This window comes from Microtus oregoni, unplaced genomic scaffold, assembly GCF_018167655.1.
Source record: "Microtus oregoni isolate MIOR12 unplaced genomic scaffold, Mior012 000010F_ref0000083, whole genome shotgun sequence".
NCBI lineage: Eukaryota > Metazoa > Chordata > Mammalia > Rodentia > Cricetidae > Microtus > Microtus oregoni.
Genome location: NW_024543069.1, coordinates 2,249,175 through 2,825,890, shown reverse-complemented (window position 1 = coordinate 2,825,890; position 576,716 = coordinate 2,249,175). Strand labels below are relative to the sequence as shown.

The 576,716-nt window shown below is 46.6% G+C and overlaps 5 protein-coding genes and 1 long non-coding RNA gene across 10 annotated transcripts; 2 read left to right on the top strand and 4 right to left on the bottom strand.

Moving 5' to 3' along the window:
- The first annotated feature begins 65,908 nt into the window (after positions 1 to 65,908).
- Positions 65,909 to 73,421, top strand: Sfrp2 (secreted frizzled related protein 2). Its single transcript, XM_041659232.1, has 3 exons — positions 65,909 to 66,790; positions 68,929 to 69,009; positions 72,276 to 73,421. Exons 1-3 carry the CDS (start codon positions 66,289 to 66,291, stop codon positions 72,578 to 72,580), a joined length of 888 nt encoding a protein of 295 aa, XP_041515166.1. The 5' UTR covers positions 65,909 to 66,288; the 3' UTR covers positions 72,581 to 73,421.
- Positions 73,422 to 122,696: 49,275 nt separating this feature from the next.
- Tlr2 (toll like receptor 2) lies at positions 122,697 to 125,479 on the bottom strand. Its single transcript, XM_041658864.1, has one exon. The coding sequence runs from the start codon at positions 125,414 to 125,416 to the stop codon at positions 122,861 to 122,863; it is 2,556 nt and encodes an 851-aa protein (XP_041514798.1). The 5' UTR covers positions 125,417 to 125,479; the 3' UTR covers positions 122,697 to 122,860.
- A 26,421-nt stretch (positions 125,480 to 151,900) lies between these two features.
- On the bottom strand, positions 151,901 to 270,730 carry Tmem131l (transmembrane 131 like). The gene is made up of 35 exons (XM_041658848.1): positions 270,555 to 270,730; positions 269,882 to 269,952; positions 262,847 to 262,890; positions 202,455 to 202,523; positions 198,895 to 199,018; positions 197,791 to 197,907; positions 197,004 to 197,114; positions 187,870 to 187,947; positions 187,529 to 187,682; positions 186,033 to 186,091; positions 185,670 to 185,778; positions 184,083 to 184,176; positions 183,465 to 183,618; positions 182,861 to 183,031; positions 181,440 to 181,509; positions 180,284 to 180,401; positions 178,470 to 178,611; positions 177,261 to 177,370; positions 176,353 to 176,425; positions 171,738 to 171,862; positions 169,950 to 170,092; positions 169,049 to 169,235; positions 168,460 to 168,645; positions 167,499 to 167,648; positions 166,572 to 167,194; positions 164,296 to 164,447; positions 162,382 to 162,506; positions 160,615 to 160,772; positions 159,629 to 159,811; positions 158,949 to 159,027; positions 157,578 to 157,660; positions 155,776 to 155,896; positions 154,664 to 154,755; positions 153,385 to 153,524; positions 151,901 to 152,889 (listed from the first exon to the last, which is right to left on the bottom strand). Exons 1-35 carry the CDS (start codon positions 270,676 to 270,678, stop codon positions 152,617 to 152,619), a joined length of 4,812 nt encoding a protein of 1,603 aa, XP_041514782.1. The 5' UTR covers positions 270,679 to 270,730; the 3' UTR covers positions 151,901 to 152,616.
- Positions 270,731 to 303,430: 32,700 nt separating this feature from the next.
- On the bottom strand, positions 303,431 to 354,963 carry Mnd1 (meiotic nuclear divisions 1). The gene is made up of 8 exons (XM_041659425.1): positions 354,837 to 354,963; positions 347,575 to 347,640; positions 343,248 to 343,305; positions 339,714 to 339,862; positions 330,256 to 330,330; positions 322,029 to 322,143; positions 312,429 to 312,473; positions 303,431 to 303,665 (listed from the first exon to the last, which is right to left on the bottom strand). The coding sequence occupies exons 1-8, from the start codon at positions 354,837 to 354,839 to the stop codon at positions 303,559 to 303,561; spliced, it is 618 nt and encodes a 205-aa protein (XP_041515359.1). The 5' UTR covers positions 354,840 to 354,963; the 3' UTR covers positions 303,431 to 303,558.
- Positions 354,964 to 358,086: 3,123 nt separating this feature from the next.
- Positions 358,087 to 451,854, bottom strand: Trim2 (tripartite motif containing 2). 5 transcript variants are annotated; one of them, XM_041658957.1, is made up of 12 exons: positions 451,739 to 451,854; positions 404,844 to 405,025; positions 401,167 to 401,404; positions 389,234 to 389,385; positions 388,104 to 388,284; positions 386,601 to 387,324; positions 377,426 to 377,529; positions 376,945 to 377,112; positions 367,036 to 367,204; positions 365,685 to 365,755; positions 363,237 to 363,377; positions 358,087 to 362,203 (listed from the first exon to the last, which is right to left on the bottom strand). In XM_041658957.1, the coding sequence occupies exons 2-12, from the start codon at positions 404,975 to 404,977 to the stop codon at positions 362,051 to 362,053; spliced, it is 2,235 nt and encodes a 744-aa protein (XP_041514891.1). In that variant the 5' UTR covers positions 404,978 to 405,025; positions 451,739 to 451,854; the 3' UTR covers positions 358,087 to 362,050. The 5 variants fall into 5 exon arrangements, with proteins under 5 accessions (XP_041514891.1, XP_041514890.1, XP_041514893.1 ...); XM_041658956.1 differs by lacking the exon at positions 451,739 to 451,854 and adding an exon at positions 441,245 to 441,636; XM_041658959.1 differs by lacking the exon at positions 451,739 to 451,854 and adding an exon at positions 441,245 to 441,636 and having other exon boundaries at positions 404,844 to 405,022.
- Positions 451,855 to 471,328: 19,474 nt separating this feature from the next.
- On the top strand, positions 471,329 to 473,499 carry LOC121452977. Its single transcript, XR_005974939.1, has 3 exons — positions 471,329 to 471,380; positions 471,501 to 471,652; positions 473,262 to 473,499. It is a non-coding gene; the product is annotated as an uncharacterized LOC121452977 (long non-coding RNA).
- The last annotated feature ends 103,217 nt before the right edge of the window (positions 473,500 to 576,716 follow it).

The following is a 576,716-nucleotide window of genomic DNA, read 5'->3' as shown; positions in this document are numbered from 1 at the left end:
GATGGCTGTCTACAGGGAAATAGATGTCAGTCTACAGGGAAATAGATGTCAGTCTACAGGGAAAGGCAATGTGAGACACAGAATGTACAAGTTAGAAACAAGAAACAACAATAATTTATTATTACTGGGTGAACTTTGGCACTTCCAGTGTTGAGATTTGCAGTTCAAGAAATTCCAATTAGAGAAAGAACAGGATATTCTAGACTGCAGAAGCAGCATCAACTCCTAATGAAGTACAGGAGAAGAAACACACATCCAAGAAGGATAGAAACCAGTGGAAAACAGACAAGTGTAGACCAAGAGACTTAGGGACCAAAGACTTTCAGGAGACATGGGGTCAGAAGGCTGATGGAGCCTGTGAGAAAGAAGAGTTCAAGGGTGTTTTCAAGCTCTGTGGTAGGCATGTTGAGGCTAAACAGTGGTGTTTATCTTTAAAAAGGTAGCTCAAACTTTGAACGCGGTCTTCACAGAGATGGTGGAGCTTGAAAGCCAATGACAGAGGGGAAAAATGAACTTCCCTTTTTCATGGTTGGTTCACAAGTAACTGTTGTATTTCCTGATGCATTTTAAGTATGTTTCCCACAGTTATTTTTTAAAAAATAAATTTATCTCAAAAGTAAATATAACCTAAAAAGAGGGAGCAAGCAGAGAATAGAGATTGTGGAAGGCTGGTGGTCATGAAAGAAATGCCAGTGAAGGGGAAAAAAATAGAAGAGATTCAAACGTGAAACAATAATCTCAAAAAAACAACAAAAAAAATCTTAAAATGAACCAAAATATCCAGTCATTTAACCCGCAAATATTTATCGATAACTCCATATGTAAAAAATGAGTCTGGCTATTGAAGAGAGCTTGGGAGAAGCGCGCGCGCGCGCGCGCACACACACACACACACACACACACAATGAGCCACATTCCTACAAGCTCGCTTTCCTGGTGATAAGTCGCAGTACCAGTGGTACACTACCTTTGGGGACATTGGATAGGATGAGTTCGTTCGAGTGACCTCGCTGCTATTCAGGAACCTCGAGAAGACATGTTAGTGGGGCAGGGATAAAACAAGTCACACTGGCTGTGCATGTCTGTTTCCCCTTTGCTGCTTCCCACATACAACAGTTAGCAAACACTGCCTGGCTGGACTTAGGAATGAGTGACAAGGGTCTAGGTAACAAGTGTTTGCTGAAGCAGCCCAGAATGAAAGCTCAAACTAGTAAATTCATTCATTGAATGTTTGTTAGTAGGATGCTGTAAATTGCACTAATCAGGGTTTGGGTTTTTGTTTTGTTTTGTTTTCTGTCTTGTTTGTTTTTTTTTTCTTTTTTCAGAATTAATTTATGTTGGGCAGTGTTTAAACAGAAAAGCAATGTGGAATAAAAGAATTCGTACCTGCACTGACATCATGAGACTGCAGAACTAGTACAGAAGTCGGCAGAAGACTGTGCCTTCTATGCTTCTGGGGAAGTGTTGTAAGGAAGGCCGCTTGCTTGTTCCTGGATGCTCAGACTCCCGAAATAATCACACAGAAGCTGTATTATTTAAACCACTGCTTGGTCCATTAGCTCTAGTTTCTTACTGGCTAACTCTTACATCTTAATTTGACCCATTTCTATTAATCTGTGCATCACCACGAGGTCTTGGCATACCAGCAAAGTTTCAGCACATCTCTCTCTGGCGGTAGCTCCATGGCTTCCCCCTGACTCTGCCTTCTTCCTCCCAGCATTCAGCTTAGTTCCCCCTCCTCCCGCCTAGCTCTGTTCCCCTATAGCTCTGCTATAGGCCCAACACAGTTCCTTTATTAACCAATGATATCCACAGCATACAGAGGGGAATCCCACATCAGTGAAGGTCTGAAGTTGCTGGAAGTCTGCACACTCATTGGCAAAAAGCAGGTGAATGTGTGCCAGGGAATCCGTGAGGATTATTGGGAGCTGCGTCTTGCCCTCACCATTCCAACCTCGACTGGATAAGCAGAAAACACTGGCATCCTTTACTAGGGAGCTGCGCACATACCTGGCCTGAGATTCAAAGAAACCAAATGGGGATATTCAGTGGGAGATAGAGAAAGATGGAATATGTCTTTCCAATGAGCCATCACAACAGGACAGCAGGAGCTGTGCCCTCTGCTGGCCTTCAGATCCTATAGTCCACCTACCAAACACCACACACATTTGTTTTGTAGCCAATCCTACCATCCTCCTCATCCCAAACCACAGACAAAGAAAGCCCAGGCAATCCCTAACAAAGCTTTTCAGTCGTCTCTGGGGGAATACACCCTTCTTAAATACACCTGTGTTCCAAAGAAAAACAGCGACCAAGTCATGCTTCCGTTAACTATGCTCAACTGTTGTTCAAATAGGCATGATGTGACTCCTCCCCTAAAACACACAAAGCTACTTTATCTATCACGGAGTGATCAAATTAAGCTACAGTCTCTCTTTTGGTATCCTACAACTTAACTATTTTGATAAAAGGTTAAGATGGTAGGGAAGCAGAAGGGAGAAAGAATATTAAAGTAAGGGAGAAATATTAATAATGATACCATTCTTTTTACTATGACTAGTCATGTTCCCATGGTTGAAATTCATAACTTTCTTCTTCCATTGCTAATCCCACATTCTCCTGGCCCCCAGCGTGCACTTCAGCTCAGAGGTAATCCTTGATGCACCTGCCACTTAGTTGCAACCATCCGTAAGTCAGACTCGATCACCAGTTCCGTGTTCCTTGCCTCCACCCCATGCCCACCACTGCTTATTCATTCTCAAGCATGTGAAACCCAAGTGTCCAGCTTCGCGGATCCATTCCTGGGCCCCCTGGAGAGACTAAGCCTTCTAAACTCGCGGAATCTGAAGTCACTGGGTTAGGAAACAAAGATTTCAGGATGAGGGTGAACGGAGGCATTCCTGTTTTCACAACTTCATCTCTCAGATCCTGGAATCCTGGCTAGGAGAACAAAAATTCTATAGACCTGACTTGAGGGTTTAAACCAACATCGTGATTCTAAGGACCTTGCTTCTGCCACGCCAGGTGTTCCTGTTCAACTGGCCCTTAAAAGGCCATTCTGCCGTTCTCGCTGGCCCGTTTCATCGGGGTGCCGAGGAGATTTCGAGGACCAGCGAACTACATGAATTTCCGCCACTCATTGCTGGCTGTAAAAGTCCATTGGTCAGAGCAATACTGAACAGAGCAGGCATTCCAAGAGAGCGCACAGATGTTGAGTTTGGCAGGAAGAGGGACGCTGAATCCAAAGTAAACGTGAAAGTAAGTGTTGCCCCTTCCACAGCTGAAGTGGTTCAATGTCATCAATCTGCCGACAGCCGCCTGCGGGTTCCCTTGAGAGGTGACGAGGTATTACAGACTGAGTATTGGTCTTTACCGCTGGCAGGTTGGGAAGTCAGCTGCGCTGTAGCCCCCATTCCCTTTGGTACATGGAAGCTGCTGTTGCCAAATCTACACAGGACCCTGCTGCTATGGTCACTCGGTGCATGAACCCATTCAGTAAGGGCAAATGCTAGTGAGAGCACCAACAGAACTGTGCTAGGACCAATCCCTTATCCCCCGGGGCATTTAGATCTTCCTCATGGACGCCATTTGCTGGCAAGCATTCACAGGGGACACACTCAAGGCCTCCCCATTTGGAGGGGTTGATTCACGCATCTCTGTCTCACACTTCCTTGTCACTTAAAACCAAGTATAGTTTCTTCTGAATCTTTGAGAGTCTGCTCAAATCATTAGCCCTTATCTATGGGTCAGGATATCTGTCTCTGCAGGCTTAGTGAGTACAAGAACAGCGGTCAGCGCCCTGCCTGTTGGAATACTCCTCTTACCACTGCCCCCCGCCAGGAATGGGGTCATGGGCTGGCATCACCTGAACATGGGTACAGAATCCTCTACACACTAGGCCCACACTTGCTAGCCAGTTTAAGGGGAAAGAGAAATTTTATGACGAGTTATAAAATGGCTTGCCAAATAAATGGGAAGTTTTAAAAGACAGACCCAAGGCTCAGCTTCCAGGAATGACTCCCAAAGCCATAACTGAATCAGGCCACCTAAGAAGCTGCTGGCCTGACCATGACCGGAAGTCAAAGCATGGGTCTCCACGGCTATCACGTCGTGTCGATCTGGTTTCGCAACATTTCGTTATGAAGGTACCTCTTGATGACATAATCAAGTTGTACTCAGGCTCATGACAACAGGCTACCCTGGGTAATGTAATCCTCACCTTCCAAATTCTATAGAACAGAAAGGGAATCAGGAAAAGGTTAGGATTCAGGTAATAAGGGCTCACTGTGTCCTAGAAAATGGTGGTTTAAAAGCAACTTGTTCCTTTGCCTATAGACATATTCACGTTTCTATATGGATGTAGTTATGTTTCTATATGAGTATGCCTATAGGCAGAGGGACTTCAATGGGAAGATCTGGTGAGAGGTTGGGAAAGAACTGAGAGAGCAATGCACAAACAGGAAAGAGAGGAGTCAGATCAACACACAGACAGGTTAAGTTTCGTACCTGTGCCTACAGACAAGAGAGTCGCAGAACTGGTGAGGGGAAGTCAGGGCACCCTCCTGCATGAAGCTCCCCATCTGCAGGGAAGATGGAAGAAGAGCTCCTGCCGCTGTTGACGACGCTCGAGGCTAGGTGCAGCCGGAAGGGGTGGAGTGGTGGAGATGCATCAAGAATGCACCACTGATAAGTGAACGGGGTTGCATGAGCTTAGAAAATGTGTAACATGCGCCCTCTCTGCCAGCTCAGGTGCTTAACTGAGGCCGAAATGATGAGATTTTTTTGCTGGTCCCCTTGTAACCAATAAGGTTAAATGGATTCCCCCACCAAAGGCATCTGGTTCAGCACTCCCAGAGTCTCCCAGGCTCCTTGCAGCACTGTCTCCCCTCCTATGGATGGGTGAGCTTTGAGGTGAGCTCACCTTTGATAAAGCTAATGGGATACATGAGGAAAGCCCTGTGTAGGGAATGTAACTGGAGATGGGGCTGGAGGGATGGCTCAACGGTTACGATCACCCACTGTTGCCCTTCCAGAGGGGTTCAACACCTAGCACCCACATGACAGCTCACAACTGCCTGTAACTCCAATCCCTGTGTATCAGATGCCTTCTTCTGGTCTCTGGGGGCATGGATCTTTCCATGGTGTGGGAAGTCCGTCTGTATGTGTGTTGCTTTTATTGGTTAATGAATGAAGAAGCTGCTCTCAGCCAATGGCTTAACAGAATATAACCAGACCTAGAGAGATGTATATAGAGTAGGTGGAGTCAAAGAGATGCCATGTAGCCTCCTGAGGGGGAAGACGTGAGTTGCCAGCTGGAACCTTGCTGGTAGGCCAGGAGCCTTATGGTAAAATATAAAATAATTGAAATGGGTCAATTCTAGATGTAAGGCCTAGCTGGCAATACACTTAAGTGATTGGCCAAGCAATGATTTAAATAATATAGTTCCCATGTGATCATTTCAGGGCTGAGTTGCCGGGAACCAACAAGCGGCTTCTACTACATTTTTATCTCCTCTTCCTCAACTCTCTCCCCCTTTAGAGGAGGGGATGCTCTTCTATTTAGGGCTGAGCATCTTCATTCTCTTTGCTTGCTTGAGTCCGGGTCTTACTCTGTGGCCTCAGCGGCCTGGAACTCACAGAGCTGGACGCCTCAGCCTCCCAGGTGTGGCAACCTTTCATTCTCTGCACTTTTACGGTTAGTCAATTATCAAACTTTTCTTCCCTGAACTGCTAACTCCTGAAGGAAGTGGCTTAACCCAGTGAGCAGCAAGGACTAGTGTTTCTTGAATTGAACATAAATGATTTTACTGAATAAGATAAAAATCTCTAAGAAACAAAAAGCTATGACCTGGCTTTTTGTCAAAGCTGTATCTCAATATGAAGACTCACTCTACCCGGGTTTGTCTGTTATTTTTAGAGCTGAGTGTTACTGTAAACGAAAAAGGTAGTGAGGGTTTTTAAATGTACACAGTGCTTTTTTTTGCTGTTCGTTGTTCAGTAAGCTGCATCTTATAAGCCTTGGAACACAACCTTAGTACTCTAGAGAGAGCTGCTTGGGTTTGCTCAAGTGCTGCGATATTCCTGCTGCATGAACGGATCCCAGACTCGTGGCAGGCACAGGAGGAATGGTGGTTAAATCAAGCACAAATGAACCAATCACTCAAAGTATTGCGTAACCATTTCTATTGCATCCTTGGCTCTCGGTTGTGTCTCACCTAAAGCTTCCTGGGCTAATCCATCGTAATCACACGGGTGATGGAGGAAGGTCATTGGTTAAAAAAATAAAGAAACTGCTTGGCTGGCCCTCATAGGTTAGAACACAGGTGGGTGGAGTAAACAGAACAGAATGCTGGGAGGAAGAGGAAGTGAGTTCAGACTCGACAGCTCTCCTCTCTGGAGCAGACGCCTCAGAAGAGATGCCATGCCCCGCTCCCGGGCAGACACACGCGATGAAGCTCCGACCCAGGATGGACATAGGCTAGAATCTTCCCGGTAAGACCGGTGCTCACAGATTATTAGAGATGGGTTGATTGGAATATCAAAATTAGCCAGTAAGGGCTAGAGCTAAAGGGCCAAGCAGTGTTTAAAAGAATACAGTGTCCTTGTAATTATTTCCGGTAAAGCTAGCTGTGCGGGCGGCCAGGGTGCTGGGGACGCAGCCCTCCACTCCTATCACTACACACAGGTGCTAGTTAAAACACAGACCCAGAGTTCCACGTTCGCTGTGATAACAGGATTCTCCAGAGAAGCAGAGCAGTGGAAGGGTGTAGAGCCAGCAAATCAAAGCCCCACACAGAAAGCCGCCATTCAGCAGAAAATGAAGCAAGAGCTGCCTCTGAAGGATAGTTCCAGCAAACTGGAAAAATCAGGAGGGTATCCACGCTGCATTCAGGAGGTCAAATTCCTTCTCTTCCCCAAAGCTCAGATCCTGCTCCAGGGGTCCTAATCAAACGGATCTGACTGGATCAGAGCAGCCTGCCCACATCACGGAAAATCCGCTTACTCAGAGTCTACTAATCGAAATGTTGACCGCATCTAAAAATATCTCTGCAGCAGGATCTGCAGATAGTATCCAGTTTGCAACGGTTCCGTTTCTCTGCTTCGAGTCGGGGTAGGAGGTCGCACTCCGTAGAAGGGAAGCACTTTGGTCGTTTTTTAGACTAGCACTGCAGAGCGCGTAGTGTTAGCCTCTGGCGCTGTGGTGCAGCTCTCGGGGAGAGATGTGTACAGAGCTTTTGCCTCTCGGTATTGAAGGTGCAGACAGACTCGCTTGGCCCCAATACTGTGGGCCTGCGGTGAAGCGGCCTGTGATGGGACGGTCATGAGGCAGAACAAAATGCTCACTTTTTCAGCCAGGATACAAGAGTGTGAAGGAAGAGATGGCCGGGTCCCATCTCAATCTCAAAGTCATTTCTCCAGTGACCTCGCTCTTTCGCCGAGGCCCCAACTCCAAGAGGTCCTACCAGCTCTGACCGATGCTACCCCGGGATCAAGCCTTTAACGCATGCATCTTGATAAGATATTTAGGATCCAAACTATAGCACAACACAATACTGTTACAAGATTCCAAGCAGACGCCAAATGCCAGAAGGCCTACATGTCACTAGACCACAGTGATTGGCGGATCAGGTCTGTTGAATAAATGCTTTCCAGCTCATAAGATGTCCGCCATAGATAGCTGTAGATAGAGTTCCATTAAAAACTGAGCAGCAAATGGAGAGTTGCTTTATCCAGACAGCTGGTCGCCATGGTCTGGCTAAGGCAGCATGCCACTGGGCCCGGAAGATGGCTCAGGGGGTAAAAGCAGCAGCAGCAGCAAGCCTCACCACCTGAGTTTAGTCCCTGGGACCCACGTCAAGGTGCAAGGAGAAAATCAGCTCCACAAAGTTGTCCTCTGACCTCTACAGGTGAGCCGTGCACCTACATACGCATCTCACATTACACACATATAAAAATAAATAAATAAGGACCAATGAGGTGTCCCAGTAGATAAAAGGGGACTTACCTGATGGTCTGAGTTTGATCTTGGAACTCACACAAAGATGAAAGAGGAGAACCAATCCCTAATGTTGTCCCATGGCCTGCCACAGACACGCACGCACACACACACACACACACACACACACACGCACGCGCGCACGCAAATAATAATTAGAAACAATTGTTAAAGACACAATTAACTGTCATCAATCACAGAAACCTCTCTAGAAAGCTTGCTTAAAATGCAGTAAGCCTAGAGGTGGGACCCAGGAATCTGCCTTTTAAAAACACATGGCGGATAATTCTACTTTAAGCATGCCATGTAATTACAGCTATAGCACGGAGGGGGGGGGGATTCGCATAACTCTTTGTGGTTTTCAAAGAGCCTGTTATCCATATTCAAGAGTTTGAGGGTTGTGGCATGAAGTACAGCCCAGCGTGATAGAAAGACAGACATTAGAAACGTGAATGTGTTGGTTGCTCTTTGAACAGAGAGAAATTAAAGCAGGAATTCCCTAAAGAGATACTGATGAAGAAAAGGGGAGCTCCGGGGTGGCAGCTGTGGAAGGAGGCAGACTCCACTCCTCAGGTTGCAGGAACACAGAGAAGCAACTGGAATGATTTTAGAACTCGAGGCTGGGAGCCTGTAATAGAGACACCACGGAGTGAAGACCCAGACCCTAAGGGAATGTACTGCTTGGATAACGCTGGTGGTGGCATCAGCACTGGGAGGGAGGGAGGGAGGGACCTGTTTTTGAGACAAAGAGCATCTTCTGCCTAGAACTACAATATAGCCCTGGGAGGAGGGATGCCATGAAGCTGATTCACAGCACAGGAAGACACTGCCAACATCAATAATCACCTCCATTTCTGGGACAGCAGTCTTAGGAACAAGGAGACGGGACATAGATGAGAGGACCAAGGCTCTTCCTTCTCCATTCCTACAGGCTCCTTCTACTGCCCTCTACTGGCAGAACCAAGCAAGGCTCCAACTGGAAAAGCGAAGCAGAAGGACTTTTGCAGTTCTAGCAGTGTGAAGCAGAGAGCCCTTGCCCAAAAAACAAGCCGCTGGCGTCGTCGCTGAGGGAACCCATCCCAGTGCTGCCCAGATGAAACAGCAGCAGCTGAAGGAGGACGGACAACCTGGACCCCCTCCTTCCCTAGACATCGCATTTCCCGTTCTCACGCAAGTCTTGCCAGATCTTTGGTCCAGTGGTCCGGAGCATAGATCAACTTTTTGTACTAAAAAATACGGTGAAGTTAAATAAATTTTGTGTATACTATGGTCTGGATGGAGACACAGAAAAGCCCGGAAACATGCTAGAATAGTTGATCTTCAGAGGGGATTCCCAAACAGGTAGCATCCGTACAATCTAGGAATTCCTAAATCAGAAACTCCACGGCACAGCCTCGCAGCCAGTGTGCTGGCTGAGTAGCCTGCCATGTTTGCAACTGCGTGCCAGGAGCATAATTCATCTCTCCCTGAAGTGAGCCCTCCATGCTGCAAGGTTCATACATGTATCTCCCCTGGTTTTCATGTGCACCCATCTTCACGATCCTACAAAAAAAAAGCTAAGCATCTTAGCAAGCAAAGGCTAAATTATAAAAGCGCTCTCTCTCTCCTTTGACACATCACACATCTTTCCTGTTGGTACGTGCAATCATTTTCCAGGCCTGGCCTATGGTACAGGACCCACTTTTTTTCAAAGTTACTGTTACTTACTCAGTTTTTATTAATAAGCAGTGATGAGGTCCTTTCTGGTTCCCAGAGCAGTGCAACCCTTCAGGACACTTTAAAGTGAGCCAAGAAAATTCTGTTATTACACATGGATGTAAGAGAATCAGCTTTCTAGAATTAAAGTCCTGCTAGGCAGCAACCTGTAACCTGATTTGGAAAGACTACACGCGACAGTGTGCTTCTGTCTCCAGCTCTCCGTGTTGTTTTCTGTGTTAGCATTTTTTCTGTGTGGTTGTACAAAAGGAACGGGGTCTAAGGGTGGAAAAACATCTAGTCCTTAAAAGAGATACTCAGTCAGACTTGGAGCCTTGGGGCCCGGGGCTTGATAGGGCGCACAGATATATTCTGGTGAAGTCTTATGTAGCTGTTCCTTTTCTTGTTTGGTTTAAGTCCAAAGGATTAAGGCAATAATCTCGCTGTCACTTGACTGTTTATTCAGGAGAGGGAAAGGCTAAAATCAAGAGCTTGCATTTTCTGGAAAATTTATAAAGGTTTTTACTACAATGTTAATGATACTTTCGGTCTTGGGTTTTATGTTTATTTATTACTTAATATATTTATTCATTCTCTGAAGATTGTATACCATATATTTCAATCATGTTCACCTTCTACTCTTCCCCCCAAACTCCTTCAGAGCTGCCTCCACCACCTCACCCCTCTTTTTAGCTGTTTAAATATTCCCTCTGACCCCAGCTGTGCTACCCATATGCTCCTGGGTTTGAGATCATCCTCGCCTTAAAGAAAACTGATCCTCCCTCCCCTAGGGGCTGTTTAGTCAGTAACTCCTTACTTAGGCATGGGATACATGACCTTCTCCCCTCTTCCTTATCTTGTCTTTACTATTTCCCAACATTTCAAAATTGGGAAGTTTCACATGAGAGTTCAGATTCTGGGTGGTTTAGATTTGCTTGTTGTTTCAGTTGGTCCAGAAACACTGGGTGTGCATTTTCCCTCAATAACCACGGAGCTCAGGAAAACCACCCACCAAGAGGAACATGGACTTAGCAGGCTTCTGGAGTCCCTGTCTGTCACCCTTCACTGACACACAACACACGATGGCTGTCATACATCCTGGCAGAAGGGCTTCCAGACCGGAAGGAGGGTGTCTCATTTATCGCAAAATGGGCCACGAAACGATGTGTAGCTCCATAGACCAGGCTCGCCCTCGCCTTCTTCTCTAGGTGACTCCCATTCTCTGTGAAGGAGCAGCTCACTCATGGGAACCCTGGTCTCTCATCTCCTGGCCAGCTCCCTCCTACCTACCTGCCCTCCTTCTCTTTGCTGTTGGAACAGTGCACAGAGTTCTAAAACCTTATAAAATGTGTATAAATTAAAACTCAAAGACCTCCTTTAAGCCTGGGACGATTTGAAGCTAGCATCCAGCCTGTCTCCACGCTTTCATCCCCACTCACTCTTTAGTAGGCAGCAGTGGTCCAGCTTCTGTGTCCAGCATTTTACTGAAATTGGACCTAATGATGTAGATGGCCCCTTATTATTAAATCTAATGAACATTGTTTTTTTTTAATTTGTCTGGGCCCTATCAGACTTCTGAAACTGTCCCCATACGTCAAAGGTCAGCTTCGGTTTCACTCTCTGCTCTGAGCCTTCCCAGGAGTCTGGTGGAGTAGTGATCTGTGCTACAGCCTTAGCATGACAGCCCGTGATTGTCTTACAGCCTTCGCATGACAGCCCGTGATTGTCTTACAGCCTTCGCATGACAGCCTGTGATTGTCTTACAGCCTTCGCATGACAGCCCGTGATTGTCTCCACCACACACAGCAGCAGAATTCCCGCTCATGAATCCGTCTTCACCGGCGACAGAGACTCAGTCTCCCTTATAGATACAAATCACACCTTTATAGAGGCTGGTCCATGGCAGGCGTTTATAAACCCTAAGAAAATGGATGGATGACTGGAAGGGGGGGGAGCAAAATGCTTACAAAAGTTTGTCTGCTTGTGGCTCCTTAAATATTAGTTTTATTTATTATTACATAATGAAAATTACACAGGACTAAGACAAACGTGTCCTTCTCGCTAGACATTTACAGGAGTCGGGGTTAATAATGTCCTTCAGCATTTGCCAGCCTTTTTAAAGAGACCATTGCCAACGGTTTTACAGCTCCAATTATACAGTGGTGGAAGGGCTCAGGAAGGCTCCATATTTCAGAGTAAAAGTTCTCTAGTGGTCAGCCCAGAGACTTAGAGCAAGAAAGGCATCCTAAAGGAGTAGCAAGATGAGAATGAAACACGTGTGCCCCCAAAGCCCTTTAAGAAGTCATTTGTGGGGTCACAGAAGCAACAAACAGAGCAGCCAAGAGTGGAGTGGACATGCTCCTCCAGTGTCTCTTCTCATCCCCTCTGGGCATGTCTGGATGGTTCCAGTTCTGACAGTCAGCATTTGCTGGGCAGCCTCATTCAAAGCATCGTCCGCTCCCTCCACACTAGTGGCGTTTAAGCAGGATTCTAATACAAGAAAATTATAATGTTCACAGATATGGAGCTTGATTTCCACTATCTATTAGATACTCAAAGAGAAGGCTTCGTTGTCCGTTAGGTTTGTACTCTGTAGCTTAGGGTAGAAACAAGTATGGCATTTGGTATCTTCAAGAGACAACAAGAAGAGTTAAGCTCTTGACTTTGCCCCTGTGAGCTTCAGAGCTGGCGTAAGCCTCAATGCTACCCGAGCCAGCTGCCTCCGCATGGGTTCCGAGCTTGCAACTGCTTCCTTGAGCTCCCCAAGGTCATGTGCCTCCTCAACACACTCGGGGACCGAGACGGGGGAAATTAATGAGTGTTCACGCGAGATTCTGCCATCCTGAGCACGGGCAACTGCTCTGGCCCTGCTCTTCCCCAGCTCCGATGTCACTTCCTCTGTGTGTGCTGGGAGACAGCGCGGCCCCGCGTTGCTTTCTCAGAGTAACACACACTATCTCTGCAGCACACATTTACGTTGGGAATTTTCTGGATGCAATTACCCTTTGCGACTAATAAAATAAGATGTAATTATAGATGTACTGTGAGCTGCGCCACTTTACATTCCGGCTGATATGTTTGCGGCTGTGCGGAATTCCAGATCTGAGCGCTGTTTATTGCTTTAACCCACACATGTTATTTCTGGAGATGGTGTGGCTCATGGGCAGAGAAGTCTGGGGCAGCCTGATCACACTCCTTCAGGGGCCCCTCTACCTTTTGGGGGGCTGGGAGCTCTCCTTGCACTTTTGACCTTCTCCTGAACAGCTTGCACCCCGCAGTTCAACCCAAGCAGGGCCCCGCAGTTGCTGCTCTGAATGCAGTCTGTAGCCTGACCTTCCGGGCCGGTTTCGTGTCTGCTGATTTGAATGAGACTTGCAGGAAGGGAACTAATAAGTTTCCAGAATGAGCCCCTTAGACTTGCAGTTGACAGGAATCTCTACAGAACATGGCTGCCTTTTCTACAATGGCCATGGACTATTAACAACCAAAAAGAAGGGGGTAGTTGGGAAGAAGAAAGAAATCAGCAGGATTGAAGAGGACAAGGGAGGGTAGCAAGGGGTGGATATGATCAAATACATTGTGTACAAGTTTGAGAATGCCATGACGGAAGCCATTGTTATGTGTAACTATCATATGCAAAGAAACGCAGAGAAAGAAACAGAAAAATGTTCAGTTGCTATGTGTGGTTCTCCCATGGACTCTGGGAGGTTTCAAAGGAGATTTGTTTCAACTTTCTAAACAAGGTCTCCCTAAAGGCTGTTCTTGAACCTCAGTATAAAATAAGAAAGAGGGAAAAAAAATACACTGACTAATGAATGTGAACTGATCAGAAAATAAACAATGGAAAGTCTCACCCTGAGCTTCTCTTGACTGACCTGTTAGAAGCTACAGGAAGTAGCCTCAGCAGTCACCTCTCAGAAACCATAGAGAAAGCCGGGCGGTGGTGGCGCACGCCTTTAATCCCAGCACTCGGGAGGCAGAGGCAGGCGGATCTCTGTGAGTTCGAGACCAGCCTGGTCTACAAGAGCTAGTTCCAGGACAGGCTCCAAAACCACAGAGAAACCCTGTCTCGAAAAACCAAAAAAAAAAAAAAAAAAGAAAAAAAAAAAAGAAACCATAGAGATTGGTTCCAGAATGTTCCATACATGCTAAAGTCCGACGGTGTTCTCAGGGCCCCTCCGTAAGATGGGATTGTAGTTGTGTATGACCTATGTATATACTCCTGTACACTTTAAATGGCACTCAAAATGTTTAATGCAGTGGAACGCTACGTACACAATTATTAGACCATTATTGCTTAGGCATTAATGATGAAAAAAGAGAACTTCTTTCAAATAGTTCCCGCTCACAGCTTCTGTATCTAAGGATGCAGAATGCCAGGCTACAGAAAGTCACTTATACACACAGGTCTGTCGAGGAGGTGTTCAATTCTCATGAATACTCATAGCTTGCCACATGAAACCTTCTAACCAAGCAGAGTAATCTCAGGGCTTTTTAGCAAACGAACAAACTCAAACTAATACTCCAGTCCAAACACACGCAAAGGAAGTCAGAAGCTCTGCCCCAACACAAGGTCCTCCTCATTGGCTGAACCTGGGGATGGTTGAGACATCTGAATGGAAACAGCCAGAAAGAAAAAGAAAGCTTGTCGGAGAACCACCCAGGGTGCTCCTCAGCCTGAAGAACTCAGGGACAGAGCGTGGGATGGAGCAGTTAGCCCACTGTCTCCAAGAACCATGGAGACGATTGACGGTAACAAAGGGGCCAGGGGACATGTGACTGGATACCCTGAGGTGAATAAGTGACTTGAGGGTGCAGGTTGTTGAGGGAGTGGAGCCCAGAAGTTGGTCTACAATAGGAAGTTCTAGTAAAGTTTCCAACTAGGGGCATGAACTTGAAGATGAGTTGAGTGTTAGAAGCATCAGCCCTAGCCTCGAATAGCCTCTGGCAGGGATTTCAGCAATGCTATTCCCATACTCCAGGGCACACACCACACTCAGGTGCCCTGATTCCCTCCTGACACAGCAAACAGAAGCAGAAGAGCGGTTGTCACAGACAGTGATGAGTATTAAATATACTTACTCATCTCAGTACACAACAGAAGACAGGAAGCCAGCTGTCAAAATTACAATTTGCTTCTGATTTTTTTTCAAGCAGGAAAAAAAATAATAGTATCAAAGTTGACTCAATCAAGCACTGGAGGCAGAAGGGTTAGGGTAAGAGGAAGGACTGGGGGATTGTAGCAAGAGCAAATGATCCTTTCTAGTTTCTTCCCCAGAATGCTTTGCAAGCTGTCCTGACAGGTGATGAAGCCACAGAAGGAGACTGTAGGCAAGGTTCCTCAATGACTAGGGAGCAGTCATAACCCCACAGGCAGGTAGACAGCTCCTGTGTAATCAATGCAGATCCCTAGATTTGCTAAATATGGATCCATTCCACAGGTACCACACGCCAAGCACACTGAGAAGTGCCCAGACCATGAAAGTACTGACATGCATACTGTTCTGTTCCTGTGCACAGGAGAGTCCAGTCGATCGCGGGTGGGTAGAGGTAGGTGATAAGACGGATCGAGTCATCCTCAGCCAGGAAGTGGGGAGCGGGTAAAAAGCTGACTGAGAGCGCTCAGGTTTGAGTAACCTCAGGTAGCTTCTCATTCATATTTGCAGGGTCAGAGAGGGGAGAGGACAGAACCCAGGGTCCAAGATTCCCTGATGTCCTACATCTCAACAAATTGCAAGCCAAAATCCACCTTTGACAATCTTTAGGCAAGTTTTGGGTTACCATGAAGAGGATGCTTAAGGACAGTTTCTTGTGATCACATGACTCCTTGAGTTCATGTAATCGCTGGTACCATTCATCTATAAATCCCCCAAAAAGGACGTGAACCCCATTTGAAGTGCACATACTGTCTTCTCCTCCCCACTACACAGCTGCCATGACAGCCTCATAACCCTTACTCTAGAACCACCGGGGCTCTCCATACACATCCTCCGGAAGGAGCCCCTCACCATCCTGGCCTGAAGACAATCCTGACAGGCTCCCAATGGCAGGGTCCTCTTTGCTTCTCCATCTGAAGGAAAGGCTTCAAAGTCAAGGTGAAAGACAGGGTTAAACTACCTTAGTCCCGAGCTATCTTCTGGATCATTCTCCTTCCCTACTCTCCTATGGTATTTTCATCTCTACCCACCATGCTTCCCAGTTGTTCCCTGAAAGTTCAGCATTTGGTTTACTGTCTCGAGTCCAAGCTCATGCTGAGGGAGTCTCAAAACTCCGTTCTAGCCTCTTAGATTTTTAACTTGCCTCCTCTGTGGGAAGGGATGATTCCAAGGAGGTGAGGGATTTTCCCAGACAGCTTAAGTGTCATCGTCTTGAACAGACAAATTATATCCATAGATAATACCTGTCTTTATTTGTGATCATTCCACGCCCAAAATATTTCACGTAAATTTTCTACCATCTCTCCATAACCTCCTGCTCTCACTGAGTTCTCCCCAGCACACCCGTCACCCACAACTGTGCGCTCACACACCCAGCCTCCCCGTCCTTCCCCCTGACCATTCTCTCACTTGTATCTTTACCTCTTTTGCCTAGCTGGCCTCCTACCACCTCTCTCTGGCTGGTCCAGCTCTATATGCAACCACTCTTCCTCCATTTTCACACTGAATGATCCTAGTTAGCTGAGCAAAGCACCATACGGGTCAATTGGAAGGATGGCAATAATGAAAGCCCCGTGGTAATAGCTTCTTTGTGACCGTGATAAACTCCGTGACCCAAAACAACATGGGGAGGAAAGGGTTTATTTCAGTTTAGTGTTTATAGTTCACCATCAGAGGAAGCCAAGGCAGGACCTGAAGCAGAGACCATGGAGGAACGCAGCTTACTTACTAACTTGCTCTCTATGGTTTGCTCACCTGGACCACTTGCTTGGGGCGAAGATGGGGGTTGGTTGTCTCAAAGTTATTTAGCCTGTCTTCTTCATTTTTTATATCCTAAGATTCTGCATATAATGGCTTTATCCCAGGCAGGACTTACTTAACATGTTTAAAATCATCTTCAATTAGCTCAAATATTTTTTTGAGAAAGTAAAGAATCTAAACACACACATGTATGTATATAGACATAAGTATTTTAGATACATAATTATGTCTTGTTCCCGCTAATATTTCTTATAAAGTAAAGCAATATATAATCCCAAAGAATAAAATCAATTTTTTGATTCTCTATTGAAGTGTTAGTTTCCTAATAACAATCCTTACCATCTTTTATCCGTCATATTTACTAATAAGAATATTCTCCCTAAAGATAACTCTCAACAAAGAATTTTGCAAATGGACACTGAGCATACTGACAGATGCCAAAATTACTGGTGAGGCAAACTAGAGCCATGCAGGTGAAACCTACAGTACAATGCCATTTCCCATCTTGTAGCTGGTTTAAAGGAAAGATCAACAGCAGCAAGAGTTGGCAAGTACACCAGCTACTTTTCTGTGGCCATGGTAGGACACAACCAAAAGCATCTTGTGGAAGAAGGCAGGGTCCGCGAGGGCAGGGAAGGAAGGTCAGTGGGTCGCCCAGCAGAGCTGAGAGATCACGTCTTCAGTCACACACAGAGTAGAGTGACTCACAAGTGAAACAAGGCTACCAACACTCACAGCCCATGCACAAACATAAACTCCACAAGCAGTACCACCTACTGGGGACCCAGGGTTCAAATGTCTGAGTTCATGACGGGCATCTCTCCTTCAAACCACCGCAAGCCTCTGAAAAAACCAAAACCCTTTCTTTTTGCTTTTGACAGGCCTATAAAATGGTGTCATCATGTTTATAAACAATGTAGATTAACATTTCAAAAAGTTGGCCATATAGCTGTCATTTCACCTAGCAATTCTGTTCTTGAGTCTGTATCCAATAGAAATGTATGTATGCCTATACCTATAGATGTTTAACTCCACAAAACAGCAAACATCTATGTCCATGCTTTCATACCCACCCTACAGAATCAGAAACTGATGAATTAATAAACAAGCTATGGTATATATAAACAATAAAATGTTAAAAATGCATAAAAATCAGTGAAGTACTGATAGATGCTATAGCATTGGCTAACACTAAAACATATACTAAGAGCCACAATAGACCACATATTCTATTTTTCCTTTTATGTGAACTATCCAAAAACAGTTAAATCTCCAAAAGCAGAAGGGAGATCAACAGCTGTTGAAGGGATGGGGTGGTGGTTAAAAGGCATTGGGCTTCTTCTGAAGATACTGAGATGTTTTAAAAACAGATCGTGATATAATGGTTGTTCAACCTGTGTGCGTGCTAAAACCACTGGCGTTCTCGTTTGCAGCGAGTGGACTGTCTGGTATATGATTTATTGCAGCAAACTGTCAAAAAAAATAGTATCACCCACGTGCCTGTCGTTTACATGCTTGTCTCCAGGGAGAGGAGAGTGAGAAGGAAAGAAGGAAAGGGGTGGATTCCGCTTGCTTTTCTGCTCCCATTAGTTTCTCTTCCGGGAAACAAGTCAAAAAAGGGACACACACAGCACCTGTCTTTATTTGCGGTTTCTCTGGCTTCAGAGAAACGCCATGACCAAGAGGAAAGTTTGGGAGGAAGCCAGGGCAGGAACTCAAAGAGAGCAGGAACCTGGAGGCAGGACATAGAGGGGGTGCTGCTTACTGGCTTGCTGCATCATGGCTTGCTCAGTCTGCTTTCTTATAGTACCCAGGACCAAGAGCCTGGGGTGTAGCATCTTAACAATCGACGGGGCCTCCCCCATCAACCACTAATTAAGAAAATGCCCTACAGCCTTGTCTACAGCCGGATCATGTGGAGGCATTTCCTTAACTCGGATGACTATATTTTGTGTCAGGTTGACATAAGTTTAGCCAACATAGCACCAATCAAGGGAACTATAAATTCAGCCAATTATAGTTCCTTTTCTTCCTCCTCCTGGGATAAAACCTTGCACTGGATTTTAAGTTAAGTGCTAATATCTTGGTTGGTTTGTTGAGTTTTGGTTTATACTTTTCAAAGGGGGATGGTGTCAAGGGCAGAAAAAAATACATCTGATCTAATTTACCAAATATTGAGAAAAAGAATCTATAAGAGAGAATTTATCCTTCTGTAAGATCTCATTTGAAAATCCATCTTCCCACACGCAGAATGTAGAGGCAGGTAACTATGTATGCCTGAACTTCTTCCTAATTCCAGAATACTAAGGCTGCATCATAGAATTAAAAGCATAAAATATGGACATAAATGTATGAAAAGTGTCCAATATCATTTTCTTTCAGGAAACTGAATTAAAATTGCAATGAGAGACTGTGGTGATATTTTGTTTGTGGTCTAACAAATACAGCTTGCCTGAAGATCAGAGTGCAGAGCTAAGCCACTAGTTAGCCATAGACGCCAGGCAGTAGTGGCACACACCTTTAATCTCAGCACTCAGGAGACAGAGGCAGATAGATCTCTGTGAGTTTAAGGCCACACTGGGCAACACAAGATTGATTCAGTCTCAAAGAGAAAAAGAGTCAGGCAGTGGTACTCACACTCCCAGTACTTGGGAGTCACAGGCCTTTAATTCCAGCACTAGGGAGGTGGAGACAGGAAGGAATATGGCTGGGCGAAGAGAGGAATATAAGATGGGAGAAGAGAGGAGCTTAAGGCATTCGGTCTGAGGATTATTAGGGGTGGGATCGCCCCTTTGGTCTGTGGATTCAATAGAGGGAAGAACTAGTGGCCGCTGCTCTGTTTCTCTGAGCTTTCAGCATTAACCCCTATATCTGACTCTGGGATTTTATTATTAAGACCAATTAGAATTTGCGCAACAAGATACTATCTAGCTCCAATTTTAATAGTTATTATCAAAAAATTACAAACGCTAGAAAGAATGTGGGAGAGAGCAATCCTTTTATACACAGTTGACGGAGAAGTAAATTAGTCTGCCCGTTCTAGAGAAAAGCATGGAGGTTCTTTCAAACACTGGAATTACGCATGTTCCAGCTGCACTGCTTCTGAGCACATATCCAAAGGGATGAGATATTCATGTCAAAGCAGTGCCTATAACCACAGGCGGTGGGGCTGAGGTGCCGTCATAGAGAACCCGGCTGCTTCCAGCCTGTCCAAAGAAGGCATGGGAAATCTGGAGTTGCAGGAGGTGGCGGGACCCGGAGGGACTGGAAGATACAGAGATGCTCACTTGCACCATGTGGTTTGTAATATGGTGGAAACTCTGGCAACATTTACTCTGCTTACCAGCAGGAAAGTGGCCAGTTCTAGAGAATGACATGGTACCTTTCCACTGTTTCTTCAGAGGAATGGGATCATGCTGTCTCTGTGACTTCCTTGGTGCCTACGAACTGCAACATGACTGGCTGTGGACTCAAATGAAGACACTGAGAAGAAAGATGCTAAAACTGACATGAAGGGCAAGTTGCTGAGCCAGCCCATGGCCTTGCCACCATGCACTGAACCCACCTTCCAGTGTGGCTGAGTGTGACTCTGAATAGCAGCACTCACACAAAGGCCTGACCAGGACCACCTCCTTGTCCACATTCTCCTCCTTGGTGAGGGGAGGGGGTGCTCATGAGCTCTGTGGGTTTTTTGGTCAACCATGAACCTCTGGGAAGGTGACACCGGTGAATGCAGGTGCTATGTTTGCTGCCAGTTGGGGTGGTAGGAAATCGCAGAACTCCTGTGGGATCCTCTTGGGCCCACTGATTCCTGGTTCCTCAGTTTCAAAGACTGGGCTGGTGGTTTGCTTCACCTCAACACTGGAGTCTAGCTGGAGGCTGTGCTTTAGTTTCCCGGCCTCCCAGACCTGAATAATCATACAGAAACTGTATTAATTACAACACTGTTTGGGCTATTAGCTCATGCCTCTTATTAACTAACTCTTACATCTTAAGTTAATCCATTTCTATTCATCTGTGTATCATCATGAGGGTGTGGTAAGTTTCTGTTCTCGCCTCTTTCTCCTTCGGCAGCTATGTGGTGTCTCCCTGACTCTGCCTACTCTCTCTATATATCTCTTCCAGCCTGGCTCTATTCTGCCCTGCTATAGGTCAAATCAGCCTCTTTATTAACCAACAGTAATCAAACATATTCCCAGCATACAGAGGGGAATCCCACATGACCAAAGAAGAAAAATCCTTCTTCCCACAGCATGGTGGTGGGGTCATTTCCCAAAAGGAACCGATTTTTCTATCTTTTGTATCAGGTTGGTGTTGAAGCTGTTTTCCTAGGTGCCATGCCAATTTGAGGTTGATTCAGGAATACCAGCATTGCCTAAAGAGAATTTAAAAAAACAACAGAAAAAAACAAAGGAGTACTTAGGCTGTGTGCATCGAGGGACTCTTCATATCCGCTGGCATGGAATTATCCTAGAGGAGCAGCAGCAGTGAGTGGAGGAAGAAAATGGACTATATAGAAATATAGATACGTGGACATTACAGATCTATGGAAAAATAAAATCCTGTCATTTGCAGCAAAATGGGATCGGAGCTGAGAGGCGTTGTAGTAAATGAAATAAGTCAGAGGAGAAGCTAAATGCCGCGTGTCCTCTCGTACGCAGAAGCCCAGAACAGCTGAATGAAGACCAGTCATACACGGAGACTGGGAAAGCTGGGTGGGGGAATTAAAAGAGAGTGAAACGACACTCTGGAGCTCATTAACGTGCCATTAGTGCACATTACCAGAACAAAGAAGGTATGTCTCTAAAAGAACCACTGGCCAGAACCGAGGCTTAAAGTAGGTATGTCTCTAAAAGACCATTGGCCAGAACCGAGGGCTAAAGTCGGTATGTCTCTAAAAGACCATTGGCCAGAACTGAGGGCTAAAGTAGGTATGTCTCTAAAAGAACCACTGGCCAGAACCGAGGGCTAAAATCGGTATGTCTCTAAAAGACCATTGGCCAGAACTGAGGGCTAAAGTAGGTATGTCTCTAAAAGACCATTGGCCAGAACTGAGGGCTAAAGTCGGTATGTCTCTAAAAGACCATTGGCCAGAACAGAGGGCTAAAGTCGGTATGTCTCTAAAAGACCATTGGCCAGAACTGAGGGCTAAAGTCGGTATGTCTCTAAAAGAACCACTGGCCAGAACTGAGGGCTAAAGGGGAAATGAAGATTTCAGAGGTCCTCAGACAGATCTGACCTGGGTTAGCAGTGAGCTGCACATTTCACAAAAGGTCCCCTGCACTGCATCTTGTACCTGAAGACATGGAGGCACTGGGATCCAATCATTGGTTTTTTTTTTTTTTTTTTCATGATCAGGCACAATATAATTGTATGAAATTACCTGGTCTTTCCAGCTAGGAATTAGGATGGGTCCATTTCTTTCAAATACCATGTTTTCTGATGGAAACTCAGCAGGAAATTTTTAGATTAAAGCAATGCATTCCTTTCCCCTCTAATAAGAAGTGGTTGACAAATTAGTAGACGCTTTGGGGAGAGGATGGAGTGTCCATTGGCTCCTTAACTCTGGATCTAGGAGGACTGGAAATCCTTAGATGTGGCCGTCCAAGGGGAAGAAGAGCTCTTTAACAGAAGTTAGGAAAGGAAGGAGTTATCCAGAGTCTGAAACACGAACTAGCAAGTAAAAAGTCAGAGCGCTGAAGTTGGGATGAGATAAAAATGTACTTATCAATTTTTTAAAGCCCATTTTTTTTTGAAGAGTTAAAAGTTAGTTATCTAGACCAGGTACTAGAATATGTCAGTTCAGAAAGCTGGGAGGTAGATCAGTTGATGAAGTGCACACAGGACAAGCATGAATTCCTAAGTTCCCATCTCCAGCATCCATGTTGGAAAAAAAAAAAAACCTGCTCATGCCACACCACACAAGCCTGTAATCTTAGCAATTGGGGGTACAGAGACCAGGGGCTCCGGGTATCAGGCACATAGTACATTATACTTTTCAATCCCATTTTACTCGTGTAATTGTTTGAAGATAACACTCTTATTGTTTGACAGATTTATACATGTATAAAATGTACTTTTATTATATCCTCATTCTCCCACCAACAACTCATTTAACCTTGATAACACCCTAGGAAGTACAATAAAAACTCAGTACTCACTCAATTAGCATTATGCTAATTGTACTATATATAGGCAAGGTATAACCTCACTAAATAAATGCTTAGCTAGTGTCCTTCAGTGTTTGGGTATACACGGTTTCTATCAAATACTCAAAACAGGTTAATACTTAATGAGACTCAGTATTCATCATTTCCGATGTGGGTTAGCCATTGACTTCATTTCAGTTTCTCTTAAAATTCGACTTTTCTTTTCCTTTCCTAAACTCATTTGAAACATTTTTTGTTTTGTTTTAAGGTCCACTGAGCATAATGATACACTCATAGAAGGGCTGAAGAGTTGGCACGGTGGTTAAGACCGGGTGCTGCTCTTGCAGAAGACCTGGGTTCAACTCCCCACACCCACGTTAAAAGGTTCCCAGCCTCTATGGGATCAGTTGCCCCACTCTGGACTTCTTTGGCCCCTGCCCTTACATGTATACGCACCCCTACATAAACACACACATACACACATAATTAAAGGTAAAATTAGATATTTTCAAAGAAACAATCATAGGCATCATTAAGAATAAAAACAAAATCCCCCCAAAAGAAAGCAAACAAATACAGCACCACCAAATAAAAAAAAAATCTACAAAAATGTCCAATATTGGTAAAAACAAGTCTTTATTTTCACAGAGGAACCTCTAGATCAGCTTTTAAAAAAAAATCCTCATAACTGATTCCCAGGCCCCAAGACTTTGATTTAAATGGTCTGGGATGCAGCCTAGGCACTGGTGTTTTTAAGAGTTCCCAGGTGGCTCCATTGTGAAGCTGAGGCTGATTAGCACAGCCTGGGAACCCACCAGAGAGACACACGGGACATGGTGGCTGTCGTGAAGGCAGTGGCTGCTGGGACATGGTGGTGACCACTTCCTCTCTTGTTTTCGTCTGCTGACCCTTGCAGTGGATAGCACACTGACAGAACAGGGAGCACCCAAGGAACTTCACACTTGAATGGAGCATGGATTCTGGACATAGGGAGGAGAGTGAGCTAGGCATGGGGGATCCAGAGGCAAGAGGGGATTTCAGAAGGCATTTTTTAAAAAACTGACAATTTCTGAGCTGGAAAACCAAGAGTCCCAGTGAGATGGTGTTGACTCCAGGACAAGGGCTCTTGGGGATTAAGCAACAAATGATGGAGCAGTTTGCAGGGATAACGCTAGAGCAAGGTGCCATGATCATCCCTGCCTGGTGGGGCCCAGTGCACTACAGCAAACATAAATGCATATTCAGGCTGTCCAGGTGCCAGAGACCAGAGCTGCTCAAATGAAGCAGAAGCAGAAAACAAAAGAAAATTCAGGAGGGAAGAGAGTACAGAGAAGAAGGGGGTGAGGAGAAGCAGCTGAGCTGCTGAAGTCTCCTAGACAGAGAGGCAAGCTTCTCTGGGTTACAATAAATAAGGGCACACGTTGAAGACTGTGCATAACCTTAGGCCATGTAAGAAATTTTGCTTATGGAAAGAGAAATGGTCTCAGATAAACACATTGGTGTCCCTTCTTTCCAATAAGATTGGCTGTGGTCCTACTGCAAGGTCTCTCTCTGAGGGACTATATTTTTGCAAGCGGTTTCCTCCGGCAGGAAGTAAATGAGGTACCCCTGTTAACATTCAGGCATCTGTACTGGACTGCTCTTGGGGTCCTGACAGGATGTGTCCTCAGCTGCAGCCACTAAGACACCTCCTGTGCACATTCACTACCTTCCCATTTAAAAAGGCTCTGCCCACCTCCTCTCTCTCTGTCTCTCTCTCCCTCTCTCTCTTCCTCTCCCTCTTCTCCCCTCTCTCTCTCTTCCTCTCTCCCTCCCCTCTCTCTTTCCCTCCCTCTCTCTCTTCCTCTCCCTCTCTCCCTCTCTTTCTCTCTCTCCCCCCTCCCTCTCTCTTCCTCTCTCCCTCCCCTCTCTCTTTCCCTCCCTCTCTCTCTTCCTCTCCCTCTCTCCCTCTCTTTCTCTCTCTCCCCCTCCCTCTCTCTCCCTCCCTCCCTCACAGTTAGAGGGCACTGTCCATCACAACCAGAAATCATAGTAACAGGAGCATGAGGTGACTGTTCCTACCAGATCCACGCCTCATGGTCTCCACCTACTCGTGGCCACTACCTCCACTCTCCCAGTAATGCAGGAAGCATCTTCCTTTCAATGTTCTCGCCATTTAGAAGGCAGAGGACATTCACATCTAGGCTATGGATTCATCGTTCTGCTTCTTCCTCACAAAGTACACTGGTGTGATAAAGAGAGCTGTTCTGGATCTCCAGTGCCCTCCAACCGCCACACCTCTTCCATGACCTTACTCATCCCTTCCAGTTCCATGGGCATATTGGTATTCTCCCGAGACTTTGTCCCCAGCCTTCCCTAAACTAATTTTCCTTGAAAAAGTTACAACTATAGTCTGATAGGTTGAGGTAGATCTGAACGTCGGTCAATGGGATTTAAACTTTTGTGCCTTGCGAACCTTATACGCTTATCCTCTAACAAAGGTCCCTGGAGAATGACTCAGCCTAGGCTTCATCATTCATGTCTGGGTCACCCATGAGAGACTCACATTCTTGACATCATGTACAGAGAGAGGAAAGACCCTTCTCCTAAGCCAGGTATTTTAATCAGTTTTGTTGGGACGAATGGAACATTTCATTCCTGGAGACTTGCAAGAGGTCTTCACTGGGGGTGTGCCCTCAGAGGAGATCGTGAAACCCCACACTGTCCTCATTACTTTTCTTTTAGACCTTTCATCCAGGGGGTAAGCAGTTTGGCCCCTCGTGGACTTATCTTGCCGCCGGCCCAAAGATCTCGGATGGAAACTTCACTGAAGGGTGAAACAGAGTGAATGTCTCTTCACTATGAGTTGGCCATCTCTATATTTCTTCGGGTGACAGAAAACCGGTGTGAGTGGGTTGATGAGTTTCTGTAACTCAACAGATTCTCAGGTGGAAAGTGAGACAGGGGCTTGCTCTCTTGATACTCTGTCTCGACGGTTCTCAAGTGCCGCCATTGGGTTCTCTTTCCTGTGCGCTTGTGCACCTGCGTCTATACATGAACACACACAGGTGTGCCGCTTTCTTCAGCCACTACTTCCTGGTGTAACACTACCCGGATAATTAACTGTTTGCCCTCTGCCTTCTTGGTCCTTCTGATGCATCTTTCAAAGGACTGATCTTACCTTGGCCAGTCTTAAGGTGGGTGGTGTGGTTGACAGTGATAGATCATTCTGCTGTCAGCATACAGCAAGTATTTGTTGCTTTGTTCTCTGCTCTCGAGGACCCACTGTAATCAGAACAGCGGAGCTTTATTGACTTGTGAATTTATATTACTCAGTACAAAATATTCGCATGATCAACAATTATTAAAAGCAAGGTTTCCTATTTTCAATTTATATTATCCGGTTTTATATGTACTTCACAATAAGAAACTGTTCAGAATGCAGTCACCACAATTCGATGACCTTGAAGGAAAATACCAAGATTTACAAAGCCTGGAGGCTGCAGAGATGGCTCGGAGGTTCAGAGTTCTTACCACTATTGCAGAAGACTTGAGTTCAGTTCCTTAACCCATGACAGGAGGCACACAGCCACCGCCTGTAACTCCAACTCTAAGGGATGCAAAGCCCTTATCTAGCCTCCACAGGCAAACACACACACACACACAAGAAAAAAGATGAAATAATGTTTAAAGATCCACCAGAGACTCAGATGAATAGGGAACACATTTCACCGTGGCAGTACTTAATAATAATTATTCCCCTCATTGGAAATTCATGCTATGCTTCCAGATTTTATTCTAAGTAGTAATTGTTTGGATTGCTTTAGACATTTCCAGAAATTGAAAATTAGAAAATTATCCTTTTTTGTTCTCCTACAGTAAAATTTAAAGGAAAAAAATGACTATAAAATCTAGTAGTTGAATTTGTGTGTATATATGTGTGCTTGTAATTGGACCCAGAACCTCTCTCTCAGACCAAGCTTATGTTCTGTCGCTAAGCTCCACCCCAGCCAGAACTATCGTTTTTAATGGCATCCTCAAATCTCTCAAGGAAAAAGATTCCAAATAGACGAATATGCTTCCAAACCAAAGATAGCACGTTAGTTTGCAGCATCCAGAAATGGTCACACAAGATACATCTGGCTTGACATTTAATCCCTGCTGTCATATTTTTGGCTCTTTCTCTATCTTTGAACAATATTTTACAGAAACTTCAACCCAGAATGTAGATACAGTAAATCAACTGTATCTTTTACTCTGGATCTTTTTTTGCAGAGTTGGCGAGTTTTGACACAGAGATTTGGGAGCGGAGGCGCCTGGCAGTCCCATCGTAGATGCAGTCCTGCAGCTTTCTCCTCTACAGAGGAGGCTAGCCACAGGCATTGCTGGAGCAGTATGGCCCTCAGGAGTGCTTCGGGGGCCTGCCTCAGCTGCCCTCATCCTTCATCCCAAGGAATCATTCAATCTCTCAGCACCTTAACATCTGTAGCAGTACCATCCCAGCTAATAGTCTCAGGTTATTAGCTGCCCTTTGCATCTTCCAGTTCCTGCTGGTCCCCAGTCCACTGCCCAGAGTGCATCCCAGTCCGTCCAAATAGGAGTGGTGGGTCTTTGAAATCCCTTCCACCCCTTGCTCTGCCATCTTCGCCTGGGTGTTCTTTCTCAGTCAGCCGATTCTGAGAGCTTCATCTCTGTTCCCTCCTCCCATGGAATTGCATTCTGGGGAAGTGTAGGTGAATCACTAAGATGGGATTGGGAAATATTAAGAGGGTCCCTCTAGTCTAGAGTAATTTTAACAATGAAGCTTGTGTTGGCCTTTAGCTGAAGCTAGCTGTAGCAGACACCTGCGATCTTTCTGTGAAATATTGTCACCAACATTCTTTTTCATCACTTCCTAAGTCTCAAGCTCTGGCTCATTGCCCCCTTCACACTGCTGGCCTGGTCCTCTTACTTCTGAAGACCTAAGCAGAGCCACCTTTTATTCTCTTCCAGGCTCTCAACTTTTCCTCGACCCTTCCCTTCCCATTGCTCTCTCTGCCTGAACACTGCCTCCTGTCCACAGCTTGACCCTGAACTCCCTCCTGTAGCTCGGAACCGAACCCTTGAAGTCTCTAGCTAAGCTCTCATCCAGTACCTCTGGAGTAAGGGACCAAGTGAGTGCATAGCTCATTCTTCTACCACGGAGAAAAGCAAAAGAGGAGAGGCAAAGTTAATTCCCTTTCCTCCTGCTGTGGCAAATTCCCTGACAAAGGCAGAGGGAAGGAGAGCAGACTTATTGGCTCACAATCCTAGATGGAGATCCATCACTATGGGGAGTGAAGTGTTGGGATCTGGAAGGAGTTAGTCACATGACGTCCACAGTCAAGAGAAGAAGACAGCAATGGATTGATACGTGCAGGCCTGCACCTGCTCAGCATCTTTTCCCCTTTTTGTTCAGCCCATGAAATGGAGTCACCCACATTCCCCTCAATTAACCCAATTTAAAAAATTGGCCTGCCCACAAAAAAACATAATCCAGACAGTTCCTCATCAAGACCTTTGCCCAGATGATTATACACTGTGTCCAGTTAACTGTCAAAGAGGTTCCTGATCAGGAAAAACCAGATCTGTGTCCAGTACACACAGGAAGCTCGTGGTAACACTGATTAGCTGGAGGATTACTATGTTTAACATATGGACAGTTTGTTTTTAATGCTGGCAAATTCCAATGCAGGAAAATATAAACTTGACATGAAGAAACAAGACAAAAGGAAGACTTTCAGCTGGTTTCCAAAAGAGGAAAATCTACCATGCTCAGTACAACTGAAGTGTCAGTAAGATGAGCCTTTTCAAGCACAAAATTAAGGGAAACAAGAGCATCTGAAGTGAGAGAATAGAAGGGCGGACACTCTGAAGAGCAGTTCAGTAGACAGACAGCTTTAAAAGTGTTTGTTCTCCAAAAACTGCCTAGCAGTAAAATTTTAGGTACAGAAAATGAAAACTGCGAACCTCACAGCAGCAGTGACAGCCTGAAGGTCCAGAGAGAAGGGGATGCTTCAGGGAAATACAGTGTGGCCACAGAATGGGCTAGTGAGCAGGAAAAAACAAAACAAAAACAACAAAACCCCCTCAGATTATACAATGCATGGTAGATGCTAGGGAAATAGCAAAATAAATAAATAAACTGTTACATTTCTTTTCTCGGTTATATCATGGTCATTGTAATTTAGGGGTCTGCCATTTTCCATGTTGAATACGCATTATAGCTAGACTTTTTTTTAAAGGCCTGTATTGAAAGCATTGGTAAACTATTCTTATCTAGAAATCTAAAAGTGTCTGGCAAAAATCCACTCGTCAAGTTCATCCTCAGCTGTTTCATGAAGGGTTTTCCTGTTCCCTTTAGGGGCAGGGCTTCTGCTCAGTTGGCAGAGCACTTACTTGGCACACTTGAAGCTCTGCACTCAATCCTCAGGGCCGCATAAACTGAGAGCCTGGTATAAGCCTTAGCAAGTGGAGGCAGCAGGATCAAAAGTTCAAGAACCTCAGCATGGTCATGGGCAGCCTAGACTAGAAAACTTCAAAAACAATTTAAAAAGCCAATGTAAAAGAAAATGAGTAACTGAGCCCATTCACAGGCCTGCCTTCCAGCTGAGGAAATGGGGAGCACACCCCCTCAGGTTCTCCTCCCATCCTGGGTGCCCAGCTGAGCTTAATTTTTTTGGTTCATCTTGAGTCTATCAGGTATACATGATTTAATACGTCATAGTCTATATATGTATGTATGTATATATGTACGCATATATCCCTCCGTCTCTCCTGCCTAGAGTCGAAGGACCCAACACCACCTAGAAGGCCATCTAAAGCAAAACGTCAGACCAGACTTTGCAGACTTTGAATGAGGAAGATAGACCCTTGGTGTGTGGAGCCCCTGGGATTCAGGGGTTTATCTTAAGGCACAGCCTCACTTACAGTGACCAACATGCTAAGGCCCTGTGGACAGTAAAGATATCAGCACAGACATGAACTTGGACACAGTTTAAATCAAGAAAAGGAAGGGGTAATGGGATGACAGGGAACAGAGAACTGCAGCTCCAAGTGGTGCAAGGTGAAGCCGCAGGGTGGTAGAGGAAGATCTTCCAAATGACCTCAAGAAGGAAAAAAAAGGTGCGAGCCACAGAGCCTCAGACAAGGAATTCTGTTGTCTGTAGATGGAAAACTTGGACCAGTTACCCTGTTAGTGATGTTTGCCTTCTGAGCAAGAAAAGCAAAACTCCTCAACAGCAAAGAAAGGGGTGCAGAACCATTAGGAGAAAGTAGGATTTCCACAGGTGAAAACAGGAAATGGACACAGGAAACCACTAGAAAAATAATGACCAAATATTCCCAGAGCTTCAGAAGCAGGTCTTCCCAGCATGTGGACCCACTCACGGGTCACTTGCTTTGTTCTAAATCCTCCGTGCTTTACACTATTTGCTTTCATCTTTGCCTTGATGTGGTTTTAAGCTGGAAACAAAAGAAGTAAAACTGCAACTCCCACCTCCAGACAAACCTGCAGTTGTGAATGGCATGCAGCGGGTGGTACCGCCCCACTCACGCGCAGGGGAGGTACTGCTCCACCCCAGGGTAGTTACTGCCCCACTCAGGGGAGGTACCACCCCCACTCTCTCAGAGCTTTTATTTGCAAAAGCTTTAGATTAGAAGCATTAGCTTTAGATTGCAGACTTTCCATCATGGTCAGGGTCCAGTTTTCCATCGACAGATAACCAATGCGTTCCTGTGTCACTGATGCGGGCCTCTTTGGTTCCTTCCGGTATCTACTTTAGGTCGTCGGCAGGAACAGGATAAAACTTAAACCTAAACAAGCATGACGGTGTATGCCTGACATTCCCAGCCAGGTGACCTGAGCTCCACCCTTAGGCTTGGGATCCACTTGCTGCAAAGAGAGAATCCACTCCTGAAAGTTGTCCTCTGTCCTCCGTGACAGATGCAATATATATGTGTGTGTGTGTGTGTGTGTGTGTGTGTGTGCGCGCGCGCACAGACACGTATGTGCACACACACACTCTAAATAAATAAATGAATAAGTAAACGTAAATGAATTATTTCCTGACAACTGAGGAAATCACAAAATTCTCATCTCATGAAAAGTTTTTTTCTTATTAAAAAAAAGCAAAAGTCTTTCTTAAAAACACTTTGGAGAGAAATATGTTTGGGAAAAATAGTCTTCAGAAGGACACTGAGAAGCAAGAGGGTAATGTTCTTCTCAGTGAACAGGGACTTGGCACCGCCCCTTTGGTGACGTCACTAATGGCCGACACTCTGCAAACCCCCTCTATCAAATGCCTATCCCTGTCTCACCAGGTTTTCACACTTGCCTGATCCGAGTAACTGTTCAGCTGATTAAAACCTCCACTTCCTAGTCTGAGCTCTGGAGATTCTGACTTGCAAGTCGCCGTTGCGTGGTGCATGAGCGTGCACGTGGTTGGTGTGAAGTACGTGCGCACAAGCGTGGAGGCCCGAGGCCCACAGCGGGTGTCTTTCCTCAACGGTGTTCTGGCTTTATTCTTTCATATGGGGTCACTTGGTCATCGATTAGACTGACTAGCCAATGGGCTGCAGGAATCAACTTGTCTGATTGCTACTAACCCCGACAAGGCACCCAAAACATAGCTGGCACCTGGTGATCATTCCAGAAATTCAAACACAGTGCTTGTATGGCAGGCACTTCCTGACTGAACCATCTCTGTAACCCCAGTCTCCTCAGGTGAGAAGACTCTGAGGAAGAGAGGTGAACATTTGGGTGATTGTCTACAGGTCCAAGAGAGCTTGCTCCCCTCTGTTGACCACACCTGGTACTGTTCGCCTCCCTGGGTTTGGCTCCCAGCATCCTGCAGCCCAGACTGTCTCACAGGGCCGTCTGTGCTGACTTATCTTTCTGAGAAAGCGTTTGAGGGTGATAAGGAATGTAGCATTTGTTACTTGATGGTAATAACTCATAACCCCTGCCTCCCTGCCTTGGTAACAAGAATTTCATCGGAGTTGCCATAAGAATTCACTGGGGGCTCCACATGAGATACATCAAGCACACAATTTGATACAAACACATCTGTCCTGATGTGCACATCTTTTTATCGTTAGAGAGGATATGGCAGCCGATGCAGACCTCTTTGAAGCTGTACGATTTCAGCTATTGCTTCTCAAAGGAGGGACAAAGACATCTCCCTGGGAAAAGAGCTGTGTGCAATGGGGCCTGGCTTGGCTGTGCTGAATTAATTGCATTTCCAAAACATTCTTGCCTGAACCACGTTTCAAGAAGGCTCTGGGCTGCAGAGGATGCAAACGCCTTCCACACACATCAAAATCAGAAGAGGCGCCAGATCCCCCCCATGGGACATTGTTTCTCTCCTGCCATTCATGAGAAACCTGGCCCAAGATGTTGCATCGCAGAGAAAGCGGAGATGAAATGATCACAAAGTGAAGAGATGTTTAGCCTAAGGACAGGTATGTGTGTTTTACAGGAAAAGGGAAAGGGTCGACCCTAAGGCGAGGGAATGGCTCAGTTTTCCCTACAAGGGAGACAGAGAACTTGCTGCTGAAAATATAACAAGAATGGCCCAGGAAGGAAACCTGAGCTAGTGCTGGAGTGTCTTCTCTGGTCTGAGCCAAATGTTCATCTGCGTTGTCAAAGTTTGTTGAGAATTGAACTATCTATAAATAGAAACAAGCTTTAATGATGGCTTAGAAGTGAGGACACCCCCAAAATGCACTTCCCACATACCCTGGGGTTTCGGGATCCATGGAAAATTGCAGATTTAAAAACAGTTCAACTGGAGAGGTCAGCCCAGCCATGTGCGTCCCACATCATCCCAGCCATCCGAACCCCTAGCTGTCTAGAAAGGATTAAGAGTCCGCTCTCCTCCCAGGCCTATGAAAGGTCTATATTTCTGTTTAAGACAAAGACATTCTCTGGAGGACGGTGCTTGCCAACACTCTGAAGAAATAATCTCCCAAAATTCTTGCAGCCCACTGTGTTATGATTTCATCTCATGAAATACAGCCCCTTACATTAAACTCCATAAAACCAAATCCCGGCGGAGCGCCTCTAGACGCAGAGTAAGCAGCCTGCAGGTGATGCCCAGAAAAAGAGAAAAATGGAGCAGTCTCTTCTCAGATAGCTGTGTCCCACCACTGGGAGCAAATTTGTTTTGCCTCTTCAGGATATTCGCAGGCAATCGCTCGCTCTTGCACCGAGCAGACCATGCAAAGGCTTTGTGAATGAATGACCAGGCCACAGTTCTGCAGCCTTGATCCCCCTCTGAAGAGAATATTTAAAACTGAAACCACCCAAATTCATTCTGCTTCTCCTGTCTACAGATCGATCTCTACTTTTGCGTGTGCTGGTCAAATGTATCAACAGGAGGGTCAGCAAAGACAAAAAGAAATATTCTAGCTAATGAGGAATTTGCAGTTTCTGTTGTATGCTGAAGGCTCGGGGCCTTGCTAAAGTAACAGTGTCCCCAAGTAAGTCACCCATTCCCACAGAGCCAGGCTGCATCTGCTCCCAGCAGCTGCTGCACACCTCCCAATACAGTCATTTTAGAAAGTCAGGTTAACCTTTGGTGAGCATCTTATGAAGAACTCAATCAATGATCTTTATGGTGGAGATTCATAACTCAGGCCTGTATGTTACTATTGGAATCCCCTCCTGCCACCCACATTTAACTTCTTCCTTTCACTGGCATCAAAGGAAAGTCAAATACCATCAAAGCTTGTCTCCACCTCTATATCAATCTCAAAGATATTCTATAGAAATTCCGTATATCTTTCCACATTCTCTTTGAATCCAGTTTTTTAAAAATCAGATGTAAATTAAAGTGTACAAATCATCTTTGTGGTCTCATCCATCCCTGGGTATCACCCATCCCTGTGGTCTCATCCATCCCTGGGTACCACCCATCCCTGGGTATCATCCAAGAGTAGAATTTACCTGCAACCCAGAAAATACTAGTTGAGATAAAGGCTAATTCCTTGGTCCAGGAAGACTCTACTCTTGGTGGGCTCTCGTGGTAGAAGGGAGTTGTCATTTTATCCCACATATAACTAGGAGAACCTTCACTGGGAAGGTCACAATAAGGCCATCCTAGGTCACCTCTGGAAGCTCTGCCCTCATCTCTAGTGGTTTGTGGATGGTGGCCAGCTCCAACCGGAGAAGGCCACTGTTCTGATTAAGTGCCTTTCACTCATCAGCACCCACTTGTCTTATGAATTTCAGAAATACATTGACAATTTACTCACACTATCCTTACCCATGTAAATTCTTCTACTTCTTCCCTGCCATGGGCATCGAAGGCTCCAACTCTAAGATGGGGTGAAGGTGCCTATCTTAGTCCCTGTCCTTCAGATGAGTATAGGAGCCATGATACTTACAGCCCCCCTGACCTGTGCTTTCCTGACGGTATCAAACTACCAATGCCTATGCTGTAGATTGACAGGAAGTATCCTTCCAATTGTCAGCGTTTTTCTCTTGTTATTGTCAGCATCGGTTGGCCTGTGAGGCTTTCTGCATTGATATCCCTGGCTGGCTCCTGCAGTACAAACAAAAGACAAGCCTTTGTGTTTAGACAAAGTCAGTAAGGAGGCCAGAAGCCATTTATTGTCGATGTTAGTAATCATTTTTGATTGATGTTAGTAATGATTTTATGCTCTCTAAAACAATACATAAAAATACAAAATAATCACATGTTTTGTTTCTTGTGCCACTAAGCCATTTACTAACCATTCAAATCTGGCTGTATGGAAAAGAAATAAATTGAGGCCCAAATGCAGTCATGAAGGTATAAAAGACTTTAAGATGCTCGGCCTCTCTGGTCTTCCTTGGTTTTCTTATCTACATGATAGAAAACAATCCTGTTTTAGCAATACTGTGATTCTTGAACGAATGCATTGCCTATGAAGATATGTGAACAAGAATTGTAGCTGCAGGAGTCATTGTCAGGCCCAGCCTGAGCTCCAAAGCCATTCATTCGCAGGGTCACTCATTCGTGCTACAGAACCAGACACTGAATAGAGCCATGCACATTGTACTTCCGTGAGGACGAAGAGCAGACACAGCAGCGGCCTTCAGGGAGTTTAGAATTGTCTGTGCCAAGACAGGGAAGAACAAGGTTTTATTAACTGTCTGACGGGCTTTGAAGGGAATGGGCATTGTGGTGGGGATGTCCCACGGGGCACGTTGACCAGCAGAGGCCACTGTGGCTCATCTACTCAGGTCCCTGGAACGTTACTAGGATTGTAAGGCTGACCCGTGGTAACAATCCTCGGAAAGAGAGAGCTACAGGTGGGAATGAAAACACAGTGGCGTCGGAGGGAGACTGTGAGAAATGGAGGATGAAGTGTCCCTGCAGAAAAGAAAGGCAGGGAAGTGAGAGACCTCGTAAGGGAGCTGACTGAGTCTTAAATGATGACGAACTGTTCCTCAGGTCCCCGCAGGGAGCAGAAAGCACATATTAGCACGGTCATTCTCAATAGCATGACTTGGCATGATATCTGGCAAGGTCTGGAGACATTTTTTGTTGGTATAACTTGGCACTAGAGGTGGAAGAGAAAGGTTCTAATGGCATTGGTGGGCAAAAGACCACCAAGTAGCTAAACTCATCTTACTGTGCACAACATAGCCCTCCCCCACAACAACAAATTATCAGGACTGAATGTCCATGACACCAAGGTCGAGAAATTCCCACCTGCACAAGAGTAGGTCATAAAGCCTTGCTGTTCACACGTGTTTATCTGAAAAACAACCACAGGATAGAAGTGTTTCTCAGAATCAAATGTTTTTCCCCTCTTGGGCGTTTCCCAGGTCTCCATATAAAAAATATTTAAGGAGCAAAGACAGGGGTTGGAGAGACAGCTCAGAGGTTAAAGGTTCTTGTTCTTAAAGAGGACCCAGGTTCACGACCATTTAAACTTTATTACCAGAGAAGCCAACAGCCTCTTCTGACCTCTGAGGGCACTAGATACATGATGCACAGATAGACATACAAGCAAGACATTCATACATATAAAATCAAATGAGTTTTTGTTCATGTTTTAAGCAAAGTCGGTCATAGCCCAAGCTGAAGGAAACCCACAACGAAAGCAGAAGGGTGGGCACAATTGTGCCAACAGCTGACGCTCTGGGAGAGGACGGCACCTGGGGGAGCCTGAAGATACGGCACCGTGGAATAGGTTAGCAAAAACAAGCGATGGAAATAGAAAGGGGAAAACATTGACTAGATGGGAAAGTGGGAAAGGAAGAGATTAGGGAGGGTGGAGAGTGGGGTACAGGGGATCTTTACCGTGACATTATACACAGACCTGCCCAGCAAACCTTAACTAATGATGTATCAGTATTGACTGTGACAAATTCGCAAACCACAGAGAGAAAAGGAGCCCATGGCACTCCTCCGTGCCTTTTCAGAGTCTCTGTAAGCCCCAGAGCTTTCCTGAGTCAGAAAATCTAATAATTGCTTTCAAGAGTTTAGAGTTTAATTATTTAAATTACTACCCATGGTAATAGAAAAGTATAATGGAAAGAAAGCCATGTTTTACCTTAAATGCTGTCATTTATCTTCAAAAAATGGCCTAAAAATTAATTCACTTGAATGTCACAGAGAAGTCAAACCTGCTTCTTGGTTCATGTCTCTGATCTCTTTACTTGGGCGTCTGAGGCAGGGGGATCATGAGTTCAATCTAGCCTAGGCTACATGATGAAGCCCTATCTTGATGTGGGATTCCCCTCTGTGTGCAGTGATTACCATTGATTAATAAAGAAATCGCTTTGGACCTATAGCAAGGCAGAACTTAGCTAGGTGGGGAAAACTAAACTGAATGCTGGGAGAAAGAAAACAGAGTCAAAAGTCATGTAGTCCCACTGGAGACAGACGCTGGAACTCTACCCAGTAAGCCACAGCCAAGTGGCCACGAGCCTCATGGTAAAATATAAAATAATAGAAGTGGGTTAATTTAATATATAAAAGCTTGCTTAAAAATATGTTGTAATGATTGACCAAGCAGTGATTCAATTCATACAGTTTCTATATGGCTATTAAGGGAGTCTGAGTGGCTGGGAAATGAACAAGCAGCCTCTTACTACACTATCTAAAATAAACAAATAAATATTAAAAAGGACCTAAGCTGAATCCATACCTGCTCATGATAAGCACACCACAGAGACCTTTGACGAAAGTCACCTGCTGACAGCTAACACACCACACTACCACAGAGACCTTTGACAAAAGCGGTCTTTGGAATGGACAAAGCCAGGACTCTGCTGGCCTGATTTTAAATTAACGGTGAGGAGGTAGGAAAAGTGAGTAGAGAGAACTGCACCAAGAGTCTGGATGGAGCAGCTGCTGAGAAGGCTCAGCTGTGACAAGCGCTCATAGCTGCTGCAAATTTGGGTCGCAGCACCCAAGTCAAGCAGTCAGCAACTGCATGTAACTGCTCCAGGGGTCTCTGATGTTCCCTTCTGGCTGCACACGCAGGCATGCACACACACATGCACACACACATGCACACACGCGCACACATACGCATACACACACCCTTTTAAAAAGGAACTTAAGTTGTGTAGCAATAAAAGAAAGTAATGAAAAATGCAGACTAGAAATATCTTTCTTAATATACAGAGGAGTTGAATCCATTTGTAAACCGAAGGAAAAACCTGATAGGGAAGGGGAGACTTGAAATACAGCAAAGAGTGGAATCGTAACACAGTCAATGAAGAAGCAATGGCTGAGAATGGACCCAGGCCTCAGAGGGAAACACAGATTATTTTTACATTATAATAAAGATTTGGTTACTAATGCAACACAGCATCCCCACTCCATGCTACCCCTCTAGGCACAAATGGAAGCCCCATCTTTTGGTAAAGGCAGCTCTCACCTCTCACCAAAGAAGCTTCTCCTTCAGCATATGGAAACGATGACCGAGGTCCATGATAGGCCAAAACGCAGAGACTATGTAACTGACCTCAGAGTCCCCACCCCCGGACTGGACAACTATAATTACAACCACTTCACACACCTAAGATTCAGAGAACCGCATGGAAGAAAGGGCAGAAAGAGTGTAAGAGGACCAGGAATCCTGTATCGGCATAAATAAATGCAATGCAGATACTAAAGAATATTCATACTTTAATGATAAACTTACAGAACTGAAGTTCCCGCGTGGCACAGGAGGTAGGAAGGAAAGGGGCCAGAGCCGCCTCTCGTGCGCCCATTTATTGGCAGGCATTCAACCGAGGCAAACCCCGTCCCCTAAAGGGGCTGTCTTAAAGCTACAGAATCCTGCTGCCTGATGGCTTCTTCACTACTAAACAGAAACGCTGCTCCCATGAACGCTCAACAAGATGGCTGCCTGCGCAAGGCTTGCAAAGACCACACCAGTTGACATGGCAACGGAGATGAAGGACAAATCACAAGGCCCCACCCCTAGAAGTGTTCTCGGCAAGCACTGCTGAAAGGACAGCCAGTTTTCCTTCGTCTTCTGTTCAGGGACAACATTCCAATCCTAGGAGGTCATGACTAAATACGAACAAATAAGGGTAGGACTAATTGTACTCTCTAGGAGCTATGCATATATACTATATAAATATGTATGTTGACATCTATTGTATATTTATATACACTGTATATAAATCCAGGAGCTCATGTTTGGGGAAACCCAAGAGGAATTGGAGAAGTTGGAGGAGGGGGAAGGAAGCAAATAGAGTACACTCATGTATGAAATTCTCAAATTCAAAAAGCAAAGAGACCGAAAACAAAAAAAAGAAAATTTAAAAGACCAGGTAGAGTGAGCCATTGCCAAGACAGAAGAGTAGGTTCGTTCCTGCCACTGTAATAAAACACCTGAGATAGTGAACAAATAGGGGAGAGAAGTCGTGCTGACTCAGACTTAACCCATGGCTGCCTGGCCTTTCTGCCCTTGGCCCTCTGATGAAACAGGACTTTGTGACAGAAGCATGGGATTTGGGAGCTGCTCATTGCATGGCAACTGGAAAATGGAGAGACACAAAGAGACCGGGATCCCACTAGCCCCTCCAAGGGCACACCCCTAGTCACCCAACTTTTTCCCACTGTCTCATCCCTTAAAGGTCTTACAATTCCTCAAATCTAGAGTAGCAAAATCAGTTCCCCCCCCCATACAGCAGGATCCTTGATCCCAGAGTCCAGTAGGTCAGCATCAGAACACTCAACAAGCTATCCCAGGCCAGTTTCACAATGCACATTCATGAGCTTGAGCTGGGAATGAAGGATTCCTAGGACATTCTCGGTGCCTCGCCTCTGTACCCACTAATTCCCCTTATGTCTACTGCACCCCCAGTCGACCATCAGCACCATTTCCTAGTGACTTGTCGAAGAAGCCTGGCACTCCTGGGATCTCGTAGTCTTTACCCATTTAGCAAGAGAAATGCCAGTTTCCCATCCCAGGAGTAGGTCTGCATGAATTTACCACCTGGCATTCTCTGTCCTGCAAAGACACTGACTGCACACAGGTTGTCACTTTGGTTGAGCAGCAGGCCTTCTCTTCTAACATCATGAAGAAGGAACACAAGCCAACCAAGCAGTGTTCTCCATGGAAAGTTCCAGTGTCTATCCTTCCCCAAGTCAAAACAACCTCAAAAGATAAACTTCCACTCTGAGGTCAAGATGACTCTCAGAATGCGCCAACATTGGGATTCATCAGATTTTTTAAAGCCCTTCTGTCTATACAAAAGAAATCTGAACTTGGGTGATCACAGAAAGACTGTAAACAGTCTCTGAAACAGGCAAATGCCTTCATGCAGAGTGAAAAATCATTGCCATCGGCTTCCTATCGCATATGAGTGGTGTTTTCGGTCAAGATCGATGACATCCAACAAAGGTAGAAGAAGACAAACGGACAAAAACCACATCACCCCGTGTGTGTATAATGAGCTACAGACTCAAGTTTAAAGAGCCAAGATATCTTATTCCCACACATAATCTGTCTTCATCTAAAAGAGTTAACAAAGTGTGTCATGGAAGGCTTAAGTACAGGGTTCTCCAGAGGGAGATTTTCAGCACCATAATAATGAATTGGCGAGCTTCCCCCAACCTCAGCCCCGGGCTATGACACTTGTAGTTGTTTTCTCCTGAGCCTTGGGCCAAGTCTGGTTAGATTAAAAGTGCCACAGATAGACCATGGGGCAGCCTGAGTCACACACCACACAATTAAAGTCAGCATGACTGTTGCTGCAAAACCCTTGATAATCATCTCTTGGGAAGAAGAGCAAAATCAGAAGAGAATGGATAACCCTGGACATCTCCCAACCATTCTTCTGGGGCATCTCTAGGCCAAGGACAACCTGGGTGTGGCTCCTTTAGCCAGAACTTCATCTCATCCTCTCTCTCTCCCATCACCATTCTGTCATCAGGTTGGCCACAACCACAACCAAAGGGCGCTTTGTCAGAAATGACTTGGCATGCCCCACATCTTTGTTCCTCTGAGCCAGGGAACTAGAAACCAGATCGTGTTCACTGTTGAATTTAAGTCTAGAACTTTGGACTGAACATGTGGCTCAGTAGTACCAAAGCATGAGTGGATGCCTGGGTTTCACCCCTAGGCCCACAGAAAGAGAAGGGTCTTACTTAGTCCTTAGTAGGTCATTTATAAGTGATGGAGATTTATTTCTCACATAGTTTGGAAGCTGGAAGTCCAAGATCAGCAGGACTGGTTTCAGGGATAATCTCTGCTTCCAGGATGGTGCCTTGATTCTCCAGAAAGGACAGATGCTGTCTTCCTTCACATGAGAGGAAGGACAGAAGAGAATGAGCCCCTCCTTTAAGGCCTCCATAAGGAATCAGGTTCCACCCATAGGAGTTATGCCCCCATTACTTAATTGCCACCTAAAGACATCACCCCCTTAATAATGTCCTGCCAGTGAATAAGTTTAAACACATGAATACTGGGAAAGAAATTCAGACCATAGCAAAAAGTAATCATTTCCTGAGATCTTGAAATATGTAAGCAAGAGCTTATCCCAGGATCCATTGGATAGTTCATCCCTATGATCAAATGGATGCCCTTTGTTAAAGGGAGAGGACCACAAAACAAAAGAGCATGAGTGTATGAAGAAGATGTATAGGGTAGAGGGAGTGATGTCAGGAGTGGGAGGGAGGCAAGAGAGCAGATGGAGTGAGCACAATCAGAACGAATTTGAATGAACAAATGTAAGTAATTTTTAACATTATGATGAGGGATACCAGTATGAAAGAGAGAGAGAGGGAGAGAGAGAGAGAGAGAGAGAGAGAGAGAGAGAGAGAGAGAGAGAAGGATTTTCCCCTAACTCAGACCCTTGGCTGTGTTGTTCAAAGACCACAGGGCAAGGCAACACAAAGACAGCCGTCTGTGTCTTCCAAAGTCACACTGATAAAAAGGGCTGTTCTGTGTCTGTAACAGGTGACACTACTTGTAACTCCAAAGGGACTATTTTATGGACCGCTTTGCAGCAGAAAGTATGCCATTAGCATCCCACAGCACAAACGGTCTCGATGTGACTTTCCTTGGGACAGGGATGCACACATACGTCCATACAGTCCTAAAACTGCTTCTGTGAGTCCCACATGCTGAGAAAAGACCATCTGATGAGAACGTTGGCATGAGGGGAGCCTGTCACCAATTGACTCTAGCAGTGGTCACATTTCATTTCTCCTATTTTCTGTCAAAAATCTGCACAAGGTTACACGTTCTGCTTTCATGCTCTCCTCTGCTCATTTCTATGAATGTCATGAACACATTGCTTACTGTTTGTGTTTTCAATTGATAAGTACCATGGAATACAAAAAATGCATATCAAAAAATGCCATATCCGGTAGGCATGTATTTAGCCATGAATGAGCTTAAGAAATAAAAGTCCTTCACTACAAAGACTTACACATATGTCTATTATTTTTGTCTCTAGCAACAAGAAATCTAACTGCAGGAACAGTACCCCTGCAGGGTACCTGAGAATCCACATGATTCAGTCACTGGGGTCTTGGGGTAGTTTCTGTAACCATGAAGAAGGGTGGAAAACCTAAAAGCTTCATCCTGAGGGAAGGTTGTGTTTTTGCATGGGAGAACTGGCTAGAGCTGAGTCACAGGACCAGCAAGGTGAGAAAATGATCAAGTGTTTAACCTTTAGTTTCCACAAGAGAAAGCTAGAGAAAACTGGCTAGGTGCGGGAGTAAGAGGGCAACTCCCAGCGCTGTGTGCAAACAGGTCCTTTACGCAAAACAAGTGCCCCCTACAGGCCGTGCGTTCCCCTGACTCGGTGTGGCTCAGTTTGTCTCCAGTGGTGTTCTTAGGCTCTTGTGCTTGATGCCTTTGTGTCCTCTTCACTTCAAGCTTATATTTTCAGAGCCCAGTGGCAAGGAGGCCTTGTCTTCTGGCCCATGCAAACTATTTGAAGTGAATGGCTCATGTTTCTACCCCAAACTTCTCTTCAGTTATAATCATTTCCACACCAGATTTTTGCAAGTCGATTTATTTTGCTAGTAATCCTACTACTTTTGCTGTGTTTAAAATAGAGAAGATTGAGCTCAGATTCAAATCATGCCTGTCTGTATTGAGCAGTTTTAGCTGCTTTTGTGATGCCTGTGACAATGGGGATCTCAGACATGCACTGCCGCTGGAAGGGTTCAGATTTTGCTCTGAATCAGCTGACATCTGTGTCACATATACGAATATGAGTATGGGCAACCTAGGAACGCAGTAACCCACTCAGGGAGTCTGCTATGACACGCTCTACACAAAAGTCACTGAAGGCCAATGAAAGGTTCAAATACAAAAAAAAATGTGAAAGAATGCTGGGATATTATATGAGATGCTTTAGAAGAAACATTTAAACAAGTCATAGAAGTTAGACACCATAGAGAAAAATATTGATAATTATGTCTAAACTGCAATTAATACTGAATTAAAAGGACAACAATAAAGCTATGAGGGCAAGACTCCAATGTATTAAAGATATTTGTAATCCATTTGGTTTATTTTTTTAATGTGACATTAAAATACATAAAGAAAATTTATAAATCAATAAAGAAAATGGCAGAATAGAGAAAAACATTCAAGTTGCTGGAGACTTTGGGAGGCCCATAAATATTCAAAGGGCATTGTAAACCTTGCTTGTAACCAATGAACCAAAACAATTAATACGATGTTCACATCCATCACACTGGAGAGACAGTGTGGTACATCTGTCGGTACTGTCATGCAGGGATCCAGGACTAACTCACATCCATCACACTGGAGAGACAGTGTTACCACTGGAGAGACAGTGTGGTACATCTGTCAGTACCGTCATGCAAGGGTCCAGGACTTACATCCATCCAGTTAGAGAGATGGTATGTCTGTCGGTACTAGCATGTAAGGATGCAGGAAAGCGAAACTTTCATTGTTAGAGAGAGTTTCCAGTGGAATGGCCACAGGGGACTACCTAGCCATCCTCTGGGGCTCAGAACATCATCCATTCCTCCTCATAGTTCCCTGAAAAAAACATCTTACGAATTAGCACCAAAGAAGTACATTGTATCTTTGTTTTTAATAATGAAAATTTAGAAGTGATCTAAAAGGAGAATTCAGAAAAAATACTAATTAATCCTACAATGGAACACTATGAAAATGAAAAATAAAAGTGAAAATAGATGAGATCACCTCCCCACATGGATAAAGTCCAGCCTCCACCCTCCATCCTGCTCAAACCACCCCTCCTTCGGATCTTTTTTTTTGGAGTTTGGACATGGTCTCTTAGTAGGCCTGGCTGTCTTGGAGCTCACTATGCAAAGCAGGCTAGCCTCACAGAGCCCTGCCTGACTGCCCCCGCCTGCTGGAATACAAGCTGTGTACGCCATCAGCTCCTCAGGTCCTTCCTGACTCACCCATACCCCCGGAAACTTCTCCCACTGCTTCCAATCTTGCCCTGGCCCCCCAGAGATTCTGATTTCTGTCTGCCTTAGTCATCACAGACACCACAGCAGCAGCCATGGTCCCCAACACCAGAGACTCTGCAATGCACTTGTTCTTGTTTCATCTTGTATAATTTGATAAGAAGATCTTCCTTCAATGTCTCCGTGGCTATCAGTCCTGAAATAGGAATTTTTACGTGCTAATTATTTCTTCACTTCCTCACATACGGAGTTTGCCGGAGCCTTTTCAGATGGTTCCGCGCGCCTTTTTAAAAAAACAGAAAGTAAATTTAATCAAATTGAATTAAGATCTAGAATAATGCAAATGCTGTAAGCAAAATAAATTGCTCCAATACAAGTAGTGTCCTTCAGCTACAAATATGTGCCCCCAACACTGCAAACTGCATGGTGAGATGCTTCCCTCACTAGGGGAGCGAGTCATACACCTTCCGGGCTTAAAAAAATACCCCAGTAAGTCCTTAATTCTGAAACCATATGAGCTTATTCTATGGACTTAACGTGTCCATCTTTGGGGAGGTTCTCATCAGCCTTACAGCCGCTGAAGTGCCACGCGAATGAGATCAGATGAAAATTTCCAGAAAATGTGAATGCTCCCTCCGCCCTCCTCCTGCCATGGCCTGAGCCCCACGTTTTCCACCATTCCTGGATCTGTTACTTTTCATTACAGTGGGGAAAGGGTATGACGAGGAGCAATATAAAGAAGAAGCGGCTCGTTTTGACTTGTGGTTTGTCCTGGTAGTTGTTTTTTGCTTTGTGTTTGCTTGCTTGTTTTTGTCAACTAGACACATGCTAGAGTCATTTGGAAAAGGGAACTTCAATTGAGAACCTTCCGCAACCAGACAGGACTATGAGTGATGCCATTCCTGGGCAAGGGATGCTGGGTACCAGGAAGAGCAGGCTGAGCAAGCCAGGAGCAAAGCAGTGAGCAGCACTCACCCACGGCCTCTACACCAGTTCATGCCTCCAGGTCCCTGGCTAGTTTTCCTGCCCTGAGCTCCCTGGCTAATGGACAGCAAGCCAGGTGAAACAAATCCCCCTCACCCCCAGGTTGCTTTTGGTCATGGTGTTTTATCTCAACAATAGAGACCCTAACTAAGACATAGTTCCAGAGGGGTGTCCATAATGGTGGGGGACCACACAAAAATGGACAGCTATAAGAGAAACCTGAGGTCCATGTTAAACTTTTAACATGAAGCAGAGAGAGAAAACTGGAAGTGGGACAAGGCTATAAACTCACACAACCCACTCCCCATGGCATACTTTCTCCAAAAAGGCTGTACCTCCGCAGCCACCCCAAGCAGAGCTACCTACAGGACAAGTATTTAAACAAGTATGCATGAGGCTGTGGAAGACAGATCTCATTCAAACCACTGTCTGGCAAAGTTCTAGAGCTTCTTGGGGCCTCATAGACTCATTTTTCACTAATAGTGTCTAATAACTTGAATTCAAATTCTAAAATCTAAAATTAGAAAAATATCTAATAATATGTGTGTGCAAGTATGCACACATCGGCGAGAGAGAGAGAGAGAGAGAGAGAGAGAGAGATTACATCTGTAGCTAAAAGAACAGCTATGGTATGGAACTAGAACTACCAAGATCATCAAAAGCTGTAACCAATCCAGTAAATTTTCCTTCTTTAGGAGAAATTCGCCACTCTGCGTGGATTTTAACAGGTAGCATGAGACCAAGCCATAGCCTGAAAGAATGCTTGGCTCCTGCAGGGTTGAGCATACATGATCCCTTTATTTGAGGATAGTCAGCGTGCTGCATAAGAAATGGGCTCCAGAACTCGACCCACTCAGATGTAGGCAGCACCAAACCCACTGGATCAGATGGTTGACTAGTTTTTATCGAGTTTAAAGGTTGTTCTAGGACATAAGGAAAACCAGAGTGGATAAGTTTGTTTTCACTACTTCTCTACATTGCAGAAACCAAATGATTTCATTGGAAAAACAGGACTGAGATGTAGCTTGGTGGTAAAATGTTTGTACAGTATGTACAAGACACCATGTTTTGTCCACAGCGCGCGTACACACACACACACACACACACACACACACACGAGGCAAGCAAAAGTGATACAGAAATACTCTGTGTGACATACGGTGTGTTTGAGGTGTTTCTATTTTAGTTCATTTGAGATTTGGTTTTTAGGGCCATATAAAATAACTGTTCTAAATCTACAATTATCATAAGTAAACAGCCCACAAAGCTTATTTTAAAAAAAAATAATAATAACTTAAACCAGACTTTCGTTTCAACTAAAAAGTTCCCAGGGGACTGCATCTCACATGTGAGACCCTGACTTAGCTAAAAGATTTATAAGGACACATGCAGAAATACAAGACCCCATTGGGTGATGAGCCAGGTCTGAAGCATAATTACGGTTCTCTCTGCTCTCCGTTCTGCTGGAAATTGCTCCCAGGAGCCTGGGGGTGAGGTGGTTGGCAAGGAACAACATAAATGCTTCACATAATATGACCACCTGGGTCCCCTTCCCACCGGCCAGCCCAGCCTAAAGGCCATGAGAAGTCAGCGCAAAGCACTGCTGATATTAAATTAATGGGCACTGCTGATATTAAATCAATGGGATATTTACTCTGTTTGGAACCAGTATCAATGATTCGTCAAAGACCGTAGGGCTAGCTGTAGCTGGATCTGTCTGTGCGTTGTAATTGCTACCCGGTGGGCCTGTCTTAAGTACAATATCCCAGACAAAACATCTATGCACCTCCAGTAAGATGTGTGCTACACAGAGTCCAAGAACAGAATTTGACATTTTTCTTGTAAAAAAATATGAATGGTTAGTAATTTGTTGAAATTTCTCAGACGTGTAAAAACCATACTGGGAGGCCCGAGTTTTGCAGCCTATTCCTTTGGAAAATGTTCCCAGATCTTCCTTTCATGGGACAGAGTGGAGATGTCTGTTCTTCCGCTCCCGGGACAAACCTGCTGGTTCTTACAGGCCCTTGCTGGGTACAGGGGTGGCAAGCATTTCTGTTGCCTTTGTTACCATCATAATTTAATCATCATAGTGCTAAACCTGACCATCTAGAGGTCTCAAATCTTCTGAACAAACGGTCAGAATCTCTAGAACACAAGGGTTAAATGTCAGGGTTCAGTCTCATAAGGAAAGCAATATTTAAAAGGACAATTATAGGGGGAAAAAATCATGTGCTTGTTTCTCTTGAAGACACTGTGGCCACCAGCACTGGTCAGCCATGTACACTCGCCTCTGCTTAAGACAGCTGCATGGCTGAGCGTTGCAAGCTCTGGACAGTCTAAGACCACAGTGGGGAAGCCAGATTCAGGAGCTCCTGAGTCATCCCTGACAGGTGAAACTCAGCTCTGAACTTCAGCTGGCAGGAATACGAGTCTTCTACTGCTAAATAAAATCCCATTGTGCCCAAGAGTTTGCAGAGACATCAAAGGAGCAATGCAAAGAAACAGCGATAAAGGAGCATGCCACATTGAATACAAGCACTCTAGAGTATACAGCCCATGCATGAGTCACAAATAAGCATGGCAATCTTGTCTGCACAGAACAGAAAAGTAGTTCATTGAGTCACGTAGGGTGAACCTGCTGGCTTGGTCAGCTGTCTGGAATGATCTACCTCTAGCTGGTTGGAAATGAGGACTCATCGTAGTACAGTTGGCAGTGAGTTCCCATGTGAATGCCTTTCCAATGCCGTGGAAACTTACTGTGTATTACTGGGAAGAATGAGATTCTAAGCCAGGACTTGCACAGATATCCCTGGTCTGGTCACGTATTCAGCCATGTGGAACGTGCATAGCTCATCTTGGTTTCAAATAGCAGAAAGGCCCAAGTGTCAAGACACCAGTCTGAGTCTATTCTCTCTCTTTTGTCCGACCCTTTTGGGCCAGGCTCTGCTTAGCTTTTAAACAACGATCCCTAGACACAGAGGGATGCCTTGTAGATTGCTTCATTATGAAGGCACATGGGTACCAAATAAATACATTCAGACTCCAGGCTGGACACAGACACAGTCAGAAAGGAAGGATTCCTGCCTCAAGGGGTCCATGAGGTGTTTCTAAGGCTTTGAGTGACTCTGCTTTTGAAACACACACACACACACACACACACACACACACACACAGAGAGAGAGAGAGAGAGAGAGAGAGAGAGAGAGAGAGAGAGAGAGCCCTCTTTTCCTCTTTTATAGAGAGGGAGGAAGGGAGAGGGGTCTACTTTAAAAACTAGATCCTACTGCCAGGCACAATGGCGCACCCTTTAATCACAGTACTAGGGAGGCAGAGGCAGGCAGACCTCTGAATTTGAGGCCAGCCTGGTTGACATAGGGAGTTTCAGGACAGCAAGAGCTACATAGTGAGACCCTGTCTTGAAAAAAGAAAAACTAGATAAATAAATAAATAGAAAAATAAACAAGCAAACAAGTAAGCAAAGGAACAAACAAACAAATAAGCCCTTCACTTTCCCATCACACCAAGTCTGGAAAACCGCTAGCTCTCCCTGATCTTGACCGTTATCCCAGTTTTCTCAGGGCCCCCAAAGATGCTGACATCCCCAGACAACAGAAGCAGTATAGAGAATATATCATCCACATTCCCAAGAGGTGGGGTGGATGATTTTTGGTCATTTGGTGGGTTATGGATGTTTGTCATCATTTATGGGGGTTGGTTGCAAGTTGTTACTGGTCATGGTCAGGGAAAAAAAAAAACAAGCAAAGGAGTTTAGATTCAAGGATTTTTTTCTGAAAAGAAAAAAAGGAGCATAGGAATGATAAGGTAAAAAGGCAGATTGCTGACTCTACTTCTAAACTAAAAGAAACTATTAGCATCAAATATTTTGCATTGGTATGGATTTTTGCATATTGATACAACTTTAAGATTTTTTGTTTTATATATAATATACATTACATATATTGTTATGTATAATATACATACTACAAAGTGTTATATCTATGCAACTCATTTAAAATTGTAATATAAAGTTCTAGTCCTTAAAAGCTATTATTATAAACGGTTCAGGATAATCAAGAAACAGGTTAGTAGTTAGTAGTAGTTAGCCATCTATAACAATCAAACGTGTGGTCATGTTAGGTATGTTTTCAAAGTCAGAGATATATTTTAGATAGAAAGGTGGTCTTAACTTCAGAGATCTAGAGAATATGTTTTAATAACATCAGTTAACATGACAGTGAGACATGTCTGCTCCTGACAGCACCAATCTACTGTAGAGATGATTATGAATATCAAAAAAACCTCCATATAGAGCTGGCTTTCTTTGTGACAAAGTCAGTCACTGGGTAAGAAACTTCCCCTTGCCTAAACTGCTGACAGTATGCTGTCCAATTTGGACAAGAAGGACACAAAAGAGATAAACTGCCAAACTTTGCCAAGACACGGTAAAACAGCACTTCAAAATTCCTGCTTCACAGAAAAGTCTGTCAGATATTCTAGGCCTGTAGGCCAAAGATGGCTGCCCCAATGCTGCTAAAGAATTGTGGGTATCTGTGAAGGCAGTTGGATGTCTCTCATTTCTATAGTTGTGAAGTTGTTTGCTCTGCGCTTCCTGTTTACTCAGGTGATGTTTTGTCTTCCTTGGGTCTCTGATGGGGTTGAAGACTAGAGTGTTGTACCAGTCTCTTTGTTAATGAATTCAGAAAGGAAACTTACAAGAGAGATGTAAAGATTGAAAGACATAAAAGCTTAAGTTGTTTATCTAAGGAAATGTTGTCCTCCCCACCCCCTTATCCCAACAGCCTCCAGCTGGTGAGGAAACTGTTTACCAGCTTTTGCCAGCTACAACACTCAAGAAAGTGGACCCCACACCTCTTCGGAGCAGCACAATGGAATTGACTCTATTTACAAGGACATAGGAGAGCTGGCCCAGGGAACATGAACATAGGAGACCTGGCCCTGAGATGCCCTATTGCCCCATCAATGACTGAGGCAGGTAGGTGAGTGGACCCTGAGCTCATAAGAGCAAGGTAGCTGGCCCTGCCCCCTGCCAGCTGCAATGCTTGGGAGAGTAGGCCCTGCACCTCACATAGGCAGCACAAAAGCACCAATCCCATTAGCAGAGGTTTGGGTAAGCCATCACCAAAGTTGCAAGTATGGGGAGCTGTCTTCACTACTGGTCTGTAGCCATGTTGGTGGTAGAGAGAGAGAAACTGCCTTCACATATATCCACAATTCTTTAGAGAAAAAGAGAAAGGGAGGGAGAGAAAGAAAGGGAGGGAAGGAAGGAGGCTATATATGGTATATACATAATAGATAAGGTATATATGTGTATATGTATATATAATCCAATATATAAGAAAAATATGTGAGATTTTCTGTCTGAGTATCTTAGGGTTTCTATTGCTGTGAAGAGACACCATGACCACAGCAACTCTTGTAAAGGGAAACATTTAGTTGGGGCTGCCTTATAGTTTCAGGGGTTTAGCCCATTATCATCATAGCCAGAACCATGACAGGAAGGCAGACATGGTGCTGGAGAAGGAGCTGGATCCACAGATGGCAGAAAGAGAATGCCACACTGGGTGTGGTTTGAGGCAGTGACACACTTCCTCCAACCAGGCCACAGGTACTCCAACAAGGCCACACCTCCTAATAGTGCCATTCCCTATGGGTCTATGGAGCCATTTTTATTCAAACTGCCACACTGAGTCTGCCTTATTTTGCATAGGATGGTGTTCTCCAGTTCCACCCATAGCCTGCAAATGGCGTATCTTCGTGCTTTAACCCTCCATCTCTGATAGGTGTTGTGAAGAGTGCAGCGTGGACACGGTTTGCAAGTGGCTCTATGGCACCTGACTTAGGTTCCTCCAGAGACAAGGCTACGACTGGTTGATCTGGATCCTATAATGGTGGTAACGGTGGCTTTAGCTTCCAAGATGGATATTTTCCATTCCTGTCTCAGTTCCTCTCCTCCACACCTCCACCAGCATTTGCTGTTTTCTTGATGATAAGGTCGCAATGGAGTTTCAATGTGTATATCCCTGACCGCTGAGGATGCTTGGCATTCTTTGTAGATATGTTGTCTGCTGGTATCTCATTTTATAACTGTTTTATTTCCTCGCTTTTTGGGTGGATGATTAGGGAATTTGATGTTTAATTTTTTTGGTTCTTTATAGATTCTAGATATTAATCCCTTCTCAGATGTACGTTGGTAAAGATTTTTCTCCTACTTTATAGACTGTCTCTTCACACAATGACTTGTTCCCTTGGCTGTGCAAAAGCTTTTGAGTCCCACCCAGGCCCACTCGTCAGCTCGTGACATTATTTTCTGAAAGACCAAGTCCTTTTCAGAATGTTCTTGCATGTACTTTACGCTTGAAGCATTTTATCTGTTTTCTTTGAGCAGTTTGAAAGGTTAAAATCTTGTCAGAGGTCCTACTGTTTGTTTATGAAAAACTACTAACTTTTGTACTTTGATTTTTTTTTTTTTTGCTATTTTATTGACATTATCGCTTACCAGTGTTTTCTAGTGAAGTCCTGGGATCCTCTCAGGATAGGCTGTATCATCACGGTGATGGTTGAACTTCTTCATTTTCTTTTCGCATCCCCTTTATTCCTCTGTCCATCCTGCTGCAGTTAGGACTACAAGCATTATCTTAGAGGTGCCTGGGCTAAGGCACTTCCCACTAGAGCAGGTTTGATCCCCCTGTACCCATACGGTAACAGGAAAGAACCAGTTCCTGCCAGTTTCCCTCTGGCTTTCACACCCACAGCACAGCACGTGCATGCCCACACCGACGCTACCCTCATGTCTACTTCACACAACAGATCAATCAATGCAACTTAAAATTGTTGGGAGCATGAACATATCACCAAAGAAACCGGGAATGCTAAGCCTGCGGGATTTCCCCTCCAAAGGGAAGGACATGTAACCTATTTTCCATATAAAAAGCTGGAAAATGGAGGTGATAAACAGCCTGGTGTTCGGCCTCATCTGTGGGCCAGGCCTACCAAGCGTCCACACTAGTGTACAGAGGTGGCTAGTAGTTATTTATATAGCCAGGGGCTTCCCCCAGGCTCCCACAGCCAGGACTGGAGGTGGCGGACGGCCCAAGTGACCTCTATATCACCTGTGCAGCTGAGAATGTCCCAGATCCTTCCTTAGGCCCTTAAGCTAGCAGAGATAGCTTATCTCTGGAATCCCACTTCTTAGGGGAAATAACAGGAACTTTGTGAAGAGTTTTGATGTAATTACGCCTCCCTGCGCACTGGGGCTTGTATTACACCAGGAAGCCTTTTCCCAAATTGCACTGTATTTAAATATGCTGGCAATAAACCTCCTGGCATCTGACTCTCTAGAAGTTGGATGCAGCCTGGTGAAGTCCAGGTGAACCAAGTTTTCTTTCTCATCTCTTCATGGTTCATTCCCCTGCCTCTCACGATGCCAGCAGGGTACCCCTCACAAAAATCTCAAATATGGCATTAAGACAGCATCACAGCTGTAACAGAATGCATCCGGGTGCCGTCAGATGAACCCAGACACAGTGAACAACGAGCAAAGGGAGGGTTCCCAGTGGAAAGGTGTCAGCAAGGATGACCGGCTGGCTCGTTAGTGAGCCGAGTGCAAAGCATTGTCTCCGGTACTGCAGATCCAGAAACAGCGCCGAGTCTGTGCACACGGGATTAATCGGGTGATGTCCGCATGCCAGAGACATTAGTAATGAGTGACGGCACAATAATGTATGGAAAGAAAGGAAGCTAATGCCCCTGGGGACTCATTTCTTCCAACTTCTGGGAGCTTGGGAAGAAGTTGACTCAGCAAGTCTCACAGGACTAATTCCAGATGCTGAGTCTCAAAGACTCCCCAATGAAGCCCGCTCCTCCACCAGGAGCTTGTATGGCTCCAGGGACATAGAGGCAAGGGTATCTCTCGAGCCACATGTTCCTGGGCTCAAAGCTCACACTGGAACTGTTCTGACGATGAGGTGAAGGCGGCATCGCACGGTCAATCAACATACTACTACCTCCATTGAGAAAGTCTGAACGGAGGAAAAACTAAAACCTGCCGGCTAACCAAACCCTGTGCTGAGGGACATTGTGGGTTGACAATGGGGCACCATGCCCTGTGTCCTCATGCACCAGCACACACTGAGTGGTATCACAGGTGTGGGTTCCCTCTCTGTGCACGTGACCCAGCTGACGTAGGTCTCTGTGGGATAATGAGCATTTAGAGTTCCTATCCAGCCTGCTGCTTGGTTCCCCCGCTGTCACCTTCATTCCCACAGGAGGTTTCTTGTTCACGTTTCTACTGCATTGGCAGAGGTCAAGCCCGTTCATGACCCTTTGACAAGACAGCCTACCAATACTATGGTGAACACAGCCTTGCTAATACCTCCCAACATTCTGTCCACCTTGGCACTAATACAGAAAATCCATCAAAAGAGCACTGTTTAAATAAGGCAGCTGTTTTCATGGCCAGCAACTCCTTGTCCGTCACTGTGCTCTGAAGGCTAAAAGAGGCCATGCCTCAGCATGGTCTAAGACCTTTGACGCACACTGGTGTGACCTGGCCTTCTTTCTCACCTGGAGAGGTATCCCAGTACTTTATCTCCTGTGAGTAAGGATCCCAAGAGGCTAACAGAATCCATATCTCAGCATGAGACCTCTGAGGCTCATTGATGGTCATTGGTTGCCCAGCCTCAGTCGTCCCAGAATACTGAATTTTAGCCACAATAAACTGAAGCACAGTGCAGGCTTTTCCACTTCCATATCCTGACATCTTATGTTGAAGTCCCAATTCCTAGAACTTCAGAAAGTAACCACGTTTGGAAATGAACGCTTATCCGAATGACTACACATGACTGGTGTCCTAATAAGAAGAGGAGGCGTAGGCACAGACAGATGATCTTGTGAACGCCAAATAGGAAAAGACAAAGAGAGGGGTCTCAGAGGACACTGGCCCTGCGGAGCCCTGATCCTAGACTGGTGGAGAAGGCAATGTCTGGTGGAAGACCCCCGTCTGGTATCTTCTTATCACAGCCCCAGCAAACAAGTAAAGCCTGCTGCCCTACTTGAGGGTTGCTTGGCAAGTGCAGGACACAGTAAGGAGAGACTGTGCTGAGAAATAGCTCAGGAAGGGGTGTCCATGCCCGGGAGAATTCAGAATCCATGTCAGCATGATACTGGGCAGGAGAAAAAGACCAATGGGCCTCCAACGTCTTTCCCAACACTTAGATTCTATCGCTTTGCCCTGAAGACCTAAATTTCTCTATGGAAAAAAAAAAATGTCTCCTCTATCATCAAACACAGTTGGCTTCTACAGACTAGGAATTAAAAATGTGTATAGATTTTCACTTGGTTTCCCTTGTCCCTCCCTCCTTTGCTTTTTAATTGATGAAATTCGTGGTCTCTTACAGCAGTCAGCATGTTCTTCCTGCTTTGGAGACATGAGTGTTTGAAACTGGCTTTGAGAGGCAGATAGGAACCTGCCCAAGGAGAAGAGAAGGACTTCTCTCCTCAGCTGAGAAGGAAGTGATAGCCCCATCTTCCCTAACAGGGCAACCAAGAGGAGAGATGGGCTTTGCAGAAGAAAGCGTATTTGAGCATCTTCTGCCAGGCTGGAGAACCACCAACCCTGCCCCACTGTGGTGGATCCAGCGTAGGGAACTGTCATCTACTCTAGGTTATGAGTAAATCTAATTCTACTAAGAGAAAAACATAGCGAATAATGGCCCCGACCAACAGCACATTTCCCACTTCTCATGCCATCCAATTGTCTGTAAAAATATAACCGAGAGAACTTGTTATGGAATGGGGCCACCTATCCTTTCCCGCCCCACGCCTTTCTGTGGTAAAAGTGCTAATGAGTCACAGCGGCCAATTTCAACAATTTGACAGGGCTGAGCGGTGTCTCAGGATCCAGAAATCACACTTCTAGGTGTGTCTGTGAGGTTTCCAGAAACAATCGACTAAGGCTGGAAGGACCCACTGAAAATGTGCATGTCACCGGTCCACACTGTGGCGGTCCTAATGAAATAAGAGAAGAAAAAGAGAAAGCCAGCTAGCATCATCTTGCCCCTCCCCGGCCTCCTGCCATGAGCTGCTCAACTTCATCCTCCCTCTGTGGTGGATGAGACCAGAGACCAAAATAACTCCTTCTTTCTCAAGTTGTTGCGTAAGGTATTTTATCACAGCAACCGATAGCTGACTAACACACTCGTAAGTATGCACCCCCCGGGTGAATGGTGATCTTATTTAAAAAGTTAACACATGATACAGATATCTCTGAACTATTTATGTAATTAAAAATGGTCTAAATGACAGGTTTTATGTTATGAATATTTTGATGCAATAGAAAGATACACAGCGTATTAATTGGAAGATATTGCCTGTAAACATCTTAAGTCTTCTAAATGGACAATTAAGAGAACCTTGTTGAACAGGATGATGGGCAGGAAGGGGGTTGGTAGTGTGTTACATATACCCAAAGAGAAATCAATGTCTTTTGTTTAGACTGATACAGTGACCTTAAGTGCACAGTGCTAGTCACATTGCCCTGGCAGATTTCACAGGGTCACACCCTTTGCTGCTTAGAATTTTCTACAAGGTATTTGTCTACGGTTTTTGAAAGAGGAGGTCAAGGCCCAGGGTAGGAGGCCGAACTCCAGATGTTGCTGCTCACACTGTCAGAACCAAACTCACTCTTTCCACGTGGACAGTAACTTGGAAAGACAATGGCGCCATTCCAGGAAAAACCCTCTGTTCGGCATCTGCCTTAAGTGTGTGCTGTCCTGTTTAGCTTTCAATACAGAACCCTAACAGACTACACTGAGTATACTCTTGCTGTATGCAAAACGCACCGCGGTCTTGGGGGTATGGCGAACGCCTGCCGTCACCAGCCTTAAACTCTGGATGGGTTGACAGCACATGTTTCTGATTAGCAATGGTTACCCTGATGAGATTACCAGGGAAGATTAATTTACGAGGATCCTTCTTGGCGTGCCCGAACTGCTCCCCTCAGTTAATATTTCAGCTTCTTGTCGTCTATTTTGTAATACAGTTTTGACTTGCAATCCAAATTCCAATGACAGCAACATTTTGAAAAATAACCGGAGGTCATTCTAATTTAGTGAGCTTGACTTTCTTTTCAGCGTGTGAGTCAGGCTTGTTTCCTGCGATGTTAGCATGGCCTTCGGTCCTGACCCAGTCCTTAACGGTTGAGGAACAGTCCAATTCTGCTGTTGAGCTGGGTCAGTCTCCCAACACCTCATTCCACCCATGTGCAAAGTTCCCAGCCGCAGCTCCTGCGGGTGGAGCTGGCTGCCACAAGACACTACTGGCTGCCTGGTGAAATGAAAACAATAAATAACACATACGTAAAGTACTTACTGTGTACTTTGTCTAAGTGCTTTATTTTATTAAGTCTCACCAGGGACTTACTACGGTTTGGATAAGTGTGCACAGAGGCCCGTGGGTTAAAGTTTTGGTTCTCAACCAATGGTTCTTTTGGGAGGTGGTGAGCCATCTCTCCAGCCCCAACAATAGTGACTTAAGCACTACTCAAAACTGCTGTTGTGAAATGTATGTGTATATAGAATAGCCCTTCATGCTGCCTCCTGTATATAGTTTCTTCCCACCTATAGCCACAAGATAGGATTTGTATTGTACCCCATCTGCATTAGAGGGCCTTATGGCCTCAAATCTTATGGATTTGTCCAATGGATGTGGGTAAAACTGATGTGTACCACTTCCAAATGGAAGCATTTATTATCTAGTAATAATAAATAATAAAGAGAGCTCTTGGGCTCTCTCTGCCTATTCAGTAACTGTGCATGCAGATCTTATTATAGCAGTTCCAAATATAACACCGCTGAGAATTCTGAGATGGGAAAACAGAAATCTTGGCACTGAGAAACAAATTTCTGCTGTTTGGTGGCAATCGTTATAGCAGCATATCCTTGCCCAACCTGACTAATACTGTATGTGATCTATGGCTGAAATTTCACTGATGGCCAAGCCACATACAAAACTTCTTAAATAACTTCCTTGCCCCATCAAAGCCTATAGATTGTTTTAATGGTAGCATTGTGAAAATGATTACTAATGCGTAGTTCCAAGGGCAGTTGGGAAAGATTGTGTGATAGTTTGAGTAAGAATGGTCCTCATAGGCTCAGTGTTGCAATACTTGGTCCCCTGTTGTTTGAGGTGTTTGGGAAGGATTAGAAGGTGTGGCCTTGTTGGAGAAGGTATGTCACTGTGGGCAAGCTTGGAGGTTTCAAATTACTCACAGCAGTTAGAGCATTCCTCTCAGTCAGAGTGAAACACACCTTTAATCCCCCCCCCCCCCACACACACACACACTTGTGAGGAAAATGCAGGCAGATAGATCTCTGTGAGTTCTAGGCCAGCCTGGTCTACACTCCTCTCTCTGAGTCCTCAAGATGTGTGCTCTCAGCTGTTCCTACCTCATGCCTTTGCTCTGCCATCAGGGACACACACTCTCTGAAACTGTAAGGTCAATTAGAAGCTTTCTTTCATGCATTGCCATGGTCATGGTCCTTTGCCACAGCAATAGAAAAGAAACTACTGTGGATTGTTTATGTAAATCCTCGTTCACAATGTAGCTCTTTGATTCTATAGAAGAGAATGGTGGCAAGCAGCCCAGCGACGGTGAGGAGCCCCATCCTGCAGCATAAGGAACAGCCCATGGCAGCTCAAAAGTCTAAAACCAAACGACAAACTAATTCTGAAAGCGGAACCTAGATAGGCACATTCCAGCAGGAAGGTGCTCTATCAAAGGGCTTGGGGAACACCTTCTGAGCAAAGCCAGTGCCACCCCCAAAGCCACACTTGCTGCTGCAAAAGCTCAGTCTCATCACCCTCCTGCTAAGCAAATTAGGCTTTCCAAGGACACGCTCCAGGCAACTAGAAAGCCCCACTTCCCAGAGCGCATTCCTGTCTGCACAAAGGGATACTTGAAATACATGAATGGGAAAAATGATTCAGAAAAATAAGGACGAACCCTTCTCAAATTTTAACCACACCATTTTTGAGGTTAAGAGAAAAGTTCTATTGGCTTTTTTAAATTTTAATTTAAAAATCAAAAATTCCTCCTTTCAACCAAGTTGGTATGGAAAATGTCATATTGAAGGAAACAAGAAAAATTCTTTTTGATATTTGGCAAATCTGTCCAAATGCCAGAAAATATTATGATCAAATTTCTGTACCGGAAGAAATAGAGGCAATGGGGATACTCATTCAGAAACATCCCTGTCACAACACACAGATCTCAGCCATTACAGTTAGCAGCACTCTTGGGGACACAGTGAGAGGGCAGCCGTCTTGACAGCGGCACACTGTTGATGCAGGCATCGTTAGAGCAGATACATAAAGGTAGTTCATTATGACATAAGTTTCCATTGACATATGATAGGTTCTTACAAACTGTAACGTACCTTCTGCTCATGTTTTTAATTAATGTGCGTATGTGTGCATGCTGCAAGTGTTGACATGTGCACATGAGGGAACCATAGATTGATGTCCGCTTTCTCTTCTCAACTGCTCTCCATGTTAGGTCTCGGTGACCCAGAAACGCACGCATTCAACCAGACTAGCTCACCAGCTAGCCCCCGTCACTCTCCTGCCTCTGCCTCCTCGGCACAAGGATTATAGATGGGCACCTTCAGATGTACACAGGTGCTAAGAATTCACACACAGGGTCTCATCTTGTGTAGCGAGCCCTTCACAGACTGAGCTGTCTCCCAAATCCTTTACTTGCATTTTTTTAATGAAACTTCATGAGTATTCACTCTTGAAATGAAAAGAATATCATTGTTGTTCACGCATTGGGATTTTTTTCTTTTTTGTAGATTAGGGTAGTAAAATTTAAAAGATTTCTATTAACTCCTTTGTGATTGTGTGTAGTATAACTTTTCAAACTTTAAATGCGGATTACAAACAACAGGTTCCCACACCATTCCTTTTTAAGAGGAGCAAGCCCCGAGTGATCAGTTGACTGTATATACTCTGTATATACTCCTGTATACACTCCCGTTTGTATACACTCCAGTCTGTATATACTCCTTCTGTATACACTCCAGTCTGTATACACTCCAGTCTGTATGTACTCCATTCTGTATACACTCCAGTCTGTATACACTCCAGTCTGTATATACTCCTTCTGTATACACTCCAGTCTGTGTACACTCCAGTCTGTATACACTCCAGTCTGTATACACTCCAGTCTGTATACACTCCAGTCTGTATACACTCCAGTCTGTGTACACTCCAGTCTGTATATGCTCCTTCTCTACTTTCTACAGTAGTTACCTATCGGTGAGGGAAATAATTGTTCAGCGTGCCTCATTAACCTCATGGGCTAGGTAAATCCTTGTACATTTATTATAATGTAGGGAATTCAAATACATTTTCACTTTTCATTGCCACGGTAACTGTACATATGTGTGGAGAGATATGACATTTCCAGACATGTATGCAGCGTATGATGACAGATGATACAGTGACCACAAACACTTGTAATTTCTCTTTGTTGGGAAACTCAAAACAACTTATGGCTTTTAAGGCAGAGGCGTTCTTCTCTGAAAGCTCTGAAGCAGACAAAGATTCATCTCCCCTTGGCAGGTTAAGCTGGTCTTACATGAAGACAAGGAGCGGGCCTCTGAAGACACCTGCACAGGCTTCTCTGACCTTCCATAAAACCGAGCAAACACTACTCAAAGGGAACCAGCAATCCATCAGTCTCAGCTTCGCCCTTGCTTTCCTGGGCGCACACATTCCTCCCCCATGAAAATCTCCCATTACCTGTTTATGACTAGGAAAATGTTTATGATCAGAAAGCTTTGTCCTCTTCAACTGAAAGTAAATGAGGAAGAGAAGAAATCTTACTTTTATCTGCCAATACTAAGTCAAAAAGAAATTCTTCTGAAGTTGGGAACATTTTTAAATTAATATTACAGAATATGATAGAAGTCTTTTGAGTGGGTGGATGGAATTAAACCCCCAGGAACTTGAGGGGTTTCCCTTCAAGTGTTAGGCTGTGTTGCCAGTGACAAGGGAAGGAGGGTAACCTGTTCTGCCTGTGGTAACATAGTGACATCCTGTGACAATCACTGTCATGTCTACACTATCTGTAGGTTTCTTCAACTCTTGTGGGAATGGAAATGCTACAAAGTAACACTATTTTCCAAAACTTTCAAAATGAAAATACATAGCAATATGATCTGATTTTGAAGCTGGGTATGAGACAAAGCTACCCCCCCCCTCTCTTTTTTCCCCTTTGTGGTCCCTCCTGCACCATTTCCTCTGAATAGAGCAAGAACTTGAAGATTTCAAAGATTTTAACTTACTACCACCGAGCAGAGAGTTCTACATGTTTCCAGCATTTGCTACAGAGAAGAATCTATCTGAGGAAAACCAGAGACTGTCTTGTTCAGCTTCAGTTTTAATGCAGAAAAATGAAAGCAGAGAAGGGTTTCTGAGTCCCTCCAGATAACACACTATCGGCTTCAAAGCACTCTGCAACTGACTTTCTTCCAGGGTGGGACTTGTTGAGAACCTCTTTAGCAAATTAAAACTCCACAGAAACAAAGAGAAAAGAGAAAGCTTTGCACCGTGCGGCCAAGAGGATCACTAGACACTTACAGACTGGCCAAGGCCCAGGAACCCAATTTAACATTTGCAAATGTTTCTGTGAAATATTTGACTCCTCCCTGTACAACTGGAGATTTACAAACTATTAGGGAACATTCGACTTACTAATGAAACTGTTATGAATACTGAGTGCCAGTGAACTCAGCCAGGGTGCTAAGTCTGCCTGGGCTGGACGCTCTAGTCTGAAATCATATGCTGCATGCTTACCTTAGACCAGTCCAAATCCTGCAGTTGACTAAAGCTGAGCTTGTCATAAATTGATGAGTCAATCGAATGATCCTGACAAATGTCTTTATTTGGGCTGTGAAAAAAAGAGTACCAATTATAAAAACCCAAAAAAGCAAATTACAAAATATGGAGCAGCATCCCTGAAAAGATAACTCGGTAAGAATGACGGAGCTTTCCGTTCTGAAGTCTGTCTCTGGGAAGGACATTCACAGGTGCAGCTCAGGTTCCATTTGCTGGGGTTTGCTGCCTTTGTTTGTTTTAAGCAGGAATGGTACAGAAACACCAAGACATGCTCCAGTCTTCCTTGGAAGAACAGATGGAATGGAAACGGGACCCTGCAAGGTATCAACCACAGGCAGCCTTCCTAGTGTTCCCCACCACGCCACCCTCTCCCTGCCCTCAGAGGAACTTTCTCTAATACAGTTCTTTCATCCATCTCCAGTCTGCTGATGACAAACTTTCCTATGGCCAGGGAAAGGCTCTGTGGCCACTACAGACTAGGATCATATCTGTTATCATTTTTATCGTGGTAGAACAACGGTCTTCTACTCCTGTTTTTGCTTTTGTATTTGAAACAGGGTTTTGTTATAAAGTCCAGACAGGCCTAGAACTCACTCGCCAAAGCTTGCCTGAAACTCGTTACAATCCTCCTGCCTCTGTCTCCCCAGTGCTGGAACTTTAGGGGAGGCCCGAGCTATCTAGTTTCTTTTAGCCAGTTTTTTTTTTTTTTTTTGAGAGAGAGAGAGGCCATTTTTTTTATCAAATAAAAACAAAAATATTTTATATGTAACTGTGTTTGCTTGAATGCAGGCATATGCACCATATGAATGCAAGTCCAGGTGGAGGGCAGAGGGCTCCGGATGTTCTAGAACAGGAGTTACAGAGGATTGTGAGCCACTCTTAACGTGGATGCCGGCAACCGCCCCTGCTCCGCAAAAGCAAGAGCTCTTAACCACCGAGCGGTCTCTACCTCTTTGGTCATTCATTACAGAACCTCACGTTTCCAGTCATTGACTTCTTGACCTTTGTCAACGAGCAAGTTCTCCATACTTGGGACAGAGAGGACTCAGGTGTTCACAGATAGTTGGAATCTGCCAGCCACAGGACTCACTCTTCTTTCCCGACAGGCTCCTTCAGGTGGTGAGGTAGCCATCAAGTCAGGCATGGAAAAGCTCGGTTTTGTCCTTCGGGGATCATTGCTTCAGATGCCTCTGAGTGCAGCCCAGGTCTCTGTTGTCCCTCCTGGTAAAAACTGCGCGTGAGCCTGACCCCCACCCCAGTAGGTCTCCTCCAGGCAGCCAGCCAGTTTCCCTGGTCTGTTCCCATGGCTGGTTTTCCTAGGTTGGAGCTGAGGTCCTTGAAATCTTAAACAAAACTCTGTTCAGTTGTTAGCATCTTCTTAGCCCTCTCTAAATTCCTGGGGTGAGAAGCGCCTTTTGCGGGCTTTAGCGCCTGTCTTCCCTGTGCCCCCTGGAGTGGGGACCGGGTGTCCTTGCTAGTGATAGGACGAAACGGAGTGTGAGAAATGAAGTCTTTGTTCCTCCAAGCACCAAAAGCCATCCTCTTGAGCAAACGGGAAAGGGTGTAAAGGATCTCAAAGTTTCCCCGGCGAGAGGAAAGCAACCATCTCTATCTAGAGACAATCTCTGGTTTGGGAAATGGCGCCCCCAGATGGCTACTGCGAATCTTGGAGAAAGACTTCGCCTTGGCACCTGGCAGCCTCACCAGAAGCCTGGGAAGACCTGGTATCCCGAAGAAGAAAGACAACACGCTTGTCTGGAAAGCCTGGAGTAAAAAGCAAGTGACGACCACTGCTGGAGACAACCAAAATGTTCAGGACCCTAAAGCAAGCCAGCGATACCACTTACAGTGTGACCTGGTTCAGTACTTAACCCTTCTGTGCCTCAGTTTCCTTATAATTATGACAGCCCAAAAGCGTAACAATCAAAGCACTAGTTTGCCTTCCCAGTGACCATCAAGGTAAGTTTGCTTGCCACCAAGCCTGACCATCTGAGCTTTATCTCCGGGACCCGCAGGGTGCAAGGAGAGAACCGACTCTCTAAACCGGACTTTCTAAACCGACTCCAATTGCGTGCTGTGGTCCAGCAACCCCCATAAATAAATGCGAGGGGGGAGTGTTTGTTAAAGATAATGATCACGGCCACCAGCTGGGAGGCAGTGAGGATTCTTGGGGACAAGGTGACATTGATCAGGCAGTTGCTGCTTCTTTTTATCTTCCCTGCAGGCTTGTCCTACTGTGCGCTGCTCCAACATTATTCTTGGCTCCTAAACTGCCGTGAGCCTAACCCCTCCCCTCTCCCCTGCCGTGTATTTTAACAAGGAAACTGGAAACTTCCCTGTAAAGAAAGGACAGGCCAGTGGCGTGAACACTGGAGGGTAGGGGTGAGAAATTAGTGTCCATTTCAAGTCTGCCTCCTGCGTAGCCGGGAGCTGCGTAGTGGAAATTAAGAAACCAGCATACACGCGGCTTTCTCGCTTTCACTCCTTCGCAGGGCTTCGGTGGGCTTTCAGGATCGCATTCTCCAGTGCAGGAGGAAGCTCGCTTTCCCGGCATCCAGCCCACTCCGCGACCTTCGCGGGTGCTGGGCAGAACTGGGGTTGACAAGCTCCAAAACTTGGAGGTCCCCTAAGCATCTAAGTGTGAGAGCGAAGGTCTTCCCTTTCCAGAAATCTAGCAATCAGCAAAGGTTTAACCAAGCAACAGAAAGACTAGGGAAGCTTTCTTTGTCCGTCAAGATTCTTCAGCGCCCTAAAGACAGAGAAGACCAAACGGAGAGGCAGGACCAAATGCAGGAGCTGCGAGGGCTATTCTTGAGGCCTGCAGAGTTTGAGCCTGAGGTTGTTCGCTGTGCACTGGGGTATGGGGGCGTGGTGGAAGGGGACCTAGTATGACTGGCGACCAGTAAGCAGCCTCCTCTAAGCGGAATGCCCGGTCTGGCACCGCCGATCACAGTACAGGCACTGCTTGCTAAATAGGTGAGAATCAATGTAGCTTCTCTTCATGGAAGTAGGCAGGCAGTAGGCAGAAGAGGCTCAACATGGACTCTCTGAGGCAAAGGCGCGCAGCTTTGCGTAAACTGTGAGGAGGGGGAAGAAACCTGTGAACCAGGGAGTCTCCCAGGAGCACTGAAGAGCCTGGGCTAACCTAGGCGCGCCAACTGCGTGCTTCTCCAGGAGTTCTAGCCTCCGGGCTACGTAAATTCACACAGAAACCCCGTGGGCACGGACACCTAGTATCATTGGGCGTGCCTCGCACACAGACAGTGGTCCACTCTCTGCCGAAGGCTAATGCCCTGATCTCCAGCAGCTGGCTGGCCTCTCGGGCGAGCCTCTCTCCTCTCTCTGTCTCTGTCTCTCTCTGTGTCTCTGTCTTTCTCTGTCTCTCTGTCTCTCTCTCTGTCTCTGTCTCTCTCTCTCTCACACACACACACAGGCGCTTGGCGGGTAGTGGACGAAAGGGACGGTTCACGACTCGAGATGGAGAAGAAAATGCAACTGGAGCCGGGTGGGGTCCAGGCCAAGTAGCACCGATGCTGGAAGGGTCTGAGACAGGCCTCCTGGGTTTCCACCCGCCTGACAAGCAGGCGGCCGGGAGTTAGACCTTGCTCTTGGTGACACTGGGGACTCCCGTACGATTTCGGACGCCCCCTGGCGGCGAGCGGGACGGGTACGAGATACGCAAACAATGCCTAGGCCCGCGGGAGTGCGCCGGGCGCATGGGCAGCCTGCCGCTAGCCGGAACACAAAAGCGAGTGACTCAAACTAGGCGGATTGACTTTCGGCTTCTTGAGCTCCCACTCAGGGGTCTGAAGGCCCGAGATGACCCCATGGGAGTGCTTTGGGACCACGAGCAATGGATATTAGAGAGCCTTGAATCTCATCCCAGGGCCCAAGTCCTAGCATTTCAGCGTCCTGGCTCTGCGTAACCGTTTAATTTAACTTGTTCGTGTTTACGTGACTCGTTTTCAACTAGTTTGTATCTGGGAGGACTTTTAAGCCTCTGGCCGCTTCGGTTGGACACAGAAAAGCTGCCCCGACCTTTCTTCAGGGGAGTAAGAAAAATGGAAGCTAGACCTTCGGAGATTCAGACAGTGCTCCTGCGTTGTCCATTACCAGGAGTGGGTAGGAAATAGCATATTGTTGGCATTCCATCACTCCTTTACCTCGTAGAGACTACGGGAGCCACAAAAAGTGCTGGCCACTGAGCCCCCAGTGCATCCTCCAGAAGGATGAGAACATAAATCGGGCAACAGTGATCAGGGCCTGCTGATGGCTCTAAGTGTCCAGGAAGCAATGTCCCTACCTACCTTACATATGAAAGAGGATCGCTTCCCGGGGCCGGGGGTCCCTACCCAGGACCTACAAGAGCCCACTGAAAAGGAAGCTGACCCTTAAGATCAGGGGTAGGTTTGGGAGAAGAAGCATCCCCCACACACTGTCTCTTAGTCCCCCTTACGCTCGCTCCCTGGCCTAGCACCTTACTGTTGAGGCTTAGTCTCCATTCTCTTCCAGTTTACAGCCCTGCGGCACTAGGTTCCCTATTCAGACAGAGCAGAGGATGGCCTGTTGGCTCGCTTCTCACATCCGGTGACCAGGATGGTGTCCCTGGTTGTAACGGGATGAATGAGCCAATTGTGCGGAAGACATGCTTTTGGAAACCTCTAGGCAGGAGTCTCTCTGCCTTTTACCTTCCCAACCTGTTAACCTCCTGTAGCTAATATTCATAAGCCCAGTTATTGCTTCAGTGTCCTCTCCTGAGGCAATCCTGAGCTATTTATGTTTGAGAGCCCGTTCTGCCCTCAATTACGGAATCCCTTCAGAAGGCAAAATCTCTTCTCCAAAACGGAGAGACCCTTGTGAGTCTGGCAAGTCCTCTACAATGACAGAATCCTATAGAAACCCCAGCAAAATAGCAACTCGATGCATCATTGTTCTTACGTTTTATGATTCAGAATGCATCGAAAGGCAGTGGAAATCCACTTCACGAGCCAGCCTGCTCCACTTCGGCTGAAAACGAAGTTCTCCCTTGCAGCCTGGAGCATTCAGTCCTAGGCTGGAACCGTGAGGCACAAAGAGCCCAGAGTTGCCGGTTCGTGGTTTCCCGGGGACACAGTGCTGATACCAAGGACTGCGGAACATCAATAAGCGTGCAGGCCACGCACGCCATAAAACACGTTCCAGCCCAAACCCAGCCGCGAGGCTGCCAGCCTTGCTCCACGCGTGCCCCTAACTTTCGCTGCCTCGGCCTCACTCTCTGCTCGCACAGTGGGACGCAGGGGCCTCGCTAGTCCGCTTGCAAGGGGGGCTGCCAGAGCGCGCGCGCAGCGGCTGCTGCATCGGGGAGGGGGCGCAGCCCGAATTTCCTGCCAGTTAGCGCGTGAGGGGCATTCTTAACGCAAAACCAGTTCCAGAAAGTAGTGACCTGCCTCCTCAGATTACTCCGGGCTGGCTCCTCCCTTGCTCCCCACTCCACCTCCAGATTTGCATAAAAAAGGCCAAGAAAACTCTGGCTGGGCCCCAACCGCCGCTCACTCTGCTCCCCCGGGTCGAGCCCCCCGGAGCTGCGCGCGGGCTTGCAGCGCCTGCCCGCACCGACTTCCCAGCGCTCGGCTTCGCGCATTCGTGGCGCCGGCTTTCCAGAGCCCACGAGCAGGTCTGGGACGAACTCAGGCTCCGGCTGCTCGCGCTTCCCCGACTCGGCTGCCTCCGCCCCCGGCTCCAACCCCGGGGGTCGCAAGTCCACGATGCCGCGGGGCCCTGTCTCGCTGCTGCTGCTAGTCCTTGCCTCGCACTGCTGCCTGGGCTCGGCGCGTGGGCTCTTCCTCTTCGGCCAGCCCGACTTCTCCTACAAGCGCAGCAACTGCAAGCCCATCCCGGCCAACCTGCAGCTCTGCCACGGCATCGAGTACCAGAACATGCGGCTGCCCAACCTGCTGGGCCATGAGACCATGAAGGAGGTGCTGGAGCAGGCGGGAGCCTGGATTCCGCTGGTTATGAAGCAGTGCCACCCAGACACCAAGAAGTTCCTGTGCTCGCTCTTTGCCCCTGTCTGCCTAGACGACCTAGACGAAACTATCCAGCCGTGCCACTCTCTCTGCGTGCAGGTGAAGGATCGCTGTGCCCCGGTCATGTCCGCCTTCGGCTTCCCCTGGCCCGACATGCTGGAATGCGACCGTTTCCCGCAGGACAACGACCTCTGCATCCCCCTCGCTAGCAGCGACCACCTCCTGCCGGCGACAGAGGAAGGTAAGCCTTCCGTCTTCGTTCCACCCACTCCCAACTAGCCCGAGGTGCTAGGACTGGGGGCGGGGAGACCCCGTAGCCTCCACTCCACATCCTGGTTAGTCCCGGCTGGGGGTTCCAGTCTTAGAGATGGCTGAAGCTCCCTCCCTGCCCTGATCGGCTGCCATATGGTGTACCAAACATGAGCTACTCAGCTCCTTGCCAAAACGCCTCTCTGGTTATAACAGCTCCCCTTAGGGAGTTAAGAAAGTCAAACGAAAGTGCCAATTCTTGTTTGGAGATGCTTGCTCTGTGGCCACGCTTCTGAAAGCGTTTAGCATGGCCGGGTACTGGGGATGAACACCCAGGCCAGAGGATTCTGCTTAGCCCTTCTCTTCACGTTCTTGTCCCACTGGACAAAAACCCACGATACACACCGATCGCCCTTTGAGCTACTTTTTGTCCTTTGCCAATTTAGGTCTTGGAGATAAAGTGAAGACTGGCTGAGAGCGAGTGGAAGCCTGGATGTCGGTTTTAACTGCCCAGGTGATGGAGAAAGAGAGGATAAAGGGAATCTCCAGGATTCGTCTTTTTGTTACTATCAGCTTTTATCTGAGGAGTGGTTTTAATTAGCTAGAGAAAATCATGCAAAAGAGTTCCCTCAAGTTTTTAGAAAACAGAGAGAAGTTCATAGGCAAACACCATCAAAGCAATGAAAACCTCATGGGTGCTTGCTATTTTTCCTGAAAGGAAAAAGTATACAATGTGTCTGAGCTGATTTAGGCCCTCTAAAATAGAAAGGGGCTCCTAATCCCTCTCCAGGATCCAGCAGCATCTCCCTTTCAATCTCTAATTGTTTTCCTGCAGACATCATTAGTCGAAGAAAATACAAAGTTGTTTAGCAATCTTTCCTGGCAGGCACCATGAGTCTGCAATCATCTTATTGGTTAGGTTTCTAATTTATTGCAAATGTTTGGCATTTTTCAAACATTTGTCCAACATATACCAGAGTAACCAATACAGGTTGGTGGCATTTCATAGACATTCTGAGCCCTCCCCAGTGGAAGTGTGTCTCTCAGGATGGGGAGAGCTGAGGCAGTTTTGTGTGGGTTGCTTCTGGTAAACTAGGTATTTTCTCCAAAATACACTTTCTTCCTTCAAAATAAGCCCATATGCCTGCAAATTCTGCTCTTTGGTATTTTTAAAATCGGGTATCTTTTCTATTATGAGTCACGAAGCTGTGTGTGTGTGTGTGTGTGCGTGCGTGCACGCATGTGTGTGAAAATTCAATTGCATACTAGTGAAAACCTATATAATTGCATTCAAATTTTAAAGACAACATTAGGCATGTTTATAAATCAGCGGAAAAAATGTTTTCTTCTTTTTCATGAGCATGTGTTCTCTTACAACAGTCTTAGGCCCATAACTGTGTGAACACACAGAATCCCTGGCCCTCTGCTCAGACAAAGCTCACAGAAAGTTTTCCTTCCTCTGGATCAGCTAGTCTTGGGGTTTGTTTGCTTGCATAGGATAGGCAACAAGCTCCTGTACCAGGGATCTGGAGGGGAATAAGTCAGTCAAACACAAACTTGGCAGGAAGAAAGGTGAAGGGGAGCCAGTGAGAGCTGGCTGTTGGAATTACTGAGATGTGCTTCCAAGATGCAAAGGCTAGCCATCCCACCCGGCCCAGAGGAGAAAATTTATGCAAAAGATTCCCCCAGACCAAGCTCCCTGCTGAGCAGGAGGGGTTTTCTGCCGGTCCTACGGATTAGAACCTAGAATCATCTCTCTACCGTACTTTATGGTCATACATCTTCCCAGTCCCTCTGGGGTTTGGATCTTCTGGTGCTTTCTAAACAGATACTCGGGAATGACTGACTTCATCCCAGGAGTGAGGAGAATGAACTGAAAAGCTGCAGCCTCTGGGTCATCTTGCAGCACCCACAGATCCACTGTCCGCAACTCCCTTTTGGTTTGGGGGACAGTGCTATTAGGCAGGATGTGCAGTCATTCTATTTCGCCCAACCAGAGATGGAAAGAGCAGCACTTAGCAACGAGGGGCCCTATTTTTATAGAGGAGGCAGAAGCAGGGTCACATGGGACAATGGGCGCCTGCTGCCCTGTTGAAGCAGACTCACTGAAGCCCTTTCTTACATTTCCAGCCCCGAAGGTGTGTGAAGCCTGCAAGACTAAAAACGAAGATGACAACGATATCATGGAAACGCTTTGTAAAAATGATTTTGGTAAGTAACTGACACCGGCTGCAGACTCCACAGCCATTCACTGGCTGGGGAAAGCTAAAGTGTAGACCAGGATGCAGTCTCCAGATATGGCTAGGTGGCACATGATCACCTCGCCTGCTCCCTAGGGACTGCCTGCTTCTCAGCTCTCATCGTGTCTGTCTCGTACTGACTCACCCTGGATCATGTTCCGTTTCCTTAAACAATAATCGGATGGGAATTTCTCAAATTGCCGGTGCCCAATGGCTAACTTCTAATCTCTGGCTTTTGTGTGTGTGTGTGCATGCCAAAGCACAGAATCTTGTGCGGCGTATCTTTCTCAGTTGCTTGAGAGGAGCACCAAAAACGAGAAAGCACGCGTGACCCTCAGCAAAATAGATTCAAGCCCCTAAACTGGCCCCTAATAAACACTTGCTCTGGCACCAAATGAAAATATTTCCACCCTCTTTGTAGCGCAGAGTGACACATTTATCACCGTTTTACAAAGAGTCAGGAAAGAAGAAAGTTTTCCAGGTTAGGTGATGCTGCCGCTCCTGGGACAGACGAAGTAGGGCTCTACGAGCAGTGTTATCCACGGAACTCAAACATTAAGTCATGCTCCTAAGGGGGTTATAGGAGGAAAAACAGAATTTCTTCGCAGAGAACACCACTTGGACCTACTTACCGTCCTCAGGTCCCCAGGGGAAGGGAGGAGACGAGCTAGACACAGAGGCAAAGCCAGAATCAGAATCAGGCGTGGCCAAGGACTTTACCCAGAATGCACTGCTGTTTTAATCCTCCAATGAACAGGCATCCTTGGTTGTATTAGAGGGATGGGTATCCCTTAACGGTATCGTTCAGTCAGATTTTGCAAGTTGTTGGTGAGTATAGAAGGCCACTGGCTCACCAAGTCACACGGATTCTAAGAGATCCATATTGACATTTCTGAAGACTCAGCAAACCCTGAGGGCTGGGGAAACGGGGCCAGGCTGCCCCTGTCGACAACGACCTCGCCACCCTGAAATCTCAGGCCATCATGTCTCAGGAAGTGCCCGGTTCCTGACCTATACCCGACACAGGAGAGACTTGACACTGTCGAGGGAGGAGACCAGCAGCGCTAGAGTTCCAAGTCCTTTCCCACGGGAGGAGTCACGCAAGGGGCCCATCAGGTTTCCTATGTCTGTATTCAAACATACAGACCTCAAACTATCACAGGGCCAGGCATTCAGTGGTGGGCAGTGTTCAGTCTCAAGATACAAGTCACAATCCTTTACTGCCACAAGGCAGATGATTATTTAGTGAAATTTATGAATCTGAAATATTTTCTCCTGGCAGCTTATGTTCTTTGTGTACACACATAAGATTTCTCTTCTGACTTTCATGGGACTCCAAAGCAGATACATGTAGGAGACCACATGCACACGTACGCACATACACGCCACTTGCTTGCTCTGTGGCTTCCCTCACAGAAGACAAACTGAAGGAAAATGCCATACGAAGGTCTGGGACAAAGAAGCAGTGTGAGTGTGCCATACGGTGCAGCAATCAGGAGCTCTATCCTCTGTCCCCTATGGGGACAATGAGGGAGTGTTTCATTTTGTCTCTGTTCTTTGGGGAGGTAGTAGATGGAGCAGCTGAGCAATGGGGCTGATTGAACTTGCAGAGTCCAGGCACACAGCACTTCCCACCCAAACCACGCATTTGAAACTGAGGGATGAAAAGCCCCTCCTTACCTCCACAGGGCAGGTTAGGTCACCTCTAACTGCTCCCACCCCCATATACAGCATGCCACTGAGTGGGGACTGTCACAGGTGCCTCCTGCCACATTCTGTATCCCCAGCCATACCTTCCAGAGCAAGAATGTTATTTGGGGCCTTTAATTCCCTATGTTTTATTTCAGCTTCAAGTCTAAGGAAGAACCCCATTTCCCTCATGACATGTTTTAGAGCTAAAGAAGGGTAGTTAACACGCTTCCAGCTCAAAATGATAATTCTTCTGGGGTTGACACTCAGGAGTGTACCATTGAATCACAAGAACATGTGACATTTCCGCACAGTTTATTCCTTAAACTCTGAGAAGTCAGCACTGCGGGTCAGATGAGAACCATATCAGACAAAACCCATTCACCTAGCCACAGCACCCTTGCTTTACTGAGTTCAGTACCCATCATTTCCTTTCTGGCAGGAGAGTCAGCTCAGTTGAATTCCCTGTCTGAATTATTTTTAAAAGGAGAAGAAAACCTCAAAGACATCCACATACAAAATTCTCCACTATTACTAATTTAAACAATGCATTAAACCCCATCAAAGTTGGGGAGTCATACACGCGTGTCATCTGTTACAGCTGTCGGTGGCACCAGGAGTCTTAGGACACACTGAAGTGGAGCTTAATGCTTCACAAGGACGGGGATCTGACGTTGCCTCCGAAGAACACGGTGGTAGTGCAGACAGAGGTTTGGGGACTGAGCTGGGACACAGCTACCTGGGTGGCCTGGGACAAGTCATGGCCACTTCTCTCAATTTGCATCTTTGTGTACTAATGAGCTTTTAATGGGATGACCCTTTCTAACCTGAAAATTCTATCCTTTTCCTGCATGTGTGGAGTCCTGAAATTTAATCCCAGCGTGTGTATTTCCCAAAGCAGTGTTCGTGGCTATAAAATGTGTCTTTTATAGTAAACAACGTACTTTTTGGTCTCAACGTTCTAATGACTCTACATACACATTTTGGAAAGAGTACATACGTGATCTGTAAATGCCTTGGCCTTGGCCGGGCAAATGAGAGCACATGAGGATGAAGTCTTCAGAAAAACTTTTATGGCTAAACATGTTGTGCTCTTAAAAAGGAGACTTGCATACTTTTCGTCCTTGTTACTTTTCCCAAATCAAAAGCAGCTGCTAGGTCCACTCTCCTTCCCCTGTAATCTGTTCTTCAGAAAGCGGTGACTGTGGTACCATTTCCTCACAGGTTTGTCCAGAAACCTCTGTGACAGAATAAGCCCAGTTTAACCTTTACAGCCTGGGAGACTCATGTTTCACCCGAGAGTTAGGCATTTCTCCCCATGCTGAAGTCTCTTCCAGTAGGGGAGTCGTTTGCTGAGGGTGGCATGAACCACATGCCAAGAGGCTTACCAACACAAAAGCTTCTTCCAGGCTCTTGTCTTTTTGGTTATAGGACTCTCCTCTTCCTCCCACAGGCCAAGCACAGAACAGATAGCCAAGCTAACACTACCCGGCTCTCCCTCATCATAACTCATGTTCTATGTTGTCCCCGCCCCTCTTGTCTTTGCAGCACTGAAAATCAAAGTGAAGGAGATAACCTACATCAACAGAGACACCAAAATCATCCTGGAAACCAAGAGCAAGACCATTTATAAGCTGAACGGCGTGTCTGAAAGGGACCTGAAGAAATCGGTGCTGTGGCTCAAAGACAGCCTGCAGTGCACCTGTGAGGAGATGAACGACATCAACGCGCCCTACCTGGTCATGGGACAGAAGCAGGGTGGGGAGCTGGTGATCACCTCGGTGAAACGGTGGCAGAAGGGCCAGCGAGAATTCAAGCGCATCTCCCGCAGCATCCGCAAGCTGCAGTGCTAGTTTGCTAGTGGGCTCTGGGCTCGGTGGACCACTTCCGCTCTGCGAATTGACTTCCGGTTTCCCAAGCACAGTCCTGAAAGCTCCGGCCCCAACTTGGAGCAGCTTGCCCTGCCTCTTGCATGTGTGTATCCCTAATGTTTCCTGAGTTATAAGGCCCTAGGAGGCCCCGGGAACGGATAGCTGTTTTCACATAGAGGGAAATCCCATCCAGATCTTGTAGAAATATCCAAGCTAATAAAATCGTGACTCTTTTTATGAAGTTTGAAAACAGCTCGTTTTAAGGTTAGTTTTGAGTAAGTAGTACCGTGACTTGAGGGGCATCCCCTCTCTGGTCAGTCCGTTGGTTTGTTCTGTGCACTAAGGTTGCCATGCCAGGCAAATTGTTTCATTTTTCTCTGTGGACTACCCTTGTGGGCCCCAGACTTGGTTGAGATAAAGCTGGCTGTTATCTCGACATCTTCCTCTGTTCCAGCCTCGGCGTCTACGTCTTAAGGGACGCTTCATCGCTCCTTTCACACCCTCATTGCCTTCGCCCGTTGCATGCGTCCCATCCCAGCTACAGAACTTCAGTTTATAAGAGTACAATTAACCACTCCTTGTTGCATGAAAGCGTCACATAAAGGACGAAGCAAATGCAGTCTTAGAAATTGGCTTGAGCATTTTAAACTTTGTTTAAAGCATTTTTTACTCTCTATCTTTTTCATATTTGCAAATTAAATCATTGTAGCTTACTTGTAATATACGTAGTAGTTTACCGGGAGAAGTTGTAAAAATATTGCTTTAACCAACACTGTAAATATTTCAGATAAACATTATATTCTTTGTATATAAACTTTACATCCTGTTATACCTAGTCCTTGTCTTCTGTCATGCTCCCTTTGACCAAGGAGCCAGGAGGGAGGCCTGAGGCCCAGCCGTCCCTCCAGCACGTTGACGCTCCCAGCTACTGCAGAATTTGATCAGGAATCTCCTCTTCCTTCGTTAGCATGTACCTCACCTCTCAGCCAGAATTCATCACTGCAAATCCCAGAGGCTTGAAGGCTCTTGTTGGCCCTTCTCAGCAGTTCAGTTACATGCAATGCGACTCTGACCTGCAGGGCCACAGGCTTCGTAATCCCGCTGCTCCCTGCAGGAGATTCTTACTGTGAGAAAGCAGCCCTTGTGGACATGGTAATTCCGTCCCCACGTAAGCTCTGCCCCCTGAGGTAAAGAAAGTCACGGTTTGGAGGACATGACTGGAAGCCAGGATAAAGGGAGAGGGTGCTAAAAAACAGAAGAGTCAAACAGATGGCCATAAATGCCTGCCTCAATCCATGGCGGCCACTATGGCAGTAGCTTAGACTGGGTGGTTAAAGTCAACAGAAATCTATTTCTTAAGGCTCTGGCACTCGGAGAGGTCAAGGAGCCAACAGATTCAGTGTCTGATGAAGACTCCGCTTCATAGATGGCTCCTTCTCACTGTCTCCTAACGTGGCAAAGGGGGTGAAAACCTAGCCTGGAGAAGCTTAAACATTTTAAAAAAGAAGACTAGCCTCAACAGAGAAGCTAAGGATTATATAATTATAGATCCCTAGGCAGCTCATGCCTCTTTCCTTTAATAAATAGCTCAAGATAGGATTTGCTCTATAAAAACAAACCTAAGTGTTTTTTGAGTGGCACTTCCCAGCTCAAAAAGGATAAAAAGCGATACTTACAAACACAGTTCAGTGGACTCAAATTCACAGCACAGGGGGCTCAGCTACCCAAAAATACTCCCCATCCCCCCCTACTCCCTGTTTCTCATCAAACAATGATCTGTCTGAATACTTCCAGCACATACACTATCAGGTTTTCAATGTTCTATAGTGAAAGGGGGGGAAACATTGAAGATCAAATCCAAGCATAAGCCCTCGACACTGCCCTTTGCCCTGTATTTACCTTATGCAGTTACTGAGTCTGCAGGATTGAACCGTGTGATGTTTGTCTGTGAAACACATTGTGTATGTACAACCTAATTTATTAACTCAGCAAATATTTACTGATCGCCAGTTATTGGACAGTGGCTCATTCATCAATAAATATACATCAAGTGTATATCCACAAGCCAGACACTTATCTAAGTGTGGATGCAGCAGTTCTGCCCTAGTCCAACTTTGTTCTAGAGAAATTATACCAGATTCCGGTGATACAAGCACAGGCACTCCAGTAAAGAGGAGAGGCACACACCATCATCGGGTGTCAAAGAGACCCGTCCATCGCCTTCAGGGATGTGCAGATGAGAGAACAGCTAACAAAAGCAGAAAACAGAATGCTTGACTCATTCGAGAAATGTCAGTGGCTCACACCAGAATGCTGTCTATTAAGACAGTTAAGAGAGACCGCACTGCCTACAGTGGTTAATTTAATCTGTCAGTTCTACTGGATGGGGAAATGCCTAGTGCATTAGTAAACCCAGGTCTGGGCATCTGGAGTGACGTCATGTGTGCTCTGATTTAATCCTTGACAGGTACATAATACGATAGCGTTATCAGGAAGCGGTGAGAGACAGGACACGGCAGGAGTTGAAAGAGAGCAGGAAGAGGTCACAGGGAAGGTGTCTTGAAGGCTGCATCTTACTTGGCCTCTTCCTGTATCTCCTTTCCCTGATTTCTGGCTGCCATGATTGAACTGCCCTAAACCACCGTGCCCTCCCCACCATGGTAGAGCGAACCCTCTAAAACTGTGAACAAACAGAAACCCTCTCCTTCCTTTCAGGTTGTCTGTGTCTGGCAACAGAGAGAAGGCTGAGTAGCACAGCACTGTCCCTTCTGGGCCTATCCGACCCAAAGACTCCCCGCCTTGCTACTCCAGGATGCCATCTAGACACAGAAGCCACCTTCCTTTTCTAAGTGATGGTAACCATGCCTGGAAGACTTTCTGGTGTGAGGACGGTCACACCACTTCCTCCTCCGATCCTACTTGCACACGACCTACTAAGCCTGCAGGGTCCACTGTGATAGCATCAGCTTCTGCTCTGATCCTTTCCTGCTTTGCTCTGAAATCCACGAACTCATGACGCAAGAGCGGTCGAGCATCCTCCAGCTCACGTAACACAGGAGACAGGACCAACCTCAGCCAACCTGAAAGGACTACTCACAATCATCGTGGGTGGAAGTAGAAATGAAGGGCAGAGGAAGTTTGAGAACCTCGCAAAGAGGTGGGAGTCCATCCACTCCGAGATGCGTCTGAAACTGTAAGCAAGTGCCCTTTGTGAGCCCAACTTTTCATTCTTTTGGATATGCGTCGACAGGGTACAGCTGGTGATTCATACGGCCACGGCGCGTTTAGAATTCTGAAGATCTGTCAAACCATTTTCCAAAGCGGTTGCGTTTTACAAGGCTGCTTGTAATTTACGAGGAATTTCACATCGTCACCCGAACTTGTCATTATCTGGCGTTTTCCTGCCAGCCAGCCATTCCGATGGGTGTGAAGCTGCGTTTCGCTGTGGCTTTGACCTGTATTTCCCTACTGGTTTTTGATGGCATCATGATCCACGCCAGCCCCAAAGCATAAACAACCCCACAGTTCATGATTTGTGAACTGAATGTGGTGTGTTCCTGGGGTGGAATATTATTCATCCCCCGAAAGCACTGACGTGCCGAGGCATGTTACATGTATGATGTATGAGTATCGGAAGCAAGGCACTGGCATGTGAGGCGCCCAAGTCGAGCAAATGCTTTGTTGACTCCCATGGGAGGCCTTGCCCTTTCTGAGGAGTAAATGGGAGGGGTAGGAAGGAGGTGGGGAGGGAATAGGAAGAGAGGAAGGAGGAGAAACTGTGGTAAGTATGTAAAATAAATTAAAAATCCAATAAAAATATGAAAAAGATGCCAGGCAAAAGCCCATATAATTTAGAGTTGCATTGATGTATTGTTGGACTAGATATGCAAACATCAGGGAGGAGTTGCTCCAGACACCACTCTCCCAGGTGCAATTGATGCAAAAGCAAAAGGATTTTTATTCTGTCATGACATGGCCCTTCAGGATCAGGATATGAAGGACATCCGATAGCTGTTACAGTCCATCTTTTAAAGCAAAATCTCATTGAAGCACAATAAATCTGTTGTGGGTATCTTGCCAAGGATATAAATGACCCCTTTGTTCACTGTGTCCACACTATGCACTACCCATATGCTAATCCTTTAATAACCCCTTCAGTTATTAGAGCCACTGAGGATACCCTGTGGTCTTTTACTGTTTGGTGCTATCCACAGTCTCAGGAATCCACCGTGTTTTGGAATGCCCCCCCTCAAGCACAAAAGGGAACCATTCTACATAGCGACACCTTGAACTCTAAGCAATCTAGCATCGAAGGAGATGCATTGCCATTGGAGTCTGGGGAAGAGCAGGGAGGAACGGAAGCTGCCAGGCCCTGGAATGAGGGGCTGTACTTCCACAAACTCAAATGGGGAAAGCAGAAGTTTCTGCCAACAGAGGGGGGCCTGAGAGCCCTAAGGTGTAGGCATGACATGAAGTTTCAGGTACCTGGAATGGGGATGCAGCTCAGAAGCAGAGAGCTTGCCTAGCACACAGGAAAGCCTGGTTCTAGCACAGTGAAAGTAATGATATCGCTAGTAATAATAATTTTCAGCTATTTGCATGGGTAGGAAGCAGAGTAGATCAAACATGTGTTAGAAGTCAAAACTAACAGCAGCCTCCTGTAGGTGAGTCTATAGCTGGCCTTGTTTAAGAACATTCTTATTTTTCTTTCATAAGAACAAGACTTTGGTGGAACAGAGCTGTGGTGTGATTCTGGCAATTAATCCTAAAGTACAGGAGATATGAGGGCAGGTCCTAAATACAGACCCCACACCACAGCCTCGGGGGCAGGAGTTATGAGGGCAGGTCCTAAATACTGACCCCACACCATAGCCTCAGGGGCAGGAAGCTGGGACAGCCTGGGTGTTGCTAAGCATTCTCTTTTGATCCTGCAGTAAGCTGGTGACAAGCACCACAAGGGATGCTTCCGAGGACGAAAAGACCTCAGACCCCAAGGCCTGGGCAAACTGTGAGTGTTTGAGAAAGACCAGCTCTTTTTATGGCTGGGTCAATGGACTAGTTTGCCTGGGATGGGCTGTCTGGCTTCTAACTGAGGGAAGAGGAGACAACGTTAAAGGCACTGGCAAAAAGAAAACAGGGTGAGGGGAGGGACAGGAGCCCCAGGGAGGACTGAAATGTGGTTCTCCCTCCCACTGAGGGGCCCCTGCACTCAATAAACTAGAATGACCCTGGCTGAACTTCCAAGCTTGGAACTACGACTGCTTTTTAAAAGGAGTTCTTCTTTCTCAAGATCAATTGTTCAGCAGAACTGAAAAGCTTGCCCTCGGAAGAGCCTCGGTCCTAAAAACCTGCAGGGCAAGCCATTAAAAGCAGGAATGTGGCATTTCTCCTAGGGAGCGGGCACACCACACCCACCCCTGTCACTGTAGAAAGCCTGCTACCCTCTTCTCTAAACGACCCAGAAACCGGAGAACCTGAGAGCCCGGGGTCTAGCTAGCATTATTGAAAGGAACTGGCTGTTACATGAACCTTAAACCACATGGCCTTTGGTTGTGAGGCTGCCCTGGGCCAAGAGCTGTTTGTTAACACTGTCAGGCCCCAGCTTACAAACAAACCACGTTCCCAACGTGCATTTGCAAGGCTGTGGTTTGAAAGGCAGAATGCATTTTCCGCATAGATGCAGGTTAGAGATGGCAATTAGGGCTGCAGGCCAGCATCGAGGGAAACACGAGGACATGCACACATGTGCATGTGCAGGCAGGGGCATGTGCATGCGCACACCACACACACACACACACACACACACACACACACACACACACGGCTCTAAGAGGGTTAGGGCCTGTATGTTTTAGCTGGGGGAAAAATACCAACCAATAGTGTCACAGTGCCAATAACAAAAAAACTAGATAAGCAATAAAGTTGAGTATCTTTCCTTTGCACTGGTTTTTAATGTTTTAATAAAAGCAGACTTCCTCAAAAACAAAAACAGACAGCACCAAGGGGTCTGTACAGTCAGGCTTAGGGCTCAGGGAAAACTGGGACTATAAGGAAGAACTAGGGAGTTGGGAGCCAGACCAACTTGCAGGAAACTTGGTAATTCTTAAGTACCCAATGTCTACACCTAACAAAAACACGGTATCCACAAAGCAGCCTGAGGGGAGATGAGATCGGAGGACTCAGCCTGCTCAAGCCTTCACAGCTGTTCCTTCACCTAAACTGGAGACTGTCTTCAGAGCCCCATCCTGTAGGCAATTAATCCCACCGAAGCACAAGTTGGCCCCTGGCTCCCGGAATCGAAGTCCAGAACCCTAAGTGCTCATCCACACTAGTAACTGAGACCAGGCAAGCTAGTGCAACCCTAACCGCCAGGATGAGTTTGGATTTAATGCTCCCACCCCAACAGACACCGAATCTACCGCCTGTACTTTACCTCGGCTTTTCCAAGTGCCTGGCGCTGCACCTCACTGCATGCACCTGGTTCCTTTGTAACCACGTAGTTAGCTTAATGCTAATCAGTTACACATTTTCTGTCACTGTGAAAAAGAAAAAAAAAAAAGGAAAAGAAAGGACTAAATGGGAGGACAATTCATTTGTAAAAACAACGCGAAGGAGTTTTGCAAGACCTAACCATCAAGGGGCCTGCGGTTGGATTGACCTCAGAAAGCCAGGAGAAAGGAGGAGAATTAATGGGCAGAGAACGGGTAGGAAGGAGCTGGAATAAGTAGCTTAGTGCCTACGTGATTACTTGAGTGTTTCCCGGACACTACACATCCACGCTAATGCAGCTCGCGACAACAAAACCTTTCATTTCTTCCAACTGCTTTGTATCCTCCCCCATGTCTACTGACTCAGACCGTTTTTAAACCATATTTGTTTTGGGTTTTGTTTTGTGGGGTTTTTTTTTTGTTTGTTTGTTTTGTTTTGTAGTATGTGAGCCCACATGGGCTAAGCAAGCAAGTGCTCTACTCTATACCCCCAGTCCTCTTTGAACTTTCTGTTTTGATGCGTGGTCTCAGTCAGTGTGAACTCACTCGGTATACTCTGGAGATTTGAACTTGTGATCCTCCTGCCTCGGCGGTGGCACAAATAATAAAAACCCAGAGACGGATATTGGGGTTCAACCTGAAAGTCAGAAAAGCAAAACAGCCAGCCACTGGCTCTGGGTTTTGGTCATTCAATGGAGTATGGATATTTGTCATTGTTTAGGGAATGATGGTTACAAGTTATTATTGGTAATGGTCAGGGGAAAAAAAGCTAAACATAGGAAATTGAATTCAAGGTTCTTGTTTGGAAAAGAAAACAAGGGAGTATGGATAGGATAGGATAAAATGGTAGATTATTGAATCTACTCTGAAAAGAAAAAAAATGAAGGATTCTATAAGATAGGGTAGATTATTGAATCTACTTCTAAAAAGCAACTACTAGTTTTAAATGTTTTAAATTGGATTGGACTTTTGTGTATTGTATACAAATTTGAGATTAATTTTGTTAAAACATACTGTACATGTGTTTCTAATTTTGTTCAAGGTATTATGCCTGTACAGCTCATTTAGCAATGTAAGGTAAATTTCTAGTCCTTGAAGGTTATTATTACCAACTGTTTAGGATAATAAGGAAATGCAGGTAAGTAATTAGTCACCTATTATAATCAAACTTATAGTCACATTAGGCATGTTTTCAAGGTCAAACAAAGATATATTTTAGATAGACAAGTCATCTTCAAACACTTCAGAGATCTACAGAATATGACACTTAAGATGTTTTAATAACATAGGCTCTTTTTATGACAATGAGACATGTCTGCTCCTGGCAGTACCAATCTACTTCAGAGAAGATAATGGGCATCAAAGATTGATCACCGGAGACACAGCCAATCAGAGGAAAAGATGGGTAGAGAAGGTAAAAACACACTCAACACCACAAAGATCATAACGACACCAACAAAAACTAGTGACCCTACAACAGCAAGACTTAAACACCCAAATACAGATGAAGCAGAAGAAAATCACCTAAAAAATAGCTTTAGGAGAATGTGCAAGGCTCTTAAAGAGGAAATGAAAAATTTCCTAATAGAAATGGAGGAAAAAACAAACAAAAAATTGGAAAAAATCAACAAATCCCATAAAGAAAAATCAAGAAAAAGTAATCAAACAGATGAAAGAAATGATTTAAGTCTGAAATAGAGACAATAAAAAAAACACAAACCAAGTTAGGAGATAACGATCAGGAACCACAAATGCAAGCATAAACAGCAGAATACAAGGGATGGAAGAGAGACTCTCCAGTGCTGAAAATACAATAGAAGAAATAGACTCATTGTTCAAAGAAAACATTAAGTCTAACAAAAGCTTAACTCAAAAACCCAGGAAATATGGGACACCATTAAAAGACCAAACCTAAGAATAATAGGGATAAAAGAAGAATTCCAACTCAAAAGTACAGAAAATATATTCAACAAAATCATAGAAGAAAACTTTCCCAATCTAAAGAAAGATATACAAATGAAGATACAAGAAGCTTACAAAACACCAAATAGGCTGGATCAAAAAATAATCTCCCTAGCTATATAATAATTATAACACTAAACATACAGAATAAAGAAAGAATATTAAGAGCTGCAAAGGAAAAAGGCCAAGTAACATATAAATACAGACCTGTCAGAATTACACCTGACTTCTCAAAGGAGACAATGAAAGCCAAAAGGTCCTGGTCAAGCATTATGCAGACATTAAGAGACCACAATGCAAGCTCAGACTACTATACCCAGCAAAACTTTCAATCAGCATAGAAGGACAAAACAAGATATCCCATGATAAAACCAGATATAACCAATACCTAGCCACAAACCCAGCCCTACACGAAGTACTAGAAGAAAAACTCCAACCCAAGGAAGTTGGCTATATCCACAAAAACACAGACAATAGATGATCTCACAGCAGCAAATATCAAAGAAGGGAAAACACACACACAATAACATCACCAACAATGAAAAGTAAATTAACAGGAGATAGCAATCACTGGTTATTAATATCCCTTAATATAAATGGAATCAACTCCCCTGTAAAAAGACACAGACTAACAGATTGGATACAAAAACAGAATCCATCCTTCTGCTGCATACAAGAAACACACCTCAACCTCAAAGACAGATATCACCTCAGAGTAAAGGGCTGGGAAAAAATTTTCAATCAAATGGACCTAAGAAACAAGCTGGTATAGCTATCCTAATATCTAACAAAATAGACTTCAAAGTAAAATCAATCAAAAGAGACAAAGAAGGACATTTCATATTAGTCACAGGAAAAATCCATCAAGAGGAAATCTCAATACTGAACATCTATGTCCCAAATACAAGGGCATCCTCATGTGTAAAAGAAACACTACTAAAGCTTAAATCACAGTCAAACCCCACACACTAAGAGTGGGAGACTTCAACACCCCAGTCCCACCACTGGACAGGTCTGTCAGACAGAAAATTAACAGAGAAATAAGGGTACTAACAGGTACCGACATCTATAGAATAGCCATCCAAACCTAAAAGGACATACCTTCTCAGTACCTCTTGGAACCTTCTCAAAAATTTACCACATACTAGGTAACAAAGTATACCTCAACAGATACAAGAACAATTGGAATAATCCTATGTATCTTATCAGATCATCATGATTTAAAATTAGAATTCAAAAGCAACACTAATTTCAGAAAGTCCACAAACACATGGAAATTAAACAATACTAACCTGAATCATCAATGAATCAAGAAAGAAATGAAGAAATTAAAGACTTCCTAAAATTCAATGGACGTGACCACACAACATACCCAATTTATGGGACGCAATGAAAACGGTGTTAAGAAGAAAGTTCATAGCACTCGGGAGGCAGAGGCAGGCGGATCTCTGTGAGTTCGAGACCAGCCTGGTCTACAGAGCTAGTTCCAGGACAGGCTCCAAAGCCACAGAGAAACCCTGTCTCGAAACACCAAAAAAAAAAAAAAAAAAAAAAAAAAAGAAGAAAGTTCATAGCATTAAATGCCTACATAAATAAGCTGGAAAAACCTCACACTGATTTAACAGAACACCTGAAAACTCTAGAACAAAAAGAAGCAAACTCACCCAGGAGGACTAGATGGCAGGAAATAATCAAATTGAGAGCTGAAATCAACAAAATAGAAACAAAGAAAACAATACAAAGAATCCATGAGACAAAGAGTTGGTTTTTCAAGAAAATCAACAAAATATATAAACTTTTATCCAAACTAACCAAAAGGCAGAGAGAGAATATCCAAATTAACAAAATCAGAAATGAAAAGGGAGATATAACAACAGATACAGAAAAAATCCAGAGAATTATTAGGTCCTATTTCAAAAACCTGTACTCCACAAAATTGGAAAACCTAAAGGAAATGAATAATTTTCTGGATAAATATCACTTACCAAAATTAAATCAAGGCCAGATAAGCAAATTAAATAGACCTATAACTGCTAAAGAAATAGTTATTAAAAGCCTCCCAAACAAACAAAAAAAAAAAGCCCAGGACCAGATGGTTTCAGCACAGAATTCTACAAGATTTTCAAAGAAGAACTAATACCAATACTCCTCATATTGTCCCACACATAGGCACGCTATTGAGAATTTCTACGTTCCTAGAACTTGGCACCTGAGCCCAGCTGCTGTGACCTAGTTTAAGGCCCCACCTGTGGAAGCCATGGTATAGATGTCAGTATCGAGTACTGCACTAACCACCTGTTTCCTGACATCATCCAGAAAATTGTTACATGAGCCTGTCTAAGAAATTGAACACGGTCATGGAGAGCCTCGCTCTCTCGCCTAAGGGAACACCTCATGCCTCTCACAGAAGCACACATTAAGGGAACACCTCATGCCTCTCACAGAAGCACACGCTCATATAGAGCCCATTTGAGTTGGAAATCCTAGTTTCAGCGATGTCAGAATCGCGGGCACCATTTGAAGAAAGTGAAGAAGAGAATGTGTGGGTGATAGTGTATAACGCATGTTCTATTTGCCTTCTCTTCTCTGCTGTCTTCAGGAATCTCAACTTTTGAATGGTATCTTCTAACACAGCTGGTCTGGGAAATAAGCTGTTGTAAGACAGTTTTTCTGCTGATGGAGGTAAAGGTTTTAGCTAACTGGAGGCAGTCTTCGGTGGATTCTGTTCTGGGAATGTCTGTGCTCTCCAGTTCAACTGCAAGGAAAGAGACTCTGCACAGTAATGCCTTTTACCTAGAACGCACAGCAAAAACCCCAAATAAACTCAACTTCTAGTCAGCTCTGACTCTAAAGCCTTGAACGTAGAGATGGTGTTTGCTTGCTGGCATCTTTCCAGCACCATCAGCCAGATGGTTTTTAGGAGTGCTGGCTTTACAAGCCATCTCCCTGGAGCTAAAGGGGCGCTTGCCTACAAGAGGCCGTTCCTTACGATCTTGACTGATTTGCCAAAACAAAAGTACAGGAATTGGAGACACATCTGGTTTTCCGACCTAGGAGAAGAATCAAATATTTATTAATAGTGACCTGATTGCTGATGTCTTGTTGTGTTTTCTGTTTTCTGTAAGCAAATTGTTTTATAACTGCTTTCATCCTAACTGATTCCAGTACTAGAGACCGTTACTGTTTTTCCTAGTTTGGGTGTCTCATGTAATGTTTTAAAATACATGTTGAGAAAATAAAGAAATTTTAATAAGTGTCCTTTTATGTTTTCCAGCTCTCCAAGCTTTCCACAGATGAAGCATGGAAGTAAGTTATTAGTATTTTTATGGCTGCTTTTATTAACAATAAGATTCTCCTCTGAACAGCTTGAGAGATTGGATGAAGTCAGCGCTGTACTTGTGAATGTCCTAGGATAGAGTGAAAGAAATATAGCCTGCATGTATGTGACACAGATACTCTAGACCCAAAGAGTGTGGATTTTATGTGTCTTCTCCCATGTGACCCATGCAGTACCACCAAGTTAGATTTGTGTGTTCCTAAAGCTGTGGCACTAAGAAGCTCTCGTTTATTGTAGGCACAAGACACATCTGGTTTTCTTTACTCACTGTTTCTTCTGTGTTCTGGGACCCAGAGTGGGGCCGTTGGGTACTGTGAGCACCACATGAAAGAAATAAAAATGAAAAGCCCCTCCCTTGTTGCATTATAGTAATCAATTATGAATGTATTCCTATTCAAAATAGGAAATACTTCTTACATATGTACGCTAATTTGTGCTTTTCAAAATATTTCCAGATAGGTTGACCCACCTGAGATGCATTTTCATTACATATATATGGGGGCATGTGGTGAGGTGTGTACATAGGTGTAAACACACACACACACAGATTACTAGCATACGGCAGAATTTGTCTTCTATGTATAGAAGTTCCATTTTAGATTGATGATGAATCCGTGTGTGTCCCATGTCCTTCCCACATGGCCCATGTGAAAAAACCATTCATTTCACAGACTATTAATGCTCATTTAGGATTTAGGTCTGTAAAAGGCATATTTTCTTAGACTCATCATTTCTCTTTCTCTGCTTCCATTTCTTCTAGGGAGCAGGTGTATCTCTTATAAACTTGTAGAAATCGATCTCATCTTCTGGGATCAGCTTCCAACAGATCCATGTAGCCTTCCTCACTTTACTTCCCTGACACAGCTCCAGCTTCTTCCCTTGATAAGTGAAGGGTGTTCTTCCACCTGTGTCCCTCCCAGGACTGATGTCCTAAGTCCATCCCCAAGCTCCACTCCACAAGGCTTGATCATCTCAGAGCGCTCAGTTATATGCCTTATCCAGCAGGGGGCACCCCTGGGGTTTGGATGGAGCCCTTTCCTGAAGTGCTGGATACTTCCTGGCTCTGCAGGATTGCTGGAAAGGAGAGACCCCAAATGGCTGGCACACCCCACCAGAATCTTTAGAAGGTCTCAGGCTTCTGTCTGCAACGCTAGCTAACTGAGCATGGTAACCAGCCAGAGGTGGAGAAGAGCCTTCGGAAAATTCTGTGTCCCCACTGCCATTGAGATCATGCTGTTTTATATTTCCATTTTCTCTCCCATCATTGATTTGACTTTAGGTCTGACTGTTTAGGTCTGACTGTCTGTCTGTCTCTCTCTCTCTCTCTCTCTCTCTCTCTCTCTCTCTTTCTCTCTCTCTCTCTCCCACTCCTTTTTTCTCTCCCTCTCCTTCCTCTCTTCCCTTCCTCTTTCCTCCCTCTCTTCTTCTCCTCTCCCTCTCTCTCCCCCCACTACCACACTGTCTCTCTGTCTCTCCCTCGTCCCTTTGAACCAGTGGTTCCCCAGTCTTGACCACCCTGAAAATCATGAGAGGATTTTTAAATTACCGACACTTTAGCCATTATGTAGCCTATACATGTATGTAAATATCATACTGTATTCCAATAAACACTATACAGCCTATACATGTATGTAAATGTCACACTGTATCCCATTAAAATGCAGTTCATTTTATGTAGCCATTAAAAGGAAATGTATCATGATTAAATGTTTTAAAAATAAATTTGTTTTCTGGAAATCTGCATTATTTTGTTAGGGCTGCCTTAATAAAATAACACAGATGGGATGGTTGAAGCAGCAAACACAGATTCCCTGGTATCTGTAGAGGCTGAGGTGCCGAGATCAAAGTGTTGTCAAGGCTAAACTGAGTGGAGGTGACGGGGTCACATCTCAAATGCAGGGATCCTGGCAGGCCAGAGAAGTAGGGGTTGGGCTTTCTGTGTGCGATTCAGCTCTCAGTGTCTGTCATTTGTCACTTAATCGATCTGGGATCCAGTTGGGACACCAGGACTTTCGAAAACTTCCTAATAATCCTAATTCACAGCCAAGGTCAAGAGTACTTTCTCTAGAGTCTCCTCTGGTCACTCCCCAGATGGCATGCTACTCTAGTGATGTTATCTGTCACGGTGCAAAGGAGTGTCCACCTAAAACCAAAGTCCATTTATCATCTGTCCTGTTCGAGAAAATGCTTAGGCCTGGTCCCTATAACATCTGTATTAATATAACAGTTTGGGCAGCCCACTCTATAGCTATCAGTTCCTGATCAGGCAAGATCACTGTCTTTGGCACAGGTGCCATCTATCTGCGAGGAAGCTTTTTGTTTGAAAATAGGAGAAATTAAAATCAACTTATGAGTTCTTTTATAGCAAATATAATATATATAGTTGCAAAAGAGACAAATGACATTCTCAGGGTTACGAGACAATGAAGTGGTTTATCTGGAACCAACTGGATCCTAAGTCTTCTCTACCTCGTTGGTCTCTTAAATGAAAAGACAAGGCAGAGGTCAGAGTCACACATGAAAGCAGAGGACTGGGAGCGGGGGAGTTAGTTCTGCTGCTCCTCCCCCCACTCCCAAGGGAAAGGAAGAGACCAAGAAAGATTCTGGTCAAAGCTTATGACCACCTGCACTTGAGATCCTCGTTTCTCTCTGAGCCAGGGTGCTGGTGATGTTTTGCCAGGCAGGCAAAGACAAGGGTTTTTTTTTTTTTCTCACAACCTGTTTGTTGGTCGCAACCTGAGTCAGGAGAAGATGGTTTCCATGCACTGGGCCATAAAGCCATGCACCTGCAGATGATCTTGATCTCCTTCTCTGCCCTGATTGCCGTGCAGGTGATGCTGGTGCTGTGGAGACAGAGGCAGGACCACTCCTACAGTGTGAGTGCCCTGGGCCCATCAGCTAGACAGCCCTCTGGATGCCACTCTCCTCCTCTGTGGCCACTGTGGACTTGGGCTGCGCTGGCTTAGATCAGTGTTTCCCAGCCAAGGACACTTTGGCTCTGAAGAGGTTCCTGGCAGCGTCTGGAAAGGCTTCTAATTGTCAAGACCTGTCTAAGGGGACAGTGTGGAGGAAGAGGGGCTGCTCCTTGTGTCCAGTGGGAAGAAGCCAGGATGCTGGTAAACATCCACCATGAAGGCCAGCTCCTGTAGGTTGTCAAGACACTAGTGACATCTGCCACCACTGAAGCTGGACATGCTTCATAAGGCTCCCACAGCTTATTGTGATGCTCTGGGTTTTTTTGTTTTGTTTTTGTTGTTGTTGTTGTTGTTAAATTATGTATTAAATGAACTATGTTGGGAAACCCAGGACTGAGTGTATTACTCAAGTTAATATCTTGAGGCTACAGTTTGGTATCCTAAATAACGACCCGGAGAGGGCCTAGCTTCTGAATATTTACCATGAACACCTGAGATCATGTGATATCTGCCAAGGCTGCTGAGAGCCTTGAACTCATAAGATTTCTGGAGTTTCTAGCTGTTTTCTGCAACACAATATAACAGGGGGCTGTAATACCTATAATATAATATAACAAAGGGACATATAATCTACACTGTAATATGATAAAGAGCCATATAGTAAAGTTTATTGCCATGATTTGCTGCTGTAATTACCACCAATATATTAGTAGTATATCAGTATAGAGCATATGCAATTATAATTACTGTATATCACATTATAATAAATACTATAATCATTTTAATAACAATATAAACTTCCTGAGTTACTATTATAGCCATGATAAGAGCCTTTTGAACATTAGTCCAGTTACGGTGGGGTGGTAATTACTTTTTAATACCTATTTGTACAATGTAGCTCCTAGAGTTTAAACATAGTGACCAAAACTGTATCGTAATTAGTTGTAAATAAAAGGCCTCCCTTGCTGCTCATTCTCTCTCACATCAAGCTCCTTAAATATCCCTGAGCCGTGGTTGCCTTCTCTATAGCTCAGACACACAATTCTTCAAGGATTTCTAGTGTGGAGACTGGATAGTTCAGAACCCTTATTTGACTCTGAGTGTTCACAGAAGATGGTGCTTCTATCTGACGTTCACACATACATAAACATGCATGACTAAAGCCGTCTGCGGATGGGAGGATTCTTCTCTGCACACTTCTGTAAACTGCAGTGACTCACTGGCCACTAATATACCTTTTTCATTAGGGCATTTTATTGTATTGTCTTTTTAAAAGCGATACACGTGGACATGTGTCCCGGCTCGCCACACCCTGCTACTCTGCCATGCTGGTTTGGAGAACAGTTCCCTGGGCTCATTTTGTGAGTGGTACTCATTGGACCTGGCAGCAGGCTGATGAAGGAGAAGACCACTGGCTTGCTCAGGAGTTGGAAGGCTCTAGCCATTCGTGTGCTCATAGTAAGCCTCACTTTCCTCGTGTTCTGCAAGTAAGTCAGAATACACAGCCAGTTACTACTCCAACACATAAGAACTGTGGGAGCCATCATTCCCACCTCATAACGACAACCAAAAGAACCACATGAGCAAACTCAGTTTCAAAAACAATTGAACCAGTCAGAGAAATGAAGACACAACTTAAAATCCCAGAGGCAGGTGAATAGGGTGATCCCAGGTGAGGTCCACTGCTCATAGAAAACCTGGGCACATATCTGAGAAAATCTGCAGGATCTCTATGCAGACAACCAAACAGCTCTAAAATGAGGGGAAGATGCCTCATGTTCAAATTACGTATTGTCGCGATGCTAAGTCTTCCCAGTTTGACCTGTAGGGTCAATAAAAACCCAATCAAAATCCCAGCAATCTCTTCTGTATATTGTACAAAAATATTCCACAGTTTATATAAAAAGGTCAAGGCCCCTGAATAACAAGTCCAGCACTAAAGGAGAATGGGTGAAAGGGTAGGCTCTGCCCAACTTCAAGACTGGCTAGAAAGTTCAGTCATCAGCAGGATGGTGCTCCCGAAAAGAGTAAACACACAATTACTGGTGAGGATGGACGGCCCTCTAACAAAACCACACAGAGTCACCCAAGTCAAAGGGCAGATGTTTCAAAGGAGGAGATATAGAATTTCAATAAATGGTGGTGGATCAACTCAACTTCCTTATGCAAAATTAGTTAATCTGGATGCAAAACCAATAATTTCCACAAAAATCAAAATCTATATACTTCAATATAAAATACAAGACTTTTATAAGACAATATAGGAAAAATATTTCAGTGCAATTGGATTTGGTGGCAAATTCTTAGGCCTGATGTCAAAAAAACCTGAATGAAAATATCGGTAAATTTTAATTTATGGAAATTTAAAGCTATCCTGTGAAAGATACTGTAAAGAAAATGAAAACCAAACAATAAGCAGGTCTCAGACTAAGAGAAAATATTTACAGTAACACATACTTGAATGAACTTGAATCCAAACTAGATTTAAAATTCAACTATTAAAAGTAACTAATTTGGGGCTAGGAGATGACTGAGCAGGTGAGAACATTTACCGCTCCTACAGAGTCTGGTTCCTACTACCCAAATCAGGTGGCTGACAACTGCCTTTAACCAGTTCCATGGAATCTAGTCCCTTCTTCAGGCCTCTTTGGGCTCCTGCATGCCCGTGGTGCACATAAGCTCATGCAGGCACATGCGCGCACACATGCGCACACACACAATTTCTAAAATGTTTCTTGAAAAGCATTATTTTAAAATGTAACACGTTATATTGAAGGATGCCCTATCAGATGTGAAGATAGCAAGGGAGCATACGCAAAGACACTCCTCACCCTAATCATCATGTGTCAGAGGGGACCGCAAGGTGGGAGGATAATAATATACAAATGCCAGCTATTAAAAGGGCCGAAGTAGGGGGCTGGAGAGATGGCTCAGTGGTTAAGAGCGCTGACTGCTCTTCCAGAGGACCCGGGTTCAATTCCCAGCACCCACATGGCAGCTCACAACTGTCTAAAGATCCAGTTGTAGGGGATCTGACACCTTCACACCAATGCACATAAAGTAAAGTTAAATAAACCATAAAAACATTTATAAAAAAAAAGGGGGGCCTAAGTACCAAAAACAGACAGTGTTTGATGCTACTGAGAAGCAAGATCTCTCATTGCTGAGAAAGCAAAATTGAAAGTCGTCTTTGGAGCTATTTGGTGATCTCCCACAAAGGCTGGTAATAGTTTTGCCACATGAGCAAAAACACTGGGTGTTTACATGGTCGAGTTTTAAACCTGCATTCACTAAAGACTCTGATGCAAGTGTATGTGTGTGCATGTGTACATGTGTGCATATGTGTGGGATAGATACATACATACATAATTACATAGATAGATACATAGATAGATACATGAATACACACACACATGCACGCACACACACATATATATATATCAGCTTTATCCATAGCCATCCAACTGAAAGCAACCCAGGTGCTCTTTAACCTCCGAATAAATTGGCCAACTGATAAATCCATGCAATGAAATGCAACTATTCAGTGAAAAATAAGCTTCCAAGACATGGAAAGACATGAAGAAACCTTGGTGAAGGGCTGCATATTGTATGGTTCCAATTATATGGAATATGCAGAAACATGAACCTATTCACTGAAACACTGAGTGGTCGCCAATACTTCAGAGGGAAGAGGAGAAATAAACAGATGGAATAAGTTGGGTATTTTTTTAAGATCAGTGAAATTTATCTGTCTTAGACTGTATTCATGAATACAAAACATTCCTTTGTCAAGTCCCATACGACTGTATGGAGCAGACAGTGGACCTTATGAGGTAGAAATTTGTAAAGATCAAATAAGACTGGGGATCCCAAGAAGAATGCAGCCTGACAAAGAAAGCTGAGTGAAATGCAGATATGGGGAACAGTGCTGAAGGTAGGCAGTGGGAAAGGGTACTTCCAAGTCGTATCAGGAATCAGTGGAGTCTAAAGACAAAGGCTTTGGAGACAGCGCATGAGCACAGCACTCTAGCTGATAAGATAGCCTCCCACATGAGCAGTGCTTAGCAGTCTGGCCCTACTCTGGAGGAGTATGTCGCTAGGTAAACAGGTTCAAGTGGGAGCTGGGTTTCTTGAGGCTTGTGTAGGAGTTTACAGATGCTGTGCAAGAGAAAAAATGAGGGGCTGGAGAGATGGCTCAGTGGTTAAGAGCACTGACTGCTCTTCCAGAGGACCCGGGTTCAATTCCCAGCACCCACATGGCAGCTCACAACTGTCTGAAGATCAGTTCCAGGGGATCTGACACTTCACACCAATGCACATAAAATAAAGTTAAATAAACCATAAAAATAAAAAAAAGAGAAAAAATGAGCCGAGAAATGTCTGCAGTTCAAGCTAAGACACTATTCTTTATGTATATTCTTTATACTCTAGTGGTGTCCTTATTTTTACAATTTTTTTCTTCAAGCATAACTCAGGGTATGTACTTAAGAGGACAGAGAATTCTTTCTGAGCCAGGGGTAAGATGCATGCCTTTAATCCCAATACTGCAGAACTAGAGGCCGAGAGTCTAGGAGTTCAAGGCAAGAGTCTACTACATAACAAGTTTGAGAATACCGTGGACTTTATAAGACCCTGCCTTATACAAACCACACATGTACAAAGAGAGAGAGAAATTATGAAACTGCCATTTGTCAAAAGAGAGTGTGCTCTTTGGTTTATAGGAGTTGCAGAATTTAGAGCAAGTTATTATAAATATGTAAAGAAAAGAAAATGATCTATATCCAACACCCCTTCATGATAAAGGTGTTGGAGAGAACAGGGATACAAGGAACATTCCTTACCATAATGAAAGCAATATGCAACAAACTGACAGCCAGTATCAAATTAACTGGAGAGAAACTCAAAGTGATTCCACTAAAATCAGAAACAAGACAAGACTGTCCACTCTCTCCATATCTATTGAATAAAGTATTCAAAGTTCTAGCTAAAACAATAAGACAACAAAGGGAGAGCAAGGGGATACAATTTGGAAAGGAATAAGGAAAACTTTTGTTATTTACAGATAATAAGATAGCTTACATAAGTGACCCCCAAAATTCTGCCAGGAAACTCCTACAGCTGATTACACCTTCAGTAATTTGGCATTATACAAGATTAACTCAAAAACATCAGTAGCCCCTCCTACATACAAATGAAAAATGGAATGAGAAAGGAATCAGAGGAAAACACCCTTTCCAAAAAGTCACAAATTATATAAACTATCTTGGAATAACTCTAACCAAACAAGTGAAAATAAGTCCTGTATGACAAGAAATGTAAGTCTTTGAAGACCATATCAGAAAATGGAAAGATCTCCCATGCTCTTGGGTAGGTAGGATCGACATGGTAAAAATGACAATCTTGCCAAAGCAATCTACAGATTCAATGCAATCCCCATCAAAATTCCAACACAGTTCTTCACAAACCTCAAAAGAACAATACTCAATTTCATATGAAAAAACAAAAAAACCCAGGATAGCTAAAACAATCCTGTATAATAGTGGAACTTCCAGGAGTATCACCATCCTTGACTTCAAGCTCTAAAATAGAACTATAGCAACAACAACAACAGAAATGGCTTGGTACTGGCATAAAAACAGGCACATGGGTCGATGGAATTGAATTGAAGACCCTGACATTAATCCACACATCTATGAACACCTAATTTTGGTCAAAGAGCCCAAATTGGTACAATGTGAAAAAGAAAGCATCTTCAACAAATGGTGCTGGCATAAATGGATGTTCATATGTAGAAAAATGCAAATACTTCCATATCTATCCCACGCACAAAACTCGAGTTCAATTGGATCAAAGGCCTCAACATAAATCCAAGTATACTGACTGACTCTAATAGGAGAGAAAGTGATAAGTAGCCTCAAACACATTGCCACATGAGACCACGTCTTAAATATAACACCAGAAGCACAGACACTGAGATCAACAATTAATAATGGGACCTCCTGAAACTGAAAACGTCTGTAAGGCAAAGGACACAGTAAGTAAGACAAAAAAGCAGCCTACAAAATGGGAAAAGATCTTCACCAACTCCACATCTGACAGAAAGCTGATCTCCAAAATATATAAACAACTCAAGAAATTAGACATCAAAATACCAAATAATCCAATTTAAAAATAGGGTACAGATCTAAATTCACAACAGAAAAATCTCAAATGGTCGAAAGACATTTAAGGAATTTCTCAACATCCTTAGTCATCAGGGAAATGCAAATCAAAATAACACCTGTCAGAATAGCTAAAATTGAAAACACTGATGATAGCTTATGCTGGAGAGGATGTGGGGTCAAGGGGAACACTCCTCCACTGCTGGTGGGAACGCAAACTTGTACAGCCTCTTTGGAAATCAGTATAGTGGTTTCTCAGGACATTGGGAACAATCTACCTCAAGATCCAGCAATACAACTCTTGGGCATATGCTAAAAGGATGCTCAATCACATCACAAGGACACTTTTTCAACTATATTCATAGCAGCATTGTTTGTAATAGCCAGAACCTGGAAACAGCCTAGATGCCCCAAAGAATGGATAAGGAAAATTCAGTGATTTACACAATGGAATATTACTCAGCTGAAAAAAACTGGCATCATGAGAACAGCAGGCAAATGTAAGTAGAAAAAAAAATATTTCTGAGTGAGGTAACCCAAACCCAGAAAGACAAACATGACACAAACTCACTCATAAGTGGGTATCAGATGCATAGGAAAGAATAACCAGGCTACAATTCACAGCCCCGGAGATGCTAGGTAACAAGGAGGACCCTAAGAGATGCATGGATCACCCTAGGAAGGGAAAAATAGATTAGATCTCCTGGGTAAACTGGGGGCAGGGGGTAAAGGGGAAGGGATAGGGAAAAATAGGAGGAAAAGGGATGGGTGAGTTGGGGAGGGATGGAGAGGGGGAGCAATGAAAGAGATATCTTGATAGGGGGAGCCATTATGGGGTTAGGGGAAAACCTGGTACTAGAAAAGAATCCCAGGAATCCACAAGAATGACCCCAGCTAAGACCCTAGCAATAGTGGAGAGGGTGCCTGAACTGGCCTTCTCCTCTACTCAGATTGGTGACTATTCTAATTATCATCAGTAACTGATGGAAGCAGATGCAGAGATCCACAGCCAATCTCAGGGAGTCCAGTCAAAGGGAGGGAGGAGGGATTTCACGAGCAAGGGGAGTCAAGCTCATGATGGGGAAACCTACAGAGACAGCTGACCTGAGTTCATAAGACCTCATGGACTCTGGACCAACTGCTGAGGAGCCTGCATGGGACCAAACTAGGCCCTCTGTCTGTGGGTGACATTTGTGTGGTTTGGTCTTTCCATTGGTTCCATGACAATGGGAGGAGGATCTATCCCTGGAGCATGAACTGGCTTTTTGGAGCCCGATCCCTTTGGTGGGATACCTTGCTCAGTCTTGATGCAGTGGGGAGGGGCTTGGTCCTGCCCCAACTTGATACCAGGCTTTGTTGACTTACCCTTTCTGAAGAGTGGATGAGGGATGGAAGAGAGGAGGGGGGAATGGGAGGCAGGGAAGGAAGAGGAACGGCGGTTGGTATGTAACATGAATAAAAAAATTAAAGTTAAGAGGAAGAAAATGATCTCCTTGCCAAATAGGGACTAAAATTATAATTAGCTGGCCTGTTTGATGTCAGATGTGCAGTGGGGATCTCCTACTTTGCTTGGCTTACTGCTATAGAGGGCTCTATCCCCCATTTTCAACATGGCAGAGATCGACCATTTGAAAGTTGGAATTTTTCTTTCTACCTGGTAATTTTTCTTCTTCCCTCAAGTAACAATCTTGATGTAAAGTAGACATTGGCAGACCTTCAAGGTTAGAGCATTTCTGAGTGCTCTTAACAGCTCTTCATTAAAACATAAAACCTTTCAATACAATTTCTCTACCTGTTTAATGCAAAGCTATTTTTTTGTTTCATGAAGTAGGGAGATGTCTTCCCTGAAAAAGAATCCTTCAACGACTCCACAAACTAATTGGACCTGAAACTATCTATGCAGAATTCAGGGTTCAGACACACCATTAACTTACCTCAATACAAAGGCAAAAACTTTATGGGAGACAAAGTTTTGTCCTGCTTAAATCAAACTTCCTGCCTAGCAACAGGCATGAAATACTAGAAATGGTTATTGTGCTAATAATGCGTGTGTCTACTCAAATCTTTTGAAAATGAAGCAAGATGCAAACACAGACACAGTTATGTATGTACCATCACGGGATCTACAAAGACATAGTTATGTGTGCACCATCACAGGTTCTGCATAGACATAGTATGTACACACCATCACAGGACCTACACAGACATAGTTATGTGTGCAACAACAGGATCTGCCCAGTCATAGTTATGTAAACACCAACAGGATCTACACAGCCATAGTTATGTATACACCATCACAGGATCTACACAGACATAGTTATGTATACACCATCACAGGATCTACACAGACATAGTTATGTATACACCATCACAGGATCTACACAGACATAGTTATGTATACACCATCACAGGATCTACACAGACATAGTTATACGTACACCATCACAGGATCTACACAGTCATAGTGATGTGTGCACCATCACAGGATCTACACAGTCATAGTGATGTGTGCACCATCACAGGATCTACACAGACATAGTTATACGTACACCATCACAGGATCTACACAGTCATAGTGATGTGTGCACCATCACAGGATCTACACAGTCATAGTTATATGTACACCATCACAGGATCTACACAGTCATAGTGATGTGTGCACCATCACAGGATCTACACAGTCATAGTTATACGTACACCATCACAGGATCTACACAGACATAGTTATGTATACACCATCACAGGATCTACACAGTCATAGTGATGTGTGCACCATCACAGGATCTACACAGTCATAGTGATGTATACACCATCACAGGATCTACACAGACATAGTTATACGTACACCATCACAGGATCTACACAGTCATAGTGATGTGTGCACCATCACAGGATCTACACAGTCATAGTGATGTGTGCACCATCACAGGATCTACACAGTCATAGTGATGTGTGCACCATCACAGGATCTACACAGTCATAGTGATGTGTGCACCATCACAGGATCTACACAGTCATAGTTATGTGTGCACCATCACAGGATCTACACAGCCATAGTGATGTGTGCACCATCACAGGATCTACACAGTCATAGTGATGTGTGCACCATCACAGGATCTACACAGTCATAGTGATGTGTGCACCATCACAGGATCTACACAGTCATAGTGATGTGTGCACGTCAGGATCTACACAGACAGAATTATATGCATACTATTGAGGATCTGCACAGACATAGTTACATGTGCCATTGCAGGATCTTCTTTAAGAGTTAAGTGACAAAATCAACTCTCTGGATTGGTTGGGAGGCATGAATGTGTGACTGCCCTTCTCAGGGTCCATCATCTGCCAGGATCCCACGCAATTTCTTGCTCAGATTTATGTCCTCACGGTCTGTACGTGCCTTGGTACTGATAGCATCAGTGTTTCCGGGAGGCATTTATTTCTATGTTTTTCTCCTTAAGTCTGAGTGCCCTCCTACCCTCCCTGTATGCCATCCACAATACAATAGTGGAGGACTTGCCATGCAAGGAACACGAGCATCACACAACTTCTTTCTTTTAATACACGTGGCCCATTTATCATTTTGTCCAATTAGACAAACGAAACATAACCTTGATTTGATTTCATCTGCATAACAACAATAGAGAAAAAAAACATGGTACCTTTGGGCAGCATCTGATCTGTCGGGAAATCCCTCGCACTGTGGGTGGGAGAACAGGGGGGATGCGATCCAGATGCTCGAGCTGCCCTCCGCTAGGAATGCAGATGTGCATTCTCCACGTGTGTCCAGATGGTGACCCCTCTGGCACTGTTCATGTGTTCCGCACGCCAGGCTTCCTTCTTTGCATGTGCACGCCTTGATCTCACGTAGTGCATGGGTTTATTCATGAGATGCAGCATTCCTTCACTTCATATGTGGCAGTAGCTATTAAAAACAAGGAGTTGTAACTGCTCTGGAAATTGATAAAGAACCTTTTAAATTGCTATGAATTATGATCCTCCTTTTGAAACACCTCCTTGTAAAATTATTGAATTCATAATGCGAGTTTCTGCCTTTCTCTTGAGAAAATATGGCGTTGGATACACAATTTCAAGAGAGTTTCAAAGCCAATATTTCCATACTTGCACGCTATGATGTTACCTTTCCTCTATTTTCATTTCTAATCTCTAAAACCTGTTTTCAAGAATTATGTCTGCCCATGGAATGTTGCTATTTGTTGCTGATTACATCCAGGCATTAAGGAAACAGAAAATTGGGGTCTTCTAGAAGTGGTTCCTTACTTTTAAATTCATTTTTATGGGCTGGAAAGATGGCTCAGTGGTTAAGAGCTCTGCCTGCTCTTCCAGAGGTCCTGAGTTCAATTCCCAACAATCACATGGTGGCTCACTACCATCTGTAATGAGATTTTGTGCCCTCTTCTGGCCTGCAGGGATACATGCAGATAGAACACTGTATACATAATAAATAAATAAATAATTTTTTAAAAGTTAGTAAATAAATAAATTTATTTTTATTATTGTTAATTATGTGAAGTGGGGGGAAATGGATATTTGAGTCCCTAAGACACGCTTGTTGCCCATACAGAGGACCACGTTAGGTTCCTAGCATTCTCGTGGTGGCTCAAGACCCTCTGTGACTCCAGTCCCAGGAGATCTAACGCCCACTTTGGACCTCCAAGGCACCATGCACACACATGGTATACACACATTTATACGGGCAAAATGCTCATGCATGTAAAATAATAAAATAAATCTTTAAAAATTTTTAATTGAACAGACTCAGGTTTTAATTTTTTATAAATTTCAGTTTTTTCTTTTTTATCAATTTTTTTTTCATTTATTTCACATACCAACCACAGTTTCCCCACCCTCCTCTCTTCCCATTCCCAACCCCCATTTCCTGTCTACCCTCCCATCTGCTCCTCCTCAAAGGAACGGCAAGACAAGGGCATTCCGGAGCATTCCCACGTGATGTCTCGGGGACCAGTCTCAAAGGTACCAACTCTCCATGACCTCTCTGGATGTAGCGTTAACTCACAGCTGGTAGGTGAGCCAGCGTTACAGAATAGACTTGATGGTAAGAGCGCTTTCCACCGGAAAGCATCTGAATCATTCAGCGAGGGATGGAGACCCGAGGGCCAAGATCTCATTCAGCAATCGCCAGCAACACAGAGCAAACTGAGGCGCCATCGGGCCTTGTCATTGAAGGAAACTTTCTGTTCGTTTCTCTAATAGCTGGTAACCTTGCTGCAGATGTGGGCTGTCCCTTTGCACTTCACGATAAAGCTCTACTGGTGGTACTTTCTGTCTATATGGGGACCGTTCTCCGTTATTACTAGACACAGCCGCTTCAGAGCTACCCAGAAACGGCTTTTAGGGCAAACACCCGGTTGGTATTCTAATCGCTCTTTCCTCACGGCCCCTTCTACTTCGTGTTTAAAATGGGTTGAAGATTTTTTACTTGGCTACTCTTGGTTTTCATTTGTTTGTTTTTGTTCTTGTTTTATTTCACAATATATGCTAGAAAAACTCACAATCTTTCTGCCTTCACCTCTCCCAAAGCTGGAATTAATATTTTATCTTTCCTAGTATTTTAGATGATAAAGCCAAGTGTTTAAGTGAATAAATGATCTTGAGACTATTTTACAACCCACACTACTATGCCTGACTGCGTCTTTCTTGTAAACCTTAAAAAGTCTCGTTAATTTCCTCTCGTCTTGAGGTGTCTGCAGGTTTCCGGTCCTCCTTCAGTAATCTTTAACCTGTTCAGCAAAACCATCTAGAGACTGGCCATCACGGCGCTAACTCACGTGCCCTGCGTGACGGTGACTCAGACTGGCCTCCTGTACAGTTCATAACTGCAGACTTTCGTGGGCAGAGACAGGGAAATAGGGAAGTAAAACCACTTTTTTTTATCTCTAGAGCATGATTTGCATGTTTGTTTTTAGCTTAACATTTTGTTTTATTCTCCAGATATCACGCTAAGGACTGAAAGTTTATGGTTGGACCTGACCACATCTAACACATCAGGCAGATAGGGAAGCGCATCTGGCAAGTGGGGTGGTCATACCGCAGGCTGCCTGTCATCCCGTTGAGATTTACACAGTTCCATGGGGTTCTCACAGGTCTTTCACAGGCACCTGAACGCCTACAGGCTTGGTCTGGCTCCCTCAAACTGTGAGTGGAGTGTGTGTTCCCACCACCGCACCACTGTGGCAAGGTAAGGAGAAAGTGTGCTGTGTGCAGCGGTCACAAGACAATGGCCAGGTTTCCCCATTGGGGAAAATAAAACTCTCAGGCCACATTTCAACAATCATTTCTCCATTTGTGTGTTTGGTTTTCTCCTGTTAAATACTTGGAGAGATAAAATAGCATGGTTTCCTTTTAGCTTGGAAAAGGCAAAGTATACAGTGAGAGAGGTTTAAATAAACATGGTGGTAAGTTTGAATTCACTGCTCTTGAGGATGAGTATGGGTTTAAGTCAGCCTGGGCTACACAGTGAGCTAGCTCCAGATGAACCTGAACTATATGGCAAGACCCTGTCTCAAAAAAACAAAACAGATAAACAACAAAAACAACAATAAAAACCAGTTACATGAATGCAGGTTTGCAGATTTAACTTAATTTCCCACTGGAAGGACTTGGGAGTAGCAGGGGGAGACCATTTAGATGAGCCAGGTAGGGGTCTTAGAAAGACTTTGGAAATCAGTGAAAAGGGTTTCCTTTTCTCCTGGCTCCCTTTCTCCTGACTGCCAAATGTTATAAGTGGTAAGATTTGTCAAAGTGCCGTGTGTTTCAAAACTCAAATATACCTGAGTTCATCTCTTGAGCACCATTAGTACAAGCAGCTCCCTTCTGAGGAGAACGTTTTACTTTACCACATAATAAACACCCCTTGCTCTGTGCAGGCTCCTAAGCAGATCAGCTCACCACAGCAGACTCCCATCACGACAGGAACTAACCAAACGTGCTTTGCTACTCTGCATGGCCCATATCTCAGATGGCCAGGGTGTCCTGCCACCTACATCTCATATCCACGACAATCCCTTGCAGCTTCTCCCTGCACAGGCTCCACATATCCCAAGAGCAGCCCAGGAGCCAAGGTTTCCACTGTGTTCTAAGCTAGAGTTTCTTAAACATTTTCACCTAATAAAGTTTTATACATTCCCCCCCCCCATATATAGGCTTATAAAAATATTTGTGTGAATCAAATATTTACTGATGGTATGATGGAGGAAGGTCATTGGTTAAATAAAAAGAAACTGCTTGGCCCTCATTGGTTAGAAGATAGGTGGGAGGAGTAAACAGAACAGAACGCTGGGAGGAAGAGGATGTGAGCTCAGACTCCACAGCTCTCCTCTCGGGAGCAGATGCCTCAGAGAGACGCCACGCTCCCAGCTCCCACGCAGACGCATGCGATGAAGCTCCGACCCAGGATGGACATAGGCTAGAATCTTCCCGGTAAGCGCACCTAGGGGCGCTACACAGATGATTAGAAATGGGCTAAATTAATATGTGAGAATTAGCCTAGAAGAGGCTAGATAGAAATGGGCCAAGCAGTGATTAAATGAATACAGTTTGTGTGTTGTTATTTCGGGCATAAGCTAGCCAGGCAGCCGGGGTGCTGGGGACGCAGCCCCGCCGCCCTTATTACTACAATGGTAAATTATAAAGCTTATTGTAAAACAATGATTTGATATGCCTGCCATGTGACTCTTTATACTAAAGATGAGAACGAATAGGTGTGCTGAGATGGATGTGTTTTCCCAACACAGCTCAATTCCAAACTATGAATTAAACACTCACGTGCTGAGGAACGGCAGTAGAATTACATTTTCATTTGGAGCCTGCTCTGAGGCAAAAGCACAGTTCCTTACCTGAATTGAGGTCCAATGGCCAGACAGCTCTGGGTTCTACATTCCTGGAGGTATGTGGCCCAGTGATCAGGGAAAAGAGCATGGGGACACTCTAACACACCCGTGACACTGAATCAGCACGCCGTGAAGTCATAAAGATGTAACGAGTCCAGTCTTTTAAACAGAAATGCATTCTCTCCAGGTCAGTGTTAGGAGCCAGCCCCGTCACCATCCCTTCTAAGCAAGGCAATCACTGGAAGAACTGCCAAGGAAGTTGTCTAAGGTTCACAGCATCAAGCCAGGGTCAGTTCAAAAATGACCGTCTGCAGGGCTCTGCCTCCAACACCAGGCTGTGGGAGCTGGTTGGTGGGGCAGAAAGAGACTCATTACAGATAATCTATAGTTCACCTGCAAAGTAAGAAGACCACCATTGAAAACGAGCTTCCAGTGGTGAAGATTGACTCATTAAACTGCACGGTCCATGGCCATGAAAGTTTAGCATCCAGAGCCCCTCTGGGTATCTTGTTTCTTAAAATCCTTAGGACTGAGCTGGCCGTTGCCAAACACATGAGCTTGTACGACCGATGAGCCCTTAACATATGAAGTAAGATTGCCATGCGTGTAAGATGCACACGGATTTCAAGGGCAGTATGAGAAGAACAAGGATTTGTGTGATTACATGCTGAAAGGGAAGTGTTTTAAACACACTGTTGTGATAAATGTCACCTTTTCCTGTTTGCTTTGGAATATGACTACTAGAAAATTTAAAGTTGCAGGCGTGAATTGCTTAATGGGGGTGATGTGTTCTGAGAATCGTGTTAGGCAGTTCCATCACTGTAAATCTCACAAGGTATCTTTATACAAACTATGATAAAATATTATGATACTGTCAATATAGATGAGGCTCATCACTGACAAAAATGCAGTGTGCAGTCCCTGACTGCGTGCTCATGGCTATAGTTTTATGCGACATCACAGATCGCCAGCGGAGGGGAGTGGGCACTTGGAGACTGAAATGGAAGCTAAAGGAGGCCAGAAGAGTGGAGTCTTGTGAGAAAATCAGCGGGGAGAGGTCAGAACCGCTTCTCCAGGAACAAGGTGGTTCAGGAATTAATGAGGCCATGGACCACGCCTGTGCTGTGGAATGGAGATTTAGGAAGAATCACACAGCTATGAAAAGCAGCTCTTATAAAAATTCCCCAGAATATACCTCAGAGTGAAGCCACTCCATGTCCCTGGGACCATAACAGAAATTCAAAAGCATAGATTGGAAACCCTCGAGTCATAAAATAAAGCAAGTAAGTGGATGAGCGATCAGTCCTGTGTTGCCATAGGCAGTTCCTTGGGCAGTGCAGCGATCCAATTTTATAAGCATTTCATGGAGCTTGCAGAGAGAGCTCCTAACGTTGCGAGCACAGCAGAACAGACAGTAACTGAGCTGACCCAATACCGCTCGTTTAGACACGGAAAGCATGGGCTGCTTCTCTTTTTAGCACGCGTCTAGAATGTTTCATTTCTGTGAGTGTCGAAATGTTTGAAACGGTTTTCATGAAACATTTGCAACCACAGTTGTTCCAAAACCATCACTGCTTAGGATTTTCAGAACTTTATCCGTGAACTTTCCTACAGGAAGGCATACTGAGAACTTAGCCCTTCGGGCTCAGAAGGGACTAGCTTTTCACTACTAATGATAGTGAACATATTACTAAGATCCCTCCATATGAAGCAATGGGTTCTGTTATTGTTCTTTTAATCAATAAGGTGATACACACCTACTGCCCGTCAAGTGGCAGGAAGATAGAGTTTATTCCCCCCATTGACCTAACCCTTATATATACATGAGTAAATTCTGAAAGAATGAGTGATCACCTCCTTTGGAGTTCGCAGTCTCTCTCTCTCTCTCTCTCTCTCTCTCTCTCTCTCTCTCTCACACACACACACACACACACACACACACACACACACACTTTTTTTCTAAACATGCAGTCTTTACTATGTCCTCCTTAAATTAATGACCATAAAGTTAACCATAGAAGTTGAAGATGGTAATGAGTACCTGTCATTCCAGCACTGGGGAGCCTGAGGCAGGAGGATTGAGAGTGCTAAGCTTGGCCTAGCCCTGGTCACACAGCTCATGTTCTAGTCTTCCCAATAAGTGTGTGTAGCTCTCACCCCTCATCCAAGAAGAATTTTTTGCAGCCAATGGGACTATTACAGAAACCACAACTGGTCAAAAATGCAGAAAACACCTGACTGTAAAGTACACCCAGCTCATGTATCTCCAGTGCAACACCTATGCCGAAGTTCAGGAACATCTTAGAAGAGGGAGCAGAAAGATTGTAAGAAGCAAGCCAGGTGGTGGTTGGTGCACGCCTTAAATCCCAGCACTCGGGAGGCAAAGGCAGGGGCAGGTGGATCTCTGTGAGTTAAAGATCAGCCTGGTCTACAGAGTGAGCTCCAGGACAGCCAGAGATACACAGAGAAACCCTGTCTCAAAACCCCTTCCCAAAAAAAGATTGCAAGAAGCAGAGTTCTCTGTGGGATAATGTCTTCTTTATATGGCAGGACTGCACCCGTGAAATCTCAACAATGTCAGTGAAATATCAATGAAGATAATAAGTAAAGTAGACAAGATCATTAATTTCAAAGGGAGTAGGGAGACAGGAAGAATCAACAGAGGAAAAAAGTGTGGAGTGGAAATTATATATATGTATAAAAATGGTGCTCATGTATGAAAGTCTCAAAAATAGATTTTAAGCCAGCCAAGTAGGAAAAAATGAGTTCTAGTTCATCTTGGGCAGCAGAATGAGACACTAACTCAAACAAACAAACAAACAAATAAATATTAAAAATAAGCAGATGATGGGTCCCACAAGTAGCCCACACAATAACTCTCTCCACCTTGCTCCCTTGCCCAAATCAGTGAAGGCCGGGAGGTCAGTGCTGGCATTGGAGAATGTTTTACAGAGAAAACACCAAATATGCAAGAGTTAAGATTCATGAATCAAGATTAGGGCTAATTGTGTGGTTTGTTTGTTTAAGATCTTTCCTTTATAAAGGGGTGAGAGGACCATCACAGAGAAGCCCAGTGCATCTGAGATGTAGCTCACCTTGCAGAAACAAGCTTTCCTTGCTGTGTGACTGCCAGTGCATAGAAGAGCGGACCTGAAGAACAGAGCTTCCCTCTCAACTGGTAGCTGTTGACTGTCTAGTCTCCATGCTTGCCCACTCGAAGAGGGAATGATACAGATTCCAGACTCTTTTTAAGGCAAATCAGAATACTTGCAAACATTCTACAGAGCCCAAATCTAGGGCAGAGATCTTCAGCCTTTGCTGTACCTGACAGTAGACCCAGCGAGACTTCTTTCCCTACTCCAGGAACCATAGACTCAGGAGCATTCGAGGGAGGTCCCATGCCTCAGGACATCAAATGTCTCTGTCAGGTGGTTCTAATATATGCTTAGGTCTAGGAGTTATTGCCCTGGTGGTTAATAATGTTAGTTATCCTTAGAATCCCTTGAAGTCAAGGGACTTCAAAAATTATTGCTACAGAGCTCTCATCCCAAGACCTGCGATCCCATCCCGAGGTTCTGATATAACTGGGATACAGTGCCGTCTGGAGATGGTTTTCATCAGCTGCCCAGGCTTTTCTACATCCAGCCAAATTTTGAAGCTCAATAGAATGGATTTGTCTAAACACTGAGTTACAAAGAAGCATTTCCTGACTGTAGTTAGAGGCTGCTTGTTTGTCCCCCAGCTGCCCAGACCTGAAATAATCACATAGAAACTGTATTAATTAAAATGCTGCTTGGCCTATTAGCTTAGGCATATTTCTAGCTCACTCTTACATCTTAAATTAACCCATTTCTATTACTCTGTGTATCACCACATGGTGGTAGCCTGAAAGCAAAGTTCCATCCAGTGCCGGCGCCTGTCTCCTGTGGCGGCTATATGGCTTCTCTCCGACTCCACCTCCTCTCTCCTCCTCTATCTGTTTGGAATTCCCTGCCTTGCCCTATTCTGCACTACAACAGGCCCAATCAGATTCTTTATTAGCCAAGAATATTCACAGCTGCCATAGAGGAATCCCACATCACGTGACCCTAGCAGTTCCTCTCCATCTGTAGCGTTACTTTCCGCAGCTTCAGCTACTCATAATCTACAAAGATTCGATCAGTAAGTGGGAAATTCTGTAAATGAATAGCAACAACGATTTTCATGCCGTTCTATGCTCAGCAGCCTATGGACTCCTTCATCATTCGGCTCCGTCTCAGCTGCAATACGGATCACCCTTTGCCTGCACTTGCTCACCCCAAGTATGTGTTACGCACACACGAGCCACTTAGTAACCAACTCAGCTATATGATCAGCTACCACTGAACCGTAATACTTGTGTTCATACACAAATGTGTTGATACAAGTAGCCAACATTTTCATAAACTTCATTCTCAAAGCACAGACACTTACTGCACTGCATTTATTGTTTCAATGTCTGTGTTTTTAAATGCTTCTTGCTGCGTTTAATTTGTAAATTAATCTTCAGAAGAGATACATGTGTATGAATGCATAGCATAAAACACATCATTCGTACAGCTCGGTACAACCCAAGAATTCCTGCACCTGTGGTAGGTCTGGGCATATCACCCAAGGACAAAGGGGACTCATCAAGGATTCCTTTGTCCACTGGCACTGAGTGATACAGATTGAGAAAGATAAATTTACAGTCCTCATTGTTAAAAGGGAAAAGCAAAACAAGTTATTGAACAAATGTATAGCCACAAAGCTCTGTTAAAAATTATGACAAAAGCATTTCCCAGGCTCCAGCCCTTCCTGCCTGGCCCAAATACCAGATTCTTACTTGTGTCTGTTTTTTTCCATAGAGTGAAATCTAGAGATTCCGTGGATTTGGGGAGTGGATTCTTGTTTTATGGCCATAAAACTATGAACCAATGGGGCAAGCCTTCGCGGAGGTCTGCTCAGACTACCTGGCACTTCTATAACATCAAGTGTTGCTTGCTTTGTTTGAAACCATTTAAGACGGAGGAAGAAGCATCCCCTTCCTACACATCTGCACCATTTCTTTCAGTGCTGTCCTGGTTCTCATTGTTCCCTAGAGTCTCATTCTATCAGAAACTATTCATTGTTAGTTAATTAGAAAATGCATTCCTGAGGCCAGCAAGGATGGATGAAGGCCCTTGTTGCTAAGACCAATGGCATGAGTTCAATATCTGGTACCCACATGGTGGAGGAGAGGACCAACTCCTAGAAATTGTCTTCTGACCTTCATACATGAGCCACATGACATGTGCCCATCCACCCCACCACCACCACACACAATAAATACATTTTTTAAATGTCAAGAAACTGCATTCTTTATATAGAAGTATTGGGGAAGATGTTACTTTGTAACATAAAATGTTACTTATTCAAGTTATCATGCCTAGCATTTTCCAATTGCCAACATTTAAGGAATTAATCCAAGATGAGCCATGACAAAAGCCACTTATTTATGTCTGACTGAAGCACCATCTAATAGAATAAAAATAGCATTTGAAGGGCTAGGATATAGCTCAATAGGAGAGAGCTTGTCTAATGTGTGAAGGCCTGAGTTGACTTCTTAGCCACATAAGCAAATAATCATTTTATGATGAGCGGTAGCTGGGGTAATCTTGCCATGAAGATTGGTCTCCATGGTACAGCGTGTGAAGAAGCAGTCATGTGGAAAGAGTGTAAAATGTGTGCTGACTATACATTTGTGACTGGACTTTTAAAAAGAATCTCAAATAGTTGTGCTAATTTTTTATTTTCTTAAAATTCAGAATGGGTGTAGCTCCTGGCTGGGAACATTCACCTGTGGCTAGCATGTCTATGTCTCTGAACGCTCCCACCCAAGGGTTCCATGCTTCTCTGAGTTTCTGTCCTGCTCTTCCTGTGTCTTGTGCACAGCCAGTCTGAAGTGGGGGATATGTGTAAGTAGTAGCATGAGGTTCTGGGCTCTTCCTCCTTTGTGGAGCAGGCTTGAAAGGGATGTGTACTTGGCTTTTTTTGCACCTGCTGTTCTCCCTGCCTGCCCCAGGCTCAATTGTACCTTCTTTCTAGGGCAACCTGACCTCAGAGGTGACGTGTTTGAATGCCACACCTTAGTGGTCCCTCATCCATGTCGTGCCTACGGGAAAAGTGTGGGAGACTGCGCTTCTCATCAGGATCAAGGCGTACACAAGAAGCAACTGTCTCACTCCCAGTTCTGACAAAACAGACATCCTGTCTCTAAGAGGATCATTGATACTGTTTGTGCTTGTATATGAGCATGAGAGGAAGAGGAAGAATATATGTGTTCTCCTCCTCCCCCATGGACCAGGAAGAAGAGCTTCAATGGTGAGGCAGCCCAGTCATGAAGCACCAGCTCCCTAGACTTCTCCCCTGATCCCATCCCATGGTCCTATAGGTTACTATTCTCTACCATCTTCATTCCAGGCCCAAAATCTATTTTTTAAAAAAAATACCTTTTAGCCGGGCAGTGGTGGCGCACGCCTTTAGTCCCAGCACTCGGGAGGCAGAGGCAGGCGGATCTCTTGTGAGTTCGAGGCCAGCCTGGTCTAACCAAAAGCTATGGAGAAACCCTACCTCGAAAAATCCAAAAAACAAAAAATACCTTTCATAGTCACCTGTAGGAGGAGGAGAAGGCTGCTTAACCCCCGAAATAACCACACAGAAACTGTATTAATTAAATTACTGCCTGGCCCATTATATCTAGCCTCTTATTGGCTAACTCTCACATCTTGATTTAACCCATTAATTTTCCATTAATGTATATCACCACTTGACTGTGGCTTACTGGCATGAGTCTAACCAGTGTCCATCTCGGGCAGGAGAACCATGGCTTCTGCCACACTGCCCTTCTTCCCAGAATTCTGTTCTGTCTTCCCCGCCTTCGTGAGTTTTGCCCTATCAAGTAGGCCAAGGCAGTTTCTTTAATAACCAATGAAAGCAACACAAATACAGAAAGACCTCCTACACCAGTCACCAGTAAGTCGGTGTAAACATACGGTACTTTGTGCACACATGAAGGCTCACACTGGCACATGTGTTTGGGATTGAGGAGAAGGTAAGGGAGGAGCCAACCTCTATTCCCCTGCTAATATCCGAACCCCACACGAGACCAATTAAGTCAGAATCGCTGGGAGTGGAGCCAATGCATCTGCTTTGTTAAAAAAAAAAAAAAAAAAAAAAGGAGTAAACTCTCAAACCATCCACAAAGGGATGGGCCTTAAATGCTTATTTCTGAGTGAGAGGAGCCAGTCCAAAAAGGCTACACATTGATCTGATTCATTGGACGTTTTGGAACAGGGACCACTGTAGAGATGCTAAGCAGATCAGAGCTTGCCAAGGGGCTAGGAACTGAGAGGGTTGGCAGAAAGGAGCTGAAGAAGACGTCTATCTATAGTAGTGGAATTGTTTGATACTAGACTGATGGACACATGACATTGCACATTCGAAAATTCACAGAACTGTGAGGCAGAAGGAATCTATCTCTGTGCATGCAAAATTTAAAAAAAAAACTATTTAGAAGGTTAGAGAACCCCAGGATAAAAAAATATTGTGACAGAAGTAACCTAATTGTATTGCAAACATGTGAAACTACCTTACTGAAGACAGGATGTGTAGTGTATGTGTCTGTGTGTCTGTGTATGTGTTGGATTGGGGTGTATGCATGCATGTATGTATATGTGTTCAGTTGGGTGTGTGTACATGTGCATGTACATGTGTTAGGTGAGGGTGTGAGCACGTGCACACGTCTGTGTGTATGTGTGTGCGTGTTGGGTCGGGGTGTGTGCATGCACGTGTGTGTGTGTGTGTGTGAGTGAGTTAGTAAGTGAGTGCATGTGTGTGTGTGTGTGAGTGAGTGAGTGAGTGAGTTAGTAAGTGAGTGCATGTGTGCGTGTGTGTGTGTGTGTGTGTGTGTGTGTGAGTGAGTGCATGTCTATGTTGAGTGGAGTGAGGTCTTAGGCTGATTTATACTGAGTGGAGATTCTAGGTCTGAAATCAGAAAGAGATTACATATTACATAGCACTGTACTCTCAATGATATATGGTCCCCAGAGCTATAGATTAATGAATTTGATCTTTTATTTGCACATTCTGGAAAGAAACTGTTCAATAAAAGGACAGCCAATAATGGAATTAGAATTTCTCCTTGCCAGAATGAGAGATTACAGATAAGCAAGGAAAAATGGCCAGAATACTCCATATTAGCAAAGGGCTAAAATCAGAGTTAACAGTTATCCTGTTTTGTTTAGTAAAGGTGCAAAGAGTTTCAAACAGAATTATTTATAGGCATGTGTGCACACACGTTAGTATGCACAGATACATTTCCTTGTTCTCTTAGCTGAGAGATGCTGGAAGCAATGGTGCCCACTGCCCATATCCTGGTTTCTCGAGTCACCCTACAATAAAAGAACTCAGGGCTTCTTAGAGAAATAGCTGGTTATAGTCTGAGTAAGGAGCAGTCAGTATGAGCCCAGAGGACACTGTAGCATCCAAAGGTAAAAAGGCACTGAAAACAAAGCCCACAGTGACAAGGAGGTCGCATGAGAGAGAGCCTCGAACATGCACTGCTGGCCACAGAAGCAGCAGTAACTCATTACCTGGAGTATAAAATAAATAGCCCAGAGTTTTCATTGATATAAAAAGAAATAAATAAAATCAACAAGTGTATAAGAGTAGACAGACTCCTGCCAAATGCTGCCACACTGATAATGGGCACACACTCTCACGGAGGTTGCAATAGTTGAATTTGCTGTGGGCTGTGGAACCCAACTGCCTGTTGAAACACTGCTCTAAATGCAGCTATGAAGGTCTTTTTTATTGTTGTTGTTAAGCTTGAAGACAATTTTATTAGAGTCTGAGGCAAGCTGTCAATCTTGACAGCTGTCCAGAAAAGAATGAGAAGAAGAATGAGCAGAAAAAAAGAGAGAACTGTGCCATTTTGAGTAAGTCAGCATGAAGGTCATCCACAGGATGAGCAGGAAACAATACGACAGAGGAAGAGTGAAGAAGCCCAAAGTTATGGGGGGAGCATGTTTGGAACACAAATAGGGAGAAGAAAAGGAAGAGTGGGCTGGCATGAAGGCCTTTTATGGGGAGTAAGTGAAAATTGCCTCTGTCGTGTGGGTTGACCTTCTCCAAGCAAAGGCCTGAAAAATAAAACCCATAGTTTCCAGAGAAGGAAGCCTGCCTCCAGGCAGTGTCTGCCACACCCATCCCAGACTTAACCAGACAGCCCTGTGGGTTTTTGACTTAGCCCCACAGACTTCTCGGCCAGGTCCTTCAAATAGATCTCCTAGTAACAGCAGACAAAACCATACGTGGTGCTCTCTGCCTAATCTCTGGATGTTGTCTTTTAACCTAAAACTGTCATAAGATAAATGCTATGTCCCACAGGAATTCTTTCACTGTGAGGATCCCAGTGTGTCGCTACTGTCAATCAAAACCTCATCGGCAGCTCTGGAAAAAGATGGTTTCCCTAGTTCAAATTCTAATGTGTTGCTTTCAGGGCAAACTGATTGGGCTGAGAGTGCCGATAATAACGTGGGAGTCTTGAAAAGGAAATAACTTTTTCTGGGATTTGATCCAGGTCTCTGAATGGAAATTTCCAGGAAAAACGGGGAGGGAGGGACCAAGGACTGGATAAGCTCGGCTGCCCTGATGGCGGAATCACCACTGTGGATGGTAAGGCCGCTCAGAGGCAGAATAAGTGCGGAGGTTTGACGGGTGGCGACAATCGCAATGCACTCTGGGTATGTTGGTACTAATGGGCCCTACCTGGGATGCTCAGCACCTCTAAGCATTGTCTCTACAGGAAAAGGCATCTCAGGGACTAGTCAATTCAGAAGCAATGAAGACCCCAGATCCGAAGGACTAGCTAGTACAGTACCTGCAGTGGCTGTCCCATGCACACGCAACGGCAGGTTCTCTCCTCTCCAACAGCATCTTCTTCCTTTCCCTGGTAGCCCTACAGTGTCAGACGGATGCCCACCAGGAGTCTGTCAGGCGATATCTGTGTGATCTGTGGGCAGACCTTTGTGGCACCTGATGAAGAAGGGCTCATTGTAAACACCTGCAAGTTGTCATGTACCCACATAGATCTTTCCACAGAACCCTTTCTTGGCTTTCCTGAAGCTTTTGACTTCCCATCTTTTCCTTCTGTCCCATCTCTTCTGCCTTTTTTAACACACCGTGGAGCCCCAGACCTTTGTCCTCTGACCATCTCTGCTTGAGACTTTCTGATGGACTCTGCTGAATAATATGTGCTGATTAAGGTGAGTTTCACCCTTTATTTCCTTTAAAAGAAGACTTTTCATCCCACACGGGCAGGAAGCCTGATGCATGTGAGCAGGGTGCAGCCTGGGGAAGCCAGCAGCAGCCGTGAGCGTATGGACAAAAAGGAGCAGGAAAAAAAAGGAGCAGAGAGAAAAGGGGGATGAGAGTGAGAAAAAGAATCCAGTATAACGTTGGGGTGTCACTTGGTGCCGGAGCATTGTTTAGTGTGCAGGAGGCCTTGGATTCATCCCAGCAGCACAAACCATGCAGAGTGTATCCGGTGTAGGGGAGAATGCAGGGCTGCTGATATAGAGCAGTGGTTCTCTGCAACCTTCCCAATGCTATGACCTTTCCAATGCTGACTGCTGCGACCTTCCCAATGCTGTGACCTTCCCAACGCTGCAACCCTTTGCTACAGCTCCTCGTGTTGTGCTGACCCCCAACCATAAAATGGCTTTTGTTGCTACTTCATAACTGTCATTTGTCAACTGTTGTGAGTCAAATATCTGTGTTTTCTATGGTCTCAGGCGACCCCTGTGAAAGGATCATTTGGCCCAAAAGGGTCACAACCCATAGGTTGAGAAACATGATGTAGATCCTGGTGTCTAAATCTTAGTAGAACAACATATACAAAGTCCACATTGACTGGAAATAGTCTTAGGAACCCACTTGTAGCAACAGAGTGGGGGAGAGGAAAACCAAACATCTCGTAAAATTTCTAGGATGGGGTTTTTAAAAAGGGTGACACCATAAGGCAGCCCCACACTGTAGGGCACAGAAGGAGGGACTGGCATTGGCATTTTGTTTTGGGACCACCTAGCACTGCTGCCCATGAGGTCCTGCTCCAACAGCTCTCTGCTGGCTGGAGAATCTGGAATGGTAGGAATCTGTATTCATTACCTTCCCATAGCTAGGACTAAATGGCTCCCCAGCAACAGCTTGGGGAAAGAAAGACTGGTTCCGGCTCACAGTTTCAGAGGGTTTCGGTTCATGGTGGCAGGGCAGGCAAGGTGACTGGAGCATGGGGTGGGTGCTGTTCATACCATGGCTGACATAATACGGAGGGCAAGGCTGGAACCAAAGGCTGACTATAACTTCAGCAGTCCATCGCCACATTCTTCCACCCTATAGGCCTCACCCCTTCAAGACTTTACAGCCTTCAGATTTGGTGCCACCGCCTTGGAAGCAAGAGTTCAAACACATGAACCCATGAGGGCTATTTCACAATCATACCACAAGGAATAAACCTGGACATATAAGCCGGGTTTCTATGGGACTAGCCCCAGCTAGAAATGCTGGACCCTTGAACAAATCAGTCCAAGCTGTCCAAGACTGGGATTGTAGATGCCAAAGTTGTGTCCGGTTGACCAGTAGTCCATATTTTTGTTTGTTCCTAAGTAGGCATCAGGACATCGCTCATCTTTACATTATAGCACTGATATTATAGTACTGTCTCCACGCACCTGGTCAGACCAAAGCTCTGGCATGGTGACATGCTTGAACCAGCTGCCCTTTGCCACTGCAGCCCACCTAATCCAGTCTAATGCCTCCGAAACGCGTGGCCAATGATTTGGTCCTGTTTAATCTGGATACTTTCCACTGGTTCAGCTATGAGAATCAGAAACGGGTCCAAATGCATCTCAAATGTAATAGGAGCCTTTCTTCAACATTTAAGCCTTAAAAATGTAAGGGAAGAAACACAAAGCTATCCCATATGGAATTCTACAATGTTGGTTTTTTTTTTCCCTTAGTGTGATACACACCCCCAAGAAACTATCATTCTTAATAGAAATTCCAAGTCTGGCCCTCGTTTTAAGTATGATTTACTTTTCAAGTGTTGGAACAGAGCCTCCTCTGCCATTTTCAAGTGAAAATATTTCTCTCTCCATCTTTAAAAGCCCTCAGGGATTGCTGTACATGTGTGCATATGTAATCTGAAATGTAGTCACCTTTAAGTATGCTTTGCGGGGAGTATTATTAATGGCCCATTTTAGCATGAGTCATATTGGTGAGGAGTGAGCAAATATGAGTCATATTAGCCAGGAGAGACTCTGATTTTCTGCTGCAGCTCGGCAAGTTTGCAAACTTCCAGCATAGAAACTTCGGAGATGAAAGAGCACAGTAGAGAAGATGGGGATGCTCGACCCTGGCTCCATGACCCCAGAACTGTACCTGTCTGGAAGGTGTGGCTCTAGGCCAGCCCTTTTAAATAAAAGGCTGACTGTGTGGGTTTGAGCTCACGATCCTTCTCATAATATACTTTATGTTAATCCAAGCACATTGCAAAACTGTCCCAGATTCCAAGGATATAAAATAGTGGAAACTCTTAGTTGCATAGAGAACTTGTCTGGGGAATTAGATTGATGGCCTCACCAGGGTCCCACCTCCCACCTCTGTTTCTTAGGGAGAGAAGTTCTATATCATTGCTGTCAGCATGAATGGGTAACAGGCTGGCTAGAAAACCATGTGCTCTTGGCCCCCAAACCACACTGAGACCAAGGACTGTAAATCAATCAGTAGTAAAAACTAATCATTTTCCCAAATCTGAAATCCTGGAGAGCGTGGAAATACTAATTTCCAAAAATAATTAGCTTCAAAACATCCATTCAAATATTCATTTGATAAACATTTCCCAGACACTTGCTTGGTGGCAAGGGGAAAAGATGAGTTGCCTGTGGTCACGTGGTAACTGTAACCTAAGAGGCCATGAGTTTTCACAGCGGGTTCTCGTGTCTTAGAATCCATTCCCAGTCCTTTCAGGAAACAAGACTCATGGAGGATAGTGGGCAGACAGTCTAGAGATGATATATGTACATGAAGTTGTGCATGCTAGAATATGAGATGTTTGTTGTGTTTATATTATAATAATTCCTCCTTTATCATCAATTTTTAAAAGTTGAGGAAAATGTTTGAGAAGTTATTAGAATTATTTGCAATTTAGTGGTGATGTTTAGCACGCATGAGGACCTGGGTTCAGTCAGGAATGGGGACGGGGCAGGATGGGTGGAGAGCTAGAAGCTTGAGAATACACATCACCCCGGCGCCTGTCGTAGGACTCAAACAGCAACGCACAGAATCTATGATTGGTAACATCAGCGCATGTGCATTTGGGTCAGAGCATTGCAAAAACATGGGGGTCATGGAAACGAAAATAAAAAAAATAAGAAATTATTATATCAAAAGTCCTCACATTCTTCACCTAATTCTTATTTTAACCAAGTAAGGTGAGAACAAACAAGGCCAAATCGTTAAGTAAATTCAACAGGGCCATGAAGCTGATCCACCTTCCCCCCTCACACACAAACAGACACACACACACCCTGAGTCACCTCATTCCATCCTAACTGTCCCAGGCTCTCCCTAAAGTGAGGACATGCACACTCAGAGTGAGCCATGGTCCCAACAGACCACCACTCTTAGCCTCCTGTTCCCAGACAGAAAGATCATCTCCAGGTCACCATCACCATCACTGAGCATGTATTGCTCTCTCCTGACCTTCCCTAACAAGGCGCTTCAGTTCTCATGAATTCTGCACAAGAGGCTGATATATTGTCGGGAAGAAGGAGGCATGTCCTTACTGCAGAGAGAAGGCTGATCTAAAGAGGATGACCAATAACCAGTATCCTTCTAGAAGCATACAAAATATAGCTTAGATGTGTCTAGGGATGCTCTGTGCAGCCTGAACCGCCATCATCTTTGCTTAGTTGTGGTATAAAATGTTTGTTGTCTCTAACAACCTATTTCAACACAACTTTTTCTAAATTGCCTATGCCAGTATTCCTATTCTGGATAGGAAATTAAATACCCAAGACCATTCTACCGTTTATGGCTCATACTTTCTGTGTTAAGAGATTTTACTGGAAATGTGTTAGGGCAGCTCAGAAAATGAGACCAATATGAGGAAGAATAATGGAGATGTTGAATGGATGGGTGGATACGTACTTGAGTAATATGGGTTTGTGGTTACATCATAGATAAATTAAAATTGAAACTTTAAAAGTCCAGATTGTGAACTAGTGTGGGAGAGCATTTGGGGGCAGAACAAATTTTTATTTTTACCAGAAATGACTACGTTTCTCCTTGCCTTGCCTCTTAGCTTTTTTTCTTCTTAATTTCTTGTTATGCCTCATCTCTCTTTAGACTAAATTCTAGCAACAATGATATTAAAATGAAACAAAGACCCACAGATCCGCGAAGCTCAAGGGAGCAACTCGGACTTTCAAAAAAAAAGTGTGTGTTTTAGTGTTTTGCCAACATCTGTGTCTGTGCGCCACTAATATGCCTGGTGCCTTCAGAGGCTCTGGAGGCCTTGGAACTGGAGCTACAATTAGTTGTGATCACATGTGGGGACCAGGAACCAAACTGGGGTCCTCGGGAAGAAAACCAGAGTTCTTAGCCCATGAGCCGTCTCCCCAGCCCCAGCAACTAAGACTTTTATAGGCACCAGGATGCCTAATAGAATAAACGGGAGTCCTATTAAGTTCACAAGAGGGTAACAGCCTTTAACCAGAGCTAACTAGAAAGACTTAGTCCTCCATAGCTCTGTCCCAAGACCATAACATGTTTCTTCTAAGGACTGAAGGGGGTTGAGCTTGTTGCCTCTTAAGCAGAGAGACTGAGAAGGTGGCCTCGTCTGCTCTACATCTTCTATGGGAGGCTGACCTCTGTACTCACTGTCAATAACTTCATAGTGCTGGGGAAGCAACTTTTCCCCCTCTCCTCCTCTGCTCCTCACCAACCCAAACCATGTGGCTGTGTGGTAGCTATTGATAGTGTCTCATCTCTGAGTCCTATGCACAGGGGCTCTTCCAGCTGGGATATCAGAAGACCCTGCATTCCTAGGCCTTCGGGTCTCAGGGCCAGGCTGTGGGTGAGACCACCTGCTCTGCCCACAGAGTTGGCTCAGTTCGAGTCTGGAAGTGCACAGCGTGCAGGGTATTCCCCCTCCTTCCTTATCTTCTGTTCCTGAAATCCCCTTCTAAGGCGATGTGACTGGTTTCCTCAACCTTCCGTTAAGAACTTACAGAATGGCTGTAAGTCCATCTGCTAGAGAACAAGCTATCAGGTTTCCTTACATTGTCTAGAAAGAACAAGCCACTGGGTGCAACATATACTCTTATTGATATTTATACAAGGACAGGCTGTGTGAGGAAACTGGCCTTTGTAATATTGCTACCAGTGATACTGGGCATCAGTTAAGCTCCCTTTGCACAATTTATTAGTGATCCTGGAAAAAAAACAAAAGATGTGACCTCCAGAATAAACTGATGCTGCTCTTCCTGCTGCACCGAATGCCCTCGGGCGTGTCCACTGCCGGGGACCCAGAGCTCAGGTTTTGCTCACATGAAGCACCTCCTAGTTTCCCAGAGATGGATTTCTCTTTTCCTTTTTTCAACATATACCCTTGCCTTTATTGCTGTTTGGAGTTACCATGAGTGATCTCGATTTGGTCTCAGAAAACGAGTGTGGTGTAAATAGCAATAACCATAATGCTACAAATTTTTTGAAATGCTTTATTTATGTATTTATCATTTTTTATTTTTCAAGAGGCAGGCTCTCAATATGTGGCCCAGACTAACTCTAATCTCTCAAGCTCAAGTGTCCCTCCTGCCTCAGTCTCTCTAGCATCTGGGACTACACAAATCATGGAAATCACCACGCAAAACTCTTAGGAAAGCACATAGAATTTAAAAGAGGAATCTCCCCATTTGAGACACTGTTTATTATATTTGCAAGCGATGTTGATGGGTATTTCTTCTGCCTAGCTCCATGGAGAACAACCCCCTAACTGACACTCAGCTCAGAGCGTACACACATGCTGTAGGCAGAGATCTTGGGTTGGCTTTGTTACGTGGTGGTCCAGCAGTGCTGATTGGAATAGTTCAAGGCATTAGCTGTCTCCTCAAGCTGGGATAGCATCACAGACTTCCTCAATGCATTGCACGGTGGGCGTATTTTTAAATCCTTGGTCCTGCATTTAACATTAGTATTCTCTTTGGAATTTGGAGATGAACTCCAAAGAGTTCGGGAAACAAAGTCTGATGTCACACCTAACCTAATTTATCTCTGTGGAAAGAATTGAAATCTAAACAACGGAATAAACAAAGTGTGTGTTTTCCCCTTTCTTGTAACACCTACTGTTTCACCCATGCACGGAACACACTTGTTCTATCTCTTCCTGGCATAGGCATTGTGCTCCCTGTTTGACCGATTGCTGGTTGATCATATCTTCAAGTGTTTGAGAGCTTGCGACATGCGCCGCATATACAGTGGTGACCCTCAGTCCAAGATCATCTTCTTGTCGGTAGAGGCATTAAGTAGTCAACAACTCAAGGAATACATCTTTTCTGCTCTTCATACCTGACGGCATAGGCAGCTCTAAAACCGGGAAGCCCCTGTCCACACTTAGCTACCCTCAAAGCTCTAGCAGCAGGACCATGACTTTTTTGGGACCCTGGGAACTGTCAAACTGAACCCGCCTGAGGGCTGAAATAAAGAATAAGGAATCACTCCTTGGTTCACACACATGTACACACATGTACACACACACAATGTACACACATGTACACGCACAGATGGGAGGCATAATTCTGTTTTGGTACCTGATGGTGCCTTCTTCGGAGAACTCATCAGTATCTAAAATCAAAGCCGTGCACTTTTGTTTGTCTTCTACTCCGTGAAGCCAAGTTTCATCTGTTTCATCCCCTACTATATCCACAGCAGTGCCCGGCATGTAGAACCAACCTTCAGAAACATTTATTGAGATGTTAGATGCGGAGGGAGCCGGGTGCTTGTTTGTCCCGGCTGCCAAGCTAGCTTACACCCAAAATAATCTCACAGAAACTGCATTAATTAAAACACTGTTTGGCCATTATCTCTAACTTCTTATTGGCTAACACTTACATATTAGTTTAACCCATCTCCATTAATCTGTGTGTCGCCATGTGGCAGTGGCTTACCAGAGATTCTAACCGGTGACCGTCTCAGGCAGAGAATCCATGGCTTCTCTTACTCTCTTTCTTCCTCCCAGCATCCAGTTCTGTTTTCTCCACCTACTTGAGTTCTGCCCTTTCGGGCCAAACAGTTTCTTTATTAATTAACCAATGAAAGCAACACACAAACAGAAGGACCTCCCACACCATTGAGAGTAAGTTAACGTGGCAAAAGGAACTAGGTCAACAGACTACATAAGACCAGTTGGAAAGAACTAACCCAGATATGCTGGATCCTGTAGCAGTTTGAATGGGGATGCTCTCCCTGGGCTCAGGGCTTGTTTAAACGCTTGGTCCCCAGCTGACAGTACTGAATGGAAGGTTTAGGAAGTGTGGTCTTCCTGGAGGAAGTCTATCACTGGAAGCAGCTTTAGGAGTCTAAAGACTTGTGCCATTTCAGGTTTGCCCTCTCTGCATCATGCCTGTAGTTTAAGATGTAAAGCCCACCAATTACTCTTTGTGTTTTGCATGCCTACAGAACAAGCGCCATATAGTTGATACCAAGTCCTACTGCCAGCTGAGCAAGTATCCAAGCCTCCTTGGACTGTGACTACAGCAGCTTCCGTGGCTGACGCTGCTCGGGCTGCTGTTTCTCAGTAGACTCCAGACAACACTCTTCCCAGTGCGAGTCCTTCATTTTCACAGCATGGAGCCTTCGATGGGTGGAATCTTACCCTCAAATTACATTTCTTCGTTTACCATTTCAAAATGCATGGTTTCCTCTTTATTGTACTGATCTCTTTAACAGCTGTCATTTCCTCGATAGCACCTGCTTTGTTCATGGTTTGAAACATGTACACATTCTTCTCCTTGCCACACAGCAAAGTTCTCAAATCTGCTCTGCATTTTCTTTCTGCTTCTCTCCATAAACCTGGCTAACTATAGCAAGCAAAACCATTTCCCAGCCTGTGTGTTACACATTCTTGATATTTCCTCCACCAAATAAATTAATCCGTTACTTCTGAATTCGGGTACTCAAACTTTCATAACAGAAACAGACTGCAGACCAATTTTTTGCTAGACTGTGGCATGAGTGGCACCTGACCCTCTCCTGGTGAATCCTTCTTCTCGTGAGCCCTCACGAGCTGTTCTTTACTGTCTGCATAGCTATTGCCATTCTGGTCTTCCAAAATCCCCCTGGGATGGCCAGCAATCTCTGAGAATAGCATGCAAGGGCTTGTCACGTCTGTAGCTTCAAATTCTCCAGCATTCCTCTCGTAAGCCAGTTGCAAAAGCCTACAAACCACATGGTAGAAATACCTGTGCAAAGAACCCACTCCCTGGTACCTTTTCCTCTATCAGTTTCAGAGTTTCTTAGATTGAGGTCCTTGGCCCTTTTGGTGTCAATCTCTGTGCAGAATTGTGGGAGGGAGCCGCTTGTTAGTTCCCGGCTGCCCGGCTAGCTTAGACCAGAAACAATGACACAGAAACTGTATTAATTATATCACTGCTTGGCCCATTAGTTTTAGCTTCTTATTGGCTAACTCATATTAATTTAACCCATTTCTATTAATTTGTATATTGCCATGTGGCTGTGGCTTACTGGATAAAGTTTCTAGCATCTGTCTCCGGTGGCTCCATGGCTTCTCTTTGACTCCGCCCTTCTTTCCCCCAGCATTCAGCTTAGTTTTCCTTTTCTGGCTAAGTTCTGCCCTGCTATAGGTCCCAAGCAGTTTCTTTATTCATTAATGGTGATCACAGCACACAGAGGGGACTCCCACATCACAGAATGAGATATAAAGTGTAGCTATATTCTCCTATGTGCAGACACCCAGTTTTACCAGCATATTTTGCCGAAGGTTCCACTGTTTTCTCAGTGTGTGTTATATCTGTAACCTCTGCTGTAGCTCATCCATTCGCATCTGCTTGGATGGTGGCATAATTCTATTTTATTGCTATGGCTGTCTGGTGTAATTTGAAGTCAGGTGCGGTGATACCTCTAGCAGTATTCTTTTTACTTAGGATTGCTTTGGCCATCTGGGACCTTTAGTGTTTCCACATGAATTTTAAGATTTTTTTTTCTATTTTTGTAAAGAATAGTATATGAACATTCACTGGCATCACACCGACTCTGCGGACCACTTTTGATAGCATGGCCATTTTCATAATAGAAATTATTTGGCTCAAGGAACATAGCATGTCTTTCCTTCTTCAGTTTTTTAAAGTCTTTATTGTAGAGGTCTTTCAGTTCAGTAGCTGAACTTACCCCAAGCTATTTTCTCTAGACTACCATCAATGGGATTGTTTCCCTGGTTTCTTTCCCAGTATGCTGTCACTGGTTTATGGAAGGCTATCAATTTCTGTGTGTGTTAATGCTGCACCCTGCCGCTTTGCCGAACCTAACTTTCAGCAGGATGAGTAATAAAGATGAAAGTATGTTTAAATCTATCAAACCATGAAGGTATTTCTATTGCTGTTTAAATTCTTGATTTAAAAAAAAAACTGTATTGGATCCTAAAAAAGCACTGTTTGAGTTTTCCACGCTAAAACTCATGATACACTAACAAACTTCTTCCTTGAGGGCATTTTTCTATGGACAACAAGGTCACTAATCTCTCTATAGTGTACATATTAGGAACGTATTAATGATAAAACACAAAAACAAATGATTTCCTATGAAATACCTGCCCCAGTAGCAAAGCTGTACAACAGGCAACCTCTAACTCCACATGTACACATAGGTCCCATTTGGGCAGCTCTGATACCATTGTCCCCATAATCCTTCTGACAGCGAAGGCAACCAGGGAATGTGGTTTTCTAATCCTGCTGCATCTCAAAACCTCAATGATGCAGCATGTACAGATCACACTGCCCATTTTAGGGACAGAAAAATATTTTGGATTAGGTCAAGTGTCTTGCCCAAGATTGAATATTTGTTAACCCAAATATCTCTGATTCCAAAACCCAACTAACCACACAAACCTAGCCCTGGCCCAGAATTAACACTGGTCAAAGAAGGTTCAAGCCATTTTCACATGTGGTTCCCAGCACAAGACAAAAGTTGTGAGTTCAAGGCCAACCTGGTCTACAAACTAAGTTCCAGGACATTCAGGGCTGTTACACAGAGAAACCCTTTATCAGAAAGAAAGAAAGAAAGAAAGAAAGAAAGAAAGAAAGAAAGAAAGAGAGACGAAAGAAAAAGGAAGAAAGAAGAGAAAAAGAAAAGTTGTTGAGTACCAGTACCAGTGAAGAACTCTCAGCAAAAAATGACCCATTAAAATTTTATGCACTACCAAATCTTCCTTATAAATATTAAAGGCACTGGTATCTGTGTTCAGATTACTACACATGGAGTTATTTTGAATCCCAAAAAACCTCTAAGTATATAATTATTTTCAAAATACTATGTTCACATTTATTTTTTTTCAGACAGAAAGCATTATAGAATTAGAAACAAGATTTACTCCGAAAAAAAAAAAAAAGCAACAGATTGTCTGACGGGGGTAGGAGCCAGAGCAACCAGACACTGGGAATGGGCAGCTGAAATCCAGTGGAGTTCTGTACCAGAACACGGGACCCTTCCTTCAGATCCTTCCAAATCAATATTGTATTTATACTCTACTCATTAATTCTGTTCTCATGGCAAGACAAGATTTACTATGTCTTAGGTTACACATATTATTTCAAAGAATTATGTCTAGAGAACCCTATTAAATACTCAGAAAGACAAACTCAGTTTACATAAAAATGCAGCCTGAGCCATTTATACTGAGATCTCTAGTACCCAAACAGTGTGACTCCTTGCCCTTGAGATGTTGCACAGAGGGATAGCAGGTGGGATAGCAGATTGGAAAATACTCCGTAGCCACTCACACAATACTCCGTAGCCACTCCCACAATACTCCGTAGCCACTCCCACAATACTCTGTAGCCACTCACACAATACTCCGTAGCCACTCCCACAATACTCCGTAGCCACTCCCACGTGCTTCTGTCCAGAAAGCGCTGAAGCATTAAATCTTAGTCTGTGTGTACCTTTTCTAGATATGCTAAGGAAACAGGTTATTTGGATATCAATAATGGAGAGATACCTTGGTTATCTATAAAAAAAGGAAAAACAGAAAAACCGTAATATAAAATATTTATATAACAGCACTCAAGATAAAGCTCACAATTATCAGCTATACTTAAATCCTCAAGGGTACAATTCTATGTACTTAAATAATTACGTCAGAATAAACTTTGCTACAGTTCATGGTTAGGGCAAGACCGGACCTGGATGGTGAACCTAGGACTTTATTGCGGTTCTCAGATTTGCCCAAAACACTTCCCGCTGGGCTTCATCCAAGGGCCATTCCAGGTAGGTCTTGGTGTTCATGATTTTGCGGAGCTTGCAGAAGCGCTGGGGAATGGCTTTCTTCTCAATGGGCTCCAGCAAAACGAGGATGCACGCGTCATTGTTCTCATCGAAGAGCCGGAAGTGGGAGAAGTCCAGCTCATATTTGCACCACTCGCTCCTCACGAAGTTCTCAGAAAGCACAAACACGGTTTTGTGGCTCTTCTCAATGGAGTCGATGATGTTGTCAATGATCCACTTGCCGGGAACGAAGTCCCGCTTGTGGAGACATAACTTAAAGGGCGGGTCGGAGTTCTCCAGCTGCTGAACCATGAGGTTCTCCACCCAGTAGGAATCCTGCTCGCTGTAGGAAACAAAGACGTCATAGCAAATGTCTCTGCACGGAGCTTTCTTGGGCTTCCTCTTTGCCCGGAGCCACGCCCACATCATTCTCAGGTACCACAGCCCATGGAAATGGTGGCACAGGCCGCCTACGAGCAGGATCAACAGGAGAAGGGCACAGCAGACGCCAGATACTAGAAGAGCTTGGTGACACTCCAAGACTGAGGGCCGGGCTTCCTGAACCCTCTGGCCGCGCAGGCGGGATGGAGAGTCACACAGGTAGCTGTCTGGCCAGTCGGGCAGGACCTGGGACAGTGCTGGCTGCCCGAGTGTGAAGGACAAGAATTCACAGGAGCAGATGAAGTGGTTGTCGCCTGCTTCCAGAGTCACCAATTTGGGAAAAGAACTAAGTTGGTCTTTAGAGAAAGTGTTTATGGCATTCTCTCTGATCTTCATGACCAGTAACACGGGGAACAAGGAGGCATCCGGGAGAGTCTTCAGCTTGTTTCTGGAAATATAGAGCTCTTGGAGCCGAGGCAAAAACAAAGAAAATGAGTCGAGATTGTTGTTACTAACATCCAGCACCTCCAGCGTCTTTGGGATGCATGTTTTCACAGCCTGTATCCCTGTACTGGACAAGTTCAGGAAGCGCATCTTTGGTGGCCACTGACAAGTGTCAGGCATAGGACGGAAGCTGTTGCGGCTGATGTCAAGGGCAGTCAGGTTTTTCAGAGTCAGTAAAATCTCTCCAGTTCTTTTTAGTGATTTCAAATAATTCTGCCTCAAAATTAAAGTTTGGAGAGAAGGCCAGGCGTCCTCACAGGCTGAGTTTCTCAAATAGTCTTCAACCATCAAATTTTCGCTGAGGTCCAAGAACTCTAATGATTTCAAACGCTTTGAAAACTCACAAGGGACCAGAAAGACCTTGCTGTTCTCTACTGTGATGCGCTTAACTTTCTCTAGGAGATGGTACACAGCACTCAGATCAGTAACTGAGTAGAATTGGGGGATCTGCAACCTCCGTATTATTAGCGTTTCTACTTTGCCTAGTTCTCTCACGGTGTCTGACGCAGAGGGCTGGAAATCGCCCACTCCGTTTAGGGTGCAGTCATCGAACTCTACCTCCAAGAGTTCCGGGATGTAACGGAGCAGCTTCAGCAGATCGTTAAAACTTCCGTCGGTGAGATCTGCGTTTCGGAATGCTAACTTCTTCATCGGCGAATTTATTTCATCTGTGGACAGTTCTGAGAAGCGGAAGCTGGCCACGCTAATATCTCTCAGTTCTAAATATCCCACAGAACTCAGGATGTCTGCAAAAATCGCCAGGAGGAAACCAGACTGGCTCAGGTGAAGGGTCAGGTGATGGATGTTTTGAATCGACTTCAGACTTTGGGAGTCATAAGTCTGGAGACGTGGCGCTTTGATCTCAAGTTCGTCAAGAGAAGTCAGTCCAGCAAAATCTATCCTCCTAATCCCACTGAAGCTGTCGACGTTTCCTACCCTGAGAGTCTGTAAATTTGTGAGGTTGTAAAACAGTGATGTTTCCCCCAGTATCCTGTAATGATTTCCTAGCAAGTTTAAGTATTTCAAAGAGGACAGAGGCCTGAACCAGGAGAAAGATAAGTCAGATAGGTGGTTATCAGACAAGTCCAAGTGCTCAAGACTGCGCAGGGAAGAAAAGGCACCTTCCTCTATTCTGTTGATCCTATTGGACTGCAGCATCAGAGCCCGGAGGTCCACACACCCCCGCAGGTCACCATGGCCAATGGAGGAGATCTTATTGTTAGACAGGTCAAGACTCTTCACGGCTGTGGAGAGTCCTGAGGGAATGGAGGTGAAAGACCTGGAACGGCCATCACACACACCAGCATCACATGACAGAGGTGCCTGAGCAGAACAGCCCTCCCTTCGGAGGTCTTTTATGGCCACCAAGATCCACAAGGTCCAGAGAACACGGAGCATCCTCCAAGATTTGACCTGGAAATGAATGAAGCACTGGTGAGTGAGTGTGCCAGTTGCCACATCACGGCTCTCCCCGTCGCGGGCACGGCCCCCTCTCAAATGCGTGCGTATAAACAGTAAGTTGGAGGCAAATGCAAACCATGAATGAAGATAAAAAATTAATTTTCTGGGGGGCTGGAGAGATGGCTCAGTGGTTAAGAGCATTGACTGTTCTTCCAGAGGACCTGAGTTCAATTCCCAGGAATCACATGGTGGCTCACAGCCATCTGTAATGAGATCTGGTGCCCTCTTCTGGCCTGCAGGCATACATGGAGGCAGAATGTTGTATACATAATAAATAAATAAATAAATGGATAAATAAATAAATACAATCTTTAAAAAAATTAATTTTATGATATATACAATAATGCTAGCAGATATTTGTCGGCCAGTGAAGAAACTAAAAAAACCACAACCATCTAAGAAAGATAAAAAAAAAACAGGACTCAGTAAATGTGGGTTGAAGAATAAACAAACAAATACATGGAGGACGGAACAAGAGTGTCATATGGGCTTCTATTTCTCTAATGCCTCCAGCTTGCCTCATCAAGCATGCCTCTTCCTTGATTCATTGTCCCCATGGTCCATGATCCCACCAGACTAAACCACCTCTTTCACGGGACACATAAACCAAATTCAGGCCTGGAAACAGCCCATTCTCTGACCAAAAGAAAAATTCCATGCCTACTCAGTCTGCCTTGCCCCTATTACTAGCAGACAGAGGGTGATTTGGAGCCCTAGGCAGAGGGAGTCACGGTTTGATGAGATGAGGAGCATTCAGACCATCAGAACCTTCTCCTTCTGCAGCGTCAAGTCCAAAAAGCTGCATCCAAACCCACACGTGAACGAAAGGCGGTGGTTTGCTTCACTTGGCTGATCCATTCATGGGAGAAGCCCACACTTTTCTCCCAGTGCCCTTGTGGGTCCCGTGTGCCATTGGTATATTTGCTCAGTTAAGTAACACCAAAATTTACAAAATTCTTTCTGCACTTATTCATTTTGGGGGGACATACATGTTCCACAACATATGAGTGAAAATCACAGAACAATCTGAGGAAGCCTGTTCTTTCTACCATGTGGATTCCGGAAATTGAACTCAGGCCATCAGGCCTGGTGGCAAGCGCCACTTTATTGTATATTTATATTTTGCCCGAGTATATGCATGTGCACCGCGTGTGTACAGGACCCTAGGAACCAGAAAGAAGGCAGCAGATTCCTTATAACCATGTGGGTGTTGGGAACTAAATCCAGGTCCTCTGGAAGAGCATCAAGTGAGCTTTACTGCTGATCCATCTCTCCAGCCCTATAGCATGCTTTTGTGCGTTTTTAACTGGTTTTGCATTTTCCCTTTCGATTTTTAGTGTCCTTAAGAGATGTATCTTTTGGAATCAGCAGGTGACAGGCCTGGGATATAGCTCATCAGTAGAGCGCTTTGCTAGTGTATGTGGATTAGACGGGAGGTAGTGGTGCATACCGTGATCCCAATGCTCCAGGAGGTGGAGGCAGGGGGAGCAGTAGTTCAAAGCCATCCACTGTCCTGTGGTGAGTTCAAAGCCAGCCCATAAGACATCAGACCCTCTCGAAAAGATATGCCAGCAGATAACAAGTAGATTGTAGATGCTAAGTCTCTTCTGACACTATCCATCTGATCATTTAAGTGAGATTCCTCTTATTCAATATAAATTAGCATTTCGAAGTTTCCAGTCATTGCATATGTACCTTCTGATGCCCCCCTTTTGTGTTCTCCCTTAATTTGACTTCTTCAAACGTGGGGGTGATTTCTCATTGGGCATTTATCCCGGCAAATGTCAATTTGCTTATAAATTTAGAAGTTCAAAAAGGTTAACTGGTAGCTTAGAAACTTCTAAAAAATATTGTCAACACCTGGCAATTTTGGTAAAAGTTGAAAACTTAAGGCGCAAGTGTTCTATTCTGTTCTTGGAACAGAAAGAAACTCAGAATATGGTGACATTTTCCAATAGTCACGGTGTTCGCTGTTTCCCTTTGGGGGAAGAAAGGAGGGTCTTTAAGACGAGTCCCCAACCCACGCACCTTTTGTTCTTTGCTAAAGATTCGGTAGCATAGGCAAAACCTTAAGTCAAATCAAAATCGTCCCAGCAAGCTAAGCTGTTTACACCCGAAGTAATTTCTCCTTTTTGAAAACAGAAAAGCCTTTTCCTGGAGTCTAAGATGTAAACACAAGGTTCTCATTTATGGAACCAGGAAGTCATAAGGGGATCCTCGGAGAGTCCTTCTGTGAAGAACGCCACACACTCTGTTTGCATGCGGTTTCGGTGAGTTGTTTTTTGACCAGAGATGAGACTCGGATGCATCCAGAGATGAAGGAACACAGAGACATGAAGCCCCACCACCATCCCACAGACACCAAGAAGCAAGATTTCAGTTAGAAAGAAATAGTCTGCACCGCCTCAGGCGACATCTTTTCCCCTTCTAGGTGGCAAAACAACCTTCACTGCTTCCTAGTCCGAAACAGTGATTGCGGACACACCCCCCACAAGTGACTGTCACGACCGACTCTGCACCGGGCTCCAAGCCAGAGGGCTGGGCTGGAGGGCAGTCCTTTCCGGTAATGCCAGGGCAGCGCCGTGGTCACCGAGAGTTCTAGGGCTGGGGGGGAAGGGGGGGGCGCACTGCAGATGCTCCCTTCCCTTCGGCGACCCTGGAGCTATAGAGGCTGACAAGCTCCGGGCTCTTCGGTCGCCGCCACTATACAGTGCTCCTCCCCTCTCTGGTACCCCACTTCCCGCAGCGACCACAACTAGAAACAGCTGTCTCCGAAGCCCAGCCGCACGGCTGGGGGCGCAGGTGCGCGACGGTGGGAACCGGGTCCCCGCTGCGGCGCGGAGCTCCCAGCGGCTGCCCCGTCGCCCTTGGCACTTCTTGCCCTCGAAGGGGTGCAGGGACCCTGCAGCGAGAGCGACCGACCTACCTGGAGAATCTCCACCGCCGCCTCTCGCCCGCCCGCGCCCTCCGGTTGTCCGGACCCCTACGGCGAGGACCGGGAAGTGAGGGAAGGCGACGTCCTCAACCTCGGGCTCGAACTTCCCAGTCGCCGGCACCGCCCCGCGCGGCTGGCGCCGCCCTACAGGGGTCTATAGAGGAGCTAAGCGTGGCACCAGAGCTTGACTGGAGCCAAAGGGCAGGAAACCCAGAACTGAGAGGCCAGTGACTCCGTGTGGGATTTCCCCTAGACCGGGCAGCGAAGGGCAACCAAAGAGAAAGCTGCGTGGCAGCTGGCGTTATAGTTGAATTGAGCACTCTCTCTACTGCTAGAATTCTAGCAGGAAGGAGATATTCTAATGGGACACTTATACGCTCCATTTGGTTAATGGATTATTGCAACAATGAAGCCCCAAGGAATTGGAATTTCCTCCAGGTGTCTCCGGCTGAGAGAAGTTAAAGGTTGCAACCGCCTGCCAATCACGGGAAGTTTTTGTCAGTTCACTGTGGCAGAGAGACTGGAAGCTTGGACAATCAGATGGCTGAATGGCTGCGGGTACCACACCTTGACCAAGACTGCGTACTCATGGATACTTCTTGCCATACATAAACTTAAACGCTCCACAGGATGATGGACTTAGGATGGGATGTCATGCACCTCTTTTTTAAGTCGTCTTCCTGTTGTGTCAAATCTTAATCATTGAAGTAGCTTATTGAGGTTCGAGAGGCTAGCTAGCCAGGGCTGCCGAGTCAATCCCAAAACCTCACCTTGCCCTCGAACACAGCTTTTGAATTTCTCTCCATTCTCCAAAGCTGCAACTTGGGCTCAGGAGTATTGTTTCTTTCTCGCTCTTTTCAACACTTTTTCCCCTTGCCGGCCTATCTCTAGCATCCGTTTCCGTGATACATCTGTTAGAATAGTCTTCCAGTCGCCTTCCAGACTTACTTGCAAGTGTCATCCAGGACGTAAAAGGATAAGGACAGCCCAGATTCCTTTCTTTCCTCACACCCGACCTGTCCCTGAGGGTGTGCTGAGGGGCAACCCATTCTTCCTCCCCCTCAGGAAGACTCCAGGCTCTCATTTCTACCTGCGACTTTAAAACTAAGTACTTCCCTTTTTGTAACCCAGATTTGCATCTCAAAATGATTCTTAAAACAGCCCTAGATTGATTGGTTTGCTCCATCTTCCTCTGCAAGGAATAATTATAAGGGGAAAACCTCCTACTTTTAAGCGAGTTAATAAACCTCCCTGCGTGTCTGTGATTCTGTGAGACCTTGGCAAAGGGAGAGAGGGTGCAGAGCAGACACCTTACTCCTCTTTACCTAAGGAAACGTCCTGTAAATCTAAGCAAGGTTTGAAGCCAGAATTTTTCCTTAATCAGAAGGTTCTCTTCTGTCCTGGGTTCCACATCTCTCATCTTTCTTAAGGCTCTCTAGAAAGTTACACACACCCTCTCTGTGTCTGTATCTCTGCTTGTATCTCTGGTTGTGTGCCTCTGTGTCTCTGTCCCTCTCTTTGAAAGTTACATCCTTGAACCTGTTGAAACGAAGTGGAAAAAGAGAAAAGGTGGTTTCTTCACACACACACACACACACACACACACACACACACACGCCTGGAAGCCACACAGGACAAGGAGACTCAAAGAAGGACCAGTGTGTTGGCGCTTTAAGAACCTCTTCATGACAGAGGTAGGAGTGTATAGCTTTGATCCCAGCACTCAAGAAGACAGAGGCAGGTGGATCTCTGTGAGTTCAAGGCCAGCCTGGCCTACAAAGCGAGTTCCAGGACAGTGAAGGCTGTTACACAGAGAAACACTGTATTGAGGGGGAGAAAAAAATCTCTTCATGGGAGAGAGGACATATCTGAGAGGGATTTGCTTCTAGGCGAGAGAATGCACCCAGAGAAGAGGCTACTGGGCTCTCGATCGTTTGGTTTGCCTGGTGAGTTTAGTCTTTGGAAGAGTCAGTGACAATAAAGTTCTTCTTTGACAGATCCAGAGGTTGTGTGGCTAAGACTCAGGGAAGCCCTCCCACATTTGCTGTCCCAAAAGTTGTGAGTTTGAATTCCAAGCTGACTCCTTGGGGAGTATCATTTTCTGACCCCTCGCCCTTCGAAATTCAGTGAAGCTCCATCAGTAAGCAGCAATACAAACCTGAAAGGGATCTGTGTTCTGCAAAGTCTGGTTCTATATGTTGACCATGTGACTAAGCCTCCCGCCTCTGCAGCAGCTGCCTTCCTTCCTCTGGATTTCCCAGACAGCTGAGCATGCTTTCCTTAACCCTGCAAACTGCTCTTCCTCCTTCTTCTCTCATGAAATTTCCTAGGTTAACTGAATTTCCTGCTTTGTGATCCTAAAAATCAAAGCCGAGAAGAGCCATTTATTGCTGCCTGGTGTGGAGGCTCCCACCTACAACCCCATGATCTGGGAAGCAAGGAAGGAGGGGTGTAGGGAGTATTAAGGCCAGCCTGGGCTACATGAGATGCTTCCTCAAAAAAACAAACAAAGCTGTTCATCTATCCGCAAATTTCTTGCAGCAACATCTGTGCGGTGTTAGCAGATCCTACAGTGATGCTGAGCCTGGACTCTTGGCTGCACTGGTAGGTGCCAGTCACCAACAAAACACACCTCATATCTCCAAGACTGCTCCAGAGAGGATTGTTGTATGTGAAAAATAACTATTTGGTGCAGCCACACCAGGAAGATGACCAAAAAGGTGCCTAATGCCCCATCCTAAGTTTATCAATCCCATCACGGGTTTAAGTTTAGGTAAGGCAAGAAGTATCCGTAAGTAGACAGTCTTGGTCAAGGTGTTGTACCCCAGGTCATCCAGCCATCATTACCCAGGCTTCCAGTCTCTCCCCCATGGTGAGTTGGCAACTTCCTGTGATTGGCACACAGTTGCAACTTTTAACTTCTGCTGGTGGGGAATTCCAATTCCTTGAGGCCTCATTGTTGCAATAATCCACTAACCAAAAAGAGAGTGTGAGTGCCCTTCAGAATATCTCCTTCCTTCTAGAGTTTTTGCCCTGGAGTGCTCAACTTAGCTAAAATGTCAGATGGGACGCACCATAACCATTTTTACCCAGAGCTCTCCAGGACTTCCTCTTGACCTGGAGCCACACCCACATCAGCCTCTGGTCCCAATCTGTAGAAATGGTGACATAGCCCTGCCCCACCCTTAGCCCCACGAGCTAGCTCTTTAGACAAAGTTTATTTTTGCAAAGCCTCTGGCAAAATCTTAAGCATACATCTGAAAACGTATTGTGACCGAGTGAAAGGTTACTGTGTGGCAACCGGAGAACACGGAGTCTGAGGACGCAGTCAGTCTGAGGATGCAGTCTGAGGATCCAGTCTGAGGATGCAGTCTGAGGATCCAGTCTGAGGAGGCAGTCTGAGGAGGCTGGCTGAGAGCAGGATTGCCCCTTTGGTCTGAGCACTGGTAGAGGTAAAAACTCCAATGGCTGCTGCTCTGCTTCTCTGATCCTTTAGCTTTCATCCCCGGATAACTGACTCTGAGCTTTTATTTTAAAGAACAGTTAGAATTCATGCAACATCTGACACCCAACTTTTGGGGTACAAATTGATGAAAAACCTATGAGCCACCAGCATAAGCCAGAGCTACACGTGGTCAGAGTCACCACCCTACCAGCCAGCTGGGCTATTTCCCTTTCTTTTTCTAAAAGCAAAGAAAAATGAAGCTACAATTTATAATTCCAGAGAATCTAGACAACAAAGGGGACTCTAAGAGAGACATACATAGATCTAAACTACATGGGAAGTAGAAAAAGACAAAATCTCCTGAGTAAATTGGGAGCATGGGATCATGGGAGAGGGTAGACAGGGCGGGGGAGGAAGGGAGGGGAGCAGAGAAAAGTATATAGCTCAGTAAAAACAATTTAAAAATAGCATGCATAGGCAGACTCCTTTCTCTGATATGGATACAAATGTGTCCCAGTAGTGTGGGACTTCCCTAGCCCCTGTCAGTCTTCCCTTCTTCCTCAGCCCACTTGCTAGTTCCTCACACAAGCTCTTGGTGTCAGCTGAAGCTCTCAGGTGGGTGGGTCGGCAGATTCTTTGGTTTCCAAGCCTCTCAGTATTAGATGGAGAGTCATAGCTGCCCCCAACACTTCTAATTAGACTATAAGATGAATCCTGTCCCCCTCTTATAAGGGGGGAAAGCCCAGCTTAGCAGCCATGAGCTGTTCTGAGCATAAATGCTGAGGGCCCATGAGTAGTGGGTGAGTTGCCTGGTGGAGCAGGCCAGTGCCTATCCATTCCCATTGCCACATCAACTTGTCACTTCAAACCCTGTATACTCCAGGACCCTCACGCTCTTCCTTATGTCCCTGGGAGGCCCCCTCAGCCTAAAAGGCTTCTCTGCACTCTACTCAAAGGAAGACCTACTGCCTTCGAGTTCCTCAAGCACCTCACTCTGTTTCTTCAGACACCCCTGCCTTCTCCACAATGGCATCTCAAGCTTGTTCCTCGTCCTTTCAACCACAGGCAGGCTATACCTCCCCATAACCTCTCTGGGAACTTTCCCTTTGCATCTCAGAAAAGTTTAAAGCCACTCAAAGAAACCTTAGGAACTGCCCATGCCCATCCTTTCTTCCTGTTGCAATAAAACACAGGGCCTCTACTGGGAGCATCAGCGTCCATAGCCTGCCCTGGCTGCTTCTGCATTCTCTGCTCATTACCCATGCGTACTTGCTCTCCCTGCCAACCTCATATTTTTCACCACTCTGTCTCGGTCACACCATCTTTACAGTGTATACCTTAAGCTGCTCCCTACACACCCTACACACATGTGCATACTTCCTCTATCATCTTCACCCAATGATGTCTCTCCATCATTGACATCCGTTCTACCATCCCCACACCTCTGTGTGCCTCGTTACCATCACAGGTTCCTTTACCACCGTAATTTCCATCAACTCCACTATCTACTCTGCAATAATGCCATCTCCTCCACCATCACCATCCCTACCTTCCCTCTGCCACCATCCGTACCAGCTCTGCCCTCATCAGCAACTCTCCACCATCACCTCCACCACTGACACCACCACCTCCGCCAGCCCCCTTGCCATAGACAGCTCTGGATCCTCCTTCCAGTCTCTGCTTTCCTCACTCTTCAGCCTACACACATGGTTTCCTCCTCTGTGGCTAGCCTGATGCTTATGTAAGTACACAGGATGCCACAGACAGCAATGTCTGTCTTCTCATGCTAACCCTAGAAACTGTAACAGCTGTTCAATGCATATATATATATATCACATACATATGTCAAGGCAAGTAGAAAATGGCACCACACATAATGTGAGGGACAGAAGAGAAGACAACAGACCTCAAAAACGGCCAAGTTTCAGAAATGGATCCCAAATGGGGATGAGGAATGGAGAGTGACTTTCACTGATGCCCCATTTTGAGCTAAAATCTATTTTTTTCTCTTTTTGTGTTTGTGCTATTCTTCAACAACTATGTAAGAGCGGTATTATCTTCTTTTTTAGCCAAGGATGCTCAGAGAGTTTAGAAACTTGCCTGGGTTTGGCTCTCCCGTATGATCGAAAAGCCCGCACATTGTACACTTCACCGACTCTCCCAAGACCAGTGTCCCAGCCCTCATCATCCACTCAGTCTGTCAGATAATCCACACAGCCACACACTCAGGCAGTTCAAGAGGCCGAGATTTTAATAGTGTGTGAGTATCTTCCCGTTTTGCTAGGAGTTCCCTTTACAGGAATGTTGCCCAATACGTTTTACACAATTCAACTTCGATTGCCACAAATGAACACTTTCAGCCACAAACTCTGCCTGGAACAATGTCATTTATGATTTTTAGGCCTAAGATGGAGGTCACTGATAATTGAACAATGACTGAAGTATGAGATTCCACCCCGATAACAGGTGGGTTTTCTCCCAGCTTAAATCAAGTTATGCATATAGTGTGCTCAACAAAAATGTTGGGTATACAGAAGGAGCTCAATAATGGTAAGTTGTCATCATCATCATCCTTGGCCCGCAGGTCATAAGGCTTCATTGCTGATCTAAGATACAAGTTCTTTACACTGGCTCTAAAGGACCTACAGCTGACCACCTCTCTACATCGTCTCTGGTCTGACAGGCAACCTTTCACAGTAGCTCACATGCCTCTAGTCCAGAGCTGTGTCAGCTGACTGCTGGGTACCAGAATAATGGCCCCTCTGATCCACAGCATTGTGGGGACAATGGGGCATGATCATAAGGGTAACTGATTCCGTCCAGCAGACTTGAGTTTAAATCTTGACCATTCCACCTCCTGGCTGTATGACTCTGCTTTCACATGGGGAAATCATCCTTGTCCACGATACGAGGCCCAGAGCAGAGCAAATGCCAAGGTTAGCCAGTGTTTTCCAGAAAGCGTCACAGTTTAAATTAGTTTCATCTCCAGTTTGCAGGGTCAAACTGTTGAAGGATCAGGATAAAAATGATGGGGACATCTGTCCTGGGAAAGGAAAGGTGCCATGCAATCCTGCTCTGTTTACATTTAGTCTTCTCTTTCCAGATTCTGCTTTGAACAGGTACCAGAATTTGCTAGATGTGGCCATGCTCAACAATACTGTTCCACCATCCCTGAGCACGTCCTGGGTGCCAAAGGGTTGAGTCCCACACCTGTAGTTAAGTGGTCCAGACTGACTAGAGGCTAGAACACCATGACTCTGCTACAAAAAAATAATATTCCAAGGGGATTTGGAGACACAACTAGCTGCTTAAAGTGCAGCCAAGAAGCAGGGCTGAGTTCTCATTATGAAGTTAATTACTGAGGACTCTCAGCTATCTTGATACCTGCGAAATTTCAATTAAGTTATTCTCATTGTGCAAAGTGTGAAAGGAAGTGTGTGCAGGGCACAAATGGTGTCTGATGCTTGTGAGTGCTGGGCATGAGATGGGCTGTTAAGAACAACACAATGATACATGTTTATTTTGTGGGGGAAAAAACTGCTCGCCTATGCTCTCACAAAAAAACACCAGACAGGAGAGTAATAATAATATTAATAATGAAGAAGAAGAAGAAGAAGAAGAAGAAGAAGAAGAAGAAGAAGAAGAAGAAATATAGTTAGGGGTGGATGAGCTAGGAAAGGGGATTGCAGGCAGTTGGCACAGGAACATTTAGACTCAGGAAATTGCAGAGTTCCAAACTGGCAAAGGATAAAACTAGAGAAAACTTTAACACTGTGAATGGGGGGCAGGGGCAAGGCTAAGTTTTGAGCCACCTTTCCCTAAAACAGCTGATTGCCAGGGAAACTACCAGGGGACAATGTCAGCATCCCCCCTCTCTCAATGTCCATATCCCCCTGTCTATTTTACATGGCACCACACTGAGGGCATCTATGGCGCAGATCAGTGAGCCAGGCCTCTCCCATCCACCATTTTACTGTTGAGGGAACAGACTCAGCAGCAGCTGTTACCTGACGGGCCTGGAGAGAACTATAGAGCCCAAGGCTGCTTATAGAATTGTATCATGCAAAGTACACACTTGGCCATGTGTGGTGGCTCACACAGGGGATCCCAGTATTCGGGAAATGAAGGCAGGAAGAGCAGGAGTTGGAAGCTAGCCTCGACTGCATGAGACTCTTTCCAAAAGAACAAAACAAACAAACAAAACCCACACAAATTAACAACAAAATGAATGTGGTTATAATCAGACTTTCAAGACACTGAGTTAGGTCAGTTTTCTTCCACCAAGTAAATGACTCATTTCTCTCAGGAAAAGCCAGTGACTGACATAGAGCAAGGAGTGTCACTTCCCAGAGAATCAGCTGGAACAGCACAGGAAAAATAACACAGAAAGAGCAGAAATACGGAGTCCTGGAAAATGGAGGGGGGGGGGGAAGCTCACAAATGAATGAAACACCTGTTAATGGAACCTTGTCTGTGGCAGCATTTTTGCCTCCCTTAAGGTAGGGTTCCAGGCCAAAACTGCCAGTCCAGCAGCAAATGAGGACTTCCCCCTCAGAGGAAAGGACCCAGGACTTGGCTGGGGAGATGCGGGGGATTTCCACGACTATCCAGGGATAAATGATTGACTTGTCTAAGTCAGCTGAGAATGCTGGCAGCCCCTCAGAAACTTGCATAACCAAGAGAAGACCATCTGCACCAGGAGCTACCATAGGACTGGCTCCCTGCGGCCCAGGGCACCAGTGAGGAGAGCTGAAATTCCACTCTTGCTTAAGCCACTTCTCACAGGTTTCAGCTTTAGGAAATGAAAGGGGCAGACTGTGAGCACTGAACTTCCGGCCTGACTGAGCCCTCCCCGATGCTGGCCTCAAGTCAGGCATAGGAATGCAAGAAGAACCGCAACGCTTAGACACCGGAGAGGTGCTGAGCACTTTCCACAGGCAAGAATTTGTATGTGAACCCCCTCTCTGGAGCTGGTGTCAACCAGCCAGTGGGGGTGACACAGGGAAACCGGGGATCTGCCCCTTGGAAGATCACAGCATAGAGCATAGGGAGCTCACGGCAGAGGGAGGCTGAGAGAAAATTATACCAAAGAACACACCTTCCCCCCATGTGTGCATGCACACATGCATGTGCACGCACGTGTGTGCGCATGTGGTGTGTGTACTCTGTGTGTGTTTACAAAGATTGATTAAGACTGAACTACATGGTAGTGGTGAGACATTCTGTGACTGAAGTGGTCTTGTCTGACTGAAGGTGAAATAGTTTCTAAAGGAAAACTCAACGTTCTCGGGCTGTTTACTCCTCTTGACAGCTGAGCACAGTTCAGAATTGCTACAGGAAGGGGGAAGCAGCAAAGGCATCTGTCAAATTGTCCGACTGTCAGTATTGCCTTCCTTCTGGTGGATCCATAAAATTTCGGATGCGTTTGCTTCCCACCTATGTAGAGATCAGCTTCAGTTTGTCCTGCAAAGCATTTTTAATAAAGTATGAAGGAGTGTGCCTGTAATCCCAGCAGAAGGTCGAAGCCAGCCTGAGCTACGGAGAGATTATGTCTCAGGAAAATTTTTTCAAAAGCATTATATTCCTCACAGCATAAAGAAAAAAATCAAATGGCAAAAGAATTAATGACAAATGGTGGAATATTTGCAAACCATATATCCAACAAAAGTTAATGTGTAAAGATATCTTACATAATGAGAACAAATAACTGGATTTTGAACATGGACCAAGAAGCTAGAAAGATGGTTCGGAGGTTAGGGACGCTTGCTGCTCTTGCAGGGGACGATGGTTCAGCTCCCAGCACCTGTATCAGCTCCAGTTCCAGGGGATCCAGGGCCCTCAAAGACCCTCTTGGGCACCAACACTCATATGCACAAACCCACACATATGCGCATAATAAAAAATACGAAAAAAGATGGAGCAACTAGATTGATGTTTCCCTAAAGGAGACAGCGACGTCACACGGGTGTACAAACCATGCTTAGCATTGACTAATCGTAAAGGAAGTGCAAATCAAACCACAAGGAGCACCACCTCTCATCTGTTAGAGAGAGGCTGCTACCAAAAGGCTGGAAGATGGCAAGTGTTGGCCAGGCTGTGGAGAGACGGAAACCTCACACGCTGTTGAGGAGAGGGTAGACCAGTGAATTTATTACAGAAAACTCTCGAGAGGGAAGGAGACTTTTCTATAATAGTAAAATACAGACCAACTGAGCCTCAAATTCCACTATTGGGTAATCAGTCAAAGAAAATGAAAGCAGTGCATTGAAGAGACACCTGCACCTCTAGTTTACTGAAGGATTACTCACAGTGTCCGAGAGGTGGAATCGATCTGTTTCCAATTGCTGCTGATGGATGAGCAAAGAGAGGGTGGTAGATGGGCAAATTGATATTCCGCAGCCGTGAGAAGGAATCCTGCCATTTGAAACAAGATGGGTAAACCTAGAATGTCTTATGACCTGTGAAGTAAGATGCACTCATAAGACAGGCTATAACACATGATTCCGTGTACGAAATCTTAGGAAGAGTCTCAGAAAAGGAATCAAAGTGTCTGAGGCGGGGGCATGTCGGAAAGTGTGTGGGGAGGGTGAGCAGAGTACAGATTGGCAGTTATAACATGTCATGTTTCATAGCAACCTTAGTTAAACACGCTGTTGAGCACTTAAGGCTTGCTGAGGGGATAGATCACACACATCCCCACTACTGCTGATATTCACTCTTTACTCTTTAGGAGCCCGCCACCCAGCTCCTAAATAAATAACACACAGAGGCTTATTTTTACTTATAAATGCCCAGCCTTAGCTTGACTTGTTTCTAGCCAGCTTTTTTCTTATCTTAAATTATCCCAAATACCTTTAGCCTCCGGACCTTTTCCTTTTCTTACTTCTGTTTGTCTTCCTTTCACCCTGGCTGGGAAGGCCAGCGGTAACCTTTGTTGATAGATAACACCTGTCAAGTTTCAGGTCTCCCACGATCAAATCTGATGCGTATTAACCTGGAAGGAATCCACAGCCTCTTGTTTCGCATGGTAACAAAAGCAAAACTGCTCTCCAGAGCAACTCATCTTTTACATTCTATTTTACAAACACATTTTGTTTTACTTCCATTTTAAAGTCAAGGCGTTCTTAAAGCATATAGGCTGGTTTGTTTTAACAGTCCCTCCTTCAGCTCCAATTTTCTGTTCTCTTAGCAGCTGTTGTCTGCTCATCAGTAACCAAAAAAATCCCAAATTAACACGATGCTATACAAGATCCAGACTTCCCGTGTGTTTCCCATCTGTACGTGGCTTTTTCTTTTACTGTCTCTTTAAAGACTTTACTATTTTTTTTAATCTATTATTTCTTTCCACGGCGGTCTGTACCATTTTCTTTTCCTTCTTGAGCCTACACACATTTTAAAACACTCTGGAACCTGTTTACAAATGTCCTTTTCCACCTGGACCTCTTTGACTGTATACCTCTAGTCTTTTTTGACCGCACCGAGCAAACTTTAAACTGCTAAGCTACACCTGGACCCTCCGCGTGGCTCTTAGCTGGTTCTGCCCACGTCCAGGTTGGTGAGTGCCAAGCCTGTCTTTCCTCTTGGGTCACTACTGGCCGTTCAGCTCTTTATCAGACCATTGGATGTTTTAGACAGGCAAAGAATCACAGTTTTACAGTTAAACAAATACAACATAAAAAAAAATACAACACGTCTTCACATCATTAAAACAAATGTTCCACAGCATAAACACATGTAACACACCTTAAAATAATATTCCACAACACTCCACACGTGTGGTTCACCGTGGAGAGTAATGCACGTCTGTTAGCTTGATTCTGGCCATCATTACACAACATATATGAATACTATTAAATATATGCAGTTTTTTGGGGGGGGGGGGATTTTCGAGACAGGGTTTCTCTGTAGCTTTGGTGCCTGTCCTGGAACTAGCTCTTGTAGACCAGGCTGGCCTCGAACTCACAGAGATCCGCCTGCCTCTGCCTCCCGAGTGCTGGGATTAAAGGCGTGTGCCACCACCGCCCCGGCTGCAATTTTTATTGGGCTGCAATTTTTATTGGGCTGCAATTTTTATTACACCATTAGAGCTATGCAATTTTCATCGCTCATACTTTAGTCAAGCTAAAAACAATGCAAAGACGTGCTGAAGGTTATAGAGTGGGCCAGTCAGAGTTGATGGGAGACAGCTTATCGCCTGTGATAGTCCATTCGTGAAAAGCAAGTTATAGTCACGCCCACTCTCAGGAGGCGGGGTTTACAAGAGCCTGTGCACGGAGAGGCAGGGATCATGGAGAACGCTGAAGTCACACTCAGTGCCCCATAATGATCCCAAGGAGCCAGTTCTACTGAGTGGAGACTCTAGTTTAGGAGCCCACGTAATCGTGGTCACGTGGCCTGTCCTTACCACAGCCCTTAGGGCCCACCTGACCACGGTCATATGACCTGTTCTTACCACAGTCCTACTGCGTGCCCTGAGAAATGAAACGCTTGGTAAGAGTGTTAACGACCTCTACAAACAAGCAAACGTGCACACGTTAGAGTATAGTAGGTACTAAGGAAGAATCAGGTGCCGGGGACAGAGGGACCGTGTGAGGATGGTGAAGCAATCACAGAGCATGCTGGGAATGCAGCCAGGTCCCCAGTGACGTTTTCATCGAGGTTTTCACTCAGCAACCCCTGCTAGTGTCAGCGGACCTCTGGCAGTGTAATCACCTGAGTCGTAGGGCCCCAGGTGGCTGCAACAGGGCAGGTCCTCCTTGGCTTTCCGTTGCTGTGATAAAACCCTGACCAGACCAGCTTGGAAAGGAACAAGTTTAGTACATCTTACAATGCAGATCATAGTTCCAGGAAGGGAAATCAGAGGCCGTGGAGGACTGGCGCTGACCAGTCTGCTCCCCAGTGCTTGCTCTGCTTCTTTTTTCTCATATCACCCAGGACCACCTGCCCAGACGCCACCCACATCCATGACTAATCAAGAAAATGTCCTATAGACAATCTGATGGAGGAAAACTCTCAGTTAAAGTTCCTCCTTCCCAGATGATTCTACCATATGTCAAAATGATAAAAAGAAAAAGCACTAACCGACCCACGGGCAATGATTACATGTATACATGCTTCAACCTAGAAACGACAGATGTGACTTCTGCTCAAATTCATTGTCTAAAGCAATACTACACAAGGAAGTAACCTCTCCCTGTGGGCCACAGTTAGGAAAGTCCCCTGACAAAGTAGTAGGTAGTGAACAGAGTATAGACGGTGTCACACGGATACCTAGGAAATGGGTGCTTCAGAGAAAACAGAGCTCACAAAGGCATGTCGGCCAGAGCATCCTCGGTGTCTGTGAGAGATGCAAGGAGGCAGTGCAGCCAATGGCGGGAATAAAGATGTGGGAGGAGAAGGCATGAGCCCCTTGTGCACTTCTGCATCTCTGAAAAGCTACAACCGGGTGCTGAGACAGAAGTATGAGATGGGTCCACATTTAGAAAAGGGCATTCACGGTTGTCTGTTTGCTTTCGCTTTTTGAGGAAATGTCACACTTTGTAGGCCAAGCTGCTCTGAAACTCACTGTGTAGACCAAGCAATCCTCCTGGCTCTGCCTCCCAAGTTCTGGGTTGCAGGTGTGAACCAATACCACCATCAGTGCTGCTCTTGTAGGAAAAGACTACCCTGACAGTCTGTCCTTCACATTAAAGCTTCTTGATCTGTGGTTGAGACTTTGTTGGGTGTATCAGGCCATCAGATCCGCACAGCAAGCATGCTCCCTCACTGAGCCATCTTGCCCACTTTTACCTGCCCAGCCGTCTTGCTGGAATTTTTCTGAACATCCTCCCACCAGCCAGCCAGTTTGTGAGGTTGGTCATTCAAAGCTGTAATTCAGGAAGGAACTCAAGGAGCCTGGCCAATACAGTGTGAGCAGAGGCTACGAGGTAATGGTAGCCTAGTGAGTCAGGACACTACACAACAGGGAGTGAGAGCCCTATGCCTGTGCCCCTTTTGGGGGCTAAGGATCCATGAGAACTAGCCAAGATCCCTCCCAACCAGGACTTGTGTGTCTCACAGGCACGATGCTGGGAGAAAAACAACCGGGAAGAAAAAGAGGCATCTGAACAGAGCTGTTCTAACAGTGCACGAGAGGCCATAGTTTATTCTCCTGGCTGCAAAAGGCACAGCTAAGTCCCTGTCAGCTGATGTAAGGCCACTAGCTCAGCAGGGTTTGACATCACAGCCAAGAGCTCACGGCCACATTGTCACCGCAGGGTGACTCATTGTCCCTGTGTCCCCAGTACTGTCCTGGTGTTAGTCAGAAAATCTTATATCCTGAGACGTGAGAGGCTGGTTACAGGCCAGTGTTGCCTCATTTTTTCTAGTAGGTTCTGCAGTCAGCCTTCCAGAGACTGGTGTGGTCTAAACGGATGGAGCATGAGATAAACTGAGGTTTCACATCCTCCTCTGCTTGTCTCTGGCAGGCTGTGTGGTCTTAGGGAAGTTGCTCAATATTTCAAAACACAGTGTGCACCACACACGCCTGTCAGCATCTCCTTCCCCGGCCAGGCACCCACTTCTGCGCCCCCGTGTGTGCTCTCAAAATCTCGTTCCCTCCCTGACCTCTCACTTTTCGTGTGTGGAGGTGGCCTTCCCAGGAGGGTCCTCCCCACCACTCTTCTCTGCTTACCCATCAGTCCTCAGGGCAGCAATCCCTCCATGCTCCCAGAAGCTCTGTCCTATTTTCTTTCTGGAAAAAAAATCTGGACTTGTTTATTTTTCTCTTTAAAACATGAATTATTATCTTAATTGTACAAATGTATGGGGCACAGTACGGCCAGCGGAGGTGTCTATACAGTGTGCCATGATCAATCAGGATCGTTTCCATCTTTTTCAACATTTTAAACACTGCTTGGTTGCTATTTAATAATTATATGTTTTTATGGGACACAGCATGGTGTTTCTACGCATGGATGCAGTGTGTACTGATCAAATCAGTATAATAGCATTTTTGTCTTATCTCTGTTTGGAGTCTTTCAGCTCATCCCTTCCCGTTACCATAAAACGTTTAGTAGGTTACTGTGAAGGATTCCCTTACCCCTGTATTATGCTTTAACACCTGATCTGAAGCTCCAGGGACAGCTGAGAGTCCTGCTTGACCGTCTTTGACACAAACACCAGGTATCTGCTGATAGATTGGGGTGGAGCCATGACATCAGGGTATTGGGTGTCTATCACTTTATGAAACCCTGGTGAGGGAATCGCGGCCTTTCCTCTGTCTGCTGTGCCTGATGTTGGGGACCCATGTGTTCTCCCAGTTTCAAGTCACCACAATAAATTTATAGGGTGTCTTCTTTCTACTGCCAGGAATAAGTCACTCATCAGTCTGTGCCGGATAAGAAGTTCCTGACTGTGGAGTTGCTGGGTCCACTCAAGTTGCTACAGTCCCGCCCTTTTTTTAAAAACAGAACCAAAGGCTGCTTATAAAATGGGATCACTCAAGGCAAGGCACGGCCTGTAAAAACCCATTTTCATACAATATGGGGTTGTCTAGAGCATGCACACACTTGTGTGTGTGCACACATATGTGCGCTCTCTCACACACAACAACGGGAAAGAGGCACACCCTGCATGGCTGCAAGATTACATATATGTCAACAACGAGTCCCATCACATCCTAAGACTGTAATGGAGGACTACCAAGACAGCTCAGTGACACACACTTGCCACCAAGCTTAACAGAGTGAGCTCCATCCGTGGAATCCCCCTGGTGGACAGAGAGAATCACCTCCAGTGTGTTGTCCTCTGACCCCTGAACAAACACTGTGGCAAGCGTGCAACCCCTTCTCCCCCTGAGACATATTCAAAATACGAAATTTTAAAAATAAAGATCGTAACAGGGCTGGACAATTCTGTCTCCTAGTGACTTGACAGAATAGCTGTGTGATCACAGGGCAGTGCAGCCGCTCATGCAGTGAGGACCAGTCCCCCCTCATCCCCCCCCCCCCAATGCTAAGAAGCCCCGCGTGTGCAACTGCGCACAGCTCACAGCACTCACGATGAAGAAACGACTTTGCTACAGATGAGTTAGAGGTCGTTATCAACACAGCATGCCACGGGCGCACCAGCCGCACCCTCACGCATCTGGTGTTTACTGGGTCTCTTGATTGATTATTGTACACTCTCCTGCTTTGTGTAAGTGCCTTATAGCAACAGTCTTTCTCAGGTTACAACCCTGCTGTTGACTGATGCGTGGCTGGTCACCAAATGCTATGTGCTTTAGAGTGGTTATTTTACAAAGGAGTTTAGCATTTTTCGGTGACTTCTGTTCAGTCATTGTGACTCCGCGTGCTGGGCTTGAACCTGGCTGGACCCAGCTCTGCATGACTGTATTGCTGAAGGACTTTTTCCCATCCTGAGATGTTGGTGGAAAGGTCACATTTTACTTCACTGTTGTGGAGTGTTTGATCCCAGGATTGCAGTGGCCGGTCTGTTCCTTCTGTTGTTTTAGGCTTTTTAAATTATTTGTTAAAGTATTAGAGCTAATGTGGGCAGCATGCATGCAGAGGTCAGAGGACAACTTTGTAGAGTTAGCTCTCTCTTCCCCCAGTATGTGGGTTCTGGGGACTAAATTCAGCTCACCATATTTGCATGTGAAGCATCTCTACCAACTGAGCCACCCTGCCAGCAACATTTCACCACCATGAGTGAGAAGAATGTGCTCAGATGAAGTCTCACAGGGCACATGTGAAGGTGTGTTTGCAGTTTTTTAAATTATTTTTATTTTTTTTAACTTCTAAAAGATTTCCCTTGCCAATAACTGGTCCATGGGGCTGGGGAAACAGCTCAGAGGGTAAAGTGCATTCAGATCCCCAGGACCCACGTAAATGTCAGGTAGATGTGGCAGCCTGCCTGCAATCTCAGTGCTTGGGAGGCTGGGATGAGGGATCCCTACAAGTTGGATAGACTAGCCTGATCAGTGAGCTCTAGGCTCAGCTGAGAGAGCCTGCCTCAGCCCAATCAGTGAGCTCTAGGTTCAGCTGAGAGAGCCTGCCTCAGTAAATAACTGGAAAGCAACTGAGATTGAAGAAGTTACCCATCTCACGTTCTGACCTCCGCAGATATATGTGTATACATGCATGTACACATAGCCACACCCAGGTAAACATGTACTTACACAAACACACATACCACACCCATTGACACATGCAAGTTGTGTGAAGATGTTAAAACAATTGGCTGGAATCCAAGTATATTTTGTTTTATTAGATCTTATTCCAACAGAAGCTTTGAACTGTTCAAATGTCAGAGGGCTGGGGATAAAGCTCGTCAGGAGAGCTTGCCTAGCACGGACAGAGCCTTGGGTTCAACTTCCAGCACTGCAAAGTAAACATTCCAATGTCTGGGTCACAAAAAACAAAAAAAAAACAAAAAAAAAAAACAACTTTGGATATAGAACTGGAGTCTGCAAGAGAACCATGGAAGATCCATTTGACAAAGCAGTTTTCTCCAGGCGCATCCTCTTGATGAACTGGAATTAGAACGCACGAGTTGTGTATGAGGACTGTCCTCTGTTTAGAGACCTTGCTGTGTGCCCTTCATCCCAGCCACGTCACCACCACATACCTCAGTTTACGGGACTTCACTGGGGGCCGTATTCCAAAGCTGCACTTTTCCCTTGGCCTTTAAATGGTGCACTTTACAGCCTGAAGCAAACTTTATGAGGACTTTAAAATTTGTTTTTAAGATACTGTTCACCATTGTTAAATAAAATTCCCCTAAGATTTAATTAAAGGTTTCGGGGAACAGAGGGGGTAGGAGCCGTAAACATGCTCATAATAGAGATGCCTTCCCCATAAAGGAGGGAGAAAAACCCCAAACAAGCGGGAATCTCGTGGAATCCTGCTCACAGCGGCACTGCGACCTCTACGTACAGTACCATGCGGAGCCCCTTGCCTGCCCCCAGCATTGCCTGTGAAGTTCTCTTACAACTGCTCTGTTGGTGGTGGTTTGTTTTGTTTTTGTTTTCTGGGATACAACTTTACTACCTAGCCCAAGCTGGCCTTGAATTTATAATTCTCCTGCCTCAATCTCTTGAGTGCTGGAAATACAGAGGAATGCCACCATGCCTAGCTTTCACAGTAAATTCTAGAGATTTCCTGGTATAGTAGACGTCCGGTTATCCTCAAGAGGTATAGTTTAAGAAAAAAGCTCGTGTGTGGTGTGTGTAGTACGTGTGTAGTGTGTGATGTATGGTATGTGTGTGTGGTGTGGTGTGCTTGTGTGTGTAGTATGTGTGTAGTGTGTGTGATATGTTTGTGTGTGGTATTTGTGTGGTGTGTGTGTGTGTAGTATGTGTGTAGTGTGTGTGATGTTTGTGTGTGGTGTTTGTGTGTGGTGTGTGTGTGTAGTATGTGTGTAGTGTGTGTGATGTTTGTGTGTGGTGTTTGTGTGTGGTGTGTGTGTGTGTAGTATGTGTGTAGTGTGTGTGATATGTTTGTGTGTGGTGTTTGTGTGGTGTGTGTGTGTGTAGTATGTGTGGTGTTTGTGTGTGGTGTGTGTGTGTGTAGTATGTGTGGTGTTTGTGTGTGGTGTGTGTGTGTAGTATGTGTGTAGTGTGTGTGGTATTTGTGTGTGGTGTGTGTGTGGTGTTTGTGTGTGGTGTGTGTGTGGTGTTTGTGTGTGGTGTGTGTAGTATGTGTGTGTGTGTGTAGTGTGTGTGATATGTTTGTGTGTGGTGTTTGTGTGTGGTGTTTGTGTGTGGTGTGTGTAGTATGTGTGTGTGTAGTGTGTGTGATATGTTTGTGTGTGGTGTTTGTGTGTGTTGTGTGTAGTATGTGTGTAGTGTGTGTAGTGTGTGTGTGTAGTGTGTGTGATATGTTTGTGTGTGGTGTGTGTGTGGTGTTTGTGTGTGGTGTGTGTAGTGTGTGTGTGTGTGTAGTGTGTGTGATATGTTTGTGTGTGGTGTTTGTGTGTGGTGTTTGTATGTGGTGTGTGTGTGTGGTGTGTGTGTGGTGTTTGTGTGTGGTGTGTGTGTGTGGTGTGTGTGTGGTGTTTGTGTGTGGTGTGTGTGTGTGGTGTGTGTGTGGTGTGTGTGTGTGGTGTGTGTGTGGTGTGTGTGTGGTGTGTGTAGTATGTGTGTGTGTGTGTGTAGTGTGTGTGATATGTTTGTGTGTGGTGTTTGTGTGTGGTGTGTGTGTAGTATGTGTGTAGTATGTGTGTAGTATGTGTGTAGTGTGTGTGGTGTTTGTGTGTGTGTGTGTATGCACATGCTATGGCATATGTGTGGAGGTCAGAGAACAACTTCGGGAATTCGGGAATTCACTTCTCTCTCTTCCTTGCTGAGGCAGTGTCACCGCCTTTGTGTTTCTGCTGCTTCCCTGTGACTTGGCCACTGTGAACTTCTGGCTGATTCCCCCGTCTCCGCCCCCATCTTGCTGTAGGGATTACAGATGTCCAATACCACATCCTACTTACACATTTTTACTATGTTGATTTGCGTGTGTACGTGTGTTCAAGGCACATGTGTGGAGGTCAGAGGATAACCTGCAGGACTCTCTTCCCAGACGTGGCCTTACTCACCGAGACATCACAGAGGCCCACATCCTAATTTTTATGTGACTTTGAGGGATCAACCTCGGGTCACCAGGCTTGCAGGGCAAGCACTTCTACCCACTGAGCTGCTAGCCTCTCTCAAGGGATCCATTCTGACACCCCCATAGACGCTGGAAGTGGCAGGGCACCGAAACACACACAGTTCCCCTTACCGCGCTGCCGCGCTGCATCAGCACCAGAGCCACTGCATCAGCACCAGAGCCGCTGCATCAGCACCAGAGCCGCTGCTCCGTCCACCCTCTGGACCCTGTGACCTCCTGCATCACGACTCCTCCTGATTCAGGTAGAATCCGCGTGTTGTGTGGGAGAACAGGCAAGTCCCACATTTGTATTACAGGCGTGGCGTGGCCTGACTAAACACGCCAAAGGTGGGGACTTTCTTGGTCACAGATGAATGGTCTCATTTTCCCGTCTGCTAAACTATTACCTCATGAGCAGAGTGGAACAATCTCCAGAAGGTTCCATCTTACCATTTACAACCACAAAATGATTATGACCTTTTACTACAGACCTGGTGGTCTGTAACACTTCTGCCCAGAGTCAGACATCGGCTGATCAGAACGGCCACGCTCCAGTCCTGACAGAGGAAGGTCATTGGCCAATAAAGAAACTGCTTGGCCCTGTGGGTGGAGTAAACAGAACAAAATGCTGGGAGGAAGAGGAAGTGAGGTCAGAGTCTCGACAGCTCTCCTCTCGGGAGCAGACGCCTGAGAGAGATGCCATGCCCCGCTCCTGGGATGAAGCTCTGACCCAGGATGGACATAGGCTAGAATCTTCCTGGTAAGCGCACCTTGGGGTGCCATACACAGATGATTAGAAATGGGCTAAATTAATATGTGAGAATTAGCCTAGAAGAGAATGGGCCAAGCAGTGTTTAAATGAATACAGTTTGTGTGTTGTTATTTCGGGCATAAGCTAGCCAATCAGGCAGCCGGGGTGCTGGGGACGCAGCCCCGCCGCTCCTTATTACTACACAGTCCCTCATCTGCAGGGCAAGAACCAAAAGGTGGGCAGATCCTGTATAAAAACCAGCCACACCCCACCGTCTAGAGGTGGCCGATTCTTCTCCACTACCCTGGTCCTGCTCCCCTGCTGGGTAGCCAACAAACTTGGCTTTTCCTATTCTGTTCTGACCTGAATGAATCCATTCACTGCCCACGTGTGGATGCACCATAGAATGATGTGGAGGCATTTAGTCTGATACCCAGGTATGCTTGCTAATGGTGGTAGACCAGATGCCCCGGGGCAACAGGATAATTCCTATTCCCAGCAGGACAGAGGGGAAAGGCATCAGAGTTCATTATGTTACTCAGAACAGTATGAAGTATTCTGGAATTTTCCACTGAATAGTCCTGACCACAGTTGACCCCCAGTTTACAGAAAACACAGACTGTGAGATTGCGAATAAGGGAGACCAGTGTCCCTGGCAGAGCAGTGGTTCTCCACTGTGGGATGTGACCCCTTTGGGGATCACATATCAGACATTTATATTATGATTCACAGCAGTAGCAAATTACAGTTATAAGGAATAAGAAAATAATCTTACGGTTGGGGGGTGGTCCACACTCTTGTAGCATTTGACATAGGCAGAAGGATGGCCCAGAGAGTTGTTCCCTGTACCTGGATCCTATGACTGTGTATAGAAAAGACCAAGTTAAACTAAGAACCTTGAGCCATGGACGATCCAGGAGACCCACTCCAGTACAGGGTCCTCAAGCAGGAGAACCTTGCCTGCCTGCGGTCAGAGTAACAGGTGTAGCCATAGAAGCAGAGAGAGACAGAGGCTCCTCTGAGGCGCTGAAGACAGATTCACCGCTTTTCTAATCCATAGCAGCAAAGTCCAAATTCCTCCAGACAAACAAGATACAGCCCATCACAGTAAGCCCCACTCCCGGTACCATCTTCTCTTAGTTAAGGCTTCTGGTGCTGTGAAGAGACACCATGGCCAGGACAACTCTCATGAGGAAAACATTTAACCGAGGGGGCTCACTAACAGCTTCAGAGGTTCAGTCCTTTATCATCATACCAGCGAGCATGGCAGATGCGGTGCTGGAGAAGTAGCTGAGACTGAGAGGCCTACATCTCCCAGGCAACAGGAAATGGTCTGAGGGTCACACTGAGCAAAGACCGAGCAAGAGAGACCTCAAAGCCCGCTCCCACAATGACATACTTCCTCCAGCAAGGCCACGCCTCCTAGTAGTGCCACCCCTTATGAGCATATGGGGCCAATTACTTTCAAACCACGACAGTGATCACAACAATCACTTACAGGTGTACCTATCAGCTTTCTCTTAGTTGATTCCAGATACTGTCACATTGATAAGCAAGATGATAAGCAAGATTACACCCCCCCCCCAGTCTTCCTGAAGACCTGCCAAGGTTTAGAATTAACAAGATTCTGGTAGACACATGGGTGTACACTAACAAAATTCTGCTAGACAACATGGGTATACTTTGACAAGATTCTGCTAGACACCACGGGTATACATTAACAAGATCCTGCTAGACACCACGGGTATACATTAACAAAATTCTGCTAGACACTATGGGTATACATTAACAAGATTCTGCTAGACACCACGGGTATACATTACCTGCTACTGTTTTTCCCTCATCACATATTGTTTTTGTTTTCATACCTTCTATTCAGGAAAACTAAAGAAAAGCAATTAGCATTTAACAGGCCATACTACTCTGGTTATACAAAAAACATAGCTAAAAATAGTTGGAAAAGATTAGTGCTTTTTCAAGTTTAAGAATATTTTTATATAATAGTTCCTTGATTTTTTTTTTTTTTTTTTTTGGTGTGTGTGTGTGCTTGCTTCTCATGTTTTGGACAAAGAATACAGAACACAGTTTAGTTGGAAAGTAGAAAAAGAGAATTAACTATATTTAATTAATAGTGGTGACCTAGAAAGACTTTGGGGATTGTGAATGTTTTATTATCCCTGTTTTCAAACGGAGTAAACAGACGACAGAAAGGCTGGAAATACTGAGTGGACTCTGAAGGACACAGGAAGCCTTCATAATGAAGTTCTGAGTGGCCGCTGTCCCCATTTTACAGAGGAAGACATGGTACAGAGAGATCACAGGTGAGCAGCAGGCAGGACAGGCAGAAAGGCAGGGAGAAGGCAGGCCAGGTCCTCCTGCCCAACCTCCTGCTGCTATCACTGGGCCTACTTCGCTTGACCACAGCAGCCCCTTCTGGATGACCTTCAGATTAACACTGGTTCCTTCCTGCACTTGAGGAAAACCCATCCTTCTTTTGGCCTTCTATATCCTTCTGCTGTGACCCCCTAGACCAGTAAGCCCAGCTACCCCAGGGCCCTGCCTCTGTTTTCGCTGTTTCCACTGCGAACCTGTGCCCACTGACCATGGCACACCGGCTTTCTTGGGGTTTAAAGTTTTTACCTCAAATGCACCTGGGAGACTTTCCCTGATGAGACTTTCCCTGATGACTTCAAAGTGGCTGCTGCCCAATGCTCCCATGCCAACACATGCCCTACAGACCCTCAGATCGCTGTCTCAATCCTTGAGTGTTTTCGGCCCTGTTCTGCTTCTGGGAGGTAGCAGCACAGCAGGAAGGCATCTTATTCTTTGCAAGTTCAGCCTGTCTGTGGTGTCCACAGCCCCAGAGACAGCTCCCAGCCCTAAGAAGCTGCTGGAAAAAAAAATGAAAAGTAACTTCCAATTTATTTTAGTCTTAAGGTTAAAGATCCAATAAAAGTGAAGTTTTTATTTTGCACATATAATAGAACAAAAAAAAGTTCCGTGTTTTCTCGGTTTCCTGGTGGGGAATTGAGATGATGAACACATAAAACTGAATCAGAGAAGCAGTCCTGGGCAGCACAAACATCTAACGTCAGTGTGGACCTGATGCTGGGATTGCATTGGGGCTCTTCTTCCACCCCAAAATGTTTCCACTGTGGTAGAGATACATAACATAACGTTCCCCACTTTTAACCAATTTAACTGTGTTTTAATTCATGGGCATTATCTGTACAGAAACTGTCATCCCAAACAGGAACTGTATCATTCACACGCTCCCTGCCTTCCTCTCAGCCAAGGAGCTACGGTTCTCCTGCCGATCCCTCTGCCGATCCCGCTGGCCATCCCTGGGCCCTCAGGGGCACACCTGGCCAGCACTTACCTGGCCTATTCCGCTCAGCATAACGCTTTCAAAGCTCACCCTTGCGGCATGCATTGATGCCACTCCTAGCTAAGACAGGAAGTAGTCTGTGTCTTGAATGTACCATGGTTTATTGCTGCCCATAAACACGTGTGCTGTTTCTACTTGGTTGTTTTGTTTTTTTTCTTTCTTTCTTTTTTTGTGACTAATGCCAGGGACACGGGTATTAAGGTATTAAAGTCCTTGTCTCTCATTCTCTAGAAGCAAAATTAAACATAAGAATAAATGAACAGTATTCAGCCCTGGAGGATCCTAACGCGGCGACCAGAGGACTCCCCAGAACTCCAAGTCCAGAAGGCTTTGTCTCCCCAAAAGGGTAGCCCTGAGCGTGTACGCCATTCTGTCTCCCTTTGGGGCTCCCTACCCAACCACAGTAACGGGAACTCGCTGCAGACGAACAAGGACAGCCCCTCACTCACAAGCCACTCCAACCGGAATCTCCAACAAAGACAAAGTGAATATAAAAATAAGCTTTTATTCAAAGTTGAAAATGTTTCCAAAGTTTACACATACTGCCACTTCCGAGGAGGCTTCTGGCACCAGTGAAAAGCAGAGAAGCTGCTTTGTCAACAGCGCCCACTCCCCTGGGCACCAGTGCTGAGGGACGCCCACTTCCCGGAAGTCCAACACTGACTCCCACTCCCCTGGGCACCAGTGCTGAGGGACGCCCACTTCCCGGACGTCCTAGCAAGGGCCAGGGCAGCTGACACCACAGGACAACAGAAAACAGCACCTTCCCTGAAACACCTCCACCAGGGCAGGGACTTCCTTCTGGGGGGCCTTTCTTCCAGCCTTCATCTTACTGGCTTCAGGGACAGCCTACAAGGTCCTCCTTGAGAGCAGTGACCGCCAGAGACATTGCTGGACTAAGTCAAATTTTCTGCAATGTCCCCAGGGGTCTGACGCTTGGACAGAAGTCACAGCCGCTCCCTGGCCCCTTCCTGCACGGTGGAAGCTTTGATCCCGGGATGCCAAGTCCCTGGCGCTCATTTGTGAAGGGTTAAAAAAACAAGCACCCAGATTTAAAAAAACAAAACCAAACAAACAAACATTTATTTTTTTTTTTATATAAAAGTGCCAAAATATCCACCAATGTCGTACTCTAATCTCAACAACCAGTTTACTAGGCATCAAAACGCAAGGCCCTTTATTGGCACCGCTCAGAGCCGACTCCCTCACGCGTTTCCGCAGTAGCTGGAGTCCCGGGACAGGGGGAAGCTGGCGCTGCGATTCGCCGTGCTAGTCCAGATGTCCAGGTTCATGTAGGCACGGAACGGGTTAAACCCCGGGTAGTACTCCTTGCACATGACCTGGTTTTCCATGTGGGCCGAATGTTCCGTGGTGGGGCTGATGGGACAGCAGCTTTCATACACGTCGCTTTGTGGGGCCCAGATGGAACCAAAAAGTCCAGACATGGGAGACAGACTTCGGGTGCGGGTGAGGTAGGACTGAAGTGGAAATGAGGAAGGGGAAAAAAGAGCAAAAGGGTTAAAAATCAAGAAGGGGATTTCAAGGTACAACACGGAGACAGCCCAGACACCCAGGGGATGCGGCCGTGTCCTGTCTACCCCGTTACCCCAGAGCTGTGCAAGTGTCCCAAACATTCTGGGTTGTTCTAGGAGGCTATGACAGTTTCATGTACTTGATTAAGTCTACTTTCAATCCAGAGGGCTCAGCCATGTCCTTCGTGTGAAAAAAAAAATGTGGGGGTGGACATGAGAAGGAAAAGTGTTGGGCAGTCCTGACTGACCCGTGAAACTCCTGTTCAGACTCACTTCCTGCCCGGTCTGCAGGCCCCCACCATCTGTCTACACGGATGCTTCATGATGCTGCCACTGCTCTTGTGTGTGAACCCCACCAGCTCTGCCTGAGGGGAACTCACTGCTGGAAGGAGCAAGGAACAAGCGCAGGGAAGGGAAAAGAGAGGGGAGAGCGGCACTCACTGGAGAGTTGACGAAACTGGTGTGCTCCCAGGCAGTGGGGTCGCCGGCTGGGGAGTTCCAGGTAGAATGAGTGCTGTGGCCAACGAAGTCGGTCTGAACTTTGGAGGGGCAGGGGAAGCCATTGGTGTAATTCATGTTTTCTGTGAGGAGGGGAGGAGGAATGCGTTCACAAAGCGCTGAGCTATCACTCCCGGATGGAACACTTTCTGGGATTTACTACACGGGAGTCCCGTGTGCGTCCCCACCGGTTAAGACACACCACCTGGTCGGGCTAAGGTGTCTGTACTGGCTCATTTCATGGGATATTTCTAATGTGCAAAATTTACCGAGAAGTGAACAGTCCAAAATCCTTACCCACCCTTAACGCCCCCAAGACGCACAGTGCGGGTCATGGAGTCCCAGCCCACTCTGTTCATCACCTGCCCCTCCAACTTCAGCCACCAGCATGTGTACCACACAGCCCCCGGTAAAGTCACTGTAAACCAAGTACTTCCAGATATCACCAAGGAAATCCTAGGAAGAAAGTTATCCAAGTGCCCCCTTGTGGTGTGCCTGCAGTGATACATGTGTCAGAACCGAGAACAGGGATGCAGGACTTCCTTAGTCCTTGCTGGGCAAGGCAGTATCAGCAGAACTCCTGGTCCAACTGTTTCCTTCAGTTTCCAGGTGATCATGGAAATCCCCTGACTCTTAGGTTACCGACTGTGGCATACGATTTGAGGCCGAGCATCTCTAAGTATCCACTATTCCTGCTCCTGGCCCCTTTCCCTCCTCCTGCTGGGCTTCCCACACCACTGGGGTAGAGAAAGGAGTCTGTACCCCATAGGAAACTTGCCAGCTGAAGAGTGCCCAGCTGCCCGACACACAAACCACCCTGTTAGGGCTACAGAGACAGAAACAGCTAAGTTTTACCTAATTAACAGGACCAAGTGGGGTACGATTACACATGGAAGCCCCAGGTATCAGAATGAGGGCTGCTGGGGAGGGGGGTCATTCAAAATCACCTCTTTCGGCGTGCACAAGTGGACCCAAGCAGCAGCCTCCTGAAGGATTGGCTCCTTCATGGTGAGTTGCTACGGTAAGCGCCCAACCCTTGCCTTGACTCTGACTCTGGGAAGGAAGGATCACCCCGTCTGCTCAATGTAGGGTGAGCACACACCTCTTGCCCTGACTTTAGGAAGGAAGGATCACCCCGTCTGCTCATTGTAGGGTGAGCACACACCTCTTGCCCTGACTCTGGGAAGGAAGGAGTGCTGCTGGCACTGGTCGGGGGCTTTACCTTCTGGAAAGGCATTGTAGTCGTTCAGTTCCAGCGGGCAGTACAAGTTGGGAAACTGGCCCTCACAGGATGCGCTCCAATCAATGAAACTGCTACAACAAACAAACACAAACAAGGTCTCGTTTCAAAACCAGGGACCAAGAGATCAGGTAAAGACAGAGGCAGTAGCTCTGCTGCCCTACGCTTTCCTCTGGCTTGTCTTCCTGTCAATGCCGGTCCACCTTCAGGATAGTGGGCTGGGTCAAGGGCAAGCTGCCCTCCACAGAACCTGGCTGCAGCTTTCGTAGTACCATGGAAAGACAAGGGGATACCTCAGTATCTCAGTACACATCTGAGGGGCTTCACCGTGTCGGTTCTGCCAACCGCAGTCCAGCTGTCCCTCAGAACACAAGCAGCACTCAGCTTGGAAAAGTCTCCATTACAGCCTGGGGCTGGGATGGCGACCACTACAGACTAGACGCTCCTTATGGACATAGGCAGGAATACTGTTGCAATGAGCTAAACCATGCCTTCAAGCAGACCCTGTGACGACAGAATGTCACGTTTGCCAAGCCCCCTGACGAACACAATACTGTATGGCACATGGAAGCAGCTGCTACTGTGTCTCAATTTTCTGATGCCAGGACCTTGGACCAGGTTAGTTTGTAAATATGTTCAAGGATGAGGCATGGGGCCAGGCGGTGGTGTCGCACGCCTTTAATCCCAGCACTAGGGAGGCAGAGGCAGGTCGAGCTCTGTGAGGTCGAGGCCAGCCTGGTCTACAGGCTCCGTAGCTACACAGAGAAACTGAAAAGAAAAATAATAAATAAATAAAGAATGCGCCACGGGAAGATGAAGATCTGCCAGAGAGTAGGAAATGTGAACATCTTTAAACATGTCCTATGCATGAAGTCATGAAGTCAGCCTACGGAGGAAAGTCTGGTGGGGCCGCCTGATTCACTGCTTTGATTCCACATTTCTCACACGGCTGTTTTGTGAAACAGCACAACATAACTTCAGAAGGCAGAAAACACGCAGCTCCAAGGCCCTGTCCTGGTGCCTGTGACGAGGCCCTAACAGCTCTGGCTGCAGGGCCTTAGGCCAAGCAGAGTTGTATGGTGCAGTGGGCCTACCTGTCAGGGGTGGCGGCAGGCTCCTGTGACGTGCCTGGCGCCTCACTCTCCACAGGGCAGTTGAAGCTGCTGGTCAGACACACGGGCTGGGATGGCCACAGGCCTCCAGGTGGATACAGACCTGAGGAGAACGAGCAGGGATGCTCAAGTGAGCAGACACACAGCATGGCAGAGCCCATGAGGCAATTTTCAGTTGGGTGGTCCAGGCCCCACTGAGGAACATTCTGCTGGAAGTGTGGCTGAGGGTGGGGATGAGTCACGAGTGTCCGGGAAGGGAGGGAGGGACTAGAGGCTGACAGGACTGGCACTGTGCCTTGGCAGGAAAGCCTTGGATGGCGAGCATCAGGAGTGTGGGCACAGGTTCCCACGGGTACACCCATTTCTGCCCTGGGGCCTACTCTGGACGATCTTTCCAGAGACATTCGCTAAGTCAAAGCCGTGGAGAGTTGGACCTCCAGCAGAGCAACTGGCAGGCACCCTGCCACTGGAGAGAAGACTTGCGTCCCCAGCCTCAAGGTTCCTCTCCTGCCACATCTATACCCACCTTGTTCAGGATACATGGCACTAAGGGAAACATTGGTGCAGCTGGCACAGCCCTACGTCTAAGACAAAATTGCAACCATCCCTCTGGGGACCTAGGCCCCATTCTGTCACATAAGCTGCTAGTTTAGGAGGACTGCACCCTCGCTGCCAGGCCGTCTCTGCACTGCAGCATCCCGCCTGTCATGAATTTCTAGGCACAGAAGCAAGCATGCAGGCCAAAGCTAATGCTGCCATGAAGAGCAAACACCACACATGTCCTGCCACGATTCCTGACCCTGATTCGGAGGAAGTCCCATAATAAAACAGGTCACCGGAGAACAGACAGAGAGAAGACTAAGAGGAAGAGAATGGGAAAGCTGAGAACTGGCGGTGGGGAGTGTGCTGGTCTGAATAGGTATGACCCCAATGGACTCATATGTTTGAATACTGGGCCTTGGGGGGTGCACTATTAGGAGGTGTGGCCTTGTTGGAGTAGGAAGTGTGTCACTGTGGGGGTGGGCTTCAAGGTCTCATATATGCTCAAGACACTCCCAGTGACATAGTTGCTTCTGCTGCCTGCGGATCAAGATGTGGAACTCTCAGCTCCTTCTCCAGCACCATGTCTGCCGGCATGCCACCATGAAGATAACAGGCTAAACCTCTGAACTGTAAGCCAGACATGATGAAATGTCTTCCTTTATGAGCTGCTGTGGTTAACATGGTGTCTCTTCACAGTAATAGAAACCCTAACAAAACAAGGGGACCCCAGGCTAAAGCAGGGGTTCCTTTTGACCCCCTCAGTCTCCAGTCTGGGGTCACTGTCTTACCCCCCTGCAGGGTTCAACTCTGCCTCGATCCTAGTTTAGGAGTCAGGCTGTTCACCCAGGCTGCAGGGGCCCAGTTAAGGGGCTCCCACATGGTGGGGTGGGGAGAAGAGTCAGATGGGGACCGGAAGCTGGCTGTCCCGGCTTGTCCCTACCTCACTCGTGCTTCTCCTGGGCCACACAGCCACTTGTTTTCTGCTATCTTACTGGGGAAGTGAGCTCAGCGCAGAGGGAGGATCTGACAAGGGCTACGGAACATCAGTCTGTGTCTTGACTACCAAGGGTGTTCATAGTGGTGCAGGATGGTCGGCCAGGACACCTGCTGTCTCTCCAAAGAGCAGCTGCCGTCCTACGGCCAGCAAACAAGGTTGGAGCGAGGCCCCCACCCGAGGTGCCGTCTCCAGCTCCCAGGCAGGAAGACACACAAGGCCCTTGGGCGTCCACAGTAAGCCCCACCTTTCTCTTCTCCAGCACCTGAGGACACAGCAGGAAGACTGGCACAGGAGGACTCTGTGAACTGGGTCAGGTCACTCGCATCACTGTGGGCAGGAGGACAGGAAACTGTGATTTTCCACACAAAGAAATCCAAACACCGCATAACCAGATCTCATCTGAGCCCCACAGAAGTCCCGTCAGAACCACACAGACGTTAAGACTCACAAAGCCGGGAGGGGGTTGAGGAACACCACCACGTCTTGCTTGAACAAACCATTTGGACTACTGTGAGGTCGGCTGCAGCTTCCAGTCTGCCTGTACAGACAGCAGCACCTTCACCACAGACAGTTCACAGGGAGCTTTCTTAGGTGTTAGCCTGCATTCCTCCCATCATGAAAGGTACAGTTGGCCCTCGGGCATCCCAGGCTGCAGGGTGTGTGCGTGTGCGTGCGTGTGTGTGTGCGTGTGTGTGTGGCCTGAAGATATCTGGAGGAAGCATTGGACAGCAGTTACCTGTCTAGCAGCTACCAGGGACTATGCAGTCAGACCTACAAAGGCCGAGTCTGCACTGAAAACACACACACTTTCTCTAGTCATTATTCCCCAAACAAGGAGGTCTGACTTCAATTTGTAAGACATTGTCATTACATTAACCCTACCAGTAATCCAGAGATGATGCAATGCATAGGGGAGGATCAGCATGAATAGCTCTATGAAAATATTGTCATTTTGTAGTTATTTTGAGACAGGGTTTCACCACGTCAAACTAGCTAGCCAGTCTAGTCCCTAGCACTATAGAGCCCAGGTTGTTCAAATTCATGGCAATCCTCCTGCCTCAGTCTTCTGAGTACCAGGGTAACAGGCATATGCCACTATCCATGTTATATGAGGGACTTGAGTTATCTTTAGAGTTGGGAGTATGTGCAGGTTCTGGAATCTACTGCCTACTGATACCAAGGGGCAACTGTATCTTTATCATCATCATCATCATCATCATCATCATTATCATCATCATTATCATCATCATCATCATCATCATCATCATCATCGATCTAAAGCATCACACAGAGGAACTACAAATGCCCTACTAGTTCCTTGGAGGTTTTCTAAACCACTGGTGCTCAGACTGAATTCAAGTCCTACCCCAGGGAGATGGCTCCTCTTTCTGCTTTGAGAGGTGACACATTTCCCAGCCTGTCACCTCACTGAGAGGACAACAAAGCCAGAGACTCCCCCACATAAGCCCTGAACACGTTATCTACAGTCAGAGTTTGCTTTCCTGTGTCTTTAAAAAGGCTTTCACAGCTCAGCCCACAGAGAAAGCACCGAGAAGCACCTCCCTAGCAGAGAAAACAATGCCACACTGTGGCAGCGAGGATCCTCAGAACTTACGCGGGGCTGCAGATGTGGTGGGAGAGGCTCAAGGGGATGGAGGCTTCCGAGGGGGAATCCTGCGGGGAAGCACCATCTCCTGCATGAAAGCAACATACTGTCAGAGGCTGTCTGAGGTTAGCTTCAATTAACAGACTGGCCCCTTCTTCAGAGACAGTTTCAGCCTCATGGAAACAGTCTGCATGAGGGTCAGGTTTTTGGCACCTTGGTTTTGACACACTAGTTTTAACTGTTTGCCACAGGACCAAGAGTTTGTCAGGTGATACACACACGGGGCTTGAAAGAAAAACCTACTTTGAGAAAACATAGGACAGTTTTGTTTGGAAAAAAAAGAGTAATATTTGAAGAACTATTAATAAATACTATTAATAGTTCTATTAACATATATTAACAGATAATATATAATAGAACTATTAATGGTATTACTGTACATTTGTACAGTAAATTAAAAGTAGTTTAGAAGATGGTCAGTTCTGTTTAATATTTTAGCACAATAAAGAAGACATACAGATGTCTATGTCTTTGAAGTGGTAGTAACAATAGTGCCCAGGAGGAGAAAGGAGAGGGAGGCAGACAGCCCAAGGCAGCCAAGCCTCAAAGCTGCAGCCCTCCGCTCTGTCCTCTGCAAGGTACCCTGGACCTTGTACTGGCTGCAGGCAGGATGCAGCCCCTGAACTCACCTGCTGGTGGGAAGTGCTGTGCCTCCACCACTGGCTTCCTGTCGCAATCCGAGCTGCTGCTGCTCCAGCTGCCCCAGCTGCCCCGGCTGGCCCGCACGCTGCCTGAGGAGCTGCCACAGTCAGAGCTGGAGTCCGAGCAAAACTTGTCTGCACACTTCTTCTCAGCCTTCTGGTAGTAACTGTCTGGAGAGGCAGAAGAGGGGCCATGCTGTGCCAAGGCGGTTCCCATAAGTAGAGAAGGGGAACAGGGAGGGCAGGGTAGGTTCATGGCCATCACCTCTGCTCAGCTAGTAAAAACACGACCATGGCCCTCGAGGAGACACCAAGGCACAGGGTAAGCCTGCTCTGCCTGTGGACAAACAGTAGGACCAAGTAGAACCTTCATCTAAGAATTGGCTCCAAGCCAGGTGGTGGTGGCACACACCTCAGTCCCAGCCTTTGGTCCCAGCAATTGGGAGGCAGAGGCAGGTGGATCTCTGTGAGTTTGAGGCCAACCTGGTCTACAAGAGCTAGTTCTAGGACAGCTAGGGCTGTTACATAGAGAAACCCTGTCTTGAAAAACCAAAGCAAGCAAACAAACAAACAATAACAACAAATACCAAAAAACGCTTGCCTAGCATGGACATGGGATGTGAGCCTCAATGCAAAACTGAATTACATGCAAATGGTTTATCAAGAAAATAGAATCTATTGGGCGAACAGACTATTCTACACTGGCTCTGGCACTGGTGTCCTCACAGCTCTCACTCCTGGGGCACTGCCCAACAGACCCCTGGTGGGCCAGCACTCCAACCCAGAAACTACCGGTTTCTCGCCTGGGTCTGCCCTTTCCCCAAGGCCTGCCTAAGGTCTTGTGCATACTGGCCCTCTTCCTTTAGCCATATGCACAATGCCAGCTGGGAATGGACAGACCTCAGGGTCAGCAGCCATGTGGAGACCCTCAAAGAACAGACCGCGAGGAGACCATTCACAGCTGTGTTACGTACCCTCCTCTCTCCGTGCAGGGAAGCTGCCCGAAGTTTCCAGGCCAGGTTTGCACATCTCCCTCGTGCTGTCCTGTGTACTCCAGCTTCTGCCGTCCCCGCTGGGCTCTGGCCTCTCAAAGCCACTGCACACGAGTTTCAGTTCACTCTGTTCAGAAGGCCTGGGGGAGCCACGAGAAAGATCACATCTCTCTCTCGTTATACAGATACACTTCCGCTCGAGATGCGTCGGGGCAAAGTTACAATCAGGGACAAACTGAGGTCTCCTCTCTGAATCTCATGGAGGACGACAAGCAGAAAATGCCCTTAAATGATGTAGGAGAAGGTGATGTGGCTCAGTGGCAGGACTATGCTTAGCACACACACAAGTCATAGGTTCAAGTTTTTGCACTCCTGCAATCCTCAAGAGGTTGCCACTTTGAGTTAGAATGAATTCAGGGCTATTTGGTCCAGTTTCATGCTTTACAATGACAAAAACAGATTTTACAATGTTGCTCAAGGTCGCCTGGCAGTTTAGGGCTCCTGGCCTGTTTTCTTGGATGTCCAGTGGCTGACCCTGCTGCTTAGTGTCTGGTGGGAGGTCCAAGAGTTCATCTGCAGACATTCCCTTAGCAGTTACCATACTCTGCGCGCGCACACACACACACACACACACACACACACGCACAGTACTCTGTCGCAATCCCAGAGTCAACCGTGTTCATGAAAATACATACAGAATGCAGAAAGGCCTGATGTTTCCTCTATACAGGATACTGCACTCCAACTCTCCAAAAAACATCCATGAAGGATGTGGTATGTAACATGTTTATTTCCACTGTGCTGAATGCTCATTTGAATGAAGTAGAGAACAGAGCCAGAAAGCTACCGTAGCTATGACAATGCGGAGCCACGGGCTCCGTTCTTGGTGGCAGCCTCCTTCAGTGCTGAGCTCGGCTCCGAGCTCCGTGTCGGCATCCCTGGGTGCTCTGAGCCCTCAGAACGCTTGACTGTGCCACAGTGGAACCTCACTCCCACTCAAATGTGCAAGAGCTGGAGGACCTGGACAACAGCACGTTGAAACACCACCAAGCTCACACGGTGGTGATGTAAGAAGAAAAGCCTACCCGGGAAGAGAGGGGCCCTGGCAGGACACGGCTTTCACGCTATAAAGGGGACAGGTGGCAGGATCTTGGAACGGAGTTTTCTACAGGAAACTAGGGCTCTGCACGGGGATGCTCTTCAGACAAGAGGGAACTGGGGGGCGGGAAAAGCCTGCCTGTAGCTAAAGAAAGAAAGGAGCTATGTGTGCTAAAGGTTCCAACATCCTGGGAGTCTAAGATGGAAAACCTGAGCTCAAAGCCACCTCTGCTGGATGCGGAGTCAGAATGAACATACGGGGTTAAAGCGAAGATCAGAGCAAAGCGACTGTAGGATCTTATTACAGGACTGGGTGGTGGCTGTGTGCACGTGTGTCTGTACCAGGGTTTTCTACACGCCCTGCTCCACGAAAGTATACACAGAACGAGGCCTTGCTATGAGGGGCAGGTGAAGTATCCTCCTCTAAAGTTTCCCATAGCGTTTAACATTTTATAAGGGACAGATGAAAATAAGTCTTCAAAGGTCGTGTTACAGCATTTTTACGGAGTAAAATTACAAGAAAATGTGTTAATTACATTTTGATCTAAACTTAATGCACTGTGCTGTATCACCTACCCAACCTTATAAAAGCAAAACACTGAAGTGAAAAGAAACCCAGATTAAACCGGCAGGGCCGCAGACGTGGCGTACCTGGAGGCCTGGGCAGCAACCCTCTTCTTGTTTTTCCTACATGTTCGGCTTTTATTCCAACCGAGAGCCGGTGTGCTTCCTTCTCTCTTCTCCTGAAGTTTCCTCCTCCTGTAAGGATCTTCCTGCTGAAGAGGAAAAAGGAAACACTTGTGGCTTCAAGAGACGTAGTCTCTTAAAGACAAAACTCGTGATGGCCTTTGTCTAACTTTTCGGGAGGAACTCTATCTGCACCCAGACCTCTCAGCACTGGTGAGACCTGAGACCCACCCTTCTCGGTCTCTGCTTTCATTTCCCCCCTTTCTCGACTTTCTCAGGCTCTGCAGACAGAGAAGGAAATAATTGCTGCTTCTGAAACTCCCAAGGAGCTGAGGGGGTGGGAAGATCTGCCATGTAGGCTGTGGGAACCGTCCTGCAGCCTCTTCCTGGATTGCTAGCGCCTATAGCTCACTGGATCAACTGCTGAAGCCAAATCAGACTAACCCAGGAAGAAACCGGCTGTGTGTGTGTGTGCTAATTTGTTCACGGATGAACTTTGTGTGAACAGACATACCGCCACAGGATATTCCAGACTTGACGGACTATCCAGACCACACCCTGCAAGTCAGGTCAACATCTCAGCTCTCAATATAAGCATAAACATATAGTGTGTGTGTGTGTGTGTGTGTGTGTGTGTGTTTACCAGTTTAGTGACTTTAGAGCAGTGGCTCTCAACTTAAGCATAGAGACCCCACAGGGATAGAATATCAGATATTTACATTATGATTCAGAACAGTAGCAAAATTACAGTTATGAAGTAGCAATGAAATAATTTTATGGTTCACCATGACATGAAGAACTGTATTAAAGGTCACAGCATTAGGAAGACTGAGAACCACTACTTTAGAGAACCCTGAAATCAGGCTGCTTCAGGCCCAACTCCACAGGGGTAACTTCGATCCCCAACTCCCACCTGGCAGTCCCAGTGTGGAGGGTCCAAGAGCCTTCTCTCCCTTGTTTCCCTGTGGGGGAGGGGGGCAAGCAAGCATCGCCCTAGCTGCTCCCAGTTGGTGGGCTCTCTCCTTGCAGGTCCGGCAGTGCCTGTTGCCTGCCTGCTGTGACTTTCTGTGTGCTACACCTGTACAAGCTGCCACCCTCTGGGGCTTCCCAGGACTTGATGCTTGATTACACGCAAGCGCCTGTGCACTTCTCAACCCCTTCGGGATGCCTATGGCATACCTATTTTGTAGCACTTCCATAAACAAAAGAGTCGTGTTTGCTATATCAGATTCACAGAATACAGAGTAACCACTCAGAAACGACGAGGCTCCCTCCCTATTTCACAAAGCTTCCCTCTGAATATTTCTCCACGAGCCTACACATATATAATATGACACTAAGGCAATGAATTACTTTCCCACTGAGTCTGAAGCAAGATTAAGTTTGTGTTTCTTGTCTTCCGTGCTCTGGGCAACTCTTTATGCCTCAAGCTACATGAATAATGAAGACGGTGCCTATGTTTGTTATTAGGCATCCGCTTTTCCAGACCTACACGGTGGAGCATTTTCATCTATACACTGAACTCTTCCCTTAATGCAGGAAAATCTTCTGTTCCACTAATAACACTCTTGTGCTCTTTTAGAGAAAAGATGATGACAGATGCAGGCCAGAGAAAGATGAAAAGGGGATGTCAGCACTAACCAGACGGCTCTACTCCACGACTGCCACTAGATGAGGGATCCAGAGATAAAAGCTACCTGGGTTCACTGAGAACCATTTCTCTATACCTATATAATCAGAGGATAAAACTTTCTGAACAAACAAATTACAGTGTTCCTATCACCTGCAGAGAAGACATCTACTTATAGGAGAGATCTGTGCCCTTCGCCGGCCTGCGAGTGCTGCTCTCTTTAACAGGAGAGAGAGAGGAATGCAAACCTCTGGTGATGGCGGTGTGTCCTGCTTCTCAGAGCACGCGCCCTCTGGAGATGCTCTCTGACTCCTCCTGGAGGAAGACAGCTTTGTGTCAGCCCCCTTCACAGTCTCGCCGCCGTCCGCTTCGGTCTTGACAGGCACTGGCTGGTTATTCCCTTGAATAAATTTAAAAAAATCAATATCTAGCATTTTTTCATTCATAGTCCCCATAATTAAATGTTTTCCTTCGACAATCTCATCTTTCAGTTCTGATAACCATGATTCCCCAGAAACACACTCTGATTACAAGTGGAAACACACTTACATAAACGTTCTGCGATCTTTAAGAGATGTCAGAGTGACGGTGGGACACTAACATTGCTGTGTGGTCACAGTTCACAGTGGCCAAAGGCGGAAACAACCTGCTGTCCACCAGAAGACACGGACGATAGGAAAACTATCATGGGGCTACAGTTAGCACTCACTGCCAAAACCACACATGCATTAGCTAAGATGCTTTTTAAAAGGGATTAAAATCCTGGTTGAAATGGCCTGAGGAACCTTAAAGGTAGTGTATGAAATGAGCCAGACAGAAAGGGGCAAATGTTTTATGACTTCAGTTGGAGGGAGACCTAATGCAGCCACATTCACACAGACAAGAGGATGTTTCCCAGGCGCTGGGCAAGGGGTGACGGGAGTTTAGTTTACTACTCAGCAGACACTGTTTGGGTTGACAAAGTCCTGATGATTGACTGAGGTGATGCTTGTCCAATACCTCACATTGGAATAAATGCTCCTCTCAGAGAACCCCAACTATCTTTTACATCATAGTATTCTTTATGTCAAGGTTCCTCTTGCAGATTGTGCCAAAAGCATGAAGCTCTCTAGAGTCAGCCCAGAGCCTTCCCACGGCTTCACTTCAGTATCAGCAAGTGACGAGTAACGAGATCTTCATGCTTTGAACACACGCCTTGTTCCCCAGACAGTGCTCTCAGGAGGTGTGGTGCACCTTTAGAGGCAAGCCTCCTGGGCGGGGCTCAGGTCACTGGGAAGGGGTCATGAGACCTTGGTCTTCCCCCTACACTTGCCTGTTTGTTTCCTGGTTTGTGATATGGGTGTGCTCTGATGGAGGCTTTCTACCTTGCCAGGCGAACTCCAAGCAGAGCCTTAAAAGACAACAGAACCCCTAGAACCCTGCCCCACTGCACTGTTTAAGATATACTTCACTGCAGTGATATGAAGCTGGCCAACAAGTGCTCAGAGCTAAGTGTGAAGATCAAAGCTTGACTGTATGTTAGCATGCACCTTTAATTCCAGTACTCAGGAAGCTGAGCCAGGAGGATCTTTGTGAGTTTGTGGCTAGCCTGGTCTACATAGTGAGTTCCTAGACAGCCAGAGCTACTTTATGAGATTCTCTTTTAAATAAATACAGGCTGCTTGAGTTTTTCCAGCTGTACATGAGGAATGTGTTAATATACTGGAGTGAGAAAGAAAGAGGAGCGGGGAAGGGAAGAGGTGGCGTATGCCCTCTGGAGGGAGGAGGCATCTGCTAGGGCACGCTGCCCAGTTCCTTCTTCAGTCAATAGCATCTGCCATGACAGCGTTTGTCTTTCTTTAACCAAGAGATGCTATTAAAAATGCAAGGCCAGGATCTAGGAGGTGCTACAGTGATCAGAAAAGCTGGTGTAGCCAGCTGTGGTGGCACATGCCTTCAAGGCCAGTAGTTGGGAGGCAGAGGCCAGCAGATTTCTGAGCTCAAGGCCAGCCTGATCTACAGAGTGAGTTCCAGGGCAGCCAACGCAACACAGAGAAATTGTCTTAAAAACCAAAGCCAAAACCAAACAAGTTGGTACAGATCTGATTAGTCAGAAACCCTACAAGGGGTGACTACTATTTTTTTTTTTTACAAAAAGGAAGCAAAGAACAAATAATAAAAAATGTATCAGTATCAACCTAATGATGACAGACGACATTAATACCCCTACCTTGTTCTAAAGCGTGAAATTCTTAGTCATACATTCTAAAAAAGGGTACCATGTTTTGAATTTCAACATTGATGCCCTTGCTAAAATTGGGTGCACAAACTCACTCATCTCCCATAGTGAAAACCAAAGACATAGCCAGGCACTGTAACCCTGTGACTTGGGGTGCTAAGGTAAAAGTCCTGTGGTGCGTCAGACAAGACGGGACTGCACTGGTGTAAGAACATGAAGAAAAGCAGTGGGGGAGGGGACAGCAGTGTCTTTCTGAAGCTTACAGGTGAGAGACCAAAGGAGAACAATCGAGACGGCCAAGATTACCGTGTTTCCTGGAGACGTCAGGCATGTCTGGCTGCTGGTACTGAGGTGGGCTTTTGGGCAAAGGACTTTCAGGTGGCTTCTTAGAAGTCTTCTGTGGGCAGGGCTCTTGTTCCTTGAGCTCGGCCACGGGTTCTGGAGTTCTAATGTCAGTTTCCTTAGGAAACATACATGTCTGTGGTCCCTCCTTCATACTACATTCTGAAGAAGTATTATCGACAACTGTGTTTCTCACTGAGTTTTCCTCTTTGATCAGTACATTTCTGGGGAGGGTTAAATTCTTCTGCAAGCTGACGTTCACACCACTGGCATATTTGAGGCTGACCCAGTTCTCACTTGTGACATCGGTGCAAACATCTTCCCTGGCAGCTGACAGGGAGCTGGCCAGGGTCAAAGTCTGCTTCTCCTCAGTGGCCATGTTGGCACTGCTGGCCATGGAGGCACTGGGTTTCTGTTTGCTGTAGTAGAAGGAGCACTTATGCTTCTTCTGAGAATGCCCATAGGTGGCCGGGCTCCTCTTGGACGCATTCTGGATCCTGCTCAGGGGTGGGCCCACTGGAAGGCAGCTCTTCCCTCGGCCTTTATCAGGAGGGCTGTACGTGTCAAGAAAGTTCTTGCAATTGCTTCTGAACATAAGAAGAAACACGTTTAGTACGAACGCAAAGCAAACCAAGCTTCACTTCTGCACGAGGGTGGGACCAATTGGGGCAGTGCACTGAGGAGCTCCAGCCTCCCCTTCTTTCCCAGCCCCACGAGTTTCCTGCCGAGAGGCCATCGATGAGCTAAGCCCTCACACAGACTATCTAAGACAACAGTGCAGCTGTTCACACAAGCGACAGAGAATTGGATAAGAGTAGAATTTCTATGACCTTGGAAGGAAATCAGAAACGAGCACCATGAACCCCCCAAACGCAGAGAGAGAGGCCTTACTTGTGAGAGTGGGAGCTGACCACGTCCACTGGACCACCATTCTGCTGTAAGGATGAGCTGCCGTTCTGCCTCTGCCTTGTTTTCATGAATTCCATCAGAATGTATTGTGCTTGCTGGAAGGCTATCAGGATCACACCCAACAGGGACAAACTGGGGAGAGAGCAGTGCCGTGCGCTGCTGTGTGGTTCTGAGCAGCATCACGAAGACCCACCATAACCAGGCACAAGAGAATACGCCTGTAGTCCCAACTGCTCAGAAGCTGAGGCAGGAGGACTGTTTGAGTCTGGTGTGGGCGGCATAATGAGAATGCCTCAAAAACAAAGCAGAGCAAAGTTAAAAGACTTTTCTCTTACAGGACAGTGGTGAGTGGACGGTAGAAAACAGCTGCATAAATGGGGTCCATTTTATTAAATGGATGACTTATTTCTGATTTTTTTTAAAGGTTAAAAAAGCACTTTAAAAAGTTAAAAATGCGCATATTCATAAGGCTGACAGGACAATTCAATTTTTAAGCATGTTTCTAAATAGTTACTGTTAAAGGGTCACTGTGGTCTTGCTGAGTAGTGGTGGCCACATCTTTAATCCCAGAACTTGGGAGGCAGAGACAGGTGGATTTCCGAGTTCAAGGCCAACCTGGTCTACAGAGTGAGTTCCAGGACAGCCAGGGCTGCACAGAGAAATCCGGTCTTGGAAAACATACAAACAGGATCACTATGGTCTTATGATGTCAGTCACTGCACTGATTCAATGACATCAGTCCTGAGGTCTGCCAACCGTGACTGGTGGTGACAGCGAGTGTGGAACAGTTGTGAGTCACACCGCAGGTCCTATCACCCTCTCAGGCAGCGCCTGTCACCGCCACGGGACTCAGAGCAATGAAAGTCCCTCCATTCCACGCCTGCATTTCCAAGTGAGCCCTGCTCTGCTCTGCCTGACGAGGGTGGGACACATGGGTGCTTACCTGACGAAGAAGACGGTGAGCCTCCAGAAGGACTCCTCCCAGCTGGGACCCGGAACCACCTCTGCACACAAGGGCAGCATGTGATGCGGGAGAGTCACGTTGAGCGTGAAGTGGAACTCCAGGTCTGCGGCTGTCACCAGCATCAGCTCGCGGATGACCCAGGAAGAGGTAAAGTCCGGAGTAAACCTAGGGTAAGCGGCTCATCGTTAGGATTGGTATTTCCTGGTTTTAATTCTCACCACAAAGTCAAAATAACAACAGAAGCTAAACTTAGGCCCACATAACAACACTCAGGACTGGAGAGATGCTTCAGTAGCACTGGCTCCTCTTCCAGAGGACCTGGGTTCAATTCCCAATATCCACACAGCAATTCACAACTGTCTCTAACTCTAGTTCCAGGGGACCTGATAGCTTCTTCTCTCCTTGGGTACCAAACACCCACATGTGCATACACATGCATGCAGCCAAAACACCCATACAAATTTTTTTTTAATAAAAAAGCATATTTATATAAAAGCAGCTGAAGATGTCAGTTACTAATGGGCTGGGTGCCTCCCCCAAGGGTGCACCATGATCAGAAACGACTTACACGATACTGATGTCACGGGATGTGTTTGGGGTCAGGGAAAACGGGCGGCAATCCAGCACTTGGAACCCATAACCCTGGCAGTTATACCCATTGATTTTCAGCGATGTCACGGTTACAGGAAGAGGCCCGATATTCTCAACCTTGAAGTTCTTTGTGATGGATAAGATCTGCTTGCTGTCTTTCGATTCTAGCGAGGAACAAGTTGTTTTATTTAGTATTCATGAACTTCAAAACTAACTTTAATAATAAACAGAATCAAAAAGAAGTTATTAAGTAGCTTAAAGCCTGCTATCTAGCTGGTTTGTGGAATAGTTCCTTATTCTGTCATCTCTAGATGTTGTTATAAAATGAGAAAACAATAGAAATACTCAAGGCCAGCCTCCTCTCAAGGCTAGAGACGAAACTCAGATGCTTATTCTTCCTGGAGCCAAACGGTATGACTTTACTGCAGGGTATCATGTACTCTGACCCTGGAACGCTCACTTATACTGACCCAGGGATGAGGAAGAGACAGAGTGTCTCATATCCCAGGCTGGCCTTAAATTTGCTATGAGGAGCCAGAGATGGCCTTAAATGTTGGATCCTCCTGCCTCTACCTCCCAAGTCCTGGACTAGAGAGGTACATTCCATCACCCCAGGTTTACAGACATTTTTGTTTAAACATCATCACAGTTCAGATACAATAGCAAACCTTTGGAAATAAAGAAAGTATATTTTATATTGGGAGTTTTGGGAAAGAGTCAACAGCTTAAAATGTGACTGTAAACTTATTAACTCAGTCTAATCTATATAAGGAGTAATATTTAACCATTTCTATGGTTTCCACCAATCCTTACTTTAAGAACTCTAACTTATTAAGTGAATGACAAAGATGTAGCAGGTGTCAAGCCTGTAAACTCACGTCGACGACAGTCCATCAGGGTGGACTCGGGCACTTTAAATCGGAGTGACCCTCCTGCACCAGGAAGTCTTCCGCCCACTTTCAAGAGCTCTTGTGCTCCAAATCCTTCCACAGCAACCATGTCGAGGACAGTCAAGTTATTCCTACAATGAAGGGTAGCACAGCAGCTTTACCCCAGGCTAAGTCAACACAGCCCTAAAGCACAGCTAAACACCTCCCGAGACACCAGGAGGCTTAGCGCAAGTGTTACAAGCTGCGAAGTTTAGCTGGCATTAATCCAAGACAGAAAGAATATGGTTAGTTAAAAATACAAGCGTCTCTTAAAACTATGGCATCTCCTGCATCTTACACATGAAGGTTTCTCCAGGAAATGAATGTTAGTCCAGAGTGCTCACGCTAGCTGGCAGGAGAACACTGAGTGGCCACCACTCTCCAACCACCGGCCACAACCGGAAGCTCAGCTCTGTAACAACCAGGCATGGGGTGGTGACCACACCCCGAGACATCAAATAAAAGGGGCAGATGCAGACGTTAGCCAAACTTGACAAAACGGCAAAACTTTAGAGGTTTTCACAGAGACTGCAATGAGAAGAAATACTGCCTGAGAGATGTGATGACCCTAGAATTGTAATTCTGTTTCTTTTTAATCAAAATATCATCCCACAAGTTACACTTTGCCAGATTCTTACTAATGCAGTGGCGCAGGCCAGAGTTCATCTTTTTATTAACGGACACCACGCATGCTGAGACGAAACGTTATGCACCCAGTTTAAAGGAGGCACACGAGACTGAATTCCCAGCACCACGGGGACAATGCCACCTAAGCACAGAGGGAATTCACCTCTATCTCTAACTATGCAAAATGTACTGAAATAGCTTAGTTAGTGATGTAAGAGCCTGTAAGTGATTTGTAGAAAATACTATGTCAATCAACAAAGAAACTGTCAAAAGTAAAGGAACCACTATTAGAAACTTTGTTTTTAAGTCTCGGGAAGCAAAGTTTATTTACAAACTTTCTGAAACCTTCTTCTTCTTCTTTTTTTCTTTTTAAAGAAGAACAGGTTTTAAATGAAGAGACAACTCAGTAGGAAGCTGGGGAGTCTCGGGTCAAGGCTTCTGAGGACAAATGCTCTGGATTCTATTTTAGCACATTTTCCTTTTAGTCTCATTCAGTTGCAGAACTCATGCTAGCATATTAAAGACAGCCTCCAATAAATTAATCTGTGCAATTGATCTGATAAAAGAAAAGCTTTTGAAAAGTAACTCAAGTATTATTTATTCAAAGTTGCATTTGGGTTAGGCTCACCAATGAGAATAGCTTCAGTTCAGGCCTGCAATGTAATTTTTACAAAAGGACTCTGGTAAAGACTACCCATAGCAGGAAACGTAAAGAATAAAAAGCATTTTTCCTGCTACATCAGCAAGCAGTAACTGTCTTTCAAGGGAAGAGAAATAAGCAGTGGGCCTGCCCAGGGAGGCCCTTTTCCCGTTGTCCTTGGGGCTACTGAGCACAAGAGGCTGGAGGTCCGGATCTACTCATGAAATGTCTACAGCAATGTTGCAATTATCTTCACTGCTAAGGACAAAGACGCAAACGTGTGTGCCTGTGGGTGGGTATGTTCTGACCAGAGGCTGAGTGAAATGCGCTTCCTCCTCCTGGAGATACTAGCTCACTAGGGAAGGGGCGTGGCAGGGTTAAGTGAGGACACCTCTCTGCAGCCCCTACCTCTTCCTAACCCACAACACAGCCCACCACGGACCCTTGAGAAGTGACAGAGACACACCTACCGGATCAGTATGAGGGAGGTGACTTTTCCATAGTCCACCGGTGTGAACACGACACCGACCCTTCTCATCTCCAGAGGCTGCAGATGCAGATGGAGCGCGCCCAAACCAGACTCTGAAGGCTCACCCTGCAGTTACAGAGGACAGCGTCAATCACTGCAGACAGCAGTGGGTTTCCACAGCCACCAGGCACATCCCAGTTATAAGTCTGACGGCATGCATCCTCACCGACCTGTTTCCTTTTCTCTCCTCGTATTTGTCGTGCTGGGGACAGAACTCAAGGCCTCATGCATGCTAGACCACTGGAGTTCACCCCTTCTCTAGAAAATCCATCTGGACCTGTCTGTCCTCAACTGTTCAAGCATTCAACACCCCCTATGCCTCATCTGAGAAACTTCAGGATGGTAACTCCAGGACAGTCTAGCAGGATACTGCACAACGGATTTGTCTCCTGGCTTGGGTGGGAGTTTCTTTGACTAAGAAACAGCAATCAGAGAACAGACTGTTCCTGCTTAATTCTATAGCAACTGAACAGGATCACCCATCCACATCAGATAAGCACAGACTGTCTCTAACGGTGAGTTTAGGTTTTGCAGAATTTAGGTTTCACGATTTCCTCCTCTAGGAGAGACACCGCTACTTATTCACGTTTGCCTTTATCCCCTCCAGTTCCTCTGAGTAAACACTGCTATCTTAGCGCTGGTCAGCCAGACTTTACTGATTTGTCTAACTGACTTCTGCTGATTGGTCTAGCTCACGGAAAGGGAGCGGTTTGACAGGTATGATATATAATCTGCATTTATCCTGTCATTTTTATTCTCCAAGCCTTGCTGACATCTCCTGTGCTGCCTGGAAGGACAAATGGTGATAAAACTGGGTTCATTTTCATTGAAATCATAAACTCTGCAAGATAAAATCTTGCCTTATAAATATAATATAAACCCCGAACCAAAATGATGCCAATTTTAGTATTAAAGCTGTAATAATATCAGTAGCAGCAGTCTATGAAATAGTTTTATATGCCAGGCACTGGATTATTTAACCCACATAAAATCTTAAGTAATCTATTTTATAAACCTCATTGAATCTTCAAATGTTGTTATGAAGGTCAAAGATGAGATGAAACAACCGCCCAAATTTACATAGGTAGAGGGGGTCAAACCTACACTACCTGCCTGCCCTGCCTGCTCACCAGAAGAGGGTACCAGATCTCATTACAGATGGTTGTGAGCCACCATGTGGTTGCTGGGAATTGAACTCAGGACCTCTGGAAAGGCAGGCAATGCTCTTAACCTCTGAGCCATCTCTCCATGATGGAGGAAGGTCATTGGCTAATAAAGGCACTGCCCTGGCCCATTTTATTGGTTAGAGGATAGGTGGGAGGAGTAAACAGAACAAAATGCTGGGAGGAAGAGGAAGTGAGCAGAGACTCCACAGCTCTGCTCTCCGGAGCAGACGCCTCAGCAGAGACGCCATGCCCTGCTCCCGGGATGAAGCTCCGACCCAGGATGGACTAGGCTAGAATCTCCCCGGTAAGCGCACCTTGGGGTGCTACACACAGATGATTAGGAATGGGCTAAATTAATATGTGAGAATTAGCCTAGAAGAGAATGGGCCAAGCAGTGATTAAAAGAATACAGTTTGTGTGTTGTTATTTCGGAGCATAAGCTAGCCATGTGGGCGGCCGGGTGTGGGGGACGCAGCCCTGCCGCCCCATATTACTACATATGGCGCCCACGTGGACAACTGCTTCCACATAAAGCCTGAGACAGCTTGGGAAGTAATTCTAGAACAAAATGAAAGCATTGTGCCTGGTTTCTTGGTAGCAGCAATTTCTCGGGTCTACTCTGCTTGCCAGAGGCAAGCAAGCGCCTCATCTAAGAGAGGCTTCCTGACTCAGCTTTAGCTGCAAAGCCTGCAGCTCATTAAGAGGTCCTGCCACGAAACACTTAAACGGTGTTGACGAAAAGCTGAACGCATGCTTTTCGGTTTTCAGCCTTAGCAGGAAAAAAGCTGCGCCATTTAAAAATGCTGGCTTTCTGGGCTGTCCTGCCAGGGCAAACTCTGACCGTTTGAGGCAGGAGGGCCGGCTACCAAGAGAGGACGTGAGTGTTGTCTGTTGTAGCTCACTTGCTGGCAGGGACCTTGAAATGCCACACAGTTGTTGCAGTAAACATGGCTACAGCCTGTATATCCGCCATGAGGCTGGAAAGCTAAGGAATGGACTGGATCTAGCTGGCAAAGCCACGCCTTTAATCCTACCCATATTGCTCAGTAATTTAAAGATTCATGTGGTCAGAAAAAGAGAGATATACAGTAAAGAGAGATTCAAAGACAGAGAAAATTTCTGAATGGTTTAAACTGTGTTAAAAATATATGCAGACTAAAATTTAAAGTTCTTAAAGTAACAAAAAAAAAAGGAAGAGAGTTGTTGTGTGTGGTAGCACACGCCTTTAATCCCAGTGCCTAGAAGGCAGAGACAAACAGATCTCTGTGAGTTCAAGGTGTAGCAGTGTACACCTTTAATCCCGAATGCCTGGGAGGCAGAGACAGGCGGATCTCTGAGAGTTCAAAGACAGCCTGGTCTACAGAGTTACTTCAGGTCAAAGACACAGAGAACCTGTCTCAAAAAGCAAAGAGTTAAAAGTAAAAATAAACAAAATAGAGGTTAAAACAAAGCTGCACAAAGATGGAAAATACACAGAGAATCTTGATACTGTATGCTATTATGCTCTCTTTAAATTATTTAAACGCTGAGGAAGGAGCAACAGATGCTAAAAGATATTTATTTATAAATGCTGCTGAACTAATCCAACATAGATATTTTGAAAATGCCTTGAATTTGAAATTTGGATCTAAGGACATGATACTTTGGAAAGGAGTTTCTTATTTTGTTTTCACAGAGGATGAGACGCTGTTCATTTCTTCTATTCCGATTTGGTATGATGGACCACGCCCTCCTGAAGGGTTGGTGTGAACGCCTTCAAAAAATTGCTTCGCTCAACTGCCAACTGAGATGAAACTAGCACACAGGTTATACCATGAAAGACCTAATTAACGACGCCCCCATTCAGCAGGAAGCAGTTTGGAGAGAAAAAACTGCGCCCATGTTCCCAAATATGGTTTATAAACGTCCTTTTACATTTAAAGGGGGATATGATATAGATATGAATAATTTACATTAGTATAGATTTTGCTTTATTGATAGAGATTTAAGGTCAATTTTGTTATATATATAAGTGTTTCTGATTTTGATTAAGGTATTGTGATTGTGTAGTTCATTTAAATATGTACTGTATAATTAAGAAATATAGGTTGTTAATGGATAATCATCGATAATAGTAAAGCTTGTAGTCATGTTAGTTAGATTTTCTAGATATATAGAGATATATTTTAGATAGACATTCTTCATGTCTTTCAAAGATTACAGAATAGGACATTTAATGTTTTAATAACTGAGGACTTTTCATGACAATGAGACACTCTGCTCCTGGCAGCACCAATGTACTTCAAGAGGAAGATGGGCATCGAAGAGGCACCTTATGGAGTTTGATAGCCATTTGGGCAAGAAACTGCTCTTGCCTGGACTATTGCATAAACTGGAAACAGAGAACCCGCAGAGAGAGGACTACTGAACTTGCGTAAGGCTGAAGATGGATGCCCCAACGGTACAGAGGAACTTTGGGTGACTGTCCAGGCAGCGAGATGTCTCTGTCATTTCTAGAGTTTTAAAAGTTGCTTTTTTCTTGTTTGCTTAGGTAGTATTGTATCTTTCTGGAGTCTTTGATGGAGTTAAGAATAGTTAGTTGTAGTTTTCCTTAGTTATGATAAAGATTATTGTAACTTTTACTTGATAACTGTTTTGTTATATGTAATTTTGCTATGTTAAAGCCTTTTTTTTTTTGTTTAAACCGAAAAAGGGGAAATGATGGAGGAAGGTCATTGGCTAATAAAGGCACTGCCCTGGCCCATTTTATTGGTTAGAGGATAGGTGGGAGGAGTAAACAGAACAAAATGCTGGGAGGAAGAGGAAGTGAGCAGAGACTCCACAGCTCTGCTCTCCGGAGCAGACGCCTCAGCAGAGACGCCATGCCCTGCTCCCGGGATGAAGCTCCGACCCAGGATGGACTAGGCTAGAATCTCCCCGGTAAGCGCACCTTGGGGTGCTACACACAGATGATTAGGAATGGGCTAAATTAATATGTGAGAATTAGCCTAGAAGAGAATGGGCCAAGCAGTGATTAAAAGAATACAGTTTGTGTGTTGTTATTTCGGAGCATAAGCTAGCCATGTGGGCGGCCGGGTGTGGGGGACGCAGCCCTGCCGCCCCATATTACTACATCTCCAGCCCCTATGTTTTTTTTTTTAATATATATATCTGATTCTGTTGTTCTTTCTTCTCTTGCATGAATCTAATCCATCCCATTAAGATGATTCACAGGCTACACTAATCCTGCAGTGCTACGTAATAGAAAAATAAACAAACAAACCCTACTATGTGTGCTTCATGCCCAGAGGAGGAAAACAAGAGCCAACACAGAACATACAGACACCAGAACATGAGGTGGTCAGGTTCACTGTTTCTGCAGCCAGCAAGTCAGTGAAGATGACTTCCTACCTGGTAAGGGCAAGCTTTGGTGAGCTGGAATTCACCAGTTGTGAAATTAATCATCTGCATATCTGTGCCAAACCTAAAAATGAAGCAAAAACCTCCAGTGTTCAAAATACCATTGGGATCAGCCAGCAAAGAGTTAACAACATGTGTGCGCTCACACACTCGCTACCCCACTTCTCATCAGATTCCCCCTCAGCCCTCTCCACACCCACCAGCCACACTGGTACCTGTGAATGCAGGGAATTCATGACACAGAGAGAAACATGCAACAGAGGTCTACATAGGAAGCAATGCTAAGTCCTCCGGGTGGCTTGCTATGGAACTGGAGAGGAAGTCGCTCTCGAGCTATGGCCTTACTATGACCATGGGACCCGGCAGTGTCTACAGACACGGGCTGACATGGCTGGGGAAGTCTTGCAGGCCTCAGAAACCAGCCAAAGAGCTGAAGGCCTCTAGTGCTGGGCCCTCCTTCCTCTAGAGGGCACTAGTGCAGAAGTTGAGAAATCTGGGATCGAGTCTGCTACACAGCCTCCTACCCACTATGTTGCCCTGGCTAGTCTCGAACTCACAATCTTCCCGTCTCGGCCTCCCAAGTGGCAGGACTACAGGCCGGTACCACTGCACCAGTCTTTAATCTCACTTCCCATGCTAACGAAGATCATCGTAATTTAAAAGATTCTTAATTTTAGAAGTTTCTATGAAAACCTGTGACACTGTAACTCAAGAAAAGAATTCTGGACAGACCGGGCACAGTGACAATGAAGGCATCACACAATTCCAAGACCTCCCTCAAGCCACACGCACCGGGAGACCAGGCTCCCAGGCACAGGCTGATGGGCTCGCACTGTGCTTGCACAGAGCCTGGGGTGGAGGTGCAGGAGTTCCCGCAGCCCGTCCAGGGAATCGCCTACCATTTCTGCAGCAGGCGCAGTGCGGCTTCAGGTTTTGGGTACAGGGAGAGCGGCAGGAGCTGCAGGGAGACTGGCCGAGGGGACGGGTTCCTCACCACAAAGTGTTTCACCTGGATTTGAGGAGAGGAGGGTTAACGTGGCCAAGAACATGGAATCCTCCTAAGGTATTCCTGTCAGAAGAACATGACCAAAGCTCACACCAGGGTAATACTATGGTTTCTGCCCAGACCCAGGGAGAGTAAAGCAGATCAAGAAGGCAGTGCACTGAGATCCTGGGCTCCATCTGAGGCCAACGGGAAAAAGGAAATCCCCGTAAGGTAAGACACTAGAAAGTCTGGCCTACAGAACATAGATCTGGTAACAATCATGAAGCTTCATTTTATATTCTGGTTCTAGAAACAAAAGCCCGTGTACTTAAGTCAGTTAGCGGAAGGGCAGCACAATGTCTAACCCTCAGGTTTATAAAGCTACACCTACGGAGAGGGGGGGGGGGCAGGAAAGTGTGGCACACTGAATACTGAGGACTCCTGGGCAAAGATGCTGAAGCCTCATGAACTGAGTTCAAGCTCTGGAAGCCACATGATAAGAGAGAGAACCAGGTCCTGGAAAGAGTCCTCCGATGTCCCCTGCACACACACCACTAAATCAACAAACATAAAAAAGGCATGAATCCTAGGAAGGGGTGGTTGGAAGCTCCTCGTGCTAGTTTTGAAACTTAGAAGTTACGCCAAGGTGGCGGCCGAGGTGCCTCAGAGAGCACAAGGTGCGGTGCGCCACCCTAACTTAGGTGCGGTGTCCTCGGTTTGCTCCCTTCGCCCCTTCCTGTCACCCGGACTGTGGGAAAAGCCAGCGCACTAAGGTGGGTCAACAGACACCCAGTGCCAAGGCACTGCGGGCATCACGGAGCAATGGCTCCCTCTAGATTTCCATGACAGAGACGTGTTTCAGCCGGTGTGAACCAAGATGTTCTCCACTGCCAGCTGCTGGGCACTCCCCCTCTTCTAACATGGATGAAGTCCTATCCAGTGGACATCTCCTCGTCCAGAGGCTTTGTTCTCTTCGTACTCTGTACACATCCCCACTCAATGTCCTAATGACGCTTGTGTCTGCATTTCAAGTAATCTCGTCTGGAACCAATCTCCAGGTCTAAATGCCCCAGTGCTCTGAAGCCCCCCGCTTGGTGTCACAGACAAGCTACACTATGCTCACCACGCTGTTCCTGAGGGCAGTGGCACCGAAGTTCAACACGAGGCCAGGCTCCAGGACCAAGCGGGGCAAAAAGGAAACCAAGGGTTCTGAGTCCTTGGATTTCTTCGCAGAGGCAAACTGAGTCATTCCCAACACATTTCTCCTGGAAAATTGACAAAGAAAAAAGAAGAAGAATAAATATATACAAAAAATAACCTTGGCATTTTTTTTTTAAATGGAAATACTAAATACCATTCCCTGTAAAAGGCAGGCACAAGACCTCCGGGGGAAACGGCTTTTGGTAGAATTTGGAAAGATAAAGTGTACGACGGATCCTAGGGGTCTGGTGACGTCATCCTGGGGCTGAGCACACGTTTCTCATGTCAGTCCCCGAGTTCAATGTCCGACATTAAAGGCATACTCATGCACACGTAAGCACATACGAGCAAACCCCTGTTACTAGAAAGCAAGCAATCAGAGAATGATTGCCATTCTGATACCACATCAGAGACACACAAGCTGCCCAGAAGGACACACAGCAAAATTTGAATTTGTCATCAAAACTGCTAACTATGGAGCCAGGGAGCAGGCTCGGTGAGTAAGATCACTTGCGGGGCGTGAGGAAGGAAGCTCAGCAGCCACAAAAGCAGCTGGGCATGGCTGCAAGCAAGCACACCTGGGCCTCAGGCAGCTGAAAATGCTGAGCTCCGTCTTCAGGGACAGTCAGAGGGTACCTAACACATGACCCTCAGCCTTCTGAACATGGGAACATGCGTGTACACCCATCTCTCATGTAGACACACACACACACAAATTAACAAAATGATGACAGAAATTGGAATCTACGGTGATGCTCACAGGGGGCTTTAAAGGCTCACACAGTATATGGTAATAAACAGAGCCCACACAATGTCACCCTCAGCCTTCCCACGTCACAGGCATCAGTCGGGCTGAGACAAGGCTTGCCCATGAATACTACAACTGCGGTGTGGAAGTCTTAGGGATCAGCAAATGTTACCAAAGGGAAAAGCTCGCCAAGGTGGACATCCATCACGAGTCACCTACAGCATTCAACTTTGCAGTGCTAACCACGGGACAAAAGGACATCTGTGTGCTTCCTCGTGTGATGAGGCCCCGATAGCGCCACACCAGCAGGGAGCCGGTAGTTTCGCTAAAATTGATGCAGACTTGAAAACCAATTACACACAGAAGAAAGACCCACGGTGTGGAATAGTCTGTAAGACAACTTGTCTAGACTAGAAAATCTGTCAATGTGATAAAAACTGCAGATGGATGGAAACAAGACAAGGGGATGTAGCCCTGAATGACCCCGAATTAAAACAAAGGAAAAAGAAGGGGGCAAAGTGTGGTAACAGGTATATCATAGGTCATAGGCCAACTAGGGAACTTTTAGCATGAACTATAGCTGATACATTATTGGTCATTTTGCTGGTTGCAGTTGTAATGCTACATATAAAAGAATATTTTCCAATCATTTTCTTCTAATACTGAAAGCTTCAGTGTGACGGCCATGAGAGATTCTCCCAGGAAAGTACTGAGGGCTCAAGGGTAAAATTCACTGCTTATGCTCAAACAACTCAGCAAAAAGCAGTCGGTGGATACGTGCCTATGCATAGAGACAGAATACAAAAAGAAAAAAAAAAAGGCAAAATTGATGCCTGTTGAGCAAACTCCAGTTGAGGAACAGCCGAGAAATATGTACGGTGCTGCCCTGGCAACGCTTCTGAGGCTGGGAGTTTGCACGGTCACTCACGAGTCCAGTGCAGAATGCAGTAGGAAGCAGTCAAGCCCCTGCCCATCCACGGAGGACGCACCTGCAAACGTGGCCACTTTTGTAATGCTTCCATCTTTCATACAGCTTATTTGCAAGTTCAGAATCCACGTCCCAGGTAGACCGATCCAGAGAAAGGCTTCCATCCCAAGGAGGAGTTTCTAAAAGTTAGATCAGATTCAAACATCAGATTTACGAAGTACAATTATTAGTAACTAAGGCCAAGGGCTGGCCATTTCGCTTCACAGACAAAGAGGGATATGGCGTGAATAAATTCTGCTGCCTCCCTCTGAAGTCCCCCCCAACTCAATGGCACGTGACACGTCAAATGAAACAAACATGGGAAAAACAGAACTAAAGCGCGTCGTGTGAAGAAACAACGTAAAAGACGACACATGGCTCATGACACAGCTGAGACAAATCAAAACTGCGCCTGCAGCATTCCCGACAGCTTCCAGCCGAAAGGGCAGAGCTGCTTCCACGGAAACACCCTCTGGCAGCCGCGTCCTTCGGGGATGTGGAGGGACAGACAGCAGCGGTCAAGGAGGGCACAGACCAGCAGTTGATCCGACACAACGGATTTGCAAGGTGCTCTAGGAGGTCCCTCACCCCTACATAGCGGCCCTGTCCTGTCTCCACTAGTGGGGGTGCTGGGAAGAAAAGGGGGCTCTCCCAAAGGTAAGGCTGTAGTTTAAAACTCTCTTTACACCAGAGATCTCAGTAAATCGAAGTACAAAGACAAAATACAGAACCAAAACCCAGGCTCAACTTCCAAATCACTACCAAGGCCTTCAGTTTCACATGGCACTGAGTACCTCCTGATACAGGGAGAGAGAGATGCATGCATGGCCTAATTCTAACTTCTAGCGGCTTTCATATAGACTCCCAGTTTTCCAGTTTTGCCTGGCGATAAGGCTCCTAAGATCAAACAATATTATGTTTTAATCTCTCACAAAAACACAAGCTACATAAGAAAAAGAGGACATTCTTATTTCTACAAATACCCTAGCTGTCTGGAGGATTATCAACTATTTCGGGTCACTCTGTCAGTGACCATGCTAACTAAGTATAGAGTATGATACAATTGCTTTAACAGAATTAATTATTTATTAATTCCATCTACGAGAGCTAACTTCTATCACCGCCTTCCATTTCCCCCAAACTTCAGTGCTACAGAAATCCTAAAGCAAAATACTTACCTGCTCTTGCTTTTCCCATGAAATAATGCATGCCACAATGTGCTATCACTTCAAAACCCAGACTCCCTTCCTAGATTGAAAAGTAATATATGAATAACTTAAAACACAACACTCGGCATAAAAATCCTAACACACTAAGACAGGAAGCAGACAAGGGCTCTACCTCAGTGGACTCCCCTTTAGCCAGAAGCCAAACAACGAAAAAGCAATTTCCTGGTTCCTCTGTCACCTCAGAGGCGTCTGGGCTGCGCCTCACAGGGTGACCACAGTGGTCTCGCTATAGCCATCAGTGCCGTACAAGGACAACTGGCAGTCCCTGTCCAGCTGTCAAAGACGAGAACCTCACTGCTGGGCACACCAGACGCCAAGCCGCCATGAGAATTTCAGACTTGGAACATGTCTGGGGGCTTTGCGTTCTGCTTGTCTTGAGCTGGACTGTAATCCTAGAGTGTGCTGATCTCTACTAACTTTAGCCAACCCCCACAGGTCTGGGGAGTGCCTGGGTTCTAGTCCCCTTGCTGCTGAAGCCTGTCTCCTGCCTCCTCCCTCTAATCACTCTCTTTATATGCTATGATCGGGGAAGGGCACTTGCTAAGAAATCCCTCCTGCTCAAATATGACTACAGGGATGAACTTCACACTCTTGCCAAGTCTGGTGTAGAGTCCTATGCTCACAATCTCAGCTAGGGCCAAGGCATTTCTAACTATGAAACATCAACACTAATAAGTGAGAAAAAAATCATAAAGATGGCTGTATGAATGTCTCATCGTGAAAAACCAGAACTCAGTGTTATACAGAATTGCTTGGCTCAAAAGGAAGCAATAATTAAATGAAAATAAACATTAAGGAAAAAAATGAGACATGCTTAAAATAATCTTAGCTGAACACAATTTGCCCAGATTTTAGGAAGAATCATCTCATGGACGGTTTAGGCTTTACACTGGACCCTAAAGAAAACTCAATGATTAAGAACAACTGAGAACCTCTTAAAAGAAGTCTATTTAAAACACTAAATAATCAGATTTACTAGAAATCCCTAAAAACACATATTAAAAGTTCAACCATGCGTTCCTTCCCAGCCTTTGGGAATGGGAGCTAGGGATGTCACTCAAGAGCGGAGCATCTGCCTAGCAAATCAGAACCCTGTGTCTGCTCCAAAGCAGCAAAGAGAAAAAATGAAATCCATCAATCTACTGGGATGATTTAGTTTATTAAATAATCATTACTTCATGAAAAGGACCCGTCTAAGTCAAGTTTTCCATATCTAAACAAGTCTGTCATCTGAGACGGACTTGGTGATGTTGGCTTAGACAGCTTAGAAGACGAAGCTAACTGGGGTCATAAAAGCCAAACACCACAAGGGGACACAAGGCAACTGTCACTACTAAATGGCACGACCGCACATGTGGTGTACACAATACCTTGGTTGGGGCCGAAAAAATCTGCAGAGGTATTGCAAAAATGGAGCCCGTGTTCGTGGTCAGAAACACATTGGTGAGCAGATTTAGGAGAATGCCTTTAACAGCAAGTTTCAAGGAAAATATATTCCAACAGCCTGGGGGTAGAAACAAAGGGCCAGGGAAGCTCAGAACCTAAAAGGAAAAGAAGCGAGAGAGGTCAGCTGCTTCCTGAGATTCCTGAGGACTAAAATCATTATGGAATAACGCTAAATTTGTTCTCTAGTCTGGAAACTACAATCTTACTCCACTCATTCAGGATCAAAAGTAAAATATTTATGATTTCAAACCAAGTTTCGTTTCTAGCACACACCATTGTAGACGTCACAGCAGAAACCTTGAGGTGCTTTGTGAAACCATATATTTTAATCATAAACAGGGTCTCTCTGAAAGAGGGAAAGTTCAGATAGCTGTCAATCGAGCTTCTGACTCTCGAATGTTAAAATGGAACTATATTTGCTTTAAAAATTGTAAGTCAGAGTTAGGTGCTGTAAGTATTGGCTTCACCGAATGATATTAAACAGAGCTTAAACTAAGCAAAAGGTTGGAGACAAAGGACTGTGTGTACCTTTAAAATGTGCCTGGCCTCCTTGGAGACAGACACGTCTTTTAACACGATGCTGTGGTCAAAACGGCTGCGGTACCATATCGACCACACTCCTGTTGCGTTCTCGTGACTCTCTATGTGAAACTGGGCTGCGGAGGCGTCCACTCTGAAATACCTGTGAGCAGAAGACATGAATGTGGCCGGTCCTGAGTCAGGATCGTTGTGTGTCCTCTACAGATCCTCCAAATGAGGAAATCAGAGCAGAAACCATTATCTTTGTGAGAAACGAATGCCAGCAGCTCTCTCTCAGCCTTGCAGCTCCCCCACACAGCAGAACACCCATAGGCAAGGCTGAAAAGACCCAGCATGACCAGGGCAAAACCAGGATCCAAACACAACTCAGAGAATACCACAGGTGCAATTCCTTCTGATTATCTGGTCCACACCTACCCCTAAACTGAATTATTTAGCCCCGCTCCTCCATTTTGCATTAGTTAGCAATCCACAAAGAATCGTGCAGGGACTGCCATGATTTTAAAGCATTGCCAAATGATAAAACAACAGAAACAAAAATCCACTAAGAAGACAAACAGACACCAACGAGCGGACGGTGCTCAGGGAAAGCCGGGGTGAACTCACCCCTGGACCACAGGAGAGGAGAGGCAGGCTCTCAGAGCGGGGCTGCTGGTCCTTTTCCTCAGATCCACAGCTCCGCTGTCACACGAGGGACCTGCTAGGGTACAAAGACACCGTGTGAAGCATAAGCATCTTTCCTGTTCTTAAACCTGAGCAAAAGTGAGAAAAGGTTGATTTCCACACTTTTAACTGTCTTTGCGGTCCCCAGAACACAGCGCAGAGGGTAGCATAGCTCCTTTATGTTTCCATTTTGCTCTTTGTGGGCTGGTAACAGTCATCTGGAGTTCAGCACCTACACCCTTCCCTCCTCCTTTTACTCCAGCCTCTCAAGGCTTTCAACAAAAAAAAACAAGGAAAACAAAAGTCAGTGCTGTGAAGCTTTTTCTTTACAGAATAAGAGGGGATTCCTCAGCTCAGCAGGAGAAGGGCCCTCGCTTGGTGGAGTAAAGAAGAGCATGGGGGAACTGGAGGGAAGGAAATCCAAGCGGCCCAGGGAGGCGTCCTGGTGGGTGACACAGAAGTACAGCTTACACAGACAGTAATACAGATCATGACTGTTGTTGAATCTTGGCTTACATACCGACACTGCTTCTATTTAAAGAATATGTGGCTCTAAACCAAATTCAAACATTTAAAAACAAAAACAAAAACAAAAAACATCGAGATAGAGCCTACTTATCCCTCTTCCCAATCATCTCAGACAGCAAAAGCCAGTGCTCTGGTGAAGACCCTTGCAGGTGTACTATGCATGTGTGGGGACCCTCAGAGTGTGTCTGCAGGCCTCCTAGCGGCTGCAGGGTCCACCTTCAGTATGGACTCAGCTGAATCAGCACTCAGGGGGCTCTGAGGCCACTCTGCTGTCAGGCCGGGTTTCTGGACTCTGAGAAACAGGTGTCACAGCTGGCCCCCAAATCAATCCTCCTGTCTCCGCTGTAACTGACTAACAGGCACATGCCACCACGCCTGGCCTAGGTATATCTGTAGGGTCCTCTGCTGAACTAGAAATGAGGATTTAAGCATTTTCAACTTTCATAAAGATCAGTTTCCTTCTCCACAGCCCACGTCAATTCAGCTAAAACATACATTTTTCCTTCCTCATTATAAAAACAGAATGTGAGCACCCATTTTTTTAAAAGCCTTAATGATCTCTATAATAAGTGATATCTCACTTGTTGCTTTAAATTGAAGTTCTTTAAACATGTGTGAGCTTGGGTATGTTTTCCTATGATTCAGATCCATGGGAATTCAGTAACAGAATTACTGTTTAACTGTAAGTAGGAATCTGAACACAGGACTGTACTTGAGCTCACTGTGGGCCTTCATCATCATAGTCTATCATGTTATCTGGACAGGTTCCTAAAACTCTGCACCCTGTGAAGGCAACAGAATACACACACTGAACTGCAAGTTACCAAGCTGGAAGCTCAAAACCCGACGGGCATGGTAAAACAAGCGGCATCCACAGCAGGTTAGGATCAAAACCCACTGGGCGTCTTTACAGTGTGCCTCACCTGTAGCTGGACCGAGCCTGAAGGACACTGCTGGCTAACCCACAGAAAAGAGAAACACCTCTGTGGTTTAAAGAGTTACCTTTGCAAACAAATGAAGCGATCTTTGTGAAGTTTGTTGTGGAAGTGGGCAGCAGCATGGGTTCAAACTGCAGAGACAGGGCGTTTTTCTGCGAGAAGTGATGTATATCCTGCAGCAACAAGAAAGGAAACCACGTCACTCCTCTCGGTCAGGAGGCTATCAGTGCACAGCATGAAGCGAGACCCAGAAACGGGCCAGCAGATGTGTCTGTAACTGCAGACAGGGTGCTGACAAGATCCACATAAACAGGGTGTTCTAGCAAGGGGAGTGGGTTTAAATGACAGGAGAAGAGACCCCTAAGGACCCGCAGCAAAGCGCACACTTGTAACTTCAGACTACCTACAGATGAGCTTCAGCTATTACCTGTATCCAAATCAGGCTGTTTCCTGAATGCAACACATACATATTGACTGCTGATTCGTCTGCCCAAAAGAATCAGAGCAGTAAGGTTAAGACAGCCACAGACTCTCCACAACTGAGCACAGTAAAATACATCGTACATTTCTAAAAGGACCAAAACGTTTCTCCCACACTGAAATTGAATGGAAGAGACATTTTCCTCTGGCACCTTCTGGGGTGCATGCCTGAGTGAGTACAGTACTGGGGATCAAAGTCAGAGTTTCAGGTACATGGGATGGGTCTTTTAAGTCATAGGAAGAGAGAGCCTTATAAAAACAAAAACAAACAAACAAAATTGCCTGGACACGTAGGTTCTCACATGCTGAAGAAGTTGCAGGACAGAAATTGATATAGCATGCTCCGCCTGAATGACAGTAACCACACAGACAGCTTCCAGCCAAGCTATGCTCTCCAGGTATCCGGAAAGCCGTGTGTTTCCTCATTTAAACCAACACACTTGGGAGGAATTAAAGTCTGCCATCTCAGAAGGCAGGCTCCCCTCTCTCATCCAAATGTGTTCCCTAGGGGACTGTGTCTTGGGTGCCCACCTGCCCGTGACAAAACCCAACAAAGTACAAACTGCAGGGCAGAGGAGTCCTGTCCATTGCTACCACATCCGTTTCTAAGGGCTGGAAGGTAAGTGATGCTCGCTCCACAATTAAAGCTGGAGCGCTCAGTGATGCTGGCGGGAAGCGAGTGGCTCTGTCCCCAGCGTGAGGTGGGTGGTGGGGAAGAAAAGCACGGCACACTCGATACCGCTGACTCCAATAAACAACTATGCATTTCTCCATCATCTGTGTCGTTTCTTTCTCTGAATGAGTAATAAATATACACATTCATACCGACCCAGTTGTTATAACAGCAAATCCCACATGATGAATCTCGGGCATCGTATAGTATGTATCTCCTGCAAATGTTCTTCAAAAGCTGAACTGCCAAAGAGGCTATTTCTAGGAAGTCGGACCCACGTTCCAAAGAGGAACTCGCCCCGCAGTTGTCACACATCGGGAAACAGCCAGCTGTCAGCCATGAAGAACACGGGACAGCACGGTCTGCTCAATGGAGCGTCTGCAACTCCGATCACTGGAGTAAGACCCGGGACTTCAGACCCTCTGTGAACGTTTATTTTCAGGCAGTCATGCCAACTTCATCTGCTTACTATCCTCACATTGCCAATAAAAATTATTTCCAAGGAGACTCAGAAGAGCTGGCGGTGGTCACCTAACGTCCCTGAACTGACGCGGCCTGAGTAGCTGCAGACTGAGAATTAGCTCCTGCCGCGATCGACCTGCAGCAGAGGCTCCTTGTCTTGATTCTTTGACAAGACTGAATAACGGTGCAGGGAAACCAGACATGCTGGAAGGAAAGGGTTTGAGCTTTCACTTTTCATTTGCCAGCGCCAGATGGGCCAGGAGCCAGGGCGCACTCCCTCAACAGAAACTGTAAAGCCCCCACCTTACCTGTGCTCCCGGACTCAGCAATAGCTACGTAAACAATAGAGAGGTGATCTAAGAGGGCTTGCGTGCTCTCTTCAGGCTGCCTCGAGGAGTTTTCCACGGCGACCACTATGCTCATCTCCAAGGGTAAAGCGTTGCCAGGCCCCAGATAGCAACTCTGAAACGGGAGGCACAGGGAAACGAGAGAAGCTCAAAAACAAAACATCATCTGAACTTTGAGACTGTGCATTTTTTAAAAAGAGGGCCACTTAAGGCAACAGCGTGCTTAGGGTGAGAATGTACCACGGTTTTGATTTTTAAGAGGCTAGAAGGAAAACAGGGCGAGCTGCTCGACACCGCTTTACCTTCAGCTGCTGACACACTTGGTTATGCAAACTGCATCCCAGCTGCACCCGCAGGAGGGTAGCATTAGTGGTTTCTGCCTAAAAGAAGAAAGAGGCAAAAGCACTTACGAGGAGACAAACAGCGCAATCTGGCCTTAATAGTAACAAATTCTGAGTAGCTGCTAGATGCTATGCGCTACGTTGTGCTGGAAATATATCCTGCTGCCACAAGCTTACACACTAAAGGAAGTGATAACTGAACGTTCCTAGTAAGGCTAGAAGCAGGTATAGCTTCCAAGAATACACATGAATACTGTCTGAGATGTGTTTAACATTGGGTCTAAACAAAGAAATATACTTTTATATTAAAGTGGGTTTGCCCGGAAATTACTGCGTTTTGCTTATTCTATTTTAAGGTGTGTGTGTGTGTGTGTGTGTGTGTGTGTGTGTGTGCTCAAGCCTTACGAGATGCCAAAGGAGGCCATTAGGTTCCTTGGAGCTGGAATCAAAGACAATTGTGAGTCTCCCTACATGGTGCTAAGAACCAAACTGAGTTTCTCTGCAAGAACAAGTGTTCCTAACCATCAAGTCATCTTTCCAGCTCCAGGCTTGTTGGTTTTTGAAAAAAGTTCTCACAGCATAGCCCTGGCTATCCTTGAACTTATCATCCTCCTGCCTCAGTGCCCTGAGTGCTAAGACTATGCAAGTGCCCTACTATGCCCAACCAAATGCTTTCAGGGGTTTGTTTTCCAATGTGTGCCTTCTCTCAGCTCAGTGGCCACAAGAAGCCATGACCCTAGAGTCTGATAGAAACCTCAAAAAGAGGGTCCAGATGTCAACTGCCTGTCGGTTTTAACATGTGCAAGACCTATGGGTGGGAGATGGGAGACAAAGGCAGAGGGAAAGAATGCAGGGCTTGTCAAGGCCAAAGATCTCAGCCGTGTGGGGTGAGGTCCTGACAGAATGTCACAAAAGTCATGAAGTGAATGACCCAATCAAGGAGACACCGCTGTCCAGGCTGTTCAGGCTGCAGAGGGGTCTGCAGACAGGAAGAGAAAGGGGAAGTTAGCAGAGCGTGCAAATCTTGGAAACTTGGCCTTGGAGAGGTTCTCTTGCATGAGGTCTCTATCATGGGCATTATAAAAGGAACAGATTCAGCCCAACAGCCAGAGTCTGCATTGGGAAAGCTCAGCAAAGAAAGAAGCCTTGCTTAATTATGTGTGAGCATCCGATTCCAGGCGGAGCCACTCTTAGGATCAGTGCCATCAAGTTCGATTTGAGACGACAAGCCTTAAGTACATCACATAAGAATACATTATAGGTGCCAGGATATAGCTCAATGATAAAGCAAATGCTTTTTGATATTTGTGAGACCCTGGGTCCATTGGCTCATTCCTCAATATTAAAAAGGGTTACTTTACTCTCATGCATGCAGTTAAAGTATAGAAAAAATTAATAAAGTATATTACATTCTTAAGTACAGTACAAAATTTAAGATACTTTGATCATGTAAGCGAAATCAACAGACCTACAAACTTAGTGCTAGTAACTAATATTCTGTGCAATCAAAAACGGAAATAACACGCGGGTGTGAGGGTGGCCTGGTTGCTACATCCTCCCCACTGGTCTTCAGGGGTCACTGTGATCTCGCTGGCTAAGGAGTGGCTTCTTCCTCCCTCCATGTGGGCTCCCCCTAAAGCCGTACACTCTGCACAGAGTGGGACCATTTCTCGGTCAAGATGTGTGTGGGCTACAGAGAGGAGGGTCAGTCAGGGCATGAGGGTCTCGTGCTCCCATTAGACCCCCCATAGCCTCTCAAAGTGAAAATAAGAACGCATTCCTCCACCACAGACACGAATAAGAAAGGTCTAGCACTGATCCAAACTACAGGGCAGTCACGAGTGACGGCCGCGTGGTCCAGTTCAACCGGAACCTCTTTTCATGGTGTCTTCATGTGGTTGATCTGGGCGCTTTGTTCTTGTGCTCCCAGCACCACGCCCAGGCTTCCAAGGGAGCTTTCCAACAAGCAGGGAGGTCCGAACTCACCTATCACCTAGCAGCGCTGTCTACCAATCCTGCCATTATTCACACAGCTGTCAAGTCCAAACCCAAGAAACCAACGTCAACCCACTGTTTCAGCCTCTATTAAATGAATCACGAGTAAGTTACAGTGGCTTCCTCAACCCCCTTAAACCGTGCATATGTCTCCATCCTAACGCAATGGAGGTCCAGGGTGGCAAACTGTGCCCCCAACCTAACTCCAGTCCTCTGCCTGTTCCTGGGAACAAGGTCTTCCTGGAATACAGCTGTGCACCTCGCTCTGCGCACTGGGTCTGCTCTGCACCACACAAAATCAGAGTACTAAGTACTAAGACACTCGTCAGTAATCCAGAGAGAAATTTATGGGCACAGTAACCTCCCCCCAGGACCCTTCCCACTCCACCCTCCACACTGCACAGAGAATGAGTTCACATGGTAAACCAGGCACGGTAGTCACCACCTCCACCCACGCATGTGAAGACAGAGGCAAGAGGACTGATAGAGTTCAAGACCGGCCTGGGCTAGACTGTGTCTCGAAAACAAGAGAAACAGTTTGCTCTTCAAGTTGAGCTGCTATGTACCCCAACTCCATCAGTGGTGACCCTCAAAGCTTCTGCTAAGTGTCTTTCTTGAGATGACAAAGGGGGCTCTCTGTGCCCACACTCTGGCTTCACTGTTCCAGTGGGCATCTTTGAAATTGCTGTCCCTTTACAGTGAACCCACTTCCTTACCCTGCCGGCTATGCCAATCCCTGGCTAATTTACCCTTCACGCCTCAGCTTAAATACCCCCAGAAGCCACATCGGAGTAACCAACCATCACTTACGCATGGGTACACTACCCAACTTTTTCTAACATTCCTCACTTACACCATAACAATCTGGTCCAGGCCCACTCTCTCCAGCCAATAATAAGCACCTAATCCCATGCTTCCCCCTAAGTAGGCACTTGGGCTATGGCCGTGAACTAACATAGAGTGTACCGACCGCCACAGACACCACGGAACTGAGGAAGCCTGAAATAGGCAACATCCTAAAGGGAAGAAACAACACCGGTAAAATGAAAGAATAAATCAAAACCTGATTCTTGGTGTGTACTTTTGACTCGAAAATTTCAATTTTAATGGGAAAAACATATCAATCTATTTTCAAAGTACACATTTGTATAAGGTGGGTTCAATTTTAAAAGGGTTTTTTTTTCTCCTCTCACATTTCTCTGAATGGAGGAATAACGCTAAGAGTATAGAATGACAATTCAAACATGCGTGAGGATTAGAAACATGGAGACCTGATATGATTTAAAAGTTAATGCTCTGTTGTTCTTTGAAAATTTTTGCATGCATGATTTTTATAACCTGCCAGTTTAAGCAAGACTCATGTACTCAGCAGAAGCCTAACAGACGGGAACCACTACAGAATGAATGCTTTCTATTCTAGGGGCATGAAAAAAGAAATTTTTTATTTTGGGATATTTCCACATGTATCATTAGCTCTTTTGAGGATGGGACTCATGTCTAAACACAAAATTCACTTATGTTTCATATACTCTATACATATAGTCTGGACATAATATTTTCAAGCAATCTTGCCATGAAAAATTAGTATACATTGAACTATCACATTTGTGGTGTCCTACTGGGAACCAAAAATTTTCAGATTTTAGAGCACTCTGGATTTCAGATTCTCTAATTTAGGGAGACTCAAACTGTACTGTTTTACTGTGGTAGGGTGTAGTTCAGAACCCCACAAGGGGGAGCTCAAGTACGTCCATACTGCCTGTGACCCGAGTGCATCTGTCTAAAGGAGATTGAAAAGGTGGCATTTCTTTCCCAAAAGAGTAAAATTATTGCAATTTTAACCTTAACAGAGAAGCAAACCAAACAAACAAAGTTAACAAATCTCAGTTTGAAAATTCCCATTTTACTTTAATGAATTAGTGTATAACATATGCTAAGTCTTAAAAAAGAATATGATAGGATTCCCTTTTAGACATGGGGACATGGGGACAAGGGGTCAATAACTTAGAGCCAGCCAGTGGGAAAATGCAGGGAAAAGTCTTTTTGCAAACCAGCACTTTGTTTAAGAAATCAGAATAGACTGAATCTATTCTTCCTAGGGGCATAAAAGACCAGATGTAAGATTTTAAGTCATTCTAATATACAGCACTCAAGAAAGCAGCAATGCTAAACCACTTGGTACAGAGCCTGGTTGTTTTGTGGTAAAGGGAGCACGAGCAACTGGGAACTGAGCTCTGAAGTCATCTCCATCCACGGGCTAAGACCACTTAGGCGAAAGCTGTGAGATTCTGAGACTGCAAAACAAAGTCTTAAAGCCCTAAGTCATTCTGACGCCTTCACCTGGTGGCAGGAGCCACACCAGGACAGTCCATGAGAACAGGCAGGACAGTCATCCAGACCACATGAAGAAGGCACTTGAGACAAGGTTTCCACACGAAAATGGCCCTGGAAAGCCCCAACTTCACAACCTGTTTTTCTGAGACCCTTTTCACGGTTTCAAATGCTAAGTCTTCTGTGCCAGCGTGCCTATCAGTGGGAACACCAGCTCTGCACAAGCCGTGGGGCATTCCAGCGGGCAGCCTAAACATGTGGGGCTAGACACTGAGTCTGCAGAGCAATGTCTTGTATAAGATAGAACTATCCCGGGCCCTGCGTCTTGATACAACCCTCTGATGCCATAATTCCCACTAACTGTAACTAGTCCAGGCTGCTACATTATCCTATAATTTCATTTTAGATAATTATTGTTTTACAGTGGTTCTAAAAATTTAAGTTCCTTTTAGTCTTTCAGATAAAATGGTGGATACTGGGACAACACATGCTTCAAAAGTTGTTTTAATCAAAGAAATCAATAAAACATGTGAGCAGCCTAGATCCAAGAAGGTACTGAAAAAAAGCTTTTTGTAAAAAAAAAAAAAATGTGTTTCATGGGGTGCAACCCCTAAAAAAAGAGCTCTAGGCAAACGAGTGAGTGCTGAGGGAGGGAGACCTGGTCTTCCCCAAGGTTGAGCCCCTAAGTAGTTATTCAATACCAGGAAGTCAGCTCTGAAAAGACAAATACAAGCAGAACTAAACAGGCTCAGCATGCTGCACGTATGGATTTATGTGTATATTTACAGGTTCACAGCCACCATGACAAGAGAAAAAGAGGTCATAGATTTGAAAGGAGCTGGAAGGAAGAAGAGGTAATAATAATGCAATCATATTTTTATTATTAAGCCTTGCAAATGAACTGGGCTGGTTAGTTTTTTTGTTAACTTGACAGAAGCTCAAGTTATCCGGGAAAAGGGGACTTCAAGCAAGAAAATGCCTCCATCAGATGGGCCTGTAGGCAGGTCTGTAGGGCAGGTGCCTGATGAAGCTCACTGGGGGCAGTGCCGCACCTCTAAGTAGAGTAGGCCCTGAGAAGGAAGTCAGCAAGCAGCACCTTCTATGGCCTCCTCATCTGTTCCTGCCTCCAGGGTCTGGCCTTGGTTTCCCTCAGGGGACTCAGGATACTTAAGCCAAATAAGCCCTTTTTGCCCCGACTTGCTTTTGGCCATGGTGTTCATCACAGCAACAGAAAACAAACTAAATCATAGACAAAAGTGCTGCTGTCTTGTGAGCTAACAGAAAACTCACACGCTCCACCCACCAGAAAGCTACATCACAGGAACACACAGCCGCCCTTGGGCACTACATACTCGTCGGGCACTTCCACGTGGACCTCCTAGTTACCATCTGGAAGAAGCTCTAATATACTGCTAAGCTGACAATCTAATTGGGCAAATCCTATTTCCACTGTGTAGTTTTAAACTGTCTCTATGTTGTTGCCATAATAAAAATGCTACAAAAATTTTCATTGGCTTTTTTTCTTTCCAGTATCGTGAATAATTCAACAGAGAGGAAAATCATTATGACAATACATTTGGGGGAAAATTTAAATCATACTCAGTTGTCATTTGCAATCCCTAATCTTGACCTCTAACCAAGTAATCGAAACTCCAAATCCTTCCAACAACTTCTAAAATAAGAATGCTGTCGCCTGCTGCGGTGGTAAGTCTGCTGAAGGTCAGCCGGCTGGTGTGGAGAAAAGGTGAAGAAGCCCTGTCACCCTGGACGGAGTGGCTGGGAGATGTGCTATTTGGGGATCCCAGCTCAAATTCCCATTGACTCACCTATCTATTTAAAACTCTGGGGCCTTCGATGTACTACACAGCGAGCTGATACGGACAGTCTATAAAAAGACATGGCCCTGTCCGGGAGAGCCCCTGGGAGAGCAGGAGGGAGAGTAGCAGGGTGTGGACCCAGTGCCAAGGAGAACAGACACAGGGCTGAATGGGGACCTGAAAGTTCGAAAGAAGTTTACATTTGAACTGGGTCTTGAAATAAAGAATTAGGACACGCAGGATAGGGTAAAATCTCACTAAAAGGAGCTGGAAGAAAGGAATGAAGGATAAGATGCTCAGGGAAGAGAGGCAGGAGCTCCAAGGATGGAGAGGGTCACTAGGCCATAGCTAGGGATGGACACGTTTTAACAAAGCTAAGAAGCTCGTACTTCCCCCTGTATACAACAGATCATATTACCATGGTGACACACATCACCCCAGACACACACACAGAGACACACAGGCAAACAAACACATACACACGCACGCCTATCAGTCTTAATTGAAAATATTTTTAAATCACTCTATTACCTTGGTCTCAGTTTTTGTATAATGACTTGATTGACACACGTAAAATAATTTTATTTCTTAACTACACATTTCTCCTTAAAACAAGATGAAGTTACCTCTCTTCCAATGGAACCAAAGAGACGTTTTTGTAAAGTTGATAATATACTTATTTCTGTCTAGGCATCTCGCTCCTCAACTGTGCATGAGACACTTCAAAACAAAACAAAACCCCACAATTCTGCCTTGAGCACTGGACACCCAGAACCCCATGGGGGAGCCCTGACTCCCTAAGCACAACCTTCCACCTCAGGTGAGCAACATCAGCAGACGTAAAATCCCAAGACTCTATTTTCATAAGGAAACTGAAGACTTTCCTCTGACAGGGAGAGCTGGCACCAGAGCCCACCAACATGAGGAGTGTGCACACACAAGCCAGCAGCTTAGTAGAAAAAGTACAGTAGAGTAGGGATATGTTTTCAGGAATTCCATAGTACTTTTTAGGTTTAGGCTTTGTAGGATTTTACTTTCAGGTATACAAGACGCCCTGGGAAACATTTTAAGAATTTTCTTTTCCTAATCATGACTAAGCTAAGAGAAAGCGAAACAGGCACCTTCTGGAAAACACCTCCAGGCGTCCGAACTGAATGGAAGTGCCTGCTTTCAGATGAGCTTTTGTCTACAAACTTCAAAACCTTTCGGCACCACAGAGCTACCTGACAGTGCAGACCTTGGCCATAGCCATGTGGTAAGGGGAAAGAAGCCTCACCGAGAAATCTGGAGCAGACCTCACTGCTTTTGTGGAGCATGGAAAAAGCTCAGAGCAGTGACTATAATTGATTGCATTGTGTATGTGTGTGCGCATGTGTACTGTAGGAGAATGTGTCTATGTATGGATATGCACACCGATGTACAGATGTAGAGGCCAGAGGTTGTCATCAGGTGTCCTGTATCACTCTGTCTTTCAATCGAGAGAGGGGTCTCTCCTAAAGCCTGGAGCTAGGATGGTGTCTAACAATCCCTACAATACGGTGGTCACAAGCACATGGACATGCCTGGCTGTCATGTGGGTACTGAGGGTCTGGAATCAGGCCCCTGTGCTTCCACGGCAAGTGATCTTACCCACTGTGCCCTCCCCACAACTCACGACCTATGTGCTCTCAAGGGAAGGAACACGAGTCTATTACATTCTAACGAAGATCCTGAGCCAGGATGGGAAGAGGGAACAGGCATCTTAGAACTCTCTGAGTTGAAAGAGGTTGAGATAAGGGTCCTAGAGAAGAGGTTGGGGGGGGGGGGGGGGGCTGAGACAACAGCAGGAGCAAAGGACACATGGCAGGAGAGAGGCACACAGAAGCTCCAGATGAGGCTGGCATAGTACCGCGAGAGGAAGGGGGTGGTGTGCAGTGCACTGAAGATCAGAAACTAGGTACCCGTCAGGAGCATAGCGCGCACCCTGCATCCACACGGCCCTGGCACGCAAGGCCACTCAGGGTAAGGACTGTACTTTAAACTGAAGACTGGGTCTAAGTTTTAACACCTAAAGAAACACACTGAAAAGATTACGCAGTTGATGGATGGGCCCGATTCATGGTATGGGAAAAGAGAACTGCATTCTAAAGAACTTCTAAAACATAAAAAAAAAAAAAAAAAAAAGTCCTCCTGCAAAATGTGGTAGGGCAGGCCTTTCCTCCCAGCACTCAAGGGCCAGAGGCAGGCAAATCTCTATGCGTTTGAAGCTAAGCTGGTTTACATAGCAAGTTCCAGGCCAGTCTGGGATACACAGTAAACCCCTGCCTCAAAAAAACCAAGTGTTTCCCCCATAAACCGTAAGCAGATAGGACAAAAATCAGAGAGAGGAAAGGGATGGGTAAACATCTATAGAGGTTTGTCGCTGTTGGTGGCTCTAGCAGTTCTTTCTGTCTTCCTGAAAAGCAGCCAGGAAGATTTAACAAGCCCTGTAAAACAACTCATGGTCCATGACTACAGCCTCATTGTGAAATTATACCCCAAGGAACTAGACAAGCAAAACGGAAAAAAAGAAAGAAAGAAAAAAACATGAGCACACAGCCCAATGGCTAACAACAAAGAGGCAGAAGCATTTTACAGAGTAGCGGCAGATCTAGAGACACTGTGGAGTGGCAGCTCCAGGCTGTTAGAAGGATGTAGGGCTGGCTGCAGCTCAGAGGAAGGGCACTTGCCCAGAATGAATGAAGCCTTGCCATCTTTCAGGTATGGAGGGAGGGGGAGGGAGGAAGGGAGGGAGGGAGGGAGGGAGGGAGAGGGAGGGAGGGAAAGATTTCATTCATTGACACTTTGAATCTATCTATTACTTCCACATTTCAAGACTTTTAAAATAAGGAGAGTCAAACCCTGATTTGACCACATAAAACAGAACAGCTGTGCACACTCTGAGCTAGTTCTAAGTAGCTCTGTTAAAATGACCTGTGTTTGTGAAAGCTGGATGCTTTGGACCTGCGGAAGCAGAAAGTATGCGTTCGGCAGCTGCTCGGCAGACCCTTCTGTAGAGACTCCACGAGTGCCCACTCCAGACACCTACAGGGAAGCAAGAGAAGCAGGCCTGTCAGTGTCAGAATGCCTGGTCTGCGTGCACCTGCTGACCAAACATCTATCCTCTGCTCCTCATGAGGCCAACCTCCTCACAGGGACACCTCTGAGACCAATGTGCTCAGTGGAATTATCACAAATAACCAAACCTCATGCTTGGATTCCTCGGTGCCCCATCTCCAGGACACCCCGGGTGTCATGCTTGAGTTAAGATCCCCATTCTGGGAACAACAGCAACATGGCATTTCCACGCGCCCTTCCCACTCTCTCGATTGGAGTAGTGATGTGAATATGGAGCTTCCTGGAAACGGACTGCCTCGCGCATGATAGCATCTCCTGGCCAGAAATACTCCTGAGCAAGGGGAGGCGGGCCAAGGGCACCCCTCTGAGAGAAAAGAGCCTGCCAAGTTTTATTCTAGAAAATTGTATGGTAGATAGTGTTTGCTTCACCCTAACACACCTTGAAGACCCAGGGGCTGTCAGGCTGCAGGGGAGGTTCTGAGGCGCACACCGCAGAAGGCTGGAAGTTAATAGACTTTGCATAACTCTAGGTTATAGTTTAATGGCATGAAACAGTAGGAAATCTCTCCAAGAGTCCCCTAAGAAAACAGGCAAGTTCTCTAAATCAACACGCAAGTATGTGGCAAAAGGAAACATTACTTACATGGTAGGAAAGGACTCCGTGTGAAGAGGTATTAATAAATAAAGAGCTTTCGATGCTCCCTTCCTCAGTAGGTAAGAAAATAATCCTGAAGGAAGTTCTCCCCATCGCTGGGACGACCTGAAAGGAAAGGAGAACCTAGTCAGCCCTCTGGAGGAGCGCTCACAGACGGCCCTCCTGACTGCCCCTGAAGCAGTTCCCTGCACGTCAATACCTATCAGCATCACCAAGCCCTGAGCCGCTCCAAACTGATCATCTCCAGCACTCCATGGGCAGACTGCCAACTCCTGGCAGACAACTGCCCAGGACTCTCACTCAGGATGAGTCGTGGGCCTCACCTTCCTATGCACCTTCACACCCACATGTCCACCAGCTCAGCTAACACAGTTCTGTTTTTATTTAAGTACAAAGGACATTGTACACATATGTAGATTTATTATTAAATATATTAACATATGAGTAAAACCCAGGTGACAGTGTTTATCCACATAAAACAAACCGACTATGAAGCGAATGTGGAAGGGATTCTCTGTTCACATTTCCTTGGTCTCAGTAGTTTGTCAATATTGTAACACCCAGCAGATACAGTAACCAACATTGTAACACCTAGCAGATACAGTAACCAACATTGTAACACCCAGCAGATACAGTAAACAACATTGTAACACCAAGAAGATACAATAATCAGCATTGTAACACCAAGCAGATACAGCAATCAAAATAAGGAAAAGCTTAGAAAGTTTACGGTCACTGGAAAACTACAGAGGACTACAGTCTGCAATTCTGCGGCGAGAGGAGTTAACTACATAAACCCTGCTGTTCACAAGGAGCCCTGGCTTCCTGAGGTCTGAGAGGGGGAATGATAAAGCCAGCGCTAGTTACTGAAGCCTCAGAATCCATGGCAATCTTAAAAGATCAATATTATAAACTTTTTCTAGCCATGCTAAATGTGTATACATTACTACAGCTTCTTTTAAACATGTTTCCCTATTAGGTACCCAGAACCACTGTAAGTATGAAAGAAAATGGGTGATAAATACACATAAAGCAAACAAACAGCTAGTGAATGGAGCACGAGCACCAGGAAAGGTGAAGATCAGCACTCACCCTGCAATGGACAGGCGGAACATGAAAGTGTCTAGCAGCTGTAAACACTGAGTTCACCACAACCTCGCTGTCCCTGCTGGGGTTGTATGCATAGAGAAGCTTCGCTGCAGGATGCCCCAGGGACCTGGTTGGGGAAACAGAAAGGTAAGAGAATTGTGATTATCAGCATTACTCATACACACATGCACACACTTACATTGTTTAGGCTAAAAACTGAGCCCGGGGTGCCATGCACACCACTGAGCCCGTGTATTTTTCAGGCCAAGAGCCTCCATCATGTGTCCCAGCTGTGTCTGGTAGCAGAAGATCAGCTGGCTGTTGACAGCTGACAGTCCCTCACAGAAGGAGGGGCTGGGAAAAGAATTTTCACAATTGCATGTGGCCCTGGAGAGGGGCTGGAGTATGTAGGCTGTGGAGGGCTGAAGGAAAGAGACACCATCTACACAGCCAAGGGTGTTACCATTCATAAGGACTTCCCAGTGCAGCTGTTTGGGGGCTACCCATGCTCTGTCAGTAACACCCGCCCCCCCCCCCCCCCCAGCCCATTCACGGTCTGTACGCAAGCCCAATAAATCATGGGTTCCCCTTTGGTGAAGTCAAGCTTTGGTTTGTCATTGGGACCTTAGTAGAATAGGTGTGGGCATTGTACAGTTCCCCTCCACAGGGAGAAAGTTCTCAGCACAGAACAATTTTTTTTAATTAATTAATTTATTTATTTATTATGTATACAATATTCTGTCTGAGTGTAAGCCTGCAAGCCAAAAGAGGGCACCAGACCCCATTACAGACGATTGTAAGCCACCATGTGGTTGCTGGGAATTAAACTCAGGACCTTTGGAAGAGCAGGCAATGCTCTTAACCTCTGAGCCATCTCTCCAGCCCCTCACAGAACAATTTTTAAATCTTGTTGGAAATAAAACATTTAATACATAACAGTTTTAAAAACGAAATATAAGTAAATAAATAAATAGCCTTTATTTTTATAAGACTAATGACAATCTACAGTCGCACTCCATTTCTTTCTGTGGTGTAAGGATTCAGCACATCTGGATTATTAAGAGCTTGCATGTTTGTCTGTTTAAAAAAACAAACAAACCCTGGCATGTACCAGCATAGCTAGGGTTCTCGTTCCAACCAAGGTATATTTAGATAAGAGACTTCATTCACCATGAAAGCTGCCCCGAGCACCAAGGAGCCAGCAGGGGCAAAGCCCAGCCCCCTGAGCTGAAGAAAGGCGCACAGCAGATTATCACTGAGATGAAATGGTGGCACACATCCAAGGAGTGGCAGGGGAATACTTCCCTCTCTCCCATGACTGATTAATGATGTCCAGAGATGGCAAAAGAACAATACAAAGAAACTGAACCAGTGTCCAAAACCTTAGAATAAGCTTACCTGACCACTGGTCAGCACAAAAATCCGCATCTCTCCTCCAAACGGCCTATTTTACTCTGCACTCAATATTGGTGTAAATATATTTTCATAATGAACTGTTTGGCAATAGATTTTCGTGACAGTTCAAAGAAGGGAGAAAGGGAAGAAGAGGGAGTTTTCATGGAACTCAGTACCGTGGGAGAACACTCAGGAGGCTGAGGCAGGGGAATGTCAAGTTCTCGGCCTGAGGTACAGACGGAAATCCTGTCTCAAAACCAAAACAACAAACAAAAACCTGTACAGGCAGAAAGCTTTATACACAACCTGAAGACTTCCCGCCAACCTCCCAGTGATGATCTAGTGAAGAGGCTGTCACGCGCAGCACAGGAGGGGCCTCGAGCTGGGCCTGGGTCTTACTGACTCCTACCGTCTAGCACTGAATTCTCTAGCTCAATTAGAAGGCAGAAGAGCCTGCAAGTCAGTCTCCCAGCTACCCCAAACCACAGTTCTATTAGTATGGCCCCAAAATAAACCTACTCCAATTTAGTCAAAAATCATCGTATGTTATACTTGTCTTTCTGTAATTTTGTTGCAGGTTTTCCAATAGTAGAAGTGAGCCGTTCATCCTAGCAGGGTCCTTAAAACTGAAGACAGCAAGCCCAGAGCACCCTGGGTTACTCTGACTTAAAAAGGGAAACATTCACTGGAGTAACAATGATATGCCCACTGTTTCTCTATGTTCAATGTTTTGGACATTTTGTCCTGGCTTCCATGGCTACTTTTCTAAGTACTCATCTTAATGGAAGATTTTAATATATCTGATGTATATTTTAAATCATAAATATTTTAGAACCTTCACTTATAAGTAAGACACACACCAGTGTGATTAAAGTCTTGGCTCTTTCAGTGTTTAAATTTTATCTGCTTGGTTTTTTTTTTTTTTTTCATTTATATGGTGCGCACCTGAGTGAGTGCATTACCAGAAGGCTGTGTATTTGGGGGACGATATCCACAGAGTTCAGACAATGGTGTCAGATCTCCTGAGCTACAGGTGGGTGTGAAATGCCCAATATGGGTGCTGGGACTGAACCTGGGTCTCTGGCAAAGCAGCAAGCACTCTTAACTGCTGAACTACCACTCTAGTCCCCAAAATAATTCAATTAAAAAAAAAACCTTTTACTGCCAGGCATTGTGGTACATACCTTTAGTTGTAGCATTTGAGAGGCAGAGGCAGGCAGATCTCTGAATTCAAGGTCTGGTCTACAGAGCAAGTTCCAGGACAGCCAGGGCTACACAGAGAAACCCTGTTTGAAAAATCAGAAAAACAAAACAAAAACAAAAACAAACATCAAAAACCTACTGAAAACGTAAGGGTCACCTAATAAACCAGTCAGAGAACTGGGCTGAAATCTGCCTTCTGGCCATAAATGAGCACAAACTTCAGTGGCTTTAAGTAAATGGTCCCAACCAACCAACAAAGCGCCTTAAACTCGGCATTTAAACTATCCCCACTGCTTCACACACTATTCACATAACGGAACACAAGCGTTCTGGTTTCCAAGAACACAGGTGTCTGCCTGAGATCTGCACCCACCCAGCAGGAGGGACGGCAGTCACCGTCCCTCCCAGGGGAGACAGAAGTCTCCTAACCACCGCCTATTTTTAGTCCACTTTTCAATATTCTATTTTTACATGTGTTAGAAGGGTATGAATTTCCTTTGGTAGTGACAACTGGAGGATAATCTATTAATTTAATATGGCAAAAGAACGATGAAAATGTACGAATGACTAACACTTCGAGTCTTGGAACCAGCAGACTGCTAACCCTTAAAATCAGAGCCCAGGAAGACAAAGCAGTAACAAGATCCTGATGCTGCATCTGAAATTGAAACCATATCAGGACAAAGTATTCAGTCTGCCTGAGGTCAATATCAAAATAATAAGGGCAAATACTGGGCCAGGAAAAGTGAGGGAATCCAGGTGAGCTGGCTGCTGGCTACTGTTCTATTCTAATAATAACGATAAATTTGCCAGGTGGGTGGAACAAGGAAAATATGTAATTTTTAAAATGTGTTAGAAATTAGAATGAAGTTTGGTCTTGAGACACACACATACATAACTAAAAATAAAGAAGATATGCTGAAGATAAGTACAAACACAATGAAGTCTAATAAAAAGGTACTTACTGTATCCCAAAATCTAGAACCGACGGCTGGAAATGTAAGCCTTTCCCAGTGAACAGTTTCTCTGAGAAGCTGAAAGATGAGAAAAGAAGAGGTACTGATGCGATTTTCAAATCTGGATGTTGCAGCTGTTTACCTAGGCCATTGACTTTAAACTCAAGAGATATAATTTTACTCCTTTACAGACAGATTTGAACTAGAGTTACGAAAGATTTTGATGCTCTTAGTTTACAGTTCATATACCATTTATCAAGTGTATAGATCTCATCAGCATGAGGACGACATAAACGGGGCCCCAGTTAAGGACTGCTAGGTTTCTTTCTACGCGCAATCAGGTAAAAGGCTTCTCTTCATACACCCAGAATAAAGAAAAGCATTTATGTAAAGCAGGTTTAAAGAAACTTTGGTACCTAAATTTGTTAGACTACAGGTCAGTAGGAAAAGGCCAGTGTGTCACAGCCAGGCCAACTCCTGAAGGCAGACATACTCTCCAGCCAGGTCTGGATTTTGTTTGCTTTTGTTTGTTTTGAGATGAAGACTCAACTCTGTAGCCCAGGCTAGGCAGGGAACTCACTATGCAGCCCAGGCTGGTCTCAATTCATGGAAATCTCTTCTCTTGGCTCCTGAGTGCTGGGATTATATATATGAGATCACATGAACTCATTTCAGCACTTGTTGCTCATTACTGTGATCTCATTTCCCTTAAAGGTCACAGGGTTGGAGGGAGGCTCACAAGTTAAGGGCATTTGCTGCTCTTACAGAGGACCCAGGTTCAGTTCCCAGCACCTAGAGTGTGACTCACAAGCATCCTTAACTCCAGTTCTAGGGATCTGACTGTCCTTTTGACTGACTCCTTAGGGCACTAGGCACACACATGCTATACATACATATATATGCATACATACAAGCAAAACACTTATATACATAAAATAAATATTTTTAAAAGTGAATGGTCATAGATCAATTTAATTCAGTAGAAAAACATACCAAACACATGTAAATAAAAAAATGACAAAGATATAACAAAGTATATAAACATCTAGATAGATGAATTAGATAGACAGACAGACATAAGACAATTTGAAAGTTATATAACTCAGAGATGTTTAACTAGGGAAGCTCCTTAAGTGAGCATGCTTTATTTAGAGACTCAGAATAGCTTTCCATAACAGAATCTTGACATTTTTCCTCCCCGACCCCCACCCCACCCCCCCACCGAAAGTCCCCAGAAAGGCAGTCCAAGCCTGTCATCTGGACCGTAAGTCCTCCACTAGTATGTTTTCTGACCTTTAGATCTTTCCTGAAAGCACAATCTGTCGAGGGGTCAGAGAACCGGCCCCACCGTCCTCACCATCCCCGTCTTCTGTCCTCTGATCCATCAAATGCCCTTCCTCTAACCCTCCTTCTGAGTCTATGTCCAACAGCAGCCGCACTAATAAAAGTGACTGGTCTCATCTCCCCAACTCTCGCCAACGTTTCCACCCACTGGAGAATGGACATGGAAGAGGTAGCTGTGCAGTTCACTGGACCCCTCCAAACCCCCGAAGTCCAGCATTAATGCTCTCGGGAACAGCAGAGAACATCTCAGAGGTCCACCGTGGGTACCCACTCTCCACCAAGCTGGTCGGGGCTTGGCATTCCAGGAGAAACACAAGCAGCCTTGGAGAAGCTGCAGAAACACTGCATTAATAAAGAGCAACACCTAATGACAGCAACCCTTCTGTCCAGGGCACTGAGAAGGGAGCTGAGCATGAGGTTTGGTACATGGCTTCCAAGCAGACACGTGAAGCCTGGGGGGTTTCATCAACTCACAAAGTCACAAAGGACAAAGAGTAAGAGCCAGCACCCTAACTCAGATCTGTGGTAGCTGGAATGGAGGACACTATCAATTCAGGCACCAACCAACCTGCAGGGAACCCACTAGGCCCAGCCTGTTGGATGACAGTCTGGGCTGGAGAGGTCTAATAAGCCTGGTTCCACACTCCTGGCCATTGCCTTCCTGTGCTGAGTGGGTCAGTAGCTTAATTTGTCAAAGCCTGCCTTGTAATCTAAAAGGTCAGTGGACAGCAGTATTTAGCTTACAGTTGTTCTGAAGACAGAATGAGGAGACAAGGCCTTTGCTTCAAGCCTGGACGTGGTTTATGTAATAACCGCGAGATCGTGTTACAAAGAGGATGACATTCATCACACCAAAACAGCAAGGAAGACAAATGGAAGGCAACTGGGCCGTGTCTGCGCTGCCTCTGGGCCGAAAGGTCCCATGGAGTGGCAGTACTGTCTATGAATAGAACAAATCAAACACAGACCTGGGCTGTCTCCCACATCACAGGTCTGCAAACCCATAGTCAGAAACTTCATGCACGTAACAAAACCCAGGCAACGGTGTGGGAGCCTTGTCCACAGCCTGTGGATCGGCAGCACAGGGGAAACAACCAGGGCCCGTGGCTTGGCATCTCCAGTTGGAAAGAGACTTGGAAGCCATGGTCCTGGCCTACAGGCTCCAGGAAGACAGGAAATGTTGGAACTGAACAAGATGAGAGGACTCCGGCAGGGATCTGCTGCAGAGCTGACCCCCACTGGCTGATAGGGAAAGTTCCACACTTCTAGGAGTCGCAGAAATCCTTTGTGTTCATTGCTGTGGTGCAAAAGTTAAGGGGGAAGGTGGCTGGCTTTCCAACAGCTGGTAAGTAGCTAGTGGCCATAATTTAGTCACATGTGGACATCAAAAGTTATCCTCAAATTATCAGTGCTAAGAACTTAACGCTATGTTTGAAATGCCAAAGTCATTTCCAAACCAACACGTTCAGAGACAACTTAGAGGCTCTGGGAAATGAACTATGACCCACCTTCTCACCTCCATTCTTCCACCAGCCAGAATTAGCATCAGACATTTCACCCTTAATAAGACAAACCATTATCCAGGCATGGCAAATCTCACCTGCCCTCTGTTACTGCAGGAGAGTCCTATATGGCGTAAAGTAAACATATGCATCTTGTAAAAGCCAATTGTAAAGGCAGGCTGTGTGTTTTACACTCTTACTCTGTATCCAATACAGGAGGAGCTATTCTGCTTCCAGGACAGAGCTAGGGATGGACCATGCAGGTGGCCATGCCCCCAAGAGCAGGCACTCTTATCTATGCACCCTCTACCCCTCACACTCTTAGTCTTTACTGGAAGATGAGGGTTGAGACTGAACCCAGAACCTTGTGCAGGCTAACAGCATTACCTTGCTTCTGTAAGTCCTTACTTTAAGGAAGCCCACCTTCTGTGAAGCACAGAGCCTTTCAGCAGCTGGACACCGCTGGAAGGCATCCCACAGTTTTAAGGTCTATTTTTGTCAATATGACCCAAATCAAGGCATCCCACATTTAAAAAAAAAAAAGACATATCTCTGTCTAAATGATCCAAATTCCTCTGTCTTTCTCTTTTTCCCAAACTTTAGCAATATTTTTCTCTATACACATAAAACTAAGCCAAATTAAACAAAATTAAATTTAAAATAAGCTTGAAAAGATGACTAGTCCAAAGGAAAAGACATTTGATCAGACATAAGACAGTCTGAGCCGGATGCAGCTGTAACAGTTTCCTATGGTACAGAACTCAGTTCCCTCTTCTGCAGAATGGGTGGACTGTGCTGGATGCAGCTGACATTCTCAGAGCTATCTGAACACCTAGATTCCTTACTCCAATTTGATCTAGGTGCTGATGTCATATGCACCATTGAAAAACAAGGGCTTAGACAAGGGCATGAATTAACCATAACCAGTTGTCCTTCCTGGCTGCTCAGAGAGCTTGTCATCTCCCCCTTTCCAGAGTGGAGCCAGTGATCCCACCCCGGCAGCTCTAGAGCAGGTGCTCAGCCTAAGAAATACGTCCTCCTCGGGACATATCCCGAGTGTGGGAGTATGCTAACCAACAAACCACAAGGCTCTCCTACTGAGAATGAGAACCTGCTTGGAGGAAAAAAAAAACAATGAAACAAACAAAAAAGGCAAGGTTTCTTTTCCCTTTTAACTGTGGTGAAATCCGGGACCCCATGTGTGCAGGCTGAGCTCAGAGAACAGGGCTGTGTGAAACGAACCCAGTCAGCAGCTACCACAGCTGGACACGGGATGGAGACCGTATCCAGAAGGCCGATGTAAAAATTGAGAAGAGAGTGGAAGCAGGGAGAGGAAAGCAGGGCACGGCGAAGCAGAGGCAGCCCCCCCCCCCCCCCCCCCCCCGCCTTGCGGTGGCTCACAGAACCGGCTCTGCTGTTGGACCACAGGGCTGCCGGCCAGGTCCACGGTGCTCTGCCTGCTCCTCTATGCTTTCCTCCCTAAAGTTTCCCACTCTCTCGAGATGGAGGCACTGCTGCAGGAGATGGCCTGTTCTTTCCACAACAGAATGTGAGACTCACAGTGACCACCCACGGAAGGAGAAGCAGGGATGGCACCTAACTGTTCTCCACACTCCTTAGGCATCTTTTCCATCAGTGGCGCTCAGAACCTTACCATCTACCGAGCTGGCTGCCCTTTAATAAACTGTTCCAACACCTAGACAGCAAGCAGGGTTTTTTTTTCAAAATTAAAAATTTTAGAACAGCTTAAAGCCAAGACAATGGCTTTAGCCAATGAGTAAGAACAGGAGGAGAACTAAACAAAGAAAGGGTCCATTACATCAAAAGGGGGAACAAATTACTCCATGAGAAACCAATGTTCATTGTCTACATTCTGGTGTCCAGAGAAGACACTTTACATTAAAGACCTACTTACTAGACTGTTCTCATTGCTCCCAGCAACACACTATGGCAGTAACAGAAATGCTTCGAGACCTGTGGCCTCTGTGAGGGTAAGGAGCCCTGCATCAGTATCTTTGCATCCCCCCTTCTTCTCAGTGGTGTGTACCCAACGAGATACCCATTCCCCGAGCAAGAAGCAGGCGCCTCTAGTACTCGGTCCCTGTACTCAGAGGCCTTAGAGAACTTAGTACTTGCACAGTGTGCATTGTATCACAGCTCAATCCCTGCAGAGACAGAAAATGCCCAGTTGGGGCAGGCCTTACTGACTGCTAGTCACAGCTGAATGGCTAACTCAGAACAAGGCCTCCCTCAGGCTCTCAACACTGACAAGACGGGAAACTCACAGGATCCAAGAGCAAGGCCTTCCGAGGTGCCAGATGCTAGACCAGCCTTTATCTTATCACAGGTTATTGTAAGGACTCTGGTGGGAGCTCGGCATCTGCTACACTTAGGATCAGAACCTCCAGAATGCCTTATGTTAAAGTCTTGGTCCACAGTGTGCTGCTTCTGAGTGCTGCTAAAATCTTTAATGGAAGCGTAGTAGGAGGTGTTCGGTCATTCGAAATGTGTCCTTGAAGGCAGTAGTCTTCAAAGGATCAAGACCTGATGTGAATGAACAGTTTGCTCTCTGTGTGTTCCCCACCAGGTCCACCACCTCCACCACAGACATAAAAGCCATTATCCCACCCGGTCATTGGCAGGACCCTCTAAACCCACGAGCCAACAGAAAGTTGTCTAAGTGTTCATTTCCTCAGGTAGCAGGAAGTCAACTAGCACCATGCCAACTTCATACATGAGGAGATGACTGGAGGGCTTACACAACCTGCCAAAGCCCTCCTGCTCCAGCTGTGAACACACGGGACCGGGTGTCCCCTTCCTTGTTACCATGCAGCTCTCTGCTCTCCTGCTAATGGCACTAGCGATCTATAAGCCGCGGAGTCAAGGGCTGAGCTTCCTTAATCTCGCTGCTGGCTGCCACCTCTGGAGCAGCCCTCCCTGGGTTTCTAGGAAACTGTTTCTGCATGCCATCCTTCCTTGACAGCTGTACCATCTGTCTGTCCCCTCGTTCTCTGTGCATCTCTGCACAAGACTGTTTCTGAGGCTCTTCTTCCTGGTTCTCTCACTCTGACCAAGGGTTCCTGCCCACCTACTAGGTCTGCCATCTCTAAGGCATTTGTTATCTGGTGCCTATTCAATACCTACCTGACCACATTTGTAGATTTCCTACTCTACAGCTTCTGAACTTGGAACTGAGCTCTTACCAGTTTTACTAGCTCCCCTTGTGGCTAGGATATGGTCACATGACAAGATGTGACCAGGGCATCAGGCACTGGAGTGGCAAGGAAGGAGGGAGGGGGAGGGAGTCAGGGTGGGGGAGGGGAGGGGAGGGGAGGGGAGAGGAGGGAGGGGAGGGAGGAAGGAAGAAGGAAGGAAGGAAGGAAGGAAGGAAGGAAGGAAGCCAGAGTTCCTCCTGTGGGCAACCACAGCAACAATAGTGTAACTGTGTTAGTGGCAAGGGTGGCAGTATCCCTAGCAAATTTTTTTGCTGGTCATTCTAGCTGCCAAGATTCCCTGTTGCCAGTATCTTCAATAATTTTTTTTCTTTTTCGCTTAACTCAGCCAGCAGTAGTTTCAATAGTTTCTGTGGTTTAACTTATTCATTCCCCAAGCTTGTGTATGTGGCCTAGACTCCTCTGAAGCTCCCGGCTTGATGCTCCACCTATACCAGAACCACCTCTTGGAGAGACAGTTGCCAGCCCCTCCAGGTGGAATCTAAGACAGCAGTTGGCTTGGTCTATAAGATTCCCAGCTTGTTGAGCTGCTAGCCTTGTGCCCTGACTCCTGATGCCAGCTTTATCAGCACAGCAGGGGCTCTAAGGAGTCTCCAGGATGTCACACTTTCATACCACTGAGTTTCTTGTTCTCCATTCCCACTATCAGGACTTTATTTTCAAAAAAGCTCTGCATTTGCAATTCAAAAAACTTCCAAATAAGCCATTGCATTCACACATTAGTCACAACGCATTTTGCATGCTGCAAAGAACTCTTGTGGCCACATGGGCTGTAAAAATCTGTCAAAGAACAGACCAGCAATTAAGTGCGTGTTTCCCTGGCTCCTGCGCCAGCTTTCTCCTTTCTTCAGCGTAGGTACAACTCCTTCGTGGTTCAAAGACCGACATCTTTCCCAGACCCCAGAGATAAGTCATACTACTGTGCTAAAATAGTTAGAATGTGATTTCATAATATGCAAAATAAAAAATCCGTTTTGCCTTTTCTTCCAGCTCCGGGACAGCAAGGTAGCACCAAACGTAATTTAGTCTTAGATGTCTGCAGTGGTCATCTTAATTCACACAGAAACAAGGGTAGCAGGGAGACAAGCAACGACCCATGAACTAGAGTGGGCATGCTCACTTCCCATAGTGTGCCTATAAATGCCGGCATGGACAGTTCCTTGGAGGTGTGAAGTCCCCCAAAGATGAACGCATTAAGGACGTGGTCTGCAGCCTGTGGCTCCGCTGGGAAATGGCAGAACCTTAAGGGGCAGGTAAGGCCCAATGGGATTCAGGAAAGTGGAGGCATGGCCCTGAAGATGTTGAGACTCTGGCTCCTCCTCCTCCTCTCCAGAGCCTCCCTCCCTCCCTCCCTTCCCCCTTCCAAGAATGCCTAGAGGTGAAGGGTTTTATAGCTGTATCACCATACTGACTTCCCACAGACCCCTAACCAGGGAGGCCAACCCACAGAATGGAACCTCTAAAACGTAAGCCAAAATAAACCTTTCTCCCTATAGGCTGATTGTGGTAGGTATTTATCAATGTGACAAAAAACTAATACTGAACTCACCTCTTTCTTTTATTAATTTATTTATTATGTATTTATTCTGCCTCCACATACACCTGCAGGCCAGAAGAGGATACCAGATCTCATTGTAGATGGTGGTGAACCACCATATGGTTGCTGGGAATTGAACTCAGGACCTTTGGAAGAACAGGCTGTTCTCTTAACTGCTGAGCCATCTCTCCAGCCCCGAAATCTCCTCTTTTGTAAAAGATTCTCTAAAAGCTCTTGAATCAGTCTGCTAGCTGAACTTGCTCTTATCAGAATACAGGAATAGCAGGCTACTGACATTCATTTCTTCTACCTGCGTTAGGATCTTACCATAGCAAAGGCAGAGAGTTTCAAGAATACAGAGACAAAGAAGACAGGCTGTCTCACTATTGTGGATATTGTGTGATGGGCGTCACACACAATCCAGAGTGAAGTCCAAGCCCTAATTATCTGGGGTGTTCACAGGACAAAATGATCACCTGCTATGAGGAAGCTTTAGAAAAGCACTTTGGGGGGTTGGAGAGATGGCTCAGCTGTTAAGAGCACTGACTGCTCTTCCAGAGGTCCTGAGTTCAGTTCCCAGCACCCATATGGTGGCTCACAACTGCCTTTAATTCCAGTTCCAGGATATCTGACACTTTAAGACCAATGCACATAAAATAAAGTTAAATCAATTTGAAAGAAAGGAAGGAAGGAAGGAAGGAAGGAAAGGGAAGGGAAGGGAAGGGAAGGGAAGGGAAGGGAAGGGAAGGGAAGGAAAGGAAAGGAAAAGAAAAGAAAAGAAAAGAAAAGCACTCTGGAAGGGGAGCCACCTGAGAAAGGTCTGGAGATCTAAGAGGTTTCAAACAAAGGGAAAACTCAAGACAAAGAAAAAATGGTTAATGACAAAAACTGAAGCAAATAAAGTTTCTTTGTTTCCCAATAGAAGAAAATAACCCTGTTACTTTACTTTCCACAGAGATGTTTCAACTGAAATACACTTCATTGATTTATCTTTAATCTCAACACAAAGGCCCAGGGATGGCTTAGCCTCAAGGTTCTTCCCAGCAGGCCTGACAACCCAGGTCTGATTCCAAGAACCCACACTACGGGAGGAAAGAGCTGACCACTGTATGCCGTCCTCTGACCTCAGCGAAAATGTGCATACATATGCTCCACATACACACCCACTACACATACCGTACATAAATGTAAAATAAAACAAAATAAAAATAAACTTTAAAAAAGTTCCAGTGTGAGAAAATTACCAAAACAATGTTTAGACGATACACAGAATGTTAGTAAAACTGCCTGGGAAGTCTGGTGAGTTTTCCTGAGCATTAACTGCTTCCTAGGGTGGGCTCGCGGCTGCTTGGCCATAATGACACAGCCACGTGGCTTTACAACAGCCATGAGAACTTAGACAATACTCACACGTGGCTCACTGCTTCACTCTGCCTATTTTTATTTCTATGAATATTTGCACAATATGGTGTCATTCAAGGTGTTCAACTACTTTCTGTTGAAAGAAATGCATACATTTTTTCTGAAAGTAATGTTTGAAAAAGCAATGAAGGCGTGTGGTTCCACATGTGGCTGGGTGGCCTTATGATTAAACCGCAAAACCAACAAATAGCTGAACAAACAAATAGAAACACAGCAGAATCCTCCAGACAGCAATTCTGAGCTGTCTGCCGAAACACCCATCGCATAGCTGGCCACAGAACATGACTTATCGCCAAGCTCATACCTATGTAATAATCCTGCTGTAAGAATGGCTTAAAAGCCATTTTTTTTTCCATCTAAAACCCAAAGAAAAACCAGTCTAGCATATCCCCAGAAGAAAAAGGTATTCCTTAATATAAGATAGCGGGGAGAGGAGGTGAGTCCAGCCATGCGCTGTGTCAAAGCAATGTTCTCTTGACCGGACAATGGTAACATTTCTGTTTCTATGCCAGGCTCTGTGGTAGATTGTTCTCTGGGCCTCTAACACCACCCAGGCCCTCCTTTTCCCACATAATGGGGTCTTAGCTGGGCACACATCCAAGGCCCCTCTGAATGTGGGTACAGATGGTGATGTAAGGTCTAGCAAACAGGCTGGAAGCTCAAGCTTCCTGGAAAGCTGTGGCCTCTATCCTGTGCTCTCCTCCACCTCTGCAAAGACACATCCTGGGTATCAGAGAAGGGAGAGGACCAGTGTGTCTGCATGCAGCAACTGCATGGCTCTGCCTCTCACGGCAGATGTGAGCAGATGTGACCAAGACGCCTAATTATAGTTGAGTCAGCAGCCACTGCTCAGAGGCACCAGTCCTGTGCACACACCCATTACAGCATCTGCCTGCTGCCACAAAGACGTGACCATGCCAGATTGTCGTGGTGTCCAGGCCCTGAGCTTAGTTACAGTAACACAATCATAGCCCTAACCTATTAGGAAACCAAATGCCTAAGTAGAAACGATGGTTTCTACCGCCTTCCACTGGAAAAGGGCACTGACTATGACTGTGGTCCTCGGTAGCTTTAGTCAAGGGCTGCTGTCAATAAAAATGCCTGCAGCCTTGAGACACTGCGGGGAGCCAGAGGCAGAGCCACTCCTGACTGACATGTTCCACCAGAGACAGAAGAGCTGGGTGATGTCCCCATCTGACTGCCAAGAATCACAGTCCCAGAAGGGAACCTTGTGGTGGCTTGAACGCCAGTGGCCCCAGAGACACATTTGAATATTTGGTTCTTGGATAGTGAAACTGCTGGGGGGGAGGGAGATTAGGAAGTGTGGTCTGTCGTTGCTGCTGCTGCTGCTTTTTGGTTTTTGTTTTGTTGTTTTTTTTTTGTTTGTTTGTTTGTTTTTGAGACAGGGTTTCTCTGTAGCTTCAGAGCCTGTCCTGGAACTCGCTCTGTAGACCAGGCTGGCCTTGAGCACACAGGAATCCACCTGCCTCCCAAGAGCTGAAATTAAAGGCATGTGCCACCACCGCCAGGCTAGGAAGTGTTGTCTTATTGGGGGAGGTGTGTCACTGGCTGTGGGCTAATCCCAGTAATTATGTGCATGTGCGCGCAAGTGCTCTCTCTCTCTCTCCTCTCTCTCTCTCTCTCCTTTCTCTCCTCTGTCTCTCTCTCTCTCTCTCTCTCTCTCTCTCTCTCTCTCTCTCTCCCCCCACCCCCCCCCCCCTCCCTGCTGGAAAGCTCTCCTCTCAGCCTTGGCTCCAGTGCCCTGCCTGTCTACCGTCTGGCTTCCTGGTGTGGTGGCCCTGCTCTCATCTTCTAAAACTAAGTAAGGCCCCAAAACTCTTTCTTCTGTAAGCTGCATTGGTCGTGATGCTTCTTCACAACAGAAAGTAACTAGAATATCTCATCAATAAGAGCCCAAATGAACTAACTTTTCAAAGACTGCTCCTAACTTCTCATTATTGGTACACAGTACCTCCATCACCGGGGGCAGCTGACAGGAAACAGTTGAACTCCTGTTCTTCTTGAGTTGTTCCACACAGGGACCCTGCAAGCTCTTGTAAAACCAGACGAGGAAAAGCCTAGAAAACTGTGTTTTGCTTCCTCAGCAATACTGGGAGAAAGGTATGCATGGGACACACCACGGTAGGAAAAGAAAGAACTAAATTCCCAGGGCAACAGTATCACTGGATTCTAGGCAGAGAGCGCGGGGCTAATTAGAAAGATAGAGTGAGGGTCTTTGACCAGACCTTCAGTATCCTCTACTGGCAAAGAAAGGCCTGCGAACCCACGGAACCACGGAAGGACGGAATGAAGATGCCGCAAAGAGCTCGGCCAGTGGTCAGGTGGGATGTAGGCCCTTACCTGGAAAGAAAAGGGAAGAAGTAGCAGAAAAGAGAACAGAAGATGGACAAATCAGGGAGAGCTACAAAGGTCTGGTCCAGAATCCCATTTACTACAAGCAGAGTCAGGAAAGATGGCAAGATCCTGCCAACTGGATTCCAGAGAACTGACAGCCACAGGCTGCACTCCACAGGGACCCGGCGACAGTAGCTGGGGCCTCCCTTTCAATTCAGCCAGGGAGTTTAATTGTTCTTAATTATACAGATGCCACTCATATGCAAATCCTGCACCCAGAGCTTTCCTTTTAAATTGTAATTTTTCTTTCAGAGCCCTGAGTGCTGAAGTGTAATTGCTGAGGCTGTAAAAGAAAGGAGGGCCCTGCTGCTCCCCAGGCCTAGGAGCTAGGGCCTATTTGCTCAGGCCCCTCCTAGGTCTGCTGGCCTCTCACAGCAGGTCAGCCCCATCCTGCTCCAGGGACTCCTTCCAGCCCACCTCAGCCCTCTAACCACGTCCCCTCCCTCCAGCACTTTCAGCCCCAAACACCCAGACAAAGAGCAGCAAGCATCCTGCAAGGAGCCACAAAAGCAACCAGGCAGCTGCAGAAAGCAAGCAGTCCGGGATGTGATCTGACGCCCCCCCCCACCCCCCCAGTCAATGGCCATCAAGTCCAGAGTAAGGATCTCCACCAAGGTAGAAGATTTCAATACCAGCTAACAATGGGGAGCTAGTGTGAGGAAGGGAAAAACTGCCCTGTACAACTTGGCAACAATTAAAAAATAAAAAACCAGGAGAGAAACTGAGAAGGCAGGTGCCAGACACTTGGCCAAGCCCGGATCTGTGGAGCATTTGAGACATTTCCCTTTCCTTAGATTTCCTAAAAACTGGGAAGTGCGTCTGTGTCCAGAACTTAGAACATTCAGGATGGCATGGTTTTGAGCAGTTCGAGGGCAGTAGAAAGGTAAAGATTTCCTGAGCACAGCCTGGAGTTGTTCCGCCTGCAGAGCCTCTGTCATGAGGGTCTGTGCCAAAGCACTCGGTTCTGTTAGTTCACTGCACAGGGTTCTCACCTTGGTGCTCTCTTCCCTGGCTCCTGTTTGCTCCTTCCCTATGCCTGTGACCCAGGCCCGGTCCTCTCAACCTTACCACCTCAAGTCTGCTGAAGACTCCTGTGTCTTCAGGGCTTCAACATGGATCCTAACGTCCACGTCCCCCACTTAGCATCCCAGACTCTCACCCTGTAGGAGAGTAGCTAAAACTCTACTTCAATCATGTCTTCACAGGTGATCCTACACTGTAGCGACCCCCTCTGTCTCAAAACCCACATCCTTTCCTCCGGAACCTGTATCCGCTTTTAAACCCAAGGCAGAACCTTGCCAGGCCTGTGCCACGGCTCAGTGCAAATCCAACTTGCTGGATCCCTTGCCCTGGCTGCTGCTTTCCCTATGAACCACGCTCAACTCTGAAGGTCCAGCCCAAAAACCCAACTGAGAGCTGGTCAGTGCTTTATTCTGCATCTCCAAGATAACTCCTGCTTTCAAAGGCCTTCCATGAAGTCCATGCCACAGTCCCTCAGGGTCCCCATCCAGCTCCATTCTCTCATCTCCTCAGTCCACATCTGTTCCAGTTGCAGAGGTCTTCCAAGCTCTGAGAATACTCCTCCAGCCAGGTCCGGCCCCTCTCCCAAGCATTCTTCGCTCAGATGATCTCTTGGCAAATTTCTTCCCTTCTTTCAAATCCTTGAAAAGATTCACTGCTTACACCCACAGGTATGGCCCACAATCCACATGCCCGCATTTCTCTGGCCTTTTCAACTTTTCCAGTCCTCAATGCTCCGCTAACATCCACAGGGCTTGGTGAGTCTGCTAAGGGTCACCGCTGCTCTGCTTCCCACTGCCAGGCTGCAAAGATCCACCTTGACATGGGTGTGGGTCAACTCTGCAGGCCAGTGTGTCCTCAGGGCTCAGAACAGTCTCTCTCAGTAAGAATGCTATCCAAATAGAAGAAACCTTTCCCTCTCGTACCACAGGCTTATAAAAATCACAGTCCAGGTCTCAAAATCATCCTTTTCCATTATCCGGTATAAAACAGTCTCGTTCTAACGCGTCAAAAAACACAGCATGGGAAGGATCCCCAGTTTCAGCCTAAACCTTACCTTTAGTCAATCTAATTGACAAAAAATAATAAAGATGTGCACAGACCTTTTTATTTTTAAACCAATGACAGGTAACTGATACGTTTCAGCTTCTTTTAAACGTCAGGAATAGGTTTGTGATATGGTAAAGCACTTGCCTAGCATGTGCAAGGCCTGGGTTGCACGCACACACGCACGCACGCACGCTCGCTCTTACCATGACAAGGATAGACAAAACTGGGATGAGTTAGATGATTACAAACGCTGCAGCTCTGATATGCACTGAGAACGATCTCAAGTTTGAGCGACAGGTTAAGTCTGGACTGAAGAGGACAGGGTGGCAAACCCTTGGTTTGGGGCTTTCCGAAAGCAGCACCCAAGGATGGCCCCGGCTCTCAAATCCAGCTGATGTAGGTTCTTTGGCTGTGGAGGAACCTCCCTGGTTCACCCCTGATCACCAAAGTCACCATGAGTCAGTGCCTCCTGGGCCCCTTCATGCCCAAGGCAGAAGGCAGCAGACAAGGAGTATTCACAGTGAACGCAGACTATATAGACTAAAGAACAGCACAGTTCCTGGGTGGACAGGATGGGCCCACGACAGGAAACGCCAATGGCCTTTGATGAGGCTTTCGACCAGCACTGGATGGAGACTGAGATCATTTTTGTTGGGGTTGGTCTCCCGTTGGATGCACTGCCAGCTGAGCCAGTGAGTGACCTACACACCCTTCTGTGAGCCTCCCCAGCCAGCCGGAGAGGTGACCGTGCATTTTACCCAGCTGGGGAATGGGCACACAGCGTGGTCATCGCTGTACATACTCTTCCTCAACTCGTTTTGCACTCTGTTGAACTCTGTAGGCTAAAAGTCACATCCCTCTTTATTCTTGGAGTACGTGAATGTGAATAGTTAAACACAGGTGAGCTGAGAGGAGGCCCGGTTCAGAAGTCCACAGGCTCATTCTCCGGACATCCATCCCATTCCCAAATCCGATCCTCTCAGAAGCTACAGGGCTGAGATCTGAGCGACAAAGTCCTTCTGCCTCAAGACCCTACCCCAGGTTCCCAGGATAGCAACTGAGAAGGTCTCAGTTTAGGGTCAAGTATATGAACCCAGTAGCTACAATGTAAGTCACTAGACTGGGACTAAAAGCTAGCAAAACAGGGACTCTATACTATTAAAATCGGCAGTGACCTCACGAAAACAAATGCCTTCTGAGAAATGTGTTTTTCCAAAAGCCCCAAGATGATCTGTGTTTTCACTAAAGGGAAAAAGGAAAGAAAGAGCACTTAGAAGGTACAACAGGGCTGGAGAGATGGGTCAGTGGTTAGGGGTGCTTACCACTCTTCCAAGGCACCAGAGTCAGTTCCCAGAACCAAACGACACAGGGCAGTTCCCAGCAATCTGAAACGCCAGCCCCAGGAGATCGGATACCCCCTTCTGACCTTCTTGGGAACCAGCACACGCCCAGTGCATGCACACACACACACATTAAAAGTAAAAAAATTGTAAAAAAAATTAAGTGGAAATGGAATTGAAGGGTGACAAAGCATTTTCATGGCATGCACGAGGGCCTGGGTTTGATTTCCAGCACGGCAAAAGATATATTTTAAGTATGAACTGTAATACACACACACACACACACACACACACACACACACACACACACCAGAAGGTTCTTTAAGGAGGAGGAAACTATAAATAGACAATAGTAGTGCCTACGCAACCCTAAAAACATGCTTAAAAATCAAATGCAAAACACTGGATTGCACTGTCTATGGCATGTGAATTCTCCCACTAGAAGTGTTAAGATAAAAGAAGAAAGAGAACAGTAAGTACGCCCGCCAGCCTCCCACCTCAATCATTCTGTCTCTGGTGTGGGAAAGGACAGCCACTCTGGCAGATGCAGCGTCTCCCTGAATCTGTGTGTGCTTTGCTTCAGACATCCGCTTGCTCCCCGCCCCTTCCACATGACGTGTGCCCAAGCTTTGAAGTCACTCTGTGTGCTGCCTTAAGTAGTACCTGATTGCAAATGCTACAGACCCTGCATCTGTGTGCGGCTGAGGGCATCCCTCTCCTCCTGCAAAGGATGAGAAACATGCAGACGCTGCATCTGTGTGCAGCTGAGGGCATCCCTCTCCTCCTGCACAGGATGAGAGACACATGCAGACCCTGCATCTGTGTGCGGCTGAGGGCATCCCTCTCCTCCTGCACAGGATGAGACACAGGCAGATGCTGCACTGTGTGCAGCTGAGGGCATCCCTCTCCTTCTGCACAGGATGAGAGACACATGCAGACCCTGCATCTGTGTGCAGCTGAGGGCATCCCTCTCCTCCTGCACAGGATAAGACACATGCAGACCCTGCATCTGTGTGCAGCTGAGGGCATCCCTCTCCTCCTGCACAGGATGAGAGACACATGCAGACCCTGCATCTGTGTGCAGCTGAGGGCATCCCTCTCCTCCTGCACAGGATGAGAGACACATGCAGACCCTGCATCTGTGTGCAGCTGAGGGTATCCCTCTCCTCCTGCACAGGTCATGAGAGACACACAGACGCGTTTCATTAACGCCCTTCACACGTCTCATGATTGTGAGGCACTCTCTGAGCTGCAGCTAATTCCTGCCTATTATCCCAGTGCAAACCGCCCTGCCTCATCTGAGCGCCTGACAGCTGCAGAGAACAGCCTTGTCCTTCAGGAGAGCCCCATCTGACATCCACCCCTGCTGCCACAAGGGCATCACGAAGGGCTCATGAGTTTCGAGCACGCAGGCACAGCTAAAACAAGACACAGGTGGTGTCTTTTGTGATCTGTCAGCATGTACTCATAATCCTGAGATCTGTCTGGGGAAAAAAAAACAGTCCAACAATTTTGAGCCAAATTTGAAGCAAGCTTTACTTAAATTAAGCACTGGCCAGGATGGACTTTGGTCAGGATCCCTCTCTGGCATTTCCCAGCTGAGTGGCGTGGAGACACATGTATCAGGGGCTTTTATGGACAAAGCCATTCCCCACTGTACTTCCCCATGAGGCTTTGATGTCATTTTTCAAGAACTACAACTCCCAGAATCCCAGGAAGTTACCTGGTCCTTAGGCAGCTGGGGGTTACAGGTTAATTTTGGATATTAGCACACCTTTAAAGCTATCAGAAAAAAATGAAGAGAGGGGAAGAAAGGAGGAAGTTGGGGAAACCAAAGGACAAAACCTGAACTCACACCAAGGCCTGGGATCTGGGAACTAGCCCGCCTCCAGAACTCAGCTGACCCTACCACTACTCAGTTACTCTGGCCTCACTAGTATCCAAACAACCCCTGAATGGCTAAAGAAGCAGTTCCTTTGCTTACAGGACTTTCGCTGTATTTTTCCCTAGCCAAAAGAGGTAAGGAAATACACTAATACTTACACAATAAAACAGTATGGTTATTTAATGAAATATATGACAAACACTGGACTTTTAAATTATTTACTTATTTATTGAGTGTAATGGGGGACGGCACAGGTGTGGTACAACATATATGAAGAGGTCAAAGGTTCTCTCCTTTCACCTTCGCACGGGCTCTGGGGACTGAACTCAGGTTGCCACGCTTGCAGGAGGAACACTTTTACACAGAGTCACCTCCCTAGCCTTCAGCCAGATCTTTAATTCTCACTGCAGACAGTAGTCAGTCATATATGTTCTTCCTCTAGGAATAACATGATACAAACCCTGTGCACTCCAGACTGGAAATACTGCTACCTGCTGGCAGTGGGGACAGAATTAAGTACTTCAACCCATGTAACATAGATTCTCCATAGTGGAATCTAGAAAAGTCTGTAGCTTCTAAACATTCCCTCTTTTCTGAAAAAGAATCCCCACAAACCCCAGATTACTGAGCGGAGAGAGGATGCAGCCTGCTGTGTGAGTAACCAGAGAAGCTGTCTCAAGTATGAATCCTATCTCCATAAAGGCACAAGTGTCAGGAGCTTGACACTGGCTAATGGGCTTTTGGGAGGCGATCGGATCGTATTAAAAGCTTGATGGTAGCTAATGTACTTTGGGGAGGTGAATGTATCATGAGAGCACTGAACTCATCACAGGATCAATCCCTTGATGAGCTTACAGCTGAAAGACTGTTAGTAAGTGTTCAGGGCACCCATGTCCACACTCTCCCCTCTTTCTGCTCCTAGCGGTCAGCGTCCACCATGTTCTTCCCTGTCTGCCGCGGGACTAAAGCCATGTGGCTCAAACCACAGACGGAAATTACCAAGGCCACGAGCTGAAACTGACCTTTCCTGGCTTAGCCGACTTTCTCAGGTGTCTCTCAGTCAGAACAGTAACTGACCCTGGGACAAAGCTAGGATTCTGTGTTCACAGAACAGCCTCTCACGCAGTCATCCCACTACACCACTAGGAAGGCTGGAGTAAGAGAGTGTACTTTTGGAAGCTACGCCAGACCCACTCACCAGAGCACCAGCTTCCCCCGTCTGCAAACCAGCCAGACACTCTCTGCTCACTTCAGATGCTCTGGGACCTTCTGCTTCCAGTGAAGCTCGTTCTCACTTTAATATGCTTCTGTCTCAAAGAGGCTGCATGGAACAAGTCAGCTATCGGAACAGAACAGGATTTAATCCAGAGAATCAGTGTGCACAGGTCACTGGAGTGTTCACAAAAACAGATTATATGCTGTGCTTATAAGATAAACTCACAGAATCAAGAGAAACTGCTCAAGGAGAGGTGCTCGCACCTCTGACACACTGGGAAGGCAGGGGTGCACCCCAGCTCTGAAGGGGCTGTCGTCCCAAGACTGTTAAGTCCCAAAGAAACACAGGACAAATGGCTGACTGTGGCACCTACTTAACATAGAGGAGCGGATGGGGCTGCCAGGCTCTTTTAGCATCACAAGTTCCTACTATAGAGTTCTGGCTCCTCTTGGGCTTCTCACTCCTACCCTCTACCCTAAATCTCTCCAGCTTCTGATTCCTGTATTACCCAGCCATTGTGGCCAAGCACTCTCTTGGCCCCCGTTCTCTTGGTTCTTCATCTCTTTGGTCCTTGTCTCAGTTCCTGGTCTTCTCTCTCGTCCCTCTTTGTGTTCCTCTCTCTCTCTCTCCTCAAGGCCTGGTCTACTTTGCTGATCATGTTCAGTCTGGCCTCTTCGAGATGCCTTTGAGTGTTCTCTCCGTCACAGCTACAATAAAATCTTCTCTTCAACCTACCTAAGAAGCGGTCATGCTGGGCGGTGGTGGCGCACGCCTTTAATCCCAGCACTCTGGAGGCAGAGGCAGGCGGATCTCTGTGAGTTCGAGACCAGCCTGGTCTACAAGAGCTAGTTCCAGGACAGGCTCCAAAACCACAAAGAAACCCTGTCTCGAAAAACAAACAAACAAACAAACAAAAAACAACAAATAAACATTAAACATTAAAAAAAAAAAAAGAAGCAGTCTCGTCCTCATTTTTATTCAAAGACCAGCCTACTTCTACTGCTGGTCCAAAGTCACCTGGTAGGAAGGTCACTCTCTGCACTAGGTTCAGAGGCTGACCCTGACCCTATATAAATCAGAACCCACTCTATTAAATTCCTTTTAAAGTGGCCACCAGAACCCAGGTTCCACCTGCCAGCCAGCCTCAACTCTAACGCAGACACCCTTAAACATTGGCTTTGTGAGCAGTTCCCCTCACTTCCCTAGGGCTTTCCTCTATTTCTCTTTCCTAGGAAGAAACCACTACCTCGGATCCGCGCTCTCTCCCCGACGGCATCTTCTCAGTTTCTTCTCTGATTCAGCTTAGAACACAGTGCCTGCATCTTTAGAAACATTTCCAATAAACTGGCTCTTTCCAGTTCCTGTCATCCCCTACTAAAATCAGTTGAACTGGTGTAACTAACATCCCCTATACTGGAAATTTTATTTAAAAAATATGATTAGAATCTGTCAACACCCAACCAGCATTTTCTTGGCAGTGGATGGTTAGATTTAAACGGAGCTCCTAAGCCAAACGAAGTATGTGTTCTCAAGGGGGGAGGAGCAAGGAAAATAAATGACAGACAGCTAAATTTTAGATTCGGCAAATAAAACAAGTGAAACAAACATCAGCCAGGAACTAGTTTTGAAATACTGATGCTGTTGTTGACGCAATAGCGAGCTCTCCTGCAAGGGACATACGTAGCACCTTATAAACAACCTATGTCCACGTTCGCAATTAGGTACTACTTAAGGCAGCACACAGAGTGACTTCAAAGCTTGGGCACACGTCATGTGGAAGGGGTGGGGAGCAAGCGGATGTCTGTGAAGCAAAGCACACACAGATTCAGGCTAGAGAACAGGCACAGATGTGCGTGTGGCTGCCCTGAAATTCCTTGGCGTATTTTCTCCTGGAAGGAGCTATCACTCAGATCTGGTTTCATATTCATGCTTGACTTTAGAATTCCCACTGGGGATTCAGTTTTCTTTCCTTTTTTGTTTCTCATGTCTTTCGACCCACTGCCTCCCACAACCCCGGTATCTGTTTCTAAATCAGCAGGTCCCCTCACTTTACACATTCGCGCTCAGTAAGTGGAAACATACAGAGTGAGTTAGGTCTCTCTTCAAGTCATGCTGAAGGCCACAGGGGCACCCACGGGAACCAATCTGCATGGAAAGTGTACTTTCATCTCTTTGGTACAAGAATTCCATCCCACCTACCACATCTCAAAAGCATGTTAGGTACATTTTCCTTAAATAGAAAATTCAATGTAACCAATCATTACATCTTTCACTACTGCAAGGACAGGTGGCTCTATGGAAAAGAACATTTCCATTTTTGAGATAAAAGCCCAAGTTCATAGACACTGGGTTAAGTGTCATTTCTCCTAAAAACCAAGACAAAATTCAACATAAAAATGATTCCAGAAGAAGCAACTGGTGGGTGCTCCTTGGATCCTGTGGACAGCAGACAGTACGTCCTTCCTGGACTCCACGGCAGGGCGGGTTCCAGAACACTGCAGAGATCTGAGCCTGCTGTGACCCACAACACATACAGCTGGATAGGACACCAACCACTGCTGGGGGCTCTGTCCTGATTCCCACCTAGTTCTCCAGCCCACATTCCATTTCCAATAAGAAAACGTGAGAAAGCTACTCCCTCAAGTTTAGAAGTCTTTCCCTTCTTCACTGTCTTTGAAACTTAACTTCTCTCACCTTTACTAACTGTGTTGCTGTGTTAACAGCCCAAATTTCCCACAGTGAAGCAGCTTACGGGCATCACTAAGACCAGACTGCTCAGTCTGTTTTAATACACGCCAGTTTCTCTAGTAACTGAAAAATGACACATCAAACAGCCCAGAGCCCATCACTGCCAGCTGCTGGAAGCTCACACCAGCCCTGCTCTGTCGGTCTTCCCCTCAGCGTGTTCCGTATGACTACTGAGCCACTCGCCTGCAGAGGCAAGCTGTAACCTAGTATTACAAAGGCATGCCAAGATCTGGAGGCGAGCAGTGACCACAGTGTTTCACTACCAGCTGAAAAGTCTTGTGGTATCTGTGCAGCTCACTGTGGATGCAGGCCAAGGGCTACACTTCTGCCATCACAAAAAAAATAAAATCTAAAATGAGAGTGTCCTCAAACTAACAGGACCAGGATTAAAGAAGCCCCTCAAAACCGAGAAAAGATAGTTTCAAAAAGAAGAGACTGAAGAAAAACAGGCAAGGCAGTCCATGAAGGCGTGTAAGATCACCGCGTAGATGTGTAAGATTGGTGTGTGATACCAGTCCCCAGTATTGCAGAATAAGCCTCAACCTTGGGGCCAAGAGCCCAAGATAACCAGGTTGGCCAGATGTGGCCTAGGTACATACGGCCGTGACTTTCCCTGATGCACTCAGCTAAGTTCTCTTAAACAAAAGAGGCCTCCCAGATCCTGATTCCAACACAAGCTGGGAAACTATTCAGAAAAGCCACGACAAGAGGCAGGCATTAAAGTGAAGAGGCTTAGGAGGGCGGACACCAGCATCGCTGGAATCTCACTGGCCTGGTCCAGCTTGGATGAGTCCTCAGAGTCACGGCAACATTTACTTACCGTGTGAGGCTAACTTCCTACTGTCAGTCACAGCACTGCTGAAAGTCACCAAGTCCTAGATAAGCTTCTCATGTCAGAGGTTTAACTTGGAAGAGTGTGACCTGACCTGACAAAGGAGACTTTTGACCTTTCCGTAAGAGGTAGAAAACCTCACTCATTCAACACTGAGCACTAGAGTGTCTAGGGTCCTGTCCTGACATGAAGGACACAGAGACAGAAATACGCATTCTATTGGACACAGAGACAGAAATATACAATCTATTAAACAACTGCTTTCTCTTGAGAGCCCAGACCCTGATGATAAACTCTGATGACTATGCCCCCCGCCATGCTTCCTCAGCCTTTTACACAAACTGACAGCAGTGATGATGTCACTCTGCCAGAGGGGAGCCGTAAGCTTTGGGAGAGAAGGAGAGGAGTTCTCAGCCTATACCTCTTGGAACCTCCAGCTTGGGTCATCTCCCCCCCACCTCCACCTCTCTCTCTCTCTCCAAACCCCACCTGCTCAGAGAGTCTCAGGACAGAGGGAAGGCACCAAAAAGCCCAGGTCCATATTCCTGGCTGCTATTGCAGGTTCCTCCCCTGAAGTGGCCAGGCAGGCACAGACCAGGCCTGCGGTGGACATGTCATCACCCCTTGCCTGCAACCTGTAAAGTCTCCCTGCCTTCGACTGGGGGTGCAACTCCTTGGCCCCCATCTCTGGACCAGAGAACCTGCCTGGGGCTTGCACTGTTAGATATACCTGTTGCTATACGTTTCCAGTTTGGCTTGATCTGGCTTACTGTGTCGGTGAAGAAACTTATTACAGGGGTGGAGGGAGGCAGAAAACCTAAAACTCCCAGCTCAACCGCAGGAATGAGTTCTCAGAATCCTGCTGAGCATCTGAAGCTGGGCTGGGTGAGTGACTCTCTGTGAAGATGCTGGGCAGCGAGCCACAGAAAGTACCTACCTGAGCAGGGGAGCAGCAGACCCAGGGTGGCCTGCATTTGCACTGTGCCCTCCCTGAGAACACAGTCCCCACTAGCACCACCCGGCACCTGAGGGCCAGGTCATAAACGCAGTCTCAGAGCCGCTCCATCCCAAACACAGACGCCCCACGTTGACCGGGTTGACCGGGTCCGAGGGGATCTTTACATACCGTGCGTTCAGGAACCACTGTAACTAACAAGTGGGAAGAGGATGCAGGCAGCAGCTGTGCTCAGAAAGCATGAAAAGCTGGATGTAAATGGGCTTGTTTATGGACCTGCTAGACTGCGAGAGGAACAAACGCTTGATGTGGGTTCCCCTCTGTAGGCTGTGAATATGTTTTACCATTAATAAAGACGCTGCTTTGGCCTGTGGCAGCACAGAGTAGAGCAAGGAGGGAAAACTAAATTGAATGCTGGGAGAAAGAAGGTGGAGTCAGGGAGATACCATAAAGCTGCCGATGGAGACAGACGCTCCAGAACCTTACCAGTAATCCAAGAGCCTTGTGGTAAAATATAAAGTAATAGGGATGGGTCAATTTAAGATGTAAGAGCTAGTTAATAAGAAGCCTAAGCTATTGGCCAACCAGTGTTGTTATTAATAGAGTTTCTGAGTAATTATTTTGGGTCTGGGTGGCCAGGAAATGAACAAATGCTAGTATAATAATACAAAAAATACTTCAAATTTAAAAAAATGGGGAAACCTTCCATCATCATCATCATCACTCTGCACATATGTGCATGTGTGCACAGGTGCCACGGTGTGCCACAGTCAGAGGACGACTGTGTAGAGTCAGTTCTCTCCTTCCACCTTCACACGGGTTGTGGAAATAGAACTTATATTATCCAGCTTTCACGACAAACACTTTCACCTGCTGGGTTTCTGTCAACTTGGTACAAACTGAAGTCATTTGGGAAGAGGGACTCTCAACTAAGAAAATGCCTCCATAAAACTGACTTACAGGCAAGTCTGTCTAGCATTTTCTTGATTAATGTGGGAGGGCCTAGCCCACTAGGGATGATGCCAACCCTGGGCAAGTGCTCCTGAGTTGTACAAGAAAGCAGGCTGAGCAGGCCATGAGGAGCAAGCCATTAAGCAGCAGCCCCCCTCCATGGCCTCTGCTTCTGTTCCTGCCCTGACTTCCTCTGATGATGGTGATGTGGAAGTGTAAGGGGAAATAAACCCTTTCCTCCCCAAGTTACTTTTGGGTCATGATGTTTTATCACAGTAAGAAACTGTGCTGAGAAACTAAGAAACCTGTTGAGCCATCTCAATGATCTGAAAATCCTTTTGTAAAAATAAGGGCTAGAGAGATGGTTCAGCGGTTAAGAGCACTGACTGCTCTTCCAGAGATCTTAAGTTCAATTCCCAGTAACCACATGGTGGCTCACAACCATCTATAGCGAGATCTGGTGCCCTCTTCTGGCCTGCAGGCACACATGCAGGCAGGCACTGTATATTAAATAAAGTTTTTAAATAAATAAATGAAAGCCGTGAGATGCAGACAGTATCATAGCAGATGCCCATCACTCTCTTGCAGTATACTCACTCAGTAGATAAGCTAAAAAGTAAAAACAGAGTCAGTCAAGTTCCATGGCTCATACCTGTAACCCATCACTAGGAAGGCAGAGATAAGAGAGTCACCTCAAGTTTGAGGCCACCCTGAGTCTACACGGTGACTTCCACACCAGACAGGGACACAAAGGGAAATCATATCTCAAAACAAAACTTTTTTAGGTAAAATTATAAAAACTTTATAAAAGCCATGAGACTTTTGATTTGGCTGAATCATTCCCACACGCTCTAGAAAACAGTGCTTGGTCAAGCCACCGCCTACAAAGCCGGGCATTCCTGTGAGAGATTTGCACACTGTGTGAAGATGTTGCTATGACTGGTGTAATAAAAAGCTGAACAGCCAATCTAGGCAGACAAGAACAGGCAGCATTTCCGGGCAGAGAAAGGAAGAGGAGAAGCAATCTAGGCGCACACAATGCACCTGGGAGACACTGAACAGGTCGAACTTACGGTACAGGGTAGAGGTACCCAAGCCACAAGGCAGAACACAGACAAATACAAACAGGATAACTTACGCTATAAGTTAGTGGGATAAGCCTAAGCTAATGGCCAAGCCTTCATAATTAAGAAGTCTCCATGTAGTTATTCGTGGGCTGACAGTCCTAACAAGAAAGTTTGCCGCAGGAAATGCCTGTCAAACTCTTGCACAGTGCATGGCTAACACTCTTAGCCATGAGGTTTGCTGTGGCAATGTGGACTTAACACATGAGCCATTTGTTTCCGTCAGAGCTACTATTGCTGTGATGAAACCCAATGGCCAGGAGCAACTTGGGGAGAAAGGAGTTTATTCTGCTTACACTTCCACATCACTGCTCATCATCGCAGGAAGTCAGGGCAGGAACTCAAACAAGGCAGAAACTGAAGCGGAGGCCATAGTGGGGTGCTGCGTACTGGCCTGCTCTGCCTGTTTTCATATAGAACACGGTACCACCGGCCCAGAGTCGGTACCACCAGCCCAGACATGGTACCACCCAAATGAGCTAGGGCCTCCCGTACTAATCACTAGTTAAGAAAACGCCCTGCAGACATGTCTACTTACAGCCCAATCTTCTCAGGAGAGGGTCCCTCCTCTCAGATGACTCTAGCTTGTGTCAAGCTGACACAGAACTAGCTAGCACACAATCCAGTCTTTACAAAGGCAGCCCTCACTTTTCCTCCACAGAACATTCCTGGGGCCATAGCATAAAACCAGCCATTTCTTTCAATAGCAGCCAAATTATAATGGGAGCGTGACATGCCAGCCAACGGCAACAAACAACGGCAAGGACAATGTTGCACAGCTGAACATCTTTCAATAACACAGCAATAAAATCAGGCCTCAACTGATAACCCTGGAGTTTTAGGGCAGAAGCAACCTTAAGAGATCACAGAACTAAATCTCTTCTCCCCACCAGGAAATGCAAACCCAGAGAAGCTCTGGCCTTAAGTCAGGAATCTAGTTAATGAGCAGAGCTGAAAACCAAGCCTCCCCGCCCCCCTTCTATCCTGCAATCTAACCCAAGATACTAGTGAAAGCTGAACTTGTTCACAAAACCCTGAAGCAACAGAGGATACGCTAGGTCACCACCACTGTGCTACATGCCCACGCCCTTTAGTTTTCTCTTATCCCTGCCCACACTTTCCTCTATAATCCTATCAGTGAAAATTAGTAATCCTACGAAAATTCAATCCCAATACTAGAAGTCAGGTAGAGGCGCGGGGGTGGGGGGCTTTCTGAGTGTTTCCCCTTTAACACACCAGCCAACAGGCTGCAGATGTCAGTGTGAGCATGTGCGAGCACTTCAGTCCCTCCTCAGAGACTTCCCCTTCTTACCTCAACTCAGACCCTCAGACCTACCTCAGAGTCGGTTTCCTTCCCAGCCACGTCCGACCTTTGACACTGCAAGGGGAACTTCCTGATACAAAGCCTCTGCTCAAAGGCTAAGCAATCAGTTACAGAAATAAAGTAAGATTGCCAAGCTTACGGTTCTGTGGCTGGGCTGCATTCCTAGCTACTCTCGGTCACCTGTAGCCTGCAAGCCTCAGACTGGACACACCTGAAGGAAAACTATTTTCCTTCAAAATTTAAAGTGTGTTATGCTTCAACTTTTCCCCTTCTCTAGCTTTCAGAAAACTGAGAATAAGTCTTATGTCTCCCCCCACCCCCCAAGACAGGGTTTTTCTGTGTAACAACCCTGGCTGATCTAGAAGACCAGGTTGACCTCGAACTCAGAGATCCACCTGCCTCTGCCTCCTGAGTGCTGGGATTAAAGGCGTGCACCACCACGCCCGACAAGTCTTATGTCTTATAAAAAATATTTCACGTAACAAACTGCAAGGAGCCAGCTCTTAGGAAATGCCTTGATTTGGTCAACACTTGTAGCTCAAACGGTAGCAACAGTTTGCCAGCGCCTGATAGAACACTGTAAGTCACGGCCATCTTTTGGGTCCCAGTCTAACACACATGCTAAAGCTGCAGGCAGTTCTGTGATCTAAACTGTTTTTATTGAAAAGCAATGCCATGAGATGAACAGAGTCACAAAACCTCCTTCAAGCCCAGCTATGTGACAGATCAGAGTGGGCTGGGGGAGGGGGCATGACATCTCCCCACTTCCACCAGAATGGTAAAGGTAAATGGAGGCAGGGTCTGGAGCACACCTAGTGTCCAAAGCGGAGGTGGGGCGTGTGGTAAAGAATGAGCCGGAGGAAGGGCCACCTCCTGGGCAGACTGCCAGCTACTCACTCAACCTGAGAAACATCTGTGGAAAAAACCATCTGCTAGGACAGCGGGATACAAAACAACAGGTACAGAAGGCCTTGCAGAACTCGCTCTGACGAGAGGGCAATGAGGAGCACTGGGCAGAGCAGGAAAGGCAGAAGCAGCAGAAACAGCAGGAAGCTGGGGAGGGCCGGCTTCCGGGAAGAGGCCCAAGCAGGCTGTCTGAGGTGCAGAGAGCTGGCCACGGCCTCCTTGTATTGCGTTTGCCTTCACTTCCACCCTGGGTGTGGTTCCTGGACACACACAACACACAACTCTCCTGACGTACCCGCCGTCCGTGGCTGAGAGAAATGGCCCTTCTGAAGCCTCCTAACAGTCATACGTAAAGAAAGTCACCTACAGAGCACACGTATGCACTTAGAAAGTTTGAATTAAAGGAGCATAAAACAGGAACTCCAAACCCACAAAGCAGGCTTCAAAGATGGGAACGTACCATTTCATGAAGGGCGTTGGGGGTTCCCACCTCACACCTCTCCCCAGCTCTCCCGCCTCAGCCCCACAGACTCAGACGTCACCTCTCGCTCTTGAGAAGCTCAAGTTCAGTGGTTCTCTTTGTGACTGGGGGAACCAGATGTCCCAGTGTAAGAGGGACTTTTTCTCTAGAATGAAATCTCCACTCCAAGTAACAAAAGGGAAGTGGACTATGGGGTCTCTCTGTTCTTCTTCACACTATTAAAGACCATAAACCAAACAAGTCTCGTATTTTAAAATGACCACCAACAACAAGACACAATCAATGAAGCTTAAAGACATGCTAAGTTTAAAAAAAAAAAAAAAAAAAAGCCGGTCCCAAAGGGACACATCTATGTAATCTACTCCCACGAGGCAGGTCATGAGAACAGTCAAATCAGAGACAGGAAGAATGGTGGTTACCAAGGCAGACACACAGAATAACGGGAGAGTTACTAAGTTACTGATTTGCTTTTAATTGCTCTTGTTTTGTGATTTCTCCCCTAAGTAGCTCAGGCCTTCGGAGCTGAGGTGCTAGGGTCACAGGCGTTGTCACCACGCACTACAGTCGTTATTATTTAATGAACACACAACTTTAGTTTTGTAGGATTAAAAAAAAGAATCTAGAAACGTGCAATGATGGTCACTTGGTAACCTGGATGCCGTCTATACTCAACTATACCCTTCAAGTAGCTCGAATGGCAAATTTGATATTCTATGCATTTTACTACTCTAAAAATAAAAAACAAACATTCTTAAGGGTTGTATTTTCTCTAAGCCAGAAGACTTACTCAACAGTACGGTCTCCAGCAATTACCACAGAACCAACCAGGGGATGGGAGTGCGGCTCAAGTACAGAACACTTACCTGTTTAGCATGTGTAAAAGTGAAAAAGTAAACAGCAGTGAGGAGCTGGGAAGGGCACTGGGGGCACTGGGGGCAGCCTGATGTCCTGTGCCGAGTGGTCCTCTGACCTCCACACACATGCGGTGGCGCACACAGACGCAGAGGGACTGATTTCCATCACAGTAATGCATCTGAAAGTGCCCTGCCTTGTTAGTCCAATGCTTAGGAATGTTCCCTAGGGAACAGTAGCAACTGAGTCCTCAATACGTGTCCATCTGATGGACATTGTCATCAGCCCACGCCTCCAGAGACAGGACAAGCCCTCGCAGGAAGGAACCATCCTCTTCCGAGACACAGAAGAAGTGAATCCCAGCATCGCAGATCTAGGCAGAAGCTAGAGTTGATGCACCGCCGACCTGTGGGTAGTGCTGCCCTCCAGCATGGACTCTCCCCAAATCGCAGACAGAAAGGCCCGGGTGCCCAGGGCGGGCTGCAAGCCTCCTCCTCACCCCCCTAGGGCTGTAAGCCTCCTCCTCACCCCCCTAGGGCTGCAAGCCTCCTCCTCACCCCCCTAGAACAGACCTGCTCCCCTAGAGCAGAACACCTGCTTTGTGAACTAGGAGAACCGGTTTAACTACTGGGTCCAGAGGTCCCAGCTGAAAAGAAGTGACAAGGGCCTGTGACAGGGTCCCCAGCTCTCCTATTAACTCACTCAAGGCAAAATTCCTTCTCAGACTTCACTGCTAATCCACTTCGGTCAAGAGTCCCTGGACACACCTACAGGCCCGTCCCTTAACAGAACCACTCCTACCCGAATCTGTCAGGAGGAAAAGAGGGGCCTAAGGAGCTCACAGGTGGCCTGACTTGTCTCCCGAGGGTGCTATTCGAATTCCCCCTCAGGCTCCCTGGGCCTTCCCCAATTTGCTGCTTACTGTATAAACAAGAATTGAAAGTTTGGTCGCCTGTTTCTCCTGAAGACGCAAGAAAACTGAGCATTCAACTTGAGTTTATTTTAACGTACATTTAAGTCAATCGGAAAGCAAACCCCAAATAGTAAATAAAGCTGGCCAGAAAGGTGGTATTTATTCAGAGGCTCCAGGGGCACCCCTCCCCCAAAGCCAGGCCAGATGAGGAAGCGGACTAGTTCTCTGAGCTCACACAGGTCTGGGCGGCAGGCTCTCCCAGGCTCATTGCTGCCAAGTGTTTTCCCCGACCTGTGTGCTGCCAGTAGCATTCACTCGGCATGAAGGTCAGGGCTTCTCCCGGGTAGTTTTGTTTTCAAGCGCAGAAACGTGTAAACTCCCTCGAGTGTAGAGCGTGTAAATTCCCTGGGGTCGGGGCAGCATCTAAGTTTCTGGCCCATCCATAGCACACACCTGACGAGTGCAGGCCCTGGCAGGAGAACTCCATGTCCATGCCTTTCACCTAGCCTGACATTCAGCTCAATTCTAACGTGGTCTGCAGTCATTAGCCCTCCCCTGCCTATAGGACCCGCCTTCCAGGCAGCCCTGTCTCTAAAATTAGCCAAACTCACAGGTGCTAACTGCCTGCACCTGCTTTCAGATTACACTGGCCGGGTGCTTCCCTCTTAGGTAGTGTTTGGAACCACACAGCTGCTCTCCTTTCTCTGAGCCTGTAGGCTAGTAGGGAAGGATGCACAAAGGGCTCCCAGGGCAATCAGTAGCCGCTCCATCAAGGAGCCAGCGCTTCTACATTAATGGTACCCAAGGCCAGAGTGGGACCTTACAGGGTAAGTGACCTTACAGGGAGAGAACTATCCATGCCGATTTGAGCACAGTCTTTAACGTAAAATAATAATAACAAGCATGCTCCTCCACTAAGTAATTTCCGGCAGCTTCTACTGAAGGCTGAGGTTCAGTAACAACCTCGAGCCTTTGCCCGTGACACCAGAACACCTGCTGCCCGGCTGTCAGAAGCTCAGAGCTTCAAACCTCTGCCATTAAGATCCCATTCACAGAGACCTTCCGTTTTCCCCAGGACTGTGTCCTCAGTAAACCATTTGCAAAACAAGTCATTTGTGTGTGCGGTCTGCCCTGCCCCTAACACCCCAGAAGGATGAGGAGAAAAAGACTGCGGGCCGTTCATGAGAAACATAAAACTAACAGGCTGTGCGCAGTGGTGCATGCCTGTAACCTCAGCACTTCCGAGGCTGATGCAGGAAGATCACTCCCAGTCTGAGACCAGCCTGGCTGCATTATGAATTCCAGGCTTGTATCAAAACAATCAAAACTAAAGAAAAATACAAAGCATTTTTAAATGCAGAAAAAGTGCTCATTTTTTAAAGATATAAGCAAATAAACCAAAGTGAGGTCCCCCACTGTTCCCACGGGTCCCCAGGCTGTGAGAGAAAGCTGACGTCTGATGTGATGTCAGGACCCCGGGGATCCTGGACAGAGGCACTGACTTTACAGCAAACACAAGACAGCATGTGTAAGAGTGAAACTGTCATACACGCTTCTAATTCCCAGTAACTTAGCGGTTCCTCCCACCCACATGCCAGTCACCATCTAAGGTCCCTCGGACTGCGACATCATCTCCTCTCAAGGATGACGGACAGCAGAAGCAAAATGGCAATCACGCGGTGGTGTTTGTTACATGCTATCGAACCTTGGCACTCCGTTAACGGTTTCTCGGCTACTGATGTCTCCCTATTTTCAGAGCCCCCCCCCCCCGCCAGGCTCAGCCCTCTTCTGGCCGTATTTTCTCCTCCTCTCCACGCTGCCTGAGCCCTATCTCCTGAGCTTCCCACAGCACCCTATCATCCGCAGGCACTGTCTTCTGAAACACTCACCAGCCCACGCGGTGCTGTCCACAGGTGCTCAGCAAAGGAGACCTTTGGGGAAAAGGCTCAGTGCTGCAGTCCCCAGGGCTGCACCTACGGCGCTGGGGAAGGCTTGCGAATCCCAGCACCCGCTCGCCTTGACCTCGTCTGCAGGAAGCAATGGAAGCCCTTCATAGTCACAACTCCATTCTCCAGGTCTCCACCCTCACAGAAGCCAAGTCAGGAGCTGTCTGCTCAACAAAAGCTGATTGGATGTGTGCACCCTGGGTTATAAAATGTGCGCCCATAGGGAATTCAGAAAACTAGAAAACAAATCACAGGGAGGGCACACCACTCAAGTCAGACAAATTTTAAAACAAGCCACAGAAAACATGATACCAAAGGCTTATAAACTTAAACATTTTAGAAGGAGGCAATCAATCCCAGGGCTGGTTAAGAAGCTTTAGGAAATGAGTAACTCTGCCGGGTCATCCTAGTCTGAGGACACAGGAGGATGGACCATACAGCTCAACATTGCTTAAAAACCGTCAGCATTATTTCTGCACTGCTAGTGTGCTTTTTATGAGCCTTGCAGGAACCAAGGACAGGTGGGACCGCAGGCCCCTGGTCTAAATGCTACAAATCTGATGACACCAAGTACGGTGGCTTCCCTCCAGCTCAATACTGTATTTAACACTGTGTCATACACAAGCTGTGTAAACGTATAGAGGTGGGGAATGAGGGACAGAGCATTTTAGGGAAAAAGTGTGTGTGTGTGTGTGTGTGTGTGTGTGTGAAGTCTGACTTTCAAAACTTTGACACAAAGTATAACCATAAAAAACTGTTCTCAGGACTCCTCCCACTGCCTTAGAAAGAACCCACCTATAGAGAAGGCAAAGGAAGGTGTGTGTGCCTGTGGGGGAGGCAGGAAAGCCTCCACACTGAGCACAGAGCACGGGGATTAATCTCGAATACAGGGAACATCCTCTCTTGAAGCATAGGAAGCAATCTCCCAACACAGGAACAAGCCCAACAGAGAACATAAACAACTTCAAAACGCTTCCACAAACAAATGCAAATTAAAAGAAATACACAAGGCTTGCCTGAATCTCTTGGATTGAATTTCTAAAAAATAAACCAAACCCCTACTGCCCAGTGCTGGGAAGGAGGTGGGGAGCTAATGGCCAAAGCCCAGCAGATGAGTGTGAACGGGAGCACTAAACACAGGACATGGCGTCGGGCTAGCGGTGGCACCTGAGAAAAGATGCTCCTTCCCCCTCCAGACCAAGCTCTGAGCATGTGGGGATGCGGCTCATGGCAGAGCCTGTGTGTGGCGTGCATAAAGCTGACACCAGCACATAAAACTTAACAAAAGGAAGAAAAGTCAAATGAACCTCATATATGAAGAATTCGATTTTAAATGATACTGCATTCATATAAAAAACTATAAAGCAGTTGTAAACGGTGATGTAATGACATGTGGGCATGGAAAGATGGCCACAGCGTGTCAACTTTAAAATGTGTCTATTATACAGTCCATGGGAGCATGGCTCTGCGGTAGACCATATGTCTAACATGTCTGAAGTTCTGGGTTTAATCCAGAACACTGGAGAACATGCCACAAGGTGAAAGGAAGAATAACGGATTGCCTTAGTACAAAGCGATTCTGGCAGGAGACATCATTCTCTGAGGTACGCACACCAACAAACAAGAATTAACACGGTTTAAAAATTGCCAAATGATTTGACCATACATTTCCCCAAATGGAGAAATAACAGGCACAAATGGCCAGCAAACATATGAAAAGAAGCTCAACATGGTTAGTCAGCAAAGAAATATGACTCAAAACTGGGCATGGCGGCACATGCCTGCAGGCCCCAACACTTGGGAGATGGAAGAATCTGAAATTCAAGGCCAGACTCAGCTTCATGTAACTCAACTTCATGAAGTCAGCCTGGGCTATATAAGAGTCCCTCAGAAAAGAAAGGGAGGGGAGGGGAGAAGAGGGGGTCAGAAAAAAGGAAATCAAACCACAATAAGACTCTATTCTAATCCGCTAGTCAGTCAGAGCCAGGTAGTAGAGCCTGGAGTCCCAGGGCTGGGGAGGAGAGCAGGGTCCAGAGTCAGCCGGGGACACTTGAGATCCTGCCTCCAGACAGGCCCCTCAAATAATAGCGGAGGACGCTGAGAAACAAGAACACTGCACGTTGCTGGAGGAAAAGTTAAACGCTCCCTCTACTGTGGAAAACAGTTTGGCAGTTACTCAAAATGTCTTCTACAGAGTTACCACGCAAACTAGACACTCCACTCTTGTCTACATCCTCAACAAAAGGAAAAAACATGTCGTCACCAAAACAACGTTCTCATGTGTTCTCTTAACAACACTATTATAATAGCCCCAAATGGGAAATAATTGATACATGAATAACTGGCAATCAACAAAGTGTGGTGAACCCATACAACGGATATTGACATATGAAGTAATAAGGGCGGCGGCGGGGCTGCGACGCCAACACCCCAGGGCAAGAGGCTAAGTGAGAGGTCAAACCAGAGAGAATGACCCCGAAGCCCATGCGGTGCGGCATCCGGGGAAAACGGTTTATCAAAAAATAGCCGCTTAAAGAAATCAACTTAAAAGTCCACGACAGTTGGGGTGAAAAAAAAAAAATGAGGCCTGGAGTGCGGCATTCGCCTGGCGTGCACCAGGACCCGAGTTCGATCCCAGCTGTGCAGCAGGCAGAAAGAGCACAACCAGCTCTACAGAGACAGGCTGATCCTAGCATTTACCTTAGAAACAAGTCATGAGAGTAAACATTTCTAATCCGATAAACTGCTGTAATCCCGGTGGTGCTCAAAGTTGTCACAGGAACACAGAATGGACAAAGATGGGCATTTTCGCCTTAATTCTTGTCAAACGGTTAGCTAGTGTGGTGTGACAGGCAGGTGGCGGTCACATTTTGCGAACACTCCTAAGGGCGCGTTAGTTCTCACAAGGGTGTCCCTGGATTCTTTCTGATGTCTAGACTGTCTTTTCCTGAAGCATCAAATCACCACAGTCAAGTTTGTCTTCTGGAGTCTGGCCATAGTCCAGGTGGGGGCGGAGGAACAGGGGCTAAGGGTAAGCAGGAGGACATCTCTGCACAGAGGCCAAGACTGTCAAGAGTCACACTTAGCATTAAATATCTTCATGCTACGGCAACGTCTGCAAACATCCAAATATCCCTGAGATGGAAGCTAGGAAGACGCGGCAGAGGAAGGAGATGACTCCACCTCCTTCCGCCCCCTTCCTGAACACCTAGTCTGCCCCAGGGCTGGAACAGCCAACTAACCCCTCCACTCCAGTTCAACCCAAGCCTGCTCATTTGATTAAAATCTTTGGGTTGTCTTTTCAAAACTACCAAGGACAAAATCATCAAAGGAAACTACTACCCTACTCAGAAGGGGCCCTGAGCCAACACAAACAGGCTTATCATAGGTCAGCTCTCACAGCCTTCTCTAGGCAATATGCAAAGATACTCAGAAAATGCAAACATGACTTTCTTCCCCTTAGGCAAACACTAACAACAGACTGGAAAAACGTGCAGCCTGCTAGTAATCATGAAACCACCATACCCTGGCCACTACTAGCTCTGCTCCAGATTCTAGCTAGTACTTCCCTTTGCCCACCGCCAGCACTCTCTCTTGACTCTGTGACACTCCAAAGCAGCAGATGAGAAGAGAACCAGCAAAAGATGAGGAATGGCACACGCGAGCTAAAGCAAATCAGCATCTCTGATGATGCCAACAGCCTTCATCTCTAAAATGACCATGCGAACCCGGCTGTCCTGAATGCAGAGATTAGCGTGCCTCTGCCTCCCAGGTGCTGGGATTAAAGATGGGCACCACCATGCCTGCCTGGCCTAAGAGAATGTCTTTTTTAAAAGATGGAGATCAAGGCAGAAGACTTCCAGATGTCAAGAATAAGATGGAGCGATGCCCAAAATGAGTATGGGTCAATAAAACCAAATGATCTTAAGAAGAGAGAACCTTTCGGATCCATTCAAGGGTAGGCAATTTGTCCTTGTTTATTAAAAACAACTGTTAGAAGCCAGACTTTGATGGCTCACGTCTTTAATCCCAGCACTCAGGAGGCAGAGGCAGGTGGATCTCTGAGTTCAAGGCCAGACAGGTCTATAGAATAAGTTACAAGACAGCCAAGGCTACCCAGAGAAACCCTATCTTAATTTTAAAAAAAAGTTAGAGCCTTTGGAAAATACACATACATGCTCAGCAGCTTCTTCCTTCCCCTGCCTTCGCCAAGGTTCCTCACAATTTTGTCCCTATAACTCCAAAAACAATGGGGAAGGGGGACCTCTGAATTCCTTCACACATCTTAAGTTACCATTCTAAACACCACATTGTCCTTATCTTTATTGCTGCAAAGAATACACTTCCTGGAGTACTGTAAATTCTGAGTTAAGGCATCCACTCTGGTGGGAACGCCCACCGCCATTCTGCACACAGCATCTATTCAGAGAAACCAACTGAAGAGCCCGTTACCAGCTGGGAATGGTACCGCAGGCGCTCGCCTTGACTTCCTTCTGCTTACTTTCCGTGGTCCTCCATACTATGACTTCTGTGCTAAGGTCTTCCCTATATTCTCTGCAACAGAGATCTATGAACTATGAAACCTGGGCATATTATCATCACAATCAGTCAAGATTTTGCTGGAAATGTGCACTCTAGAGAAACAGACGGTACCTTCCAGTTTGGTCATTCTCAGTAGAAACTGGTTAGTGGTGGGACTGAGATCAGATCAGAACTCCACTGTTCTTACAGATGTGAGCCTAGGCAGAGATGCCAAGGGGAGTTGGGCGTTTTCCTCAAGCAAAACGCATCCACAGGTGTCTACAAATCATCTGACCAATCAAGGAAGTCATTTTCACTGCTTTGGAAAACAGAGAGTGAAAAACTTATTGGCAAAAGTGTTCCTTTCCACAGTCATTAGAGTCGCTTGCTTCTGGGCAGCTGCAGAACTAGAGGCAAGCTGGAAGTACGCTCGCTTAAAGTGGTGAACGACCAGTAGGCCCCTGGGCCATGGTATCTTTTCAATAAGACCAGGTTAAGATTAAGACCGCCCAAGGACTAGGTATCTGCCATGGCTCCCTCAAATGATGGATACTTGAGTCTGCCTTGAAGAGTCTCCAAATATCTCCAGCTCGCAGCCACGGCTCCCAGTCAACGGAAAGAATGGCAGACCTTGAGTTCAGAGGCACGTAGAGATGGCCCAGAAAAAGATAAAGTCTTTCTAAATTACCCAAACTCCAAATAAAGTCAACTGTTTCACATCCATGCTGTCTGGTGGTAAGGCACATGCTTTGCACGGAAGCCATGTAATCCCATCATCAGTACCATGAGAATAAGCACTCATGGGAATACTGTTTTCATACCATTCCATTTCCTAAGACTGGCTTCCATGTGGAAACGGAGCCTTCTGCAGAACCAACACTGCACTCTCTTTCCTGATAGATTCCAGTTAGCAAGATCAGAATAGGGTACCTGAAATCAGCTGTGGACCTAGACAAAGCGACTGTGAAGCTATGAGTTCCAGCTGTGACAGCCTGTAGATTCGATTCAGTCACTACAGGGTGGGGCCGGCTGCACCGGTAATTCTGCTTTCTAGAGGATTCTGAGGAATGGGTCACTTTGGGAACCACCAAACTAATGAATACCCAGGCATAAAAATTGCTTTTTATTGTGGCAAGGTAATGTATTATTCTAATTTGTATGTCACCCGATTAACTGCCGTTACTTCTCTCTTTCTCCCTCCTCTCTTCTCTCCCTCTGCACCGGGGGTTAAATCAAGCACTCTACCGGTAAGCTACACCCCAAGTTCAAGATATTTTAACAACAACAACAACAAAAAAATCAGAGAGTGTATCATAGGTTGCAAGAGTAAAACATTATTCACACATTGTAATTTGAGCAAGCCTTCCAGAATCATCATTAATAATCTGTCCCGGTAATCTTACAGGTGAGTGATACGGTGTACAATTACCAAGCGTTGAATGGGAAGACACATCGGGATATGTCACTACAGAACTGAAGTCCCAGGTGACATCTTCACGCCAGGTGACACTGTTTTGATGATGCTTACACTTGTGTTTTTCGTTCTGTGTTTTCTTTCAGGAAGTCAAGAGTCACAATGCAGAAAAAAGTGCAAACCCAGCAAGCATGTGCAGTACCAGACTCTTAGCAGCACCAAGTGATGAACGAGGTAAGAGCATCTTCTGTCAGTTTACTCGCCCTCTGGTACTGAAGGGTACCCTGTCGTGCTGACCCATCCAGAACTGAGAGCTGTCACAGCTCTCTCAGGTATGGGAAGCCAGTACACACCCTTCTTAGCAAGGACCCAAGGACACTGACTCCCCGCACTTGCAAAGACTGTTTTCTGGTCTTCGTACCTGAAGGACACTTCAGCTGAATATAAAATTCTTGTATGTCACCCTGTATGTCATTTTGAGAAATATGATGGTCCACTTCTCTGGTCCTTAAAAAGTATTAAAAGTATTCTTTTTTATTTTTTTCCGAGACAGGGTTTCTCTGTAGCTTTGGAGCCTGTCCTAGACTAGTTCTTGTATACCAGGCTGGCCTCGAACTCACAGCGATCTGCCTGCCTCTGCCTCCCGAGTGCTGGGATTAAAGACGTGCCACCATCGCCCAGCTAAGTATTCAATTTCTTATGGTAGTCTTTGAGAAGGCATTTTTTTTATCTTTGAAATCTCATATTTTACAGAACTGTATCTGAGAGGTGACAATCTTCCTAAGATGCTGGTGGGTTCTTCCAAAAGTCGGCGGCATAGTGCCGCACCTAGTCTTTGGTTTCTCTCTCCGGCCGGCCCTACCAATATGTAAATTGTTCTTCTCTGTCTTCTACTTAAAAAACACTTTCTGATCTTTTTTGTCATCACGGAAAGGTTTCAATTTCACAGGAAAGAAGTCAGGCTATCAAAATCTAGAACAACATACCATGCTTGGCCCTCTGCTCTGCCCAGCACTCTTCACCCAGCGAGCCTGGGCACTTCCCATACTTTTCCATCCTTCCAACAAGTCCCCAGCACTGCAGTCCTGGTCTGCACTTACTGAGTACCACCCCCCCCCCCTCAATTCAGATATGGCACTACCTCCTGTTTTCTGATTCTGCTCGTTTCTCTGCACAAGACATTTTAGATGGAGAATAAATTTAATTCTGTCTTATGCAATGTGCGGAAGACCTAGAATGCACCTCTACAGAAAATAAGAAGGCCGACAGGGTCGCAACAATGTTCTTTCTCCCTTCAGTCTTGTTAAGGAGTAAAGTGTTTTCCCTTAAGAGACATATCTAAATCCTGAGGCCCAGTATTTCAGAATGTGACTATTTCAAGACAAGCTCTTGAAGGCTGGTCACTCTGGAAAAACAAATTGGGATTCAGGTGCAGGTACCCATCCTTGACAACTGCATGTCATCTGCTGCAAATGAGATCCTGTGAAAAAGCCAAGGATTCTGCCCTTCATGCAGCCCTACATTGCACTAGGAGAGAAGAAGGTTCTTGTGAAGCAAGTCTCAAAACCTACTTAAGAGACGTACAGTACTTTGCTGCTTCTGAAGATAAATTGTGGGGAAAATCATTTACAAGAAAACCTATTGGAGGCCAGTCTGATCTACAAAGTGAATTCAGGCCAGCCTGGGTTGTCACAGAGAGAAACCCTGTCTAAAAAAAAAAAAAAGGAAATCTAAATTACAACTTAGCCTAGCCAATGAGCAAAATAATTACCATTTGAATAGGCTGCTATTTCTTTTGTTGAGGAAAAAAGGCATTTTGTGTTTTACTATGATTAAAAACAAGGGTTTCACTATATGCTGGAAAAACCAGAATAATAAGTTTTAAATTGCCTCAGCTATGATTTTTACTTAACATAAGCCTGTTTTTCCTGATCCTTAGTCATTTCCAAAGCAAATTCACAACCAGAAAGGCAGTTAGTACATTCCTGCAGTAAGGCTACCAAGAAAAAGACATTAGCCTTGCTTTGCTTGAAATGAAACCTGTAGCCTGAAAGCACACTCCAGCACACTGCAGGGCCCCATCCTGTGTCCTCCTAACCAGCCCCAGGCACAAAGGAGAACTGAAGAATTAATCTCCTATATACCTACTGCTTTCTCTTAACCACAGATAGTTCTTCCCATCCAACGTAGTCCATCCAGCAGGTTTCCCAAAGCTAAGGTGCTTTGTATACAACTCATTATAAACAATTATCATTTTGCTTAATTTTTTTCATTTCATGTGTGTGTGAAGAGCTGCATGCTCATGGACACGGGCATGTGCACGCATGCACATGGAAGCCCTGAGACTTACCGTGAGACCTTTCCCCCATCACTGAACACTTCAATTCCTGAGGGATGGGCTGAAAGTCAGAGCTCACTATTCTAGCGTCTAGCTGGCTGGCTCGCACAGGAATTCCGTCCCTGCCTCTGGGCGCAGGGATTCCTGGCAGCCATCTGAACTCTAGTTCTCCGGCTTCAATGGCTATCCACTGAGCCACCTTCCCAGGCCCCTGGCTTTATGCGAATTAACTATAGCAGGTTCTATGCTAATGCTGTTCATCCTGTCCTGGATGCAGGCAATTTTAAAACTGTGCTGTAATCCAGAGACAATTTAAAAGAATTTAAAAGAAAAACTCTGAAATGAGAAAATCCCCTCCACTCTGCAGATGAGTAAGAGAAAGGGTGAATGAGAAGAAGTTACGGCCATGAGGAGCAGCGCACGCGCACCTGCTAAGTGGTAAGGTTCTTACGAAATTTCCCGAATGAGCAAAGGCTCTCCCAGCTACACGTGAGAAACTGCAATTCTGTTTCTCCGTGCTCCTGCACATTTTATATTAAGATTAGCCTCCAGGCATCTTGAGTTATACATCTAAAAATAGATCTCAAGTATTTAGGTCAGCAAAAATAAACACAGTCAGGAAAAACAGGAATCAAGAAAGGGGGAAAAAACAGTCAGCAGAAAGAGGCATTGCTTTCTAGAAAGGCCACATCTAGGAATGGAGTCTTGGACCTTCACTTGTCCTCTTAACAGAAGAGAATGATGTAAAAACTGAAGACGGGGATTTTCCAGAAGCGACAATCAGATTCACAGCACTCCTCGGCAGACTTCAAACAAGCTATGGCACCAGAAGTTGGTGGCACTCCCAAAGCCATATGAATTACCCCCGTGCCAGATGCTGGGGCTCACAAGGCAAACTCAGTCACTTCTCAGCCTTTCAACAGAACCCTTCCAAATGTTTATTAGCTGAATATAAAAAAGCTTTGGTGGTTTAAGGCCAAATCTAATGCATAATAATCTTTTGTCAACAAAAATGTAAGTAAAAAGCCAATGGTCCTTGGTGTTTGGACCTAGAGAATTAGCGTTCCATAAGTGTAAATCAGGAGTGTGGAGGGAGGGAGGGAGGGAGGGAGGGAGAGAGAGAGAGAAAGAGAGAGAGAAGGCCTGCAGTTAGTATGCCTGCTGGGTGTTCTTTAGTTTGTTTGGCCATAAAAACATGAGACAGGGAATATGGAGGAACCCACATGGTGAAGAAGAGACTTGATCCTACAAGTCCTCTGTCCTCCATGGGTGCACCATGGCAGTTACACCCACATACGTACACGCCCTTCCAAAATAAATAAATATAATGCAATTTTAATTTTTAAAAAAGCAGTACAAGGAAGAGGCAGCCGGAGGCTCCAAGGAAGTTTCAGGTTTCATTATAATAAATAACACCCAAACCAAAACAAAACAAAACAAAAGGAACGTGTCCACAACTCTAACACCTCTGGAAAATTTCCACTGGGAAAAAAAACAAAACAAAACAGTTTTTACTAAACAATAGCGGGTAAAGAGAGGGAAAGTTTAGTGTGGAAAAGTTAAGAAGACGATAAAACCAACCAACATTTGGTAACTGTCCAAATGAGCACAGCACGGTAAGCCCTCTGGCAGGGAAGAAAGTGCCCTTCCACAGAGACGGTCTGTAGCCAGGGGTGGAAGCCCAAGTCGGCAGATGTGAGTCTGACTCCCAGAGCACAGTGCCAGCGAGAGGCTCAGCAGGGAAGGGAGAGCCAGTCCCAGCCCAGGATCAGAACCCCAGCCGGCAGGGGAAAGGCTTGGCTGCAGACATGGGAAGCTGAGGGCCGACATCCAGAACTGGAAATGGCTGAGTCTTCAGCTCCAGAGCCTGCCTCTAGGGACAGACATATTTCCTCCAGCAAGACCACACCTCGTAAGCCTCCCCAAAGCTGGGGACCAAATACTTAAATGTCAGAGACTACAGAGGACATAATCTCACCCAAACCACAATAGTGGCAGTAACTTTCCCGTCATATAAAGGGATCCAGCGGAAGCCGACAGTCAATCAATAGAGAGACTTACACCTTCACTGGCAGGGAGAGGATTACTGGCAAAACTGACACATTGCAGACTGTGCCAAAGCCTTGCTAGAACTGCATCTGGTGCTACTGCAGGTCGGTAGCCTTGGGCAAGATGCTGGGCACTACCCAAATCCGCCAGATGGAATGTGAGCTCTGGAGGTTGACAGCTGAGGACTACTCCCCGGGGCCAGGAGTTCACTGCCTACGGTGATGCTCATAAGACACACAGCACAGCCTCAGAATCCTTGAATAGTGGGTTCAGGCTCAGCCCAACCAGAAGTTCTAATAGAACAGAGAAAAGTAAGCTGTGTCAGGATCAGCCAGAATGAGGTTTTAGAAAATAAAGGGTTGTCCAAGCTTTGCATGTCAGACACCACTCAGGAGAAACACAGCAGAACCAGCATTAACTCTGGAGCTCTGCTGGGAACACTGGCTGGAACCACTGGCTGGGGAGCACTCGCTGGGGAGCACCCATTGGGAACACCGACTGGAGAGCACTGCCTGGGGAGCACCACCTGTCACCGCTGGGCTCTGGATTCCCACACTGCAAACACACACACCTCTTACACTGCACAGGGCTTCTCTTCCCTTGAGGGCCTCTGAGTTGGTATATACCTGCAGTGAGGTAGGTCCAGCTTTGCTCAGTGAGGACACCCTGGGACCCCATGGACCGTAGGAGCTCTCTTCACCTTTCATACTGTAGACTACAATGGAGGACACATTTGCTGGGCCCTCCTGCCCTACACCCCCATGTAGTACAACTAACCCTAAATACCGTGCAAAGAATGGGTAGCCTCCTTCCTAGCACCTTGCAAAACCTCTTTTGGTAAAACAAGCTATGAAAAGCACGTACTGCAGGAATGTATTAACCCGTGAGATGGGCTGGAGGGGAGGGCAGCAGAGCTTGGGAAGCCGGCTGGTCAGCCTCCTGGCCGCGGGACTGCAGCTGCTGCCTTCTGCCCAGCTCATGGCCAGCTGAGGCCCCTCGAGCCTCTTGGCCCCAGAGGAGAAGACAGAGGGCTGCAGGCAATGGGACATCCAGCACAGAACGCCTCCACAGCAGCCCAGGCTGCCCAGGGCCTTCAGAGAGGTGTGTGTGATAAAGCAGGTGTTGCCGTTTCCACTCTGCCCGGGCAACCAAAATGGAGCTACGCAGAGAACCTGGTGGATCAGAATGTCAAGCTGCTCACACAATGGCTTCTTCTCTCAAAAGTTTTAAGGACACCTGTACAAGCTGAACTGGGAGACATAAACCTATTTGGATGGTCAATGTACAAACCTTTCGACTTTAATGTTTAAATGCTCATTGATTTAAAAGGGGGGAGACACAGTGACCCTTTCTGCATTCTGAAATGCATTTACAGAGACAAAATATAGAGCAGGAAAGACTACAGCATATCGGGTGACTAGCCCTAACGGCATCCTGTTCTATCTATCTGTGAGTCCGATCAATAGCTTCTCAGCACCTACCAGAGTCAAACTCCAGGGTGGGAAGTATCCTGCCAGAAATATAGACTGCAAAAACACCTTTGGAAAGATGAACACAAAACACAGAGTCTAACTTAATCAAATTCACTCTCTCCATAAATGGTTCTAGGGATGGAATACTTCAAACTGGGCTAGAGTCCCAGGTTTCTGAGGGATTTGTCTCTAAGGCCAGGAGAAGTACCTAAAACACAGATGTAACCCAGTGTTTGCGGCCTGAAGCTGCAGGAGGCCTAACCAAGAACAAGTTAAGTAAGGGGAGGTCCCGGGCAGTTTCAAGTCCCCGTACCCTGCCTGCCCTTAGCACCACACTCTCACTGCTAGCTTTCAGAGGCAAGGGGAACCTCCCCCAGGGCCCCACTGCAAGACAGTCCTTTTGAAAATGTCTTCATGAACACCAGCTGACTATCAGAACCAACAGGGCTGGGTTCAACAATATTTGTTGGTGACCTCTGAGGAGGGAGCTAGTTTAGGCTAAGTGTATGGCTGGGGAAGGGGTGTGCACTACCGAATCACCGAATAATACAGAGGTAGGAGGTATTATTGAAAGACCAAGTTTCCCTTATTCTTGGTGTGCCTCCCCCTCCCACTGTAAAGAATTGCCCTTACTTATCTATTGTTTGCTAGTTTCTGGACAGAATTTAGTTCAAATATTCAGGGATTTAAAATGTGTGGGACTTGTTCTGAGCAAGGGGGCCAAGACCATGATGGGCATACTCACAGAAACTGCTGACCTGAGCTAATGGGAGCTGAGCGACCCTGGACTAACAGCTGGGGAACCAGCATAGGACCGAACTAGGCCCTCTGAATGCGGGTGACAGTTGTGTGGTGGCATGGGCAGTCCGTGGGGCACTAGCGGTGGAACCAGGATTTGTGCCTAGTACATGATCTGGCTCTTTGGAGCCCACTCCCTATGGAGGGACACCTTGCTCAGCCTAGATACAGGGGAGGCCCCTGGTCCTGCCTCACGTGTCGTGACAGATTTGATGACTCCTCGTGGGAGGCCTCACTCTCTCTGAGGAGTGGATGGGGAGGGGGGAGGGAAAGTGGGAAGAGTTGGGAGGACAGGAGGGAGAGGGAACTGGGATTTATATGCAAAATAAGTTGTTTAAAAAAATGTTTGGGACTTGTTTTCCCATATAGTTTAGGGCAAGTTTCTCAGGTGACACTTGTGGCAAGTATAATGTGAGCCACTTCTAAAGAATTATTATCCACTAAATCCAGTCTAATCTGGTTTGATGTTGGGGCTGTCTTAAACTTTCTGATTTGGTTCCGCTCCCAGGAGGGCAGCTAGCGGGGACTTCACAGCCTGGCTGCGCTCTAGGAATTACCTTCAGACCGCTCTGACAGCTGACACGCCTTCCCAACGCAGGGTACAGCCACACCCGTGGTAGCCTCTAAAACAGCCCCATGCTTCTCCTGGAGACAGCAACTAATCTCCCCAGACCCCTCACACCTCCTCAGACGGAACCAAGAGACACTGGACAAGTCTGGGGGCGGTTCACTGAACCCTGAACTTCAGGAACTTGTCTCCCTGGCTCCACTGGCTGCTGTTAGCTTGGACTCCTTCTGAGCAACAGCCCCAAAGGCCCACCATTCAGTAACCTCGCAGCGTGGCTCTTTCCTGAAGCCCCACAACCACTTGTTTGCTGGAGGACAACTTCCCATTCTTGAGGCACAGCAGCCTGCACCACGACCACAGCCGGGAAAGGACAGCCTAGCACAAGGGACTTTCACTGGACCACCGACTCAGAACAAAGGGGACTGGAGTCTCTGTGCCATTCCTGTCTCCGTGTGCTCCCCTGTCTGAGTCCAGACACTTCTGTGGGCTGGTGAGGTAGCTCAGTGGGTAGAGGCACTCCCCCCAATGACACACAATGGAAGGAGAGAACAGGTGCCTACTGTTGTCCTTTGACTTCCCACACTCACGCCATGGCATGCACATGCTACACACATGCACAGACACACGAATAAAGACACTTATATATGACCGTAGAGCACACCAAGCAAAAATAAACAGTGAAATAATAAAGTAACAACCCTTTACTAAGGGTAAATATTGGTCATTTCAGAATGAAGTCTTCCAGGTTGCACAGATAACATTTTTCTGAGAATTCAGTACTATGAACATCCTTCTTGGCTGAGTATTTACTATAACACCACCTATACAGAAGCGCTATTGGACATTTGCCGTTTTTTTCCTAGTCTTTGGCCTGTATGTTAGTCAGAGGGTTCCCTTTCTAAGTACAGTGTTAAACTCATTCTACTTCCATGAAGTTCTCACAAGTGGATTCCCTCTCAAGAACACACACTCCGATATTCACTGCCAACCACAAGCTCCCACAGGCACGGTTTTTATATGTACTAAACCTCACACTCCAGCGAAGCACTATAGAACCCTTGTTTTAGAGAAAGGGAAACAAAGGCACAAAAGTTTAGCAAACTGTCACTAGCAGATGTCATCAGAGTTAAAGCCTGGGAGTCTAAGGCACAGCAAACCTTAGGCACTGTGCTGCAACCCGGCCTTGAGGCGGGAAAACAATGTTGTGCTCCAGGCAGTCACTGCCAAAGCCACCTGGACCTGCAGTGTTATTTCACAGGCCAGCCCACAGACACAGAGCTCCCGGTTCCGTTTCTGTCTTCTGCTCCCTGCTTCTCCCTGTCAGCTGTCCGTTTAACTCAGCCCGAGGCTCCCACAAACTCACTACTTCAGAACTTGCCAGCCAGAAACATTTTAGGTGGAAAGAAGTAAAGAGAAGTTCAGCTCACAAGCGTATCTCGCTTTGCAGAACCCGAAGTCTCTCTCAAAACCACATTCCTTTCTTGAGCAGAGAATGTTTATAACTTACTCATTTGACCAATGTGCTTCAGGGGCTTTCTAGCAACTATGAAATGCCAGCTTATTATCACCAACAGACATCCTTTTTGTTGTTGTTTTGTTTTTGCAGTGTGGGAGACCAAAGCCAGGGCCTCACACATGCTAGCAAGCACACTATGACTGAGTGTGAGGTGTGAGTGAGATTCTCATCCCCATACTGTTGTCGTCTTCCTCCTCCTCCTCTTCCTCCTCCTCCTCCTCCTCCTCCTCCTCCTCCTCCTCCTCCTCTTTTTGGTTTTGAGACAGGGTTTTTCTGTAGCCCTGGAACTAGCTCTTATAGATGAGGCTGGCCTCTAACTCACAGAGATCCGCCTGCCTCTGCCTTCCAAGTGCTGGGATTAAAGGCATGTGCCACCAACGTCCGGCACGCCCAGCTTCTTCTTTTTAGTAATATACATTTCTCATTGATTCTTTGGGAATTTCACATCATGAACCCTAATTCCACTCACTTTGGGGTCCCCCATATCTTCCCCTCACCCATGCAGCATTATCCTCAAAAAAAAAAAAATAAAAAAAATATCAAAACAAGACAAGCAAACAAACAAAAAGAAAAAAACAACAAGACCAACTCTTGGCTTCTCCATCTTTCCTGCCTCTCCAGCACCTCTTCATCCATCCTGATGGCTCTGGAGGTCTCAGTGTGACACACAGGACGCCCTTTTGTCCATCAGCTTCACTAGCAAATGCTCATCGAAAAGTCACTGCTCTGGTTTCTGGTCCACCACCACCTCTGGATCCTCACCAGAACTCCTCTGGGTTACCCCAAGTCATGGAGATCCTGTCGGTATCGTTCCACAGGACTGGTCCCTTCACAAGCTCTGGCGGGTCCTAGATGGGGCAGATGTAAGGGTGGGCCAACCCAAGGCCCCGCTGTGGACCTGAGTGATAGATAGGCTGGTTATTTCAGGCCTCAGGTAAGGGGGGTGCTGAGCTCCCTTATCCCTGCCATCAGGGTCAGCTCTCCTGTGAGGGTCAAGGCCAGCTCTCCCTGTGATGAGGGGTGGGGCTATCGCCCCTGAGAGTAGGGATCAGCTCTTCTGAGAGGGTCAGGGACAGCTCTTTTTTCTGCAGTATTTAGTGAAAGACAGGACCAGCTTTCCCTGGGCCTGCGAAGGCGGGGTCGCCTCAGGATGGATCTCTGATTTCATCACACATGGTTTCCATGGCCCCCTGAGGTGCCACAGGCCACAGATATCAACACAGAACCCAGCTGCAACTAGACCAGGAATGCAGATATAGCCCTCGGCAGCAGTTTGAGCTCCAGGTGGGAACACTGGTCATGCAGGCTGGGATGGGTCTGGTGGCAACATGGCCCCAGATGCCACCAAAGCCTCAGGCTGTGGCCCCAACCCTGGGTTTCTGGATGTCACCACCGCCCCGGGTGACAGTGCACACCACTCAGATGGGCAGGCATCTGAGACCCAGGGGCCCGCAGACACCAACATGGCTCCTGACCTTGGGTGTTTACGTGCTCTTCGATGGTAACAGGAGCCTCAGACATCAACAGAGACCCTGGCTACAGTAAGGCCATAGACCCGGACATGGCCCTTAGCTGAAGCTCTGGCCTGGATGTCACCATGGCATTGCATAGCTGCACAGGCCACTCAAATCTGCGTGCATCCTGGACTCAGGTAGCTAACCTGCCCCTGGGCATCCACACAGCCCTCAGTGGTAACAGGAGCCATGCATGTTCACCCAGACCCTGGAGGCTACAGGGTCACAAACCCAGACCTGGCCCTCAACAACAGCCCAGGCCTGGATGTCACCATGAGTTCAGATGGCCCCAGTGGCAGAGTGGGCTCTGGACACCAACATGATCCCAAGTAGAGGCCCAGACCCCTGGAGTCAACATGGCCCTCGACGGCAACAGGAGCCACGAACATCAACACAGACTGTGGCTGCAATAGGGCCACGGACCCAGACACAGCCCGTAGCTGTAGCCCTGACCCAGATGTTACCATGGCAACAGATAATAGCAGATGCTACTCATACCTGTATGGTCCCGGCTGCAGCATGGCCCTTGGGCACCAACATGGTTCCTGGTGGCTGAGCAGACCCTGGGCAACCACATGGCCTTTTGTTGCAGCAGGAATCACAGATGCTGACTCAGATCCTGGCTACTGTAAGGCCACGGATCCAGACAAAGCCCCTGGCAGCAGCCCAGGTCACCCAGACCAGCATGGCTCTGGTGGGGGCACAAACCAAAAGGCCACAGGTTGAGCCCAGACTCGAGGCTTCCAGGTGGCCTTCAGTGGCAACATGGGCCACGGACACTAGCGCAGACCCTGGCTGCTGTAGGGAGACAGACCCAGACATGTTCCCTGGCAGCAGCTCAGGTCTCTGGACAACACCGTGGCCAACCAGATCAGCACGGTTCAGGTTATGGCCTCTGGACACCTACATGGCCAGGGATGGCAGCCCAGTCACTGGGCACCCTTGTGGCCCTTGGTGGCAATAAAGGTCACAGTCATCCACACGGGCCCTGGCTGTGGTAGGATCAAGGACCCAAACATGCCCTTGGCAGCACCCTGCCTGGACATCACCATGGCTGCCTGTGGCAAGCAGGCCACCAACATCCGCCCACTCCTCAACAGCTTCATTTCTTCCCTTCTGCTGCTCTCCACAGCACACGAACCATTCCGCTTCTCTGTCTCTCTCCTTTCTCCACCACCTCGGGTGGACCCATGGATGTCTTCCTGCTAGCTAGGGCCTTGAGGGCCACAGCTGGCCTGTGGATGCCTAGTCCCTGCCTGAGCAGAACTGCATGGGGGTGCCTTGGATGTCCCCCGCCTGAGCTGAACCCCTATACTGTCTTCTGATGGCTGCTTTCTTGAGGACTAATTTAACAGATTTGAGATAAAGTACCCTCTTGAGATACTTGCTAACCTAAGGATTCAAAGTACCCATTGCAAATCTAATTAAAAATCCATTAATAGAAAGCATAATGATTTGAATAAAAGTTAACATTTTAGTTAATTCAAATTTTCAACAATTTCTTTAAAAATTATTACATCTATTGTGTGTGGGAGACGGGAGGGGAGCAGCAGACAAGACAGAAAGCATAAGAACATGAAAGTCAAAGCCAACTTTCAGGGGCGAGTCCTCTCCTTTTACCGTGTGGGACCTGGGGACCACCTCTTTCGATCAGGGCTGGTAGCAAATGCCTTTACCTGCTGAGTCACCTCAAGACCCAAACTCAATTTTTAAACTGAAGATGAACTAAAGAGAAAAACCATCTGTTCTTTTGCATTGAGTTAAAGTTTCTGTAACTTAACACTGCATTTTCCCAGTTTAGGTAATTAGCAATGTTACAAAAGGAATATGTCCTCACCTTTATAATAAAAATGCATGCACTGTAATCCCAACACTCAGGTCGAGACAGAAGGATCAGAAGATCTGGGTCATTAACTACATAGTGAATTCAATGCCGGTCTAGGCTACTTTTTCCTCAAGAAATACAAAATATAAACTAAATGAAATTTCAAACCATTCCCCAGGAGGCCTTTGTACAAGCATGGATAAGAGGTGTCTTGGAGGACCCAGGTGTAGGAACCCCATACCAAGGGTGCAGCATTACTGAGCTGAAGGCCCACTCCTCCCAATAAGTATGCAAAGTCTCCTCCTCCAGCAGGATGATGTCTTGTTTCCAAAGAAAATGATAAAAAGTCTATCTACCAAAACCTAAAGAAAACTTAAGAAAAATGACAATATAACGAGGTTGGAACTATAGCTTGGCAACACATCGTGTTTATTAGTACATGCACACTCAATCCTCAGCACCAAAAAAATAAAGTAAAATCATACTCTACAAAGGTAGCACTAAAAATGGACAGAGATGAGAGTAAGTGTGCTGAGGGTTTTGATTACAGTTGCTCAAAATAAATGCATAAACAGAATGAACTAATACGACAACACATTTCAAGCTGTCCATAAACATGTTTACAAGAATAAAAGTTATTACTGACCACATAAATAATTACAGGGGCAAAAAAAGATAGAAATCACTGAGCAAACAACAATGCAAAAGACCAGGGATTTCTCACCACTGAACTAACAGCTGTCTGGTCAGAACCCTATCGGGCATGTGTGTGCAAGAACGCCCTGAAACCCAGCCCTCCCTATCCGTGCCCTGGTCTGCTTCTGCATTCTGCCCTTCTCTTACTATCACAGATGCTGAGTCTCTTACAACACTTTTTCCTTGTCCAGTCTCCCTTTCGATTCCCAGTTCCAACGAGGAAGTTGAAGAAAACATAAATAGTACTTAAGTGAGACAGGCCTTAAACTCAAGAGTCCAAGTTACCGCCACGCCATCAGCCACCAGCCACAAACCCTAATCCCCAAGCTGGCATCATGGTTAAGTCTGCAGAGACAAGATCCAGATCACATCCTTGAACTTAACTCACTCTCCTGCTTCTGCTTGGGCTTTAGGCTCATTTATTAACCTAGAGTGTTGGCTCGGTGAGACTCAGGGTTAACCTGCAACTGCATCTAACCAGGCAATTAGGGATAGGCTCCCCACTAGCCAGAACCCAAAAGTGGTGAATTATGAAACCCCTTCCAGGCCGACTAGATATACTTTCTAATTAAAATGTAGCCTCGTTTTACAACCCAGGTTAAAGGGATTAAAAGATTACGGACTAGAGACCCAGAGCTTTCTCCTCCTCTCATGGTTCTGCCGCTAACGAGGAGAGCAAGTGCAGGGACACCTAATTACCCAGGAATTACACCACCCCACCCGGAACCAATTTCAGGATCACAGATCAGCTTCTCCCCAAACACAAAGCTGCCAATTAAGTTACACGAAAGTCCAACTAACAGGCAATTTGGATATGGCATTTTCCCACCTGAACACAGCTCTTCCTGGGGCAGCACTCGAACAATTAACAGGCAATTTGGATATGGCATTTTCCCACCTGAAAACAGACTTTCTGAACACAGCTCTTCCTGGGGCAGCACTGGAACACCCTTGAGTAAATGTCATTAAAATGCTTGAACGCAGGGACTGCCCTCCAGGATTCAAGCATTTACAGAAAACAACAGGAGTTTCTGCCAAGCCAAGGAACAGTCCTCAGGATGCACCAGCAAGTCCCCGCTGGCTAGGCAGCTAACAGCTAGGCTGAAGATGCTGGCCCTGCACACCTCGGCACACACGATCCACAGCCTCTTCTGTGGTTCCGTTGTTCTGAATTCTAACGGAAGAAGCACGGTTTGCGTTCACGAATTCACCCACTTGTTTTACCAACATATTCCCACACCTTCCCACTTAATTTCTCACAATGAACACACACACACACACAGAGCTGCTCAGAGCTCATGATCTATCGTCATTTTCTTAGCACGGACACCTACAAGTACACACAAAGAAATAATTTAGAAAGAAGATCCATTCACTGTGTGCCAACCTTCAGGCTGGCAAAGATCCTCAGGAATGCCTGTGCAGCTGACACGGAGCTGGACAACCTGTTGTTGACCAAACCATGCTTCCTCTGAGCACCAGAGTTAGGGGGAGCTAGGGATGGGAGGGGGAGGGGGCAGAAGGGAAGGTGAGCGGCTACTCATAAGGCTCCTAAGTTAGAGCTGGTTACGAGTTAAACTGCATAGTCATCCTGTCAGAAGAGAGACACACAGGGACAAAGGCAGAGAGCAGAGCGAGGCGGCTCCAAGTCAGTGAACAGCAACAGCTGCCAGACAGCTGATGCAAAGGGACCCTGCGTGCTGTAGAGGGAACGGCCCTGTCGACACTCAGACCAAGCTGCTGCTCTCCAGGCCCGGAGAGAACTCATTTCTAATGCTCTAGGCACTGTTTGTGGTTCTGTTACATCAGCCCTAGAACACCACACTGGAACTTGCTTCCCTTCTTACCCTACTATCCATCCTCTCAGCCGGCGAGGGTTCCCACAGTACTACAGAAGGACCTTAGGGAATCCCCAGCCTATGGCTGAGTTGGGGAGTCCCCTCTCTCACAGAACTACACATGACAATCCTTGTGCCAATCTCATTGCTTCCCTCTAGCTCCCAGCTGCCTCCTCCAGGCCGCAGCCTGCCCCAGTACCATCCAAGTTCCTGACACCCTGAGTCATTGGGTGGGGCTGAGGGAGGAGGGAGATGCGGGAACACAGAAGTCCCCTTCAGTGTGAGTGATTCCTGTATTGATTGCCACCCCATTTTCTCAGAGTTCTTAGAACACTTCCAACTTCTACTTCCTACCCTTTTGCACCCCAACATTCTCCCTGCCCCAGCCCCTCTCACACACAGCCTCAGCCTTGACACATGTCACAGCAGACAGCCCGGGCAGACACACTGCTCTGTACTATGAGTGGCCGCTCCCACCCAGTAACAGAGCCTTTCTGTTATCGGGCCAATGTTTTCTGCCAGACACACATCCTTTATAACAAATGGCTTGAGAAAGGTCCTCAGTTCTCTGCTGGAAGCTACCGTGCCAGAGCCTAACCCACCTGCTCACCAATGTGCCACGGCAGGCTGGACACCGGCCTCACACTGACACAACTGGATACCATATGAAGAGAACATTGCAAACTTAGTCTGCAAAAACCCTGAGCTGGTGATGACAGGAAAGACTGAACAACTTTCACCTCCCAGCTCCTACTGACTGCTTGACCCACAAGATCCCCTCTGCCTCTCGTTATTTAATCGTCAACAAAGGTAATTTAGCAGCGTGATCCCTCAGATGTCTCACGCTAGACCAGCGCGCTCAAGCTGCAGCCTGCATCGGAATCACCCAGAGGGCTCCTTAACACAGATGGCTGGGCCTCTCCCCTGGAGCTTCTGACTCAGTAGGCCTGGGTGGGGTCTGAGAACTCAGCTGTCTAACAAGTTCCCAGGTAACGCTGAGTCTGCAAGAGGGACCGCACTGGAGAAGCACTACCTTGGGTGGCTCACCCCATACCTGGTCCCAGTTACTCACTTGCTCTGACTCCCCACTCTCCAGGTCCCTGTTCCCACTCGGGCGAAGCCCTGGTTGTGGCCAATGACCATAACTCCCTTGTGACTAAACCCCAGGCCAGTAAGGGGCCGTGACAGGCACAGATCCACCGTGAGTGTCTTGGAAGATTCAAAAATGGGGCTTAAGGATGCTACTGAGGAAGAGGCACCCTTTGGGGGTTATTTGAACCTGCTCTTCTGGAAGAGGTCTGCAGGTCTGCAAACGTGACCACAGCAAGACAAGCAGGTAGGAAACCTGCTGAGTCGGCCAACCCAGAGCCATCCTGCCCCGGCGACCAACCCAGAGCCATCCTGCCCCGGCTTCTGGCTGGGTGACATGATGCTTGCCTTACTGTTGGAGCTGGCTGAGTCAGGGTTTTCTGCTCCTTGCTGTTGAAAATAATCACAAAGCAAAGCAAGCCAACAGGACAGCTTATCTGGACACAGCACGGTGACATGTGGTCTACAAAGTCCAGGTGCGCTATGATACCACGTCTAAATTTTCCAGATTATTTCAAAAGGCCACACTAGAATGTTCATGAAGGATTAAAATTTTGCAAGAGCGTAAAACTGAAGTTCCGGTCCAGCGCGTGGTAAAAGATCCAACTCTGAGACTGTCTCAAGAGCCAGCTCATCATATTTTCCTGGGGTTTTGTTAGGAACTACAAGCAATAAAGAACGGAAGCACTTCCTCAGTTCAATCCTGGACATGGTGTCTTCCCACAGGAGCAGGCTGTCATTATATCCAAGTGGGAAAATGGTTTCCAACCTATTTTCCTTTGTATGCAACGCCAGGGTAGACCGGTATACAGAAAGAGGGCACTTAGGACATACATCTGTCTGTGCTTTACAGATCTGCAACTTATTTTACCATTATCGATATCTATCCTCGTCAATAAAATAAGAACACTACCACACAGCCACCTGGCCATCGAGGACAACACATCTGAGAGCAATCTATAAAGCAGAGGTACAACACCTGGGCAAATACTTAAATTCAGTTTTAATGCATGAATTGGATTTACCTTGGCCTGATTAAAAAAGCAAAAAATTAATGATGAGCCCAGAAGACTTCCCCAAAAACTCCTACCATCTCTCTTAGTATCGTCTGGTTGGCTCTGTTTGGATGGCAACAACATCTGGTCTATTTAGAGACCACACGATGGCTGAGGTCTCACTAAAGCCAACCCTACAAACCAGCTGCAAATGCAGCAGCGGTGGGTACCTCAGAGCATCTCACGGGGGCAGACCTCCTCCCTGTAGAACAGCCTGGCAGTGATACGTCCCTCGGAGCTACTATCTCTGACCAGAATGCAGAGACGGAGGCTGGGGGAGTAGGAATGGCTCCCTTAACCTGTTTCTCAAGCTCACGAAGGTTCACCTTAGCGAGGAAAACACCAAGAAGTAGATAAGGACACCTTCTAGAATAGGAGTAATTTTTAAGAACTGAAAATTCTCAATTTTTTTTAGGTGTATGGGTGTTTTGTCTGCATATATCTGTGCGCGTGTTTGCATAAGGCCTGTGTCCACTGGAACTGGACTTAAAGATGATTACACGTGACCGTGTGGGTGCTGAGACTCAAACCCAGGTCTTCAGGAAGAGAAGCCCAAGCACTCAACCACAGTGTCTTTTCCTATGGCATGTGCGAGTGTGTGTGTGTGTGTGTGTGTGTGTGTGGTGTGTGTGTGTGAATTGGGGGGGGGAGGGTCCAGGCACTACCACTCTAGACTCAGATTTCACATGTGCAAAACTCTTAACAGCAAACTAATAATTTGATGACAATTCATTTAAAAGAGTAACAAGCTCCCAGGAGACCCCATATTCCTAATGCTGGTGTTCCCAGACAGAAAAAGCTGCCTGGGGAAATTATTTTAAGTATTGAAACCCCAGCTGTGCTGTTATCTTAAGTAACAAGAAGTCTAGAACACCTTCACAGAATTAACCAATACTGTCACTGTGGTGTCAAGACACCTCTACAATTAGGGCCTCCGTGTCTCACGGGCCATTGTAACATGGTAGAGAGCAATTCAGATCACAACGCCCACCACAGAACAGCAGCCTAACACCAGAGCATCAATCAGCTGTCCCAGGGCTTAAAGGCCCAGTGTCTCCCTCCCTGTCTCACAGCTGTACCTTGGCTCTTGTCCCAGGCTCACTCACTTCTCCGAGTCTTTCCTATGCCTGTTTCGATTCGATGGGCACATCTTCCTGGGCTGTGCCTCTGCCTGGCTGTCTCTGCCGAATGCCCATCTACTAAATGGGCTCCGTGAAGTGATTCTGCCGCTGAACCTGGAGCGATAATCAGCCAGCCACAGTGGTGCGCGCAGAATGCCCTTTACTTGACAGGAGTGACTTTTCTAAAGGCTGCCCCATCCAGAGGAAGAAGCAGTGTGATTCCGCCTGGACCAGTTCATCCACACACACACACACGCACACACGCACACACACACACGCACACACACACACATGCACACACGCATGCATGCACGCACTCACGCACGCACACACACACACGCACACACACACACGCACACACACACGCACACACACCCGCCATATCCCACACACACGCACACCCCACACTCACACCTCTCACGCTGCAAGCCCCTCACTCACTCTCCGGGAGTCGCTGGCATTAAAGGGACTCGCCTATTTTTTTTTTTTTTAGGCTAACACTTAGCAATTCTTGAAGGACTGAAAAATTATTTGGGAGCTGGGCGGTGGTGGTGAACGCCTTTAATCCCAGCCCTTGGGAGGCAGAGGGAAGAGGATCTCAGTGAGTTCAAGGACAGCCTGGTCTAGAGAACAGAACAAGTTCCAGGAAGCCAGAACTGTTCTGCCAAGAAACCCTGTCTCAAAAAAAAAAAAAAAAAAAAAAAAAAAAACCCAAAAAACAACAACAACAACAAAAAAATTATTTGATATGACCCCAAAGAAGGTTCAAATAGTTGATATTAACATACAAATGCACACAAAACTTGCCACGGCAAGAGTCTGTAAGAGATTATTTAAATATCTAAAAAAAGTCAAATCAAAGTCTGCTAGTTCCAGTGTATTATTTTTCTAATTTATTTCACTTCAAGCTAAATAATTATATAAATTGACTGCAGCTTTGCTGATGTGGGATTCCCCTCCGGATGCTAGGACTATGTTCTCCAGGAATGAAAGCAGAGTCTCCATTTACACTTGGCTAATGTCTTCACAACACAAATTTAAAAACCATTTTTAAAGTATTTTGTGGTTAGAGAACTTTTAATGTATACCATGAGCACCATTAGAAAGCCTGTACTTTATGAAGAAAACCTAAACGACGAGACTGATTGCAGCCAAAGACAACCCTCTTAAAATGTTAAAACTAGAAAGACCATAACTAGACACATTCATCCTGCGCCCTCCCTGTAACCCAGCCCTGTAAGAGGCACCAAGAACTTTATACTGACAGCGCCTGATTGACAGCCTCTTGTCACATGTGACTCTGGCAGTGGGCTCGATGTGAAGCCACAACCCTAACCCAGGCACTGGTGCCACGGCTCTCACAGCCACGACTGACTGCGGACTTGGTTATGGAGAACACGCAATTGAGTTAAAAGACGACTATTTAATAGCTCGATCTTGCAGAATAGCATCTAGCAGCTTTTCAACTCGGCGTCAGTGACTGAGTCTAGGACTAGGGAATCAACAGAAGGAGTACCAGGTTGGACCTCGGGTACCACAAAAGGTAATTTCCACAAAGGAGCAAGCACCCTGTGAGCAAGGTTCAGGGAGGGTGAGGGAAGGCGGAAGGGAGGGGCAGAGAGGACACACAGTCCTCTGTGCCTGTGCACACCTGGGAGCCTGCACTCTATCCAGCAATAATGTAACACAAAATAGGCTGATCTCAAGAGGAGGGATTCAGTGCATCCCTGGGATGGGAATGTGGAGACCTGGCTGGACAGAGGCAGAAGACTCTCTGAAGATGACTCTGGGTTCTGAGAGGGTATGAGGAGTAAAGGGGCCCTCCCTCCCTCCCTCTGTACCTCACTGTATACAGCAGGCTGACATGACTCTTAGCTCAGGGTGCTTGCTCTTTTTCCCCAGAACCTGATGATGAAGAAAAGAAGAGCCCAGGAAGAGTCAAGGAGTTCAGTTCGGACATGCTAGCTTTGAAGATATTGGTGAACACTAAGTGAGAGTTCTGGGCAGAAGGTACAATATGCTTGCCATACTCTATGTAGTATTTATATATTATATAGGTTATATATACTCTATCTACATGGAATATGCAATCTTCTCATATATATCATACAGAAACTCAAGAGCAGGTGCCTCTCAGCTGCGGAGGGCCACCAGGAGTGTCCCGACTTCTGGTGTCCCCACTTTCAGGATCCACCTTTAACTGACATTAAACTGTTTTGCCGCTCTTCCTAAGCAGATAAAAATGTTTCTGAGCTGGGAAGTGGTGACGCACACCTTTAATCCCAGCACTTGGGAGGCAGAGGCAGGGGCAGGCCGATCTCTGTGAGCCTACAGCCTAGTCTACAGAGCAAGTCCAGGACCCTGCCTTAAACACCCCCTTAAAAAAAATACATTCTGAAGTTCAAAAGGGACTGGGTTGTAGAGTACTGGTCTATAGTACGTAGAGGCCTGGGTTCTACCCTCGGCAGGGTACAAATTAACACTAATGAAGAGCATTCTACAGACAATGTACCTAGCCAGGCAGTGATTGTGATTTCTACAATCATTTTCAAAGCTAAAATAACATTATTCATTCCTTAGCAATACTTCAACCTTTCTGATCCTATTAGACACTACTGTGCTCCCAAGAGCCACGTGCTCAGGGAGCCAGCTCAGCGTCCCGGAGAGCATTTACTCAAGGACGAGCTGGAGTCACCCAGGTTTGCTCCCTCTCATCAGAATCTCCCAAAGCAATCTCCTCTTCTCAGCAAAGGAGTAGATGGCTGCTGATATCTGAGAACACCCAGGAGGAAAGGAGGGATGGGGAGGCGAGAAGAAAGGCTTCAAATAGTGCCTTCCTGGCTTGCAACCAAACACAATTACGGAGCAGCCACAGAAGATGATGTCAAGATAACACAGACAGAGTCTTCACCAAGGCCAGTGGCGCTGAACAGCTTCCTCAGCTGAGGAGAGTGTGAGGAGAGGCCCCACAGCCAGAGTCAGCAGTGGTCAGGCAGCCTCGGCTGGTGCAACACTGACATTTTACCATCTAGATTTTTCTCTAGACAGGCAGATCCACGGCAGCACCAGTCATGCTTTCTCAAAGCCCAGACTGCGGTATGGCCAAGTTCATGTCTCTAGTCTCGAGTTGCCATAGACGTAGCTGCTCTAGGATATCTTGACAGAACGCACGGTGTCATTCATGAAATTATAAAAAAGTAATTAAGAGGTGTAAAACGATATGAATGGCTCCTCAATGAAGATTGAGTACGAATGGTACTAAAACAGAAGGACACACGGTGCTGGGCTGGGGGTCTCAGAGCTTAGTCACATGAATTACTAAATAAACAGGAGGGCCGCAAATCTACACAGAAAATTCTAACAACCTGGGTTGATGTAGCTTAATTCTACGTAATACATTTGCCCCCAGAGAACACGGTGTGAAGGAGGCGGTGAGATGAGCCCCGGCAGGGAGACAGACAGACAGATGGTGACCTGGTGACCCAAGTCATAATCAAAGGCGAGCTTAGCGGTGGTGGCTCACGCCTTTAACCCCAGCGCTCAGGAGGCAGAGGCAGCCCGGTCTACAGAGCGAGTTCCAGGACAGCCAAAGCTACAAAGAGAAACCCTGTCTAAAAAAAGAAAAGAAAAGAAAAGAAAAGAAAGGGTTTAGAATCCAAGGAGAAGCTGTTGCATGCGTACACCTTCCTTGCCGTGACAAGACAGAAAAGCAGCCTGTCTTGTGGCCTTCTTCCCCATACTCTGGCCCATTCAAACAGAGAAAAGTTATCAGACAAGCTAAAATCCAAGGACATTATATACAAAATACCTGACCTCCTCACAAAACCATCAAAATTTAGGAAAGTGATCAATGGAAAATAACCCAAGCCCAGGGAAACATGACTACTAAACCTTCACATGTGACCCGGGACCTACAGACGAGAAGCCCACGATCATACTCAAAAGCAGAGAATCCTTTCCGGGTGAGGGACTTTGGAACTGCCTTAAAGAATGCATAGGAGGGCTGGAGAGATGGCTCAGAGGTTAGGAGCGCTGACTACTCTTCCAGAGGTCCTGAGTTCAATTCCCAGCAACCACATGGTGGCTCACAGCCATCTATGATGAGATCTGGTGCCCTCTTCTGGCATGCAAGCATACATGGAAGAAATGTTGTATACATGATAAATAAATAAATCTTTAAAAAAAAAAAAGAATGCATAGGATTAAAATCAAGGAATCAGTCTCCATGCACACATGTGATGTAAGTGGCTAAACAACCAACTCGCTAAATCCCACAGAGAAGAACGGCAGACAGTCTGCGAAGAAGACGCTGAAGGCCAATTGAAGACACGGCCCTGGAGGGTATTAGGAAAACACTAACGACGTCTAAACAAAGAAGAGAGCTTGGTCCACAGTAGGACAGCAATGCTGCCTTCACAGCAATAAATGTACCAGAGCTTTAGACGAGGCTAGCATGACAACAGGGTGTGCTGGGTGACAATCATGCAAGGCCTCTCTCTGGACCTCTGTCATTCTCTTGTAAATCTTTATTCTAAAGCAAGTCTCCATGGTTTTGGGCTTTGCCTTTGGTTTCCTAAGACATGGTCTTATGTAGGTCAAGAGGGCTTCAAACTGACGGTGTTGCCAAGGATGACCTTGAACTCCCAATCCTCCTGCTTCTACCTCCCAAGCAAGCACTAGGGCTACAGGCAAATCTACCACACCCGTTCAAACATTTAATTTTAAATCACAAGCTATTGGACGGGCTTGAGGAAGTTTTTAAAATCAACTGAGCAATGACAGTTCTGCCCTAGGTAAGTCAGTGAATACTTCATACATGGAGTCAGTGACCAGTCACCCATCACGTAACACTGAGGGAATTCTTAGAGCTCCACACTCTGCATTCTAGAAACAGACACAAAGAAGGTCTCTAACAGGAGCCTTCCACCTAGGTCATGATATTATCTTCACACATCAGGAACAATCTCAATTCTGAAGAGTGGAACAGACAAAATAAACAAAAGGAAAAAACAGGTTAAAAAGCAAAGCAGCTGGGAGCAAAATAACAGCACAGTACTGGAATAACGGCCACCAGCACCATGAAGTACAGTCCAGGATGATCCAGCTGTGAGCCATGGGCTACTGAGGCTGACCTGAAGGGGAAGGCGTTTCTTAGGAAACAGAGAAGTCCTAAGGCTGTGTGTGTGTATGTGCACAACCAGGAACACACAGAACAGCAGGAAAAAGTCTTTTTACTGACGGACGCTACATACAACAAGGCAATGCGGGACTTGTTTGGTATGCTCTCCTTAGCACTGGGCACAGAGTCTGACCTCGACAGAGGTTTCTAAACAAAAAGGCAGACATAAATACACCCCAGGAAAAACAAGGCTAAGGTGTGGAAAACAAGGGAATATTGACAACAGTTTTTTGTATCATTTTAAAACAAAATCAGATTAAATTACTGGAGAACGTAGAGTCCACTGAGGTCAAAGAGAAAGGTATGTTACAAAGAACAGTAAACACATATACAGAGAGAGACATGTAGAGACCAATACATCCAGTGACGTAGGGATGCCCAGCAGGCAACGATCTGTCCCCTCTCTGCTTACCTCTGTTCTTGAGAAGGCTCCTCCAAGTCCTCTTCAGAGTCACCCTGGAGTGAAAGAACACACATTAGCAACTGTCTCAAAGAAACACAGTCCCCAACGGTGCGACGCTGAGCAGCAGTGAATAACTAAAGTGACCCAGCCATCAGTGGAGATTTACAACGGTGTCATACAGGGGGGCAGTGGTTAAAAGTGCTTACTCATCTTCCAGAAGACCCAAATTTGGGTCCCAACACCAACATCAGTCAACCAACAAGTACCTGTAACTCTACCTCCTGGGGGGAAAAAATCCCTCTTCTGGCCTCTGTGGGCACCACACACAGACACACACAAAAATCTTTTTGTTTAATGATGTCATAATGGCAATATAAAGCCATAGGTTGGCAACTGGTCTCTCAGACACTCACGGTAAGTAAATAAGGCTTAGAACATAGCCTGAACATAATTCCAAAACACTTCAAGAGCCTTTTTTAACATTTTAAGTCTAATCATATAAGACAGTAGTCAAAATAATAAGATCTAATAATAAAATCTCTAAGTATAGAAAACATTATTTAGCTGAGCATGGTGGCCTAGTCCGAGCACTAGAGAGGCAGAAGTAGGTGGAGTTAAGAGACCAGCATGGTGTACATAAAGAGTTCAAGGCCAGTCAGACTGCACAGTGAGATCCTGTCTCAAAAATAAAAAAGTAATTTAAAGACAAAAAAGACACTGTATAGCTCATTGTATATTATATTGTATATTCTATATTAATATTGTATATTCTATATTAATTACATATTAATATAGAATACACTATGACATCAATAAAAAGGCCACTAATTTTGTAAATTAAGCAAACATCCCCTTCAAATACTATTCTGTGTATTTCAGGAGGAAACACGAGCAGGGTGGACAAAGAAAAGCCAAGGCCAACTAAGCCCTGCAGTGCCCAGCCCACATTAACCCTGGAGGCATTACGCGGCCAGGCTTCACCTCTGTTTGGAGCTCTGGACATCCTGACTCTCCAGCTTCTCTCTCCAGTTCCTCTACTCCCAGTGCCGCTAACCCTCCAGTCCCTGTCTCTGGTCCTCGCGGCCCAGGGTCCCTTCACTACAGCTTCAGTGTACTGGGTGTGGAGAGATGGCAGTGGCTAAGAGCCATTACTGTCTTCCAGAGGGCTTGGGGTTGAGTTCCCACATCAGACAGTTCATAAAATCTTCAACATGTTAACACAGACTGAGAGGACAAGGCCAGACCGCTCTTCTGTCCCTCTCACTGCAGATATCCCATCCGCGCCCACCGTTCTCTCGCTTCCCAGCCAAGCTCTGGTCCACACAGCACCAAGCCTAGCAGCCGCAGGAAGGACACTGCAAGCACGCGCACTGCTTACAACACGGTCTTACTTCCAGACGTACACCGTCTCGAGCTCCACTCCCAGGTGAACATACATCCCAATGTCAGCAGTGCCTATAGAGAAGCTCCAGCTGGTTTTATTTAAAACCAGACACACACACACACACACACACACACACACACACACCGGACTTCTGCTGAAGGCACCATCACAAAGCCAGACCCCTAGGCAAAACCTTTACTGGTCCCCTCTCTCCACCGCCAACTGGAAATTCAGATCTGCACATTCTCCCCTGTCCTGCCCACTGGCCCACCACCAATATCCCCAAGGCTTGTTTTACAGGGGTGATATACAGGGCTTTGTGTTATGCTTACAGGCTCACCTCCGTTCCATCCTACAAACATCACTGCGATACCCATCTTGGTCCACATCACTCCTTACCACCCATCATACGCCTAGCTTCCAGTGTCCCTGCTCGGATGACCCAAAGGCTGAGGAGAGAAGATGGAGAGTTCCCAGGCCAGCCTGGACTAACAGTGAGACCCTGTCTCAAAAACCAGAAGGTGCTGCAGAAGTTCCCAGTGTTCATGGGACTACTCCAAACTCTTTCAGGACTACGCTGGACTGACTACGCTGGACTACTCAGGGGGCTGGGTCCCTTCTGGCCTTAGGTCTCAAGTGACCCCTCGGGAGACACTGGCCTCTTCTCTCTGTTCTTAACTGTCAGCACTCAAAAGCTGTCCCAGGCATTACCAGCTTTCTCTCCTCAACAAAACCGAGCTCTCAAAGAACAAGACCAAATCCTCTATTCCTACCCACCCCAGTGCCCCAGAGCCCTTCCACTGGCCATTGCCATCCCATGCTGCTTTCAAGAGCTCAAGTATCTTTTCAAAGTGGCATCCATGGATGGCTTCAACTAAAATTTTCCCATCACTGCCTCTCCCTGTCTGCGTACAACATGCGTGCCCTTCAGACAGACCGCATGGCTTAGATTTTGTGTGTCTCTCACCATCCATGTGCCTTTGTATAAATGGCAGGGTCCACGCGGCAGGTGTTTGGGTTTACTGTACCACCATCTGCACCTGAAACTGTGTTTGGCCAGCAGGCTTCGTACAACCCAGCTGTCTCTTAGATTCTAATAGTCCTTGGTATTTTCTGAAAACTCACAAAACAGAACTTGTATTTCCCTCCAACACGGGCACCATGATCACCACCACACAGTGCTCAGAGAGCACTGAGACACAACACAGCCAAAAAAGCTCAGGCTCGAGAGCTAACCGCTTCCTAGGTTCAAACCCTCCCTGCTACATCTTCTGCTTGTTTGTTGCTGGACACAGTTTCTCTGTGTAACCTTGGCTGTCCTGGAGCTCGCTCTGTAGATCAGGCTGGCCTCCAAATCACAGAGATCCACCTGCCTCTGCCTCCTGGGATTAAAGGCCCGGGCCAATACTTCCCAGCACTTTTTTTTTCTTTCCGTTTTCTGCTACTTTGTTATTGCAGCGAGTGACTTACTTAGCTGTACAGTACCTCACTGTCTTCAGCTATAAAATCAGGCAACAATGCCTCACACTCTGTAGGGTATGAATATAAAGATGATGCTGATAGTTCTCAACCCATGTTAGTTATTATTTTTCAATGTTCACAGTAAGCCAAAAATAAACATCTATGACAAAAAGATTTCCAAATACTAGTTAATGATTCACTGACCAGAGTTCCATGCTATTACATAATAATGTACCTGAGATTAAAACAAACAGATGTTCACTATCTTGTTTCTGGTTTCACTTTCTACCAATTTCTATTATCCATACCCCCAATCTTAGATGGGGAAATCAAGAAGACATGGTATTTTTAAAGATCAGATCTTCTTTATCTAAGTCAGAGAGGTTCAACGGTGCCGTGCCAATGCTTGGCGTCTGCATCAGGGTCCCAAGTCGGGCTGGCCCGCCCATCCCACCAGGCCCCATATGAGGTCCAGCATCTCCATTTCCACTCTGTGGTGTTCAGGAGTGATTCCAGGCAGACTGGGAACCAACAGGACACAACAACAGGGCAATGAACACTCAGGCATTTCATCTGTAATCTTCAGGATTGAGTAACTTCATCAATAAGACAGTGGAGCCAGACATCATGGTGGCCACTGAACTCCCACTACATAGGGAATATGGTGGCCACAGCAGCGCTCTCAAACCTCAGCAGCCCAGACTACGTATAGGAACCCAGCTGAGACAACATGGCACACACAAGCAAAGAAAAGTCAAATGGGACAGGAGATGCAGAAGGGAGATGATGGTGACAGCAGGAAACCCAAGAGTCACAAAGGACCTAGCCCTACGGTGCCTCCGTGCCACAGTCAACATCCATGGTTCACACCACAGACGACGCACTGGGCTCAGCGGGTCCCAAAGGAGGGACAGGAAAGAGACCCAAAGGCCAGAGCAGATCAAGGGAGCACCACCCTCCATACACACGGACCACAAAGCTTGCTATCTTACACAAATGCGGCTGCCACCAGACAGCCCATGAAAAGACAAGCATGGCTTCTGTACCATCAGGTACTGCATCATCAGAGAACGGGGGAAGATCTGTAACTCTAACAATAAAGCCTCTCATTATGACTGATAATTTTCTGTGTTACTATTCCAAACAATGTCCTAACAGGAGACTATATAATAAAAATATGTAAATAGGGGTGGGGGCATAATCCATTGCCACTCTCGGGAGACAGACACCCCCACACGAACAACATCCATATCAGCCTAACCACAGAGTCCACCACAGTGGGTTATCTGCCCTGGTGCAGCCCCTTCAGCAAGGGAAAGTGTTTGCGTTTTCCAGTGACGGAGCTTATGAGTTGGCTAAGAAACCACTAAAATGACAAGCTACCAGGATCACCGAGGTCAAAGAAGGTCATCCTCAGGAGCTCCTCTGAACTTAGTATAAAAATACCCTGCTCTGCACGTGAGAAAACTGGTAATGGAGATACGGTATGCTGGGCCCAGATACAGCCCAGTGACTAGAACACGTGTGTAGCCCGTGAAAGGCCCTGGGTTCCATCTCCAGCAGCAGCAGCAACAACAAAAGTGAATTAACAGGCTAAATAGTGGGAGGATTCATACCTAAACACTTAAAGACAAGAGGGTCTGGCAGCTTGTAACAATTACTAATGATGAGCAACAAGTTCTTAGTCACTTAGAGTCCCATAAGAAAAAGTTAAAAGGAAAAAAAACCACTTCTGTAGATAATCAGTATTGGTAGATCCTCGAGCACAACTTGATGTTCAGCTCTCATTGATAACTCTGAGGTTCCATAGGCCTTTCTTAGACTTCCTGGAGAACCTGAAAATATTCTCCAGTCTCTTATGACATACACAAGGAAACCTTCTGAAAGTAATTCTAAATTCCTTGAAAAGAATCTCTTCCAAATGACCTTCTTCAGAACACTCTGCATCTAAGACGCACGCACGGCTCATCCCTGCCCAGGCTGATGCCCAGTGGTACAGTGTCTAAAGGGCACGCATAGAGAGATGACAGATGCAGAAAACTATACATACTAGTCTCACTTCCGCCATAGCATGCATTAAAGTACCTTAGCTATCAAGGTCTCTATGGTGAGCATTCGGGTATGACAACTTCTCAACCGTAACCATTTTTACAAACTACACTATGCACGTGAAGTAAAGATCAAGCCAGAAACTGGGCATTTCATAAAATAACTCTTGAGCCTATAAATGAAGTCATGTTACCAAAGGCCTTGGCATTTCCATTTCGGGGCCACAAAGAATATATCTTTCACGAAGGCAGAAACAATGTCTATCATTTATTTTCTGTTTGGGCTGGCCTCCATCATGACCCACTGAAGGCTTGGAGGCGTCACTCGAGCTACAATGCAAAGGCTCATCTGTGCATCTTAACCAGGGAAACCCTGCTTCCCGGGAACACTGTGAGACGTTCTCATTGGGTAAAACTGGTGGTTGGAGCCAGGTCCAAGGGAAGACACACAGTCCTGTAGCTCCAGCTAACTCAGGGTTGAAACAGGAGGATGGCTTGAGTGAGGGGATCTGAGGCAACACTGCAAGGCCTTATTTTAAAATAATAATAAAAAAAGAATAAAAACCCCCGCAGCAGGGAGAGGTACAATAACATGACATGAAAGTGCCACCAGCATCCAAGGAGCAGAGACCAGAACGATCTTCAGCATATGACCGTGAACAGTGAAGGCCCCCACCAGGAAGACCTCTCTGGCTCAAAGGTGGCTCATACCACCAATCAGCCACTGATATTCATGAATATAACTACTCAAAGTAAATGCTACCGAGTGTTTAGGGTGGTTTTCAGCTAAGGTTATGAATGAGTTTGAGTTTGGGTTTTGTTCTGTTGTTGTTGTTGTTGTTGTTGGTGGTGGTGGTGGTGTTGGTGGTGGTGTTGGTGGTGGTGTTGGTGGTGGTGGTGTTGGTGGTGGTGGTGTTGGTGTTGTTGTTGTTGGTGGTGGTGGTGGTGGTGGTACCCCACACATAACACTTTTCAAAGCAGATGTATGATTTAGAATGGAGCGTAAAAAAAAAAATCCATTTGGTAAACAAAGACTGCTTGCTGGTGGGGCTTCTTCTCCAAAGGTGGCTCTCCTGCAGCCTGCTGGCCTCCAGAAAAGATCTAGGAAATTGTCTTCTAAAAAAGAAAAAAAGAAAAAAAAAAAAAAAGAAACCCACCTCTCTCTGCCTGTCAGTTATTAATCATTATCCCTGGCCAAATGAATATTCCAAGTTTCTCAAAACCACTGCCATCAACGCTTCACATCAGAAGAAAGGTAAACCTGGAGAGGTCAAGAAGTTACAGCTCACGGCCCTGATTTTGATGCTGCCACCAGCATGGGAAGTAATAAACACTTTGAAATTTACCATATGCAAGTTAATATTCTCTTATCATTCAACACCCCTTCCATCCCCAATGCATTTTGGGTCTCTGCAGCACTACTGGTGAAAAAAGTCTTCAAAATTATGTTTAAATGGGCATCTTTTGCAAGTCAGTGGGAATTTCTTGCATAATTCAAACATTCTATGCAAGACAAAAGCTTTGCAATATCCATTGCAGTCTGAAGCCCTCTATGCTACAGATTCCCCCAATAAAACGACAGCAATTATTTTTCCACATGTAATCATTATCTCATGGGGGGGGGGTGAAAAAAACCTGAAATTCAGGTTCTTAAGTGGGTGTATTCTAACAGGAATAAAAGATACTTGGAGAAAATCCAAGATTATACGCCTTTAAAGTCACTTCTTCATCCCAAAGCTACTTAGGCTAATGGCGAGCATCACTCACCAACATTTATGAAATCAATATCTCCATTGTGTTCAACCCTGCAGCTACTTGCCATCCACACCACACCCGCTTGCCCAAACCCAAGTCCCCCGCCCACCCTGGACCATTAGAAGGCCAAAGAATCTGCCACTGATCGGGCACAAGGCTGTGCAACACCCAACCTGCTTCAAGTGGCCTGGGCACCCACCTTCTGACTCACAGCCTGTCACATGGCGCGGGAGGAGGCCGAAGGGCCACCGTTGCCAGGTGTTCAGGCTCCGCAAGACCGTTTATTTGCCTTGCAAAGTGACCCGAACGCTCCAGGGCGACAGGGAAAGGCCGGCTGCCTCCAGGCCTCTCCTCCCTCGCACGCCGGCACCCGCCCTGTCACCTGGTCCTCCTCACCTGAGTGGGCAGCAGGAGTTCCCCTTCCTCAGCCTGCCACAGCTCCACCACGTTCGGCAAGGGCTCAATCGCTGTACGGACACCAAAAAGCACACCGCGTTTGTAATGCACGGAAAAGAGACGCTTCCTGTTTCCTCGCCCGTCCCCCCGTGCCACCCGCCTGCCCCAAACAAGTCTGCTTCTCCTCTCTCCAGCGGAGGCCACCCCGAGGGGGTGAACCGAGGATGCAAAGACAATGTCCAGCCGGCGCCCCGGGGTCGAGGAGCTGAGGGCACGCAAGCATGGTGCGGACCTGGGGGCGAGGCCGCCTCACTAGGCACGGCGATCCCCAGGCCACCAGGCTGAGGGGAAACAAAGCTGCAGGAAGCCGGGCGCGGCGAGGCACCCGCGCGCCACACAAAGCGGGGGATGCGCCCGGGGCGCAGGGGCCCGCGCACAAAGGCTCCGGGACGCGCGCGGCTAGCGGTCCCCAAGCCCCGCGCTGCCCCGCTCCTGAGCCGGCCTAGGGCCGCCGAGGGGACGCTGCGGTCGCAGGGCTGCAGCAGCCCGTCTTCCCCCTCGCCGAGCCGCCCGGGGTCCCCTTCCTCCGCGATCCCTCACAGATTTCAACAGTTCCCTTAAAAGAAAGGGGGGGCGGGGCGGCGAGGACTGCCAGCCCCGACGGCGGGCTGACCTTGTCCCTGAGCCCCTCCCGGACGGCAGCAGGACAGCAGGACCTGGAAGACGCCCAGCAGAAGGTTCGCCGCAGCGGCCGTTCGGCGGTAGGCGCCGGGCTGCGGCCGCCGGAGCCCCGCCATGCTGGTGCTCGCCGCGCTCGCTCGCTCTCTCGCTCGCAGCGCTCTCCTTCTCTGGCTTGCTGGCGCCGCGGCCGCCTCGCCGCGCCCCGGGCCCGCCCCCGCGCCCCGGCCCCGCCCCCGCCTCCGGCCCCGCCCCCCGCCGGTGGTCCCGCCCCCGCAGCTGCTGGACCGCCGCTCGGCGGCCACGCTAGGCTGGCTCCGGAGCGAGTGTGCTCCGTCCGCCGACGGATGGGGGATGGAACGCGGCGGGCGGCAGCGCAGGGACGAGGACAATGCGAACGCTCGCGGCGCGGCGCGGCACGGCGTGGCGCGCAGCACGTGCCCCAGGACCCCTGGCAGCCCACGGGGAGAAGACGTTCTCCTGAATGCTCAGGGGCTTCTCTTTGTGGGTGACATCCCCGTCGCGGTCGTGGGGGACGGGGACGGTAACCCCGGGGGTGGGGTCCTGGGAATGAATGGTAGCCCCAGCGCAAGGCCTGGAACAGGATATTAGTGGAAATAATGCTGTGGTTGTCAGGAAACGCGAGTGCAGCCGCATAGCTGCTGCCAGTTCTGCAGCAAGGATATCCGGTGGCTGCGAGGTCTGTAATTTAGAATCAAAAGCTCTCCCAACACCCGAGAGGCTGACCTCAGCGCCGCGTGGCGGTAATGCGCTCGGCACCCTCTGTGGAGACCGTCCAAGTCCTGACAGGTGGGAGAGCTTCGTCGTCACTCAGGCCTTCAGAGACCCTACAAATGTCCCCACCTTCGGAATTAGACTGCAGAGCTGAGCCAGGCAACTCAATGGAGTGGAAGTGTATGGTGGTCGCCCGCCCATTTCCAACGTTAGTAAGCAGTGTGAGTCACACTTGGAAATATATTTTCTGCCCCTGTGTTTTAAGTTGATTTGCTGCGTGCAGCAGACGTAGCTCATATGAAATTCAGAGAGTGAGCTCTCCGGTATAAAGAAGGGACGCGATGGTGCACACCTGTCTGCTTACATTGATCTAATGTTTAATTGCTTCTGGGGCCTTCCAGTCTAGACTATGGGAAAATGTGGTCACATAGCAGGTCAGATGCTGGACAAGGACAAAACGAACGATGGACACTCGAGACTGTGAACCTAATCTCGCTGTCTGAATGTAACTCTAAATAAATGAGGTTAAACCACCCGATTTCTTTGCCAGGCTTAACATTTGATAAAAGGAAATGTCCGCATGAAAAAGTCCCCGTGCTGCCCACCTTGAGCAACTCCACGTGTGTCTTACTTTTTTCCTGGGTTGCCTGGAAACATGCCTAGCAAGGATCTCCTTGTCGCATCCCATTGTGATCTTTTCTCCTCCTCTGGGTTTATACTTGACTCCTGGACACTGAAATTACCTCACGGTGTTAAAGGGTCTCCAAAAAACCAAACCATATGCACTGGGCCGAGGGTGTAGCCTGGCTAGCACACGGGCTCTGGGTTTAACCTACAGTGCCACAAAAACAGCACTTGTGCAGTTCACACTTGTTTTCATTTGGTTTCCAAGTTCCCTCACAGGCCTATTTATTTACCGTATGTTAATTCTAAATCTCCTGTGCTAAGGAAGCAAGCACACCCTGACAGCAGGCTTGATTTGAAAGTCACAATGTAAAATTCCACCAACTTTTAAATTACCTCTTTACTAATAAAGCCCCACACTAACACGTTCCACACCATCAAAGGAGAATTATTTAAGACGGAGGAATATTGCTGCCGGCTCCATCTGAGTGTGCTCTCATTTATTCTCCTACCGAAGGCTTTCCGGGGCAGCCTGATATTTTCACATTGGAGTCTTTCTAAAGTTGACCGTTGCTCACCAAGCCAACAGCGTGTATCTGCAGCACCATGGGGCTGGGTAGGATACAGGACCACACAGCTGTCTTCTTAGATAAATCGGACCCACTTAGCCTTCTCTGGAGGTATGGCTCATGCTGACTCACGAGCAACAGGAAAGTTATAACTCATTAAGCAGCTTCCGTGTTTTAAAATTCTTCTCCAAAGATGACACCTGGGCATTTGTGCTATGTTTCTGCTAACCCCCTTTGTCAACGGTAGTCACAGACGATTAGAACTGAGAATCTGAGAAAAAACTTTATTTTTTTAAATTTAACTTCGAGGGTCTTTTTTTCTTCAGTTAAATCTACATCATAACCTAGAAACAAAACAGAGCGGAAAACAGTAACAACAGAAAACCCACCCTTATTGCTGCCTGATGGCCCAGGCCTACCAATTCCTAGACACGGTAAGGCATAAAGAGCTCTCAAGGCCATCCTGGGGCCACAGAGTTCATGCAAAGACGGCCCAGGTGATTTTGATTTTGTGAGACAGACTTTGTCTCAAAAGGAAAAAGGAAAAGCAGGCTGGGGACGTAGCTCAGCGGCAGAGCCCTCGCCTCAGCCACAAGACCCTGGCTTTAATCCCCAGCAACGTGAAACTACAACAAAATCAATTCTGATTTGGAAATATCAGTGATATTAACAAGGTTTTTAAACCCTTTAAAATTAAGTGCAGATGAAAACCAAGTTTATACACACATATCTCAACACACCCTGATAAAGTGGCTCACATGGTAACCCCTATCACCCTAACCTCTAACTAAGATGATCAGACAGGCCTGCTCAGAGAGTGGCTGTGAAGATGGATGAGTAAGGCACGGTGAACATCTGCCAGGAGGTGCCCAGGAAATGCTAGAAACCATGTTGCTATTTATTCCCAGTGTGGAGGCATAGCACACCTATAATGTGCTAAATTTGATATAAACACTTCAAACGCATGGATTACCGATTATCTTATCATTTATCATCCAAACATTGGGAAAGTTCATGCACGTGCAGCAGCCTTCTGCTGACCCATCTGTCCAGCAGTGTTAGCCCTACCCTAAGGGAACGAGACCAAGAGCTTCACTGTACCACCCCCACTGCCATTGGGATCCAAGTTTCCACTCTGGCTAGAAGGAAATGTCCACATCAGGGAGGGAACTTACTCCTGAGGTGCAAACTGCCCCCTTGACAGTGTCGGAACTTACTCCTGGGATGCAAACTGCCCCCTTGACAATGTCGGAACCTACTCCTGGGATGCAAACTGCCCCCTTGACAATGTCGGAACCTACTCCTGGGATGCAAACTGCCCCCTTGACAGTGTAGGAACCTATTCCTGGGATGCAAACTGCCCCCTTGACTCAAAGGCACTGTTTTTACAAAGACTTTTCCAGCGTTATTTTTATTGTTTTTTTTTTTTTTCTTTTCAAGACAGGGTTTGTTTCTCTGTGTAGCCCTGGCTGTCCTGGGCCTCACTCTGTAGACTGCGCTGGCCTCAGAACTCAGAGAGACAGGCCTGCCTCTGCCTCCTGAGTACTGAGGTTAAAGGCGTGCACCACGATGCCCAGCTAGAATTGTTTATACAGTTATTTATCTGTGTGGGTGTATGTGTGCATGCTACACACGTGGAGGTTAGAAGATAACCACAGGGCCATTCTTCCCACCACATGGGCTCTAGAACTCGAACTATGGGCCACGGGGCCATCAGGCTGAGAGGCAGCCATCTTTGCCCGCTGAACCACCTTGCAATAACCTTGCCCCAATCACCTCCTGAAGCCTCCAGGCTGTCCTTCAGGAAGGTCCTCACTGGATGCAAAAACTAGGTATTTCCTGGGTTTCTAGATTGTTAGGAATACGTTTCTTTCTTTATAAATTACCCCGCCTGCAGTACTAGGTGGGAAGAGTAAAGAACAAAATAAGACATTATGCAATTTTCTTGACAGGCTCTTCCTCCCCTGCCCAACCTTTAAATCTGTACACCCTTCATGTCCCTCCTATTGGACGCGCACAGCCCTGGGTCGCTACTGCCTATGGGATGAGTCTACAGATGTCAGGCCAACTAGAAGTCCCACACTTAATGCTGCCACCTGCTTCCCATCCATAGCCCATTGTATTGTAAGCCTCGCAAACCTTACATGTCTCAAATTCTCAATTCCATCTGTCCAAATTCATTACTCCCTAGCCTTCCTAAGTTCAAGTTAATGGTTCCACCTAGTTCTTGAGCCAAAGGCCAAGAATCATATTTAATTCCTTTCCTTTATATCTTTTAAATTTATCAAAAAAAAATCATGTGTCCACTTTCAAAATGTTTCCCATCCCTCTTCCCCACTCTCTCATGCAGGGGCCTGTAAGGTCTTTCACTGATCTCTGCTCCTACCCATGCTCCTTAAACCTCAGTCGTACCAGAACCAGAATGGCCAATTCAAAATAGAGCTCATGCTACATGTAAAACTCTCCAGTAGCTTCCTGTAGTAGAAACAATTGATATTCAAGTAAAATCATTCTGTAAGAACTATGAGAGATCTATCCCTGCCTACCTTCTGACCACTTCTCCTAGCTTTTCCAGTAACCAGTGGTCTTCGTGTTCTGCGAGCCCACCAGAACTGAGTCCATCTCCGGATCTTTGTACTTTCTGTCTTTTTCTAATTTTTTTTTTATTATTATACTTTAGTTTATCCCTGGCTGGCCTGGAACTTACTATTTGGATCAGCCTGACCTCAAATCCAGAACGATCCAGCAGTCAGTTCTCTTTCCACCATGTGGGTGCCCAGGGAACAAACATAGGTTATCAGTCTTGGAAGCAAGCACCTTTTCCTGAGGGGCCCTCTGAGCAGCCCCCACTTTCCTCCTCCTCCTTTACTGAAATCCTTTGTCCTGACTGTCGCCTCTGACTCTTGCAACCCATCCCTTATGAAGTGCTGCTGTTTGCTTGTACAGGGAGTGACCACACTGAGCCCTAGTTCAAGGATGCCTGAACCAAGGACAGCATCTCATTCTACAGACTGACTCACTGACCAGTGGCCGAACCATGTGGCCAGGAACTATCTCCTACAAGAGGAAGACCTTCTTCTAATCTGTTGTTGGAAACTTTTGGTACCTACATGTCTTGTAGAATTCAGAAGAACTTGACAGAACTAGCTATGTGACCCTTATTTTATTTAGAAACGACAGATGGAAGGGGAAACAACCTTCAAACCATACCTCTTACTCATCCTACCATCCTGTCTCTTGAGAAAAAAAGAGATAAGAACATAAACTGGAAACCTACTTTTTTTAAGATCAGGTTTTACTTCTACTTGATAAAGGATATTTGTCGTAAATTTAGAAGACCCTATGAAGACCCAGCTATAGTTGTGAAGCTTACGAAACAAGCTGCACCTAGCTAAACACTGGCCCATTCACGTGCCATTCCAGTGATAAATTATAGGCAACGTAAAACTCAGTAAAAATCTGTCATACATTTATTTTGAGTCTCCACTCATCTGAACATATAGGCCTGGCCCCTCAATGGACCTTTGTATGTTCTGGCTGATGGCCTACTGAGATAGTCGTCTGTATAAGCCACTAAGATAGAAAAGGCATTAACTTAACTAGTTTCACTTTGTGATCAACATTATCTACTTGGGGAATCAAAATGTATAGATTCCCCACTGCCATCCTTGCTTGTTTTTCTCCCTTATTCTTGGAAAAGATAAAGTGCCCAAGAGCAGCAAGAAAATGGAAGCAATATCTTGGTAAGATGGTCTCAGGGAAACTATTGCTCCAGATCCTACATAAACTAAAGGTGAGATCTAGCCCTGCTGTGGGAAGCAGAGGTGCTACCCACTCTTTCAACTCTATCACCATTTAAACTTTAAGGCCAAGAACTCAGCCGCTGCTCTGAGAAATGATGATAGGAATCCTCCTGAAGCATTTATGATGTCCTATGCCCTGCCATAAGCACTCCCAATAACCCCCATGGGATGTAGACTCTCCTGTTATTCCATTTTTCACACGGGGAAATGGATGTCTTCGTCCCTTCAGGGTGCTCTATCAGAACACTTGAAGGGTGGTTTAAAAATGGCATAGATTGGTTCCCTGGGATGCTGGGGAGAGGAGTCAACATTGATCCAGTCTGGTGAAGGCCAGAGGATGCTCTCCAGGGCTCTGACCAGGCACTAACCCCTTTCATTAGTATTCCTCCCCTGTGTTAATGATTTTCTCACCACTGTGACAGCTCTGACAGACTCCAGCTCCTAAGGCTCCACAACCTCCCAAACAGCAGCACTGCCTGGGGACCTACACAGGAGCCTTGGGGGCATTTCATATCCAATCATAACAACCCTCGGGACCTAATCACCTCTCAAAGGGGCCACCGCCTAGCACTACCACAAGTGAATGAGAGGAGGCACTAACATTGGGCTCACGGCACAGATAAGAAAGCTGTCTTAAGTCAGTAAGAGCAGAACTAGAACTCAGAACAAGTTCTTCATGGATGCTTTTGGACATCCTCAAGGGAGTAGATGGTTAATGTGGCCACTGTTGGACAGTGACCGCTTGAATATGTGTCACCAGAGGAGGCCGGTGTATAGCCCAGTGGCCGAGCACAAACGTAGCAGCACCCTTTTTAGCAGACCGTCAAAACCTCGGAGACAGTTTCTGGTTATTGAACGGTCCAGGGTTCCAGAAGCGACAGCACACTGAGCGACAGAGATGGGGGTGTCTTCTTCCCATTTAACTGAGTAGCCATGTTGTAATATATGGATTAAGCCCTGTAACTCCGGCTGTCCCAGGAGCTCTCCAAATCCACGGTATAGCAGCTTCCAGAGCTAATGACCATGTACCTGACACAGCCGTCTGAATAATCTCCCTGTGACGCTTTGGCACTTTATGAGTTATAAAACGAGAACAGCCTCCACGGCCCTTCCCACTCCCATGCTCGCGTGGTTTTCTGTCCCCACCTGATGGCTTGAAAGCAGAAACCTGAACTGCAGCGATCATCATTCCCCCCTGCTTCAAAACTCACCGTGTAGAGCAGCTTCACAGCGTCCTGGATCTGCGTGCTTTCAAATTACAGCCATGTTAGGTTTGGCACATAAAGTTCAAATAACAGCCTGCTGGTTCAGCATCGGGGAGCCTCACATTAGGAAGGAGGGGGGATAAAGGGAAACTTTTTGTTTCTTCCTGAGTACACTTGGCCAGCCAAGCTAGGGTCACTTGGCAAAGTTAAGAAAAATAAATCTAAAAGGGGGGTGGTCTGAAGAAGCATTTCAGGGGCACTGCAGGAGAAGAGTGACGGCTCATGTAAGGCAGACGCCAAGTCCACTTCATTGCCAGGCTAACAGAAACTGTGGCCCCCACAGATACCCCTCCCCAGTTCTTCCATTCCACAGAGGTTCAAGTCCCAGCCATCCTAGCCAGGATAGGGCTTCCCTACTCAGCCTCTAAGGGCTGTCTACGCTGACCACCAACCGCAAAAGGAATGCCGTAGGTAAGCTTTGATCTGCCCCTAATCCTGAGATCTTCCCCTCTTTTCAAAAGCTAACAAGAAGAGGAAGAGCCAAGCATGGTGGCAGCACGTGCCTATAGTTCCGCTACAGCAGGCCGTGGGGGTCATTTCAGTCCAGAGGTTTGAGAGCAATCTAGGCATCAGAGAAGTTCCCCATCTCTACACACACACACACACACACACACACACACACACACACACACGTACATAATAAATAGATAACAGCTTGAGTACATAGTAAATGCCTATATAAAATAAAACAATAAAATGCCCTGTCAGTGAAAGGAGGAACTGCTCACCTAGGCAGAGATTACGAGAACCTCCCTCTGTCATGGAATTAAACAGCAGAGCCAGGATTCAAACCCACGCAGTCTAGCCCATGACTCTACTAATATGCCAGGACATATGGTTACAACAAGCTAAAATCAGTGTGTATGCATTCCTCTCTGTCTCCCTCTTTGTCTCTCTCTCTGTCTCATCTCTCTCCCCTCACTTCCACTCCCTCCATTCCTCTTTCCTTCTCTCTTCCTTTTCCTCCCCTCCATCTCTTTCCCCCTCTCTCATACCCCTGCTCCACCCCGTGTGTGTGTGTGTGTGTGTGTGTGTGTGTGTGTGTGTGTGTGTAAAATAAAAGTATGCCCTATGGATGCGATGAGATTGCCCAATGAGCTACTGAGGTGAACATCCTCACAGGATCACAGAATATGACATCCTACTCCACACCCTTTTAAACACCCCCCACTCCATACTTCCATCAGAATGGAAGCTTCAGATCATGATCAGTGTGGGCCTGAACAGAAAATTAATTCCCCATGACTCGATTCTCACACCCTGGCTGGTCACTGCCAAAGCATAGAGAAACAGCCTATCTGCTCAGGGAGAGCGCAGCAGCCAAACAGGACACGCAGAGACACAACCTGAGGAAACTTCACAGCTAACAGTAGCTTGGAGGAGCAGCAGGAGGTATCACAGACTGGAGCCAGCCAGCTCTTGAAGGGAGTCCTCAGGACAGTGTGTGGGAGCCAAGGGGCAGAATCACTAACAGCGGGTGTGGGAAGCTCAGCCCACGGCTGCTGTGCAGCTGAGGGAAGGCTCCGGCATCACACAGCTGCATTCCTGAGACATCGCATTTCCAGAAAGCAGTGGGAAACAGAGGATGTGGGAGAGAGACCACTGTCTAGGGCTCAGGAAGCTTTGGTTCCCATCCTAGCTGGCTCCGTGCCCCCTTCTCCTCCCTAGGGCCCTCATTTCGTGTGAGCACTTTAAGCTGGAAGTGGTGTGCTGGAATTGAAGCTTGAAGGGAGGTTAATTAGCCAGGAAGCATTGGCAATTATCAGTGGATGAGGAAATATGTAATCAGACTACAGCAGTAACAATATTGCCAAACGGTAGTCAGAGGTCCACCCTGCCCCTGCCACCCTGCACCACTTCTCTTGTGCCAGTCCTGAAGCCTCCCAGTAGACAGACATGATGGAATGACTTACCTCACCCAGACTGCAATTCTTCCTAGATATTAAAGATTATCTGAGCCCTGAATTCTTTTTAAAAAAATTACCTTTGTGTGTTTCTGCGCGTGCACATGTGTGAGTGTGTGTGTTTGCAGGTGCTCACGTGGAGCTCACAGGACAGCTTTTGGAGAGTCAGTTCCCTCAACGTTATTACTATTATTATCATTATTACTATTTTGAGGCAGAGTCTGTCTTTCTGCTTCTGCCTCTGCTGCATTGGCCAGCTTCGGGCTGAATCTCCAATCTCCGTCATGGGAACGCTGGGGTTACAGGTGTGCATCACCCAAATCAAGCCTCTTAGGGCTCTAGGGATGGAACTCAGGTCATCTCGGCTGAATGGCAAGCACTTTGACCCACGGACCGTGTTCCCTATCCCTGAATATTTTTATATTGATAGATTGTATGACTCGGAAGTGCAAATCAAGCCTGTTGTGGTAGTGTTTTATTTTATCTTAGTTTTGGTGTTGGGGATTAACTCACATCAATCAAACCCCTATAGCTGCACACCGGCCAGTGTCACTTTATGGAGATGAAGTTCCTAACAGTAGAAAAAAAATAAATTATTGTAAAATTAAGTATTGAGAAAGATTTGAAGAACTCTTTTACCTACAGTTCCAAAGACAGTTTGAGATGGTGCCTTTCCTCGAACACAAGCCGAATAAGGGATAAGAGCCCTAAAAATGCCTGTACCCTTGACACAGTAGTAATTAGAAATTTAGAGAAAATAATTTAAATATATTTTACAAGATACTCATGGCAATGTTATTTGTGAGAGCTCAAACTGGAAACACCCAGGTAAAGCCACTAAGCAGGAAAAGCAAAGAACACTGTGACAACCTCCGTGAGAAAGTACTCAATGACAAATATATATAACACACGAGTATGTATTTTTTTAAATATTTATTTATTATGTATACAATATTCTGTGTGTATGCCTGCAGGCCAGAAGAAGGCACCAGACCCCATTATAGATGGTTGTGAGCTACCATGTGGTTGCTGGGAATTGAACTCAGGACCTTTGGAAGAGCAGGCAATGCTCTTAACCTCTGAGCCATCTCTCCAGCCCACGAGTATGTATTTTAATACTATAAACAGGAAGCAGCACAAGGAAGTGCTAGTAAAGGAACTCCAAGCAATGAACCTGGGAAAATGTGGAGGAGGAAGCGTCTGACTTTGGTTAGAGCTTGGGGTTTGTGAAGGAAGAAAGGAGTCGGGCTCCATCTGGGATGGTGTTGAACAGCAGGAGTCACCGAGTGAGGGTGTTTAGACACAGACCACTGCTCAAAAAGCTGGGGATGCCCAGGCAACTTTGCATTCTTTTCTGTAAAAGATGGTCTAAGGAGGTCCAGGGAAACACCTCAAGGTACAGGCACTTGCTGCCAACCGTGAAGGTCTGAGTTTAATCCTCGGACTCATGTGGTTCAGGAAGAGAAAGGACCTCTGCAAACTGCCCTCTGATTTCCACTGTGACATGTATGCACGTGTGCACAGGTTCACACGCATGTGCACACAAACACACAATTTTTTTCCCTTTGCAAAGGGAAACCTTGCATGCTTGAGGGAGATACACTGGAAGGCTGGGGAGCGGGACCATCAGGAAGAGAGTGAGCACTGTGTGGGAGACTTCCAGGGAGGAGAATGATTGGAGTTTTCTGCTTTTCTGGTGAGCAGGGCAGCACAGACATCCCTGTAGCAGGAAACTGGTGCACAGGTCAGCAGCTCGAAGGGAGCAGGTTCTGGACAGGGGACGGCTAGAACAGTACTAGTCATCAGGGAAGCCATCTCTGAAGAATCAGTCGACATGTATCTTAGAGCAAACAGGGATTAGGTGGTGTCTGGTAGAACAAAAGATGTATAAGCACTTTGCTGACTGGAAAGTGCTTTGCAAAGCTCGCCCTGAAGATGAAGACGGTATTATGGTGTGGTCTCCAGTGTCCCCCCCAGAGGCTCATAAATTCAAGGCTTGTTCCCCAGTGTAGCAGAGTCCAGAGGTCGGGCTCTCGGGAAATGGTTGGGTCATGATGGCGCTTGATCTCAGGCGAGGATTAATTCACTGATGGGCTCATTGTTAGGTATAATCTTAAGAAGAGCCTCTCCGCCAATGCAAATAATTTCAATCAGACCAGATTAGACCGAATCAAAGATGCCCATGTTTAATAAATGCAGCGCTCCCGGCTGGCCAGGAGAGCATGGTGAGGAGAAGGGAGAGATGGAAGGGAGGCATGCAAAATCCAAGACCACGTGTTCTTTTTTTTTTTTTTTCTCAGCCGCAGCCTAAATAGCCTGTAGGGTTCAGCGCTTGGCGTGTTTCCTGGAGGTGGAGTCCGGACAAAAGCTCCCAGGGGGAGAGGCTTAGAACGGATGCCCGGGACTGGGGTGACACTTCCAATCACTCCTAATTTGATAGAGTATTGTAGAAACTTAGGATCTGGGACCTGGTTGGAAGGATTAGGTCTTTGGGGACTAGACTTTGTCCTCAGTTCCTGGTTCTCTCTCTCTCTCTCTCTCTCTCTCTCTCTCTCTCTCTCTCTCTCCTTTCGAGGATGCCACGTGATCAGCCCCGCTCCGCCACGCCCTCTGCGTCAGGCTCCGCCTCGTGACAAACAATAGGGCACAGGGGCAATGGATCTAAACTTCAGAACCATTCACCAAAGTAATTGCGCCCCCCTTTAAATCGTTTTCTTGGGCCTCTTCTCGTGAGAGAGTGACACATTACAGCGTCACTCTGGACAACACGGCAAAGCTTAGCTGACGTGCTTCCCGACAACTCTCTTAAATCAAGAGAGGATTCTATAAACTCTCTTTTTTGAGGGTGGGGGAGACAGGGTCTCATGTCCTCCATGTTTTCTCCAAAGTGACTTTGCAGCCAAGGAAAACCTTGAGTTCCTGATCTTCTGCATCCGCCTTCTAAGCGACACTTGGTCTGTGAGGTGCTAGGGACCAACGCAGGGCCTTGAATATTAGTCAAGCCTTCATCCTCTTCAGTACCCGGGTCTAGAGCTTTACCTCTGTGCTACAGACCCGTCTAGTTTTTCAGTTTTTGAGACCTGTTTGCTTGCTGCCCGTGCTGAGCTCAAATTCCTAGGTTCAAGCAACCTTCTTGCCTCAGCCCAAGCCTGACTCATTTCACAAATCCGTACAGTTCCAAATTCAAATAAGCAATGATAAAACAATCTCTCTCCTAACTGAAACTTACGTCTTTTTCTTGATTATTATCAGTCTTGTTCCTTTTGGGAAATTCAGACCAACTTTAATAAATCAATGCTCTAAAAACACCAAGTCGCCGGGCGGTGGTGGCGCACGCCTTTAATCCCAGCACTCGGGAGGCAGAGGCAGGCGGATCTCTGTGAGTTCGAGGCCAGCCTGGTCTACAAGAGCTAGTTCCAGGACAGGAACCAAAAGCTACGGAGAAACCCTGTCTCGAAAAATCAAAAAAAAAAAAAAAAAAAAAAAAACACCAAGTCAACTATGATTGGTGCAATGATTTTGTGGTCTGGATGTTTAAAATCCTGCAACATTCATCCATTCACTCAGGACAGGCATCAGAGGAGGCCTCTGTGCATACAGGTGAAGCAAAGGCGGTAAGCCATTCATTAGAGGGCAGAGCGCTGCAGGTTTTGAGATTTAAATAATCCTTTCTGATTATTTTAATGAGGAAATTGCATCTTTCAAAGAACAGTATTTCACCTTTTTTGCTGAGCCTTGGCATTTGTTTTCACAAAGGCTGCCAGATGACGCCAGCTCCGCGCTGGCCTTACAAGCACTTACATGTTGTTTGAATGGTTAGCGTCTAGAGCCCAGAGTCAGCTTCTCACTCCTGCCTCAGGGGTATCGGGTTTCGGCTTACGTTGTCTGAACCTTGTACACAGAACTTTCGTGTCTTATTTAGATGGACCATTCCACCAAGTTTCTTCCCGAGCCCAGCTGTTGTTAGACGTCACTGTAACATGGGGTACAGATGAAAATGGCCGTGCAGCTGTATTCCTAGCTCAAACAAAGTAGCATCTAGACTAGTGATCTGTTCAATAAAAGTGGTTATTCAGTTTGTTTGTTTTTTTTTCTCTTTTGATGACCTCAATTTATAGCATTTATCCCAGGCCTATGTTTTGTGTTGCATTATTAAACACGCACATGGACACCGAGCCTAGAGTTTTTAGGCTCTTCTCCAGCTTCAAGTTTGCAAGACTTTGTGCTAATGGGGAGACAAGACAAGTTGCAGCTCTGAACATTCCCTGCCCTGATCCAGAACATGTGTTGTCATCTCACAGACTGTAACTTGATTCCAAACCCCTGCCAACAGGGCATAGACTGCATTCCCAACACCCAAAGCTCTGGGGCAGTAAAACAGAAATATAGCATGCCTCCCCTTTACTTTGGTATGAGCCTGAGCCATCCTACATCACCCGCCCCCCCGCAAATGAAAAACAGCCTCTAAAATCTCTCTACCTTGAAAGATAAGGAACTAGCTTAAAAACCTCCATCTTTTGCTAATGTCTAATTGCTGGTGTCTGTTCCAGTCTCTTGGTGAAGGTTGGTTATCAGGAAGTGGGGCAAGATGGAGGGAGCATTTAAAATAATAAAGTTGCTCTCATCCAGCTGATGAGAGACATAAACAGTCTGACTGTGATCTCCTGGGAGTACAAGTCCAGGGTTTCGAATGCTGTATAAACAGTAGCAAAATCTCTGCAATTACAAACGAATTCCTAGCACAGATGACAGATAGAAGAGTCATGTGTTCTCGGCTCTGTGGTAGTCCAGATTCTCAATCTGAATTTATGGTTAATTTATTCCTTGCCTAAAGTAAGTCTGTGGGTCAACAAACATGGGGAAACTTGACTTCTTTTTTATGACTACTGAGAACTGGAAGTGGGGAAAGAGGAGCGTCACTAGCCACTGGTGTCGGGAGCATCTTAGGGACAACAGAGAGGGTGACTGACTCTTCAGAAGTCCCCAGCCTCAGTGTCTGAGCAGCCCTGACTTGGGTACTGTGGTTCTGTCTTCCACATGACAAGGTCTACATTGTTCCTTCATGTGCTGAACATTTATTTTGCCCCTTCATTCTTTAAAAAAAAAAAAAAAACATTTTAAATAGTCAAATAAAAATTACATGTACTTATGGTATACAACATACAAAATATGTAGACATTATGGAATGGCTACATCGGGCTAATTAACCTGTTCTCACGTTTGTTTCTTATGGTTAGAACACTTTAAAAGCTACTCGACATTTTTCAAGAATATAAAAATCCATGCATTTGATCCAACACTTTGCCTATGCTTGGCGAATGCCCTAGCACTGACCCGGAAGGGTCCCATGTAAGGGGTCATGTAGGGAGAAGGCATGAGCCCAGGAGGACAAACGATGGATGGTCCTGACATTAACCTTAGATGAGATGCTCGGGCGCTCTGGCTTCCCTCTACTTTCCACCAATATTTCCAGCAATATTTCTGAACAAACAGGCAAACCAGCCATCGGCCAGGATGTGAAACAATCACCCAGGAATGTGAAATTGAATTTGCTCTGGAAAATGCAGCCTAACAGGCCCCACCCTTAGCCATAGCGCCATACTGTCCGAGCCATGAAGCACCAGGGAAGCACTGGTGGCCTTCATCTGGGCTGACTTAAGAAGAGACTAGCTCCAGCTACAGTGGCAGAGGGACAGACCCTGAGAGTAGGAAATCAGGGCGGGCAGGGGTGAGGCTGCCAGCCCCACCACAACCTATGTTCTTCTCACAGTGATGACTCTAATCTAGAGCCTCTTCTGGGAAGCCCAGGGTGAGTTTTGTTTCAAGGAGTTTACAGACACAACTATTAGATCTCAGAGCTAATGTGATATAAATAACTTTGGGTGGGCTGAGAGAAACCCTGTGAGAACCTACCGTGGCAACTGTGTGGGCGGAGGTGGCTGTTCACAGCACAACTGAAATCACTGGGCTGAACGGAAGTGCAGGAGCAATCTCATCACGACCCTGAGAGCGCAAAAGATCACAGAAGGGCAGAGGACTGGCACTCACGCACGTGCACACAGTCTGGTGTGTTCATTTTAGAACACATTCCCAAATGTAACGCAAAGTAAAGTTGATAAGTAAGGTTCCTAACCACTATCCTTTGAATAAGATATGAAAAGTAGAAAATAACCTCTATGAGTATTAAAACATTTTGAAGCACCAAAAAGAAGTCTACCAGCAAATGGTAAATGTTTTCATTCTGCGTCTTCATACTGAAGATCTAAGATAGGACCTATCCCATGTTAAATACATGTTCTAGCAATGAGCTATACTTTCAGATACACATCTCCACATATTATATACATAAATATATTACATATACATTAGAAATGTTTGTGTGTGTGAGCGTGTAGATGAGCACATATGCTCAAGGAGGCCAAAAGAGTGTGTTGGGTCCCCAGGAGCTGGAGTTCCAGCTGGCTGTGAGCCACTCTATGTGGGTGCTGGGAACCCAGCTCAGGCGCTCTTGCAGGAGCAGGGCTCAATCTTAGCTACTGAGCCATCTCCGCAGTCATAAAAAAATTTTTGAGGCACAGGGTTACATAACTCAGGTCGACCTTAAACTCACTGGTTACCTGTCTCAGCCTTCCAAGTAGCTAGGATTATAAAGAGTTACACACACACACACACACACACACACACACACACGCACAGATGCACACAGGCACGCACACACACATATGCATGCACTAGAGCTAACACATTCAAAAATGTAATGCAGTATCTTCTGTAGAAGAGTTCTTACATCACAGCGCCTACAGTACCTGCTTCTCCAAGTCTCTGGTTGTATTATTAGTTCCCCTGAAAAGCAAAGGGCTACAGAAATCATAGAAATCGGGTTTCCCCCAGGATTGCATACTGGGCATGGAACCCAGGGCCTCGGACGTGCGCGGCAGCCATTCTACAATGGAGTGACACATTGAACCCTAGCAAACAGGTTTTACACTGGAAGTCAGGGCAGAGGCACAGACACGTACTTACTGATCAATAACTATCTCTTGATTGCCTACACACGGAATTTCATCCAAGGGTGGAGAGGCAAGACAAAAGTACCCTATCCTTTCACCAGCAGGGAAAAGTGTCTGGATTTAGTGTCTTGTCACTGAGATGACAAGATCCCATCCTTAGTCAGGATGAGTTCCATGAGTTCCATGGACTCAGAAGACTGACCCGGGTAGACAGCCTGAGTCCAGGAAGCTCAAAGCTAGCTTGGGCAATCCCTTGAAACTTTGTCTTTAACAAGAAAACAAAAATGAAGATGAAAACCAAGAAAATAACCCAAAAGAGGGCCTGGACAACGGTAACCTGAGGCCACCTCCTGCCTCCCTTTGCAGCCAAGTGACCCCCACCAGACCTTGCTCACTGATCTGACAATTTCACACATGACTTGGGAATGTGCGCTCTGAGTTCTTTATTAAATTGAGATAAAATCTCACACTATAGGTCGGGCTGTCCTTGAACTCACAGTGAGCACCCAAGAGCTTGGATACAGGCATGAAGCAGGAGAGAGGCACAGTTTTAATGAATTCTTTGCAAACTTTGTACAATGCATTGAAGTCACATTCACTCCCAGCACTGCCTCTGACCCTAGCCGCTCAGCTCGACATCATCCTCTTTTCAAAAAAACTCATCAACTCTAATCTGTGCTGCTCATAAACTCCCAGGACTGCAACCACGCACCGGAGCATGACCTACCAAGGGCCACCGCTTTAAAAAATGACTCTCCCAGCAGCTATCCACTGCCAATAGCCCCTCACATAGAGGCGAGACTTGTGGCCACCTCCCCTCTGTGTGTTGGAATTCTGTCTGTCTTGAGTTTGAGGCAGTCTGGTGCCCACACAGGTCAGATGAGGTCATTGGATATCAGGTAACTGGTGTTAAGAATGATTGTCAAGTACCATGTGTGTGCTGGGGGCTGAACCCCTGTCCCCTGAAAGAGCAACAAGTGCTCTTCCCTGCTGAGCCACGGCTCCAGGCCCTGGGAGCTGTGTGTAATGAGCCCAAAGTTCCAGCAGGAGAAGAGGAGAATGTTTCTGAAGGTTGAGTGGTGGCAGTGGCTGCAGAACAATGTGAATGCACCGGACACCATCGTGCTGAACCCTGTAGAGCAGTCAAGGTGACACATTTGATGTAACACCTGTTTCCCTACAACTGGACATTTTAACAAGTGTCAACTCTTGACTGGTGATGGTTCTCACGATGGCTCAGTCTCGATATTTTAATGTGGTAGCAATGCCTGGCTCTCCAAAGGGAATACGAATCATGTGCTTGCGTTTGTCCTTAGTAAAAGCTTCTGAAGAGCAGCTGGGACCTTGAGAGTCCCCCTCTCTGTCTCATCCTCGCTCAGTTTGCAAGCTGCCCACTAGAGGCCCAGATGTACCATTTAGTTTTACGACTGGCCTCGAGCATGAATCAGGTTCTTGATGAAATAAGTTTCTAGAAGCCTCCGTCTGGTGTTGCTCTCCTCCTTTTCCACGTTCCTCCTCTTCCTCAGAACAGGACTTGAAAGGTTTCCCACTCCCCATCCCACCCCCGCTGCAGGCAGGGTTCAGAAGCCTCAAAGTCAGGTCTGAGGCACAAACGGGACATTTCCTTCCATTCTTTCTCCTAATATGGTTGCTTCTCAGGGGAGGGGACTTGAAGAGGACACTGGGAAATGCAGCCTTCTGAAGGCCCAGTTCCTCTTTCTACTTCTGTGGCTTTTACTTCCGCTGGCATCAGAAATCCCCAAGAGCTGTCGCTTAAGGCTTTCTCCTCTTCCCCTCCTCAGGCCCCTTTCGATTTCCCCTGACACTTGCGAGTTCTTCCCCATCCTCTGCCCATGCTGATTTCTCTGACTCCTTTTCCCACAGGGTGCTGGCAGGCTGTCTCTGCTCCAGACATCTCTGCTCTTAGGATCGTGTTTTACCCTCACAGCCCGGTACAACTGCACAAGGCAGGCCGAGCCGGGGATCCGGTCTACCCGCTGGCTCATGTCACCTGTTCCCTGCCACCTCAGACTTCTCAGGGAGGAGTTCGTAGGGTCAACATTAGCTTCCACTGATGCTCTGGGCCCATGTTCCTCACTCACTCAACTGTATTTTGGAAAAGTAGAGAAGAAACAGAGCTTTATTGGGTAAGCTGCCTCTAAATTCTAAGATCTCAGTGGAGTCTTCAAAACTGCAATCATGCAGGACATAACAGTTTGCACATGTGTAATCTCTGTACCCCAGAGCTGAGAGGAAGCAGATGACTGTAGGGTCCAGGCAGGCTAGCCTTGGCTACAAAGAAAGTACCCAGCCAGGGATACATAAAAAGACCCGATCTGCAAAACCAAAGAGACAAACATGCTGGAGAAATGGCTCATCCTCTGGGAGGGCTTCTGCTCTTGCAGAGGGCCAGAGTTTGGTTCCCACTACCCATGCTGGGTGGCTCACAACGATCTGTAACCTCCAGGACATCTAAAGTCCTCTTCTGGATTCCCAGAGCTCCTTCATGCTCATATATCCCCCCATACACGTAATTTTAAAAAAATCATTTAAAAAATAAACCCACTATCAAGAACAAATCCAGCCAATGGCCAGGGGTAGAGGTCCTGTCTAACATGTACCAGGCCCTGGGTTTCAAACATAGAACCAAAAAACAGAACAATCTTAAAAAACCCAAAGCAAACCCTATCTTCTCCTGGCTTCCAATCCCACCTCGGGTGATTGTTCAGGTGACTCTGGTCTTGGCACTGAGGATCATTTCTCAAGCTTTTCATTCTGGAGCTCTGGTATGGCAAAGCCCACCAGGCACCCACATTCCAAGGGTGCGCAATGGCCTAGTCACGGCAAACTGAAGCTTACTACCGCATTTCGTATAAGAGAGCCAGCTTGTAATCATCAGTCTGTGTAGATGCTTTCGTCAAAGCATATAATCTCATTTTCTGTATCATGTATCTTTCTGTTTCAAGTCCCAGATTGGGAAACTTCATCTCGAGCTTTTTCTTCTTCTTCTTTATTAATTTTTTTCAGCTATTTTTTGCGGGTCTCCTTCTCTCATTTCCCCAAGCTCTGGGGACGTGGGCAGTACCAAGTGACTCTGTGTACAGCCCTCTGCCCAGAGTCACCTGCTACAAAGGCGTCCACCCAGGTCTAGGAGTTCTCAGCAGTGTTAGGGTCAATCCTTGCCATCCACACCCTCTGCAGTTGCTTGTCCAGGCACTCCTGCAGTGGCCACTTCTCCTGCAGTGGCCACTTCTCCTGGGGATGGGGAGTGCCCTGTTTCCTCCTGGCACACGGGGTACAGCAGGACACTTTAAACTCTTAGGACCCCTAATTTCCTTTTCTTTCTTCACCTAGCCCCAGGGTTTCAAAGAGCCAGGAAATTGTCCCTCTGGTTGGGGACTAATGTTTTGAATAGTATGACCTTGGTGGTCAGCTGGAAGAAGGAACCCCAACTGAAACAGTCCCTCCAGAAGACTGGCCTGTGGGCACATCTGAGGGCACTGTCTTGATTGCTGACTGATGTGGGAGGGCCCAACTCACCATGAGTGCTACCATCCCCAGGCAGGTGATTGTGAAAGAAAGCCAGCTGGGCACAAGCAGGAACAAACCATTAAGTAGCTTTCTTCCTTCCCTTCTGCGGTTTCTGCCTCAGCTCCTGCCTCAGTTTCCCTTGACAGACTGTGCATTTGCTTTTAGTCATGGTATTTACCCAGCAGCAGAAACCTAACTAAGGACACTATGCTGACTGAACCCTCTTCTTGTCTTGGTTATTTTTTTTCAGGTTCATTTGTTTTTGTTTCCTGGGTACAGGTGTTGACCTGCAGGTTCACATGCATGCTGCATTCATCCATGCCCACAGAGGTCAGAAGAGAGCGCTGGATCCCCTGTAACAGTGCTGGGAACCAAACCCAGGTCCCCTGCCAGCGGGAGCAGCAAGTGCGTTCAACCCGAGCATTTCCTCCGCCCCTCTCTGGAGCTCGGATCTGAGAAAGCTCCAGGAACTCCCCCTTCCTTCAGTGCCGAGCCCAAGGCCACGTGTGCAGTGAGACCAGACCCCGCTGCCGGCCCCGTGGTCAGCAGCTGTTTCTGAACACAAGCAGCGCCATATCACAAATGATCTTTAGACACCTAAGAAAAACCCTTTCTCACCAGAGCAATGACCAAGTCTTTCTATAAAGCTGTATACATAAACAACCACACTCCTCTAGAACTAGAGTTCAAGAGTTATAAAAACTATTTTCTAGAAAAAAATAATAGCATTTAACCTTATGGATTATAGTTCTCCAGTTGGGCATGGGGGCAGAGGCAGGTGGATGTCTGTGAGTTCAGGGACCGCCTAGTCAGCATAGTGACTCTGTCTCAAAAAAAAAAATAAATAAATAAAAATAAAAAAAGAGCAGGGCAGTAGTGACACATGCCTGTAATTGCGGCACTCGGGACGCAGAGGCAGGAGAATTTCTATGTGAGTTTGAGGCCAGAGGCCAGAGCTTTTACACAGAGAAAACCTGTCTTAAAAAAACAAAAGAAAAAAATCTCCCCAGTGCTATGCGGTCTCATGGATATGTTTTTGTGTATAAAGGCTGGCTGAGTCCGCAGGACTAACCAGGCCATCACTTGGGGTGCAGTAGAAGGAGTGCAGAGCTCGGGGTGCCTTGTTACTATGGTTTGGCACCTGCTAGAGCAGTGGAAAATATCTAATTTTAACCCTGCAAGATTCCCAGACCCAGTGATGTATGGGAATAACAGAAGATAAAAGTTATGTATGTACGTATACAGTGCAATTAAGAGAGCTAACCCCTCCTCGACTCTCTGGAGTGTCTGACACTCAGTAAAGGTGGGACACCTTTGTAATGAATCTTCTCTTCCTGGTAGCATCCACACTGGGTATAAGTCAGAATCATCCATGCCGTGTTAGGAATGTCTGCTAAGAGCCTATGATACAGCTGATGTGGTGGCGCCTGCCTTTAGTCCCAGCACTTGGGAGGCAGGGGCAGGCGGATCTCAGAGTTCAAGGGCTTGTGAGGGACCTGGGTATAGTACGGTCCCCAGCTGGCAGGAATTTGAAATGCAAAGAGGGAACCTTCTCTACCTCTACAAAACCAACACTTTAAAATGTTTCCCTTTAGAATTCCTCAGATTGTGGATTTACTTACAGTCTTTTCCCTTTGCGGTGTATATAACTTATTGCTAGTATTCTTTATTTACTATCGGAGCTATACTAACACTGTACAGAAGGTTGTTCAAAGAGTTTACAACACAATTTAAAAGAGTTGTGAACTGACAGAGAAAACAGTCAAATATTTGCTGATGCTAAGGGCTGTATTTAGATTTTAGCTTAGGAGCAAATTGCTAGTTTAGGTGTCTGGCTTAAGCATGTCGGAAAATCCTCTTTATAGTTAAATGTCTGCATATAAAGGTGGATCCCACAGTCAGAACGCATGTAGCACAGTGGGGATGCAGTATAAAATGCACTGACGAGAAGATTTTGCATTCACTCACCATCATTGTCCTGACCAGATTTTGTGACCTTAATTCTCTGAACCTGTCTGTGACTAGAGCTTCCTGGCCCATACACACTGGCACCTTGAGACACAGATCTGTCTAGATCAAGGGCCCCTCAACCTTTGAAGCCAGATGAGCCCTGGGTGACCTCTGGACCAGATATCCCCCTTTCCAGCTTCCTCTGTGTGCCTATGGGCATCTCCACATGTGCCCTAACTTAAGGGGAGGGGAGCACTACTCACTCAAACCTGAGTGAGCTGTGGGATCATCTGCCCCACGGCAGGTTGGGTTTATTATTTTGTTTTTAAGAGATAATACTTATTTTTTTACTTTAAATAAAACTACTTCTGATTAAAAAAAACTTTTAAGGAGACTAATACTTATGTCAAATATCATTTTAGATAGATACAACCCTTTGGAGTTGCTATATGGCACTTTTTTTTTATATAAAAAGTCCTAAAAGTGACCATGCTGGGGTTGTGAGATGACTCCGTGGGTCAGAGTACTCACTCCACAGGCCTGAGACCTGCATCTAATTCTCTGAACCCACTGTGGAAAGTGAGCATGGAAAGTGAGGAAAGCTGTCCTCTGCCTTGCACATGTGTGTGTGTGTGTGTGCCACATGTATGCACACACACACACGCACACACACGCAAATGGAAGTAAATTTAAAATTTTTAAAGGGCTGTGCTCTGTGCCCCATGAGCTCCCATTACTTTTAAACTAAAGAATGATGAAAAATACAAATGCATGAGAATGTCTATGCCTGCATTATAACCAGTAGCAACAACATGGAGAAAATCTCTATGTTAGAGAAAGTGTGCTAATGAAATGATGGTGTGCACAGCCATGAGAATCACCACGTGGAATTCTGTGTAAGTGTGACGTGTCTGTGCTCGGTCAGAGAAGCACAGTGCAAACTGGGATCCGCACGAGGATCACCACTGTGAAGACTTCATGCGTGTGGAAGGTAACGTGCTCAATAAATTCAAGGTGCTAGTGTGAGGAGATGCGGAATGTTTTAAAATTTATTGTCTTTTCTTGTTTTTCTTTCTTTGTTTGTTTTGTTTTTCGAGACAGGGTTTCTCTGTAGCTCATAGCCTGTCCTGGAACTAGCTATTGTAGACCAGGCTGGCCTCGAAGTCACAGAGATTCGCCTGCCTCTGCCTCCCGAGTGCTGGGATTAAAGGTGTGCGCCACCACTGCCCCATGGTATTTTCAATAAAGATAAATGTCACTGTAAAAAGAAAGAAAGAAAGAAGAGAAGAGAAGAGAAGAGAAGAGAAAAAGAAGCAATCCCCACATGGTCTTGTGTCACTACCCAGGTGCCAGTGTGGGCCGGCTTCCCAATTTTCACAGCTAAGAAAGTGAGGCTGAAGAGATTATCAGCATTAACAGGTGCACCAGACTTCTTGTTTGCTGAATGAGTCTATGATAAGCTGTTTCCATGCTGACTAGTATTTCTGGGACAGGACTGTGGCTGGGACGGCTCTCGGCAGCTCACTTACTAATTGGTTCCCAGTTCTCTTACACACTGTTACCCCAGCAGCTCCTAAGGAATTTGCTTTGAAGATCTCAGTATATACACACAAGTTAGCTCCTAGAGGCTTTGCATCCAGTGTATTTGACCCATCCCAGCACCAAAAGGGACAGCTTTTTAAAAAACAAATCAATAAGAAGGATTTTAAAAATAGTGGCAGCAGCTGACATTTCCCTAGTGATGAGCACCGAGCCAAAGCCCCTCACCTCATGAGGAACTCCAGGTGCTTCTCTGGGAACGCACAGAAGACACCTGTGGTAGGCAGGTTAGGCCGACACCTCCCGTTTGCATGTGCATGTGTGGACATCTCTACCTGACGTGACCTTCAGTGTCGCCGGCTGAGAACTAGGCTCAAGCGGTCGCACAAACACCCTAAAGAAGACCCTGACCTGGGTCAGTCTTGAGTATTGCAGATGGATCCCAGTCTGGCTGTGAGCAATACAAGATGTGCTCAACCTCCAGAGCCCAGAGGCTGCTCTGTCCCAGAGAGAGAAAATGGGGCCTTGGCGATGGTGGTTTTCGGCAGGAATTCCCCAAGAAGAGACAAAAGACAAACATGGGTTGGGTCAAACACCAGCAGCGGGACACCTCCCTCGCAGGCACCAGGCTCTGGGCTCGATCTCCAGCATCGCCAAGGACAAACAAATGAAGCAGACACTAAACGAAGGGCGCTAAAGACAACATCTCTCACAAAGCAATCATAAAACACCGTGAAACATGACTTAGAATTTTTACTATTATTTTTCTTCCAAAATTTAAATGAAACACTTACTCAATAGTACTATATAAAAGTTAACACCATCAAGGCAATTACTCCAGGCTAAACTGTGTACTCTTTGACTGTGAGCTAGCTCATCGCTAACCCAGCCTCCATCCCACAATAAGTCTTTGCCGTTGTGCGTGGAAATGCCCCGTCTTTCTGCATCTCCTCATCCTGTTCTAAGCGTTCACCATCCCTGACTCAGATTATTACAATAAACGTAACTACTACCCTCTCCAATCTTGTCTCTACCAACTGCATACCAGAAACCTTTGGTTTTTATCTCAAGTGCCCCTCAAGGGTCCGCGTGTTAAATAAAGGGCTGGTACCCAGGCGGATACTATGGGTAAATGGAGCAACTTTGAAGGGGTGGGCGCTGGTAAAAGCTTTGGTAGTTCATCAGAAATGTATCTGTAAAGAGGACTGTGGGACTCTGGCCCACGCTCGTCCTCGTACTTGATCTTGGCAATGGCGTAACTGATGTTGCTCTGCCATGTGCTCCTACCACGACGTGCTGCTCTCCCACAGGAACAAAGACAACAGGGTCGAACAGTCACTAACTTAAACCTCAGCACTGAGCTGGCTTTGAACTCACGACACAGCTGAGGATGACCTTGACCTTCTGCACCTCCTGCATCAGGCCAACCTCCTAAATCCTGGGATCACAGGTATATGGCACCATGCCCGGTTCTGGGGTATGGAGATCAAATCCAGAGCATCATGGATGGTAGAGAAGCACTGAGGTACATGCCTGTCTCCTAAAATAGTGTGTTCATAAAAGTACATGGTTTACAAAGTTTAATGACCACCGTTCTATATGAGAGTGACTTTTCAAAATACAGATCTGAAATGTCTCTGTCCCTGCCTCTTGGTCTCATACAGGTTTCATGTAGCGCAGGCTGATCTCCCCAAAGTAGCTATGCAGCTAAAGATGATCTTGATATCCTGGGTCCATGACCCTGGTGCTGGGATTGCAGGCATGTGCCCTTGGGCCCAGCTCTTTCGGTGACAGAGACTGAGCCCAGATCTTCACGTGTGCACAGGAGGCAAGAACTCTGCCAACAAATCCCCATCCCCAAATCATGGACTTTTTCCAACCTCCCAAACCTATTAAACTTTCTACAAATTCTGAGAGATCTACCACTCTCTCTAGTCCTACCAACAACCTCGTTTCTTCCACGGACATGGGGCTCTGATTTTTCATCCTCTCACAAACAGGACTTTTTCCATGGGAAATCGTCATGCACGCTCATCCCACCGTCTGCATTAGGTTTCAGATTAAATGCTGTTCCCCCAGAAACTACTTCCAGCTGCCGTTCCAATCCAGTTCTCAATGAACCTTTTTTAATATCCTGTATTTGCTGACATAGTACCTGCTACTTAGGGTATTTGTTCAATGCCTTCCAAAGTAAGCAAGGCTCTTTATGAGAACCTGATTGTCAGTACAGTCGCTGGGTGGAAGAACGAACGGAAGGACTAGCTTTCTCTCCACACTTGCGTCCTAAGTTAGGACACCAGAGAGGTCCTCGGACCACCTCCCCATCCTCACCTCTGGCGGCCCCAGTGCTGCCAGCCCTGCTACAATGAACCACCCCAGCCTCGACTGTCAGTCTTATCTGAAGCTAATGAGTAATAATCTATAATCACAAAGAATAACATGGTAGTTTGTGAGGACCTTGCCTTTAGGAATCAACCCTAATTTCATTCAGTTCTGTGAGGCAGTTTGAAAAGCCCTAGCTGGTGACTGCCTTTCTCCTGGATTCCCCCGAATTATTCACGAATCTTTATCGCAGCATGTATTGATCGGTAATTGCCATTTCAGTTTCTGTCTCTGCACAAAGATCATCTTTAGGACTCTGTTACTCATTTTGTGAACAGTGTAAAGTAGGCATTCCATAAATGACTAGAGGGGTGTGCGTGCGTGCGTGTGTGTATATGTGTGTCTGAGTGTGTGCAGAAAAGTTTCAGCTTGCTCAGTTTCCACAGTTCTCAGAAAACTGCAGCTGTCCCTCCAAGTAAGGCACATGTTCTGGGTTAGGTGTCCTCTTCTTACGATTTACTGTGAAGTACTAAACAATACTGAAAGTGGGCTGGGACCCAGCCACGGTGGTGGACAGGGAATCCATGCCTGCTGCCTACCTCTGCAGCTGATCTTCTCTGTCCTAGAGAGACGAATTTAAAGTGTAGCTCAGCTGAATACTAGCCTGGAATGAGCAGCAAAGAGGACCTGGAAATCACTCTGATCATAACAGCAAGGACGAATGAGGAAAGAAAGGAAGGTGTGCCTGATGCTTTTCACGGTAATCACACAAAATAAAAACAAGAGAGTTGGAAGCATGTGCTCTTGGGACTTAGGGAGAGAAGTTTGAAACAAGGAATTGGCGGGGGGCGGGGGGGGGTTGTTGGTAGTCCACCAGCCCCATCCAGAACATGAATTCTCCTGAACAACCTGTTCCAAATCCACTGTATTGATCTAGGTAGAATCCACAGGTTCATCATTTTCTCTTCTTGCTGGGCTGGGAATCATGTCCGGGACCTTGTACTTGCTGGAAGCATCCCACTTTTGAGCTACATTTCCTGCCCATGCAGGAGATTCTTACATCTTACGTCTTGAGCTGCTCAGCTTTCGACCCATCCGAATAAGGGCTGTGCTGGCTCACTTCAGTATCAGAATCCGCTGTGGAACAGTTACCAAACATGGGCAGCCAGCCTCCGCACAGGGGAAGGGGAGGGGGGACAGGGGTGCAGTAGTTATATAATCACACAGGAACCTGCAAAAGCACAAAGCTCTGCTTTCCTTAAAAACAGTAAATCCTGATGTCTAAGGAGCACACACGTGCATCCTGGTTGCTGGGTTAAGAGCTGGACTATAAGATTCCAGATAGCAACATATTGCGATAGGTTTATACGGCCGCTATTTTAAACAGCATTAAATCCTTGACGACCTCAGAGAAATGTGAGCGCTGTAGTTTCAGAAATGGTGGAGTAGATGCGATTCCTCGTTCACTGACAATGAGTCACGAACGCTGACCTACAGACTGTCCCCAAACACGATGCATTCCAATAGTTCATTTCTAAGTCTGCTGTTAGGAGCTGGGGACATAGTTTCCCACGGAAACAGTTTTAGATGTGGCGGTTTCATTCGCCAGATACGGCTAAAGGAGCCCGTGAGTAATTTTACGAAGGTGATCTGCACGTAGTAGAACAACACTTTTCTGTAAGAAAATGGTTTTCAATTTCCCAGCGACAGTTTCTGGAACCCCCTCCCCTTGCCCTGAATCCAAGTGAAGGAGTGCAGGGTGGCAGGGGTGTAGGGAGGGGGACGTGGTGGAGCTCGGCCCCAGGGCTGCACAGCCAGAACTGTAGCTTCTGTCGTACGTGTGGTATCTGTCACTCTCGGGGATTCCTTCTCTTCTGGCAAGAACAAGACTGCTCACGCTGAGCCTGTACAGCTCCATGCAGGAGAACAGCGTCACTCCAGGACCACAGGTTTTCCTAACTCTCCAAACACTCTCGACACCTCTGAAGCCACTTCTACGTGCATTTAACAGGGGGAACGCGAAGGCTTGGGGTGTTAAGTAACTTACCAAAACTCATATTTGGAGCCGGACCTTAGCCCAACCCTACTTTCCCCTCCAACTCCACTTGGTTCCTAGACTTGAGAAACATTTTCCAGGAAGTGGGGGAGCATTTCCAACAGCTCCCTGTGTAGCTGTCGGTGATGGCGTTGATCTCATCAGCAATCACCTCCTAAGCAGCTGCCTCAGGACCACGAAGGATGGAGGGTCTGGAGACCTAATGGACACCACACATCCCAACAGGAACACGCAGAACCAATTTAAGCTTGACTGCCACCAGATGACAGCCTCAGGCAGTCACTGTGAGCAGGCACTACTGTCGAGGGCCCCTCAGAAGGGCCTGGACTGGAGCAGACCTTACAGGGGTGAGTTTCGACAGAGGGGCTGCCTGCACAGCACACAGCAAACAACACTGGTTACACCAATGGCTTCCTAGGAGGAGATGGAGCTAACTGTTCAACACTGCAGAGGATGGGGACACAGGGAGGCTGGGGTCAGAAGATGCAAGAATCCCTAGAATTCCTGCACTATACTTAGCTCTCAAACAAATAATTAGTGTCAAAAGAAAATAAAATCCCTCCTCCTCACCCTGTAGGTGATTTTCTTGTACAACCTTCTAGCTTTTTCTTATCAGTTGTCTAGTAATGACAACCACGCATACATTGTCTTCTCTGTATTAAAAACATAGCACATGGCCTGTGGAAATTCTGACAATAATAACCTACTCTGTGTCATCTATTTTGCTATTTCAAGTTATTCTTGTTCAAAAGGAGTGGCTTCTACAGTAAACCCTGGCGAGGACGTGGGGACTCTCACTCGCGTGGGTGGGACTGGAAACTGGTGGAATCAGTCTGGAAATCAGTGTGGAGAGCTCTCCAAGAGCAGAAGTTAAGTCTACCATGTGACCCAGCCATTCCACGCCTTGGCATACCCAAAGGGCTCGACGTTAACTCCACAGATGTGGACTCAGCCGTGGCCATTGCTGCTCCACTCACAGTAGCTAAGAAAATGGAAGCAACCTAAGTGTCCTTCAATGGGTCATGAACATGTGGCCCATATACACCAGGAGACTATTCAGCTGTGAGGAAAAACGAAACCATGGCAATTTCAGAAAAACCGATGGACCCAGAAAGACAGACATCCCATGTTTCTCATCTGTGGCTCATCATCCCACATCCTCTGGTGTGAGTATTCAACCTAGAGCAACCACAGAGAGCAGAAAAGACCAGAGGAGCTGTGAGGGTGGTGAGCTTGGGAGGGACACGCAGGACAAAGGTGATACAAAGGGGAAATCAGGGAAATGGGGGGGGGGGTCTCTACCTGGGGAGAGAGTGGAGCTGGACAATGCAGAGGAAGAGGGAGTGGAGAATAAAAAACATTAAGGGTGTTTGAAACACCCACAGAGAATCATTTTATATTTGCCTAAAGTTATACAATATACACAAGTGTATGGATGTGTGTGTGTGTGTGGTGTGTGAACACACACACTTTTTAAAAACAGGACAGAAATTTGAGAGGGAGGAGAGGGGAAACAAAAGAGGGTGAATTGAAGAAAGGGGGAAATGATATACACAATACACATAAAATTTTTAATTAAATGCAATAAAAATAAAGGTTACAGTTTTTCTAAGAAAGTATCAAGTATTGAGGCCAGAGCAGGCGGTACCTTCCGAAGGTGGACTCTCAGGGGGTTAATGCTGCAGCTCTCGAGACCCAGACCCTGGAAAACGGTCTAGCTTCCTGAGTTTTGCTCACTCAGCATGGCTATAACAGACTCTCCCTGGTTTCCTTCATACTTTAAACTTTTTAAAACATTTATCATATACATACATGAGCACATACATGCCACAGCACACATATGGAGGTCAGAGGACAACTTTCAGGGGTCAGTTCTCTCCTTCCACCATGTGGGTCCTACGGAATCAACTCAGGTCACCCGGCTCGGCGGCAGGTGCCGTCTCTGCAGCCCCTTACACTTCACACTACTTTTGTATCTGCTCATCTCCCTTTGTGTCATCATCTGATGAAGTCTGACAAAGACGAGCCAGAAATGAATGCCAAGCATTTTGAAGAGTGGAGAAACAGCACCAAATGCATGTGCATAACATGTGCAAGGCGTGTCCTGAAGAACTGGGCTGATCATTAGGGTAACCGGCCACAGGGAAGGGATGGCATTTTTCCCATCTGGACAACACAGTTTAAGGAAGCTCTGTGGAGCTGTGTCAGGAAAAACCAGGCAACACCGGAATCAGACACTAGGAAGAGGAAAGGCAGCGCTCCCGGCCCCCAGAGGGTTGTCATCAGTGACAGCAGAGTTTGGCCTAAGCAGGAAAGTGGTGAGAAGGTGAGCCGGTCAGGAGAGGAGGGAGGGCCCAAGTTAGAGCAGCAAAAAAATTCCTAACAGAAAATCAAGGGAAGTGTGGTTGAGTAAGGCAGAGGTCTAAGCGGCAACATTTGACACAGTTGTAGGGACAGAGGGAAAAGCGGCCTGAAAAAGAACAGCTGCCTGGAGCCAGGCCAGTTAAAATTTACAATTACCGCACTGATAAGCAGCAGCGAGAGACCATTGGAGGTGGAGATATCATGTAATTCTTTCATGTCAAATACCGAGGAAGTGTTCCGGCCTACGGGGCTGAAAGGGGTGAAAATAAACATGCCCTCAGGGAGCTTCTGCTGAATAATGAAAAAGTCATCTTTCTCTGTAGGTTATATTTAGTTCCAACGCTCCGGCCTCGCTCCTAAAATGACCTTAAAACACAGTTAACACTGCAGGATGCTGTAGCCGTCACTGATGATGTCTGTCTGCCAGAAAAGCTGAAGCACCTCTCTGGGGCACGGTTGAGCAAGAAAACGGTGCTATGTAGATACTGCATGCCCTGATGTCACACTACGTAACGTGCTGACACAAAGGGAGCCACTTCTCTGGATCCAGTAAGGAAACACTGCTATAAAATGTGTTTTCCCCCCTTTTCTTTCTTCTCTCTCTCTCTCTCTCTCTCTCTCTCTCTCTCTCTATTTGTCTGTTAAACAGAAACAAATGAACACAGGCCATTTCAATCCATGCAGATGACTTTATTGGCGAATTTAAAAGGTAAATGTTTGTTCCAGTAACCTAAGAATTAAAGCAAATAGCTTTAACAGAACTCACCGAGCAGCAGGGAAACAGGCAGATGTGGGTCTCCAAAGGCCACCCAGCCCTGGACACAAAGCCAGGCAGAAGGCAGGCTACCTGAACATGCTAACAAACACACCTACATTGGAAAACATACAACTGTTCAAATTAAATGGCTTACAAGTTCCTGCAGTTACTTTTCAAACTGTTGTGAGAAACACGATGCTTTCCAAGTCCAGGCTTGCAAAATAGCTCAGCCTCTCTGCATCAGACGCGGTCTTCACGGGTAAAGGCGTGTCTCAGAGCGCTTTCAGAAAGGACTTGGGCTTTGACCCGAGCGTCAATCTTCAGTCTAATGACCAAGGAACGTTATGAGTGTACTTCTCCAATAATGAAACCTAACTAAAGTACAATATTGTTCACAAGTCTGTTTGGATGAAAGATTGCCAGTTAACTTTAAACAGTATTTTAAACACAAAAAACTACTTACAGATAAACGACTGGGAGATGATTTTTCTGTGGAGGTGTTCAAGGCCTCAACGTCGCAGCCCGCCCTTTCTACTTCTTTTCTATAAAACGTGTCTTTCTCATGCTCTTTCGAGAAGATTAATTCTTCATGAATAGGAACATTTTTTTGGTCAAGGAATTCATCCTCAGAACTCCCACTAATGTGCCAAGAGATATGTTTAGATATGTTCTTTCAATGTAGTCTGAAATAACATGAAATCCAAATGTCCACCCATCTTGACTCAACAAATACAGTGCACATCTTCATAAAGACACTAGAGAACAAGCAAGTAAGTAAAGAAACCGTGGGCTCCCATTTGAAGACTGAAGGTTTTCGAGCCTGGTCCACAATTACAGTGGAGTACCTATTAACTTTGAATTTTCTAAATGCTAATAAGAAAGGAATAACAGTTGCTGAGCTACATTTGATAGTAGGAAAAACCATGGAATTAAATCAGTCAAAATACTGTAAAGATGTACTGACCTCAGAATGGAAACCAGACATGCATTACGCTGGGGCAGTGGTTTTGCTTTTGTTTCCATGGGAGATAAAAAGCTATGGAGTAATTGCAGTAATTTTGGGGGACAGATTAACAAAAACTATCCCAAAAAGAGAATTCAACTTATAAAGAGAACTAACTGGTTCCTTCCTTGCATTGTACGGAACACACCAATAACTGAAGCTCCTATATTCTACAGTGATGCAAATAAAACAGGAAAGGCAGGTAGGTACCAGTGATCTTTGACGTCTCCAAAAGAAGGATGGGGCCCCACAATGACAATTTCTCTAGGACTCTGATAACACCACTAAGGTGTAGGGGGTAGACAGGATCTCAGCCCTTCACTCACTCTCCACTAGCCTCCTGAAGGTCCAAATCCAGAAAGAGTCCCCTGCTTCCAGAACAGCACCTCAGGCATTATGGAAAAAGTCATCTTCTTTGAATACACATACACTTTTTCTAAACAAGGAAGCAAAGGTAGTGAGTCAGGCCTGAAAACTCTGAAGAATGTCTGCGTTTGTGTAGTCAGGGGTTTCTTTTTCTTTTTTCCTTTTCCTTTGGAGCCCAGGCTAGTCTCGAACTCATAGTAATCCTTCTGCCTCAGTATCCCTAGTGCTGAGACTAAAAGTATGAGGGACCACGCAAAGCTCTGTGCTTCTGTTTCACACATCCAATTCTTCGTCCAGTGAGATGGATACACCAATTCGCACTGCCCACAGCCAGGAAGGGATTAGCAGGCCCAGGGCAACTCCTGATTCCCTAGCAAATGGCCTGGATGCCACTTGGGTCTTGTCAGACATATGGAACATCTGACTCGAGTTACTCGAAAGAACGCCAGTGCAAGGCAGTGTGAGGATATTGAGGCGTGTGTGGTGTGGCGGGCCTTACGATACTGCTCTTGTCTTTAAGTCTGCAGTGTCCGCAAATGCTCCAGATGGCTAAGCTGAGCCCTCCCTCTCTATAGCTGGGCCGGGGGCAGGCACTCATGATTATGCGTGTCATGTTAAGGAACATATACATCTCATCTTCTGAAAGGACATAAACCACTACAGTGGGCCATGTTCTTTCCAGTAGAAAGGCACCAAATATTAGGACAAAGTAGTCTTCGTGTCTGGAATTGCAATGCAAGTCTAAACTGAAGAAATACTTTCCTGTTTGCAGAAGACTGGATGTCAGTCACATCCGTTTTCACCAAGTACTGAGGTACAGTGAAACAGCACTTTTAAAGGTTATTTCTGTGTGTCTGTGTGTGTGTGTATCTGTCTGTCTGTCTTTGCAACAGGGCATTTAATATTTGAATGAAATTTAAAAGCCCCACCCTGCCGTGGCTTTGCTTTTTAAGAATCCTGTGCACACCTTACTTGCGGGAGTGAGGACTCTGCATGAGCTGCCCTGCCTTGATGAGCACTTTCGTGAGCACAGTGTGGAATATGGTACCAAAAAGGGACAAAGAGCATCCTTATTTTATACTTTATTTAAAATTGTAAAATGATGAACAGTTAACAGTAGATGGAAATTTGGCAGCATTAGTCAGACAATGTTTAAGACTTGACGATTTAAGAGCCCGCAAATCCTTTATCGTCCAACATTTTAGTCTATGTAGTCAAAGTCTTCTGGAATTCCAAAGTTTTTGTCAATTTTATTTTCTTCAAACCCAAATTTTCTTTTGGCCCAGGATTTTATTGCAAATATGTTATCTATAAAAAATTAAAAATATCTTTGAGAATTAAAACCACAATCATCAAACGTCATAACTTAATTATCTGTATTGGTACTATGCTTCCATTACTCTCTGATACAGTAAAATAAGAAGTCATTTGCTACTTAGGAATGCAGACAGGGCAGCTTCCTTCAGTCTTCCTGTGTTTCTACCAGAGCTCAGGCTCCACTACCTCAGCAACGTCAGCTGTTCTTGCTCCCAAAGGGAGCACTTTCTCTCAGACCTCTGTCCTTCTCTGTATCGGCGTAAATAAATGCAATGCAGATATTAAAGAATATTTACCACTTTAATGATAAATTTACAGAACCGAAGTTCCCGCTTGGCACAGGAGGTAGGAAGGGAAGGGCGGAGTCGCCTCCCGCACGCCCATTTATCTGTGGGCATTCGCCCGAGGCAAACCCCGCCCCCTAAAGGGGCTGTCTTAACCCTACACTTCTCCTTGGACTAATGGCTTCCAGACAAGCAGGCCAGCCTGAGGACTGGGCAAGAGGACAGGAAAAGGTTTTCCTCTTAAACTAACATAGAAACAGATGTGTCTTCGTATCTCTACAGGGAATTTGTATTCTCCCACTGAAAGGAAAGCTGCACCTACTTAAAGAAATTTATCCTACAGGGAGAACCCCGAATTGTACACAACGATCTCCAGACAAGGATCTTCACTCCAGTGCAATAACAGCAGGAGGTCAATGCCTATGGCTCAGGCATCACTGCTGGGCAGCAAGAGGAGAAGACGGTACCCATGTACCCCTGGGGTAAGACTGATGGTCCCCTAACCCCTCAATTCCATACAGTTCTCATCTATTATATGATTTATAATTAAAATGCTTTCCATGAACACAAGAACGATGGCATAAGTTCCCAAGTCTGCTAGAGTGCTCTGCACTAGTTGTAAAAATGAATGAAAGATTGAAACAAGTTCCTCCTGAGTGCCACAGCGACATCATGTCCTTACTCCTGCCAGTGGCCAGTCACACCACCTTAAATGTTCTGGAGACAGAACCTTTAAAAGGATGATGGAGCTAAAATGAGGCCATTAAGGTGGAACCGAACCAAATGCGATAGGTTTCTTTACAATTTAGACAGTGGGAGAGATCTGCAGCTGGCAGAGGAAAGACGACAGGACAGCCACGTGCAGACAGACAGTGCTGGACCCCAGATGGGTAGAAGAGCATTGACGGGATAGGCTTTAGGTCTAGTTAACTTTTATATATATATACACACACATATATTATTATTATATAGTATATATATGACATATATTATATACACATAAATATATAGTCTTTTTAGAAAAAGATTCAACAGTGCTAACAAATGAATGTGTTAGAGAATGCCAACAGATATTTAAATGAATCTATTCTTCTTAACAATCTAAAATGAATTTCAGCTTTTCATAACATGAGAATACTAGCAACCAGCATAAGTTCAGGAGTTATGTTAGTTTACCAGAGAGTTCAGTCAGGAAAGCCTGGTCAATTACAGCCCAGAGTGTGAGACAGGAGACAGCACTCGAGCACTGCACACGCGGCAGTGTGAGACAGGAGACAGCACTCGTGCACTGCACACGCGGCAGTGTGAGACAGGAGACAGCACTCGTGCACTGCACACACAGTGTGAGACAGGAGACAGCACTCGTGCACTGCACACGCTGCAGTGTGAGACAGGAGACAGCACTCGTGCACTGCACACGTGGCAGTGTGAGACAGGAGACAGCACTCGTGCACTGCACACACAGTGTGAGACAGGAGACAGCACTCGTGCACTGCACACGCGGCAGTGTGAGACAGGAGACAGCACTCGTGCACTGCACACGCGGCAGTGTGAGACAGGAGACAGCACTCGTGCACTGCACACACAGTGTGAGACAGGAGACAGCACTCGTGCACTGCACACGCGGCAGTGTGAGACAGGAGACAGCACTCGTGCACTGCACACACAGTGTGAGACAGGAGACAGCACTCGTGCACTGCACACGCTGCAGTGTGAGACAGGAGACAGCACTCGTGCACTGCACACGCGGCAGTGTGAGACAGGAGACAGCACTCGTGCACTGCACACGCTGCAGTGTGAGACAGGAGACAGCACTCGTGCACTGCACACACAGTGTGAGACAGGAGACAGCACTCGTGCACTGCACACGCTGCAGTGTGAGACAGGAGACAGCACTCGTGCACTGCACACACGGCAGTGTGAGACAGGAGACAGCACTCGAGCACTGCACACGCGGCAGTGTGAGAGAGGAGACAGCACTCGAGCACTGCACACGCGGCAGTGTGAGACAGGAGACAGCACTCGTGCACTGCACACACAGTGTGAGACAGGAGACAGCACTCGTGCACTGCACACACAGCACAGTGTGAGACAGGAGACAGCACTCGTGCACTGCACACACAGTGTGAGACAGGAGACAGCACTCGTGCACTGCACACACAGTGTGAGACAGGAGACGGCACTCGTGAACTGCACACACAGTGTGAGACAGGAGACAGCACTCGTGCACTGCACACGTTGCAGTGTGAGACAGGAGACGGCACTCGTGAACTGCACACACAGTGTGAGACAGGAGACAGCACTCGAGCACTGCACACACAGTGTGAGACAGGAGACAGCACTCGTGCACTGCACACGCGGCAGTGTGAGACAGGAGACAGCACTCGAGCACTGCACACACAGTGTGAGACAGGAGACAGCACTCGTGCACTGCACACACAGTGTGAGACAGGAGACGGCACTCGTGAACTGCACACACAGTGTGAGACAGGAGACAGCACTCGTGCACTGCACACGTTGCAGTGTGAGACAGGAGACGGCACTCGTGAACTGCACACACAGTGTGAGACAGGAGACAGCACTCGAGCACTGCACACACGGCAGTGTGAGACAGGAGACAGCACTCGTGCACTGCACACGCGGCAGTGTGAGACAGGAGACAGCACTCGTGCACTGCACACGCTGCAGTGTGAGACAGGAGACAGCACTCGTGCACTGCACACGCGGCAGTGTGAGACAGGAGACAGCACTCGTGCACTGCACACGCGGCAGTGTGAGACAGGAGACAGCACTCGTGCACTGCACACGCTGCAGTGTGAGACAGGAGACAGCACTCGTGCACTGCACACACGGCAGTGTGAGACAGGAGACAGCACTCGAGCACTGCACACGCGGCAGTGTGAGAGAGGAGACAGCACTCGAGCACTGCACACGCGGCAGTGTGAGACAGGAGACAGCACTCGTGCACTGCACACACAGTGTGAGACAGGAGACAGCACTCGTGCACTGCACACACAGCACAGTGTGAGACAGGAGACAGCACTCGTGCACTGCACACACAGTGTGAGACAGGAGACAGCACTCGTGCACTGCACACACAGTGTGAGACAGGAGACGGCACTCGTGAACTGCACACACAGTGTGAGACAGGAGACAGCACTCGTGCACTGCACACGTTGCAGTGTGAGACAGGAGACGGCACTCGTGAACTGCACACACAGTGTGAGACAGGAGACAGCACTCGAGCACTGCACACACAGTGTGAGACAGGAGACAGCACTCGTGCACTGCACACGCGGCAGTGTGAGACAGGAGACAGCACTCGAGCACTGCACACACAGTGTGAGACAGGAGACAGCACTCGTGCACTGCACACGCGGCAGTGTGAGACAGGAGACAGCACTCGTGCACTGCACACGCGGCAGTGTGAGAGAGGGACAGCACTCGTGCACTGCACACGCTGCAGTGTGAGACAGGAGACAGCACTCGTGCACTGCACACGCGGCAGTGTGAGACAGGAGACAGCACTCGTGCACTGCACACGCGGCAGTGTGAGACAGGAGACAGCACTCGTGCACTGCACACGCGGCAGTGTGAGACAGGAGACAGCACTCGTGCACTGCACACACAGTGTGAGACAGGAGACAGCACTCGTGCACTGCACACACAGTGTGAGACAGGAGACAGCACTCGTGCACTGCACACACAGTGTGAGACAGGAGACAGCACTCGTGCACTGCACACACAGTGTGAGACAGGAGACAGCACTCGTGCACTGCACACGCTGCAGTGTGAGACAGGAGACAGCACTCGTGCACTGCACACACAGTGTGAGACAGGAGACAGCACTCGTGCACTGCACACACGGCACAGTGTGAGACAGGAGACAGCACTCGTGAACTGCACACACGGCAGTGTGAGACAGGAGACAGCACTCGTGCACTGCACACACAGTGTGAGACAGGAGACAGCACTCGTGCACTGCACACACAGTGTGAGACAGGAGACAGCACTCGTGCACTGCACACGCGGCAGTGTGAGACAGGAGACAGCACTCGTGCACTGCACACACAGTGTGAGACAGGAGACAGCACTCGAGCACTGCACACACAGCACAGTGTGAGACAGGAGACAGCACTCGTGCACTGCACACACAGTGTGAGACAGGAGACAGCACTCGTGCACTGCACACGCTGCAGTGTGAGACAGGAGACAGCACTCGTGCACTGCACACACAGTGTGAGACAGGAGACAGCACTCGTGCACTGCACACGCTGCAGTGTGAGACAGGAGACAGCACTCGTGCACTGCACACACGGTGTGAGACAGGAGACAGCACTCGTGCACTGCACACGCTGCAGTGTGAGACAGGAGACAGCACTCGAGCACTGCACACACAGTGTGAGACAGGAGACAGCACTCGTGCACTGCACACGCGGCAGTGTGAGACAGGAGACAGCACTCGTGAACTGCACACACGGCAGTGTGAGACAGGAGACAGCACTCGTGCACAGCACACACAGTGTGAGACAGGAGACAGCACTCGTGCACTGCACACGCGGCACAGTGTGAGACAGGAGACAGCACTCGTGAACTGCACACACAGTGTGAGACAGGAGACAGCACTCGTGAACTGCACACACAGTGTGAGACAGGAGACAGCACTCGTGCGCTGCACACGCGGCAGTGTGAGACAGGAGACAGCACTCGTGCACTGCACACGCGGCAGTGTGAGACAGGAGCTTCTAGGTCTCCTTAAGGACAAGAAAACATGCAAAGACTAAAAAAAAAAGCACCAACAAAAGCCACACTGTGGTGCGCAGGGGTCGATTCAGAGATGCTTCCGAGCCCTCCTCAGCCATTGGATGTCTGCCTTATGAAGCTGGTCCATATATAATCCTGACAATGCATTCCCTATCAAATAATTCTCCTATTATACACTATTTTTTAAGTGGACAGACTATTCTTTTAAAGGAAACAACTTAAGACTTGTTTGTAAGTCTTGATTCCTGTTAGTTAATATGGTTTTATACTCAGTATCAACGTAAGCCTTTGCAGTGACGTCTCCTACCTCATGCACTAAGATGCCTTTTGATTCCTAGCACAGAAAACTCAGTCACTAAGTCTCTACTACCTGGATTTATTACGATGTAATTTGTTAAATAGATGTGAAGTACAAAACATAAATAAGATATATACTTCATCTATATTTAAAACTCTTTTTTTCTTTTTATTTATTTATTTTTTGTTGACAGGGATTTTTTTCAAGACAAGATTTTTTTCTGTGTATCCCTGGCTGTCCTGGAACTTGCTTTGTAGACCAGGCTGGCCTCAAACTCATAGAGATCCACCTGCCTCTGCCTCCTGAGTGCTAGGATTAAAGGGATGCGCCACCACAAGCTGGAGGCAATCTCTCATTCTATAAACTAAAATGTTGCGTTATTAAACAATAGATATTCTTTTTTTAAAATCTTACACATTTTGGTTTCTTGTTTTGTTTTTATGGGATTTCTGTGTGGGCAAGTTTGTCTCTATATCTATGTGTTTGAACTTTTTCTCTGGCTCTTCTTCTGTTCGTCTGTTTTGTCCTATTCTGGTTTGTTTTTATTTATTTTCTAGATACCTCTAATCTCCTAATGAGAGGGAGAAAGTAAGGGTGTGAATTGGGTGGGTGGGGAAGGTAGGGAGGATCCGGGAGGAGTTCTTAGGGGAGCATAATCAGATTAGATTGTATTTTTAAAAAAAATCTATTTTCAGCCAGGTGGTGGTGGTGCAGACCTTTAATCCAAGCCCTCAGGAGGCAGAGGAAGAGGGATCTTTGTGTGTTTGAGGCCAGCCTGGTCTATAGAGTGAGTTCCAGGAGTGATAAGGCTGCACAGACAAACTTTGTTTTGAAAAACAACATAAATCAAAATGTATTTACTATTTTTATGTGTATGTCGTGTGCCTGCATGGATTTATTTATGCCACATGCATGCAGGAGCCTTTGGAAGCCAGGACAGTGTGCTGGATACATTGGACCTGGCATTACACGGTTATGAGTCTTCATGTAGGTGCTGGGAACTCAACGTTGGTCCTCTTCAAAAACATCTCTCTAGCCTGGAGAGTCATAGTTCTAGAAACAATTCAAGGACATTGCGAGGTAAAATTAAATCTGACTTAATTGATACCTGATACTTTTTGTATAAATAACACTGATCTTTTCTGTTGCTTCGAAATCTGGGATGTAACTCTCTTTATCTCTTATCTTCACCTTTCTTCACAAAGTTTATGTGAAGAGTTAGCTGGAGCCTTAAGTGGAAATATTTCAAAGTCTCATTAGCCAGGCCAACGTGGAAAGGGTTGTGCGGTTGTGCGAGGCAGAATGACCTTGACCTTCTGACCCTCCCGCCCCCACCTCCTTTACCAGCCTGGCTTTGCACACGCTAAGCAGCTAAGCAGCCACCTGAGCTCCGTCCTGGCCTGGGAAACCGTTCTGAGCAGTTCTTCTGCCACCATAACAACATCCCTTCCACAGGCTTTTCAAACTCTCAGGATTTTTTTTTTTTTGATTTGTTTTGTTTTTTGTTTGCTTGTTTTTGGAGGCAGCTAACCGCAAAGAGAGAAAAATGTTTTTATGAAAGTTTTTCGAATGACAATTTTGTGAGTTTATGATAAATGGGGAAACAATTTATAATTACTTAATAGCCAGAATTTACAGTGCTTTGGGGAACCAGAGAAAGAAGACGGATGTCTAAACACCATGCTGAAGTGCTTCCAGACTCCATATGTGAGGCGGAATTATTCACAGAGCAGATGAGGAACCAGTTCCGAGAAGTTCAAAGGGTCACAGAGCAAACGGGAGCTCAGAGTGACTTCCTTCTGCCACGGCGCATTCTGCAAACCACTGGAGGACAATCATGAATTTATGTCGTGTTGTGTTGGGGGAGGCTGAGCACGTGTGTGTCATGGTGCACGTATGGAGGTCATAGTCAGTGCTCACCTTCCATCCTGTGCATCCTCAGGTGGACCCGACCCTCGCAACTCCTGCCCATCTCTGTCCCCACCCATTTTGCCCTCCCTGCCCATTGAGCCCCCACTCATCTTAGCCCCGCCCATCCTATCTTCAATCCACAAGGACACTTGCTTTATTTTCACACTCAGAATTCTCTATTTCTCAGACCTATGTAAAATACGTTTTTATCACTATTATTTTTTGTGGCCTAGGTAAGACTGGCCTTGAACGCTGATTTTCCCGCCTCCCGAGTGCTGGGATTGCAGGCGTGTGTCACAGCGTCTCACGTCTCACAATGTAACCCTTACTCACTTCTATGTCTCTGACGCAATGACTGCTCTTCTGTTTCCTTTACTAAAGCAGCATTCTGTTTAGGAAACAACTTATAACAAATAAATAATAGCTTTACAGGAGCCCAAGGAGAATTCATTAATATTTTCTATTTATTAGGGAAAATGAGGTTTGAATTTCCTGTGAAAAGCAGGCCGGGCTTTGCAGCAGGAAGTCTGGCACAAGCCTGTCTCCCGGAGGCTGACCTGAGACTCAGCAGTGCCCACACGTCCTCTTCTTCGCGTCCCGTGTGCCTACCCTCCTCCCGTGGGAGCACAATGGTAATGACCAACACATGGGAGGAATTGGACTCTGACCAGGCAGAGAAACTCAACCACCACCATCTTATTATTAATCACGGGAAAACATCAGTGCTACTTTGATCATACTTGTCTATATCACAACAATCATTACTAACTTTCTCCTAAACTTGAGGACACACATAACGCATTTGTGGGGGAGCAGGCCTGACAGGATGGACCCTCACGATGCAGCCCAGCTGACCGTACTCATGGTCTTCTGGCCTCAGTCTCCCAGATGTGAAGTTTCTGAGCATGTGCCGCCACATCTGGTGCCAGAGCTCATTAACCCCTCTTTCTTAGATCAGAAAAAGAAAGAGGCTCACAGAGGAGAATCATACAGCAGAGCCTACTTCCTACAACACCTGTGGCCTTGCTTCAACTGAGGAACAACAATCACGTGTGGCTTGAAGTTTCCCACAGAGATAAGGTGAGAAGACACCACACTGTGAACAGCAAAGCATCCTCAAAACACCTTAGCTCTTCTTGTTTTCCAGAAGACAGACCTTCGGGAGTCTCCGAAATCCCAAAGGGATTATAAAGTCAGATACATGACTGCAGACTGCAGATACTTATCAACGGGAGGGCGCTCTCCTGGCTTGTGCGAGGCCTTGTGTTCAATCCCCAGCACCACAGAAAAGCAAAACTACATGGACTTCAACACCCTTAGATATGTAAGATCGGTGATCAGGAGCCGGGCTTAGGGAGAGCCCTACCACAGGTAAACTTGGAGCTACTCCTGGATGCACAGAGACTCTTTAGTAAGAGGGTTCAGAACGCATGTAAAGGCACTGGACTGCACACCACGGGAGCCTTTGCTACAGTCCAGGGCCGCTGCAGCACTTACCCGTCCATCGGTTGGCAGCTTCCTTGGCTACTTTATTTGCTTGACCTGGAAGAAAAAGGATAAAATGACATGTATATTAATACATATAAAACTAGCTCCAACCCTCTAGAAATATACACCAAAGTATTAAAAATTACACATATTATAAATTACCATGAGAAAGCTCAAGTAGTGTTATAACATTGTATCTTAAAAATGCTTGAGAAAACTTTAGATCTTTGCAATTGTGTTAGCAAAGAACAGCCAGCCAGTGTGAACACCTTCCCTTTCTAAACGACCATCTCCACACACCATTTCTTTAAAGCACAGGGCTACTTTACACCTTTGTTTGTTTACTTATTGTGGGGGGCAGGTGTGGGGGCACAGGGCACCCCTGCAGCAGCCAGCATGTTTAACCTCTGAGATACCCTGCCATCCCCAAAAGTACACGTTTAAATGAGATGTTTCTCAACCTACCATATCAAAATGATAAAACAACTTATTGGTAAGAGTTTTACTCTATTTTTTTATTTTTGCTTTTTGTTTGTTTGTTTTTTGAGACAGGGTTTCTCTGTGTAGCTCTGGTTATCCTGGAACTTACTCTGTAGACCAGGCTGGACTTGAACTCACAGAGATCCACCTGTCTCTGCTTCCCACGTGCTGGGATTAAAGGTGTGTATGACTACTGCCCAGCTTACTCTAGATATTCTTAGGCTCGGTAAATCTTGACTTTTAAACATTTTAGAAATAAAGCTGGGCATGGTGGTTCACATCTTTAATCCAAGCACTTGGAAGGCAGAGGCACGAGGATCTCTGTTAAGTTCAGGTCAGACTGGTCTACAGACAACACAATCCCCACCCTCTAGCCCCTAACAGCCACCATTTGCTTTCTACCTTACGGCTCTACCCTGTGGGGATACTTTATATGAAGGAAGTGTGTTCTCTTGAGTGTGGTTCAGGGTTCATCATAAACCAGTATCTACTATCTCATATAATAAACTACATTTCACAATTTGCTTACCCATTCATCTGCTGACAGACAATGGACCATTCCATGAACCCAAACAATAATTGCACTGAGCATATTCTCAATTCTCTTGAGCATGAGTCTAACAACAGAACTGATGACTCATATGTTTGTGCTATTTTGAGAGTGGATAATTCTTTGTTTCTTTGAGACAGGGTCTTACCTTAAGTTCCTGGCTCAGCTGGAACTTATATAGGTCAGGCTAGCCTCAAACTTGCCAATCTTCCTGCCTCTGCCTCCTAACTGATAGGGTTGTAAATGCATGTCACTACACCTGGCCTTTACTTTTTAAACTACCTGAACCACTTTGTAATCCTACCAGCTACACAGGGCTCCAATTCTCCATATCCTCAGCAACACTTGTCTTTAAAACAACAAAACAAAACTGTAGTCAGCTGGGGCTGGAGAGATGGCTCAAGGGTTAACAGCATTGGCTGCCTTCTCAGGAGACCTGGGTTCAACTCCCAGCATTTGCATGGCAGCTCTGATTCAGGGAATCCAATGCCTCCTTCTGCAAGGAGGAACTGCATCTACACGATGAACACATATTCAAATAATTACTGTTGAATTATCTATTTGTCTTTTTAATTCTTTAAGCTTTTGTTCCATGTATTTTAGCATTCTTGTGTTAGTTACATATGTTAGTTTTCTGTTGCTAGGATAAACACCATGGCCAAAGGCAACCTAAGGGGGAAAGTCTTTTGGTTTACAGTTCCAGAAGAACCATCATGGTGAGGAGGGACAGCAGCGGGCTCTGGAGGGACACGGTGGCGGGACATGGAGGAGGGGTATGGAGGAGGAACATGGAGGAGGGACACGGTGGAGGGACATGGAGGAGGGGCATGGAGGAGAGACATGGAGGAGGGACATGGAGGGGGAACATGGAGGAGGGACATGGAGGAGGAACATGGTGGAGAGACATGGAGGAGGGACATGGAGAAGGGACATGGAGGAGGGACATGGAGGAGGGGCATGGAGGAGGGACATGGAGGAGGGGCATGGAGGACGGACATGGAGGAGAGACATGGAGGAGGGACATGGAGGAGGGGCATGGAGGAGGGACACGGAGGAGGGACATGGAGGAGGGACATGGAGGAGGGACATGGAGGAGAGACATGGAGGAGGGACATGGAGGAGGGACATGGTGGAGGGACATGGAGGAGGGACATGGAGAAGGGACATGGTGGAGGGACATGGAGGAGGGACATGGAGGAGGGACATGGAGGAGGGACATGGAGGAGAGACATGGAGGAGGGACATGGAGGAGGGGCATGGAGGAGGGACACGGTGGAGGGACATGGAGGAGGGACATGGAGGAGGGACATGGAGGAGGGACATGGAGGAGAGACATGGAGGAGGGACATGGAGGAGGGACATGGAGGAGGGACATGGTGGAGGGACATGGAGGAGGGACATGGAGAAGGGACATGGTGGAGGGACATGGAGGAGAGACATGGAGGAGGGACATGGAGAAGGGACATGGTGGAGGGACATGGAGGACGGACATGGTGGAGGGACATGGAGGAGGGACATGGAGGTGGGACATGGTGGAGGGACATGGTAGGACACGGTGGAGGGTCATGGAGTAGGACACGGTGGAGGGACATGGAGGAGGGACATGGAGGAGAGACATGGAGGAGGGGCATGGAGGAGGGACATGGAGGAGGGACACGGTGGAGGGACATGGAGGAGGGACATGGAGGAGGGACATGGAGGAGGGACATGGTAGGACACGGTGGAGGGTCATGGAGTAGGACATGGTGGAGGGATAGTAGCGGGCACTGGAGGGAAATGTGGCAGCAAAAGGGAGCTGAGAACTCACATCTTCAAATACAAGCAGGAAGCAAAGCTCAAACAGAAAGGAGGAAAAGTTGGACCTCTCAAAACCCACCTCCCGTCAAACGTCCTCCACTTAGGCTACATCTCCTCGACCTGCCGAAGAGTGGCATCAGCTGGGAACCAGGGTTCAAATGCTGGAGCCCGAGGGAGACATTTCTCATTCTACAGCTATGCACGTCTGTAACTTGTACCTGCTGACCCTTCATCATCATCATAACTGCACTTTTCCACCCTAGCAATAACTTCCCAGAGTCTACTTTCCTTGCTCTTAGTTTAGCTGCTAGGACCTCTTTCAATTACTGTCTCCAAGTCTTCCTCTAGCCTTTTACTTTCGACATATTTTAGTCTTTAAATATGAGTCTCTTGTAGGTGGTATATAATTAGCTTACTAGTTTCCTTCAATTTTGGCCTTCCTAACCTTTTAATTGGAAAACAAGCCATTTTCACTTAGTATAATTATGATATGATTTACATGACATTTTGTCATTTCCCATGTGTGGTGCTTTGAGTGAAATTTTTTTCTCATATTTGAACACTTGGTGCCCAGCTGGTGGCGCTGTTTGAGGAACCCTTTAAAGATGGGGCCTCGCTGGAGGAAGCCTGTCACTGGGAGAGGGCTGTGGGAGTTTACATCCTCATGCCATGTCCCATCAATGCTGTTTTCCACTCTCAGGCCTCCCTCATCACTAGGGACTCATTCCCAGGCTGTTCTGGGTCCTGTTGTCTTTCATCACCGCAGCAGAGAGGAGCTAAGGCACTACGGCAAGTGTCCCCGTCGCCCTTCAATAGTCCCAAATCCACGCTTGTGTTAAGTGGAATTATTTAAAGTTTCCCTCCCTCCCTCCACTCCTCCCCCCCCCCTCAAATTTCTGCGCTCTGAAATAGAAAGGAAAACTGAGGATGACACTCGGGTTTTTGCACTCCAGGAAAATACAAAAGAAACGTAACTCCTACCTCCCCGGCTGTTTCTTGTACCAGGTATCTTGAGGGTAGTTTTATTATCTTTTGGTGACTATTCTGCGGACTGCCACTAACTACAGAAAATTCAGATAAATATCAACCTAATTTCCACCCGTCTTTCCCTGCTGTATGTATACACCATGTCCACCCTCCAGGTTATGCCGGTATTGCCACAGACTGTATTCTATATACTGTGTGGTCGATGCAGACAGTGCTGCTTACACAACTATGTCCTAAATCAAAGGAAATATACAGAAGTCTGTATATTGTTTGTTTGCTTAAATCACTGGTGATTTCTTTCTTTATATTGAACAAATTGAGTTCTAAGGTCAGGTATAAGCTAGTAGTTGTTCATTCGAGTTGAGTTCCAAGGTTGGGTATAACTAGTAGTTGTTCACTTGAGTTGAGTTCTAAGGTCGGGTATAACTAGTAGTTGTTCACTCAAGTTGAGTTCTAAGGTCGGGTATAACTAGTAGTTGTTCACTCGAGTTGAGTTCTAAGGTCGGGTATAAGCTAGTAGTTGTTCACTCGAGTTGAGTTCTAAGGTCGGGTATAACTAGTAGTTGTTCACTCGAGTTGAGTTCTAAGGTCGGGTATAACTAGTAGTTGTTCACTCGAGTTGAGTTCTAAGGTCGGGTATAAGCTAGTAGTTGTTCACTCGAGTTGAGTTCTAAGGTCGGGTATAACTAGTAGTTGTTCACTCGAGTTGAGTTCTAAGGTCGGGTATAACTAGTAGTTGTTCACTCGAGGGTCTTTTATTCTGCTTGTTATCTCTGAAGGAACTGTTTCTAGATATAGAAACCTTGATTGACAGCTTTCCTTCAGTATTTTGAACATGTTCTCCTCCTGTGCTTTTGGCCTCTCTATTTTCTAAGTAGAAACAGCAGTTAATTTTAGCAAAGATCCCCAATTGTGACGACTTGCTTCTTTCTTGCTACTTCCAGAGTTGTCCTTAGTTAGGACAATCTGACCATGATGTGGTACAGGCCTGCGAATCTGGAACTGCTTCCTGGTTGTTCGTTCTTCCTCACATCAGGAAGTTTCTGTTGAACCACCTTCCGACCTGGTTTTCTCTGCAGCTGGCTCAAAGCTCTGTCACTACAGTTACTGCAGTTTTAGACTCCAGAGTTCCCACTTGGCTCTTCTGGTTTGATTTCTGTTTCTTTAATAATATTATCTTTGTGAGATAACGTTAGGCCTGTCTTTACTTTTTAGACAGGTCTCCTTCAGTGGACATTGAGAACAGCTCACTAAAATGTTTTTCTGTTATGCTTCCTCAGAACAGTTTCTACTGAGGACTTTAACTGTGGCTTGTGGGGAGCATTTCTTGTTTCTTTGCATGTCTTATAATTTTTTAATACAAAACTGCACACTTAAAATATAACGTGGAAGCTAGGCAGTGGTGATGATGGCACATACCTTTAATTCTAGAACTCAAGAGGCAGGGACAAGTTGATCTCTGAGTTTGAGGCCAATCTGGTCTACAAAGCACATTTTAGGACAGCCAGGGCTTCACAGAGGAACCCTGCTTCAAAAAACTCAAAGTGGAGAGGGGGAGGAGAACAAAACCAAAATCAACAATAACAACAACAACAACAACAAACCAGAATTGAAGTTGCCCAGGCTGGTCTTGACCTTTCAATCTCTGTGCCTCAGTCTCCCACGCAGCACGGGACACCACACCTGACTTACTTTCAAGTATGTTTGTGGGAATTTAGTTTCTACCACTAGTTTTATCTAGTCTTGTTCAAATAGTGGTTGACTTGGCTAAAAATAGTACTACATGGGGCTGGAGAGATGGCTCAGAGGTTAAGAGCATTGCCTGCTCTTCCAAAGGTCCTGAGTTCAATTCCCAGCAACCACATGGTGGCTTATAACCATCTGTAATGGGGTCTGGTGCCTTCTTCTGGCCTGCAGGCATACACATATACAGAATATTGTATACATAATAAATAAATAAATATTTAAAAAAATAGTACTACATAAGGCTATTACGTTGACCTTACTTCCCTGGTTACTTACAAATTAAACTTGTCAATGAAATCAATTATCCAACTGGAATATTTGCTGAACTACAAATATTTCCTACAGGCATTTTTAAAATTGATTTTTATTGAGCTCTACATTTTTGTTTTCTGCTTCTCTCCCTTACTCTCTCCTCCCCTCTACCCTCTCCCATGGTCCCCATGCACCCAATTTACTCAGGAGATCTTGTTTTTTTCTACTTCCCATGTAGATTAGATCCATGTATGTCTCTCTTAGGGTCCTCTTTGTTGTCCAGGTTCTCTGGTGTTGTGAACTGTAGGCTGGTTTTCTTTACTTTTTGTCTAAAAGCCACTTATGAGTGAGTACATATGATATTTGTGTTTCTGGGCCTGGGTCTGGATTACCTCATTCAAATATGATGTTTTCTAGATCCATCCATTTGCTACAGGCATTGTGTTAAGAAAGAGATAATACATAAGCATGTCTTTGTGAACTATTATCAGGAAAGTGTATCCCACATGACTCAAGGATAGCCTGGATAAGACTAAGTGTTGGAAAGTGGCTATGGGAGCTTGCTGTTGAGTTAAATCCTATTAAAATCAATTTATAAAGCATGTAATCCTTGAGCCCAGTTCTTCCTGCACTAACCTGATCACTGAAATCCTTTGAAAGTCTTCATTATAAAGAAGCACATTGCCATTTGGGGTCGGAAGTTAGACCCTAGTAAAGTTGTTTAAATTTAATAAGGTTTAAATTTAGACATTTCTGACATCTGTACTAACAATTTTAAGTTCTTAGATCTGTGGAATTTGTGGTTTTCATTAAAATTTTTCATGAATAATTTATAATATCTACTGCATGGGTGTAGGGACCTGAGCAGTAGCCAGAGAACAATCTGCTTCATAAAAACTTAAAAACAATTGTTTTTACAGATATTTTCCTGGTCCAGCAATCACTCCACTCCTTTCTGAGTTTCATTACACATATGTTAGGTTAGGCTGTTCTCAGACCATGGATGCCAGCTTGATGGTTAACGTTTTCTGTTTGCTATGTCTTCAAATACACTAATCTGTTCTTGGACAAAAAGTAATCTGTTCTTAATCCACTGTTAACTCCCGTGTCAAACACAGTCTTCCTGTCAACAAGTTTGACGTGGGTCTCTGTGATACCTTTCATAATGACTCTTGAGTTTCTAACCCATGGACGCTGTAAGCGTTTTAATGCTCTGCCCTGCTGGATGTGCTTCTGGTCCAGCACTGACCGACAGATCACCCTGTTTGCTGTGTGTGACATCCTCCTAGTATCTGCACAGCTGGTATATTGACCTGCATCCCAAACACACACACACACACACACACACACACACACACTTATATTTAGGGTTCAACAATAAACAGTGAAGGAAACACGCAGACAAAAAAAACCTCAACCTTTGAAAGCAAAACAAATTCTTTTTGCTAGGTGACTTTGGATTTTTAAAACTATTCCCAAGCTTGTTGTGGGACCTGCTAAGATACCTGGCAACAGTTTGATGCTTTCCATCCTGAGTGTCCTGGTGGTGAGTGATATCTAGAAGTAATGTCAGCAGAAGCCAACTGCCCCAGGACACACCTGGGCAGTACCAATGAGAGCGAACACTGACAACTAGTAAGTAGAGAAAAAACGGAACAGATGCAAAGAAGAGCTGCTCTGGGGCTGCAGAGAGGGCTCAGAGGTCAAGAGCATGGCCACTCTTCCAGAGGGCCTGAGTTCAATCCCAGCAACCACATGGTGACTCACAACCATCTGTAGTGAGATCTAGAGCTCTCTTCTGGCATGTAGGCAAACATGCAGACAGAATACTGTATACATAATAAATAAGTAAAAATGGAGATGGAGGAAGAAGAGGAGGAGGACTGGTGTTCCAAGGAAAGTGGTAGAATCACTGCACACCAGGGGGCTGGTGTTGGTCTCTAAAATCAAACATTTTATAAAGAGACAGAGATTTTCACCAAGAGCTGGAAGCGGAGCTCTCCGAGATAGTCATCTCTGTGAGTTCAGGGTTAGGGAGACAGGTCTGCACACAGACTTTTTACATCACCCTAAAGCTGGCACTACAACAGCTACTCGAACTGAAAGTTGTGACAACGTCAGAGGAGCAGGAGAAAAAGGAGGTGGTGCTGACCAGCCAGCTGGCCTACTTTTCATCAGGCTCAACAGGGAAGAAGTCAGCGGTGTGGTGTGCCTGAAGGTCCCCAGAGCTTCAGACCTGCTTCTTCCCCAGGCTCCACACCCTCAGGTGACTTGCTCTCAGGGCCATAATGGCAGTACCTGCAAGCGGTTCCTGAAAAGCTTTTGTTTTCCCAGAAAGACAATCTGACCCTCACACTCCTGGACTGGGTCTGCTCCTCTCACTGCCGTTTTGCAATCTAACAGCTTTTCCGTACGGCAGCACTTTTTCCGCTTAGCTGACTTCTCTCCTTTTTACTGTATTTACATTCTATACTTCTTAGTCAGCGTCAATAAAGCTTCCACTCTGTGGTCTCCATGTATGTTCACAGGTATTTCCTGGGACAGGTGACCCGGACTGTACTGAAATCCCAGCCCTCTGGAGGCTGAGGCCAGCCTGGGCCAAAAGACAACACACATGTGCATGTGTGTGCTGGGCCGCACACTGGATTAACTATAATCCAACTACAACACACATGTGCATGTGTGTGCTGGGCCGCACACTGGATTAACTATAATCCAACTACAACACACATGTGCATGTGTGTGCTGGGCCACACATCGGATTAACTATAATCCAACTACAACACACATGTGCATGTGTGTGCTGGGCCACACACTGGATTAACTATAATCCAACTACAACACACATGTGCCTGTGTTGTGCTGGGCCGCACACTGCATTAACTATAATCCAACTACAACACACATGTGCATGTGTGTGCTGGGCCGCACACCAGATTAACTATAATCCAACTACAACACACATGTGCATGTGTGTGCTGGGCCGCACACTGGATTAACTATAATCCAACTACAACACACATGTGCATGTGTGTGCTGAGCCGCACACTGGATTAACTATAATCCAACTACAACACACATGTGCCTGTGTGTGCTGGGCCACACACTGGATTAACTATAATCCAACTACAACACACATGTGTCTGTGTGTGCTGGGCCGCACACTGGGTTAACTATAATCCAACTATGCTCAGGCTACTTCTAAAGTACCAAGTAGTCCCAGGTTTCTCAAAGTCTCAGTCATGTGCTATGTCATATCTTTTAAAAAGTTATACATATTTTCCTAACAATTAAAATCTCTATCATTATGCTTTTTAAAATCTGTAAGTGTTAAATTTTATGTTTCTATAAATACATTAATAATACCAAGATTTGAAGATTCTGTTTTAAAATTGAAGGAAGGCAGGCAAGATGGCTCTGTAGCTAAAAGGTGCTGCCACCAAGCCTGATGACCTGAGTCAAATTCCTGGAATCCGTGTGGTGAAAGGAGAGAACCAGCTACTGTAAGCTGCCCTCTGACCTCCACACACGAGGAAGAAAATCACTGATACACACATAAGGCAAGCTCTTGTATTTCTAGTATCCTTTTCTTAGACGGTATTAGCAGATTTCTTCATGGCCCGGAGGTGGAAGACCAAAGTGCTTCTCTGACCTCTCTGTGTCCTGTCTTATGTCTGTCTGTCCTACCACCTTTTACTTCCTGCTTTATTTCAGAAATGCTTCCCGTGTCAGAGCTGAGAGCACTCAGCTGTCTCGTGAGCCCGTGACACAGAGTGAACATGCAGACATGAACTTACGGATCTCTTCCACTACTTGTGGGTCACATTCTCTGTATTTTTCAACTTCTGCCTTAAGTTGATCCCTTTGGTCCCGAAATGAAGAAAGTTCTTTTACAAGCACGGCTCGTTCTTCCTAGAGGTAAAGGATTTCATGTACAGTTAGGCCAAATCATGTAGCAGGTGTCCTTGGATCTCCAGCCCCCAAATCATCACAAGAAAACTTATTATTAATTATCAATGCTCAGCCTTAACTTAGGCTTGTTTCTGGCTCGCTTTTTAAACTGAAATTAACCCATTTCTATCATTCCATGTGTTTCCCTGAGGCTTGTTTACCTCATTTACTCTGTTGGTCCTGCTTTCCTGCTTCCCCCATGTCTGGCTGGCTGGCTCCCCTTTCCTCTCGGCCCACCAGCCCCACCTATCCCTCTTCTGCCTAGCTATTGGTTGTTCAGATTTTCATTAGACCAATCAGGTACCTTAGGTAGGCAAGGTAAAACAGCAATACATCTTTACATAGTTAAACAAATGCAAAAATCTTTATAGAGTTAACAATTATTCTGCAATACAACAAATGTAATACATCTTTACATAGTTAAATAAATATTCTATTCCGCAACAAAATAAATCTCATGTGTAATGAAGTAATAAATTCTGTAAACACATGTATATGACATATATAATCAGCTCCCAGTATCCACAGGTTCCTCATTCATATCAAAACCCCGAAAAGAGAGAAAATACACCTACACTACACATACACAGACATTTCCTTCAGTGTCACTCTCTATGACGTAACAGGAAGAAATGTTTACAGAGCACTTCTGTTGTAGTAGGAATTACAAGTAATCTAGAGATTATTTAAAATATCTGACGATTAATAAGATATATGCAACTGTTGTGTCATTTTATAAACATACATTACATTTACGTGTAAATACATTTTACATAGGTATTATATAGAGACATACATAACTGACATGGTCCCTGTCAGGCTTGGCAGCAAGCACCTACACCTGTGAGCCCCATGAGAAAACCTAAAGGAACTGGAGCATCCAGATTTTAGTATCACAAGGTCTTGGAGCCGGTTCCTCAGTGGACAAACCTCAGTGTACACACAAATATGCACAGTGTAAGAACAAGCCTTAGTGTACACACAAATATGCCAGTGTAAGAACAGGCCTCAGTGTACACACAAATATGCCAGTGTAAGAACAACCTAATCCCACCCTCTGAAACCTCGTGCTGTTCATATATAATAATTAAATAATGATATGTAGAAAGAACAATAAAAAGCAGGCAAGAAGAGATGGTTACACATGGATGTACTCAAAGAGGATGACGTCATCATACACCAGAGGAAAGGTCACTCTGCTTTCTGGGTAATTTCACGGCTTGCGCTCATGCACGTAAGTCATGGTTTCTAGCAACATTAATCATTAAACAATTGTACTTCAAAAAGTGTTTGAAGAAATGTTGTAGATTTTTTCAACTTTAAATGATTAACCTTTATAAATATTTAAGGGGATCAGAAATGGCCTCCTGTCATTTTTCTTTCAAGGTGAACCAAATAAGGCTCTTCAATAGCATAAGCCAACAGGCACCCTCTGACATTTCAGACAGAGCCCTCATCAACACAGAGATGTCATATTGCCACGACTGTGTGACTGACACTTGTGAACCCTAAAAAGTAATTCATACAAAATCAAATGCTGGCAAAGATTCCCAGACAAATACAAGGTAGAAATCGAAGTTCAAGTGGCCTGAATGGTGCCAGCCTAAGGCTTCCTGCCATCCGTATGTCCTATTTGTACCCTGGCTTTGGTTTTGCTACTGTTCCTGCTGTCTACAAAATACCATGCTCTAGAAGAGACTAGCCCAACAGAACAGTGCATGCTGGGAACAACCTAGCTCTGTACGTTCCAGCACAGGGTCATTGGTCACATGTCCATGCACTATGGCAGTTGTGTCTGGAAACTGAACTGTGTATGATTTAAATGTAAGGGGTGAATATAATTAGTAAATACTGTATTGACACAGCTCAGAGAAGTCCAAGGCTAACTAGGATGTACCACAATGGTTACCACCTGCTGTCTACACCCCGGTTAAACACGCTTCCACAGAGGAAAGACGAGGACAGGAGGAGCAAAGGGTGAAGGTCTGTGTGAGCGCAGTGGCCACACTCCAAGCACTGGCTATGAAATCTCTGCCATGACAGTTAATGTCAGCATGCTTCTGGTTCCTCAAACACAAGACTGGAGATCATAATGGCAGCTCCTTCTTATACTGCTGGCAAGCAAAACGCACTTAGAAAGTTCCTGACAAAGTGCCCGGTGTTAGTGACTTCTTCAGCAACATTTCCATGGCTGATCCCTAACAGACAGGGGGCAGTGAGGCTTCCGTAGGAGCTTTCTGGTTAGATGCCCTTCTGCTGGCGGAAGCTCCACTGTGCCTCAACTGACAGGAGGCCCCGCCCCAGTGCAGCTACACTGGCTAAGAGGACTGACTCACACTCAGCAAACAGTCTGACAGCTTCTAGGGATGTTTATGGCACTACTCACTGATGGTGCTTCTCTCAACTACAGAAAAATTTTGAGCAGGTTTGGGTGACACCTGGATCTTACTTCCTCTTCAGTAATTACAGAAATTCCACCTTCCAGTTCCCATCTGCGACTGTGCTGAAAACTAACAAGAAACAATAAATCTGAAGCAAACGTGGAAGTACCAACTCCCTGTGAACCAGTGCCGTGGTCCTTCCACCACATAACACATCTTCTGCTCCCTGTGAACCAGTGCCGTGGTCCTTCCACCACGTAACACGTCTTCAGACTATTCCCTGTGAATCAGTGCCGTGGTCCTTCCACCACGTAACACGTCTTCAGACTGTTCCCTGTGAACCAGTGCCATGGTCCTTCCACCACGTAACACATCTTCTGCTCCCTATGAACCAGTGCCGTGGTCCTTCCACCACGTAACACATCTTCTGCTCCCTGTGAACCAGTGCCGTGGCCCTTCCACCACGTAACACATCTTCTGCTCCCTGTGAACCAGTGCCATGGTCCTTCCACCACGTAACACGTCTTCAGACTGTTCCCTGTGAACCAGTGCCGTGGTCCTTCCACCACATAACACGTCTTCAGACTGTTCCCTGTGAACCAGTGCCGTGGTCCTTCCACCACGTAACACATCTTCTGCTCCCTATGAACCAGTGCCGTGGTCCTTCCACCACGTAACACATCTTCTGCTCCCTGTGAACCAGTGCCGTGGTCCTTCCACCACGTAACACATCTTCTGCTCCCTGTGAACCAGTGCCATGGTCCTTCCACCACGTAACACGTCTTCAGACTGTTCCCTGTGAACCAGTGCCGTGGTCCTTCCACCACATAACACGTCTTCAGACTGTTCCCTGTGAACCAGTGCCATGGTCCTTCCACCACGTAACACATCTTCTGCTCCCTATGAACCAGTGCCGTGGTCCTTCCACCACGTAACACATCTTCTGCTCCCTGTGAACCTGTGCCGTGGTCCTTCCACCACGTAACACATCTTCTGCTCCCTGTGAACCTGTGCCGTGGTCCTTCCACCACGTAACACATCTGCTCCCTGTGAACCAGTGCTGTGGTCCTTCCACCACGTAACACATTTTCTGCTCCCTGTGAACCAGTGCCGTGGTCCTTCCACCACGTAACAAATCTGCTCCCTGTGAAGTGGTCCTTCCACCACGTAACACATCTGCTCCCTGTGAACCAGTGCTGTGGTCCTTCCACCACGTAACACATCTTCTGCTCCCTGTGAACCAGTGCCGTGGTCCTTCCACCACGTAACACATCTTCTGCTCCCTGTGAACCAGTGCTGTGGTCCTTCCACCACGTAACACATCTTCTGCTCCCTGTGAACCTGTGCCGTGGTCCTTCCACCACGTAACACATCTTCAGACTGATTCCTTTCACTATCCAGTGACAGAAATCGAGGCCAAGGCCCAGCGACTACTAGTGCCTGCTGACTTTAGTGTTAAAATATAAAGATTTTGCTCATTGTTTGTCATTCATTTCTTCCCCATGGTGGTGTGTTTGCCTAGCATGCACAAAGCCCTGGCTTCCAACTCTAGTACCACAAGAAAGAAAGAACTAGACCTGCCTCTCTGCCCCATCCCTCTGTCATGGCCACCACCTCTGCAGGCACTTCCTGGGAACCTGCCTGTCTCATCCTGAGCTCTGGAGCAGACCACCTGCCTCAGCCTCGTCTTCCTGTCTGCCCCATCTCTAGCAGGTCACAGGCCTCTCCCAGGTGGCCACACTGCCCCTCCCCCACATCACTTTGTCTGAGTCTCTGAGAAGCCAACAGACCACCAGTTCCTGCCTCTCCTCCTTCTCTGCACTCATTCCCAGGGGACTAAGCAGATCCTGGAGGCACACCCTGTATTCCTCCCTCAGGCGACCTATCAGCCCTCCCAGCCCCCAACCCCGCTTCTAGCCCAGCTAGCACATATCTCCACTAGAGCCCGGTGACCCCACCATAACAGGCCCTGAGAAGTGCAGTAGAGACATTTTGAAGATAGGGACTTCAAAATAGCCTTTATGAATATGTTAGAGGTCCTAAAAGGGGAAACTAATAATTCATTAAAGAAATCTATGAAAACACAAACAGTGGAATGAAATGAAGAAAACAGTTTGAGAACTGCAGGGAGAAATAGAATCAATACAGAAAACCCAAACTGAGAGAAAACCAGAAATGAAAATTTAGAAATTCAGACAGGACCCTCAGAGGCAAGCCTCACCAACAGAATACAAAAGATGGAAGAGAGAATCTCGGGCATTGAAGAAAAGATTTAAGAAATAGATAGCCTGGTCAAAGAAAATGTTAAATCTAAGAAATACAGGCATAAAAGATCCAGGACATCCGGGACATTGTGAAAAGACCAAATCTATGAATAACAGGAACACAGGAAAAAGCAGAAACACAAAGCAAAGCTGCAGTAAATATTTCCAACAAAATCGTAGAAGAAATTTCCCCAATCTAAAGAAGGTAGAACCTATACAGGACTCCAGAGAGGACCAGAAAAGAAATCCCACGCCACATAATAATCAAAGCAGCAAACACACAGAGCAAAGCAGGAGTATTACAAACCAAATAACTATTAGAATAATGCCCACTTCCCAATGGAGACTCCAAAACCCAGAAGGGTCTAGAGAGACTCTTAGATCCAACCCCAACTTCTATACCCAGGAAAACTTTCCATCACAATAGGTGGACAAATAAAGAACTTCCATAATAAAACCAAATTCCAGCAGTTTTGTATCTATAAACCTAGCTCTACAGAAGGCACCAGAGCAGTGGCCCTCCCCCTTCCCAAAGCTGCAGCCTGTAATACAGCTCCATGTTGTGCTGACCCCAACTGCTGTGGGATAGTCCTCCTGTGCACTGTAAAGATTTGTCACTCGAACTGGTTTAATAAAACGGTGGCTGGCCAGTAGCCAGGCAGGAAGGACAGGTGGGATTACCCAACTAAAGATGATGGGGAGAAGGGCAGAATGAGGAGAGAGAGTAGGTGGGTGTGCCATACTGAGAAAAGGAACTGTCATGTGGCAGAGCGTAGATAAGGAATATGGGTTAACATAAATGTTAAAGTTAGCTAGTAATAAGTCTGAGCATTTATAAATAAATAAGGAATATGGGTTCACGTAAATGTTAAAGTTAGTTAGTAATAAGTCTGAGCATTTATAAATAAATAAGGAATATGGGTTCACGTATATGTTAAGTTAGTTAGTAATAAGTCTGAGCATTTATAAATAATTTTAAGTCTAATTTTAAGCATTTGTAATAATATTAAGTCTCTGTGCTAACTTGAGAAGTGGCTGCCGGGTATTTAGGAACAGGAGGGTGGGAGAGAAATATTTGATTACACCCAACCTTAAAAGTATTTTTGTTGCTACTTCATAACTGTAATTTTTCAACTGTTATGAATTGTAACTATCTATGTTTTCTGATGGTCTGGGCTGACCATTGTGCTAACTGGAATCACCTTGCCTTTGGCAATTCAGTGCTGCCACCTGGCCCCGGCTACTTCAGGTCCCAATTAAACCCACTGCCCTTAATCTGTCGAACTTGAGGAGCAGCATCTCCAGCCCTAAGGTCTGGCACAGGGAAGGGGTGACAGCAAGGCTCTCTAGATGAGCTGATGCCCCATCACCATTTTATGTCTTATAGGATTCGTGAAGAACATGTCTCTTCTGTGTCCCCACAGTGGATGATAGGTTTTACAGGGAGCCCACTCCTGCACTGCAATTCTCCTCAGTCTTAAAATCCCTTCATCGACCCTAAGCCAAGGGATATCAGGCATCTCCACCTTTCTTTTCACTGGGCCATCTCTTGACAAACGCTTCAGCCAATCATTCAAACAAACGTTTTGGCATTTTTTTAAACTGAGAAAGCGTCTATACCAAACTGAGAATCTCCATTCAGTGAGCCCATAGCAAAAAACTCAGGCTGATCCAGTTTTATGCTCTGTCCACATCCTACATCCTTAAACTCAATTTCCACGCACCTTCTCCAGACTTCTGCATGAATAAATTATCAAGCTCATCAAGCTCTCTTGTATTGTAGTGCACCTCCTTTCAATCTCCCTCTAAGGAGCCTGCTTAGCCCTTAGTCTAGTTGTAGGTCTAGAGGTGACCACTGGTTACCTGGAGGTCATCAGTATCACCCTGCCTAGCATCTCCTTAAGGGAAAAGTGACTGCTGGTTTAGCAGATGAAAAATGATTCATTTCCCCGGTCAAGGGCAGCAGAGGCAATATTTCAGGGGATGGGGGAATACATTTTCTGCTGAGGATGAAGTGAGTACCTCCTCAGGAGAGAGAAACCCTTGAAAACCTGAAGATTCAGAGTTCTTAGCCTCCACAGGCTCCTCCCACAGATCTCCACCCTAAGTACAGATCCCATTTTCTACCATGAGTGCCCCTACTTCAACACCCTCAGAGGCTGGGACTTGGATTTTCTGTGGAACTCAGCCAGTCACATAAAGAAGGCTTTGGTTTGATTTTCTGCTCCTTGCACTTGTTGTCCACCACTGTGTCCTGGATGCTAAAAGATAGTTTCATCACAGAGCATATTCTTCCATTACCAGTTTACCCAGAGATGCTTGGAGCAAGCAACTAGCATCTTTATTTCCTCATTTTTTTAGAAACTGTCAAAAATTTCATACATAAAGTCACCAAATCTGTTGCCTCTCACAATTGGTGAATCAGGATAATCTGATGCATTTGACTCCTTAAGTTTGTAAAATAGTTCATACCGTGGGCTTTCAACACTGTCCAAGTGTCTAGGAGAAGCTCCATAACTGGAGAGGCTTCAGAGTAGGGGTCGGAAATTGGAAGACCTATTCTAGATACTTAAAAAATTCATCCTATACTTCTATTGCTCTGGAATCACTTCTGGATATATATCACTAGATAGACGATGGATGGATGGATGGATGAAGGAAAAAATAGGTAGGTAGATAGGTAGATGATAGATAGAAGAAAGAGAAAGAAAGAAAGAAAGAAAGAAAGAAAGAAAGAAAGAAGAAGAAGAGGAGGAAGGAAGGAAGGAAGGAAGGAGCAGGCTCCCTCCTCCCTGTCCTTCACACAGGCTTCCAGCAGAAGGTGTGGCCCAGATGAATAGGAATCTTCCCACCTCAAAAGATCTGCATTAAAAGGGGATCTTCCCTTTAAATGATTTAATCGAGAAAATAATATCTCGCAGTTGTACCTAATCACTTGTGTTTTTGTTAATTCCAGATGTAGTCAAGTTGACAACCAAAAATAGCCATCACAAGGATATTATTATATTGATCATTTTCTATTATGTGCCAAAAGTTTTGACAATTCTTTTATGTGTGTGTGTGTGTGTGTGTGTGTGTGTGTGTGTGTGTGTGTCGAGACAGCTGTGGGTGCTGGGAACAGAACTCTTACATTTTTGGTTGTGAGTATTATCTTTAACAGCTAAGCCATATCTCCAGCCCTACAATTCTTAAAATACCTACCTACATATTTAATAGGGCTTCCTATGTACCAAACGTCCCATTAAACTTCTACAAATACCGACTACTTTAATCCACACCATAACCTAACGAACATGTTCTGTTATCCTCATGTTACAACCCAGAAAGTTAAGAACAAAATTTAGGAGACTTTCAAAGTCAGGCAGCCTGGCTCCAGGGTTTATGCTGCTATCACACACACACACACGAATTCACAGACACAGACTCACGGTCTCTTGCCGGCCAATTCTAGCTTTCTCGATGCTCTTCTGCAGGTCCGCATGCTTCCGGCTTCCCTCCAACAGCTAGAGAGAGAATCAAGCAGATAAAATGGTTTGCTAAGAAACTGCCTGGCAGATAGGATAGAAGATAAAATGAAACAGACTGCAGGTTCAGCTCTAAAGGCCACACTGAAAACTAATGTTTCTAATTTGAAGAAGATTATCAATCATTAGAGCAGAATGAAAGAAAAGTGTCTTAGGGTTACCATTGACTGCTAGACGGAATGGCCATGACCGAAAGGAAGTGGTGGTGGTGGTGGGGGTAATTCAGATTACACTTCCACATCCATAGTGCACCAGAGGAAGTCAGGACAGGATCACAAACAGAGCAGGAAGCTAGAGGCAAAAGCTGATGCAGAGGCCATGGAGGATCTGCTTACTGGCTCCAGCCTGCTTTCTTACAGCCCCCAAAACCACCTGTGCCACCCATAATGCTAGGCTCTCCCCCATCTATCACTAAATAAGAAAATGGTGTTGCACACCTTTAATCCCAGCACTGTGAGTTCAAGGTCAGCCTACTCTACAAAATGAGTTCCAGAACAGTCAAGGCTGTTACACAGAGAAACCCTTCTTGAAAAACAAATAAAAACAGACTGTGCCAATAGACATAAACATTAGCCTACTCAAAAGTAAATGTTTTCTTATTTTATCCCCACCCAAAAAAAGTCTTTTTTTTTTCCCAATTTTTGTTGTTCTGAGACAAGGTCTCAATACATAGTCCTCACTAGCCTGGAACTCAAAGAGAAGAATCTGCCACTGCCTCTCCAGTAGCTGGGGTTAAAGGCCTGTGGCACCACCCCCAGCCATGTCTTCAATATTTTTATGTAATCTTTAGCTGTTTTTTCATCTCTAACCCAAATAACCTCTAAGTTAATAAACTACTTCAAGTTAGTTCAGTTTTAAGTTGGATTTGAAAATTCAAAAATATCTCCTTTAAAACTCTGTACTCAAATTTCATTTCACTTTTGACTAAGGTCTCTGGCGAATACCTCATGCTGTTTCCTGCTGACCTGTACTGTGCAACCCCAGTCAGTCAGTACTATGTCACGACAGTCAGCACCATCTACCTCACTTGTCCCCACTGGAGCATCCACAAGTCCTGCACACGTCACACATCTGTTATCTGCTGCCAATCCTATAAATATTCTTTTAATTTGGTTTTTTGGGACAGGGTTTCTCTGTAGCTTTGGAGCCTGTCCTGGCATTTGCTCTGTAGACCAGGCTGGTCTCGAACTCAGAGATCCGCCTGCTCTGTTTCCCGAGTGCTGGGATTAAAGGTGTGCCCACCACAGCCCAGCCTCCTGCCAATTTTAGAAATGTTTATTTAGTTAAATAACTCAGGTATTTATCTTATTTAGCTTAGAAAGCACATGAATTCCATGTGGAAGCCATCCATACAGTAAATATGGAGAAAAGGCTCACAATCTTCAGGGCTCACCTGACCCTCACACTCACCTGAGTCTGTGAGTAAATGAATAATCACGGACAATCCCCAACACCCAGTGTCTCCCCATCTTTTACTGTAAGTTAAGAGAGTTTGGACTTGTTTGACTGGAGATGAGTGACCTCCATCACACAGAGTCACAACCATCTAGAAAGTAACTGAGGACTGCATCAATTTAATTTGTAAGCTGAGAAGAAACTGACTTTTCACAATAAATCTAGTTCAAATCTAATGTTCAAATACCAGTCTTGCTTTAAATTCAGAAAGAATCTCTAGAAAGTTGGTGGCTTCGCTGTTGGGACATCGCTGCTGCTCCTGTGCCAGCAGAGACCCCATCTGCTTCCTTTCACTTCCAGCACCAGCTCCGAGAGCACAAGTAAGTCTGGCCCTGCACAGCTGTGCTCTCCAGGAGACACTATTTTCCTCTGTTAACAAAACACGCGGGTAGCTTTCTCAGCCAAAACAAGCTTCAAGCTTTAAATTTAGCAACAAGATTGAGTTCTTCCTAACAAAGATTGCGATTCATTTTTTTAAAAAAATGGGCTGGAGAGATGGCTCAGGGGTTAAGAGCATTGCCTGCTCTTCCAAAGGTCCTGAGTTCAATTCCCAGCAACCACATGGTGGCTCACAACCATCTGTAATGAGGTCGGTGCCCTCTTCTGGCCTGCAGACATACACATGGGCAGAATATTGTATACATAATAAATAAATAAATATTTAAAAAAAAATACTCCATGTTTCAAGAAATCCTCAAGGACCTACCTGAAATAATCTTTAAATGTATACATCACTTTAATTCAGAAACAGGGGAATTCTCCAATTAAAACAATACATATGCAGTTTAAAAACAGAAAATGTTTATAAAATAACCAGACTTTAGTCTTAAAGTTAATAATTACATAAAGCATCTGATAAGTTGAGAATATATTCACACATATATAATATGGACCAAGTACTCAAGGTACATGTCTATTAATAATCATTTACAGCTTGACTCATCCAATGCTTCCCCAGTTCTAATAATCTTACACACACACACACACACACACACACACACACATTAGTATTTTAGATGCATCTTATTTTATTTATGTCTCTCAGTTGTGTGCAGATGCCCACAGAGGTCAGAAGAGGGTGTCGTGTCCTCGTCCAGTTGTGAGCCGCCAGATGAAGCATGTGATAGGCAGGGATCTCAGTGCTCAGAAGAGCAGCAAAGGCTCTTAACCACCAAGTTGGCTCTCCAGCCCCAACCTAAGTATTTTAAACACGAAACACTACATTCATGACTTGTCACGTTAAGTATCTTGGTAATACAGGACAGTTTAAACAACAGGATCAGGACACTTCTGAAGGCTGCTTGTCTCTGTGAGATTTCAGAAACTCACCCCAAAACCCATGGCAGCCACAGCTTTCGTCAGGCTGCCTTTGCCATCGGGCTTTGGGTTCTGTTTCATTTTTAAGTTTTGCTTCTTTGTTTTGATCTATACAGCTATTAGAAGTAATATGCCCTGTGGAATTAAGTCAAGGCAGGCTTTGAGGGGAATGAGCTGAGCTGTTTAGCCACCGTCTATGGAGCATGAGAGCCAGCAGGTCTCAAGCAGTGGCATGAATTAGTTGGTTGCTCCTGCCACCTCCTCAGCTTCTACATAGAACAGTGGGGGAATTCTGGCCCTCACACTCCGTGAGCACTAGGCAAGCACTCTGCCACTAGAAAATAGTTCAAAGAAGTTGCATTTATAAATTTCCCAGGTGATGCTGATCCTACTGGTTATGAATACTGATCTAAATAAAATTTTGTTTTCTCCAAATACCAAACCCAACTGAAGCACATATTAATCTATGAGAAAATACAATCTACATTCTGAGAGAAAGCAAATTACTACTATATATTGTATAATGAACTAGAAAAATATTTCAGTATCTTTGTATTTAGAAATCAAAAGTCCACACTTAAAAAAAATAAAAAAGATGATATTTTATATTTTCAAGGGGTATTTACTGCAAGATACCCTTGAAGACCATACTTTCTGATATATTTCTATTAAGTGAAATGAGAATCAATTATATACTATACTAAATCAATTTCCATATTTCATTAGTCTTATATTGACTTCAATTACCAATATTTGGTGAATCTTCCCATTTTTATAGGTTATGTTTCTTTTCTTGTAGAGCTGAGACTTGAACCTAGACCCTTGAACATGCTAAATATGCACTCTACAGCTAAGACAGACCCTCAGTCCCATTATTAAAAAACGTTGCTCATGTTGCATATGAGTGGCCATGCATCTCCCAGCTGTGTGTGGAGGTCAGCCTACCATTCTGTGGCGTTGGTTCTCACACCCCACCTTCCCACGGCTCACTTAGGCTTCTCCACACACATTACTCTCTTGTCTAGTTTTAGCACCACCAATGCGAACCAATGCGAACTATACAGCACTGCACTGTCTAGTTTCTGAGGGTACAAATCTCACCTCACTGATCTCTTCCTCTTCAGAAAGGCAGCTGAGCCCTGCCTATTGACGGTTCCTCCTCTCAGATACAGTCATGGTCCTTTACGAGCTGCTCTATTGCCAGAGTTAGAACGTATCTATAGAAACCTAGTGGGTGCCTCATCATGAACTCGCTACACAGACGGGCACTGACATTTCTGCATGGACTTTCCTCACTCAAGGATATGTTGGCCATTGATTTATAAGTTCTGTACTCTAGGAAGTGCACTGTACTTCTTTGTTTCTTACTGAAGATTTAACTTTGCATTTGGTGCTAATAAGAGATAGGCAATGACCCCAACCAAAGTAACATTTGTAGTGAATTTAATTGTTAGAGGTTAGTCAAAATGTAAATGTGTAGCCTTGAAAATAAGAAAATCAACAAATTTCAAACTTGAAATTGCTCTGTATCTAATCTAAAGTTAAGTGGGTTTAAAAATAATTATAATATAGGACAGTCATGGTTATAAATAAATAAATGTGAATACTGGAGAAATGATAAGCTCTTATATCTGAATTTGATTCCGTGCAATCATCTAAGTCGGAACCATACCCTTGAGTCAAAAATAGCTCAATTTAAAAACAAATGGAACTAACAGGATTAATTTTTAAGAAACTTCTATAAAATACAGAGCACCTAGACATGTTATTAGTTCGGAAATACTAAAATTTACAAAATACTCCCAATCTTCTGGGGGGCAAAATGGGCCAAACCAATTGAAATGAGGGTCAACTGGGAATCAGTGGCATGCGTGACTGCCACTCTGCCACCTCCTGGTGGTACAGCATCAGTCCAGTTCCTGTGGAGTGGAGCAGTGTCTGCTTTGGTAGTTTTCAGGTGAGACTTCCTCCAGAATTACTCTCCTTTGCATGTAGAAGCTTCATGACAAGATTGAAAAGGATGACCCTGGACTGGCTCTTATAGCCCAGGCTGGTCTCGAACTCACAGAGATCCGCCTGTCTCTGCCTCCCGAGTGCTGGGATTAAAGGCGTGCGCCACCACCGCCTGGCCCTCAATAAACTTCTAACTTTATGTGACCACATAACAAAAAGTCTGCATCTCTTCTTCCTAAGCTCGTCATTATCTATCAACTGAAGGTCTATAGTCTATCAGCGTTAGTCTTCGCTTGATTAACAGCACAGCCAGATAGTCAAAATGCATAGAATCAGATCTTCCTTTGCCATCTCCCACACTGTCACTGGGCAAGTTATTGAACAGTGGCCCCTCAGCTTCCTCACCTGTACACCACAGTTAACATCAACACTGATGCCTCATGCAGGCGTGAGAATCCCAGGGAGCTCTGAACTGAGCCAGAGTGGCGGACACATCCTCGGCTCCTCTCCACACACTCCACCTGCAACCAAGCCAGTGGTTCTCAACCTGTGGGTCAAGACCCCTTTGGGGTAGCATATCAAATATTATAACTCATAAGAGTAGCAAATTACAGTTATGAAGCAGTAATGAAATAATTTCAAGGTTGGAGGTCACCACTGTTAGCATTTGGGCATTTCAACTGCCCTGCCCTGAGGGACAGACAGACAGCAGGACACACCACCGTCAGCCACCATGAGTCAGGAACTTTCCCTATGCACATGCACTATCGCCTTCTCTCCCAGCGCCCACTCAGAGGCCACCTCTGCCCTTCCCCTACGAGACCTCTCATATGGCATCTGTTACACTGGACGACTTTGTGGAGCCTCTGGCTCCACCTGGTGCCCCTTGTCTCCAACCCAAGGTGCCTTCCACCCTTAAACCATTACAATCACACGAGGAGCTGTATGAAAGGGTTGCAGCATGAGGAGGGTTGAGAACCACTGGTTCTAACCCTACCCTCCTTTCAGCTCAAAAGAACAGTTTCTAAAAATGCTGTGTTAACTATACATATCTATAAAAGCCTTGACTTTGGGTGTGAGATTGTTGAGTGGTAAAGACCACCAAGCCTGACCACTGTCACTTGGTGAAAGGAGAGAACTGACCCCTGTGGCTGTTTTCTCATTTCCATACATGCACTGTGGCATGCATACACACGCCACTACATATACAAATAAATAAACAAGCAAACAAATAAATAGATAGAATTTAAAGAAAAATTTAGGAGCCTTGCATTTGTCTTAAACTGTATAACAGAATTCACAGCAAAGCTTACCATTAAGCATCATACTGGTAACTTTTTATAGTTTCTTGTTAATCATTTCCAAGTAAGTTAGATAAGTACACTTGATCAAGGAAACTACGAATTCTCTAGGCATAGACCACTTACTTTCTATTCAGAGAATGCACAACAGTGTGCGGCCACAGCAACACACGGTAAATCTATGAAGGTTGACATATGCCACACACGGCTGACTGTGGCATCTTACAAAATGTTGACGTTAAAACAAATTATAACTGTGAGTCCTGCAGACCATCTTCAATGGTGATCAACACATCCAACCAAAAGGCAAGGGAGAAAAATATATTTCCTGATTTAATTTTCAGTTTTACTATAAGAATGTCTGTCCTCGAGAGACATGTGCCTGAATGTAATTGGAATCACCAGCAGAAAAGGAATGACATTAAAAGAAAGGAAATGAAGAGTCGCCCCACCCCACAGCCCCAAGCCAATCTGGAAATCATTAACAAGAAGCTCAAAGGAAGCTGACATTCTACTTTGGCAATCAGTAGAACACAGCCTGAGCGAGGCCCACCAGCCGTGCCCACCAGCTGTGCCCAGCCCCGTGTCTGTGTGAACCCTCAGCACTAGCAGGTCCTCACTGACTACGCTTCCCTGCAGGGAAATCACTTCCAGCACAGGTCTTTTAGAGCATGCACACTGACTTCTACTTTTCAAGTCACCTTCAGTAAAATACAAGTCCTCAACTACTTGCTCTGTGAATAAGTATGTTCACAGTCTACACTCTGGGTGAGCCATCACTTATCTGAATGTGTGGCCACCACATGCAGAAACCCTAGAGGACCAGGAACCTGACCTTTCATCTTCACCACAACCCAGAAAAGTTGAGCAACCTCTTTTGTGAACTGGAAAGGAAGTCTCTAAAAAACTTGCAAACTTCTCCAACTGCTCAAGAAAAACAAAAACAAACAAACAAACAAAAAACAAAACCAAACCCTTGTTCTGACTTTTAGAGAAGGAGGCACAGGACCTACTGCATACATGTCAGCATGCCCCAACTCCCGATTCACACAGGACCTATGCATACATGTCAGCATGCCCCAACTCCCGATTCACACAGGACCTATGCATACATGTCAGCATGCCCTAACTAACTCCTGATTCACACAGGACCTATGCATACATGTCAGCATGCCCCAACTCCCGATTCACACAGGACCTATGCATACATGTCAGCATGCCCTAACTAACTCCTGATTCACACAGGACCTATGCATACATGTCAGCATGCCCCTACTCCCGATTCACACAGGACCTATGCATACATGTCAGCATGCCCCAACTCCCGATTCACACAGGACGTATGCATACATGTCAGCATGTCCTAACTCCTGATTCACACAGGACCTATGCATACATGTCAGCATGCCCTAACTCCCGATTCACACAGGACCTATGCATACATGTCAGCATGCCCCAACTCCCGATTCACACAGGACCTATGCATACATGTCAGCATGTCCTAACTCCTGATTCACACAGGACCTATGCATACATGTCAGCATGCCCCAACTCCCGATTCACACAGGACCTATGCATACATGTCAGCATGCCCTAACTAACTCCCGATTCACACAGGACCTACTGCATACATGTCAGCATATCCTAACTCCCGATTCACACAGGACCTATGCATACATGTCAGCATGCCCTAACTCCCGATTCACACAGGACCTATGCATACATGTCAGCATGTCCTAACTCCTGATTCACACAGGACCTATGCATACATGTCAGCATATCCTAACTCCTGATTCACACAGGACCTATGCATACATGTCAGCATGCCCTAACTAACTCCTGATTCACACAGGACCTATGCATACATGTCAGCATGCCCTAACTCCTGATTCACACAGGACCTATGCATACATGTCAGCATGCCCTAACTCCTGATTCACACAGGACCTATGCATACATGTCAGCATGCCCTAACTCCTGATTCACACAGGACCTATGCATACATGTCAGCATGCCCTAACTCCTGATTCACACAGGACCTATGCATACATGTCAGCATGCCCTAACTCCCGATTCACACAGGACCTATGCATACATGTCAGCATGCCCTAACTCCCGATTCACACAGGACCTATGCATACATGTCAGCATATCCTAACTCCTGATTCATACAGGACCTATGCATACATGTCAGCATGCCCTAACTCCCGATTCACACAGGACCTATGCATACATGTCAGCATATCCTAACTCCTGATTCATACAGGACCTATGCATACATGTCAGCATGCCCTAACTCCCGATTCACACAGGACCTATGCATACATGTCAGCATATCCTAACTCCTGATTCATACAGGACCTATGCATACATGTCAGCATGCCCTAACTCCCGATTCACACAGGACCTATGCATACATGTCAGCATATCCTAACTCCTGATTCATACAGGACCTATGCATACATGTCAGCATGCCCCAACTCCTGATTCACACAGGACCTACTGCATACATGTCAGCATGCCCTAACTCCCGATTCACACAGGACCTATGCATACATGTCAGCATATCCTAACTCCTGATTCACACAGGACCTACTGCATACATGTCAGCATGCCCTAACTCCTGATTCACACAGGACCTATGCATACATGTCAGCATGTCCTAACTCCCGATTCACACAGGACATATGCATACATGTCAGCATATCCTAACTCCTGATTCACACAGGACCTATGCATACATGTCAGCATGCCCTAACTCCCGATTCACACAGGACCTATGCATACATGTCAGCATATCCTAACTCCTGATTCATACAGGACCTATGCATACATGTCAGCATGCCCCAACTCCTGATTCACACAGGACCTACTGCATACATGTCAGCATGCCCTAACTCCCGATTCACACAGGACCTATGCATACATGTCAGCATGTCCTAACTAACTCCTGATTCACACAGGACCTATGCATACATGTCAGCATGCCCTAACTCCCGATTCACAGAGCTGTGTCAGATTAAGTTTTGACCTATGGCTTCTAAGAACTAAAGAGAGGGTGTACTCAAAACTACACTCAACATCAACTCTCAGACCTGCAGGCCAGGAGTGAACTGACAGCAGTTGATTTATATGACGATTTGGTAACGTGGCTGATGTTGTCAATCTCTTATGGAGTTCCAAGAAAACCAGAGCAGTCGGCATAAGAACGCCCTAGTCTTCAATCACTCAGTCCACACATCGATTACCCTCAATTCCACACACCAATAGGAGAACGGTATTGGAAAGCAGGTCCGTTACCAAGCACGCCTCTTCAGGCTGCGGAGCCTTCCTTACCTGAGAGTTCAGAGCCTCCAGCTTGCGTGTCCTGGCATGAAGAGCTTTGCTTGGAAAAGCCCAGTAGTAATTGGACGTCCCGATTCTCTCGCAGTCAACCATGCTGTCGTCCACCAAGCTCTGAAGGACTTCCTTGACTGACATGGCAGCTGCAGGGAAACATGCACAGACTCCATGGTAAGCAGCATCATGGCTAATTCAACAGGAAGCAATGAGAGACATTTGCAGAGCAGACCACAGTTAAGAGCTAAGAAAGAAAGATGACAGTTTATCAACGGGCATCTATATGTGCAGAAAAGTGAGGCGACCAGGCTCTCAAAGGCAAACATTGCATGTCCGTCCTTTTCCTTTCTTTCTTTTTTCAAGACAGGGTTTCTCTGTAGCTTTGAAGCCTGACCTGGTACTCGCTCTGTAGACCAGGCTGGCCTCGAACTCACAGCGATCCTCCTGCCTCTGCCTCCCGAGTGCTGGGATTAGAGGTGTGCGCCTCCATCACTCAGCCGCATGTCTTTTCTTACATGCAGATCTTAGGTGTTCACACAGGAACAAGCGTGGGCAGAGGTCATGGAATTAGAAAGGAACCCACAAGAGAAGGAAAAAGAAACCGTAAGAACGAAGGTGTAATCAGGATTAGGACACAGTGACATAAAGGCACATAGCGGGCGTGCACAGTCCTGGGGGGAGGGCGGCTAACCAAACTGGAGTACACATTGCAATGCCATAAGGAAACTGTCACTTGGTATGCTAATTTAAAAACAAATAAAAGTGTTCTATAAATAATCACGCTCAGGATTTCAACTACGACGGCATTCTATTTTTTTTAGTACTAGAGTTTGAGACCAGGGCTTTGAACATGAGAGAAGTGCTCTAGGCTAAGCGCCGCCCCAGCCTTTCTAACTCTACTCTAAACTGAAGACAAACTAGAACCAACAGCACACCTCCTGGACTACCAAATTAAAAACAGTCAAGACAGAAGAAAGGATCCAAAGATACATATGGAAGCATGTATCTAAACCTTAAGCGCATGGCTTTCCTTCTGAAGACATTTGCTTTTTTAAACTCAGCCACACATCAGAAAGATGGACATACATGTTTGTCACTCAGTCACATGGCAGAAAGATGGACATACATGTTTGTCACTCAGCCACAGAGAAGAAAGATGGACATACATGTTTGAAAAGCATTTTTTTAAAAGAAAATTATTTATTTATTTATTATGTATACAATATTCTGTCTGTGTATCTGCCTGCAGGCCAGAAGAGGGCACCAGACCCCATTACAGATGGTTGTGAGCCACCATGTGGTTGCTGGGAATTGAACTCAGGTCCTCTGGAAGAGCAGGCAGTGCTCTTAACCGCTGAGCCATCTCTCCAGCCCTTGGAAAGCATTTTTATCAGCAGCAAAGGAAACTGGAAACTAGCCCAATAGTTGGCTTTTTGAATACACAATGCAATGCTATACAGCGAAGTTAAGGATATGGATAAACACATGTTGCGCCATACAGAATGCATGCTATAGAGAAGTGAAAAGACAGTGTGTATTATGTGACCATAGTTCAGATGGCGGAGAGCGGACGATTTTTACTTTGACTCTTTATTCTCCCAAAATAAACATGTATTGCCTTCAGCTAAGGAAACTAAAAGTTGTGACAACTCAAACAATAAACAAATTAGTGCCAACAGTTACAGCTAAGACTTAAAGTCAGAATCTATTAATAATGCTTACTTTCTATATACCAAAAACCATATCCCCATTTTAATATTTAAATTTTCCCTAGAGCAGATCTCTAGCTATAAAGCTTATTTAAAATGTAAAGATCTAATAAATAAAATTGACACCAAGTGTGCAAAACATCAACTCTACTCATAAAGTCCAAACTGAAATGGAAGTCAAAGAATTCTAAAGATGAAAGAGTCGGCCGTGAGGCTCAGCGACAGAGCGCTGCCTAGCAGGCAGCGAGCCCTGGGTCCAACCCAACTCTGAAAAGAAACAGAAAGTGAGTGTGAGCGTGAGCTGGCCAAGCCTCTCCTGAAAGCGACTTAAGAAGACGTGCTTGAAGCTTTGAGAGCTGTGCAAGCCTTTGTCTCTGCTCTGCTCTGCAGATGCAGTCTAACGACGCACCTGGAGAGGGGATCTGTAACCAAACCCCACAGACCAGGCTTACCCAGCAGCTAAGGTAGAGCCAGAAAGCGCTGGCTTGAGAAGGCTGAGGCCCCGTGTTTAGCTGCACAGTTCCAGCAACCAGGACAAGGCAGCAACCAGTTCAGTTCCTGGTGAGGATCTCTGCCTGTTGTGTGGACAGCCTGTGTTCTTGTTATGGGTGGCCTTTCCTTTGGAGACACACAAAGATCTCTCTCTCGTCTTAAAATCAGTGCCCCACTATTAAAACCTCACACACCATTTGTTTCCGCATGGTGACCGTGACAGTCTCTCACCGTGGAGCGCAAGCTAACTCAGACTCATGCTTTCCGAGTGTTGAGACTACATATGTGTATCATTCACTCAGCCTTTAACTTAAGGCCCTGATGAAGGTCCTACTTCCAGGAGGGTGGGAAAGAGAGAGTCAACACATGAACTGGGGAGAACGCAGTTCAGCTCAGAGCAGAGAAACTGTTATTCATACAATACTTTTAGTAGCAGCACTTATAGACTATCTAGATGGTCAACAATAGGTGACCGGCTAAGCAGGTCTGATGGGTGGTCACAGGCTGGGACTGATCATATGCAGACGATATGCTATATAGAGAAGATACTCGGGTGAGATTAGCTCAGAGGTGGAGTACTAGCCCGAGAAGGTGAGCCCTGGGTCCGCCCCCAGCACAGCCACTCCTCACCACACAATAACTATCAACACAAAACTGCACATGCAGATGGTTTCCTCTCAGAATGACAGATCTTTACGTACATATACTGACAAAACTGTTCTAAAGTTTCTTAGAACAGAAAAAGGCCAACCTTTCTTCCTCGCTCAGGGATGGGAGCTGCTCTGCTCCACCTGTTTCCCTGAAGCTGTCTGTCAGGAACTCTGTCACAGCCATGGAAGTCTGACTATAGCACACGGACGCCAGGAAAATCAAGGATCCCAAGATGAAAAGCACCGTACTTCAGTCTCCGAGGGAACCAACCCTGCTCATATTTTCATGTCAACTTTCTACCTCTAGAGCTAAGAGAAGGTAAGTTTAAGATTTCATATTCATAGTAAATTCTTGATACGGCTTCGTGAAACTGACATACTATGTAAAGACACCAAATCACATTTGACAAATACTACAAAATAAGTGAAACAATCTTTACTTCTTTTGAAACAAGCTATAAAGTAAGTGTGCATGAGTAAAGGTATATGTGTTCCTCTTTCAACTGTTCTAGAACAGAGGGTCCAAACACAGGAACTGACTGATGGCCGAGAAGTATCATATGGGGCTTTTACAAATATACTCACGTCTAGATTTTTGCATTGACAATAAAGGGAAACCCCACGGCAGAAAAGACTAAGTTCCCCAAGTCCCCATCATCCACCATCTCTTTAATACTCACTGATGCCTTTCTCTTTGGGAGCAATCTTCTCCAGGTCTTTCAGTTGGAATACATCTTTCTAGTTAAAAGGATTTAAAGACATGAAAAACACATAATTACTTTCTTCTGTTTATTTATGCTTATCATAACCATACTCATAAAACATAGCATCAAAAAGACATGTCTACAAATAAATACTGTACAAAAATTGAGCATTTCAGAACTAGAAGAATGTTGTATCTCATTCAGTGTCCTACAGAACTTAAGATGGACACACTTCCACACGAGCACAGATGTCTGTGGGGGGCCGGACAACTGGACACACTTCCACACGAGCACAGACGTCTGTGGGGGGATGGACAACTGGACACACTTCCACAGGAGAACAGACGTCTGTGCAGGACCAGACAACTGGACACACTTCCACAGGAGAACAGACGTCTGTGGGGGGCTAGACAACTGGACACACTTCCACAGGAGCACAGACGTCTGTGGGGGGCCGGACAACTGGACACACTTCCACACGAGCACAGACGTTGTGGGGGGCCGGACAACTGGACACACTTCCACAGGAGCACAGACGTCTGTGGGGGGCCGGACAACTGGACACACTCCACACGAGCACAGACGTCTGTGGGGGGCTGGACAACTGGACACACTTCCACACAAGCACAGACGTCTGTGGGGGGATGGACAACTGGACACACTTCCACAGGAGCACAGACGTCTGTGCAGGACCAGACAACTGGACACACTTCCACAGGAGAACAGACGTCTGTGGGGGGATGGACAACAACAACAGAGCCAGCTTCTCACTGAAGCAGGAAGATTAACCCTGGAAGGTAATGTGTGACATCAGATAACGAGCTGCTCTGACGCTCTGATATTAAGAAAAGCAAAAAATATCAGGCAGAAATGAAGGCTCTGTGGTTAAAAGCTTCTCTTGCAGAGGACCCTAATTCAGTTCCCAATTCCTCCATGGTGGTTCAGGAGATCTGGTGCACCCTTTTGACCTCTGTGGGCACCAAGCACACATATGGTACTCATACATACTTTCAGGCCAACACTCATGCGCATAAAACAATTTAAAATAACAAATCTTAAAAAAAAGAAAAGAAAGAGAGAAGGAAAGAAAGAGAAAAAGAAAGGAAGGAAAAGGAAAGGAAAGGAAAGGAAAGGAAAGGGGAACAAAACAGGCAGTGATGGGAGGATTGCTTTGGACCACAATTTTAAGGCCAGCCTGCGCAATATAAAAAGGTCCTACCTTAAAAAAAAGGAAGGAAGGAACAGAGGGAAGTAATGAGGGAGGGAAAGAGACCAAAGGAAAAGGAGGGAAAGTGCTTTACTTGGTGTGTCTCGTGCTCCACGGATTTACCAGTTGTAACTAAAAGTTACAGACAACTGTCGAAGTTGGTTTTCACCTAAGGTTTCATGAAGCAGCTAAGTCTACATGACAGAAAGCTGTCCGGCTCACGATTGTCTCAATCGCTCGTACTCACACACGTACACATGCAGAACACAGCATTATGGGAAAATACGCATTCAGAGTATTTAGTCTAGCAGCTAGGGACCGTCCTTGCTGACCGCCCCTTTCCTCAGTGGTGACAGGCACTAGGCCAGCGAGATTTGATACTGTCTGGGAGACTAATGCACCCAGCGATTAGGAAGAGGCCCTGTGACTGGATGGGGTGGAGAGCCATTGCTTTCTAAGTTAAACTGAGAAAGCACATCAACTGGATGGGGACCATGTCCAAAACCTCTGCTGATCCTAACGGACATTTGGCAAAACTGCCAAGACAGATACTGCCGAAAAGAAAATATTTGCAGAAATATCTACTTGACAAAAAGACCTGGAACCCAGAATCTACATAAAGTGTGTCCAAGACAAGAGGAAATAATGAATTGAAAAAGGAGTGAGCTGAGGAATGCATCTGTGTGCTCCTCATGGCTGTCAAAATGTTCTGAAAAGATTTCTCACACACGGCTGGTGAACCACTCATGATGGCACACAGTGCTCATCCAGATCAGAGCATCATGGTACACGGTGCTTATCCAGATCAGAGCATCATGGTACACGGTGCTTATCCAGATCAGAGCATCATGGTACACGGTGCTTATCCAGATCAGAGCATCATGGTACACGGCGCTTATCCAGATCAGAGCATCATGGTACACGGTGCTTATCCAGATCAGAGCATCATGGTACACGGTGCTTATCCAGATCAGAGCATCATGGTACACGGTGCTCATCCAGATCAGAGCATCATGGCACATGGTACTTAGCCAGACTAGAGCATCATGGTACACGGTGCTCATCCAGATCAGAGCATCATGGCACATGGTGCTTAGCCAGATCAGAGCATCATGGTACACGGTGCTCATCCAGATCAGAGCATCATAGTACACGGTGCTTATCCAGATCAGAGCATCATGGTACACGGTGCTCATCCAGATCAGAGCATCATGGTACACGGTGCTTATCCAGATCAGAGCATCATGGTACACGGTGTTTATCCAGATTAGAGCATCATGGCACATGGTGCTTAGCCAGAATCGTGACCAGCATGGCACACAGTTCTTAGCCAGCAAGTTTTCTAATTAATTCAGAAGGTGAAACACACTCACCAGAGACTAACTGAAAAAACGGACTATAAAACACAACCCTGCATTAGCATATGATTAATAAAACATAACAGCAATATTCTTCCAGATTTTGCATTTTCTACTTAACACCACATAGTGAACATTTAGCCATGACACCATCTTTGAGAAGGGCCACTATCCGTATCTAATGCCAAATTCTGTAACTGATGGTGTGGAATGTCTGAGCTAGAAGTATTTGAGTTTGTTAGAATTTTATTTATCAACAATGGAATTAGAACCCAAATTCCAGAATCGATGTTTCAACCTTGGACCATAATATTGACTTGTTCTGAACGGCTGAAGGGCTGACGTCTAATATTTATGAACATTTGGCATTGGTCTGGAGCCCAGACACATGGTGTCCCGTGTGGAAACAGACACAGCATCTCCCACTATTTCCGAAGCACATCGCCTCACTCTGCAGCTCCCTCCCAGAGCCCACAGCTGAAATCAGCATGCATGGCATGCTCATCACAGTGTGAGGACAGAGGGGGTACCTGAGCTGCATGGAACCAACCAACACGGCTGATCTCCTCTGCAGAGAAAACTCTCTGTTGAATGTCTATAAGTTGTTATTCCTTAGTGTCCAAATGCCACTGAAGGGTGAAGTTGAACATTTTTAAACCAGAAATGGCCAACTTTGGTATTTGAGAAGATCAATACGGAAAGGATAAAATCATTCCACTGACTACTTTCCTCGAGTCTCCATTGCCTGGAAGAAATTAGGTCTGTTCTTGCTCTAAGGCCACAGGAAAAAATATCCAACTCGGCCGAAGAGAAAAACTGAAACAAACTTCATCTTCTCAATGACAATCGTGCACTGGCTTAAAAACATAAAGAATATACCCAGAATTTCCTCAGAATATTTTAACTGTACGAGAATCTCCATTATCAAATGAAAATGAATTTTACCTCCATAATATTCTATTTTACCATTTCCCCCGTATGCACAGGACGAGAATAGCCAGTGGGATAAAGGGCATAGGGAGAACTTCTTGTGGGATGAAAAGCCCGTTTGGACTTGTTTCTTTACAAAAGAAAGGCCTATGGACAGGAACATGGTTAAGAAAGTAGACCTAGAGCCTGGTTTTCATCTGACTGTCACTTAGTAAAGCAGAAACTTTATTTTTCTCTCAGTGACCAACACAGGTCTCTCCTGGGTATTATCATAATGCCATAGGCAGCCTGCAAACACAGAGCAGAAGGATGTCTGAGCTCCCTATGAAACCACGTGGTCCTCCTTGGCTTACACCTGATAATGTCCACTCTTGTTTTCTGAGACCCTGGCAGGCTCTTCAGACCCTCTGTCTCAGGAGCCCTCATCTGCAAAGCAAAGCTGACGACCACAGGACTTTACCCCAGGACCGTCTGCTGCTGAATCGGAAACCCTACACTAAAGCCTGGGGCGGCCAGCACCCAGGCAGCACCCAGGCAACTGCTGCGAGTACTTCAGAAAAGGAGGTCATAATCAAATACATAACTCAGAAAGAGAACTCCACATCAGTCTACAGGGCGTTTAGGATCCACAGCTCAGAAGAGCCAAAAATATTGGAAAATTTTATCTGCCCCTTAAGAACCACGGTAGTATGGGTGTCTAACAAAATGAGACACTGAATTACATCATAGAAAAATCTACAGCATACTATAAAAATACATTTACTGTAAACATTATACAAAACACTAACAACATTAGGGGATGACTTACCGTCTCAAAAAATATCTCCATCATTCGGGTCCTTTTTTCTTCCGCACTCAGTCCTTTCTTCTTTGACTGAAGCATAAAACACAAATCAACAAAAGTCACGGTTTCAAAACAGCATTTTACAACAACTTGGCATTAAATGTTGTTATGTGATTTTGTCCACCGTCCACAGGCTCCCAGCAGCCCTGTGAATACGGGCTGCTCTTCCCTACACATGCAGCGACAGAAACAACATTTTGTGGGAATTCTACTTTGTTTTATTTTGTGCTTTTTTTTTTTTTGAGACAGGGTTTCTCTGTGTAGCCCTGGCTGTCCTCAAGTAGCGGGGGCTGGCCTTGAACTCAGCGAGCCACCTGCTCTGCCTCCCAGTGCTGGGATTTAAAAGTATGTGTTATTGTACCCTCTGCAGAAATTTAGCATTTACAAAATGAACCAATGAGAAGCCACTGTATCAACTTTCAAAAGAAACAGACAGCTCCTTATAATCAATTAACAGCTACACACACAGATTGCTGCATAAATACCGGGGAAGGAATTGATTAGTCCCACCTGGAGATCTGGTCAAGCTGGGAAGTAGGGCGGGGCATTGTGCAGACCCCAGGTGCAGGCAGTGTCAGGGACACTAAGTCAAGCACTGATACACTTACTGCACGGACTGCGAGGGGGGAGAAAAGGACGAGACAATTCAAAAGCCGTTTGGCATAGAGGCTAGCTAGCTGGGAAGACAGTGGCGCGCAGAGGGGTGACAAGATCAGAGCTGAGCTGGAGTATGAGATGGCAGCAACGGGGGCTAGCAAGAGCGCGGTGGTTACAAACCAGAGGACATGGTCCAATCCCCAGCAGCCCCAGGACATCTGTCCCCCTCTTCTGGCCTCCCTGGGCCCTAGGCACACACATGATGTACAGACATAGATACAGGCAGAACACCCATACACATACATTTTTTCAGTATTTTAACTGAAAGGAAATGAACAGTGGCAGCTGTGTGCAGGCTGTAAGAAAACCCTATCCACATAGAAAACGGAAGCCTGTAATACCTATAAATCTATCAGATTTGAAAACAAGATGATCAGTATATAACTGAAATACATAATTCTTATGTATATTATACACAGTACATACTAACTTACTTTCAAATTAAACAAAAAGAGGAGCCAAATTTCTTTAATGCAAAAAATTGCAAGAAAAATAAAAACAACGCGAGAAACACTGGGGTTTATTTGTTGTTTATTTGGGGGGTGGGGTGCTAAGGACCATGTATACAGATCAGAAGACAGTGAAGTTAGTCTTCTCCTTCCTCTGTGCGGCTCCAGGGATGAACTCAGATAGTCAAGCTCAGCAACAAGCACTGTTACCAATGCGCCATCTCACCGGCCCTAAACTTAAGTGCTCTGCATCCTTCTCAAAAACTGCACAGGATCATGTTGTTTCCTTGGTAATCATGAACAAGTGTCTGAGGACTTGTAGAGACAGGATAACTCATTCAGTTTGAGGATTTCGTGAGATAAGAACTAGTGGCCGCTGCTCTGCTTCTCTGATCTTTCAGCTTTCACCCCCTAATATCTGAATCCTGGTTTATATTATTATGACCAACTAGAATTTGTGCTACAATATATATTCTACGGGAGTGCCCAGCCTAAGACGATTTCAGGGACTTTCTGAAGCTATTGTGAGTTGTTTATTTCCTGTCTTAATTTAATGAGCTTTCCAACAGAATTGTTTCACATTGAGGTTCATGTTGGGGTTAAGCCCCACTAAACCTCTCTGGATTCAGAAGGATCACTAGAGTAGGTGAAACCTGACAATAAGGTCTGAGGGTATGCCGGGTAGTGGTGGCGCACGCCTTTAATCCCAGCACTCGGGAGGCAGAGGCAGGCGGATCTCTGGGAGTTCGAGGCCAGCCTGGTCTACAAGAGCTAGTTCCAGGACAGGCACCAAAGCTACAGAGAAACCCTGTCTCGAAAAAAAATAAATAAATAAGGTCTGAGGGTAAACAAAACAAATTAGCTCACAGAAGTCTTTTTATCAAGTCCCATTTTTTCTGTCTGTGCTCTCTCTAGTGCTCTCCTGATGTTCCCCTTTCTATGGCCCTCCTCAATGTTCCTCACTGTCTACCCATCCCACAAGGTTTCCCGTTTACACACCCACAGAGACGTGGTTAGCAATCCCATAGGTGAGAACAATGGCACCAAGCATGCATTTCTTAGGGCTAACAGGGTGGATAAAAGACTGGCAAGTGGTGCCTTATATTTCAGAAGGGGCGTGGCTGTGCAGCTCCCTGGAAGATACTGGGAGGATTACGATGAAATTTGGCTCCCTGGGCTAAACATCCTGGTGCTGTATCTGCTGGCACCCAGGTGAGAAAGAATTTCTTTCTCTGGGGCTGGTTTAGTAACCCAAGCTTTTTTCCTGTATATTTTAGGGGTAAAGGTACAAATAGTTAATTTCCTAGACTAAGACCTTGTGTCAGATGAAAGGTGAAGAAAAGCACAGAATATTAACAGCTTGTCAGGGTAGAGCAAAGGACAGTATATTCTTCTGAGTTCGCAATTAGAGAACCCAGGGTCACCCAGATCTGTTTATCAATAAGAGCAGACAGCAGACATACTGTCTCTCAGTTGAGCGCCTCCTGCTCAGGGCTCCTTTCCTGTCAATAAGGATGACTGTGGGGCTCGAGCTGTATGTAGATTTGACTAGGAGAACAGAAGTTTGGCTGAGTGAACGCTTTCACACCAGAGCCCCACCATGTGGCAGAGGTCATCAAGTTGTCCATACAGAAAAAAATTACCTCATCGAATGATCTATACACTGCTGGGGTATCTCGGGATGAATCCATTACGGAAGGGAGAAGAGCCATGACCTCACAAGATCTCTACAGAATTGACAGTGACTATCCAGAAAACAGGTGTTCCCGAGCCCTGCAAATCAGGCTCCTCCTACTCCCCTGAGTCTGTTCAGTGACTTGTCAGCTGTTCTTTTACTGTATAATGTCTGTGGCAGCAGCTGCACCTCCCCTTAGAGCAGTGGTTCTCAATCTTCCTAATGCTGTGACCCTTTAACACAGTTCCTCCTATTGTTGTGACCCCAACCATAAAATGATTGTTATTTCATAATTGCAATTTTGCTACTGTTATGAATTGCAATGTAAATATCTGATATGTAAGATATCTGATATGCAGCCCCTATGAAGGGGTTGTTTGATCCTCCAAGGGTTGTGACCCACAGGTTGAGAACCGCTGCCTTAGACCACACTGGTGCCTCACCGCCATATGAATATCCTGCCCTAAAACCCCCTGTTCTACCTCCCTTTCCACATTCAATGTCTTAAAGAGTTTCTCCAAGAGAGCTATAACTTTGGAGGAAATTACTACACAACAGATCACAGGAAAACAAACTGCTCGTTAAGATATAATAAGATAAAGATTGATTCTGTCCGACCAAAATCCCTACCAGAAAGCATCATTCTCTAACACTCGAAAGAAGGATCTTGGGACACCATTCTGTATTTCTTCTGGCAAAACCAGGAACTCACTCGTTTCCACAGCAACAGTATTATGTTGTGTGTCTTGATGAGCGTGTTGGTATAAGTAAGCAGCCTCCAAATTCACACTTTCCTTTTTCTTCTGTCCCTCTGAAGACAGCAATCCCCAGGGAACCATACTGAGCCCTTCCTATCCTCAAATCTCCTTTGATCTCATCATCTTTAATTTTAATTAACACTTGTGAGAAGACCACAGATGCTGGTCTGGCCCCGGAGACTCCTGAACCTCTCTATCTCATGTATCTACCAGCCTGCTGGACAGACTTCAAACTCAAGTGGGCCAAAACGAGCCACACTTTTTACCTATGCCAAAGACCCCGCAGGCATCCTAGGGGCCTTCATCTCATTACCAACTACCAAGCTCTGTCAACACTGGCTCTTAAATATTCTCTAACATGGTGGTTCTCAGCCTTCCTAATCTGTGACCTTTAATACAGTTCCTCATGTGGTGATCTCAACCATAAAATTATTTTCCTCCCTACTTAATAACTGTAATTTTGCTACTGTTATGAATCGTAACGTAAAAATCTGTTTTCCAATAGCCTTAGGCGACCCCTGAGAAAGGCCATTTGACCCCCAAAGGAGTCGTGACCCACAAGTTGAGGACCACTGCTCTATTACGTCCTGCCTGTCCCACCTCTGCCAGGATTCAAGCCTTCACTGGCTGTCTCCTGCAGTCTGTCCTCAACGGCCTAAACACACTTCGGCCTCATGCTCTAATGGAGAAACAAATCTGACTACATAGCCCCCCATGTTCAAACCTTGTGATGGTCCCAGTGTCCCAGTCCTCCTAAGGATCCAAGCACCTCACAGGGTATAGAAGACCCACAATCACCTGACCCCAACCTACTGCTCTGAGTAACTCCCCACCCCACCCCAATTTACCATAACAAGATGAAACACCGTGCAATTTGAAATGTAATAATAATAATAATAAAATTATTTCCAGAATTCTCTACAGGAAGCATTCTATCGTTTCTGTGCCCTGTAAAAAGATGTCCCTCTACCTAAAACATCTCCCCTCCGACTCCTGCCATACTGTAAAAGGTCTCCCACAGCCTAGTGTGGGCCTTCTCTCCTGAAAGCCTTCCCTCTGCTGCCCTCACAGGCTGAGCATGTGTTCCCAGGACACACTTGCATCCATCACTGACTGCACTGAACATCAGGACCACAACCAGTAAAAGCGCCCACCCTATACCTCCAAGGTGCTCCAGCTCAGAAGCCCACAGCACTCCAAAACATATAATCCAGGGTGTATTAAGTATCAGGAAGCTGGTGGCCATCACCTTGCTAGCAGAGACAGCAGAGCACTCTCAGTGAGGCAGACAAGCTCCAGGAAGCTATGCAGAACCACTGTTAGTTAAACTTATAGTGCACAGTTAGAACCCAGGGGTGTTTTATGAGCCCTTCCACGGGCTCTCTTGCAGTATCTGAAGCCATGATGAAGTTCACACCCAGGTACGCTTCCCATGCCAGTGGGCATCAAACTACCACACATGCGCCCATCTTAGGGACTTGAAAAGGCTAGAGCCCAAGTTACCCTGTGTGAACTGCAATGGTGATGATGAGCCTAGGCATGCCTCTTTAAAAAATATTCTCAGTTGCTTCGACTTGCTTGTCTCACTAGACTCCCAAGGCTGGCAGGGGCTGTGTGGAGAAGTGGCAATCTCCTTAGGGTGTGATTCCCTTGCATGGCTCTATAACATGGACCTGACCAGGTCAGCAAGGGAATGAAATATAAGCAGGATAGACAGACAGAAGGATGCTCAAACAGAAAGCTGGGATTGGTGCTCTGGGCTCTTGGTAGAGAAACTGTGGCACTCCAGAAGCCCAGTGTGTTCATTACAGAGCTGAGCAGAGGCAGGTGGCTGCACACAGAGGGTTATTACATACAGATAAACAAGGAGACAGGACTAATACACACATCTGAACAAGGGGGCGGGATTAGCTAATCTTGGTAGCCAAGGAACAGCCTCTGCAGGCGAGCATTCCTCAGGCCATAAACACCAGAAGGGAATAAAGCACACTGCACATTTCCCACACAGGCTGGCAAATCTCGCTCTGGATCTCCCAGGGAAGACTTTGCCATCCTCTCTGCCTGAGGCCATGGGGTCTTTGGTGTGGTCACGTTTATCAACAACACATCCACTCAGGGCTTCCCTCATTCAAGTCTCCCTCAGCTCCCTACATTGGGGCTTTATTGTGTGGCTAAATCAGGAGAAAGAAGGAGCCAAATCCGGGAGCAAACCTCCTTTTTTAATATTGTTATTTAAAAAGAGTTCCTGGGAAGTCCTTTGCAATTCCCAGAGGCAAACAAGAAGTTAAGGGCACGTCCTGGGGAACACAGCTTACAAGGCTCTTACTACTCAACAAATATAAAATCATTCCAAGAAGGCAGATGAATTGTTTCCATGCCTTTCGGGCTGTTTTGTTTCTTTCTATTTTATAAGTTACTACTAGCCACATCTGGGAACCACTGAGGTCGGATTTAAAATACCTAATGTAAAAAGGGCATCCTACTGACACTAGAGACTTCCACAAGAAACATAAAAAGGGCTCAGTACTTAAAACTGGAGGAGGGTGGGTAAAACGGGGATGCCTTCCTGTTAGTAAAAGCCACCCGAGGTCTATGACACTTCCTATCTGAATGAAGGACTTCAAGGCACTTTTTAGAGACTTGTACCTAGAGTCTTGCTAATATCAACCCTGTTGGTCATTTGTGATAACATTTTGAAAGCTAAAAAGATGTCACTCTCAAGGTTGCTTTTTCTCCAATTTCAAACTGTAGGCCTACACTTATAATTGTTTGCAAAGCAAGCCCAGTCAAATCAAAACAGCTATTAATCCAGGATTAGCAAAGAGGCCGAAAATTTAACTTTGACCAGAATAACTCTGAACTCTTTTCCTGATCATATATAAAAATAATAGCAAGTACCTATGTGAAGCGTTAACAGCCATTAAATCCCTTGGCAGTAGGCAAGGGCCCTATAAAGAGGGTTGGCCGGCACATCAATAACGAATAAATAGTTCATTGTAGTAGTCGGGTGCTTTAATTCTACAAAGTGAAACTTGATAACACGAAGTACTGGTAACACGGTTGTTTTGAGCTATTTTATGCCCAGGTGGCCCGGTTGTTAGTTCAACCACAAAGAAGCCGTTATCAGTTATAATTACAGCTGGGCAAGTTTCTTCAAATAAATGCCCTACAACCTCGTCGACCCCTTGTAACGGCTTCTTAACTAAATTAAGATATTAAAATCTCGGGTCACTTTAACGACACATTGATACTCTGTCGCCAGAAGCGGAAAGAATGGCGCGAAACTTTGAAGGTGGATGAAAATGATCCAATGGGCAGAAAGTCATTAAGTTCGGAAAGATAAGGGGGGGAGGGAGGGGGGCAGCGCGGGCCGCCGCTGTTGATGAAGGCGAGCGCCGTGCCCGGCCTGCACGAGGCCCCGGGTTCTAATCCCAGCCGAACCAAAGGGCCTTGAAAACCTCTGCGTCAACTCAGCCCCACGGGCGGCGTGGGGCTCTCGGACAGGCACCGCGGGCCGGCCCCGCTCGCCGGGCTTCGGTTCCGGAACGCTCCGGTTCAGACCGAGCGCGGCGTGGGTCGCCGCTAGAGCTCGGGCGCAGCAGGAGGAGCGGGGCCTGGCCAGGCTCCCACCACGCCGCCGGCCGCCGCCCCGAAGCCCGGAGGTGCGTGCGTGGGGCTCGCTCTTACCATGGTGCAAACCGCGGCCTCCCCGTTTGACTCTGGCGCCGACAGCCGCGTGGGGTGGGGAGGGCGGAGGAAGAACCCGGGCGGTCGCGACGACCCCTAGCGGCCCTCGAGAGCGGCGGGACCCGAGGGAGGAACCGGACCGGGGCGGGGCCTGGGATGACGCGCAGGGCGGTGGGGGGCGGGGCCTGGGATGGGCTGGAGCGCTGAGACCAAAAGGACCTGCAGGGTTGGGGAGCGTGAACGTGGAATAGAAAAGTCCGGGGCTGGGGTGCTCTTCCCCTGCCTCAGGGGTTGCAGAGTTGTTTGTTACGTAAGTGTTCAATGTGGCTTTTGTTTTTCTGTGTGAAAGGCAACTTTGAGTCTTCGCTTTTAAGTGTGTTTTGGGGGCTAAAAAAATGGGGATTTGTCTGCAGGAAATGAGTACGTTTATAAAAGAAATTCTGTTTTTATTTTTATTACTTTTCGAGACAGGGTTTCTCTGTGTAATCCTGGCTGCCCTGGAACTTACTTTGTAGACCAAACTGACTTGGAATGAAAGGCGTGTGCCACCGCTCCTAGCCTTAGAAGGAAATCTTATACGAAGTGGTTCAGGTGTTCTGTACTGTTAGTGAATCCTAAGTATTCTGGTTCTAACCAGTAAGTATTACTGGTTGTAAGAACTTTAGCAGAGAGTAAATGGAAGCTTTCTAAATTATTCGTAGCAACTCCTGGTGAATCTGTCTCTCTGGGTTTCATTAAAATAGTAGTTCCATATGACCGGGTAAAGGTGAGTAGCAAAAAAACGTCCAAAGCTCCTACAAAGGAGAACTGGCATAGAGTAAGTATGTATCATCAAAACCTACTTGCCATATCCCAGGCTTTTGCTATCCCCTAGCAACTAGACCAGGACCTGGGTATTCTGTTGGTCACAGCATGCTTGCTAGAGTGTAAGTGGAACAGCACTTACAAGTGTATATGTGTGACATTACTAAGTCTAGGTCTGTTTCATCAACTGTGAGCCCCTGAGTGGCACAGGTTCCTTTGCTCATCTTTGTAGCCCTTCCACTGTGGGAACTCTAGCATGCTGTGCATGCTACACATATGTAGTGCATATGCATGCACTACAGAGAGGCATAAGGACGGTACGGTGGTCAAAGACTGAACGCCCGTCTACCTGTCCTGCCGTCTCACTTCTGCCAGGAGAAACCACAGCTTTAACTGGATCCTGCTGCTCTGGAAAGTGGGAGATGTGGTCCAAGTGAACAGACCGAGGTACCGGATGATGGGAGGTGCTTCTCTCTAAGTCTGATAGACACCAAAGAGCCCTTGATGGCCATGGTACCTGCTTGGAGGAGAGGAAAAGTCACAGCTGGGATGCAGGAACCCCGGTGCAAGCTCGAAACCAGCCTGATCTACATGAATTCCAGACTAGCCAGAGCAATATCAAAAGACCTTGCCTCAAAATAACCAAAAGAACAATAATAAAAAAGTGAAGAACAGAGGTGGAGATTAATAAAATAATATTATTATGTAATCCGCAGCCAGGGATGTCAGTGTAGGCCCTTATTCTAATTTCTGTTGCTTTCTCTCTCCTTTTAAGGCTAACTTTGGCCACCTCTTTCTGAGTTCCAATCTGCTGAAATAGAAAACATTGAATATGACAACTTGGATGTTGCACGCAGAGGCATTGTTTGAGAAGTGTTTATCTTGAATTCAAGGACTGTGGTAAACAGCTTCTTTGAGAAGATTAGGCGTGTGCACATTATCAAGCTCCCGGACACTGGCCTCTGCGAGGACTGCTCTGTGTATTCTAGATGGTTCTGTGGTTAGAAGTATATATCCAGGAGCTTGATGGAGGAAGGTCATTGGCTAATAAAGGAACTGCCCTGGCCCATTTTATTGGTTAGAGGACAGGTGGGAGGAGTAAACAGAACAGAACGCTGGGAGGAAGAGGAAGTGAGCTCAGAGTCTCGACAGCTCTCCTCTCGGGAGCAGATGCCTGAGAGAGACGCCATGCCCCGCTGCTCCCGGGATGAAGCTCCGACCCAGGATGGACATAGGCTAGAATCTTCCCGGTAAGCGCACCTTGGGGTGCTACACACAGATGATTAGAATGGGCTAAATTAATATGTGAGAATTAGCCTAGAAGAGAATGGGCCAAGCAGTGTTTAAAAGAATACAGTTTCCATGTAATTATTTTGGGGCATAAGCTAGCCAAGCAGGCAGCCGGGGTGCTGGGGACGCAGCCCTGCCGCCCTAATTACTACAGGAGCTTGATAGAATACAGAGACGTTTACTATGATGAGCTCTGTGTAAATAAATTCTTGGTTCCAAGAAATAATACTTGTAGTGAGGTCATTCTTGATTTCCTGCCATGACCAGGAAAAGGCCATCTCATCTTAAAACCCTTTGAAGATTATAAAGACAGACATTTAAGTAAACACACTGTCCACTGGGTCAGGATTTCCCCAGCTCCAATTTCATACCCACATCCCAGATACTACCACGTAGTCGGCAACACAACCAACAAAAACAGCAGTCAGCTTTTTTCCTTTATCCCTAGCCCAACAGTTTAGTCAAGGTGTTGAAGTATCCTACACGGTACAGAACAGCCCCCATTCCCCTCCACACAGGGAGCAATCTGTTAAATGAATATTCAGCCTGAAAATGGAGAAAACAAGCTTTATTATAATGATTTGAGATTTCTGTGCATGGTAACCATATACACACGAAACCTTGTTTCTCCTATGTTTCAAGACAGAATTAATTTAAAGTTTTATTAGACTAAAGCATCCAAAATACTGTGGTACGTATGTAGCTACGAACATCCAAACACACTGATGCACAGCGTCCATTCTTCCGTGTAAATAGGCAGTCAGCATTTCGATCCATGAAAAGAACATATGAGGAGGTTATAGCAATAATTGATGACAAAGACCAGTGTTCTATACACAGAATGTATGAGACAGATCTGTAAAGGTGGAATGTACAAAACCTTCATAGGAACGAAAAGGAAACAAACAACCTCCATACCCGTGGGCGGGCTCATAGGAAGGCTACGCAGTTGGGAATGATAATGTCGGGAGGGCACACTTGGTCGCTGACACAATACCCCAGGTCATAAAGCAAAAGTCGAGGTTAAGGCCGTGTTGCTTTCAAACGTTAATAGAAGTGCTGTACATTCATTGGAACGACATAGCTGATTGTTAATCTCTTCTAGGGTACCGATGAGTAGCAGCCATACACTCTGCACAGACAGACCACGCGATCAGCGACCACACAGTTCAACACTGGAAAGCGTCTTGAAGACTAGGGCCGTGATGTGTCGCTCACTGCCGTTTAAAGCAAAACCAAAAGAGCATCTGTTTATACCAGACAAATTTTTAATGGGCACTTAGTTTCCTTTATGGCAATGCTATAGATTCCTAGTTATCAAAAATATTAAAATAACTGTAAATTTTATAAGACCCTGCAACGCTTACAGAAAGTAACAGTATTAGGACTTTTCGATTGTAAGGGAGATCAGCTAAGGTTTGCATCAGAAAGCTTCAATTCTATCCTACTTGGAGAGTCCCTCTTCCCTCGTCAGAAGCTGGTGAGCAGAGAGAACGCCGTGGAGTCCAGACGCACACAGAGACTTTTCCCGTTTGACGTGATCTACAGATAGCCCGGTGCTGATCTGCCCTCTCGTTCCCTCTGTAGGTATTACCAAAGCAATTCTGCTAACCCTGGTGGCGTACTGCTCGTCCAGTTCATTCCCTGTGAGGACATACATACCCTGTACATGAGTGGGAGCAGTGTCCATGGACTAGGCATACTTATTGCCTCCAGTTTTGTCAAGTGCAGGAAACTCAGGGGCTTGTTTAGTCATGGAGACTAAAGTGTCACCAAAACCTTACACATCATTAAGAAAATGGCCAACAGTCAGAAAGGCTTCCTAGTTAGTGTGTTTCTGGTTGGTCAGGTGACTTCCTACCGCCCCGTGTCCAGCAGGGGAGGTTTACGAGAGAAGACACACTGTCATTAACTTATAAAACCTAACTGAAGGTATTTTGCCCTTAGTGCCCAAGGGAAATTCGAATGCTTACTTTCTCAGTGCTACGTATCATGAGTGACTCGTTCTATACAGTGGACAAAGATAAACAATCACAGTAGCCTAGAACCAAAAGAGCCACTTACTTATAAAAAAATCCTTCTTAAGTTTACCAGGAACCATTCCCATCAAATGAGACAAGATTTCATTTAGTTTTTGTCTATTTGTATCTTAGCAGCAGCACTTCCCCCCCCCCGCCCCAAAATACGCTTACCACGAAGAAATACAGTAACTGCGCACACATACCCAAGTGTAGAACGTAGTGTTTCCTGCAGTGCCCATAGCAGGGGTTTTAGTAGCTGATGGCAGACAAGATATAAGTTAAATGATTTTTTTCATTCCAGTTTGTACCATTATTCATGTGTTAAGAAAACAAAACAAAGCAAAGCAAACAAAAAACCTCAGCAGGGTAGCGGTGGTTGATCCCATGCTTTTGATCCCAGCACTTGGGAGGCAGAACAGGAGGATCTCAGTGAGTTCGAGGCCAATTTGGTCTACAAGACAAGTTCCAGGACAGCCAGGACTATTGCACAGAGAAACCCTGTCTCAAAAAAAAAAAAACAAAAACAAAAAACAAACAAACAAACAAAAAAAAACAAAAAAAAACCCAACAACAAAAAATAAATTAATTAAAAAAAACCCTTAATTTGTATTATTTCCTATTAAGATACCGAGCCTGATAAGATATTTTATATATGAGACTGATTGGTTTATGAGTTAATTTCTCAGTTCACAAATATCTCAGTGTTGTACAAAAAGAACTCATTCATTAAATTCATTTTCAAATTAATAGTTGCATTCTGAAGGCACCCATCAGTTGTAGAGCGTGTGCCTAGCATGTCTGGGGCCTGGATTCCATTCTAAGAAACAAAACAACAACAACAACAAAAAATGGCCTGTGACAAATTCTTTTTTTAAAAAAAAATGTTTTCTTCTTGTGAAAATTAACTAAAATTAATTCACTCATTTTTAAAAAGTTTCTTTTAAACAGCCCAGAAACAATCCTGCAGGCAGACTATTAATAAACAGCACAGCAGAAATCCCCTTACAGAGCTAAGCTGTAGAAGGGCAGAGATGCCTGCCTCTTCCAAGCGTCCCTCAGATCCCAGTGCCCAGATGCCCTGGCCCCAGTAGAAAGTCTGTAGACACAAATATTGACATTCATAATGAATGGGCTACAGGAACAGCCCGGTATAGGGGGCTCTTGCTTAGCATGTCTGAGGCCATGGGGTCCATGCCTAGCACAAAAAAAAAAAAAAAAAAAAAAAATCAAAACATAAAGTCAAAGGCATATATCATGGTATCCAGAAGCCGTCTTAGTTTATCACTCTGAAGCATATTTAATCTTATGTCTATCACAGACAGGCTTGGCTATTTTAAAACCCTACAGAACTGAAATAATAAGCTACACCCATTGTAAATCTCCCAAAACTGAAGTGTTTTCCCCCAGATGTTGATTTGGGCATAATAAATTAAATAAACCATTGGACGTAGCCAGATTTCCCTTCCAAATTTTTGAACGCTCCTGTATGGAGACCATTAGGACGTTAAGATAATAAGCCATAAACATCAGCATATACTTGTAAGGGAAGTGTTTCCTCAAAGTGTGGATCCAAGGTGCTTTCAACGAGAAAAATCCCAAAGTCATCACCAAACGCGTCAAACACGGTTTTCCTATTTGGCAGAACTGAGTAGAAAATCAAACCACAGTGGAAACACACCTCGTCTCATTTCACAGTATCCGTGACAGGTAATGTTCCTCAAAATGCATTTGGACTTAGGTGAAAGGTAATTCAAACCCAACGTTTAAAGACGCCTTTTTTCTTTTTTTCTTTCTTCCTCTTTGTCTTGAAAACAGAAAGCTGTTCACTGCCTGGAAGTCAGGCGTCCGCAACATGCTGGAAAATGGCAACAGGCGAGCCTGCTGGAGCGCCCCCTCCAGGAGGATGTCTTCAACTGCAGCAGCCGGGGAATGAGCTGAAGGCTGGCTGGGCGGTGCTTCTGTCTTTGCCTATTTCCACACAGCAAGGATCCGGCTATACGTATGTATTTATATATATAATATTTATAATACATTCTATCTTACCATAACCATGTATACTTGTCCCTTAACGCCTCTACTGTTCATTAGACAATGATAAACAACCATGACATGCCCATACCTGTAATGATGAACACAACTTTGGTAACACTTGCTCTCTAAGGGGAGACCGTGAATCAACCACACGCCTTTGGTTGACACCATCCATCCTCTCTGTCCTAGGACACCGGTGTCCGACTACGTGTGCTGACATTCTGCAGGAGGTAAAGCTTTCGCTTCCATGATGTGGAAGAGGAAAGACGTGAACACATGAACGTGAGTTCTCCTGATTGCTTTCCAAGTGTGTTGATCTGAAGCTAACAACCAAAGGGTCCCCCTATGCCTTCCAAAGCATCGGGAATTCCAGGTTTTCCTGAAAACGCATTTCATTTTCTGATGCAAGGTGAGTAGAAAGAGAAGGTGAGGAGAACGCACGGAAAAGATCTTTGATCGAACCCCGAAAGGTTGGGAAATTTGCATTGATTCTGATGGGCTCAACTCAAGAGGACCCTGAGTCGGAGCTGGGAAGATCTTGCAAGACAGCGTTAGATTTTTCTAAAGTAATTATATGTGGTTGTTGACAATCGAAAAAGAACAAAAATGTCACCAGAGTAATAACATCTACTGTAAAAGTGAGGTTAGAAGGTCCCTTGGTCTCATGACCGAATTTAAATAAAATAGATAACTACAAGTTTTGTTCTTGGAAGCTCGATGCAAAGGCTACCATTCATTCACCGGGCAAAAGATATGCTAATTCTTTTTAATGTCTGATTTGCAAAATTAGTTTAACTACATAAATCCCTGTCCTATGAGCCATAGTTCCCAGGTGTAAAACTTTGCAGTTTGTGTAGATTCAATAGAAGAGATTCTTTTTTTAAATGCTAAAAGTGAATTACGGAAATTGGATAAGCAGTTCTTAAGGGAATTGTTACATTCAGAAATAACCTTGGAAAGTTTACCAAAGGTTCCTCCTAGTGTGAAAAGTCCCATGGTAATCTGGTCCCACATGGAAAACTCCGTTCCAGTTTCTAGTGCAAGACCTCAGTGCAGGGCTGTCCGCTGTCACTGTAAGTACCGATAGACCTTGAAACAGTGGTTCCCAGAGTCTGCAACCACAACGTGGCCGTCTGAAGTTAGGGCCAGGCCTTGGGGGCCGTAGAGGGGGTCAGCCGACGTGTTGATGTAGGACAAAAATGATCCACTCCCATCAAAAACCTGCACACACATAAAATCGGAGCGTCATGGAAGTTACATATGATGCAGAACATGTATTTAGAAAGCATGTAAAGAGCCTTCTGGGTTTGTCCCGGCTGCCTCACACACATGATATTCGATAGTTAACCTTGCTTGTTGATTTGGCAGGATCTGGAAACAGCTGTGAGAAGGCTTCTGGGAACATCCATGAGTATATTTCCTGACAAGATTAGTTGGGGGGAAAGCAGTGTAATTCTTCCTCAACATGGGAGGTTGTGAGTGTAATGTGTGTGTGTGGTGTGTGTGACTGTATGAGTGTAGTGTGTGGTGTGTGTGAATGTCTATGTGTGTGTGAGTATGTGTGGTGTGTGTGCAGGGTGTGTAGTATGTGTATGTGTGTGTGATGTGTGAGTGTGTGTGTGTGGTGTGTGTGGTATGTGTGAGTGTGTGTGTGTGGTGTGTGTGAGAGTGTGTGTGGTGTGTAGTGTGTGTGTGGTGTATAGTGTATGATGTTTGTGTGTGTGAGTGTGTGCTGTGGTGTGTGTTTGTGTGTGTGAGTGTGTGTGGTATGTAGTGTGTGTGGTGTATAGTGTATACTGTTTGTATGTGTGTAGTATGTGTGTGGTGTGTGTTTGTGCATGTGAGTGTGTGTAGTGTGTGTGGTGTGTGTGTGTGGTGTGTGGGTGTGTGGTTTTTCTTAGTGGCAGTCAGAGGTTTTACTAAAATTACTGCTTGCTGCCTGTGTTCACAATGAAGGAAAATGAGTCTTCATGTTCAGATTAGTAAATCACCCATGTAATACTCTTTTCTTCAATAACTCTCTTGAACCCTACCTGTGAGCCCTTTAGGGGTCCGAGGAAAACAATATTCAAATCGAAAAATTAAATAAATCAATGACTTTTGCATTAGAGAACTCTATGCTAACGATGTCACCTTCTGTCTAGCTTTCCACTTAGAGTGTCCCGGGCTCACAGGAGATTAGCTATGGTGTCATGACGTAACCGAGGAGGACAGACAGCTTTCCACTGTCAGCTGTATCAGCCATGTGCTCTACCTGGATCCTGCTGTTGCCCCAGTCCGCCACAATGATGTTTCCGTTCGAATCCACGGCTACACCTGTCGGCGCGTTAAACTGCCCATTGCCTTCTCCGTTTGAGCCAAACTTCAGCATGAATTCTCCTTCCTGGTTAAATACCTGTGTGAAATATTGAAAGACTCTTTTATTGCAAATAGCTGACCCAACCACAGTGTTTAAGAGATGGCTGTCTGAGCAAGTTATTTATAACAAGTCCTGTGACTTGAGAAGCCTAGAAAAGTGGTCTATAGACTAGACTCCCGTCACTGTGATTGCCAAATTCTTTTTTTCTGCCATTTACAGCTGATTATGAAATAAAATACCTGTATTAATTTTTTATAAATTACAAAACATTATAAGAATATAAGATGTTATAATTAGAGCTGAATTTTTTTAAAAAAATACTAATAATAATGTTATTCTATCTTCAAATAAGTAGTTTTATTTACTGAATAAAGAAAAATTCAGGAATTGAGACTAGATCTCTATAGGGTGGATTGTCATTCAGTTTGGATCAGGATTTTGTTAAGCCAAATATTCACAATTTATTATCATTTTACTGTATCAACACAATAAGAACAGTAGGGCTGAGTGCCGTACTTAGAATGCATTATGTGTGCCAATGTGTGCAGAAATATACAGTGGCCATGGGCGAAGGACACACAAGGACTGTTTTATTTGCTTCAGAAGGTACTTTAGTTAAAACAGAGAAATTTAAATTTTAGTTATAAATTCTAAGGCCACCATGATTAGAACCAACAAAGGCAGGGCTGGAGAGATGGCTTAGAGGTTAAGAGCACTGACTGCTCTTCCAGAAGATCTGAGTTCAATTCCCAGCCACCCACATAGTGGCTCACGACCACCTGTGTCCTCTTCTGGCCTGCAGACAGATCACTCATACATTAAAAAAAAAAAAAAAAAGAACCAAAGAAGCAACAGAGGTTATTCTAAGTGCAGAATGAAGAACTCTTAAGGAAATATCTCTGATGCCTGCTGTGATTGATCAGTCAGTTACTGTGCCTACCTGGCTTAGTTGTCTCATGATTAAAACAAAATCCTTGCAGGATCTCTGCTCCTCTGCATTTTACTTTCCTCGGTCCTAGCTGCCTGTAACCATGGCAGGAAAGTAAGTAGGAAATTCCAGAAAAAAGGCACAGTTTCAAGTTAACGCCTGCAGCAGGATGCTGTTACAATTGATCCATTTTATAATTAGTTATCATGGTTAATTGTTGCCTTTGTATCTGAAATGTGTCTCCATGGCTACATATGTTGAAGGTCTGGGCCCCAAAGACAGGGATGCTCAGAGGTGGACTTTCTAGGACGTGAGTAGTTCTAAGGCTCTGACCTCATCAATGGATTGGTTTACTGACGGGCTCGTGACTGAACGGACTAGTAGTGAGTGGCCCAGACTGAAGGCAACGTAACCTGTCTGGATGAAGTAGGTCACCATCACCAAGGCGTGTTCTTGGAGGAATAACTCATCCCCAGGCTCTGTCTCAGCCTCTCTTTCTCTTTGTTTCTGCAAGTAATTATGACTGAAACCCTGAGACCGCAAACAAAAAGAAAGCTTTGCTTGGATTTGTTATTCTCCAGCATTTTAACACAGCGACAGAAAGCTGATATGACTGCTTTTAGTGTCGTTTCTAGGAATTAAACTTTATCGTTAAGTATGTAAACAGAAGAAAACATAGCATCTATAGAATCTAGACTATTTGTGGCTATTTGTAACTTGGTGTCCACTAGGGGTCTTACAACATATCCCTGAATAACACTGGTAGCTTTGAAAGAAAGAAAGGAAGGAAGAAAGGAAGGAGGGAGGGAGGGAAGAAGGAAGGAAGGAAGAAAACCCAACTATAGTAGAGTACTCATTAACTCTGACTTATGGTTTTTACGTTTACTAAGCAAGAATCACCTGATACTACTAACAGCTGTAACATGGGAAACAAAACCCATGCGTTCCCTGCAACAGCTATCAGAGAGAAAAAAATAAATTGCTATGATGTTCTTACGATGAAAAGTGAGCCCGAATAGTTGAAAGAACATCTCTACACCCTGAGACCGTCCCTTCTGGAACTTTAATGGTTGCAAACCTCCTATCTTTCCTGCTCCCCCCAATGGCACCTAGTTACTCACACATCTCTCAGAAGAACACAGTCTAAGAGCTGAAATAATTTTATGGCTTCACGTTTTGTACCTGGATGGAGTTGCCGTTTAATAATATTGGCATTAATTCTTTCCTGATCTCGCAATCCTGCGCATACTGGCTATCACCCCCACTTCAAAGTTTCCCCTAACTGTCATAATTGTGGTTCCTCCACCTTGGTGCAGGGGCCTGAACCCGGCACCTGGAACACGATAAGCATTTCCAGCCAGACCACTTTCTCTGCAAAAGCAGTTCAGAGCTAACAACGGGCATGCTGATCGTACCTTGACGGAATGATTATGGAAATCTGTAACGATGATCTCGTTATTGCTATTCACAGCTGCGAAATGGGGACCTGCAACAGAATGAGGGGGAGAACACATGAGGGTCCCAGCGGTGACGATGCATGGGGCACAGCACACGGGTAACACAGCACACGGGATAGGTAACACAGCACACGGGTAACACAGCACACGGGATAGGTAACACAGCACACAGGCAGCACAGCACGCTCCGCCACAGCACACACGGGTAGGTAACACAGCACACGGGGTAGGTAACACAGCACACGGGTAACACAGCATGCGCCACCACACAGCACACGGGCAACACAGCACACACCACCACACAGCACACAGGTAACACAGCAGGCACCGCTGCACAGCACACACAATTACACTGCACACGGGCAACATGTTGACTCAATTAATGAAGAAAGGACAAAGAACCAGAGGCCCAGCTCACAATCACTCAGCCAGACATCTAGCTCCGGACAAGCTGGATTCTGCACTTTCTAAACTTGGGGCTGTGTGATCTGGCCTCTCCCCCAGTGCACACAGAAGAGTGGAGTCCTGGCCTTTCTCTGTACCACCCTCTGCAAGCCACACCCACTACCTCTTCCTTTTTTCTAAGTGGAAGTGATGGAGTCCTACAAAGAGCATTGTCATCCTCAGCTCTGGGAAAGAGGCTCCAAAGTAATTTTTCTACTGAAAAGACTGAGCAGAAGTCCTGCGTTTTATAGCCCTGAGTGACTGTTGAGAATCTGGGCCAGACAAAGAGTGAGAGAATGACCACGAAGAGAGAAGACGCCAGCTAACGCTAAATCCCCCCAGGCAACCTTTTAAAGGAAACCAATGGGCCGTGCTCAACCTTTTCCTGCAGATGTGTGCATCCCAACAAGCTTGTGATGGCAAAGTTGCCCAGAGCAAAGTAAAACAGATTGCCTTCGCTGCTCTAAGCAAATGCCCTACACCCCTGTTTGTGTATGGTAACCTACAAAAGTGAGATCAACGCCATCCCCAGGCTCCTTAGTGAAACTGCGTCCATGGGAAACAGCCAGTCATTGCTCTTCACACTTGTGGGGTTTTTAAAAAAATATTTTATTTTAAAAGGTACTGTTTTACTTAATATGCATATTTGAAAATCTGATGTCTGCTGCCGTCCGTAAAAACCATACAAAGGTTGCCCTTTCAACTGAGCCTTCTCAGGACGGCTTCCACTTTGCTCCCACCTCCAACACTGTCCCCCAAAGCCAGCACGCACACTGGGGATGGGGCGCCTTCAACATGCTCAGACATGCAAACATGAGCGGAAGAGGCATAAAAGAGAGGGTTTACATATTACCATCGAGTGTACCTGCAAACTGCCTGTCGCCATTGCCTCGGCTACCAAACCTGGTGACTATCTTCCCGTTCGGCTGGAAGATGAACACGCAGCAAGCCTTGTTGTCCACCACAATAATGTGTCCGTTGCGGTCCACAGAAACTCCTTTAGGTCCCATCAGTTTTCCCGATCCGATTTTTGTCTGTTGGAAACAAGTCCAGGAACTGAGTATAGACATCGATGTTCAAAGCGTTACAGAACCAATCTGAAGCCAGGTAGTTGTCTTAGAAAGTCATTTGCTGGAATGTTCTGGGTACCACATGGAACAATGGTATCTCTGTCCCAGAAAACTGGCCCTGCCATATTCAGCATCTGCTACTGGCATTTATATAAACCTTATTCTTAAGAAGTATTTGCCACCAAAATTGGGCCACTGTGCCCTTCTGAATTGACACTTGATGAGAGACCGCAGGGTCTAGAGAAAGACACCTTACCCCTGCCGCTGGCTGTCAGCACATCTGAAGTCGCACTGACAGATTCACTCATTCTCTTTAACCTTAGGATTCCTTATATTTTTTTCTAGGATGTTTTAAGAAGCAACTTTAATGACATCCCATGTTACTTTAGGAGCAAATGGTAAGTAAAATAGTGTCAAAGATTCAATGTAAGCAAAGCAAGCAGTCACCAAATGGAGACCATCACACTCAGCATTAAAATCTCAGGCATGTGCATTAAACCTTACTAGACTTGAGCTCTACGTGGTTGGAAGTCACAGCTGTCCCGACTTGCACTGTGTGCTCAAAGCCGCCCACACTTACTGACATATAAGTAGTACCTGACACATATTTGTTTACCACGTTAAAAAACAAAAGCCTAGAATTACTTATAAGCTAACGTACTATTTGCACGTGTGTGTATGTGTTATGTGGGAAGGTAAATGTATGTGTGTGGTACGTGTGTGTGGAAGCCAGAGGTCAACTTTGGGTGTTGTTCACCAGGAGACACATACCTCGTGTTTTGAGGCAGAGTTCTCTCATTGGCTTCCAGCTTGCAAACCAGGGAAGTAGAGGCAGGAGGTAGGCCAGGGATCCCTGGGATCTTCCCTTCTTAGCCTTACCAGCACACATTATCACCTGGCATTTTTTTTTTTTTAGCATGTGTTTTGGGGATAAAACTCAGGTTCCCATGCTTACACAGCCAGTACTTTATAGACTGAGGCATCTCTTCAGTTGCCCAATCATGACTAAATCCTCTAATTTTCACAGTTGGTGTGGGAGGGCCTTCTGTCTGTGTGTTGCTTTTATTTAATAAGGGGGAGCAGAGCATTAGCGTTCTTCTCAACCATATGCTTCCATATACTTTAGTTCTGCGTTTATAGATTCAACTGTCGGAACACAGTCAAAAGAATGACCCACGGTGAACCATGTCTTAGGGAACCGTGAGAGAGGCTTCAGGGAAAAAGACACAGGGCCTTTGCTCTCAGGTGCATTTCGTGCCCTGGATTGCTCTTGGACAGGTTTATGCACCTTCTGTGACAAACATTTACATCAAATTTATAAGACATGTTGATTCTTGTTGGATATCAGAACACAGTTATAGAACCCGACCTGGTCAGTGGACCCTGAATCTAGATATGGCCTTCTGCCTGGCTTTGGTGCTTTCCCAGATATAATGTATAGAACACGCCAGGCAATAGTGTTTAAATTGTTCTGTCCTGAGAAAGTTCTAGGAAAGAGCTGCTCTGTTAATATTTAGTATGGGCTTAATAGTGTTTATTTAAATGCTTTTCTTCCTTTCTTTTTTTTTTCTTTTGGTTTTTCAAGACAGAGTTCCTCTGTGTATCTCTGGGTGGTTCTGGAACTCACCCTATATAGACCGGGTTGGCCTTGAACCCACAGAGACCTGCCTATCTTCGCCTTCCTGAGTGCTGGGATCAAAGGTGCACCACCATCACCTAGCTATTTTTCTGATCATGCTTCTGAGAACTCAAGCAACCTTCATTGGAACATTGCTTGCTTTGTTCTATTCATGTATAAAAATATACTGAAACCAAAGCAAGGTGGTCTAAGTATTAGACTGTAGTCTGCCCCATTCTTTCAGGTCCTCAGATCCCAGGTCCAGCAGACAAGATCTCCACAGGTCAATGAAAGCTGACTTTCAACCAACCTCATATCAAAGATATTTGGGGGGGACACCCCGCTTGTATCTCTTCTGAATGTATGTAGACTTTTTTCTTGTTACAGTTCCCTAGATAATACAACATAATAAATATCTACAAGGCACTTACATTGTATCAGGTGTAAGTAATCTAGAGATGATTAAGTATATAGGTATGAATGGCAAACTGTATCATTTTGTAGGAGAAACTTTGAACAATCTTGGGTCGTGGAGTTCATGGGAGATTCTGGAACCAACCCCACATGGAGACTGCACTTCTGGGGAATAAAAGTCAGACACCAGAGGCTTCAGCCTAAAATGTGGGGTCAGTGAAGGCAAGAAGAATTCTTATGGTGTGGAATTCCCCTCTGTATGCCGTGAATACCATTGGTTAATAAACTGTCTTGGGCCTGTGCAGGGAATAGAGGTAGGCAGGGAAAACTAAACTGCATGCTGGGAGAAAGGAGGAGGAGTTAGTGAGAAGCCATGGACCTTTTGCAGGAGATAGATGCGCTAAAACTTTGTTGGTGCCATGACCTCGTGGTGATGCACAGATTAATGGAGGTGGACTAAATTAAGATGTAAGGGTTAGCCAATAAGAAGTTAGAGTTAATGGGCCAAGTAGTGGTTCAATCAATATAGTTTCTGGGTGATTATTTTGGTGATGAGCAGCCAGGAACCAACAAGTGGCCTCCCTACTACACTCTTATTTTTTATTTTAGATTTTTTTTGTACACGTTTTTAAAGCCTATTTGCAGTGTCTTTTAAATTAAAAATCAATCCCCACCAATTACATTTTCTATGTTCTGCTCCAGAGTCCTTTCTGCCTATATTTTAGCACTACCTGATGATAATCTGTGAGCCCCAGTGAACGCTTTAGTTTGTTATTTATTTGTTTTACTTTATGTGTATGAGTGTCTTCCGGACATGCGTGTCTGTGCGCGATGTGTGTGGTTAGTGACTTAAGAGGTCAGAAGAAGGCATCAGAGCCCCAGAACCGCAGTGACAGCACATGTGGGGCCGGGTTCTCTACAAGAACAACAAATGCTTCATCCACCGCCTCTTCATCATGGTCTCTCCAGCCTCCATGTATATTTTCTTAATTTCCTGATACAGCAATGGAGCTTTCCCCAAGCAAGACTTCTCATGGGAGGCTTTGTTCTTCAAAGTTTACAAATGACAGCGATTCAGATGTGACCTCGTTCGAGCAGAGAGACACAAAGGCGTTGAAAGGAAGCATTTCATCTTAGGCCAGGGAATCGTGATGTGGGAGTGATTTCTTATTAATAAAGAAACTGCCTAGACCCATTTGATAGGCCAACCCTTAGGTAGGTGGAGTAAACAGAACGGAATGCTGGGAGAAAGAAGCTGAGTCAGGGAGTCGCCATGATTCTCCCACTCCAGACAGATGCAGGTTAAGATCATTCCTGGTAAGCCAGCTCGTGGGCTACACAGATTAATAGAAATGGGTTAGATCAATATGTAAAAGCTAGCCAATAAGAAACTGAAACTAATGGGTCAGGCAGTGTTTAAAAGAATACAGTTTCCGTGTAATTATTTCGGGTAAAGCTAGCCGGGTGGCAGGACACAGCCCGCCGCTCCATACTTCAACAGAGTGGCACCCAACATGCTAATGAACTCCACGTAAAACCTGAGAGGGCTTAAAAAGGAGAGAGAGAGAATTTAAGACAGCTTTTTGCTGTTTCTGGGTTGCGTGCCGCAAAAAAATTGTCCTGACTCAGTAGCAGGAAAAAACTGGCTGTTTTAAAATGCCGGCTTTCTGGGCTGTGCCGCCATTGCCATCTCTGTCTGGCTCCTGTGGGAGACAGAGCTTTTGAATGGAGCATTTGGAGTAAAGCTCTACGGCTTGCTTGATGGCAATGTGGACTGCTGTGTGCCTGGAACTGTGTGTGGCTCAGGGGCATCAAATGGCTCTGAGGCAGGAGCCGCTTGGCTCAGCTCTGCCATGCTAAACTGTGCTGGTCTCAGGCAGGAACTACCGTAATTACCATAAAAACAGCGCAGTTAAGGTTTCAACTGGGCAGGACACAGATGGTACCGTATTACCTGTACATGGTGCAACTTAAGTTTTTAAGAACTGCTTAACATTTTAAAAAATGCTCCTGGATAGTAAAAAAAATGTTACAGATTCACAATAAAACAGATTCAGACATAAAAGACCACACTGTTGGATGAATGTACATAGGCTTGAGAGAGAGAAGAAAAAGAATATAGAAAATAAAGTTAATGGTTTAAAAAAAAAAAGGTAAAGTCTTTAAAGAGACAGAGTACAGATAGTTAAGAGATTAAAAGAAATAAAGAAAAATAAGCCACGTAAAAATGGAAAATTCACAGAGAGTCTGGATTATGTACATTGTGTTTTCTTTAAAATTTTTGACTGTGAAGGAGCTAAGTACAGAGAGACATTTCATTCTATGGGCTGCCAAGTGGAACCAAAACGGATATCATGAGGGTATGACTTCAGAATTTGGGCCTAAGGATATGATGCTTTGGAAAGGGTCTTCTTTTGTTTTCACAGAGGACCAGACCCTATGGATTGCATCTATCCCGATATGGTATGATAGACCACGACCTCCCGAAAACTTCCTGTGACCACCCTCAAAAAATTACTTCACTCAACTGCCAACTGAGATAAACCTGGCACACAGGTTACACCCTAAATGATCTGATTAACAGCACCCCCATTCAGCAGGAAGCAGTTTGGAGAGAAAAAACTGCGCCCATGTTCCCAAAATATTGTTTGTAAATGTTCTTTTACATTTAAAGGGGGAAATGATATAGGTATGAGTAATTTGCATTGGTGTGGATTTTACAGTCAATTTTGTTATATGTATTTCTGATCTTGATTAAGGTATTGTGATTGTGTAGTTCATTTAAAAATGTAATGTATAATTAAGAAATATAGGTTAATGGTTAATCATCAATAATAGTCAAGCTTGTAGTCATGTTAGTTAGATTTTCTAAATATATAGAGATACATTTCAGTTAGAGAGACATTCTTCATATCTTTCAAAGACTGCAGGATATGGCATTTAATGTTTTAATAACTTAGGACTTTTCATGACAATGAGACATATCTGCTCCTGGTGGCACCAATCTACTTCGAGAGGAAGATGGGCATCGAAGAGGATCCTTATGGAGTTGGATAGCCATTTGGGCAAGAAACTGCTCTTGCCTGGACTGTTGCATAAAATGGACACAGAGAACCCGCAGAGAGAGGACTGCTAAACTTGCCTAAAGGTGAGACGGTCTTTTGGGGTTCATGACTCATGAAAGAGTCTGCGAGACATTCTGCAGGACACAGCAGATAGTGACTGAACTGTCTTTGAAATTTCCTGCTTCATGGAAATGTCTGCTGGATACTATGGGCCTGAAGGCTGAAGATGGATGCCCCAACCATACAAAAGAACTTTGGGTGACTGTCCAGGCAGCAAGATGTCTCTGTCATTTCTAGAGTTTTCTTATTTCTTGTTTACTTAGGTAGTATTATATCCTTCTGGAGTCTTTGATGGAGTTGAAAAATGAATAGATAGTTATAGTTTTCCTTAGTTATGATAAAAGATAAAATAGATATAAATATTGTAACTGTAATTCTTGCTTGATAACTGTTTTGCTATATGTAATTTTACTATGTTAAAGTTAAAGCCTTTCTTTTTTGTTTAAACAGAAAAAGGGGAAATGATGTGGGAGTGATTTCTTATTAATAAAGAAACTGCCTAGACCCATTTGATAGGCCAACCCTTAGGTAGGTGGAGTAAACAGAACGGAATGCTGGGAGAAAGAAGCTGAGTCAGGGAGTCGCCATGATTCTCCCACTCCAGACAGATGCAGGTTAAGATCATTCCTGGTAAGCCAGCTCGTGGGCTACACAGATTAATAGAAATGGGTTAGATCAATATGTAAAAGCTAGCCAATAAGAAACTGAAACTAATGGGTCAGGCAGTGTTTAAAAGAATACAGTTTCCGTGTAATTATTTCGGGTAAAGCTAGCCGGGTGGCAGGACACAGCCCGCCACTCCATACTTCAACAGAATCGCTTGTGTAAGTTTGACTCTCACGCTGCAATGGAGCCCGAGGATCAAAGGGGCTCTAACATAATGGCACAGACGGCAATCGCTCACGTGCTTTCAAGTCTGAAAGGAAGGTGTCATGCCAGATCAAAAGGAGAGCTGGCACCCTGTTCGTTACTGCCTAATACGACTACTACTTAACATTACAGACAACAATAGTTACTCGGAGTGACTCAACCATATAATAGCAAGTGGATAATTATCTAGAATGAAAACAGAAGCCAAAGAATTATCTTAGTTCCACCATAGGATGCCGACTGGGCAGATCGACAAGCACAACTCAAGGCTGAATCCAAATGTCCCACTCCTCCTCCTTTTGTTTCCAGTTCAACTGCACTAAATTCTGCAAAGCTGAATAAGAAGCCATGTGTTTCACCTCACTGTGTTTCCTTGCCATCTTAGAACAGTAAGAAACATAGTTCAGAGTTTGTCATTAGACAGTCAAATGAGAACACCTAACAAATGGCTTGCAAATTCAAGAGGGAAAAGCTAAAACATTTTAGAATATAGTGTCCATAAAGGTCACCAGATTTGTGCTCATTTCTGATTAACAAAGACTCCCAAATGGGTTAGAAGGTATAAGACATGAGGGAAGATGAAAGAGAAAACAGTAAAGGGGGCAGAGAGTGATAAACATTACACTATAAGACTGTCTGTAAAAACAGTAGTAAGATGCTACACATCTGAGGTAGTTAGGAATAAATACAAAGATTGTGCTGTGGTAGAAGGCAAGTCAGTTACTCTGTTGATTTCACCAAGTCCCATTAAAGAAGCAAAATTAATCATCTCTGCTACATTGTAGCCTGCACGTCTGGGTCCAGATGCTATATTGTAGCCTTCATGGCTGGGTCCGGATGCTACATTGTTGCCTTCACGGCTGGGTCCAGATGCTACATTGTAGCCTTCACGGTTGGGTCTGGATGCTACACTGTTGCCTTCACATCTGGGTCTGAATGCTACATTGTGTCCTTCACATCTGGGTCCAGATGCTACATTGTAACCTGCACGTCTGGGTCCGGATGCTACATTGTAGCCTGAACGTCTGGGTCCATATGCTACATTGTAGCCTGAACATCTGGGTCCAGATGCTACATTGTAACCTGCACGTCTGGGTCTGGATGCTACATTGTAGCCTGCACATCTGGGTCCAGATGCTACATTGTAGCCTGCACATCTTGGTGAACTCCTCCCACCACCCCTTCCTCCCCCCATTGGCCAAAACATTTATTCATCAACCAATAAAAGCAACACATATACAGAAGAGCATCCCACATCAGCTTAGAGTTTCAGAGGGTGAGTCCATGACCATCATGGTGGCAAGCATGGCAGAAGGCAAGCATGATTCTGGAGCATCAACTGAGAGCTCACATGTTGAAGCAACAAGGGAGAGCAAGTGCTAACTGGAATGATGTGGGCTTTTGAAATCTTGAAGCACACCACGGTGAAATACCTTCCTCAACAAGGCTGTACCTCCTAATCCTTCCCAGCCAGTTCTACCAACCGGGAGCCAGACACGGAAATATATTAGACTATTTGGGCTATTCTCATTAAAAAAAAAAAAAAACACACACATAATTCCTTCTAGTTCCACTTGTGCTGTCACAGATAATAGAATTGCCTTCTTATGTTGCATTGTGCATGCCACGTTTTCTGGGTGAACTTTTTTTTTTTTTTTTTTTTTACAGTACTCAGATCCTTTCATTGTGCTATTCCTTTACCTTAATGGGTTCTCATCAACATCTGTCTTAAAGAGGTTCTTAATGCAGTAGGGAACATCCCTCCCCCATCCTCTAGGGGGCACAAGTGCTTTACAGTGTTGACTGCACTGACTGCCAGCAGTGCCCAATTTTAAGACCCGTTTTTCCAAGTATTTATTACAAGTACTGAAATATCAAGTCATGAGCGTGAAACGTCTCCATCAGGGAGTCCCTCTCTCTTCACTAGCAAAACTCAGTTTTCAGAAGCGGCTGCAGCCTGGGCTCCCCATGTACAGATCAATAACCATTTTTGCTGGAGTATGAGAAAAGATATAACTAGGTTTCTCCAGATGAGGACTTTTGAAAGGAAAGCTACCGGTAGGTTTTCCTCATGTTCCTAGCAGAGCCATCAGATTTGGGTGTTGGAAGATACAGGAAGACGAGAGAACTTTCTGGACACAGGACCATTATATGGAGCGGTTTCTAGCAGCACAAAAAGTTCAGGGTCTACTGAATACCCATGTGCAATAATGCAATGTTTCTTTTATTTCCGTGGGTTGAAAAGGTACTGCCCCACATAACACAAGGCCTCTAATCTAAGAGTAAAATGCATGTGACTCATCTCATAAATATTATCTTGTAAATATCATGAGATGACCAGGACAACCCAAAGACTTCAAATGCTTTCAACCAGAGACTGAGTGAGATCCGCTTTCAAGATCCCAGAATGGGAAGGAAGGGAGGTCACTGGGGCATATCTCTGAAGGAGGCCATGGAGCCCGATCGCTTCCTCTTCCCTCTGCTTTCCTCCCTCCCTCATGTATTTCACTTTGCCACAGGACCAAGGCACATGAGCTAAGCGACAGTGGACTGAAGACCTGCAAAATTGTGGACCACACTAAATATTTCCTAAGTCAATTTTCTTAGACAATTTGTCTCAGCAATAAAGAGCTGACTAACAGAAACACCATGTTTACATTTTGCCAAAAGGGGCTAGAAGGGTATCGTACATAACACACGAGAGGATCCCAGGGTGTAGGGGAACTGGCGCCATCGCTAGGCAATAGCACATATCCCATGACAGGATCCCAGGATGTAGGGGAACTGGCGCCATCGCTAGGCGATAGCACATATCCCATGACAGGATCCCAGGATGTAGGGGAACTGGCGCCATCGCTAGGCAATAGCACATATCCCATGACAGGATCCCAGGATGTAGGGGAACTGGCGCCATCGCTAGGCGATAGCACATATCCCATGACAGGATCCCAGGATGTAGGGGAACTGGCGCCATCGCTAGGCGATAGCACATATCCCATGACAGGATCCCAGGATGTAGGGGTACTGGCGCCATCGCTGTACAGCCTCTGTTTTGTTTTCCTTCCTAGTTCTATGTGACATTCTTTAATCTTGTGTTTTCAGGTTATAACAAATAATGTATGACTGACATTCAATGTGTTTGTTTTAAAGGTGGGAAATGTACATTTTCATGTTGTTTCTCCTGTGTCTTCCACCACAGACCTGAGAAAGTAAAATGTACTTTGTGACAGTTTGAAAATTAATTGAGAATCACAAACTGCTACTTTATAACCCTTTGTAGGAGACTTTGTTTCTTCTGAAATCAAATTGAAGTAACCAATATAGTTTTCCAGTAAGCATGATATTTTTAAAGTAAGCAAGCAAACTATTGCTTTATAAAATAAATCACATGTAGACTATATAGGTGTGTGTGCATGTATATGTATCTATATGCATATATATGTATGTGTGTGCACATGTATGTGTGTATTCATATGAATGTGTGCAAATGCATGTGTGTGAGAGAAAGCAAGTTTATAAAATTATCACAGCTACTCTCATTTTATAAAACTGAGATTGATGACTCCATATGAATAATTATGGAATATTGGATTGGATTTAAACAAAGAATAACATAATTTAATGCCACTTTTTTTGTTCTTTCTATTATTTACGGGCCAAATGGTGGTCACCCTTACCTTAAACTTTCCATCATTGGAGAAAATGCTAACCCACTTGTTATCATAATCTGCGATGATGATGTCCCCACTGGGGTGCACTGCAACTCCCGTGGGCCGCTGTAGCTGTCCAGGTGATCGTCCTCGGATGCCAAAGCGGCTTTTGAATTGTCCATCATTGGAAAATATCTATGCAATGAATTTAGATTCATTAGAATCTGAACTAGCACAAAAATCCGTGGAGCAAGAAAAGGCATTTGTCATATACACTATACATCAGAACATATCAGTGCTGTTTAAGAAAGTCCCATGCACACACACACACACACGCGCACACACACACATGTGCACACAACAAAACAAAACTAAAACAAACAAAAACAAAAGTTTACGTATTCCTTTTGTTTCTTCCCCATACCATTTATCTTGACTCTAACACAGAGAAGCACACACCCATCTCTAGCCAACATGAGCAGTCAGAGGAACACACGTAGGACTATACCTGCACACACTGGTTATTACTATCTGCAATTAATATCTTTCCACTTGTGGATGCAGCTACACCCTGAAGGTTTGTGAATTCTCCTTTATTTCTTCCTTTGGTACCTAAGGATAAATGAGAAAAGCACAGAAATTAAGTTACAGAGAAATAGATTAGGAAAAGAATAGTCTCAGCTTCCATAAGTAGCCTGAGAATACAATGTCCTTTTTCTTTCTCGCGGTAGGGATGACACCCGTGGCCACAGACTCTGCGCTGCCCTTGATACATACAGAGAGGAGTGGGAGGAGGATGTCCCCTATGACTGAATCCATGGACTACTCACCCTCTCTCTCAGAGCAATAAAGTCTTTGCAAAATCACTTTCAATCAAATTCTAATTTTCTCTAATCAATTTGTAGCGGAGTATTAAAGTGATATAATTAATTAATATAACATTAATGTCATATTAATTAAAATATATTCAGCTTTCACAAAGAAATAATAAAAATATTCTAACCAGGGAGCTTCAGCCAGAGTCGGGGTGCATTTTAGAGTTCTGGCAGAATCTCACTCTCCTACTCGGTAGCCCTCAGGGGATGCCTGGACATTTCATGTTCTGAGCACGTCCATTAGCCACACTGAAGTCACAGACGTCATGAGTGAGCAGTGTGGTCTCACATGCTGGGCCCACTTCCGCATTCTTCCCTAAGACTCAAATTCGACTTAAGGGCTGTGTACAATCCTGATACCTCACCCTACTTGAATTTTGTCTGTTTCTTTTTCTGATTGGCCTTGAGTTTGTTCCTGGCCTTCGTCTCCACAGCCCTGGGCTGAAGGTCAAACCTATCCAACTTGGCCACTAGACTCTTTGGTTGCAAGGACAAATGAGAAGGAGGGACGGAAATAAGTGTCCCATCAGTATATTAATGGTTACCCCTTTTTATTTCAAAAGAAATAAAAATGCTGAATACCAATGGGTGGAAACAGATACAGTACCTAAAATATACTTAGAAAGTTTAATTTCAATTCCTAGTGAGAAAAATTAATTACAACTTAATTTATATTAAAAGAGCTGTTTAATATCTTTTAGTCATCCATATAGTGACCAAGGAAAGAGGAGGAGGGCATGCCGAGTGGGGCTGGTGTCAGGCTCAGGCTGACTCTTCAGAAACAGACCTGGCCTTAAGAGTGAAACTGGTGAGGGATAAAACTCCAGAACAAATCAAGAATAGAACTGCTGAGCCAGACAGTTTGGGATCAGCTGGTTTTCAACAGACCCCAGTGGCCATCCTTGTAACAATGTCGGGGGTCCTCTTAAGTTTGTGTCTTCTGTGTCTAATCGCTGCAAGATTCAGACCCCCAAAGATAAAGTTCTGCATCACGAAGGAAGCCACCATTTCATCAGATGTATCAGTTTGTCCACAAGGATCTTTGCGGAACGCATGAACACAGAACGAGTGAATGTGCTTTTCAAATGGTGTGAGAGAGCAGGGCACTGAGGTGCCCAATGGAGCCCCAGCAAGCCGCGGCTTGAACCCAGGAGTTCAAAGCCAGCCCGGACAACATCTGTGAAAACCAGGCTCACAACAAGTAAACAGACAAATGAATACAAAGAAAAGGATAAACAAGATGAGTCGGTTTCTGGCCGTACAGCTGAGGAAGCCACGGCTGACCCTGTAAAGAAGGCAGCGCCCAAGAGATTCGTTTGGGGCTCCCTGCTGATGTACGAATAACTGAACACAGGAATACCGAACTCAAGAACAGGAAAAGAAAGAATTCTACAACGTTCACTTTGCAAACATCTTTTTTAAAGGTGGTAAGGCCAGTGCTCTGAAGAAAAGTTAGAACCCAAACCTCTGGTTTTTCAAAAATCCACCTATCATCCCAGTGCACCCAAGGATGAGCTGAAGAAGGAGAACGACTCAAGACAGACAATCCCTGCCTCAAAATAAATAAATACATTTAATATATATATATATATAAATATATATATAAATATATATACGTATATATATGTATATATATATATATAAATCATGAAGTTATCGGGAGGAGACATCACAACCAGTTTTGAAAGCAAGAGTCTTGGGGATGGGTGAGATGACTCAGGTCAGTCCCAGAAGCCTGGAACCCTCGGAACCATGTAAAGGTGGGAGAGAAAACAGACACACAAGTTGTCCTTACACAGTGCAGCGGCATGTCTCTCTCTCTCTCTCTCTCTCTCTCTCTCTCTCTCTCTCTCACACACACACACACACACACACACTAATAATAATAATAAATAATAATAGAAATAATAATTATACTATTTTAAAGAGCAAGAACCTTATAACTGGGAGTGGAACAAAAACAAAAGAAATGACCTTAAAGACACCCAGTGTAGTAGGGCCTTGCGCATGCAGGTGATGGGGCATACAAGGGGAGAGTGGCTAAGAGACACCTGAGCAGACAGATGAATGTAGATCGCTGTCCTTCAGGTTCAGGCAGGGACAAACATGGCCTGTGGGTCTCCTTCATTTAACCTTTTGTCTGTTCTGTTAAGCACAAAGGCCAACGTGTTTCTAGAAGACTCAGTAGGTAGCAGGGAATGGAGAAAGCAGGGTCAGCGAGAGTGATCATCATCTGGTTACAAAGATCCCACTTGCTTAAGAGAACACACGGACAGTGCTGGAAAAAGGAAAATGCAGGCACCCTAAACACCAGCACGTGTTTGTGCCATACAAAAATGAGGCCACGTTTCTGAGCATCAGTAGAAACAGGAAATAACCGCATTTGGGGGCAGGAAGACATTTAGTTAAACTCCGTGTTAATCCAGTCAGAACCCTGGGGCGGAAAGATTCTGTCTTTCTTGCAATCAATGAGAGGCTTGGGAGCCACCAACTCTGGGTCACCAGAGCACTGGAACAAAGCACACAGCTAAAGAGGTTTGGCAGGCTCAGCAAGGTCCCCCAGCAGGTAAAGCCATTACCACTCAATGTACTTGCAAGCCTGAGTTCCTATCCGGAATCCCACATAAAAGAAAGAGAAAATTGCCTCCTAAAAGTAGTTATCCTCTGACTTTCTCATACATGTCTTCTCTCTCTCCCTCCCCCCCCACTCTCTCTCACACACACACACAGAGCACTTTCCTAGTGTTCAAGACCTTGGGCTCAAGCCTTGACTACACAGGTGTACAGACACACACACACACACAAAGCACTGGAAATAGGTAATTAATATGAGTTCTTCCATAACAAAGATATGAAAAACAATACATAGATAGATAGTGCTTACCAAATCTTTTCCTGTCTAATTTAATGTAAATAAAAGATAATTTTTACAATTACTTGCATTGGCTACTAAATAATCAACAGAATGTTAAGTAAGTGGCTTGGTCCCCAGTCTATAGCCCTAGTGGGAGGTGGTTCAACCTTTAAGATGCAGGGCTTCATAGAAGGCAGTTAGGTCATTGGTGAAGTACCTTGAGAAAGATTTGGGGTCTTCAGCACCTATTAATGTAGGGTTCAAGAAAACGCTGAAGGAAGACCCCAGACTCAAATAGTATGCAAAAACAGAGAGTGGTTACTAATACTCCAGTATGCAAGGTCGACACCTATACAAAATGGTAGCGACCCTGAGAGGAGCATGCAGGCTCCTTTTAAGCACAGTTAAGGGAATCTCAGGGGTAGTTAGCTCATCTTGAACATAATTGGTTAAGCAAGCAGCAGTTACACTAGTATATTTTTAATTGGCTGAGGTTTAGTCTTACCATTTTTGGACATACTTGCACAAGTTTGGGCAACTCCAGACACAACCCAGAAGGGGCTGCAGAGCTTGTCCTTAGACATTGTGAGGCTGCATTAGGCCTTGTAAGTGTTCTTTCCCTTGTCCCTGAATGCAAGGATGTTGTGGAAAAAGTGACTTTTGTTGGGAGAGACGCCTGTTTTGCCCTCACAGAGAACTGAAACCTAAATTCAGTTGTAAAAGAGAGAGACTTTAATTCCTTCACTCTCCCTGACTCTGCTTCCCATGAGGTAAGCCTGTCACTTCATCAGGTACGCCACAACACCAACACGAGGCACTGCCTCATCAAAGGCCCCAAAGCCATCGGACCAACCAATCATTTACTGGAGCCTCCAAAACCGCGAGCCAAAGAAAGCTCTTCTCCCTTTACTTAACATCTCAAGGTGTTTAGGACAGGAAGAGGAAGCTGGTGAATACACAGCACAGCGCCTAGTGCGTAGCAAAAACAGTAACTGCACACTGCAACTGTTTCCACATGAAAGAAAGGGAGAGTTCCTGAGGATGAGATTCTCCAGGGACCGAGGGAGGGATCTTACAATGAGCTCATTAACTCGACCTCCCTCATCACAGACTTTAAGGAAGAGAGTGGTGGCTTACAGAGGTGAGGCTAGCAGAGGGACATGAAATACGGCCATGTGTTCCTGCGAACTGTTTAAGCACATGCTACGTAACACTATTCTAGTCTATATACCTTTTCTGTTCTATATGCTGGTGGACCAGTCCCAGAGCATGAAGAGTGCTCTGGCGTAGACTGCTTCTCCAGCCTTATACATCCTTTTAAAATGGCACGCCCCAGAGGGAAACAGAGTGCTTCATTCAACTTCCTAGCAACTCACTGAGGTGTGGTGTATGAATTACACATTTTGAAACAATTCAGTGGTGATTCTTTCCCTCCTTCCCACGTCTTCCACTTCCCCTTTGTTCAATGATGCTCTTGATAGCTGACCGCACCCACTCATAACTCCTAACCAACAAACCCAGAGAGTAACTGCTGGATTTGCAGGAACTCTGAGCTCCTTCCCTCAACTTGTTCAGAACGATTTTCCCATACAACATTTGGGAGACACTATAATTCACTTGTATTATATTCATTTGGGCATCAATTAAGTTGTCAGGCATGGGAAGTACCACACCCCTCAACTTTGGAAAGCCACAGGAGTTAAGGAGTGCTTGAAAGTTGGAGCGTTCACTTCTTTAAGTATGTGTTCCTTCTGTGGTAAAGACAGTTATATTTTGTCCCAATAATATGACTTTTGAAGAGTAGGACTGAGGAGCTGGGGGAGAGAGCTCTGATCTGTAGCGTTTGCCCACTTCCAAAGTATAAATGATCCTTGGTGATATCAAGTTAATATCACGGAGCTATTGAATAAGCTAGCACTAGCTGCCTCCAGCATATATCATATATATGTAATGGCATATATATGGCATATATGCACACATATGTGGCATTACACATATATTATATAAGCATTTTATATATTATATAACATATTATAATATATGTGTATATATATATATATGTCATACTGTAGAGCTATCAGAACTGAAATATTACTGTCAGTAAGATGACACACAGCACAGAACCTGACTCAAAAAATGCTTGCTTTCTAGCCGGGCGGTGGTGGCGCACGCCTTTAATCCCAGCACTGGGGAGGCAGAGGCAGGCGGATCTCTGGGAGTTGGAGGCCAGCCTGGTCTACAAGAGCTAGTTCCAGGACAGGCACCAAAGCTACAGAGAAACCCTGTCTTGAAAAACAAAAAACAAAAAAGGCTTGCTCTCTTCTCCTGCTTCTAACCACTATCTAGGGTTCCTTCAACTTGTTGTGTGTGTGTGTGTGTGTGTGTGTGTGTGTGTGTGTGTGTGTGCGTATGTGTGCTTGCTTATTCAGGGGGTGGGGATCAAGACAGGGTCTCACTAGTTAGCCCTGGCTGTCCTGAAACTCCATATTTCCATCTGCAGGCTTGAGTAAGTCCTACTAAGTTCTGGCTTAAACCCCTTACTACTGCAGCTTTTCCACCACTCGCTCAGTGGTTGGCCGATCAGACCATCCTCGTCACACACAATAGCAAGCTCCGCCAGAAAGGAGATCACGTTTCTTTCATCTCTGTGATATACCCATTACTTAGCGTCATGCCTGCCAGGTGCCAGGGGCCCTAAATGTTTTTTTTTTTTGTTTGTTTGTTTGTTTTTTAAACTTCATTCCAGGATCCTGAGTGCTGACTCTTACTAGATTAGGACATGAAGTTAAAGAATTAAAACAACAACATCAAAAATTCTAGGGAACTTTTTTTTAATGAATAACATGAAAGGTCTGAGCGCTAAACACCAAGAATCATTTATGAAAGAACTTCAGAAGCCATAAGTAGAAAGATATTCTGTATTCATAGACTAGAATGCAAATTGGTAAAATGTCCCTACTCTCTAAAGCAATCTGAAAATTCAATGTGATCCTTATGAAAATTCCAATAACATTTCCACTGAAGTCAAGAAAGCAATGCTAAAATTCATATGTAACCATAGAAACTCCAAAAAGCTAAAGCAATTTTGAGGAAGAAGAGCAAAGCCAGAGGCATTACATTATCTGACTGCAACATCTACTTCAAAGCTATTCGGACAAAACCAGAATAATATTAGGACTAAAAAACACACATATATTTCTGGAATACAGGGTCCAGAGGGTATCCTGGCACATATCTGCAATCCAGTAGGGCAGGAGAATCTAGAATTTAAGTCAGGCCTGGTATACATAGGGAGACCCTGTCGCAGAAACAAACACTCAACAGACCAAACAAAGAATAGAGTGCTCAGAAATAAAGCCACACGCTGATTAATTGGTTTGTGACAAAGAATGGACAAAGGGAACAGAAGAGTCCCTTCAACAAATGGTGCTGGGAAATCCAGAGGTCAACACAAAGATTATTAGATGCTGACCTCATACCAAACACAAAGAGCAACTGAAACTGGGTTAAAGACTCCATGCCTAGGACCTGAAACTGCAACCCCCCAAGGAGAGGCACAGGGGGAAAGCTCACAACCCTGGTTTGAGCAAAGGTGCTTTTAGGTGTGAGCCTAATGCACCAGCAACAAAACAGAATGGAAGAAAATTGATGCCAACCATATACCTACTAATGTATTAATATCCATAATATATAAGGAACTCAAATATTTCATAATCTCTTTTATTTTATCTCTTCACTCTGGTGATTGTTTTGTTTGTTAAACAGAAGCTTTTTTAGTTTAATGCTTTTGCTTTTGTTACCAATTTTGTTAGGCTCATATAAAAAGAAATTAAGAGAATTCTTGCTCATGTAATCCAGGTTGGTCTTGAACTCTCAATCTTTCTGCCTCGGACTCTGAAATGCTGGAATTATAGCGGTACACCAGTACCTCTGGCTCCAAACAACTATGGTGAGAAGACAAACTGGGGTCAGTGCGATGGTGCAGCAGGTAAAGATTTACCAGACAGACCTGGTCTGAGTCTGATGGTCGGAACTCATATAGAGGAAGGAGAGAACTAACCACAAGCTGTTCTCAGACCTCTACATGCATGCTGAGGCACTTCTGCCCCCACCCACATCACACACATGAAAATAATAATAATAATTAATATAATAATAATAATAAATACTTTAAAAAAGACAATGTGGGGGGGGGGCTGGAAAGATGGCTCAGAGGTGAAGAGCACTGGCTGCTCTTCCAATTCCCAGCATCCACAGGGTGGATCACAACCATCTATAATGAGATCTGGTGTCCTCTTCTGGTACACACAAGCTAAACGTCGTTGAGACTCTGGATAAAGGGAAGCCTCACCACTGCTGAGAAGAATGTGCACTTATGCCGGGTGATGGTGGCGCACACCTTTAATCCCAGCACTCGGGAGGCAGGCAGATCTCTGTGAGTTCGAGACCAGCCTGGTCTACAGAGCTAGTTCCAGGACAGGCTCCAAAGCCACAGAGAAACCCTGTCTTGAAAAACCAAAAAAAAAAAAAAAGAATGTGCACTTATAACTTATAGCCACTATGTAAATAGTACGAAGGTTCCTTATACATTTAAATGGAGCTAACATGGTCCAGAACTACCAGGAGGATTTCCCAAAAGGAAATAAAACTGGTAGGTCAAAGAGTCTCTGCCCCTCCCTCCCCCCTTCAATGTGACAATATGGAAGAATCTGGAGAACCATTTTGCATTTTATAACCATGGAAGCTGAAGTTGGGGAAAGCAGAAAGATATAGCCAAGGTGTAAGTGGAGAAACTGGATTGGCGGTATCCAGCCCCGTGTCTGTCCCAGCTTGTTCCCTGTACCCATGGGTGGCCAAGAAAGGACTGCTCTGAGCAGACAGGTTACATGTTGTTCCACAGCACAGTCCTGTCCGGGATTCAGAGTGCTAACTGAGCAATTTGGCCCACAGATGCTCCAGGGAACCTTAGTTTCCCAAGATGGTCTGTGGAAAACAGATGAGAAAAGTTGGCTGGCGCTTTCAAACCCTTAGCTCCCACAGTGCACAGTGTGTACCAGCAGATTGCCACCCTGGGAAGTTCTGCAGTACTGCCAGTTAAACTGTGCGGCACTCTTAGGCACTGGGATGTAGACACGGCAGGGGAATGAGGCAGGCTGCAGGAGAAGACACCACAGGGGAATGAGACACGCTGCAGGTGCTTTTTGAAACAAGATATAAGCTTTTACTTTCCTTAAGAAGGAACTGAGCCTTTTTTTGTGTGTAGGGGGGTATGTTTAGGTTGCTTTCTCTGGAGAAAGTAAGCAGTTAAAACAAATAGTGACGGGCAATAAGTCAGAGGGAGGGGCAACTCCACATTCCCATCTCTGAGGTCATGCTACACTTTCTGGCTTCATCTGAAACCCCACTTCCTTCTCCACCCTGGGTCTTAGGGGCTGGCCCCACAGCGAGCCCAGCACAGCTGGCCCCCACAGGTCTCCCACTCCTTGCAGGAGTGGAGACATAGGTATTAGAACTCCTTTTGTGGGACTGCCACTGCCCAAGCCCACAGATTTCACAGAAATACAAGTATTTGCCTGAGGCAAGGATTCTTCTGTCTTTGGGTTAGGCAGGAGTCCTCCAAAGACACTCCCAGCAAAGGGAGGAGGATTCTGAAAATCCTTTAAAATGTCAGGTTCTGAATGTTGGGAATTCTCTGTTTCTCTTTTGGCTTGTTTTCGGTTTCTTACTGGCAGTACTTATCTCTTAAAAAAGAAGAAGGTGGAGGGGATAGGAGGAGAAAGAAGAGGAGCAGAATGGGAGAGGAAGAAGGCACATTTGCAAAGAGTCTGCATAATTATGCTAGCCTAACAAAACTAGAAGCTCCCAACCTGCTCCAAAATGTAGAGTTCCTGTTGGCAGGAACACTTGTCATGGCTCCCCAACTACCCAGTCCAGGTATGGCACCCACTCCTTACCCACTCGGAAGATGAGGTCATCCTCGATGGGATTCTCTTTTCTCTTGCCGGTGCTGTACATGCTGGCGGGTCTCTTCACAGCCTTCTGCTTGACGTGACCACTCCCGGGGGACTTGACGCGTCGCTTCACGCCCTCGGTGGTGGGGGACACGTCGGCTGAGCGGATAACCTTGAGTTTAAACGGGCTGCCTCGGATGTGCTGGTCGTAGAGCCTGAGGGACAGGGTGAAGTCCCCCTCTTTCTGCACAGTGTACAGGAACTCGTAGGTGCCGTTCTTGTTGTCCAGGATCTCGCCGTCCGCCACGCTGCCGTCGGGGGTGCTGAGCTCGGCAGTGAGGTATGCGTTGCCTGTCTTGCACAGCTCTCCGTCCTTGTCCTTGGTGGTTATGGTAACTGACATGGGCTGCCCAATGATGGTCTGCCGAAGCCCCTCGCCCGTGGCCACCGTCTCTGAGGCGACAGCGTTCGTGGTAAGGATGGTCCCTAGGTTGTGGATGGACTTCTTCAGTCCCTCAGTTTCCACGATGAAATCCAGCTGGTCATTCTCGCGCGGGTGCAGAGGGAAGTCTTGGTCCGCCAGTTCGTTTAGTTTCTCGCTCATTTGCTTCTTCACCAGTAGCACCTCGGTTTCCGTGCCATGGTTGAGAGCCTGTGCCGTGAAGTTGCTGCAGCTCTTGATGCTTTCCTGGCCTTGGAGAAGGGTATCCAGCTGCGACTGCAGCACCTGCCAGACACACAGAGAAGCAGTGAGCACTTCCTCCAGGACACTTGCCAGGAGCTGGGGCAGAGCCCTCCGTGCACAAGAACCGGCTTCTATACCCGCCCACTCAGCTGGCTCCAAAGGAGCTGCATTCCATTTAACCCAGTGAACTCAGGCGAAAAATGTTACCAGTGCCTTCTGGAGGTTTCCCTTCCGCCTCTCCCTGCCTCATCACCCACACGTGAGCGTTTCTTGGGTCATCTGTTTACATAAGGCGAGGCAGATAGGTCGGTACCCCCAGTGTGAGACACAAATTGCTTGATGTGAAATAGTCTTTACTCCGTAGCTTTCCCTGCCATTCAGAGCTGCCTGGCTACTACCTCAAGGAACAAAAACCAACCATTGGAGAAGTCTCCACACGTGAATAGCAGAAGCTCTCTGCCCCGGCAGAGCCAAACAAAGACTACAGTCAGGATTGGCTTTGAAGTTGAGGAACAGGTTAGTGTGGGTGAGGGCAGTTAAGAGGCTCGCCCACATTATAATTACGGGAGGAAAAACATTCCAGGCAACTCTAAGACCTGAAAACACGACGTGCTACCTCTCACGTCAGACTATGAATTGCTACAGAAGGTGACAGAATCCCAGCTTCGCCAAAAGAAAAATGGAAGTTGGGGAGGGGGTGTTCCTACTAAATGAAAGCAGGAGTCCACTGGACAATGGTGACATTAAAGACCACGGCTGTGAACGGAGTGGCCCCGGTGTCACACCCCTTAGAGGAAACCTGGGGACAGCCAGAGTCTTACTTTATGTTTGAGGCCATAGTTGACCTCGAGCTCCATCAGCAGGACGCTCTTGCGGACGTTTAAAGTCTTCTGCAGCTCATCAAAGGTGGAGTGGATGTCATCTACAATGCTGGCCTTCTGGTTCGTTAACTGATGGATGATTTCTGAGATGAACTGAAGAGCGGAATCTATTTCAGGGAGTCTGAGAGACAGGAGAGTCGTTAAGGATCATTAACATCCACCCAGAAGTATTCCAAAGTCTACCCACACCCTTTCCGTTTCTCTAAGAGCAAAATGCCCCTTTTAAAGTCGCTTCTCACCATCTTTAAAGAGCCATAGAATGAACGAACGAACGAGACTTTCGGGGTCACAGCTCTTTCCATTAACCTTCAGACACCCAAGTTAACTATCGATAGTGTGATAGGCTTTCCTGCCTTGTGCATGTAGGGTGTTTAACAGTGTTCTCTCCTCTACCCAATGCCAACAGCATACCCCACCCCACCACTGCTAGGACCCCAAAAATGCCTTTAAGTATTGTCAAGTGTTCTGGATGGGGGTGGGGGGTCAGAATTGCCTGTGGTTGAGAACTACTGTGTTCTAAATGTCTAGCTTCATCATTTTTTCCAGTCACATAAACTTTCTGAACTCAGAGTATCTGGAGAACGTCCTGTACGTTTTCAAGTCCCTTTAGGTGACATTGAAAGATGATCTTTTTCTCGCTGGGACTCCTGACTATCAGTAGGACTACTGAGTACTTTGTCTGTCTTTCAGCTGGTTGTTAATGCCTTCTTTTAGGTCAGTCTCTCTCATATAGGACACAGGTATTGCTTTTATTTGTATCCATGCAAAAGGGGGAAAAAAACCTGAAAACAAACACACTAGGAAAACTGAGCGATCACTGCTCAGCACCACTGGACGGGTCTCATGCACAGAACCATCCCAGCCACCACCACAGATCTGGAAGCAAGGCAACACAAGTCCAAGGAAAATCTCGGTTCTGGTTTCAGGCAGGAGGTTCTGAGAGCTCATGATCAAGAAGAATGTAGAACATACGGAGTTATATATACAGGCTGGCATGACCCTAGCATCTCAAACACCAGGTGTGGAGGCCAGGCCTCACATGGGGTGGGGAGTCTGCAGGGGCATGGCACCTTTTGTTGACCGCATCCAGCTGGACCTGAAGTGAGGCCTTGTGCTGTTCCACCACGTCCTTCAGCGGCACCGTGGGGTGCTCCGCGTGCTCCCCCTCGGTGCACTCCCGACACATGGCCGTCTCACAGGACTGGCAGTAAAACTCCATCACCTGTGGGTAACACGGAGAGCTCACTCTGCAGGGAAGAGACACACATTCTCTTCTGCTTCATTCCCAGTCACTAAAGCTGTTGGCATGCTAGCACCCAAGCGTTGACGTGACGTTGACATGACATTGACATGTCGGGCCTCAAGAAGAGGTGCATCTGACTCCAAGGTCACCTCTGCTCCTCTCAAGGACTTGGGCCTTAGAGCCTCTTTAAACTCCTTATAAAGCATTGAGGACTTTAAAAGAGCCTTTGAGCCAGGCTAGGTGGTGGAAGTCTTTTTAGTTCTAGCACTCAGGAAGCAGAGGAAGACAGAACTCTGTAAGTTCCAGGCCAACCTGGTCTACATAGTTCCAAGACAGTCACTGCTATACAGTGAGACCCTGTCTCGAAAACAAACAAACAGAAAGGAACTTTGGTATATATGGATTCTTTCCTTTCCATAGATACTCGTCACAATAAAAATGAAACAAAAATTTGTTTATTAATATATGGAAAGTCAAGTTACTTAAATACTAATGTTGACTTATGAATAATAATTTGCAAACAAACAATATTTGTAAGATGGAAAATGTTTGGAGGAGCGTGGCATGGCTTTGCATTTCAGTACATCTCTGCAGGGTTTAGTTTGATAGAAGACAGCTGGATTCTCCTCTCTGTTTCTGCATTCATTCTGCAGAACACATACAGATTCTGGAAAGTTTTAACACACACACACACACACACACACACTTGAGAGAAAGAGAATAAAAAGAAAAATTATCTTTATTATTCTGCTATAAATGCAGTATTCACTTTGTGGGACCCCTGAAGAGGTCTGGGGACCCAGGAAGTCTCCTAAATCTTATTTAAAACAGCCACTGCTTAATTGGAGATACACTCAGCAGTTTGTACCCAGCTCCATCACCCACGGAGCTGAATGGTCATAGACCAATGAACTAAGTTCACTGACACTCAGCTTCTCAAGAGAAGATGACGCCATCCATGACAGTGACCCGCTCCGCTGGACTGCTGTGAAGATGAAGTGGGTTAATACACACAGAACATGATGATGCCTGGCTCCAGCTCAGTCTAGTTCCCAGTTAGGAACTGTAGTAGTGATGGCAATGACATCATCTGGATATCCTTAACCAGAAGCTAAGGACACTGACCCTGAAGTTAAGTCACTTAGCCTGGTTAGGATGGACACTTAGTAACAACGTAACACAAAAGCCTGAGAATTAGTTACTGCCCTCCTTCCTCTCCTGGGAGTAATCATCCTCCACTTTGACTTCCCAGAGCACTTTTGAGGGAGAACTTTACGTGACATTCTTAGTACCTCACACACTGAAAGGGGCATAAATCCTGACTCAACTTGATGGACGGTGGATTTTCAGTGTGACTGAAGCCAACAAGCTCCTGATCACAGGGAGTCTCTTTTCCAGAGCTCAGGTTGTGCCTCACCTGTAGTGGTACTCAACACTACATCACATAAATCACAGGACACCCCATACCCATGGTTCCAGGGATAGGTATCATAGCAACGCAAAGGACTCCTTCCTTATTTAGTCTTCACTGTTTGACATAGTATTTTCTGATTTTATTTTGGAAACACTCTTTCTGCATGAACCAGATTTAAATAAAAAATCCTTCAAAATGTTTCCATGAGAATGTTAGATTTTATACAACATTGTACTTCGAAGTAAGTACATAGTGAGTTACAGGAATTCGCGTTTCATTTTAATTTTGTCATGTATAATGACCTTTTAGGACTATGCCTAGGCCATAAATTGGAAACACCCCCCTTTTGGAGATAGAAATCAATTTATTTTTTTAAATTTTTATCACATAAGGAGACCTGTTAGGCTTGGACCATGAATTGGAAATTTCCTTTTTTTCTCTCTTTTTTGAAGCTGGGGCTCAAACCCCAGGCTTTATGTATGGCCAGCAGATGCTGTCCCCGAGTTTCTCTGTAGCTCAAAGTTTCCTCTGTCCATCTGCTGTTCAAAATATCGTCATGCTGAATTAAACTGTACTTTAATAACAAAGTCAAGTGGAAATTCAAACATCCCAAGGGAAGACGGAACGTTTGCTTCTTATTTTAAGAGATGTGTGATTCAGTTCAGCCCAGTTCCTGAGGGTCTACCACACTGGAAATGCTGGATACGGATGGTGTGGCCTAAGCTGCCCTCTTTTTGTTTGTTTGTTTTGGTTTTCGTTTTTCAAGACAGGGTTTCTCTGTGTAACAGCCCTGGCTGTCCCAGAACTTGCTTTGTAGACCGGTTGGCCTCAAACTCACTGAGATCTACCTGCCTCTTACTCCCAGTGATGGGATTAAAGGCGTGTACCTGGCTTAAGTGGTCCTTTCAATGGCTCTCCCTTTCTCTAGCTGGAGTTGCTCTTTGGACTGGTTTATGTCACTTTAACATATTCCTTGCTTTATCTGTTCAGGAAACAGAAGGATATAAAACTAACGCAAGGTCATGTTAAATTTCCTACTGTAAAGTTTTTAGAAATTACTTTTGGAAATGCAAATATTTGGTAATGACATATGAGCCCTATATTACAAATATTTTATTAGAACTTTATTGGTCTAAGGGGATTCTTGTCTTTCAAGCAGCTGGTGGGAGGAAGGCATAGAGAATCCTGAAACTTCCTTCTGAAAACATCCTCCCTAGGGATCCATGGCGCATGATCCGTTGAGGGGCAACATTCCCTTCCCATCAAAGCTTCAGCAGAAGGTGGCTCACAACATCAGACAACCTTATCTCTGGATCACACATAATGAATGTCTCCCATTCAGGGCAGATACTCATGAGATCCCACCAGTCAGGAAACGACCTCCGGCCATGGTGTGTGGAAGAGCCACGGATAGATGCAAAGGCTCCTTCCCTCGGGTTCTCAGGGCGTGGGCACTGCTGCCAGTGTCTGGGTCCGGGACTGTGACATGCTAACAGTGCTCCTCCAGCCTACTGACACATTTCTCACTCAGCAGAGGCTGACCCTGACTTGTCACGTGCTGCTTTGAGGAAGGAGTGTGTCGCCTCAAATGTAGAACGGGTTAGACAATGGCAACGTTTATTTAACGGTCAGTGTCCATGCTGCGTTTAGATATCTCAAATACTATGCCGTATTACTGGCATTTTCTGGTCTGAGTTCAGTGTATTCTGAAATCTGAGGAGTGAGGCAATGGGGGAGGAAATTGAGACCAGAAAAGGACATGAAGTAATATACAGACACTAAAAATGTAAAATGTCACCAAGACCAGAGCCTATCAGCCTATGGTTACTAACCCCCTTCTTACTTGGTTTATTTTGCTTTCTGTATTTGAGTGTTTCTCCAGGGCTTGCAGAAGAGTTTATAGGGTGTGGAGTTGCTTTGTGTAGGTGATGAAAACATTCTGGAACCAGATAGTGATGATATTTGGGCAATTTTATGAATATAAAGCCCACCAATTGTACACTTTTCAGTGTTTGAAATATTGAATTTGATGTTATATGATTTCTACCTTAAAAAAGACTGCACCTTTGAGTGGGTAGCAGCAAGTGCTCCCTGGGGTTCAGCTTCCCAAGGGTGTCCCTGGAGAAAGACGCATTTTGAAGTGAAGAAAGCTAGTGGTTTGTAAATGCTGGCTCCTGGCTTTCACAGCTGAGACTTGTTGAGCTCAGCACTAATTGTGGGGTGGCTAGTGCCCCTCAGCTGAGGCCATCCATCTCTACACAGATGATGCCACTGTCCCCAGGGGTAGAAGGGCAGCCAGAGGCCAGGGTGAGCTTGGTGCTGTTGACAGGTGGTCACCGTCTGTGTCCATCAACAGAGAGGCTGGCAGAACCATATGCATTCCTAGCGGGGGGGGGGGAAAGGACGCTCCAGGCCAATCCACTGGTCTTTGTGGGGAGCCTGACAGTTGATGGGGGAGGGGCATTCTCACCCCGAATATCCCCTTCCTGTCAACATCCTTGTTAGCTGCTGGATGGGGCCTCGCTGAACACTGACAGCGTCCCCTGGTCATCTGTCGAACCCGGATAACAAGGCACTAGCTCAAGTGTTGGCTTTGTGAGCAAAGAGGCTCTTAGATCACCGGCCGCCATTCTGTTTCCTTTAGCACTTGGCAGTGCCGGCATGGAGACGTGAGCACGTGACAGACTTTCGTCCACTGGCGCTAATCAGCGTGGTGGCACCCCGCTTTGCTGTTAATCACCTGATTTTATTAACCTTCTCATGCTCGGCTGAGAATCTTTATAAAGATTTACCCATGGCAATTAACTGTAGCGGTTTATCCGGGATACTGAGTCTGGCTTGTATAGGCAATGAGCATTCCTGTTTCAAAGAGCCCTAGCCATCTGCTCCTATCGTCTACGACCAGATGACGGAGGGGTTTAAGATACGTGCCGCTAATTCCCCACGGCCTCTCGCTGGTCTGTAAATTTATAATTTATAAATTTAGAATGGTAGCGATTCTGCACGTAGGAAAGGCTCAGAGCTTACTTTCAACTGCTTCATTCACCCCAAGGAGGGTGAGAGCCGTTAGATAGATTTAGTTGTGATAGGTTAAGAGGCATTGGGTGGAAAGGTGGGAGGGGGACTTTAACGTGAAGAATCTTCAATGGTTCTAGAGGCACTGAAATTAGCAGGGCACCTGGCATCCTACGGTCTCCGGTGTCGAAGCGTCTTTAAGAATTCCTTTCTATTCTTCTGTAAGTCAGGGTCTCACTCTATAGACCGAACTGGCTTCAAGCTCAAACTCATAAGGTCCTGCCTTGTGCTGCTATTAACGATATGTGCCCCAAACGTAGGTATTCTTTTCTAACTTGTTCATCAGACAGTAACGAGAGACCCCTCCTTCCTGAGGAAGAGAGTGCCATTTTATAGAAATTCAGTTATTTTGCTCTTTATTTGTTTATTTCTGAGATTCTGGGGAGGGAACCCAGGGTCTTGCAAATGCTCTGCCACAAGCCACACCCTATGCCCTCCAGTTTTAATTTTATTCACTTTTTTTTCACGCTGGGATTCGAAGTCAGGGCCCTATGAGTGTGTGACCTGCTCCATCACCTAACCCCATTATTTTAAGATGGGGAGGTTTGGTCCTTGTTTCATAGTCCAGGTTGGCTTTTAACTTGTGAACTTGTGATCCTCCTACTTGAACCCCCCAAGTGCTAGAGTTATAGACAATACTACCATCCCTGGTGTCTAGTAATTTTAGAGTTAACCACCTCCGAGGAGGGCATCATCACACCCTTGCCACTGAACCTGCTGTCAACTGGCAACACCAGTCTGGTGCCAATCTCCTTCGCTGCAGTTCTGCAACCTCATTCCTACTGAATCAGAGCCTCTCAGTGGTTACTCCAGCAGCCTCCTAATATCTCGGTCTCGTCTATTTCGAATCTACCCTCTCATATCTCTAGCTAGCTTGAGATGAGTTCAGTGCAAATCGTATGGAGGTATGCCAGTGTTTAATGTCTTCCTTAGAGCCTCAAAGTGAAGTCAGGCTCGAGCTACCAATAATTGCATCCTGTGCTCTTCCTCCAAGCCCTGACCTTTTAACCTCTCTGGCCCATCAGCATTTCTTGGCTCATGAAGACACTGGGCTGCTAGCACAGTGGAGCATGGCAGCCTCTTAGACTCTTCCATTCTCTCTGCAACAAAATGTCATTCTTCTCTCTATACTGTATACACTGTATATACTGTATCCATTGTGTATACATACTGTATATATGCAATATATATATATACTGTAAACACTGTGAGCTCACAGAGAAAAGCCAGAACTCTAAACATGAATATAGTCACTTATACCAACACTTACGTCATTTGTTTCAAAAACACCCATTTGGGGCTGTGAGTAAGGCTGTGCTCAGCCCTGACTGGAAATCCTTAGACTCAATCAGTCAATCAATCAACCAGTCAGTCTTAATAATCACCCAGCAATCAGTTGTATGGGCTGAGAAGAACCTCAACTGGTGTCTAATATTGTAAATGTAATGATTTCTAGTTCTTACTATAATATAGAAACTCTATGTCAAATAGAGAATACAATATTCTTATTGTAAATCGTCATCTTATCCAGTGATTTCCTTAGACATAATTCTTAGTGAAATTACTGAATCAAAAGCTGAGGGGCTAGCTGAAATACCCGTTATATTCTGGTCCAGCTGACTTCCCTTTTCTCCACAAGCCCTGAGGTCAAATAACAAATCTGAGAGCTGTTCTCTCCTTCCACCTTACGTGGGTGCAGAGTCTGAACTCAGATCGCAGGGCTGTGCAGCAAGTTCCTTTACCTGATGAAGCATTTCTACAGCCCTTGGTTATTATCACTTTTAAAAAATAGAATAAAGATTCTGTGTGTGTGTGTGTGTGTGTGTGTGTGTGTGTGAGGCCTAATCTCTGGAATGTGACTTCTTTAGCTATTTATAACTTTCCTGTGAATTTTCTAAGTTCTTTGCTCAATTTCTTTTGAGATAATCATATTTTCCTTGTCAGAGTCCTGACATATGAAGAACTCTCAGAGGCATTTTCATTAAGGATTTTATGGTTAGTATTACGTTAGATTATTAACAGCCTTCATTTTCCTGTCTTCCCTAGGTCTGGTGTCAGGAATGTAAATGCGCCACACATTAGCTGTGCATCTTCCTACCATCCACCAATCAGGACTAAGAACCACACGCACCATGTCCTTTCACATTTCATAACTTATCATGTTGCTCTTTTCTGAGCTTCTTGAGTTTCTGTGTGTGTTTGTTTTTTGAGATAGGGTCTCATTATATAGGGCAAGCTGCAGTTGAACTCACACTAATTCTCCTGCCTCTGCCTATACTGAATACCTGTCTTCCAACTTCCTAAGCTGCATTCTTTTTTAATAAAAGAAAATACTTTGATACCTATAAAAATCTCCTTTAAAAATATATGGAGTTATTTACCCCATACATAAAGCAGCAAAAGCTTTATTTCTGTGGGTATTTTTGTTGTTTTACTTATGTGCATTGGTGTTTTGCCTGCATGATGGTGTTAGGTCCTCTGGAACTGGATTTACAGACATCTGTGAGCTGCCAGGTAGGTGCTGGGAATTGAACCCAGGTCCTCTGGAAGAACAGCCAGTGCTCTTAATTGCTGAGTCATCTCTCCAACCCCAGTTTCTGTGTTTTATATAGTCCTGTTTTGCCCTTACTTTATGTATTAAATAGTTGTGAGTTTTAAAAAGACATTTTGTGGTTTTTTTTTTTCCATGAACAATTGCCAACTTAACTGTAGCGCACTGTGCAGGAGCTAAGCACACTGAAGTTTTGCTGGGTCCTGGTTAAATAGCCCATTTCTGTGGCTCAAGTTCTCCCAATCTTGGCTTCGCTCAACAGATTGCCTTCTTAAAACACACAGGTTTTTATGTGAGGGAGGCAGATTCTCTCATGAATGTCCTCTTTCCTCTGAAACACGTCTTCTGCTCTGGGCTCGGTGATACTCTCTAGTCCAGGCACTTATCGACATCAGCTGAGCATCTCAGTAAACGCTAACCTGGTGCCCACCCTCAGTCTCAACCGCTCTGTCTGCCATTCAGACAGTAAACCATCCACCTCTTATTTTAAAGGTTTGATGGTCCACGTTGCTTTTGGAATTTAGGTCAAGTACTTTCTCGATGATATCACAGTGTGTCGCAATCTCTCCCCAGCTACTTTTCTGGTTCCTCCCTGAAAGTCTCCTGCCCACCTGTAATGTGGCCCCACCTCCCGACGTCATGTTCCAGATGCCCCAGATGCCTACCATTCCTGACCACCACCACACCTTAACATTCATTACCATGCTATCTCAATACCAAGTGCCATTTATTCCACATTCTACACTACCACTGGTTTGAATCTAGGCTGGTGCTCTACAGTTGGACTCCTAGTGTTTCTAAGACTACCTTCCCCGTCAAACAGGGTCTGGAGGGAGTCCCATGATTGAACTAAACTTTATGGGAACTTGCACCTGACTGAAATGCTTTCCTAGACATAGCACTTAGGAGGGGAGTCCAAGCAGAGAGCCTCAGTATTCACTCTGAGCCAATAAGAAAAGGGGTCAGAAAAATAACATTCAAACCGCTTTGGGAGGAAAATTTCCAGCTTGTTTTGGTAAAATCCACACTATGGTCTCCCTTGGATTGTATTGTATATGTTATACCTTGGTGTCGTTACTAGCTTGGTGTACTTCTATTTAAACAGTTACAGATATGCAAGGCTCGGTGTCTTCTTGTGTTTGAAGCTGTCATAAAGATCAGGATGCTATTGATTCTAGGTCTAGCTTCTGTGATGTGTCAGTCAAACTGGTACTTAACCTGTTCAAGCCTGAACAGGTCTGTGGATAAGGGTCACTCACACCTGTCTTGCAGACTGCATTGAGAAGCCAAGTTGGGCAATTCTGACACCAGTCTGCTGAAGATGCAATCCACAGAGCTAAAGCCTCTGCCCATTTGAACTTATTCTAGACGGAGAGCTAGAAGATCAATGAGCAAACAGCCCACGGGTGACATTCTGGATGTAATACACAGAGCTAAAGCCTCTGCCCATTTGAACTTACTCTAGACGGAGAGCTAGAAGACCAATGAGCAAACAGCCCACGGGTGACATTACTAATGCCATGGGTCAGGATGGGAAGTGACAGGATAGAGGTAAAATGCTATTAGGTGGTGGCTAGCCACGATGGCGCAGGCCTTTATTTCTAGTACTCGGGAGGCAGAGGCAGGCATATTTCTACGAGTTCAAGGCCAGCCTGGTCTACAGAGACGTATAGAGACTGTTCTAGACCAGTAAAGGGTACATAGTGAGACCTTGTCTCAAAAAAGGAGCGGCTTGCCTCAGAGAGCATAGCTAGAGAAGAATTTCTGGGAAGGAAATGGAGAATGAGGACTAAGGACAGACAAACCACGGGAGAGAGGGCATGGAGCAGGAGGAAGGAATGGGACAGCCACCTGAAGGCAGAAACCCCACGGAGGAGTTGAAAAAGGCCAGGCCGGCTGAAGCAGAGCAGGCAGCGTGCAGTGTGGCTTGCAGCCAATGGCTGATAAGGACTGCTTGACTCTAACGTCCACTTGCTGTCCTGGTGGTTTATAACACAGTGGGGTGGGGCTGGGGGCTTATATTGCAAGTAGCTTCAAATGATTCTTACGTGCAAAGTACAATGAGAAAGGTGAATAAGGTCATTGATTAAAATTAATATAACATCAGGGCTGGAAGTATAGATCAGCAACATGACAGGAGCATTCAGAAGGCCCTGGGTTTGATTCCTAACACCAAATCACCACCATCATCATCATCATCACCATCATCATCATCATCATCACCATCATTACCATCATCATTATCATCATCCAATTCAGGGTCTTGTGCCAGGAATTGAACCCAGAGACTTTCACATGCTAGGTATGACCATTTCAATGAGAATGGCCCCCATATTTGAATGCTTGGTCCTCAGCTTGTGGAACTGTTTGGGAAGGATTAAGAGGCTTGGTTTTGTTGATGGAAGTGTGTCCCTGGGAGCAGGCTTTGAGGTTTCAAAAGACTCCTAAGAGCCAGGGATTGCTGTAGGTCAATGCTCTTGTACATTGTAAAGATTTGTCAGTCATATTGGTTTCATAAAATGCTGCTTGGCCAGTAGCCAGGCAGGAAGTATAGGTGAGGAAACCAGACAAGAAGAATTCTGGGAAGAGGAATGGCAGAGACACAATTATTATCCAGAAGCAGAGGAAGCAAGAGGAAAATGACTTACTGAGAAAAGGTACCAAGCTACATGGCTAAACATAGACAAGAATTATGGGCTAATTAAAGTTGTAAGAGATAGTTAATAATAAGTCCGAGCTAATAGGCCAAACAGTTTATAATTAATATATGCCTCTGTATGTTTCTTTGGGACTGAAAGGCTGTAGGACCAGGCGGGAAGAAACTTCCATCTACAAGACAGTGGTGGTGCATGCTTTTAATCCCAGCACTCTGCAGGCAGTGGTAGGTGGATCTCTGAGTTCAAGGTCAGCCTGGTCCAGGACAGCCAGGGATACACAGTGAAACCCTTTCTCAATAAAATAAATAAATAAATAAATTTTTAAAAAGACTCATATGATTTTCGGTCTATCTGCTTCATAGTTGTGTTCAAGATATGAGCTCTCAGCTGCTGCTCCAGCATCATGCCTGTCTAGCTGCTGCTCCAAGCATCATGTGATGGAGGAAGGTCATTGGCTAATAAAGGAACTGCCTTGGCCCATTTTATTGGTTGGAAGATAGGTGGGAGGAGTAGGCAGAACAGGACGCTGGGAGGAAGAGGAAGTGAGCTCAGACTCCACAGCTCTCAGCTTGGGAGCAAACGCCTCAGAGAGACGCCATGCTCCTGGCTCCTGGGCAGACGCACGCTATGAAGCTCCGACCCAGGATGGACATAGGCTAGAATCTTCCCGGTAAGACCGGTGCTACAGTTGATTAGAAATGGGTTGATCGGGATATCAGAATTAGCCAGTAAGGGCTAGGGCTAAAGGGCCAAGCAGTGTTTAAATGAATACAGTTTGTGTGTTGTTATTTCGGGCATAAGCTAGCCGGGCAGGCGGCTGGGGTGCTGGGAACGCAGCCCCGCCGCTCTTATTACTACAATCATGCCTGTCTAGCTGCTGCTCCAAGCATCATGCCTGTCTAGCTGCTGCCATGCTCCCTGACATGATAGTCATGGACTCAACCCTGTGAAACCCAAGCCCCAAATTAAACGCTTTCTTTCACAAGTTGCTTTGGTCATGGTGTTTTATCACAGCAATAGGACAGTAATTAAGACCCTAGGCATACAATCTACCACTGAGCTACACTTCTAACCTCTGAGAAATATGTATCTATATTTTACAGAGAGTCTCTCTGCATTGCCAAGGCTGGTCTCAAACTCGTCATCTTTTCTCTCAGCTTCCTGAGTGCTAGGATTATAGGTATGCACACCACACCTGGATCAAGAAATACTTTAAGCGTTAACCTTTCCTGAGAGCTTACTATGTGCTTTATATATCATTTAAACATTTTATTTCCCAATTTCAAATAACCTATTTGGTAAATACTATTATTGCTTCCTTTACACAGAAAAGGAAGCAAGAATTTAATAAACTTAGTAAAGCTGAGGCGAGGATCAATTAAAGACAGGGTTTGAATCAGTCAGGCTGACTCACAAATCCGTGCCTCTAGCCATGGCATTATCCTGTCCCTTCCAGGCACAGAGCCACCGTGAGTCAGTTATTTGATGAGTCTTAAAGATGCATTTGCATCCATAACAGTTATTGTGTTAGATAGAAGCAGGAAGTATGTCAACAACTCACAGTGTGCAGTCTTTATCAGAGATTCATGGAGCTTCAATTCTTTATTCCTAAGACACGAGAAAAACTCTTCTCCAAGAAAAATAGACTCTAATTAATTAGCATCTTAGTAATCAACTTTCAATTTGTAGAGCTTTTCTGCCATTCAATCTACATCCATGATTTTTGACTTGCATATTATGTCTGGATATGTGTAACTTGCAAACAGCTACTGATATTCTCTCTCTCTCTCCCCAGAGGACAGTAACTGTTTAGCCTAAGTAGAGATGATAAAGACAGATTTTATGATATAAGTAACTCTGGTTAGAGAAAGTGAGCAGGAAAAAGAGCCTGAGGGTTGTTAAAAGTTTGTTTTTAATTAGTCATTTCTCAGACTTTTTATTAGCGCAGAAAAGATAGCTAAGGATCTTTGCTTTAATGAAGACTCTCTGAGGGGTGTATCCAAAGCCTACCCAAGGCCACGCCACCATGTTCCCCAGGCAGCCCTGTGGTCTGCCTCACTTACATTCCCGTCGTGGTTTGGGCATGAGAGAGGCTTTCCTGCAGCCACAGCGGTGACCGTCTCCAGGATGGAAGAGTCCTCACCATTGCTGCCTGGCGTTCGCTGCAGCACATCCATGAGGTTTGTGATAAAGAAATTGTTCTGGAGTGCAGCCACCCCCTTCTCAGGCAGGATGGAAGTCTGGCGACACACTGGGCAGGAGAGGGTTAAGCTGTGGGCTGGAATGTAGTTCTGCAGGCACCTGTTCAGAGCACACATGGGGGCCATCAGTACAGAGCGCTGTTTCTGCATGCAGGTACCGTCTATGGTCTCATCAACCATGCCTCACAGTGGGCCACTTCACAGAAACCCACTCTTTGTGGTATCCTGTACCAGGTAAATCATGCTTCAGAGACCAAGAGCTAACCTGCCCTCATATCGGCTCTACACACTGACTGTGCTCAAGGAAAAGAAGAAAACGTCTTCTTAGTTTCTTTTTCTAGACTTCTGTAGTGTCTAGAGACCTGACACCCACAGTGTGATTGATTCAAGGCCAACTGCCTTGACCTTCTCAGGAACTGGATGGCCCTACCAGGTCAGATGCCCATGTGGCTCACACATACAGGAGAGGCTGGAAAGCCTTGTTCTATAAGCATCGGGCTCACAGATGTGTGAACTTTTGTACCCGGGCGGCGGGGGGGGGGGGGGGGGGGGGTGTCAGATGTGTTTGTCAACACTGCAATTCATTTGACACACAAAGCCATAATCATAAAAGAAAAGCATCTGACTAGAATATTTGATTAACTTAAGGGAAACCCAGACTCGGTCACAGCATCTTTTGCTTCTCTTCAAGAAGCACCAATTCCATCCAGTTAACCGAGAAGGGTTAGCTGATGAGCATCTCAGAGGTAACCTGGGCTGATGAGTATCTCAGCGGTAACCTGAGCTAAGTCTCTGTCAGGAATGAAGCAGATCTGAAGTCAAAAATGGTGCTTAAGGCCAAGAGGCATCATCAATCATATTTACCAACCAACGTTCATCAAGCTTGACTTTGCCCACTCCCTTATTTGGCTGGATCTGTTCCTCCTGTCTGTTCTGTGTTTTCTGAGTTACCAAAGCTTGGTGTTACTCATGGCTCCATCCTGAAAGCTCTTCTTCCCCTGGGATCCTATACCCTTATGAGTATAGCAGACATATTTCTTCCTACGGATATCCTCTCCGAGTCCTGTGTCTTCTAAATAACTGTTATCAAGGGGTTGTGGCCTACCAGCAAACTAGGCGGGAAAAACTAGGATGTAGGCTGGGAGAAAGGAGGTGGAGTCAAAAGCAGCCATGTAACCCTGCCAAAGACAGACACCAAAACTTCGCTGGTAGGCCACGACCTTGTGGTGATGCACAGATTAATGGAGATGGGCTAAATTAAGGTGTAAGAGCTAGCCAATAAGAAGCGAAAGCTAATGGGCCAAGCAGTTATTTAAATAATACAGTTTCTGTGTGATTATTTCGGGGCTAAAACTTATGTTTTCACAAACTCAAAGAATCCTTGTAAGTTCCAGGGAATCGACTTGAATTCACTTTGAATAGATCAGATGCACTCCAGATAAGAACTCTCAATCAGCCTCCCCACCTTTCCCTGGTCCTGACACCCTCCCCCTCAATCATCAGGACCTAAGGAAGGTTAACCTTGTCCTCTGCTGTGCCAACATCTTGCCAGGTCCAAGAGGTACCAGATGGTTCCACAGAGCCTGGACAGCAGCGAAACAACCGGGTACCCTAGGACGTGGCTAACATCCCAGCTTCTCAAGTCCCTGAAAGAGCAGCAAGAAGCAGTCTTGAGAATCCGACTCCCCTAATCCTTTCCCACCTGCTAGCCCTCTTTAATTTCCCCACCTTTTTATAATAAGAAAAATATAGGAATGTTAAGATCCAGGCATTATGTTAGCTAGCCTAACAGGAAACACTCAGGCATTACCCTGGCCAGTCCAGGGTCCTATGCATACATAGTCTGTATGCAGGTGCAAACTTTGGTCCCTTTAAGAGACAAGCTCTGCCCATTCCAGCTCTCCTTCCTGCTGTTCCTCTGCAGGAGCAAGCAGTACTTTTCCTGTCTCTTTCTCCTCTTTCTCTTCTTTTCCCCTCTCTCCCTTTCCTTTCCCTACTCCCTTCCATTCCCCCAAAAAACTTCTATCTGCCTGGCCGTGTTTGTCCCTCACCCGCCGTAGGCTTCCCACCAGGGTACCACTTGTGCCATTTTATAACAATGCCTATATATGAGTAAAATGAAAAGCACAATCCAAACCATCACTAAAACAGAACAATCCTCTACATAATTTTAAATGAAAGGAGGAAGCCCACAGCTTCTAACCAGAAGCAAACACACCTCCCCTCTACCCATCTCTGCTATCAAGGATGTGGCCATTCTGCTGCAGCAGGACCCTCCAAAGTAAATTAACTCATTTTTTTAATGTCCAGTTAAATGATAAATGTATTTTTAATTGGCAGGGAAATAAAATCAGCATATATTTGAAATCATTGGAAGCATTTATTTCATGATCTAGAAGTAGGAAGCATGCAGTTTTAATTACATCTATTAAGTAATAGAAATGTACTTAGAGACATGTGTTCAAGCATAACTAGAGTATCTAACCGTTTTTAAGGATAATATTTATAAAGCTTTGCTAAGGATACATTTAAACTGAGCCACAAGTAAATGACACGCTAACAACTCCTCTTTCTGCTTTTGTTTTTGTTGTTTCTGTTTTGGTTTTTTATTTGTTTGTTTTTGAGACAGGGTTTTTCTAGTAGCTCTGGCTGTCCTGGAATTCACTATGTAGACCCAAAACTCAGAGATCTACCTGCCTCTGCCTCCCAAGTGCTAGGATTAAAGGAGTGTGCCACCACTCCAATTCTGATTTTGTTGTTGTTTGTTTTTAAGACAAGATTTCCACGTATAGCCCAGACTATCTTCAAACTCAAAATTCTACTACTTCAGCCTCCTAAGTACTATAATTACAGACTTGTGCTACCAAGCAGGTCACATAACAAACTTCTTATCCCTATGTTTTTTGTTTTTGCTTTTGTTTTTATATAGTAAATAAAGCCATGGAGAATAAACGCACATTCAAAGGACTGGAGAAGTGTTTCTGTGTCTTCCATAGGGTCAGAGTGTGGTTCCCAGCACCCACATCCAGTCAACGACTCACAGCCGCCTATAATGCCAGCTCCAGGACAGCAGACGCCCTTTTCTGGCCTCTGCCCACAGATACACACACACACACACACACACACACACACACACAAATAAAAATAAAATCCCAGCACTTGAGAAGCAGAAGCAGGCAGGTCTCTGTGACCTCAAGGTCAACCTGGTCTACATAGTGAAAGCCTGCCTCAAAAATATAAATAAATAAATAAATAAATAAATAAATAAATAAATATCTTTCAAATGAAATAGCAATTGAAAACACTCTTACAAGAAAGAAAAAGAAGAACTGTGTTTTCTTTAGCTCTGCCTCTTTTGGAAGTGAGCCAGTTCGTTCCTGGATGCTTTCTCAGACTTGTAATTGTTTGAGATGAAGTCACTGGTGATCCTGATTCCTGACTGGGTTTCTAGGTGCCTGTTGTCTCTCACGGGCAGCAGCAGAATCTCGAGAAAGCCTGTGTGGGTGGCGAGCGAGCGCAGGAGCATGAGAGAAGCTTACCTCTCGCAGAAAGTGTGCAAACACGGCAGGACCTTGGGGTTCTTGTACCGTTCCAGGCATATACTGCAGATCAGAAACTGTTTGTCGATCTGGCGCACCACGGGACTTGGGATGCTGGCGCCCTCACTGGCCATCCTAGACCACTGACATGGGAGGCCGGCTGCCGTCGACCCTGCTCGCTGCTGCAGCCGGTGAGGAAAGAGGGAAGAAAAACACGTGATCACCCTCTATGCACACCAATCCTGGGCTCTTCCAGTCTAAACACAGAAGACGATGTCAGTGACCTCAAAGAAAATAACCAGAGCCAGCTCTCATTCCTACGGAAGTAATAGCAGGCTTGTTTGTGCTATAAATAACAGTAAAATGACAACAGATCAGGAGAGGGTGTGTCCCACCAAGAAGATGTTGGCTGAGTTTAAAAGTGAGTGGTGGCTCAGCTAAGCACATACCTTTACCCATGACTGGATATACAATTTGCCTTTTATATTCATGTGACATTCAGTATGGTTTTTTTTAATGATTTATTAGCTTCTTATTTTATGTGCATTGGTGTGAAGGTGTCAGATCTTGTGGAACTGCATTTTCAGACAGTTGTGAGCTGCCATATGGGTGCTGGGAATTGAACCCAGGTCCTCTGGAAGAGCAATCAGTGCTCTTAACCACTGAGCCATCTCTCCAGCCCCGGTATGGTTTTTTTTTTTTTTGTTTTTTTTTTTTATCGCTATACTTTGAGGGAACTAGAAGATGCCACTGCCCAACACGACACCCTGGTGTAAGTTGTTTTAACTGAAAGCTGTTGAGAAATGATATACAGTCATTGGGTAAAACTAGTCTTCTCTTATGTACCCAGAGCCTGTAAATGCTCTGATCAAAGGCTTTTACAGGGGAGAGTTATACAGATTGTACTGGTGCGAATTGTTTTTAACACTCATTTTATTTGTGCGTCTGTGTGTGGGCATGCCACGGCACATGTGAAGGTCAGGGGACAAACTTGTGTGAACTGGTTCTCTTTCCGCCATGAGGATCCCGTGGTTGGACCCAGGTCCTCAGCACTGGCAGGAAGCGCCTTTACCCCTGAGTCGTCTCTTCAGTCCTGTATGGCTTTGTTGGTTTGATTGTTCTTAACTCTACATATTCAGAAGTTTTCATAGGAAAGAGGTGAAAACCCCAGGAAGTGACCGGACTTGGGCATTTTAACAACAGCAAACACTTTTTGTCTACAAGGGACGTGAATTTCCCTTCCGTAAAGGACATTTCTCCCTCAGAACTAAAGTATGGGGAGGCTCTCAGGGACTGCGGCTGCGTGGAGATGGGACTCCACAGCAAATCTTGCCTGACCAAGCTCGCAGACCCAGGCTTCCCTCTCATTTCCCAGAGCCCAGCCCCTTTCTCAGTTCCTCACAATGACCAGGAGTTATCAAACTGTGCTATCTAGTAACAGAGCACACTAAAGCAGAGGCAGGCCCTGTAATCTTAAAGAAATAGCCCTCGCCTCTGGGCTTCGAAGGGAAAGAGAAGTGAATGCAGAGGAAGCTTCCAGTGTGCACTTGAGGGACTGTGCGTGTGACAAAGACCATGGAGAGGAAAGCAGAGTCCCCTGGGCAGGAGGTTATAACAGTCCCAGCTCAGGCCAGCACCTCAAAGTTTCTGGCTCCTATCTCAAAAAGTTAGCAAGGGTTGAACTGAAATTCACTTTTCAGTTTCCTAAACACTTGGTAGAGTGCCACGGGCCTCTTGTTCTCAAGGGAAATACTCTACCAAAGACAGAAGGAAGGGAGGGAGGGAGGACAGACAAAAGCTAATTAATTTTCAACATAATAGAAATGAAAAACTTATTCTATGTATTAGACAGACACACACACACATCCTACAGGGTGAATAGCAAATGCATCTCTGAAACTTAACGCCATTCCTCCTCCTGAGCTGCCCACCGCTCTGACCTTGTGCTTTGACGAGGCTTTGCTTTTGAGACTTAGCTTACATCTGACACAAGACCTCGGTCTGTGACCTGTGTCTGAAGCTGGGACCCACAGCGTATTTACAACATCAAAGCCCTGGGCTTTCTGTGGGAGCCGCTCTCTTCCAAACCCAAGCGCTGGCTCTTATGCCGCACCAAACAACCAATGTTGTCAGATGCACTTCGGCTTCTGCTTTAGAACTATGTGTTTTTAGTCCGTGTATATGAATGTTCCGCCTGCACGCATGTGTGTACACTCCAAGCACACCTGCTGTCGGAAGAAGCCAGAAGAGGGTGTCACATCCCCTGCAACTGGAGCTACAGATGGTTGTGAGCAATCATGTGGATGCTGAGAACCAAATCCCACTTGTCTGGAAGAAAGTCAGAGTTCTTACATAATCCAGTCCCAAGTAGTAGTTCACCTTTTATTAAGAAAGCTCTGGCTCTTCCCAATCTAAGTGGTCAACCCTAAAAACATATACATACAGGCAATACTAATGAGCTCAGTATGTTGTAACTATATATTATTCACTTTATATGGATGTGACAATAATTTTCTACTTATTTTAATTTTATACTTACTAAAGATGTGCAAACAAAATAAATACCACACACCAACATTAACCAGATCCAAAGTCTACACATCTCAATAAACTTCTACATAGTTAGAAGAGGCATTCTGATGCTGTGGGGTTTCACACTGGGATTTACATGACAATAATAATTAGAGAAAAGGAGGTCATGAATTTGAATGGAAGGTCATAGAAAGGGGGGAGGAGGAGAAGGAGTGGAGGAAATGGCATAATTACATTTTATTTAAAAATAAAATTAAGAGCTCCAAAGCCACAGAGAAACCCTGTCTCGAAAAACCAAAAATAAATAAATAAATAAATAAATAAAATTAAGAGATAAAACCCCGTCAAGATCCATTCTAATGGAGTCACACACAGGTTTATAATGGAATATGATTAGCAAATGGTGTTTGTGAAGCATCCGTCAGGAGCATCACTTCCGGTCAGAGCTCCCTGCATGGTGAGGCAGCGTAGGTGGGAATATCTGATAGGCCGGCACCGGCGGCCAGACTTTCCGTAGAGTGCTCCCTGAAGAGCTAGAGATAGATCTTCACTGATGGGCTGAAGGGCGGTTCATCTCTCGGGAGCTGGACCACATCCCTATGACATCAGACTAGTGAAGGAAAGCTCTGTCTGCCTCAGGGACAAGGAAACCAAAGCTGAGGTCTAAATGACCTGCGCAAGGTCATCGAGGAAAATCAGTGGGGCGGGAGGCTCAGGTGTCAGGTTTTCTGCCTCCTCTGATGGGGTCTGGTAGCTAATCTTAAACAAGAGTAATGTTCGTGTGTGTCGCAACAATGGCGGTGCGCTCTCTTCCGTGGCAGTAAAACTTGCCTGACTATGAGAAATCGACCCAGTTCTTGAACAAAAATTCACTAAGGGTTTGATTATTATTATTATTATTATTATTATTATTATTATTTTAATGACAGTGCTGGCTGGAGATGTGGTTCAGTGAGAGAACACACACTCAGCATTCGATCTAAGGTTTGGTTCCCTTACTCCCTCACATTCCGTCATTAAATAGGGGCTGGAGGGATAGCTCAGCAGTCACAAACTCTTGCTGGTCTTGCAGAGGCCTGGGTTCAGATCCCAGAACCCACAGGACGGCTTACAACAGTAACTTCACTTCCAGGGGATCTGACACCTCCTCTGGCTTCCGGGGCACACACGTGGTACACAGATAGACATGCAGGCAGAACACTCATGCACATAAAAGCAAAATAGATAAATCTTTTTGAAAAGCCAGTTAACATTTATTTTGAATATCTTTAAGGACAGGCTCCAAAACCACAGAGAAACCCTGTCTCGAAAAACCAAAAAAAAAAAAAAAAAAAAAAGTTCAAAGTCGCATCTATATATCCATTTGTGTTGGGGGTGCAGGGGCTACGGTGCAGCAGCAAGCACACAGGGGGGCAGAGGTTAACTTTTGTGAACAACTTCTCTCCTGCCACTGAGTGGGTCTTGGCAGCAGAGCATGTACCCGCTGAGCCATCTCACTTGCTCTTGAACACGTCTGATGTCTTTCACAGGACCATGCTGGCTCACAACAGCAAAAAGAAGGGATGGCGGGGAGAGAACGCAGATATTTAAGCGACTTTAAAAAAAAATCCATGTTTTAACCAAATGATATATATTAACTGAATAAAATTTGTTAAGCCAACATTCTTATGCTCTAAAACATAAGAGAAAGCATTTGGTTCTAATTCTATGGTAATTATTTTGGCAAGTGATCATGTCTGTGTTAGTATGTTCATTCGCATGGTGCATTAATTATGCCTACTCCTTAACACTGATCGAAAGTCATGGCAGGGCTGCAGATCGGTCACAAGTGACCTGTTGAAGACAGCTTGCTCTTCAAAACTCCCATGATCAGCACAAAAGCTTTCCGAGCCCCAAGGACCCCCGAGCTTTGCCAGGATAAGAACGTTTCCGGGAATCCTTCTGGATGTGCTCTACCGGAAAGCGTTTCACTGCTCCTAGAGGGACAATGTGCCTGAAAGAACTCAAGCACAGCATGAGCCAGAGAGCATGGTGGGACACTTCTGGGCCTGCGAGGAGGCAGCAGTCTTTAATCAAGGGCTTGGGCACTGCCAACGGTGAATACCTAACTACAGCAAAAGGCTGTCCTTTCTGGACATATTCCTCAACCCATGCAGGCTGATGGCATTTTTCCCACTGTGCTTCCTGGCATGAGGGAAGCATGCTGCTCCTTCTCCACCCATCTCTCTCCATGTGAGGAGAGCTTAAAGGGACGGCCATCTGTCTGCAAAGCTGGAGGACGGCTCTCTCCAGAAACCTGCTGTCTTGGTTCCCTGTGCTTGGACTTCCAACCTCCAGAACTGGAAGGAACAACTGTTGAAAGCCCCCTAGTCTACGGCAGTTCTGCCACAGGAAAGACCTGGCTGAAACCCCTTCTGATACAGCATTTATTATATTGCAATTTATTTACGTTGCTCTCTTATCTCCCCACCCCGGCACTACCACCTCACCCTGATGTGTAAGGCGTGCAATGGCAGGGATGTGAGTCTGCACGCTCCCCTCATCCCAGAAGCTAGGGCTGTGTGTGCCTGGTACTTCACTGTCACTGGTTTCTGAATAAACAGAGTAGGCTCCTGGTGGACTAGAACATGACAGTAGGAGAAAGAAGCTAGGTTCTGTGACAAAGCGTGTTTGTTGTGAATGCTGCCGTTGGCATCAGCGTTGCCTGCCTCCCGGTGTGACAGTCTAAAGCTCTCCAACACGTGTTATCATCCAGAGGGTGAGCGTCAGCAACATATTTATCCATGCTCACATTCAGAGGAAGAGCTGGAAAACCACTGAGGACACATACGCACGACAGTCAACAGCCTAAGCCTTGGCACAGACGGCCCTCATTAAGGGCGGTTTTGCCAGCTAAACATGGTATGTTGTGGGGAAAGCAACACGGCAAACAGGAAACAGTCCTTGAGCAGAAAATCCCGCCCCAGCATTTCTTCCCTCACTACAGCTCTCATGCTTTCCCTGGCTCGCTCGCTCAAGTCTCCTCCGACTTGGTGGGAGTTACCACCAATGGGGGGGGGGGGGGGGATTGACAGTAGATGAAACGAAAGAGAATGCTGCAGCTGCAAATCCGAGATTCAGACCACACTTCCCGCCCCAAATTATACCATTCAGACTAGAAAAGCGTCCAGGGTTGCTGCTGATACCAGCATGAGGAGGAGTAGCGGGGAGAAAGGAAGGGAAAAGCCTAGAAGGGAGGCAGCGAGCCTGGACTGGCAGGCTGGTCAGGGAAGACAGAGCCTGTGATTTGTAAGTTGTGGCATAATTTATTCAACACCACCCGATGGTACAGAACTCCACTTCTCTTTCTCAAACAAGGTCTCACTGTATAGCGCAGATTGGTCTCAAACCCATTACCTTCCTGACTCAGCCTCCTGACGGCCAATGCTACAGGTGGCCATTTTCATGCCTAACTCTACCTCCATCTCGAGAGGCTAGGTTTGTCACAGTCCTGGCTCAGTATTCGTCTTCGGACCTCTCTGCTGAGTTTATTTAATAATGTGCTTACATTTTTTTTAATATTTATTTATTTATTATGTATACAATATTCTGCCTGCGTGTATGTCTCCAGGCCAGAAGAGGGCACCAGACCTCATTACAGATGGTTGTGAGCCACCATGTGGTTGCTGGGAATTGAACTCAGGACCTTTGGAAGAGCAGGCGATGCTCTTAACCACTGAGCCATCTCTCCAGCCCCTGTGCTTACATTTTTAAAAAAGTTCTTCAGTTAATGACGACAGCAAGGACAGGACAAAAAAAAAATCAGTTTCTCCAGTAGATCAAAAACCTTATGTTTGTAGAAAAAAAAATAATGAATTAATAATTATAATTCAAAATATGTTCCATGGGGGCAGGTGACACCTGGAGCTCAAGGCACGGGTGCAGCGCCATTTAAAGGACAGGTGTTTCAGGGGCTGGGGAAGAGTTTGTCATGTAAGCAAGTGAACCCGAATTCAATCCCTAGAAAAAGCCAGAAGCCGGGTGTGGCAGCATCAGCTGTAATCCCGGATGTAGCGGACAGAGGCAAGCAGAGCGCTGAACCATTGTGAACACACAGGCCAGGCTAGCCAAGCTGGTGACCCCGTGTCAAAGAAGACACCGACCTCTGGTCTCTACACACAGGTACACATGCACACATACGCATGCACACGGTATCTCCCCCCACCAAGTAGGATCTTTGGACTGAGTTAGGAGCCTAGTGCCATTCATCTACACTTGAGTTTGAACTGTTACTGATGACTCAGCGGGAAGAAAGAGGGCAGTCTTCCTGCGAAGTGGAAACAGGGTGACCCAATTTCAGTTCAATCAAGCCTGCCTGATCCCAGGGGAGCCACTTTGTAAATTAGAAGGCAAGATCCTTTCTTTCGTGTGTGTGTGTGTGTGTGTGTGTGTGTAGAGAGAGAGAGAGGAGAAAGAGACAGAGAGAGAGAGAGAGAGAGAGAGAGAGAGAAGGAGAGAGAGGAGAGAGAGAAAAAGAGAGAGAAGAGGAAGGGTGGGAGGGAGAGAAAGAGAGAGAACACATGAATGTTTGAAGGCTGAGAGCCTCTCCTCTTCAGTCTGTCTCCAGGCAAAGATGTGCCCAAGTTCCTCAAAGCCTTGCTCCCACTGCCAGGGACGGATGGATGACAACCTCCCTCGATGCACTGGCTTCTCCATATGGAAGTTTATTTCTAAGCGGAACTCCTCAAGCCCTCACTCCCTGAAGCTTTGCTTTGGACTCTCAAGGCTCCAAAGGACTGAGTCTGTCTGTGTAGGAGAGCTAAGTGGCTGAGCTAATTGGTATTTACCTTGTGATGCCCTGGGACAATCAAGATGAGTGGGGTCTCTTCTCCCCACATCCATCACTGTGCCATGGCTCCCTAGGCTTCCTCTGGGGATTACACAAAGCAGCTGAGTGTTCTACATCCACAAGAAGGGCAGGGAGCAGCCATGTTGCTAAGGAACTGGGGACCCCTTCTGGGAGCTGGGAGGGACTGACAGAAAGGGAGAGAAGAATTTCACTTAGAACTCCCCAAAACATAAGCCTGTGTGACAATAACCCTCTTTTACCTCTGGTGCATTGGAAGCACGTTGTTTCTGCTCTTAGAGTAAGTGCTGTCTTTGGTAATAAGTCTCAAGAGAAAGGATAAAAAGGGATCAATGAAGAAAGGGAAGATCTCCAAACTGGAGGCAGAACAAGGCCGAGAAGTGGCCGGGAAGATTGGCATAGAAAAAGTCGCAACACGTGGCTCCTTCAAGTGATGCTATTTGAAAACTTGGGTCCCCACACCCCTCACTTTCGGTTCTAAGGCAAGGCTCCGAGTTTCAGGGGGTACCTGATCCATTGAATTCAGACAACCCACACAATAGAAAGACTCAGAAAGCCCTACTGGCCGCCGACTGTGGAGCAAACTGTGCTCTGGCCTCCCGTGGTAGGAATGAGACAGGCTGCAGCCACTACAGATGCTCAAGTAAATCACTCTGCTACAACTGAGAAGCAGTCGACTCGGACTTTTGAAGAAACAAACCAGGACCAGGCTGGGGGCGTTGTTCTAAGAGTGCCTGTCTGGCAAGCACATGGCCTGGGTTGGGTCCTCAACAAGGCAGGGGTTCACACACAATCATATCCTCACCCTCTCTGGCAGGCAGACAAAGATAATTTGCAGCATTTTTTTTAAAAACCTAAAGTATTTCTTTCTCTTCTATATGTTTTAACATATTAAAACATTTGGTTAGCACGCATTAGTCTTATCAGAGAAATAAAGAGGCAAAGAGATTCTTAAATTTTTAGCTTTGGTAATTTAAAAAGAATGGATTCACATTTAGGGTTTCTATGCAACACAAGCCAATAAGAATATTGAATTTAGACAAATCAATGTTAAAAGCTACCCAAATGAAGGGTATTTTCATTTTTGAGACAAAGAATAAATGTTTTTTACTTTGCTCCATAACCCATAGCACCCATTAATCTTTTGTTATCCCACATTTAAAAAAAATTAAGCTATTTTAGGATTATAACATTCATAGAAGGTGAAAAGGTGCACAGGCCCGCCAGTCTGTTTTTAAAAATGTGTGGGTTAAATATGGTGATTCATCAATGGATCTGTCAGGGAGCTTTTTTTACATTGTCTCACAATCATTGCAATGCAAATCGCTTGTGTTTACAGAAGAACTCTTCAGAGGGCCAGGGAGGGCTGTTAGTGATGGCTGGAGGGCTAGGCTCCAGGAGCTTCTCCATGCCACAGCACACGTGAAACTTTTCATTGTGTGCTTGCCGCCTGGCCCCCCAGTGGCCTGAATTATTTAACAGGACAGTGGGTCAGGACAGCACTAGCAAAGCACCTGCCTAAAAACAAGGGGAGTCCTTTGGAAATCACTTTCACACTGAGTGATGCAGAATCCAGCTTAGGGATCTGAGCAAACAAACGGCTCTCTCTGTATTACAGCGTTTAAAACCTCTAACGATTTACTTGTGGAGAATAAAGCAGAAAAACCGGCAGCTTCCAAATGCCTCATTCTGAGTCTGTGTCTCGTAAGCTGTGACACCTAATCCATCCTTTCTTCTGACACAAATATTTTCTTTTGGTTCCGGAATTCATTCATTCAACATTCAATTTTTAGTTGGAAACAAATAGCCTTCCTACTGGCTTTCCTATTGCTGTACAACGAGGATTAATGTCAGGGTGGGGCATTCTTGCAGGGAAAAAAAAACTGATACAAAAATTACCCATGATTCGAGGAAGCAGAACTAAGGGCTAACCCAGGGATCTCTCTCCTTCTGTGTAGTTCTTCCACTGAGCTCCACCCAGAATTGATTGGACTTCCATAGCAGGAAAATTTGTCAGAAAGAAGTATTTGATGATGTGTGTTTGCCACTCTCAGTGGCATCTAGAATCCAGGGGGTCGAGTCATGCATTATGAATGAATGGGTTTCCAATGGTAACTCGGAGGCAAGGAGCTCAACCCAGGGCAGAGAGCCGGATGGGGGAAGGGTGGAAACGCACATCCTCCACCTAGGAGTACCCAGGAAGGAATCCTGCAAATTCTATACTTCATCCCGACATCAAGACGCAGGAGATGTAATTCTACTTGAAATAAACCAAGGCAACACTAAAATAGCGACTAATGAGGATAAAAATCTAATCCGTTCACAATAGCTTTCTCCCCACAGTTGCTAATTTGATGCTTTTGTTTAGGCAGAGTGGGCTCTTCCCCTATTTTGTGATGAAGGAGCATGCAGCATCACCACGAAAAGGAAGCCAGGAAAGTACCAGCAGTTATCCCCAGAAATAACGGCAAGCATCCGGAACACCGAGGACCTACCCATCTCTCCCGATAAACAGAAAAGTCAGCGAGGTAAAGAAAGACCCCCCCCCCCCCCAGGCTGCCTCTGCTGCAGCCCCGCGGCCACCCAAAAGAACAATGCACAGTCCTGCTACCGTCTCAAGTTAGGAAGCACCATGCAAACAGACCGGTTAAAATTCCCTACCATGCAATGCAGCCATCATCAGAAGCCCAGCATTATCTTCTGCTCTAAGTAGAGACGTGCCAGCTCATGAACAGGACAGAGGAAGAGAAAAAAAAAAAAACGGAGGAAACGAGAGAAGGCTCAGGAAAGTCGGCAGGAATGTTTCTGGGTCATTACCAAGTAGGAGACCCCCTTCCGAATTCAGACCAATCAATCTTTATCTTACACGACATCTTTTTTCTCAGCGTCTGTTGAAAAGACTGCAGCAAGCCACACTGTAGCAAGGGATTGTGGGATAGGGATGCAGCAGCGAGCAGCAAAGAGATTCGCGGGTGGCTGGCTTTCCCCTCTGAGTCAGCAGTCAGCTGCTAGCGCGCTCCAGTGCGAGGCTGCACTGCCAGGCTCCATCCCCAAACCCGACTGCAGGATTAACCCCAGGAGGCGTGGGGAGCACCAGCCTCCCAGCGTGCAGACAAGACGGGTACCCACCCAAGAGCATTCCGAATCAGAAACTATGCTGGTCCTATAAGCCAGTGCAGAGGCAGGAAGAATAGATTCGAGAAGCGATGAAAAGTTCAGATTTGGAGGAGTGTTTTAGTAGGTGTGACAGCATGCATTTTCATCAGCTAAACTGAAATCTGTTTCTTTAGATGCTGCAGGTAGCTTGAAAGAAGGCAGATATCTAAAAAGCAGAATCACCTCGGTTCCATGGCCCCTTCTACCCACCCCACCCAATGCATCTCCCAGGAAAAGGTCTGTGCAATGCAGTTCCACCAAGTCAGACAATACAGAGGCCATTTCTCTGTGTCTTATAGTTCTAATCATTAAGGGAGAAAAACAAATAGTAGTTGGCGCATTCTCTGATTCGGGGAAAACGGGCTCTATTCTGTTTCTGGTGATGAACTTTTCAGCTACGGATTGAGAAACCTGACAAACTATTATGTCCATAACTTGATTTCCTATCAAGTCATTAAATGTACTTAAAATATTAAGAGCACAAAATGGCCAACACGTGCCTATTTAACAGTACTTAGGTCTCTATGGTTTAACAAATACTGCAGAACAAAAACCTTATGTATTAGAATTCAAAACCATCCTCTTTACAGCAATAGAGGCAGAAAATACTAATAATTCTTTATTTAAACAATAGGATTACGTATTTGATGGCACCTGTAAGGATTACCCATACAGGTAAGCACTGCATTGAGCCCTTAAAGGGGCCTTGACGCCAGAGATCAGTGAAGGTTATCTAGTGGGAGCTGAGAGTCCAGTGACATCAGCAGGTCTTGGAAATGTCAGGACATGCCACTGTGGGCATGACATTTTAGGATTGAATAAGTGCACCTCCTTTAACTACAATAACCAGCAATAAGACCGAGGACCAAGCCCTACCTGCTGCCTGATTTCTTCACCATCATTTCTTAACCCATCAGTGAAGGCTTTAGGGAGGGAACTTTGTAAACTGGTAAAGGGGGAACTGGCTTTGTAGTTTTAAGAATTGGTCCTAACTGCATTATAAACTTCTGAGGAAGGCAATATGTCCACATGAAACCCTGCACACAAATGTGACAAGCAGCATTATTCAGAACAGCCCCAAGTCAGAGACATCCCTGGTATCCACCAACTGGTAAGAACGTATAATTACAGGTGGGCAGTGGGCACCTGTAATCCTGAGTGCACTCAGGAGGCAGAAGTAGGTAGATAACTGAGTTCAAGGCCAGCCTGGTCTACATACCAAGTTTCAGGACAGTCAGGGCAACACAGAGAAACCCTGCCTCAATAAATAAATAAATAAATAAATAGCAAATTTCTACCCTCGTATAACGGGATACTATTAATAAAGAGAATATAATTCTGATATATGCTGTGGTGGATGAACTTTGAAAATGTGCTAAATGGGAAAGGTTGGACATATAGTAACATATTTTACATTATTTCATTGTCATGAATTAAAACAGAAAAATGTATTTGTATTCCAGTTCCCTACAAGAAGACGTCTACACAGACAGAAAGTAGGTTAGAAGTGGACGCACAGCTCACAATTAGTGCAAGGCACAGGGGTACCAAACACCCTTCAATACATGGGAGAATCTCACATAAGTTGTCAACAGCATTTCCTTTGGGAAATCCTCTTCCCCAGGCTGGCACACCACTGGCAAGAATGTACATCTTCCCCACCTCCTTCCCCTGCTCAACTCCCTCTCACTCCTTCAAAGTCACCACTCCTGTTAGGGAGGCTCCTCTGGCTCCTTCTCTAGCTACTAGGTGCTCTCCCCTCAGATTGGGTCGGGGAGCCACTCTTGCAAGTTCTGTAGCATTCCTGGTTAAAAGCTATGAAAGGTTCTATCCTTTACTCTAAACCTCCTAGGCCCCAGTGCAAGGCTTGTCCCTAGATACTTCATAAAAGACTCAGAATGATGACGTTTTCCTATAAAGCAGTAAGTGGCAGAAAACGATGCAAGGTAAATATATTAATCTCACAATTGAAAAATAATTGGGCCAGAGGCCATTAGAGAGAGGCAAATCTTATGAGGGACTTATGATTTATAAAGGGCTTTCATCATAGATTTTCTCCTTGAACTTCAAACCAGACCTCTCCAAAGGTAGGAGCAAGTATTACGATTATTCTAGTATGGATTAAAGTTTACAAAAGGTTACATGCCCAGCTGAGGGAGGAGTAGCTGCTATACAGTAGATGTGATCTGTGCCATGGTGCCCCTAGTGGATAAGAAAGAGCAGTGAGGGTAACCAGGCAATTCCAGAGTCCAACAAAGCCAGCTGGCTCAAGAGGTATTTGTATCAGTGACATCATGGATATAACCAATGAAAAGTGGGCAACCTGAGACCAGAACGCTTAGAAACTGTCTTGTGTCATCATTACTCCATTCTGCTTTCAAAGAACTCTTGTGAGAATTAATGCCCAACTCTCATGAAGGACGATGGTGAGGAACAATTATTCCAACCCAAGAACTCCCATCAGGACTGGCCCGGTGTTGGTGCTGCCGCTAAAGATGTGCCCAGTTCACAGATGATTGTGTTCCAGCTCGTGTGTCAGGCATAGAAAATAAATGAGAGAAACAGAGCTCTCGAGGGTTAGGACCTCAATGCATTTTTGGCAAAGGGGACGCGATTCAACCTGTAATATCTACATTGGGTAAAGAGGTATCACAAAGCCCAGGCTGATGCAGGATTGCCTGAGAGTCCTCTAGATTTCCCCCACATTCTTTCCTTACAATTCTAGAGTTTAAGTTCAATGGGAAGCACTCAGTTTGGCTTATTTGTGCTGAGCAGTGGTAAACACGTGAGCCTCCAACAGCTAAGAAGACAGACGGTGGGAAAAGGGGCTGTGAGCTTTGTGCATCTAGGTGACTCATCTTCCTCAGCTCTCCTCTCTGTATACAGCGGAGTAAGCGAACTTATAGCTGTCCTCACGGTGTGTCTAACCCACCCCATTCTATGTATTGCTCTGAGGATACCAAAGGCAAAAGCACACAAACGAAGTTGCTCTTTGGTTTCTACCATTGTTTGCTGTGTATAATTCAAAGCGGAATGTCTTTTTCCCACAGCTGGAATGGAATCTCCAGTACTAACTGGGTTCCTGATGATGATGATATCTGTGCTGGGCTGGGTACAAGGACCTGACTTTGGTCCCCAGAACCCATGTTTTTGTTTTGTTTTTAAAGAAAATTCCAGTCACAGCAGCCTGTGTTTGTTACCCCACTGTGCAGGAAAAGTCAAGAAGACCCCCAAGTCTCGTTGCCGGTATCCTAGCCTACTTGGCTGAGCCTGGGGCCAACAAGAAATTCTGTCTCAAAAACCAAGATGGTGGCATCTGAAGGTCAGGCGAGGTTGTCTTCCGGCTTCCACAAACATGGAGGCATGCATTTGGAAACATGGTCACAGTTTATCCATTGTGACATTAACATGCACACAGAGGTACTGTCTCTCCAGACAAACGGGTGGTCACGCTTTTCATTTTAATGGTTAAATTCAAGGTAGCAGAAGTCCCTGGTTGTTAGTACAGGGATGGAGCCTGGGGCCTTTGTGTCTTGCCAGTAAGGACTCTACCGCTGAACTAGAGCTCCAGCCAAAGCTAGGATCTGGCCTTGCCTCCTGGACCTACCTAGCAACCACGTGGGCGCGGCTAGCCACACCCAGAGGCACCCTGGAGCCCAGACTGCCTCAGGAGACACTAGTGGGTGACTGGGTCAGAGGCAGCCGACAGCCTCGCTGGGCGGCTGCCTTTCTCCTAAGGACATTCTTCTCTGCAGTCCACACAATAAAGAGCCTTCACACCAGCGTGCGGATCAGCGTGAATCTGACACACATTCCTCTGCACTACGCAACCAATCCCACCTCCTGGGCTCTACTGTTGGGAAAAAAAAAAAAATCTGAGACAGCCTCAGCTGACAGCTCCAGGAACTTCGTGGTTCTGCATGGCCACGCCTCCCGTTTCTATGGCAACAGGTCCCGCCCCAGGAAGCAAGCGCTACTTCAGCTAAAGCAAGCTGTTGTCCTTCTCCAAGATAGTGATGGCTCTGCTTGTAAATTTCTTTCTCTCCCTTCCTTGATGAATATCGTTGGCTAATCTTATTTTTTTTTAAATTAAAACCTAATTTTTAAATTAGAACCGACGCAAGTGGCGAGGATGGGCGTGGCCGGCGGAAGCAGGACTGAGAGGACAGCATTCTGAACTATGAGTGACTGGGATCGCCCTGGATGGACATCCCGCACCGCTTGTGTTCTCAGCTGACGCCCTTTCCCTTCTGGGGCTGAGGCTCTGGTGTCTCCCGCCCCTCTGGGTTCCAGAGGCTTAGTGGATGCTCCCGATCTTGAAGACTTACAGTGCCTTCTGGCGGGGAACAGGCTTGAGTTTACTGGGCATCCAGTAACTCAGTGCTTTAAGCTGAAGGGGTGGTAAAAAAAAAAAAAAAAAAAAGCCCCTTGTCTGAGGGGAATAAGTGGAGGACCTGCCTCTCATCCTCACTACCTGCCTCTTCAAGTCTGTCATGAAAGGACAGTATCTTTCTAAACAGTCTATGGGTCTTCATTATTTGAATCTTCCTTCCTTCCTTCCTTCCTTCCTTCCTTTTTTCCCTCCCTCCTTCTCTCCCTCCTTCCCTTCTCTTCCTCCTTCCCTTTGTTTTTTCCTTTTGTTTTTTTGCGAGACAGGGTTTTTCTGTGTAACAGCCCTGGCTGTCCTGGAACTCACTCTGTACACCAGGCTGGCCTCAAACTCACAGAGATCCCCCTACCTCTGCCTCTAGAGTGCTGAGATTAAGGGCGTGAGCCAATGCTGTGCCAATGCCGCCACCACCACCAGCAGCAGCAATCCCTCTGAATCTTAATGTGAATGTCAGCACGTGACTCTGATTAAGGCGTGGCTCAGATTTCCTCTAGAATGGGTCTCTTATTTTGGGGTGTGTTCCAAGATCCCCTGTGGATGCCTGAAACTGGATTGCACTGAAGCCTACATGTGTTGCATTGCCCCATAAGTACCTGCATACCTGTGATAACTTTTACTTTGGTGATAAATCTTACTTAGAAAGTAGGAGCAGTAAGAGGCTGACAACTAAGTAAGAAACAGAAAACAGAAACAATAGACTGTAACCAAGTTGTGTGCCTGTGTTGTCTCTTACTGAGCTTTTACCTTCTTACTTAAGGAAGCACTTTACAGTTTCACTGGCATAGCTGAAATAATAGCACAACGTCTGTCCTTGGGGCCTTTGTAAGTTAAATAAAATGTACATAAGGACAGGCACAGATGGATCTACTAGCCAAGAGGCTGCAGCTCACAGGTGGGCAGCCTACACAACACGGATATGCTAAACGCAGGGATCATGCCTGTTCTGAGTAGGTCAGAGCAGACAGGAAGAGAGGTCACTGTGCCCAGCAGAATGGCATACAGTCTTACTCCTGTGTGTCTCCATTTCCTTAGTAATATAATAGGAGAGTGATGACAGATCTCGGTTGACAACTTGAAATGCCTGGGAAGAGGGAACGGCAATTGAGAAATTGTCCCCATCAGACTGACCTGTGAGCATGTCTGGAGGGGAAGGGTTCTTGGTTGCTAATTGATGGCACTGTGGGCGGTGCCATCCCTAGGCAGGTGGGTCTAGGCTGTATAAGAATGAGAGCTGAGCAAGCAAGAGGGGGAAAACCAGAAGGCCAATACTAAGCAGTCAGCATATGAGCTATTATTATTAATTATTATTATTATTATGCCCCTAAGAGATTTATAAGTCTATTTAGGAACTCGCACTTCTGGACTTATGTGATTCAATAAACTTTTGAGTATTAGATGTAAGACCAGATTAAAGCTGACTGTGAAGCATACACCTATAATCCCAGCACTCCAAAGGCTGAGGCAGGGGATCAAGAGTGCAGTGAGCATAGTGAGTTCTAGACCAGCCTAGGATATTTGGGGAGATCTTGTTAATGCAATAGGATAAACAGCAACAACTATCCAAAGAATAATGTGTGACCCCTTCCGCTCCCCCCCCCCCGTTTTCATTAAAATTAACACATGAGAGTGGACAGACTCATGCAGGAGAGCCCTCCCTGCATACTTCACGGGACCAGGCTGGCCTCAGCCTTCCCTGCTTCTCCCCACACACACTTAGCACAACTACCACCACAAGACTTGGACACAGGTGATCTTGGAGGCTCCTCAGACAGATCCCAGTGCCAGGCAAGCCTCAAGAAGGGAGGGAGGGTGCTCACTACCACTGCTACACTATTTAGAGAGAGCCTGGCCAGGGCATCTCTCCCATCCGGCCAGCAGACTTCCTGGAAAGACTGGAGGAGGCAGGGCTCCTCTGGTCTCTTTCCAGAGCCAAAGCTATGCCCTTTGATGTCAGTCATAGGTTTTGGACTTGGAGCTCTCGTGATTTGTTTCCGTATCCTCTTCTGAATGGATGCACTGTGGCAAAGGCTGACCTACCCAGCACCCTCAAAGGTTAGAAGTATGTCTGGGCCTGCTGCCGGGAAGCCTCAGTTCCACAGGAGGGGAGGGCACGGGGGCTGAAAGCAGAACATCTGGGTCATAGCAGAGGGACCAGGCTTGAATATAGCATGGTATCTTCCTGAACCTGTCAGTAGGTGTCTTCCTGGGCCTGTGAGTCCTGGGGACATGCCACTGGGGACATGCCACTGGGACCAAGGCCAATAAATACAGAGGTACCCCAAGCCTTCCTTGATGACTTTCTATCTTTTCTCTGCTTCTTGTTTTCCTGTTTTGTTTTGTGTGACATCCTGTCCTCTTCCCCACTTTTATCCAACAAACCTTATTTAGTGTCTGTAATGTACGGGGTATTTGTTCCTAGGCCTTACAAGGGTCAGTACCACTAAGGGACCTAAATACTTTGATGAGAGATTGACATAAAATTCTCAACAATAGAAGCAATAGAAATAAATCAAACCTTGAGCTAAATGAGACGCAAAAACTATGTGGAAGAACAGAAAAATGCTCTCTCACCCAGCAGCTGGTAACTAGAGGAATTAATGGCTCACGGTTTGTGAGTAGGGATGCTGCAGCAAACAGCAGGAGTTCCCAAGATAGCAGGCAAACCGGAACCCTGCACAAAGGACTGTAGAATGCAAAGGTCAAGGATTCGGCCAGTCATCGGGCAAAGGGCAGAGAAAAAATAAACCATGACATCCTGTCAGAAGGGGATTCACAGAGAAGGCAGACTCCCGGGAATAGCAAAGAGGCAAGAAGACGTAAGACATTATAGTTAAGAAGCCAAAACAGCCTTGTCTGTAGAAACCCAGCACAGACAGAAACAGGGGAGTGTGTGTGTGTATGTGTGTGTGTCTGTGTGTGTGTGTTGGCCTTAGTCAGCAGGTATTCTGACTGTAGAAGCCTTTTAATGCAAAGTGAACAGGTTGAAGTGGTAAAAAGGGGAAATGTTGGAGGAAGGTCATTGGCTAATAAAGGAACTGCCTTGGCCCATTTTATTGGTTAGAAGATAGGTGGGAGGAGTAAACAGAACAGAACGCTGGGAGGAAGAGGAAGTGAGCTCAGACTCGACAGCTCTCCTCTCGGGAGCAGACGCCTCAGAGAGACGCCATGCTCCTGGCTCCTGGGCAGACGCACACTATGAAGCTCCGACCCAGGATGGACATAGGCTAGAATCTTCCTGGTAAGCGCACCTAGGGGCGCAACACAGATGATTAGAAATGGGCTAAATTAATATGTGAGAATTAGCCTAGAAGAGGCGAGATAGAAATGGGCCAAGCAGTGATTAAATGAATACAGTTTGTGTGTTGTTATTTTGGGGCATAAGCTAGCCGAGCAGGCAGCCGGGGTGCCGGGAATGCAGCCCCGCCACTCATATTACTACACCCTACGAGGGCCACAAGTGTTCTTAACTGCTAAACCATCTGTCTAGTCCCTTCCCCCCAATCCCTTTCTGAGACAGGGTTTCACTGTTGGTTCTGGTTGACTTGGAACTTACTATGTTGACCAGGCTGCCTTCTAAGTTACAAGGATCTATTGTCTCTGCCTCAAGTGCTGGACTGAAGGGTGTATCTCCATACTCAGCTTCCACCGTAGTTTGTGAGACAGGGTCCCCTGAATACAGTTCATGTTGCTCTCTGGAATAGTTGACTAGTGGCCTCCAGGGATCCTCCCATCTCCACTTTCACAGCACCAGGACACAGGTCCACAGCATCATGCCTGGCTTTTCACACGGGTGCTGGGGATCAGAACTTAGGTCTGTGTGCTGTTTTGGCAGGCGCTTGACTAAGTTATTTTCTAAGTTCGTTAGAACGCTATCCATATGTGTTTATTTGCACACAGAAACAGGAGAGCCTGGTCTTCATTTCAACTTTCCCATTATAGGAGGAGAGTCCGGTTCTGTTTTCTACTGCATGGCCAGGGCTCCACCAGCACCAGTCTTAAGCCGGCCTCCAGATTCTGAGCCGCCCTTCCACACGCTCTCAACTGTGTCTGACTTTTTAGAAGCAAACTGACCCATGACCTTGAGACCAACCTCTGAGATTATAAGTCTAAAACAGGAAGCTTCCGATCTTTGGTTCATAGCAAAATTAAGGTGTCTCTGTGAGGAGTGGGGTAGCTCCTGGGGTAAGGTTCCCATCCTTACCTGAGGCCTCCTTTCTGGGGCCATACTGACCATCCTGCCCTCAGTGTCTATCACGCCGTACCATTTGAATCTTTCATGACAGATGCCACAGTTTGCAATGGCCAGTTTGCTTGGTTAGAGCAATTGCCCTCCCCAGCCTATAACTCCGTGGGGCAGGATGCCCCTCCATGGGTGAGACAGCAACTCAGCACTATGGTGGTCCCCGAACTGCATCATGAAGAATGTCTGAGTGTCCTGCCTGCCTGGACATCACCCACGGTAATGTCACCTGTCACTGCCTGGGAGAACACAGTCCCACTAACCAGGTTCTTACATGAGGCCCTTCAGAAACAGTCAGATGACCCAGTGCTGATGTGCTAAAGACCCTTTGAGCTGTTTCTGTAGACAGGCTCTGTTGGGAAAGTGGCACTAGCCAGCTACGAGGACGGCCCGACTTCTTTGAGAGCGACACGGACTGGGTGGGAACAGTCTCCACACTGCTCACAGAAAACATGCTCATCTGTGACACTTGATAGTCACTGTCAGCTTGACTGGGTTTAGGATCACCATGGAAACACACCTTCGGACGGGTCTCAGAGCCGGTTTCCAGAAGGATTTAAACTGGAGTGAAGGCCTACTGTGAATGTGGGTGGTGAAATCCCCTGGGTTGGGTCCTGCTCTGAATAAAAACGACAAAGAGAGTGGAGCACTGGCATTTGTCTCTCTCCCCTTCCTGACTGCAGGTGTGGCCAGTCCCCTCCAGCTCTTGCTGCTGGCTTTCCCCGCCATCGTGAACTCTTAAACCAGGAGCGAAAGTAAACCCTTTTGTTCCTTAGTTGCTTTGGTCAGATATTTTTTCTCATAGAAACAAGAAAAATAACTAATACATGCAGATCATAAAGTGTGTTTTAGAATACATATACATGTCTATGTGATTCCTGGACACAAGTAAATACTGGACGTAATGAGCAATAAGCATCATTTGAACGCTTGTAATTCGCTGTTTTTAAAATTGATAGAGTAAGAACCCAGGGATTCATGGTAGGGCAGGGCCCTACCTCAGCCATAGTCCAAGTCCTGCACATCTCTCCTGCTTTTTACATGTTCTGAACTAGCAGTGAGCTCGTATAAACTATTGAGTCCTAGAAGAATAGGCAATAACTGACAAAGACAGGGGAGATGTACTAAGGACACCATTCCTTCCTAGAAGCCTCTGAGGGCACTGTAGCTCATACATATAGTCAGTCTCAGGGCTGTAGTGTAGCTTAGAGTATTAGTTGTTCTGACTTGTAATCACCCACAATCACACTAGTGAGTGACCTTCTGGTCACCCAAGAATTTTCTGCGTGTCCTTGCTGGCTGCAGTAAGGGCGTGTGTGATCGTTCAGGATTTATCACCTTTGTCCTCATTGGACTCTGCTCGAGCCCATGTTGGGAAATGTGCCCCGAAGGCCATGTGCTGTGCCTCTCTAGTGTGCGAGGGGCACCCCCGTTCAAACACTGAGTGACTGGGAACTGGCAGGCCTTCTGCCAGGCTGTGATAACCGAGTGGCTTGCCAACTTGTTTCGGGTGTCGCTTGGCATGGACTCCAACACAAATGCTATGTCTACCAGCTCCTCCAGGCCAGTGGTTCTCGACCTGTGGGTCCTGACCTCTGGGGGTGGGGGTTGAATGACCCTTTCACAGGGGTCGCCTAAAACCATCGGAAAACACAGATATTTTCATTGTGATTCATAACAGTAGCAAAATTACAGTTATGAAGTGGCAACAAAAATAATTTTATAGTTGGGGGTCAGCACAGCATGAGGAACTGTATTAAAGGGTCACAGCTTTAGGAAGGTTGAGAACCACTGGTCTAGGCTCATCTTTCCTTGAGGATTCAATGGAGGGGGGCAGAACAAATAAATAAGAAGGCCCAACTTCTGGGGCCCCTGTTTCTTGGGGGAAAGTGGTTCCATTCCACGTGAATTAAAGACTGAGCCGTGTTCCACCTGAACCCAGTGCTGGCCCTGGTCACACTTCACTTTGACAGGTTATCCAGCAGGTATGATGGGAGATGCTTTTGATCCACTGGGGAAGTAGCTCATTGCAGAAGAGACAGTGCCAGGCTCCAGCATCTGTGGCACCCTGGACAGACAGGACGCCGGGCTGCATGGCTTGACAGCATATTATGCAGCAGCCTATCCATGCGTCTGCATATCCACATTTTGACATTTCATAAACTCTAACTTGCAACTTTGCTTCTTTTGTGCACATACCCCAAACTGACCAAGCATCAGGCTTGAGACACACTTATTCGCTAGGAAAGAAACCAATCCGTCAATCAAAACTGTTTTCCAAAGGCCCTGGCACTGTGTGGTTATAACACAGCACCACTGAAGTCAGGTGAGGTCTTTAAGGGTCAGAGGACGAGTGAAACTCTCATACCCTAGTCTCCCAAGTTAAACCAGTAAACAGAAACGAGAGGCCCAGGTTGGGCTGATTCCCAGTTCGCTCCTCCAGCACTTATGAGAAACAACTGATGTCCCAGCAGTTCTGGGTTTGCAGCTATGCTTAAGACACAAGAACTTGCCAGTGAAAATAAACACGTGAAGAGGTTGCTGGATGACAGGAACTCTTCTGTAAGAGAGAAGTCAGGCACAGGCTGCAGTGGAAGGCTCAAGGTTATAATACCGGTGAGAGAAGGGTCTGGCATTGTCCTGTGGTGGCCTTTGAAGGGTTGTGAGACGCACAGAAACCATTCAGGGAAAAGTCAAGTTAAAGGTGCAGGGTGTTTCCGAACAGGAAGATCCAGCAAGGACAGGCTCCAGGGAGTGAAGTAGTGGGTATTGTCAGGGGGAACAGCCTGCTCTTCTGTGATATTAGGTACTCAATGGGGGCCAGAGCTACAAAAGGCCGGGATGGTAAATGTCCAGCAATCAGCGGGATGAACTTCCTGAAGGAGGCGGGAATGGACACCAGTCAGGAAGTTATTACACCAGTCAGCTCTTTCATGATTCATCATAATGGCTTAAATGTCTCCATCAACACTCACGTTGAAGTTTAATTCTCATTGTGAGGGTCCTGGCGAGCTCTGCAAGAGGTGATTGATCCTTCCTGGGTCAATGGATTAAGGGACCAATGGGTTATTTCTCATTGTGAGGGTCCTGGCAAGCTCTGCATGATGGAGGAAGGTCACTGGTTAAATAAAAAGAAACTGCTTGGCTCTCATTGTTTAGAAGATAGGTGGGAGGAGTAAACCGAACAGAACGCTGGGAGGAAGAGGAAGTGAGCTCAGACTCCACAGCTCTCCTCTCGGGAGCAGACGCCTGAGAGAGACACCATGCCCCGCTCCCGGGCAGACACATGCCATGAAGTTCCAACCCAGGATGGACTAGGCTAGAATCTTCCCGGTAAGACCGGTTCTCACAGATTATTAGAGATGGGTTGATCGGGATAACAGAATTAGCCAGTAAGGGCTAGGGCTAAAGGGCCAAGCAGTGTTTAAATGAATACAGTTCATGTGTTGTTATTTCAGGCATAAGCTAGCCAAGCAGGCAGCCGGGGTGCTGGGAACGCAGCCCCGCCACCCTTATTACTACATCTGCAAGAGGTGATTGATCCTTCCTGGGTCGATGGATTAAGGGACCAATGGGTTATTTCAGGAGTGGCCTTGTTACAATGTGAGCTTCTCAGCTTCTTCTCTGTCCTACCATGTGATACTTTGCTTTGCCTTGGGACTCATCAGAGTCCTCACCAGCAAGAATGTGCTCAGCGGTCTGGGTCCCTTGACCCTGACTCCCCGCTTTCCTAACTATACAAAGCACATTGCTTTACTTTAGATCCTCCAGTTTGTGGCATTTTCTTACATCAACAGAAAACAGACCAAGACACACACTCCTCTTCAAGTAAGCATTTTTTGTGCATTCCATGTGTCAGATCTTTGCACACTCGAGGGAGCCTCATGTGTCAGATCCTCGCACACTTGAGGGAGCCTCATGTGTCAGGTCCCTGCACACTCGAGGGAGCCTTTGTTACAGCGGTGAGCTGCTCATGGAGCTCTCCGGAGACACTGAGTCCAGGAGGAAAGAGAGAAACATCACGATTCTTGTGGGCATGAGCTCTGACGGAGGTGACCCTGGGGTACCCTGGGAGGGTGCAAGACAAGAGACTCTTGGATTGAGTCTTGAGGGGTGAACAGGGATTGGTCAAGGAAGAAGACTGGGAAATGGACACTAGTCAGAAGGAACAATCGAGGCAGGGGTCTTCAGCCACCTCATACACAGCAGCTCTGATGCAGGATGAGGGAAATTGAAGCTTTCTAAAGATTAAAAATAACGGATGAACGCACGCCAACGCCAACGACTGATCACAGCCATTTAGCAGGGGTGTGGCGTGTGCCAGGCACTGACTGACTTTGCTTATGTCTTTGTTTGCTCTGCTGGAAAATGAACTCATGTCTTATGCATGCTAGATGTGAGTTGTGCCCTGTTTTGTACCCTCCAGCCCAAACAACGTTCTGTGAATGAATTTGTTGGTTTATTTGTTTGAGGCAGAGTCTCATGTATCTGAGGATGGGCTTCAGCTCGCCAAGCAGTAAGGCATGAGCCAGAGCGTCTGGCCTTTTCTACTTCTACCTCCCAAGCCTGGAATATCAAGCCTGTGTCCCCACCCCTGGTTAATGTGGTTTATGAGGATGGAACCCAGGGCTCTGTGCATGCTAGCCAAGTTATCTCGTAACCGGGCCCCATCCCCAGTCCAGATAGCGTTTGTTAGACACAGTAACTGATTTAATTATTCCAAAAGGCATTGCTGTTCTCTCTTTATAAACCTTCCCCTTCTGAGTCACAAAGGCAACTGAACGCTGTTTAGGGACTTCAAACCCAAGTATTTCTGACTCAAAAAAACCAATCTGTACTGATCCCTGAGAGACAGGCGTGACCCAGCTAACATAGAAAGGAAGCCTGTCAGGCCAGGGTCACCTGCAGGAATATGCTGCTGGATGAAGGCTGACGAGGAGTCCTAGATCATGGAGCCCAAGGCCGTGGCGGGAGAAGGCTGTGTACCTTAACCTGAAAGTCATGGGCATCCTGAAGACTCAGAAACAGAGGAGGGAGAAAGGGACAGAGAGACACCCTAGGGAGAGCAACCAGGCAATAAGGCTCAGAAACCCAATGAGTGTGGGTGATGACTGGGCTCCTAAAGAATCAAGAGGAGGCTGTTCAGGTTGCCTGGGTGATGGGTGATGGAGGAGTCTGTATGTGTTAGGGTTAGACATACGGGTGACAGCAAGCGAGAGAAGGTGGTGATGACTTGAGTCCAAGTTTGGCCATTACTAGATGATCTAGTCTAGAATATCCCCATGGACACCTGTGTTGAAATTCAATCTCTATTGTAAGGTCTTACCAGATCGGAGCCTTACATGGTGACCCTTACTGGGCCACCAGGGCAGAATCATCGGCCCACAGATTATAATGTATCACCTTGAGGGGGGTGGTCTACTGTCAAAGCAAGTTTGAGTTTGTTTCTTTTGAGACAGGGTCTTTTGTTGTTGTTTTGTTTTGTTTTTTTTTTTTTTTTTTTTTGAGACAGGGTTTCTCTGTAGCTTTGGAGCCTGTCCTGGAACTAGCTCTTGTAGTCCAGGCTGGTCTTGAACTCACAGAGATCCGCCTACCTCTGCCTCCCAAGTGCTGGGATTAAAGGCGTGTGCCACCACTGCCTGGCTGATTTTGCTTCTTTTACGTTCCTCCCCTTGACGATACCTCAGAGTATCCTCATCTGCCAAAAGGCCCTCTCCAGGTGCAGCCTCTTGACCCCAAACTTTCCAGCTTCCAGAACCACCGACGGAGCGAACATTGAGTTTTTATAAATTATTCATTTCCTGGTATTTGGTTGTAGCAACCGAAAACTAATGAAGACAGACAGACAGACAGACAGACTGCACTCCAAATGTTTATTGGCAACAAGGAAATGCTGTTGAGCTCACAGTTCTAACCTCAGGAGAAAGGCCTGGGTATTAAATGAGGATTAGAGACAGAAAAGAAATCTAGGCAGAAGACGCCATTATAATAAGCACTATTATCTTATTATATCAAATTATATTAAATATCAAAATTATTATATTGTATCAAAGGACACAGTGCCATCCATGTGTAAGCCTTCCAATAGCCAAATGAAGTTGATAACCACCATGAGTTATATAAGATAGACTATGCATGTCATTCAGTAACCCACGTAGGATTGTGAAGTCTCCCTGAACTATGATCGGGTTCCCCACCCTTTAGTGACTGTAATCCAGTATTACAGTTGGGAACCATATAGACATATATTTCACCGAAACGAAGATAGTATGAGATCATACGCAGCCCTACACATTATGCTAGCTCACTTTTAATCTTTACTTTTTATTTATGTATCCATGACAAGGTCTTGCTATGCATCATAGGCTGGCTTGGCTCATAGGATCCTCCTGCCTCAGCCTCCAGAGTGCTGGAATTATGTGCATCTGCTACCACGCCTGGCACGTATTTCGTTTCTAAAATAGACTGGCTGCAACTCACGAACTTGATTTACAACCCACTCCTGGAAGCCGCAGCTTGAGAATGGCTGTCTAACGCCCTTCTCCTCCCACCACTGCGTCTGGGTGCTCACGGCAGGTTTGCAAAGGCGAGGGCGGCGTAACTGGCATCATACCAGAGAGAAAACTGGGCTTCTGCTGGTTTTCAGTCTCCAGTATAACCTGGCGAGCACCGATCTCTTCTGCCGAATTATACCCGGAGGGCCTGACTATGAAAGCCACTTCTTAAACACCAAGTCATCTGTTGCTGTCATGGGTCTTTGTGGGGATTAAAGCTCATTGCTGCTGCCAACTTTCCCCCCTCTGTTGTACAGGAAGGGAGGCAGATGCACATAACTTGAGAGAATTGTGAAGTTATTTGTGCTAAAATTGCCATAGTGCTGCATGGCAGGCAGTAGGACCTGGGCACACAGCCCGGAGCAGCTCGCGCTCTCTTGAACCTAATTCCTACAGACAGCAACGACAGTAGAATTATTACCTCTGAAGCAGAAGCTATGGACTACGACAGCAACATCTTGTTCAGCAGGAAATGGTTCTGCTGATGGGGCTTTGGGAATCAATCCCAACACACATCATGGACCCTGGATGTAAGCGTTCCCCCTTTTTCTTCCGCTTCACGGAAAGAGGCAGCAGGCTCCTTGTCACCAAAGGACTCATTCTGCATGGCCCACCTGACACCCTGTCACCCCCACAGTCTCTGGTGGTTAATGCTGGCTGTTGGCTTGGCTGGATGGACAGGCTCCCAGGAAACTGACAAATTTCACTGCTGGGTGTGTCCGTGAGTGAGCAAATTGAGGGGAGAGGACCCAAGCTGGCCGAAGCATTCACTCGGCTTGGGCCCTGCATGGAAAAAAGCAGGGGGAGGAGGCACGCATGCTTTGCATTATCAGTTCTTCTTGAGGGAATGCACATGCAGTTTTGTTCCATCTATGCATCGTGGACCTCAAACTCCATAAGCTTCAACTGAGACCCGGGACTCCCAGGCCTTCCATCTGAGGATGCTCCTGATGGTTCTGAGACTTCCAGCTCCCACTGCTGTGCTCACAAACTGACTGGGGTGGAGTGGGGTGCTATGGCTTGATGACCCGGCTCAGTAACATTCAAGATGATCAAACTGCATGTTGCTACCTCAGAAAATGTTCAAAATTAAGAATTCAGGGCTGGAGAGATTGCTGAGCAGTTAAGAGCACCGGCTGCTCTTCTAGAGGACTCAGTTTCAATCCCCAGCACCCACACGGCAGCCAACAATCATTTACAACTATGACTTCATCTTCTGGCATCCTCTGAAATGCCACACACATACAATGTACAGATACAAGTGCAGGAAAAGTGTGTGTGTTCGTGTGTGTGTGTGTGTGTGTGTGTGTGTGTGTGTGTGTGTGTGTTCGTGTGTGTGTGTGTGTGTGTGTTCGTGTGTGTGTGGCCATGCATGTGTGTGTGTGTGTGTGTGTGTGTGTGTGTGTTGTTCTTCAATTGCGGTGCTAGGGATGGAAGCCAGGGTCTGGCGCACACAGGTAAGCAAGCGTTCTTCCACTGAGCCCTGCCCCCAGCCCTGAAGGGGACTTGTTAAAGCTGAGTCTTTCTCTACTCTGAGAGCAAACCATTGTTACCTTCTCAATGCCAAGCGAGTTAACCACCACACTGAAGGAATCCCGAGCTTGAACTGAGGAAGCAGGTTCTTCTAAATCCATGCCACTGGGGCCAATAAATGTCATGACTAATAAAGAGGGGTAGGAAGAGGGCAGAAAATGGCCAAGCACATCCTGCTGGGTCAACAGGTCAACCTTCATGAAGAGGCAGTGGACTGCCAACTCCCTCTCCCTGGCAGCTTCAGTGGCCCAGGCTCCAGGGAGAAATCACCCACAGTCTCCAACAACAACTCTGGTACATACATACATGCATCCACTAGGTCATGTATCACCCTAAGCCAAGAGTTCAGTGTTTGCCTGGTTGTGGGTTTTGTGTCTTTCTTAATTGAATTCTACTGGTTTTAAGACTGAAAGCAATCCGCAGAGCCCTAACTATGCTGGGAGAACAGAAACGAAATTCAACTAAGAGTCTTAGTTTGCCCCATGAGCACCGCAAATCAAGGAAGAGCCGTCGGCCTCACTGACTGTTTCCAAGAAGGCAAACTGCACCAGGACACAGAGTCCATATGTTCTGTGTTTACAGCCCCGGGCACCAAACTTTCTTTATGAAAACCTCCATATGACTTCAATTTTAGGTTAACTGATTCTGTTTTAAGGTGAATAATTAAACGTTTTGGTGGAGAGGGGCCATTTTGAGGCAGAGCTCATGTAGCCCAGCATAGCCCCAAACTCACTATGGCCCTGACCTCCAATTCCTTCCCCTCCATCTCTCTGCTAAGATTTTCTCTCCTGTATCACCCGGGTACTTGACTCTGGGCAGCTTGAGCATGAGGACCATGGCTCTGCCAGGCCTTGCCCTTCTCGCCCATTTCCTCTGCCTTGTTAAAAACCATGAGATTACATTTTTAAAGCTAGCTGCCAATTTCTGTTTCCTTCTTTGGCTACTTCCTACTCCTGAGGTTGACTACCAAAGTCCAGCAATCAACCCCCCCCCTTTGATTCACCTAATTAACATGCCCAATTAAAATTAAACACCTCATTTAAACATGGGGTTTTCCTTTTGATGGAGGAAGGTCATTGGTTAAGTAATAAAGAAACTGCTTGGCCTCATAGGTTAAAACATAGGTGGGAGGAGTAAACAGAACAGAATGCTGGGAGGAAGAGGAAGTGAGCTCAGAGGCCATGCTCCCCTCTCCCTGGTAGATGCCATGAAGCAAGCTGCCAGGTCAGACATGCTGAATCTTTCCTGGTAAGACTGATGCTACACAGATTATTAGAGATGGGTTGATTGGAATATGAGAATTAGCCTGTAAGGGCTAGAGCTAATGGGCCAAGCAGTGTTTAAGTGAATACAGTTTGTTGTTATTTCGGGTAAAGCTAGCCAGTGGCGGGAGCTGGGTGGCAGAATGCAGGCCCGCAGCTCCCACAACATCCTTTTATGTTTATAAAACCACCATTTGCCAATGTCCCACATCTGTCTCCCTCCTATCCACAGGCAGTCCTTTGTCCCTCTGAGATGGGGACAAACACCCCTTCCCCTTTCCCTTGTCCCCTTTCCTTATCCCTCATCCCCTATCTCCTTTACCAATGCACCCTACTCCATTCTACGCCTGCAAGTCATTTGCTGCTGTTTCTCTGCCCGAGTTAAGCAGCCCCTTTAACTTTTCTCCCCCACTTAATGAAGGAGCTCTCTGTGAAAACAGGTGTTTGGGTGTGGTTTGTGCCCACTCCAGGATCCGGGAGGAAGCCCTCACTGCTCCACGGTCTCCTTCAGTATTTGTTCTGAAAATTTCACACCCTGGCCAAAGACTGTGAACGAACCAAGAAAGGGACAGTTCTGAAGTTGTGGCTTTGAACTCTAACTACATCTGCAGGCATTGTGTGTGACGTCACAGGTGAAGCCCTGGGTGGTCTCAAGGGTAGAAGCAGAAGGTCTGAGGTCTTTTGTTCCTGCCTGGCCCTCCTGAGCAGCCATCAACGGGCACTAGCAGAATGTCTGCGTAAGGATGGTGGAAGCCTGACTGGTTCTTCAGAGAGGACTTAACGTCACTGGGATGAATGCATTTATTCTGGAGACTTGAGAAAAAGCAAGTGGCTCAGGGGACATCTAGGAAAAGCGCGGTCCTCAGTTCTTTCTCGAGTGAGGTTTAGCATGGAACATCCTGTTTGAGATAAGCCTCAAGCACGCCAAGAATATTTTGTTCCGCATTGTAAATGCAAACCAGCTCCTATGCAGATGGAATTCTCAATTTTACAACCCCTTAAATCTGTCTTTCCCCTATAACAGAAACTGCTCTACTAAAAGCAAATTCTTAAAAATTTCCTCTTCTGGTTGTTAAAAGGTTCTTTAGGAAGTAACAAGATGTGAGGGGCTTGGGTGGAACTCACACTAACATGGCAAGGTTCTGGGTTCAACGCCAGGAGGAAGAAAGGAGGAGCGAAAGGAAGGAAGGAAAGAAGAGTCAGGGGCATGGCTCATGCTTTTAATCCCAGCACACAGGAGAAGAAAGAGGAAGGTGGATCTCTAAGAGTTCAAAGCATAGAGAGGTTCAGGCCAGTCAGGGCTATGTAGTGAGACCCTGTCTCGGAAAGGAAGGAAGGAGACAGGCAGGCAATAGGAATTTGTATGAATCTGACCTGTAATCAATGTTCATTAAAAATTGAGAATCTTTGTTTAAGTAAAAACACTTTATCTGAGTTACAAAAGAAATATTTGTAATGGGAATAACTGAGAAACCTGATATTTTAGCATTTAATGAAAGTATTCACAACAAGTGAGACAGGGCTGGGCATGCAGTTGGTAGAGTTTTCTTTTGTGTAGGGTTGAGCCCTGAGCCACACCTCCCAGATCTTTCTAGGTTGTTTTGGTGACTGGTTGGGCAGCTTAGAGTGGGTTTTAGCCTTCAGGCACGGATTGCTTTGTACTCCAGGCTTCTGGACTGAGAACTGGAGGGGCAGAGGGCAGGAGATGAAGGAAACTGAGAGGGTAATTGCTACTTTATAGCAGAGAATAGGAGAAACAGAAGAAGATCCCATCGACCTCCACTCATGCCTGCCTTGGGCAAATGGCTCCCTGCCACCTCACGGTACCCGGAGTGGGTGCCAGCCGCAGGAGCGGAGTGAAAGGGACCCTTTATCAGCTCAGCTCATTTGTGCTGCAGAGTGTGTGCCACGCAGATGGCGAACGCATTGTTCTCATGAAAGGGAAACAGCTTGGCAAGGAAGAATTTTAATGGCAGGGATCTGGAGACCATACTCCGCAAACCTGATTTCAATCAAGTTGGATTTGATCACTACTGAGTTCATTGTTGGCAAAGAGTCAGATGTTTGCCATTTGTTCTCTGCAGCAACCACAACGCCGATATCCCTGCCACCCTCGACAGTGCGGGTTAAACCGAGTGAACGTCTAGCCTGCCGTGCTTGGTCTTTGTCACTGGTGGTCACTCCTTCCTGTACCCGAAACTGTCCTAAAACTATTCAGCATGGCTTATCTCCACTGTGACAGGTCTCCCGAGAGCACTGGGGCTGGGGACCTCAGGTCTAGAGAGCCGGGGGTACTAACTCTAAGGCAAAGATGTGAATGAGCACATGCAGGTGAAGGGATGGCTCAAACTTGCAAGGAGTAGGAGAGGAGGGTATCAGAGGGAACAGCTAAGATTCTCATGGGTGTTTATGGGTAGCAAGCAACCAACCCGGCAGCTTTCATCCCCTGTGAGTGATCTTTGGTCTACCCTGTTTGGGAGGCTGTTCCTCGGCTGTGTAAAACATTGGTTTAAGGAGTACCCAAAGCAGGCAATGACACTGCACACACGGTTTGATTCTACAGCTTCTTTCTTTGACTCGTGTGGTTATTATTTTGCTTTCCTGAAACAGAATTCAACGCACCAGGTGAAAGGAAGCACCCTGGACATACGCTGCACACCGAAACGGGTCAGTGCCTCAGATCTAGAGGGAAATAATTCACACGGTAACACCAAGGAGATCACCATGTGTAAGCCTCTGCCGCAGCCATGGCGAGCTCTCCTGCCAGTCTCCACCGTAAGAAAGAGAGGGACCAGGCCTGACTGCAGGCTCTTCTTCTGTTGAGCGTCCTGTAAGCGCTTGCTGCCCCCTCACTTCGCCCAGGCTCCCAGTTCGCCACTTTAATTCCCAGCAGAACCGTAACTGAGGCAGACTGTCTGGCTGAAGAGATAGAGCCACATTCTCTATTATGCTCAGTGGCCAAGGGCACTCAGGGAAGCTAACAAGATGCAAATCCTGTTCAATGTGGCCCAAACCTTTTTCATTCCTAAGCAAAGGCCCAGAAAACGTATTCAGTTTGTTGGTGTCATGATATGGCTTCAGACCATTGTAGAATGTGCGACACTAATTTAAATAAATTGCACGTAGCCAAAGAGAACGAGCCGGTTTCATCTTTGTTTAGTCTGAGAGGCTATTTTCGTGATTACAGGGGCCTGATATCATCTTCTCAATTATTGCAAAGCTCAGGAGTGCCTATCATTTACCCTCCAGCAACACTCCCATTGTGGGTCATTTTGCAGCCACCCACCCCCCACACACAACCAATGCAAAGCTGGCTAGGATCTGAGGAAGGAAACCCTGGAAGCAAGGCCGGACCTCGTAAAAGTCTTGAAAGTAAGCAACAAATGCCAGAATGCCCCAGGTTATGTTTAAAGATCCAAGAAAATGCCTTGTACCACACCAAAGGAAGCATATCTCAGTGCCAGGGGCCTCTAGGTCTCCCAGGTAGTGTTTACATCTGAGCCTCCAAAAACCTCTCCAAGTTCCAGGAAGACTTCATTCACTATTTTGCTTTTCTGAGACAGGGTCTCACCATGTAGCTCTCAGCTGGCCTCAAAATTCTAGTGCTTCTGCTTCGACCACTAAGTGCAGGGTGATGGGCTAGGTGGGATTACGGGGTGATGTGGTAGAATTTCCTCCCACAAACCTCTAGTTTAGAGGGATGTTTGTAAAGACAAGGGATACTCTAAGGGAAGGTCAAGTATAATATCCTGCAAGGAAACCCCTTCAATTCAAGGAGTAACAACTCAGGTTTCAGGAAGTCACTGAAACTGGCCAAATATGTTAGGCCCTTCCCTCCCTAGGCTTACATAAGCAGTAAGGACAGCCCAGAGACACTCTGAGACCAGCTGAGTCACCCGAAAGAGACAGTGACCAGCTGACCTGCCTAGAAGTCTCTCAGACACACCGAATTCTTTACAAGAAGCTCAGATCCGCACTATCTGGGAGAAACAGAGACCAACCAAGCTGCCTAAAGGAAGAAAGAACTAGCCAAGCCACCTGGAAGAAGCAGAAATCAGCCCGGCTATTTAGAAGAGGCCCAGACCACCTGTGCCTCAAAGAGACCCTCTCGGACCTCTTGAACTACCTGTAAGCTGTGTGTTATAGTCCAGGTTTCCCGCTTTGGTGAGTTGTCTCCGTGCTGGGGGTGGAGCTGGGGGCTGCGGATGCAGCTGAGTGAGAGTCATCTCTGCTCCTGTAAGTAGCCCCCATAAAGTCATTAGTTTACCAAAATGGACTTTGGTGGTATCCTTCACTTTGATCTGTAGCGGATTCCCTATCTGGGGTGATTGCTCAGGTCTGCATAGGAACAATATCACACAGCACAGAGGTGTACCGCCATTCTCAACTGCGAGGAAGGCTTCGGGAAGAGATTCATGAATGGGTGGAAGAAGGAAACTCCCTAGTGGCTTCTCAAAGGCACCAACCACGCTTGAAAATGCCTTCAAGACTGAGGCTCTCCTTTATAAACAGCTATGCCTGTATAACCATGGTCATACTTCCAGGTCATACAGCAGGGCCTTGAAGTACGATATTTTCTCTAGTGTCTCAGGTAGATTCATGTGCTGCAGTTAAGCAGAAAAAGCTGGCAGAAGCAGCTTCATTTACACAGGCCTAATCCACCACAGTATGATAGCAATGCTGATAGGTACACAGTTTGATCCAAGGACACACAAAGACATTTTTTTTCTCGTGGTTCTAGGAATAAAACCCAGGGCTTTGTGTATGCCAGAAGGCAACCTATACCTTCTCCATTTGCAGACCCGAGAACGTTCTAATCTCCCAGGGACTGCCATTCCGCACAAATAAATTTCATGTAGGCATACAGTTAGGCAAAATGGAAAGAGTAGAAACTCTAGAAGGAGGATATCCCTGTCCTACCATTAAGTTGAGAGTCGACTTATGAGAAAAGTCATGATTTAATGTAGGACAGCGCCATTGTAAAGAAAATCTAATACGTGCCAACATAAACACTAATTCTGTGGTTTAACTTCTACCAAACCCCACAAATGACATAGAAGCCAAGCAGGAAGTAAACACTGGCTTTGTGTCACCGTATTTATCCCTCCCTAATTTTCTATTTATCTCAAAAGTAGAAGTTGTCGGGTCTTTTGACCCTACGATCAAATACTCTCCATATGATGAGACTTATTATCTCTCTTTCCAAAGAAAATAATGCATTGAACTTTCAGATAACTTGTGGTTTGTTTTCTTAAAAAGACTTGTTAACTAGTCATTCAGTTTTAAAGTCTTATATGTAAGGATAGAAATAGAGCAATCTCTTGGCACCTGAAGGGGTTGGCTCAAGGGCATTCTCACCTCTGTGGATATTAACCTCTGCAAATAAGTCCCTTCTATAAACCACACATAACCTATGCCTAGCCCCTGCCTATTTTTAAGTCTTCTCAAATCGCTTGTAATACCTGTGTAGTTGAGAATTACTGTTCTGCTGTATTGTTTAGGGAGTAATGGTCAGACAATGTTCAGTAAGGACTCACTACTACGGCAGACCTCACTGAATAATGGACAGACATCGAATACAAGGTAACAGCTGCAGCTGAATCTTTGCTTTGGGAGCCTTGAGTGCAGGGAGCCAGGTTTGACTTTGAGGACAGTCTGATAAGGCATCAGTCTTTGCCTCAGGGCTTTATGATAACTCTCCCAGACTGACCAGTCAAGCAGATTTTTCTCAAGGACATCATTGCTGTCCCAGCCTTCCTTGTTAGCAGCAGCATAGAAAGGTGTATCTGAAGAACCTGCCAGAATCAACTTTCCCTGTGTAAAATGATCAAGCTAACACTGTCTTTTAAATGTTTGTTATCTAAGATAGATATGGGATAAAGTAAGCAACCTTATTTTCAGCAGTGGTGGGGGAAAGCGGATATTATAATATCTTCTGAGGAGTCCAGGGTTCTGGGATCTCATCTCCAAAGCTCCCTTGGAAGTTGCTAATATTACCCAGTTGGGTTATCTACACTGAATGGGCCATGTTTTTGTGGTGAAGAATTTGGAAAGGAGTAAATTACTGTAGCCTGAAGAGCACACACACACATACAGACCTGCACGTTAACTATCAGCCTCTTCCTAAAGAGTCAATGGATGGAATTCAACTCAAAGGCAGACCAAAGAAACTGTCAGAGCATGAGACGGTGATGACTATACTTTCTAACCCGTTTATATTTAGTGTCCTATGAGAAATTCCTTCTGCTTGTACTTCAGTATGAAATAGAAACTACAATCTCACCAAATAGCAATCCATACAAGCCCACAGTAACATTATGATACAGGAATAATTAATTTAGGGATGCCACATTTTTGACAGATACAGTACTATTTATTATATAGAGTTTTCAAGGAAAATCAAATCTAGGTTTGGAGAGATGTTCCCAGATAAGGAACATCTTCACCTAAACAGATGTTGGTGACGGCATCGCACAAGCCACAATCCAAAATGAGGTCATGGCAACCGAGTGAAATGAAATTCTCCAGAAGAAGGAGGAGAGAAAACAGAGGATGCTAGGCAAAGGAAATGCTGATATGAAGCCAGTGAGCTATGGTGTGAAGCTTCTGTACTCGATCCTGGGTGCAGAAAGCCCTGCCGAACTCACCAAAGTCCATATCTACCAAGGCAGGAGGGAGGCAGAGTCGTTCTTCCTATAACTGATCTTTAATCATTATATGAGCCTGTGTTTGAACAGGATGGAAACGCAATGTGTGTCATAAAGAGCCTATAAAATACCTTATGTCTTTGGTCAAGGATGTGATGGGCACTTAAGACTCATTCCTGCCCTTTTGTTCTTTGGAGTTGAAGGGCAGGTGCTGGCTCTGCCAAAAGGAAATCAACTGGAAATCCAGCACGAAAACTCCTTCCCCGATAAAGGAATCTGGAAATACCAGTTATGCTGAACGAGTTTATAACTATATTCTAAGAATACAGATGTGAAGGTTAAGCTGTATCCTAGAAGGGATAAAAAAGGCTCCAAGTTTTTTTTTTGGGGGGGGGGGGGGCATAGAGGAGCATGCTGTCACAAGAACAACCTTTCATGAATCTTCCAGGGTCTACCCTCGTCTTTAGACTACCAGAACTCCAAATGCCCTGAAATATCCTGTTTAAAACGCATTTGAGAGCTGGAACAGTAGCTCATTAGTTCAGTTGGGGCCCCTGAAAATAAACAAATACATCCCCCAAACCAAAAAGTGTTTGAACCTAATGCTGTCTGTGCCCTAAATAGAGGAAAGGGGTGCAGAAAATGAGTCGGTTGCTCCCTAGAATAGACCGGATTACAGGTAGGAAAGGATCTGGGGTTCACGGAATGCTTTAAAGCTCTGGCAGGAATTTCTTAGGACAAGCTTCCTCCCCGCCCCCCTCTCTTCTCGTCTTGACAGCAGCATGCAGTTTTCAACGTGCATCTATCAAAAAGCCTCAAAAGGCAACATCTCCCTCCTTTAATAAACCGGAGTGTAGCATGAGCTGGGCCAGAGGGTAACTGTGGAAACTAATCCTAAGGGAACCTACCAGAGTAGTCCTTCTAAAAGAAAGAACATTATTATTATTATTATTATTATTATTATTATTATTATTATTATTATTATTATTATTGGAAAGGAAAATAAGTAGAAACAGAGAAAAAAATTAAAAAAGGAGGAAGCCTGTCCCTTCCAAGCTTTTTAAGGTTGCAGACAGAACAGCTTTCTTCTCCAGAGCCAAATGACTTTGCAAGCGTTCCTTGCAAGTTAGGGTCGTCAGGGGTCCGCGGGATCCGGGGAACAGTGCTGACGGGCTGCCAGCCCTGCAAAGCCGCAGCCCTATCTGGGTGCCCGCGCCCTGCACGCCGCCAAGGACACTTACCGTGACCCTCGCGGCTGCTGCTCACACCTGGACCTCAGGCGGCCGCAGTCCCTGGCGCCGGCGTGCCCGCCCCACGCCGTCTCAAGGTCACACCGCTCGGGGACGCCGTCTACGCCGCGGGCTCAGCACAGAGAACGGAGGCGAGGAGCAGAGCTGGCCTCCCGGGCCGCGCCGGGGCCTTCCCTCCGTGTCGTCGGTGCCAGGCTGCTCCCCTCAGGGTCACTTCCATTCTGTGCTCAGTCCCAGAGCGGCGAGACATCTGTTTTCCATAAGCCTCGCGCAGAGGCAAATCCTGGATTAGATGCCAGAGCCCACGCCACAGCTGATCCGCACACAAAGAACCGGGGACAAACACGCAAGTTGGTGCCCAGTTCCAGAACCACACGGATGACTAAGGCGGCCGCAGCCGGGATGCACCAATCCGCGGCCTGCTGGGTTTTCAGGTCTACTGCGGAAAACTCATCCCCCCCCTCCCCCCACTCCTCCCACCCCACTAAAGCACGCTCTGTCCCCGCAGGGGAAGTGACTTCAGCTGCACCCGGCTGAGCGAATTCAAGGCAGCCTGCTTCCACCACCGGGCCTTCGGTATTGAAAGCAAACCCTGCTGAACGCGAGGAAGGGGGACAACGCTCGGCGTTTGCTTTAATTCCATTACATGAATCAAATATGATACAGTCAGCGCTGAAAACGACGATGAAGTGCTGTCTCTGAGGGCGGGCTTTTCACTTTCTGCAGCAGCTCGGGCAAAATAGCTGCCTTCTCCTTGCTTCCCCTCCTCACTTAGGAAGCACGGAGTGGCTACTCTCAAGGGCTGTACAGTTTAGTGAGGGGTAGGCCAAGGAGACTTGGCATTTCCCAATCCTACAAAATTACTGTCAAAGAAATGCAGGGCGGGCTTGGAGGGATTTTCAATCGCTAAGGAATCCGAAGACCCAGCCATCTCCTCCCCACCAAGCGTTTGCGTTTTGGAGCTTAGGCAGATTCTGGAACAAAGAAGCTGGGAATTGATCCTGAATGTAGTTGTATGGGGAGAACGGGAGCAGTGGGGACAGATGCCCTATGGTGGATGACGGGGGAGTTAGGTCCCTGTCCTTGTTTGCAAACCGGGGCCTTGATTTTGGCCGGAAGCTAAGGGACCCCTCTGGCAGATTTCAAGCTGGTAGGTGATGCACTAAGATTTCCACCGCAGAAAGATAATTTCACAAGAGGGGTCCACCTAGGAAGGGAGTGGAGGTGAATTGGAAACGGGGCAAAGACTCCAAAGAGAGAGAGAGAGAAACTGGGAGTTGATGCTCAGGATAGGAAGGGAGTATGTTGGGGGCTGTGGACCCCCTGGACCCAGAATTGCTTGTAAACAATTTCCTCCTGCTCTGAGCGGGTACAGCTGCTCTGAGCAGGAGACTCTGACGGCAGGGGCGTGGTTTCTGGTGAGGTCTGCGAATGAAAGATCCAGGGAGCAGGGGCGTGGCCAGAGCCCTATATAAACTGCCCCTGAGCCCAATAAAGTTGGCACTTTTGCATCAAGGATGTCCGTGTCTCTGTCTGTCTGTGTCTCTGTATGTTTTTAAATCTCTAGCCTGGTTCCCGGCTCGCGTACCGCAGAGTGTAGAACAGGCATTGTGTTTTACAGGAGAAGGTACCAGAACGGAGTTACAGACTGTCGCTTGAGCAGCAGGGTAGATGGAAGGAAATGAAAAAAGAAAGAGGACCCAGAGAAGCCATGGGTGGGTTCACAGAATGATGTCCCAGAAGTTGAGCGTGGTTACTAATGAAAACCGACCACACAGATTTCCAAGGTATTTGGGGACCTGGCTAAGCAAGACAGGCTAGGCAGGTGTGTGGTTAGAAGTTGAAGGTAAAAACAGACAAGGGAAAAATGCACCATATTGGTTTGTTTCAGCTGCCAAAACCAAGTACCAGGAACTGAGGGGGTTAAACAACAGAAATGTGTTGTCTGACAGATCTGGAGCCTGCTGGCCTGTGGTCAACACAAGGGGAGGGGCTTATTTCTGAAAAAAATGCCAGGAAGGGGCTGCTGGAACCTCTTGCAGGCTTAGTATGGCTCCTTGGCTTGTATGGGGGTGGGGGTTAAGACTTCTGCGTAGGAATCTGGAGGAAAGAGTTTAACTCATAGATTCACCCACCTTGAGCAGGGTGAGAGGTTCTAGGGGAGGAAATCCACAGCAGGGGAGCAGGGGAGGTGTGGGCAGAAATGTTGAGAAAGAGGACCAGAAAACAAAGAGGATTTCATTACATTCCAGTCACACACACACACACACACACACACACACACACACGTACACACACCGCTTGTCTGATCATATCTTCATTTTAACACCACCTGGGGATTTTTATTATTCTTTTTCCTTAAGTGTATCTATCCTATATGAATTCATCACACATCAGGTATTTCCTGGGTACAGGCTCAAAGTGCCAATGGCTGTCATGAACACACCCACAAGTACAGGTACAACAACCTTTCAGTTCCTGAGAGCAGGCCCTAACGGTCAACACCTGCCCCTTTCCTTCTAGACTCCTCCCTCCCCGTGCCTCCCTTCTGTCACAGTGCCACAGTCCCTGGGCCCTTGCCGTGAGACCGCTGCCATGTGTAAACTTTGGACCATCTTCAGTGCTATCCACGAAGTTTAGAAAGAGCACAGCAAACACACAGGAGATGGGATTTAGCGCTGGCCTTGCTCCTTTGAAGACTCGACATTTTATTTCCTGTGCTGAAGCCTGAAGCCAAGGCCTTGCACACACTAGGCAGGTGCTCTCCTGTGCGCTACAGCCCCAGTTCTTCTATCAGAGTTTTTTATCTGAGATGGAAAAGGGCCCAGGACTTACTGTATTGCCCTGTCTGGTCTCCAACCCCCCTGACTCAAGCAATCCTCTGTCCTCCGCCTTCTGAGTAACTGGGACTCAGACTTGTGCTCTGGTGTCCAGCTCTTCAATCTTACTTCTTACTCTAAAACACTACTTAAGTAGTCCTTAATCTCAATCCCTCTCCCAACGGCCACTCTTGGAAGGTTAATGACTTCAATAGGCCTTTAGGGGGACGCTCTAGGATTCAGTTCATGACTAGAAGGGTGGAATTCGTTTGGAAATCAGTGATGAAGTTTGTGAAATCGTGAGGGGAAGTTCTGAGGACCCTGGGAGGACCTGACTAGCATTACAGGCAAGTTCAGAGTGAAACCAGTTCCTCGGTGGGCCAGCTTCCGGCCACCACTGCTCATTGACTGGGACCTGCTTCTTCATAGAACCTGCCTAGGATCTAAGACGTCAGATAAACTGAAAGACTTGTATGTGAAGTAGCTGGAAAGAGCCTGCTCCTCCACCACAGCGGTAGCCACTGTTTGCTGAGCACACAGGTTCTGTGCAACACCCTGGCACAGAAGGAGCCAAAACCATTTCCTCTAACAAGGTCTCAGGTGATTGATGTGGGCGAGGGTCACAACACACAGTTAAGTTTCTAAAAGGCTCTCCATAAATGAGTGTGTGTGTGTGTGTGTGTGTGTGTGTGTGTTTGTGTGTGGAAATTGAACCCAGGACCCTGAGCATTTGGAGCAAGTGCTCTGCTACTGAATGATACCCCAGCCTGTCCATTTTCGGGAAAGTGAGAAAGCCTTCATGGAGAGAGGTGGGGAGAGTTCTGGTGACCTGGGTTTGATCTGTTGGAAACCGTAGGAAACTCCGGGTGATTAGTGACATCATGTATTGCTCAGGTTGTCAAGGACCACTGACATTTTTTTTTTAACCCCGATTTCCTCCCATACCACATAGTTAAACTATATTTCCTAAAACCTCCTTTGGTTTCAGCTTACACATCTTTTGTGATGTTGGTTCCTCCTGAGCCTGTTGTGGCCTTTCTTCTCTTTCCCGAGTCCAAATTCTACCCTTCCCTGATTATAAAGTTTAATTGGCCTTAGATGACAATGTCTTGGAAAAGCGCGCGGGCGCGCGCGCACACACACACACACACGTGTCCTGACAACACTTCTCCACTCCAGTTATTTCCCCCTACAACCCCTTTGCTCTTTTATGTGCGCCTCCTGAGGTCTGTGCATGTCTTCTCTGTGTGTGTGCACATGTATTCCCACATTCTTGTGGGAATGGAAACCATAGGTCAACATCACGTATGTCTTTCTTGGTCATACCTACCCTAGACCCAAAGCAACAGTGCCCGGCAACCAGGGACTAAAACTTCTGAAACCATGAGCCAAAATGAGCCTTTCTGACTTAAAAGTCTGTTTAAAGTGGTTATTTCTTACAGTGAGGGGGAGCTGACTAACACGGTTGAGCATTGCAGCTGAAGCAGTGTTAGCATCTCCGTCCGCAGCCAGGCAGCCTGCTGCTGGATCCCACGCACCAGGCCTCCTGGTCAGTGGCTAAGAAAGTACATTCCTTCTTGGAACGAGAAAGCAAGAAGAACTAAACTCAAGTTCCCTTACAGTTAACAGAATACACACTAGATAACAGCCTGGATCCTACAGTCGCTATGTGAGGGAACCAGAGAGGTGTTCCAGGAGCCGCATCAGAGCAAACACACCCGTTTGAAAGAAAGTAACAAATAGAAGTGGCTACAATGATTTTAGCGTCCAGTGGCCACACACACTCAGCTCCTTGCCAGCCCCCTCATCCCGAGACTCACTGGATTTTTTTTTTATACATCAAAAGGAAGAAAATAGGAAAAATTAATCTACATCAATATGGGGGGAAGATACACAATGACAAGTTATCCCTTACCCCAACACGCTAGGTGGGGCTGAGGACACAGCTGGACATGGTTGCTACAGAGGCAGGTTTACAAGTAGCCTTGGAGACCACAGGCGACAGAGATACCTTTCCAACCCATCTTAGAGGTTGGTGGTTGCTGGTCACCAAACCCTTCTGCTTACCCTGTGCTTCTGACTTCAGGTCCTGTCACTATGGGTAGCTTGTCCTTCCCCATGGACCCTGCACTCAGAACCACACCCAGAAGCGTGAGATGGACGGCACCAGATCTGTATATACCACAGAGACCATAGCTGACAGAGCCTATCTGTAGGAAGAGGCTTCCACCAAGACCAGTATTCTCCGAATGCCCATATGGAAGGCAGGGATGCCTGCCCTTGCCCCCTCCCCCCGCTTTCTCCCAGCATTGGTGACAGCTCACACAATGGCACCCTTGGTATATTGCACGCTCTAAGTGTGGGAAGACAGCTGCTTTTTAATGTCTTGTCACTCTCTGTCCTTGTCACATATCCAACACAGCTTCTGGGACTTCTAGGGTCACTGCTGCTGTATAGGGGTCTTCCCATTTTCTGTCGGTAATGTACCAGCAGTAATTAATATTTATGTTATGTCCCCAGTGTGCCCAGAACACAGAAAGGATCCAGAGAAATGACAGCTATCCAAGTCGAGGGTGGATTGAAAGGACTCTCACCCTTAAGAAAATACCAATGGCTGCTATTTCTTGTTCAAAAAACAGGCACAAGGAAAGGACTGCACCCCGGGAAGAGCCTGTGCTCTTGGCCTCAGGGAGAGCCGAAAAGCTCACAGCTCTCATCCTGTTCCCTTGGTTCCAGGGGAGGAACCTGGGGTCAGTGATACATCAAAAGGACTGGCTATACTAGGCACTCTGGGAATTCAATTAGTGCCCAGCTGTCTGGAAAGCACCCGGAGACAACAGTGGAGGACAATATTGCAGATGCCATAGGATTTTAGGAGCAGGCAGAGGCCACCCACCCATACTTGACTTGAAACCCCTTATCCATCACCATATCCACAGTTTAAAACCTCCCTTGGTTTCAGTGACCTGTGGTTGACTGTGGTCTAAAGACATAAAAAGGGAAAGACTAGAACTTAACAGCCTATGATATATAGATATAGTGCAATATCTTTCATTACTGCTTGTTATGCGTTTTTTGTCATTCACGGTTGTCATTGCTTGCCACGCCTCGTTATGAATGAAAAGTTATGGTAGATATGGATATGCAGCAAAAGTCGATGCATGCTACCTTCACCTGCAGCACTAGTGCCAAACTCCCCCTGCAGCCCAGTGCTGTCCTGCACCTGCAGCATCAGTGTTTGTGTGTGTGTATGTGCGCGCGCTTCAAAGTTCAGTTTAGTTCAAGGTTTGGGGAGGGTGAGTGTGGCGCGGAACAGGGTGGCCTAGCACGCAGGACAGGCTGTGTGATGCTAAAACAATACAACAAAACAAAACAGAAAACTCTTCTGGGAAGGGGGGGGGGGTGGAGAGGGAAAAACTTCCAGTAAGTGTCTGTCCTTGGAGATTCCTTGGCAGGATATCTATTACACCAAAGGTCAACCCTGACTTCTGCCCCGTGGGAGCCACAGGATCACAGACAGGCTTTGTGGTTCTGCAGACGCCAAGGTCTCCACACACCTGCGGAGAATGAATGCCCTTGGTGGAGAAGGCCCCTGTGCTGGTGTCAGGAGGCCAAGCGTGTGAAGTCTGCTGCTGTCTGCGAAGGCCTACTGAGTCAGCAGCCTGAGGAGTTGGCTGCTGATCTCTATCTCAGCCCTTGGAGAACAGTACTGGGAATTTACAGTGGAGCGGGGGAAACCCCTCCTGGGAGTTAGAGCCCTAGAGTGGCTGCTCAGGGTGGAGGTGGGATGAGTCTTCTCAGAGAGTGGCTTGAGGCGAAAGGAAGCCCGGACTCCTGGCAGGGTGGGGGTGGGGAGAGACATTTGATTTTCTTTCTATCTTTTTGGTGGGTTCCTTTAATGTCCCTGGATGACAAAGCAGGTGTTGACTGGGGGATGGGTGAAGGTGTGTGCACACTCCTTTGAAATTTAAAGTAGAGCACTGTGAAGTACAGGAACTGTGAATACAAACCAAACCGTGGCTTCCACTGCTCCAGTAAGACAGAGGTCATCAAGCTACCAGTTCTTAGGTGGCTACCAGGGACTGTCTACCTGTTTTCTTGATCCCACTGTCTTCCACCCTTGGCTTTGGGGCTCCCTTTTCCTAGAGTTCCCTACAGACAGGGCTCGGGGAAGAAATGGCCGCTTTTGTCAGTCTCAGGAGGGAGTTAAGGCTGGGTTCTCCCAAGAGCTGCTTTTCTATGATGCGGGTGTGGCCTCCACTTTTCATCCTCTGGCCTAGATTGATGATTTCAGCCCAGTCTTGGTGGGAAACCTCTGGAACAACACCAAGAAAGTTCCATCATAATGGGGGTTGTGCTTCATGGAGCAAGGCACAGGAAGGACCCCAAGTCAAGCACGCTGAAGGTGTCTGTGTTTCTTATCTTCCCAACCCCAAGTCATCCCAGGAGGGAGACATTGGGATGAGCACTATCAGATGAGGAAAAGCGAGGGAACTGGGCTTTCCCAGGACATTGGTAGAAACCGGAGACCCGGGATTAAGTTCAGCTCTGCTTGAGGTATATGCTAGACCCATTATGGAGCCAGAGTCAGAGAGGACTTTGAAGACGTTGCCTCATGGGTAGATCAGATGACAATGGCCCAAGGGACACACTGTCATCCAGAGTCACCTGCCGGCCAGCGTGGTGTAGAAACTAGGGCACAACCTTGCCAGGTGACTCATAGTTCCTTTTCCCAGAATTTTCAGTTAATCCTGGCTGGGGGGGGGGAGGGGGGGCACTCAGCAAACTTAGTCTATGGTTAGGCCGATCTCTGAGTGCTGGTAGCTGGGAAATGAGCGAATTTACCAGAGAGAGACTGTGCTGAGCACTGTACATCAAGCTACCCCTGGACACAGTTAAGATCATCTCACAGTGATCCTGCCAGAAACTTTAGAAAAGTGGGTGACTTGCCCAATAATATACTCAAGAGTTGACCTGGATGCAACCAAATCAAAGCTTTTGCTCTCAGCCTTGGTCTTCTGGGGTCACCCCCGCCAGTGTGGCAATGCTGAGGTCCCGGGGACCTCCCTTTAGCTGGCCTTTCTTAGGACTAGCCACATGCTGCAGATTTGGGAAGTGGGACCTAGAAATAGTGTGCACCTTGTACAAATATGTGTGAGAGGTGGCCTGAAGTGTGAATCCTGAGAAAGCTGTGATACTGAGGGTTAGAATAAGTGTGTGTGTGTGTTCTTGTCTCCGTTTCTTGGCAAACAGTTCTTGAAGCCATTAAGATGCAGAAAATGAAAAGGTATCTCTGTGTGCTCGTGGGTGTAGGAAGGTCGAGGGCTTCCCCAAGCCCTGGGAAGGGATCTGATTGTCAGGGGAGTGAGCGGATCTCTGGCTGCAGTACCAACACTCACCTTCGGGAGGCGCAAAGGTGGCTGTCCCAGTGGCTGTCATCTAACTAGTGGAGCCTGCCTAATGAAGTCACCATAAAGCAACAAAGCCACCAATAGCAACAAAAGTCACGACAGACACATCTGCTGAACAGGTGGAGGTGCTGGGAGGACTCCCTCCCTACCCCACCTCTACCCTCCCCATTCCACCTCTACCCTCCCCACCCCACCTCTACCCTCCCCATTCCACCTCTACCCTCCCTACCCCACCTCTACCCCTCTCTACCCCACCTCTACCCCTCCATACCCCACCTCTACCCTCCCTACCCCACCTCCACCCTTCCTACCCCACCTCCACCCCACACAGCTCTTTATTTGACAGATCATCTATGTTATCCATCATATCATTTACAATATGCCAGCAGACAGAGCGTTTCCCTGGGTTCTGCAAGCCTTCTTTTTTTTTTTTATGTATACAATATTTTGTCCACATGTATACCTGCAGGCTAGAAGAGAGCACCAGACCTCAGTACAGATGGTTGTAAGCCACCATGTGGTTTCTGGAAATTGAACTCAGGACCTTTGGAAGAGCAGGCAATGCTCTTAACCTCTGAGCCATCTCTCCAAGCCCTCTGCAAGCCTTCTTTAACACCTGTACTTGAAGCCCCAGAGAGAACTTTCCAGTCATAGCATGAAGTTAGACACAGGTGCATGCTAGTCACCAAGCCTCCCAGGTCGCTGGGACCTCTGATTTACAGCTGATGGTTAGTTAGCATGGGAGTAGCCCCCAGGGCAGGGCAATTGAGCTTTTGGAAGTATTCCATCAGGTAGGAGTGGGGAATGCAGTGCCCCCAACAAACGGAGTGTGCAGGGTGGTGCCGACGGTTTTGCCCTGGCCCCACCCGACCCTCTGCAGTCTGAAGTTCATTTTCAGAGTCAATTCTTTCTGTTCCTAGCCTGCTCCAAGGGGCAGCTTGGCCCTCCGTCTCTCCTGGGCTCTAGACCACTCACTCAGGAGCTCTGGCCTGACTTGCAAACTGCTCATGTTTTTTTGTTTGTTTTTTTGTTTTGTTTTTTTTTGTTGTTGTTGTTGTTGTTTTTTCTAAGACATTTATTTGTATTTATCTTAAAGGTTTTTTTATTTTACATTGTTTTATGTTTCCATACAAATGGGCTAAACCTTGTGCTGCTTTGGGTCCTATTTACTTGAGCACTGACTTCTGCATTCAGATCTAATCCATCAGGCGCTGCAAAAGCATGGCACTTTTACAGGTGCTTTATCTAGTTAGCGTACAAAACCTGGGGATGGGAGAAGCCAGAGATTCAGAAAGCGCAGCAAGGATGCCAGGTGACTCACCAGCCTCCCTTCTACATCCTGTCCACACCAAACACACCGGAAGCTCACTGACTTCACACCACCAGGCTCCTCGGGAAAGGCAAGGACACAGAGTCTGATCAAAGCTGCCTTGGACGGTTCTTTCGCTCAGCAGGAGGCGGGGTTTTCTAGCCCGCTTTCGTGCGGCCGTAGCTCTGTGATGGGGCAAGGGTCTACCTCCACATGGACCAAAAGGAAGAAACCAGAGTCGACAGCCGGGGAAACCAGAACCAGGAGCCAGAAAGCAAAGCTGTGTGGCTGCCCAAGCCCCATCAGATTCCTCTGAATCGTCACAGCGGGTGGGGGTGGGGCAACAGGGGCCACCTCTACCCCGGCCTCTCCACTCCAGTAATCAAGGACAAGCTCTCTATTCGCCTGGGGCTCTTCCTTGTTCCGAATGCCCTTTGAGCACTTTTTATGGGGCAGTTAAACTTTACAGCAGCCCGCTGGCTCACAGCCTTCCCACATTTCTGAATGGGTCTGTTTATGACAAGTCCACTATGCCTCCTCTTTGAAAATGCTAAAAAGATATTAGCTCTTTCAAAGGGGGTCAACCGGGGTACACAGGCTACAGAAACCCCACTGTGGCAGCCGCAAGCCGTGAAGAGCTGCCTTGGAAAAGTAAAAGGCTGAGCACCCGGCAGCGTGTAGGGGAGAAAATGTCTCCAGCTCAGTCCAGTGATGCTGCTTGGGGCCAGATCTGCCCCTCTACCCCAGTTCTGTGCTTTCTCACCTGGGTGGACCAGGCTCTATAAGCGTTCTAGGCAGGTCTCAGAGGACTCATCTTTTCCTCCGTCTTTGCAGACAAGAACTGAAAACCAGCAGCAAAGCTAGCAACTCAATCACAGCTCATCTCCCTCCCTGCCCGAGATTAACAGCCCAGAGAGAGACTCATCACACATGTGGAAGTTCTTACCTGGGTTCCATAACAGCCGCTCCTGAGATTAAAGCCTGGCCCAGCCTGCTCAGCACTAGGGACTCTGCTCCCTTTAGTCCTCAGACAAATGAGCCCATTATAGTCATCAGACTGAGTTAAAGGGTGGCCCTTAGAAGAAAACTATAAACAGCCCTGTCAGCACAGGCCAAGGGGAGGGAGGGGCTGCGGTATCAGGGACAATGGGAGCCAATGATCAGCCTCTCTGAGCTCTGTTTGCTTAAGATATTGTGTTTCACCCTGAAGCAGGGGAGACAAGGAGTAAGGAACACTGAACAGGAAGGGTAATTACTTTTTTTTTTTTTTAAATTGAGGTTCTCTCTGCTTCTGACCTTTTCTTTAACAACTGTCTTCACTGGGGTAATCCTCTCAAGTGTGGCACAACTCTAAATCCTACTCTGGAAATTCAAACTCTATTTCTGACCTCAGAATGCAGGTTGCAGAGGAACCCCAAGTCAATGCTTCTCCCCCAAGTCAATGCTTCTCCCCCAAGTCCATGCTTCTCCCTCCAAGTTCATGTTTCTCCCTCCAAGTCAATGCTTCTCCCCCAAGTCAATGCTTCTCCCCCAAGTCCATGTTTCTCCCCCAAGTCCATGCTTCTCCCTCCAAGTCAATGCTTCTCCAAGTCCATGCTTCTCTTCCAAGTCCATGCTTCTCTTCCAAGTCCATGCTTCTCCCTTCAAGTCAATGCTTCTCCCCAAGTCAATGCTTCTCCATCCAGCCCACACACCTGCTACAATGACTTCCACTTTCCCTGTTCTCGATGCCCAAAATGCTCTTGTCCATTTCATGATACACTGCTCAGCGGGTTTCAATTTCCAAGCACCCAGAAGGAAGCTTTAGCTATAATCACTTCCTAGGCAGGTAGTCCACATCCACACTGATTGGGCTCCACATCGGGGAAGGTCAGGCTGCCCTGGTCAGGGTGGGGGATGGAGGGGAACAAGATCTCCCTTATCTCTCAGCACTACTTGTCAGCTCAGTGGGAGGCCAAACCCTGTGGAGAGTGTCTTAACTCTATCTCCAGAGGGGCAGGAAGGATCAAGCTCTGGACTACAGGAAGCCTGCAAAGCCTTACTGTGCACTGCAGAAGGTTCTGTGTCCACCTTAGAGCTATGCTTCCTGTAAGGCTGAAGTCCCTGTAAATGGGAGCGGGGGGGGGGGGGGGGGGGGGTGCTCAGGCCACTGGCAGCTCACTGTGCCGTTATAGTCCTCAAGGCCAGGGCTGGCAGAGCTCAGAGAAGGTCAGGACTTAGGCTGGCCCCATCTTCAGCTGCCTTGCACTTGGCCACAGAAAAGGCCACTTCCCTTCACGTCAGATTCTGTACCGGCAGGTTGTTAAGATGGTCTCACAGGGATATCTGGGGCTCTCAGCCTCAAATACAGGTCTCCTTGTATTTGAGGACAGAAGGAGACAGAGCCCATGTGGGGTTTAAGTGTCTGGGTCAGACCAGCCAGCAACCATGTCTGTGAGGAACTGTCTGGATTGCTAAATGATGTGGGAAGGTTTAACCCCTGTGGGGTGTGCCACCCCTGGGTCCTGGGCTGTGTAAGAAGCCCGACTGAGCTTGGACTTGAGTCAGTAGACTCAATCCCTCCATGATTTCTGCTCCAGTTCCTGCCTGGAGTTCCTGCTCTGGTTTCACTCAATGGATTGTGCCCTGACCTGGAAGCGTACAATGAAATAAACCTTTCCTCCCCAAAGTTGATTCTGCTCATGGTGTTTATCACCCTGAAGTAGAACAGTAAAGTACCACCATCAGTCCTCAGAGGGATGAGGTGAAAGGCCAGGCCCATACCATGACCTTTGATGTCTCATTACGTCACCCAGGGGAGGCAAGAAAAGCATGTGGGCAGGAACTCTAGAGCTGAAATGGCCAAGGTCTGATCCATCCAAGCAGGCTCTGCCCTTCTCTCTCTCTCCCTCTCTCTCTCTCTCTCTCTCTCTCTCTCTCTCTCCCTCTGTGTATGTGTGTCTCGAGGATGATAATTGGATGTTCTTTCCAGTAAATCAGACCTGGCTGTAGTCGGTGGGATGCTCAGACCTCACAGGGGCCGTTTAGAGAGTGTAGACAGAACACATGTGACATAGACTGTCACCATCACTGTAACACTAAGCCCTGAATCCATTACGTGCTAACTGTCACCAGCTTCTCTTCAGGCCCTTCCCACCCAGTCTTGGTAGCTGCCAAGCTGGGATCTGTCTCTAGGGCTTTCTTTCTTCCTCTTTCCTTCCTTCCTTTTTTCCTCTTTTCCTTCTTCCTCCCTTCTTCCTTCCTCCCTTCTTCTTCCTTCCCTCTTCTCTCCCTCCCCTTCCTTCCTTTCTCTAAAACTATGACTTTCATACATTAAATGCAAACTAGATTCTTTGCAGAGGCTACAACAGGGCTAGGAGAATCAGTCCGTGTTGGGAAGAGGTTCTTTAGCTATGAATAACACTTGAGATAAAATCCTGAGTATTAAACGAGTAGATTAGAAAGGATGGTGGGGTTTGTTTGTTTGTTTGTTGTTTTTGGATTGTTATCTTTACAATAGTGCCAAGTGAGCTAGTGTCAGGAAACTGAAACAGAAAATGATTGAAACTATGGAGGAAGAGGTGACATAGAACACCCAGAGAAGACTTCTCAGGGGATTTCAGCAAGAAAACACAACTTTGGAGGCTTGGGGTGTGACTTAAGTGGTAAGGTCCTTGTGTGAGATCCTACATTCCACCCCTAGTACCACCAAATATTCAAAAAAAAGAAGGAAAGAACTCTGAGCACAAAGATTCTGAAAGAGCCTGCTCCTTCACTGGCCGCCACACCCTTTGGCGCTGGCCTACTGCTGTTACTGAAAGTAACACACAGAATCATCACAGAGCAAGGCTGTCTGTGCGCCCATGAAAAGTGGGGGATGGTCTCTATTTTCCCCTACCTCTGTGACATAACACACTTCTCCTGACCCCTTGTGGACAGTTGAACCTTAGGAAGCCTGGAATATATCCTCAACCACCATTTACAAGTTCTAAAATCTCAGAACTTCTCTAGCAACTACAGGGCCCGTAATAACGGGCTGTGGCTTTAGGCAGGGCCCATCCCCTCTTAACACCGCCACCCCTCCCCATTTAGCTTCTGTTTCTGAATCCAAAAACCTTCTCTCTCACCTTCTCCTGCATCCATGCATAGATTCCGGTTTCCTTGCCTGTAAAATGGACCTCTGAGAGACTCCTGAGGGCCTAGGACACATGGCCACCCTTAGTCCTTCTCCTGTTTCACCCTCAGAGACGCAGAGGACATGCAAGATGAGGAGACAAAGCTGCTAATTAGAAGTCAGTCACGTCACTCACTTCCTGGAGCACGCAGAATTTCTAACAAGCAAAGCGTGAAGTCACCAGGCTCCCAAGAAAGGTCCCATATACTCTGCACAAGACCTTTCCCAGAGTCTCCTGGGGACATCTAGGTAGGAGGAGCACAGAAAAGGAACTTGAGGATCCAAGTCAAGAGGACACTGACAGGAGCGGCAGCTTGTGGTCTGGTGGGAGGAGGTGATTAAGGCCAGGACCCTGCCAGTTATAGCTGGCTCCTCCTTCAATCCCACTTTGTGCTTCCTGGTTCACAGTCATGTGGGGAGTCCCCACCACACATGCCTGTCACGACGATTCCACCGACTGCTCCCGCATGCAGGAGCTGCCCTCCTCCCCTAGCTCATCATACCTTACCCACCACATTAGACCAAAATCCCCTGAAACTGTGACCCAAAGTAAGCCCTTCCTTCCTCGTTTCTGCCCTGTGTTCGGATCCCGGTGATTCAAAAGTAGCCCACACACAGCCGTAAGTCAGAGCCACCCTGAAACTGGGAGGTGGTGGTGTAGGGTCTCTCACAGGGGAAGAACAACTGTCACAGGATCCCGACACAGCCAATCACATGGCCACTTATTCGTTATTCTCGGGAGCCAACCTCTCATCTTGAAAACTGTAACTAGAACCCACAAAGGCTTCCCTAGCATTCGGGACAATGTCTGGACAAATAGACAACAGGCACACTCACATAATGACACTTCAGCCAAAATGAACTACACGACAATGCTTTCATAAGTGTGTAATTCAGGGACTAGGGAGAAGGGTCAGTGGTTAAGCCCTTGCTGGCAGGGAGGTGGGGTTGGGGGTTCCCAAGAGGCACTTCTATAATATCTCTGGGTGAGACCACAATTTCGAAAGTTTGCCTTTTGAAGGCTTTGAGCCCTAGCAGCTAAGATAGAGTACCAGGAGCCAGGGCTGTGCTCCTGGCTGCGTGCCAATTAGTGGCTAGCCCCAGGCTGCCTAGAGCCCCAGGGTCCTGATAGGAGTAGCAGCCCTCATCCTAGGGAAGGGTAAAAGTTAATGAGGCAGCATGTGAACTGTGCTGTGCACTGTGCAAAAAGATCCCAAGTTACCCTAAAGCAAAATTATTAAGAATGTGCCCCAAATGGGTGGAGTTAATGAGACTCTTAATTTCTCGGGGACAAATCATTACAGTTGTTTAACCAGCCCCACAGAGGCCAGGCTGCTGTGTTGTCTTGTAGCTCTCTGAAGATAGAGCAAACCCATCTTATTCGTAAATGGGCTCAGACAGACATTGAAGGCAGCTGTCATCTCCTCACCGACTTACGTGCAGCCGTGGGGTGTTCTTAGAATCACTCGTGGGTTCGAGGAGCTTCAGGCTGCAGCCCTCGCCATAGGGAACCAGCAACGAAAACCTCACAAGTAGATTGACCCAGCATGATGGGATGCTTCATTGAGGTCCCTATTCTGAGTGCTGCAGAGAGCTTCAGTGACCTAAGAGTCTTAAGTCAAGACACTGCTGCCAAAGCCTGTCACAAATAAACATCCCTCTTAAGATTCTCGGGCAGGGGCTGGGGAGACGGCTCAGCGGTTATGAGCACTGGCTGCTCTTGCAGAGGAGTTCCGAGCATCCAGGTACCTGCTTTCAAATACCTGTAATTCCAGTTCCAGGGGATCTGATGTCCTCTTCTGACCTCTGAGGGCATCAGGTGTGTGTGGGGGGGGGGGGGGGAGGGTACTTACATACATGGAGGCAAAACACTCAAGCATATAAAATAAATCTTAAAAAAAAAAAACCAAAAAACTCTCAGGTGTCGAACCCTTCCTCAATGAGACTGAAATCTCTGCTTTCGGCACACGAGCAAAACCTTTTCACTGTGCTACAAGAGACTTAAGTTCCATTTCCCAGACAACTCAAAAGGAGGAGGCCAGAATCACTGCTTGGGGGTGCAAGTGAAGGCACTACCACACGGACACTGACACACAGAAATTCCCAGGGTTACCTTTTCGGTCAGAAGCAAACAGATGAAATAGGAGAACGGGTCATAGAATAAGTCTGGGACACTAAAAAGAACTGTCTACAGCGGGACTTCTCGGGGCCTTTAACACGTCTTTGTATTAGGGCCTGCCAAGAAAGGGGTGTATATGGTGCAAGATCCTCAAATTTCCTTGACCAAGAATCTTTTCTCTTTTCTTTTCACTACTCCAGAAATGATACCCTTTCAATAAAAAAGATTACTGCCTGCCTGGAAGTTAGCATCTTGAGGGACTAGAAAGGCTGCTATTAGCATATCTATCTTTCTGTAAAATAGGTCTCTGTGCCCAGTATCAGCTGCACAATGACTGCTTCTCCTCTTCCCGTAGCCTGGAAGCCGCCAGAGGGCCTGGAGGAGCCCTGTTCTGTTTTGTTTTTCTTACTCAAGATATTCACCTCGGGTTTTAAAAATAGCTTGTCCTCTTGGATAAAAGTCAGGCGATAGATTAATCTTTAACAAATAAAGTGGCTGGGCCGTGGAGTTTGGCCTGGTCGGAGGGGTGGGAGTGTAGCCTGCCTGAAGCGGCAGCTCTGTGGAACACACTCCGTGGGTGCCCATCCCCCGCAGCAGGAACTGAGCCAAGTGAGCGCGTTGGGGCAGTCTGATGCCCAGCAGAGCTGTAGGGTCACAAACCTCATTGAGGCTGCCAGGCACAAGCTGTCGTCCTACAGGTCTCTGCTGGGTAGAGAGTGCAAATTGCCCACCAGTGAGTGTGCCCTCCTTCCAGAACCCCTTCCCTTTATTTTTAATGGTACTGGGGCTGGGAGCCAGGGTCTTTTTTCACACTTGGCCCCGGAACTGCTGAGGTTTAAGCATGTGGGGAAAGACTCTGCAGAATAAAGACATTATTTCCCGATTCCCTTGCAGCTACCTTCAGCTCTGAGGTTATTTTGACCCAAGAAATTAAGAAAAAACATAGAGCGACAATTTTGCTCCACAGCCCCCCCCACCCCTGCCTTTCTGCAGGCCCCCCTTTCCTGATGCTCTGTCCTGAACAGCAGGTTAGACTGAGGCCACTCCTCACCCGCTGCAGACTGGACTCTGAGATTCACCCGTGTCTCCCAGACAGGCTGTAACATACACATTCACACACATCTGTGCCGAGCATACGCAAAGCTCTGGGTTTACCCCCTCCCGGTACCACAAGGAAATGACCCCTCCTGAGAAAGAGAAGGAGAGGACTGGATGGTCCAGCCCATGGTTACTTAGCCATGGAAGGTTTGGCCTATGGTAAGGCAGCACCCGTGGCAGGAAACACAGCTACTTTCCTCGTGGGGGCCTGGATGTCCCAGCAGTGCCATGGGCTGAAGACCAAGCTTCTAACGCAGGAACCTTAGGGAGAGGCTTATTCAAACCACAGCGTCGGTATTCACTCTGAAAGGCTAATTATGAATGTTACATACAAAACAAAAGACACAATAGGCCTAGCGTAGTCCTGCCCAGCTACGGATAGTCAAAAGTATCGTGACATCACTACCATGTGGACAGCTCACCAGCTGCCCTTTGTGTCATTACAGGAAGGCGTCCCCGACTGGCGTTATGTGTGCACCGACTCACTTGCATGCACAGGCACGGGTAAACATGCTTTCAGCATGTGCAAGGCTGGATGTTTGGCCCCCAGCACCTCAAGAGAAAGGTGCCGGGGAGATGAAGAAGTTGGTAAAACACTTTCCATGCAAACATGAGAACCCAAGTTCAGATCCCAGCGCTCGCACAGAGGCGACGGGAAGGAGGAGATGGGAGGGTCGCTCGGGTTTTCTGGCCAGCTAGCCTAGCTGAAGCAATGATCTCCAGGTTCAGTGAGAGACTCTGTCTCACGGAATAGTGTAGGGAGCGATTGAGAAAGACACCCACGGTTGACCTCTGATCTTCACACACACACACACACACACACACACACACACACACACACGGATTAAAAAAGCAAGAAACATGTCCGTGTTTCATCACCCTGAACAGAAACAAGCGACAGTTGTCCCTGCGGCTTGGGCTAGGTTCTGCTGTGTGAGGCTGATCTGTGCTTCGGTGTGCGGGGACCCTGATAGGGTTCATAGGCCCTCCCTGAGCCCAGCCAATGTTTCTGGAAGGAATAAAACCTCCATCATTTGCTGGCAGTTTTCTCTGTAGGTGGATGTGTTCAGTAGTGGCCTGCTGCCTGCCAGCCTGGGCTTAGTGACATGAAACCCCCCCCCCCCCACTGATGTGTCAGGTGCCTTCTCACAGTCTGTGATCCCCGTGGCCCCTCCTCTCACAGTCTGTGATCCCCGTGGCCCCTCCATCCATCAGCCTGGGGCTCACCAGGATCTGTGATCCCCGTAGCCCCTTCTCACACAGTCTGTGATTCCCGTAGCCCCTTCTCACACAGTCTGTGATCCCCGTAGCCCCTTCTCACACAGTCTGTGATCCCCGTGGCCCCTCTTCTCACAGTCTGTGATCCCCGTGGCCCCTCCTCACACAGCCTGTGATCCCCGTGGCCCCTCTGTCAGCCTGGGGCTCATCAGGAGGGACCTGCTTAATTGTCTCAGTTAGTGCTCGTCTTTGTGAGGGTTTCTATGGCTGTGATGAAACACCCTGGCCAAAAGCAAGTTGGGGAGAAAAGTTTTGTTTGGCTTATGCTTCCCTATCACAGTTCATCACTGTCCAATGGAGTCGGGACAGAACTCAGACAGGACAGAGACCTGGAGGCAGGAGCTCACACAAAGGCCATGAAGGGGGCTGCTTACTGGCTTGCTCCCGAGGGCTTGCTCAGCCATTTCTTACAGAACGCAGGAGCACCAACAACGGGCTGGGCCTTCCCCCTTCAATCACTTATTAAGAAAATGCCTTAAAGGCTTGTTTGCAACCTTACATTCTGGAAGTTTTTTGGTTTTTTTGGCTGGGTTGGGAAGATTGAGACAGGATTTCTCTGTGTAGCCCTGGCTGTCTCATTCTGTAGACCATGCCTCGAACTCAAAGATCTGCTGACCTCTGCCTCCTGAGTGCTGGGATTAAAGGCATGTGCCACTCTGCCTGGCTCCAGGTGGCATTTTCTCAGTTGAGGTTCCCTCCTCTTGGAAGACTTTAACTTGTGTCAAGCTGACATAAAACCACCTAGCAAAGAACACCAGGTCACCCTACTGATTGTGCTATGTGTATGGTCCCTTCTCCATAAAGACCGTGAGTAATATTGGGACGTTTTAAATGGTTTATCCCTCTAGGAATGAGTTACTTTCTCACTGGGTTAAGCCTGGTCCTGTTCTGTCTTCCTTTCCCTCCTCTTCCTCAGCCTTTCTCCTCGTCCTCCCCCACTTCCTCCTCCCCTTTCTTGCTTCTTCAGTTAAAAAACTAACATTGTTACCCCAACAATTAAGCCATTCACGTTATTTGCAGCTGCAGTCACTGCTGGTCCCTCCATGGACGGCCCCACAGCTCACTTGTGATCTGCAGATGCAGATGAAGTCAGGGTGGCCTTGCTTGTGGGGCTCGCCATCGCAGAGGGACACGGAGTAAGTACTCAGCAAGGACCGCGCAATAGAGGGAAATATGCACATGTACTGTGTGTAGGAAGGGATGGATGTCGTGTGCACAGCTCACATGTACTGTGTGTAGGAAGGGATGGATGTCGTGTGCACAGCTCACATGTACTATGTGTAGGAAGGGATGGATGTCGTGTGCACAGCTCACATGTACTGTGTGTAGGAAGGGATGGATGTCGTGTGCACAGCTCACATGTACTGTTTCTAGGCATGGATGGATGTCGTGTGCACAGCTCACATGTACTGTGTGTAGGAAGGGATGGATGTCGTGTGCACAGCTCACATGTACTGTGTGTAGGAAGGGATGGATGTCGTGTGCACAGCTCACATGTACTGTGTGTAGGAAGCGATGGATGTCATGTGCACAGCTCACATGTACTGTTTCTAGGCATGGATGGATGTCGTGTGCACAGCTCACATGTACTGTGTGTAGGAAGGGATGGATGTCATGTGCACAGCTCACATGTACTGTATGTAGGCATGGATGGATGTCATGTGCAATGAAAAATGAGGCTGGAGAAATTGCTCAGTGGTTGAAGCACTTGCCATAGGAGCGTCAAGACTGGCGTTCAGATCCCCAGAACAGATGTAAAAGCCGGGTGGGCCTAGTGGCCCACCTGTAACTCAAAAAGCAAGACAGGGCATCCCCAGAGCAAGCTAGCCAGAGACCAGCAACATAGGTGAGCTCTGAATTTGATTGAGATATCCTGACTCAGTGAAAAAGGTGGAATCGAGCATGATTCCTGATACTTATACTTCGAGTTTCACGTGTGTTCACCTGCATGCACTTGCACACACACACACAAACACACACACGTGTGCCCACACAAATGCAGACATACACACAAACACGTGTGCCCATACAAATATAGACATGTACACACATCTGAGTATAAGCAGAAAAAAAGAAAAAAATTGAAAAAAAAATGAACATTTTTTTCTCTTTAGAAGAGAAATTTAATCAGCAGAGTTTGCTCTGGAAGCCCTGATTAAAATTCAGGTCACACAGCATGCATCTGGACCTGTTCCCTTTCATGCTCTTCTTTTCTTTGTCTTTGTTTTTTAAGATAGGTTTTTTTTGGGGGGTAGCCTTGGCTCTCCTAAGAATAGCTCTGCAGACCAGGCTGACCTCAAACTCACAGAGATCCATCTACCTCTGCCTTCCGAGTGCTGGGATTAAAGGCCAAAGTCAAGCCAGACATGGTGGTGGTATAGGACTTTAATCCCAGTACTTGGGAGGCAGAGGCAGGTGGATCTCTGTGAGTTTGAGGCCAGCCTGGTCTACAGAGTGAGTTTCAGTACAGTCAGGGCTACACAGAGAAACCCTGTCCCCCCCACAAAAACCCACAAATAAACAGACCAAAATTAGTTTTATTTACCCAGACTCTAAGGCTTCTCAGGAGCATCTCCTTCCGCTGCCCTGAAGAGATGATGATGAGGGAACCAGGTCCTCCAGCTTGCTAGGAAAACCTCCACCACTGAGTCACACCCCAGCACTGAGTTGCTTTCACACTTAGAAGGAACCAAATGGTCCATTAAGAGAAATCCTTCCCACACTGCCTCCTGGGGTCACTAAAAGAAAACCTGGTTGATTGCTGGGTCACCCCACAAAGTCTGCCAGTGCACTAAGAAAAGAAAAAGGCAGAGGGAAAACAAAACAGAACACAGAGAAAGGTCGGAGAAACAATACAGGGGTCGAAAGGAAAAACTCTGTGTTCACAGTAGAAAGCTATTGCATCCGGGAAACAGAGACCCAGTATCCTTATAACTCAAGGGGAGCACCTTAGAAATTAAAGCCTGAAAAACAAAAGACCTCATGTCATGGCGCAGAAGAGACTCACAGGGAGAGAACGTGTGTGGATTTTCAGCGGCTGGAGATCCACTGAAGGGGACAGGGGAAATGCAGGGGAAGCCGGGTATTTCCCCACATATGTTCAGAAAGGGAAAAATGGTCAAAATGATTAATAAGCAAACACTGACCTTGGGGCAAATACTCATGAAATACAAGAATACAGAGGCAGCTTACTCCCCTTAGGTCAATCAAGACCAACTCAAAGGAGACAGGAGGGGAGGGAAAGAGTTGGGTGAAAACTTTCAAAAAGAAATATTAAAAAAGGGTCCCAATAAAAGGTGTCTGAAAAGCACCACGCAGTGACTGCAGCCGACTTGCATTCTAAGATGCACAGGGCAGCGCTGGACACAAACAAGGTGCTGCCAAAGGTGTAGTGGGGTTGTAATTTTTAGCTAAAAATAATGGCATATAAGAACACACACAGGAATACTAATAATGTCAATGGGAGTAGATCCCCCTGTGGACTCAAGCTCTGAGTTTTCACAAAATTCACCTCTCGTAGCAGTAGCTGGCACGTGTGACCCTCTGTGCACAGCATTGGGTGTGCTTCTATTCCCAGCACCATGAGCTTTCCAGCAACGGAAATGGGTTGTGAACTATAGTGTACACACACGATGTCCTGGGAGCCAGCCACACAGGTATAAAGAAATGCTTTCAAACTAACCTCCCACCTCTGATGGACTCTTATTTCTAGAGACGGGAAACACTTTGGTTGGATATTTGTTACATGTGTGTGCAGATGTGCATACGTAGCTCTGTGTGTGTGTGTGTGTGTTTTCGGAGGCCAGACAGCAGAACAACCTTGGGTATCATCCTCAGGAACACTGCCCACCTTTATTTCGAGACTACATCTCTTACTGACTAGGAGTTTGCCAAATAGGCCAGACTGGCTGGCTGAGGAGTCTCTAGGATCCTATTTCCTCCTCCTGGGATAACCAGCAAGCATCGCCATACTTGGCTTTTTCGTTTTGAGTTCTGAGGATTGAATTTAGGTCCTCAAGTTTGCAAACCAAGCACTTTACTGAACAGCCTAGGCTCAAATACTCGTTACATTTCAAAAAGCAGAGTTAGGGTGTGTGTCTATGGTAAATTACTACCGGGCATGCTCAGAGGCTCTTGGGTCCCTCATGACAATGGTTTTCAACCTGTGGGTCGAAACCCGTTTGGAGGAATTGACTGACCCTTTCATAGGGGTACCCTAAGACTGTAGGAAAACTACAGTTATAAAGTAGCAACAAAAGTAATTTTATGGCTGGGGGTCACCATAACATGAGGAACTGTATTCAAGGGTTGCGACATTAGGAAGGCGGCGAACCACGGCCTTATGACATCATAACAAGCAAGCAACTGCACACTTGCAGGTCCTGGGTCCACAGTGCAGCCTCAACACTTAAACGCATCTTCTCCATCCTCAAACCGCATCGCAATAGTGATGGGGTTCTCCAAAATACCTGCCAGGACACTGGCAAGAACGAAAAGGCGGGGTGTGAATAGACGTGAAGTTCTGTCTGCAGAACTTGAAATGGGGAAGACAGGAGGCGGCCTGAAGAAGGCCACCTGAGTGAGTGACAGGTGGCTTAGAAGAAAAGAGCCCTAGTTTATTTTAATCTTAAATGAGAGTTATTTTACAATTGGTTCATAGAAACACACAATTGAGCACGTTATTGGGGAACCACAGAAGGCTGTGATGTGCTATACACCGCGTGTAGTGGTTAAAGCAAGTGAAATGCATATAATTCCTCAAACATTTACCTTTATTTACACAGAAGAAAATCTTTTATAATGCCTTTGCGCTTTAATGAACTTTTCGAAGCAGTAAAATCTGAATTCTAGAGACAAGAGAGGGGAAATGAGCCCAGGCAGACACTCCAAGGGTCTTACTAGGAATTTGTCAAATTCGGAGCACTTTGGATATAAGCCTCCCTGAGCATGGGTGACCCAGGGTCACCGCCATGGCGATAGAAAGTTCCCAGTCCTCATTTCTGTAGGGAAAGCGAGCAGAGTCTCATCTTGTCTTTGTACTGATGACAACCCTCATTGTGAATTCGTCATCTGTGCCCTGTGAGCCAAGCTCTGAGCCAACCCTTGGCAGCGAATGTCTTAGTCGTTAAAATAGCCTGCAGTGACTGCCTCACTTTCAGGATGACCCTGGGGCTCGGTGTCCTGAGAAGATTGCTCTCCATCCGTCTGCTACAACCCCGTCACCTGCCTCAGACACCCAAGCTATGTTCTTCCCTATTTTCTGAACGTCCAGACTCCAGATCCTTTAGCCTCCTGACTCTCCACAGCTGTGCACCGTCTCTGCTCCCCTCTCCCTTACAGACAAGTCCCTGGAGCCCAAGTACCGGCACTCAGGAACCTGACCATGTGGGCAGGGACTAGGCCTTGCTTCCCAGCTTGGTATGGACTGGCTAACACCAGTCTGGCACCTGACTAGCTGCTAACACCGGCCTGGCACCTGACCAGCCGCTAACACCGGCCTGGCACCTGACTAGCCGCTAACACCAACCAGCCTGGCACCTGACCAGCCGCTAACACCAGCCTGGCACCTGACCAGCCGCTAACACCGGCCTGGCACCTGACCAGCCGCTAACACCGGCCTGGCACCTGACTAGCCGCTAACACCGGCCTGGCACCTGACTAGCCGCTAACACAGGCCTGGCACCTGACTAGCCGCTAACACCAACCAGCCTGGCACCTGACCAGCCGCTAACACCAGCCTGGCACCTGACTAGCTGCTAACACCGGCCTGGCACCTTACTAGCGGTCTAGTAGGTAGCGGTACTCATAACATAGTCCTTTGTTTTATTGTGTGTCTGGCTTTTGTTCATAAATCTTTCTTCTAAACACAATGGTAAGCATTAATCTTTAAAAATTGCAAAATTCTTCTTTTTTTAAAAAAAATCCTTGTGGGAAAAACAGAGTACTTACTTAATAGATTTATTTTTTCTGTATTCTTGTTGACTGTTATATATAACTGTATATCTAAAGAGAGTTTCATTTCTAGCTTGTCACTATATAATAATGAGAATAATTCCCTTTACAATAAAATGGGACTGGCCATAGGAGTGTAGATCTTTAAGTCCAGCACTTAGGAGGCTGAGGCCAGAGATCTCTATGAGTTCAAGACCAGTTGGTTCAGGCCAACCAAGGCTACAGAGTGAAACCCTGCTTCCAAAAGAAAAAGTTGGGGGGCTGGAGAGATGGCTCAGGGGTTAAGAGCACTGGCTGCTCTTCCAGAGGTCCTGAGTTCAATTCCCAGCACCCATATGGTGGCTTACAGCCATCTATAATGAGGTCTGGCGCCCTTTTCTGCCTGCAGGCATAGCATACATGCAGACAGAACACTGTATACATAATAAATATTTTTTTAAAAAGTTGGTACTGGAATGTAGCTCAGTGGGAGCTCACTGACCCTGGATTTAATCTCCAGAGCAGCAAATAAATAAATGATGTGATTACTAATGATAGCAATTAACAAAATAACATTAAGATGGGATTACTATTTTAAAAAACAGTTGTAGCTCCTAATATCAGCCTCACCCATATTAGTCATGGATGCCCAGTTGCATATCATACAATAGTGTGAAATTTCCCTTTAATGATTTTTCTCCTGCTACTATGAGTAATTCAGAATAATAGCTTAGCTTCTCTTCTTCTTCCTCCTCCTCCCCCCTCATCCTAACGTAAACCTTTTGTACATTATCAAACATGTTAAAACAGTAAGAGTCCACAGGAATGGTCTAGAATAGAAAGCAACCAGACAGACTGCCTTTAGGAAAATTACATGGTGATTATATAAACAGGTTCCCAACAGGAAACTTGTCAAGCCAGCAAAGGACAGAAGTCTACGTCCGGGGGCCTGGGCAGGGCAGTTAGTGGCGCTTGACAGGCAGCCTGGGCCATCACAGGAAGACAGGCAGGTGCCAGGGAAGGCCGGTCCCACGTACACTCTGCAGGATGGTCTCGTGTTTGATAGAGGCACACAGAGAGAGGAACTCTGGGTAGAGCCTGAGGTGCTTGGTGGCTAGAAGTGGGCACTGGCAGACCTCAAACAAGCGTCAGCGCTCCAGCAAACACCCTCTCATCCTTGGGAACTGGTCCAAGCTGGCAGAGGCTGGCAGGGTGGAATGTGGTGATCTCCAATTCCAGGAAAGAGCTGAGCAGTTTTTGATAAAGTCACCAAGAGAGGCTTTAGAATGGGTGACGGAGCCACCTGACAAGCAAGGTGGTAGTTATAACCAAGACGGCTGGTCAGTTAAATCTGAATCACTGAGACATACTAATAGCCAAGGTGTAACGGGGAAAAAATTCTCAGCAGCATTGATCATTAGAGAATCTAAATCAACACGACAAGAAGATATCAGTTCACCCGGGCTCACATGTCTGTGATCAAAAAGTCAAGAAGCCACAATGCTGGTGAGGCCGTGAGAAACCAGAACCTGAGGACATGGTTGATGTGAATGTAAATGGGTGTAGCTGTGGTGGAAAACATCCAGGGGTCCTCAAAACACCGAACTCAAAACAGTGGGTGACCCAGAAGCTCAACCATCATAAAGTATGAAAGGAAATAAAATCAATGTGCCCAGGAGACACCTGTGCCCCACGCTCTCCATCTGACACGGGGTTAGAATCCAGACTGTATAAGGAAACTCCGGCATCTTAACAACAAGAAACAAAAAATCTGATTGTAAAACGGACCAAAAAAAAAAAAATGCTCGTTACAAAACTTTGCAGAGTCACCAAGATAGGGAATCAACCCGAGTGCTCAACAATAAATACATGAACGGATGAAGAAAACGTACCACACGTGGACAGTGGGGTGTTAATTGGGCATCAAAGAGTGAAATCTGCCGTTTGCAGAATGGAGGAACTAAGATGAGCACAGAAAGAACAGCCCTGAATGGCCTCGCTCATCTGTGCAGCCTAAGACCTGATGTCTCAGAGGTAGACCATAGCCCTTGGTTTCCGGAGGCTGGCAGGGGCAGGGGTGAGAATACGGTGAGCTTCGTCACCGGCATAAAACTCATGTAGAAGAGAGGAATAAATCCTGGTGTTCCCACAGCAGTGCGACTCCAGTTAACAAGATGTGTTGCGTTTTAAAATAGCCAGAAAGAGAGGGTTTCAAGTGATCTTGTCACAGAGAAATTACTCATGCTTGAAACCATAATATGCTAATTACCCTGGCTAGATTGTTACACAAGATAAATACGTCTACAACACTAAACTGTATGCCATAAATATGTATAGTTAATATATGTCAAAGACAATACTGAACCAAGTCAAAAACACAGGAGCCTTGGCCCAAGGACGAGAAAGGGAGAATGCAAGCAAGACAGTGTTGCAAGCCTCCTGAACTGTTTCTGCACTCAGCAGAGACATTTCACCTGTGAACAGTGACACTGGACGCTTCCTCTGTGCTGATGAAGACACACATTTCATTGCTTCTGTGGCTTAGAGAAGGAACATTTAAGACACGTGAGCTGAGGCTACATTGTATGTCGCTGCCAGTACTACTTACATACATAATTCAACCTCTGTTTTCATACCCATGAGACATCACAGATGGCGGCGCTGAGGCTGTCCTTTCATTTCCCAGTCCCCTTGACCATGTCCACCTCTGCAAGAGGCATCCAGGGAACCCTGTGGGTCTGAAGTCCGGGAGGAGACAGGTGTGGTCAGCTTGTGCAGACCAACCTCCTTCGAGTCACAGCCAGAGAAACCTCTGAGGAACTAGAGAAGGGTGCTTCACTTCAAGAATCCAGAAATCACAGGCCTGGAGACTACGGACCTTCACAGAGAACAAGGCCAGCATGTGCCAAGCCCTGTGTTCTGCCTGCAGCACTAGGAAGGAAATGTGGGCAAAAAAGTGTATTCCTTATCTCAAAGAAAGAAAGAAGGGAGGGAGGGAGGGAGGAAGGGAGGGAGGGAAGAAGAAAGAAGGAAGGAAGGAAGGAAGGAAGGAAAGAAAGAAAGAAAGAAAGAAAGAAAGCATAAACTTCAAGGACTGAAGCTAGAGGTCCTAGGACAACAAATAGCCCACCCCACTCTACCCCGGTGCCCTGGCCTTTTCCGGAAAGGCAAGGTCTGGTGAGGTTGCCTGGTCTGGATTGTAAGACCGCTCTAGCAGGGGCATCTTGTTTGGCAAGCACAATGCACTTTTAGAGATTTTAATCAGTTGCCAATCTTTGAAGATCTGGCGGTTTCATATTAACAAATTGAAAGCTAGACTCCTGGCTCCCTTTGGCAGAGCAGGCTAGCCTGAATTTGTCCTCCATGGTTAACTCCATCTCAGCACTTTGCCTGACCCTGCAGCCACAGGCCTGGCCTTTGGAGGCACAAACAGGCATCTCACAATCCCTTTCATTTCATTTTTACCCAGAGAGCTCCCAAAACAGATCCATCCCTGGGCTCAGGCCAAGTGAGTTAAAATCTGAGCTGGGAAATGACCTGGGCTTTAGAAGGTCTGAAGCCAGGGTTAAGAGTAGCTGGTCCTGAAAGGGTTAAGAATGGCTATGAACAGTGGGTGACACCTCATTTTCTTCTCGCTGCTCCTAGGTGGTGAACAGCCCCATTTTAGAATCCCTTTGTCAGATGCAACCAAAATCTGGTTTTCCTCGCTCCCTTCTCCCTGACCCATTTGGGTGTAGTTAAGTTACTTCTCTTTTTCTCCCTGAAACAGCCTTGGGTTTTTGTTTGTTGGTTTTTGGCTCTCTGCCCCACTGTTTTGGCTGCCCCAGTCTCAATACCCATTAATCCCTCCACATTTCCTCTAAAGAGCAGGAACTCTGGGAATAACACCCATTTATTCTACTGCAGAGGTCAGTAGGCAGGCTTATCTCTGGTTCTGTGTCACATGTAACGTCTCTGACCACATCCGTTGGTTCCCACAACATTTTAACTTAGACATAATCTGATTTTTATTAACAAGGAACTGAAACCATACCATTGGATTGAAAATCAAGATTTGGTGAAAATTCAAGCCCCAAATACCAACTCTGATTTTGGGGGTCAGGACCATAATCCCATACATAAAATTAAAGGGCCCACGTGTATATCCATAGTAGTTTCAGTTCCTTATAAATATAGACTAATTTCTAATCAATTGAGTTTCTAAGCTATATTTGGTTGCTGTTTTTTTGAGTGTTAACTCCCTCTTCTTACCCCACCCCCATTTTGTTTGCTTTCTCCTCCTGTCCTGCTTGCTCTTATTAAACCAACCCTTAAAGGTCAGGCTGACAAAAGCTGCCCCAGGTGAAATGGAATTGGAAGGTCAGCCCAGACCTTAGCCTGTGTCTTAAAGTGAGCTGGAGATTGCTTTCTGTGTCCCGGTTATGCCTGAGGAGATAGGTGTGGACCTGGAAGGTTCCAGAACTGGGTCATGGCTAGCATCCCCAACCTGTCTTGGATCTGTGACACCTTCTAGGGAGGGCCTTGTCCTCCATGGCCCACACTCCGGGATGCTGTAAGCTGGACTCAAGAAATCACAGGGAAGCCAGCCTCTCACAGAGACCGCAGGAGACAGCCGGAGACTGGGCCAGGCAAGAACTAGATGGCAACATCAAATGGCAGCCCAGTCTCAGGACATGGCATTTGGGAGCCACTGGACTGTGCTGACCACTTTTCAGGGGAAAGCCAGATTCCTCAAGACATACACAGGCCGCAGAGAGGCCTTGCATGTTGCCGGGTCTGTAAGGTTGAAAATCTTGCCCCAAATTAAATAGGAAAACCAAATCGAACGCCGAGATTTCCTCTAACAAGCAATGGCAACATCAAACAAAACCCATCACGCCCTTTTACAACATCCACAGTTTGAAAAGAAAGGAGGGGATTTGGGGTCTTTTCATTTGTCTCTAGTCTCCGAAAAATGCTCCCCCCGTAAGAACAAACACTTTGTGCTGGAAAGGGAAGAAGCCAGCTTGGAGCCTGACAGAGTCTCGGAACTCTGAAACCCTACCGGGACCCAGATCCAGGCGCAGTGAGCATGTCACCCAGCTAGGTGGCTTCAGGGAGGATTGCGGCAGTCCCTGCGCAGTGCGCAAAGGTCCCCGCGGGCTGGAAAGCATAAACTATGTCTGATTGCTGTGAACCAACCCTGAAAGTATGACGTCTCGCCTTTCCCAGTCCTAGCCGGCCAGGATTGTGCACCTCGGCTACCTAGGCCCAAATTTCTTTTACGTTGAGTCCACACGTAGAAACGATCCGGACGCGAAGTGCTCCCAACTCCGAGCTCAAGTCCCTCCCGGGATCGCCAGGGCTGCGGCCACCTCCAGATGAGGCGTGGTGACGAGCGTGGCGAGTACCCTCCCCCGCACCACCCCCCTGCATCTCCACCCCTTCCCGGCAGCCGGTCCCCTCTCCCGTCGCCGTCTCAGGCTTCCCTTCGTGAAACCGGAAGCTTTCCGAGCCTGTCGCCTGCCACCGCCGAGTTGTCAGATACTCACCTTTCAAGTGTTTGCCAAAGTGACCGAACGCCAATCAGAACCACGAGGAAGCTCTGCCTGCCGCCTTTTAGGCAACGAGAAAGGAAGGACAAGCAGACGGCCAGCTGGCAGTCCCTTATTTTCCGCGAGCTCCCCCAAAATGCTCCTCGGTGCCGCCAACGCAGCTGCCAGGTTTTAATAACTGTGTCAGACAGCCCGCCCCTCCCCCCAGGAGTCACAGATGACAGGCGGCGGCGGGGGGGGGGGGGGGGGACCAAGTTGGCGCCTTACACTGCAGTCTCCCAGCTTCAGCCATAGAAAAGATTGCACAGGGACCTACCACGCCAAAGTTAAATGCCAAAGAATCCTCCAGAAACCTCGCTTCTTTCCTATTTACTTGGCAGCATTTCTTTCAGGAAACAAGGCGAATGAACCAAAATAGGGGCAAGCTAACCTGCATCTCAAAAGGAAAGGACCTTGTGCGGCTTCCTCCAGCCAGGTTGCTACTTGACTCCTGGACCTTGGTGGGATGTCTTGGGCACCCCGCGATGCGCAACAAGCCCATGCAACTGCGCCTCACGTTTTAACGGCGCACATCAACTCCCTCGTCTGTTCCTAGGACTCTGTTCAACAGGACCTTACTGTGTGGGGACGCTCCGCAGCAGTTCATCCACTTGGACCATTTCCAAAGCGCAAGCGGCTCCTGGAGACAAGCTGGATACACCGAGGCAGGAGGAATCAGCGGTTCGGTTTCGCAAGAGCACCATTAAGGTCGAATATTCCACCCAAAGTAATGTTTTAGAGCACATCACAGCCTAGCGGGCACACCTCTTGGTCTCCCAAGGGTCCTCACCCCAGCTGGCTCCACCCCAGGGCTTTACTCAGGGCGCTGCACCTGCTTCCACTCTGCGGAGTGGTTGCCTTGGAAACCCTGGAGAGCTGGTGCTCCCTGCAGACACTCTGTTGCCCTGACAACAGCGACCCAGCTCTGGCTGTGCCAGGAATAATGTCAGGGGTGCTGCTTTTTAAATACGAGTTCAGGGCTGTGCTAGGGACTGGTTGGTAGAGCAGGGATAAGAAAACAGCGATATTCGGGGATGCAGGCTGAACCTCCGGAGCCTGGGTGGAGTCAGTGGGTACCACTGACTAGCGACACTGTCTCTTTTTATCAATCAAGTTTACACTTGACTGTAAAATACATTTCATATTTCTTTTATTCAGCTTCAGATGCTTAAAGGGGTTTTCCCAGCACCACCTGGCCCCAGGTAGGAATGTTGGAAACAGAGGGAATCCCTCCTGGGGGTGATAGTGAACCATGGATGATGTCTTGGTGTAGACATTCAAGACCTCTGGCTCTGTTGTGCACATGGCTAAAAAGCTTACACTCACCTAGTGGCACGTGGACGCTTCTGTTAAGGAAGTAAGACAGCACCAGGAAGGGTCAACCGGAAGGCAACTTCCGGGGCTGAGGCTACAGACTGTGGAGGCTGGAATGAAGCATGCAGAAGAGCAAGGGAGTGTTTGCACTGTTCTGTTTAAAGTGAGACCATGCAATAAAGGGATAATGTGGAATAAAACATTCAAAGTCACAGATTAGACATCTAGAAAAAAGGGAAAAGCTGGATGACAGCTGGCTTTTTTCTTCTTTTGGTGTCTAATCTGTACCATAGTGAAGCCAAGAGAATATTTTCAAAGTAATGACACAAAATAGCCATTATATTAGTCAGGGTTCTCTAAAGAACAGAACCGAGAGAATGCGTGTTTATATTACAAAGGTTTTTTTTTTTTTATTTTCTCAGGTAACATGGGCTAGGCAGTTCAACAATGGCTGTCTATACACCTGGGAGCCAGAGCTTCATCCCACATGGATGGAGCCGTGTGCACTTCCCTGCTCTATAAGACACTCAGCCTCAAATAGATTGATACAGCCACAGAAAACATTTCAGTACACCCATGCTTCATATGTACATGGCTGCCTTTTGTGTTTCAGGCACCATGAGCTTAGGCCCCTCAGACCGTTTTCCATTTGCCTTGTGAGAGATTACGACTGTGGGAGTTGTCTCATCATGCTTGCTCTCGCCATGAAGGGAAGGTGTTAAGCCGAAAGATTGGATTTTAAGAGTCCTTCTCAGAATTCTGTGTATCATACCACATGACCCAGCCCTTCTGATTCTGGATATTATCCTGAGTGAATAAAACGATACACATGTCAACTTGAAGATTTGTAGGTGGTTACTTATGCCAACTGAAAGCCAGTAGGAGCTCAAATCTAAACTAACTTATAAAACTAACAAATGCCTTTCATTTGATCAGAGATGATCTGAAAAAAAAATTTTCCAAAGGTTAGGGCTGAGGCAGAGTTTCGCTTTTGTCTTTCTAGGAAAATAAAAGCATCTAACGAAGAAATCTAAAGAGCACTGGACAAATGAGACATCACAAGAAAAAGGACGAATCATCATGAAAAATGTCCCAAGAAAGAGAGTAAATTTGTCTAGTAGTGAGCATACTTCCAATGGGATAAAATTTCATAAATCTTCCCAAATATTTGTTTCTGTCGTTTTCTGCAGACATAAGTCATATGGTCTTGCAGTCCCAATTTAATTAAAAATCAAAGCTGACTTTGTTGAAGCGTGGCTCCCTCCTTCTCTAATCCCAAGCATGATGGAATAAAGAAAACCCAAAATCTCTGTCTCATGTCAGAAGAGTCACCTGATATGGGACAGAAGAAAAACCAAGATTTAGGTACGATTCTGTTGCCACTAATGCCATAATCCTTTGGTTTTATTTGTGACTCTTTAAAGCTTTTCTTAAGGTATAAATATTATCTATAAATTTATAAGGTTACCATATATATTTGGACTTTTCGTCATGATATTAATGGCCATATAGAGTACTAACTAAGTCTAGAAATAGGCTTTATCTAGCTTCCTGTATATGGTTTCAGGCTTGAGTGTGAGCAGATAACAAGAATTAAGCTGTATACCTCGGGTGTCTTTAATAGATTGTGGTTCTGTAACCTCTTCAAGATCTGCTGCATATGACATTGAAAATGTTTAAATTTTCTTCAGTGAACTGTGACCATTCCTAACAGTGACTGGTGAAGACTCCAAAAGGATGATTGGGCCGCACAATGACATTTTGTTACCACAATGTTACGCATTGTTACCATCTGGATTGTGGTAATGCCGCTAAGCTAACAAACACCTCCCAAAGGTGCTTTGGACTACAAACTGGTCAGAACAATCTCCAGATGGTTAGCTCAGATGGTTCAGCATCATAGACTAATCCAGCCAGGACTTCAGGTGAGCCTTGCACTCTCTCATCCCACTGAGACTGGACAGCAGCTAGCTCTCTCAGGACTTTGTCTTTATCTTAGTTTTTTTTTTCAGGGTCACCTAAAGGCGCCATTGCCCCCAGACAACAGAAAGTAATTTTAAAAACATGATACCCACATTCCCAAGGGGTGGGGTGGAAGGTTTTTGGCCATTCTGTGGATATTTGTCATTGTTTTTTTTTTGGGGGGGGTAACAAGTTGTTATCGGTCATGGTCAGGGAAGAAATTAAGCAAAGAAAATTAGATTTAGGGATCTTCTTCTGAAAAGAAAAAGGGAGGATATAGAAATGACAGGATAAAGGGTATTGTTGAATCAACTTTCAAACTAAAAAGGAACTGCTAGCATCAAATATTTTACATTGGTATGGATTTTTGTATATTTGATACATATGTACTATATATATTCCTACTTTGGTTTAAGGTATTTTATATATTAATATAAATTTAACATTATTTTTGCTATACTGTAGTATATGTTTCTATTTCTTGTTTAAGATATTGTATCTATGCAGCTCAATTTAAAATATAGTATAAAATTTTAGTCCTTGAAAACTAGCTATGGGTGACCAGAATCAGCCATAGAGGTTTTCAAGGACCCAGGACGTAGAGAGACACAGGAACTAGTGGGGGCCAGTAGAAATATTGGCAGGCATTTGGATGGAGGAAGGGAAAGAGAGGTGGCCACTGGTTACTTCTCTGCTGCCTCTCTGATCAATCAGGTTTTAACCCCATATCTGACCCTCACATTTTTATTAATAATAGAATAATTTAGATAATTGTTACGTAGAATTGAAAGTTGGACCATTAGTTGCCACAATACAGGAACTGATTATTCTAACTGCTCTTGTCTGGCTGGATGCCCAGTGCAGACTCAGGGGGCCACCAAGTGAGAGGAGACAGAGAAACTGGGGGCTGTGTCTGCAGGCTGCTGGCTGCCTGGCCCATTTCCTTCTGTTTCCAGTCTTCTCTGGCCCTGCAGACTCAGGACACTGCTCCATTCCTTGAAATCCCAGGTGGTCCTTTTAAAGCACACATGATTCGATTAACCATTTTTTAAGAGTGTGAATGGTTGGGCAGTGATGGTTAATGCCTTTAATCCCAGCATCTGGGAGGCAGAGGCAGGTGGATCTCTGTGAGTTCAAGGCCTGCCTGGTCTACAGAGTGAGTTCCTGGACAGGCTCCAAAGTTTCATAGAAAACTTGTCTGGAAAAACCAAAATAAACAGATAAATAAATAAAATAGTGTGAGTATCAGGGGCAAAGCCCTTCAGGATCAGGCTGGATGCTAACAGAAGCCAAAGAATTTGGAGGGGCAGGCTGTGGACTCAGAGAGGCAAGGGGGCAAAGGCAGTGAGTAGTTCTCTCCCAAAGAACTAATTAGACTCACCATTTATTTGAACGTGGACTTCAGTCATCTATCTACAAACACTACACGCACTTTCCTTCCAGGTCAAGAACAGGAGCCCAAATCTTTCCTCTCTACTTATCACAACCTCTTAGCTGTAACAAAGAAAAAGAAATCACAGGAGAGACAGACATTTCTCTGCCCATCATGTCTAGCACACCAATCTACGGCCACAAACCATGTATTTGCTCCTTTAAGAAAAAAAAAATTATGTTTGCAAGACTGAGGCTTAAATGCAAGGCTGTTTGTATTCCAGGCAAATACTCAGCCTCTGAGATGTACTCCCAGCCCATCTGGTGGCCGCTTTAACATGTGACATACTGTCCACGGCTACTGTCCACGGCTACTGTCCAAGGCTACTGTCCACGGCTACTGTCCACGGCTGTTTGTAAGCCTGTATCTATGCCCCTCCTCGCAATGAGACCTGAAGTTTCCAGAGGCAATTTGACTTGGGTGGGATCGAATTTATCCCAAGTCCCAAGAGGAGGAATTAATGGTTTTAAACCAACTGTCACTCCTACTGTGCCCTTTAAACACTGGCACTAATGGAATCAGAGACAGCAGCCAGGAGATGTATCTGGGGCTTTGGGGAAAATCAGCCTATTTATCTCACAGCAGTCTGGGCTAGCAGAGACCAGAGCTTTTCCCTAAGTAATGTGAATGGGGATGCAGATTCTAGAATTACACAGCCATTTGTCATGCATGGAGATCCTCACTCCTGGGCTGCAAGCAAGAATCAGGGCTGCTTGGTGTAACCCAAGGATAAAGCCAATTTCATATAAGGCAGAATAGAGAGGGGAGATGCTGACCAGGGCTTAACCCCTTATCCCTGTCTCATGGTCCTGGATCTGATGGCAAAGTATGTGTTCTGAATGAGCTTTCCATGTTCTCCTTACTCTTCTATTGAAATCACCCGGGAATCCGTTTCCCCATCCAACCAGAGGTCATGAAAAGCTCCCTCGGTAACTGAACTGCTGCCCCGAGAACCCTCTCCTCATCTCCAGAGCTGGACAGAGGAGGGAACTGGAAAACGCAGACATGGCAAAGTTGCTTTGCACATTCACCGCCTTCTTTCCTTCTCCCCTCGGTTAAAACCCACGCGTTCCCTCCCGAGTGCTTTCACCTGCCCCGCCCTTCCGTGCTGAAGGTTGGTTTGTACTTTCAGAGTTAGAGTGGAAGAGACATTTAGAGTTCGCTCAAGACCCTCCGTGGCAAATAGCTAGACGCCTCTCCTTGCTCATGTCTCCTGAAAAATAAGGGTCATCCTTCTGCTCAGCCCCCACTTAAGAACCCTAGCTACACTTAGTTCCTCCCCCCTGCTTCCTGGCAGCTAGTCGCTGATTCAGCCTCCTGGTCCCAGGTTAATCTTATTTAACCAAACAAATGTAACACATCTTTGCATTGTTAGGAAAAGCAGCAGAAACAAATGTTACACACCTTTATACAAATGTTGCACAACTTTACACAAATGTTACACACCCTTACACAGTTAAAATAATATTCCACAACAAGGAATGTATCCATTTTCTTGAAAACTAGGTAGTGTTCACAAGCAAACCAAGCTTTCTCTACTGTGAGGTAAGATTCTACAAGAGGGCACACGTCATAAAATTGCTCTAATTGATAATGAGAAAATAGAGGGATAAAGTTCGCAGAAGCCTGGAAATATGTGCAATTTTAGTGTTTTTATGTATCACCTGAAAAACTTAACCTAATGAATTTTTTAAAATAGTAAAGTCAGTCTTTTTGTCTCTAATGCTGGGGATTAATGATCTACCACCAAGCTATATCCCCAGTCTCCAAATGGTGAAATTCAGATATTTTGAAGACCTCGGGGACTAATTAATCTAGCCTTTTAGCAACAACAGTTGATGAACTCAGAGAAAACCTGTGTGGTGCGCTAGAAGTGAAGGGAGATGGCGCCATCTAGTGTCTGGCATAGGGATCAAACAAGCATCCTGTTGGGCCTGTGTCCGCATCCCTGCCTGTCCCCGCTCCAGTGACCCACAGACACTGAGATGTTCTTTAGGCTCGTCAGAGATAAATAGCGACACGTCCCTGTGATCTTAGCACTTGGGAAGGCTGAAATAAATAGAGTTTTGATGATAAAACATAAACAAGCGCTCTCACACCGGAAGAGCCCTATAGACTGGGTTTTCGCTAATGATTTAAGGAAAACAGTTGAGCCCCAGTAGCCCAGCTAGCTTAAATTCTTCTAATCTTAATGTTGGAAAATGTTCTCACAGGTTCTGAAGTACATTATAGCTGCAGCAAAGCCTTAAAAATGATTTAAGGTTAGAGTAAGATGTTTTGTCTGCTAGCTTTGAGGTAAAATAACCAAGAAGACAACCTAAAGTTTTGGAAAGACACAGAGTTGAATGAAATGCTCATTGAAGTCAGGAAACAAGGACGAATCAGCCCAATTATTATTAACTGACTTGTCTTTCTTTCTCCAGTGGATCGATGACCAAAGGTGATGATTAATTCCTTGTGCTCACTCATGTCCTCATCTCCTGATATAAAATCTATTGATGAGAGAGTGTGCACCCTGAAGATTCAAAGTAGAGCTGACTGGTTCTTTTTCATGTATAAAAGTTTAGGTTTATGATTTATTTAAGATTTCTTATAAGATTGCCTTTCAAGACAAGTAGTAAAGTGATTGCTCCTTTCTTTGTAACCAGGAAACACAGCCTGCCAGTAAAAGAATACCGTGTTTGCTCACACCATTGATCTTTAACAAATTGCTCGGGTATGAATGTACATGAGTTCTTGGGATAATTTGTTTTTCACCTGAAATGTATAAAATGTTTAATCATGTAGGGACAGGGAAAACATGCTGGTTTTAAACTTTTATTCCTTGTAATCAATCACTTGACAAACAGAATGTAACTTTGTGATGTTTGACAAACATTGTAACTTTTTATGTTACCTGGAAGATTTTGCTGGGGGACATAAGCTGTAAGGGAAAAAATAAAGATAGAGTTAGGGAAAGGAGAAGGGAAACATCAAGAATAAAGATAAAATTAGTAGTTAGAAGGAAAACATCAAGAATGAGAGAATTAGGAGGAAAACATCAAGAGTTAGAAGGAAACTATTAAGAAAGACAGAAGGGACGTTTCTGGATAGAGATAAGAACAGAGACTAGAGACTACACAATAGAAAATACAGAATCTGAAACAAAAGAAGAATAAAGGAAAGGTCAGAAGAAAATCATCAAGAGAATGTGTCTGCTTCCCTTACCACCTCAGATAAAAGTCAGTGCACAGTGGATTCCCTCTGAGCCCTGCGTTGCTGGAGGCTGGCCCCCCAGGCAGTGGTACCTAAGACCTGCTTGGGCAACTTGCAGAGACCCTGTCTCAAATAAAAAATGAAAGGGGGTTCAGGGATATAGCTGGGTAGTAGGGCATTTGCCTAATGTGTAGGGTCCTGAGTTCAAATCAGAGAGAGAAAGAGAGAGAGAGAGAGAGAGAGAGAGAGAGAGAGAGAGAGAGACTGAAAAATAACAAACCCCCAAAGAAGCAACATAAGATTTTGGGCAGTGGTGTGGTACAAGCTGAACGGTAGGGTAGCTCTTGCATGTGTGGGTAGCACAATGACGGAGAACCCAGAAGAGATGGCTGTCTGGGGAGAGGGGCCATTGAGGTTGACCATGGCAGCAGAGGGACGTCTGGCTCTTTACTAATGATGGTCGATGGTCACTCTTTCTGTTACACCAGCGTTCACTGCATTCCTCACCACACTCTAAATTGGGGGATTTTGAGGATGCCTCTTACAGCGAAAATGAAAAAGACAAGGAACACAGAGCCAACTGAATCGAATGGGTTGGTGGTGCACGATACCGAACACTTAACATAAGATGCAGGACCCAACACCAGACTCGGGTGGTCTTGTTTGGTTCCCACCACTTTTACCCCCTTCTGGGATCTGACAAAGGGCTGAGGTTGGTGAGTGTGTGGGGCGGTGATATTTGCTGATGGCCCACAAACTGAGAAAAGCGTGAGCCTCCTGCCTGCTCCCGGAGTGTCAAACAGTTAACACACAGCACCAGCCCTCGGCAATCACTCTGGAGAGATTGTAAGGGACACCTCACCCTTGATGGGGAGCCCGCTAGGCCTGTAAAGGACTTTGCCACCGGTACTTTGCAACACATGACCCATGCACCAAACAGTAATATGAGTTGGCACTTGTGTTAACTTGGCCTATAGGGATTTGGAAGACCCAGCTATCCGTATGGATGTAAATGACCCACAAGTCTGCCATGCATCTTGTTTTCCTTTCCTTCTCTCCTCCTCCTCCTCCTCCTCCTCCTCCTCCTCCTCCTCCTCCTTCTCCTCCTCCTCCTCCTCCTTTAGCTTTTTCGAGACAGGGTTTCTCTGTGTAGCCCTGGCTGCCCTGGAACTCTCTCTGTAGACCAGAAGGAAAGGCATTAAATGCGGTATTTGTGTGGTGTGTGCGTGGCGGGGATTGTGGTGCTGGCAATCAATCCCAGGGCATCCTGCATGTCAGCAAAGAGTTCTGCTACAAAGCCACCCCCCCAGCAATCATTAGCTATTCAAAATGAAGTTTGGGCTATAAGAAGAGCCATAACTTTTTTAGGAAACACTATTAAGTAACACTCCTTGGCCCCACAGAATTACTTTGAAAATTCTAAAGCAAGCCATTTTATCTTTTTCTTTCTGCTTTATTGACTGCACTGTGGACAGATGCATGAAGTAACATTTGTGTGTGTGCAGGGTAAAGAAAGGGTCACAGCGCGGGACTCTGTGAAAAGGTTTGAAAGGCTGCCACAGAGGTGGTGGAGACAGTTCCAATGCAGACAGTGACGGTTAGGATGCTGAAGATCAGGGAGCTGAGATTCAGGCATTTGGCAGTGGAGGCGCAGGCCTAAGCTCACATCACCCACCATCTTCCGGTCCCTGGACCTCACAGAGTAGGCAAAGGCAACAAAACCCAGGTAACAGACATTCAAGAAGAGAGTGTTGAACAGAGACCATGGTCAGGCACAGAGACCTCTCTGGGCATGTTGATCACGGTGATTCTCACCACAGCTGAGTTGTGGGGTTCCCCCAGCTCAGTCACTCCATCCTCCTCTTTGATTATCTCATAGCTTGGGGGAAATCTGGCAATGGTACTCAAGAAGGATTTGGAATTATGGCTCATGGTATCGACTTGAACAATTGCCCCATCTGGAGGATGGCTGCAGCTACCCTCCACTTTATCTTTTAAAATAAAGTATGTTATTTGAATTCAAAGAACATCAAATTTTCTTTTGTGTTCTCTACTGAGAATATTCAAATATAAGGTCTTTTAGGAAACCTGACCACTTCCTGAATCTACAATTAGTGCATTGTCCACAAGAGGTCACTCTTTCACCAGGGTGCTCAAGGGAGCATCTGGGCCACAGCTGAGCAGCCAAGAACAAAAATCGCCCCAAATGAGGATAGAGAAGGAAAATTTAAAAACCGCAAAAGAAACCCAGCATTCAATGCTGCCTCCCCAACTTTCGTGATTGCAGTTTGCTCCAGATCTGCTAAACACGACATTGAAAAGAGCTTTCGACCCCCAGCCGGGACATGCTGATTTGCAACTAAGTTAAATGTGAAACAATAAAAACTTGAAAGCTTATGGTTGCTTGTTTCAAAGATACGTTTTGCCTGGTGTGATGATTCCGCCCTGATGTCCTCTGTAGACCCAGCATTCATATTTGGGGGAGTTTTTTCTTAGAATGACACACAGAGAGGCATTCAATTCTGACACAAATCCTATTTGGTGGAGATAACATTTCAGCTTCTCCCAGCACAAAGCCCAGCTTCCTCTTGTTTAGTTTAGTCTTGTTTACCAATGAAGACACACACCTGATGCACTCAAGTAGCCCCACCTAAACTTAATCAAGACAGCTTTCAGGGTCCATTTTTTAAGAACTAGCAAACATCCAGTAACACAATAACAGCAAGATCTCCCAACAGGAGCACACTCGCGCCAGGAAACTCAGGGCTCTTGTTTACTTACCCGGCTTGAAGTTTCTGCTATGACAGTTTCTTAGCTCTGTGTTTCTTTCCTGCAGCAAACAGCAGCGCTCTGGGCTCCCCAGGGGCAGCTTAGGTGGGACTAAGAGGCCCCCCATGCACCAAAGCAGAAGACAGGAGCTTTGGGGAGCTGCAATGATGCATTACGGTGCATGATAAAGACCCAGAACTAGATGCAAATAACCATATCTCCGTGTTTGCCAAAGCTTTGCTGCTGGGTTTTTTTAGAGTTTCTTTCATAGTGTTACACTGAACTCAGCACGCCTTTCCGGAGGATATTTTTAGATGTAATTACCTTAAGAGCTTTCAAGTTCCTGGAGTTTTATCTACATGGGTATCTCTTGGCCCAAGAGACCTAAAGTATTGAATGACGTGAATCTCCCTTTAAGAGGCCAGGGCATTGGGGAAAGGCTACTTGTATCTGGGTACCAGGTTGGGGCATCTTCCTTGATGGGGAAAATGGCTCAGGTGAGGGGCTGTGAGGGCTTGAACCAGGGCTCGGGTGTTCCTAACTCCCCTCTCCCAGGAGGGTTCCCCCCAAGGACTCATGAGTGGGTGCCCAGGTATCACTTCTCAGACTGACCATATGCTGAGCAGGGCTGTCTCGGTTCCCTGTCCTTTGTATCAGAGGACTAGGCTGATATCCACAGACCCCCAACACACCCTTTCAGAGCCATGCTGCTTCATGAACACACCTTTCAATCTCTTCAGTTACTTCTCGTCACAGTGTGACTCGTGCATCTTTGTCCTGGGTCCTTATGGTTGGGCAGATTGTAGGATCTGAGATGCTGAGGTCGGATAAGGAAATTGTGAGAAGCGGTGCATTTTGCTTCCCGAGACCCTTTACTTCCTTTGGCATCTCAGAGGGACCTGAAGCAGCTAATGAGTTAGGGAAACCATGGCAGAGGGCAAAAAACAAACAAACAAACAAGCAAAAAACTCACCCAAAACCTTCAATGGCATTTAGGTGACAAAGAGATGCCATTGGTCACCTAGTTTTATCTTACACATAAGGAAACTGAGTCCCCGAGTCACCCAGGGCAGGTCGCAGGCCCAACCCCAAGCTCCTAACTCAATTGATGCTCTTTTCAGAATACTGGGAATAAGGGTTCGATCCCTTCCCATGCCAACCGAGGGAACCCTGGGGAAATTAAACAGAAGCCACCTGACTTCCACCCTTGGCCAGGTCCTTTCACCCTGCATGGGCTTCTTGGGCAGCTCCGTGAGGCTCGTGAGCACAGGAGCATGAAGGTGCTTTGTTCTCACTGTGTGTGATTCTAAAAATGACCCTTATTTTAAAATGACCCTTGAAAATTGGGGGCAATAGTGGGCATGTCATTGAAGACTGTGGTGAGTAGTGTGTGTGTGCACGAGTGTGTGCGTGCGTGTGCGTGTCTGTGCGCGCGTGTGTTGCATGTGCATGTGTGTGCGTGTGAGCATGTGAGTGTGAGTGTGTGTGCGTGTGTGCATGCGTGTGTGTGTGTGTGTGTAAGTTATCTAAGGCATGCACAGTCTGGAGTGAGGCCTAGGATGTATCAAGTATCCATCTTCATTGCCCTCACTCTGATCTGTGCCTGGCATCCTGGCACACACTTAGAAGCCTCTACTGTATTCAAATCGACACACCAGGAACCAAGGAGACAAAGATTAAAAACCTCCAGTCAGGAGCAGGAATGGGAATTACATATTGTGATATCAGGCATATACAGACAAGAAGTTTGCTGGAGCTGGAGAGAGGGCTCAGCCGTTCAGAGTGCTTGTTGCTCTTGAAGGGGACCCAGGTTGAGTTTCCAGCACTCACGTGGTGGTTCACAACTGCTCTGTTCTAGGAAAACTGGTGCCCCCTTCTGATCTCCTCAGGCATACTCATGATGTACAGACATATATGTGGGCAAAACACTCACACACGTTAAGAAAAAAGAAGGGGAAGAGGCAGAGGACGAAGGGAAAGAGAAGGAAGGGAGGAGGAGGAAAACGAGGAGGAGGAGGAGGAGGAGGAGGGGGAGGAGGAGGGGGAGGAGGAGGAGGAGGAGGAGGAGGAGGAGGAGAAGGAGGAGAAGGAGGAGGGGAGGGGGAGACAACATGTTGGTGATCAGCCCAAGACTTAGTAACCAGCGGTGTGCTAATGCTTAGTCCCAAGGTTTGGGAGACTCAAAATGCTACTAAGATACTGTATGTGTAGGGGTTGGAGAGATGGCTCAGTGGTTAAGAGCACTGCCTGCTCTTCCAGGGGACCCAGGTTCAATTCCCAGCACTCACATGGTAGCTCACACCTGTCTGTAATCCCAGTTCCGGGGGACCCAACATCCTCACATGGACACACAGTCAAGCCAAACACTGGTGTGCATAAGAGAAATCATTTTGTGAAAACCATTACTTGTGTTCTGGGTCTGTCCAGCAAGTGACCATGGAGCCACCAAGAGCGTTGCATGAGCACCGGTGTATTTAAGCAGGAGCTACTGACTCTGGACACCCAAGAGGTGCCTGGACTGACAGGCATTACCATGGGATAGCTTGAATTGGAGGTTCAGGAGAGTTGGGGTGACAACATTGGGGTAGAAGGAGGTTACCTGAGGAGCATATATTCCAAAACCTCTTGGGCCCTGATGATGCCCCAGAGTTTATGAACCAATAGAGCAAAGCTACAGAAGAGGAAAACTGGGGGCGAGACCTGGCGGGGCAGCGTCGAACTCAGCAACAGCGTGCTAATCCAGCGTGCACGAGTCCTACCTCAGCAACAGCAACAAAGAAGAGACAGGGTTGATTTCCCCCACAGTATTTCTGTGTTCTGGATCCTTTAGAATTCTTTTTATTTAGAGGCATGGTCTCATTGTGTAGCTCTGGCTGGCCTGGAACTTGCTAATCCAGAGTGCTGGGATTCGAGACTTGTGCCACCATGCCCAGGTGCATGTCCCTTTTTGAAGGCACATAGCGAGGACCCAGGCCCACTAACCCTACTGGTTAAATAAAAAGCCGTCTATATTAGGACCCTACAGAATAATAGCCAACAGGATGCATGGAGTGTGTGTGAGTGGGGGTGGGGTGGCTCATGACATTATAGGTAGGGTTAGCAAGCCTGAAATGTCACGATGGCAGGGCGCTCAGAAGACACCCCACTGTCATCCGAGGGAACCCCCACCACCAGCCACGGGTGTACCTCAGTCTGTTCAGCCTTCTGAACAGGTACACCGCTTACGGAACTATCTGCTCTACTGAGCCTCCTGGTTTAATGTTAATTAGGGGGGGACTGCAGCCCTGTGATGGAGGAGCCCATGCTTGGTGTGCAGGAAGCCCTGGACTCAGTCCCCAGCATGGAGAGAAAGGACAAAAGTGAATCATATCTAAAGACTGCCTTCGGGGCAATAGCTAGCCTGGCATTTGACCAAGCAACCGGGCACCATGTGTACCACAGCTTAGCCAGGGTGACACACAAAACTCACCGCCCCACCCTGTGACGCCAACGCCCATCAGAGACTGGGAAGCCATGTGAAGTGGTGGGGGGAGGGTTCAATTTTAAAACTCAGCAAATCCGAACCCCCTAATTTCTGATACACGTCTCATAGCTTCTAGAAAGTTCTCTCTGACCTCCTGCTCTGAGTTCCTTGTAGCTGCTTGTCGTGGACCCGGCACACACTGCCCTGACCCAGAACCAGGGATCTCAATTGCCGCTAAGTGTTCCCTCTCTACATCCGTCCTCCATCCTTCCCACCCACCCAGCACCTCACTTTCACTGCACCCACTGCTCACAGTAGGCACTCAAAATTGACTGTGTTCAGTGATGGAGTTCATGGTTTGGAGTGTCCTCTGAGTCCCCACACCATTGAAAGAGAAATTCAAGGCACCTGGGGAAAGCCTTGGCACCAAGATGTCAAGACGGCCCCCTCTCCAAGATGGCAGATGACTGGCATGTCTGTGTAGTCAACTCTGTCCTCACTAAAACACGCACGGTTTCCCAGTGCTGAGCCGAGTGTTCCACGCGGCTGTTCGCCCTGCTGATAGAAACACATTTTTTCCTCACCCACCATCAGATAGCAGCTCTGAGTCACTTCCTCAAGAATGGGGGTTCACAAGCAGGATCTTGGGTGGAAGGCTCCTGGCTGGTGCGCTGGGCTTGTCGATTCTCATTCCATCATTCTAGAAGCATTTATTGGGTGCTGACTATATGCTGGGGTGTGTTCCAAGCATTCAAGGAATTCACAGCCCACGGGCTCCAGGTTTCATTCGTATCTCCATGGAGAGATGCCAGCTTCCACTTGCTATTTTGCTACAAAGGAGACTTCTGGGTCCAAACCACCAAGCCTTCCTGTGACCTCACCTTTAAACCCGAAGAGTTGAAGCTTTTGGCATTGAGATGCCCTAGGCTATTTCTCTTCTAGGAGAAGATGACCTGTAAGAGTGGCCCGTATCGGGTGTCAAATTAGGGAAACTAAACACAGTGAAAACCCCTCTCCCTTCCTACTTTCACTGATCAATTAATTATTCATAGGTAAACTCAGAAATCCAGAGGAGTGGAAAATGGTTCCCCCTGTAATTATAAAATTAGCCTACTGTAGAATTTAGATCACAGACAAGAAATGTCTCCATAGTGTTTGAAAATATATATATATATATATATATATATATATATAGCCAAGGTCAAAACTCACCAATTATTTTCTACATCTATAATTTTATCTATTAACACACTTCTGAGCCCTCTCTTTTCTGACGTTGCCAAGGGTATTGGAAGTCAGACTCTTGGCGCTGTTTTTGTTTGTTTGTTTGTTTTCCATTTGGTGGCATGAGGACAAATACCAGAAGGGTCTTCATAAGAATTCCCTATCTCCAGGCGGCTGTGCTCATTCCTGCATGTGGCTTTGGAGAACACTTTATGTGGTAAGTTCAGCAGGCATGCTAAAGGAAAGAAACTAGGTGCACACAGCTTTGGTGGATCAGCCTATGTCATGGTCTGACTCTGAGGTGTTCTCCTAGCACTCATGATTTGAACATCTGTTCCCCAGCTGGCGACGCTGCTTTGGACAGCTGTGGAACTGGGTTTACCCGGCAGAAGTGGTCACTAAGGGTGGGACCTGCCCCTAGTCCTGCCTGTCTTAGCCTTCTATTGAAGTCACAAAACACCATGACCAGAAGTGACTTGGGGAGGAAAGGAGATATTTCCTCTTGCAGTTTGTAGTGTGGTCACTAAAGGTGGGACCTGCCCCTAGTCCTGCCTGTCTTAGCCTTCTACTGAAGTCACAAAACACCATGACCAGAAGTGACTTGGGGAGGAAAGGAGATACTTCCTCTTGCAGTTTGTAGTCTCTCATCCAGGGTAATCAGAGCAGGAACCTGGAAGGAAGAACTGATGCAGAGGCCATGAGGGAACGTTGCTTCCTGGCTTGGTCCTCCTGGCTTGCTCTGCCTGCTTTCTTGTAGCACCCAGCCCCACCAGCCCAGGGTGGGCACCATGCTCAGTGAGCTGGGCTTTCCCATGCCAATTAACAATCAAGAAGATGTACCACAGGCCTGCCCACAGGCCAATCTGGAAGGGCATTTACCCAATTGAGCTTCTTGCTTCCCAAATGACTCTGTCTTGTGTTAGCTGACAAACTAGCCAGCTCAGGTGCTATGCTCTGAGCTCCTTCAGTGCTATGCTGTGCAGAACCCCTGGTGGACACGTCCACTGCTGTGGGCTGAGTTTCTCTGCCATGCCTTTCCTGTGACGGACTGGAATCCTCTGAAATCAGAAGTTCATGGAGTGCTTTGAGTGACAATGCCCCAGAGACTCATGGGAAGTGGCGCAATTAGGAGGAGTGGCCTTGTTGGAGGAGGTGTGACCTTGCTGGAGAAACCACATGGGGGGGGGGGAGGTAGGCTTTGAGGTTTCAGATGCTCAAGCTCTGATGCCCTCTTCTGGTCTCTTTGGGAACTGCATTCACACACATATACTCATACATAGGCACACACATATCCACATAATTTTTTAAAAAGTTAAATAAAAATAAAAGTCTCTTCATTATTTTCTAAATAACAATAGTTGAAATGGAAAGTGTCAATCAGTTATAAGAAGGTGAGGCAATTATGGTAATTTTACATATTGGAATGCAATACAGCAGATAAAGCAAATTGTGGGTATGCTTGTGTTCACATAGATATGTTTGGAAATACTGTGCAAAGGAGACTACAAAGCATGTGATGGAGTGTGTGTGTGTGTGTGTGTGTGTGTGTAGGGGCATTGTTGTGTGAATTTTGTTAATGTCGTGGTCCTTTGTCCAATTGAATAGAGCCTTTAGTTCGAGAGGAGCAGTTCACATTCAACTAGCCAGAATGGATCAGAGAGACCTTAGTGGCCTCAGGACCAGAGAAAGTGGGCTGGTGTGGGGAGGGGATGGGAGGGTAGAGAAGGGGTGGGGCTGGGAGGTTGTGCCCCCTTTGGAGCCAGGAGGCAAATGTTGAGTGGTGATGACTGTCTCAGGTTCTTATATTTGTCCCCAGGTTTTTTTTTTTTTTTGGTTTTTTGAGACAGGGTTTCTCTGTGGCTTTGGAGCCTGTCCTAGAACTAGCTCTGTAGACCAGGCTGGTCTCGAACTCACAGAGAGCCGCCTGCCTCTGCCTCCCGAGTGCTGGGATTAAAGGCGTGCGCCACCATCGCCCGGCTTGTCCCCAGGTTTTATAATATAATAAATGATAAAAGAAATCCCTTCAGGTTCTGAAGAATGTCTAAGAATAGTAAAAGGGGAATCAAAACATCCCATAATTACAAAATAAATGGAACTGAAAAAAAATCCTTCAACTTATCATCTGTTTAGCTCCCTTGTTTCAGAAGACAGAAAAATGGTGGGGCCAGCACACACTTCCATCCTGCCCTCCCTTCCCCTCCCTTGCCTTCCCCCCATCCCTAACTCCTTCCCTCCATTTAACATGTTTTAGCTTAGAGCATTGGTTGAGAGTTTCATAACTGTTTCCTGGCAAGGATTTTGCACACAGCATGTCCTCATTCACCATCACATGTAGAATGGGTGTGACCTCCACCCCTCTCGGTGCCTGTTCCTGCCCTCTGCATCCACCTTCTTGCCACTGCCTTGTGTGGACCAGTCTCCTGTCTGCCCTATTCCCTGGCTTCTGTGGGCTGGCCGCTCAGCCCAGAGTCAGCTGGAAACTTCATGAAAATGCTCTGTCCTTGGATCTGCTGCCAGAGATGCTGATTCAGTGGGTGGAGATGGAGAGAGGAAGAGGAGCTGGCGCAGAGAGCTGTCTTAACACGTCCCCGTGAAGCGGCCCTTAGAAGTGGCTTCAGGGGACACCAGAATGGCGGCTACATCATCTCCCCACCTTTGTTAAACACCTGCTGTGGTTTCGACTTCCGTGAAGAGCAGGGAAAAGGAGGTCCGGCTAGTGAACATGAGCCCGCAGAAACTAGGGCAAGGTTCACCACCTGCCTGTGGAAAGAAATGCTGGACTGATTGCCAAATTGAAAGCAGACTACCTATGCGGGTAGAAACGGCCACGGGAGTTTCCACTGTGGAGGCCAGGGGTGGCCGAGGTAATGCAATGCTTGGTGAAGAAGAGCTAGGCCCTTCCCCCATCCAGCATGGGCAGAGGGAGAAAACAGGGCAGAATCCAGCCAGGAGACTTCCTGGTTGTTTGTCACAATGGCGTGAGTGATGTTATATCACTCACTGATGTTTGCCTCTGATTAAAAAGGGACAAAATGTTGACTTGAGTTCGTTATCAGTACATTAAGAGAAAGCCCCGGCACGAATGTTAAGACGTTGTTGACCCACGGAAGGAAGAGCTTGTGAGCAGGACAGACAAAATATTGGCTGTACAGACTCACAGCCAGGCTCTGAACCAATGCAACCTTAGTCTCCACGTTGCTTGTCCAGGTATAAGCTGTGTTCCGTGTCTGTTCACATGCCACGTCTGTGGTGATTATGAAGCGTCCTCCATAGGCATGTGAACCCTTGGTGCTGGTGGTACTGTGTGGGGAGGCTGAGATACCTTCAGGACGGTGGGACCACAGAGGGTGGGGTCTGGAGGCCGTAGCCTAGCCCCTCTGCTTCCTGACTGTGGATGCATTGCGTGACCATCTGGCTTCTTGTTCTGGTAGCCACAGCCTCCATGTCATGATGCACTGTGTCCCCCAAATCCTAAGACAGAATACCCTCTTCCTTCCCTAAACTAACCCCTAAAGTGGTTTGTCCCAGGGGTGAGGGACACGGCTAAGCTACTGTGCATAGCTGTAGGAAAATGACCCCGTAATGGGGCTGGCATTATCCATTTCTCTCTCTCTCTCTCTCAAAGGCAATGGATCCTAGGAACCCTTGTGGTCTGAGTTTCCAGAGTCTTGGGTGCGGGCGATGAGCTGGCCCACGTTCCCCCTTCTAGCTCCTGGAAACAGGGCACAGGAACCATTCCAGGGTTTGCTAGTGTGAATCTAGAATGTTCCCCAAATGCATGTGATGATGGCTTGTTCCTCAGCCTCTCAATCAGGGAGGAGGTAGAGCCTAGTGGGAGATAGTGTAGTCACCAGAGCGTGAGGTTGAAGGGAAAATTATGGGGACACTGTCCCTTCCTCTTTTTCACTGGTTCCCAGTAGCCAGAAGCGAGTGGCCTCCCCAGTCACAATCTTCCATCAGGATGCGCTGCTCAACACAGGACCAATGGCAACAGGGCCAAGTGAACATGGACTGAAACCTCTGGAGCCAGCAAAGTGAACCACCTCGCTCTCTTACACATGCTCAGAACGAAGCAAGATGCAGCTCTTCTCCCTTGCATGAAAGTCATTTCAAAAATCCGGATGTAAGAAAGATCTGCACTCTGACCTGCTTCTGTCTAGGTGGGCCTTTGCTCCGGTTTGGATCTCGAGTGTTCCTCAGAGGCCTGTGTGCTAACAGGTGTGTTCTCCAGCCTGTGGCGGTATCAGAAGGCGGTCAGATCTTAGGTAGGGTATGGTAGGGTGTTAGGTCGTTTGAGTTACACCTTGAAGGGGATGTTGGTACCCTAGTGCTTTTCTCCCGCTCTTTTTTACATCCCAGCTGCCACAAGAACTGGACTCCTTCACACACCCCATCCAGGATGTGTTGCCTCAACATAGGCCCAAAGCAGTAGGCCAAGAGATGCAGACTGAAGCCCCGCCCCCTGTCCGGTGATTGTCTCAGGTATCAGAGTGACAGAAAGCTAGCCAACAGCTTCTAGATTAAAACAGTTCTAAATCCACCCTTACCCCGCTCAACACATGCCCAGCTTTTGGAGACACAGTAGCACTGCGGATCCTTGGTTGGCCTTCTACTTCAGCTTCCTATGTGCTAATATTACAGCATCATGTTGTATATTGAAGTCCTTAGGCTAAAAAGGCAAGGCCCATAAGAGAAGGCCCCTGAAGAGATAGCCACCATTCCTCAGCCTCAGCCCAGGCCATGCGATGAGATAAAGCAGCCTTCTCCCCAAGTCTCCAGCAAGACTGCACATGTCTTGATTTGGGCCTTCTGCTAAGAGATTGTTAAGGCACCCAATTTGTTTTTTTTTATATTTAAAAATAATTCATTATTTATTTAATTTTTCAATTTTTAATACATTTCCTTTTTTAAAATTTATTTATTTATTAAACATTTCTGTCTCTTCTCCACCACCGCCTCCCATTTCCCTCTCCCTCCCCCAATTAATTCTCCCCCCAGCCCAAAAAACAATCAGGGTTCCCTGTCCTGTGGGAAGTCCAAGGAACCCCCACCTCCATCCAGGTCTAGTAAGTTGAGCATCCAAACTGCCTAGGCTCCCACAAAGCCAGTGTATGCAGTAGGATCAGAAACCCATTGCCATTGTTCTTGAGTTCTCAGTAGTCCTCATTGTCTGCTATGTTCAGAGAGTCCGGTTTTATCCCAGGCTCTTCCAGACCCAGGCCAGCTGGTCTTGGTGAGTTCCCAGTAGAACATCCCCATTGTCTCAGTGTGTGGGTTAAGGCACCCAATTTGAAGAAATTTCTCCTAGCAGCCCCTAAGAAACCAACAAGGGAGCAGAGAAGCTCTGGTGTAGACTGCCCTCTTCACATGGACCTGAAACAGTGAAGAGAAATGTGCCCGCCAGACCAGTCAGATCTAGGCTTGTTTGTTTGTAACAGAGGCACCAACAAGCTATTGGTAACAGGAAGGCTAGGACCGGTAGGTCAGAGGTTGACCACACAGCTTCAATAAGTCGTGAGTATTAAGAAGGAAAAAGGCTGAGCTAACCAAGTGGTAAAGCCTGTGTTTAGCACGTAGAAGGGCCTGAGTTCCATTCCGGTCACCCAAAATAAGAAAACTAAATAATAACGCAAGGAAAAGTAGAATTTGAAAGTGACAATCGGAGAGGGTGCACCCAGGCAAGCACCTGTCCTGGGGTGAGTCAGTTTCTGTTAACACAGACATGAAGGGGACATGCAGAGGAGACACCAAAGGCATGGCATTCTTCTGAGGACTGGGGGACTGGGCAGTGGTTCCCCAGGATACAGCCTAAGCATGAGGACAACTGCCTGGGAATTTGAGTGGAACTGAGTGGTTGAACAGCTCCGTGTACAGCGGCAGTGCCGATGGCCTGAGGGGCCCACTCCCCCATAGCTGAGCAAGCCGCTGGAGACCTGTCACCTGGCACACCTGCTCCCGTGCCTGGGGACTGCTCCAGCTCGCAGCTGGCTTCACGGCTCCTTACAGAGCACCTCGGGGCAGAGCTGAACTGCTGGCGCTTGTTTGTCTAGAGTAACGTCCAGATTGAATCTCAGGATTTATATTCTTGTGTGTTGAACAACACGAGTCTGCTATATAAATTATAAAACAGCCACACGGTGGAAGGCTGCCCAGTCGTGACGCCTTATAAGGCTGAAGAATGTGGGGGAATCTCCACAAGAGACAGGGTTTGTCTCCCTCAAACTACTATAAAAAGACGCCATGGACTGAGAGGCTTTGGAACAACTGAAATTTATTTCTTACAGTTTTGGAAACTGGAGAAATCCAAAGTCCACATATCCGGTGCCTGTGAGAGCTACTTCCTGGTTTGTGCAGTCATCCTCCTGGTCCTGCTGTGGCAGGAGAGAAACGCTCCACATCTTTTATGAGGGCACCTGTCCCTTGTGAGGGTGCTGCCCTCTTGATGCAGCTCCCAAAGGATACTTCAATAGTACCACCCTACTGTCGGGTTTCGGTGTGAGTTTAGGGATCACAGGAGCATTTGGTACACAGCCAATTTCAAAGCACCAACTGCATTGTGCACACACACATGGAAACATCTTCATTTGCTTCCTTCTTCACTGTATTTCCCCGAAATGACAATGAATCCCACTTCTGTGACTTGGAGGAGCAAGAAGAAAAATTGTCTCCAGCACACTCTTCACACACTTCTTTCCCCCTCCCGGTGTGAGGAATACTTAGGAAGTTTCCATGGCTTTCTTAGGCTCAGAGTGAGCAGGAAAATCCTTCCCTTAGCCTCTCCAGCCCACTTGACACCCCGCCTCCTGTGTGACTCTGCTTCTGTGACACCATCCTTGACTATCTTTCTGCCATGGAGTGGAAGGGATTGGGGTAAAATTATAGACGTGGTCATCAGCCCCGCCTAAGCATGCGGACTCTCTACTCTGTCCCACATAAGGGGGTGGCTGGACAAGCCCGCCCTGGTAGACATGGGGCATATTCCATGTGCAGTGACCAGCCCAGCTCCTTTTCCAGGGGCTCTTCTTCCCTCCAGAACCCCAGCTCCTGCCGATTTGTGTGCCACCTCTGTCCCTTTTAGAGAAACCAGTGATCCTGTTGAATGGGTCAGGGCCCAGTCAGTGTAAGTCTCCAGAAAATCCCTGTGGGGTTCATGGCACACAGTAGTAGTAACTGATTTATCTAATGTCTGTAATTCAACATTTCCCCTATGGAAAAGCCAAGGTTATGGACTCAAGGAAATCCCACCACAAACCCCTCAGCTCTCTCTGCTCTGCAGCCCAGGGGCCCTCCAAAGTCGCTGCTGAGCCAGCCAGTGACTCTCCTTTGCCCTGCACAGGGAGGGCAGTGAGCATGTCAGTCCCCCAGGCTGCATGCGACAATGACAACAATGATGGTGCATGTGCAGCGCCATCCGGCTCATAAGTCATGCCTGTCATCCAAATGGCGGTGGCTGGCAGCTGAAACCTCTCCAAGACAAGCTAGAGAGTCTGGAACATCTTGTTCTTGATAATCTCCTCTCCTCCCAAGGATCACGACTTCATATGCAATTACCACAAGTCAGCCACTTACTGGCCTGGTCTAGAATCTCGCTAGAAGTTTACACCACACTCAGGAGCCTCCATTTCACTCACGAACCTTCCTTCCTCTTTTGGGAACTGAAGCAAAAAAGCTGATATAGGAAATGTACCTAGAATGTATAGAGACGGACTTAAAACCAGTAAGCATGGAGACAACCCAATAGGAAAAACAACTGACATGAATAATAGGTTGAGAAAAGGGGCAGACAGAGCTAGGCTATGGTGAACCACAAGATTTGGAGGAAAACTTGAATTAGCAGTGGAGAAACACACGCAGCAAGCTGTGCATGAAGAAAGACCCTCTGTGGAGCAGGGTGGGGACTCAGGAAGTCAAGACTGCTGCTTTCTTCCAGGGGCTGGGTTTTAAGGGTCTTCAATGGTCTTCCTCCCCTAGGTTAGGGTTGTCAGTTTGAACAAAGATGGGGAGGCTGGTGAGTTCACAACTTTCCTAAACTCAATCTTGTTTTTGTGTTTACAAAACAGCGGGAGGCTGGGGAGGGGAGCTCACAAGTCCTTTGTCTTAAACTGTCAGGTTTTTGTCTCAGGTTTGTGAGTTCACCACCTTTATTCCCTAGTCAAGGCTCCTTTCCTTATCTGTCTGCCTATCAGGGAACCTACCTTCTAGTCCCTCAGGGTGACACTGAACTTCCTAGCCTCTTGTCTCTGCCTCCAGAGTTCTGGGATTACAGGCATGCACCGTGACTCCCAGTTGTGCAATGCCAGGGGAGCTGACCCCAGGCAAGCTCTCCATGAAGACCTTGAACTGAACCTGCAGGTCTGTGGGCCTTCTTGATTAGATATCATGCTTCAAGAAGATGGGCAGGGCTGGGCATGAAGCTTAGTGGTAGACCTCTTGCCAAGCAAGTTTGCACAACACCCTGGGCTCCATCCCTTGCGCTAAACAAATAAAAAGACGGATGGAAGGCCGACGTTGAGCACAGTAGTGCAGCGGCCAGCTCGCGGGAAATGGTAGGCTGGAACGGATTGCATGTGCTCTGGAATCCAAGCGCATTCTGTTCCAACAACCTCATCTCCAAAAACCCAAACCCGGACCTCCACAACAACAAAAGCAAAATAAAAACAATGAACATGAGCCATGTCTTTCGGTGTAGATCAGTCTCTCAGGCTCAGAGACCTAAGGTTAGAAGGAAAGCAACAGATGCTTCTGAGGGTCACATTAGCCTAGTGTCATTTACGTAAAGTTTAGAACTCACCCGTTTATACGACATGATACTTATGGGAGCTGTGGGTAGGTATGACAGCAACAACAAAAACCATATCCATATGGATGGGGAGGGATGAAGAGCAAAGCAGGGCATGCTGGGGGTGGGGTCTCTGCTTGGTAAGCCAGGTGAAAGCACACAGTATCACTGTATCATGGCTTCCAGCCAACCAGCGTTTTATTAAACCAATACAAATGATAAATCTTTACAGGGTACAAGAGCATTCTCCCACAGCAAATCCCCACCTGAACCATTTTCTGTACTTAGAATCACAGCTCCCGACACCTCAAGCTAGCTCTTTCTAGTGCAAACGTTGAAGCACCTTGCAGATTCCCAAGGGAGGCCAATGCCATCATTCACGCCACTTATGGCTATGGTTGGGGCTTAGCTATGTATTCGTGGAGATTCATGTATTTGTGGAGGTGTTTCAAGCCACACTGACCAGAAGAAAGGCCACATTTTTTTAAAATATTTATTTATTTATTATGTATACAATATTCTTTCTACATCTATGCCTACAGGCCAGAAGAGGGCACCAGACCTCATTACAGATGGTTGTGAGCCACCATGTGGTTGCCGGGAATTGAACTCAGGACCTTTGGAAGAGCAGGCAATGCTCTTAACTGCTGAGCCATCTCTCCAGCCCCGAAAGGCCACATTTTGTAACATTTCTCGTAACTAGAAGAGATCAGGCAACTAAGTTTCTAGCTAAAGGATGCATTAGAAATGCATCTTTAAAAGTGTGGGGCGTGCTCTCCTGCTAGCTGAAATCTAGATGTGATGGGTGGAGCCTGTGCAACCATCTTGGAGCAATGAAGTGAAACCACATTATCCATACACTGCTGTATGTTTACTGGTATCGCTGTTCTTTTTTCTTTTCCTTCTGGAGACAAGACTGTGCAATGTAGCCCAGGCTGGCCTCCAACTTGATCCTCCTGCCTCAGCCTCCCCAATGCTGGGACTAAAGGCATGTCCCATTCTTGGTGTCACAGTGTCTTATATCCCCAGCCCGATGGGGAGTTAGCTGGGAGCTAGGGACCAGGTCTGAAATGAGCCCTTCTAACATGCCTTTAGCATCTTGAACCAAACTAGCCCAGCCGCCAAGGGGCTGGCTAGGGCAGTGCACGACGGTCCCCTGGAACTGCTGAGGCTGTCAGCCCCTCACATTCACGCGGCAGTGGAAGTTTTAAGTCTTGCTCTATTTTCTTTGTCCTGGTGTAATCCAAGAAATTTCCAAGCGTCTTTAGAGTTTTTTCACCTCGAAGTAATCTTTTGTGACTTCCATTCTGAGAATTAGATGCAAACGAGCTTTGACTTGCAAATCCTCCCTGGGCTGCAGAGGGCACCACGCAGAGAACCCCCACCCCCTGCGTCTTCACCATGGTTCCTTTCCGACGTAAGTTCTACAAACTCCAAAGGCATTCTTTAAAAACCCGGAAACGCTTACTTCAAAAGAACTAACCTTGAATTGCTTTCATCATGACTATCCGGTGTCCGCTGTTAAATCTCCCTACAACAGAACTCCGCGTGCACAGTTACAAGTCTAAGACAGGCTGTTTGGATGTTCGGTTTCTCCTTCAATGCTTTTACATGCTTTCTACTTCCTGCAAGGAAATTTACTTTGCGTTTAAGCTTTTATTGTCTGGTTTGTTAAAACCAGGCACCGCCAGAATTCTCAGTTATATGCTTTCATCTTACCATTGGTAACGGCCAAGCAGGCTTTGCAGGTTGAGAGCCTGGGGCCAGTCTTTACCTAGTTTCTCTTTTTGCCGGTGGGGGAGCTCTCTAGCGTCCAGCCTGTAGGTACCGCATCCGTCATGTACCTGACACTTATCATTTGGTGAGAATTTTCAGGAGGAAAGCAGCCACCGTCCTTGTGGGGAAGGTTCTTCCTCTTAAGGGAGGAGATCCTGTCGCCCCTGTCGCCGCCGTTGCCGCCCGGCATCCCAAGCGCGGCTCAGCAGCTTGACTGGCAGCCAGTCGCGAGGAAACCAGGTGAGCTTGCTGAGTGGGTTTGTGGGGCATGTTTTACTTCTGCCAGTTCCACATCGGCTCCCAGGAAGAATGCAGCAACAAAGTCACCTGATCAAAGGCGGGAGGTGCAGAAACCGTGGAGCCAGAGCCCCCTTTGCCCTAGTGAGGCAATGACCCACAGGGTGCTCAAGCTGAAGAGCGTGCGTCACTAGCCGGGAGCAGTGGTGCGTGCCTGAAATAGTAGCAACTGTGGAGCCTAGGGCAGGAGGATTGTAAGTTCATGGCCTGCCTGGGCAACTCAGAAAGATCTTGCCTCAAAAAAAAAAAAAACAAAAATCTTTTTCTTCTCTTTCTTTTTTTAAGAACACTATCCTAGCATGAATGTGACCATAAATTTAACCCTCAGTATAAAAAAAAATCAATAGAAAAAGGCATCTAAGCATATGGAATACCCTACTGAAACACCTTGCAGACTCCATCTTAGATCCTGGGAGCCCATCTTCCCAGGGTGCTGCTGCCATAGTTCCAACACACTTTCGTAGCTTTCAGTGCTGTTGAGAACAGCCCCCCCCAAGCCCACCATTGCTCCCTAATACCTATTATGAATCTGTGCCTAGAGAGGAGAAGCCCCGAGCTCTGGAGCAAATGCCCACTGAGAGGGAGGTCTTGCCCCACCTACGCTGAAATAGCATAGTGTGAACTGAAAAATCCAGTGACTTGGGGTAGATGCTGAAAGTGACATTCCTGGTTGCCGTCTTCCCTGGGCCTCACTTTAGAGAAGGGGACATCCCTTATATCTCATCTGCTATTGACATCAGGTCAGGCCCTTGTCACTGGCTTTGCGGCTTATTGCAAGAAACTTTTATTTACTTTTTTTCTCAGCAATCTTCCTGCCACTATGACTAATCTAAGCCATGACTATACTTGAAACTGCTGTTTGCTGGAGGTGAAGAGCTGGCTCAGTGGTAGCGCATTGTTGCTTTTGTAGAAGACCCTGGTTCAACACTCAGCACCCACATGGTAGCTCAGGATCACCTATCTCCTGTTCCAGAGAATCTGATGCCCTCTTCAAAACTCCACAGCGGCCAGACACGCACATGGTGCATATACATGCAAGCAAAAACTCTCATATACCTAAAAATAAATCTAAAAAATTTTGGAGGGACCAGGCACACACAAATACATGCAGGGAAAAACTTTCATATACATAAAAATGAACCTAAGACATTTTGGTGTTTTTTAGGTTACTTCTTCAAGGAAAAACGTGACACTGCCTGGTACCCTTAAGAATGAAAAGCTGCCATCTGCCCATATGTCCCTCCCAGTAGGGTACTGCCTGCTTCTCCCAACCTTCTAAATTACATGTGCCTTGCCTTGGCCCCCCAAATCAGACCCTGGATCCTCCTATTTCAAGATTCTCCCAAGATGCCCTTCAGCCGACTAGGCCTCACCCCTCCCCTTCATCTGCTGCCTCCTTGTCTTCCAGCTGTGTTTCTGAATCAGCAGAAGCAACCCTAACTTTTCAGGACCCTGCCTTGGACGCTCTGTGTGGCCCAGACAGGCCTCGGTCGGAAAGCTGGCGTCACTGTGGGGTGTGAACCGCTTGGTGTAGAAGGTACCAGGGTGGCACAGACTGTTGGACTTCGTGGGCAAGCCTATGAGTTGTCTGTCAGCAGTTGGCATGGTGCCTGGTACAGACGGTACACTCAGAAAATAGTAATGGACTCAGTGAGTTCGTCCGTGAGCTAGGGAATTGTAGGTGGTGGAGCTGTCTTCCTGCCCTCTCTGAAAAGCCCCACGTACCTTCATTTTCTCCTCTCCTTCCTCAGCACTCTACAGATCCAGCACGGAAGAACGTCTGCTGAAGGACATAGCGCTGGACGGGGGGGGGGGGGGGGGCGCGGGGGACGCGGGGGAGCATGTTCTCAAAGGCACCCTGATATCCCTATCCAGGTCCACCTAAGTATCGAAAACTCCAAGCATGTTGGATACTGTGTCATACACACCTTCAGAACAGGAAGAAGGATTTAAAAAAAAAAAGGTGTGTGCATGTGGGGGGTGTCTGTGTGTGACAGTTAAAAAATAGTGCCAAATTGGGTATGGTAGTGCATGTGTATAACCCCCAGCATTCTGAAGGTAGAGGCAAGAGATCAGGAGTTCAAGGCTAACCTCAGCTATATAGAAAATCTAAGATCAGCTTGGGCTACATGAGACCCCCCCTCCCCCATCAAACCAAAGCAAATAAAAAAGCAAATAGTACCAGTAAAGTACAAGCATGGCGTGAGGTCATAAAGAACATCTTCAGCCTGAGTACAGATTGTATTTGTCTGCTGACTTCCTCTGCACACCCAGACAGAGCTATCAGAGCTGCAAGATTGTCTCCATTTCCCTGCCAGACCCATTCATGCCCTGCTCTGTGCCCTGTGAGGCTGGCATCTATGGATGCTCGCCCTGCTCCGTGCCCTGTGAGGCTGGTGTCTACGGATGCTCGCCCTGCTCCGTGCCCTGTGAGGCTGGCATCTGTGGACGCTCGCCCTGCTCCATGCCCTATGAGGCTGGTATCTGTGCATGCTCGCCCTGCTCCGTGCCCTGTGAGGCTGGTATCTACGGATGCTTGCCCTGCTCCGTGCCCTGTGCCCTGTGAGGCTGGCGTCTATGGATGCTCGCCCTGCTCCGTGCCCTGTGAGGCTGGCATCTACGGATGCTTAGCCTAGGGTCTTACTCCTTGGCCTGGGCCATCCACTCAGAATGTCCACTAGTGAACTGGAGAAGGAGAAGAGAAGCAGTGTGTTTGCTTCTAGATGTCAGGTCAACAGAGCTCCCAGCCAGACCACAAAGGACCGGAAGTATTCAAGCTTCCTTAAAGGCTATTGTCTTTATAGATCTGAGAAAGCGATCTTTCTAAATATTATTCCAAAATCAGAGGAAGCCGTGGAAGAGCCTAGACTGTGGGGTCTCCAGTGGGTCTCATGTAGATGGGGCCAGGTGAGACTTTCTCTGTCCCCACCAGGCTCTTTATTCTAAGACACAAGCCCCATGCCCAGGTCCCTTTTCCTCTCTCACTCAGCCCATTTAGTCCACGGCAACGAATTTGACCCATGACGCTCCCGAAAGCCCTTTTGTTAGCGCCAAACACGCGTCTCCCTACTGTTATCTTCATGCACGCTCTCTGAAGCGCTTTGCTCCCTTGCTCTGAAACCTAAACACCTAATCTGAACCCTGTCGTCCCTAAGAAAAACTGCCAATGCAGATCCACAGCTGCAGGATAAAGAATGTTCTAGCCCAGCGCCTCATCCGGGGGTCAGACGCGGTGCTGAGTGCTTCCATATGCACTGCCTGATTCAGTCTTCTGTAAAACCATGAGGTAGTGAGCACCTCGCTCCTCACTTGATAGATAAGAAAACTGATTAGTAAGAAGTTTCGAAATTTGCCCAAGGTTATGCTCATTCTTGGCTGCCACGGCGGGATTTAGACTCGAAGGCGCCAAGATGCTCGCTTTTGACCCCCAGACGCGACTACTGTGAGAACTCGGTCAAATCTATCATCCCCTTTAACTGAATTTCCTCCCAAGAGAATCAGAGGCAAAGATGAAATCCTTGAAAAGTCCTTAAGGAGCGCCCGTCTCCTGAAGAGGCGACTTACCTCCGCCGACCAGCAGATGGCGCACTGCCAGTTATACCATCAGCTTGCCGGCGCTCCAGGGCGAAGCCCAATTTCCCCTCAACCCTGCCTGACTGGCGTGGGAATGAAATGGAAACGTGTTCCCAGTGGTAAATGGTGCAAATCCACAGCTTCCACGTGGCAGAATCAAGAGCTTTAGCCGGTAGGTTTGACTCTTAAGGGCCTGGTATTGCCATAGATGCTGCTCAACTGACAGGGGACCCTGGGTCTTCAGTGGCTACATCAGCTCTTTCCTTGCAAAGAGATAGGACAGAAACTCAAAAGAATTAAAAGAAAGAGAATTACCACACCAGAATGGATTTTCTTAATCAATGCAAGAGATAATTTTCACCCTCTCAAAACCCCTTTCTAAAACTCCGGGGGAAGCCTGGGATAGACAGCCCCATCCATGCCCACGTCTGAAAATGAACTAGGTGTGGCTTGCCCAGATAGGCACGTGATTGTGACAGCTGCCTTCCTACAGACTCAGGCTTTGAGCCTCTACGTGGGCTTTTCAAGGAGAACAGATACAGATGGGCTCACAACACGGACGCCAGGGAATCCCGGGGCCCTAAGAAGCCACAGAGCGAGTGGTCCTCAGGGAATGACTAGTCACGCTAAGCATGTCTGCCGCATCTCCGTGTTCTGAGACAAACCCTGGAGAGTGGAACCGGGACCTTGATGTGTGGAAGAGACTTGGGAGTGAAGGAGAAAGGGTGGAGACAGATTCTCCCATCTTACCATGTGTCCCGAGAGCACACCAGTGCCTGTGATGAAGCTGGTGTAACATCCACACATCGTCGACTTCCATGGAGAGAAAGCCAAGCCCAAGGAGGCAAATGGAACTGTTCCATGAGAGAACAGAATCTCAAACTGCAAGGTCATTGTTAACCCTGCCCCTATTGCCCTGGAATTCATCCGAGAGCGTCTGGGCTCGGGTCCGGTCCTCAGATCACTCTCTGCTTCAGCAACACCGCCCCCCTTCAGCAACAGCGGTCCCCAACTCTCCCTCCCCCACAGGCAGAGTAAGAAATAGGGCCTGCAATCTGGGCTGACTTCTGTCTTTGAGGAAAGCAGTAAGAAGTACACCGTCCCAATCACCAGGCTCTTTTGAGACAGACTTTTCCAACTTAAATTCCTGTTTCAGACCTAAAGAGAAGAGAGTCCTGTCCGCTATGGAAAAGCACTTTTTAGCAATGGAAATGATTGATCTGAGCATTGTGGCACAGGCATACAATCCCCAACACTTGGGAGGCTGAGGCAGGTGGGCTGCCGGGAGTTCAAATCTAGCCCCGATACACTGTGAAATCCTGCCTTAGAAGAAAAGGGAGAAAGAAAATAAAAGCATGTGTTTTGGAAGCCATTGAGGTTTATGTAAGCTTGAGGGGTTCTCGGTCCTTCTTCGGTGAGTTTGCCCACACTCAGCTCCGAGTCCAGCATGGACATGCCAGGGGAGAGCAATTAGCCCTGAGTCAGGTTTGCATGTCGGGGGCTGATAGGGCTTTAATGGACACATCCCGCTGTGTGAAGAAATCAGCGTTTCCATTAGCTCCTGGCCAATGACCATGGCTTTCCTGTGTTTATGAGCCTGGAGTTTTGTCAGACTGATATTAAATAAAATGATAACTTGAGGCTCCTCGGGTCTCCCCATCTCCCCTGGAACTGACGGTTCTTCCCAAAGAAGTGTCATAATGTCTGCTCTCAGCAAGAAAACAAAAACCAAGCAGACGATAGTTTGTGGAGAACCAAGACAGCATCTGGTGGCCGTTTCCTATACATCTTCACCTCAGATGCAAATGCTTTGTACACAGGAAACTGGCTTTGTGTTTTGGAGGTGGCAGGGAACCAGGCTGGGGGACCAGGGAACCAAACCCGGGAAAGTCTCAGATTATGCAGATCTCTGCAGGCCTTACTATTGGTTGATTTGAAGTACTCATTCATGCGTTTCTTTCATTTAAGGGGTGCTGGTATTTTAATCCGGGGCCTTGGGTATGCTAAGTAGAATTCTACCAGTGACCTACACCCCAGAATTTTATATTAGCATCTGAAGCAGGAAGCCCCAAGCTAACTCCCCTCCGAGTACTTTCTCAGCATGAAACAAAGACTCTTTGGTTGGCCAAATATCTTTCTTAGAAGGCAAGTGTACGCAAGAAATCCTGATAAACATATTTTTCTTTCCATGACTGCTTTGCAGTAAAGCAGAGAAGACAGACATCAAGACCTTTCCACTGGGTCTCTCTCCTCAGGGAAAAGCAGCTCCCCTCACTGAAGACCATTTTTATGAGGGTAACACATCTCAGACTTCCCTTCTCCACACCCAGCCTCTCGCCTTGGGCTCACTGACCACAGAATGGCCTTTGTCCTCTTTGGCAGACCGGCAGACTAAAGTGACCTCAAGTTGACATTTTTTTGATCAGAAGCCACAGAGCAAGGCTGTCCTCGGGGCAGAATTCCCAAGCAAGTGAAGTCCCCCTCTGGGGGTCCCTTTGTCCCTCATCCCAGCTGCACGGTCCTCCACTCGGCCCACGCCTCTCTAGCTCCACACTGTCCCTGGGTCCCTAGGAGGTGTGAAAGGCTTACCCTCACTCTGGAAAGCCCTGTTTACTAGGAGAAATTGCTGTCACGGTGACTGTCCCGTAAAACCTACATGAGCCCAAGACTAGAACTTCTGTGGGTGATTCAGGAAGAGAATGGGGAGCTGGAACATGACACTGAGGGCAGGCGATGCTTCTGGAAGCCCTTCCACCGGTGGAGAATCTCTAGTTTGTACACCCGTGAGGCTGCCCAACAAGGATGGTCTCTCAGACCCTGAACTCTGTGTACTATCAGCCGACCTCCACTTCTCCTCAAGGTTGGAGCCCCCGTGCCCACAAGCCAAGTCCGTCCTCCACTCCTTTCTCCTGTAGTTGGTAGGCCTGTGTTCAGACTTGTCTGCTCTGAACTAAATAGCCGGGCCCTTCTCAGCAACAGGTACTTCGTGTTAATTAACAGGAAGAAGATGAAACAGGAATCAGCTCAAAAGGTTGGCTCACGGCTAGGGGAGGGGTGGAGGGCTAGGAGAGCAAAGTGATGTGCCATGGAGCAAGGAGGAGTCTCTCAGCACAAATGGTCTTGGTTTTCCTTGTTTGGGACCAGGAGGGCGAGGAGAGAGGGAAGCTTCCCATGGCTCACTTGCTTGGGGGGGGTGCAATTAAAGCAAACATGGTCACCTGTATACCCCAGTAGCAAAGCTCAAAGACAGGCACCTCAGTTCACTGCTTCCAAAGTCACCTGGACTCCAGCTAACTGGGCGTCATAGTCTTCTGATGCTCTCTTTAACTAAAATAGACAGGAAACGTCCAAAGGAGAGTTGTGTCAAGGACACCTGCCACCCTCCAGTTGGGCTGTGGTTTAGACCTGGAATATTCCCCCAAGTTCCATGTGTTAGAAGCTTGGCCCCAGCCTATGGTGCTATTAGAAGACAGAGAAACTTCTGGGGCGGGGGTAGTAGAAAAAGGTAGCTCATCAAAGACATGCCCTTAAGGGGGACATTAGGACCCTGGGGCGGCTTGAGCAGTTCACTGGGATATTCTGACCTGCCATGGTACCAAAAGCACGGTGCCATGAACCGCACATTGAAACCACAAGCCAAATAAACCGTCGTCCTTGTAAGCTGTTGATTTGGGGTATTTTGCCACAGTAACAGAAAGTCGCTAATACAAGCATCCTTGTGGGACAGTTGTCATAGCCACAGGCTCTTCAGAGTTGGGCTGAGGAGACCTGAAGAAAAACAAGCTTTTATTGGGGCATACCAGAACACTGAGGGGCTCAGAATTCCTCCTGGCTTTCAGCAGCCAATAGCTTTAAGATCTTGAGGGAGAAGCCGGGCGGTGGTGGCGCACGCCTTTAGTCCCAGCACTTGGGAGGCAGAGGCAGGCGGATCTCTGTGAGTTTGAGACCAGCCTGGTCTACAAGAGCTAGTTCCAGGACAGGCTCCAAAACCACAGAGAAACCCTGTCTCGAAAAACCAAAAAAAAAAAAAAAAAAAAAAAAGATCTTGAGGGAGAGAAAGCCTAGGCCTTCAATCTTGTGATGTCTCCAATTTCAAGACCTTCCTGTAAACTGTAGATGGCAGAGTCTGTCAGATATATGCAGCCACGGAAAAGGCGTGGTGGGAAAATGATGATGTGTTAGAACCGGGGCAGGACCTTGTGATGGGAGGCTGGGGAACCAAAGCATCATGGGTAGATCTGTGCCATACCCAACCCACACCCCTTAAACCGGATTGGTGTCTGCTGTGCCTCAGTACCTCAGAAAGTGAATTTATTTCGATATCTGGTCTATACAGATGTAATCAAGTCAAAATGAGGTCATCAGGGTAGGCCCCAGTCAGATTAGGATTGGTATCTCTATCTAAGAGGGAAGTTGAAACACAGAGACACACAAGGGAGAACATCATGTAAACATAAAGATGTCTACCGCTGAGCCAAAGAGAGAAGTCTGGGGCAAATCAGAGGCCCCCGGAAGACATCTTCAAAGTCACTGGGGCAGTCAAACAAACCCAGAGGGGAAGCGAGAGCTGCTACCTGGTTCTGACGCCCTGTTCAGTGTATGACCTAGCTGCACTTTGAAGCAAGTCTTGAGACTAAGTCAGCAAACAAAAGAGACTTTCTGCCATCCCCTCTAATCCTTGATCTTCCTCCTGCCCTGCTTGCCTTCACATTCAGCCCGTGTTCTTCTTTCCTGTTATTGTTGGATGATAGCAACAAAGAAGCCCACGCCTGCGAACCCACCTCACTAACCACATTCTCCCTTCCTGCCTCTTTCCCACAGTTTCTGCCATCAATTTTGTTGGGTTTGCATGGGAAGGTGCGTGTGTCGGGTGAACCCTGAGTGTGTTTGCCTTGCAGGTGGAGGCTTGTTGGAGGAGGAGGCGTAGGAGGGGTGTGTCCAGGGTGGAGATCATGGTTGGCTTCATGTGAGCAAGCTGGGGAGGGTCTACGGACTCTTGAAAGAGCCTCGGCCTGCAAACCTTGTGTTTTCTCCTTTGCAATCCTTGTGTGAAGTAAGCAGCACTTGTGGACAGTAGATCTGAAATTCATAGGTCAGTTGAGCAGCCTTGGACCATTGGGCACCGGGATTGGCAGGACCCTTCCAAGGAAGGCATCGCAACAGGGGTCTCAGGCATCGCAACAGGGGTCTCAGGCATCGCAACAGGGGTCTCAGGCATCGCAACAGGGGTCTCAGGCATCGCAACAGGGGTCTCAGGCATCGCAACAGGGGTCTCAGGCATCGCAACAGGGGTCTCAGGCATGACTGCTCATACTCCTAGAAGGAACACAGAAGGTAGATCCTGGGCGCAGAAAGACACACCGGAGGTTGACATCCCATTCTTGTTTGGTGTGTAGGGGAAGGGTGGCCTCTCGCGGAGGGGGGGGGATGGGGAGGACATCCTCCTCTGAGGTCCCATTTGTGCTGAGTGACTAAAGTGTGGTGATGTAATGAGCAATCTGGAGACTTCCAACTGCAGTCACACTGCGTGAATAATTCTGATAATGGCCCTTTACTCTGCGAGGGTGGCGGCCAGATAAGCAGATTGCCACAGTTCTCCCGTCAGCTTAAGTTAACAGCTCCTTCGATTGCCATCAGACATGAGGTAACACAGCACTGTGACAGACATGTCCCTGTGGGACCTGCCAGGCTGAGGGGAAAATGATGAAACAGGAGCCCATCTTGACGGAAAGCTTCCTTTGGAAGGGGTCAGGCCTATTTCCATCCTCTCGCTCCCCAGGCCAGCAGCAAGGACAGATGGACACAGGCCTCAGTCTCCAAGGGAGATTTGGGGGCTTCTTTCTTCTTGCCTTGCATGGAAAAAGGAAGGGCTGTCCTGAAAACCTGGCTGTACCTTGGTTCCTCAGTCCATCTCACGGTCTTCATGCCCCATGTTCTACACGCAATGCGTGAGATTTTCAGTCAGCGTTCCAAACCTTCCTTTCTCACTGTGGTAAGTGCGCTCCAGAGTTCCTGGGTGAGCCGGCCATCTCTGCAATCCCAGCTTGTGTGTTTTGGCAGGCTTCACCCACACTTCCTGTTCTACAAGAGAGTTCATAGCCCAGGCCTGGCTGATGAGAGTACTACCCAACCGGGCACAGGGAGAGGCCCTGAGCCCAGAGACACTGCAGAACTTTTGTTCCAGCCACAGGAAAGAGGTCTTCTTTTCGTTGGAGTTCTTAAAATAGTACAGTTAATACAGAATGGTTCAGGTCCCTGGGAGAAGAGGCTGTCCAAAACAAGGTCAACACAGAATAAGGGCAAGCAGAGCTGGGGGTGGGAGGGCATACAATTGACCACATATATATGTGTGTGATGTACATAATATATATTAAAGACATATGTGTTTTTATGTGTATAGTATATACAGACATGTATATACAACAGAAAAATATGGAATCATTTCAAACGAAGTTGTGTCTAGATGATTGAATGGATGCCGAAAGCTGAGGGATATTTCCCTCCCCACTCCCCAGTACCTCTCGGGTTGGGCCTCCATCATTATTCATACCTGTCAAGAATGACCTCGGAGCACAGGAGTCTCTTATATGCAGCACTCCAGTCTTTAAGTCGTGGGCTATGGGCCACTTTCTCCCAGAGGCCCCTAGGTCTGCGCCTGTGCTGTCAATCTCCTCACAAGGTCTCTCCCTCTGTGTCTCTCTCCACCTATCCCACAGCTTTCACTTTTGTTCCTTTTCATTTGCTAAACATACATACTGTTTTGTTATAAAATGAGAGCTCTAAATATAATAAGGGGCAAGGACAGGGAACAGAGGAGGGGGCTCCTACTAGTCAATCTTGGACAACTTATGCACCAAAATGGAGAGGGAAGAAGTGACGTATCCGCCATTACAAACAGAAATCTAGAATCGTGGTGGCAGCGGTGCAGACGGGGGACTCGGTACAAGCAACACGGGACCACGTGGTCCTCTGAGGCACTGAGTGCTTTCCTCTGTCCTTGGGTGCAGACGGGGACTCGGTTCAGCAGCACAGGACCCCGTGGTCTTCTGAGGCATTGAGGGCTCTCCTCGGTCCTTGGGTGCATCGTCTCTGAGCGTTTGTGGAGGAACACTGGTGTGAGGACAGTAGTTTTTAGTGAGGAAATAATCTTGTAGAGAAACTCATCACGGACAGGATAAGAGAGTCCAAGTCAAAGCCACACATCCGGGGACCCGCTGCTCCTGGCCCGGAGTAGCAGCAAGGACCGAGCAGAGATTATGAAGCTTAAAGAAACGGTTGGCACAGCAGCCATGAACACATTTCCTACCTCCAAGTTTGAAGACTCGAAGTTTGAAGTCATTGAAAAACTCTAGTCCTGAAGAAATAATTTAAAAAATTGTCTGGAAATTTAACCATGAATTATTAGTTGTACAACTAATTTGAAAAATTCCAATAAGTTTTCATTTCACAATTTAATAAAATAAAAAGGTCTGTGAGTTTATACCCCAAAAGCAGGTGAGTTAACAATGCAACACTCTAAGGAGAAAACAGGGTTTTACTGACAGAGAACTGTGCAAACATGGGCCAGTAAACATGTAGGAAGTCATTGGTGAGAATTTGGGGACTGCAAAAGTGACTCATGGGTCAGAGTTTTGGATCCCCAGAACCTATGGCAGCAGCTGGATTCGGGTAGCACACATGTGTAAACCAGTACTCCGAGGGCGAGGTGGGCAGCTGAGACAAGGGAGCCACATGACCTGGCAGCCGGCTGGCCAGCTAGCCTGAAGTAGCCAGTGGAGCTGCTCAGACAGGAGAGTTTCTGCCTCCAACCAGGTGGAAGGTGAGAAATGACTCCTGAAAGTTGCCCTCCGACCTTCACAAAACTGAAGCAGACCCGGGCTCACACACGGGCACAGGCACGCATATGCACCCAAAATAGTTTTAATTAAAATCAGCAACAACTACTAGAGCCTGGAGAGACGGCTCAGCAGCTAAGAGCATTTGCTGCTCTTCCAGAGGACCCAAGGTTTGTTATAGCATCAACATCAGGTGTCTCACAACTGTCTGTAAGTCCACCTCCAGGGCACCCAAAGTCTCTGGCTTCTGAGGGCAACTGTATTCGTGTTCGCGTACTCACAGGTAGACACACACACCTGCACAGAGCAAAAACACATAAAAAGATCAAATTTTAAAAAAAGAAAACCCATCATTTTTACGCCATGATAGTAAGAGTTTTTGTCAGCGTTGACACTGAGTTTGTAGATCGCTTTGTCTATACAGACATTTTAATAGCGTCAATGCTTTCAACCCAGCATTAACAGGGATACCTTCCTGCTGTGACTTCTTTAATTTCTCTCACCAATATTAGGATTATAAATTGGGCGCCCTCTAAATACACCAAATCTCTAATGGCTGGGGGGGGGGATCGTGAGAGGAAAAGAGTTAGAGGGAGGTGGACAAGGAGCCGGTGAACCCCACAAGGAAATGAAGCTGTCGGTTAGCTGCAGCTAAGGGTGGGATAGAGCGTGTTCCTCTCCATCACTGAGGTAAGTTTGACACGACACCCAGCTTCTTGTTGTTGGTTTTAAGAGCCTGGCTTCAGGTGCAGGCTAGCCTGGGGCTGCTGTTCCCAGTGGCTGTGTACCCTGCAGACCCCCTGGCCTCCCCAAACCCTGCTGTAGCAATCCGCAGCGCATGAGACCTCTTTCCACCTGTGTCAATGGTCTTGCCAAGTGGGGTGTAATCCTTCCAAATCAGGGGGGATTATTTGGGGTAAGCCATTAAAATGTCCGTGTTCCATTGCTGTGATTCTGTTTATAAGAATTCTTCTGGAGCCTGGTATGCTGCTGCCTCTTTGCTCCGCTACTGTCTATCTCAGGGGAAATCCAGGACTTTGGTATTGCTTGCGTGACTTCCCAGCCCCGAGGACCCCTCCAATGTGGGCACAAGGCTTAAGATGAGAAATGTGTTTTAAAGACACCTTCAAGTTCAGACGACATTGGATAATTTGGACTAAATATTTCTGACCATTTTCAACATGTGTAAAGTAGCTTTGGCAAAATATAAGCTATGGCCCCTGTATCATCCAAAACACCAGAAAAAGTTACAGAGTCCTCGAAGGTATATTTTCATAGTCCCACAAAAAAATGCCACCCACCACACAACGAAAAGTGTGAGTTGCTGAAACAGCAAGGGTCCCTAGGGCAGAGCAGGCTGTGAGGACTTCACGGTCTGCATATTCCATGCACAACCCTGGCTCCAACACACGAGTCAGCTCTCTCCACAGTGCTAGCCAGATGATTGCCAAATGTCCCCTGGAGGGCAGCCTTGGTGGAGAAATACAGCCCTGATCTGAGAAGACTGTGTGAGAATGGGAAATGTTTGGGGAATAAAGAGGTGCCTGTGTTTGCTTGTTTGAAAACGTGTTCCTTGGAACAGAGACATCTTGTGAGATAAGTGGTGGCCCCTTAAATGGGATTCATGCTCAAACAGTGTTGAGAAATAGCATATAATTTCCCTCTCAATTGAATGCTCTCTCTCTGTCTCTCTCTGTCTCTCTGTCTCTGTCTCTGTGTCTCTCTGTCTCTCTCTCTGTCTCTGTCTCTCTCTCTCTCTCTCTCTCTATATATATATATATATATATATATATATATATATATATATACCCATCAGAATAGTAAAGGCTTTGAGAGGTTGTGCAAGAACACTGCTTGCCTTTGGTGAAATTCAATTACCACAGAACATTTTTATCAAGGGACAGTATTCACTTCCTGAAGGCCACTATTGTGTCGCAGGACACAGCTTGAAAAAGGCAGTGTGTGTAACTGAGAGCCAGGGCATGTGAATGAATTAAAGCTAGCGGGTCCGGATTCTGAAGCCAGATTGAAAGAACTTGGTTTCAGCTATGAGCTCTGAATCTCACAGTCACCAGCAGGCAGCATGATTAAAGCTAGCTTACTTCTTCCGTGGATGTCTACTGAGCAACAGTAGCTTTAGCGTCAGTGAGGTAAATAAATTGAAAGATGTGGAAACAAGAACCAAGGGCAAACAAGACGGCCGCATTGGGTAAACGTGCCTACCACTAAGCCTGCGTGTGACCGGAGCTCAGTTCCTAGATGTATGTGCTAAACAGAGAGAACTGGCTTCTATAAATTGTCTTCTGACCTTCGCACATACTCTGTGACACGAACGTGTGCACACCCACCCCTTCCCCATTCTCTCTGCCCCAACACACACAGAATACATTTTTTTAAAAAGGACCCAAGATATCTCACGTTCAAAGCAACTTTACGGTGGTAGTGGGAGAGAGCTTGGCAAGATGATGCTGTGGTTAGGAGTGCCAGATCCTCCTGCATAGGACCCAGGTTCAGTTCCCAGCACCCACACCCACCTGTAACTCCAGTGTTGGGGAATTCTAAAGCCCTCTTCTAGCCTCTGTGGATATTCACATGCATGTATGCATTGCTTTCACACATATATGCACGCATACAGATAATTACAAAGTATAAACAAAGAGTGCGTAATGATGAGAGATGGGCACATGTGAAACCTTCTAGAAACTGACCCAACGCAGAATTTTACTCTGTGGAAAGGGGATGGGGAAAGGAGACAAAGACCATAACCCTCCAGGCTGGAGTTAGAGGGAGCTTCTTTGGTGTTTACCGGGCAGGGTGCAGCCAGGAAATATTTGGGGTGAACTTTTTTGAAGCAGGATAGTTGGAGATGAGGGTAGGAAACCCAAGGGAGCAATGAAAAAAATTTCCTGCTTCATGAAAAATTCTGCTGGACACCATGGGCCTGTAGGCTGATGATGGATGCCCCAATGGTACAGAAGAACTTTGGGTGACTGTACAGGCAGCAAGATGTCTCTGTCAATTCTAGAGTTTGGAAGTTGCTTACTTCTTGTTTACTTAGTTAATATTATATCCTTCTAGTGTTTTTGATGGAGTTGAAGAATGGATAGATAGTTATAGTTTTCCTTTGTTATGATAAAAGATAAAATAGATATAAATATTATAACTGTAATTCTTGCTTGGTACCTGTTACTATGTAAAAGTCCTTCTTTTCAGAGCTTCTGCCATTTTGCATACACAAGGTTGTCATATCATGGCTGTCAGCTTGACTACATCTGCAATCCCCTAGAACCCAAGCCACTGGGTCTGCTTTTGAGGGATTCTCTTGATTAGATCTTTTAAGGTGGAGAGATTTGCCCTAAATCTGGGTAACAATAAGTTTCTTGCTATGTAAGCAACCATATTTCTTTCTTAATAGCTACAATAAATCATTGGGAAGTTAAATTTAAAAGTTGATAGTATTTATAGATACATTTAAAAAAATAAAACCCTTTGGAATAAATCTAACCAAGCATTATGAAGCGATGTAGAGAGCAACAAACTATTTGGAAACAGTAAAGAAAATTTAAAATCCAAGGATAGTACATGGGGAAAATATCAGTTTCTCCCCAAACTGATCCACAGATTCAATGCAACTCTCAAAATCATCCCTAGCAGGTGTGCTGGGCTTTGTTTCCTTTGCTTGCACATGAAAATGACAAGCTGACCCTCAGAAAGTTGTCTGTGGGCACAGCCTGAGATGGGGACAATCCCGAGAAAGAGGACAGGAAGGGAATAGAGAGAGGCTGCAGAAACCAGCCGTGCCCCTTGGCTAAGGACAGACGCGGTGCTGTGGAAGACTGTGTGGTAAGAAAGCCAAAAGAAGAAAAACAAGCAGCCACCCACTCTTCTCCCAAACTACTAAAGACAAACAAACAGCAGCAAATCCCAGACTGGCCATGTTCACACCTACAGTGTGAGCTATGGCAAATCCCAGACTGGCCATGTTCACACCTACAGTGTGAGCTATGGCAAATCCCAGACTGGCCATGTTCACACCTACAGTGTGAGCTATGGCAAATCCCAGACTGGCCATGTTCACACCTACAGTGTGAGCTATGGCAAATCCCAGACTGGCCATGTTCACAACTACAGTGTGAGCTATGGCAAATCCCAGACTGGCCATGTTCACACCTACAGTATGAGCTACTGTGCAGCCCGAGGTAGGAGAATCATTAGAGTCTAGAAGTTAGAGGCAAGCCTGGGCAGTGTAGCAAGACTGTCTCAACAACATTTTTTTTTCCAATTCATCCAGGGCCAGAAAGAGGACTTAGTGGGTAGAGGCTCTTGTGGCCAAGCCTGGGTTGGATCACTAGGGACTCACATGGTAGAAGGAGGGAGCTGACCTCCACAAGCGCACACACGGGTGTGCATCTGTACACACTTGTGCACATACACACTAACTAAATAGATGTAAACTAAAAACCCACATGGATGTGCAAATCTAAGACATGAAGAGGAAAGTAACCATGTTTTCAAACAGCAACATGGAAGAGTGTCTCCGCAATTGTGGGGGATGTGAGACTGTTAAATGTACATGAAAACCGTAAGAAATCGTTCATAAATTAGAATCCATTAAAAGGAAGAATGTCTGCTCACTGGAAGAAGCCATTGTAAGAGTGGAGCGGCAGCCACGACGACAGAAGAGACTATAGTAGCTCAAGGTTCTGACAAAGGACTCATTTACAGAGAGGAGAGAGCCTTTAATTTGCCAAGAAAAAAAATGGGGAACACTATTGAAGAAAACTTAGCATGCACACCACCAGAGAATATACAAACAGCCAACATGCATCTGCATCTGAAACAGGGTCATCTCCATCACTAGTCAAGTCAGAAGCATACAAATTTCAACCACACTCCAATGCAAAATGCCCAGCCCTAGAACAATTCATTGTGGATGAAGGCGAGGAGTAACTAGGAGTCCCATACCCCTTGAGGAGCCATGTGAACCCTGTAGCCTACATATGCATCCCTACAACTCAGTGATTACATTCCAAGATATACTCTTGGAACGTAGAAAAGTTTATGTGAACAGTAAAATGATGTGTAAGTTGGTGAGACGGCTCACTGGGTAAAGATGTTTGCTGCCAGACCTGACACCCCAAGTCAGAGCCCCAGGATCCACATGGTGGAAGGAGAGAACCCACTCAAGGGGGTTGTGCCCTGACCTTCTTCGTATGGGCATAATGTCATACACATGCACTTGAGTGTACACACACATACACACAATGCACACATGTGCACACACACACACAATTGGAATATTATTCACCCTTTAAAAAAAGGGAAGAATTCCTGGTACTACAACATGGATAAACGTGAGGAAATTGTAGTAACTAAAAGATTCAGTCTCCAAATATACAAATGCCACCTGGTTTTTCTTAGGCTCAATGCCAGAGGAGACAAACCAAGTCAGAAAGTGGGATCATGCTCACCAGGGAAGGAGGAAAGGGCCTGGGCAGTTTCGAGTCAGTGGGTTTATTGTTTTAGTTTGGCAAGGTGGAAAACAAGCCCAAGGATTGGTTTCACAATAATGAGAGTGTATCCCCTTGACTTAGCTGCATTTACAGAGGGCAATGTGAGTGTGTACCCAGGACTGAACTATGTGTTATAAAAGGGTAAAATGTGAGGGTACAGCTCACGGTACTTCATTTGCCTCACAGACCCAAGGCCCTGCATCACTCCCAATGCTGTCAAAATAATAAGTGAAAATAAAAATGCATGATTGTTCTTTTAAATTAAAATTCTTTCACAAGTGAGAAATAAAATAATACCCTCTCAGAAAAGAGGTGGCCAATGAATACAAGAACGGTGCCCGATTTCCCAAGTCACCAAAAACCACAGATAAAGGTTCCCATGTATACGGGTTCATCAGATTGGCAAAGTTTAAAAAGAATCTCCCAGCCGAGTGTTGGCAAGTGTTTGGGGAAGTGGATTCTTCCATGTGCTGATGCTGAAGTTTAACCCTTCAGGACAGAGTAAAACACAATCTGCATCAAAATTAAAATAAAATTACCCCTGTCTTTGGTAGGGTCACTATTGCTGTGAAGAGACACATGACCATGGCAACTCTTATAAGGAAAACATTTAATTGGGATGGCAGCTTACAGTTTCAGAGTTTCAGTCCATTATCACGGTGGGGAGTGTGGTAGCATGAAGGCAGATGTGATGCTGACTACATCTTGGTCAGAAGGCAGCACAGGAAGGGGGACTCTGTATCACACTGAGGGAAGCTTGAGCATATATGACCTCAAAGCCTGCCTCCACAGAGACACACTTCCTCCAAGGGAGCCACACCTGGCAATAGCGCCACTCCTTTTGGGGGCCATTTTCTTTCAAATCACCACACCTTCTAACCGAACAGTCTAAGTTCTAAGAATCTATCTTCAAGTAGATAATCAGCCACATACCAAAAACATATTGTCAATGTTGGAATGTGAACTGTCCCCACAAGGCCATGTGTCCCAGGCTTGGTCTTCAGCGGGTGGTACTGGAGATGGTAGAAAATTAGGGACCTCACTAGGGGAGGCAGGTCACTGTGGGTCTGCCTCTGCCTCTGGTCAGCACCTCTCACCACCATGATGCTGTGAATCTTACAGTCCCAGAACCTACAGAGCCAGAGTTATGGGCTGAAATCTCTGAAACCAGGAGCTAAACAGACTCCTTTTTTCTTATGTTGTTCTCAAGTCTTTTTGTCCCAGCTCTGAACCTATGCCGTGGAGTTTACTGAAAGAGCAGAAACAACGCCTAATTTATATCAAATGGGAACTGGCTAATAAATGATAACATTCAAGGTGAGCATGATATTTAGTGGTAGAGCACATGCTTAAAGTCCTGGGTTCCATCCCCAATACCACACCTCCAACAAATAAACAAAAAAAGTATGCACATATATTGGTCTGTGTATATATATATATATATATATATATATATATATATATATATATATATACTCATTCATATATGATATGACACCAAACAGTGGACACGCTATTATTCTTTCTCACAGAGAACACTGGGTTTGCAATGCTCACACATCTTTGCTAGAACTACTTAATTTAGGAGGTTTGGGGGTGGGTTTTTTTGGTTTGATTGGTTTTAGTTCTTTGGTTGTTGTTGGTTTTTGTTCTTGTTTGTTTGTTTTTATGGTATTGTTTTACATTGTTTTGTTTGAGACAGGGTGTCAACCAGGCTGACTGTCCTAAAAAATATAGATTTTTTTTTCACATTCCTTCAGTGTTAATCTGTTTATGGTCACACACAGGCATTGCTTTGGACTGAAATGTGTGCCCAGAGTTCAACCCTTGGAGTCTCAAGTTCCACTGCCTCAGAACATGACCCCAGGAGACAGGGTCTTTAGAGCTGGCTAACATGAAGCCATTAGGTTGCTGCTGACCCAGTATGAGTGTCTTTGTAAGATGAAGAAATTAGAAGAGACAAGTATCAAGGGCCTGCCTTGTGGAGACACAGGGAGGACTCCCCTTTGCAAGCTGCAGAGCCCTCAGGAGAAGCCAACCCTGCCCACACGCAGATCTTAGAGGTCAACGGTCCCCCACAGCAGCTCTCAGCTGTGCAGCTGTGCTCCGGTGGTCTAGCAAACAAACACACAGGTATCTGCGGAAACAGCCACTAAATGTCAACAGCAGCTATCTCGGGGGGGTAGGGCTCAAATTTCTTTTTAATGTGTTTTCCAATGTTTACATTGTTTTTTCGAGCAACAGCATATCATTTTCAGAGTGATATGGAAACCTAGTGTTAGCCTCTTTTGAAAAGAAATGGCTAAGGGATGATAACCCAGCCTGCTTTAGTCACAGCAGACTTTGCAAGGGGCATCACCCCAACCTCCCATTCAAAGAGCAAGTCAGACGAAAGACTGCAGGGAAGCAGATTCCTCAGGGTTCACAGTGACTTTTGGCTGAATTTTAAGTGAGTGGCACTTTTAATGGGACCCTATGGGCCTGAGGATTGGCTCAGTGGCTCAACTCTTCCCTGACATGTGTGAGGGTCCAGGTTGAGTCCTCACAGGGGATATCATCACACTGGCGGGAAAACCCTTCACCTGGGGATGCTTCCCTTGGACTGTGAGATGCCTGTCCTCCACAGGTGCTGGGCTGTCTTTCTCTGGCCTCTAGGAAGGCAGAGGAGCAAGAATGCCTATACAGCCTCTGTGTTTGGAGGAACAGGAGGCCTTTCTATAGGCCTTTCACTAAGAATTTTAGGAAAAGGAGTCCTAGAGGCTCATGGGAAGCAGGAGGGGACAAGTTGATCTGGGTTCTAGAGATGTGGTAGTTCATCAAAAACAAATATTTTGCAGTCATCAGGGTGCTCATGTGTGTGTGTGTGTTGGATCAGATGTATGTAGATATAGACATGTACATATCTAGTAGGATGCAAACATTTATAACTATATTTCTTAATAGCTTAGGGTGGTGGATGAGGATCAAGTCCAAAGCCTTCAGGGTGGGTGGAAACTGGATACACTGGGAAGAATTAAAGTCAGAATCCTGTTGTATAGCAATTTTCTTCCCATTCAGAAGGGAGGCTTCTTCTGATTCAGGAAGTTAACAAAACTTACAAGACAGAGGAGGTGAACAACTCACAAGTCTCAGAAAGTACCTGAAACTTAAAAGATTCACGAGGTTATATAAACAGTTGCTATTGGGAAGAAGTTGGGTAGGGAGCTCCAAGGCCATGCTGTGTGTTGTGGTGAGATTTTCAGAGATGTAGCTGCCTCTGGTAAGCAGCCCTTTAGCTATCCTCCCGTAAGTAACTCTGACAAACTCATTGGTTCTCCAAGTTGGACTTCAGTTGAGTCTTTATTTTGGTCTGTTGTCAATGCCCTATCTAGGGCGAATAGACACTTATTAACCTTTCCCCAGGAAAAGCCACACAACTCCAAATTCAGGCAGCATTCTTCTTTAGATGTTTGTTCTCCTAAGGCCTTCAGCTGTTTGGAAGAGGACCACCCATGCTACATACAATAAACAGATGTTCACACCAAGTCCAATAATTTAAATTTGAGTCTTATCCTAAGAAAAATGAAATAAAACAGCCCAAATTCATCTATGTAGACACATCTATAATAAACGTAAGCCAAATATCTGGACACCTTGGCCAAGATGACATGCAAAATGAGTCACCCCACACACAGAGGTTTGGAATGTCTGGTGGGTGCACGTCTCTCACCACACTGCCTCTCTCTGTGCTGAAAACCCTACAGAAGGAGCCAGAGTGTTGCGAGTCATCGGTAGCTGGAAGGAGATAGGCAAGAGAAGGGAGGAGGTCTTCAGGACCTGAACTCCCTACACACTGCTTCCAGGAACCACAGAGCTCCTGCCCAGAAAGTGCTGAAGCCGCCATTCACATGAGACCTTGAATAACCAGAATATTTTCCTATAAGTACTTCCTACCAGTGTAGACATCTCCATCAATGCATAGGACTTTTTTTTTTTCCAGAAGAAAATAAAAGGTACAATTCCTAATTTTAGACGGCCAGTTTAAGAACCAGCAATGACCATTGGTCTGAATTCTTCTGGGTCATCAAGTTCTGCCTGCTAGCTATTCTCTTCTGACCCACAGCACAGGCCCTTCATTGGAGAGCAGCGCCTACCAGACCGCGGTCACATGGTTTTGCCCATGCCAACTCCCAACTTGCACAAGGAACCTCCAGCTAATCTGGCAGTTTGGTGACTAGCCAAGGGGAAGGGTTACATAAGTCTGAAAGTTTAAGCTTGAGAAAATGCACACATGCGTATAAACAAGAGCCCTGGTGGAGCTGAAAGCCGCTGAGCGGGGTTCTGTTTCCCCATCTCAGCGCCCTGGAAAGCAGGGAGGTGCGTTAATAATTAGAGTCCCATCCAAATCGCGGTGTCATCTGCCTAAGTAGCGAGTGCCTACTGCAACGAGGGGTTTCCTGGGTCACCCCTGCATGCAAGTGAACGGATCAATGCCTTCCGTGGTTATCTTTGTGTGTCTTCCTCATGGCCCAGGTCTCTACTGAAAACACGTTTGTCTTAGAAGTCCAGGTTGGGGGTTCTGCTGGACATCATCAATACCTTTCCCGGGCTGCATAGGCCCAAAGTAGCTGCCCTGTCAGGAGAAGCCAAGGGATGGACCAAGGCCCCGTTACAGGGCTCAGCCTCTAGAGGTCAGTCCCGACTGAGGCCAGTCACTACCTCATTTTCCCTACCTCCGCTCCAGAAAACTTAGCGGTGGGGCGGGGGGGGGGGGGGGGGGGGGGGGGGGGCTTTCCTAGCCGGGTGCAGAGAGCAGGCAAGCAGTGGCTCTCACAGCCGAGGAAGCGAGAAAGCGGCCCGGCAGTAATCCCTGTGAGAACCTGCTTCAGGAAGAGCAGGGCAGGAGGCCAGCTGCAGAGCTAGGCTGCCCACGGGAGACCCGATGCCACTGTAGGCCTGGGGCAGAAGGTCATGAGACAGCTGGGAACCGGGCTGGGAACTTTCCTTGGTAACACACACACACACACACACACACACACACACACACGAGACCCGACCCAGAAAAATCTGGGCAGTTCTGCTTCTCCAGCTTCTGGGAGGAGGGGCAGCTGGTTTAGCTCAGTGCTGATCAGCGCATTTTGCTCTGAAAGGATGAGGCACAGGACTGTGTGGTGAGGTCTTCTGGGAGCTATTGCAGCCCTCTTTGTTCTCAGGGGCGTGGTCCCAGCAAACGGCTGGAACCACAGGGCTACCAACCCTGCGTATGCTATTTCCCCATGTAAGTACATATTGGGGTACAGAAACAATAGCCGATAAAGTCAAACGGTGGTAACAATGGTCATGCTAAACCAGGTCTCAATCTGGTGCGTCCTAGAATCACCAGGAGGAGGCTCCGGAAGGGATTGTCTGCACTGGGTCACGTTGGGCGTGTCTGCACAGGGCTGTCTTAATTAATTGATGTGGGAAGAGACCAGGGTGGGTGGCACCGTTTCCTAGGCAGGGGTCTGGAACTGTGTGAGAGTGGAGAAGCTGAACTGGGCACAGCAGGTGAGCAGGGATGTATTTCCTCTGCTCCTGACTGTTTGCAGTTTTTGACATGACTTTCCCATCATGTCGGACTGGGACCTGGAATTGTGGGCTATGAAATAAACCTCTTTCTCCCTGGGCTGCTTTTATGCAGGGTATTTTCTTAGGAAAGCAATGAAACTAAAAAAAAAATAATATAACAATAGTTACATGGTTTCTCTCTCTCTCAATAAATTATTATGATTCTGGACTTGGTAGCAAGTGTCTTTAATCCCAGCACTCAGGAGGCAGAGGCAGGAGGATCTCTGGATTCAAAGCCAGCTTGACCTACATTACAAGGTCCAGGCCAGCAAGAGCCGCACAATGAAACCTGTCTAAAACTGTTTGTTTAAAGTCTTATTGTGTTTTAGTACTTTCACTTCCCAGTCTTCCTTTTGGCAGATCGGAGGCACTGGGTCCATTAGTTGAACAGCTTGGGTCATGACGAGGTAAACAGGGTGCCCTGAGCACAGGTACCCAGAGACCAGGTCTTCTGGGTGATGGAGGTGTCTGCAAAACAGTGCCTGCAGCGTGCACACTGCCAATGGGCCATTCACACCATACGTGGTACAATAGGTGGGTACAAGACCTCATCCTCCCCGTCAGTACCAAATGTAATTTGAAATGTATGGATATTCTGTTTCTGTACCATTTCATATTTATTTTTTTAATAATCATTTAATGTTTTCATGCCACAGTTGAACAAGGCAGAAAATGAAAACCCAAACTTTAAAGAAAAAAAAATAATAACCCTGGGAATGGACTTTAGTCAGTTTTTTGTTTGTTTCTTTTTTCTTATGAGTTTTTGACCTCTGTCTTATTTCATACTATGAATTCCTAATTTTCATTTCTTTTAGTCATTCAACAAACGCTTGGTTATGGTTTTAATCTGAAGCGGTCCTCACAGGCTCCCATATTTGAGTCTGGTCTCTAGCTACTGGTGCTGTTTTGGGAAGTTGAGGTTCCTGGTCGGTGGAGGTGGGTCCCAGGGAAAGGACCATGTGACTCCGTGCCGGGTCCCATCCCCAGTTCCTGGGTCAGTAGTTCTGCTCCAAGCTCTTGCAACTGTGATGGATGGAACCAGGACGACAAAGCAAATATTTCTCCCTCAGACTGCACTGTCCAGTGTTTTGTCTCAGAGAAGGAAAAGTAACCAATGAATAAACACCTACTGTGTGTTATATATACCTACTATGTGTTGTATGCACCTACTGTGTGTCAGATAAAGACTTTGTCAAAATGAGATGCTTACTTCTATGTATAAAGATTTTTAATATTTCAGAAATGAGCAACATAAAAGTATTGTGCTTCATATGTGTCCCCAAAGTAGTTAACCCTGACAGTGATCGCAGCTCAGCCACAGCATTAACCTGTCAGCCGCCTAAACAGGTCTTTCTTCGTGATCCCTGCTGCAGTATCACAGCTCACAGCTTGACTGCTGCTTCCTAGACTCCTTCCTTGGGGTTCCCATGCCATCACCACCTTACACCAGGACCGGGCTTCCAGTACATGGACAAACCTTGTCCAAACATGAAGCTCACAGCAGACTTACCTCCCACTCACAATGTGTCTGTGTGATGCTGTGGGATAGAGACTGATTCTGTACATCCAGGCAGGAGTGGGGTGGCTATCACACACACACATACTCATGCAAGCACACACACACGTGCACACACACACACACGTGCGCGCGCTCACACACAAGCATGCGCACACACATACACACATGTACACGCACACACATGCATGCACACACACATACACGCACGTACACACACATACATACACACATGAACACACATACATGCGTGCGTGTGCGCACACACACACACACACACACACGTCACCCAAGCTCCCTGCAGATGTCTCCAGCCCTTCCCCTGACAGAAGACAAACTTGCTTTTGCCATCCCTGCCCTTCCTCGGGGTGCTGTGACAATCCTTCTGTTATCCTTCCCTTTCTAAATAGAATCCTGTTCTAAAGGCACGAGGGGAGTTCACTAGTAAAGAAAGCCTCGGGTCTATCCTAGAGTCAACAGGACAACATAATCGCTCACTCTGGTATTTTGGTTAGGCACAGCCTTTTCTGTGTGGCTAAGGTTTGCTTCGGTTTCAAGAGCACCTAAGCCTGGCTAAGGATGGGTGTGAGTGCCGGAGGCTAAGAGGTGGTGACAGCTACACCTGGGCCATTGATTCCCGCCTTCTGCCAGGGCCCATCCTGCAGGATCTGTCGGCACCTGGGATTCAATCTCTCCTCCCTCCCTGGAGGGCAGCCTCTGTGGGCTCATGAGCCACCCCAGTGGGCTCCTCCTCGGGGTCTGTGGTTTCCTAGGCTCTGGGCCCATAATCTCTTCCTCTTTCTGAACTCTGGAGCTCGTCCCTCTCAGGAGGAACCTGATTCCAGTCCCAAAGATAGAAGAGTCCTGACTACATGTATAATTCTGGCATGGAGGGAAGGGTAGGAGGGGACGTCCTAGCTGTCAGGATTAGCACACAGAAGCAGGGCACCCAGCTACCTTAGCCTCTCAGATGTCTCACACGGCTTTTAAAAACCATCCTGACTGCTTTCAATTAGGACTCTTTATACATTTATTGTGTGTGTGTGCCCATGAGTGTGTGTGCCCATGCGTGTGCATGTGCACATGCGTGTGTGTGCCCATGCGTGTGTGTGTCAAAGCACCCATGCAGAGATCAGAAGACAACTTAGAGGAGTTGATTCTCTCCCTCCACCATGTGGTTCCCGGGATCAAATTCAAGTTGTGAGGCTTGGCGACAGGCTTTAGGTGCTGCACCATCTCACTGGTCCACCTTACTGATTTTTAAGTGTACAGGTATGGAGACTTCCATTAACATATTAATTAATATTCAACATAAGTATATCCTAAACAATAGTTGAGATATAAATATGTTAAAAACAATAACTATTTGTTTATCTGAAATTCAGACTTAATTGGATGTGTGTGTGTTTTATCTGGCAACCTACTGCATTTTTCCTGGTTTATTGAATTTCTTTATTGATTTATGTTACCAGTTCCTTGTTTTCTTCAAAGAGAAAAAAAGGTCCTTGGGGAACTGAGGCCGTCTTGTGCTATAGCCTTCTGGGAGGGGTGCTAGCAACCGGGACACATAAACCAGAAGCTTCAGAGGCAACACTGAGCCATCAAGATGTTGGGTGAGATCCCAAGGCAGGAGGCAGAGTGGCCCTGACACTGCCTTCTCTGCGGTGTCTCCTCCCCGGGTCGCCTGTCCTCCACTGAGTCATTAGCCCAGCCCAGGTCTTGCCTCCAGTGTGAGGTGTTAACTGCAGATAAGGATTAACACATGAGCTCTTCTCCCCAGGACTAAAACGATAAGAGGGTGTAACAGACAGAGTATCAGCCATCATCTGTGAGCGGGGTGTCTTGTTCAGTATGGGGACCAAAGAGCCCACCCTTGCTCCCTGCTTTCCTGTCTGGCTGTCCCCCCACTCCCCACCCCTGTTCCCTGCTTTCCTATCTGGCTGTCCCCCCACTCCCCACCCCTGCTCCCTGCTTTCCTGTCTGGCTGTCCCCCCCATTTTCCACCCCTGCTTTCTGCTTTCCTGTCTGGCTGTCCCCCCCACTCCCTACCCCTGCTCCCTGCTTTCCTGTCTGACTGTCCCCCCACTCCCCACCCCTGTGCCCCGCTTTCCTGTCTGACTGTCCCCCCATTCCCCACCCCTGCTTTCTGCTTTCCTGTCTGGCTGTCTCCCCACTCCCCACCCCTGCTCCCTGCTTTCCTGTCTGGCTGTCTCCCCACTCCCCACCCCTGCTCAAGGTCTTTATGGCTCACATTTTACCACACATCCTAGCTGGCTTTGCCATGGCTGTGTTAAATCACTAAAAACACCTGGGGGAGGAAGGGGATAATTTCATCTCACACTTCTAGTTCGGAGCAGGAAGGGAAGCAGGGACTGTGAAGGAATCCCACCTAGAAGCTTGTTTTCAGCTCTCTTTCAGCTGCCTTGCTCACCCTGTCCAAGCCTGGCTGACTAGCAAGGGTACTGCCTAAGTGGGTGGGGCCTCCTACACCAGCGCCCTGTGGACACGCCCACAATTCTTCAATTGAGGTTCCCTCTTCCCAGGTGTGTCAAGTTGACTACCGAAATTAGCCATCACACCCCTGCTCTTGCTCGTACATAATGTCCTGATTTTCTTTCCTCTTTCCTTATCCAATTCATCTAGAAGCTAAGACCCAGACTCAAAATCAGAACACTTGGCTTGATAAAGCCAAATTAAACCAAAAGGATCAAGAGAATCCTAGGAGGGAAAAAGGAAGTTTGGTAAAATCTATCCTGTAGCAAACAGCTCGCCAAGCAAGAAAGTAACTGCTTTATACTCCCCAGAATGATGTGGACAAGCAGGGCAGAGGACAGGCAGGACGGAAGGACAGGTGGGCAGGACGGAAGGACAGGCGGGCAGGACAGAAGGACAGGCAGATGGGCAGGCAGAGAGATAGAGTCTTAGCTCCAGGCTGATGTCTGCTGCCCAGTGTCTCCCCTGTAATCAGGGTCACTGTGCCTCCTGTGTCCCTGTTAGATTTTCAGTCGGGAAGTAGAGTCCTCAGCCTTGCTTCTCACCACCATTCCATCCTCTCCTGCAAGCCAAGAAGTCGGCCCCTCAGCGGGACTCAGGATAGGAGCCCAGGCCCCACCTCTGCTTTCCTTTCCTTTGCAGTGAACGGTGGACATTGCTGCTCCTCCAGGGAGCTGCTCTAGGCTGCTGGGTCTAAATCATTCTCTGTTTCCATGGCTTCTTCACACACACACACACACACACACACACACACACACACACACACACACACCATAAATAAATATTTTCCTGAGGAAAACATCCAACATGTAGCCCAGAGAAGAGAGAGATAAAAAAGCATAAAAGAAAGTGTAAGAGACCAGGAATCTACACTAATAGGCTCCAGCAAGCTCCAAGAGGGAGAACAAAAGGGAGACAGTGGTGGGGTAGCCGAGACTTCAGCACTGAAGGGTCAGTGTGCTTCACCCGGAAGAATCTCTGTGCCGTGAGCTGGATCAACAACAAAGATCTCTCATGCAGACATATGACACTGAAACCTTTAGACGGATGCAAAGAAAAATCCAAAAGCCACCAGAGAGTTAAGACAGATAATTAAATAAAGACAATTATGGGATAGGTTATGGCTCCAGCAGAAGGCTTGCCTTCCAGGCACGAGTCTCTGGTTTCAATGCTAGCACTAAAAAGAAAAAAAAAATTACCAACTAGACTATATGATCATTTTTTAAAAGTCTCTTCTTTTCTAAGATCATTAAGAGCGGAAAGAGGCCTGTCACAGAGGAGAGAGGCCCACACCTGGTGAGGGGTTGTTGCCCGGGGTGTGTAGTAAAAGCTGAGAAAAATAACACAGATAAAACCATCTGTCCCTTTTCAGTGAGTAAAACATTCAAGCAGGCACCTTGCTAAACAAGATCTCCAAGTGACCAATGGCATATAAAAGTCAATTAACACACTATTCATCAGGAGATACAAATTAAATAACAATGAAATACTATTACACACCCAGTAACAAGAGGACGTGTTGACAAGGACAGTTAATAATCCACTCAAACCTTACTGGTGGGAGCATAAGTTAGTACAGCATTTTGGAACACTGTTTGGCAATATCTACCATGGCTAACCTTTGTGTGCCCTGGGAGCTGCCAGTCAAGAAAAGTGAGTGTCCTTGAATCACATAGGTGAATGTCTGTTAAAAGGTTAATCCCAAACTGCAAACTGCCCAAATGCCTATCAGCAGTAGAATTAAGAATATTCATACACGAGGCTAACACTCAGCAATTGAATGTCTACACAACATGAAGACCTGCAGAGATATGTACCAAGTCACACGCATGTGACCGAGTATGTATTACCTGGTTCCATTCATGTGGTTTAAAAAATAACAAAACAAAACAAAAACCCTGTGTTGATAAAGTCAAAACAAAAACCCTGTGCTGATAAAGTTATCTAAATTGTGTGTGAGGTGATGCTACATTAGCAGAGACGGAGCATGGGGAGCTCGTGGGATTGCTGGAAAGGTTTCGTATCTCAACCTGAGAGGTAAGATAGTATACATGGCCCACGTATGTGCATGCACATGTGTCTTCCTGCATAGATATGCGAGTGTGAGAGAAGTGAAGCCTTTCCCTGGAGTCTAGTCCTGAAATCTGCGGTCCTCATTATATATCTTATATGTACCCTCAGAAAAATTTAGAACAGGTCTCTGAGACAGGAAATTTAAAAACACGCTTCTGGCTTTTATTTATTTGTGTGTGTGGTGGCTAGTTACTTTTTTTTCACATTTTTAAATTTTTTGTTCAACTTGACATTGTGTGCTGGTTAGGTTTCTTTGTTTGTTTGTTTATCAATTTGACACAAGCTGGAATTGTGGGAAGAGTGAGCTTCAGCTGAGAAAATGCCTCCGCTGGATTGGCCTGTAGGTGTCCTGATTAGCGACTGATATGGGGTGTTCCACAGGACACACCCGTAACAGACACTGCTGCCCTGGGCAGTTGGCCCTGGGTTCTGTGAGACAGCCATGGGGAACAAGCCACCGGCAGCACCCTCCATGGCCTCTGCATCAGTTCCTGCCTCCAGTTTCCTGCCCTGACTTGCCTGGATGATGAACCGTGATGTGGAAGTATAAGCCAAACAAACCTTGCCCTCCGCAAGCTGCTTTCGGTCAGAATGTTTTATTCCAGCAATAAAAAGCGAACAAGGACAGTTTGTTTACCTGTTTGTTAGATGTGGTCTCATTGTGTAGCTCTGGCTGGCCTAGAACTTACTGTATAGACCAGTCTGGCCTGGAACTCACAGAGATACCCGCCTCTGCTCCTGAGTGCTGGGATTAAAGAAACCACAGTACCTGGGTGGCATGGGGTGGGGAATAAAAGAAGAAATGAATTATTTGAGCTAGGACTGTGTCTCAGCCCTGTCAATGCATGGGAGACTTTAGAAGGCAGAAGGGAGATATTTTCTGGGGAAATGCGGGGCAGGGAGAGCTCAGAAAATGCAGCTTTATGAATGTAACAACTCATCTCGGGCAGTTGTCAACACAGGTAAGTTCCACAGTTTGCAGAGGTCGCCTGTGAGCTGCCCTGCAGCAACAAACAACAGTGTTTCCATGGTGAACTTCCAGGGCAGCGAGGGTTGGGCCAAAGACACGCTGGATTTCATGGGATTTTGAATTGGGGTGGGGGCACATAGGGGATCAGATGATAGTCTTCATCCTTTGAAATCGGGGTGCTTCCTGGTTGCTGGAGCCGAGGCATCAGCCGGCATTCTGAGGAAGCCTGGGGGAGAGCAAGGCATGGTGTAGCAATAGTGCCAGGTAGGGTATTGAGCTTTTGAGGTCAACAGGGGAAACAGGAGCATATCAGCAAGGGGGACAGGATGTGATAGCCTGTGCAGCTAGCATGGACCTGAGGCAGGGCTCACCCCTGGACACTGTCATAGGAAGTCCTCAGAGCATCCTGGCTAGGTAGGGCTGTGTGTCATCGCCATGGTCACCATAATCATAGTTATCAATAGCTAACTGTAGCAGGGTTTGACACACATTTCCCATTGAATGTGCAATAGTCCTCCCTACAAGAGACAGTACTATTATTATCCTCATTACGCAGAAGAAGAAACACAGACTTTAAGTGAAGCAGTTTGTTCTAGGTCAAGGCATCTAGGAATACCAGAACTGCCTGCTGTTTGCAAGTCTCTGATTCACCCCAATTCCCTCCCAGGAGTTGGTCCAGAGCTTGGGAGGTGTGGCTCCTGGGGCGGCTGCAGGGTCAGGATCCTGGGACTGAGAAAGGGCAGTGACTCTGGCAGAGGTGAGGACAAGTTCCTCTGTTTTATTATAAGTGTGTGTTAGTCAGCTTTCTGCTGCTGTAACAAAGTACCCCAGGCAATCAAGGAGACAAATTGATTCTGGCTAACAGTTGCTGATCATTTGCCCGACTGCATTTGGGTTGGTAGTGAGGCTATAAATCACAGTGGGAGCCCCGGGTTGAGGAAGCCGAGAGACGAAACAGGACTCTGGTCCGGTGCCTCCTGACCCCCATACACACACGTCAAAAAATGTAGAGACAATTCAGAATAGAGATTCCACTACACAGTTCAGTTTTTAAAATCCACTGTTTTAGGTTCACAGCAAAACAGAGAGGAGGTGAACGCCCCACGTTTCTCCTGCTCCCACAAACACACGTCTTCCCTATCAACATCCCCTCCGGCACAGTGCGTTCATTACACTAGGGGGAGGCTGACACGCTGTTACTGCTCAGAGCCCACAGTTGAAGGCTCACTTCTGGTGTGGAGGTTTGCACAAATGTGTCCTCTGTGGTCATATCTGTCATACGTGGTGGCTTCGCTGTCTCAGCAATTCTCCGTGATCTGCCCACGTGACCCTCTTTCCTCACCAACCCTAGCGATCACTGGTCCAGGGACGTCCGCGTGATTTGTTATCTGCAGAACGTCAGCTCACTGGCATCGTGGAGACGACATCACGGAGACAGCAGAGTGTGAAGACGGCCTCTTCCCCTGGGTGTGCTTGGAAGGTTCTTTGTGCCCTTTTAGGTCGTAAGATCTCAACCTCACGTCTTCATGACACCGAGCAGCCCTCCATCGTCTGACGTATCAACGTTCACCTATCAAAGGCTAGCACGGCTGTTGCCACATTCTGACAATTGAGAAGAAAGCCCTATTATTATTATTATTATTATTATTACATGCAGGTTGCTGTGTGTCCTTGGGTTTTTCATTACTTTGGGTAAAAACCAAAGCGTGTGATTCCCAGGTCATAGAAGAACACGCCTAGTTTTTATTTCTCTGAGCATTTGTCAAACTGTCTTCAGAAGCTGTCCTGCCGTCCACGTTCCTCCTCAGCCTGTGGACCCTTCCGTGTACTTGCTGAGGCCTGTACGTGTTTATTGAAATCATGGTGTTTAGCCGGGCATGGTGGTGCACGTCTGTAATCACAGCACTGGGGTGAGGACTGGGGAGTGGGGGAGCAAGAGGATCAGTTAAGGACAGCCTCAGCTATGAAGCAAGCTTGAGGCCAGCCTGGGCTACGTGAAACTGACTCACAGAAAACAACAGCAGTGAACCCATTTCTGCATCTCTACAGCCATGAGTGATAAATCTCTTGCCCTACATCCTTGCCAGCATCTATTGCCGTCAGTGCTCTGGATGCTGGCTGTACTCACAGACAGGCAATGGTATTGCGCTGCTTTAAGTTTTGTTTCCCTGGTGACACGTGACTACGGAACCTGTTTTCATTTGCTTACCTGCCATCCGAATGCCTTCTTCGGTGAGGTGTCTGTTCAAGTCCTTGTTCCTTTCTTAATTGGGCTGTTTGTTTTCTTACTGTTTAGCTTTGAGAGTTCTTCGTGTACCTTGGACACTGGTCCTTTATCGCCTTGTCTTTTGCAAATGTTTCTCCCAGTTGTGGTTTGACTTTTTAGCTTCCTTGGATACAGCTTGCTAATGTGTGATTCTGACAGCAGATGCATCCTTAACCTCTTGTTAAAGTGGAGGCAAGGAAAGAGGAAACTCTTAGTGATTTAACTCATTGGGGTTTTCGTTTGTTTGTTTTGTGCTTTTGTAATTACACACCACCTACAAGAAAGTAATTCAGAGCTGTGAAGGTGCTCCCCTGGGATCAGCAGGAACCCAAGAAGAAAAGCCAACAGACTCCAAAGCCTCCTTTCTTCTTTCTCCAAGCCCCTGTCTCCCATCTAAATCTCACCATTCCTGTGCACAGTCCCATCCCCACCACGGGCAGAAATGAACGACAAGAGAAGATTGAATGTAAGGCACTTCGTGGACTGGGGAGAGGTGGGCTTGCTGCCTGTTATTTCGGTTTTTAACAATCTGAATTGCTGTCGCGTTTCTAACCATGTGGCATCTGACAGGCATCACACACGCGGACACGGGAGTCAAAGCCTCAGAATTCAAACCTGAACTTGGCTGCGCAGACCTGAACAGTCTCGTCACCTCTCTGCGCCCGTATTTCCTTATCACTAGTCCAAGGTGGACTAATGTGGACCAACACACTCAGAGCTCAGCACACAGCCTGGTCCACGGTTGGCGTCAGCTTCAGGCAACGCTAGCCTAGCAGGAAACAGCAGAGGCTTTCTTGATAGCTGAGCCGGTCATCTTGAATAGTTTCTAGGCTTTGGCCTCATGGTTGGACTCATCCAGAAAGTTCTGAAGAGCCTAATGCCCTGGCCACCCAGGCTGCGTCTCTTAAATGCTTTCTTTCTGATTCTGGATTGGGGGCCAAGAGAAGGAGCCTACCCAAGAAACTGAAGGAGTTACTGCCCAGGGCACCTTCTTGTTCATCCACCTCCAGAGACCCCCAGAAACCAATTGTAGAGGCCACGGGGAGAAACGACATCAGCCCAGGGGCACCAGGCCCAAATCCAAGCATCGCTGGCTTCAGAGGCACTCAGCAGGTCTATGCCATCTGCGCATCTGCACTTAGAGAGTCTATGCCGTGTGCGCATCTGCACTCAGAGGGTCTATGCCGTCTGCGCATCTGCACTCAGAGGGTCTATGCCGTCTGCGCATCTGCACTCAGAGGGTCTATGCCGTCTGCGCATCTGCACTCGGAGGGTCTATGCCGTCTGCGCATCTGCACTCAGAGGGTCTATGCTGTCTGCGCATCTGCACTCAGAGGGTCTATGCCGTCTGCGCATCTGCACTCAGACGGTCTATGCCGTCTGCGCATCTGCACTCAGAGGGTCTATGCCGTCTGCGCATCTGCACTCAGAGGGTCTATGCCGTGTGTGCATCTGCACTCGGAGGGTCTATGCCGTCTGCGCATCTGCACTCAGAGGGTCTATGCCGTCTGCGCATCTGCACTCAGAGGGTCTATGCTGTCTGCGCATGTGTACTCAGTGAGTCCATGTTATCCTCCCAGACCCTTTTTTGGGAGACTTTTCCTTTGTGGCCAGGTTTCGGGAGTTCTGTGTCAGCCACAGCACCTGGTTCTACAGGGAGTGACAAGCAGACTGAAGGTTTGGTCAGGGATGCCTTCCTGTGCTTGGGTTTCTATTTAAAAATTATTCTTTGGCTTCTATTAATAGCCCCAGGGAAACACCAAGTACGGCCAGGTGCAATCTGCCTCCCCTCAGGAAACAGACAGAGAGGTCAGCAGACTCAGCATCCGCTGGTCCCCAAAGGCCAGTCACACAGTTGACACTATTAAAAAGAGAAAAAAAATCAGACTGCAAAGAAATTCAAGGGATTTTCCAGAAACCTCCAGCGCCGTGTCCTCCCACCCAACTGATGGCAGACTTTTTCACACTGACCCCCACATCTATGGGGAATTTATGGGCGTGGAATATGGGTGGCCGTCTCTCAGCAATGTAGCAGAGATTAGCCACTGGAAATGGACAGGAGCGGAAAAAGAGAACATCCTAAAAATATATAAAGAAGAGCACTTTGGCCACTAGAATAAATCTGTGAAAGAAAACATGGAAAATTAAATAAAGGAGGAAATACTGGAGAATGATAAAGTATAAACACAAACGGAGGCCGCTGGAATGATCACTTTTTTATTGTAGGGAATTAGAACAATGGGTGACATTTTTCTGTTTAACAATGATTTTAAAAACATAGATTTTAATAGACTTCTTCCTCTCTCTCTCTCTCTCTCTCTCTCTCTCTTCTCTCTCTCTCTCTCTCTCTCTCTCTCTCTCTTTCTTAGTGGGTGCCATGGCCCATGTGCGGGCAATTTTGTGGGGCCAATTGTCTCCCGCCCACCTTTATGTGGGTTCTGGGAACTGAAGTTAGCTCTCTCAGGTCTGTGATAAGTGCCTTTGCCCGCTAAGCCATATTTCCAAACCCTGAACACTGACATCTCTAAAACAACAACGTTGTTTTTATGTCACATAAATATGACTTCAGGAGAGTTATGAGTTTTCCAGCCACCTGGGACACCAGCTTCTCAGTCACAGTAATTTTACCAGCAGGTGCCGATGCTCACCTAATCCACGGGCAGGAGGACTCCTGAAGATGCCGGCCGTTATTACCAGAACCTCGACATGCCAAGTATCTATCACCATGAGGCACGGTGGTACCCAAGGGACTGAAGAGCAATTAAAGTGAGCTGGGCTGTATGAGCAGCCAAATGAGCATCACAGCATAACACTGAAAGACCTCAGCTACAAAAGACAACAGAAGGGAACACAGCTTCATACCGTTAGCACAAAGACTCCAGAAAAGGCAGGCACAAAGCAAGATGGAGAATAATTCATATTACCTGTGGGAGGAGGGAGGAGAGAAGCCACCTGGATATGAGTCGGGCAAACAATCGGGAACATTCTATACACTGGCTGCAGTGTGTTGGTCTTATTCTTGTTTTAAATGGTACGTATGCACCATGTAGCCATATTCTATATGTGGTGCATTTTATAGCAATACAAAGTATGAAATAGGACGAAGCTGTAAAGAGAGAAAGGACTCAGGGAAGGAAGGGTGATGTGAGGAAGGAGGGAGCGCCCTTGCACAGAAAGTAGGGAACAAACTGGTCTGAGTGACAGCTTCAGTGTGGTGGCAGCCAGAGGGCCATTGCAGCTGTAGCCATGATCCCTGGGTTCTGTCCTGGGCTTTCTTCTCCCTCCTAGCTGACATTCTCTTTGGGGGACAAACCATCCTCATGGGTTTGACAGCCACTAGCACACCAGTCATGGCCAAAGCTTTGCCTCTGAGCCCTGGTGACTCTCTGGGACCTCCCACCCTCAGTGGTCCTGCTGCCAACAGGGCCTAGAACCGTGGGTAGAACCCTCATCTTCCATCTCCTGCTCTTTGTCCCTCCCAAGCAGTATGTACCGTCACTCCCTCAGATAACCGGAACAGAGCATTAGCTAGACACCTGGCCTGCAGGCTGGATGTGCTAGCCTTCCTCTACCAGCTACCAGAACCAGCAGGCTGGGATAGAAATTGGGTCATGTGACCTATCCGCTTAAAACCCAAGCATGCGTACCACTTACATAATGGGCTCACGAGCCTTGCCCTTAAGTGCAAAGTTTGACCCATTTTGACCCCTCCACGCAAATCTCTACTTCTCTTGACTCAAAATTTACACTCCTGCCTCATAGAACCACGTGCATGTGCGCACACACATGCATGCATACTCACACACGCACCCCTCCACACCCGTTTGTTCACACGCCCTCCTCTTAAACTATCTACTTTATTTTTCATGTGCCCTTCCTGACTACCAGCCTCCTTGACAACCAGCCTCCTCGACAACCAGCCTCCTTGACAACCAGCCCCTGATCCGTTCATCATCATGTCAGTAACTCAGAAGAGCACTTGCTTCATAGATCAACAGATCTCGGTTAAAGCCGTAACCCTGGCAGTCATTACCAGATCCTCCGTTTTCCTAAGCGAAGCCAGAAGTTTCCGTTTTCACAAGAATCTACCATGGTTTTTGTTTTGTGGTGTTTGTTATCTGTTAGTTTTGTTTTTACCTTTGCTTGAGAGTGTCTGCCTAGCCAGAACTTACTTTGTAGATCAGGTTGGCTTTAAATTCAGAGCGATCGGCCTCTGTTTCCCAAGTGCTGATAAAGGTGTACACCACTGTACCCAGCGATTCGACCAGCGATTCACCTTGTTTTAATGTGGTGCTTCCCCACTTTTCAGCATTGTTTCAAGTGTTCCACACACTGTCAAGCCAGAAAAACACATCTGGGGTCTGAATTCAGACTGTGAACCACTTCGCAAGCTTTGGATGAAGTGTCCACCCTGCTAGCCTGGTCTGCTTTATGGCCAGTCAATGTCACAGGCCTTTATTTCTCCAAAAGAAAACTTCATGGGTCCACACACATTCTAACAACAGATACAGCAGAGACCAGGAAGTCAGTCCTCATCTTCAGAAGAAAATAAGTATTTCTTAGATCTTAATGTAATGTCCTACTATTTAGAAATATGCTGAACCCAGCTGTATATATGGATGATATGATATCAGTTAGAATTCTCGAGAATGTTTTCAAACCATGTAGATAAAGGAATAATGACTTGATTCACAACCTGAATCCTGAGACATCAGGACTCGAGGAAGTCAATTCATATTTCTATATTCTCATAATTCTCTTGGATCTATTCCACTTTTCCCACCCTGTTCTGTGTTATTTATTTAGCATGTATGTGTGTGAGTGTGTGTGTGCTGTGTGTGTATGTGTGTGTGGTGTGTGTGTATGTGTGGTGTGTGTATGTGTGTGTGGTGTGTGGTGTGTGTGTGTGTGGTGTATGTGTGTGTGTGTGACGTATGTGTGGTGTGTGTGTGGTGTATGTGTGTGTGTGGTGGTGTATGTGGTGTGTGTGTGGCGTATGTGTGGTGTATGTGTGTGTATACGTGTTGTATGTATGTGTGTGTGTGTGTTATGTGCCATGACTCATGTACGACTCTCAGAAGGTGACTTGTAAACGCCAGCTCTCGACTTCTACAATCTGGGTTCTGGGGATCAAACTCAGGTCATCAGACTTGACAACAAATGCCACTGACCTCCTGGCCAATCTCCCTGACCTTAACATTGCTTTTAAGGATGGGATTTCTCACTGTTTAGCCCAGGCTGGCCTGTAACTCTTGTGCCTCTTGCCTCTCTGTCTCCCAAGTCCACTGCCCGGGGCTATATTCATCTTTTCAGGTATCTTTAAAAGGTTGCAAACCCTTGGCAGTGACTTGTCTATACCGCAGTATGGGGTTTTTAGTAGGTTCGATGATGTGATATCTGGGGACCTGCCTTTTAATAAGGAATACAGAAGTATGTGTTAAAGAACCATTTCCTACAGAACCATAGGTAAATAAATCATTTTTGCAGCCTACCTAGCACAGTATATATTTTATAGTGGCTGTAATTCAGGGTGGGGGGAGAAAAGGAATGAATGAAATGAACCTGGGCTGGAATCCACTTGCTGAGATTTACACCCCTCTTGGTAACAGTCACAAACCATGGGAGCAGTAAAATCCTCTCTTCACATATTGCTCAGGGATTCCCAAACGCAAATCAAACCTCATTATAGCAAACCCAAGCACTGTATAATTGCCGCTGTTAAGGAGACCACCGGCTGGGGCTTGGAAATGTTTTGTTATGCGGGAGTCTTTATTGTTGCTGGTGCTGTGTTTAGATGTATGTAATTTAACTAAGAGCTTTCTAAAGCATGCGTACACACCCCAAACCTATGAGAACAGAGAGATACCGAGTAAGGCAGCAATCACACGCCCACAGGTCCCCGTGGAGAGCGCCACAGTTCATGTGGCGATTCCTAAGATGTCTCAAGGGACCGGAACGTTTGGCGTCTGGCCTGACTCAACACAGGGAACAATTTCTGGATTTACGAACTGGATTTTTCAGATCGTTTTTGCTTGTGGCTCACCTCAGCTGCCTGGACTTTGTAGCGGTCATCCTGGGCTTTGTAGTGACCATCCCGATGGGTGTCAGAGTCATCTAGGAGACCCACCACCACTGAGTGGCTCTGTCAGTATGCTTTTCCGAATGGCTTACCAACAGAGATGACCTGCCTTAAGCGTGGACAGCGCCATCCCCTGGTTGGGCTCCCAGGCTGAACAGGAAAAAAAAAAGCAACGCTGACTTTACACCAACATTCTCCTTTTTCCTTCCTGACACAAGAGATGATGTGACCAGACACCTCCCATTCCCCTGCCATGCCTTTCCCTACCATGGTGAACTGGATCCCCTCAAACCGCGAGACAAAAATCAACCCTTCCTCCCTTTAGATCAAGTGCCAGGCATGGCTGAAGTCAGACCCCAAGGACAGAGAGAAGAGGTTTTATGGAATCCATTTAACTCCAGGAACCTTAGTTTTGACAAATGAAGCTAAGCAATGTAGGAGACCCAGAAAAAAGCCTTGTACACAGTTGAATTTTCTCATTACAGAATCTCAGGCACAGTCCAGAGAATTCTAGGACAGTCTGGAATGTCACGTGCTTCTCTAACTGCAAAGCAATGTTCACTAGCTGAATGTTACACAACACAGAAATCCTGCGTGACAGCTGTGGGGACACCACAGGGACCGCACGGGCCCAGTCAGTACCTCTGAGGGGCTCACAGGTAAGCACACCGTACCTAGCCTCTCTCAGACCGAGCTCAAGAAAACGAACTCACACCTACTGTCTGAAATTATAAATGAAAACCGACTCTGATCTCCGTTGGAGTTTTGTACAAATTCTAGCTCCGATTTACCGATGTTTCAGAACGATATATAACCTACCCTGCCTCCCCCACCACCAGGAAATGGTGCGAGCGTGTTTGTGTCCGGGTAATCCTGCTACTCAGGTAGCTAAGACAGGAGAATGATGAGTTTAAAGCAGCTTGGGCTACACAGGGAATCATGGTCTCAGTATGGCAGGAGAAAAGAACAAAGGGCCCAGCCATCTTCGCTACTCTGTCTTCCCGATTTGCGCTGCTGACCACAAAGCAAACGGATTGCGAAACCAGCCTAGGCTCCCTGCTTGGACGGTGTCTGGTCTTGTTTTCCCCTGGCTCATTTATCGCCTATGATAATAACGTGTGGCAGTGAGCTCTCCCGGGATACTATTCACTGTGGAAGGGGAAGGGAGCTCTAGTCCACGGGTTTGGCATCTCGGGGAGCCATTGTGCCCCGGTAAGAGAAAAGCTGAATGCGGGGAGCTGAAGCGGGTTCACTGCTCCGTGGGGGACATGGATGGGGAAGCGCGCTGGGGTTTCTGGCACCCACTCCCCCTTCTGCTTCTCCTCGCAACCATTTCAACAGTTCAACAACAGGAGAGATTAACGTTTCTTCTCACAGCACTTGCCCTGCCTGTCACCTAGTGGGCCTGCGTGCTGGAGAGATAGGCTTCACCTCTTTGGAGAGAAACACTTTAGCATAGGCTGGTGTGGGCCCCGGGGGAGGCATCAGAGAGCCAACGCTTGTTAGAACTCCTCCTCCTAGAGGGCCATGCCTCTACTGCCAATTATTTCCTTCGCCAGGCTCGGGATATGTTTGGAAAGGATCCGTGCGTGGTCCCTGCGACTGCCGGTTCTCAACTGAGAACTCCAGAGCGATGGATCTAAGCCAACAACCCAGGAACCCCGGGTAGTCCCACACTACTTCCGGGGTCCCACAAGACTGAACGTCAATAGGCAAAGGAATTTTGATATAACAAACATGCAAGTGTCACTAAGGTTTCAGATTGCACTTTGGGACTCATCTTGGAAAAGAACCGTCCCTTCAACAAAGTTGTCACTTTAAAGGGTTTGTGTACACACACACACACACACACACACACACACACACACACAATCTGTATCGAAAAAGGCTAATAAATATTATTCTATTTTCCAAACTACATATCCACATGAGGTTGGTTTCTTATCTCCATAAACTTCAACAAAAACTATGTATTGCAAAAGATAGCATATAGGAGCTAGCAAGAGAATTCTACTCACCTCAAGAAAGTCGGGCATTAGATCTGAAAGACGTAAAACTCTGTTGGGTTTCTCACTTCTTTTCCTTGTCTGGGGAGTTAATTTTATGTGCACGCTATTCGCGTTAGACATGCCGATGTGGTATGCTCCTGTCCAGTGAATTAGGTAAACATTTTTGTCTTTTAGCTTTTGATGTATTAAATATCAGTAGATGTCAAGCAAACGCAAGCATGCTCCTCATTGCCTTCAATAAGAAGCAGGTGATTGTTGTAGCGTCCTGTGCAGCTGCGAGAAACAGCCCAAGAGACTCCCCTTACTCAGTCCCCTCAGCCACTGTGGGGTTCAGCACACTGTGGAGTCAGCACACACTGTGGGGTTCAGCACACACTGTGGGGTTCAGCTATCGCGAGGCACCACGAGCAGAATGTGGATTCTTCCCATCACTGTTCCCACCACACAGCTCTCTGCTCTCCTTCCTCGCCCCCGTCTCCAGTTCCTTAGCTCTATAATTTTATCCCCTCTAGGATGGTAGCATGAATAAAACCATACTGTAGGAACCCTCCTGGAGCGGGCATTTCTCCCTCAGTGAACTGTCTGCAGATCCACCCAGGGGCTTACATATGTCAGCAATTATTCCACCACTCTAGTGTACCCGATACTTTGGATAGGTCACAGTTTGTTTGGATATCCACTTGTTGAGGGACATGAGCGTTGTCACCATGTTTTGGCTAATAAAAGTTAAGTTACCATACCCATTTTCTTTGTTCTTTTCCTCCCTCCCTCCCTCCCTCCCTCCCTCTCTCCCTTCGTCCCTTACAATCAAAATTTATTGTCTCACATTTATGGAGGCTGGAAGTCCTAGATCATTTGCGGTGTCAACAGAGTGATTCCCACCCCCCAGGTCTTTTGAGACAGGGTTTCATTGTGCAGCCCTGGCTGTCTTGGAACTTATTCTGTCGATCAGAGAGCTGCCTGCCTTTGCCTCCCTCTTCAGTATTGAGATTAAAGGTATGTGCCGCTTCTGCCTGGCTCCGAGTGACTTCTAGAGGGGACCCTCCTCCTAGCTTGTGGATTATCATCTTGTCTCTGTGTCTCATGTGGTAAGAATGGAAAGAGAGCAATGGAATATTAGTTAGAGGTGTGTCACATTCGTTTGTGCTGTGGAACGTTTGTTTAAGGATGCACAGATGTGCTGCATTCTTTTATGTTTCACTTGTTTAACTCTGCGAAGCTGTGTTCCTTTGCCTGCCTACAACACCTGATTGGTCTAAAAAAGAGCTGACCGGCCAAGGCCTGGACAAGAGAGAGAAACAAGCAGGCCTGGTGGGCAGAGAGAATAAATAGGAGGAGAAACCTAGAGAAGAGGGAAGGGGCAAGAAAAGGAGGAGAGGAGGATTCTAGGCGCCAGCCAGTCACCCAGCCAGTCACAGAGTAAGAAAGATTTATAAAATAAAGAAAGGTAAAAAGCCCAGCTGCAAAACATAGTTAAAGAGAAATGGGATCATTTAAGATAGAAAAACTGGCTAGAAACAAGCCAAGCTGAGGTCAGGTTTCATAAGTAAGAATAAATCTCTGTGTACTTTTTTGGGAGCTGGATGGCAGGCTCCCAAAGAGAGAAGAAAAACAAAACAAAATTAAAAAACAACCGCAAAACACTAACTACAGAACAAGCTCACTGTGTCCCTTGTTATGGAACGGCAATCCCACAGAGCTTCTGTCTTCACCTAAACCAGATCACCTCAAAGGCCTTCATTTTAACAACGGCATTGGGGGTGGGACACCCACGATTCATTCCATTGCACCCCATGCTTGCTCCTCCTTGATTCTATCCTTGCAGGCAAAACACATTCATCCCACCCCAACAGTGCAGAGACTTATCTCATTCCAATCCTGACCTTGAAAGCTTGAACCTCAACGTCTTATGTAAGTAAAGTATCATCAGATACGGATGAGGCTCAAGGTATAACTCATCCCCAGGTAAAATTCCTTTCTGGTTGCAAGCTTTTGAAGCAGAAAAGTCACATTTCCTGGGATGGCCATAGGGCAGACATTCCTCATATTTCTCATTTCAAAGGGGAAAATCTAGAAGGAGGGAAGAGGTGACCATTTCTAACCAAGTCCAAAACCAGAAAGACAGTTTGTATATTTAAAGCAGGAATCCCATGACTCTGTCAGGCTGCTGAGTCATGGCCAAGGCTCTGGTAGAGCCTTCTGCTCTGTGGAAGCCAATGCACAAGGAAGACTAATCTATGGGAGCCAGTCTGTGTGTGGGAGACTTCTGCTTGGTGGGACCAATGTGAGCGGGTGGGGACCCCAGTCTACAGAAACCAATGTGCAGGGTGAGCGCTCCAGTCTGTGGACAACAATGTGTTTGATCTCTATTGTTCTCAGGATCACCATTCTTTCTCTTTGGAGAATAATAATGTTTGGAGGATAGTACGTGTTTGTCACTAAATCGTCTTATTCTGCCAAACCCAAGACATCTAATGCCCTTCATTCCGTCTGTGTCTCTGTTCCGTTCATCTCAAGCCAGCAGCATTTCTGCTTAGACAGCACTGTAGGCTTCCAACGCAAGCAGGTCTCAAGCTCTGGTTCTTTTCCTCCTCTTTTATTCACCGCTCCTTGTGTATTTTACCGAGTGAGCTGAGCCACACCTCCAGCACCCTACTCTGAACATTCAGGGTTTTACCACCAATGAGCTCCCCTTTCCACAAAATCCGAGAGTCCATATCGGCTGAATCCATTGACGTTTTGATACACAGGATGCCTTCTCTCCACACCCCAAAATGTGTTCCCTGTTTCTACCTGAGACCCCATCAGAGTGGCCTTTATTGACTCTGCTCCTACTACGTCCTTCAAGACTCTCCCAGTGAAGACTCAGCATTCCGGGTCCCAAGGTGCTGCCCCTGGGTAGGTGTTTGCTACAGAAGCATGTCTCCCACTCCCAGAACAAAAATCTGCCTTGTCTCACGCTGCCGCCACATAATATCATAAAGTGGTAACTTCAACAATGGAGATGGTGATGGTGATGGTGATGATGATGATGGTGGTGGTGGTGATGATATTCTAGAGGCTAGAAGCTCAAGATCAACTTGCCAGTAGGGACAGTTTTCAGTGAGGACTCTCCTCTGAGCTTGCAGATGTCATATTCTTCCTGATTCTTACATAATAGCCAAGGATGGAGGGAACAGAGGGGTGGATGAAAGGAGGTGGAGGAGGGAAGCAGGGAGGGGGGAGGTGGAAGGAAGATGGGAAGTAGAAGGGATGAGCTGGAGAGAGGGGAAGAGGGGGAGACTGGGGGGATGTACCCTGTGTCTCCTTTCACAAGGACATTGATTTTCCCAGGCTCATAACCCATCCCCAGACACCGCACTAGGGGTCAATGCCCTCGGCAAACCCTCCGGGAGAGAACATTATTAGTGGACAGACATCTCAGTGTGTCTCAGGGTAGCAGACCACACAAGTTTTCCCCAGCAAGAGCAGAATGGGCACAGAAGAGGGATGCGGCTGATGGGACTCACCAGATTGGTACTCAATGGAGCAGCACACTCAGCTGGGCCAGAGCAGGCTCCAGAACCACCTCCTGCATAGCCGCCATGACCAGGCTACACAGAGGCACCCCACACTACCTTACATACACTGGTAAGAATGTAAGCCGAACCCCGAGTGGCAGGCAGAGCACAGACGTGGGTGGACAGGAAGACAGACACTACTTCCTGTTCCCACCACTCTTTGCAGTCTACCCACAGAGTCAGGCACATGCACAGACCAGTGCAAGGTTTTCAGAAAAATCAGGTGACCAGATGATTCCTAGTTCTGCTCTCAGAGACTCAAGGAGAGATGCGCGAAGCGGCACAATGCATTGGAGACATGAATGCACTGGAGCACCTGGGCTCTGGGCCCCACACTCTGAGATCCACCCGGTGCCCTACTCCTCAACCTCTTCTTGCTCTGCCAGAGGCCAGACTTTTAAAGGCCTTTGAGGTAAAAATATCTTTACCCCACTTGGGGTTCAGATGCCACCTCTGAGAGGCAAGGACACATTTTCCCTCCACACTGAGGGAGTTGGAAAGCCAGACAAGATGAGGAAGAGAGGGGAGGGGAACCACCAGAAAAGGAAGTGAAGTAGGGTCTCAGGCCTGAGCCAGAGCTGGGCCATATCAACCTGCTGCATGTCGTCAGAACAGAGGGTCTGCCGGGGGCCCAGAGACAGACAACGCTGGGTGCATACACAGTGTGGCTCAGAGGCATGTAGCAGGACCTGTGTCTACGTCTGTGCTGTTCTTAGGCATCCAGGCAGAGAAATTTGCTGTCCTTCACCGCTGTGAGGGTGGAGCTGCTGGAGAAAACTAGAGACTGAAGAAAATCACCTCTGTCTGTGGGTGAGAAAGCTTAAGGCTAGGGCCATCTGGCCTTCCGATTCCTCCCCAGGCAGACAGCCAGAGGCCAGAAGAAAGGTTAAGGGGACTTCTAAGGAAACCAGTTGGCAAAGAAAAGGTAATTCACCTTGCAAGAAGGAGAAAGGGGACTGGGGAACAGGGCCATGAATGTGTTCCATTGAGCTCTTCACTGGGGAAGACCTGACGGTTGTGTTTTACCCAGGATGACGTGAGCCTGGAGTGTAAAAACCGCACTCCGTCTCCTTGGGCCACAGATGGGTGTCTGTGATAGAGGCAATAGCTAACTGAATTGTCTGTCTCAAGCTTGCCTTGTTAGCATGGACCAGTAGCTAATTATGTTTACTGTGGTCTTTAGTTCGGTGGCCTTCTGGTTCATCTTTAACTAAGGGGGTGAGGGAGCAGGCAGTTTAGGGATTGTTTGATAAAAGTTTCAAGCTCTTTCTTTGAGAGTCCGCCTCTTCCATTTTTCCAATTTCCTAACTCCTTGCCCACCCCAGCAAGAAGATACTGGTTCCATGGCAGGGCTGGGGCCACAAGAGTCACTTTTGAACTGCAAGGTGGCCTTGAGTGACCAGAATTCCCAGATTCCCATGGACCTAACTTCTTTCTTAACCACCTTGCAGTCTTTGTGTCTCCCCGCTCACCACACACACACACACACGCACGATGCACACAGACACACACACACGATGCACACACAGACACACACACACGATGCACACACACTCTCACACACACAGACACACACACGATGCACACACACTCTCTCACACACACACGATGCACACACACTCTCCCACACACACAGACACACACACACATACACACACACTCTCTCTCTCACACACACACACAGACACACACACACGATGCACACACACTCTCTCACACACACAGACACACACACACGATGCACACACACTCTCACACACACACACAGACACACACACACGATGCACACACACTCTCTCTCACACACACATGCATGCATGCACATACACACACACACTCTCTTTTGAAGATTTATACTGCATGAAGCTGTGAGGTTAGACACTTGGCTGAACTTGGAATCTAACCTTAGTGCTCTTCCCAGCTGGGCTATCTCTCCACCTTCTTTCTAAAGCCAGGCCTTGCCCCAGCAACCCATCCCAGTGCAGTGAGTGTGGAAAACTGCTGGCTTCCTGTCCCTCACCCCACTGCCAGGCCTGGGCCTCTCCCTTCCCTGCTCAGGACTCTTGCTTTAGTCCCTTGTCTTGCGGACTCTAGCTAAAAGGACACTGTTTTCCATAACTAACCTTGTGGGTGGCTCCAGGGCCTCAAGAAAAATAAACAAGCTGAAACCATCCACATTTTTCCCTACCGTGGACGTTCTGTCCCCCAAGGGCTGGACAAACTCCGAGAAGGGTTTTCTTTACGATAATTACCGCTTTAAGAAATCGTGCCTGAGTTGGCAATGCCCAGGGAGTTGTTTACTTTGTCAGAGCCACGCCCACGGCTTCATTAGCCAGTCACCCCAGTTTCTGGAGTCCAGGGGGCCCCTTGCCTCCCTTCACAGGGCAAGGAGCTCAGTGCTCCCAGCGTGAGGCACAGGCTGGGTGGCAGAGTTCCCTGATGTGAGACCCACTACTCCACCCACCCAGGTGTGGGCGGACCAGGTGGGAAACAATGTCCTCTTTCAGCGGGGCAGGTGTTCATTGCGACAGTCAGAAGAGCGGAGCCAAGCTGCTCCGGGCCCTTCTAGAAAGGAAGGAAACATATTTCCAGAGGGAAGGTGCGTGGCACACCGAGATGGGCCCAGCACTCACACCACCGCGGGGCCAAGGGCTAGGCAGCGATGCCCATAAAACACGGAAATCCTCTGCCCCTGAGTGGGAGAGAGCAGCTGTCCCAGGCCTTCCGACCATGCCTGCCATCTGAACCTCCTTGCCAGGTCCCTGGAGCTTCCCACAGCCTTGCCATATATGCAGGGCTCTCCCTATCTGTTCTTCCTGGAGGGTGGAGCAGCCAGCCCTGACTATTAAATTGTTTTAATGCCACCTGCTTCATAAAACTTTCCCATCTACCATCCAAATAGGAATTAATTGCCCCTCTGAGGAAGCCAGCTCACCTGGGCTTGCAATCACCAGCCCTTCCAGATCATTCCCATACAATGTGGCTGTTATATGTCGGTTAGTCTATCCCTCCTAGAGTGACTGTCCCCAGGGCCCGTGTCCTATTCACCCAGGGTTCTCTGCTACCTCACAGAGATGAATAGCAGTCAAGGGTCTGCAGCAGTATTTTGCGTGTGTGCGTTGTCCTGGAGACAGGAGGACCCAGGGAAAAGGAAGTGAAGACGAGGCGTGCCTGCACGGGCGTGAGGAGGAGACAAGCAGGCATTTGGCATCTCTGCTGATCAGAATGAAGACAGCCAGGGTGGAGGAGGAAAGCCACAGAGCCAGAGCAGGGTAGTCCGGAACAGAGCAGGCAGAGGGGAGCCAGGACCTCCACACGCACCGAGGCTGCACACTGGACACTTTAGTTTCTACTTCCCGAGGCTCTGAAGAGATTCTGTGTGGTTGTCTGGGAGGTGTTGGGCCAGGAGAGACCCCCAAGCAGATCTCTTCTTTGCTTCTGCCCCTCCAGTGACTAACGAGTGCTGGCTTCTTGGTGCTGCGCTGTGGTGCTTCACGAGTGATCAGGAGCTCCAAGCAACCCCAGAAGCAGATGGAAGCCACCTGACAAGGCTGCCTGGGCCCTGACAAGGCAGATAGGGAACTGGGTGACGCTTGGAGGGGATGCTGGGGGAAAGTAAAGGCCGAGGTGTGGAGACCTAGCTTCCTCTATGCAGGAAGAACTCCTCAGAAGAAAGAACCATGAAATGGCAAACACCGATATGAGGGCCTTGGAAGAGGCCCACATGAAGGGCTGGTTTCTGCACCACACTGACCGAGCCTTCGATGCCACCCACTCAAGTGGCAGGAGCAGCGTGACGCTGTGGTAACAAAGCACCGTTCCAAAAATCCAGTCCCCTCACTATTACAGCCCAGAGTGTAATGTCCCCGCAGGCTGGAGGCTTGTGCTTATGCTAAATTGAAGGACAGAGCCTGCCTGCAGTATCAGGTCAGTAAGTGATAAGGGTGTTTCTATTGTGTGTGCGTGCACACACACGCACACACACACATACACACACCACTTTTTTAATTTTGCTGTTGAAACCTTTACACCATAAATGCAAAGCATCGCCTTGCTGGACAGAAAGGCCTTTCACTGACCTACCTAGAACATCGTGCAGACAGATAAGTGAATGGGAGTGAGGCTTGGGCCCCCGTCGTTCTGGTCCTCCATGGCCAAGAGTTCCCACCCTACTAAAATGGGATTGTACGAGTCACTTTCCATATGGATACAGCAAGATGCCGGATGGGAGCAGCTCAAGGTTGGTTTTGTGTTGACGCCATCGTCTCGGTCACTGTCCTGTTGCTGTGCAGATGCCATGACCACAGCAACTCTTATAAAAGAAATCATTTCATTGGGGCACGCTCACAACCTAGAGGTTTAGTCCACTGTCATCATGGCAGAATCATGGTGGCACGCAGGCAGACACGGTGCTGGAGTTCTGTCTCTGGATTGGCAGACAGCGGGAAAAGAAAGCGATACTAGACCTGGCTTGAGTATCTGAAACCTTAAAGCCCACTTCCAGTGACATACTTTCTCTGATGAGGCCACCTCCTAATAGTGCCACTCCCTATAGGCCTGCAGGGGGCAGGAGGGCGGGTGGGGAGGGCATTCTCAATCAAACCACCACATCCGCCGCCGTGGAAGGCAGTCCTGGCAGCAAGAGTGTGAAGTCACGTTATGTCTGCAGTGGGAGGCAGAGAGAGATGGAGGCTGGTGCTAATGAACCCTCTCATTTTAAGTCATCCTGGAACTCCAGCTCTTGGAATGGGTCCTCCCACCTCCACTAACCAGATCTATGACAGATCTAACTCATGGCCTTGTCTCCTAGGTGATCCAGACCCTGTCAAGTTGAAAATCAATGTTAACTGTTAAGAAAAATGCAGATTTCCTACAAAGCCACACACAGGGCATCCCACATCAAGGAGCTGAGGTGAGGGGGCTCCCCCTCGGCTGAAACAGCAGGTGACCTGCGCTGGACTGCATCTTTGTGTGTGGTCTCCCCCAGTCCCCCAGAACTGTACCCTCAGTGGTGTTATGCTAACCTCCCTCCTTCCCTCAGCACACAGCCGAACACGCAGTAGGGGCAGAGCAAAGCCTTCTGGGGGGCACTGTGAGCTGAGCAGGGATTTAAAACAAATATATCATCACAAGACGAGCAGCAAGCATTCAGGTCGACCTCAAGCTGGCCAGGCTGCTCCAAAGGCTTTGTTTAAGTGAATGCCAGAGATGTCAGGCCAATCTCAAGAGAACTGTGTTCCAAGGACAGACATGCTCGCTCTGCCACCCAGCACGTCCGTGCCGACTCAGCACACTCCCTCTTGCCAAGGATGGTCATCTCGCTAGTGAGTTACCCGTGCACACACTACTGTGCTTGTGAGCCTCGTGGGATTCCAGGGACGAACTGCATGTGGCCATATCTGGCAGGCCCCGGCTCTGGAAGAGCAGCTTTGTGGTTGTTTGAATTGCGGGACAGGAGGCGACGTCAAGCAGGGCTCTGATTGCGACTGCACATCTGTTTGTGGGCCTGGCCTGCAGCACCTGGTTGATCTGTGTTAAGGGTGGGTGTGAGTTTGCAGATCACGGCAAGCCCTGTGCTGACCCTACCCACCAGCGGGAAGAGAGGGGTGTTTCTGGCTCCTCAGATGGCCACCCCAAACTGGGACTCTTTGGCTGGTGTCTCTGTAGTTCAAAGGCCCAGCCCTCTATCTCCAAGTCTCTCAGAGCCCAGTCTCACCTTACTTGCAGGAAACAGTTTCTGGGCCCTGCAGCTTCATCCCCTCAGCCCTGGGGCCGGAGGAGAGATGTGCTGAGCAGCAGGCCACAGACAGGTTAACCCACGGAAAGGTTAGCCGAGCACACTCAGTGCGAACCTTTGCCCTACAGCAGTGACCATGCCGGTGTGCGGTGATTCCTCCCGAGGTGGTGGCTGAAAGTGGCTTTGTGTGTGTCATCTCACCTCATAACCATCATTACGACACTTGGCAATCACTAGAGCTCTAGGAACATCTGTCCGGTAGTTAATGTGTGACTGTGTGACCTAAGCCAGTGTCTTTTCCGTGACTCAGTGATTAGCTCGGTGGTGGCCAACACAAAGGAACCTCTCGGTAGGAGCTGAGTAAACACTAGACAAACAAACACACCAGAGGTAGGGTAGCACAAAGAAAAAGCACTCACGTGACCAGAGCCAGCTAGAAGGCTCTGTGGAAGGAGACCCAAGCTGGCCCGGGAGACAAAGGGAGGAGAACAAAACCCAAGGGAGGAGTGGTGGGAGCTGGGGAAGCAGGGCTCAGATGCTCCTACCACCCACATCTGCCCAGCATGGGGCCAAGTCCAGCCCTGACCACCACACACACACAAACACACCCTCCGAGTTTCAGGAGCCTGAGGTCACAGCGCACAGGAAGGCAGGTGTGCAGCTCTGGGGATCAGTCCACCGGAGCTTACTCTGCCCTGGCGTGGGTGCCAGCGGGGCCTCCTGCCCTCCGAGGGGAAAGGATACAGGAGAGGATTTGCACTGGGGCTTCCTGGATTTCCCCACAGCACCGCCTCCTCCCAGGTTCCCATCCTGAGTCCCCACAAGCTCATCCTTGAATGTTTACGGACTCATCACAGACCAAGGATGCTCCTAGCAACACAATCAGCAAGGCAGCCTGGGTCTCTCTCTCCCTGCAGGATTTTAGACAGCGCCAAGCAAGACTGGGAGAAAGAAGACAACGTCTATTGTCAGAGGCACAGTGAGAGCCCAGGCTTAAGCCAGGCAACCCGCAGAGGTGTGATAAGATCCAGGAGGCGGCATCAGGTATGACGTCAACCAGAGAAGGTTGCTCTGAAGAATGTTGTCTGAGCAGAGAACAATTGATAAAGAGGGAACAGAAAACTAGATGAGGGGCTGATAACCAACACCCACCAACACGTGCCTTTCACTCAGGGGAGAGAGAAAGGCACGAAGAGGCTGTCCAGGCTGCTCACTTATCTATGAGTATTTGAGGGGCTTTTCCTGGAAACCATGCACATGACCTGTGGAGCATCTCCTGGCCTCCGCTAGGGAGACAGAGAAGTGCGATTAACTAGACATTTCTACCACGACACGGCAAGCTGAAGACTTTTGGTGACTCTGGAGCATAGCCTTGTGCTGGCTGGGTGGACAGGAAGCCTCCCTTCGGGGGATCCAAGGGTCTAAGTCAGGGCTTATGCCTCAGCCCACGGAGCCGGCTGTCTACATGTCCTCCGTGTTCGGGCTCCTGTGTGAAGATCATCTGGACGCACACTGTTCTCTGTGCTAAAGGGGAAGAGCTGAGCTGCTTCCAAAGGCCCACAGTGCATCCGGACGTGGCTGCCCAAGGAGACCTGGTCCTTATCATCAGTGTCTTTTCCACGATTGAATGACCTTAAGGATGCACAGATGGGGTTAACCTGGATTACTCAAACAGCCCCTAAATGCCAGCACAAGTGCCCTTGTAAAAGAAGCAAAGGGACCTTTGAGAGAAACAGGAGGTAACATGACCACCTGCAGAGATTAGCTTGATAGGGCCATAAGCCAAGGACACCTGGAGCCACCAGAAGTTGGAAGAGGCCATGAACGAGGGCCTTGCCAGGGTCTTCAGATTTCTGCCCTCCCCAGCCACCAGAGAATAGCTCTCTACTGTTTAAATCAACCAGTCTGTGTTCTAGCAAACCCGTGCAACACTGGCAGCCAAGAGGCAAACTCACAGAGTCAGAGGCGTCTCTTGCACTAGGGGCTAAGAATGGATCTGTGGTGAGGGCAGCGCTAGGGAGAGAGCCCAGGATCTTGTGTGTGTTGGGCAAAATCTCTGCCATTGAATGGTACTCTGAAGCACAATAATTTTTAAATCATGGTAAGAACAACAGAAAGTGGAAAAGATATCAAAATGTCTGCTGAAACACCAGCCAACAGGAAGACATTCCAGAGTGTTGATTAGAACAAAACGCAAGGTTGCTTTGGAAGTCTCAGACTGTAATATTGCTTTAGTTTAAGTAAATCTCAAAGAAAAAAAAAACCTTACAGTTTTAGATATAATTTTTTTTTGTGAAACTTCTCTTACAAAAAATGATAAACCTAAATATTTAAAGTTGGGACTGAGGCGATGGTTCTGGGGCTAAGAACATTTGTTGCTGTCAGAGGACCCACGTTCTCTGCCCAGCGCACACATGGTGGCTCACAGCTATCTGCCACTGCAGTTCCGGGGACTCCGACACCCTCTTCTCACTGCTATGAGCATTGCACACCCGTTGTGTACATACATGCACAGATACAAAACACTCCTATAAAATAAAATTAATCTTTCAAAAACATGTAAAGCTATATCTGTAGTGAAAGATTATAAAACTGAAATGTATGCAGAAATCATTCAAATGTATGAGAAAAATTACCAGAGCCTAACTTATCTTCCGAGGAGTGTGCAGAAACTTCTCACCATTGGAAAGACAGTGGCTGAGCATGTTACAAGGAGCAAAAACAGCCGCTGTTTATTACAGTTCTGCTACACTCTTCAAAAGCAGCCTCAGTTCCGACACAGATTCTACAAGGGAAGGTCTGATTATTCCCATTTTAAGGACTGGTAAACAGAAGCCAAAACTCGCTAGTGGTTGCCTAAAGATATCATCAAGTCCTCATTCAGAACTTAGCAATGTTACATTATTTGGAGAAACAGGGCTTTGCTGATGCAGTTTGGGACTTGGAGATGAGAGTAAGAGCTGAAGTTCGGGAAGACAGAATCCGAACTTACGTCTCAGAGATAAATCTTGCAGGAAGCTCAGCCATGAGCAAGATTAGTATTTGTTTTGTTTGTTTGTTTTCATACTAGGATAGCTCGATGTTAAAGATGGACAAGACACTTCCTGTTTTCTTTGAGACCAAAAGAAGCAGATAAAACAATCCATTGTCAGATGGCAGCCAGAGGGGAAGGGTGTGAGGCACTGACCTCCCACAGAGGTACAGGGCTGTAGAGACTTTTGAAAATTACTTTGCAATTTAGAGCAAAAGCCAAAAAGATAATTATGTCTTTTGACCTCGTAATTCATACCTGGGGATGTGTCTTGTGACTCAGAAGAAAACAAAACAAAACAAAAAACTATGACAAGACGTTTATGTCTGTGGTGGGGACAGAACCCAGGGGCTTTCACACAAGATAAACAGGTACGTTGCTGTTGAGTTATACCGCAAGCCATGGTGGTACAAGCCCAGTCTACAATCCCCAGCTACTCAGGAGCCTGAGACAGGAGACGCTCAAGTTTAAGATCTACCTGAGTTACAGAGTGAGTTCAAGGCCAGCCTGTGTCAAACCATGTCTCAAAATAAAAAGTTAAAAAGATAAGAAAGGAAGTCATGTAGTTCAGTAATAGAACACTTCCTTAACATGCACAAAGCCATAGGTTCAATCCCAGTACCATCAAAAAACAAACAAGTATGTAAATAAATAAATACAAATAAATAAATAGCAACAAGCATGTGGAGACATCCTGGGACAAGAGCTTGAGAATAAGGAGAGAGAAGTCCCAAGAATAAGCCTTCAGTGGCCTAATCTGTCCCTCCAGGGCCCACAGACTACCAAAGAGTACCAGCTGGAGGGGACCATTTCTCAGTGGAAAGAGAGTAACTGTACCTATCCTTCATCGAAGCCAGCTAAGGATGGAGATGGGATAACTCAGAGCCCGTCCTTGAGCCTGGCTCCTTCTCAGCTCCCTGGGGCAGTATTATAAGACACTTATGGAAATGAGAAACCAACAAACAACGGAAACCAAGCTGCTGTCTCTACTGTGTTTGGACGGTTACAGCCATGGCTCCCTGAGTATGAGGCCATTGCCTCTGCCTCTGTCCCAGATTAGCTTGTCCAGGCCTCAGCAGGTGTCTCGGGGCCCAGCTTCCCTTCTGCCCTATTCTGCACTCCCAGCAGAATGCCCAGCACTCGGAGAATGTGTTTTAATAGATGAGGATGATCAACATGATGACATCGTGTTTGCCCATTGCAGAGAGAGAGATAAGCAGGAAGGATGGTTAGTGTTGAAACACAAGGAATGGATGCCTCCCACCAGAAATGCCTAGGTGACCAGGAGGAGGACGAGGGGCCAGGCTGTGGCTGTGGGAAATCGACACGATGGGGCGTCACATGGCTACCAGAAGAAGGTCCATTGTGCAAGCCCTGTGGGGACATGGGGAAAAGGCAGAACTCCATAACCATCAAAGGCAACTGAGCCGGTCACCTAGGAGCGAACTGTAGGGTCTTTCCATTCCTTCTGCCTTGAAACTTGACTTATTAATAATACAACACATATTCCTCATTTATAACCCTTATTACTATGAAGTGACAATTGTAAAAATGGAATTATAAAGATAATAATATGCCAATGTTTTGAGTTCTGGTGGGATAAGTGATTGGCAGCTCTTTCATTAACACTATTTTGGTGTTTTAAGGTATGGAGGCTTCGACAAGTTAATAATACAGTTCTGACTTAGAAGAATTGTCTATACTCAGTAGCGACAGCAGTTTGTTTTTGGTTGTTGGTTTCTCATCCTCCTAAGCTGTCTTATAATACTGCCCCACGGAGCTGTGAAGGAGCCAGGCTCAAGGACCGGCTCTGAGTTTCCTGTCTCCATCCTTAGCTGGCTCCTATGAAGGATACATACAGTTCCTCTCCTTCTTGGCTGCCCTCTTCCATGGAGAAACAGAGACTCTTTGGTCCCCTCCAACCTGGGTGGACCCTCTAGTCTCTTTGGCAGCCCGTGGTGGTGGAGGTCTCATGATTATAAGCCTGAGTTTCGAGATACCAGTTTGTCCTCGTGAAAGCCAGCAGCCTTGTAAATAAATCTGACTATTCTAAGGGGTGGGGGCAGGAAGAAAGAAGGCTCCAACCCTCAGCTATTCCATCCACCTCCACTGTGGTGCCAGGTATGTGAATGAGGCCAACCAGCTCCTACAACTCCCGTGGAAACGGCCCAACCAAGGCTATGTGGGGCAGAGATGAGCCGTGCGCATGCGCCCTGCTCCACTTGCCGTGTTGAGCAAATGAATCCCTGTTGCTGGTTCAGGTCACGAAGATCGGAGGTGTTTTGTTATGTAGCAATAGGTAACTGAAACATCTCTCATCTCCAGACGACCCAAAGACGCTAGTGTCAGCCCTGAGTTGGTTCAGGCCTCCTTCTGCTCCTCCACTACAGAGTCTGTGGAAAACGGGAGCCAATGTGAGGGAGGTATGGACTGCTTTGGTTCTAACTCCCACCTCCAAGGCTGAGCATGTCAAAAACGGTCAAACCCAAACTCTGGAGGCCGCAGGTGCATACACAGCCTATCCTGTGACCTGCCCAACTTTGGAATCAGGCATGGGCTCCCATGCCAAGACCAAACCCAGTCATAGGAAGTCACCCGTTAATTATGCTGTCCGGATTCTCTCTGTACTTAGGAAAGGGCCCCGTGGAGAACCAGCACTTAGGCTCCTAATCTTCATCATATTATTTAACACAGCAAAACATGGGCCGGGACCGCGTGTTTGTGAAGCTTGCTCCATACCGCGTGTGTGTGTGACCTTGAGTCAATTTCCTGTTTCCCCTTCCGTGTTGCGGTGGCCAGGACCTGCTGCGGCCATGTAGGGAAAGCATGTAGAGCCATCGCAATGGAGGAGCAGAAGGAGGCCTGAACATCTCGCCCAAGGGTTAGGACATCACAGCCCAGGGAGCCAAAAGGCTTGCTTTTCAATGCCACTTGCTTGTCAATGCCCTATCAGCTAAGGATATTTTAACAACTTTTAATGGTTGAAAAAAAAAGAATAAGGGCCAAGGATCTCTAGCACCCATGTGAAAAGCCTGAGATCCAGAGCCAGACACTAAGATCCCTGGGTTTCACTGGCCAGCCAGTGAGTTCTAGGTTCAGTAGATAGATGGATAGATGGATGGATAGATAGATAGATAGATAGATAGATAGATAGATAGTTGGGCGGACAGAGAGATATGAGAGAGAGAGAGAGAGAGAGAGAGAGAGAGAGAGAGAGAGAGGGAATATAGGGTGGAAAATAATTGAGAAAAACACCTAGACAACTGATGATCTCTGGCTTCTACAAACAAATAAATATACACCCCTCCACCCCCCACACACTCACACACATCAAAATAATACTGATTTTCACATGTGAAAATAAGAAATGCAAATTTTGGTGTCCTATTCCTCTGGGTGCTGAAATTACAGAGCAATAAGAACCAGATGGTCCACAGACTACTAATAGTTATTAGTTACTGATAGTTACTAGTTACAGTAGCTAGTAACTAGTTACTAATAGTTACTAGCTGTGTTTACAGGCTCTTTGTATGGTGACACTTAAACAACTCAAACAATGATAGTATGGATCAAGGCCGCAGGTAGACCGGCTAAACAGAAGATACAGAGGGGTGGGGATGGATTTCTGGCGTAGACACTTTCCGTTCTTCTATGCAGTCTGTCTTCTGAACGAATCAGAACAAAATTCTGACCGACAGTCACACTTCTGTCCCCAGATGAACAATGAAGAAAACAAACCGAATTCTAGGAAGGCTGCAGGAAGAAAGCTTTTTAAGAGGGCTTCTGGCCCCTGGAATTCTTCCTCAGCACTGGGGCTGGAACCCTCGGCTCTGTGTCTCCTGGCCAGCACTTTACCCCTGAGCTACATCCCAGCCAGGATCTGTGAGATCAGGCTTACGCCTACAAGGAAAGAGTCAACTAGCTTGCTTGTCTGTTGACGAAGGTTTCTCAACATTGTCTAGACAGGTCTAGTCCATTTCTCTAGACAACACCACGCTGAATAACGCATGTTCTAGAACGAGCTGGCCACCGTGAAGATCGGCTGTGGACACAACTGAACGAGGAAAGCGATTCCTCACCCACAGGGAACATGGCCCGGGGCCACCAAGCACATCCAAACCCAGATCACCATGCTGGGCCAAAGGAAACTGGAGAGGCCAGGGGCCCCTCCTCCTGTAATTCAAATCTACCCAGGACAGGTCACCTCAGGTGCCTGTAGAGACTCACTTGCTGTTTGTTTACATGCAAATGCCCCCTTCCCTCCACTACCGTCTGAGCAACTCAACCGTTCTCAAGAACTCCAGGGAGCCACTCCTATGGCTGCTGCGGTCAGCCTTGTGGGTGGGAGGTGCAGCCCGGGACCAGTGCTTAGAGGTCCTGAAGCTGAGTAAAGCCCAGAGGTGCTTGCCCTTCAGCCGTGCAGGTCTGTTTAGAGGACTAGATGGGATGAGGCAGGTGAATGTTTCTGGAAGAATCCCATGTCCTGTTATTTGCTTTTTCTGTATTTGGGGACTGGAGCCAGAAGCCAAGGACCCCCACATGCGATCCAAGTTCTCTGCCACTGTTACCACATCCCGACCTGAGTTGCTCATTTGGTTATTTCTGAAGCAATTGAGAAAGTGTTGGGTCCCTCGCTAGAGGAGAAAAGGATGGTGTAAACAAATGGGGTTCCAGGAGGGTGGGCAGGAGCCTGATGGCATGGGCCTCTGGCCCCTGGGGTGTTCTTCCAATGCTCCCCTCCCACTTCCAAAAGACTCAAACACTCTATAGGCAGTGTTGTAATATGAGCGGTGGGGCTGCGTCCCCAGCACCCTGGCCGCCTGCTAGCTTATGCCCCGAAATAATTACACGGACACTGTATTCTTTCAAACACTGCTTGGCCCATTTCTATCTAGCCTCTTCTAGGCTAATTCTCACATATTAATTTAGCCCATTTCTAATCATCTGTGTCGCACCGCTAGGTGCGCTTACTGGGAAGATTCTAGCCTACATCCATCCTGGGTTGGAGCTTCATCGCATGTGCCCCCGAGAGCTGAGCTATGGCATCTCTCTGAGGCATCTGCCCCCGAGAGGAGAGCTGTAGAGTCTGAGCTCACTTCCTCTTCCTCCCAGCATTCTGTTCTGTTTATTCCTCCTACCTATGTTTTAACCTATGAGGCCAAGCAGTTTCTTTATTACTTAACCAATGACCTTCCTCCATCAAGGCAGGATGGAGATTAGAGGTGAATCTGACAGCTCCCAGACTCCGGCACTGTAGCTGATCTTACTTAACGTTTTGCCCAGCTTTTAGTAAGGCAAGTTCTATAATACAGCCCACCCTGGCTTTGCCCCATGTGGTCAGATAACCTCTGCTGTACAAATAGGGAAACTGAGGCTGGAAGGTCAGTGGCCTGGGGCCAGCTTTCACAGCACAGAACTCACCCCTTACCTTCTAAGACGGATGAGCCATGATCTAAATGATGGTTTAGAGCCATGACCTAAAGCACACGTGTCCCCGCATACATCGCTACAGACACTATGCTCACCTGAGGCCAAATCGTTGTTGGGAGGAAAGGACATCGATGTTAGAATTCCACAGCCCTGTGATGGTGTGGGAGGTCTTTTTGTCTATGTGTTGCTTTTATTGGTTAATAAAATAATAATAAAGAACATTGGCTTGGCCTATAGCATGGGAAGAAGAAGGCAGGGTCAGAGAGACGCCAGAATCAGACATGCCGAAACTTTAGCCAGTAAGCCACAACCACGTGGCGATATACAGATTAATAGAAACGGGCTAAATTAATATGAGTTAGCCAATAAGAACCTAGAGCTAATGGGCCAAGCAGCGAGTTAATTAATTCAGTTTCTGTGTGGTTATTTTGGGTCTAAGCTAGCCGGGCGGCTGGGAACCAACAAGCTCTCTCCGTGGTTCTTTTTGGTGCTTGTCTAGCATGCTTGTACCAGAGGCCACCCCAACCCCAGTGTTAGCACATTAGCCTACTTCGTCTGCTCTTTGAAGGGACACAGCCCATCTAACTTGTGGCTCTGCAGGGTCTTCTCTTCTCTCCCATTCCCTCCGCGTTGCTAAAACCATTAGATTACATTCTTAAAGTGAGTCAGCAAGATCAATTCCCTTATTTGGCCACTTCCTCTGCCTGAGGCTGACTACCAAAGTCCAGCAATCAAAAGTCGTATTTGTTTCACCTAATTAACATATCCAATTAAATTTAAACACCTCATCTTCATAAACTGTCCTGTCAGGTCTGTTTCCTCCTTATCCAGAGGCAACCCTTTGTCAAATACCCCTTTCCCTTCCCCTTGTCCCCTAACCCTGCTCCCTCGCCATCTCATCCTAGCTCATTCTAACACAGACCTCCCCTTTTCCTCCTCTTAAAAATTACATTGTGGCACACGCCTTTAATCCCTGCACTCAGGAGGCAGAGACAGGGGGATGTCTGTGAGTTCGAGGCCAGCCTGGTCTACAAGAGCTAGTTCCAGGACAGGCTCCAAAGCTACAGAGAAACCCTGTCTCAAAATAAATAAATAAATATAAATAAATAAAATAAAAAAATAATGACACTTTAAAAGGTGACTTTAACTTTTCTTTCCCAGTTAATAAAAGATCTCTCCATGAAAGACATGTATTTGGGTGTGGTTTGAGCCTAATCCAGGGTCTGGGAGGAAGCCCCCACTGTTCAGGGGTCTCCTCCTTTCTTGAACTCCATATAAATAGAATCGGACTGCAGGAGCCCATGTGTGACTATGCTCACTGGTCTGAGAGTCTTTCCTGTTCTGTTTTATACGTCAGTAGCCAGTTTCTTAGTACTGAGCAATACCGTTCCATTGTGTGACTATATCCAGTTGGTTTGATGGAGGTTTTGGTGTATTGCTCAGTTTGGCGGTATTATGGATAGAGCTAGCATGGACATTTTCAGATACATCTTGAAGACACGCGCTTTCATGTTTCCTGGCGAGTACCTTGAAGTAGGATAGCTGTAGGGATACAGGTGTAGTCAGTTTTCTGTCTCTGAAACAAAATGCCCATCAGCCGTTTGCAACCTACGAGTTACAACCCCTTTGGAGGTCACATGACCCTTTCTAGGTGTCACATATCATTCTTATGATATTACATTATGATTTATAACAGTAGCAAAATTATAGTTATAAGCTAGCAAGGGAATAATTTTATGGTTGAGGATCACCACCGCATGAGGAGATTTGGAAGGTTGAAACCACCGACTTAGTCAACTGTAAAAGGGGACAGGGCTGGGGCTGGTGTGGTCATCACTGTTGCCCCTAGGAAGGAGTTGCCGACAATCAGTTATGTGACTTTAGTGAGGATGCCCAGGGTCCAGGTGCAGGAGGATGGAAAAACACCTGTGAGGCGGGGGCCTGGGCCAGGCTCTACGGAGGCCACCGGCCCTGGCTACGCAGCTGTGGCGGCTGAGGCAGATGAGGCAGCTAAGGCAGTTAAACAACTTAGCCAGGACCCATGATGCAAATCTCTGGTTGTGATTTCATGTTCTTGGAGGAGGGAAGTGTTATGGACTACCTGAAGAGGAAACCTCCCAAGAGGCCCCAATAAGTCAAACGGAGTCTTATTTACCACCAGCGCGGCCTCGGCCTCCAGTTGGTTTTAGCTTTTAAGGGCAAAAACCACCGTCGTGAAGTATACAGAAAGCAAGTGTTTACAGAAGATGTTTACAGAGGCAGAGAGATAACAGTAAGTGGTCAGGCAGTTGCCCTTTTGCTCGGAGTCACACTGTACAGGAATTTAGGGCTAGTCCAAAGAGCAGCTTTGCCCAAGATAGTTTTAGCACTTAAAATATTCTTAGGAATATTTTATGAGACGGCATAAGTACAGTTCAGCTGCCCTACAGATGGAACCTGCTACCTCACAGACTGAGCAAACACTGGACCACAAAACCAGGCGCCCAGCTCATTCTGCAGCTTGGAACAGCACCTCCCCTTTCTAAGACGTACCTACGTACGTACGTACGTACGTATGTTCCAAGAAGCCAGAGTGTGCTTCCTTAAGCCCTCCATGGAAACCCGTCCCAGCAGCCAATTTACAGCGCATCCTCCGCATGTGCAGTCGATAGCACACAGGCTCTGAGAAGTTTGAGGTCAAGAAAGTGGTTTAGTAAGGCCGTCTGCTATGACCGCAGTTAGTCAGTACCATGGCCTCTGTTTAGATAGACGCCAGGACTGAGGATATAACTCAGTGGCGGAGTGTTTCCTGCGCATTAGTGAGGCCCTGGTCTCTGTCCTCATCACTTATGCAAACACGCACCTAGGTGTAGCCGTGTGAACTGTGGCTCCGCTCCTCAGGAAGCCTAGGCAGGAGTATTGCTTGAACCCAGGAATTGCAGGACAAACTGGGCAACCTAGCCAAATGCAGATTCCAAAACAAAAGAGCAGAGCATATTGCTTCCCTGTTCCGGAGGCTGAAGCTGAGGTGGAGGGGCCGGCAGGGCTGGTTCCCCGCAGGCAGGCTTGGAGGGAGTAGCTGCCACTCCCAGTTTCTGGTGGTTGCTGGTGACTGTGGGCAACTCTTGACTTGTAGATGCCCTGCCGAGCTCTGCACCTTCTTCACATGTGTGGAAGTCTTTGTCTAAATTTCCCTTTTCGTAAGGATGCTCGTTGCATGAAGGGGCTGCCTTCTTCCAGTGTGAGCTCAACTAACTGCATCTGGACCGCCTGTAGGACTCAGCCAACCGTGATAAGCTTAATAGGAGCAGACCACCCAAAGGACGTTCTTAACTTCCAGCCATTATCACCTGCCAGAGTAGGGCTCAGCCACCGATGAGTTTAATGGAGGCCTGAGTCTCAGTAGTTTACCCTGAAGCAATACCTAGTTGCAGGAAAGACCACAAACTGAGATTACCCAAGCACCACCCAAAAACAGACCATCCGAAGGAAATTCCTAACTTTCCAACTGTTGTAAATAGGATCACCTGCCAGCACACAATCGCCAGGACACCCTTAGACAAATGTCAGCCAATCAGGGGTCCTAACCTTAGAAATCTCTCATCCCCACCTTTACTACTATAAAAACCCAACTCTAACTGAGCTCGGGCTCCCTGATTACTCAAATATGTTGGTCACATGGAGAGACTGAGTTTGCAAACTAGTATAAAATAAAAGCTCTTTGCTTTTACATACAAGACTCGGCCTCCTTGTTGGTTTTGGGGGGAATCTGGACATAACAATGATCTATTTCCAAATTGGGTCCCACTTGAAGATCTTGAACATGTACATTTTGAGGTGATACAATTCAACCCACAGCTAGAATTCCCCCACATGCTAGACTATTTTTGGGGGGGGGGGTAGGAGTCCAAAAACATTGATGATATAGTTTAGTGGAACCAGAAAACAAATCCCTACGACTGGACAGAGATGGCTCAGGTGGTAAAGTATCTGCTGGGAAAACAGAAGGATCATGTTTGACTCCACCACCCACATTAAAAAAAAAAAAAAAGAGTTTAACGTTTGTAATCCCAGCTCTTGGGAGGTAAAGGGATGAGGATCCTTGGGGTTTGGCCAGAGACTAATAGAATTGGTGAGCTCCAGGGTTACTGAGAGACCCTAGTTCAGAAACAGAGGTGGAGAATGATTAAGGAAGATACTTAGTGTTGAACACTAGCCTTCATGTGCTTAAGTACACACACACACACACACATCATATACACACACACAAACCACACATATACACCACACACACACCACACATACACTACATACACACACACCATACTCCATACACACCACACACACACACACACACCATATTTCAAGTCTAGTCTTTGAATCTTTCTAAAGTCAGGTGTCACTGGAGAACCTGTCATTGCCTAGGGGCGTCATCTAGACATCAATCAACCCATGGCTGGCAGGTAGAGCTGTCCATCTAGACATTGTTAGTCCCTGATTGGTAGGTGGAGATGTCCATCAGACCATCAGCCCCTGACTGGCAAGGGGAGGGTCAGCTTAGATGACTGAAATGTAGCTCAAGCCCCTGCCCAGAGGCAAACAGTGACTCAGCACTTGCATCATCTTCAGCTCGGCCCAGATCTTAGAAGAAGGCACTACATCCCAGAGTTTGCCTTCCGGACTGAGCAAAGGAAATTCCATGTCTCAGTTGACACCCTCCTGCCCCAGTATGCCCGGAAGCTGCAGCTCTGGACAGGCGGGAATGTGTCCTGTGTCTGAGGCAGGAATGTGATGCCCAGTTCTAGTGCAAACGGACATAAGAGTGAATGGAGCTTGGTGAACATTCACCAATACAAACACTTCCCTCTTGTGCCTCCTGCACTCTGGAGGAGCGACCCAGGCCTTCCTGAGAAAGAACAGCCCTGTTGGAACGCTCCCTTCTGATTAACTCGGGGAACCCGGAGAATAGAAGGGGTTTTATTAAAACTGGATGTCCAGCTGCTTCTCAACAAATCACTGAATCTGACATGAGCGTCTAGTAACCAGAGGCTCACTCAAACGCCACAATAGGGGGCTGCTTTGACATCTTATTGACACAAAGAGTCACATTGAAGGAGACCAGACGGGTGACATTTAGATGCATTTAGATGAGAATCAGCTGAGCAGACAAGAGGGGCAGCCTTGGGTCTAGAAGAAGGTCGAAGACGGACTGTTAAAATTGTAAAGAAAGAATTCATTAGCCCAGGGTATAATGCAGGCAGATGGCATGGTACCTAAGCTTAAAGCGTTTAAGTTGATAAACAATGAACGTGGAATAAGCTTAACCACGGAAGGGATTGTAAGGCTCAAAGGTCCACAGGGGAGCTGCAGTCCTCCTAGGTGTCCATCCACAGAAGGAGAAGTGGTACGGACAGACCCCAATATTAGTCTACCAGAAAGAAGAATGGAACCCAAGCATTTGCCGCAAAATGGACGCAACTAGAGGATATTGCGGTGGGTGGAGAAGTGAGGCAGACATCAAAGACAAGGACCACAAGAATATTAGAACTTCTCACTGCTCCATTACAAGGCTGAAGGCAGCAGAAAACTGGGAGTTGGGGAAGCAGCTGTATTCATTTTATCACCAGGAACCCACAGCAGAGGTGACCACCTCAGTCTCAGGGTGCAGTGCTAATCCATGTTTGAGGCCCTGCCTGGCGACCTAGTCCCTTTGGGAAGGTCTGCCTTTAAGGCTGTGAAGAACTCCTCCAGCGTGTGAGCTTCGCAAGACGCGTGTATACCAGGGCACATTTTACGCTTCTAGAACTGCAAATCTCCCAGCCGCATTCTACAGCTCCCTTGGGGTTCCAAGGGCCATGTCGCATACCTCCCTCTCACTGAGGATGGACCATGCTGATGGTGGACTATCTATCTCAAAGACAGTGATTGCTAATATTCTCAGAAACGGGATGCTGTACAACTTGACTTTCCATGGGGGTCAAACTTGAAACGGTCACTCTTGAAAATGAGCCAATCCCCAAAGCCGGTAGAAAGTTACGTTGAGCCTTCAAAAGCAAGAGTCAGGCTGTGCGTGGGGGCGGCACACACTCGATATCCCAGCACTCTTAAGCTGAGGCAGGAGGATCCTGAGTTTGAGGTCAACCTGGGCTACATAGCAAGAACTTCCCGCAGAAAACAAACAAGAAATTAAAAATAAGAGAGAGTTGGTCCTGAGGGCTACAGTTTGGTGGGGGCAGAGCTCAGCGGTAGCTGGCGTGCTGAGCGGGGGGCCAACTGAAAAGCCAAGTCAGAGTAAGGGTCATGCCCACTCAGCTAAAGGTCATGCTCATTCAGCTAAAGGCGTTCGCTTTTCTTGCTTTCCTTATGAACATCAATGCATGATTGATAGAGACACTTTTAGGGGTGCTTGGAACACAGCTGTCACCAGCGACAGGGCATCACCAGGTCTAGAACCTCAGGCCGAAATTCCCCAACAATCTCTGTTAGCCACAATACGACCCTTTCTGGTTTTCTCTATAAACGGAGGGAGGGGTTTGTTTAATAATGCCTAGCTCTTATCACTGTAAATCTGAGAAGTCTCCAGTGCCTTCCCATAATTCCAAAAGAGTCTTCATGCTCTCTGAAGGAGAAGAAGCAGGCATTACACTTGTCTTCCAGACTGCCCCTGGAACTCTGCCAACTTCTGCCAACTCTTAACCCTCCCTGGCCTCCTGAGACCCCTCAGCCAGGACACCGAGTGCCTGCCCAGGGCCTTCCCAAGCTGTCCATGCCGTGGTCTCTTTCACTTGGCATTAAATTCCTCAGGCTGGCTGCAGTGACTATCACATGGTCAGCACACGTCATAGTGTGGTTTATTATTGATCTTAGTATTAGCTAATCTTTATCAAAACCCCAAAGTGGGAGACTCCCTCAGGGTTCCTCTGTGGCTCACAGCCCAACTCCTTACAGAGTCATGGGCCCCGCAGACAAAACCCTGGCGTCTCAAGAGCGTGATCCGTGAGCTTGTTTGATTGGCTAGCGTTTGATCACTGCTGAATTACTCACTGTTCCTCAGCCCGCTGTTATGAATGAACATGAATCAGATAAGAGCCAAAGTTCCCTGGGTGACTTCATTCTTCCCCCTAAAGTGAAAGCAGGCCACGGGGCACTATCACTCCCTTCCCTGGAAGGAGCCCCACATCACTCCTGTGGGGTGCAGAAAGGGGAACATAAACTGAATGGGACCACACAGTCTTATGCCTGTTTAAGTCTACAGAGCTCAAAATGCCAGACCCCTGGGTGTGAGGCTCTCTTCCTGAGCAGCGTGTGACCCTCTGGATTGTGAAAAGGGAAAGAAACCGTATGAGTCACTGCATGTTACGGGCAGGAAGGTGGAGACTCTCCACTCCTTCCTCCCTTCTCTGATTCTCAAGACCTAAACGAGTCCTTTTGGCCGAGCAAGATTTTCTTGGTGTGGCTGAACTCGGGTCTCCTTTTGGGCTGGCCCTGAGAGCACTCAGCAAACCAGATCTGCTCCCGGATTGTGGTGGACCCATGCCAAGGGCATTGCTTTGGTGGAGTCAGGATGTGACAGTGGCTTGGGAACCTCTTTAACACGAGGGACTTCGGTTCCCCAGGGTCCTAAAAGCTCTGTCACCCTCTCTGCTGGGCCGGGCCCTCTGTCACCTTCCCCCCAGTTCTCTGGGCTCTGCCCCACCCTGCGTTTCTCTCACTGCTCTGTTATCAATTCTGCCTCTCACTTCTAAAGAGCTGGGGCTGGGGTGGGGTGGGGAAGGTGGAGGGGTAGGGGTGGGCAGGGCATGCAAGGTGTTGGTTCAGAGCCTGGGCTCCTCTTCTGTTGTCCTCTATCTCTAGAGCTCCTCTCATCAATGGATAAAGGATTTTTATCAAAGACTCTTCTTACTAGAGCTTGCAACCACAGGGAAGATACGCTGGGCAGAAACAACCACAGAACACAGTGTTTAAAGTCCTTCCGTGATGTCTCCTACCATCAATGGATAAAGGATTTTTATCAAAGACTCTTCTTACTAGAGCTTGCAACCACGGGGAAGATACGCTGGGCAGAAACAACCACAGAACACAGTGTTTAAAGTCCTTCCATGATGTCTCTATAGAAGGAGGCTCAAGGTGACCGGGCCCAACACCCTCATTGTGCAGGAGAGGAAAGGATGTCCAGGCAAAGAGATGGTTTATATCTTGTCATGCGACTAGTTCTTGGCTAGACCAGAGTCCTGGGTCACCCCTTTAAGGGCTCATTAGCTGAGCTCATTTCAGTCTCAAAGCACATGTATGGCTGTAGGTTCAATCTCTTTCCTCACCCACACACCCAACAGCATGGCACAAAGACTAGAGGCTGTGTCTCTCCTGTCCCCATCACACCCTTACACCAGAGAAGTGCCTGACACACAGGAGGGCCTCAGTAAAGGTCGGCTGTTGGTTGGCCAATGAGCTCCATCCGTGCCCTCTCAATAGTCAACCGTCCGGACCTTACTGTGATGGATCAGGTAGTCACCAAGTAGACAAACAAAGAGGGTGGCTGTTACTCACCTCTCCTGCCTTTGGCACACAGGGAGGTTACCTCACCCACCTCCAGGCAGGAAGAAGTGCTGAGTTACCCATTTGCTGGAGAGCCCGGTAGGGCGTCAGTTCTGCCTGACCATCCATGAGGCCCTGTTGAGAAACCAAAGACAGTGGCTGAGCCTGATGGGGGAACACTGTGCCACTCTGCAAAAATGGTCTACACGTGTGATCTGTGGCTTTGTGCCCAGAGCCTAGGAGCCGCTCACACCTGCGAGCATTTGGTGGCGGTGCCCCTCAGGGTTACCATGATTATTTTTGGAGCCATGTTTCTTTAGGGAAAATGACATGATTCTGTGCAGTGTAAACTACTTACAGCTCCATTTACATATGTGTGTGTGTGTGTGTGTGTGTGTGTGTCTCCTTGAGAATTCAAAATGGTTTTGCTGTCTCACCTCCTTTTCTGGCTTCTCCAATTCTTCCTTCTTTCTTCCTGATTGGGCCGTAGCTAGTAGACCTGGGCGTTCAAATGTCTGGCTTACTCATCGTAAAATGGCCCCAGTGCAGTGATACAGAGGACGAATCGAGCTTCAGATATTGGACCCCTAAGGAATGAGGTCAAAGGTTTTGTCAGCCAAGGGACCAAATAGCTTTCTGGTTCCATGGACACAAATTGCTCCTCTGACCAACAACCTCCTTTTTAATAACCTACTTTCCCAGGCCCGCACCCTTAGTGACACAGGTCGTTTAGCATCTAAATGGCTGGGCCTTCCCCTGGCAGCACACAGTGCTTTAACACTAGCCCGCGGAAGTTTAGGATGCTTCCCAGTTTCCCTGGGGCATTTTTGCTCTGATTTGCTTCCCTCTGGGGCTTCCTCATTGAGGACCTCTCTTCCCTCGCAGGAAAGTGAGAGAGGAAGGAGGGGGAGGAGAAAATAAGGCCTCAGAGGACCAGACCATAAGCTGCAGTTGTCATAGTTGTATTAAACAGTAAGCTCTCAATGCTCTTGACATCTCTACAAGGAGCTTCCGGGCTTTTGCATCACGGGAACTAATCTGGGCTGTCCCCATTTCTGTTCCCACAGGTGTCTGGCACACTTCTCACAAAGCCCTTTCTCCCTCAGGAAAGCCCCCTGGTGCCAGAAGAGGCTGCAGAAGGAAGAGTCTCACAGTGCTGAAGGAACAGTAGAGACTGACTTTTGGAACTCTCCCTCCAAGCCTCCTGGCCTCCCTTCCTTCCTCTCTCCCTCCCTCTCTTTTTCCTCCTTTTTGACCAGTTCGGGTAGCCCAGGCTGCCCTTGAATTTTTGGTGCAGCTAAGAATGACCTTGGATTTCCGATCTCCCTTCCCTCACCCCCTGAGTTGTGGGATTCTAGGAATGGGTCACCACACCTGGTTTATCTGGTGCTGGGGGTTAAACACGTAACTTGGTCCAAGCTTGGCCAGTATTCCACCAGCTGAGCCTTTTGGCACCAGCCCTGGTCAGGGGGAGTTCTCCTGTCAGGAAGCTGTCTAGAGTCTGTGTTTCCTGGTCAGGTAGGGTGTGGAGCCACAGAGTTCAGGGTCTTTTCCCAAAGGAGCATGCCCCCATGCTCCGGGCTGCTGTGGGGGTGGCGGGGGACAGAGGGGAGATTCAAATGGAACAAACCAAGCTAAGGGAAGAGGGGAGGAACAGAGACCGGCAGGCACCACAGCCTCCACCACTCTCTCCGCAGTGAGCCACAGAGCCTGAAAGGCCAGTTTGGTGAATGGGTGGAGAAAGATTTCTCTTCAGCTGAGGGAAGGTGGAAGCCAACAGGAGGATAATTGCTGAGGCTATCTTTGCATGGTGGTGTCCAGAGGGGCCTTCTCATTTCTAGTCCTTTCTTCCAGGCTGAATGTACGGTTTAGGCTTCATTAGAAGAAAGTGCTTCACCTGGACCTGTGGGCAGAGTTACAGAGGGGGCTGTTGGTCTGCTCTTTGCAGACAAGCTTTCGGAGAACTGCCTTTGCCTGGGGCTGCGTCTAGGATCTGTGAGGGCCTCTGTCCTGAGGGTATAGGGGAAGCCAGCGGGCCTTCTCCAGGTCTAGATGAGGTGAAGATACGTCCTCTAAGATCTCAGGGAGTCTGGACACCTGTCCAGGCACCATCTCTCATTTCTGGACAGTGTTGCCCACAGATGTCTTCTTCCAGGGACTGGAGACCCCCACTCTGTCAGAAAGGCTCCTTTCTGGCTCACAGAGCTGTTTCTTGGCAGTCCCTAGCCAGTCACCTCAGGAAACCCTGGGGTACGCATTTTTGTACCTATCCATGAGTGTGTGCAGTGCTGACTCTGGGGTCCAGGCCCTAGCCATCTCCACAACCCCAACCGAAATCTGAACTCAACCCCTGGAGCCTCCCTGTGCACTCACCGCAGAAGCCTCAGGCTAGAGCATCATTTCCCATCCCTCCACCGAGGCAGAACCCCAGCCCAGCCACCTTTGCTCATCAGGGCTTCAGCACCCCCCCAAATGTGCCAACTTGCTGCCTCCCCTCTGTGCCCATCCAGTGAGTTCCTCCGAGTCTTCTGACCCTTCCATTCCTTCTAACCCCTATGCAGCCGCTACTGTGTGTAGCCTCACCTCCATCTCTCTGCTTACTGACTGTGTCCTGGCTTCGAACTTCACATTCCAGAAACATCCGAGGGCTACGCTGCTGAGAGCATCTTCATCCATTACCTTCTTTACCTTCTTGACAGATTCAACCCTCACACAAACTTTCTCTGTGCAACCCTGGCTGTCCTCAAACTCAGAGATCCGCCTGCCTCTGCCTCCTGGGATTAAAGGCGTGCGCCATCATCACCTGGCTGTCTTTCATTTTAAGGCCTCTCCTTGCACTATGCAGCCCTGCCCCTCCCCTGCAGCCCTGCCCCTCCCCTGCAGCTCTGTCCCTCCCCTGCAGCCTTGTCCCTCCCCTGCATCTCAGGGATTCCCGCAAAGCCCCTGAAGTCTGCATCAACACATATCCCACCTGGCGCCGATGCTCAGTGCCTGAGAAGATAGAGATGGGGGAAAAGAAAGTCTGGATTTAGGTCAGGACTTTTCCTAGTTGTACCTGCAGGCAGAGGCAGACCTGGGATAAAGCTAGAGATGCCAGCCTCCGGGGACTCCCCCCAGCGCCACAGTTTAGCCTTCCTGGCCCTGCTGTAGGTCCTGCGCTGGCCTTGTAGCTTGTGTTGGTTCCTCCTAGTTCAAGAGTACTCCCTCATCCAGCTGCTGCATAGCTGTGGGTGGGGAAAGCACTGGGCTGACCCTAGAAGGCTCACAGTCCAGGAGGGGAGGCAGGCCATGGAATAGTCTCTCGAGTCACCGCTGTTTATCAACCATGACATGGCTTGAGGGGGCCTGTGGCTCTTAGACTAAGGGCCAAGCAATTAAAACATGCACCCTGCACTAGAGCCAAACAATGGCCCTTGTTCAGCAAGCCCTTTCTTTGCCTGCCTGTACCACCCCAGCTGTGCAGCTGCTTCAGCTGCCACTGGACCCCAGGGTGCCTGGCAGTGCTTGGTGACAACGACTGTATCTCCCTTTGTAGGTACTACTGGGAGAAGAGTGTGGAATGTTCATTGTGGCCCCGTGTGTCGTGGTGTGGTCTGGAAGAAACACAGATGCCTAGTTGTAGGAGGAAGAGGAAGAACAATGGGACTCTGCGTCAGGAAGAGTTAACAACAGGCAGATGTACACACAGCAAGTAGAAAGATTATAGACACACGCGAATGATGGGGCAGAGTGGGGTCTGTAGCACTTACGCGGTTTTATGGAAATTTCCTGGGGTTCCTTTTTTTATACACAGACTCTCTAGGTTGTCTAGGCTGCCCTTAAACTTGTGATCCTCCTGCCTCTGCCTCTCAAGTGCTGGAATCACAGGAATGTGCTACCATGCCTGACTCACCCCAAACTGTGTTGTTACATTATTTTTAAGGCTCTTATCTCTATGGAGCCACAGAGATGCACGCACACTCTGTAAGCACACACGTATCTAAGAACAGGTATCAGGTACATTATAATTGATGCCTGCTGGGTGAGGATGGGAGTGGAGATGAAGGGTAGAGGGTAAAAATGCCGCACTACTCGCTTGAAAGGGCTTTGCACAACCTGGTCCTAATTGTACACCACAGTCAGCGTCTTCCCCTGCTGTCATGGTATCACACAAAACAAGGGCACACAACTCCGCCAGTCAGCCTGAAACACCCGAGCTTCTCAGGGCGTGGGAATGCTACTCTCTTTTTAGAGGTCTCGGGGATGACCTCACTCAATTCCCCGTGTGAGGGCTCAGCATCTTGAAGCAGCTCCGGTCATAGGACTTCAGAGCAACGAGAGGACAAGGGGCTTTCTCCAGCCCTCTGCGCTCCTTCCTGCCCCAGGCTCTGTCAGGCTCTGTCTTCCAACTGCCCAAGCCAGCCTTCTCTTGTGTTTATTTGAAGGGCTTGGCTGTGTTTGTCTTAACACAGGGGCGCCCAGTCTGAGGCAAAGCCTTGTGCTGTTGTGCAGCTCAAGGGGAAGGTCTCCTAATGCGTGGGGAGGCTCTGTCCTTCTCTATCTGCGATGTGGAGTGTTTTTCTCTTTCCAGGACAACAGCCTCAAAGCTCAGATGAGGTCACCTTCTCTGGACAGGTGAGAGCAAAACCCAGGCTCCAGTGGGAGGGATCCTGGTTGGAGAATATGACGTCACCGCGGCACCGAGACCAGAAGGGATTGAAGGGACCGGCTTTCCCACAGCCTGTTCGGTATTCACTGGCTCTAACTGCGGCAGATCCAGACCCCTTGCCCTGTGTGGGCACACCGAGCTGATGTCAACAGCTTTCTGGGATGCAGGTCCATAAAGCTGCTGGCAGAAGAATCGCATAGGCATCAGCGTGGGCCCTGGTCAAGGTTTATGATTGTCACTTGGAGGTGGAACAATACGTCCTCAGAGAAGCCGCTTTCAAAATGATTTCCATCCAGCATGCCCCCTCAACCCCCCATGAATCACTTGTTATTGTATTAATATATTATTCTTGTTGTTGTTAAGTCACACTGTGGATACATGGGGAAAATTGGACATATCGAAAGAGCGAGTTTTCAGAACCTGTACACAGCCATGGAATCAGCACGGAACATCCCCAGACCACAGAAGTCCCTTCACACCTGTCCTTTTCTCAGGACTACTTACCCTCCAAAAGGCAGCCATGCCTTGAACACCTCAGAGGGGAAGCATTTGTGTGTGTGTGTGTGTGTGTGTGTGTGTGTGTGTGTGCGTGCATGCACACGAAGGACAGAAGCCAGCATCCGACGCCTTCCTCTGTCTTCCTCTGTCCCATCCATCTGACTATGGGGGGCAGGGTCTCTCACAGAATCTCAGCTCCTCAACTGGCTACACCTACTGGCCAGTCTGCTCAGGGATCTACCTGTCTCTGTTCACCCAGCACTGAGAATATCGGCCTGCATTATCCCATGGCTGCTGGGGATATGAACTCAGATCCTCACCCTTGCTCATCAAGTGCTTTGTCCAATGAGCCATCTCCAAGGCCACCCCTTACCTCAGTCTTGACTTTACCAGCATCAGGGTCAGAGACGTCGGCAGCGAAGAAAGCCTGCACCTACCGACCGACTCAGTTGTCGCCTGCTGGATTTGGGGACGCAGCTAGCACCAGTTTGAGCATGCATCCTTTCAAAGTCCTTTGCTGACGTGAGTAAGATAGATATGGCCAGCCAGGGATGCAGTTGTCTGGGGGGTGGGGGGCCCTCTGGAGAAGGTTGGTTTAGCACCCAGCAGAATGAAACAGAAACAAACCAGCAATCTTCCTCCCACGGGCTGTCTGTCTTCAAGTTAGAGCTACGGCAAAGTATCATTCCCAGTCGACTCTTGGGAAGAACACAGCCCAGTTCTAATATGCACACATCACTCAAAGCCCCCTTGAAATGAGCTTCCTCGTCCCCACTGCCCTTGATGGGAGATAGACAAGGGACCAGCCATATTCCCACCCTGGGGGCTGCTGAGGCTTGTAGGGAAATAAGTGACTGGCTTAGACACGAAGCCCCACGATGAGTTGACAGGAATCCACCATCATTCAAGCACTCATCAGGGGCTAAAGGCTTTGCTGAGCACCCTGGTCGTATGGGGGGGGGGGAGGGAGTCTGCATGGATGGGACAGAATGACGCAGGCTTGAGACATAGACTTCCTCCGCACACTGGGGCCTCTAGAGGAAGAGCCTCTATGGTGTGGACTCTGAACATTAAAGATGGGCTGCTGGAAACCCATCCCTGTGGGTAGCCATGCACGAGAAACGGGTTTGTTGCGTGCACGTTGCTCCTAGACTTCCGATTCTGGAAACTCTCTGGAAGAAGATGACAAGCCAGAGCCCCTTCGTGAAAAAGAGTTGGCCTAAGCGATTTTACTCCCACTGCTTTTCTTCAGGGTGCCCTCGTCAGAGCGCCGAGCCACGGCCAGTCACCAAGCACTCAGGAAGTAGCCACGGGACAGGTTTTCCTCAGAGCCAACTCAACATTTGCTCAGCAGTGTCTTGGGCTCCAGACTGTTTCCAATTTTATCAACTGTCTCAAAAGGTAGACACCGCATTTCCTATTTGACATCGGAGATACTTAGGTAACCCAGGGAGTAAACAGTCACCTTGGGATTTGACCAGGTCCACACGGCTCCAGTGCCCGCATTCTCCACAGAGAAGGTCAGCACCAAGACTGGTATGGGGTGGGAGGTGGGGTGGGGGAACCCTTGCACCATCTAGTGAAAGTCCTCAGGGTAGCATAAACCGTGAAGTGAAGAAGGCGGGCTCAATATCTCTAACAGTCTTACAGGAGTGGTCCATAGCACCCAAGGGGGAAGGAACTTGGTGATCCCTGAACCCTACCTTCATTGGAGAATGAAAAAAACATGTTTAAAGAAGATAAGCAATTGGCCCAGCCCTAACCAGTATAAAATGAAGGCGGTATCTCATGAGTCCTTACCAAGTCTCTCTTTCTCTCTCTCTCTCTCTCTCTCTCTCTCTCTCTCTCTCTCTCTCTTTCTTGCAGCAGGGCAGGCAGGTTTGATGTAGGCAGAAGACACCCCACAGTAGAACCACGAGAAAGCCGGTGACCCTGGAATGACTTGCAGGCCTCAGACACGAGGTCTTTGCACTCCTCACCATCCTAGTGAACTTGCTGACTTTGAGAGTGAGCTCTGGACACACTTTGTTCTTTTGGATTTTCCTGGCACCAACACTGTGCTCACTGCTATGTAGAGGGTTCCTTATAGATGTTGGGCAAACATTGCCCAGGAGAGTGGGACTTCAGGAGAGCAGGATAGAAGTCAATCTCCTGAAGACTTTGGCCTCTCGGATGAGATCATGGGCTTTAGAGGCAGAAGCATTTTATAGATCCAATAAATGCAACACAACCTGGCTATTATGCACTGTCAGGTGTCGTGATACTCTGCCTTGAATTCTCCACTGGAGGAGGAAGCGAAATGAAAACCCGTTTCAGGTCAGCGACCTACCCAAGGTCTCCGCCGATAGGAACGGCATCAAGGATCAGTCATGGGGCCTGCTGGCCTCTGCCTGCCACATGGAGGTCTTGCAAAACTCTTCCATTCCGCTGGTGTAGCTGAAGCCAGCCTGTCTCCCTCATCCCCCGGTGGGGGTGCTGCCTCCATGGAGATATCATATCAGTGCTCTGACCGGGACTAAAGACAAACAATCCTGCTGTAAGAGAACCATACGCTGTGGAGCTGCCCCGAGGATGGGCATCCGTGGTTCCCAAGCAGAGAAACTCAGCACGGTTGACCAAGGTCGTACAGCTACTAAATGACCACGCTGACAAGAGCCAAATAATGGCAGTGTCTTCTCAACACATTTAACAACGCAGCTGTCCTTCCTCGGATGTGTCCCTTGCACAGAAAAAATGGTCTTCAGGTACTTCTAGATCAAGTCAGTTACTGAGTCAACGACAGTCCCTCCACAGGGCTGGGACATTCCAATAGAAGGGGCACAGAGGCCTCTCTCCTAGGGAGGGGGACATGTAGCTTTGGCGTTAGCTTGAAGGGTTCTCATCTTCGGATTGACACGCAATGAGATGATTCTACCACCCGGTTCTTCTAGCTCTTCAGTTTAAATGATCTCCGTGGTCTCAGCTGTGTATCCTCAGGCACAATGGTCAGGACTTGACTGTCATTCTCTGTCCCGCCCAACCTCGTGAGTGTCCTTCCCGGAAGCTGTGTCCCCAGGCGGAAGACAGTGCCCGCAGATAGACAGGCTGGCCTTACTTTGGTACTATGGCTGCATGAAGGTGGCCCAAAGAAGTGCTTTGGTGGCCACGTGGCTCACAGAATTCCTCTGTGGACAAGTGGAATTTCCCACTCAGTGGCTGGGACAGGGCATGTGTTGATGAGTATCTGCGAAGTCATACACTTTCGGGGAGTACGCCGTAGCCAGAGTTCAATGTGAGAAAAGCAGGGGCTTGGGAAAGTGCTATGAGCAATCAGGCCCGATAGCCAGTTGCCTGCCTAGCAACTCCAACTTCTATTGTATTCCAGCCGATCTCGAACTCTGGAGTGGGAGGTCCTGTGGGGGCGGGAAGGCGGTTCAGCTGTCTGTCTCTCAGCGGAGTGAAGAAGCCTGCCCTGCAGGCAGCCCACTGCCTTCCTTTCCTCCCCGGAGATGAATCAGCTGCTGGGGAACACTTAGGCCTTGGGAAACAAGGAGATAGCCCTGACCGGTGAGCCACAGCTGAATGGAGGTACTGTTCTTGCTGGAGCAGTTTCCAAAGCAGACCCACCTTTTTCCTCCAAAGCGCTCAGTCGTGTGTACTAGGGTGACCCCCATATGACCCATCACTGTCCCCGAAAGTGGGAAGACTGTCTGCCTGTGGGCAGCCTTCTCAGACCAGCAGGATACCACTTACAGCGGGGGTGGGGGTGATGCCAGGTGAGATACTACCTGTGGCAGATTTGGGACGAGGCGGGTCTATGCTTCTGTTTCGGGCTGAGGGCTGCCTCCACATCCACCTTCTCATGCACTGACTGGCTGCAGAGAACACACGAAGCCTACCCAGGATGCAAAGGCAGCACCCGGGAGAGCTGTGCCTACCCTTGTCCTGTGTAGTGAGGTCAGCATCCCCAGGGATGCCCCATGAGGGAGAAACCCCAGCCGGAAGCCAAACTCCCATAGAATCCAGTTGAAGTGGTCCTCACAAGGGCTCGGGATGCTTCAGCATGGGAAGCCAGGCAATAAAGACTGTCTTACTGTGGGCACCCAGGCGATGCTTGGCCAGGTTCAGCGTGTGTGGGCAGTGCCGCTTCCTGTGCAGAAAGCTCCGATCTTTCTAAAGGCACCACTGCCAGCAGGAGCGAAGCGTCCCTTCCTGGGCTCCCTGGAATTGTCCTCAAGGAAGCTCTAACCCTGACTGACTGAAAACTCCAGAGTCAAAGGCGTGCACACAGTTTACTTGGGCAGTGAGGCATCGGCAGTGTCCAGCCAGGTTTTCCGAGGGACCAGCTGATCCGTTCACCTCCTCGTCTTGGAGGTGAGGCCCCCAGATCAATCAGACCAAAGCTGAGAGCCGGTGAGCCTTCTGCCTGCCTCAGTGGGAGGATGAGTAAGGGAGCCACTAGGAAGTTGCTTAAAAGTCAAAACGGGGAGCTCTTTGGGAAGATCCTGACTCAGCCGGTCTGGGGTGGACCAGGAATCACTGACCCCTAATGTCTGTTACTCAAGGAGGCTTCCACACAACTGCTGGGTGCCCAGATGCCATTGGTTTGAAAGGCTCCTAGGAGAGCTCACCATCTGCATGGAACATCCTGTCTGTCACCCAGGCTGCCTACTTGCCTAGTGACCAGCGGACAGCACTGGCTATCTTCCCATCATGCTTGTCACCTTCTTGAGGGTGTCCAGGGAGCACACAGCTAAATCTAGCCTTCTTTCTGGAAAATGGAAAACAGGTGGCAATCTCCTTATCAGGAGACCAGTGTGTGTCTCATCAAGCACAGGCAAGAGGAAGTCACGGCTGGAGAAACAGTCTGTGTTTCCTGGGGCTGGCCTGGGAGACAGCTGCACTTCTGTCTGCCCTTACCTTTGCCCGAAGGGGCTGATTTTGAGTGGGGGAAGTTAGCTCACTGGTTACTTGCTCCCTCGGGCCACAGTGTCTTAGCCTCTACTTGCTATTCAGAAACAGGGGACACTCCTGACACCCATGGAATACTGTACTTTGCCCCAGAAAATGCTGCTCTAAGTGGGGTTCTCTTTTATGGTGGTGTCATAGCCACAGCCCTCCTAGAGATGGTATCATAGTCCATGCAGGTTGCTATAACAAAATAGCACACGCCAAAAAATTTAAGGAACGGAAATTTACTTCTCATGGTTCTAGAGGCTGCAAAGACCAAGATCAGGAACCTGCTTCCTAGTGCACAATGGTGCTTGCTCACCAGGGCACTGGGTCCTCACATGGTGAAAAGTTCCAGAATTAGTACACTAACCAAGCCAGGCGGTGGTGGCGCATGCCTTTAATCCCAGCACTCGGGAGGCAGAGGTAGGTGGATCTCTGTGAGTTCGAGGCCAGCCTGGTCTACAAGAGCTAGTTCCAGGACAGGCTCCAAAGCTACAGAGAAACCCTGTCTCAGAAAACAAACAGCAATAACAACCACAAAAATAACTACACAAACCGTGTTGACACCCTCACACAAAGCACTTCCCAAGACCCCAGCTCCTAATATGCCACCTTGGCTTTAGTGGGGTTCAGACCATACCGAACTTGGACAACTGTTTCTGGGGTGAGATATGATTACTGAGGGAAAGTGCATCCCTAATTCCCCAAACCAAACCCAGATAAACTTGAAGAATACCCTCTGTTCCCAGGTTAGATACTGTCTGCGTGATCTGGCCCTCGGAGGTGCCTGAGGCAGCCAGGGGCAGAGCCTGGGATTAGATTCCGGTAATCCCTACAAGAATCCAGCAATGGGGGCTTCAAGCAAATTTCCTCATTGGAAAGTCTAGTGCCTTCACCCCACAGGCTGGTGGCCACGATGCCAGATTCCTCGACAGTACAGACATAGGTCTGGGCATGAACAGACTGGCTATGAAGACCACGAGGCTCTGTGGGTACGGTCAGTTTTCCCACCAAACAGAACTCTGGACTGCAAGACAAAAAACCGCCCCTGTTGACCTAACTCTTGTCCTCACTTAGGTGGGCCAGTGAGGCATAGCGTATGCCAGCCGGAAGACATGTGGGGGTGACCAAGCCCGGTACCTCGGGGTTAGGTGCTCAGTCATACCTTGTAGTCACTCTGAGCTACACATCCTCCCCATGTGGACAGTAAGAATGGTGACTCTAGACCACTACACTCACAGTCCAAATCACTGTAAGAAGCATTTGCCAAATGATGCAATGCCCAGCACTCAAGTTTTATGTTTGATATTTATACTTGTGGATACGTTCCCCCCCCCCCAAAAAAAAACCAAACAAACCAAAAACCTTATTTTTTTAAGCAAGAATTGACTATAATTAAAAGTATAATGAAAAACTAAGGATGACGTTTCATGGCAAATTTTCTAAATTTACAAATTGGAACCCTTGCGGGAGGGCCAGGCGTGGGGAAGGACACTGCACACTTGGAAGGAGGTGTTCACCAACTTGTGTGCTGCAGAAGGGCTTCCACGGACGTGCCCCAGGCCTCTCACCTGAGCACGGGGATGTGCAGAATCAGATGCTGATACCCAGGGACATTCCTCCAGCCTGCTCTCCGGCAGAGCAGCTAAGACTGGAGTGTGACATAAACCTGAGGTGTGAGGTGCCGCCTACCCACAACGCTCCTTTCTTTTCCAAATATGCACCCACAGCGCGTTTCAAATTCAACACCTCCCTCCCTCCCTCCCTTCGCTCATTCCTGAACCAGACACAGAAAGGAGCCGTGATTTCCCAATGGGTGTCCCAATTCCAAGAGGACACACGGGGACAGATCTGGACTTGCCAGCCCCATGGAGAGCGCACAGAGCTTGGCTCTGCCGAGAATGAAAGCCCCAAGAAGCCACAAGTGTTTCAGGGACGGCTTGAGGGTCTAACCCTGTGCCTGGATCCCTCTAGGACCGCAGCAAAGCCTACCCCCAAGGCCTCAGCTCTGTTTGTGGTATGGAGCCCTACATGACACACCATTGAGCCTTATTCTGACTTCTGAACCTTCAGAGGCCAAGACTGTCATATCCAGCCCCCTTCTTTCTGCACCTTCTTTCTCACCTCTTCTGGGACAGAAATTAAACATCCTCCTGACAGGATAGCTTAGACACATCTACAAAGGCAGCTGAGATCAACACACAACTCCTATAAACCACTTTATTAAACTACCTGTTCCGTAAAACACATAGAAATGAACCTCCTAAATACATTCAGTTCATCCTCAGAAAACAAGTGTAGAAACATATTCACGTTTTCCTGCTGCGTGGATTGTTCTTCCAAACACGCTGTACAGAAACACAGATGTTCACAGAGCTGGGGACACCACACTGTCTCAAGGCACCCAGCCATTGCCCACTGACAGCACCATTCTGGCAGGCTTCTCTGGAGCAGCCCTTGAGCCCCAGCCCCTGCTCAGGATACTAGAAGCTGCTTCAGGGACAGACACCAGTCCAGGACCACTGAGATGGTAGGTCACTGGAGACCAGCATGGAGGTTGAGTCTCAATCCTGTGGACCGGGAGGCAGACACTAAAGAAGAGGAGATGGCTTGCAACACGGTGTTGGGGTGCAGCATGGCTCAGGCCCTCCTCGTACACTGTCCACAGATCCAGAAGCATATGACTTCATTCATCCAATTCCCACCCACCACAGGTCTTGCGTTTGAGACAATTTTATCTACCTGGTCCTAGTGCAGTGGTTCTCTACCTTCCCAATGCTGTGACCCTTTAATACAGTTCTTCCTGTTGTGGTGACCCCAACCATAAAATTTTCTTCAGTGCTACTTCATAACTGTAATTTTGTTACTGTTATTAATTGTAATATAACTATCTGATATATGACCCTGTGGAGTAGCAACCCACAGGCTGAGAATCTCTTTTTCAGGCTTATCCTGGCAGCCCAGACATACCTCCTTGGGGCTGTTTTCCTTCCTTCCTTCCTTCCTTCCTTCCTTCCTTCCCTTTTCTCCTTTTTTCTCTTTTCTTTATTTCTTCCTCTCTCTCTCTCCCTTTTCTTTCTTTTTCTTCTTTTTCTTTCTTTCTTTCTTTCTTTCTTCAACAAGTGATGATGACTAGAACCTTGCTTCTGCCACTGTTCACTACTTCAGCTCAGGTGCAGCAACTCAGTTTCCAGCCAAAAGAGGAAGGGCAAAGACTCACCAAAGGGAGACCATAGCTCCATCCGCAGTCACTGCACAGCCAGTCCCCACCAGTGTCTGATCCAGAGAGGTTTCTCTA

Excerpts from the sequence above, each read along its gene's own strand:
- Mnd1 (XM_041659425.1), bottom strand. Across the intron at positions 339,863-343,247 it reads TCCCAAAGAGAAAGGCATCA|CTGCCATGTCAGTCAAGGAA; the intron begins GTGAGTATTAAA and ends GTTTCCCTGCAG. Across the intron at positions 303,666-312,428 it reads AGCTGCCAACCGATGGACGG|ATAACATATTTGCAATAAAA; the intron begins GTAAGTGCTGCA and ends AATTTTTTATAG.
- Tmem131l (XM_041658848.1), bottom strand. The coding sequence starts at position 270,678 with ATGGCGGGGCTCCGGCGGCCGCAGCCCGGCGCCTACCGCCGAACGGCC. Across the intron at positions 181,510-182,860 it reads TTTTTTCGGCCCCAACCAAG|GAAGGGAGTCTGGGTTTTGA; the intron begins GTATTGTGTACA and ends TTTTCAATCTAG. Across the intron at positions 176,426-177,260 it reads CTGCGCCTGCTGCAGAAATG|GTTTGGCACAGATATGCAGA; the intron begins GTAGGCGATTCC and ends CTTCATTTTTAG.
- Sfrp2 (XM_041659232.1), top strand. The coding sequence starts at position 66,289 with ATGCCGCGGGGCCCTGTCTCGCTGCTGCTGCTAGTCCTTGCCTCGCAC. Across the intron at positions 66,791-68,928 it reads CCTGCCGGCGACAGAGGAAG|CCCCGAAGGTGTGTGAAGCC; the intron begins GTAAGCCTTCCG and ends TTACATTTCCAG. Across the intron at positions 69,010-72,275 it reads GCTTTGTAAAAATGATTTTG|CACTGAAAATCAAAGTGAAG; the intron begins GTAAGTAACTGA and ends TTGTCTTTGCAG.
- Tlr2 (XM_041658864.1), bottom strand. The coding sequence starts at position 125,416 with ATGCTCTTAACCACTGAGCCATCTCTCCAGCCCCCCAGAAAATTAATT.
- Trim2 (XM_041658955.1), bottom strand. Across the intron at positions 365,756-367,035 it reads TGGCGACAGGCAGTTTGCAG|GTCCCCATTTCGCAGCTGTG; the intron begins GTACACTCGATG and ends ATTCTGTTGCAG. Across the intron at positions 363,378-365,684 it reads TCCATAATCATTCCGTCAAG|GTATTTAACCAGGAAGGAGA; the intron begins GTACGATCAGCA and ends TATTTCACACAG.